Below are 572456 nucleotides of genomic sequence, written 5' to 3' on the forward strand. Positions count from 1 at the left end.
TATATCAGTCCCAGAAAATAAATAGGATTTCATTTCATGTACATTTCCCTTAGTTGGGAAAAGAAACTTGGTTTTAAAAAAAAGACAGGAGAGATATTTTAAATTTGTGATCAGTATTGTTTTTTGGAAATAGTTGCAAATGTGTATACTTTTTAGAAGGTTCAACTATGTACTTGAAAAAAGGAAATTGGTATAGATTTTACAGATGCCAGATTTAAGTTTCTGATTTGTCAGGAGTTAAAATTGGTTGTTATTATTACATAGCTTGGTATATTGTATGTACTCTAATTTTTAGAGACTCACTAGGTCCAGGAATTACACATGTAATGACTTGTCACAAATACTTTCTAAATAGTTGCATCAAAGTAGCTGCATGTTTTCTGAAGATTTCATTTCTCATAAATTATTTGCTTAAAAAAACTCAGAGATTTTTGTCAAGCTGGTAAATTATAAAAGCAGTTTTTCTGAAGGTTATACAAATTGTCTGTATTAAAAATGTACAAACTACAATGCTTACTTCTTCTGAAACTGAAACACTAGTATGCAAAAAGAAAGAAAAATGGCAAACTACCCCATCTGCATATCATAAAAGTCAGAAGCCTAAATTGAGCCCCTGTCTATAGATGAAAAACGAAGAAGGCATAGGTATTTGAAATGATTTCCTTTTAATTGTTGTAGCACAGATAAAAATACTTTCCCAAATGACTACTTCAAACAATGAAGAAAAAGTGACAATAATCTTTACTGCTTTTCAGTCAATCATAATAAAAAAGAAATGTCTTTTTTTCAGCTGTATCATACCTACTCAGCAGGTGTGAATCGTCCCATTTGATCTTGCAAATGTTTGTTTGCGTTCCTCCTCAGATACATATTAGAATGATAATTATTTCTGTCCTTTTTTTTTTTTTCTTTTCCCTGTTCTTGTGCTGCCTAAGTGGACTTGGGTTAGAGGAGCAAATAACCCATTTTCAATGATATTTTCCATTCAGACTACTGAAAGAATCCCATGAAATATGATCTTTTAGGTTTTTCATTCATGTCTAGGATCAAATATCCAGTTGCTTCCACTGGAGGGAAAGAGTGGACTTTTCTGTGTTACTGGCCATGATCCAGCTCGAGAGAGTGTCCTGGCTCCATAGAGCAGATATTGTTCATAAATGTCTTTCCCCCAGGATTTTCTCTCCCCCAAGCAAGCAATTAAGCAGTCTAGTACTTAAGAACAAACTCCCCGCCTAGGATACCAAGATCAAGAAACTTGGTTCATTCATAATAGTTCTTGGAAATCAACTGGATTTTTGAGAGTTATCTGTAGCACACTTCCTAACCCTTTGAACTACAGGGTGGCTTGCTGCCTTCCGATGTTTTTTCAAATCGACTCCAACTAAAGAGTTATTCAGAATCTGAGCCATGGGTATGAATACGATTTAAAAATGAGGACTCGCATTTCCACCTCTCATGGTCATTAAATGTTTACTGCATTTTTTCTTTTTTGCAGACCTGAGCTTGTGAGTGACAGATTAGTTCATCAGTATTACAGACCTCCTGGTTGTCTTTTTTTCCCCCCCTCATCTCATGCAGACGGGTCACCGTGTCCAATCCTCCTTCTGGCACTGCTGTCCCCAGAGGACCCTTGGCCAGCCTGCCATCTTGATGTGTAGGCCTGAGGGTCTGGGCTGGATGCACGCTTCCTTATACTGGCTTCTGCAGATATTACAGAATAGAGGATATTAAATTAGTTGTTAATAAAAACAACAGATGAGGCAAATTAGATAAAGATATTTATCAAGCATATCTGAGAGTTTGCTAGGGATGGCAGAGACACAGCTGGGTAAAAGTGCTCATGGATCCACGTCCAATGGATATGGTGAAGGGATCTATGGAAGAGTGGAGAAAGGAGGCTTAGTAGATTGGAAGTGCATTCAAAAGCTTTTACAGTTTTCCTTATCAGTAAAATGGGTCTTTTTTTTTTTCAAAAAATTAAAAAACCCACTTATACAGTAAGTGTAGACAACTTCAAGTGTTTGAAGGTGGCACGTTAGAAGGGGAATGTCATCTGAGACTGGGCTCAAGTGTGTGCAGTGATCAGTGCGTGGTTTCTCCCGTGAAGATTTTAAAACAGAAATATTTCGTTGTTGTGGTAGTAAAACAATTGTGTGTGTGGGGGGGGTATTTATACTGTTCCTGTTCCCAAAAGTATTTAGCATGGCTCTGAGGACAGTATGTTTAACCAGTACATACCCAGGCTGACATGAAATGAATGTGGTCCAGGGAGAGGGGACCCCGCAGGTATGTAGACCATGCACTTGCCTATCGTCCTCAGTCCATTTTGACTGATTTTCATGCCCTTCATGTAAAAATTATACTTGAGGGCTAACTTAACCCTGTTTTACCCATGCCAAGCCTAACTTGCATGTGCTCTAAAAACTCATTTTTGGAGGTGTGAATGCCCTTTCCTTGGGAAACCAACGTATCACTTCAACGGATTCATATACTTGAGGGCTCTGAAATTGTTGTTTGGATCTAATGGAGAATACTTCTTTTCAGGGTATTATCGGTGAAGAGTATACTAGAAAAATACAAATTAATTAAGGATTATTCTTTCTGAATACAAAATGGTGCCAATACCCCTTTTATAAGGAATTGAATCAGTACTATGTATTTCCAATTGAGTCAATACTCTTAGACTTAGAGGAGAGTTGACTTTTCGTGTTCTTTGAATGGACTTAATTTGTATTACCTTTAAAATATTTTAAAATTGAAGTTCAGGGTGTCACCTGAGCCGTGTTTAAATTGTAAAGCCAATTTTTCCCATTAAAGTAACAATGTCTCAATATAGTAATGATACTGTACAATAATGTCTTTAATAATACTCACCAAGCCCATGAGAGCTGGTCTTGAAATCACACTTTCTTTTCTATTTCTAAGATCACTGAATGAAACTCTATCAGGGTATAGATTTCAGTGGTTAAGAATTTGAAGCTTTTGGATTCACGTCTCTAGAATATGGAGACAGGTTGCTAGAACACTGAAATATGAGTACTTAACGAAAGAAAGTTTGAATGTAATATGTTTCCTGTATATCAGTTCTTCAGTACTTGCTGGGGAGGTGAGTGAAAGAAGGCATCCCTCCGTTGACAGTCACTTTGCCATGTAAACTGCATTTTCCCCATGGGTTGAAAGCACCTTTCTGTTTTCATCTTTATGGTTTGCCAAAATTGGAATTTTAGAAATGTCTGCAAATAGCGAGAAGCTCCGCCTTCCTTGTATTGTGACATCATACCTGTTCCTTTTTTCTAACACCTGAGTAAAAAGTAAAGTTGTGAGATATAATGCAAATATCAAAAGATCAGACCTGAAGAAAAATGGGCAATGAGGTAAATACTGACCATCATTTTGAACACTAACAGAAAATTTAAATGATATGATGTTGAAATTCAGTTTTATTTTGGGGCCAATCTTTTACCTGGGAGGAAGTTAGTAGCTGTTCTCACTATAATTTCGCATTTTCACTTATGTACTTCCTTTTTTTTCTCCCTCCCCTCCCTCCTTTTTTGAGGGGACTGGGGTTGGTGAAACATATGTCCAAGAAAGTAAATTACCAAACCCTGTTCTGGGATCACATGTCAATATCTGTTCAGAGTCAAGTTGTCTTGAGCTGGTCCAAAATTATAATCAAAATTTGGGCCAGTGGTGCTCTTTACACATTCTTCTGAACTTCAAGTTGAAGAAGGAGCTCTGAGAAACTGTCATTCCATTTCACTAAAATTCATTTTTTCTTTTCTAATATTTTCTTAATCTTCCTGATTCTTCATTGGGAACCAATGACGGTGAAAAATGTCTAATTTTTTATCTGATGAATTCCCCCCTGATTTGCCTGATGTTTGTGTTATTTTCTTCACTTTACCTATAAAGCTATAACTGGCCATATTATTATTTCAGGCCCACCACTTCTAAATATAAAACCATTGCACACAAAGAAGAGCAAAATAATTGAAAACATTTCTGATTATTTATACCAAAGGCAAATCTCCAGGGTTTAAAACAAGTATTTTTCAAGTTAGTTGGTTTCAGAAAATAGCTTTTTGTTTTTATCACAAGCTTTAAAACCCCAGTGATAGGAAAGACCCTTTAAAAAACTGAGATTAGCTGTTGTTACTTGGTACTGATTCCAGGTGAACTGCAACTCGATTCCCTTCAGCCACATTTTTTCTAACCAGCTAACCAGAAGCACAAGAAAAATAAAATTGAAGATCCACAGAATATTTTAAATTTCACCTATTTCAGTGTCCTCCCACGCCCAACCCCAACGAGGGCTGGATTATTTTGGTGGGGAAAGACGCTCATGCAATTTCCAGCTCCCACCTCTAAGGTCAGAGATGCAAATAAATGTGTCCACACCTTCAGTGAAGGAAAAGGAAATAGTAACTCAAACGCATTGCTCTGGTATTTTGCTCTCTTCCTTCACTGTCATCTCTGCCCTCAGCTTTTCCTCTCTTCCCACTGTAATCCAGAGTCAGTTTGATGAGTAGTAAGTGAAAAGTGAATCCTTGTGGGCTGCCTAGGCAGCAAAGGGCATAAGAGAGAGAGAGAAGAGCGAGAGAGCTAGAGAGAGAGAGAGAGAGAGGCGAGACCAGAAGCAAAACAAAGCAGACACGGAGCAGGAAACTCACCAACACTCCATAGTTAGTATTTGTGTGAAGTTATTTTGTAAGCTGATTTCATCTCACCTAGTGATTTCCGATCCCAGAAATAAGCAGCGAGACAATTACTTTAGGACAAGACAAATACAATTTTAAAACAAAGCCGAAAGGGGAGAAAAAAAAAAAGCTTTGCAGTACTAGTGCCATGAAACAGGAATTTTGAAATTAAGGAGCACTTGCTCTCTGGAGCTTTTTACTAGAGTTGAACAGGTGCTTGGGCGCCAGGGAAGAGCAGTCTTATGCAAATAGGTGTTTTGTGTGGCTAATAGAATGTTGACTCTGCAGATTGGACAGCTTTGATTTTTCAGGACTAATGAGAAAGTATTTGAAGGAGAAAATATCTATGTCTAGCACTTCAAACCTTACAGAAACAGACCTACTTTAAAAAGATTAAATACTTGTTAAACGGTATTTTCTCACCTTTTTAAAATATAATACTTTATTGTTGAGAGTGAGAGGCAAATCGCCAACAGAGAAGCATGGATATCAGAAACCCTAATTAGAATGGAAGGTGTGTGGGTGGAGGGGAGTAGATGTTTCTTAGATTGTCAGTTGTATTCTTTCAAAATTGGATGTCGGCGTGGGCGTGGATGGGGCTAGGTACACAGTCCTGGGCTCTGGCTGGCCAAACCTGCTACAGATAGACCAGTTCATTTCGCAAGCCTTAAATAATACTAGCAAAAGAGGCTCTCTCAGCCTTTTGGAGAAAAGGTTGAGGGTCGGGACAAATGTAAAACCCTGCTTACCATGCGCGAATAAAGCCAGGAACATCAAGCTCATTTCACTTAGTGTCAGCCCTGATGATTCATCATTATGGTCAGAGCAAACTGTGGTCTCTCGGCTGAAACAATTTTATCCATTTTTTTAAAAAAACAATGTTCCAGCTTGGATCTTATATCCTTAGGGTTACAATATTGAATTCTGAATCGGGAAACTTAATCTTGCAGCCAGATTTGACAAGATGCTGGTTGAACGGGAGGCAGTAGTGATTGTAAGGATGAAACGCCCCAGGTCAGAATTTGGGAAAAGAGGAGATTTTGTGGAAATTTGGCTGTGTTGGAAGAACCCCAAATTTGAAAATTTTCTCACTGCTCGTATCTGCAGATGGTGTTCAAGGGTCTGAGAAGTACATCTTTGGCTGTATTCATTTTTTCTGTTTCAAAGCTCTCATTAATAGAGTTAATTTTTACACATTCTGAGATGTATTTCTTAGTGTCTTACTGATGTTGCTAATATATAGGCACTGGAAATACTATTCAAAAGGTTTCTAGGAGCAAAAATGAACATTATTGCTCAAATCCAAGACAGTTATACTGTGTTTCTTGGCAAAATGTTAATACCTGATTCAGGGACTAAAGTTTCTCTGTTTTGAAAACTTTTTCCACTTGTAAACAAACCTGTACGTAGATTTCCAGGGACTAAAGAATTTGGAATAAAAATGAAAATGAGGCAATCAAATTAGTGAAAACACACACACACACACCGTAGACATTTTGGGAATACGTGCTTATTTAACTTCTAGTAATATAAAAATATTTAAACTGTTTTCAATTTTAATATATGAAAAAATTATGTTCGGTTTAAAATTTAAAATAAAATATGATAAATAAAAAATAAAATAAAATAAAATAAAAATAAAATATAATCATAAAAATGATTTAAAATACTCTTCCTTTCAACTAAGTTGTTCAAGAGAATGGGAAAATACTTTGCAAGTTCTAGAAATCAGGATTACTGCTGAGTACATAGTTGAGCGCTATACTGGGTGATTATTATGGTAATGGATTACCATTACATGGTAACGTACATGTACAAGATACATTTGGTACCTTCCAAAAACAAGGGCACTTTGTATTTCCATTTTGTAGCTACTTTTTACAAATTTTGAGACATATTAACTGGGATTGTTTTCTTTCTTTCTACCATAATCCATCAAATAGGAGTTAAATAGCTAGTTCAGGCAAGCAGTGGAGCATCTGAGAAAAACCTACAGAACATGAAGACAATTGTTATATGCAGATGATTGAGGCGAGTTACATAGTAGAATCCTAAGAGTCTTTTTAAATGTTTTATTAAACAAATTATAAAAGCAATGTGTGCTTATGACAAACAATTTCAACAACACAGAGAATAAAAAGTGAAAAGTAAAGTAGACCATCATTCCACCCCACAAATAACTATCATCAATAATTCATCATATCTTTCCAGAAATTGTCTATGCATGTGTAAGCACAGAAAATCTTCAAATAGCCCAAGTAGATTCATACTATATACAGAGTTCTACAACTTCCACAGTTTAAAAACATACATTCAGCATCCCATATTATTATGAATAGGTTTCCATCTTTCTCCTTGGAATTCCCTCGTACGGGTAGACACTGACCTATTTAACCATTTCCTTTCCTCGTTGAGTTTTTTGTTTTTGTTTTTTTTTTTTTAAAGATTTTACTTATTTGTCAGAGAGAGAGAGGGAGAGAGAGCGAGCACAGGCAGACAGAATGGCAGGCAGAGGCAGAGGGAGGAGCAGGCTCCCTGCCAAGCAAGGAGCCCGATGTGGAACTCGATCCCAGGACGCTGGGATCATGACCTGAGCCGAAGGCAGCTGCTTAACCAACTGAGCCACCCAGGCGTCCCACCCTCGTTGAGTTCTAACTGACATACAGCATTATGTTAGTTTCAGGTGTACCTGATAGTGATTCAACATCTGCATGTATTGTGAAATGATCATCAAAATATGTAACCAGTTCTCTCCTGATGACTGTCTACTTTTCAGAAATAAGTTAGCCTTGGCAATAAGACTAACACAGAGATGTTTTGTTTCTCTTAGCTTCCACAAATCCCAGAATCTTCTAACTGGGGTTTGCTTTACCAAAGGAACTCATAAGGAGTATCTTCTAAGAGAAGATAATGAGTGATGTTAGAGGTGAAGGTTAGCTTTATGCCATAAGAATACAGATGTATCATTTCTATATTGAACACTCAAGCCCATGAAAACCCCAGTAAAGATCGCAACATTGTATTTAGTGAAAGAAGTAAGACTAAGTGATAACGACATAGGGAGCCAGTTCTCAATCAGATGCATTTTGACTTTAAAACTTCTGTGTTTGTTTCGAGCCACCAGTTCAGCTGAACAAAACGCATAACTGATTTTCTCACATGGGTCTCAGTGCTATTTATTAAGATAATTGACAGAGATGTATGTTTCCAATTCATGATTCAGTTAGTACACCTAGATTAGTGAAAAAGAGACCAGAACAAATTCATGGTAATGCATGCCAGTTAAATTCCTGTTTTCTGTATTTCATAATGTCAGACCAATCCTTCAACCGTGATTCGTAGGTTAAATAATGCAGTCAGGAGAAGGCCGGATCAAAACCAATCAAACATAGCCCTTGAATTCAGTTAATTTAGGGTTTTGGGGAAGGTGGACAAAACATAGGCTTCTTAAATATTTAAGAGAATGTGAAGTTATGTTTTACATTTCTTTTAGGATAGGTCTGTGCTCATTCATCTTAACCACATCATTGCACATTTACTAAGGAAAGGAAGTGGGTAGTAATCTTTATTTGTGTAAGCGATGGGAGTGTAAGCTAACTGGGGCGTCTTTCGCTGTCCAGATTCCCAGCTCGGAGTCCTTGGGTGGGTGGATGGACAAGTAACCCGAGTAGGAAATAATCGTGCTTCATTTATGAGTTTAAAAGTAGCTGGCTGCCTCACGCAGCGCTCAAAAGTGGCTCCCAAGAACAAGATGCAGAGCAAAGCTTGGGTCCTTCTGCTTTCCTTTGCAATCCACAGCTCTGAGAAATTAGGTGTAACTCATCATTCCCGTTTTATGGAAGTGGAAACCAGCTCAGAGAGGTTAGATGCCTTCTTCGCAGCCATATTGCCAGTGAAGAAAAGAAATGAGCTACAAATTTAGAAATCCTTTCTAAGGGTGCACTGTTTTCCTCTAAACCATTTCTTACCCCGGCTGCCTTTTAGAACCACCAGGAGCCACTGTTGGAAAATCTACTGGTATCCAGGATCCATCCTCAGAAATTTTTTTTTTTAAGATTTATTTTATTTCTTTTTGAGGTGGGGAGGGGCAGAGGGAAAGGGAGAGAGAGAGAATCTCAAGCAGACTCCTGACTGAGTGTGGAACCTGGCATGGGGACACCGAGATCATGACACCTAGGACACCGAGATCATGACCTGAGCCAAAATCAAAAGTTGGATGCTTAACCAATAGAGCTGCCAAAGTGCCTCAGCGCCAGAAATTGTGATTCAATTTATCTGGGTAATTTTAAGGCAACCTATTACAGTGCCTCTTAAATTGAATGAATGCTGTTTTATTTATTTTTTAAAAATTTAAAAAATTTTTAATTTAGTTATTAGAGAGTGAGAGCACAAGCTGGTGGAGTAGCAGGCAAAGGGAGAGGGAGACGCACGCTCCCTGCTGGGTAAGGAGCCTGACATAGGGCTTGAACCCAGGACCCTGGGATCATGACCTGAGCTGAAGGCAGTTGCTTAACCAACTGAACCACCCAGGTGCACCGAATGAATGCTATTTTAAATAATAAAATGAGATAATGAAAATTAAACACTGTCTCCCCTCATGCAGGCACACACACAATCATAAATCTATAGCAAAATAATGGAAGGAGTTTAGTCTGCTATTCGTTGTGTGTGTGTGTGTGTGTTTCAGTGGTAATTTTGAATGTTGGAAGCTGTGTTGAATATCTAAGTTAATGTTTAGTAACAATTTTTTTATCCAGAAAAGAACTGGGTATTTAACCATCTTGAAAATAACAATAATGATAATGATCTACCAATTAGTAAGCACTTCCCAGGTGTTGGGAACATTATAAGCATACTTTAAACCTTATAATATCTTTGTGAGGTAATTACTGTTATTATTTCCAGTCTACCAACTAGGTAACTGAGGAATTGACACAAATTTGTCCCAAGTGACAAAGCTGGAATTTCAACTAAGGATTCTGGAAGCCTTTAGTCATAGACAAAATCACAGAAATGAAGCATGGCCATACACATTACCTGTGGAAAGTATGATTCTCAGTATCATCCCCTGATGAAAGCAGAGTTTATGACAGAAATGCCTTTCATGTTCCCGTCTCTCCACCATCCCTTCCTTCTTTTCTCCCTCTCTTTTTCTGTTTTCTCCTCCCCTCCCTTGAGGAGAATCCATGACTTAAGTGTTTCCCACACATGAATTTTATTGTTGGGATCATGACCTGTTGTAATTGGGCTGTACCTGGTGGTCTTTTATACAGAACAAGAGAAGAGACGCTGAATGGAAGGATGGAAGAGAGGTTGGTCCTCCGTGGTAGGCTTCCATAGAAACAGCTGCTGCTCCTAAACAAGGGGTCACCCTGGCCTCCATTTTTTTGTGCTCCGGGAGATGCGCCTTCGGACACAACAGACTTAAATAGAGCACAGCAGGCACAGTTCTGCGTGTATGAGGAACAAAATTTACCTGGTTTTGGGGAGGGCTTGAACATTTTCAAAACAAATTGATATATTTATATTATGTTATATGTAACATATTATAATATATAAATATGTAAAATAGAAAACAAGTATGTATTTTATATATAATGGTCCTCACTATTTGAGATTGTCTGAGGACTCTTGTTTTTATCTTTTAGCTGATTAACATTCTGTTTTTTAACTGATAACAATCTTACTTGCATTTAAAGTCAGCGAGTTAAATTTATAAGATGACCTTGCTTGCTCTATTAATTCTTCATAAACATTTAAGTAAATTCTAGGGATGCCTGGGTGGCTCATTTGGTTAAGCATCCAACTCCTGATTTCTGTTCAGGTCATGATCTCAGGGTCCTGAGATGAAGCCCCGAATTGGGGTCTGCTCTAAGCATGGAGCTTGCTTAAGATTCTCTCCCTCTTTCTCCCTCTTCCCCTCCCCCTGCTTGCTCTCTCTCTCACAAAAAAAAAACAAAACAAAACACAAACAAAAAAAAACAAAAACAAAAATATACAAAGCAAACAAAACAAAACAAAAACAAGAAAAACCTAACTCAACTAAATTCTAGCCGAATGTGCATTGACACTTTGAAACTAATTTTAATAAACTAATGATGTTGCTGTAATTAAGATTATGGTGGTGGGAAGTCCGTGATTCTCCCAAGAAAATGTTTCTCAACTCAAATTTTGGAAAACTTTAATAATATTGTGGCATTTTTCCTGTACCAATTCCTTTTTTTTTTTTTTGAAATTCAGGTAAGTAAAGGGTTTCTTCTATCCTGCTTAACTATTTTCAATGAAATTTCTTCCTGTCAAGTGACATTTTGGACATTTGTCTCCCTGGAGGCTGTTGTGGGGCTGGAAAGGAGAAATCTTTCTCTACCTAGTAAAACATTAATTCTGTTTACATTTGTGTGTAATGGATGTAGGACCAAGTAGAGTTTAGGTTTTTTTTTAAGATTTTATTTATTTATTTGACAGAAAGAGACCACAAATAGGCAGAGAGGCAGGCAGAGAGAGAGGAGGAAGCAGTCTCCCCGCCAAGCAGAGAGTCCGATGCGGGACTTGATCCCAGGACCCAGGGACAATGATCCGAGCTGAAGGCAGAGGCCTCAATCTACTGAGCCACCCAGGCACTCCTAGAGTTTACTTTTAAGTACCTTTTTAACCTTTACATCTAACGCAGTTAGGTTAGAACCCACGGATATGTGGTTAGTAGTAGGATGGTTTGGTGAAATGAATCACCACGATCCTCAACAAAGCACTCACTGCTTTGGAACACCAGAAGTGAACAGAACACTTGGTAAAGACAGTTTGTGCGGCTCCTGGGTGGCTCAGTAGCCATCTACCTACCGCTCAGGTCATGATCCCAGGGTCCTGAGATTGAGCCCCCTGTTGGGCTCCATGCCCAGCAGGAAGCCTGCTTCTCCCTACCCCACTCCCCTGTCTGTGTTCCCTCTCTCTGTGTGTCTCTTTGTGAAATAAATAAGTAAAATCTTAAAAAAAAAAAACGATAGTGGTTTTGCCTGGAGTTTGTAATCCTCTGTGGTATAATCCATCTTATACCTTGGCCTGCCACCTCTTTGAGACCTACACCTCCTCTCCGTGATCACTGTGCATCACGGGAAGGGGACATGGGAAGGAGACATGGTTGTTGACCTGACAGATGAGCTGAGTGTGGCTGACACCTTGGGCAGGGGCCCAGCACTGGGAGACACTGGGTTAAGCTTGTGGAGAGGGAGTCAAAGTGAGGTGTATGCCCAACAGAGTCTACAAGGTGCTCTTAGTTCACTTTTCATTCAAGCTTCATTTGAATGCAACGTAGAGGGGAGTGTGCATGCTGAAAACTTCTCTTCCTTGTCCATTTCTTATACTGTAGACCACCCTTGGCTCTGCTCATTAGAAGAAACAGGGACTTCTAGTGCTGTCTGAAATATAGCAACAAGAATATGGTCAGGGGCGGGGGGTGTTTCCTCTTCTCCTGTGCCACATTCAGAGCACACCAGCCAGGAGGGTGGCTTGGCAGTTACCACGATATTGGTGACAAAAGAACTTTTCTGCATACCTAAATTAGGCTAACCAGATCTGTCAGACATCTGAACGTCAAGATGCTGACCCCGCCAGGACGTTTCCCTTCCTTGGACAGTGTCAGTTAGAAGCCCTACTAGTAACTTAATTCTTTTATTTTAACTCATGAATGTTGCTTCTCCTTGGCGCTCTCACTTTCTCTCCTATTTTTAACCCAGTTGACCTGGTACAGGATAAATCCACGAATCCTAATGGCTGAACCGTCATCTGGCAGGGTAGGATCATGGCCACGATGACAAATAAATACAAGGCAAGTCAAACCTGATACTGGGACCCTCACAAAACAGTGAGGGGTGTGCTAGAAAAAAGAGGGTAGATGAGGATATGAGCTGAAGAGTTTGGAGGGCTTCTCATCTATTCACACCTCTTACCCTTCAATATTTCTTGGAAGTTTTTTTCCTCTTTTCAGTTGGACCAAATTTTTATTAGAGAGTTCTGAAGGAAACATCGAAGGCAAGAGACCATGCTACCTCCTGGTTGTTTGGTTAAAATCAGCAGGAAAAGTTGATACCACATCACAGAACAGGGGCTTATCTTGTGTTTCTGAGCAAACAAATAGAAGACTGTATCCCTGACCCACTAGCCGTTATTTAAGGTTGGGAAAAATTATGGTTATATACTAATATAAAATAAATAGGTGCCTAATGTGCTCATTTCTTTTCACTGGGATTTTAATGGACAGGAAATAAGACCCTTTCTTTAGTTCTCAGGTTTATTTTCCCTGTATTACTTACAGCCACATTGAAAAATGTGACTTCGTGTCTGCAGCCAGAGGGGCCTGCTAATTGCTTATGGCCCTATATTTTGATCTTGGGACTGCCCATCAAAGGAGAGTTTGTAAGGGACGAAGAGACCCATTTACGCAGGATTTCTGTCTCCTGTGGGGAGTGGGGTCAAGAGGGAAACAAATTCTTTACTGATGTGGAGGACCATGAGTATCACACTCTTTTCACCCACCAATGCGATACAGAATTCCTCCTCTGTGGGGGTGAGAAGTCCATTCACATGAAAACAAGAGGTCAAGAGATCAGTGCCCCCCCCCACCATTTCTCTGGGCAATTCTATGTGGCCTATTTTTACAGGAAATTGGTGGTATTGGTATCTTATTGGAGTTCTTGTCAAACTGAGAATCCAAACAATGGGGTTTGGATAAAATAAGGTCCTGGGATTTCTGCATTTCCCTCTCCTCTGCTGCTGCTTCTTCCTTATCACTTTCTTTCCTCTTTCCCTTCCTTTCTCCATCCCCCTCTTCCCTCCATTCCTTCCTGCCTGCCACCTTTCTTTCTGTGAAATTGGTCCACAGTCACCTTAGATGAATTGAAGGAGTTGCTAGAGATGCTATAGGTTTGTCTTCTTTATTCTCACTGTCTTACCCTCCCCTGCCCTCCACTTTTCACAACTCTAAGTCTTTCTGGAGGTACCTGCTGGCATGTCTGGGCACCTGGTACCCGCTGCAGAGCTCTTCTCCATCACAGCTCTCTCTCTTCTTTCTAGAAGTAGAATGGGCTTCTCAAGAGGTTTGAAGTCTTGAGTTGTCTTTGCTCTAAGTCTCTTCTCAAAATTCCTTGTCTGGGAATTTTTGTATGTGTGTTGTGCTACTAATTTCATTTTAGAATATGGAAATAGGACTTGAAAATTATTTTCCATTTTCATATTGCTGTCTGAAAGGAAAGTGGCTTCCTCACCACACAATTTGTTATTCAGATTTTGTATTGTGTTTAATTTAAGCCACCATCCCCATGATATTTAATGGCTGCTTACTTTTGGCACATCTTAATGTTGAATCTTTAAAAATGAAGGAGGGATACAAGGTCTTATTGAGAAGACTTAAAAGACAAAGAGAGGGAGACTCACCATAAGAGACTCTTGAGTAAAGGAAACAAACAGTGTTTCTGTAGAGGGGAGGGATGAGGGGACGGGGTAACTGGGGGATGGGCACAAAGGATGGCAGCTGATGTGATGAGCACTGGGTGTTATATGCAACTGACGAATCCCTAAACTCTACCTTTGAAACTGATAATATACTATATGTTAAGTTAAAAAAAGACAAAGAGGAGTGAGGAAATGAGGGCATAGAATTTGTGTTTCAGAAGTTTATGTTGACTAGTTGTTAACTTGTATGTGGATCAAATAAATAAGACATGATCAGAACAACACAACTCAGGGACACCTCATAAATCCGATATCATCATTTTCAAAAGTTTCATGAAAATACTCTTATATTTGTTTAGTGGTACTCTTATATTTGTTTAGTGGTAAAACCAAGTCTGTTTAATACTTCGTTGCTTCTAAACATGTTCCTTAAAATATTACTCTGAGTGGAAAGCTTGTATTACTCCTCAATTTAGTAGTGTTTTATGCAACACAAATCAATTGACTGTGACTAATTTTCATCTTTCTAGTCCAGGATATGGATTATTCAAATCATGTTTTAAAACTTTTAATACAAAAGGCCACAGAAGATCCTGTTAAGTTGGCAGCTACACGTGTACTTATAAATTGAAAAAGTTAATAAGGAACATAATGAATGAAGAAATTATTTTGGTACTTAGAAAACAGGGGCACCTGGGTGGCTCAGTGGGTTAAGCCGCTGCCTTTGGCTCAGGTCATGATCTCAGGGTCCTGGGATCGAGTCCCGCATCGGGCTCTCTGCTCAGCAGGGAGCCTGCTTCCCTCTCTCTCTCTCTGCCTGCCTCTCTGCCTATTTGTGATCTCTCTCTCTGTCAAATAAATAAATAAAATATTAAAAAAAAAAAAGAAAACAAAGGCATGAATTTAGACTACTCTAGTTGATTCTTGAATAAAACTTTTTCAAAATAATGCACAAGTACAGTTATGTTAATGAACTGTTTCATAATTTGTATTTCAGTGGGATAAGCAAATAGCAATATCTGAATATTTGACATTTAATTTTTTTTGGTTTTTCATGTTGAATTTTAAACATAACAATGAAGAGAATACATACACGTATATATGATTGTCTATATATCCTTTTTTAATGAAATAAGTATTGCTATTTTGCATATAAATTGAGGGAAACAAAATATAGGCTTACTTAGGGGGGAAAAAAAGAGTTTTACCAGATTAGTAAAAAACTGTTGTTTGTTTGGATGAGTATGGTGCCGAAACAGTGAGGAGCTTCGAGTCTCAAATTAGAATTCTGTAATGTTATAAAATATGAATGGTATCTAAAAAGAAAAACCATGAAAATGTCAGGAATAATGTCTCTTAAAGGCAAAACGGGGATTTTTCAGGGGTTATAGTTTTAGGCTTACAGTTCCAAAAACTGAAAGGAAAGTCCATCTAAGATCTCAAGTGAGACTGAACAATACAGATATTTGAATTTCAGGATTTTATACACACACACACAGGTATGCACGCATGTATACATCGATGGTCTTTCCATATAGAAAACCTTTACTTTGTTTTTCCTTGCAGAGGTCAAAGCTTGCGAAACCTTCATGTTTAATCTGTCAACATGGAATTCCATGGAACAGGATGAGTCAGGTGCTTGAGTTCATGTTTCAGAACATCTGGCCTCTTAATATCCAGAGAAGCAACATGCTCTCAGGAGTTTGAGCACTGCCACCCCGCACCCCGGTGCACCCACCCCCCACCTTGGGGGCAGGCAAAATTTAACTCCATTCTTTGGTACCATTACTGCCCTCTGTAATATGCATCTTTTTTTTTTTTCCCCTCTCCTAAAATGAGTCTCCTTGGTGGAACAAACATTTTGTTCACCTGTAATTCAAAGTATCCGAGGCTAATAAAAGGGCAAACCGATCGATTATATTAGCGCCAATTCTTCGTTAGTCTCAATTAGTTGAGATTTGGATGAATAGCATATCATCCCTTCCAAAAAGGACGGGAGCCCGAGTTGCAGGAGCGCCCCTGGATGAGGGCGCGGGAAGCAACGGCCCGAAACAGGGAACAGGCGCTGTGTGTATTGTGGTGGGGGAGGAGGGACTGGCAGCTGGCTGGATCCAGGTGAGGCGAGGGGCCCATGGGGAGGAAAATGAGTTCTACAAGACCCAGAGGAGAAAGGGAAGGGAATCTAGGCCAGGAGATGCAGCCCCCCGGGACCAGGGTGCAGAGGGAGCGTTTGGGCACAGAAGCAAGATGGTGGTCTGATTGTGACTCTCAGAGCAAGGGATAGAGCAGGACTGGGTTACAGTGCTCAGGACAGAGGTGGCTAATGCTCCCGGCAGGCCTGAGCGTGAGGCACTGGTCAGCGGCTCTCTGGATAAGGAAGGGTGGTGAGGGCGGAGAAGCAGGCTGGCCTTGTCTGGTTTTCTGCTTTGCCCAGTTTCTTCCCCCTTTTCCGTTTCCCACCCTGGCTCAGCCCCTCCTCAGCTCAGGCCTCCACTCTGTTCCCTGTTCCTTCAATCCCCAAGTAAGTGCTCACATGTGCCATTTTGATCTCATCACTCCTCTGCTCAGGCTCCCCTCCCTGCCACAGCCTCTGGCTACTGTGGCCAGATTTGTCCCCTCTGCCTCTAACACCAGCTTACTTTCCTTGGGCCTGACTTCCAGCAGCCCCTGCTCCAGGCCGGTCTCCTCAGATCTCCTTATGGTGCCTTCTACAGGGATTCATTCCCCAGGGGAAATCCTCTGAAAGGAACAAACTAGCACTTGTATAAGTCACAGAATCTGCAGCCTAATTCATGAGATCTTTCCTTTATCTCATTGGGTAGCATCTTGATGCCTTTGTGCCTCAATTATTTCTATTTAAAAAGGCATGGAAACTACAGAGTTGCTTCCCAGAGATTCCTTGGGATCACGACTGTGTATTTGTTTTATCTGTGTCTTGAGGTATTACTAGAACTATACAAACCAGTACAATTTCATTAGAAAAATTGAAACATTGGGCCCCAAGTGATTTTTTTCATACTCAAAAATACTAAAATGTTATTAAAGGAGCTAACTTCCAGGAATTTCACCTCTGAAACTTGTCTCTTTCAGTGGGCTATCTGTATAGCATTTGTTCCTCCCACATCCTCAAGAGAATATTGCTGAGTGGTTAGGAGAGAGGGCTGGGATATGGGAATGCAAGCCTTGGAATACCAGGCCCATGACCCTTTACACCTTGGACAACTTACTTGGTTTCTTTGGGCTTCAATTTCTTGAACAGTGAGGTGGGGTGTTGAACTTCTCCCCTCAAAGAGTGATTTAACAAGATCATTCATATGAACAAAGTACAGTGCTGGGTGCACAGAAACACTACCGTGCCTTCACTGTTCTAACAATTGTCATCCAATGACTTTTCCTTGTCCGTTCCCTCTCTACTGGAACTTTCCTTATAAGAGAAATGGAAGTAGCCCTCCACCTTTGCCTTTTGTGTGTAACACTGCTGAACACACTTCTTGAAGCTCCTTAGCATCTTGGCTTCCTCGACACCAACTTGATACTCCTAGTTTTCTTACCTCTCTTCTATTTAACTTGATACTTACTTTGGATCCTTTCCAGAAACAGGCATCCCCCACAGTTCAGTCCTGGGTTCTCTTCTGTTTTCTTCTATATTCCCATCACCTTCAGTAACTTCAACTAGCATTTTTCTGCACATCTGTTCTTGAATCCACTTCTAGCCCTGACCACCTTTTCAACTGTATTGACCTGGACACCCGGTTTCTCCCTTACTAGCATCATGTTGGAACCTAAATATATCTTTCCTACAAACCCATTCCACCTACAAGAATAATGACGAGAACTTATTAAACTCCTACTGTGTGCCAAACAGTGTTCATAACTTTACATGCGTATCTGGCTCAGCAGAAGCAAGCGGCAGAGTTGGGATTCAAACTCTGGTGGTCTGACTATGTTTGTAGCTCTTGACCTGCTCATTTCTGCAAAGGATATCACAGCCTTCTCTTCACCTCAGCTCCTCCCTCTCCCTCACCTCCCACGTTTCATGAATGGACAGAGCTCTCGGCATCTACCTGGGTTGGAAATCTCTTTGTCTATTCTTGGTTCCACCCTCTCTTTTCAGACTTTTGTTCCTCTCACCTGGACTACTAAACTAACAGCTGCCCTCCAGCCTCTCCGTTCTACATCAGTGACCTTCAAACATTTCTACTTTCAGATAAATTTTACACAAAAGCCCTAAATGTAGAGAAAAGTTAGTGGAGCTCTGGCGGCAGAAGTTAGGAGAGGAACCCCCATTCCAACCTGCTCTGTGTTGACTTTGTCCCCTGTGGTGCCTCCTGGTGCCTCAGTGGAAACTTTGAGGTAAAAAATCCACTACTGAGCCAGCTGTTGGATCATTTTTTGATGATACAGCTCTGAGTGTATCCTTCCCCATCTGGAACTCGATGGTTCAAAGACTCGGTGATGTCCCACTCTGTTTTCCAGTTGTTTGTGTCCTTTCACTGCTCCCACTCTAGTCTAGAGGAACTAGACTGTTCCCTTTCCTAAAACATCATTCCTCATGTCATTCAGTTTTCACCACAATTTCTGTTTATTGAAATGCTGTCTATTTTTCTGAGATGACAGCTCTTCCAGGAAGCCTTAACCCGTTGGCCTAACCATCCGAGCCCTGAGAGTGTGATGCGCCACCTTGTGGCATCCACCTTCTGTTTTGTACTGGGATTATTATAAATATGTGTTCAATTTCCCCTTAGATGATACCCTCACAGGGTTTGTCCACTCTGCATCCCTTTGGCACCAGCACTAAACATAACAGCCTTAAACCCAGACCTACTGAACCCAAACATATTGCATATGATGAAAACAATTCAGCCATTCAGTAAGGATTTCAGGGTATTTGTTAGGCAAGTTTTTAGGCCCTGGGGAAACAGGGTTCCAGCTATTACAGCACTGACAGCAGGTATGGAATAAGCAGAACTGGTTTTCCTCTGCAGAAGTATACATTTCACGTGGTTATAGAAGTTGTAGATGAAGAAGAGGTCATCGAGCCCAATTGACCTAAGCCCCTTGTTTTGCTCAAAGACATGAAGTGATTGGACCAAGCCTAGTGGCCAGGCCTGGGTGAGAAATATCCCATTCTCTAAGCATCATGTCACAGCTTTTAGGCCACCCTCTGATTGGTCCCTAAGCATAATATCTTATTAGTTTAGAAAAATGTGCAAAACAAAGATTGTTCTTTGCAAAATTACCTTTATATCCTGTTTTCTCTGTTTTTAATAATGAACTCTTTTTCTTTTCCCCCTCCCCCTCTTTCCCCCCCTCCCTCTCCACCCCTGCCAGCTCCCCGCCCCCACCCTAAACAATCACATGAACAATGTATGTAGTTATGTATTGCTCTACTCCTCATCCCAGTTAATAAATTACCTGTGACATTGCCTAGACCCTGAAACTTCCTGAGGTTAGGAGTCAGGAAAGGAATCTTCTCCCATATTCTTCATCAGGTACATTCTAGCTTGAGCTGTCTTAAGTGATTAAGGTGTGTTAGAGTGAATTTTAACAACTCAGGAAGATGGGGTTGCAGCCAAATCCCAAAGAGAGAGGGAGCTTACATGATATATAATATGTCTCATGTTTAAAAAGTATACCTATATCTAGACATAGGAACATTTTGATATTTATTGAAATTTCCTGGGATACAAAGGTGTACATTAGAAGACCTGAACATGTATTATAAGCATAGACATGCTCTGTAAAGTAGTTTTAATGCAAGGGGGATGAGAGAAAAATATAAGCAGCAAACAAACATGTTTTGATGTTAATTGTTTTCGTTCCTTAAGGGTGAGTTAGAAGGGAGCAAGGAAGACAGGTAGACCATTAAGCTTAAAGACCCAACAGTGGAAAGCCCAGTAATGGGCATTAGAGGGTTAGCTATAGGAGACTTAGCTAGAGTTGAAGTAGTGGGCATTTGGGGGTCGATTCTAATAACATTTCCACTTTACAGACTTCTCCACATGACATTTGAAGAATATTGTGGCAAGTTTCTGCTGTCTAGCCAGAGGAAAGAATTCCCCATTCTTTGCAGAACTGTATGGTCCCAGTGGATATATTTCCTTATAAGCTATTTGAGGCAGGGGCCGTATTTTCCCATAGCCTCTAACACAATGCTTAACACATAGTAGGCACTCAATAAAGATGTGTCAAGCGTATGAATGCATAGGGTTTCCATAAAGGCATGATCCAAAGCTGTTCAGGTGATTCTTACTCCTTTTTTATTGCCATTCTGAACTTATGGCTCCCCTAGCAACTGTAACTTGTACCCCTGGAGCATATGTAGTATTTAGTATTTCTGTATGTGGTGTCAACTCTCATGTCATAATATACTATATATGTAACTGGTTAAGTTACAGTTGTTTTGGGAACCACGGGCTTTTTCCCATCGAAAACAAGCCCTTGCTAGCCATCCTGGTCTGTGACGAGGTAACATTCACTGGATGACCTTTTCATCCTTACCTCCCTCCCCCTGACCTTGGACCCCCAATTTGGTAGATACATCCAGCTTCAAGCATAGGTACTGAGTATAATGACAACTCAGTGTTTACTAGCCTTGCGCTAGTTGCACTATGCCATTAATATTTCTCACGGCCACGTTCATATTTACTATTCTTTTATTGGGGGTTGCTTTTATGTTGTACCTACCTTTGGAAAAGAGGGATCAGTTCAAGAGCTGGTCTGGTTATGTGAGATGTTCAGAAGGACAGTGATATAGAACACCCATGTTTCATCCTCCTGCCTTGTGCAACCAAAATGAAAAGCATTGGCTGTTTTCCTAGAGTGGATACTCTTAACTTTTCCTCTTCTGTTCAGCATCACAAAGTTTTAAAAGGGAGTTTCTTGACGCCTAGAGAAATGACTAAACTTCATCTTAGTTCTTCTTGTAACTCAACTTTGCAAACAGAAAACCAAAGAAAGGGGGCAGTGTGCCGGTGGGGGGCAGTTAGGGGAAGTGTAGTGGGGTCTAACATTCTCTTCCCCACACGCCCAGATGCACGGTGGTGGACATGGGAGCACACTGTTGAAGCGAACTGGCCCCGAGCCAGCAGATATTTCTCCTTGGTGAGTTATCTGTTGTACTCTCAAGGGAAAACCACAATTTATCTATGTCTTCCTAAATTGAGAGCACCTTACTGTTTCAGGCTGATTTACATATAAGGCTTTTACTCTTCTGGTGATGACTTAAACAGTTAGTGAAACAAGTATAATTCTTCACCAATGCTTATGACACATCAGCACCAGCATCAGACTCCAGTGTGATTCTTCTGCTAAATGTTCTCTTCGTCCCTTCCATGTCTCCCGCCCTCTCTATTCTCTCAACACACATGTACGCACACGCGGGGACACCACCCTCCCCAAATGACAGCTAGATACCAATCTCTCTCTTTTACATTTGAGCCCTGACCTCCAGACTGAATGCTTATGATCTTTGTTTCTTTCGTAAGACATAAATGGGTACACTCAAACATATTTGTTGCAATGGAATAAAAATGCTCTGAAATTTTAATTATAGAATATCTAGGAAAGGCTGGACTTAAAGGAGGCATTTGTTCCCACTACTGTCCATTGGTGACTTCATGGCCCCCATGCACAGGGTCTGGTGCAGTGTCTGTACATCCTTCTCAACATCAACAACACGACCTTTCCTTTTCCTCCTATCTTCCAATACCTCACCTCTTGCAAGTCAAAAATGACCTGTTCTGTGTTCTCTGTTCAAATAGACTGATAAATGAATTTATACCTAAGTGTTAATATGTGAATTACCACACCATATTTATAGTTTAAAAGGAGTTTCATGACATTATAGTATATTAATCTTCAATATTAATGTAACGATGGAGCTTCTTCCACATTAGGCAGGTGAGACAGATGATTCTGGGTGAATAGTTCACTCAACCTCTCAACCCGTACCACTTACAAGGCCACTTCCTCTGCCCTTAGGCAATGCTTGTACTTGATAGTGTCTGTATGGGTTGCAGACAGTTTAAAAATGACCGCTTATGGGTCTGGAATCACTCAATTCCCATGCTGAGACAAAATATGCTAGAAAGATCATTTTGTATCATAGCCAATTCTGATTTTTTTTTCTTTTCCTTTTCCTTGTGTCTTTTTTTTTTTTTTTTTTTTGCATTGGGTTAGAGTTCACAATCAGAGTTGACGACAGGTCAATGATGATTGATTAATTAATTCATGTGATTTTTATTGAGTACTGGCTATGGGTCAGGCAATACATAATGCATGGGGGATAGAATGATAACCAAGATAATTGTGGTCATTGTCCTTACCTAGATTGCAGTGTAGATAAGGAAAGAAATGAAAAACCAGTAAAAAGTATAGAAATAAAAAAGCTGTGATAAGTACCAGGAAGGAGATAAAAATTTTTGCTAAGATGGTAAATTATGATTGAAGGTGTAAAACCTACTTTAGATGGGGATATATGGGAAGGCCATGTTTAAGCTAAATCCTTAAAGTTGAATGGTCAGCTTGTAGGCAATGGGGCTGGTGATGGGGTGGGAGAGATGAGGATGATGATGGACTTGGTGGTGGTGGTGGTGTGATGTTGATGATGGTTGATGGAGGTACAGGTGGCGACAGTGCTTACAAGCCATAGTGACGATTAAAAAAACAAAAGAGTAAAAACAGGTTAAAAAAAAGAAAAGAGCTACATCAAATGTTACTGCTTGACATTTTAGCTAAGAAGACCTAGAAATAACGATTAGAATGATATTAAATAACTTATTTAATCTTACCTTTGCCAGGGAACAGTCTACCCTTGAAACTATTCTTAGTAACAAGAGAGCAAGAAATACTTCCATAACTTTTGAATTTTCTTTTGTCAATAATGAATCCTAGAAAAATACAAGGTGACTGCTATGATTCTGTTCTTCTTTAGGCAAAATCCCGGAGTTGTGAAAGCAGTTTCTTAATATAGTACTAGTTTTGCCTTGAGGTCAATGATTTTACAAGTATCAGGGAGAAGAATAACATTTTTGGACAGCAAACTGATTACTGACATGCTATTTTGATAATTTATTGATTTGATCAATTTCTTCAAAGCACTAAGTTTATTTTTTTCTTCAGAGAGAATTTCTGAATACTTCCTGATGGTTATCTCCTTCTTTCCTGCCATGATCTTCCCTCTTTTCCTTCCTCTCCTGCTCCTGCAGAAACAGCCTCAGCATAGAAATGTGTGGATTTCATTAAGGACCAGGTATTAATGTTAAGTGACAATATAGATATAATAAGTTTTAAAATTTGCTGAGTTGCTGTTGATTATATTCAGTCTTCTGCATTACCTATGGCAGAGCACTAGTGGAAAACAAACACATTTTATTTCTCTTTTGTTTTTGAATTTGAGATTTAAGAACATGGAAAAAATCTCAGCTATTTTTGTTAATTGAAAAAGCAAGTTATAAAACATTATGTACTAAATGTTTCAATTTTATAAATACAAAAACATAAAACATCAAGATTATGATAAGATGTTAATCTCTTACTAGTGGAATATTTTGAAAATTTCTTTTCTTTTTCTAAATTCTAAAATTTCAGCAATAAAAGGGATAACTTTGAAATAAACTACAGACAAAACACTGGCTTGTTTGGGCCTTTGACCTGGTTATTCTGGTCACTTAGAAAATAATCAGAGATTTGGGTGAACAAATTGTGTTCCTCTTGTCACTTATATGAGCACTTGTGCACAAAAAAGAACTACCTAGTGTCTAAAAGGAGGGGAGTGGTTAAACATACGAAGGTAAATCCATAGATCACGTGACATCAAAATTATGGTTTCAAAGACTTTGAATGACTCTTATAATGTGTAATGTTAAGTGGAAAAAAGTTAGTTTATGTAGTAAGATACTAATTACATAAAAATGAAAATATATGGGTGTAGGATAAAAGACCATAAATAAATAAGCACACTTTGGCTATGGTAATTTCTAGGTGTGGGGAATCATGTTTCTTCATTTTTCCATGAACAAGCATCCTCTTTAAAATGAAATACATAAATGTATATACATATATAAAAATGTCTTTTTTAACGAGTCAGAACAGGATGACCCAGTCAGGAATTATTCAGATGTTTTGGTAAAAATAATTAACCCTTCACCATCTTACTTTTCCTCTGCATTCATTCAGTGGCTCAAGTAAACAATAGCAAATAATAGCCTTGAATTTCTCTGACAAGTTCCCTTGTCAAAACTCTAGAGAAATTCAAAGAAATCCCAAGCTTCAGGGCTGGACTATTGACTTGTCTAACCGGTCACAGCTCGTAGGTATTGTTGTTCATATGATTATTAGACATGTCACCCACTCTGTGCAATTGATCAGGAGGGTTTGAGCCCATCAGAAAGCCACAGAAGAGTTTTCTAAAGGCTGTCTTGCATACTGGACGTATGGAATAAGAATGGGCTGTACTCACCTCAGTGCTCCTGTTGAGCTAGAGGACATACCCATTGTATGAACTGACCAATCGCTTGGACATCCTTGAACCTCTGGCACAGGGGACGAAGACTGTGGACTAGCAGCACCCCATACAAAGGAGGTCCTCCTGGTCAGAGGCACCTAAAGCACATTTGATCCTGATTATCTCCCATCCCAGGGTTTTGACTGCAAAGTAGATACTTTATGTATGCTGTTTACATGAATGGTCCCTGTCTGGGGTAAAAAAGTGAAACCAGGAGGAGTAATTGTATTAACAGTAATAAAAAGATACTGAAAATCCCAGCTGCCAATTACTGGGCCCCTGCAGCGCGCCAGGCCCTGCAAGAGAGGCTCGGCATTTGTCTTCCCGTTTACCCGTGGCGCCCACCCCGGGGCTGCTCTGGGACTCGCCTCTTCCTGACGGCTATAGCAGGTGCAGAAACAATGGCCAGGCTCTCGGCGTCCGTGATGTCTAACGCCTTTCACCCCCTGGCCCACCGTTCCATTTTGGTGCGCACCCTGATGGTGTTCTAGCTCTGTCCGAGGCCGATGAGATTGAAGGTGAGAGAAAGAACAAATCCTGTAAGGGAATTCTGTCACTCACCTCATCTTCATAATCTTCCCTGAGCTTCCTCTGCGGCTTACCCTGGTATTGATCGAGTCCCAGGCTGTAGCCGACCGAGGCAGGGGGCTGAAAACCTTTCCGCGCCCCCCCCCCCCCCGCGCCCCTGTGCCTGTTTCAGCTCCAAGAAGAAAAGCCTGCTGTGAAAACAATCAGTGCATTTGCTTTAGATCTAAGTGATTCCAACTAGGTCGATGCTTCATGCTGATGTGTTGAAAACATTTAAAAAATTTCTCAGAGTTTGATTTCCACGGGAACATTGCGGCCTGTGTCTGAGTGTCTGCGGTTGTTTTTTTTTTTTTCTTTTCCCCTCCCTCCACGAAGGCCGCCTACAACTGCTTCCTGCCACAGCACACAAAAGCAGTAGGCAAAGGAGGCTTTTGTCTGCGTGGAGACATCCTACGAATGCTTTTGGGGAAAGGCAGGACGTGTGCAGAGGTCTAGTTCATAGCCGCGTGCGATCTTGACCCACGGGGGTGCGATTTTGTTTGTTTGTTTGCTTCCTCCCTGAAGTGAATGTGATCCAGTGTTGACTGAGTACAAGCGGGAGGGAATGGATGACTCTCTGGTCTGGTTATGAGTTTTGAGATTTTTCTCGGTTTTGGCACAGACTTGTAACAGGCCAGTCATTGATAATAACGCCTTCTCTTCTAAGTGGTCCATCAGATCTCTGCAAGTCTAAGTTTATTTTCAGAAATAATTGGAGTTCTTCATCACATCTTGGCATCCAGTGGTAAAAGAAGCATTACAGAAAGGAGCGATCCCCACCCGAATTAATATTTATTCAATCTCTGCTGGGGGGAGGTGGGACTCAGGACAATATTTAATGATAGAAACACAGTAGCAAATTTTCCACCTGAAAAATAATCCCCGGAGGACGGAAGCTTGTACCAGCATTATGGTGGTGCTGGGGAACATGATTGGGGGTGAGAAGTACACTTTAAAATTGTGGGGGTCAGGACATCCATGCACTGATTAAACCTGGTCGCCTTTCCAAATTCCTCATTAATAGCAGGTTATTAATAGCAGAGCCCAGATCCCTTAAGATCAAACCCAAACCCAAAACTAATCTACCAGCCACACTTTCCAAATTACTTTTCCTTCATTGGAGATGAGGTCGGAGGACTGACATAGGGGTTTCTGGGTTTTTTTCCATTGAGTTCTTGGGAGATCTGCGGCAGAGTCAGAGGGAACTCAGGGGCTTGGTGTTCCATCCGCCAAGTCCTATAAAAACTACTGTGTGTGTCTCTTCAGCTGAGTTTTCTTTGCAATGCCACCACTGAAATCAAATGTTGGGGTTTTCTTCTAGGCATGAACTCTCTGGGGTTGTGTTACCCTGTTTTCTGTTTACTGTCAAGACACTAAGAGAATGTTCTTATAATGATCCAAGAGAAGTGGCAAATGAATGCTCTTCTTCAGGTATTTTGTTGATTTTTCAGACTGTTTACCAATAGGAACATTTCCACAAAACCGTAACTTGTGAGTTTACTGTGTCAATCTGGGAGAAAGCATGGTCATGTGTTCCCTTTAGTGAAATGAGTATCATCCCCTTTCTGGTCTGATGTACTGTTTCTCTCAAAGGTTAAATTTTTTTTTTTTTTTTTGGCCAGAATTATTCCTTAATTCATTGCCTGGTCTTGCCTCTGGTTAGTTCTGTATCCACGAGTGCTAGTGGGGTTTATTTTGCTGAACACCTACATTGAGTACATGTTGTTCATACACTGGACTGTTAGAGCTTAGATTCTGAACACAAACTGTGTCTAGCTGGCCCCCTGTGGAATTTTTATATCTCATTTAAAAGAATAAGATAAAGGGGGGTGCGGCTTCCATGGGGAAAGATGCTATAGATCTTTGTGTGTTACTTTACACTTATATTTTGATAGATCTTTCTATCTGGAAAGCCCAAATGCTTTCAGGGGATTCGTTCAGTGAAACTCATAGCTTCCTTATGAAGAAGATGGGACAAAAATTTCAGCTGAACGTACTTTTTGAAGACGCGAAAGACTTGTGATTAAGGGCAGCCTAGGTCAGTGCTCCTGGGTCTGGGAGCAGGACTTGTCTGCAGCTTTCTAGTTTTCTTCTCTTTGTATTAGAGGTCGCATCTCTAAAATGGGACAACACTTTAGAATGTCTTGATCTATAGAGTTTTAGACCCTGGAGATAATATAATCAACAGAGTTTGCTGAGATAATGCTATTTTGTGGTGGTCCCTAGCTGAAAGAAAGCATCATTTATGTAAAACTGTGTCCCTTTTCCCCCAATAACAGCATTTGGCTAAAAACATTAAGAATGTAGAGCTGCTGTAAGCTGCTGTAAGAGTGAGGGCAATAATTCTGAAATGTCATCTCTCCAGCACCATTTCATTCATTTAAAAAACGAACTCCTTGGGTGTGCTGCAGAACTCCTATTTGTACTTTAAATGTACTATCAAGAGCCCTATTTGTAAAGAATTTATGCACTTAATTTATGTACTCAGCTTGTCAAGTTACTTTGTTTCTGGATTTTTTCCCCCCAGAGCAATGGGGAGAGTCCACATTGAGCTGCTGCAAAGAGAAAAACTATAGGCTTATAATAAGCTTATACTGGCTCATGCGTGAAGCTTAGGCTACTATAGATTTTCCAGAAAATCAAATATGGATGTTGCAGAAATATCTTTTCTTGCCAGAAGAAGTGACTCATTATGGGACTGTTAACTGTGTATCTCTTGGGAGTGTCCTTAAGCGGTTATTTAAAAGCCAGTGTTTACCAGCAGAACTTTCAGAGAAGCACAACCCGACGCTAGCAGTTCAGCAAAGCTGCTTTAAATGAACATTTCCCCACAGGAGATTATTTCAGATGAATCTGTGGAAATGGCAGGTGGCATGGAGTTCTCTTTCAGCTGATTGGAAAAGCAGGTTTTCATGACCATAGACGCTTTACATTTGAAAATGAAGGTGAACATACAGTAAAATAAATGGATAAAATTAGTTTTCCAGAAACAATAAGATTTTAGATACTCTACAGCAACTTATAATGTTAAAAATCCCTCTGTGCCTTGGGTAATCTGAAGATGACATTACTGACTTGCATAGGATGCTTGTGGGTAGGGCACGTCTTACTCCAGCTTATGAATCCCATTAAAATACTGTATGTGGAATCTCATGGATTCAGAGGAAACTGAACTATATAGACTTTTCATACTTGGTCAACTTATTTTTTATTCTTCTGAAACCTTCTAATTGTCAGTATGCCTCAGTCCCAGAAAGGGAACAGCAGGCTCTTGTTTTTGTGTTTCGTTTGCTGGGCTTCCTTGGAACTTGGAGGATCGTGTGGAGCTCCGTCTCACACAGGTTGGAGAGCTTTTTTTTCACAGAAGGCAATAAAAATATACCCCTGGCTTAATAAATGGTGGGTCCTCCCTCATTCTTAGTTTCCTTTTGACAAAAGCTGAATTATTTCCATAAAGCTATTGCTTCCTTCTTTCTAGCACTAATGACCCCCCTTTTTTTTTTCTTTTTCAGAAGTATGGCATATGAAGATAAATAATTGTTTTCTTTCTTGTAGTTCCCATTCAGGTGACCACTGAGAATATTTAGCTTCTTTTACTTATGATGTTAAAAAAAAAACCACTGAATTTAAACAATTATATTAGTAACATTGTCAGAATGTTGTATTTCATTGACAAGCAGAATTTCAGAAATCCTTGGATGCCTACGAATTTCTTGTTCTTCAAGTCTATTTTCTCCTTCTGCTTAAAAAAAATATCATGAAGACTATTAATTGTACCTGTAGCTCTAATTATGTCTATATCTCTTTTCTCATGATGTAAAGTAGGAGGTTCAGTTTGGAGGTAGAAGTTGGTTTTTGGAAACAGATTAATTTGCTTATTCATTTGTTTACTCATTCATTCATTTGTTTTATTCATTCATTTATTCTATTCACTCACCAATAATCAACGGTTATTTGGTAGATTTTGTTGAATACTGAAGAAAAAAGGAAAAACACATGTTTTTTGCCCCCAAAGAGCTTATGGTTTATTGTTAAAAAAAAAGAAAGTCAACACATAATTACAATGTAATGATATTTGCCTTAATTCATCCAACCAACAAATATTTATTGAGTCCCTACTATGAGCTGAGCACATTCCTAAGAATCATGGTATGAGGAGTAAAGTCTCTGTCTTCTTACCAGGAGACCTCATCTGCCACACGTCCCTTTGACTCTGACGTGGCTATTTTGGGCATTGGTCCGACCTTTTTCTGTTGCAATGGCAGAAACCCAAAACAAGCTGTTATGCAATAGAGGGGCTAATTCCTGGCTCACCTAATTGATGAATCCAGGGATAGGATTATCTTCAGACAGAGGCAGACTCTGAGGTTCAAATAATTCTATCGGGGCTATGTCTCTGTCTCTGTGGCTCACCAGTCTCACCAGTATTTTCCTTTCTTTCTCCCATTACGTTCTTCTGCAGTAGGAAATATGCAATGGTTCTGACTGCTCATTCAATTTCTGTCTCAATTGGCAGGAATAACCCTGCTTGAGGCAATGACCTGAACTTACGTGGTTACAAAACCTCACCTGAACTGGTATGTTCAGATCATTCAAATCACTTACATATTTTTTCTGAAGAAATGTTAATTAGTGCTATGTTCCAGAATGTGCTGGACTGTGACTTAATATATATCCTAAGCATTGTATTATGCTTGTAAAATCTCTCAGATTCTGAGTTCTGACTCATATCTTGCTCCAGTGGAATCATATAGGAGATTGTGAGCCCATATAATTAAGTTTTTATATTTATCCGTAAATTGAGTCTAAAAAACGAGGAAAAACTTCCAGTATTTGAAATAGTCACTATAAAACCAAATTAAGTGTTTTTTTGTTTGTTTGTTTTGTTATAAAACAACAAAAAGGGGGCACCTGGGTGGCTTAGTTGGTTAAACATCTATTTCAGCTCAGGTCATGATCCCAGGATCCTAGAATCAAGCCCTGCATCAGATTCCCTGCTTAGTGAGGAGTCTGCTTCTCCCTCTCCCTGCTGTTCCCCCTGCTTGTGCTTGTGCTCTCTCTCTCTCTCTAATAAATAAATAAAAATTAAAACAACATCGACAACAAAAAAGTGTATTTTAAGACATAGAATCTTATGTCTTCAAAGCAGGGTCATTAAAAGTAGAAATACACTGTTGGTGGGAATGCAAGCTGGTGCAACCACTCTGGAAAACAGCATGGAGGTTCCTCAATATGTTGAAAATAGAACTGCCCTATGACCCAGCAATTGCACTACTGGGTATTTACCCTAAAGATACAAACGTAGTGATCCAAAGGGGCACGTGCACCCAAATGTTTATAGCAGCAATGTCCACAATAGCCAAACTATGGAAAGAACCTAGATGTCCATCAACAGATGAATGGATCAAGAAGATGTGGTATATATACACAATGGAATACTATGCAGCCATCAAAAGAAATGAAATCTTGCCATTTGCGACAACATGGATGGAACTAGAGCGTATCATGTGTAGCGAAATAAGTCAAGCGGAGAAAGACAACTATCATATGATCTCCCTAATATGAGGAAGTGGTGATGCAACATGGGGGCTTAAGTGGGTAGGAGAAGAATAAATGAAACAAGATGGGATTGGGAGGGAGACAAACCATAAATGACTCTTAATCTCACAAAACAAACTGAGGGTTGCTGGGGGGAGGGGGGTTGGGAGAAGGGGGTGGGGTTATGGACATTGGGGAGGGTATGTGCTTTGGTGAGTGCTGTGAAGTGTGTAAACCTGGCGATTCACAGACCTGTATCCCTGGGGATAAAAATATATATTTATAAAAAATTAAAAAATTTATTAAAAAAAAAAGAAAGTTGGAAGTAGGGAGGGAAATGGAGCAGGATATTTTTACTCTCAAATATTTTAATAAGCTTTTGCCTTTTCATGAAGAAGATTCACTTCCTCTGCCAAGAAATTCATTCCTTAGAATTCATTTGCTTTTGGAAACACCCTTTTCAGAGTTCCCTGGCTCCAAGTTCTGTTGTAGCCTGGCTTTCCAGATCCCCTGCATGGCTATCTTCTGGAATTTCCTTTCATTTTGCTGTCTTATTTGGTCCGGGGTTTCTTAAATCTCATATTTTCCTCACTCTTGAATTCCATTTTTTGTTGTTTTTATTCTTGGAGTACATTTTCAAGTAATTCTTTTTTTTTTAAGATTTTGTTTATTTATTTGTCAGAGAGAGAGAGCAAGAGTGAGCAAGCACAAGCAGGGAGAGTGGCAGGCAGAGCAAGGAGCCTGATGCAGAACTCGAACCCAGGATGCTGGGATCATGACCTGAGTAAAGACAGATGCTTAACTGACAGAGCCACCCAGCCATCCCTTTATAAGTAATTCTTTAAGAACAGATCTGTAGATGGTAAATTTTGGGAGTCCCTGCATGTCTGAAAATGACTTTATTTTGTCATTACTCTTTATGGACAGCTAGAATTTAGACTCAAAATCGTTTTCACTCAGAACTTACAAAGGTATTGCTCCACTGTTTCGGGCATATAGCGTTACTTAAGACATGTCCAAAACAAATTTGGTCCTTCTTTGTTTGAAGATATATGTAATCTCTTTGGGAGCTTTTAGGATCTTCTTTAGAATCCTGATGTTCTTGAAATTTTATAATAATGTGTTCAGATCCTCCCCCCCCCGTTCTTTCTGCTCAGCACCATATAGAATCTTCCAAAATGAAGACATATTCTTTTTGTTGGTTTGTTTCATCTTTGGATACTTTCATTCTTTTTATTCCTTTGGTAAATTACTCACATCCCCTTACTTCCCTACCTCTTTCTGGAACTACTAGTAGATAGATGTGGGTCCTCCTGGATTGAGTGTGCTGAAATTCTTCACATTTTCTGATTATTTGTCATTTTTTCCTAGATTCTGCAAAGTTTCCTTGACTTTTTCATTTAGTATTCTATCAAACTTTCAAATGTCAAGAATTACATTATGAATTTTGATAAACCTTGTTCTTCTTACCATTGCAAAGTGTTCTTGTTTTATGAATAAAATAATTTGTCAAATCTCCCTCATAAAACCAACCAAAATTATTTTAAGATTCCTTGCTCTTCCTTGAATTGTTTCTCTTTCCTCTAGCAATAGTGGATATTGCTGTTCATTTGGATTCTTTTGGTTTATTTTTTTAAAAAGATTTTATTTATTTATTTGACAGATGGAGATCACAAGTAGGTAGAGAGGCAGGCAGAGAGAGGGGGAAGCAGGATCTCAACCAAGCAGAGAGCCCGATATGGGGCTTGATCCCAGGACCCTGGGATCATGACCTGGGCTGAAGGCAGAGGCTTAACCCACTAAGTCACCAGGCACCCACTTTTGGTTTATTTTTTGCTATAATTTTTCTCAAGTATCTGACAATAGTTAATTGTCCATTTGTATTTATGAATAAAGCATAGGGTAAGCATTACATGTTGCTTTCATGGCTTTCCTTTGCTACTTAGCTATGTCAGACCTCACCCTAGGTTGTGTGGAACTAGAGTAGTTGAACAGGTTGGGTGTGCCCTCTCAGCCCCAAAAGAAAGTTGGCCCCCACTCTGGGGTCCCATCCTTACTCTGAAAGCCATTGCCTCCATTTTGAAAAATGTTGACAAGGATCAGAGGGGACTGCCTTATTCAGGTCCTGATTATATAATGAAATCTTTTTACCAGGCAATGAGATGAAATATGCAGAATGGTAAGAAAAAGAGGAAAACAATATTAATCCCAATACTCAAATATCTAGTCAGGATATTGTTACATAACAATCAGGTATCACCCATATTATTTTCTCAGTCTACGATTGATGTGATTTCTTTCATTTCCAAAGTCTATGCAGAAGCATTAATTTCCACAATTACGGCAGTAAGGTCCAAGTGTGGGCTAACTGGTGTATCTGCTTAAGGAGTTTGTTGAGATGGTCTGTATAGACTTATCCATGATTCCTTTTCATTATTGTTCCCTGGAAATTTGAAAAGAATATGTATTTTACATCTGTAATATATGAAGTTTCTCTCTTACTCTTTCTCCTCAGTAAATCAAACTCATAATTGTGTTATTCAAGTACTCTGCATTTTTTATCTACTTGATCTGTCACATTTTGAAAGAGGCATGTTATTTCCCTTGGACTGCAGTTTCTGCCAATTTTTCATTGTATTTCTAAAAGTTCTTCGTCTAATATATTTCTTGATTGGTTTTTTTATTATTTTTTCAGTGTAAAAAGTTTCTTGACATATCTGTTTGGCAGAGTGTACCTTTTATAAAGAATAAATATATAAATATCCCATTTAGAGCATTTTGCTTCACCTTTACTTTAGTAGTAATAGTACCACTTGCTTTCCTTTTGTTTCCATTTGCTTTTGATATCTTCAGCTATTTTCAACCTTTATCATTTTATTAAAATGTTCTCTTAAACAGCCTCTGAACCGAGGTTTGCCTTCTCTAATTTTAGACATTGTCTTATATACAGAAATTTAGTTCATTCCACGTGTTATGTTAATTGATTTGTTTGGTCTTGGTCTTATTCTTACCTGATACTTTCTATGTTTTGTGGCTTTCTCTCTCTCTCTTTCTCTCTCTCCCTCCCCCCATCCCTTCTTCCCTTCCTTCTTTCCTTCCTTCCTTTCCTGGGAGTGATTAATTTTTTTCTTACTGATTTAATTCTACATCTCATTTATCTTCTACTAGTGAGGAGTTTTTGTAAGAAATGTACTTGGCCAACTTTTTTTTTTTAACAACAAAATCTAAACTTGTATTTGTAGCCTCTCTCCATAATCCCAGGATAAAATTAAGAATTTTAGTATTAATTTACTCCATCCCAGTAATGCCATTTTTTATTAAAAATATTTAAAATTTGGGGGGCACCTGGTTGGCTCAGTTGGTTAAGTGACAAACTTGATTTGGGGTAAGGTCATGATCTCTGAGTCATGAGTCTGAGCACAACATCTGGCTCCACACTGAGCCTGAAGCCTGCTTAGAATTCTCTCTCTCGACTATGGACTCTGAAAAACAATCTGAGGGGTTTGCAGTGGCGGGGGGGTGGGCGGTTGGGGTACCAGGTCGTGGGTATTATAGAGGGCACAGCTTGCATGGAGCACTGGGTGTGGTGAAAAAATAATGAATACTGTTTTTCTGAAAATAAATAAATTGAAAAAAAAAAAAAAAGAATTCTCTCTCTCCCTCTCCTTCAGTCCTTCCCCAACCCCCACAACCTCGCTAGCTTGCTTGTTTTCTCTTGCTCTCTCCCTCCTTCTCTAAAAAAAAGGTATATGAAATTTTAGCTCCAGAATTTATTAAAAAGAAGTTTATTTTTCCTTTCAAAAATCCTTTCTTCATAATTGATCTAGGCTTCAAAAATACATTGTCAGTAATTTCTTACACTTAATATTTATTTTCTTGATTTTATTCCCAAAATATTTCATGTATAGTACAAATTCCTTTTATTCTGTCATAATTATTTTGATTCCCATCTGCCTTAGTGATTTTTTTTAGTAGAAAGACCATAGAAGTCTCAATCATTGCATTAAAAATGTGAAAAATTATGATTTATATAAGAATAGAATTCCAGGAAAGTAGTTCGTTTTGTTAAATATTTCTAGAAATCTTTCTGCATTCCGTAGTGTTAGTTGGAAGATCCTTGTGAGAAAATTTTTTTGACTTACCTGTAAAGAATTGAGGCATTAAGGACAATGTGTATATTAGTGTGAATATATGTATATACTTTCATTTTTGAGGAATGGCCTGCCTGCAATTTTGGCATATTCTTCCTGTTTTTTTTTTTTTCATGATATTAGGTGATGGTGATAGTAGAGGAGATATTTTAAGTATTTTACGTGTGCAAATAAAATTTGGCAAGCATTTCAAGATTTTTTATATTGGTTTCTAAAATCCAATTCTGGCAACCCACAGTTCTAGCACTTTTTTTCTATACATATTCATGATTTTATCTTTATCCTTGGAATCGAGAAATTTGTCAGGATATGTCAGGAGATGGGCCTTAGAGAATAATCGTGCCTTGCTCCTGGAAGGCCTTTGGATAGAAGGACTTGTGACTTTCTTCAATTCAGGAAAAATGTCTTTATTATATCTCTAAGTAATGCTTTTCTTTGATTTTCTCTGTTCTTTTCTCTTTTCTTTTGTGATATCTTGTATGTGCTATTTTCTGCATTCTTTCCTCTGGCCTTCCAGTTTTTAATTTGTCTTTCCCCCTATTTGCCAATTGTTTCTTTGTCATGCCTGGCAGCTCCCCATCCTTTTTTCTGAATAAAGTGTTTTCTCAAAATCCACTGAAATGGCTTGAATATATGTCTACTTAATGTTGTCCAGTTTCCTACACTGATATTTTCTATACGTGTTGTTAATTCTGATTGCATAGCCTAATTACCTCCACACCCCTCATTTTTTATAATAAAACACACATATGTACATTTCAGTCAGTTTTGACATGTGTGTGCCTTGGTTACCACCAACCCTACCAAGGCATAGAACACTCTCAGGGACCAGAAAGCTCCCTAGTGCCTCAGAGGCATTTGTTATTTGAATTTTGTCATTATAGTTTATGTTTTTCTTGTTCTAGAGCTTCATATAAATAGAACCATACAGTGTGTTCCCTTTTATGACTTGCTTCTTCCCCTCAGCGTAATGTCTACAAGATGAACCAAGCTACTTTCCTTCCCTCCTCCCTTCCTTCCTCTCTCTCTTCCTCCCTCCTTCCCTCATTTCTTCCCTCCTTCCCTTCCCTTCCCTTTCCTTTCCCTCATCCTTTTTCCCTTGAGGAGTATTGAGGAATATTCCATTGGGAGATAAACTTGAAGGAGTGTACCATTGGCAGATAGACCTTGTTCATCCATTCATCTCTTAAATATTTGGATTGTTTGAAGTTCTGAGCTTCTATGAATAAACTGCTATGAACATTCTTCTGCAAGTGTTTGTAGAGACATATGCTTTCATTTCTTTTGGGTAAATACATAGGAGTGGAATTGTTAAGTCATAGGATAGGTATATATCTTTGTAGGAAACTGCTGGCTTTCCAGAAGGTTGACCCATTTTACACATCTAATAGCAGTGTATGAGAGTCTAGCTGCCTCATATCCTCACCAGCACTTGATTGTTTGAGTCTACCTTCAGCCATTCTAATAAGTATGTAGTGGTCCTTCACTGTGGCTTAAAAAAAATTATGTATTTACTATTTGAGAGAGAGGGAGAGAGTGTGTGTGTGTGCATGTGCATGCATGACTGGGGGTGGGGCAGAGGGAGAAGGAGAGAATCTCAAGCCAACTTCCTGCTGAGTGCTGAGCCCCAGGGCTCAATCCCACAACCCTGAGCTCATGACTTGAGCTGAAATAAAGAGTCCAGTGCTTAACTGTCTGAGCTACCCAGGCGACCCTCATTGTAGTTTTATGTTGTATTTCCTTGATGAATAGTGATGGTGGACATCTTTTAATATACTTATTGACCATTTGTGTGTCTGCCTTTTTCAAGTATTTAAGTCTTTTACCTAGTTTTTAAAATTCATTATTTATTTATTTGCTTATTTATTTATTTTAGAGAGAAGGAGGAAAGGGGGAGGGAGAGAGAAACTTAAGCAGACTCCACCATTCATCGCAGATACTGATGTGGGGCTCCATCTCACAACCCTGAGATCACAACCTGAGCCAAAACCAAGAGTTGTATGCTTAACTGATTGCACTGCCTAGGTGTCCCAGAATTCATTTTTAAAGAAAGAATTATTTTGCTGTAGTTTTAAAATATATATGTATGCTAGCCCTTAATGGATATCTGGTTCTATATCTATATCTATAGAGGATTTTTAAAATCAATTTCTAGCTTGCATTTTTAAAAAGATTTTATTTATTTATTTGAGAGAGAGACAGAGACAAAGAGAAAGACTCTCCCTGAGCAGGGAGCCCAATGGGGAGCTCGATCCAGAACCCTGGGACCATTACCTGAGCCGAAGGCAGACCCTTAACTGACTAAGCCACCCAGGTGCCCCTGCATTTTATTTCTAAACAAAAGTTTTTCAGAGCAGATATTTTAGATTTTGATAAAGCCCCATGTGTTATGTTCTTCTTTTGCGGTTGCTGCTTTTTGTATCTTGTCTAAGATGCCTTGTCCCCCAGTGGCCACTTGGCAATATCTACAATGTTTAGAGACTTTGTGTGTGTGTGTGTGTGTGTGTGTCACAACTTGGGTAGGTGGGGAGCTACGAGCACCTAATGGGTAGAGGTCAAGGATAGTGCTGAGCATCATGCCATGGACAGGACAGTTTCCTCACAACCTAGAATTATCCAGCTCCGTATGTCAATAGTGTCAAGAGAAATGTGGTCCAAATGACTTTTCCTTTTTTCTTTTGGAGGTTTCTTATTAGGAAGTTTTTTCCATTGAATTCTTTTATTCATTTTCCAGTTTATTCATTTATAAGGTTTTGTAATCTATATTATACCATAGCTACCATTCATCAAGCATATCCTATGTACTCAATGTCTGGCCAGTAGGAGTTCTCCCCACTTTACAGATAGAGAAACCGAAGCCAGAAAGGGAAAATCCCCAGAAGTCAAAGAACCAAGATGTCTGTCCAGATCAGTGTAATAGTTTCCCATAAGGTTCAAAGTATTCTTTGTGTTTATTTTCATATGAAATTTAAATTATTGCTTAAATTACTAATTGTATTTTAATATTATAATTATAATAATACTGATACTCAAAAAAGGTGTGCTCTGTCTGCATTATGATGATAGAACACTTCAGGTTGAATCATGGGGCAGTAAGGAGATAGATATTTTCATTTACACTTTAGAGAATGCCAGGTTCGGAACAGAGGTCAAGTGCTTCCTCTGATACCCAGGAATGAATTTAGGCAATTTACTGTTCTTCCCTCTATTTTTGTTTTTGTTTTCTATCTGACTGTCCAACTTTCTGATGACTGAAAGTAGTATAGACTAGGTTTTGCTTAGGATTAATAAAAGATATAAGCAATTTTTCCTGACAGCCCAGAAAACAATGTAAATAAATTACTTATGAAAATTGTAGTGTACTTCCAGAGTGTTTTGAGCAATTTGAATGAGTAATAGGAAACATATTTGTATGCGGACACCTTTGATGCTTCTTTGAAAAATATTGGTTACCTTTGATACTACAACTGGATATCTTTCCAAAAAAATCCCACCCATTACCACACATTGAGCAGGTGTTCTCCAAATCACTCATTAGGCTTTCTGCCGTTATCCAACTGCATTGATGTTCTGTGCCCATGTGATGTAAATTAAGATTGTGGTCCCGCAGAGTTCAAAATCCCATTGTCCACAAGAGCTGTTTTCAACCTATGCCCAAGCTTGAGGAATACAATGTTGTGTCCTCACGGACCTCCAAGGAGAGCAAAGTGGGGGATTGTGCCCACCTGGACCAAGGTCCTCTAAATTCATTTAGAGCAACTCTGCTATTGTGATTTCTTTTGACATTTCCGAAGTTCGATTTCAAGTGGTTTTATGATTAAAATTGCTTGAAAATTTTTGATATGTGAGACAAAGCACAAACATTTAACACTGAAAGAAATGGCAGACTGTGAGTTACCTCTTTGACAATGTTGCTGATCACTTCTGTTTCTCTCCTGCATGAACATGCAACTGGAGCTCCATCCATAGAAAGTTTGTGTTGTTCTCTGGAATCATCTGAAGGTGTCTTATTTTTTCCATATTTCCTTCTCTTAGTACATGCTGGATTGTTTTGTTTTGTATTCTTTGACATTCCTTTCTATTTGGGGTATTCCCATTCCCATGTTTAAATTTAAAAGATAACACCAGTTTGTCTTTCAAATGGATATACCGATTTATGTTCTTCCAGAGCATATATAAGATGATCCATAGACCCATGTGCTCTCCAATACTTCGTGTAATCAAATTTGTTAATTTTTTCTAATTTAAGGAGTATAAAATTGTATCTCATTGTTTTCTAATTGGATTTCCCTGAGTATACATGAGGTTAAGCATCTTTTCATACATTTATTTACCTTTTCTTTTTTATTGCCTCTGAAAAGTCTATTTTTTTGTTTAGCTCACACTTTATATTGTTTTTCTCATATTACATATTCATTAGGTACTTAAAATACTAATATTTTGTCTGTAATGGTCATTCTAAAAATGTTATCCCTATTTTTGCCTTAGATTTTTACTTTCCTTATGGTGCATTTTGGTGAGCAGAGCTTTTAATGTTGATGCAGAGAGAATGAATATTAAAACTATTTTATGTTTGTTGCTTTTAGTGTTGTGATTCAGAAATCTTGACCCACCTCCATGTTTTAAAGATACTCTCTTATATTTTTTAAACATTTAGACTTTTGCCGTTCACATTTAAGTCTTCAGTCCACCTGGAATTATTATTTATTTTCATTTGCTGGGTACAGGGATCAAATTTCATCTCTTCTTTTCTAAATTGATAACCCAATGTCTCAATCTTTTCTCACTCCTCAATCTTTTCTCAGTTATCTGCCCTGTTACCTCTGTCATAGACTAAAATCTCATTTATGTGAGTGTCTGTTTCTTGGCTTTTAATTTTGATTTTGTTACTAACATTCTGTCTTAATTAACTCTGCTTCATAAAGGTCCTGATATATGGAAGGGCAAGTGCCCAAAATCTTGATCAGGTTTTGACTTGAAAGTCTTTTTTAAAGAATTGGGGAGAATTAACATCTTGATGTCATTGAGTTTTCCAATCAATGATCATGGTATACCTCCGTAATTAATAGGGTTTCATTAATATATCTTCATAATAATTTATACATATTCATAGAGAAATTGTACAGTTCTTTTTGTGAGATTGTGAACTCGATCCCAGGACCGTAAGATCATGACCTGAGCCAAAGGCAGAGGCTTAACCCACTGAGCCACCCAGGCACCCCGACTTCTTATAAGTTTTATATGTAGAATCATCTGATCCAATTTGTGTGTGTTTGTATATATATATACACAAATTGGATATATATATACATATATATATACACACACACAAATTATATGTATAATATATCTATATACATATTATATATATAGATGAAATTAAGGATTTAATTTATTTAATAATGATGGGAGGTGTCCATGCTTTAATCTATTCCTGAGTCTCTTGGGAGGCTTTTATTTTCTGAAAAATTATCAATTTGACCAGGAATTAATATTTATTGGCAAGCATTTTTCATTTCTCATTATCTTTTCAATATCTTGGTATACTTAAATTTGATAGCATGATTTAATTTAGGAGCTGCTTACAATATCTGTTTTATTTGTAGGTATATTTCCATTTTTATTCCTAATATGGTTTACTTGCACACACACTCTCTCTCTCTCTCTCTCTTTGGTCTATATTGTTCTTGTTTCAGATCTGAATGTTTATTAGCTTGTTCAAAGGAGCATTTTTTTTTTGCTTATCTCTATTGAATCATTTTTTTAAAGTTAGCTGAACTTTCTTATCTCTATTAGTTATTTTCTTCTACTATCTTTGAGTTCATTCCATTATTTTTTCATTAACTATTGAAGTGAATGTTTAGGTCATTAATTTCCTCTTTCTTATTTTCTAATGTATACATTTAAGTCTGTAACTTTCCCCAGAAGAACTATTTTCTCTATATCTAACATATTTTATTATATAGTATATTCATCATAATTCAGGTCTAAGTATTTTAAATTTCTGTCATGATTTCTTCTCTGACCTATGAGTTATTTACTAGATTTTCTAAACATTATCAGATATATGGAGATTCTGAAAAAATATATTTTGACATTGATTTCTTTTTTAAGGTATTATTTATTCATTTGAGAGAGAGAAAGCATGAGCAGTGAGGAGGAACAGAGGCAGAGTGAGAAGCAGACTCCCCACTGAGCAGGGAGACGGAGCCCTATGCAGGCTCAATCCCAGGATCCTGGGATCCTGACCTAAGCTGAAGGCAGACGTTTACCTGACTGAGCCACCCAGGTGCCCCCTTGATAGTGACTTCTAAATTAGTCATATTTTGGTCAAACAATGCAGTATACTTGAAGTTGATCTTTTGAAATTTGAGATCTGCTTTTTGACCTTGTTAGTTTGCATAACTGTTCCATGTTTTTGAGAATATTAATTTTATTATTACTAGATACAGAATTCTGTACAGGTCCATTATCTCAAGCTTGGTACTGGTCTTGTTCACATTGTCTGTATTTTATCAATTTTTATATGTTTGTCCTAGCAAAAATAGAGATGTATGAAAGAGATACATGAAAATCTCCCACTCTGGTGGTAAATTTAAAAAATGTCTCTACAGGTCCATTATTTCTTTATATATTTTTAGTCTGTTTTGGTGAGATGCATTAAAGTTTAATATTTTTTAGCCTTCAGTTGAACAATTATCGCTATCTAGTGATCATCTCTATCTAAGTAAGTTTTTTCTTAAAGATTATTTGAGTTAATACAGTTTGTCTTCAGTTCTTTTGATTAGTACATGTCTGATATGTTTCTTCTAACTTTCATATTAACCTTCCTACATTTTATGTTCTTATGGTTTATAAATGTCTCTTTTGAAACAACACAGAACTGATTTTAATAATGTCTGACCATCTCTTTATGAAATGGTGATTTGAAACTGTTTACATTTATGAGTTTTATATAAAATTGGGCTTACTTTTTTCAGTTTCTTTTTTATAAACATTTTATTTTTAAGTAATCTCTACACCCAACATAGGGCTCAAACTCACAACCCTGAGATCAAGAGTTGCACACTCCACAGGCTGATACAGCTGGGTCCCCCTCATTTTCCTTCTCCTCCCCCCACTTTCATTTTTATTTACAATCTACAACTGTTTCTATGCATTCTTCTCTCGGCTGGGTCTTTTTTTTAAATCCTTGTTGAGACAGTTTGAGTTTTTGCGGTGTCTGTTTCCTTTCTTTCTCATCTCAGCTTCTTATCTCTACTGTTTACGTGCTCTCACACTGTTTTGATTCAGTAAATGGTTACATCTGGTATTTCTACAGGCATATTTAACTTTTATAAAGATCTGAACACTTCTAATTTCTAGATTCTAACACTTCTAACTTCTTTTAGAAATAATAAACTTCTATCTTCTAACTTCTTCTAGAAATAATAAACGGATAGTTTAAAAATCTAATTCCATTTACTTCCTTCCCTAGTTACATGTTACTTGTGTTTGATATTTTAGTTATTTTGAATATTCTACAGGTTAGTCACCATTGTTTTATATAGATATGTTTACTTGGATTTATCTACGTGTTAGCACTTTATTTATATATTTATTTTAGTAAGAGAGGGAGAGAAAGAAAGGAGGGCTAGAGGGGGAAGAGAGAGAGAGAGAGAGAGAGGGAGAGAGAATCTTAAAACAGTTTCCACACCTGACACAGGACTCTATCTCACGACCCTGAGATCATGACCTGAGCCGAAATCACGAATTGGACACTTAACTAAGCCACCCAGTCGCCCCATGGTTAGCATTTTAAGCATTTTCATTCTTCTCTCTTAACTACATTTTTTTGCCCCTCAAAGTTCTAATCATGAAAATTTGTTGGTGGTAAATTTCTTTATACTTAACTAAAATGTCTCTTTTTCACCCCTGTTCTTGAAAGATAATCTCTGTAGATATATAACTCTTGTCTTTGGCGTTCTGCAGTTCCATTAAAATACGTCCAGGTTCACACTTCTTTTTATTTATTTGTTTTGGGAGAGGTTATGTTTCCTAAATCTGTGAATTTATACTTCCAACATTTCTGGAAAATTTGGATTAGTCATCTCTTCAAATATTGCCTTCCCTGAATTCTTTGTATTCTCTCCTTCCAAGAATTAAAGATATGTTGAATTTTATATTATCCACTATGTCTCTTAATTTCTCTTTCTTATTTTCCTTCTGCTAGTTTCTCTGTACCTCACCCCAGAACATTTCTTTAGCTATATCTTTCAGTATTTCAATTCTTACTTTGATTATACCTAATTTGCTTTTAAATGAACCTACCCCACAAAGTGCAGTTGAAACAGAGCTACAAAGGCAGTTTGGCTCTTTAAAGGGCCAAACTTAAAGGAGAAGCATCTAGGCAGAGGGACAGCAGGTGCCCAGACTCTGAGATGGGAGTGTGCTGGTGGGTCAGAGGGATTGCAGAGAGGCCAGGGCAGCCAACAGAGGGAACCGGTTGGGGTGGGGGCGGGGGGATAGAAGAGGGGGTGCAAGGCTAGTGGACATACCCTGCATGGCTTCTAAGTCATTATAAGGCTTTGGTTTTTCCTCTGAGTATGTTAGGAAGCCATCAGATTTTAGTCAGAGTGCCATGACACGAACAGCGGATCCTTACTGATGGTCCACTGACAAGGGTGACAGCAGGGTCATCAGTGAGGAAGCTGCTGAGATAATCTGGGGTGTGGTGGCATGGGCCAAGGCGGATGTGCTAGAATCGGTCACAATTGTTTGGATCCTGGGCATATTTTGATGTGTTGTTGGACTGGCGGCAGGATGTGAGGAAAAAAAAGACCCATGACCCAGAGACTTTGACCTGAGCTGCTGGAGGGCTGAAATTGCCATTTGCTGAGATGGGGAAGCCTGTAGGAGGAGCAGGTTTTTCAGGGTGAAAAGCGGTCATTCAGTTTTTGACAAGTAGAGCTTAAGAGGTTATTAGATACTCAAGTGGAAATATATTGAGCGAGTAGTTGAATGTTTGAGACTAGCACTTAGAAACCAGCTCTAGGCTGGAATTAAGTATTTGGGGATGTCAGCACATGGGTGGGCTTTCAAGCCAGGAGGCTGGGGAGTGTCTGTGAAGGAGAGAGGGTGGAAAGAGCAGAGTCAGGGGACCGGACCCACGGGCACTCTAGTGCTCAGAGGATGGGCCAGGAAGAGGAACCTGCAAGGGGACAGCGGAGGCCTGGGAGGACAAGGGACATCTAACAATGCAGCGTCCTGGAAGCCAAGAGGGTTTTCAGGAAAAGGAGTGATTGATTGTGTCAAAGGCTGTGAAAAGGTCAAGTCATATGAGAACTGAGAATTGACTATTGGATTTAGAAATGTGGCTGATCTGGTGACCTTTAGCAGAGCAATAGCCGGTCAACAGTACCTACCTCCTTAGGCTGTTGAGAGGAGAGAAACGTCCAGCACCAGCTACCATGTAAATGAGCGCCCCCTCACTGTTGGCATCCCCATTAATCCGACCAATCCAGAGCTCAGCCTCTACCTCGCTTTGGAGGAAACAACTGTTGCAAAGAACGAGCAGTGTTTCCACCCAGCCACGTGCTGCTGCCTCAGAGACACAGGGTCTCGGTAACACATGGGTGGACAGAGGCCACCTCCTGTGCTCTCCCAGTGACAGAATGCCCTGGAGCTGTGGTCCATGAGGATGGTGGCCAATCCTTTCCCTCTGCTTCAGAGCAGCAGTGGCACTCCAGGCAGACCACAGCCAGGCCCTGGAATATAGTCAGGGGCTGTCTATTTTGGCTTAGGTCATGATCCCAAGGTCCTGGGATTGAGCACCACATTGGGTTCCCCACTCAGCAGGGAACCTGCTTCTCCTTCTGCCTGCTACGTCCTCTGCTTGTGCTCTATCTCCCTCTCAAATAAATAAATAAAATCTTTAAAAAAATAAAAAATAAATAAAAACCCCAGGGACGAGTTGTTTGGGGAGACACTGTTGCTCTTACAGCAGAATTAAAATCTTGATTAAGTAAAAAAATAGTGTTAACCCTGTCCCCTTCCAATAATTGGCGTGGACAGAGTATGGATTGAGTTCTGCAAGGAGAGAGGATGCCAGGAAAGAAGCTAGGGGGAGCCAGTGATACAAGTTTATGACTGATAGTCTTCAAGAAAATCCTAGGATGTTTAGGAAAAGCAAAGGTGATTGAGAAGGAGTGGTCAGAGGAGTAGGAGGAGAACCTGGCCAGGGCAGTGCCCACATGCGGCATATGGGTGATCTATGTTTTAACAGAGAATCTCATTCAGTGCTAAAGAAAGCCTTTATCAGTAGACCAGAAGGCTCTCCAGGAGCCATTATTGAAAGATTACCTCTTTAAAAAATGTTAGCACTTCATCTCACATTTGTACACCCAAATAAATTCCAGATGGATTTAATAGTTAAATAGAAAAATAACTAATATTAAAAAGAATTTAAAAAAAAATAGGAGAATATATACCTGTCCCTGGTTCAGAAAGAAACTTCCCCAGGTATAAAGAAGCCCAGGAAAAGCTGCTGAAGTGAAAAGCTAAGAGATTTGGCTAAATAAAAATGTGAAATGTCTATAGGCCAAACATGCTATGAACAAACTTTAAAAGACACTGAAAACTCAAAAATATATGCATGAATATGACAAAGGTTGGTATCATTCTTGTAAACAATTCCCCCAATCAATTACTGAAATAATACTCCAGGGTAGAAAATGTTTAAAGAAATGATAAACACACACAATAAAAAATACATGAAATGTCTAGACACACCCATAAATTAAAAGAAAGTTAAATGTATGAGATGCTATTCTAATCTGAGAAGTTACCAAAAATGAAAACAATTGACAATATGTAAAATGTTAAGGAAGAGTGTGTTGAAATGCATGGTACTTAGACCTTTTTTGGAAAACAATTTGACATTATTTGCTTTAGTCAAAACATTCTGACTAAAATTCTTATGATTATTTAAATTTTTCATAATAGAAACCATTATGTGATTATAGTGATCCAGGCTAAATATGTTGAACAAAATAGGGCTCGATCCCAAGACCCTGAGATCATGACCGAAGCCAAAGGCAGAGGCTTAACCCACTGAGCCACCCAGGCGACCCCAGCAATATAATCTTAAGGGAATGAAACAGGATAGTAAATAGGCTATATGATACCAAACTTGCCTTAGTATGTATGTATTAAAGAAATATATCAAGTAGTGTGACTGTGGGTGATATATTTTTTCTATTTTTTATATACATAGATAAATATATATATGCATTTTCCAAATTCTCTTCAATAAGCTTGTGCTTCTTTAAATATTATTTAGTAATATATGAATTCTTATATTATTAGTACTTCTAATAATAAGTGTTATTTTAATGCAAAGAGGCAAAGAGAAAAAAAAATAAAACCAAGGAGGGATATTACCAAGGACTGTAGAATTCATCCAGGGCCATGTAGGGGGTAAAGGGGCATTCTCTAAAGCAGATGCTTTTTCAATTTTTCACAACTGTCTCTAGAGAACTGATGGAGATGGTTCTTCCCAAGCCTTGAGGAAGCTGGTCCAGAGACATGAATGTGATGATTTCCATTTTTGCCTACGATTATCACTGGATCACTGAAATCATTTCCTTGCACAAAGAAAATATCTCCAAGTATAAACAAAAGGGGACAAGAAAAACTACTACATTTACCAAAACCTTGATGCAGCAGCTATGGGCCAGAGGGTGGGCGAAATGGGCCCTTTTGGTGGTTGGCACCTTCTGTGTGTCTCATGGTCACCTCAGGATGTTGCCCAAGAGGCAGGGCCTTTGGCCAGAACCTACCATTATATTGTTTTTTAGAAAAATTATTTGTAAGCCTCATCTTAGAAGCTTAGTAAAGGACAATTCTTAGAATCAGCAAAATGAATTTGTGATACCAAGAATACTTTTCAGGTGTATAATTCAGATTGAAACAGTATCAGAGAAAACATGTCACTTGAGGGTTCCCATGTGAGTGTGAGCATGAAAAAAAACACCTGCTCCAGACCTCTATGTATTAGTGTTTTATTCATTAAATGGCCCTGATTTATTTTTTGACTAGGAGCTGTTTCCTCCATCCTATCATTGAGCTTTCTTTCTTACTTTTTAAGATTATATTTATTTGTTTGAGAGAAAGAGAGCATGAGCACAGAGGGAGGGAGAGAACCAGACTCCCCACTGAGCAGAGAGCCCAATGTGAGGCTCAATCCCAGGACACTGAGGTCATGACCTGAGCTGAAGGTAGGTGCCTAACCAGCTGAGCCACTCAGGTGCCCTTCATTCACCCTCTCTTAGAATTGCTCTTCTCATCTGATAGTTATATCTTGGGACTCCATCCTTTCACAGTCCCTGACGTGAAGATTTTGTGTTTTTGTATTTCACTAGTATGTTTTACTGGATCTGACTTGTGAACCAAAAAGGATATTACCCATTTTTTTAGATCAATGTTGTGTTTAGGATGCTTGAATGAAGACACATACCCCTAAAGTGTTTAGAGATGCCAAGAGCTGGTTCTTTTGCCATCCCCACAGACCTCCCTGCGGGCATGAATGGTGGACTTGATGGAGAAACTTAGACCCTAAGAACTCTTCAACTCTCTGGTCAGAACTTTCTCCTTTCCTTTCCTTTTCTTTTTTTTTTTTTCCTATTCTTTTCTCCTTTTCTCTTTTCTTCCTTTTCTCTCCTTCCTTCTTTCTTTCCTTCCTTCCTTCTTTCTTTCTGTCTCTCTCTCTCTCTCTTTTTTAAAAAAGATTATTTATTTCTTTATTTGACAAGAAGAGAGAGAACACAAGCAGGGGGAGCAGGGGGAGCATGGGGGAGAAGCAGGCTCCCGCTGATCCGTGAGCCCCATGCCAGGCTGGGTCAGAGGACCCTGGGATCATGACCTGAACCCAAGGCAGACTCCTAACCGACTGAGCCACCCCGGCACTGCCCGTCAGAACATTTCACAAAGGCCAGATTGTGGGAGAGTTTATAATCATAGTGAGTCTTTCTACCTGCTAAGAGAAGTTAGAGTCCCTCTCTATTGTACACGAATGAGCCCCAATATAGCATTATTCAGTAAAAAGTGGGAAAAGGTATTTAATGAAAACACTGGCACAGCCCCGCCCCTGGAAACGTCCTCGTGGATGGAATTCCTCACGCGGGAGCTTTAGCAGGCCAGTATCTTGAACGGGGTACCTGTGCACGCGTCACATCCGTGTGCTGGGGTTCCACATGCCCATCCTCCTCCTGCCCTTCTTGGAGCCGGGATGCTGTCACCGAAACGCGGTGTGGGGCGCGGCAGAGGCTCCAGTCCCCGAGAGCTGTCCCGACGGTAACTCCCGCACCACCTTGGCCGGAGGACGGAGAAGTGCTGCCTGTGGAGCCTGCTGTGCGGAGAGTTCGCTTTGTTTTCCAGGACGCAGGCTGTCCCACATGCTCCGAAGCCCCGAAACGCCTCGCCGGCACACAGGCCGCCTTTTTCACTAACCAGTGTCACGCAGCGCAGGGAGTCTCCGCCACGCGCGGCTCGGGTCGCTCTAACCGGGGGCCTCCCGGGAGCAGTCGGTCCGCTCTGGGCCCGTTTTCTCGTGACGCACATCGTCTGTGTAAATCTTTAGCAAGGCCCCTGTGTGGTAAAGGGCGTGGACACCCCGATCGTGAGCCCGGTAACGATTGTGGCCACACCAGTTCCACGTCATGGGGTGCGTGTGTGACAACACCCGGGTGGGCGCTTTCCTTGGTCTTTGCGTAGGCAGAGACAAGTATTCCTGGAAGGACAGTGACCCCCGCGATTCTGAGCACAGCACAGCTCGGGTCATTTGAGGCGTTGAGGGAGTGTGCGCCACGTGCGGACGAACAGGCGCCTCAAAGGCACACGGGCGCCTGGGCCGAGTGCGTCAGCGGCTGCGGGGAGAAGCGGTGTGCTTGGAAACACGGTGTGCGTGCGCCTATAATCACATCTCCCTGTATCCTCTCCACCAGGTTACAAGCAGCTTATAATTTTCTTTTTCTAGTCACAGCCAAACATTATAATGGCACACACCGTAAATCAACATCCACACGGAGCGTTGCTGAGCAGATATAAATGTATTGCGTGGCAGAACGATCCGGGATGACAAAAATAGATCAGAAGTCAAAAGTAGCTGGTGGAGAAACGCTACGTCCTTAGTTTATTGAGATTGTTTGGAGGGACCTAATGTACTGTCACTGAAAGAATAATTTTTCCTTTACAATCTACTTAGCAAAGATTTATTGATCCTTTCCCCCTTCATAGAGAATTACTGATCCATTTTAGAAAATCAGATTTTCACACCTTTCAGGAGAATGTGCCCAGCGCCGATCTCAGGGGACTGCCTGGGGGAAGTTGACTTTGACACGCAGTCCCTTGGAGCGCTCGCACCGCATCCCGGAGTCTCATCACTGATTTGTTGCACCAGGCAGTAAAATACTTTCATACATTTATAGAGAAATGATTGTACTGCAAGGACTTATTTTTTCATGCTAGTGGATGGATTCAGGGTCCCGTATTTGTGTAAACAGCGTTTTTCAGATGTGGTGCTTTTTCTTTTTTTCCCGTCTTCTCGGCTGTGATGTTATGAACAGTGAGGTAAGATAAAAGTTGTTGAAATTCATGCTGCAAAGTCGTGGAATGCTGTGGAATTTCTCCATGTGTCTCTGTGTGTGGGTGCATATGTGTGTGTAAATAACTTTTTTGGAGTCATACATTTCTGCTCTCCTCTCATTACCGGAGTACCTGAGGTAGCGAGGGAGCCTGCATGTTATACTGAAGAATGCATCATAACGAAGGTGATTTATTATAATTAAAACAGTGTGGAGGGGAGCTTTGTATTAGACGTATTGTTTCACAGATGAGCTTAATAAAGAGCGTTATTTTTATTATGGATTTGGGTAAAGGATGTTGTGTTCTGGGAGTCACCCGAGTGTTAGTCAAAGTCTGAAGTTGCTCTTTCAGTCACTCTGTATCGGGAGGGAAAGAAATGTTCAGTAAATGAGAATTTTAATAGCAGCAGGAGGCTAGGGTGTATGTGTTTGTATGCAAGCAGGAGGGGTCGAGGGGGAGAGAAAGCTAGAGAAGATGATGTGCACCTGAATTGTTGTCGGCAGGAGCAGTTCTAGAATACTTTATTACATATCTATGGAGACAATGGCATAGACTGTAAGTAGCTCCTGTCTCTTGATATAATAATGCACATAAAGTCGGGGTCAGACTGGGTTCGCTCTGGGCTTTGATGCTGCAGAAGGTCACTAGGGGAATCGATGGACCAAAATGAGCCCTGAGTTTCATGCAATCAATGTGATTTTTCTATTTAAAGTGGACACTGCTGGGTGGGAGCCTCAAGCTTCAAATGTGGTTTGGCTCAGCTTTTCGGATCAAGAGTAGATTGCAATGCAAATGGGCTGTTTGCTGATTATCATAATTGAGGTGGGAGGCTACGGTGCACATAGAACAGGAGAGGCAGTCTGCAAATGCTTCTTTGGAGTTTGGAGCCTTGTTATTCGAGCAATCAAAGTAGTAGCCACTTGACTGGTGGGGGATACCTGGTTCTCTGCTTATGTTGCTAATTTTAATGAATCGAAAAAACAAGTGAACACTCTAAAATGAAAAATAAATTGTTACCAATACAAAATCATTTCTGCATCTTTTCTAGATTCTCTTGATCCACCTATCCATCCAGCCATCTACCTATCCATCATAAGGGTTTGTTGATTAAAAGAAAGGTTCTTTAATGTATATTTTTTCATGACTATGACTTACTTATCAATATCATAGCAATATTGTGTCAGTAACATTTAGTTATTAGTATAGTTCCTTTACAATTAAAATTTTTAAAGTTTGATCTGGTCAGAGTGCGGAGGGAAGATTTTTTGATTGCCCTCGAAGCTAGAAGAGGTCCAATTTTGCACTGATTCTTCAGGCTCTCTGAGTCTCTGCAGTAGCCAGCAGTTTCCTATTTAGAAGAACAAATTATAAATGCAGTTTTCCCAGCAGAATGAAAGTTCTGGAGCTGCTGAAGGATCTTTCATGGGTTTCTCTTCATCATGCCACATCACCAGTGAGAGAGGCTTTGTGATTTAGGGAAACAGATTGCTGAAGGAAGGCACTGTCGTTTTCTGTTTAGGGGAGAAGGCAAGTGAGGAAGGACCAAGATTTATAAAAATACTCTATGTAAGTCTCTGACGGACACCTTTTTTGTTCTCTTCCCCAGGCGGACTGGCAGGGACGCAGATGAGAGTAACTGGCAGATTCTGCATTTTACTTAGGGTAATACTTTTCCTCTTCCTGCAAATCAGGGTTCTTCTAATCCACTGAGAAAAATAAACCAAGGACTCTCAGTTATTGAAAGGGCCAAAAGCTGGAGAAATTAAGGAACATTAATCTTCCATTAAATTGAAACACATTTACCACTGACTTGCTACTTGATGTTTTCTCTTCCACTCTAAGCTACCTGGCTTTTAATTTAAACTTAATTTGATCTGAACTTTCAGGTTTTAATTTAGTAAAAGAAGGTGGGAGGAAATAGGTTGAGATCACTGTTGGCCCGTGGTGGAAAGCTAAGTTCACCCTCCCTTACTCGGACCTGGCAGCCTTGCCCATTCAAATAGACTTTTATTTTATTATTATTATTATTATTATTTTTAACCCAGAGCTAATTTGAGTATAGTATATGTAATAGTACAGGTCAAGTACAAAGAGGTCGAAGTTTATTTGCTGAAACTGGAAAGATGACCCAGAGAATAGAAGGTGGTAAGATTGTGGGGTGGTAGGTGTTGGAGAACAGATGAAAGATTTTGCCTGTGGGGTATTGACCACCCTGGACAGGGGTCTTAGCTCTCAATTATGGGTCTTTTGATTCTTTTGATTCTAGGGCCCAATTGGAACATTTGGGTTTATCCCTCAAAAGTCTTCTTTTAATGACCTTTAGAGATTTTTTTTTTTGCTTGCAGTGCGAATGATTAGGATTTTTGGCCCAACCATTTTGAGTTTGTGTATTTAATTATTACAATCTCCAAACAACTCAGAAATAAAGCTATTTCATTTCAGAGTATGTTTCTATTGGGTGAAACCTTAAGTCTCAGGATTTTGAAATACTATGTAAAGATCTGGTGTGGAAAGCATGGTTTAATTATAATTAATTGTCATCAGTGATGCATTATTGTCTGACTCTTTAATTACTAAGTGACTTTCTTACGTGAGTCCTTAGTGTTTATTCTACATAATACTAAATACAAAATTCACTTATGGGCAGAATGATTTTCTTTTCTTTGTCTTATCAGTGGTTTTACAAGGCATGTGCCCTTTAAAAAGGAGAGGAAGGGGAAATTTTGAAATTTGCAGTTGTGATTCTTTCCAGAATAACTTTATTTGTGAAAATAATAGGATGCTTAAGTTTTCCCCAACATAGATTTCTTTCTAACCTTGTTTTATTTTTTTAAGATTATCCTTATTTATTTGATAAAGAAAGAGAGAGAGTGTGAGTGAGTGAGAGAGAGAGCACAAGCAAGGGATAGAGGCAGAGGGAGAGGGAGAGGGAGAAGCAGACTCCCCATTAAGCAGGGAGCCTAATGTGGAGCTTGATCCCAGGACCCTGAGATCATGACCCAAGCCAAAGGGAGACGCTTAACTGACTGAGCCAACCAGATACCCCTGAACCATATGTTTATATTCCAAGAAGGAACACCTGATAAATGGAAAAGAGGAAATGTACTTTACATGTGAACCTACAACATATGCCATTTTGTATTTTGCAATATATGATATGATATTTATTTATATTTTTATGTTATATTTATCATTCCCTTTACACATACTATTCCTTATATTTATTATCTTTTATATTTATTATTATATTTATTATTCCATTTAACTCTTTAGTGTCCTAGTATTTTAACTTGGGAAAGTGAAAAAGTACCCTCTCATTAATTATGATTTTGATATCTTTCTTACATAGCTTTCATTTGAAAAATGGATTTCAGAGGCTCAGTCCCTGTTTAGAAGCACAGAGGTCTTTCAGGGAAGGTGAATGGGTAAATTAAGCCTGCCCCTGAGATGTTTCTTCCTACAAAATCACCTCTCTTCAGATGAGGATACTGGGGTAATGGGAAAACTCTTAATCTCAAAAGCATCCCTGAATGTGCCACCCTGAAAATTAACCTCATTTATCCCCTTCCCCCACCTTCATTTTTTTTCTTTTTTGAGATCTCAGGAAAATTGAGGATATAAATTAAAGTGTCCCTTTAGCTGCCCTACTTTATGTGACTGGCACTTACTCAACAGAACCCCAGGCTCAGTGACCTTGACAATCACACAGAGGTCATATTTTCACCCAGATGAACTGCTCATGTGCAATCAATTCAGTCTCTTAGACCCAAAGAGGCCTTTCCTAGATTTCAGAGATGAAGGCTGCCTTCTTTTTTTTTCTTAATATTTTTGGGGGGTGCTCTTTCTGGGAAATTCCCACTTTCCTGTCATGTTTGCTTTCTGCGGTACTTCTCCAGCAATATAGCAGGTGAGTAAAGGAGTATATGATCTTATTCTGCACTTCCATGTTTTTATTTTTATTTGGAGGCATCCCTTCCTTGTTGCCAGTAGTGCAGACGAACAAGTCATATTTATTGATTTTTCTCCAAAACCGGTTTAGTCCTAAGGAAAGGGTTTGATCCATGAAGCTCTCTGGAGAGATCCTTTTACCTATCTCCCTGATTGGTTAGAAATGCCATCGGTAGAGGTTAGAAAATAAAATATCTCCTCACCACTTATCACCCCAGCTTCAATTAGGCAAAGAGGAAATGTGTAATTAGCAGTTTCCCATAAGTCTCCCACAATTCAAATCTGTTGATGGTCTAGAGCAAGAGGCCCTCACTGGAAACTTAACTCTCTTGGATAGTCTACTGAAGGGACTGGTTGAATTGACGGGTGTTGCAAACAGACCCATGCCAATCGAATCTGCAGCTAACTGAGGATTCACAGATTAAGGAAGAGAGTTGCTTCTCGATCCTCGAGTCTGTCTCGTTTGCAGCATAGGATTGTTCTTTTCCAGTGAGAGGAACCGTCTGTGGGATGTTCTTTCCCACCAGGATATAGGTGCTGCTCATGCTTGTCTGACATGTCTCCTCATTTTTGAGTCATCCTTTCCCCCCATTTAGCTTATCCAGTCCCGCTGGACATTAAAATCTTGGTGGACATTAAGCTATTTCTAAGGAACTTGAATACTCCTGTAGATATTTGAAGGCCTTTATTTATCACAGAAAATGGTAGCTTTATTTTGCCAAGAGTAAATATATGGGAATCCCAAAAGTTTTATGTGTGAAAGAAGATAACCAGGAGCAAGAATCACCCACAAAAAGCTTCTTTCCCTAAACCTTAGCCTTAAGGTAATTTGGGTCTTGGAGAAAAGTCTACCTACTTCTCAAGATGGCTCGACTTTATTAAACCTTGGAATTCAGGGCAGTGTTTATTCTTCCTTGTAGATCCTTTGAAAACCTCTTTAGTAGTGCTGTTGAATTCCTAAAAACTTTGCCTCTATACCTATACTCACTTGAATTTTTCCTGTTCCCTTAATTAAATCATTTAGTCCCCTAGTTAAAACCTAGCTGGTGTAGAGTGTGCCCCAATGAAAATAACACTTTTTTGGGATGACTTTAGTTATACCTTCTTAATTTCTCTTGGGCAAATGAAAAAGCTTCCTCTTACCCTGGCTTCCTCTATCTTCTGCTGATGGAGAATCTTACATCACTAGAAGGGAAAATGGGGGTGCTTAATAAGGGTGGAAGACCAAACTGCTTACATAATGCTTTTAGTTCCTTGGGAAGAGGTAATATATAAATACATGGATTAAGGGCATACATTCAAGCCAGTCTGAATTCACATAACTTTTGTTGGACAATTGTATCACAATATTGACTCAAGTCCAGATTAGGGCCTCTGGGGTGCCCCTTTCTCTACTGATTTGCAGTTTATTGGTTCTGCGATTCCATTACTCTCTATCTGATTTTCTCAACATTTCCCTTGCTATTTTACTGTGGTCAAAAGTTCTATTTGGGGATGACAGATACAAGGGGTACTCTTGTTCAGAGTGCCGGCATCACATTTAATTTCCCTGATTCTGGGACACTCACTTTGTTCTCTACAGTTTATTAAAAGAAGAAGAAGAATCAATAGTTGAGCAACCTTAATAGTTAATTTCCATTGGAATCTGACTTTTTTTTGGTCATCTAAATCTTCTGACAGCGACATCTTTAATTTTGCGAAGTACAGATGAGTCCCCTTATGGATGCATCAACTAATTGCATTGGGTTAAAGAAAAAAGGAAGAGACTATTTTTTTTCCTTCCTTCATTCATAGTAGACATTCTCCCTAATTGCAAAAAGAAAAGTACAATAGCTCTCCCAAGGAATCTTAATTAGTTCAATGGATATATGAGCTCTATCAATTACTTAAACAACTTAAGGAGTGGGGGTGGGGTGGGGTGAAGAGCCGTCAGCATTTGGACTTGTGGTCCCAAGTAAAACAATTGGCTTGCAACACAGGTAACGTCCTGCACTCTAGTCTCAAGATACCTCTTGAGTGTGGTACCCAATGAAAGATGGCTGAAAATTTGCATTTCCTGTTTTTGAGCCAAGGGTAAAGTGAAGAATGCATTTGGAAATTAGATTGGGGTGAGGGGGTGTTGATTAGGATGTGAATTGCTGAAGCCAAAGCTCCAAGAGAGGACTTCAAATACCTAGGGACTGCAGGTGTCTGGAATCAGGGCTTAAGCCGTTGTACTGAATTCCCTCACCTGCCTTTTATCAGCAGCTGTATTGACAAGATTTTCATTACTTCCTAAATGTCTGTGCTGGTTTGCTTTATTTTTCTTGTTAAAGTTTGATATATATATATATATATATACAAATATATATATATGTATATATATATATTTGTATATATATATATATATGCACATATACATATATATGTGTCTGTGTATATATATATGTATAAAAGCCATTGGTAGCTCTACCATTTTAGTCACCACCAATCTCATCATCCTTCCCATTTATTAATGGCCCTGTTTCTTCTCTGATCATTCTTTTCTTCCTGACATATCTGTGAACCCATCTTTTCCTCCTTAAACTCCCTTATCTGGAATTTACCCAGTCATCTGCACTGTCTTTTGTGTCTGCTGCAAGCATCACAGAGCCAACAGTTCTCTTCATATAAGATAATGTGTGTGTAGTAAAATCTATAACAAATCTCTTTTTTTTCTCTACTGCTATAAACACTTACCTATATGTTTTTAGTAAGTTGAAGAAATGAAATTTGGTGACATAGTATTGGCCTGAACTGCATTGAATAAAATGTAGTCATCATCTCTCTAAGATCTCTTTTGTAATCTCACCTTTCATCAATAATTAATGCCACTCCTAGGAAAATAAACAACATTATTTCCTAAGGAAATAATCTGAAATGGAGGCAGAATTTATGTTAACAAATTCCTCATAAAATGTGAACTTGTTTGGAAAAAACTCAAAGCTGTGTGTTTCTGGGAAAAACAACTGAAATACTCCAAAATATTACAGTGAAATAGAAATAGAAGAATTATGGATAATTTATATTTTCCCTTTATTATTTTTCATATTTTGCAATTTTTCTATAGTCATAATATATTATTTCCTTAATAAAATTCTTAAATCCTAACTTAACTACTGAAGCAAAACATGTTCAGTGGGACAAATTCAAACAATACCAAAGTATGAAAAGTACAAAGTGGCACTTTGCCCTTTGTCCCACTATGGTTCTGCTCCTGTTTCTGTTCACTCTTTCTGATATTTTTTCTGCACCTCTATGCTTATATGCAAATATACATGCACATATTTACCTACTCACACGTGCATATTTATTTTTTTTATTTTTAAAAAAAATTTTATTCATCTATTCCAGAGAGGAGGTGTGGAGAGAAGCAAAAGGAGAGGGACAAGGAGACTCCCCACTGAGTGTGGAGCCTGACATGGACTCAATCCCAGGACCCTTAGATCATGACATGAGCTGAAACCAAGAGTCTGATGCTTAACTGACTGAGCCTCCCAGGCACCCCCACACATAAAAATAAAAATAATCTCCTATAATGGCCTCCAGAATTTTGTAAGCCAATTAGTAAACTGTTAGTGGCTTCAATTCAGCCATGGTGAGAGGTTTTACCTCACGGATATCAGCAACACTAATCAAAGCGTCCTCTTTAAATGAGAGCTGGTTTCTCGATATCCCACTGACCCACAGTATATATTTTATTCTATAATTTGCTTTTTGCTTAGTAATGCAAACCATATTCCATGTCAGTACTTACAGCTCTTATCTGAGTCTTTTTCTTGATCTTCTTTTGTATGGATCTCTCTATTGATAAAATTTTATGCCTTTTCCAGAAACAATACTATAAGACGTATCATGCTTATATCTTTTGATGTATTTGTGCAAGTCATTCTTTTTTTTTTAATTTTATTTTTTCAGTGTTGCAAGATTCATTGTTTATGCAACACACCCAGTGCTCCATGCAATACGTGCCCTCCATAATACCCACCACCAGGCTCACCCAATCCGCCACCCAAAAACTCTCAGTTTGTTTCTCAGAGTCCACAGTCTCTCATGGTTTGTCTCCCCCTCCGATTTCCCCCAATTCACTTTTCCTTTCAACAAGCTTACTGAGTATGTATAGTTAACTGTGGGATCTCCAAGTGAAAAGATACACTAACTTCTCCCTTGAAGTGTTTGCACATTCATGATAAGCACCACAGGGGCTACAGTTAACTTGATATTCTAGGCTTTTGGTATTTTGACTTTCTTTTTTCTTTTTTTATAATTTTTCAAATTTTTTTTATAAACATGTAATGATTATTAGCCACAGGGGTACCGGTCTGTGAATCTTGTGCAAGTCATTCTATAGGACACATTCTTAGAAGTGGATGTTCTTTGGTCTTAAAACATATACATTTCAAGTTTGACTGCTACTGGCAAATTGCTCTCTAAAATCAGTGTTCTAGTTTGTACATCAACCAATTCTCTATCTTCTAACCACAACCTGATATTATCCATCTTTAAAAACTTTCTAATTTATAGGCAAAATAATTGGTATTCTGTTTAATAAGCTAATCGTATTTTACAAATTTATTGTTCACACACATTTATTCTTAGTCTTTTGTTACTGATTTGTAGGCACTTTTTACATATTATGGATACTACATTTCTGTTATATGTGTATAAACATTTTCTTCCAATATATTATTTTTTCTTTTATCTTATTTAAGGCTTCTTTTGCCTTTTAAGAGTTATAATCTTGTTTCATGGTATCCAAGTTTCCTGTCAGAATTATAGTTTTCTCTAATTAAGCTGTAAAATTGTTGGGTAAAGTCCTTAGACTTCTTCCCTCTTTTTTCATGGAAAAGGGCACTTCAATTCTTAAACAAAAACCCAAGGAATGCTGGAATGATCTCCTCTCTGCTTATTTACTTGTCCCTGTGAGAGGAGAAATTACTAATTTGATTGGTGAGAATTATGAGTGTTTTGGAGCCAGATTTACAAATGTATGACTTGAGTATTAAAAGTCATAGTTTTCTGTGGCACCGACTCTTGGTTCCTGGGCATATACACTAAAGCATGGGAGTAGGAGGTAGAGGAGGTGGGCAGAAGAGGATGTGGAGAAAACTGTTGGTCTTTCATCACACAGTTTTATAGAAGGAACTTTCCAGTGCTTGTTAAAACTATGCAAATAAGAGATTTGGGGAGACAAACAAACATAGAACCAGTCAATTAGAATGTGAGTGGTTGGGTTGCCTGGGTGGCTCAGTCATTAAGTGTCTGCCTTAGACTCAGGTCATGATCTCAGGGTCCTGGGATTGAGCCCCAAATTGGGCTCCTTGCTCAGTGGGGAGTTTGCTTTTCCCTGTCTCACTCCCCCTGCCTGCGTTCCTCTCTTGCTGTCTCTCTCTTTGTCAATAAATAAAAAATAAAAAATAAAATGTGAGTAGTCAAGATGTGAGATACATAGGAAGTAAAACAAATGGCAATTTTATTTATTTATTTATTTACTTACTTACTTACCTTATTTATTTATTTAGGCTCTGCGGCCAGTGTGGAGCCCAGCTCTGGGCTTGAACTTAATGACCCTGAGAGCAAGACCTCAGCTGAGATCTAGAGTCAGATGCTTAACCAACTGAGCCACCCCAACTCCCCTAAATGGTGATTTCAAAATGCTACCCCTCAATGTAGCCTACCTTCCTAGTGTTTGGTTTGCTGGTCCATGGAAGGATTGGGCTTTTTTGTCCCTTTGGAGTTAGAGAGAGCCATCTGACAGCTTGGCAGGTGGACTGTGGGGAGGAGTGATGTGTGTTACTGACCAGCCAGAGTGTTCACTGGAGGCCGTGAGACCTTCAGCTGCCGTGGTCATGGAAGCATGTGTTGAGGAACCTCTGTCAGCACTGTCTCTGAGTGACTCTGTGAGCAGAGACTCTGGCAACACAGAGCATGTAGCATGAGCATGAAAACAGCCCTGTTTTAACGTCCCTGGGATTCCGATGTCGTTTATTACCGCAGCCTAAGGCAGCCCCTGGGGCTGTCCCATCCGCCTGCAAATGGCGTCAGCCCCACCCCTCAGCTCATGCCTTTTAATGTCAGCCTCCTTAGTGGAGTTCGCCTTTCGCCACCTGTCTCCAAGTGGTAAATGGATCTTATCTGAGCCTGCTGGCGACCCAGTGAGATGCTTGCCCCTCCCCTGTTTCAGCTTTTCATTTCCATGTGGATGGCGAAGTCATGCACACTTGACCTGTTTTTAATTGGGGCAGAGTGAATAGAAACCTTTTTATCTTGGGCTCTTTCCTGTGCTGCCTCCAATCAGAAGGCCTGCCTTTGCAGGGGGTTTGGGGGAGGGGCGCAGGGGGTGGTGGTATCGGGAACACCTGCCAGGACATGAATAAAACTGGCACTTTGATCCCATTGGGCAAGTGATTCTTGAATGTGTATATGTTCTCTGTAGGCTGGAACCCAGAGGGGATAATGGAGAGTACTGGACTTTTTAATATCCCACAGAAGATAGTCTCCTTCATTTTATTCTTGTAAGAATTTTATATTTAGATCATAGAGTGAAGTTTTAACAAGTTATATTTTGCACATTATTGTGTTTAATATGACACATTTAATTCAGGAATGCAGTCCTCAACTCCACCACATTTCAGTGTAAAAATGGCAAGGAACTCCATTAGAGAAAAAAATGTAACCCTTGGCAATTTCACTCTCTGGCTGAGGAATGGACACCAATACTGCAAAGTAGTAAGGACTGTTTGTGAGAGCAATCTGTGTGACATTATTCTGCTATCTATAAATATGTCCTGGATGCAAGACGACCGCAGAGGGTGAACTGCCCTGTACTGCTCACTTAGTGAAGAGAAGGGCTGCTTTCCAAACCAAGGTAAGTGCCATTGCAGTAATGGGGCATCAAACAGGCAAAATTGTATGTGTTGTCAATGGCTACAATGTAATTTCATTGATTTACAATGTTGAAAGTGAAGACATGATTTCTAGCTTCTATAAGGTGTCACATTGGAGTAATTGCACCCCAACTGGATTTTATGACCAGAAAAGAACGTGGTAATGCCCACACAGATTCCTCAGGCTGCCTGCATTTATGGCTGGTGGTAATCAGGGAGTTATTATTAGCAATTGTCATGCTTGAATACTCATCGAAGGCACAGATGTTGTGTGGCTTGGATTGGGTTTTAGGACACACATTTGAATCATCCTAAGAAAAGCATCTTCCTGTTGTTTTCTTGGTTTCATCTAGACTCCTTCTGTCCCTTTGGTCTCCAACTGTCCACATTTTCACCAACATTCTCTGTTACACACTTCAACATACCTCAGGCTCTCCAGTACAAAAAACTTTAGGAAATACTGCTCTCTTTCAGCAGAGCACGTGAGTCTGGAGTAATGTTGTCAAGGTGTGATTCTCATATGACCTGCATCAGAATCACCAGGTTGCTAGGCCTTGACTCAGAGGTACTGAAGTAGACTCTCAAGGGAGTGGGGTCTTGAGAAGTACATTTTGAACAAACACCCTAGGAGATTCTTAAGCCCAGCAGAGTGTGGGTACTTGGAAGTGAGGAAAGATGAATGTAAACAATGACTCAAATGAAAATATTAAAGAATGTGTAAGTTTGGGTGCCTGGGTGGCTCAGTTGTTAAGCATCTGCCTTTGGCTCAGGTCATGATTCCAGGACCCTGGGATGGAGTCCCCCATCGCATCAGGCTCCCTGCTCAGCGGGAAGTCTTCTTCTCCCTTTTCCACTCCCCCTGCTTGTGCTCCCTCTCTTGCTGTGTCTCTCTGTGTCAAATAAATAAATAAGATCTTAAAAAGAAAGAAAGAATGCATACGTTTTACTTTCATTATCATCTTGTTTTACATTTGTATTGTACCTTTGTTCAGAGAAACCTGGAAATCCAAGTTTATATAAGCTTTCCAAATAATTTTCATACTGCTTTCAGGCACAGTCATCTTAAAGATTTGTTGTGCATAAGAATACATGCATATGAATAGATCTTATATATGTATATTTTATGTAAAGATCTGGTTTGGAGTTCACCTGTGACATTTTCAACACTGAAATGCTTCAGGATATTTTGAGAGAATTGTATCTAATGAAGGAGCAGAATGTAGCATTTATATTGGAAATTAAAACATGTTAGTTTTTCTGAGACTGATCCAAGTTTATAAAATGATCTTAAAAATATTGCCACCTCTGTCGTGAAATAATAAATGTTTTCTGAGGCTGACCACTACTGTGATGTGATTAAATTAGAAATTAAATTTCTCTTCTTACAAGTTGTTGTGGTCAACATGAGATGTCATTTTTCATAGGCTAAAAATTGCTGACTGAGCCATGAATAAGTTGATAAATATGGGCATTTTTTTCTGCAGAAAAAAAATGTGCTCAAGTTAGTATTCAAAGTAATTCATATGATGTTTTATAAGAAGGGTGTGATGTATTTATTTTCATTTTTATTGTTTTGCAATTGTGATTGGTTTAGCTGGGACACATACGAAGCAATAATTACCACCAGCCCTCCTTGAAGGTGCAAAAGATGGGTTCCTATTTGTGATCATTCCACAGGTGTGATCCGACCCATTTCTGAGCCCTTACCAAATGCAAATCTTATCTGATTTACTTTGGAGCAATTGTGTGAAGGCAGGCTGGTGAGACAGGTACATGGCTTTCTAGTTTGTGACTTCTCTGCATGTACATGCACCACCCCACACTTGCAATACTTTTCCTTGAAACTCTTTAAGATTGATAACCCAATATTATGACTCTAGTACACTCCCCTCTATCAGTTTCAATTTTGCATGCTATGAAGTCGTGAATTCACACCTAGACCCACATCTTGAGTTGAGAACTTGTCAGCACCTTGGTCAGCTACAGGTCCCAGTAGGTGGAGGCCAGAGGAGGGGGCCTGGAATTCCCACCTTCGAATGCTCCAAAGCACTGCGGCTTTCTAAAAGCAAACTGGTGGCAAGCCCATGTATCCCAAGAGGTGGAAGGAGGAGTTTCCAGGCTGGGCTATAGCTCTTTTGACTCTCCTCACCGGGATTCTCAGCACACTGCAATTAGACTTGATGGTATTTTCCAATGACTGTTTGCTTTAAACTTTGCTCTCTTCTCTCTTTTTTTTTTTTTTAAAGATTTTATTTATTTATTTGACAGAGAGAGATCACAAGTAGGCAGAGAGGCAGGCAGAGAGAGAGAGGAGGAAGCAGGCTCCCTGCTGAGCAGACAGCCTGATGCGGGACTCAATCCCAGGACCCTGAGATCATGACCTGAGCCGAAGGCAGCGGCTTAACCCACTGAGCCACCCAGGCGCCCCGAACTTTGCTCTCTTCTGACTTCTCTTCCATCATTACCTGCATTTTCACACTGAGACTAGATTCTTTGGAGTGATGGCCAACTTTGATTAAAAAAAAAAAGAATCTTCATTGAGGCATAATATTCATACCATTCATTCACTCATAGTGAAGGTGCCACTCTGATGATTTCTAGTAAATTTGCAGAATTGTGTAACCATCCCCACAGTTTTAGAACATTTCCATCATTCCAGTGTTTCCTCATGCCCACTGGCAACCAGTCTCCGTTCCCACCTCCAACTATTCCCTCCCAACCCCTGATCTTCTTTCTGTCACTACAGATTTGCCCTTTTTAAATGCTTTATTTATCTGGTTTTAATTTAATCTCCACCACATTTTATTTGTCCATTCTCAGTTGATGGACACTTGGATTGTTTCCAATCTTTTGCTATTATAAGTCATGTTGCTATGACCATTCATATACAAGTCTTTGTACGGACATGTGTTTTCGTTTCTCTTAGGTAGATTCCTTGGCGTGGAATTTCTGGGTCATATTGATATAGTTATGTTTCACTTTTTAGGAGTGGGTGTGGAGTTTTGTCAGGTGTCTTTTCTTTTCTGTATCTATTGAAGTGGTCACATAAGATGATTTTCAGATGTTAAATTGAACTTGCATTCCTAGGATAAATCTCAGTTGGTAATGCTATAAAATATTTTTTAATCTGTGGTTTGCGAATTTTTAAGAGGACTTATGCTTCTATAGTCCTGAGGAATCTTGTCATACGATTTTTTTTTATTATGATGTTTTTGGCTCTCATTGCATGATTTTGAGATTCTTTCCTCTCTGCCTGTTTTCTGGAAGATTGGTTTTTGAATGGATGATAGAATTCATTAGTGAGGTGATCCAGAATTGGGGCTTGCTTTGTAGGAAGATTTTTAAATTATTACTTCAATTTCTTTACTGAAGATTTATACAGATTTTCTATTCCTTCTTGAGTCAGCTTTGAAAATTTCTCTTTCTAGAAATGTCCATTTCATATAATTTGTTACATCTTTTGTTAATAATATCTACTTATTATCTTTTTCATTTCTGTAATGTGTTCTCTATTTTAGTCTTCATTTTGTAAATTTGTGCCTTTTTTCTTTCTTCTTAATTTCACTCAAAATATGTCAATTTTGTTGAACTTTTCAAAGAATCGCACTTTGGTTTCATTATTTTCCCTATTTTTTTTATATTTCTTTGATTTCCATGTGAGCCTATGTAATTTCTTTCTCTGTTTGGGTTTAAATAAAAGTTTAGGTTATTGATTTGAGAACTTTCTTCTTTTGTGATATAGCTATTAATTTCCCTATATGCACTGCTTTAGCTGCATGCCATACATCTTGATATTTCATGTTTTTGTTTTGATTCAGTTCACAATATTTTGCAATTCTCTTTGACCATGAGCTTTAAGAAGTGTGTTCTTTAATTTCCAAAAACTTGGTGGTTTATCAGATTTCTTTCTTTTGTTGATCTATTTAATTTTGTCATAGTCATAAAACATATTACATGACTTCAATCCTTTGAACTTGTTGAGATTTGTTGTATAGCTGAGCACAAAGATCAGCAAACTATGGCTTGTGGTCATACCTCTTTTTTTTATTTAAATTTTTAAATTTTTTTAAATAAACATATAATGTCTTATTAGCCTCAGGGGTACAGGTCTGTGAATCGCCAGGTTTACACACTTCATAGCACTCACCATAGCACATACCCTCCCCAGTGTCCATAACCCCACCACCCTCTCCCTCCCTCCCCACCCCGCTCAGTTTTGTGACACTAAGAGTCTCTTATGGTTTGTCTCCCTCCCGATCCCATCTTGTTCCATTTATTTTTTTTCTCAAACCCCACATGTTGCATCTCCACTTTCTCATATCAGGGGGATCATATGATAGTTGTCTTTCTCCGATTGACTTATTGCACTAAGCATAATAACCTCTAGTTCCATCCACATCGTTGCAAATGGCAAGATTTCATTTCTTTTGATGGCTGCATATATATACCACTTCTTCTTTATCCATTCATCTGTTGATGGGCATCTAGGTTCTTTCCATAGTTTGGCTATTGTGGACATTGCTGCTATAAACATTCGGGTGCCTGTGCCCCTTTGGATCACTATGTTTGTATCTTTAGGGTAAATACCCAGTAGTGCAATTGCTGGGTCATAAGGTAGCTCTATTTTCAACTTTTTTTTTTAATTTTTTTAAATTTTTTTTAATTTTCAACTTTTTGAGGAACCTCCATGCTGTTTTCCAGAGTGGCTGCACCAGCTTGCATTCCACCAACAGTGTAGGAGGGTTCCCCTTTCTCCACATCCTCACCAGCATCTGTTGTTTCCTGCCTTGTCAATTTTAGCCATCCTGACTGGTGTGAGGAGGTATCTCATTATGATTTTGATTTGTATTTCCCTGATGCCAAGTGACGTGGAGCACTTTTTCATGTGTCTGTTGGCCATCTGGATGTCTTCTTTGCAGAAATGTCTATTCATGTCCTCTGCCCATTTCTTGATGGTTTATTTGTTCTTTGGGTGTTGAGTTTGATAAGCTCTTTATAGATTTTGGATACTATCCCTTTATCTGATATGTTGTTTGCAAATATCTTCTCCCATTCTGTCAGTTGTCTTTTGGTTTTGTTAACTGTTTCCTTTGCTGTGCAAAAGCTTTTGAACTTGATGAAATCCCAATAGTTCATTTTTGCCCTTGCTTTCCTTGCCTTTGGCGATGTTCCTAGGAAGACGTTGCTGTGGCTGAAGTCAAAGAGGTTGCTGCCTATGTTCTTCTCAAGGATTTTGATGGATTCCTTTCTCACATTGAGGTCTGTCATCCATTTTGAGTCTATTTTTGTGTGTGATATAAGGAAATGGTCCAATTTCATTTTTCTGCATGTGGCTGTCCAATTTTCCCAACACCATTTGTTGAAGAGGCTGTCTTTTTTCCATTAGACATTCTTTCCTGCTTTGTCAAAGATTAGTTGACCACAGAGTTGAGGGTCTATTTCTGGGCTCTCTAGTCTGTTCCATTGATCAATGTGTCTGTTTTTGTGCCGGTACCATACTGTCTTGATGGTGACAGCTTTGTAATAGAGCTTGAAGTTCAGAATTGTGATGCCACAAACTTTGGCTTTCTTTTTCAGTACTCCTTTGGCTATTCGAGGTCTTTTCTGGTTCCAAATAAATTTTAGGATTTTTTATTCTATTTCTTTGAAAATAAGTGGATGGGATTTTGATAGGGATTGCATTAAATATGTAGATTACTTTAGGTAGCATAGACATTTTCACAATATTTGTTCTTCCAATCCAGGAGCATGGAACATTTTTCCATTTCTTTGTGTCTTCCTCAATTTCTTTCATGAGTATTTTATAGTTTTCTGAGTATAGATTCTTTGCCTCTTAGGTTTGATTTATTCCTAGGTATCTTATGGTTTGGGGTGCAATTGTAAATGGGATTGACTTCTTAATTTCTCTTTCTTCTGTCTTGTTGTTGGTGTAGAGAAATGCAACTGATTTCTGTGCATTGATTTTACATCCTGACACTTTACTGAGTTTCTGTACAAGTTCTAGCAGATTTTGGAGTGCAGTTTTTTTGGTTTTCCACATATAGTATCATATCATCTGCAAAGAGTGATAGTTTGACTTCTTCTTTACCAATCTGGATGCATTTAATTTCTTTTTGTTGTCTGATTGCTGAGGCTAGGACTTCTAGTACTATGTTGAATACCAGTGGTGATAATGGACATCTCTACCATGTTCCTGACCTTAGTGGAAAAGCTTTCAGTTTTTCTCCATTGAGAATGATATTTGAAGTGGGTTTTTCATCGATGGCTTTGATAACTTTGAGGTATGTGCCCTCTATCCCTACACTTTCAAGAATTTTGATCAGGAAGGGATGCTGTACTTTGTCAAATGCTTTTTCAGCATCTATTGAGAGTATCATATGGTTCTTGTTCTTTCTTTTATTAATGTATTGTATCACATTGATTGATTTGTGGGTGTTGAACCAACCTGGCAGCCCTGGAATAAATCCCACTCGGTCGTCGTGAATAATCCTTTTAATGTACTGTTGAATCCTATTGGCTAGTATTTTGGTGAGAATTTTCACATCTGTGTTCATCAAGGATATTGGTCTGTAATTCTCTTTTTTGATGGGATCCTTGTCTGGTTTTAGGATCAAGGTGATGCTGGCCTCATAAAATGAGTTTGGCAGTTTTCCTTCCATTTCTATTTTTTGGAACGGTTTCAGGAGAATAGGAATTAATTCTTCTTTAAATGTTTGGTAGAATTCCCCTGGGAAGCCGTCTGGCCCTGGGCTCTTGTTTGTTGGGAGGTTTTTGATGACTGCTTCAATCTCCTTACTGGTTATGGGTCTGTTCAGGTTTTCTATTTCTTCCTGGTTCAGTTGTGGTAGTTTATATGTCTCTAGGAATGTATCCATTTCTTCCAGATTGTCAAATTTGCTGGTGTAGAGTTGCTCATAATATGTTCTTGTAATTGTTTGCATGTCTTTGGTGTTGTTTGTGATCTCTCCTCTTTCATTCATGATTTTATTTATTTGGGTCCTTTGTCTTCTTTTTGATAAGTCTGGCAAGGGGTTTATTGATCTTATTAATTCTTTCAAAGAACCAGCTCCTAGTTTTGTTGATTTGTTCTACTGGTTTTTTTGGTATCTATTTCATTGATTTCTGCTCTGATCTTTATTATTTCTCTTCTCCTGCTGGGTTTAGGCTTTCTTTGTTGTTCTTTCTCCACCTCCTTTAGGTGTAAAGTTAGGTTCTGTATTTGAGACCTTTCTTGTTTCTTGAGAAAGGTTTGTATCGCTATGTATTTTCCTCTCAGGACTGCCTTTGCTGTGTCCCACAGATTTTGAACCGTTGTGTTTTCATTATCATTTGTTTCCATGAATTTTTTCAATTCTTCTTTAATTTTCTGGTTGACCCATTCATTCTTTAGAAGGATGCTGTTTAGTATCCATGTACTTGGGTTTTTCCAAATTTCCTCTTGTGATTGAGTTCTAGCTTCAGAGCATTATGGTCTGAAAATATGCAGGGAATGATCCCAATCTTTCAATACCGGTTGATCTGATTTGTGACCCAGGATGTGATCTATTCTGGAGACTGTTCCATGTGCACTAGAGAAGAATGTGTATTCTGTTGCTTTGGGTTGGAATGTTCTGAATATATCTGTGATGTTCATCTGGTCCAGTGTGTCATTTAAGGCCTTTATTTCCTTGTTGATTTTTTGCTTAGATGATCTGTCCATTTCAGAGAGGGGAGTGTCAAAGTCCCCTACTATTATTGTATTATTGTCAGTGTATTTCTTTGATTTTATTAATTGGTTTATATTGTTGGCTGCTCCCTTGTTAGGGGCATAGATATTTAAAATTGTTAGATATTCTTGTTGGACAGACACTTTGAGTATGATATAGTGTCCTTCCTCATCTCTTTTATAGTCTTCGGCTTAAAATCTAATTGATCTGATACAAGGATTGCCACCCCAGCTTTCTTCTGATGTCCATTAGCATGTTAAATTGTTTTCAACCCCCTCACTTTAAATTTGGAGGTGTCTTTGGGTCTAAAATGAGTTTCTTGTAGGCAGCATATTGATTTTTTTTTTTTTTTATCCATTCTGATACCCTGTGCCTTTTGATTGGGGCATTTAGCCCATTTACATTCAGGGTAACTTATTGAGAGATGTGAATTTAGTGCCATTGTATTGCCTGTAAGGTGACTGTTACTGTATATTGTCTCTCTTCCTTTCTGATCTACCACTTTTAAGCTCTCTCTTTGCTTAGAGGACCCCTTTCAATACTTCCTGTAGAGCTGGTTTGGTGTTTGCAAATTCTTTCAGTTTTTATTTGCCTGGAAGCTTCTTCTCTCTCCTTCTATTTTCAGTGATAGCCTAGCTGGATACAGTATTCTTGGCTACATGTTTTTCTCATTTAGTGCTCTGAATATATCATGCCAGTTTTTTCTGGCCTGCCAGGTCTCTGTGGATAAGTCCGCTGCCAATCTAATATTTTTACCACTGTATGTTACAGACTTCTTTTCCCGTGCTGCTTTCAGGATTTTCTCTTTGTCGCTGAGACTTGTAAATTTTATTATTATATGATGGGGTGTGGACCTATTCTTATTGATTCTGAGGGGGGTTCTCTGCACCTCGTGGATTTTGATGCTTATTCCCTTTGCCATATTAGGGAAATTCTCTACAAGAATTCTCTCCAATATACCTTCTGCTCCCCTCTCTCTTTCTTCTTCTTCTGGTATCCCAATTATTCTAATGTTGTTTCATCTTATGGTATCACTTATCTCTCAAATTCTCCCCCCGTGGTCCAGTTGTTTCTCTCTCTTTTGCTCAGCTTCTTTATTCTCTGTCATTTGGTCTTCTATAATACTAATTCTTTCTTCTGCCTCATTTATCCTAGCAGTAAGAGCTTCCATTCTTGATTGTACCTCATTAATAGCTTTTTTTATTTCAAGTTGGTTAGATTTTACTTCTTTTATTTCTCCAGAAAGGGCTTTTATTTCTCCGGACAGTCTCTAATATCTTCCATACTTTTTTCATGCCCGGCTAGAACCTTGGAATCATCATTCTGATCTCTAGATCTGACTTATTACTAATGTCCATATTGATTACTTACCTAGCCTTCAGTACTGACTCTTGTTCTTTTTTTTGTGGTGAGTTTTCCGCCTTGTCATTTTGTCCAGATAAGAATATATGAAGGATCAAATAAATACTAAAAGGATGGCAAAGACCCCAGTAAAAAGTGCTTTAACTAAATCAGAAGATACCCCAAATCGTGGGGGTGGGGGGAAGGGGGTTAAAAGAAGTTCATAAAAAAAGAAAACAAAGAAAAACTATAAAAACAAAACAAAACAACAACAACAACAAATATATATATATATATATTAGACTGGTGACTAGAACAGGGTCACCCACTTAATTTTGGGAGAATTTTGGTCTCCTAGAAGAAACTACCTTCCCAATTCTTAAAGAATGAAAAACACATATAAGGGTAAACACAATGATGGGATGGAATATGACTATAAAGATGAAAAAAATTTTTTTTAATTTCTAAAAAGGAGTGGATAAGGTAAGTTGGTTGGGAGAATAAAGAAAAAGAAAGTGGAGAGAATTTGCTCAGGCTGGAGACTAGAACAAGCCCAGTGATAGATCTAGGGTGTATTTTGATCTATTAGAATAATTTGTATCCCAAGTTTTTTAGAAAAAAAAAAAAAACCCTATGTGTATACAAAAAATAAATTTAGATACAATGAAGGATAAAATAGGACTACAATAATGAAGGTTCAAAAAAATTTTTTTTTAATGAGAGGTATTGTTAAGATAAACTATTTAAAAAATGTTAAAAGAGGAAAGGGTAAAAGTTAAAAAATTTTTCAGCAGAAAAAAAAATTTTAAAGAAAAATATTTAAAAAAATTAATTAACTTTGCAAGACTGAAGAATCATGGGGAGAAAACCATGAATTCTATGCTTTGCTTTCTCCTCCTATGGAATTCTGCTGTTCTCCTTGGTAAGTGAACTTGGGCTTGGCTGGATTTCTTGTTGATCTTCTGGGGGAGGGGGCTGTTCTAGCCATTCTCAAGTGTCTTTGCCTGAGGCGGAATTGCACCGCCTTTACCAGGGGCAAGGCTAAGTAATCCCCTCTGGTTCAGCTTTTTGGAGCTTTTTTAAAAAGATTTTATTCATTTATTTGACAGAGAGAGATCACAAGTAGGCAGAGAGGCAGGCAGAGAGAGAGAGGAGGAAGCAGGCTCCCCGCCGAGCAGAGAGCCCGATGCGGAACTCGATCCCAGGACCCTGAGATCACGACCCCAGCCGAAGGCAGCGGCTTAACCCACTGAGCCACCCAGGAGCTTTTATTCCCTGAACACTTTCGTCCAGTTCTGGAGGATGGGAATGAAAATGGCGGCTGCCCAATCTCCGGCTGGAGGAGCTAGAGCTCTGGGCCCCCCTCTTCAGTGCACCCTCAGAGAAAAGCGCTCAATCATTCCCATCTCCCTGGTCTCTGGCTGTGCTCCGAGCTCACCCCGCCTGTGACCAAGCGTCTCTGTCTCTGGCACACAGCTCTGCCTGGAGTCCCTGAACCCTCCAGATCCCTGGGCTCTTCCAGGTGGGTTCTCCCCGGATCTTATGGAGACCGCACTCACAGAGCAGTGGTCTGTGTCATGGATTATGGTTCAGGGTAACCCCGAGTTGAGAGCTCACTCCTCAGCTCTGTCTCTGTAGCCAGCTTCCCCGCTCTAATACCTGTGAGCTCTGTGACACTCAGACACCTCCCTTCCTTCTGTGCCCCACGGGACCTGGGGCCACGCTGACCCCATGTGGGCTTCACCCCAGTTTAGCCTCTGGAGAGATGTTCCTCAGTGGAGCTGACTTTTAAAAGTCCTGATTTTGTGCTCCATTGCTCCGCCGCTTGTTGGGGAGCCGCCCCTCCCCCCCGCCCACGGTCTATCTTCCCGTCGCTTTGGATTCTCTTCTCCGCTGGTCCTACCTTTCAGAAAGTGGTCGATTTTCTGTTTGTAGAATTGTTGCTCTTCTCTTAGATCTCCTGTTGGATTTGTAGGTGTTTGTAATGGTTTGATAACTATCTAGCTGATCTCCTGCTACCTGATGTCTTCTTAGCCTGCTACTTCTCCGCCATCTTGACTCTCATCCATACCTCTTAACTTATTGCACTCTGCCTCACCATAATACTAACTGAATTCTACTGTGTCATATCTGCCATTGAGCCCCTGAAGTGAAATTTTTAGTTCAGTTCTTGTTTTTTTTTTTTTACTTCCAGAATTTCTATTTGGTTTTTAGAAATAGTTTACATATATTTATTGAGGTCCTTTATTTTGGTCATTGTTATGGTACTTTAATTTTTTTTCCTCTTTCTTTTTTAAAGATTTTATTTATTTATTTGAGGAAAAGAGCATGCACACAAACGGAGTAGGGGAGGGGCAGAGGCGGAGGGAGAAGCAGACTCCCAGCTGAACAGGGAGCTCAATGGGGTGCTAGATCCCAAGACCCCAGGACCCTGGGATCATGACCTGAGCTGAAGGCAGACAATTAACCAACTGAGCCACCCAGAAGTCCTTTCTTGAATTCTTAAATGCAATTTCCTTTAGTTCTTTGAACATACATATAATAATGAGTTGAAGTCTTTATCAGCTCCATCTGACATCTGAGGACACTAAGCAATTTCTATGTACTTCCCTTTTCCCCTTTGCTCTGGATAACACTTTCCTGGTTGCATGGCTTTTTGTTGAATATGGAACATTTTTGGAAATCATATGATAGCAACTCTGGCTTCTGACTTTTCCTTCCCAGAGGGTTATTATCATTGCTGTTTTAAAAAAGTTGCTTAGATCTTTATTTAATAACTTCTTTAGGCTGAATTTTTGGAATTCATATCCTCTGCAGTATGTGGCCACTGATCTCTTGGCTCACTTCTCCCCTCCCGCCTTGCTCCTGTTTTTAAGCCCAGCCTCTTAGGAGTTCCTCTCTTTCTACATGGCCTAGTGGTGAACCAATGATTGGTCAGAAGTTGGGCTCAAACATCTTAACATTGGTAAATCTCCTCCTCTCAGTTTGTGGGTTTGTATGTGGGTTCCTGAACACATTCAAAGTGTAAGCAGTTTTCAGATCTTTTCCTTCTCTTCCTTCCCACCAGACATTCTAGTATCCTCTCTGCCAGTACAGGAAGGCTCCTGGTACAAGATAGGTATGTGAATAGGCTGGGCCTCCATTCTTCCTCATGCGTGCACCTGCCCTTCCATCAGTCAAGAATAAGTCAAGAATGTCTCTATTACTGTCTCATTTCCCTGATCTGTTCAAGTTCTGGTTGGCCCTCAAGGTCTACCAGGTTTTCAGGCTATTGGATATGCTGACTGCCCCAATTCATTTGTCATTGAGATTGTCACCACCGATGAAACTGGTAGGCATGGAATTTTCCAACTACTGCTCCAAATCAAGTCCCTTTCCTCCTACAGTTAAGCGGATGGAGTCCCACTGTTTGGACCCCAAATTTAGTAGTTTTTCATTAATCTGTGCCTATTTGTTTGTCTTAAGCATTTGGTCCATTTCTAGGGTACTGTAATTCTTGTTTTTGAAACATTTGTCCAGTTTTATAATAGCTGTTTGGTGACCCCCTCACTCCACCAGTCCACCTGACATGCATTTTGTGTCCCCACAAACTGTAGCATCTCGGATTATTTCCTGAGAACTTGCATGTCCTAAGTTTAGTCCAGGTCATAAGATAACTCCTGTAGCCCAGTCTAGTGCTCTAATGATGGGGTTCAGGCCTCCTGGAGAAGATAGAGCTAAACGTGTTTTAAGTCATTTTTATTTTCATTCTGGTGAGCCTCAGGTCATTACTTAGAGTGAGTTTTTGATAGGCAAGAGTGATAGCAGCAAAGGAGGACCCCACGGAAAGGAAGAACCCCAGTCGTGTTGTAGTGAACACAGACAACTCACTTTCTGTTTTTGTTAAAAATCAAACTATAGAGCTGGCTACTTTTCATGCTGTTCTGTATCCTAATGTATATGTTTGAAAGGGTTTGGTTAGAAAATACCCATAAGGTCCCGTGCTCAATAGTCTACTTGTTAGTTTATATGCACATAATACCCAGAGTGCTGAGGTATCTGCTGGAAACCATCAGAACATTTGAGGAATGCTCATATTTTTGTACCCATGCTTTTCAGAGATACTCTGCAGAAATATTTGTCTTGAAAAAGCAAGTCAAAGCTTGTGGTATAAGAATTGAACAATGTTTGAGTAGGGCATTTAGTAATAATCTTTGAGACTTTTATGGAGAGATTTTTTTTGCACTGAGGTGTAACTATTCCTTTCATGTTGATTGCTATCCTCTCCAGGAAAAGGAAGTGTGTTCCATTGAAAAACATGTTATTAAGGCATATTCTCAGAAGCAGTATGGATCTAGTGGGTTGGCAAGGGAACAGGAAGTGCCTGACAAAGTGTTTGATTCTATCTCTTTACTCAAATTCAATGTATCCATGAGTAATTTACTCCTCTCTAGTTCATTTAGTCTTTGATTAATGAAGCTAAAGGTGTTCTTGTGATGCACAATAATGTGTTGAGAGTTGCAACTCTCAACTACATATACAATCACATACATAATAATTTTGCATTTGTATAGCTGTTTACCTCTCACGTACTCATGGTCAGGCTCTTTCCTTCCAGTAACTGTGGCAGGTCATGGGAGAGTGACCACTGAATATTTGAGTGTCAGAGGACCCAGCCCTGGAGCACAGGACCTACCAAATGACACAACTTTCAGGAATCTTGGGATAATAGCAGAAGGCAAGCATAGGCTGTCTTTGCAATGTTTCAGGTGCTGTACTAGACTAATTTAATTTAGTTTAGTTTAATGTCCATTATTCTTAATCTTCAGAAAAACTCCATAAAATAGATATGACTCCAGTATAAACCTGAGAAAAATTTAGACATGGAAAAACTAAATAATAATCCAATGTGACAAGGCCAGTAAGTAGAAAGCAAGATTTGAAATTTCATGTATCTGATTGCAAAGCCTGTGCTCTAACCCACATTGATATATGGCTTCTATGGGCCATTCAGGGAAGCTTAGCAAAAAACAAATGTCCCTCATTCATTTAGCCCTTCATTTATTTGTATATTCAGTATTTATAGGGTGCCCCAAATGTGCCAGAACCATGTTATTTCTTGGCTTTGTCCACTCTCTTAGCTCTTTTGAATGACTAAGATCTTCTGTCCTTGCCTTTGGGCTTTCGGAGCTCCTGATCCCAAAGATAAGGACCCCCAGACCAGCAGCCTCAGCATCATCTGGGAACTTAATAAAAAAGGCAAATTCTTGGGTCTGCACCAGACCTAGGAATCAGAAACTCTAGGAATATATTGAAGAGGCAGAATCTCTCACCTTCTCTGAAAGGCCATGGCAGGGCCAATCTATGATGGAACAGTCCCTTAAGGATGATGGGAGAAGAAAGGATTGGTTCTTTTGCAGACGTAACTCCCAAAGTAAAGAAGGAAAATTCAAAGACTACATCACAAGTCTATCATATGGGCCTTTTATGTTTATTCCGGAAAATAGGTTTTCAATGGGGGTAGTTTACAGTGTATTAACTATATCAAACTTCCTTTTCTACATTTAATTCCTGGTAACTTTTTGTCCATGAAGGTACTCTATGGTAGAGAATGGTAATTCTTTTCTCTTTTCTTTTCCTCCTTTTCCCTTTCTTCCTTGTCCCTCTGTCCCTTTCTCCCTATTTCTCTCCTTCTTCTTCAGCTATATGAAATATATATACACATCTGACAATACCACCACTACCATTTTTCCTCTCAGAAGATTCCAGGGTGAAGATGGATTACTTAATATATAAAATATTCTTTTTCTAAATACATGAATTGGTCACATGTGCACTGGATGATCGTTAAGCATATGATATAGGTAATTGCCAGTTTTTTAATGCCCTTCACCATTAGTTTTACCATTTTTTGGAGGGCATTAGAAAGTCTTCAGGCTGAAATGCTGTATAAATAATTTTGAACCTTCCATGTCTCTGATTTAAAAGAAATAAGCACTGGCAAATGAAACAACAAAATGAAATTTGAAAAAAATATTCCCTTGGGGGCACCTGGGAGGCTCAGTCAGTTGAGCCTCCTACTCTTGATCTCAGCTTAGGTCTTGATCTCAGGATCATGAGTTCAAGCCCCAATGTTGGGCTCCATGCACAGAGCCTACTTAAAATAAAAAATTCTTAAACATTTTTAAAGTTTGTATTTCTTCCTTTTATAATCAGAACTACTACAAGGCAATTTTCTACATCTTATATTTAGATATGACTAGTAAAATAATGCCTTTTGCAAACAATAATGATTATTCTCTTAATTACCATTACACAATCCTTTATAAAAAGTTATAAAAGTCAGGGCACCTGGGTGGCTCAGTGGGTTAAAGCCTCTGCCTTCGGCTCGGGTCATGATCCCAGGGTCCTGGGGTCGAGCCCCACATCAGGCTCTCTGCTCAGCCGGGAGCCTGCTTCCCTCTCTCTCTGCCTGCCTCTCTGTCTGCTTGTGATCTCCGTCTGTCAAATAAAAAAAATAATATTAATTAAAAAAAAAGTTATAAAAGTCATTATCCACTCTCACCCTCACAACAGTCAGTGAAGGTATAATTGTTTCTATTTTATAGGTAAGACTAATAAGCCACAGGAAGCTTAAGCAACTTACTCAAACCTACAATATTATGGTGACATTGAATAATGGAGTGAATGTAAATCTAAAATGGGGGTGTCATTTTGGATCTCTGATACCTTCAAAATAACCAGGTTTTATTTAATTTTCTGGGATTGAGAGGTAAAACATAGTTATAAATTAATATATGTGACATTTCTTCAAATATGGGCATAGAGTTAGAGGAGTCAAATATTGAGAGGAGAGGGGAACAATGGCTCAGAAAAGGCTGCCCTGAGGAAGGATGTTGGTACAGAGACAAAAGTTGAGCTGGATAACAGCTTGAGCCCTGGTAGGGATTGAGGAAGAGGAAGAAGGAGAGAAATGCTCCTCGCAGAGCATAGGCAAAGATTAGACCTTTTGAAGGAACTGAAATAACAACAGTGTAAGCCCAAGGAAAAAAACTGTAGAAGTTGAAGAGAGGTGGGTGAGGGCACATCATGTAAGGGTTATTCATTATTCTCCAGATCATAGAAAGTCCTGAAGAATCTTAAAGAGCGCTAGAGTCTGTTGGTGGGGGGAGATGACATGATCACATTTGCCACTGAAAATGATCACTGGGTACAGAGAAGAGAGTAGATTGAATGGGGGCAAGATTACTGGGAAGTGACTTGGGCTAGAAATGGTGGCCTATTCCTTGCTCAGCGGTGAGCCTGCGTCTTCCTCTGCCTGCTGACAGGCTCACCGCTTGTGCTCTCTCTGACTGACAAGTGGATGAATGAAATCTTAAATTAAAAAAAAAAAAAATGAAAAAAAGAAAAAGAAATGGTGGCCCATGGGCACAAAGTAGAAACAGTCAAAAGACATCAGGAGAATAAATTTATTAGATTTGGGGATTAAGTGTGGTTGGTGAGCAAGGGGAAATAGTATTTGAATGTGTGGCTTTTAGAATTTTTTTTATTATTTCTTTAAGCTCTAAAAGAGCTGTGTGTGCTATGATTCATACGTCATTTGCAGCTTTCTCTTTGGATATGAGAAAAGATGTAATGGCAGGCTTTCTTCCTAACACAGGAGATGATTCATCATTGTATCCCAGAAGCCACCAGGCTTAGAACACTGCCAGATTTGAATCTTATTTTTTTTTTTAAGATTTTATTTATTTATTTGACAGAGATCACAAGTAGGCAGACAGGCAGGCAGAGAGAGAGAGGAGGAAGCAGGCTCCCTGCTGAGCAGAGAGCCTGATGCGGGGCTCGATCTCAGGACCCTGAGATCATGGCCTGAGCCGAAGGCAGAGGCTTAACCCACTGAACCACTCAGGCACCCCTGAATCTTATTTTTGACAGCAAATCCTGCTTTTCTGAACAGTAATGGACATACTAATAATTTAAAAAAATTTGTCCCTCATGAGTGAGAATACTAAATAAATATGTTATTGAGGTTACTCTGCCTGTTAAGGATGTTTATTCTTAAGCCCTTCAATTAGGCAAATGAAAATTTCTTTTTCCTTCAAACCATGACTTTTTCTTCTTCTTTCCCTTCTCTGTTAAGTCCTGTTTCTTTCATTTCATGGTTATATTCTATATGTTTGGCCAAAACAAACATTCATAACAGGTAAATAATATTCTAGACAATGATAGAAAAAAAAATGCTCCTAAAACTGAAATTAATAGACTGCTTCTAGATCCATAAAAACACAACACACTGTTTTCTTTTTTGGATCTAGTAATATTATTGTGTCTTGATGTTGACTATTCTGTCAATTTTTCCTGAGGCATGGTGGCCCTTTCAAACTTTAGGGTCAATTCTTCTTTAATTTCTAAAAATGTCATTAAATTATGCTTTGTTTTTTCCCAATATTTTGGTTCTCTTCTTCTGGTACTCAGTTTGAATATTTTTTGTCTGGATTCCTCACCTACCTATAGCTCTCCAACCTTATAAAAAATACAGCTTTTTGTTTTGTTGCCTTTAATTTTGCTTGGCTTTCGGTCCATTCTATTTTTAGCATATCTGTTTTCACAGGTGTGGCTTCAGTTTTGTCTTTATTTTTGTTTTTCTACTTTTCTCTTGAGCTCTGCCAATTCATGTTTTATCTCTGTGGTCTTATCATGTCTTCCCTGAGTTACTAAATCCCTGTTTTGTATTCTTGTTTTATATAGGTTATTGTTCCATTAGGTTTAAAAATTGATAACAACATATTTTGACATGTTCTTTAAACTCTTTCATGACAGAAGCTTTCTGGTATATGTTCCTTGCCTCCCGCCCCCCCGGTATCCCATCCTTTTTATAGTTTTATTTTTATATAGATAAAGTTTTGGTTCATTTTTTTGTTTTTACTGTAGGAACTCAGAACTTTCTAGAACTCAGGATTAGAGTGAAATTGAAGCTATATGTGTATATTGGGAGCAGTGATGGTGATAACAGCGGTTGACAATGCTGTGTTCTGTGCCAGCAAAAATTTATTTAATGACAAGATTCTGCATATGGGGGTGCTCTTTTAGACCTTACTTCTCCCCGTCAACTGAGAACTGAAATAGGCACTGTAGGGTTGCTCATAAGCTGACAATGTGAAATTTTTCCTTACTCTGTCTTACCAGTAGAATGCTTTTTGAAAATATGACTTGTCCGTGTGATTTTTTTTTTCTTTTCCTTTTGGAATCAAACAAGATTGAGAAGAGCTTCATTTCTCTGTTAGCTCCTGTTTCCCAGTTCCATTGTTAAAAAGTAATGATTGTTGGTTTTGACCTTAGAATGTACCCTTCATCTTGGAGAAGGGTGCTTGACAGCATTTTCTGAGCTCTGCAGATGTGGCTGTCCTCTCAAAGTCCTTCCTTACCCCACTATACTTTCACTGCTTTATGGCTAAAGGATTTAGTCTCGTTATCTGGTTGAAGGTGAAGTTTGTGACTTCTATTCCTCACTATCCTTACTACTTTTCATGCCTTTAAATACTAATTGGGGAAGCCTCATGTTTACACCTCCATTTTAAAACCAAAAATATAATTACTTTTTTTAATTTTGAAAAAAATAGTAGATTGTGATTTTAGTCTATTCAAGCCAAAGTTATCAGTCTCAGCCTATCATTTGCATAATTGTTTTAGAGTGTTTTTAACACAAAGAAATTCAATAGTTTTGTGTAAATTGATACTGTGATTTTTTTTTGATACTGTGATTTTTAATTCTTTTTTTTTTACTGCTTTATGATTAGAAAATTGTTCCCTATTCTAAGACTTGTTAATTTTCACATTTTATTGTATTTTTATTTTGGTTTTCTCTTTTGTGTTTAGCTTTTTATTCTCCTTGAATTTATTTTAGGTTTAATGTGAAATGAGATTTTCAGTTGAGAGTTCCCCAAGTAGTCATTTTTCCAAAATCATTCACTGAAACTCTTTTCCTTTCCCAGTGACTTGTGATGTTTTTTATGGTAAGTGTTTTCTAACATAGTCTATTCCAGAGGCTCACACTAGATGTTGGTTTATTACTCCGGATGACGATCAGTATTGTCTCCAGCAGTCTTCCTGTCCACAGCTCCTGGCTAACCAGTGAGGTTAATGAATAGAATCTGTCTGCCTCTTGTGCCCAACAGACCCTCAGACTATAAAGTCTGGTAGACTCAATTTAATGTTTCTCTTCTTCCAACTTCTGGACTTTCTCATCGTTCTATAAAGCCAGTAATGGTGTCTATCTGCTCTTTGTTTAAATGTACCTACAGCATAGCATCCTCCAGCATATATGCTCTTCTCTAAACCACCTGCACTTCCTCTATGTGACTTGGTCTTCCAGAGAGCAATACCCGAGCATCTTAATGAATTCTGTGCTAGGAGTCAACCAAAGTCTTATGGATGAACTGGGATAGTGAAAGGAGCTACAGAGGGGAGGGGGGAGTTAGAAGAGAAATTAGAAGAGAAAATGTGTAAGATTCTTAGTGGTGAATCCTTATGTATCAGGAGTAGTCCAGACACAGGGCAGTTTCCTGCACACCTCAGAGTGCCTACCTTGTGGGAGTGCATTTCTGCAGTGATTTCAATTCATCACCCCTCACAGGCACTGCAGCTGCTTTGTATCTCCCCCTGGAATTTGGGAAATCATCTTTTTTCATTAGTCTGCATTCTTGTTTCTAGAATTTCATCATTGTCAGGTTCTCAAGGACTAGGATTTGGGGATGAGTGACTCTATTACCATGGAAAACTGAAACTACAAGGAACAGATTTAGATGATTCTAATACTTGCAAAGTCTTAGGGAAATTAAATATTTTTATATGATTAGATATGTATGGGGTTAACTTACTTATCAGTTTGGCATTGCAAATAGTCATTAACATTTTCATGTAATTTGAATGATGAAAGGAACATCTATGAAAATTCAAATTGTGGGTAATTTGTAATTCGGAAAGGAGTTTTGTTAATTTTGGTATTCATGGCTCCTGACTCCAAACTAACACTCAGAATCTTCATTTTAAAATCTTTTTTTTTTTTTAAGGTTTCATTTATTTATTTGACAGACAGAGATCACAAGTAGGCAGAGAGGCAGGCAGAGGGTGGGGGTGAGCAGGGAGAAGCAGGCTCCCTGCTGAGCAGAGAGCCTGATGCGGCACTCGATCCCAGGACTCTGGGATCATGACCTGAGCCGAGGGCAGCAGCTTAACCCACTGAGACACCCAGGCATATTTATTTTTATGAAAGTCAAGTGTTTAATTTCCTGAAAGGGTAAGAAACAGTCTCAAAGAAGTAGGAAAATAAAAATGTAAAAATACACACCTTTCAGATAGATGCTGTCACAGCAAACAAAGGTTCTTGGAATGTTCTATGTGGCATCTTTTTGGTAAACTGACAAAACAGTATGGAAATAATGAAACAGCATAATCATTTCCATGACTTTTCAGAGAATGAGCCAGTCATTCTTATGTGTTCACATAGAAACTCAAATCATAAGCTCCAAGAAGAATTTTGGGATATTACAGATAAGACAAAGCTTTTAATTAAGGAAGAAGGCAATGCCAAGATCCTTGAGACCAAGTTCTCAGATAAATAAATGCATATGTATTCTAGAAGGCTCAGGAGAACCAAGAAAAGAATCATAGGCTGTGAAGTTTTTCAATCAGTTTTTCAATTCTTTTCTCGGTTCTCCTGAGCCTGAGAACTTTGTCTCAAGGATCTTGGCATTGCCTTCTTCCTTAATTAAAAGCTTTGTCTGATTGAAAAACTTCAGAGGGGACGCCTGGGTGGCTCGGTTGGTTGAGCAGCTGCCTTCGGCTCGGGTCATGACCCCACCGTCCTGGGATCGAGTCCCGCATCGGGCTCCTTGCTTGGCAGGGAGCCTGCTTCTCCCTCTGCCTCTGCCTGCCATTCTGTCTGCCTGTGCTCGCTCTCTCCCCCTCTCTCTCTCTGATAAATAAATAAAATCTTTAAAAAAAAAAAAGAAAAACTTCACAGACTTGCATGTAATAGTTTAAATGAGTGAGCAGATTTCATTCATAGGTGTAATAATACAAACATTTTCAATTGCTCAGAACCACGATGTGATACCACTAGGATGCCTACAGTTTAAAAAAAAAAAAAAAGAAGTGGAAAATCACAAGTGTTAGAAAAGATCTAGAGAAATCAGAACCTGTATGCATTGTTGGTGAAAGAAGAAAATGTCGTAGATGCTGTGGAAAACAGTAGCAGTGCCTCCAAAGTGAAACATATATTTACCATATAATCCTATAATTATACTTTTAAGTATATTTCCAAGAGATGTAAAAACATATGTATATAAAAACTTGTACACAAGCGTCTATAGCAACATTACTCACGACGGCCAAAAAAAAAAAAAAAAAAGGGAACAATCGAGATACCCATGAGTCGATAATTCACAGAATGGAATAGTATTCAGCGTTAGGAAGAAAAGAAATACTGACACATGCTATGAGTTGAATAACCTTGCCAATACTGTGCTAAGCTAAAGAAGTCAGGAACAAAAGGTCTCATAGGGAATGACTCCTTCTATACAAGATGTCTAGAGCAGGTAACCCACAGAGGTAAAAAGAGAGATTGTAATGAAGTCTTAAGATCAAGCTTTTTGATCTTAAGACTTCATTACAAACTTACAAATTACTAAAAGCCGCAAAGAGTTTTCATTTATGTGGATAACATCTATTGATGTTTATCAAATTAGAAATAGAAGGTGAGGAAATTTTGAAAAATTATATCAATACATTTAATTTTTATATAAATGCATTTGAAATAATCAAGTTAGGTGTCATCATAGATGTTTTTATTATTAAAAACTCTTTTTTTCAAATACAAGAATTTAGAAGGGTGACAGTTTTACATTTTGATAATTTTCTTTAATAAAAATGTTATAGAAGACCATTGCTTCTCTATTTATTCTATTGTGCTATGTTCCTTTGGTGGAGATTTATGAAGACATCAAGTGTCACACAGATAGGTGATAGGAAAGGAAAGGAGTGCTTTAGTTGCCTTCTAGGTCAATTGTGATTATTCTTTGATACACCAAAATCTGACAAGTGGCATTTTCATAAAGCTTCATTGCAATGTAGTACCAAAAGCCATACTAACATCATTTTTGTTCATTAACATTAAAATCCACTAATCTGTCTTGTGCTTGGAAAGGACCTTTTACCAATGCATAATTTTGCAGCATCATGCATTGGTCATCTGGAAAATATTGATTCAGTGTGTTTGGCAGGTTTTTCAAATGTTTCATTGCACAATAAAAAATTTATTAATATCACTACTTTATTTTATCAGAAGCTTTAAGTATTGGGCAGTTCTAAAACTTTTGGTGGCAAATATGTTTCTTAAATTCTAATTTTCTCTTTAGTGCTTGAATTTTCTCTTTGGAAACACGTACCTTCAGTTGGTTTTTTTTTGTTTGTTTTTTGTTTTTTTTTTTTTGAAGTGACAAGCTCATTTCATTCACTCCCCTCCCCAAGTCTGCTTGCCAAATACCCGAGGTTGAAAAACCATAGTTTGTCTATTGCTGGTCTTTCAAGTATATGACTCAAATAATCATGCAAGTGCTTTTCTTTGAAGCAATCATTATACTTTGGTATGCAACCAAGGTGCTTCATGCATACTTAAAAAAAAAATATGTGTTCAAGGCTTGGAGTTTAATCATATTAATATTTTTGCTACTCCATCAAGGACATTTTTAAGTAAAATTAGCTTTTTAAAAAGATTTTATTTATTTATCTGATAGAGAGAGAGCAAGCACAAGCAGTGGGAGCAACAAGGCGAAGGCAGAGGGAGAAGCAGGTTCTCTGCTGAGCAGGGAGCACTATTCGAGGCTCTGTCCCCAGACCCTGGGATCATAACCGGAGTCAAAGGCAGATGCTTAACAACTGAACCACCCAAGCACCCCTCTTTTTTTTTTTTTTTAAATTTTAGTGTGAGTTCATGGATACTACAAGCATAGTTTGGTGCCATTATTATGATTTATGACAAGCCTCCAACAATTTTGTCCCCCATTGCTCTTGCGTCATGAGTATGAATGACAACTCAGTGAAAAGGCAAATAATGTCTAACATTTCCACGAAGTAGTTAGCATCGCAACATTACAGCATGACTATGAAAATGATTTTGACCCTGCAGCTACCTTGAAAGAGTCTCAGGGACCCCAGGGGATTTGCTGACCGTCCTTTGAGAACTGCTGAATGGAAGAACTTGAAAGGTGTCCCTTTTCTCACGGCATATCACATTTGAGACAGTTTGAACATGAATCAAACTGTGAACCTTCCTCCACTCTTTTTTCCCCTTTCATATATTATTGCCAAAAATAACAGCATAGAAAGTAGAAGGGAGAAGGCAATTGGCCGTTCTGTCCTGCACTGGGAAGTTTGCCCATGAAGGCAGCGAGTGGCGGCAGAGAGGAGCAGAAGCCCACGAGTCCCGCATGCTAGTGACAGCACTTTTCACATAGACATCAGAGGGGCGGATGGTCAAGCAGAAGGAGCAGAAGATCCAGTGTCAGTCAAACTCCAGAGAGCTGGAATAGATAGCCTTTTGTGGGAGAATGGTCATGGCAGGGAAACAAACAGAGTAGACACAAAGAAGAAGAATTACAAGACACAGCAAATGAGCCAGGAGCTCTCAGGTAAGCAAACTCCTGGTTACCGTAATCTTGAGAAACAGGTTCGGGGATCCACTTATGTGGACTTTGAAAATGTGGCCAACGTCACCTTTTGGCTTAGTAAATAATAGCTTGGATAGCTTTCTTTTGAGGTACAGATAAATAGAAAAAAAATTATAATATTGGACTTATGTAAAGATGCTATGGGGCAAGGACATTATTATGAACACTCAATAAAAACAAGCTTGGAGATGTGATTTATGGTATGAATCAGAAGAAGGCTTTAGAAAATCCATTAGTATTAGGTCACTTGGTTAACAAAATTAGAGGATCAACATTGACAAATTAAGTGAGTGTATAGGGAGAGACTCAACAAAACTCTTGCAAAACAGAATCAGAGCAAGAGGACCTTAAAATGGTGAGAGATAATCATTTATAAAGGACAGAGAGTAGACAACAGTCTAAGATTTCCTGAAGACTAAATGGAAAGAATTTAAAGCATGGTTATTGCTATAATGATGTAAAACTTGAAACTGAATGGTGGAAAAATACCCAAGAAATGAAGATTGAGAGGATTCTCTCAGTTCTAAGAAAATCAGTGAAAGAGACCCACCCCAGAGATGCCTTGAACTTTTTTTTCTTTAATAACAAAGAGAAACAGAATAATTTTATGAGTGTGATAACAAACAAAAATAAAGTTATTTACAAAGGAACCAAAACTGGGTTAGTCTCAAACGTTCCCATTTAGAAGCAAATTTCAGGGGACATCTGAAGAATCTCTGTAGAGTTTCAAGTGGCAGTATAAGAAATTTACTCAGTCAAGATACCTTCAATGTGGGAAGGCATTGGAAAGACATTACCAGATAAATAAGAACTTGGACAATATATCACATGTGTAATTTTCTTTTAGAAATTAGTAAAAGGCAAATGAAAGATGATTCAAAAGGGAAGTCTATTGGGATGCCTGGGTGGCTCAGTTGGTTAAGCAGCTGCCTTCGGCTCAGGTCATGATCCCAGCGTCTTGGGATCGAGTCCCACATCGGGCTCCTTGCTCAGCAGGGAGCCTGCTTCTCCCTCTGCCTCTGCCTGCCATTCTGTCTGCCTGTGCTTGCTCTCTCCCCCTCTCTCTCTGATAAATAAAATCTTTAAAAAAAAAAATTTTTTTTAAAAAAAGGGAAGTCTATTGAACTTGGGCTGCTATTGAACTTAGAACCCAATTAATATAGAGTAGACTAAATATTAAATATTATATATTTAATAGTTAAGAAATTAAATACGAAGAGAAAATAGTATTGAAAGAGCACTGGGTGTGGTGCAAAAACAATGAATACTGTTACGCTGAAAAGAAATAAAAATAAAAAGTTGCAGAATACAAAAACTTCTATAATAATAGTAAATTTGGTGTAAAATAGCTAATTTAAAGACTTGAGTGGTTATATACAGCTATATGAAGCCATTCTTTAAAAAAAAATCTTAAAGAGAGGTGGTGCTTTATTGGTATCATTATATTCTCAACTACGATAGTTAAAAATGAAAACCTAATATATATACTTTTAAATTTTTAAATAGTGACCACTTAAAGGACTAAAAGCAGGATATAAAACTTTAAATTTCTAGCAAAGATCAATACAAACACAGAAATAAAACAAAAACCGGACAAGATAAAGAGGAAGAATAACTGAAAAAATTAAAATAAAATGGAAAATAATAATAATAATTAAATATAGTGGAACTAAAAATAATAAAAAATTATAAAATTATAAATAACTGAAAACAAATGCTGCGATAACTGAAATAAGACCAAATATACTGATAAATGAACATAAATATTTTAAATTTATTCATGAGATACAAACTGCAAATTTGCATTAAAAAGATCCATACACAGGGGCGCCTGGATGGCTCAGTCCTTAAGTCTCTGCCTTCAGAGCTCAGGTCATGATGGGATCGAGCCCCGCATCGGGATCCCTGCTCCACAGGGATCAGAAGCCTGATTCTCCCTCTCCCACTCCCCCTGCTTGTGTTCCTCTCTTGCTGTCTCTCCCTGTCAAATAAATAAATAAATAATCGTTAAAAAAAAAGTCCATACACAGGGGCACCTGGGTTGCTCAAGGTAAGTGTCTGCCTTCAGCTCAGGTCATGATCCCAGAGTCCCCGAACTGAGTCCCCCACAGGACGCCCTGCTTAGCGGGGAGTCTGCTTCTCCCTCTCCTCCATCAAATAAATAAATAAAATACTAAAAAAAAAAAATTAAAATTAAAAAATCCAACATCTTAGTAACAGGAAGCATAACTAAAATAAAATATTATAAAAATGGTAAAAGCAAAGGAAAAGCAAATGTTTATTAGTAAAATTTAAAAAACAAAAAGTAGAATTCAAGAGAAGAAATACTAGGGGATAAAAATAAGATAAAATCAACGGCTGACTCCTCATATTTTCTATATAAGAGCAGTAACCATATACATAACTTTGTTATAGACAGAGAAATCGATTTTATTCAAAACAGGAACAAAACAAAATATTTGGAAAGTTTTAGAGGAAAATGTCTGTAATAAATATGAAAAAAACCCACACACGACTGATAATAATAAAAGACAATTTAAATAAATGAAGAAAAAGGATATTTCTTGGTGATGACACTGAGTATTATAAAGATGACATTTATTTCTCCTTTTTTAAATTTTCAGATGTGACAAAAGTGATTCTAAATTTCTCCTGGAAAATAAACAGCTGAGAATATGCAGAAATTTTTGAAAAAGAAGAATTTAGTACAGAGGATTTTTGCTCTAATATATATATTACATAATATATAATACACATACAATTACATATAAATATATCTTAATATAATTTCTAAAATGTATATATTATATATGTTGTATATTTTTATGCTTAATACATACATATGGTATTATGTGTAGTCACACATATGTGTCGTACAAAACCAGGCCTGAGTTCTATTAGAATGTTCCCTTAGATTCCATTAGAACTTGGTTTTTGATTAAAAGAAAAAAAAAGCATAATAATCAAATGGGTTACTCAATTAATTGTGATCTAAAAATGTTCTATTTGGGGAAATTTAACATTTTCAGTTAATGCCATATGCTCACACAAATTCCAGACAGATTCTAGACTTACACTGAAACTAAAAACCATAGAAAATAAAAAATATTGGTGACTATGCCTTCTCATGGATGATTTCTCATCATAAAAGCAATAGAATGGGGCATAAGGGAAAGAATTGATAAATATGACTGGATAAGAATTCTTTAAATTTTTCTTTAAAAATCAACATCAAAAAAGTCACAGGGAAAAACAAATTCTAGAAAAAATATTTGTAATTCTTACAGTTTGGAATCAAGATGACTGCCAATTTACATGTTATTTAACTTCATTCATCTCAATTTCATCATCAGTGAAACAGGGATAATAACACTCTTGCTTGTTGAGAGGGCTAGAAATAAAGTATATACTTAGAGCAAAGTAAGTGTCAACTGTTCTTTCTTGTACTCTGTATCTATAGAAAGTTCAATGTGGAAAATACTTAGACCCTAACAGAAAGACAGGTAAAGTATGTGAGTAATTTATGAAAGAAGAAACTTAATTAGCTAATAAACTTGAAAAATTTAACCTTGCTAATGAGATGCAAATTAAAACATTAATAAAATGCCAGTTTCCATCTAATAAATTAGAAAAAATTAAAAAATATATATAATATAAAAGAGAAGCTTCCTCATACACTGGGAGCATAAATTTCCCACCAACTGACCTTGAAAGCAATTTGGCAATGGGCCATACTCTTTTACCTGTAATTTCACTCCTGAGAATATATTTAAAACTGTCAAAATTTTATTTTTGTGTGAATAATTGGACACATCTTAAATCAAGGGACTCCAAGGTTTTGTGATAACTCAGCTTTATTGATGAAAATAATTTTTGCCATATACTCTAATATATGTAAGTATTTTTGTTTATGGGTTTTGGTACCATTTATTTTTACCACTTAAAAACATACCCCAAATAGAACTGAAAAAGTTGAAATAAAAATCGAAATTTTAATACTTTCTTCCTGCGCCTTACTTACTCCACTGTTTTGCCTAGTTCCTAGCGTGCAGGGATCCCATTTCAAAGACCACAGCCCAGATTATTTTGCAGTTAGAAAATAATTAAATAAATCATGGCACATCCATCAGTAAAAACTATTTAGCTGTTTGAGATCACAATTTTGGATAATGTTGAATTTGAGAACATGGTTTCTAGATAATAATATCTGTGAAGGCGAATGTAGTGTCCAGCTGGCTCCCTGTTTGTCAGCTGGTAGCGCAGGTTCTGTCTGCAATAAATATTTCTTGAAGGAAAAAAGGAATTACAAAAGCAGGACCCTAACTTGTATATGCGATATGGATCTAAAAGCATGAACCAAGATGACAAAAATTGTATACAGACATACTATATGTGTGCATGCATATACACATATTATGCATATATAATATAGAGAGATAATTTTCAAAAACTCCTACAATGCATTACATAATTATAAACTAAAAGTCAAGGTAGAAATGAATGAAAAAAATGGAGCTCGAAATATAACTGTCAAGATGAACGACAATTTTCAAAGGATAAAAGATAAAATCTGAAATACCGAGAATATGAAATAAACAGTTCAAGACCTCAAATTGTATGACTCAGAGGACAGAATAAGAGGCATTCACAGAGGGTTTCTCCAATGTCAAGGTTATGAATCTGGGTAGTGCTACCGCATGCTTCCTTCTGAAAAGCGGGGGAAACTTGGTGATGCTTTCTGCTCTCCGTCTGGGTCCTTAGGATATGCCCTTATGTTGGGAGTTCTTGCATGTAAATGTCCTGAGGAACGTGTTAAAAGTGTAGATTCCTGGGGGCACCTAGGTGGCTTGGTGGGTTAGGCTCAGTGGGTTAAGGCCTCTGCCTTTGGCTCAGGTCATGATCTCAGAGTCCTGGGATCGAGTCCCGCATCGGGCTCTCTGCTGAGCAGAGAGCCCGCTTCCTCCTCTCTCTCTGACTACGTGTGACCGCTCTCTCTCTCTATCAAATAAGTAAAAAATATCTTAAAAACAAAAAACAAAAAAAAAACAAAAAGCAAAAAGTATAGATTCCTGGTTGCCTAGGTGGCTCAGTGGGTTAAGCCTCTGCCTTTAGTTCAGGTCATGGTCTCAGGGTCCTGGGATCGAGCCCTGCATTGGGCTCTCTGCTCAGCTGGGAGCCTGCTTCCTCCTCTCTCTCTCTGCCTGCCTCTCTGCCTACTTGTGATCTCTGTCTGTCAAATAAATAAATGAAATCTTTAAAAAAAAAAAAGTGTAGATTCCTGAGCCCCTCCCTCTGCAACACTGACTGGCAGGTGTGAGGAAGGGTCCAGGAACCTAACCCTGCCACCCGCCCCAGCTGGGTCTGATCCCCAGGACTTGATACTCACAGTTAGGGGTTGCGGAGAGTGGGACCAAGCCCTTGCCCTGAATCACACAGAACCTCAGCGACATGGCCCATCCCAGAGAGGATGGTGACAGAGAGATGGCGTAGACTGGAGAAGAGGCTAGAAAGGCACACAGAACCCAAAGCTGCCTTATGAAGAGGACTTGAAGAGCAGAAATTTCCAAACTGAAGTCCGTGCAAGCTATTAACAGTTGAAAAGGGTGCTTTTTATCCTGTGGAGATCAGAGAACCCAAGTGACCACAAGAACTTGCTTCCAAAGCCATTCCCAGGCTTGGGAGAGGCCTTAATGCCGAGACTCCTGTAGGTGATGGTCTTTTTCCATGTGTCATCCTTAAGCCCCACTGGGAAGTAACAGAAATTATTTTAGATGAAAGAACTACTCAGAGAGGTTAAAGTCCCTTTTCTAAAACTTCACTGGGGTCTATCCAGTCGAGTGTTCACAAGGACCGACTCAGTGATGTTGGGGACTCCTGCCTTCCTCACCTGGCCACTCCCGGCTGCACCTGCCTGCCCCTGCCCAGGGGCACTTCGGTAACAATCCCGTCAGGCCTCACAGGTGAGCAAGCAGACAGCCAGTACAGGTTCTACCAAAGCAGCTAAAGCCAAGAGATGGTTCATTTGATAAATTTTTCAAAAGAAATTAAGTTGACAGAAAGGCTGTGTGATAAGGTAGTGAGAAAAAAAATGTGGCTTAAATTTGGGTTTTTGTAAGATTTGAGTGCATGCCTTCTGCAATCCTGTGTTTAATTTTTTTTTATTAAATTTTTAATTTTTTTTAAACATATAATGTATTTTTATCCCCAGGGGTACAGCTCTGTGAATCGCCAGGTTTACACACTTCACAGCACTCACCATAGCACATACTCTCCCCAGTGTCCATAACCCCACCCCCCTCTCCCAGTCCTCCTCCCCCCAGCAACCCTGTTTGTCTTATGAGATTAAGAGTCACTTATGGTTTATCGCAATCCTTTATTTTTAACGAAAACTTTGTCTGGAAAAGGGGCCACAAAGAAACTTCGGGAGTGTTTATTACATATATTGTGGGGTTGGGTTCACACAGGTATTCATATTGGGTATGTATATGTTCAAATTCACAAATTGCATACATTGAATATGTGTAGCTTTAAAAATGTCAATTATAGCTCAGTGAAGTTGTTAAATTGTTTTTTGTTTTTAATCTAGTACCCAAATGACAAGGTCTATCCCTACATGCTTCCTTCCTGTCTCCCCCATGAAGCAGCCTTTTGAAAGGTGAACCAGATCCTGTCACATCTTGGTTTCCCCTCATGCTAGGAATGGTTTCCCATTCCCAGATGGTTTCTCCTCATGTTGGGAATTAAATCCCAGGTCCCCACAGTAGCCCAGAAGACCCCACCTGATCTTGCCCTTGGCTACTTCTCCGGCACCCTCTTCTCTGGCCTCACCTGCAACCACGCCCACCTACCTGCCCTCAGCCACCTTGACCTCCTGGTCCCTGGAGACCACCAAGCAGACTCCCAGACCAGGGCCGTTTTCTCACTATCCCCTGATGATGTTCCAGAGCCTCCCCTCGCTCCCTTATCTGTGTGACCTCTCTCCTCTTACATGAGTTACACACCCACATTCCTCTGCATACTTGACCCTGCTTTATCTCCGCTTATAACACTTCCCACTTTCCAGCACAGTGGTACCGCCTCAACGGTGTTTGTCCGTCTCCCAGGCTCATTTCAGTGTGCGAGGGCCTGCATGTGATCCGTCTCGTTCTGTGATTTGTGCCCAGTACCTTGAAGAGTGAATGGCATGGCAAGCAATACTCCCTCAATACATGTTTGTCAAATAAATGAATAACCAGCATTTAAAAACACTCCCCCATATCAAAGTTAAATGGGGAGGGGGAAAAAATCTCCCATAATTCTCACACAACAACAAAGCAAACCGTTTTCCACCGGATCAAAAACAAATGTATTCGATTATTAAAAACTGATTGTAATTGACTAATTTTGTATTGAAAAAATTCGAAATTGGTTTCCCAGCTATTTCAGTGCTCATTTGAATTTACTTTTCTGCTTGTTTTTAACCAATAAGATGATTTCTTGCTGATTTCTTTTTAAGGGAGTCCTCTGCAGGTTTGCTTGACATACCAAGGAAATGAGCTCCCACAAGCAAACCCCAAAAGATCTGAGACCCAGGACCCCAGATCCTAAAGGGCTGCCCTGCAGGGAATTCGAGACATGGGTCCCATAGCTGGAGTTAGGTAAGAACTAAGGGAACCTGGCAACAATCTTTGTCTCATTTGTTTTGTGCAGGAGACAGAAAACTTTTTAGGCCAAAGGCATGGGCATGTAGAGGAAGAATACAGAAAGTCAGTGGAGCAGAAGGAGAAAGGACTGTGTACCCCTGGTACATGGATGTCATTGGAATAGACCCACTTACCCATCAGATTTGGGATAAGTCAGCCAGCACTGAGTTGAAATTGTCTATTTTCAATCTATTGAGGATTTGTCTGAGCAAATTCATGGCAATGGGTTTAGAATAGGGAAAAAAGTCTTCCAAAGCCACTGAAAAGAGCCAATCATTTATAAAGACCATAGCCCATCTATAGTATATATATTATATACATAAAATCTACATATATTGTATATTATATGTATGTGTGTGTGTATATATATATATATAGAGAGAGAGAGAGTGTGCCTTACTGATTTGTTAAAAATGGATCTGTTTTCCTCTGGCAACATGTTATCTATTCTTTTTTTTTTTTTAGATTTTATTTATTTATTTGACAGAGAGAGAGAGAGAGAGAGAGATCACAAGTAGGCAGAGAGGTAGCAGAGAGAGAGGGGGAAGCAGGCTCCCTGCCTAGCAGAGAGCCCGATGTGGGGCTCCATCCCAGGACGCTGGGATCATGACCCCAGCTGAAGGCAGAGGCTTAAGCCACTGAGCCACCCAGGCGCCCCAACATGTTACCTATTCTTAATACTCTAGGTACTTGAGGATATTAGGGAAGAGATTCTTTAAAAATATTCGGTGACACAGTAGTAACTCCGATGCTCATCTATACCATAGGGGCAGGCCCTCATTGTCAGTGATCCTGCCGTTGGCTGTATTGATACCTTATTTTTATTGTGGAAGTCATCAGTTCCCAGTTAGCTCCCTAAAATAAAGAATGAGGTCCAGAAAAGGCCAGTTGGAGATCCCCGGGCAGAAGAGCGTGTTTCTTCGTTAGCGTCCGTAAAACAGTGCTTCGAAGAAAGGATGTTGTGTAAAAAAAAAAAAAAAAAAAAAAAAAAAAAGAAAGGATGTTGTGTGCGTGTGTGCGCACACGTGCTCCACGTGCTGGGTGTACATCGGTGTTTTACAGAACGGGAGCGTGAGGATGCCGAGAAAACTTTACGTCTGCGAAAGCAAGTATACTCGGCTCATAGAAGACGCTGAATACCGTTACTCTTTTCCTTCGCTGTGGTCTGCTGGACGGAGGAATTTTTTTTTTTTTACAATTACATTTTTTTTCCAATTTATTTATTTTCAGAAAAACAGTATTCATTATTTTGATGGTAGCAAATGTTTCTTGATCCTTTCATTCCCCACAGTCCCCAGCACAACAGTTGGCACGTGATGAATTGTCAATAAAATACTTGTCGAGCTGCATCCGTCCTGTCTTAGTAGACTTGTCTGAGTACACCCTGATTCAGGATCATCACCCCAATCCTGCGAACTAAAGAGGACATAAATAAATATTAATAAAAGCCAGCCTTGTTTTAAAGTCGCCCTCGATTTCGAAGACCCGAGATTCAAAGGAATATTTAGCTAAATCTTTTTTTATAGTTTGGGTTGGAAACAAAATATTTTTAATAGTGGTTAGTAAGATAGCTGATGGTGTGGGGAGAACCCCTAAAAACCAACGTCCCAGCTCAGTATTTGTGAGAGCCCAAATCCTCAGGAAGGGGAACATTTAGCTAATCTTTCCAATCACCCTCCCTCCCACCCCACCCCCCCACCCCACCCCCCTCCTTGGAATTATGTTATCTCGGCTCCTTTTAAAAGCTCAGAAGCCTTTTGAATTGGAGCGGCATGCAAAGGACAGTCAAGGGTCACCCTCGGAATATTAAAGGCAAGTGGATTACAGGAGAGGGAGGGAGAGGGAGCAGCTGGGTTAGACGGAGCCCCGGTGCAGACCCAGGGCGGAAAATGGGAGGAAAGCTCCGGAGGAGCTGCGCTGGCCAAGAGCGCGTCTTCAACGGACGCGACGTGGTACCGAACAGCACAACTCACATTGTGTCCAGGCGCTGCTGCTGCAGTCTGAGAGGAAAGAAAAGCAAAACACGTATTAGCGAAATCAATTAGGCTATGGCCCTCTGAACAGAAACAGAAGGGTTTCTTTAGAGACCGCAGATACAGGAAACTTGAACCCTGAAAAATTAAAAGCCAAGGGACTATTTTAATTCGAGGATACAGTTCTGTAAGATTTACAGACGGCCGACCGATACTTCTTTCTTAAAATAACAAGGGCTTAAGATTTATAAATTCCTTCTCAAAAGATGTCAGAGTAATTTAGGTTTTCAGAAATCCGTGTTTTGACCTTTCTTCCATCATTTATAGGTATTGATCCTTATTTTTGTTTTCTTAAATAAAATCAATGAATATTTAGCGGGGACTTAGTATGTGACAAGCACTGCCCTAAAATTTGGAAAGGGAGGATATACAGGCCCCTACTTGTCAGCTCTGATTCCCTCCTGATTTGGGAGGAGGGTGGGGGGATTGGCAGATGGATCATGAATCCCTTTGAAAATGTGCTGAAGACGAAGGAGTTTCTCCGTAATAAAATGCACACGCGCTCATTCTTTGTCCGGACAGTTGCTAGACAGAGAACAGTATATACATCTCTGATTATAACTATGCAACGGGGTCAACTGTAAGCACTTTCTGTGGATTATTTATTTAGACGCAAACCTATCTTGAGAGGCATGTATTACTATTCCCCTTTTTTTCCAGGGAAACTGTGCAGAAAGATGTGTTATGACCCTTGCCCCAGGTTCCTCGGGGAGTAGGAAGTGACCCCGGCGCTAGCACAGGCTCTTGGCCCCAGTGGCCAGTGCTGGCCTGGGGACTTGCAGGTCCTGGTGAGGCTGACCACCGCTGCCCGGGGTGAGCCAGAGCGAGGGCGTCTGTGCGGGGTAGACCAGGTGGTCCGCTGATATTGTATCATCACCTGCGGGAAAACCACCCCAGTATGTTTACAATGCTTAGAAAGATGGGGCTGGTGCATTCTTTGGCCAAGCAGTGCCTACCCACATGCCACCACCAGAGGAAAGCTGTACCCTGGCTGAGTGTGGAGGGTCTGGGGTGCTAAACAGGAATTTTGACCCAACTCTGAAGGTGCTCCGAGACTGTCAGGTTTCAGAGCTGGATTTTTTAGGAATGTTAGTCTGTCAGCAGGGGGCAGAATGGATTTTTCTATTTATTTATGGAAATTTGAAACTATAGGGAATTGGACTATTTTTTGAATCAAAAGTTTTTCGCCCCAACTGTGTGTTCTTTGCCATTCGTGCTGGAAGAACAGAATGAAATGGATCCCCGTATTTAACGTATTATTCATTTAAGTGAGTATTTGCCTCTGAGAAAAATGATGGAGTTAGAGAATTTGTAATAAAATCCTCTTTCTAATATGTTCAGAGGGTTTGGCGACACTTGCCTCTGAATGACATGAGAGCCAATTGTGTAGGAACAGTGTTAGACTCCCCTTGGTGAGTTGGGGATTCTTGTGGGGTGAACAAAGGAAATGACAGACCTAGGAGGCCCAGGCTTGCGATGGGGGTTGGTGGGCTCATCTGGGGACACCCCAAGCTCCAGCGTTGGTGCCCTGCTTGGGAGATCAGTGGTAGCTTTTCTCCTGTTCAACCTCAGTCCTGGGGGGGATGGGGGAGGGAACCTTTCTTATTCCTTTTCAGTGTCTATATTAAATTCTTCCATTTTGTCCTGTGATAAAGTAACACAGCGCACAAGATCAAACTCACATTTTTGGAAGCTGGATGCAAGTCAGTATGTATGTGTGTGCACATATGTGTACCACATACACTTTCCTTCCTTCCTGTCTGCCTTCCTCACAGTCATTAATCAGTCATCAGTCAACCTATCAATCAATCCAAACACATTTATTAAAAGCCTATTTTGTATCAGACACAATATTCAGAACTCTGAGACTTATTTACCTACAAAAAACTCAAGCATCTCAGCTTGAGGCAAAGTCTTCTGGAAAAGGAGGTGATTAATCAATGGGAAACTGTCATGATTTTACTGCATCTGTGATGCGTCACAAATAGGTTAAGCTGGGCAGAACTGAGACCCTTTCTCCAAGTATATTGGAAACTCCATCCAAAATGGATGAGAGGAGCCAATATGGTGGTTCAAGTGTTGGAGTGGACGCTTTGGACCTCCCTTGCCTCCCTTGGAGGTCCTGGAGGCCCCTCCCTAAAACCTGAGGGCTTCTCAGTTCAGTGCTCAGTTTGCACACTCTGAAACTAGAGGCAAGGTCTTTCCATTCTGTGAATTTATGGCATCATCCACTTCTGCAGAAGATTGCAAATGTTTGAGATTATATGTAGTGAGTACCTCCAGAAAGAAAGCATGTTTAGGCCAGAGATTGGTTGTTCTTTCTTTGTACATTCGAACCACTAAATGCCAGTTCACTTTAATCTGAGTTGTATTCTGATTCAATCCGATACCTATTTGAAGCCATCAGATTATGAAGAATGTGTGAATAGGGGGTTTGCATATGCGATGTCAATACCACTATGTAACACCATTACCAGAAGACCAGATCTCGAAGAGCCTGAATTGAGCTTTTATTGATGCTTTTTCGCAAAGCAGCAGAAATGGAATTGATGGCGTTATTAAGTTATCAATAGCAGTGTCTCCCTTTTTTCCCAGATAAGTAAGTATACATGAAGCATCAACCACACCATCATTTTAACCTCTTGGGGCCAAAAGAACTCAGAGCTATAGAGTTCAAGGTGATGATCTAGATTTGTGTCTGAGTGCACTCTAGAAGTCCAGAACTCACAGACTCCCATTTGACAGATCGTTACGTTGTTATTCCAACTTAGAGGTTGGTACTGATGAGCTGTTTTGTTTATTTGCTTGTTTCTGTTTAGATGTAGTTCCATGTCTAATACTCTCATCTTTAATTGGAGTCCTCATAAATGTGTTGATAGTTAACACTGATCAACAGAAGTATAAGCATAGTGAAAAGGAGGTGGGGCTAGGAGAAAAATAGAGCCCCTGGGTGGTGATTAATAGGGGAGGAGGAGGTTGCTTATTTGAGGTTCCACAAAAAGACAAGGGATGCTTCCACTCTGCCCATATGTACATTTAAATTAAATACCATCTTCTGACATCCAGGCAAATCAGATATTTTGCAGTCTTATTTTTCCTTTCAACATGATTGTGGCCATCTACCTTAACTAAACAAACCTGAGAGAGTGTTGGAGATTGGTGGGGCAGGAAAGAGTCTAATTTGCCTAGACCATCTTCTGAAGAGGGGACTCCATTTCACTCTGTAATGACCTGCCCACCCCTAAGACAACATTCCTCTAATTTGGGTTCAATATCTAGTAGGGTGGGTTGTGCTGCAAATGGCCTTTTTACACGCAGCTGTTGGGTTCTTTCTGGTGGATATGGTAGTCAGTCATGGTTACAGGTGGATGAAGGCTTGCTATGTCCCCAAAGCCTTGCCACCTGCTTAGAATGAAAATAAGCTCTGAGACCTGATATTGCCATACATACAGACATTTACTGAGCATGCTTTTATTAGCAGATAATGCCCAAATTGTTCGTTCAACCTCTCTCAAAGCTTGAAGAAGTTATGACCATCTGTCGTTTTAGGTGAACCTAGCACAGCATGGCTGGAAATTCTCTTAAGGCAGGTAAGGCAAGATTTCAGAAGCAAGGTCTGTTTCTCTCACAGCATCAGGCAGCTAGAACTCTCCGAACCATAGACTGGATGTGGGACAGTTTAGGCTTCTAGCCTGAAACACTGAGGCAGCAGGACTTGCTAGGTTCTTCATATCGTCTGATTCCACTCAAGGAATGGGAATGTCCATAAAATATTATAGCTAGGGCATATATCTTGAATGTGACTAACTAAATGAAAACCCATTTCTAGCTTCCAGTAAGGCTGGTCAATAAGATCCTAATCTCACGAACATTGATATCAATTATACAAATCAGCAAAATGCAGGGTGAGGGAGTGGTCCATGGTGAATGGAGGTAACTGAATTTGGATGCCTGAGGTATCCAAGCCTGAGGTAGGGCCTTTCTGAGGAAATGGTAGCTCCCAGAGCAGGAGCGTTGGTTGAGGCAGCTGACTGAAGCTAGGGTGGAGCTCAGGAGTCAGAAAACCTTTCCTGTCAGAAGACAGAGAGTAAATATTTTCAGTTTTGCTGGCCACACAACAAAATGGAGGCTGCCTCCTGAGGAAGGGACATGACCTTGGAGAGGCAGCTGCCTTCCGGCGAAGGCAAGTCCTGAGGGAGGACTCAACTGTGAGCCATCTCAGCCAGCACTCGTGGCAACTGGGAGAAGAGTGTGCTGGTGGTGAAGGGGGTTCTGGGAGGCACACCACGGCATCCACCGTGGCGTAGACTTCTGGTGTAGCTGGACCCTGGTCCGTTGGATGCCTCAATGCGGGAGGTGGTGTGATGGAAGGTGGTGTTTCTGTGCAATGCATCTATCTTTCTAACCATATTCATGTGCATTATCTGTGCATCACCTCACTCAAGTCTTGCAGGGTCCCCCTTGAGAATAGAAAGCCCCGTTGGTATGGAAACCAAGATGCAGACATAGTGACTCACTCATGGTCATGCAGGTGCTTGATGCAAAACCAGAGAACATCCACGAGCTCTTGGGAAACCTCCTTAGTGATTTACCCTCAAACCCAGCCTTTCTTTTGAAGTTTGAATGCCTGCTTGATTTGCACAGAATACTCAGCTTGTTTCTTTTGGGATGGGGTCCAATAATATCCCAGCCACACTGGGAGGTGGAGAGGTGGGGGAGATAGATTAACAGTTGGGAACCTTGGGCTGAGGACAGAAACCCAGGTTGGTATCAACATTTCACTGTGAAAATCTATTTGAGATGAACAAGAGTGTGTTTGTGTAAGCTTTGTAATTAAATTCATTATAATGTAAATTTCTATCTATTGAATATTTGTTAAAAACATGGGTTTTTCTGATTTCTTCAAAACAACTTTTGTTCGCAGTTTAGAAGGTGACATTTAAAATGAAAGACATGGCGGTGGGTGAATTTACAGTATTTTTAGTGTTTTGATCTTTACTAATTTTCAGAATTTTCAACAATAAATATATATACTTACAACAGTAGAAAAAATATAAAAATAAACAATGGTCTTATTTCTTTTCTTTTTTTTTAAGATTTTATTTATTTCTTTGACAGACAGAGATCACAAGTAGGCAGAGAGGCAGGCAGAGAGAGAGAAGAGGAAGCAGGCTCCCCGCTGAGCAGAGAGCCTGACGCGGGGCTCAATCCCAGGACCCTGGGATCATGACCTGAGCTGAAGGCAGAGGCTTTAACCCACTGAGCCACCCAGGCGCCCAATGGTCTTATTTCTAAAAGTAAAATAGAATGTCTTTACAAATTATTATTAAAAAGAGGAAATATTGCATGGTTATAGAAATGCCTTGTAACTTTCGAAGGAACAATTCTTCAGTACATTAACTATTTTAATGAGAACCAACTGACTTAATAATATTTGGTAATTGGCAAAAGAAAGATAAAGACTGACTTCATGATCAAGGTAACAAAATTCACACTTGAAGTTTTCTTTCCCAAAACCCATGAAAATCTAGTTTTATCCTCTTAATGATCTGTGATTTTGATTTTACCTCTTCTCAGCAGGAGAAATTAAATACAAAATATGGTGCTGTCTTTGCATCTTAAATGAACTGTAGGTAAATGCATCGACCTTTTTCTTAAATTGAAATGTGGTCTTCTAAGGGGGTGGGGGAAGGCCTGATACATTTTTTTTCTTTATAATGGATATAATTTTTCTATTGAATTCTAGAAATAGCTCCATTGAGCATCACTTCACCATACTTTGGCACTTGGCAAACAAGTGAATTGTTTCCTCAGATTTGTGAAACCTGCCTGTGTTGTTTACATTTCCCTCAAAATCTTCTGATTGCTTGCTTCAGAGTTGGTTTGTATGTACATAAAAATATGCTGGACCCAGTTCAAGCTCGGTTTAGACGGGGGTGGCTGGGGGGTGGCTGTTTCCATCACGTGGGTGCCACTGGACACGGATGCTTTGCTGAGTTAATCATCTCGCTATCATAAGTTTCTCTGACTGTCAAATGAGAATGATTCTGCTTACAAACACTCTGTTGGCTAAATTATTGCAGGCCTTTAGCTGAATTATCTCTTTGTTTATTGGGGGCTATTGCTGATAGCTGAGTGAAAGCCCAAACTGAATCCTCTTCCTTCATACAGTGTCCTATATCTGCTCTTCAGATAAAGGGGGGATTACAACGGAAATATACAGGGATATCTTTTTTTTTATTAAAAAAATGTTTTTATTTTGAGAGACAGAGAGAGAGCACACGTGCAAGCGGGGGAGGGGCAAAGGGAGAAGGGAAATCCCAAGCAGACCCCATACTGGGCACAGAGCTGGACGTGGGGCTCAATCTCATGACCTCAAATCATGACCTGAGCTGCACAGGGACATCTGTATTTTAAAATTATATTAAAAGACATCAGGAATTAGTATACAGCGAGAATATAGACAGTTAGTATATGCTAAGTTGTATGTGACCATATAGAAATGAGCTGTAGGTAAAAGTTATTAAAGTGTGGGAAGCGTCGGGCAGATGTGTACTTCCTGAAGGCTTCTGGGTAATTATTGCAGCATGATAGTTAGAGCTCTAGTTTACATTGGCAGTAATGTGAATGTAAATTTAGGAGAAACTCTAAAATGAGTTTCAAGAGGCACCAGATCCAGTGGACAATGCAACAGAGATTACAAGGAGAGGTCCTTCCACGTTCAGATGATTTGGGGAAATGCCAGGGTTAAGAAGAGCTGAATTGGTTTCTTTCCTGGAAGTCTCGTCTGTTGCATTTTCCATGCAGGTATGATTGCAAAACTCTTTTAAGTAGAATATTTTTTGGGACAAATGTCCTGGGGAATGCACTTTGGGAAATGCTGTTTTATTCCAACCTTTTCATTTTCCAGATGAGAGAATTGAGGGTATCGGTAGTCAAATGTTTTGCTAAGTTTCTGTAGATCATGAACCTGAATGCAAGCCTGGAAGTTTGACACTATCTGATGTCCTGTCTACTACACTGTATCATCCCATAGATTTCACACGAGCAGTGTTGGACAGAGAAGTGTTTTGTTCTTAGACTCTGCAGGGAGGAAGGCACTACACACAACATGCTCTGGGAATCAGTTATCCAGGGATTAATGCCCTTCAGGGTTCATAATTCAAGTTCTGGAACACCTCATGAGTTACTAAATTTATGAGCCTTAGTTTTTCATCCAGTGCCTACTGGGCAGTATTAAAAGATGAATCTACTGAAGTTCAAAATACTGCGTCACCACTCACGAGCTGTGTTGGGACAAGTCACTCGGCTTTGCTGAGTCTCAGACCTGTGTCCCTCAAAGGGGGACTAATGCCTTGCACAGTTTGGGTGACGTTACATACATCTGAAGTATCTCTCTTCCTTTGAGACATGGGACCGATTTTTGTTCTTTGACAGTGCTGGGATTTCAGTCATCGCTTGGTGGGTGTGATGTTGATCACAGTCCTTTCATTGTAGGACATGGCGAAACTTCTTGTTCAAATTTTGCTCATGGAAGCCGCTTCTCCTGTTCCTTCTTCTCTCAGCGTCTGGCTCTTGGGTCTCTGATGAGCCTCATGCTTCATCATGGATTGGTCTCTATTGACACCTGCCATGTCCTGTTCTTAATACCTACTCACCACTCCTCCATATTGAATCAGTCATTCTTCCTCTATCAGGGCTGATAAAAGAATTGCAGAGAAGTCCCAGCTTCTTCGCCTGCAGTCATGACAGTTTCTGATTTTTAAGCAAGATGTCTTCGCCACTTCTATTTTTGCCTCTCCTAGCTATTTCCGTTCCTGCAGGCTGCTGCAAACGTCCTTGTACATGGTACCATTGCAACTCTCTTGCATTCCTGCAAGCACCTATGTTGGTGCCTGTTGGAAGATCCTTTCTTCGCCCTGGCAGAAAGGATTTTTATGGACTACCATCCCTTTTGGCAGGGGAAGAATGACTCCTGAGCTGAGTGCTGCTTGAAAGAGGCACTCCCGCATCACTTATGACTGTGCTCAGTGGTTACTGCTTGTGACACATTTTCAAATGGACCCCCCAGTGGCTGCAGCTGTGATTAAAAGCTGTCTGCTCTCTGCCTCACTGGGGGTTTGCTGTTTAACCATGTCATGCACATATAGATGTGGGCTACAGCTGCATCACGGAAAACATAGAGTGTTTTGTAAGATGAAAAATCAAATGAGTACCTGGTTGACAAACTCCTGAATTTCCTAAGCTTGAGTCCCCGAGAGGCACTAGTTGGGAACCGAGCCATGTATGAGGTACATAAAAGTAATTTAAGGAAGAAGAGCTAATGGTCAGTGAACACATACCATCCGCCAGCACATGCTTTGCGCACATCAGCCAGACTGAACGCCTTCAAGATTTAAGTGCACTTGAACTTAGCAGCCGCATTTCGGCTCCTCTGCGTGCTTCAGAATTCAGTTTGACCATTCACAGATAAAACAAAACAGAAATATTCTTTGTTTTGGGGAAGACTACCCAGATATTCTCCGATACCGTGTTTGGTTGATTCTGGGGTTTGAGTGCCATTCTAAAGATACGTTTCCCATGAACGCTTTCTTTCTTTCTTTTTTTTTTTTTTTTAATAGAAAGAGACACAGCGAGAGAGGGAACACAAGCAGAGGGAGTGGGAAAGGGAGAAGCAAGCTTCCTGCTGAGCAGGGAGCCCGATGCCGGGCTCGATCCCACAACCCTGGGATCATGACCAGAGCGGAAGGCAGACGCTCAACGACTGAGCCACCCAGGCGCCCCCCATGAACGCTTTCTTAAAAAAAAAGAAAAATGCCGAAATGAGCCATGTGGCCTCAGAGATAGGGTGTCTCAAAGGCACAGATCACAACCCTTCCTCTAGATTAGACAGACTGAGTATTCAGCCTTTTGTGAAGTAAAAATGTCCTGGAATTTAAACCTGGGCTCTTTACTTCGGGTGAGGAGTACACTTAACCAAAAGCGGGAGGCAAAGCCATGTTCCCTTTCCTCCCCACCGGGCTCCAGGAACTGACTCAGAAGAATCCAAACACATTCCCCTAGCTGCCTAGGAAAGAAATTGGGGGGTGGGGGGGAATTTGAGAATTTCGAGTCTCCTTTCCCCTGCCCCTGCATTCCTCCACCCCTGAGAGTCAAGCACTTCCCATCTCAGTAACCAAACACAGTCAATGAAATGCTAATCTATCACCAGCAAATTCAGGCTGACAATACCGAGAATCGACCACATTGATGACATTGATTATATTTCAAATATTTACAATATGGTGAGACAAGCCTAATTTATTTTCTAAAGAGTTCAAGGTAGGTATCACCGATCCAGAGGGGGGAAACAATGGAGAAATGTTTGTGGTTGCTATCTGCAATCATCTGATGCTGACAGAGAGTAGTATTTTATTTAGTAATTAACAGTGTAAAGGGGAGAGGAGCTGTCATGTTGGTTCTTAAGCCGGGGAATGTGATGAAAGATGATATCTACGATCTCATCCTTTCCACTTGTTTAGGATTGTCAGGATGAGAAATGTCAGCATTATGAAAGCCCGGCTCTGCTCTTGATATGATAAAACCCTTCAAAAGCCAGTCTTTCTCTCCCTCGTCCCCCTCCTTTTCCCCTCTCTCTCTCTCTCTGCACTTGCTTTTTTATTTATCCTGTTTTGTTAGATGGCAGAAATATAATTCTTTTCTTTCTTCCTATTATAAGCCACCATTTTTGTTTTATTATATGTTTCACAACCCCTAATGCCCCACTGAAAATTACCTTGTTAAATGACAGTGTTTCGAAGCCATGAATCCTTTCCACCATTCCCTCAGAGGTTTGAAACAGTCAACAGACTGTAAAGAATAAATAATAAAAAAGTATTGATTATTTTGATGACTGTGAGATTCAATTAAGTATTAATTTTGCCCTCCAGTGGACCTATCAAGGTATTCAAAAGGGAGGATTCGGCTCAGCTAAATGCGTGCTGAGTGCCTCAGCCTTAAATAGGGAGAAAATGTGTTTACCTACAGTATTTGAAGAAGAAGTGCATTGATGCACAGAGTCCAATATTAAGTGCTGTGCACATTAAGCCCTGGTGACAGTGACATTGTTTTCAGTGGTATGAGTATTGACTAAAGAAGTGCATTTGATGACAGCTTAAACTATTTGTATTGATTAACATTTTCATAGATTATCATGTGTCATATCAAATTCACTTTTCAGGCATGAATACATTAAAAAAAAATAACCACAGGCATACCGCGACCAATGTAAGGATGGGACAAGAGAGCCTGCCGCCCCACCTGCTCCTTTGCTGGTCACCTGTTTCCTGCTCAGGAACCACTTAGGCATGAACTTGGCAATAAATAGCTCCCAGATAATGCAAAAAGGGCACTTCTTGCTTTCCTTTGCCTTCTGCAGCCGGCATTTGTGCCCAAACAGTATCATGCATCTTAGTTGGCAAATGGAAGAACCGGCTCTCCTTGGGAAATATTTCTGATCCCAAGATGCCCTCCTAATGAGCTGAAGATAAAGCAGATTCAAATTATTGGGAAGAGGGGGGAGGCTTGCCTTTTTTGGAGGTGATTTTTTTGCTTTCTTTTTCTCTCATGCTTGGGGCGTACGATGCTCTGGGTTTCGGGATTATTGAACACAGTTTGTAAGTATTTTTCCAATTCCTTAAAAAAATTTTTTAAACCAATTTTCATCTGTTTTGCTATGTATTGTTTGGTTTAACATGTTCATTGGCTTCGGGGTCAGCTTCAGTCCCAAATCTGGGAACAGCAAGTCAACTTCTAAGGGTGCTGATGGAATTTACATGAGAAATCTCTTTTATTCCATTGAAAGCCTTTTGAGGACTCTTTTCTCCCTATCTCTTTTCTCTGCTCTGGGGATAGGGTTTAATTGCTTCTCCCCCAGGGAGAGTGCTTCTTAAAATAGCCCCTGGTTCCTCCATAGGGTGCTCCTTCCTTTTGAGTGTGTTGCTGAAGTACAAACCCAGCACTTTCTTTTTTCTTACTGCATTAAAGACCGAACAAGGTGTAAAAACATTCGTACAAAAAAGCACATCCCACAATTAAAGCTGTGTTGGTTAGGTGGCTTTCAAAGAAGTTTTTTTTTTTTTTTCCCTCCTTCTTCCCTCCGAAGCTTCCTGAATCTCTCACATGCTAGCGGAGCTTTAATAGGGTGGGGAGTAATGGAGAACTCCTCGGATCTGTAATAGCTCTTCACTTGACTGCAGCCGGCAATAACAGCGGGAGCAGCCAGAGATAAGAGAGCGAGGAGAGAGGGAGAGTGTGTGTGTGGAAGAGAGAGAGAGAGGAGAGAGGGAGAGGGAGAGAGGACACGCACACTAAAGCTGCCACTTTTTTTTTCCTCCCCTTCACTCTTTTCCCCCATCCTAGGATCCAATGATAGCTGGACAAGTCAGTAAGCCCTCGCTGTCAGCGCGGAGTGAAATGAATGCGGAGTTGAGAGGTGAGGACAAGGCTGCTACTTCAGACAGCGAGCTGAATGAGCCCCTGCTTGCGCCTGTGGAATCAAATGACAGCGAGGACACTCCCAGCAAGCTCTTCGGTAAGTCTGTCTAGGTATTTCATTTCAGCCCTACCATGTTGTCCGGAAGAGCAATCCACACCCCCCCCCCACCTTTTCCCTGTTGTTCATTCAATTTTCTTGTAAGTGCTAAAGAGGAACGTCGCATCTTGGAGGGGCCAAGCCACCGGAGCCATTCCGGGCGGCTGGCAGGATGTCCTCCAAACTTTTCCCAGCAAGGAACTTCCTCGCTGCTCCTTGGGGCTTGCCAGATACTGCCAGAGTCCCCGGGTTAGAAATAATTAAAAAAAAAAAAAAAAAAAAAAAGGAAAAGAAGAAGAAGATGAAAATGGTAATAATAATCAGGAAATCAGTTCCATTGTGAGAATTGGTTAACATTTATTGAATAAATATTGACTCGGTTTCAGGTTGCTTCGCAGCCTTTTGTTAAGGGGAAGGAGAGTTAAGAGTTATTATCTGTAGTCAAAAGACGAAAGAGGGAATTGGGAAATATCGATACAAGTCTCTGTGTGCCAGGTAAACAAAGGTGGCTACGGGAATTGCTCAGAGAAATAACATTTTTGTGATCACGGTTGGAGTGGGTATGTCTCCTTCTAGCAGGGGGACGAGGGAAGAGAAGAGGTCCTTTGCAGCCCTCCTCTGCCCGTCTTCCCTTGACCAGGTGTTTACAGGCTCTTCCTAAACGTGCAGGCAGCCCAGGACCTTTCAGGAATCTTTATTCCGTAAACAAAACAAGAGCGAGCAGAGTGTCACTCCAGCAAAGACATCTGTCATTCAAACAGATGACACTCTGTAAGCCAACTCAAGCAACTGTGATCTCTAATCAGAAAGGGGAGCGGGCTGTTGAGGCGCGTGACCGAGTGATGGATGGCAGGAGATGTCTGGGCTGGAGAAGCACTTTGTGGGATAGAGTGACAGTGGGTTTTCAGAAACCTTGCTCCTGAAACACTTGCTTTTAATTATTTTCCAGTGTTTGTATACTCAAAACACTGAATATGTGTATGTACCTACTAACCTGCTTATACCTATGTGTATTAACCTGATATATACCTGATTTTATAGATAGAGGGATAGATAGATAGAGATACATGTATACTAAGCAGAGCACTGCTGGGTCTCAGGTTAAAAACACAGCCGTGTGCCTGAATGTCAAAGAGAAACAACACCGCTGCATAGACGGCTTTGTTGAGAAAGTCGTTAATTCAGCTAAAAAAAAAAAAAATCCTTAAGTTTTTTTTTTTTTGGCCTCCAGGAAGAAAGCAGCTTCGGTGTTCAGCAACTCTAGGCCGGCTTCAACAGAGGAGCTTTTCTTTGATTTGAAATGCTCACTCAGTCAAACACGAGAGGGGTGTTGCTGAGAAACTTTCTGTTTCAGATTTTCTATTGGTAAAATATAGCTTTACAGTTCAGAGTAGAATAGATCTCAGTTTCAAGAAATTCTTGTCGAACTACACTTTTTCAAAAAGCAGCAATTCCACCTGCCACATTGATTTTTTTTTCTTTTCTACACATAGGCATTAAGATTTCAGCATTTGCCCTCTAAAGGAATATCTTGTTGTAGTTTCAGTTTTTATGCATGTAGGGAGAGTCATGTCCTAGAACACTCATTTCCTTTCAGGGGGTTAGGGAGAGAAGTCAGATAAAATTATAAATTACAGAAAGGCAAAGCCACGCTCCAGTCTTTCTGATGTTGGGGATGCTCATACTAAGCATTTTGACTTTTAAAAAGTAATCAACTGTGAATTCAACAGAACTGTGGATAGTGGGTTACTTCCTCCTAAACTTTGCATGCATTTTAAAAAAGTATACATTTTGGAGACTTTCACTTATAACCCCAACTTGTTTTGTTTTGTTTTTCCTTCAAGTAAACCATAGAAGGATGATTCATTTGGCTTCTCAATATTTGTTTAGATTTCCCGCTTTTGAAAATTGTTATAGATCTGTTATTTTACATGGGGAGGGAAGTAAACTTAAAAAATTTTTTTAAAAACCCAAAGAGAGTCAAAGAGGTTTGAATGAAAAGTTCATTGAAAATATAATCAGAAGTGGAATATTTACAGGGTAGAAATCATGGTGGGTGTTCAAAGGCACTCATCCTCACTTTAAAATTCCCAACTTCTGAATTTGTGAGAGGGCACCAGGTAAAATCTCCATCTTACATCTATAGTCCTTATAGAGTCACTTAATTTTATTTGGGTGTCTAGAGTGCTTTTTGAACACAGTGTGACTGTTTTCCAGTTTCCAGTTCGGTAAAGAAGCAACAGTAGGTTAGCAGTTTTGAAAACTGCTGGAGAGGTTGGGAGGCAGAGGGACTAGAAGGTCCACTGAAGGAAGCACCTAATGTTCCCTGAGGCTTCTTGAGCTTTTTATTGTGTTCTATGCTGTTAATATCACCGAGACTTAGCCTTAGAAATTCCAGCTTGTGTAACTGACTAAAACTTTTTAGAATAATTCTCTCCCAGGATTTTTATCAACTTTGGCTGCCCTTAACAAGTGACCATTGAATGGACCATCGTTTTATTTGACATGAATACACTCAAGTGGTTCTGTTCTTATCCGTGGTTTTCATGATCCTCTTAGCCTGACAATGAAGAATTACATTTTTTCCCGAATAACTGAGAGCATCCAGGTTTAGCTCTCAACCGTGATTTCCTAACACACTCCCTCAAATGGTCACCCTCATGGTATGCGTATTGCGTTCTTGAAAACCCTGCTTCCCATAAGGAAAGGAGCAGATTAAGACAAACTGTGACATCGATGTTCCACTTTAACATTTAACAACAACAGGAGGCAAGAAGAGCTCAGTTTGGTTTTTTGTTTGTTTTTTAGTTTTAGTTTTAGTTTTTTTTTTTTTTTTTGCACTGTACGTGAAATTTCAGTATTGATGGATTTCTATGGAACTTATTCCCCCTTCTGTGCCTCATTGAAATCAGCAGCCCAGAGCACAAGCCTGTTTCTGTCACAGTATGGGCACCTTCAGCCCAAAACTGCAGCAGAAAGGCTAATACAGATGCCCTCTATGGATAAACAAAGGAAATTCCAGGAACCGGTGGGTCTTTTATGCCTCTCCTGAAATTGCACCTCTGCTCTTAACAGCATCCAAAGGGAAACACACTGTCCAGGATGTTTCCGTGCCCTGTGCAGCTCAGAATACCGGAAGGAGAAAACCAGAAGCCATATGCTAGCCTCAGTAGAAAGTTCAGAAAAGGGCCCTTGTGTTTATGAAGTAATTACATCAGAGGTAACATTTTGCTTAACTTGAACAGCTATGGAGACTCAAGTACACTTAGGAGAGCTGAATCCATGTTTCATTGAGAAACGCGTCGGGAGGTAGTTCTCTGTGATATCATTAAGTGGTATGTTATTTATTCTTGGAAAGCCTGTGGAATAACCGTCTCCTTCTTTTTGGTCCGTGACTGTATTCTGCTGAGCTCTGAGCTGTAGGAAATAGTATGGAGGAGAAGAGACTTGTGTGTCGATGGTGTGTGTGTGTGGGGTGCTATCAGAGAATGGGGCTCCCCATCTCCCCGGGTTTCCGTTGCAGGAGCGAATGAGTAATGGCACACGGGGCCAGCCATTTAATATGTGACCAGCGATGTACATATTCGAAACCATCTTCAGAACTAGCCTTTGGCAAAGGATCTCAAAAGGAAGAGGTTGCTGTGTTTCTCGGGTGACATTTATGCCCCCGTCTAAATGTGGTGCTTCGTTTGTAGTCATGCTCATCAAGAATTCAGTGGTCCCCGTTCCGTCAAGTTGGATGCTAAAATTCAAATGGTGGAGCATCAACAACTTTGTCGGAAAGATGGCCACAGGAAGGATAAAAGTAATATATATCCCCAGAAAAATATCTGTACTAAAGTTTTCCCATGCAGTCTTGGCTGGAGAAGCGAGAGCGCATAAAACAGGCCCTAAATATTTTCTCCCAGATATATTTGAAATTTGAAAGATGATTTATTAACTGTGCTCCTCCTGGGAGTAGTTTTATTGTTTCAAGATAAACCTCATGATTGCTTTTCTTAAAGTCGCAAAGACCTCGGGTGGCTGGGCCCCTGTCTTGCTCCGCTGCTCGTTTGTACCCCACTGTCCGTGAACTGGGCACACGGCTCCAAAGCCTTGAGCTGAGATGTAAACAGAAAAAACATTTACACATGTTGGACCCGAGGTAAAGAGGGATGCTTAGTTTTCTGTCATGCTGCTGTGTTTTTTCTGGGTTAAGAGAAATTGCATATAAGGATACGTGCAGGCGTGGGTGTTTTCAATATCATTTACCTGTGAACTTTCAGAAAAGGGTTGAAAGTTGGGTCAGTGATTCTTCCTGGCTGGAAAATGTCCCATCTATAGGGTTTTTCTTTTTCCCTTCCTTTCTGTTATCTTTCTCATAAAAACATGCTTTATAAGATTTTTTTTTAATTGCCAGTCAGTTTGACTTGATTAGAATTTATGGCAGTGGAGTCCTTTTCAATGACAAAGGGATAAAGGATTAAATTGTCTTGTCACCCCTTGAGACAGTGGTCCCTGCAGGTCAGCATGGAGGTCACTGGTGGGGCATTATGGGGGGAGGGCTGCTCTTTGTGGCCAGGCTGCCTATGATGGTATCACTGTATGACTTTATTGAAACCTCTCTCTCAAGGTTCCAATGTCTTGGATATTTATAATATTCTGATGAAATATGCTGGGGCCAGTAACCAGGACGTCTGGCTGAAGCCCAAGAAGGATTTAGCTGGAAGGTGATGGGGAATATTCCCTAGAGAAATAAATTTATTTACCTTATGCATAGTACTTCTATATTTTTATGAGTTTTGATAGTCTTTTAATGGAAAATGTACATTATGTTTTCACTGAAGAAAGTGTATGTTGCTCGGGAAATATCAAAGAACTCTACTTTTAACTAAATAATTTGGAGAATAGATTCTATGCCCAAATAGCTATTTAAAAGAAACCAATGGAAACCTATATTTGTGTAAGTAAATGAGATGCATGATAAAGTATTTGTCGAACCTATTGTTTAATAGGCAAACAAACCCTTATGGTGTTTTTCTCTGACTACTGAGGGGGAAATGCACATTCAGATGCATTCCTGAACATTTAGGGCAACGTAACGCACCTAGGTATTTCTTTTAAAAAAAATCCACTCTGTGTGTATAGACAGACTTAGTTTTAGTGTTCCTCCCACTCCCCCCGAAAACCATTGTGATACTACCTTGATAAGTAAATCCACTTGAAATAGGGTTAATGTGTACGTTTTGAAATACAAATAAATCATAGGTACTAGCACGGATGTTCAAACTTTTCACCATATTTGTTGGTTGAGCCATGCTCATTTCTAAGTGACACTTTAATGGACGTGGTACGTAACACGAGATTCAGTGGGGACTCTCTTAGTGGCTCCCTTTTCTGTTTCTGCCGAGCCTGGGGTGCTCAGGTCAGACATCTGTTTATGAAATAAAGTTCGATACTGCAAGTGTCTGAAGACGTTGTCCGTGCTAACACATTAGCAAACTAAAATGCTGGCATGGTTTTACGTTTTTCTTCTACCTTGGTGGCCACAATTCTTCTGTTTTGTTGTCATTGAGTTAAACAGTCCTATATAGGATTGGAGATAAGACAAAGTATTAGAAAATACATTAATCTGCATCCTTCCTCCCTTTAAAGGCATTCATTTTCGTCTTTTTAGCATCTTGGATGTTTCTGACTTAAAGGTTACGGGGCACAGGAGAGGTTTTATCGTTCACCCAGCTCAGTTTATGTCATAATTAATAAATAGAGGTGCATTCCAGATTCAAGCTCCCAAGGCTCGGCCCTTAAGTTGATTGCCTTCTTTCTCAATTACCCGATTTAATTACAGAGATCGCGTTCTTCTTGTAAGAACTGACCAAATAAAAATTTCCCTCACTTGAGAAATGAGACTTAAGTGACTATATCAAGTGCACCTTGCTTGCTCTTAGACAGTAAACAAATAATTTGCGAGAAGACTGGTACTTCCTTTGATTGGCGATCTTGCTGGCTTGTTTGGGGATTAATAATACATCAGATACCCACACATTAAAAAGAAAGTGGACGTGAAGGAGGAAAGAGGAAGGGTGCTGCTCTGCTATTGGGCTCCTGATTATTCTCAGGCCTTCCCTGGGTGCCGAGACTGGCTGACGAGCAGTCACGTTTGCCCAAATATGCACCTGGCTCCACTTACTATGTTTCTTGATTTTCTTATGCTAAAGAAAAAGATACCAAAGTGTTTATACCAAACTGGCACCCTGTCAGGGGGCAATCTGTGTAAAGTTTCCTGCTGTCAGGTTAATAAATTTTTAAAAAATATCCAAAGGCAGAGGTAGCGAGAGAGAGAGAGTTCCTAGTAACAGTTGCCATTCTCCAGCATGGCTCTGGAATTTTCTTGTTTGTTGTCTTCCGAGGGTCTCTACTTCGTTGGTGTTTTTGTTCAGCTTTCCTTTTATTAATGACATTTCGGTCTTACTTTTAAAATGTTTATCCTTTAAAATTTCAAACGTCTTTTTTTTTTTTTTTAAGAGGGAAGTGAGTGAGCATAATTTGTTGCAAGCTGGTGTTTACAGTGGGGCATGTCCCTTCCTGCTATGAGCTGGGCGGTGTTCTGCGTCTGTCAACACTGGACTTCTCTTTAGAAAGACCATAGTAATATTCATATTAAAATTTGTCCAGAAGGCGTATTTGGGCTTTGGCAGTATGGGGGCTTCTGAGGATGCCTGTTTATTACGCATGTGGACTTGACTCAGCCTTTTCCATGTGAACTCCCACCTCCTGACTCCCAGAGTCAGATTTTATAAAAATATGAAACAAGTGCAGACTGGCTGGGTAACAGCTCTGCCTCTGTGTTGTGATACTACTGTGAGCTATCAAAAATCGACTCAGCCATTTTAATGCGAACACAGAGGTCAGCAAGAACAACACTGACTCTCTTGGTTGAAGTCTGTCATTCTCAGAGAAATGGGGGAAAAAAAACCACGTTGTTTTGTTAGGTATTCAAAGATCATTTTTAAAAGCCACCTAATAAAGATGCGTAGCTTTTGACACCTCTTTGTAATAGTTACCTGCTACTTTTAGAACATCCTGGTATGTTATATGAATGTCTTTATTTTATTTGAGAATTTAAAAGAAAATCCAGCCTCAAATGGCTCTTACAGTCTTTCCTTTGAAAGTGCTACGTGTGGTGAGAATATATTGGTTTTTATTTTCATTAAAAAATTAGCCACCTGGAACAACAGAACTAATGCAATCTAAGTCACTTTTCTTAGAGGACTGCACTGCCCTCAAAATGAATTGAAAATATAGGGGAAGCGATCACATTACAGTGAAGGAATTAAATGATAGCATTACACAGAAAGTAAATGCTTAAGTCGCCTTCCATCCTGAAGTTCATTGGAAAGTGGGATTCTGTGATGAAACTTGCCTTCATTGAGATGGTGAAAAAAATGTTCTTGGTAATGAACTACAGCAAAACCTGCTCATTGAGCCTGAGGACGAGGTACACTATAAAGGGATTTTTAGGACACTCAGAATGTGCCAGTGGTAGCCACCATGAAAATATTTCACAATCTCGGGAATGTATTTGTCCTGCTCTGTGCTGTTTGGCATTTCTCAGTGTTACATCTTTTTCTGAAATAATGTTTTTTAGGTGATTGTGCTTTCCAAATCTCTTGAATTACTTTGATTTCTTCCTATTAATGAGGAGAAATGGTGATACAAGTTTGTGAAATCCAAGAAACTCATATTTTAAGACTAATATTAGCCTAGTGTTTTAAAAGAAGAGTACACGTTTTCTGTTTTATCACTTCCATACTTTGTTTCCCTGTGTTTTCTTTCTTCAACACTGTGAATACACAGTGAATTAATGCAGTACTATCCATGTAAAACGTGGGTGTGTCTGTGTGTGTTCTATGTGTGTGTGTGTCTATGGTGTGTTCCCCGTATTTTCTCCTGTGTTCATGTGATACTTCAGATTTGTCTTACTCACTTTGTCATAGACATGTCTTTATCATAAAATTAATAAAGCCTAATTTATAATAATAGGCTTTTTTTTTTTTAGTTCACACGATCAATTAAATGTGCTTCTTCTGTACCTATGAACTCTCAAAGACATAGTTTCCAGGTAAATTATCAAAATGAATAGTTTACCAATAAAGGACAACTAATCCTATTATATAGTATTGCTTCGGGCATAGTTGGGCTATTATCCAAGCTCTAGTGTCTTGTTTGAAGCTGTTCTTTACTGAGCGGAGGAGACAACAGGATTTCTTAGAATTTGTGCAATTAATGCAGCAAAGAGATTTGAGCATTTCTGCACAGTTTGATTTATAGGGAATATATATATATTTAAAGCATGCAAAACTTGCCCAAATGAGAGAAAGACGCTTGGAATCTAAATATTAGGAACCTGAGTATTTGTTTACTTGTGGGCATAAGCACCAAACATTTATCTTTTTCTCTTTTAAGTAAAAAGCATTTGTTCTCTACACTGAAAACACAATTTTTGCCTGGAAGGATTTCATGGACCTAAATGAACATTTACCTGGACACACATCAAGATAGAATGTGTGTCTGATGCACAATAAAGAAAACACATTTTAAACATTTGCTATTAAAATAGCATGGTGTACTGAATCTCCTTTCGCAGTTCTTGATGGCCACGTATATGCTGATTTGTCTTTGAATAGCAATATGGCAAGATTTACTTTTATGAATGAATGGTTTGGGGTGACTTATTGCAGGAGAGAATCACCAGCGTCAAAGTAGAAGGGCTGTGAGGGATTAATTTGATTTAAAAATGCAAACATGTGAAGCTGTTTATAAAGCATGAAAAATTATTACCACAGAGTGAATTTTTGCCAAAATCAACCAAGGGTAGAAGAGAATAAAAAATCAAATGGAAAAACACATTTTCCTGTATTTAAAAATGTGTAGTGGTATGGGGAGGGGGTGAAATGCCCTTTTCCAAACCTGCATTTTCTCTTTGATAGATCTAATTTCATATAGCAAAATATTGTGAAATAGAAACATGTCAAAAAAGGAAGCCCGGTATTTTCAAGAGGAGAAGCAGGAAAGAAACAGGGAAAAAAGCGAACACGCTATCCTTTAATCCCTGCATGAATAGTCAGAAAAGAGATTATCTGGATTATGTCGAAAAACTTTCATAAACTTTTGGAAAGAAACCTACATCACTATTTTAAAATTGACTGGCTCCTCTCTTTCTGATGCCTTAGATTAAGGCAGGTTTTACTCTTAAGAGTTACCAAAAAATTAGATTCTCAGGGATGCTCGTCTATTTCCTTGCCGTAGGTCAGAATCTCTTTCAGCCATTAGAATCCACGTTTATCGTAATTTGCGAACAATCCAATCTGAATCCACAGGCAATCAGAAAAGTGTCAAAAATTGGCTGCCATGCCTCAAAAGGGATTAAGGGCTGTGGCTGCCTGCTTAAAACAATCAAACAAGCACACGTGCACCCACGTGCGCGCGCACACACACGTAGACACTCACAAAACCAGAAATGGTCAGATTGGCCATCGCTGATGGCATGGGGTTGGCCATTCAAGCTTAGGCTGGTGGTCACCTCTCTTGTCGTCTGCAGTGTATCAATATGTTTTTATAATGATACAATAACCCAAACCCTGTAACAGTTTATGGTCCTTTTGAGAATTCTTATGGATTCTTAGAGTGACGGAAGTCTGAGAAAAGATCTTGAAAGCGTTCACAAAATCTGGCTGGGTGACAGAAAAGTAGCATGCCTGTGATTTAGCTCCTATGGAATCCCGTTGACTGGGAGCATCCTTAAACTTTTAAGTTAAAACAAAACCCGCAAAACAAATGGTAGACGCGAAAGGTGCAGGGCGCTTAGAAGGACAGCAGAAATTAGGAAGTGCTAAAGGCACTGAGGGCAAAGGCCAAATTCCTTCAACCCCGTGTTGAACTTGATACCCTTCTGAGACATGGGTTTCCATTTATGTACGGTTCCAAATTCCGCTGTAGGGTCTTTCCTTCATGGGATATCTCAGACTGGGGTGTTGCGGTTTCAATTTCCTGGGACCTTTTTAGTCCATGATAAATAAAGAGCTGAAAGTTTGAATCCAGCACGCGTGAGGAAGGAAACAAGCCCCAGGCCAGCAGGAAATAACCACGCGGTCGCATCAGCGTACGCACAGGGACCTCTGTCCTCTTTACGTGTGTAACACTGCTAATTTCTCCGGACTTTTAAAAAATCCACTTCCACATGAGCTCTCAAAACCCATAAAAGTGTGGCATGTAAAGTAAATTGTTTGTCACTTGCCGACGACCTGCCATATTTATTGTCAGGAGAAATGGACATTAGTTGGAGAAGCAGTTGTTAAAGGCCAAACAATTTTTAAAGATGGCAAAGATGCGCAGCGGCTTTTCCTTTTTCTAACAATGAGCCGCCCCTTCAGACATCAAAAGACAAGATAATAAGACACTTCAAGCACAATTCAAGATTATATTCAACATCTAAAGGCTCATCTCTTGTCAGTTTGCATTTACTCTTCCAAGGATGTGATGCTTCTATCATCTTTCTGTCAAGGGGAGTCTGGCAGAAGAGGCGAGAGCTCTCATTTCACACACTTAGGGTTTTTTATCAAATAGCCCACACTCGTTCTGATTCCACCAAAATGGGGGGATAATTTGAAGGAGGTCAGGCGCAGGCACAAAAATCTCATATTGATTTGTGTGATTAGAAGGCATTAAAATTGCACGTTTATGTTAGTTGCTCAGATGTTGTGTCAGTTTATTTGGTAATACACTTTTGCAGCCTGGGAAGAAGAAGAAAAAAAGATGACTTAAAATTTAAAAAGAGACAGCCAAACACCAAAATTGGTTCTTGTAATGTGGCCATACTTGAACATTTAACAAGTGAACGTAAAAATAATTGAATGGCTTAGTTTAACAATATTTGAAAATTAGCTTATCTGATGAAATTCTTCATTCAGCACCAAAACAAAACAGCCCAGTTGTACCTATTGAAGGAAAGAAATACATAGGTGAGATTATTTTTTAAATATTTGAAACATTGATTTCATATATTTAATATATAGATAAAAGGGGATGACATTTTCAATATAAATGTAATTATGAAGCTATTTTATGCTGGTCATCAAATCTTTAACATTTGGTGCTCTTTGAAATTACAACATCATTATATTTGTCATTTTATGCCATTCTTAGTATATGTGCCCTTTCCCAGGGAGGGCACTAAAGAATAAATAAAGGAGTTTTAAAATTATTATTATTATTCTCTGTCAAAATTTATCACATTTCCTCCTTTGCTCTGTGACAGTCACAGAGCTATATCAGATAACATTCTTTTTTTTTTTTTTGGTGGAGGGAGTGCATCTGTAGAAGTTAGAAGAGCTAGTTTTTGTCTCAAAATAAAACAATTGATGAAAATAAGACCATGATATCCTGGGATCATTTCTATATTGAATCTTCAAAATTACTTTTCCTAGGAATTTTCCTCAACACTCTGTGTCTGCGTTTCTTATATTTCTCTTTTATGCTGCGAAGTGTTTTGAAACTAACTTCCATGCTCTCGTGCTGTGTTTCACGTATCAAGACAAAGGAGATGAGCATATGCCCAGTGTAGGTACCTCATGGCGTCGTAGAAACCCATCATTTGTTCTGTTTGTTCTATCAGCCTTTTCCGTGCCGTGCAGTGTGTGTGTTCCACATTCAACAGTGAATTCATCCACTCAACAAGCTGAGTGTGTGTTCTGTGGTAGGAGCGTATTCTGTGGCCTCAGGGGAGAATACACTGGAAAGAATCAACTGTCCCGTTTTGAACACCCACTACCCTGGATGCTGAGGCAGACAGGGTCGCTCCGTAGCCCAAGACCCACATGGCGTATTGACATTCCACGTTTCCCATGCCTCTTCGGGAAAACTTCACCTTCAAAACCATGCGTAGTTCATTGGTCAGAGGCTGAAACAGTTGAGAAAAACAATTACCCCAAAAAAGTGAGGAGGAAGAAAGCTTCTTGACGTGATCCGGGACACTGTGTCCATGATGTTTTCATCCCAGGGTTTGGTGCTTATGCTCTAAAACACAATTGGGATTCTTCAGTCATTGTTTCTCAGTCTTGTCCAAAGGGAGAATGAACTGGATTTATCTTTTCCTCCCCATCTCTCCCGCTTCCTTTCTCCTCCCAAGATTTTTGTTTGTCGTGTAATATAATGTAGTGGGTCCACGCTTTGGAGGCAGGCTGCTTTTTTGTTGGCTGGGTGGGCGAGGTGAGGAGCGTGTCCAGGCCTCGGCTTCCCCATTCCTGTATGCAGCCATTGATGGTACTTCCTTCATGGGGCAGCCTGATGTTGAAATGAGGTGACGTGTGTCAAGCCCAGCATTCAACAAATATCAGCCATCCCACACTTTTCTTAAGAGCTGAAACTCATCTTGCCATTGTTAGAAGGAATTCAATTAAATTTTAGCAGCAGATATCAGAAAACCAACAGGGAGATTTCTGAGGCCTGCGGAATTAGCCACACTCCTCTCTGAGGAAGTGTCAGCCCCCAGAACTCTCTGGGCCAAAGTAAAGTTCTGGGGATCTTTTTTCTCCTGGTGACAACACCCCTTCCTTCTTTAGGACATAAGGTACTGCTTTCCTCCACAGTCCGTTGAAGAAAGGATTCAGACTTACAAGTAGATGTCAAACAAGTTCTAGAGGAGGCAATAATTCACTTTTTCATCTTGGGGACTATGTGGGCAGTGTGATGGGCAAGGATGGAAGTGGGCAGTTATATATCTTACTCTTCTCTAAATTTAAAATATTGGAGTGTGTGATTCTTTCAAATCATAGAAATTTTAAAAATAATTTTGGCACTGAGAAGTGACATGAAACCAGATGTCCGTGGGCGACAGCAAATGCTTCTCTAACGTGTGGTTAGGTCGCTACCCTGATGGCAGCATGCCTCTTGGTGCTTTCCCTCTGAGGCGAGTTCATTGTCTCTCCAAGGGCACTTGCCAGATCTCAGGCCAAGCCCTTATTTCTTTCCTCCTGGACCACATTGTTGCCAAAATTGAAAGCATAGCATTTGCCTCCAATTCAACGCTCAGAGATCTTCTCAGAACATCCTCTGATGTTCACCATAGCAAGGTGAACTCTGCAACATTTCAGAGAAAGAAACATTCCATTGAATTCCCAGGAAGATAGGGGAAGAATGGCTTGCCAGAAGGATTGTAACCAGGGCTCAAAACACTGCTCTTGACCTACACAGATGGGTATGATTTCTTGTACGCCCATTTCCTCCTCTGTAATGTGAGAAGTCAGATCACATCTGACAAGGTGTTGAAAATTATGTACCGGAAGGCTAGTGAGGTGCCTGTACTTGGGTGTGTGTGTTGGGGGGGAGATTTCAGAAATGTGAGGTTCTTTTGCCCACTTCTTGGACCAATAGTGTTCTCTTTCTCAGGTCTAAGAATGACCTCACAGGAAGTGTGGATCAGACATTAATGGTCAAACAAGGTAGGTGTTTTAAACACTAAGTTCTGTCTTCCTAATCTAACTTTCTCCATAAAAGCCAGGACTGGAGCTAGGTATAGAGAGAATCATCTCTGCTCCAGAAGTCAAGAGGATTAAATTAGCTGTGGGTCTTCTCTGTCACAGTGGGGAGCTCTCTTCTGTCTCCACAGTAATGCCCTCTTCTCAAAGCGTTGGTTATGTGTTAAGTATTGGAATTGAGCTGCAAGTAGAAATCCATGGTGTCTTCATTCCTTTGGGGATTTTTTTTATAGCCAGTGTTTAATTAGGACTTTCTAATCTTCCACAATGAACCCTTTATACATTCTTTTTTAACGAATAAACCTAAAATAAAATGACAGCCTCAAAAAAGTCTTTCAAAAAGCCACATTTTTAAGAGCTGAACATGCTGTGAAATTTAAGTAGGTTAAATTGATATTTGAGGCCATATTTAGGGGGCAATGTGCTATGACATTTATTAAGGATATTTAGAGATTTTGGTTGATATTGCTAAAACCTACTTCCTTTTATAGACACCACCAAAGAAGTCAGGATCACTGGAGGAGCATCCTTCTGTTGTGGTTACCATGACAACCCCACACATTTTTAATTACACATTTATCCATGCCCCATGTACATTTGTCAGAAATTATTGGCACTTCTGAGGCACCTATGTGGCTCACTCAGTTGGGTTTCTGCCTTTGGCTCAGGTCGTGATCCCGGGGTCCTGGGATCGAGCTTCTTGCTCAGCAGGGAGCCTGCTTCTTCCTCTCCCTTGTGCTCTCTCTCTATCTGTCTCTTTCTGTCTCTCATTCTCTCAAATAAATAAATAAACAAAATCTTTAAAAAATTTTTAAGTAGAAGAGACAAATTTTCCTTGAAGTTCATGCCAGTGACCCTCCCCTTCATATAAAGTGTCTATTTGACAGTTCTGAGTTTCTTTCACTGAGTGTATGTATAGGATGTTTTGTCTCTTACTGGTCCCAGCTTTTATCGCCCTCTGTGATCTTTTGTTTTGGTGACCATACAGACCTGTCTCCACTTGGCTGTGCCGTTGGGTAGTAATGAGCCTGGAAAGGATGATGTTGGGAAATCTAACATGAAGCTTGACTCTATTAAGGGTTTGTACAAAGAGAAGGGAACTCCCCTCTTCAGACTGTGCTGCAGATTGGGTACAGGTTTTATTTACTGAGCCTCCCCTCCAGCTCTGATGTGTCTTTCCCACACCCGTGTCTTCTAACCACAACCTAGAAGATAGTTTCTTCAAGCAGTGCATTCAACAGCCAAATTGTCCAATTTTTCATATTTTTATGAAAGTTAAGTTGCTGGGTACCTGGGTGGCTCAGTCGGTTAAGTGACTGCCTTTGGCTAAGGTCATGATCACAGGGTCCTGGGATCGAGTCCCTCATCAGACTTGTCCCTCTGCCCCTCCCCTTGGCTGTGCTCTCTCTCTCTCTCTCTCTGTGTCAAATAAATAAATAAATAAAATTTCAAAAGAAGAAGAAGGAGGAGGAAGAGGAGAAGGAGAAGCATTTGTTAAGTTGCCTTTTTAATCAGTCCTAACTAAAAGTCAGTGCTTAGGAGAAGAATTGCTTCTTCTAGGTTAAGACCTTTTTCCTTTCTTTTTTTACTATTTCTCTGCTTTTATGTCTGGTGGCTCAAAAATTTTCAAGACTGTAACAGTCTTAGACACCCCTAGGAGTTCATAGCTTACCTTCTGCATTTAAATACTAAAGTGGCACGTATTGCATGGAGCACTGGGTGTGGTGCATAAACAATGAGTTCTGGTACGCTGAAAAGAAATTAAAAAATAAATAAAAATTTAAAAAAATAAATACTAAAGTGGGCTTGTATTAGACCTTTTTAAAGGCAATTTGCCTCATGAAAATGGCAATACTTTTATACTAACTTTTGGAAGGACCCTTTGGTTCTTGGTCTTATGACCCCTCAGAGAGGGATTTTTCCTATTCAGGTATCACTCTGTTAGAGAAAAATCTATAGAATCTATATAGCCATACACTGTTAGCTACCATCACTTCATTTCAATTAAGTGAAAGGGGCCAGGGACAAATAACATTTAATATCTTGATGTGTTCTCTAAGCTGCTTATAATGAACTTATTGAGAGGTTAATTTATTTAGATCCACTTAGTGTGTCCCAGTCTGATGTCCCTTCCCCTTTCTGTGGTCAAAATGTTTTGGCCAAGCTTCTTGATTTCACAGGTTACGATGAATCTTGCCTTCCCTTGCTTTCCAACTATTCCCTCATTTTTTTAACCTCTTTTGCAGCCATTTCCACTGTTTGCCTAGTATTATAATGACTTGTGCATTTGTCTGCCTCCCTTGCTGGGTAGCAAGCCCCTAGAGGACAGATAATAGACCTTGCATATATTAAATGCCAGATAAATGTTTTTTGAATTGAACTGCTTCTGAATTGGATGTTTCTAGACATCATCCACACCTGGTAAATACTTACTGAATATTAAGGGGAAATAGACTCTACCCACAGGAGTCTACTCTTCAGCTAAAGGAAGAATGTGTGTGTGTGTGTGTGTGTGTGTGTGTGTATGAGCAAAAATGAATCACAAAACAAAGTAAATAAGGGTTTGTTCACAAATTCAACAAATATTTATTGAGCACCTTTGCACTAAGCATTGTGCTGAGGCTGAGAATGTCCTAATGATTTAGACTTTGTTCCTGTTTTCATGGAGTTTATAGATGGTAGGAAATTTACCATAGTGAGAAGTACTTTCCAAGAGAAGCACTGGATGCTAGAGAAATGAATAACTGAGGGCCAGGACTTAGTTTGAAAAATCAGGTGTTGTGGTGGACATTGAGTGAACAATTTGTGGGTATTACTTTGGCAAAAGACCCCTTTCCAGTGAAAGATAGTCTTGCTGGAACTATCAACCTAGATGTTCCATCTTCTCCTGGACAAAGAGATTGTATGTGTCCCAAAGTAGAGAATTAGTTTGCTTTCTTCTAGGAAGATAATTCTTGAACTGAGATATCCAAGGACGGAAAAACAGCTGGAGTATATCTAAGATGGCGGTGATCCTAGAAACTGCCTGTAGTTTTTACCACCTTGATTTCCTAGAAGTCTTGATTAATATTTTTTCGAAGATCTAGATGTTTAGCTTTTTCCTTTGATTCCATGAACAACTCCAGACCCTTACAACAAATCCTTCCTCCCCCTTTCTTGTTTTTGCTTAAGTAGGCCAGACTAGGGTCATGTTATATGCAACTGAATAACACCTGTACTTGTATGTTCATGATCTCCAGAGCTACATTTAGACAAGACATTTTTATAAGATTGATTATCTCCAAGTTAGAACAGAGAAGCCATTCCATGGGCAAAGGGAACAGAGTGAGAGAGTTGTGTTCAGCTATAAATTTTTCTGATAGGAGGTAAGGAATGAGAAGAATTCTAATTCATCCTGGTAGAAAGAAGGGTAGGGCAAGGAGGAGTGTTAATTAAAAAGACTGAAATGGGCCTTCTGAATTAGCTAAGCTGGGAAAGTTTGAGAGAAGAAAGGGCATAGGCTAGAATTCTAAACGTTCTTCCCATTCCTCCTGCCTAGCCTCAGACCTATCCAGAGCACCTACCACCAGCACTAATGCCTTCTACTGAAGTGTCATTGCTTCTTGAAGTAAAATACTGTCATTACAATTATATGGTTGATCACATTATCTGTGGCTGCATTATTACCCAACCCAAAACTTAGTGGCTTAAACAATGACAACAGTTATTTTGCTCACAAATCTTTGTTTTGCCAATAAGTTGGTGGAGTCCATGCATTTTTCTTACACTTGATGTCAGCAGAGGCAGTTCAAAGGCTGGGGGTTGGAATTGTCCAAAGGCTTGTTTCTTCACATGTCTGGCTGTTGATGTCAACTGTTGGCTGAGATCTTTTCTGGGGTTGTTGACTGGAATACCTACGTATTCTCCATGCAACCTGGGCTTCCTCTCAGTATGGTGGTTGTGTTCCCAGGGCAAAGGGAAAGAAGGAAGAGGAGAATCTGGCTTTTATAAACTAGCCCTCTCTGCCTTGTCCTTGGAAGTCAACAGCATCTCTTCCACTACTTTCTATTCATTAGAATCATGAGTCATTAAGGCTCCCTCATATTCAACAAGAGGGGAACTAGTCTCTACTTTTTGATGAGGAGACTGTCAACAAATTCATGGAAACTTTCAAAATCACCACAAAGGCACTGTTACTTCTACACATCTATTCCTTTTCTTTCTGATAAATTAAAATAAGTAAATGTCATTTTTTTTGGAGGGGGGAGTGTCCCCTTATTAGAGAATAGGTATTCCTAGGGAAATCAGAAGACCTTGTTTGAGACAAGGGTAAGTGAAGGATAGCTTCTACACCATTTAGTGAGCATATATCAATATCTTCTAGATATTTGTGTGTCTAGTTCTCCTGAAAGTTACCTTCTTTATCACTTTCATTTTTCTTAGAGATGAAGAGGTTTAGTTTAGGTTTTGGAAACTGGGTTTTTATAAACACCAGAAAAATAAAGGAAGTCTCATCTTAGGGTGTCAGGGGCAGATGGAGGGTAGAATCTGAAAGCCCACTATGTCCACACTTATGACAGACCATTGGTTATAGCGAATGAAAACAGATTTCCCAAACCTAACATATTAAGTTCAATACATTTCTCTTTGGTAATAACAGACAGAAATTTCAGTTATAATAAACCATTTCTGAGCCTTTATGTCTACCACTAGACATTCTAAAGAAGGATGTGCTGGTAAAAGGAAGTTGGTATGTTTGAAGGCATTTCATGTAATTATTGTTGTTTGTAAGAAAATCATCTGTACCACAATTTTCTAAAGATCTTTTAAAATTAAATGAATTCTACATTTGGGGGTTTTGTACTTGAAAATTTTTTTTCCGACTATATCTAAAATAATCTTTCTTTAAAAATCTTGAATTCTTAATTGATTCCACATTTCTAATGTATGGAGTTTCTATAAAGAAGGATCATCAGGGGCAAGAACGTATGTTCTTGGTATTTTATTTATTGTTTCTTTTTTAAGATTTTATTTATTTATTTGACAAAGAGAGAGCACAAGCGGGGGGGGAGCAGCAGAGTGGGAGGGAGAAGCAAGTTCCCTGCTAAGCAGGGAGTCCAATGTGGGATGATCCCCAGGACCCTGGGATCACTGCCTGAGCCAAAGGCAGACGCTGAACAGACCGAGCCATCCAGGTGCCCTGTTCTTGGTGTTTTACACAGACAGGTATGTACGTGAAATATAAGGTTTTTTTCTGGTTGAGAAACGTGGGGAGCAAAAGGCTCCACTAAAACTCGGAGTTACCTGTTGCTATTTTAAGTATGGATTCAGCAAATTAAAATCTGCTCAGCCACTCTGAGTTTTTCAAATAGTGGCCAGACTGAGGGGTTTTTATTACCTGAAAAGTCATAAACTGAATTCTGAGGGGTTTTTTCACCATGACAAAAATTCTAGCTCAGAATCTTAGTTTTCTTGGACCAGTACCCTCCAGCCCTTCTATCTCTCAGGAGATACATGAGAAGCCAGGATGGAACTTCTCTCAGTTCCAGCCTTCACATGCAATACTATCAGCAAATGAGCCCACATGGGAAGGGGAGCCTATGGGGAAAATGTCCAGTTTGTTACTTGTAACCATCCTCTGTAGGTCGGGGCACATGCCACAAATATGAAATGTGAAATGCCAGTCTACAGAACCCTTCACAGAAAGATTTCCTTTAAAACCAATGAGAAGAACTTCATAATAAAGTAGATTTCCAAAGCGTCTACAAGCTAAACTTTTTTTTTTAAGATTTTATTTATTTATTTGAAAGACAGAGTGAGAGGTAAACATTTTTCTAAACAAAGATTTTTAGCGGCACCAGGGTGTTATAGTCAGTTAAGCATCTGCCTTCGGCTCAGGTCGTAATCCCAGGGTCCTGGAATCGAGCCCTGCATTTAGCTCTCTGCTCAGTGAAGAGTCTGCTTCTCCCTCTCCCTCTGTGTGCACTCTTTCTCTCAAACAAATAGATCTTAAAGACAAATAAAAAATAAATGATTTTTATAGCAATAGCTTAAATGACTATGAAATATTTTATCATATGAATGTGTCTATTTATTTATTTATCTATTGGCTTTGTAGCAAGATAGTGTTTTTTTAATTTTAAAAGATTTTATTTATTTGCAAGAGAGAGAGCATGAGCAGAAGGAGGGGTAAATGGAGAAGGAGAAGCAGACTCCCTGCTGAGCATGGAGATCAACGACATGGGTCTTTTTTTTTTTTTTAAAGATTATTTATTTATTTATTTGAAAGACAGAGATCACAACCAGGCAGAGAGAGAGAGGAGGAAGCAAGCTCCCCGCTGAGCAGAGAGCCTAATTTGGGGCTTGATCCCAGGACCCTGGGATCATGACCTGAGCCGAAGGCAGAGGCTTTAATTCACTGAGCCACCCTGGCACCCCAGCGACATGGGTCTTGAATGGAAGGCAGATGGGTAATTGACTGAGCCACCCAGGTGTTCCTATATTAGTTATTCTTTAATAAAAACTTAAAATTAAAGTGTGCTTGGGTGGCTCAGTGATGTGTTGGGCTTAGGTCATCATATTAGGGTCCTGGGATCGAGTCCAGGATCATTAGGGCACCCAAATCCCAAAGCCTTTTCCCTCTGGTAACCACTGGTTTGTTTTCTATATGTGAGTCTCTTTCTGTTTGTTTCATTTGTTTTGTTTTTTATATTCCATATATAAATGAAATCACACTGTGTTTGTCTTTGTCTGATTTATTTCACTTAGCATAATACCCTCTAGGTCTGTCTACATTGTTGCATTTGGCAAGATTTTATTCTTTTCTGTGGCTGAGTAGTAGTCCATTGTGCATATAAACCACGTATTCTTTATCCATTCATCTAGAAATGGACATTTAGGTTGCTTCCATATCAGTAAATAATGCTGTGAAGAACATAGCATGCAAATCATCATTTATTTATTTAATCCCCTATAGTTGGACAGTTAGATTGTTTCTAATTTTAATTTTAATTTAATCTCTGTTTATATCCTGAATCATTTTCTTAGGGTTAATTAACTAATTAATTAAGGATAATTACTAGATTAATAGGTATACACATTTTGAAGACCTCCATAAAAGATATGCAAATTTATACATCCATGAACTATATTTGTGACTAACCATTTTCTGAGTCTTTCACTAAACCTGAATTTTTAAAAATTATTTTTGATCCTGGATAATTTGTTAAGTAGGAAATGGGATTTCTTTTCCTTTGCATTTCTTTGATTACTAAATCAGGTTTAAATAGTCTTTTTGTGATTTTTGGCTACTGATAATTCCTCTGTGAATTTCCTGTTTTGGCTTCTTCTAATGAAGAATCCATCTTTTTTCTTTTTGCTTTATGTAAGCTTTTTATATAAAAGGACACCAATATTAGTTTTCCCATACTTACAAACTTCCCTAGACTTTGCTACCTAAGAACAAATGAAACATAAAACAAGAATATGGTAGGAAAACACTTCCTTTTGAATTAGCTAGTTATCTAAAGACCAGCAATTTCTATACATGGCAGAATATTACAGTAGTTGTTTTAGTCAGGATCCTGGCAAGAAAGAGAAGGCACACTCAAATTAGTTAAGTTGAGTTCACTAATGGTACGATTTACACAAATTTAGATAGAATGTAGGGAAATATAAGGAATAGTGGAAGCCTCCTCTCCCAAAGATTAATAACACAGTGTCCTTATCACCTCAACCCTTAGACCTCATCATCCCTGGACCCATGGTTTCTCCCTTTACTTAAAAGGGTAAAGTTATCTTGAAAGGGTTTAAAGAGTGGGCAGTTACCAAAACCTAGAAGGGGAGTGTCATTTGGATAGAACAACCTATATTGGATGATACAGGCATTCTTAGACCCCACAGGAAGAGAAATGAGGGAATAAATGTCCCAATTTTGTTCTCTTCCTTCCTTCCATTGACAAAACTCAACTAGAAACCAGAGAGAAAAAAGAGGTTTTGATGGCGCCCATATAAGTCAATTTCCTGGGGCACTGAGCAAGATGGAAAAGAGGAGAGTAATAATCTGGAGAGACACATGGTTTCTGCACAGTGGAATATAACTGTGATTCTGAAACTGGTCTCAAGAAGGCTCTAGTCCCCAGCCTTGCTACTTAACTGTTACTTAACATCTATGACCTTCACCTGTAATGTGGGGCACACCATAGTACCTGTATCACACTGCTACTGTGATAGTTGGAGTTAAAGCCCTTGATACAGTCTTGACATGTAGTGTACCTAGTATATATGCAGCTGAGGGTCTAAGGAAGCTGGAATGTTTTCTTTCTCTTTCTTTTTTCTACTCTTCTTTAATAATCCCTGTTTCTGTCCTAGCCTGGTGGCTGGTTGAGATTTTGTTGCGCACCCGGTGTTTAAATCACCAGGGGCCAACCTATTCCTTTCCTCAGAGCTCAGCTAGACAGTTTGTGGCAATGGCTCCCACCCAGCATCCAGACAGACCTACACATCCCCCTGTGGATCCTCGGACCACCGACCCAAGGGAGACTCAGGGCTGCCCTGTGTCATGCCAGATGTTTTATGACATTCCTTTGGCATAGGTACTCTCAACTGTGGCACACACACTTGGGTGCTCTTTCCCAGAGATGCTTTCAACTTGCTCAGAGAAACTGTGAAATAAAATAAATGTACTTCTTACCAGTTAGTTTTTTTCTTATTCTCACAATAACCTTATGACTTGGGTCTCTAGAAGCTATCTACAGATTTTTTGGGGTTTGTTTCAATGTTATTTTTCTGGATTAAAAAATAAAATCATCAAACCATCAAGCTGAGTATGTGGAGAGGTGTATTAAGTATACATTAATACGTGTAGTTACGTGTACTCTAGATTCTCTAAGTAATAATTTGCAACAAAAAGTATATCTCCTTTGTAGCATTAGTAGATGAATTTCCTGATCAAAACCAGAAGAAAATTTCAAGCATAGAGGTATGAGCAGAAATTACTTTGGTTGTATATTAGGCTACTTGAGTTTACTGTTGGTTACTAATTTCTGAATGAAGTAAAGATAATTCTATATATAATCATTGTCATTTTAATGTTCACTAATGGTATGAAATTGCCACATTGTGTTTGTTGGTATGAATTCAAGGTATTGATATCTAACCTGAGTTGGTATTTGGGAAGCAATAAATTCTGCCTGATAAATATGAGCATAAGGTGAGATATTCCCTCCATCTGTTTGATGGGGAGTTTAGATTATTCTAAGAGCAACTTCAGTTCTTGTGTATGGGCTTACAGTGTTTTTATAGCATTGCTGACAAGAATTGTTTGGTTTCATAGAGTAATTTATGTCACATTTAAATGACTCAGAATAAATATTAGGGATGGTGTTCTGGTACATTTATTTGCACAGTAGGAAATGTAAATCATATGAGTGGCATTACTGATGAAGTTACTTTGGATTTAAATTTTGAGTAATAGTTCCAGTTCGAGTCAATGATTCTAAAGCTCAGGGAGGAGTCAATCAAGGTAGATTCTGAAAACTTTGAATCTCTCTCCAGGTCTGTCACCAGTGACATGTTGAAGCCAGCTCATGCTGCCTTGTGAGAGATGATTGTAAACATTCAGGAATTTTTTTAAAAAAGAATTTATTTATTTACTTGACAGAGATCACAAGTAGGCAGAGAGGCAGATAGAGAGGGGGAAGCAGGCTCCTCGCTGGGCAGAGAGCCCGATGCGGGGCTCGATCCCAGGACCCTGAGATCATGACTTGAACCGAAGGCAGAGGCTTTAACCCACTGAGTCACCCAGGCGCCCCACATTCAGGAATATTGTGAGCCAGTTGTTAAAGAAAGTCACTACCAAGAATTTGATTATATACGTCTAAAATTACACAAATTATATTTTAAAACAAAGATAGTAAATGCTCAAAATTCATCATTTCCTAAAATATTTTTCTATACTTTATTATTTATGGTCTTATGTATTTATTGTATTCGTATGGTAGGATACAATGATATTGTGTATCTTTCCCCAACCCTACATTCAATGAGATAACTTTGGTAGCTTGAAATTGGCCATGGAGAGAGTATACCATGGAAATTTGCAAATGCTAAAAATCAGGACTTCTATTGATTGTGTTATTGATTATCTGGACTTGAGAAAGTGATGGAGGAAATGCTAATAATGGAAATTAAACTTTAAAGAGTGCCGTCTTGATAGGTATTAGATTGTGATGAGCACAAAGAAATAAACAAATATTCTTCTAGTATTCAAAAAATATAATACAGTTCTACAAGGAGATTGCTTACATCATTGATGAATGAGTGAATGTCCAACATGAGACTTCAGTATTTCACTTTCCTTTTGCTAACATAAATGAAACTATCATCCAGTATTCAGTCAGGATATTTGTTAATGACATGAGTGGCTTTTTGTTGAATCACATAGTAATCAAACATTTATTTGTAGTCTAATTTTGTAACACTGCTGTTGGTGATAGAAACTTACAGTGAATTTTGCAGGAAACAGTAAAAGAACAGAATTAGAGAAGTACAGAATTTTAAATAAACAATACTGTATATTTTGTTATTATTTGTAAACTGTTACCATTCTTTATAACAGTTTATAATAAATGCAGGCACCTATCTATATGCATAATTTTTATTTTTCCCAGAATGCTGGCTGGGAAGCAGTTGCCAGCACACAATTGTTTGGACGTTACTAGTTCTTTAACAAATCTGGGACACTCTGCATCTTAGTCTTAACATACCAGCTGTAGGTTTGTGGGGATCCACAAAGAGATTAAAAAGTTTTACTAAGAAAAGTTTGACCCCAGAAATATCTTGAAGACTTTTAGGAAGAATTTCTATAGTAACATTTTGCCTTTAATACCAATGCATTTTTTGTTTTCCTGAAAGAAGAAACTGTTTATGAATGATTTAGATTTCTGTGAATAGTAAAATTAAAGTGAAAATCTAGAAAATTTAGATGAATATAGCCTTTCTGCCCAACCTCTTAGTTCTTGGGGTTCATGTTTCTCTGCATAAGGAATTGAAGGATAAAAAAGGACTTGAAGAAATATTAAAATCATGGATGTTAGCTATTATATTCCACAGCTGTATTATAAGCATATATACATACATTGATTGCAGGTACAGATATAAATATACATGCTATATATAAATATAAATATATGTATGGTATATATATGCATATATACGCTATATATATAAATATAAGCTAAAATGACACAATTCTCTTAAAAGTGGAGAACATTTAGCTCTAGACACTGCTCTGTTTAGAAAGTACAGAAACGCAGCATGTTCAAATGAGAGTGCCCTGGAAAAAACAAAGGATTCACAGCCATGGCACAGAAGGACTGAACAGTGAAACAAAACATTCAGTCTACACTCAAGAGAGCTTGGAGAGAGGGCTGTAAATATTGGAAAGTTTTATTAAAATGTTGCAGAAAGACTAGGTTTATTCTAGGTGGTTTCAGAGAGCCTAACAAAGCCCAACGGATGGAGTCATGTGTGTGTTTTTGGGGGGGAGGGTAGATTTGGTCCGATGTAAGAAGCATTATCCAGTAGTTAGAACTGTCTAAATGAAAATGTGCTTCCTAATGAGGCAGTGATTTCTACACGTTTGAAGTCCTCAGGAGGGGTTGAGAGTTGTTAAAGATGGGATGCAGTTGACCTTGGACCTTTCCAATTCTGTAATTCTGAGTGACTCGACTTCTCACTTGTATATTAAACACAGAGCAGGAGCTAGTCCTTGCGAATGTGCTTATCTGAAATTTGCTGAACATGGTGACTTAGAAAGTTAAAAGTTGAAATTAGTCTTGCAAGTATGATAACTGAAATATATACATGATCATATACTACTTCTAAATGAATGAGCTCAAGTAAAATCCCATTGGAATAAATCCTTCTACAAAGAAGTGCACTCTATAACAAAAAATATTTCTGAATATTGAAGGTAGCACATAGCACATAAGCCCTGTGATCTCTTAGCAGTAGATGATACCATTGTATTCTATGCTTATACTATTAGTACTCTGCTTGATCACAAATTCTCACTTTGCCAACCCTTTTTTGGGGGATACAGTTATTTTATAACCAATGAAAAGAATAAAGGGCAGGGCAGAGATAAAACATTGAAAACTACTATTTGAAATGAGTTGCCACTGGCCAACTATTTCAATAAGTATCCTCATAGAATTGCTTAAGGCATAAGAATTGGGTGGGTTTTCTTCTTCTACTTTTAAAATACAGTATACCCTCTAGGGGCCAATTATAACCCCCAAATCAGTTGTTTACTTGAAAAAGTTCATAGATCAAATGAACAAAAATGAATCTTGACTGGTACTCTGGAATATTAATTAGACTTGGCATGTAGCAATATAATAACTATGTACTGAAAGGATCTGTGTTGATTAGCAATGCTAATCAGATTTCTAAAGTTTCTGTTCCCCAGAGAAAACATACTGCCATCTTAAGCTATTATGGATTAGATGTTTATATTTTTAACCCTCTAATTAACTACTCTTGAATTTTACAAGGCGATTGAAATTTTTAAGTTGTAATTTTACTCTTACAGGAAAAAAAACCCGCCTATTTCCAGGGATAAGAAAACTCATATGAATATCCTGGTTTTATCTTTGAACCAGTTTGCAATATAAATTTCAAAGAAATGCAAGATATTAAAAAAAATGGGCAAAACTTTTAAAGTATATCGTTGTCTTGACTTTAAAATCAGAAAAATGCCCCTTGGTGCCCACTTCATGAAAATATATCGCCATTGTTTGTAAAACAATGAAATGAGGGAGAAGAAACTGCTCTTAGTTTAGTTTTGACTTAATTTGACTTTAACTTAATTTTTTAAAAGATTTTATTTATTTATTTGAGAGAGAGAGTGAGCAGGACAGAGTAGAGCATAAGCTGGGGGAGGGGCAGACAGAGAGGGAGAAGCAGGTTCCCTGCTGAGCAAGGAGCCTGATTTGGGACTCAGTCCCAGGACTCTGGGATCCTGACCTAAGCTGAAGACAGACGCTTACCCAACTGAGCCACGAAGGTGCCCCATTTAATTTAAATTTTTAAGCATCAGAGATAGAAGAGAAAAACACTCTAAATGCAATGAATGGGTAGAATTTACTAGAATTTTAATACCACATGACCAAACCATCTTTTCCTGGGGCAAGCAGTGAAGTCATAGAGGTTCACTGCTGCTGTTAGTCTGGGCTACTGCCTGAGGTAGCTCACTAAGGGAAAAACATACCTCTGCTTCTCCTCAAGTCCAAATAGGAAGGGAAGAAAACATACAAGGAGGTAAAACAGCAAAGAAACAGAACATCTTCCCTAAAATTATGTAAAGGAAACAAGGGCTGAAATGGGCCAGGGGGAAATCAGGGGTCCTGAAGATGGGACAACCAACCCAGTCGACTCACAAATGAGGAAGAAATTTGAAGGAGCCCTGGGTGTGATATCACGGCATCTCCCACCCTAGATGTGTTTCTTCTCATTGCAAATTGGCTGTTGAGAAACTGAGCTTCTGAAATAGCTCATCTCTTCTTTCTGTAAGCTGGGAAAAGTGCCTCATTTCAATGAAATCGACCCTAGGTCAAAGTCCTCTGGGAACCACGCTTACAAGGGAAATTCACCAGAGCAGGTTTGTTTCCAACATGGCGCATCACTGAGGGTCACAGGCTGACCGAAGGTGAGCGAGCATGGAGAATGGAGCACCCATGATGAGGAAGGAAATTCGAGGAGAATGCCAGGTCCAGAGCACACTTGATATACACAAGGGTCAGCAGGTTATAGCTCTTAAGAAACACTTAATCGAATGCTAATTAGGGGCCCACCAGGAAACTAGACAACAGGGTTCAACAAAGAAGGAGCTAATATATGAGGATCTAGGTAAACATAGGTTGAATATGGACACGGGAGTCCACAGAAAAGTGCCAAGATCACACACACACACACACACACACACACACACAAATAAACATTACAAAGGAAGTCACTGGGAGAAGCCAAATTTCTTTGTCACTTTTGTCATTGTTAACAACCAAGTGATAGTGGTGGTGCTGGTCATGATTATCACCTTTCATCTGACAGGAAAAATCTTATCCATCTTAGAGTAATTTAAATAAGAGGCAAACTCATTCATCTATTCTGAAGGGTTAGAATGAATATTTGACTGTAGGAATTTAGCATTTACCCTTCATGGGTCAATGGATAGGTGAGTCTTAAAACCTCTTTAGGTGGAGATTATTCTAATAGAAACTTCCTCCAGCCCCCTGCCTTTCAAAGGCCCAAAGCAATATTCCATATTTCTTAGAAGAAATAAGGTCAAATGTGGGGAAAGTGCAGATAAACAATATCATTCACATGGAAATCATCACCTGGACTTAATGAAAAGGTGATTTTTCTGAAAAAAAAAAAAAAGAAAGAAAGAAAGAGATGGAATTGATTTTTGATGGTATTAAAGGCCAGGAATTTTATTTAAAAAATTGTTGCTGGCAAAGTACCGAATTATGGTTTTTCTACCATAAAAAAGAAGTTATTAACCTTACACCAAAGGAAGATTATTGTCTTTAAGTGCTTAATCGTAATAATAAATATTTGTGCTGGAAACACCAGGCTTGCTGTCAGTTGGAGAAATTACCAATGTAGCTCTGCTGACGAGGAATTTTAAATTTTATAGAAGATGTATAACCAAGTAATCACGCACATACACATGTGAGCCCATATGCTGATAGGGAGGTAGGTAGATACGTGTGTAGCGATGGGTTTGTGTTATCTGCTTGTATTCCTTTCATACAGGTATGTGTTTTAATGACATTAGGTAGCAAAAATACATATAATAGCTAAAAGATATATAATTAGTAGTTTATGTTCCCAGTTATGGAAGAGAAGAGAGACACCCCAAATACCACACAGGCATGGAAATCAAACCTTTGCGATGATTGCCCCACTCTTCACGTCACAGACAAGGAGTGTGGGATCTAGAGCCTCTGACAAGGGGTGTGGGATCACGAGCCCCTGATCGCGCCGCCACCGAGGCGCCCCGTAAGATCTCTTTTTGAAAAAAGACATCTTTGGGGCTCCTGGGTGGCTTAGTCGGTTAAGCATCTGCCTACAGCTCAGGTCATGATGCCGGGGTCCTGGAATCGAGCCCCGCAGCAGGCCCCCTGCTCAGCGAGAGAGCCTGCTTCTCCCTCTCTTCCCAGCTCATGTTCTCTCCCTCCCTCCAATAAATAAAAAAATCTGAAAAACAAAAAACATTTTTCTCTTTGTATAATGTAAGTATCTATCCCTGGCAGTGGCTCTTCTTCCCTGGATCACAGAAGAATTTATTGGATTATGCACCAAATTCAAACTTGAGCACTTATTCTCGTTCACAGAAAGCAGGAGACCCTTCAGAGACTAAGTAAGCCGTTCACGGCCTTACAGTGAGTTGGGGCAAATCGACCCAGCAGAACTACACCTCCATGTGGGCATCTTTGGGAGCTAAACCACTCGGAGGCAGCTCGGTCATGATATCATGGTCACCACGTGTTTGTTGGTTACTTGTTATCAAGCATTTACAGGTGCCAGGCACTTTGCTAAGCCCTTGACATATACAACCCTATTCATTCTTAGAGACTCTTTGAAATAGGTATTGTCTCTGTTTTGCAAATGAGAAAACACAGAGACAGGTTAACTGTTTAACAGTACACAGCCAATAATGACAGAAGTGGGATTTGAACTCATGTCTGTCTGCCCCCCAGAGCCCTCCTCTTAGCCACTACACTACCAATCTGCACAACCCAGACGTGTGGTACCTTCCCCTCACCAACCACCCCAGGCCCTTCTTTTTTCTAGAACATCTTTCTCATTTCCTTCCAACATCAGGTCCTTGAAAATCTCCGTAAAAAAAACTTCTTATTTTCTTATTTATACCCAGACTTCTGTGTGTTAACACCTCCCAAGAGTACTTGCACATCAAGGAGGGGAAAGTCTTGGGGGGAAAAACTTTTAACTAAAAGTAGAATTTGAGGCAGCAAGTCAGACTGCAATTGTGGGAGTTTAGAGTGGATTAGAAGCCTATCCTGAATTCTCTGAAACACCATTCCGTAGTGGGTACCTTCTTTTTTGTATATTGAGCCTGAGAAATCTTTTTTTTCAGGTGTATTACAGCCAGGAGGTCGTGTATTCAGTTGCATATCAATTTTTTGTGCTTTGAAAGATAGGCATGTTTCAAGAGAATTCTGTAGCGTGTACCCAGAAAATTACTTTAAAGAAAAAGATTTTATTTTTTTATTTGAAGCACAAGCACAGGGAGGAGCAGAGGGAGAGGGAGAAGCAGGCCACCCGCTGAGCAGGGAGCCTAATGCGGGACTCGATTCCAGGGTCCTGAGATCACAACCTGAACTGAAGGGAGACGTTTAACTGACCGAGACACCCAGGCCCCCCCCAAAAAATTACTTAATAGCAAGTGAATTATTGCTTCACTTGTTGTATCATAATCGTTATGATGATAACTCTGTGTGGTTGCTGACAGTTTGGGTGTAGGGGTATAAGAAGCAGAGAGATAAACACAAATGCTCCACAAAGACAGACACACTTGAATTACCAAATTACCTTACTGGGAAACAAAGTCCCACACTGACCCCATCAGGGGCTAGACCAAACAAACAAGCAAACAAAACCAAAAATACTACAGTAGACTTTTAGTTAAACATGGGAGACTGAATCCATGTATTTCTCTCCACTTGTACTAAAACATGATGAACATCCCAAAAAAGAGTTTTAGAAGTTGTACAACTGTAAGTTCGATGTGGAACCAGAAGGAGATGAGCCTGAATGGGACATGTCCGTGAGCTTTCAGAAGGGAAATGCTGAGTAACTGAGGAGAGAAAGGTGAGCCTTTCCAGCCAGCAGGAAGAAAAGCCAGCAAGAGGGGAGCCAATCCTCACACTGGAGCTCCTGTGCTCTCTGGACGCGGGGATGCCTAGGGCTTCCTCGCAGCTTGTGTTGGGGTATAGCTGCAAGCAGGACAATTGGCTGGAAGTCCCATAAAGGGCAGTTAGAGCTTCAAGACCTTTCCTGCTTCCCCCTTAGAAGGTTAGAGATTCTTTGCCATCCAGCAGAGTTGGGAGTCTTATCCTTTAGGGAAAATAACCGAGAGATTTCGATCCCAGGAACAACCAGACCAGCGAGGAGGAAACAGGCAGGACTGAAAACAAAGGCAATGAATGAAAAGTTGGACATATGGACGTCAGGCCCTTGATTCCTTTTCCCTGCTCACTTTCTACAATGCCAGTAGTTGGTCTTATGCCCTGATACCAACACCGCTATGTACCCTCTTAGCAGACGATTAGAGGAATCTTCTTGGGAGAAATGGTACGGTCCAGCAGAAAAGCCCCACAGGCTTGATGTTGGTTGTTTTCTGAAAAATAATGGGTTCTCAGCCTCACAATTTTAAGTCAATAAAACTCACCTATGCATAGACCAATCAGCCTTTTATTACCCTACTTTTAAACAACTGCTACAATTGAGGAAAACTTTCAATAGGAAGGACAGATAATAAAGAAACAGGTTTTGAAGAAGGAACTCTGAAAAAAAAAATAAAACATGGTTAACAACAAAATAAAACTTGGAGAAAAGAACAACCTCCTCAGTAACTTGAGACATTACAATGATGAAACAAGAAAAGGATGCTACAGAAAAGGATGTTCAGATATCAAGAAAGAGCTCTTGTAATTAAAAGATATGATAGTAGAAATAGAAAATTCAACAGAAGGTTTGAACTGCCTAATTGAAATCTACCAGTTGTTTTCATAACATACAGAGATTGAGCATAGGAGAGAAGAGACTGAAGAGAAAATTAGCCAATAGAACCAGTAAATTCACTGTCTGGTTAACAGGAGGAGCAGAAGAATGAGAGAAATTTAACAAAGAAATGACATGAGAACATTCCCCATATATACATGAAGGACAGGTGCTTCCAGATAAGAAGGTCTACCAAGTACCCTGCATACAATGAATGACAACATATCACATATCATGACATTTTAGAAGGTTCTACACATTTTCAGAAATAATAGGACACATACTTGGAATTGAGATGGTGGCAGATTTCTCAATAGTAACTCCACCAGTGAGAGGACAACAGAGCAATGGTTAGGGTCCGAAACACAGTCAATTATGGGAGCAGGCTATAATTTTCAAACACTCGTGCTCAACTTTCAGAAAATGTATTTTTCATATGCTGCTTCTTGGGAAGCTATCAGAGGATGTGCTCCACCAAAATGAGAAGATAAACCAAGAAAGAAGACCTGAGAGTCATAAAGGGGTTGTGACCTGGGAGATGGGCGGAGGGAATTCCCAGGAGGATGATAATGCAGGGTCGGCAGAACAGGAGGTCCTCTTTGGAAGAGGAAAGAGCTGGAGTCCCTGGAGTGTCTCTAGGCACCATTAGATGCCTGCTGTGTTCGACAGTGCTGAAGACATTTCACTAAAGAGTTCAGGAGAAGAAACAATGATTTACTGGTAGAGAATTATTAAGTCAATAGACAAAGCAATGATTAATTACTGAAAAAGTTTTAAGAAATAAATATAATAACTGCACACTAAGAGTCTCAATTGTGAAATATAAATGCATAATAATAATGTAGACATCAAAAACTGATTTTTTTAGAGGCAGTGATATTATTTTTATTTTATTATTGAGCCCCGCAGGTGGGCTCCCTTCTCAACTGGGAGCTTGTTTCTCCTTCTCCCTCTGCCCCTCCCCCTGCTTGTGCTCTCTCTCTCTCTCTCTTTTCCTCTCTCTGTCAAATGAATAAATAAAATATTTTTTTTTAAAGAATATTTGTCATGAATGGTTCAGATGCAGGGCAATGTGTTGAAACCAAGGGCTTGTGATTCACAAAAGATGAAGGTGTCTATGACAAATTAAGGTTCCCCATGCAGGGGAGCGGCAGGCCTCAGTTTGATGCCCTGACTTGACATGGCATGAAATAAAATCCAGGCCACATGGAGGTGGGGTAGGAAGAAGTTGTAAACCAGCTCTTCTCTGCAAGCACTACCAGACATTTACTGACCGAAAAACCCTTCATTTCATGGTAGGACAATATCAAACAAATTCAGTACCATATTAAACTTCATGTATCTGATTATAGGCCCTATATACTTCACCAGTTGCTTATAGCATTAGAATAAGACACCAATGAAGGCAATGTACGATTACCTCTCTCTTTCATGAAAATTCATACTTTGAAAAAAAAAGCAACATAATATCATATGTAATATATTTCTGATGATTATGTCAACCTGTTGAGCAATGGAATACATTGTTTTTTCATAGCTACTCTATAATAGAAAATAGCTGAAGGGAAAACCCAAATTTTCTAATTTATTGACTCAACAAGGTGATTTTTTTAAAGATTTTATTTACTTGAGAGAGAGAGAGCAAGAAGGAGAGAGCACAAGCAGGATGAGGGACAGAAGGAGAAGCAGACTCCCTGCCTCAGGGAGCCAAGTGTGGGGCTCAATCCTGGGACTCCGGGATCATGACCTGAGCTGAAGGCAGAGGCTTAATTGAATGAGCGAATCAGGCATACCCAAGGTGAACTCTATATTGGGTGGAAGGGGGAGATATAGATAGATAGATAGATAGATAGATAGATAGATGGATTGATCGATCCAGAGTCCTGGGTTCAAGCCCCACATCGGGATCCCAGCTCGTGTGCATTCTTTCTCTCTCTGTAAAATCAATCAATCAATAAAATCTTTAAAAAGAAAAAAAAAAAAGGAATGACATAAACCAGAGAAATCTGGGGCACCTGACAGACTTTCCAGTCAACTTGCATGATTCTGCTAGGCCACTCAGTTATTTTTCTCAATCCCATGAAAGTGTTCTAAGCAACGCGGGCGAAGATGGTCAAAAAGTACAAACCTTCAGTTTTAATATAAGTAAGTCCTGAGGATAGTACTGTAGAGTGTGGTGACTTTAATGTGTTTTGTTTGTTTTCATCATGACTCATAATGAAAAAAATGGAAGTTATTGTTGTAAAACTTTTGTTTCAATGAGATCTCTTTCCCATTAATAATAATAATATTATTATTAATATTAATAACTTGGGCAAGTTATTTATCCTTTGTGAACCTCCCTTTCCTCGCCTGGCAAGTGGGAATGTTTGTATAGTTCTCACATGATGCTTTCCAGGATTAAATGTAATAATCCCTGTTACAGTGTTTTTCCCAGTTCAGAGCAGTAGATGCTGGTTTTCATTATCAAATGTTTCCTCCCACCCAGATTTTTGTCTTACCAGAACTCTTTGTGAAGGAATGTAGTTAAGACTGGAAATTTATTTTTCCCAAGTAGGTAGAAAAGATTGGTCAAAACATGGGCTTCTCATCATTCTCCCTCATCCATTACCCTAGAACAGGCACATAATCTATTGCTGTTTTCTTATTTAATTTACGCATTTGAAAAAATAATTTATGCCTCTGCCCAGTGTATCATTGTTAGTAAGTTTGTATGTCCATCCAGGAGGAAAGATTTGTGTCCATTAACTTAGTTAAGATGATGCTGTATGCAGATAAACGATTGATCACCAGGTTATCAACGGTAAGATTGATCTGATTCCATCCCCATGTTCATACCTAATTTTTAAGGCAATCTTAAGCCTATCATTTGAGCCTTTGGGCGAATATCTGTTTTATGAAATGTGTAAATAAATACATATTTTTTCCAGAGGATCCTACACTTCCTGAAAGTTGTATTGCAACCCACCTGTAAGTCATGAACGTCCCTTGTATGTTCAGAATGTGACCAATTTATAAAATTCAAACGACTCACATGGACTGGAATTTGGGTGAAGCCCAAGAAGCAGCATAACCTAGTGGAAAGAACACATGCTAACTGCCAAAGGACTCAGTTTCCTCTTCAGTTGAATGGGCATGTTCAGAGACCACTGTGTGAAATGAAGACTGGCCTCATGTGGTATGAGCCATCAAAATGTCTTTTAAAAAAGAGCATGAAGGATGCAAATGAAAATAGTAGGTCCTTAAAAAGTGCTAAAATTATGCAAATGAAGTATCTAGGCGACAGAAGCCATTGTGTCTTGTGTAGTGTGACTTTCATGTGATTTCTCAACACAGATACACACACAGCTCATCTCCCAGGGACAACTGGCAGATCGGTTCCTCTGTCAGTGGAAATAGGAAAATTCCAAACGCAAATCTAAGTTAATAATCATGAAATCACATGTTCTGAAAGTTGGTAGGAAATAGAGCCATTGTTTGATTAATTTGTGTGAAAAAAAGTCTGTTTTCTCTGCTTTGGGCCTGAATAACACACCCACCCCTAACATGTAGTTCCTTCAAGTTAAAACACGATTATCTCCAATAGTAGAGAATCAGTTGCTTGGGAATTGGGGACTTTTAAAACTTTTTGTGGCACTTTCTTTTGTTGTCCCTTTTGGCCTGGCCAGGATTTAAAAGACAATAACCTTTCTATTATCTCTTGCTCATTTTCAAGATGTCTTGGGTACTTTTAAGGCATCTATTTGATTGTGTCTGCTCCTAGCAATGATTCCTCAATTTCAGAGAGGAAGTTTTCAATTTTCCTTGACCTGGCCTTTATTCTATTTTTTATTCTTTTTTAAATTACAGGATATATACTGACATTTTGACAACTTCACATTTATCAGGAGGAAAAAATCAAATAACTAGTTTTGAAATCTGTAAATTACTAATAAGTGTGTGTATGCCTATATAGGATGTAGATTAAACTGAATACATGGGTACCCACATGAGGCTACATGACTAAGAAACCAAAAATGTTCTTCAGTCTCTACGTGACCTTGTGCTGCCTTCATTTTCCCATCTGTAGAGTGGACTTTTCCTGACTTATGCAGATATGTGCAGATGAATGCATTCACATCTATGGAATGTTTTATCTAAACCCTTTGGGAAATAAGGTCAGTGGAAAAGAACACTTCAATTCATGGTTAGTTTGCTATAAAATTCAGTTTGCTACTAAATTTCCACTGATATGGAAATTCTGTTTCTCCTTACCTAGTGGAAGGAGCACATGCTGTGAGGCAACCGGATTTCCACTCAAAAGACCAGGGGCGCCTGGGTGGCTTGGTTGGTTAAGGGCCCACCTTCGGCTTGGGTAATGATCCCAGGGGTCTGGGATCGAGCCCCACATCCTGCTCCTTGCTCTGTGAGGAGTCGGCATTTCCCTGTCCCTCTCTGGCTCCCCCTGCTGGTGCACTCTCTGTCTCTCTCTGAAAAAATAAATAAAATCTTAAAAAAAAAAAAAAATCCACTGCTTCCTGTGGGACCTTCTGACCTTCTGCACAGTAACGGTTGAAGAGACTCAGTTTCCCTTTCCCCGTCTCAGTTTCCTTTTATTATTTTCAGAAATGAAGTTGCACATGCAAGTGTAGCATGTGGTGATCTCCAACTATCCCTTCCATGAAACAGCCCCTTATATTTTGAAATAAATAAGAGAAGCTTTCCCTTAAGAGACAGCATGAGACAGCCATTGTCATCATCATAGCTGTCATCATTCTGGTGACAACAACAGTGGCTTCTGAGACATCCTGGAGAATGTAATTCCTTAGTGTCCTCTTGTACCCCAGTAAGGTAGAAGCAGATTAAAAGTAAATTACAAGGCTGGGTCTGGTAGCAAAACCACCACAGACATTCAGTGGACACAAATCATGAGGCTCAGAGTGACTAAATAGTGATGGAGGCTTCTCTACTAGGTTTTCCTAACACTGTAAAGCTGCATGTATTTTCAGAAGTTGAGGTTGCCTACATTTTGGTTGGGATGATGAGCTTTATATTTTCCTTACATGGATGTTTGTGTATGGAGGAAGGCAAAATCGATATTGCCCATAGATACATTGATACATTTCCCAAGACCAACCAAGCGTGTGTCAGGCCCCTAATGTTAAATGTCTGCCAAAATGTCTATCTATTATATAATTTATATAATCTATAAAATTATAGATCTGGAACCTTTACTTGAAAATGCTTGTCACGATGCTCTTTGTTTTTCCTTTCTTTTTATTTGCACTTAAACTCCCATGGAAAATATTATTACTCACTTGACAAATGAAAAAAAGACCATGCTGTTAGACTTGAAATCATATACTAGTCCAGTACTTACCTTGAAACCTGAGGACCGTGTGTAGGGGAGGCAGGCATTTTTGTATCCATAGCAGAGCTCTCACAGAAAGATTCCCATACAGTTGGAGTTCAATGTTAGATGGTATTTTTAAAGCTGAAATTAGATTCTCTGCTTTGATTATTTCATTGTGGGTCCCTAGTTCTATTTGAGTGTCCTTCACCCTTTCCTCTTTTATTATTTATAACTTGTACTCTTTGAGCAATGACCAGTACTAATCTGTAACCTTCTGTCCTTCTGCCTGATTCGCTGCCTTTTTTGAAACTCCAAGATTGAAGCATATATTCTGAGATTTTCTGTTAAAAAATATATTACATTTTTTTCATATTTCTGAGCCTGAAATAAGAGTCAGTCGTGGGTTTGCTTGTCTCATTCATTTTCACCAGGCCAGCTTCAAAAACCCCCACCAAACAACCTACAAGAGAGAAAGGAGAGGGAGGGTGGGAGAGAGAGAAAAAGTAGAAAGAAGTCACATTTTTATATTCATTATAAGAGCTGTCACGTAAACACACAAATACACTTTTGTGTATCTATTTGTAAAAAAAAAAAAAATTGTTGCATTACCTTGATTGCTAGATTAAAGAATTGGGTCTTTCTTGCTTTCCTTGTTTTTGTTTTCCTCCCCCCATCTACAGTAGCTGGACCCAAATAATAATAAAAACAAGGAATAACAATTCATTTGTACTTTGTGTGCAGTAAAAAGAAGTGGGGCATAAAGCAATATTAGTGGCAAATTCCCTTGAGGACCAAAGACTCCCACTGGGTCCGATCTCCTGAATGGTGCCTGTGCTTCCCATGCAGCTAATGACTGAAATGGGATCCATTGCCACTGGGAGCTTTTAATTTCTTTACATTGTTCAGGTTGCTCTGATGCGATGCAAAGTGACAGTTTCCATTCCAGTCTGGCTCATTATTAGCTCTTACACCAGATGGGAAGGACACACCAACCCTGGCCGCCGTGAGAACAGAATTCGGCCATGGCTAAGGTTTAAGGTATAAAATAATGTGGGCATGTGTGCAATCCAGAGGGGTTGGGAAAAAGAAGAGGTATGTGGAGACCAGGCCTGGGTGCCTCAGGATTCATAAGCTGAAAAACTTCTGTTTGGTTGAAATCCCCCACTGAGAGGTCAGGAACACTTCTGAGGAAGGTCCAGTCGTGAGAAAGGAAGGCAGATTGAGTATGTGGATCTGGAAATGGGACCAGGGCTCCTCGGTTCTCTGTGATGACTATTGGTGACCGTCACAGTGGTCCAGGAGTGCTCAGTCATTGAACAGAAGATCGAGTTAGTCCATGCCCATTAAGCATGGGGGGTGCATTTCTTTTTCTTCTAGCAATGGCTTCATGAACTGTGCCATGGTTCATGGGTTTCTGCCACATTCAGTCTTTATTTAGAAATGGAAATGATCAAATCTAGCCTGAGCTTTTCCTAAGCAGGCCTCAGCCAACCACTGAGATTCTCAATTTTTTGGTAATCGAGTTCCTGGAAGCTAACGCTCTCTAAGGCTGCTCGTGAGAAAGCTGAAACCACTTGTGGGCATCATTTCCTTGAATGTGCATGGGGATCCACAGAGATGTTCCTGCCTATGCCAGGATCTACTTATCTGCAAGGGGCTTATTGGTACTGAGTATCAAGTATAGATAGGAGAAGTTAGATCCGTGGGCTAAAAGAATGGATGAAGGACCTAACACATAGGTAAAATATGCTTTGGATATGCTTTACTGGCATAGCCCAGTAGAAATTAAATGTGAGCCTCACAGGTCATTTTAGATTTTCTAGTAACCACACTTAATAAGTAAAAAGGAACAGGTGAAGTCAGTTTCAGTAACCTATTCTGTTTGAGCTAATGCACACTAAATTGTATGTATGAGCTAAAAATTATTGAGATGGTTTACATTATTCTTTTTTGTATTTTGTCTTTGAAATATAGTATGTTGTTTTCATGTATAGTGCATTTCACTTGTTCCTGCCACATTTGAAGTGCCTCAGTAGCTACACGGGGCTCATGGCTGCTGTAATGGCTTTAGACAGACAGAGTGACTTGGAAGGAGCTCAGTGTGGCCATGTTAAAAATAATGAAGAGGGGATTGTCTCAGGCTGTTCAGGCTGCTATAACAAAACACTACAGATTGGGAGCCTTAAACCAAAAAAACAGAAATTTGTTTCTCATGGTTCTCGGAAGTCCGAGATAAGGGCGCTGGCATGGTGGGTTCTGATAAAACTCTTCTTTTGGGTCATGCACTGGAGAGGTCTCACTCTGCCTTAGCATAGAGGAAGGGGCTCAGGATTTCTGTGGAGTCTCTTGTTAAGAGCCCTCCACCCGCATGACCTAAGCACCTCCCAGATTTCTTACCTCCTAATACCATCACATTGGCCATTAGGATTCCAAAACTAGAATTCTGTGCCTGGGGTGGGAGGAGTGTTGGGGGAGGGAATTGGGGGGCGGGGGCAATAACATTCAGACCATAGCAGGGATCTTGATTGCATCTCAGCTTAGGCTGGAAATATTGGATCAGTTTTATTCATTCAGCCAGTATCCGGGGCCCATCATATACCAACCATGAACTTTTATGATACATGCAAGACATGTAACATGGATGGAATAGGGACAGTGTGTAGAAGTGGAAGGGACAAACAAGGTCTTTTCTGCCAGGGAGTTGACATTCCAGTGGGGGATAGAGGAAGAGAGACCAATGAATATGTTGGAGACAAGGGTTATAAAAAAGAATAAAAGAGGGAGAGAATTAGAGTGTGATGGGGTACCATGCTAGGTTTCAGGGGACTACACAGGTGTCTGATAAGGGAACATTTGAACAGAAGTCTAGAAAAAGGGAGACATTGAGTCCTTTGGCTATCTAGAAAGAAATTGTTGCAGGAAACAGCTGCAAAGGCCCTGAGGCAGGAAGGCCCTGCCTCAAATGGTTCCATGGGCCACTATTTGAGTTTTGAGTCAAGAAATGACAAGACTATCTAGATTCTCTTTGAAAATAGACAGTTTGGAGATTCTGGGTAGAGAGGCCAGTATCATTTCGATATACATGCATGTATATGTTTATTTCTTTGTATTGGTCCATTTCCCTTTGAAACGTATTATCTCTCCAAGATTAAATTCAATAGGAGGCAAAATGACATTCCTGCATTCTACTCAAACAATGCCATTATCAACTATGCAACTAATGGTGAGATATCCACCTCAAATAGAGAGGAGCTGCGTCCCAGACAAACCTTGCATGTTCGGGCTGATGCAGAGATCAGGCAGCTCATCTGAACACCAGCAAAAATTGGAATGTGCAGATTATTACCTATAAAATGGGTTACGTTAGATGTGTCTCTTAATTTGCTGGTTATTAATGGGGAATATTTGCACACAGAGACTTCTTACTCAGACTTGTGGGTGCATAAATGCAGAACTCTAGTCTTCTGTCAGTCTTCACACAAAATTCCGATTATCATCAGTGCTGAATGCGCACAGGGTGAAACTGGTGGTATTTTACTCTTATTCAACATGTGTATTGCTAGGAAACAAGAAAGAAAACCAAAGGGTTTCCAGTTACTTGGATCTCTGATTGCCATGTGTTCTCAGGCAGCCCAGCCTTATCTCCTATTAGAATCATAAGTTATTCCTGCTCTCTGCTTTAAGTTTTCTGCAGAGTGAGCAAAGTACATTTCCCTCCGAAAAAGAATTCAACTGAAATTCTGTGGGAGTATATTGGACTCTAAGAACAAATCTCTTGCCGGCATCCTTATTTAGTAAAAGACTCTCTAAATACAGTTAGGATGAAATCCAAGATCAGAATACGAGTGGATATTGCTTCTGGAATATCATGGTGAAAATAAACATATCTGAAAAGACATGAATGCCCCCTCAGGAGTTCAGACTGAATAAAAGGCCGCTGACGGATTCAAAGGGGATGCTCTTTATCTCGGTAATTGGCCATTTCTTAGTGTAGTCTGAAAAATTGTTTTTAAGGTTGTGCCTGGCCATCGTATCTGTGCTTTCTTTGGAGAACAGCTTTCTCCTTGGAAATCCCAAGATTTAGTAACACCAAAGAAGTTCGTTAGAACCCCCAGTTCCACGAGAGCAGAAACTGGGCCTGTTGCATTCACCAAAACATTTTTAATGTCTAGAAGGGCACTTAGCCTACAATGGCTGCTCTATAAATACCAGTGAGGGGAAATTTGACCTGAATTGGTTTAAATATAAAATATCCTTTAGGACAGCCTTCAAAATTACATCTGCTTCCCTTCCCTGCATCTTCACCGAAATTTGACTGTTCAGTAAGTGACAGTCCTTACCATTTAATCTTGAATTGTAGTATCATAATATCATCTTCAACCCGGTAACACAGCCATGATAGATGGACAGACAGAGAGATTGATAGATAGACAGATAGACAGATAGAAAGGTCGTCAAACTTCTAGCTCCTTACTCATTATTTTTCACACAATTTGAAGACTTCCCCTCCCCAAATCAGGTAACAGTTCAAACTTTAACTAGCATAATTATAATTATTTTTTTTTACAAAAATATTTTTACAGCACAGACTCAAGTAAAATATCATTAAAAGAACTAAAAAAAGGCATGTGTGTATCTTCTTTATTAACTGGGAAAAATGCTATTTCTTATAAGACAAAATAAAATCAACAGAGGTAATCAAATTAAAGTAACTTTTGGAAGGTGGGGAAATGCCACCTACCTATAGATTAGGAGACCTGCGTTTGTCCTTAAGAATTTTACGCTTTAAAAACAGGATTCCCAATTTAGACACACAGAGGCCGTCCTGTCCACTTTGTGGACAGTGTATGCAACCGCATCATAGCTGTCAAAAATCCACTAGAGAGAAGCTATATCGGTAAACCAGCCTGCCGAGTTCAGCGACTATGTCTCAGAATTTCCTGATTCAGAGCGTTCCCTCAGCTCCCTACACAAAAGTAAAATGAAACGACACACAACAAATTAGGGGATCTTTCAGGTTTTTAGAAAGAAGTTTTGTAATTATATGTGGAAAAGACCCTGGATCCCAGTGAATTTTATTACTCAGAAGAATAACATTCCCCTGCCCCGCCAAAAAAAAAAAACAAAACAAAACAAAAAAACACCACATTTTTTCCCTAAAAGGAAAAAAGTAATTTGCTTAAAAACGATCTTCTCTGGACCTCATCCTAAAACAGTTCTGAGCTTTGGGATGCTAAGTAGGGCTTGGGCAAGACCATCAGTCACCCAAAATGAGCAAGTGCTGCCTTCAAAGAGACAGTCTAATTAAAAGGCTCACGTGGGATTTCGGATTTGGCTTCCGTGCTTTTGGGAGGAATTGGGACCTTGAGCGCTCCCACCTGCTGCCCGGCATGCTGCGAGGCTTGTCGCTGTGGCTCCCGGATGCAGGTGAACCCAGTACTGAACCACTTTCACAGTCCAGAAAGCATGACATTCCCTGTTACCAGTGGGAGGAAAGGCTAATTGAGAAGTGTGTATAAAGGCTGTAATGAGTAGCATTTACATGTATTGATTAGAAGTAGGGCCACCGTTTCTCATTTATCACCACCAGCAGCTGTGAAATTTTCCCCACGTCGATTGGCACGGCTCATATTCCCGCTCCTCTAGTTCTTTATTGCTTTTTTTTCCCCTTCCCCTCCTGAACCAGAGTGCTGATCCACCAGCTGGAATGGCCTGGTAATTACTCCAGCTCCTCCGCCAGCTGCCACAATCGCCAAACCGCTGGAGTGAAAAATTCCATCCCGCATTTCCGATTTTTTACATTACCATTGCATAATCATATTTGACGAATAATTAACCTGGGTTAATACTTCAGGGAGCCATTTGCAAGTAAATTGATAAGCTGAGTGCTGTCTCGGGCGCCTGAGGGGCTCAGGACTTTGGCCATGGCACGGGCTGCTGGAGCCTGATGGCTGGAGATCAGAGCACGGGCCAGGCTCCTTTCTGACCCCCTGCAGGGACCACGGCTGCCTGCTTTTTAAAAAAGCCCTTGATGGTGGCTCAGTTGGGTCAGAAGAGCGAAGCCTCGAAACCTCAGGTCCCCTTGAATGACTGGGGTCTTCTCTTTGTTCAAAGACAGTCCTCACTGTCCACATCCTGGATGTGGGATGAGGAGTGTAAGTACCACACTAAGCCCATTTTGAGAAGTGGCTTGGTGTTGAGGAAATTACTGACTTTATTTTGCCTTATCTTCTGATCTCTCACCTACACAATAGAAAGGCACCTTTGACACCACCCACCCACCCCCACGCTGAGCCATCCACTCACCTTCCTATGAGTGGCCACCATTTTGGAGGAAAAGGAGAGATGTACTAATAGGTCCAGGAGTGCGTGTGAATGTGCGATGGAGAGAACTGGTGGGAGTCGTGAATAACAACTGTATTTCCAAATCAAAAAGTCACTTGGCTGGCCATTTTGGAAAACCGTTGATAAGGCTGAAGTAATAGAAAAGCATCCGAATCTACCCATCTGAATTCAGAAGTGCTCATGACTCTATTTTTCGTGACCAACTGGGATATTGAATTTTTTGCAGTTGCTTCATTCTAATACCTCTTGATTTCTTTTCTTTGTCCTTGTTCATTTTGGGCCATGCTCTCTTTCAGGGCTGATCAAGGGGGCAAGTGATGACCCTGTGATTTCAGAAATAATATTTGTATCGTGTGGTTGGGCTCTGATATGTGAGCTGACTGTTCTTGGGGTAGACTCCATATGTACGAGCCAGACAGAAAGTCAGCACTCTGCACTTGTCACTGTGGAGCATTGCAGGGAAAAGCATTTCCTTTCAGACTCAACTGTAGCACTAAGTAAAATCAATGGCCAAACAATCTAACACAATTGGTCACATATTGATAGAATTAAACACTGATGTTAACGTGACTTATCATTGATCTAACAAAAACAGAGTTCAGGGTAAAAGTAGCCTGAAGCCTTTAGACTCTGGGTTTATGGGGCAGGGGAGAGAGCAATGAGAATTGTTTTTGCTCCATCTACTTACAACATGATTTTTGTTTTCTTTAGTCACTGTACATCACTGTGGGAGTCAGGACCTTGACTCTTTCTCCATTGGTGGCATAGAGGAAGGAACTTGAGATAGCTCACTCTAAGAGTTTAGAGATGGTATTACCCTCAAGGAACATCTTCTTGCTGGCAGGTGACATTACCTCTTTGACAGAAGTCCTACGGATTCCTGTGGACAACGAAACAGGTCAACCTAATGCATAAAACATCACATTCTACTATAGCCCCTATATCTATGAGCAGGAATCTGCTTGTCAGATATAATTTCTGGAAATGTTTCTGTCATTTGCATGTAGCCAAAGAATATTGCAAACTCCTGTGGCCAGGAGAACCAGGCCATATCATTCCTCATGGTGCTTCTGAACATTGTACTCAGCTATTTCTGGGGCTTCTTCTGCCTTAAGTCTCCTTAAGCATATGGCTAGTAAAAGAATGTCCCCATCACACAGAGAGCTGCTGTGTGTAGCCTGAGTGTGTGTTTTGAGTCTAGAGTACCCACAACAATTGCTGTGATTTTTCAAGTGCTGCTGAAGAGAGAGCAGGGCTGTGTCAGTGTCTTGTTTCTGCAGTGAGTAAGGTCAAGAGAAACAATATGGTGGAAAGGGAGGCATCTCTTTCCTTGCTTTGTTTCAAAATGGCTGTAGATTCATTGGTGAATATACTTAAGGATTTGAATGTGAAATAGATGTCTCTATTGTGTAGTCATTTAATTTCTTCAAAGCCCTCTCAGAATTTATGTTTATCTTATGCATTTGGTCATTTACCAGGTTCATGTGGGTCTCCCCAGGTAGAATGGACACTCCATGAGTACTGTAACATTGTCTGTCTTGTTCTCTGTAGCATCACCCTAATGCAGAGCAAGAAACTATGGTTTGGTAGACCGTGTTGTGCACTGCACTACTTCAGGGGGTGCTATTCATATAGATTATAATGTACCATCTGCATAAGCTCTACTACATGGGAGGCCTGAGGAGCTAGAACACAGTAGATAATAAACACTGTGGTTAGATAAAATACCCTCCTTTTATGACTGAACAATGAGTAACATTAAGCCTGTTGTTCTTTGGCATGCATGAGAATAATCTAGAAGGTCTTTAAAAACACAAATTGCTGAGCTTAACTCCCAGGGTGCCTAAGAGAGTAGATCTGGAGTGGGACTCAAGAATTTACATTTTAACAGTTTCCTGGTAATGCTAATGCTTCTGGTCCAAAACCACAGTTCGAAAACCACAGATAATGATGATGACAACAGTGATGAGAGCTGATGACAATGACAACTCTTTTTTCTCCTTCTTCATTCTGTCTTTCACATTGGAACTCTAGTGATCATATCCCGAAGAACTGATCTAATTGAAACTCCAACCCTGCTATAAACTTTTACTCACCCTTTAAATCTATATCACAAGGTCCAAATCCCTTCACATAGTGCTTAGACCCATCTGTCATCATTGAGGGACACCAGCCATCCTCTACTACCCCAGCTTCGACCCTGTGTGCAAGCTCCAGGCACAATGAAACAACTTCTCTCCACTGTGGCTCTGTGTCAGAATCACTCACAGAGCTCTCAGAAGATGCAGATGCCTGGACCCTGTTCCAATGAGTCTGGTTCCATAGGTCCCAGGTGAGCCCTGCCTTTTCAAAAAGCTTCATGAAGAGTTCTTGTGTACTGCTGCCCTAAACTACCAGTTTATAGGATGTGGGAAGGTTATAGTCAAAAGCATGTTCATAACTTCATAATCTTTCACTACAAATAAATGAATAAAAACAAATGAAAGAGGCAATGTTAGGAAATTAGGAAGAGAACAATAAAAAAATATGGAGATAGACATGAAAATGAGGACAAGAAGATTTAGTAAATTAGCAAACAAACAACAAATAGTGGTGTGTGGTGGCTCAGTCAGTTAAGCGTCTCTTAGTTTTAGCTCAATTCGTGGGTGAGACCTGAGCATTGGGCTCCCCATTCAGCGGGGAGTCTGCTTGAGGATTCACTCTCTCTCTCTCCCCTTACCCCTGCTGGTGCACTCTCTCTCTCTCTCTCTCTCTCAAATAAATAAATCTTTACTTATGTAATAGAAAGGAAAAAGAAATCTAGACCATGGATCTTCAAGAAACTGGTAAGGCACAAGACTCTGATAAGTACATGAACAAACATCTACCAAGAAATGTGAAAACAATGAAACAGAACATTTAGTGAGGAAGCACTTAATGAACACTGACTCAGGAACTTTAAAAAAATACCAGTTATAGTCTACTAACTCAACATAGTTGAGTTTGCCATTACTGTACACCAGGCACTGTCCTAAGCAGAGGAGTGTGAACAAAACAGACCCCCCCCAAAAAACCCAAACAAACAAACAAACAAAAAAGCAAAAGCCCAGACCTTGTAATTTACTTTTGTGAATTCGAGTGTCAAACCCCCAAAAGCCACACACAGAAGGCAATAGAGCAATCATATATAAAGATGGGAAACTATAAGTAAAAGGAAGCTACATTCAACAGTACATTAAAAGAACACTCATCTATACTCAGTCCAGGATTATGATAGTTTAATGTTAGCAAATGCATTAATATAATGCATCAAATCAATATATCCACTGATTTTAAGAATGTTGATCTCTGTAGATGCAGAAAAGATATTCAATAAAATTAAATATTTATTGTATCTTGAAACAGTAAGAGGAGGAGAGTTCCTTTACCTGATAAGGGATATCTGAATCCAAGAGCCAATGTCATACTTCATGGTGAGACAGTGGAGGCATTTCCATTTAAACCAGAGATGAATTCTTACTGTCACTGTTGTTATGTAGCATTGTCTGAAAGTTCAGCCAAATACAATAAGCCATGAAAATAAGAAGAATAACTATATAAAGGAGAGATAAAATTATGGTAATATGATGATAGTATGACTAGACACATCTAGGAAATCCAGGGCAACAACTAAATAATGTTTGGAATTAATAAACAAGTTCATCAAAAGTGAATGGCTGCAGGATAAGTATGCAAGAACCAGTGACATTTCTATATAACAGCAATAAACATGTTAGAAGATATAGTGGCAACTCAAGCCGTGAATTATCAAGGAATGTATGACACCTGTGTGAAGCAAACCACACAATTTTACTGAGCAATAGCAAAGGAGATTTGAGTAAGTGGAAGTGCATATTGTGTTCTTTGATGGAAATACTGTAAATCAAATTATCTTACTTCCTCCCTAACAGTTCTCATATTCCCACTGAAATCCATACGGGATTATCTGGCTGGCTGGACAAAGCCTAAATGTAAAAAATAAAAAATATAAAAATGTCAAGAAAAATTTGAAAAATGAATGATAGAGTAAGCAGAATAGGATTTGCCTAGATAGTAAATACTGAAATGTGTTATAATGGTGTAAACATTGAAACAGCAAAGTACTATACTGAGATTTAAAGATCAGTCTGAGGAAGAGTCACAGATACTTCTGAGACAGATCCTAGGATGGGATATGTGAATGTTCCAGGCAGTGTTAATGGAAGAGCATGTGCCAAAGTCCTGGGGTAGAAGGGGATCAAGATGAGAACTGAAGCCTAATGACCCTGGGGTGTAAATAACTTTAGTATGCATTGAAACCAACTTTTTTTTTTTTTTAGTTGAAGTATAGTTGACACACGTTACATTAGTCTCAAGTGTGCAACATAGTGATTCCACAAGTCTACATTATGCCCTGCTCCCCACAAGTGTAGCTACCATCTGTCACTATCCAATGCTGTTACAGTACCACTGACTATATTCCCGGCACTGTATCTTTTATCCACATGATGTATTCATTTCATAACTGGAAGTGAACTGTCCCCCATGCCCCTTCATCCATTTTTCCCATCCCCTGACCCCTTCCCTTTGGCAACTGTCAGTTTATCCCCAGTGCTTATGGGTCTGATTCTGCCATCTGTTTATTCTTGTTTTGTTTTTTAGATTCCACATATAAGTGAAATCATATCGTATTTGTCTTCCTCTGTCTGACTTATTTCACTTAGTATAATACCCTCTAAGTCCACCCATGACAAAATCTCATTCCTTTTTTTATAGCCGGTGTGTGTGTGTGTGTGTGTACCACGTCTTCTTTAACCATTTCTCTGTTGATGGATACTTGAGTTACTTCCGTATCTTGGTTATTGTAAATAATGCTATAATAAAGATAGGGTGCATATATCTTTTTAAACTAATGTTTTTGTTTTCTTTGGGTAAATATCCAATAGTGGAATTGCCATATATGGTATTCCAATTTTTTATTTTTTGGTTTTCCTCAGTGACGGCACCAACTGACCTTCCTATCATCAGTGTCCAAGGGTTCTTTTTTTCCATATCCTTGCTAACATCTGTGGAACAAATTTTTAAAAAAAATTTTGAGAGAGAGACTGTGTGAGTAGCAGTGGGGGGAGCAGGTGGAGAGATGAAGAATTTTAAGCAGGCTCCATGCTTAGCATGGAGCCCAACACAGGGCTCAATCTCAGGACCCTGAGATCAGAACCTGAGCCAAAATCAAGAGTTAGAGCCTTAACTGACTGAGTTACACAGGTGTCCCACAGAACACACTTTTTTTTTTCTTAAAGATTTTATTTGAGAGAGAGAGAGAGAGAGCGCAAGTACATGCATGAACAGGGAGAGAGGCACAGAGGGAGGGAGAAACAGACCCCCCACTGAGCAAGGAACCTGATGTGGGACTTGATCCCAGGATCCTGGGATCATGACCTGAGCTGAAGGCAGACACTTAACTGACTGAGCCACCCAGGTGCCCCAGAACAAACTTTTTAAGAAAGTGATTTTCATATGCTTTTAAAACATGCAATTTTAAATATAACAATAGTCTTTGATCCACAGACTCTTCCTCAAAGAATCCTAGAAAGGAGTAGTTAGAGGTACAAATCAGTTGGGACTAGAGATGTTCTTTGAAACACTGTCAATAGTAACATTGAAATTCAAAACAATATAAGTGACCTCCAGCAAGGAATGTGTCAATAAATTATGGCCCTTCCATAAAATGGAATTCTTTGAAACTATTAAAAAATGTGATTTGACTGATCCAGATATGTTAGGTGAAAAACCAGGATTCAAAACTATATTCACTATAAAATCTCACCTTTAATCAATATGCACACATGCAAAATATCATAGAGAGAAATGTATCTAATTGTCAATAGTGATTACTTCTGAGATGATGGGCTTATAGATTTTTTACGGGTATAAAAGCCTTTAATTTGTCAACTTTTCTAATTACCACAAAAATAAACATTAACAAACATAACATAAACATTAAACACTCATGTCATTTCACGCCCAGCTCAACTATCACCTCATCCATGAATTTTTTCAAATTTCCCAATCAGAATTAATCTCCCTTCTTCAAGCTCCCATAAACTGCCTGTGTCTCTTTGGACCTCTCTATATAATACTCCTGGGCGAAGTGCAGTTAAGTGTATGCATGTTGATGTTTCCATTTGATTCTAGGCTTCTTGGGATTGCATGTCCTAATTAAGGATCTCCCTTGAGGTACATTATGAGATTCCGGAAAATGTCTACAAGTACAGAGTCCTGTCAAGACGTCCTTTAGTATGGACATAGAATGGCATGAGTGCAAGGCAAAGTCTGCCCTAGCGAGGGGGTGTGTTCGTGTGTATTACAGTGGGCGGGGCTCAGTAATATTTTGCTATTCATGTAGGTGGTGGTGCTTCTCTGGATGCTTGTTGAGTGTAAGGCAATGGTATAACGTAGTAATTAGGAATGAGACATTTGGACACTAGACCCAGGAAAATAAGCAGTTTCCTCACCTATAAAATGGGGAGAGCACTATTATGCCCTCGTGGATGGTGGTGAGAATTAAATAAGATGATGCAAGTTTGCAGGGAAAATGTCTGACCCACAACGAGTCTGTTATAACAGAAATACGCCACCCCAAGAACACTATGAGTTACAGCAGTCTGATGGGAATATCCACATCTCATCTTTTACATCACAGAGTCATAGCTAGAGAGCCTTCCTCTGGCTTTGACACAGTAAACGGTCATTGATCACCTGTATGGAGAGGGAGCTGTCGTGTTTTTGCACGGGCAGCTGCAGGAACTTGAGACCCAAGCATTAACAAAGGGCCTGGGCACAGAAGGGTTTATGCTTTATTTCATGATCTACTGTCACCATTGTGACGTTTTTACTAATTTCGTACCAGGGGTTCCACATTTTCAATTTGCACTGGTTGATGCCAGTGACGTAGCCAGCCCAGTGAGCTCTCTAGCGGGCAGGTTACGCTCACTGGTGGACTAGTTGTTCCTAGATTGCCCAGGCATCAGGGGCTTATAACGGTCTACCTTCCCTCAGAGGTAATAAGAAGCTGCCTTTGCCTTAAAGGGGCAGCACCTGGACGTGGCTGGGATGCTGACGTTTTATTGCTCATCCTAGGAGTCTGGGTTTAAATCTCTTCCGTTCCGCTTGTGCTGTCTGTGACCTGATTTCTTCTGAAGAGTGGCCATGATTCTTTTGCAATGGACACTAACTGTGGTTTGTTTTTGCTTATTTTTTATACATTCCAAAAAGCCACATTGCTCCTGCCACTGGTGGTATTTGTGCTTTCTCATCCCGAAGCTCTGGACAAGGTTCCCCTGTCATTTGCACTTAGATCCTCCTTCTCCTATGAGGACTGCTTCAGAATCTAGGCTGGGAAAGTCTTCTGAGGGAGTGCTCTCCTGTGCAAACACAAGAGGGTTTCTTGGCTTCGGGGCAGCTTGCCGAGTTGTTCTTCATTGCTTGTGAACACCGGGAGAGGAGAATACGGGGAGAGAGCAGCTGGCTGGTAGTCCTGGCTTGCTCTGGGACGTGTCAGTTCTTGATTTACAGACTGATCCGGCCATCCCTCCTAGAACGATATGTGAGTCGGCCTGGTGCCTAATGGCTGTCCTACATCTAGGAAAGCCTCAAAAGCAACCAGTAGCAAGACAATTTGAACTTGGGTTGGAAATTAGATGCCGGTGCTGCTTTTATGGGACACTGAACATTAGTAGATTCGGACCAAAAAAAGGAACTACAGACAGAGCCATGAGCCTAATGTTGTCATTGACCAGCTGTCGGGAGATTGTCTCTGAGCCCCAATTTTCTTATATGGAAAGGGTGGTATTATTTCCTCTCTTTTCCCTATATCTTGGGGCTATTGTGGGGATCAAATGGGATGTGGACAAGCCCTCCGTAACCTGTAGAGCCCTGTGCATGTGTACGATCTGCACCTGCAACTCCTATTTTATGAATCGAGACACAGAACCAAAGTTTATTTCTATTTTTCATTTTGGTATCCCTCCACCTCCTGACTTTGAGTGGACAGGAGTCTCTCAGCAGAGGGAATAGCCTATGCTAAGGGCTAGAGGTGAAGTGGAACCATGTATTTGGTTAATGACAAATCAGTTCAGAAGGCCAGGGTCCAGAAGAGGTGGAAGGGGAGGTTGTGTGTTTGTTTTCTGTGGCTGGTCTAACAAACTCCCACAGCCCAGGGGCTTAACACAATGGAAGTTTATTCTTTCACAGTCCTAGAGGCCAGAAGTCCCAAATCACAGTGTCAACTGGCCGGGTTTCCTTTGGAGGCTCCAGGGGAGAATCTTTTCCTGCCTCTTCCCAGTTTCTGGGGGCTGCTGTCATTCCTTGGCTTGGGGCCACATCCCTCCAGGCTCTGCCTCTGGAAACATCTTTCTTCCTCCTCTGTGCGGTCGAATCTCCCTCTGCCCCTCCTCTTTTAGCGGCATTTGTGATTGCATTCAGGGCTCCTGTAGATAATCCGGGATTTTCTCCCCATCTCAAGATCTTTGACTCTATCATATCTGCAAGGATCTCTTTTTACTATATAAGGTAGCATCCATGGGTTCCAGAGATGAGGAAGTAGATACCTTTGAAGGGCCATCATTGTGCCTACCATTAGGGGTAGAGATGGAGGGATTTTGATCTGAGCCTTGCTTGGGAGTTTGGAATTTATCCTGAGTGCAGTGGGGAGGCACTGGAGGCTTGTAAGGATCTGAGGAGTTGGGATGAAGGATCCAGCACAGAGTAGGAAACCTTGTTAGAGAAGTACTCCAGTCCATGCCTGGGCACTGGGGGGGGGGGGCCTGTGCCCCCTCCTCTGACTCTGGAGAGAGTGTCTTTTTGGCCAGTTTTAAAGTCATAAATTATTCTGAGGTCATCTGGGTCCTCTGATTTCATCCACACCAGAGCCTTTGAACCCAAGCTCAAACATCCAAGGGACAGTGTTCTTCCACAGGGCACACCCATTCTCATGTTCTCTGTCTTTCACTAGGAGAGAGTTAGCCCATGCAAGCTGGACTGACTAATGCTGCAACATCTCACTTCTCCCAGGAATATTTTTAATTTAATGAGCAACAATGTCCTAATAAAGCAAGTTGGCTGGGATTTCAGCCAGCAGGAAGCAGCTCTAAGAGGGTAGGGGGAAAATGGACTTTCTTTCCACTGTGGGGAGGTCACAGATCCCAATGTATGCCGGATATCTGGGGCTTCCTTACGGTTGGGATGTAGGATGAGGAAAGGCAGGGGGACTCAAGACTAAAGTTCTCTGATTTATTTAGTCTTCAAGATTACCAGTAGCCTCATTTAATGAAGTCTTATCATATTCTTTATATGTATTAAACATAATTCTGGAGATCTTTGGTATTATGTCATTTTATCTTTAGGGTTTATGCCACTGTCCCAAAGCATATATCCTAATACCACAAGTAAAAAAATTTCTGGGCTCAGCTACCCAATATATTACCAGTAATAATCATGATGAATATTTGCATCATTAAAAAATATGTTTACAGATGGGACCTCATGAATGCTATAAAAAAAAAGTATCACCCATACTGTCACACTGAACAACAAAATACGTAAGTGTCCTATAATGTAGGGCTCAGCTCTCTACCCAATTCTGCGAAAGCATCCGGTGTGAGGGCTGCCCTAGTGGCCAGGAGCTTGAACTCTGCCTTTGCAGACAGAGTCTGTTCTCAGAACATTATACCGATGAGCCAGTAGAGAGAGTGTCACGTTATTGTCTTGCTACTGTCGTGTTGTACCTTCCGTCAGGCAGAAAGGTGGGTAGTGAACGGCCGAAAATTGTTTACACGCTTGTAGATGTTCCTTTGCATTTGGCTGCAAGTCTGTTTCAGAGGAAGAGAAGGAATCACTCTGGTAACTAATGAAAAAAAGAAAAGACAGAGACCGCTTTTTAGACACAGATTAAAATATGACAATAAAGTTCACATGATGAGATTAGATTTTCGCGAAACTTCATCTACCCTTGATTTTGTTTCCTTATTGATGTTTTGCTGTTGTTGAATCATAAAACTCTTGGCTATCAGAAATACATGGAGTCAACTAGTTATTTCCCTGGAAAAACTTTGCATTTTTAGCTGAAGTCCTCTACTTGGTCATCTTATTCTCCTTGTATCGGAGAAAGGAAAAATAAAGCCACCCCACCTCCTTCACTTTAAATCAGTTCCCTGAGCTAATGGATGTGAGCAGTTGTGCATACAATTTTCCACATGTTATGTGCTTTGTTACCTATTTAAAAACATATGTAAATATATTTAGATTTACAAAAGCACACAGACATTTATTTATTTAATATACACTTACTTAAAGTAATAATTTATTAATTCAAAATATTTTCATTAGACTGTTATGTGCATCCAGCACTGTTCTAGATGCTGGGGATATAACATTGAACAAAACCAATAAAAACTGCTGTCCTCACATTCTAGTGGGATTGTTGTTGGATTTTTGTTGTTGTTTCTTTTGATGAAAGTTTCAAGATCTGGAATAACTTTGGTTTAGAGGAATATAGGAGATGAAGGTGTGGTGTTTCTGAAACCACTTTAGGGGTCACCTATCTTGGGTGCTCTTCAAGTCAGTCCTCCTGTGATAGTTTTGAGTCAGGAGGAAGCTGCCAGAGGGAACGCAGGGCCTAAAGGAAGGAACAACTCAGTGCCTAGCAAGGGGTGGGAAGACAAGGATATGAACTCCCCAGCAAAGGATTTGGTTTAATTGAGGCGATAAAATGGTTATGCCTGGTTTCCAGAGAACTGTTGACCGGGCACGCAGAGAGGATGGGCTGAAGTCAGATTTGGTTCATCAATGAAGGATTCCTCAAGGCTTGGTTTGTTACAGACTTTGAAGATGAAGAATTTTAAAAGTAGCAAAAAGGAAGACTGTTGTATGCCAGACTAACAGCAGCATTTACCCAAGTGTATCCTCTTGACATAGCAGAGGTGAGCATTTGGTGGATGAAGAGCAAATGAAGGGGTCGGGGAGCTGGGGGCAAAGGGTTTTGCATTGGCCCTTGAATCTCCCAGATCTAACTGGGGTTTTGGCGTGTGATAGGCACTCAGATCATTGTTTAAAGAAAGAGAAGGGGGCTGGGGGTGGAGGTGAAGGGAGGAGCCTTCCTGAGGGTCTGGACCATTGGGTTCAAGAGTCTGAACTTGAATTAGTGTATTCTAGGTGGCAGGATTATTGAATTATGACATCTATGATGGCCTTCTTAAAGGTTCGCTGACAGATTGAAGAAGCTGAGTTCCTGAGAAGTCTTCAAAAGGTTTCAAAAGTTGAATGGAGGACTTTGGACAAGTAGGCAAAAGGAGCGGACATATTTAGGAAGTCTCAAATGCTAGGGTTACCACCACAAGCCAAACAGCTGGTATCATCAAAACAGCCCTTCCTTCCTGTTCTTCCTCCCTGCCTTCTTCAAATATTTATTAAGTAGCTGTTACCAGGTGCCAAGCATGGAGAAACTGAAGTGAAACACCTCTTGGCCTCTGCCTTCAAAGAATTTGGCTTTTTAAGAAAACTGCTATACTCTCCTTACTTCTGCATGATGTTGTAGGGTGAATACACGAAAAAGCTCATTTTTAATAAGGAGTATCTATGTCTGACCATCATATATCAGAAATAAAAGTGTTGATCTGAAAGAAAAAGTTTCTACTGCATAATTGACTATTTCTGAAGAACTGTGGACAAAGACATAATTTCAAAACGAAGTCATGTTTCCCTTGACATGCATTAGAACTTTGTCAGAGCTTTGTTAATTAATCAGGTAAGAGGCACCCGGGTGGCTCACTTGGCTAGGCATCTGGCTCTTGATTTTGGCTCAGGTCATGATCTCAGGGTCCTGGGAATTGAGCTCCCGTATGATTCTGCGGTCCCTGAGGAGTCTGCTTGGGATTCTCTTTCTCCCTCTCCCCACTGTCCCCTCTCATACACTCTCACTCTGTCTCAAATAAACAGATCTTTAAAAAATTTAATCAGTTGATTGCCCATGGCCTTTGAGTCAGTTTCTTCCAGCTTTGTTCTGTCATCCTGTTCACCCTCTTTCCATCCCTAATTGACACTCCAAGTAAATAGATTATTTGGGAAGCTGCTGTTTAAAGAAATATTTGTAAGGTGAAGTGGCATGTGGAGTGTGAGTAGTACCCCATAATTTATCCGCAGTCAGGCAGCCCCTTCGTGAGTTTCTCTAGTGGCTTCGATCGTCTCTCTTGCTCTCAAATACCTCATGGAAATTATCAACAATCTTTCTCAAAATACTTACTTTTTACATGGAAGATCTCAGACAAAACTCTCATTTAGTGTAATTGTTGTAACAGATCTCCTGAGAATTACCCAAGGCTGTAATTCTTCTTCTAAGGTGTTAGACATATTTCAGGAGCACAATTCTGAAGATTCAGAGGCTTCTCTTGGAGGCATCATTGGCTTATCCTTGCCTTCTTTCTCCAGGGGAGACCGGGGGTCTTAGGCCATTATTAGCTCAAAGACGTGGATGGCTTTTTCTAAAGAAGGCCTTGCTTCTCTTGCACAGCAGCTCGCTCAGTCCCTCACACTGGATTTTCCGGACCGATTTCCCAGCTGCACTTTCTTCAGACTTCTTTCTCTACTTAAATCTGGTAATTCAAGACAAAAGTAAGCTAGTTTTTTTTTTTTTTTGACACTCTAATATCCTTAAACATTTACTAAAAATCAAAACAAATTATTCCCTCCAGAAATTGACAATCAACATGCTCATTAAGAAATCTGCACCAAGACCAGGTAGTGTATAAAATCAGGTTCTGAAAACAGTTGTAGTCCCTTTTAGAACACACTGGGAATTGGTGGGCATATGCATTGGTGGGCAGAGAAAGAGCCGCATTACTCCTTTTTGACAAACCTATGTCACTTATTAGATGCATCTCAATACAACCTGCCCAAGCAGAAAAAAATAACTGGTGGATTTGTTGGGCCTGTTTGCGAATGTGCAGAGAGGACATACCTGAATCCCGACTTTTCTGCTTCTGTCTAGCCATGGGCCTCTCTGTGCCTTCTTTGGGAAATACTGTGTATATTTTTAAGAAGGTGGGATTGTGGATGATTCTTACTTTGTTTTTATGTTTTCTTCAAGAAAGAAAAGCATTTGTATTTATTTATTTATTCAGTCAGTCAGTCATTTATTCATTTCCTTCCTTTTCTCTGCTTGGATACAGAAAGGTGGTGAGAAAGTTCACCTTAACAGAATTTAAAGGGAAATGACATTTAAAATACAGTCAGCTTGAACAATGCAGGAGTCAGTGTACCGACTCCCCGTCTAAAATCCACATATAACTTTTGACTCCCCAAAACTTAGCCTACTGTTGGCCAATAACATGAGCAGTTGATTAACACGTATTTTGTATGCTATAAATATTATATACTGTATTCTTACAATAAAATGAGCTAGGGAAAAGAAAATGGTATTGAGAAAATACATCTACATTACCATATGTACTTATCAAAAAAAATTCACTTTGTTGGTGGCCCCATGTAGTTTAAATCTGTACTGTTCAAGGGTCAGCTTCATTTGAAGAAGGAAACAGGCATAGGTAAAATTCATTCATTTTTTAACAGATATTTATTGAGTGCCTACTATGCGCTAATATTGGGCTAGGCAGCAGAGATGTGGTAATGAACTACACGGTTCTGCCTCTGTGGAGGTTTGAGTCTAAAGAGGAAGGCCGGTAGCTGTTGAAAGACCACATGCACACATGCACACACACAGACGTACACACTAGGATAAATGTTATGGGAGAAGGAGAGCAAGAAACTGGGATCTAATTAACAAAAGGGAAGGAGGATGGATAGTATTAGCTTTCCCTAAAGGCTAAACAAAGATGAGCTACTTCTGCTGAATGTGGCAGTCACAGGCTGGGGGAACAGTGGACACCGAAGCCCCAGGCCTCAGCACTTGATGTCTTTCAGGAACTGGAAGGTGTTGGAGGGTCGGAAGGCCAGTGAGCATAGAGGCTATCTGATGGCAGAGGGTGAGGGGGGCGGGCGGTGGGGTTGGGGGTGGTGGTGGGGGACCTCGGGCAGGGGCTTTGGTAAAGCAATTATGCACCACTGAAGAGTATCACCCAGAGAACGAGGTCTTAGATTTGGTTTTTGTGCTTTCTTTTTTTTTTTTTTAAGATTTTATTTATTTATTTGATTGAGAGACAGAGGGAGATCACAAGCAGGGGGAGTGGCAGAGAGAGAGGGAGAAGCAGGCCAGCCAAGCTGGGAGCCCAATGCAGGGCTCGATCCCAGGACCCCGGGACCATGACCTGGGCTGAAGGCAGACGCTTCACCAGCTGAGCCACCCAGGTGCCCTAGCTTTGTTTTTACAACAACAGCGGAAGAGAAGTAAAATGAGGTTGAGACACAGCGAATAAGGTTTCATATATTTGATAACAGGGTCACAACGTAGAGAAAAAAAAAATGAGCCCAGCAATGGGCAGAGAGATTGCAGGAGAACCTGGGAAAGAAAGCGCTCCTGAGGGACCAGGGGTGGCTGGGAATTCAAGTCATGAATTTCCTCCATGGAGGTGGCAGGGTGGGTTGGTGAAATTATTTTGTTCCTAACTCTCAATCAACGCACAGGAAACCAAGAGTCAGAGAAGTACAGTGACTTGCCCAAGGCCACACAGCATGTTAGTGGCAGAGCAGACCATCCTCAGGCAAGATATCTTCTCACCAGGCTCATTTTTATGCTTAAAATGGTCAGTTCCCATAGTCTTATAGAGAATTTAATAGCATAAATATTTTTCAAATATATAACATTGTATGAAAAATTAAGTTACATAACACTAGATACAAATAAGAGTTTGACTAAGTAAAGACATTTCCATATACTTCTTTTTTAAAATTCTTTTTAAAATTTTATTTTTTTAAGGATTTTATTTATTTGAGAGAGAGGGCATGCGTGTGAGAGAGAGAGAGCATGCATGGGAGGGGAAAGGGGCAGAGGGAGAAGCAGACTTCCCACTGAGCAGGGAGCTCAATGTGGGGCTCAATCCTAGGACTCTAATATCATGAGCTGAGGGCAGATGCTAAACAGACTGAGTCACCAGGCACCTGTTTCCATATACCTCTATGCGTGTTTGCATATACACATGGAAAACACATGGAAGAGTATATATTAGAACACTATTTTATCTGACTAGTAGGATTATAGATAGACTTTATTAACTTCTTTCCAGTCATTTATATTTTCTGAATGTTCTACAAAAAGCAATATATTTTTTTAAATTATTAAAAATGATTTTATGTTGTAAATATTTTCCTGTCTGAAAAAATTTTCAGGGAAATTAAATATAGCATAATCAAGTAAATCCTATGACAAGGATAGAGCACAAGTATGTGCATTTTATTGTAGGAAACACTCTGTGAGCTATTGGAATCCGAGTGTAGAGAACACAAACATCCTGGAAAAATGCAATTTTAACCTATACTTTAGCTGAAGTTGCTTATGCATAAATAAAGGACAAGGAAACAAGTTTTCATTGGTAAAGATGGATTTCATAAACCATGCCTTTCACAGGAGCGGGAAGGAGCCCCAGACCAGGGTAGATGTGTCTCCACGCCATTCAGTTTTCTCTCCTCCCCTCCTCAGTGCCCTCCCCCATGGAAAAAATACTCCAGTACTTGTGCATTTCTATTTCCCTCCCCAGCCTGCACATAACTGAGAGGGATAGGAAGGGCTAGGTTACTGGGAGAACTTAGGATGCCCTGGAAATTATAGGGGGCAATCGTTTAAAACAAGAGAACAAATACATAACCTTGGGCTACAGCTTGTAGCCTACTTTCTACCATATACTTTCACCCCATACTTCATTTCAGAAGACGTCCTTATCACACAGAACCCATATACCTAGAAGAGATGAAAATCTGCACCGACGTTCACGTTATGCAGTAAATCTCTCTCTCTCTCTCACACACACACACACAAACACACACACACACACACAATCTTCAAAAAGTCGTTTTTTAAATATTTTAGATATTTTCCAAAGGGGGCTTTGCTCCCTCCCACCCCCCAGGCACTGCTCCCAACCATATCCTTTTTCATCACTTTCACAACCATGAACTTAGCAGGAGCTCTCCTTGGGAAATAAAGATGCTTTTCACAACTGGGACAACTCCCTCTGCCCATTGACAGAAAGGTTGACCCGGAACAGAGGAGTTTTCCATCTTGACTGGGGTATGATCAGCCTCTTTGCCACGGGCACTGCCCTCTAGACAGGTGGCTCAAAGTTCAGTTTGGATCTCTTTTGAGAGCTGAGAGGATAAGGCCTGGGGGAGAGACCTGGGCATTTAGATTCAGAAGACTGTTTACCTTCTGACTGTGTTCTGATTTCTGGCCGCCCCTTACTACTCACTGGATTTAGACTTCCACATTCTCACTCTCAATTTTGTTACCTCTGGCACAATCGTTTGCTTGTCCTAGCTTCAATTTCTTTTGTCAACACTGGTCTTGGATTCCCTCCCCAGTAAAGTGTTAACTTTGATGATGATGATGACTTCTTTTAGAAAAAAAAAAGTATGAGCATAACTTGAGCATACTTTCTTTTAGAAAAAAAAATTTATTTGACATAGAGCAAGCTGGGGGTGGGGAACGAGTTGGGGGAGGGGCAGAGAGAGAGGGAGAAAGAGGCTCCCTGCTGAGCAGGGAGCTGGATGCAGGGCTGGATCCCAGGACCCTGGGACAGACGCCCAACAACTGAGCCACCCAGGCACCCTGTAATTTGCTCACTTTAATGGAGCTAGGGCAATGCAGACCTGGCATTCCAGTCAAGCATCTGACCCCAAGGATGCAATCTGGTCAAAATACTTCTTGGTAACCCCGAATAGGGTGGGTAGGGCATGGGTGAGCTGGGGTGGGAGTTAATGTGGAGACTGAGCAGTTAACAGGTAAGAATTTTGCCCGTGAGAGTGGAAGGAATTATGTCAAAGGATAGAGGGCTTGCTTTTTGATAGTAGAAACTTGAGCATATGTATCTGCAGAGGGGAGAGCCCTGGTAGAGAAGAAGGTGAGGATCTGGGCGGGGGTATTGACGAAGGGAGTGGTGAGCAAGAAGGGAAGAAGGAATTGAGGAGGAAGCAGACTCTGGCTGAGGCACTCTGGAATCGGCATTCTGTAGCTCTTGCTACATTTGCTTTGTTCCATCCATGACTGTTTCTCTGGGTCCCTCAGGCAGAGAAACCCATCACATCTCCAGATAAGATGTGGGCTTGCCATCTCTTAATGATCATGGGGCATCCATTAATGAGCCCATATAAAAGTGCAGTCTATATCCAGCCATATGCCTACTTGCAGGAAGTTTTATGGTAAAATCTCATTGGAATTCCTTTTGAGAAAAAAAAATAGATGAAGTAATTCATTGAATTGAGGGAAGTTTCCTCATTCTGGAAAATAAAAGGTTTTTCTGGTAATACAACTTGTTCCTGGGGGATTATGTGGGATTGGCTCTTCCCAGCCCCCATTCTCTTGGAAATCTCTAGTCCTGTGGGAAGTGGGGAGCTCTGCCCTCTAAGGTCCCATGATCTCAGATATAATGCTGAGGTGGCATGACTGTCTTTGCTATTAAACAGGGTTTTTTCTTTTCTTTTTTCTTTTTTTTTTTGCCTCTTCTGGAAGGTTCTTTTCCTGTTGGAGGTCAGCAAACTGCAAGGTCTAGCCATGATTGATCCCAGCTCCGCATGACATTTTACAGTCTGAGCCACTGCACAGTAAAAGTGGTTTTATGTTTCCGATGTCCGTCCTAAAGTAGCTTTAGAGGTCAGCATTAATCAATAAATCATTCTGATCATATGTATCCTCTCTGGGGGCCCATTAGCCAGTGGTGATGACTTAGTCATCTCACCATCAGCTTCCTTAGACCAGAGTCCTTGGGACTGCGAGTTCAAATCCCTGTTGAGCTAGGGTAGCTCTTGGCTCTTCTGAGGTAGATAAATTGAGCTCCACAGAGTTTGTCGTATAGAGATTTCTATAAAACATCAACTGCTAGGCAGTGGCAGAACAATATCTCTGACCCCCCCCCTTTTTTTTTAAAGGAGACAATGCCTGATCCTCTCCTTATACCTTTTCTTTTCATCCAACTGTCAAATAAGGCAGATCTATGGCTTCTGAAATGGCTGGACTCATTTGATTCTTTAAAGAAGGACGTCATGCCAAGGACGGCCTTTTGTCAATAATCCCACACCTTTGACTGTGCCCAGATGCTGAAAAATAGACATTTTTGGTTGCAAAACCAGCGATCCCCAAACTACAGAAGGTGGTCACACTCAGGACTCACTAAAGAATGGGATGGTTATAAGCTGCCTTGAAAAGATGGGGACTGGCCTTCTACCACATTCTGCCACGTGTAGTCCCAGGCAGGGCTGTCAATGAAGATGTTGAAGTCCTATCACCGGGATTCTCCCTATCAGGCGCTAACAGAGATTTCTGTTAGGTATTTTGTTTTTCTCTCCGTGTGGCTTGTGACGGGTGAGATTATCAGAATGAGAGTAACATTCATGCCTTATTGTCCTTCTGTCGCCTGGAAGGCACACGATAAAGAAGGAGCGACCTGAAGGCCCAGGGACCTTGCTCACACTGTGTATTTACACGCACATGCTGGTGCAATGTAGAAAATGCAGCCGACTATGATTTACCTTGAAATAGAAATGCAGCTAACTATGAGTTTTAGTTGGGCACGGTTATGACTAAAACTGGAATCTGAGAGTATCAGAATAGTCCTCTAATTGAGATGTTCAGCATTCTTTAAAAAAAAGTCCCCAACAGTCTATACATGATGAATCCTCATCCAAGAATCCCTGGGAAGTCAACCAAGGGTCAATATTATCTTCTGGGCTTGTGCATAGAGAAGGAGCCCCCGGATGGTCGTTAGGGACTGATCATGGCAATTGTTTATGTCACCGGGCTGGAAATGGCATAAGAACCGTTTGATCCCCGAAGGCCTTGCCCATTGTCCTGGCCTCTGGAGAAAGATGTGAGCAAAGTGTGGGGCTGCAGTTCTGTTCGGATCCCAAGCCTCTCCTACCTTGTTCTTCTACCGAGGACTCTCTCATTCCTGTTGGCAGAGCCCACCAAGGAGGTAGCAGGTGGGCAGGCAGTGAGCAGCCCAAGTGCGAGGGCTCTAGTTTCTCTGTGGCTGGGCTGCCTGAGGTTTGCAAGGTCATTCGGTGAGATGCTGCCAATGTGGCAATCAGTTCCTAGGTCCCCTGACTCCACGTCCTCCTCTCCATCCATTAGACCATGCAGCCTCTCCCCGCCAGGGAGACACACTCAGGACACTTTAATTTCAGAGTCTGATTCGATGTCTATTTTTCAGCTATTTGCTACAACATTCCGGGAAAGGAAGGCTTGAATCTCCTACAATCCAAATCATTTTCTAGTTTACTTATAAGTGATTCTGAAACAGTTGGCCCTGGAAAGCTGACAACTTGATAAAATGTATCTTTCAAATCAACCTAGTGCTGCCTTTATATATAGTTAAATCATCCAAATCCAGGGTGCCGCGTTAAGAAAGGGAGATCTTCTGTTCTCAGGCTGCCTGTCACTTTGGGTAAGGAAACACACAGAGTTATGCTTGCTTATGCTTACTCAAGTGCGGTCTCGTGGGAGAGAAATAAGCGCTAGCTTTTGGCAGGTTTATCTGCTTTTAGCCAATAAGAGATGGTTTCTGCAGTGGTGTGCATTGGACAAAGATGGTTTGGGGAGACTTAGTGTCAAAGACAGCAACCGGTGTAATGTTGATGGAGAAAAAGGTTATATATATATATATATATATATATATATATATCCTTTTTATATATATCCTTTTATACATATTTTATGTATATATTATATATATTTTATTTATTTATTTGTTTGTTTGTTTATTATTAAGGTTACAGGTGGAAGAGTGATCCAGAGCTTTCAACACCAATCATGGCAGTTTCTACTGCTTTAAAAAAATAAATTGATCTGTACTTGAACCGATATGACATCTGTTCATGACGCCAGGCAGAGAGATATGCAGCACTATCCCAGCACCAACCACGGTGCCAGACACGGCAGCTTCTCTCATTTTGCTACAACAGGATTGCATCCTATTATTTAGGACAAAGGGGGCCAAGAACATGAAAAAATGAAGTCATTTCAAAACATAGTGGATTTCAACAGAAGGGTTGCGATGCATTTCTATTTTGGGGTAAATTAGGGAAATCAGTCTTCATATCAGCCCCATACTTGAGAATTAATTTAAACATTAATAAAAAAGGGTATGGGTATAGTGCAGTGATTTAACTGATGGTCTTTAGATTTCAATAGCCAGACTGAGAGTGTGGTGCTACTTGCTCAGTTTTCTTTCCTCATTTTTGCATGGTGCTTGTTTTTCTAACCAGTAACAATTTAACACTCCAGAACCAAGTCCCTGGGTGTCCTGGCAAGGGGCTGCAGTACCACGACTGGCCTCTGGGGCAAAGAGGCTGCATTGGACAAACACATTCAGCAGGGTTGCCCAGAGGGCAAGGGACCAGATGGGTTCCCTTGCTCTGGGTGGTAAGGAGAAGGGAAAGCTAATCTAATATTCTCTGCCACATATAACGTCAGAGCCCGGGCTTCTGAGAAAGGAAGACGTGGGTTTGCCTCCTGCTGTCACAATGCCTTACAACCTTGGTATGTAAGCTCTCTTGGCCCCAGAATAATAATGCGCAGGTGAGATTCTTGTACAATTAAATGAGCTAAAATAGATACAGGTCTTGGCTTAGTGACTGACATAGTAAGTGCCCACCTAATAGTGCCTATTACTCTTATGTGCTTTTTTACGTGTCTGAACATTATGTCTCAGTTCAGGAACATATAAGATCCTTAAGGACAAGTCTTACATCATAGGCTCTTCTGAAGAACCACATTTGAGATACATTTGAGAATAGTTAATTCATTTTTTAATTATTTGGATTCAAAATTGCACCTATGGGTAGAGCCACTTCCAAGTGTTGACAGACCCTGAGCACAATATGAATTCCTGCCTTTCTTTTGTACAGAGGTTCTCTGGGTGAGGTTGAGGTCCCCTGGCTAAGTTGAAATGAAGACGGCGTTTGGGGAGGACAATAATCCCTCCTCGCTAGGGAAATGCTGCTAAGTGTCCTCTTTCATGGCTCGGTGATGATAGCCATCTGTTTGCTGCTAATCTAGGGAGAACCAGACCACCGGAGAGCCCAGTTGTATGTTGCCTTATAGAGATCCCAGGCACAGAAATTGGAGCATACTTCAACATACCTCGTCTAACCGATGCTGTGTGCTGATTCACACTTCCAGGTTGTAGGAAAATTGGATTTGTGTAAAGGAGGTGGACCTGTAGGATGAAATGACTCCAGTACATGTGTACCCCAAGAAACAAAGCAAACCCATCCCATACCTGAAGGATCCTCTTCATAAAGTCAGGTTTAGCAGTGACTCTCCCAGATGACCGAGGCAATGAGGAGAGTAATAAAGCAACCTCCTCCCCAAAGCAGGCAGAGCAAAATCAGACTGAGGATAAAGCATTTGGGGGTTTGAAGGGCACTGAGCAACTTTAGAAAGGAATGATAATTCTAAACCAATATTTCTCTTGCATTTATTGATTTTTTTTTTGAGGAGTTCTAGAGGTTTCCTCTTTTTTTCTTTTTTCTCCTTTTTTTTTCATGAGTTGGAGTAACTTTTGTGGTAGGAAGGGGCAGAAGGGGGGCTTTGGAAAGAAAGTATCTTTTTCACTATAGCTGGAATGTCCTGCTTTCTAAAGGTCTAAGAAGATGGTAAAAAGTAGTTTTCATTTTGGGAAGGGAAGGAAGCGAATAAGAGGGTGATTTTTTTGGAAGGCATTTCTGAAAGAGTACAATTTCACTCAGAAGAACTCAACTTGCAAAAAGTAATCTCTAATATAGCAAATGCCTTTGAAAAACTTTGTTAGCAGTTTTAAATCAAGAGTATTCTGTAGTATTTATCTTAAACTTGTTTCACGTTTACTGTTATGTTTTAAATTTGATGCCATTCCATGTCATGTCAGAGAATAAACTAAAAAAGGAAAAACACCCAATAGTATAATTCACATTATAATTCAATGGTCTTAATCTTTGTCCCCTAAGCTTTCTGAAAGGAAGACAGGTTTGCGAGAACACAGTTCATTTAAAGGTTAACCTATTATTTAATCTTTACTCTGAAAATTTAATTTATATGTTTAAGATAAAATATGTAAATAACAATATGGCAAACACCAGGCTACCAGCCCCTCGGATTAAGCAATGTAACACTGCCTACAGTTGAAGTCCCTGAGTCCCCCTCCTTGAACAAATTCCTGTCCCTATTTCTAAAATGTAACATGTAGGGGCACCTGGGTGTTTCAGCCAGTTAAGTGTCCAATTCCTGGTTTTGGCTCAGGTCCTGATCTCATGGTCAGGAGATCGAGTCCCAGGTCAGGGTCTGAGCTCAGCACAGAGTCTGCTTCAGATTCTCTCTCCCTCTACCTCTGCTGCCTCTGCTCATGCTCTCTCTCTCAAATAAATAAATAAATAAATAAATAAATAGAATGTGACACCTATCTTTCATCTGGTAGGTCATATTATTTTTCATATCAAATAACTATCCAACATTTTCCCACAAATGCATATCAATTAACAGTTGGGCTGATAGGGACCTGATGACCTAAGGAAATGTCTGAAGGTATCTCGTCTAAATCACCAAGTCAAATCCCAATTGTGAGTTTCTTGCCTAGCGCGGCATATAACACAAGTAATGAAAGGCTATATAGCCTGTGGCCGAGATTTCTGGATTATGGTGTGATAGCTAAACACGCATTTTGCAAAAGGCCATCTTAACCACAGACCTGCATCTTTTAGTTAGCTGAATGAGCATGAAAGAATTAGTGAGTGTTCATTGACTTTTGAGACTTTTCCATTATTCAGTAGTTATTTTGCAGTTTCCTGTGATTCTGCCCTCCTAGCCCTGTCACTGGTCTTCATCATAGCCTCATATGCCCAGGACTGTGCTTGTGATGAATTGGGATAATATATTAAAAGGGTTTGTGAAACTGTACAGCACGAGATAAATGTCGTTGTAATTGCTCTGTTACCGACAAAGAAGCCAGAGGTGCAAAGGGGCCCGTTAAAGGAAAAAAAGAACAAAATCTCAGGGTGGGCTTTGCAAACGAGTTATTACACATGAAGGACTTAGTCTTAGATTTTTAGAGTTCTATGGCTGGAAGGAATCTTTGAGATGGTCCAGTTCATCCCGTTCATATGAAGATGAGAATCTCAGCAGAGAAGTTAAATAACCTGCTCCAAACACTCAGGATCCTTCGAGAAGATTCAGGATGAAAACCAGCCCTCCCCACCTCCAGGCTCTCGTCCCTTCCCTGCTTTTCTCTGGGAAGGGATATTTAGCCAGGGAGGGATATTTAGATTTGAACCACGGGCCACGTAGGTACAAACACCTTCACCTGATGTCAAAATAATGCTTCTGTGTCCCCTGGCCAGGTGGCCCCCAAAAGAATGGCTTTCTTCCTCATCAGACTTTGTAAATACCTCGCATTTTCCAGTAGGGTTTTCCTTTGTTTCTACTTCAGAGAAAGTGCTCTTTCTCATCCTAGTCACCACCAGGTATGTCCTTAGAACTTCTTTGTATTTATTGAAATCTGTGAATATTGTGTTTTACAGCTTGTAAATTAGATATAGAATTGGATACCGAGGCAGAGCACAGAGTGTTAAAAGTGTTCAATTCCAGCGGGGGAACCAGCGAGCGGTTAAGGCCTGCTGCATATAATGTTAATATTACATTAAGTACTATGTTATTGCACGAGATGCTTATTGTTAATGTCTGTGGGGAGGACCCGTTCCAAAGATTTCAATTTCAATAAACAGATTATGCAGTTCTACCATATACAATTAGGGAGGTGGTAATGAAATGGTTATAAAGTCCCTGGTGGGCCTGTCATCTTTTTTTTAATTTTGTAAATAACATCAGAAGCACTAGAGGGAAGTGCTTATGCATTTATTTATTATTGATTTTTTAAAAATACATTTAACTTTACTAGTTATTGCAAATCCAGTCTCCGTGAGTTGAAGATAAGCTGTTTCTACATTATTAAATGCTGAACGTATAGGGAATTGTGAAGTGGTATCCTTCATATAAATATATTAAATATTAATGAATAATGATTGCAAGAAATTAATTTGAAGCTACATTTACTCAGCAAATAAAACCTTTCCAAGGTTTTGCCCTGTTGTTGCACAAAATGCACATTGTAAACATCCCTCTGGTGAATGGTTTGGATGATGGCAAGTGATTCTACCCCGTGGCTGGATCCTGAATAGCCATAAAGAATCGAGTTGGATTAAACATGCACTTTTTTAATGGGCAGCAAATTGTTGGAGGGGTGACTTCAGTAATCTTCCAAACATTGAGGCATCCCTAAATAGTTAACTTCTCTTCCTTCTCGGGACTGTAGTAAAGCAGGAAAAATGAATGCTAGATGGTTACCAGCCAATTTTTCTCCTTGGAGTAAAATGCTTCACAGAGTAGATAAACATTCAGGATGCCAGTCATTCATCCAGGAAACCACCCCTCGCTCAGGAGCGGGGGTTGGAAGCAGGCTGCCTGGATTCCATTTTCCCAACTTCAGCCAGTTGCGTAACTTCTCTGAACTTCCATATCTTCATCTGTAGGGTGAGAGCAGCGACGATATATTCCTCCTGGGCTGGGAGATAGAAGGACTAGCACCCAGTAAGCATGGAACAAAGTACACTGCTCGTGGCGCTCAGTAATCACTAGCTCTTTTTAAAGGGTGGTTTTCATTCACTTTGGTGAATTAGGAAGTAATAATAAAAATTAATACAAAATTTTTGATAATAAAAATTGTATTAAGTTGTAGTACAGAATTGTTAACTATGCCACCTGGCAGGCCTGAGGATACAGTGATAAATATTATTCCTCGAGTTTCAGGAATTTTGCTGAGGGAGTTTAAACGCCCTCCTCCAGCGATTTTATGGGACTGTTGTGTTCTTGTAGGCTTCTTATTGTTGTTGTTTTTTTTAAAATTTTATTTCTTTGTTTATTTGAAGTACAGGGGACATCCAATTCACATTAGTTTCAGGTGTACAATGCAGTGATTTGAAAACTCTGTACATCATGCTCTTTTGACCACAAGTGTAGCTACCATTGGCCACCACACGATATACTATTATGGTACCACTGACTATGTCCCCGAGGCTGTGCCTTTCGTCCCCAGGCTTGCTCTCATCATTCACTGGCGCTTTCTAATTACTCAAAGATGTAACAGCTGCTTTTTCTTTCTCTGTTTCTTCCCCAGTCTGGTCTTCGATGCTCATCCAAAGAGTGCTATTGGCAGAAGGGTCCCCGAAGCCTCAGCTCTGTGGAGCTCCTGAATATAATTAAGTCTCTCAGAATATATTGTTCAGAGACTCACTGTTAGAGCCTTGCCTATTATTTTTAATTCCCATAGAGAATTCTCTCTATGAAGGTTCATATGAAGGTTCAGTGTTCTCTGAAGGTTGAAATTGTATGTGCCTTTCTATGGGGTAAACAGATAAGCATATAACCCCATCTACATAATTATTGCAGACCTACTCTGTGCATGGCATTTGAAGAAAAGAATGCATGAAACATGTATTGAAATGGGTGTTATGTTAGGCAATGCAGCGGGAAGAGGTAACAAAAAGGAAGATGATAGATGAGAAATAGAAAAGAGAGGAGAAGGAAGGGAAGAAGGAGGGAGGGAAGGGATGGACGGACCGGGGGAGGAAATAAGGCAAAATGTACTGTTCTGCAGAGCTGAATTTGGGAATTTGGTAATGAGAAAAATGAGAGAGAGGAGTTGGGAGGGAAGTAAAGGAGAGACGAAGGTAGGGGAGGGAAGAGAAAAGAAAAGAATCTACTTAAACTTGTTGAAATGAGAGAGGACCGGGCTCCCAGCTAGAAAACCATGCCTTCTCAGAACCTTAGGATGGCATGCACAGTTTAAACAAGCCAACCCCCAACCTGAGATTCTCATATAGCATGAGAGGGCTGCCGAGTGTGTCTGACGGTGTGGACAGAAGTGGAATCAGTAAGGGACACTGATTTGGGGAGTTGGGGAGCTATCAGGAAGAGACCCTGGGCAGGGCAAGGTCCCCAAAGTTGAGAGACTATTTCCAAAAGAGGATGGGGCTCCATGTTAGAGCTCTAACATATGGCAAATACTTACTAAATGCCAGCTATTAAAATTACTCATAAATCCCGTATGGAGCATCCAATAAGGGGAAGAGTAGGAAGAAGCAAGTGGAATTTATAGTTTCCATAAACTGGTGGTGGAAGGCTTATTCTAGAGCTTAGGGGATAGTAGGGCAAGAGAAAGGTCACTTCATCCCTCCTTCATGACTCTTCTGGTTCCTTCCACCATAGTGTCTCCAACTGGTCTCTCTTGGCTTGGAGCAACACAAACCCTTCAGTGTCCCCCTTCCCGGTCCCCACTACTCTATGACCCACTCCTCAGTCATCTATAAGAGGGGGCCCTTCTGTGTTCTGCTAATAGGACACTGCTTTATTTGAACCTGATATGCATCTCAAACTGGGCTTCTGTCTTCTCACTCTAGATCCCTGCTCAAGCCTATTTTCCCCTCTGTTCATTGAAATCCACCCACAAGCTCTATGTAACTTCAGCATCCTTCGTGAAGACGTTGCTGAATAATTCTTTGCAAATGGTTTCTTCATAAAATTTAGAATATTATACTTGTTCTGAAAGCATGTGTAATATTCTAACTCATATGAAAGTTGTGGAATTGGAAACATTCTCTTGCTGGAGGTAAGCCCCTCGGAAGGGCTGGCGACTGGAGTGTTGTAAGTTTCCAGAGTATGACCTTTGTCAGAGAATTGTTGAGAAAGAACATTCTGCCTTTTTGTGCCTCCCTGAATACCCAACATAGTGCTTTGCACGTGACAGTTACTCATTAAAACGATGTTGACTTGAACTCATGGCAATCACAGATGTCTTCCATTAATCTTCAGGTCTTCATACTTGGGGCACAAATTGGGAATAAATTACAATGAAAATTCTGGGTCAGACTATCAGAACTGTGAGCACTTGGGGGAGTAGCAACTGCTGAAGAGGGGATTCACCACGTCCTATTTATCTCTTCTCATCACCACGTTTTCTAGTTACTATCTAGTTACCACCACAATCTTCCAGACTCTTTTCCTCCTTTTTTGCTTTCTTTTCAATGCCGAGATTTATCATCACAAATCTCTTGATAGAGATGTGGCTTAATACCTTAACACTTCATCAAGTCCTTTATCTTTTCAAAAGCATATCACCTACGTTGAAACGGATAGGCTACTCAAGTCATCTCCATCTGCCTCGAGTATATTTCTTCGTGCTCACTTGGTCTCATTTCTGCAAAGGTCACTAGAATTGTAGTACTAAAATTTAGTATTTCCCCAGTTTTCAATCTGCCAAAGACAGCCATATGACAGATATGTTGGCATAAGTATTAACCTTGCGGGACAGATCTGTATTGGTGTCTTTGTTTTATAGGTGAAACAAAGGAGCCCAGAGAGGTCAAGTGATTTTTTCCAAGGCAGCCGGCTGCAGAATGGCCCATGTAAACTGATGAGGTATCCTTCAAGTCCTGAGAGCAAAGCCAAGTGGGTGTCACTGGGTTCCTGGACCCATTGGTCAGGGACAGTGCCTCATCTCCCCTCAGCTTCATGATAGAAAAACACTACTCTGGAAGCTAGGGACTATCAGGGAAAAAGTGATGAAGAAGAGGAGAAAAGGTAAATATCATGCATGAGAGGACATAGACTGCCCTGTTCTTATGTAGGTCCATTTTGCTGTGGTATTTAGGGTAAGAACTTGGTGTCTTCTTTCCCATCAGTATCGCATGTACTAGTCATCTTCCTCAATGTTCACTTAATCTGCATGGTGTAGTAATGCTGTCCTTTAATCAGAAAACATGCACCTGATCCGCCATCCATCATGACACAGGCTTTGGGTGGTTTTTCCTGTTTGTGGGGATTCCTTTCCACTGGTCTGTCTATATGCTCTCATGGAGTTTCCATGGCAACCAGGATACATTATTACAAGACACATGGTTAGGGGCTATGGGTACCGTCTGTGGCTGTAGAACATGAAAAAGCTAAGTGCATGCAGCAAGAGAGAAACTTTGCAAATGCAACCAAGTAGTATTATGGAAATTGCCCGGGGATGGGGAGACGTGACTAAGACTTAGTGAGGAGCATTTAAAATAACTCAGGGCACTTTCTTTTCTTTTCCTCCCTTCCCTCCTTCCTTCTCTTCATTTGTTTGTTCCTTCTTTCCTTTCCTCTCTTTTTCTCTTCTTTCTTCTTTAAATTTTTGTTTCTCACAATGGACGCTCTATAGAGAAATGGTACATGTCGACTCAGCAGGCGCGATTGCGCACCAAACTGACTGTGTTCTATTTCCGGTAGCCCTCATTTTCCCCAAGAATCAGATATTCTCCATGTAGCAATTCAGATAAATCCCCACGAGGCAGGCTGTTCTCAGGCCTGTGGTGCTGTGTTTCTCAAAGTGTGTTCCATGGAGTACCACTTCAGCAGAATTTTCACAGGGATAAAGCTACAGTTCTGGGGCTAAAGAAGTTCAGTATAAAGTAAATTAAACAGTCTGGTCATCTCAGAGTCATTGTGTCATTCCGCTGGTTAATTTCTGGGGTGGGGGCCAGCTGGTATTCAGGGTTTCCCAGACTCCTCAATAAATAAAACACTTTTCCTAGAACATACATTACGATCTTTTGAGACACAAAGACATGGCACAAATCGTGTTTTGTAGGGACCACCTGTGACATCAGTCATTGCGTCACCCCAGGAAAGGTAGGACCCAGTCACTGCTTGCCTCTCCTGCCTCCCCACACATGCTGGAGGGTCTGCATGCTGCCGTGCTATCTGTCAGAGAGCTGACTTGTGACTCTTCGCCAGCATGACTTTAAGTTCCCTTCAGAGGCGACTATAAACACAAGGTGTCGGAGAGGGTGTGGTCAAATAAATGCTGACAGAGGTGAGATGAGTATCAAGCCCCAGTCCATTAGAGGATTTCTGAAAAGTCCCCAAGAAGCATGTCTAAACCGTTGGTATCGATTTAAAGGAGCTGCTCTGGTGTCCCCCTAACCCCGCCTGATTCTCTAGGGGACACAGCAGGTTGCCTGGTCATGGCATCGTGGAGGAGTTTCTAGAGCACGTGGTAGTGGAAGAGGCAGCACAGAGAACCAAGCATCAAGCGTGAGGCACTGTAGGTAATGGGTGAGGTTGTAGAGGGAGATGCAGGGTTTAGTTCCTGCTTTGATGCTTTCCTTAGGAGGTGACTTTACACATGTCCCCTAAAGCCTCTCCTGGCCTCAGTTTCCTCTTTCACATACGGCAGTGAAACCACTGATGATTTTTGCCATTTCTTTTTTCCAAACAAGATCGTGTCTATAAAATGGATAAAGGCTGTGTGCTAAGACGGAAGTGGGGCTCAGAGTTCCACTGCTCTGCCATCCTGTCCCTCATTCCCCAGAGGAAGCACCAGCACACTCCTGGGAACCCCAGGCAGGACTCTGGGGGCCTGGGGATATGAGCACTACTGCCCCTTCAGGCCCCCTCAACCATCAGGCCATGCTCCCACTGAGTCCTGCTGGGCCCAGTGTCAGGTGGGCAGGGAGACCACAGGCACTTACCACCCAAAGCTTCTGGTAGTCATTAGAGTGTAGGGGGCTGCAGACCCAACGCCCATGAGGAGGGTGTGTGTGGGGCCATCCCGGGTCAGTGAAGGAATGGAAAGTGCATGTGGGCTTTACCTGTTTATACGGAGGAAAGCAACAAAGACAGGAAGGAAAACTCAAGTCTACCCCTGAAGTTAAACCTGGGTTTCTTTTTTTTTTTTTTTCCAATTTATTTATTTTCAGAAAAACAGTATTCATTATTTTTTCACCACACCAAGTGCTCCATGCAAGCTGTGCCCTCTATAATACCCACCACCTGGTACCCCAACCTCCCACCCCCCCGCCACTTCAAACCCCTCAGACTGTTTTTCAGAGTCCATAGTCTCTCATGGTTCATCTCCCCTTCCAATTTACCCAAAAGCACATACCCTCCCCAATGTCCATAACCTTCCCCCCTTCTCCCAACCCCCCTCCCCCCAGCAACCCACAGTTTGTTTCGTGAGATTAAGAGTCACTTATGGTTTGTCTCCCTCCCTATCCCATCTTGTTTCATGGATTCTTCTCCTACCCACTTAAGCCCCCATGTTGCATCACCACTCCCTCATATCAGGGAGATCATATGATAGTTGTCTTTCTCCGCTTGACTTATTTCGCTAAGCATGATACGCTCTAGTTCCATCCATGTTGTCGCAAATGGCAAGATTTCGTTTCTTTTGATGGCTGCATAGTATTCCATTGTGTATATATACCACATCTTCTTGATCCATTCATCTGTGGATGGACATCTAGGTTCTTTCCATAGTTTGGCTATTGTGGACATTGCTGCTATAAACATTCGGGTGCACGTGCCCCTTTGGATCACTACGTTTGTATCTTTAGGGTAAATTCCCAGTAGTGCAATTGCTGGGTCATAGGGCAGTTCTATTTTCAACATTTTGAGGAATCTCCATGCTGTTTTCCAGAGTGGTTGCACCAGCTTGCATTCCCACCAACAGTGTAGGAGGGTTCCCCTTTCTCCGCATCCTCGCCAGCATCTGTCATTTCCTGACTTGTTGATTTTAGCCATTCTGACTGGTGTGAGGTGATATCTCATTGTGGTTTTGATTTGTATTTCCCTGATGCCGAGTGATACGGAGCACTTTTTCATGTGTCTGTTGGCCATCTGGATGTCTTCTTGGCAGAAACGTCTGTTCATGTCCTCTGCCCATTTCTTGATTGGATTATTTGTTCTTTGGGTGTTGAGTTTGTTAAGTTCTTTATAGATTTTGGACACTAGTCCTTTATCTGATATGTCGTTTGCAAATATCTTCTCCCATTCTGTCAGTTGTCTTTTGGTTTTGTTAACTGTTTCCTTTGCTGTGCAAAAGCTTTTGATTTTGATGAAATCCCAAAAGTTCATTTTTGCCCTTGCTTCCCTTGCCTTTGGCGATGTTCCTAGGAAGATGTTGCTGCGGCTGAGGTCGAAGAGGTTGCTGCCTGTGTTCTCCTCAAGGATTTTGATGGATTCCTTTCTCACATTGAGGTCCTTAATCCATTTTGAATCTATTTTTGTGTGTGGTGTAAGGAAATGGTCCAATTTCATTTTTCTGCACGTGGCTGTCCAATTTTCCCAACACCATTTATTGAAGAAGCTGTCTTTTTTCCATTGGACATTCTTTCCTGCTTTGTCAAAGATTAGTTGACCATAGAGTTGAGGGTCTATTTCTGGGCTCTCTATTCTGTTCCATTGGTCTATGTGTCTGTTTTTGTGCCAGTACCATGCTGTCTTGATGATGACAGCTTTGTAATAAAGCTTGAAGTCCGGAATTGTGATGCCACCAACTTTGGCTTTGTTTTTCAATATCCCTTTGGCTATTCGAGGTCTTTTCTGGTTCCATATAAATTTTAAAATTATTTGTTCCATTTCTTTTAAAAAGATGGATGGTACTTTGATAGGAATTGCATTAAATGTGTAGATTGCTTTAGGTAGCATAGACATTTTCACAATATTTATTCTTCCAATCCAGGAGCATGGAACATTTTTCCATTTCTTTGTGTCTTCCTCAATTTCTTTCATGAGTACTTTATAGTTTTCTGAGTATAGATTCTTAGCCTCTTTGGTTAGGTTTATTCCTAGGTATCTTATGGTTTGTGGTGCAATTGTAAATGGGATTGACTCCTTAATTTCTCTTTCTTCTGTCTTGTTGTTGGTGTAGAGAAGTGCAACTGATTTCTGTGCATTGATCTTATATCCTGACACTTTACTGAATTCCTGTATAAGTTCTAGCAGTTTTGGAGTGGAGTCTTTTGGGTTTTCCACATAGAGTATCATATCATCTGTGAAGAGTGATAATTTGACTTCTTCTTTGCCGATTTGGATGCCTTTAATTTCCTTTTGTTGTCTGATTGCTGAGGCTAGGACTTCTAGTACTATGTTGAATAGCAGTGGTGATAATGGACATCCCTGCCGTGTTCCTGACCTTAGTGGAAAAGCTTTCAGTTTTTCTCCATTGAGAATGATATTTGCAGTGGGTTTTTCATAGATGGCTTTGATGATATTGAGGTATGTGCCCTCTATCCCTACACTTTGAAGGGTTTTGATCAGGAAGGGATGCTGTACTTTGTCAAATGCTTTTTCAGCATCTATTGAGAGTATCATATGGTTCTTGTTCTTTCTTTTATTGATGTGTTGTATCACATTGACTGATTTGCGGATGTTGAACCAACCTTGCAGCCCTGGAATAAATCCCACTTGGTCGTGGTGAATAATCCTTTTAATGTACTGTTGAATCCTATTGGCTAGTATTTTGGTGAGAATTTTTGCATCTGTGTTCATCAAGGATATTGGTCTATAGCTCTCTTTTTTGATGGGATCCTTGTCTGGTTTTGGGATCAAGGTGATGCTGGCCTCATAAAATGAGTTTGGGAGTTTTCCTTCCATTTCTATTTTTTGGAACAGTTTCAGGAGAATAGGAATTAGTTCCTCTTTAAATGTTTGGTAGAATTCCCCCGGGAAGCCATCTGGCCCTGGGCTTTTGTTTGTTTGGAGATTTTTAATGACTGTTTCAATCTCCTTACTGGTTATGGGTCTGTTCAGGCTTTCTATTTCTTCCTGGTTCAATTTTGGTAGTTTATATGTTTCTAGGAATGCATCCATTTCTTCCAGATTGTCAAATTTGTTGGCGTAGAGTTGCTCATAGTATGTTCTTATAATAGTTTGTATTTCTTTGGTGTTAGTTGTGATTTCTCCTCTTTCATTCATGATTTTATTTATTTGGGTCCTTTCTCTTTTCTTTTTGATAAGTCTGGCCAAGGGTTTATCAATTTTATTAATTCTTTCAAAGAACCAGCTCCTAGTTTGGTTGATTTGTTCTATTGTTTTTGGTTTCTATTTCATTGATTTCTGCTCTGATCTTTATGATTTCTCTTCTCCTGCTGGGCTTAGGGTTTCTTTCTTGTTCTTTCTCCAGCTCCTTTAGGTGTAGGGTTAGGTTGTGTACCTGAGACCTTTCTTGTTTCTTGAGAAAAGCTTGTACCGCTATATATTTTCCTCTCAGGACTGCCTTTGTTGTGTCCCACAGATTTTGAACCGTTGTATTTTCATTATCATTTGTTTCCATGATTTTTTTCAATTCTTCTTTAATTTCCCGGTTGACCCATTCATTCTTTAGAAGGATGCTGTTTAGTCTCCATGTATTTGTGTTCTTTCCAAACTTCCTCTTGTGGTTGAGTTCTAGCTTCAGAGCATTGTGGTCTGAAAATATGCAGGGAATGATCCCAATCTTTTGATACCGGTTGAGTCCTGATTTAGGACCGAGGATGTGATCTATTCTGGAGAATGTTCCATGTGCACTAGAGAAGAATGTGTATTCTGTTGCTTTGGGATGAAATGTTCTGAATATATCTGTGATGTCCATCTCATCCAGTGTATCATTTAAGGCCTTTATTTCCCTATTGATCTTTTGCTTGGATGATCTGTCCATTTCAGTAAGGGGAGTGTTAAAGTCCCCTACTATTATTGTATTATTGTTGATGTGTTTCTTTGATTTTGTTATTAATTGTAAACCTGGGTTTCTAATAGAGCTACCCTACTACCCAGAAATTGCACTACTGGGTATTTATCCTAAAGATACGAATGTAGTGATCTGAAGGGGCACGTGCACCTGAATGTTTATAGCAGCAATGTCCACATTAGCCAAACTACAGCAAGAACCTAGATGTCCATCAACAGATGAATGGATAAAGAAGATGTGGTATATATATATAATGGAATACTCTGCAGCCATCAAAAGAAATGAATTCTTGCCTTTTGTGATGATGTGGATGGAACTAGAGGGTATTATGCTTAGCGAAATAAGTCAATCAGAGAAAGATGATTATCATATGATCTCCCTGATATGAGGAAGTTGAGAGGCAACGTGAGGGGTGTTGGGGGTAGGAAAAGAATAAATGAACAAGATGGGATTGGGAGGGAGACAAACCATAGGAGACTCTTAAACTCACAGAACAAACTGAGGGTTGCCAGGGGGAGGGAGGCAGGGAGAGGGGGTGGGGGTGGGGTTATGAACACTGGGGAAGGTATGTGCTATGGTGAGTACTATGAAGTGTGTAAACTTGGCGATTCACAGACCTGTACCCTGGGGCTAATACTACATTATATGTTAATAAAAAAATAAAAATTAAAAAAAAAAGAATTGATAGGGAAAAAAAGTGGGTTTCTATCAAGGACTTTGTAGACTTTGTCTACCAAGTATGTCTTTACAGGAGACTTTACCACATGGTGTGGGTCCTGCCAGGAGCCAGGTAAGGCTCTCCACCCTGAGGGGGCTCAGTTCCCACCTCGGCATTGGGTAGGGCCCTGCTTTTCCTTCTCATTCATACCAACCACCACACCATCCATGTTTCTAGCTCTTCAAAGTCCTCCTTGGCCTATTTATTTCAATTATGCAAAGAGTTTGAATTCCCCAAGAGTACAACCTCACTGGGATCAATGATTGTGTCACGCTTCCCAGGGGATTAAGCCCACTCTGACTGCAGTCCCGCTCAGAGTTTTCATAAGGCTTTTCCAGCCTGACTGTAATCTAATGTACTCACCGGAGAAGCAGCCACGCCACCCAGCCCCTCAAAAGTACACCCCAGTTGGAACTACTCCTCCTTCATATGTTAACCCTTTTAAGCACAGCTTAGACTGTGTATTGGTTAGAGTTGATGGGAGGAAAGCTAATGGAACTCAGGGGCAGAGATCATGTGTGTTGCATATTCTACCCTGGCTCATATGAGAGAATGCAGAGATGTGACTTGCCAAAGTAGAGGTGAGATGATAATACAGCCCTTTCTAAGCCTCGGCCATGTGCTGAGCACAGTCTAAGCACTTTCCATATTATTGAGCTTAATTTTCTCTAACATTGCCAGGAGGGAAATAGCAGCCTCACTTTGCAAATGAGAAAGTTGAAAGTCATGGAACTTAGGTCATTTGTCCAAGTCCATAAAGTGGCACGTCAGTGGTGGGTTTGACCGAACCCCTTCTGTTTGGCTCAGAGCATATTCTCCCTCACCTCCCCTGCTCCCCATTTCCCTACCTCCCCGCCTTCCCGGCCCCACTGCAATGCCTAGAACTGTGGTACTTGCCTTTTTGTTTTTTATGTTCTTGTGCTATATTATTAAACTAGAGTTTTTGGTGGCTCTGCAATTGAAAAATGCAATTCTTACAAGAGAAAGAAAGAAAGGGAGGAGGAAGGAAGGAAGGAAGGAAGAAAAGGAAGGAAGAAAACTAGAGGAAAACAACCCGCCTACAATGATCAGTCAGTCTCCCTGTCAGATTGTATTGCCCTCTTGCTAGTGCTGCCCAGTGCCCAAATGACACTGTCTTCTTGATGTGTATCATTCTAGTACATTCTGGATACGAATGTGCTTAGATAGGAATTCTGGTTTTATTTTTTTTTTAAGATTTTATTTATTTATTTATTTGACACAGAGAGAGAGAGAGAGATCACAAGTAGGCAGAGAGGCAGGCAGAGAGAGAGGAGGAAGGAGGCTCCCTGCTGAGCATAGAGCCTGATGCGGGACTCCATCCCAGGACACTGGGTTCATGACCTGGGCTGAAGGCAGAGGCTTAACCTACTGAGCCACCCAGGTGCCCCAGGAATTCTGGTTTTAAGTTTCATCTGCTGCAGCTATCCCTTTCCACTTCATATCTTTAAACTTTTCGGCTCCCAGTTCTGTCTAATGGTCATGATAGTAAATATCTCTTCAGCTGTAGGACAAGTAAAGATATACATTCATCAAAATTTGGAAGCCCAACCCACTTGGGTTTGCAGCCCACCCCTAGACCAGAGTACAGCTGTGAAGGACTGGTATAGATTAAGGCCAAGTTCCTGAACCCCGGTTGGGCACCGTTCATATTATACCTGCGCTGGGATCTATGTACCTAATTAGTTTCTTCTCTGCACCAGAAAGATTATTTTCTTTGTGTATCTCTAGGACTAGTATCATGCTCCAGCATTACTTAGGAATTTTTAAAAAGACTTTTATCTATTAGTGACAGCTTTTGTGAGCTAGCCACCGTTAAAACAATTATTATTTTTTATTAACATATAATGTATTATTAGCCCCAGGGGTACAGGTCAGTGAATCATCAGGCTTACACATTTCACAGCACTCACCATAGCAATACCCTCCCCAATGTCCATAACCCCACTACCCTCTCTATATCCTCCTCCCCCTGGCAACCCTCAGTTTGTTTTGCGAGATTAAGAGTCTCTTAGAGTTTGTCTCCCTCCTGATCCCATCTTGTTTCATTTTTCCCTTCTCTACCTCCCAAACCCCCCACTTTGCCTCTCAAATTCCTCATATCAGGGAGATCATATGATCATTGTTTTTCTCTGATTGACTTATTTTGCTCAGCATAATACCCTCTAGTTCCATCCACGTCATCTCAAATGGCAAGATTTAATTTCTTTTGATGGCTGCAGGGTATTCCATTGTGTATATATACCACATCTTCTTTATCCATTCATCTGTTGATGGACATCTAGGATCTTTCCATAGTTTGGCTACTGTGGGCATTGCTGCTATAAACATTCAGATGCACATGTCCCTTCGGATCACTGCATTGTATCTTTAAGGTAAATACCCAGTAGTGCAATTGCTGGGTCGTAGGGTAGCTCTATTTTCAACTTTTTGAGGAACCTCCATGATGTTTTCCAGAGTGGTTTCACCAGCTTGTATTCCCACCAACAGTGTAGGAAGGTTCCCCTTTCTCTGCATTTTCGCCAGCATCTCTCGTTTCCTGACTTGTTAATTTTAGCCATTCAGACTGGTGTGAGGTGGTATCTCATTGTGGTTTTGATTTGTACTTCCCTGATGCCAAATGATGTGGAGCACTTTTTCATGTCTGTTGGCCATCTGGATGTCTTCTTTGCAGAAATATCTGTTCATGTCCTCTGCCCATTTCTTGATTGGATTACTTGTTCTTTGGGTGTTGAGTTTGGTAAGTTCTTTATAGATTTTGGATATTAGCCCTTTATCTCATATGTCATTTGCAAATATCTTCTCCCATTCTGTCAGTTGTCTTTTGGTTTTGTTGACTGTTTCCTTTGCTGAGCAAAAGCTTTTGATCTTGATGAAATCCCAATAGTTCATTTTTGCCCTTGCTTCCCTTACCTTTGGCGATGTTCCTAGGAAGAAGTTGTTCTGCCTAAGATTGAAGAGGTTGCTGCCTGTGTTCTTCTCAAGGATTTTGATGGATTCCTGCCTCACATGAGTTCTTTTATCCATTTTGAGTCTATTTTTGTGTGTGATATAAGGAAATGGTCCAGTTTTATTCTTCTGCATGTGGCCATCCAGTTGTCCCAACCCCATTTGTTGAAGAGACTGTCTTTTTTCCATTGGACATTCTTTCCTATTTTGTTGAAGATTAGTTGACTATAGAGTTGAGGGTCTATTTCTGCGCTCTCTATTCTGTTCCATTGATCTATATGTCTGTTTTTGTGCCAGTACTATACTGTCTTGATGATGACAGCTTTGTAATAGAGCTTGAAGTCTGGAATTGTGATGCCGCCAACTTTGGCTTTCTTTTTCAACATTCCTCTAGCTATTCGATGTCTTTTCTGGTTCCTTATAAACTTTATGATAGTTTGTCCCATTTCTTTGAAAAAAATTGATGGTATTTTGATAGGGATTGCATTAAATGTATAGATTGCTTTAGGTAACTTAGACATTTTCACAATATTTGTTCTTCTAATCCATGAGCAGGTAACATTTTTCCATTTCTTTCTATCTTCCTCAGTTTCTTTCATTAGTACTTTATAATTTTCTGAGTACAGATTCTTTGTCACTTTGGTTAGGTTTATTCCTAGGTATCTTATGGTTTGGGGTACAATTGTAAATGGGATTGACTCCTTAATTTCTCTTTCTTCTGTCTTGTTGTTTGAGTATAGAAATGCAACTGATTTCTGTGCATTGATTTTACATCCTGACACTTTACTGAATTCCTGTACAAGTTCTAGCAGATTTGGAGTGGAATCGTTTGGGTTTTCCACATAAAGTATCATATCATCAGCAAAGAGTGATAGTTTGACTTCTTCTCTGTCGATTTGGATGACTTTAATTTCTTTTTGTTGTCTGATTGCTGAGGCTAGGACTTCTAGTACTATGTTGAATAGCAGTGGTGATAATGGACATCCCTGCCGTGTTCCTGACCTTAGCGGAAAAACTCTCAGTTTTTCTCCATTGAGAAAGATATTCACAGTGGGTTTTTCAGAGATGGCTTTGGTGATATTGAGATAAATACCCTCTATCCCTATACGTTGAAGAGTTTTGGTCAAGAAAGGATGCTGTACTTTGTCAAATGCGTTTTCAGCATCTATTGAGAGTATCATATGGTTCTTGTTTTTTCTTTATTAATGTATTGTATCACATTCATTGATTTGTGGATTTTGAACCAACCTTACAGCCCTTGAATAAATCCCACTTGGTCATCGTGAATAATCCTTTTAATGTATTATTGGATCCTATTGGCTACTATTTTGGTGAGAATTTTCTCATCTGTGTTCATCAAGTGTATTGGTCTGTAATTCTCTTTTTTGTAGGGGTCTTTATCTGGTTTTGGGATCAAGGTAATGCTGGCCTCATAAAATGAGTTTGGCAGTTTTCCTTCCATTTCTATTTTTTGGAACAGTTTTAGGGGAACAGGTATTAATTCTTTAAAAGTTTGTGGAATTCCTCTGGGAAGCCGTCTGGCCCTGGGCTCTTGTTTGCTGGGAGATTTTTGATGACTGCTTCAATCTCCTTATTGTTTATGGGTCTGTTCAGGTTTTCTATTTCTTCCTGGTTTAGTTGTGGTAGTTTATATGTCTCTAGGAATGCAGCCATTTCTTCCAGATTGTCAAATTTGCTGGCGTAGAGTTGCTCATAATATGTTCTTGTAATTGTATTTCTTTGGTGTTTTTTGTGATCTCTCCTCTTTCATTCATGATTTTATTTATTTGGGTCCTTTCTCTTCTTTTTGATAAATCTGGCCAGGGGTTTATAAATCTTATTAATTCTTTCCAAGAACCAGCTCCTGGTTTCATTGATTTGTTCTACTGTTTTTTTGGTTTCTATTTCATTGATTTCTGCTCTGATCTTTATTATTTCTCTTCTCCTGCTGGGTTTCTTTGTTGTTCTTTCTCTAGCTCCTTTAGGTGTAAGGGCAGGTTGTATATTTGAGACCTTTCTTGTTTCTTGAGAAAGTCTTGTACCGCTATATATTTTCCTCTCAGGACTGCGTTTGCTGTGTCCCACAGATTTTGAACCATTGTGTTTTCATTATCATTTGTTTCCATGAATTTTTTTCAATTCCTCTTTAATTTCCTGGTTGACCCATTCATTCTTTAAAACGATGTTGTTTAGTCTCCATGTATTTGGGTTTTTCCAAATTTCCTCTTAGGATTGAGTTTAGCTTCAGAGTATTGTGGTCTGAAAATATGCAGGGAATGATCCCAATCTTTTGATACAGGTTGAGACCTGATTTAGGACCGAGGATGTGATCTATTCTGGAGAATGTTCCATGTGCATTAGAGAAGGATGTGTATTCTGTTGCTTTGGGTTGGAATGTTCTGAATATATCTGTGATGTCCATCTGGTCCAGTGTGTCATTTAAGGCCTTTATTTCCTTGTTGATCTTTTGCTTGGATGATCTGTCTATTTCAGTGAGGAGGGTGTTAAAGTCCCCTCCTATTATTGTATTATTTTTGATGTATTTCTTTGATTTTGTTATTAATTGGTTTATATTGTTGGCTGTTCCCATGTTAGGGGCATAGGTATTTAAAATTGTTAGATCTTCTTGTTGGACAGACACTTTGAGTATGATATAGTGTCCTTCTTCATCTCTTATTATAGTCTTTGGCTTAAAATCTAATTGATCTGATATAAGCATTGCCACCCCAGCTTTCTGCTGATGTCCATTAGCATGATAAATTGCTTTCCACCCCCTCACTTTAAATCTGGATGTGTCTTTGGGTCTAAAATGAGTTTCTTGTAGGCAGCATATTGATTTTTTTTTTATCCATTCTGATACCCTGTGCCTTTTGATTGGGGCATTTAGCCCATTTACATTTAGGGTAACTATTGAGAGATATGAATTTAGTGCCATTGTATTGCCTGTAAGGTGACTGTTACTGTATATTGTCTCTGTTCCTTTCTGATCTACTGATCTCTCTTTGCTTAGAAGACCCCTGTGAATATTTTCTGTAGAGCTGGTTTGGTGTTTGCAAATTCTTTCAGTTTTTATTTGCCTGGAAGCTTTTTCTCTCTCCTTCTATTTTCAATGATATAGTTTTTTTTTTTCAATGGATATAGTTTTTCTCGTTTAGTGCTCTGAATATATCATGCCAGCTCTTTCTGGCCTGCCAGGTCTCTGTGGTTAAGTCTGCTGCCAATCTAATATTTTTACCATTGTATGTTACAGACTTCTTTTCCCGGGCTGCTTTCAGGATTTTCTCTTTGTCACTAAAGCTTGTAAATTTTACTATTAGATGACAGGGTGTGGACCTATTCTTATTGATTTTAAGGGGGATTCTCTGTACTTCCTGGATTTTGATGTTTGTTCCCTTTGCCATATTAGGGAAATTCTCTACAATAATTCTCTCCAATACACCTTTTGCTCCCCTCTCTCTTTCTTCTTCTTCTGGAATCCCAATTATTCTAATGTTGTTTCGTCTTATGGTATCACTTATCTCTCGAAATCTCCCCTCCTGGTCCAGTAGTTGTCTCTTTTGCTCAGCTTCTTTATTTTCTGTTATTTGGTCTTCTATATCACTAATTCTTTCTTCTGCCTCATTTATCCTAGCAGCAAGAGCCTCCATTTTTTTATTCCACCTCATCAATAGCTTTTTTGATTTCAAGTTGGTTAGATTTTAGTTCTTTTATTTCTCCAGAAAGGGCTTTTATTTCTCTGGACAGGATTTCTCTAATATCTTCCATGCCTTTTTCGAGCCTGGCTAGAACCTTGAGAATCATCATTCTGAACTCTAGATCTGACATATTACCAATGCCCATATTGATTAGGTCCCTAGCCTTCAGTACTGTCTCTTGTTCTTTTTCTTGTGGTGAGTTTTTCCACGTTGTCATTTTATCCATAGAAGAATATATACGAAGGAGCAAATAAAAGGAGCAAATAAAAAGGGCAAAGACCCCAGGAAAATGTGCTTTAACCAAATTACAGGAGATCTCAAATCATGGGGGGTGGAAAGAAAGGGAGTAAAAAGAAGTACAGAAAGAAAAAATTAAAAAAAGAAAACAAATATAAAAAAGAAAGAAATATATATTAGACTGGTGACTAGAACAGGGTCACCCACTTAATTTTGGAGTATTTTGTTCTACTAGAAGAAACTACCTCCCAAAATTTTAAAGAATGAAAAACATATATAAGGGTAAACACAATGAAGGGATGGAATGTGACTATAAAGATGAAAAAAAAATTTTATTTTAATTTCTAAAAAAGGAGTGGATAAGATAAAGTTGGTTGGGAGAATAAAGAAAAAGAAAGTGGAGAGAATTTGCTCAGGCTGGAGACTAGAACAAGCCCAGTGCTAGATTTAGAGTGTATTTTGATCTATTAGAAGAATTTGTACCCCAAATTTTTTAGAAGAAAAAATCCCATGTGTATACAAAAATTAAAGTTAGATACAATGAAGGATAAAATATGACTATAATAAAGAAGGTTCAAAAAAGATTATTTTTCTATGAAAGGTATTGTTAAAATAAACTAGTTTAAAAATGTTGAGGAAAGTGTAAAAGTTTAAAAAAAATTAGCAGAAGAAAAAAAATTAGAAAGGTTAATTAACTTTGTAAGACTAAAGAATCATGGGGAGAAAGCCATGAATTCCAGGCTTTGCTTTCTCCTCCTCTGGAATTCTGCTGTTCTCCCTGGTAAGTGAACTTGGTCTTGGCTGGATTTCTTGTTGATCTTCTGGGGGAGGGGCCTGTTGTAGTGATTCTCAAGTATCGTTGCCCGAGGCAGAATTGCACCGCCCTTAGCAGGGGCCAGGCTAAGTAATGTGCTCGGGGTTCGCTTTCAGGAGCTTTTGTTCCCTGAGCGCTTTCCGTAGAGTTCCAGAGGACGGGAATGAAAATGGCGGCCTCCAGTTCTCTAGCCCGGAGGAGCCAAGAGCTTGGGCCCACTCCTCAGTGTGCCCTCAGAGAAAAGCGCTCAATCACTCCCATCTCCCTGGCCTCGGGCCACGCTCCTAGCTCACCTCGCCTGTGACAGAGCATCTCTGTCTCTGGCACACCACTCTGCATGGAGTCTCTGAACCCCACACATCCCTGAGCTCTTCCAAGGGATTCTCCCCGCATCTTGTGGGGACCCCACTCACAGAGCAGTGGCCTTTGCCATGGATTACGGTTCAAGGTAACCCCAAGCTGAGAGCTCACTCCTCAGCTCTGTCTCTAGCCGGCTTCCCCACTCTAATATCTGCGAGCTTCGTGACACTCAGACTCCCTTGATCTTTCTGTGACCCCGCAGGACCTGAGGCCACGCTGTCCCCGCATGGGCTTCACCCCGGTTTAGCCTCTGGAGCGATGTCCCTCAGTGGAGCAGACTTTTAAAACTCCGGATTTAGTGCTCCGTTGTTCTGCCGCTTGCTGGGAGCCGGCCCCTCCCCCCACGGTGTATCTTCCCGTAGCTTAGGATTCACTTCTCTGCCAGTCCTACCTTTCAGAAAGTGGTTGATTTTTTGTTTCTAGAATTGTTGCTCTTCTCTTCAATCTCCTGTTGGATTTGTAGGTGTTCGCAATGGTTAGATAAGCTATTGAGCTGATCTGCTACCTGATGTCGTCTCAGCCTGCTACTTCTCTGCCATCTTGACTCCTCCTTCCCCACCTTGCAATTTTATCCAGATAAGAATATATGAATGAGACAATAAAATACTAAAAAGGCGGCAAAGACCCCAGAAAAACATATGCTAACTAAATCAGCAGAGACCCCAAATTGGGGGGAGAAGGAAGTGAATAAAAAGAAGTTAAAAATTAAAAAAAACCAAAAACTATATATGTATATATATTAGACTGGTGAATAGAACAGAGCCACCCACTTGATTTTGAGTGTATTTTGGTCTCTTAGAAGAAACTACTTCCCAAAATTTTAAAGAAAGAAAAACATATATATATATATATATATAAATATATATATATATATACACACACACACACACACACACACACACAAATAAGGGTAAACACAATGAAGGGATGGAATAAAACAGTAAAGGTGAATATTTTAAGAAGTATTCTAATAAAGGAATTGATAAGATAAGTTGGTTGGAAAAAGCAAGTGGAGAGAATTTACTCAGGCTGGAGACTAGAACAAAGCCCTGTGCTAGATTTAGGGTATATTTTGATCTATTAGAAGAAAGTGTATCCCAAAAATTTTTTAGAAGGAAAAACCCTATATGTATACAAAAAATAAATTTAGATACAATGAAGGATAAAATATGACTATAATAATGAAGGTTTAAAAAGATTTTTTTAGAAAGTTATTGTTAAGATAAACTAGTTAAAAACTGTTAAAAGAGGAAAGAAGAAAAGTTTAAAAAAATAGAATAAGAAAAAATAAAATTAAAAAATTTAACTTTGCAAGACTAAATAATCATCGGGAGAAAGCCATGAATTCCATGCTTTGCTTTTCCCTCCTCTGGAATTCCGCTGTTGTCCTCGATCAGTGAGCTTGGTCTTGGTTGGATGTTCTTGCTGATCTTCTGGGAAAGGGCCTGTTGTAGTGATTCTCAAATGTCTTTGCCCGAGGGGGAATTGCACTGTAGTTTCCAGGGGCCAGACTAAGTAAACTGCTCAGGTTTGCTCTCAGGAGCTTTTGTTTCCTGAACACTCTCAGTAGAGCTCTGGAGGATGGGAATAAAAGTGGTGGCCTCCCAATCTCCAGCCTGGAGGAGCCAAGAGCTCGGGGTCCCACTCCTTAGTGTGCCCTCGGGGAAAAGTGGTCAATCACTCCAGTCTCCCTGATCTCTGGCTACACTCCAAGCTCACCCAGCCTGTGACCAGGTGCCACCATCTCTGGCACACAGCCCCATTTGGAATCTCCAAACCCAGCAGATTTCTGCATCCAGAGAAGGAAGGTGGGTCTCCCTAGATCTGCCACTTGTGGGGGTCCCTGCTCAAAGAGCAGTTGCCTGATTGTGCCACAGATCACAGTTTAAGGTAACCCCAAATTGAGAGCTCACTCCTCAGCTTCGTCTCTGTAGCCAGCTTCCCTACTCTAACACCTGAGAGCTCTGCTATACTCAGACACCTCTAATCTTTCTGTGATCCCACAGGACCTGCGACCACACTGTCCCCACTAGGGGTCCACCCCCCCCCCTTGGCCTCTGGAGCGATGTCCCTCAGTGGAGCAGACTTTTAAAAGTTCAAATTTTGTGCTCTGTTGCTCCATGGCTTGCTGGGAGCTGGCCCCTCCCCCTGCAGTCTATCTTCCCGTGGCTTCAGATTCACTTCTCCGCACGTCCTACCTTTCAGAAAGTGGTCGATTTTCTGTTTCTAGAATTGCTGCTCTTCTTTTCTTTGATTTCCTCTTGCGTTTGTAGGTGTTTGGAATGGTTTGATAACCATCTAGCTGAACTCCTGCAACCTGAAGTCATCTCAGTCTGCTACTCCTCTACCATCTTGACCTTGTTAAAACAATTATTCAGTTGCTTTGTGTAGTTTCAAAATTTTTATTTTATTTTAATGAGTATTTGTCAAGCATTTGAAACCTATCTAGTATACCTCTAAGCATTGTGAAAGGGAGCAAGGAGGTGTAACACGCACTCTTAGTCCTTAAGGAGCTTCTAGTCTGCATGACATAAAATCAGGAAACAGCTTAAACTGAATGCACAAAATAAAAAAAAAAAAAAAATCATCATGGGTGGTAAATGCCCTCAGAGCTATTCAGAGAAAACAGTCTATGGATTTCAGGGACTTGAATTGGAGCTCAAATGGTGGGCTTGACTGTGACAAATAGGAGGAGAACGTTCCAGGTCCAGAGATGTCAGGGACATAGTTAAAGAGCCACACATGAGCCTGTGTACACAGGTGACTCAGTCGGGAGGGGTTAGAAAGGCTGTGGCTAAATTTACTCTGCAGCTTGAGAAGTCCTGGGAGATAAGGGTCACCTTGAAAGGCCCAGAGCCTGGGGTAGGGGTCTCAGAAACTCCTTTGAAGACTCATGCTTTCTCCTAAGGGTGGTGCAGAGCACTGAAGGGTCAGGAAAAGCTTAATGACAATGATGTGTGATGGACAGGTGGGAGCAAGGGGGGACCGAGGCCAGCAGGGAGAGAAGTCAGGAGCTCACCATAGCAAAACAGGCACGAGGTAGTGAGAAGCTAAAGAGTTGGTGGCTGGGGGAATAAGGATGTGAGGTGAGCTGCTAACAGAGATAAAACAAAAGTATATGATTATTAGGTGTGCAAGATGAAAGGGATGAGTTGAAACTGCTCCAGGATTTCAAACATGAGTATTGGTAGAGATCCTGTTTTGAGGAAGAAACCCAAAATTTATTGAGACTCTGCTTTATGAACATAGTATCACACATTATAATAAAAGCTTTCTGTGCATTGGTTCATTCATTCCACAGATCGCCTTGAAAACCAGACATAAATGCAGAATTTTCACTTTGAACGTGAGGATTTTCAGGCTCAGTGAGGTTGCATATCTAGTTCAAGTTCATACAGCTGACAGAGCTGACACCCCAGCACAGGGGACTAGAGCTTCAAAGTCCACATTCACCAATCTTACCATACCTACCATACTCACCATACTGGGTTGCTGTGAGATGACCCCCTTGTTGGAAAAGCCAGTGGACTTCTCACTTTTCTTGTTGGCTTGGACACAGTTGGCTCTCTTGTGACCATTTCTCTCCTACCTTGGCTCTGTGACATCATTCTCTTCTAGGTCTTCTATTTCTTTCTTTCTCCCCCCTCCCCGCCCCCCGATAGTTTCTTCTGTCTCTACTGGTTTTCCTTCCTCCACCTTCCACTTAAATGCTGGTGTTCCCAAGTGTTCTGTCCCCATGACCTTCCTGGGCTTTTTCAATCCCAAGCTTTCATTCCTATTTGTATGATTCCAATCTGAGTTTTTCTATCTCAAACCTCTGTCTGGAGCATGGGACTCCCTTCTGTCTGTGTCCAGACCATCTCCACCTGGATTTTCCATAAACACCTTGAATTCAATCTGCCTATGATTTTTCTGCATGGCTTCCTTTTCCTTCTGTTGATTTTGTGGTTGCTGTGTTGCAAGAGGCACCACCAATCTTAGAGGACAATTCATCTGATCCATCATTTCCCAGATCAGAAACATCTCCAGGTTACTTTGTAAAGTACTCTCCTGTAGTAACCCCAAACATGTGGAGAGATGAAGCAGATTCCCCGTACCCAATTCAACCACAGGCAGGGGCTTCTCTAACTTAGTAGCCTCCAATTTTTCATACTAGAAAGAGGTGAGAGGGAGTTACTCCATGCTCCTGAGCCTCTCGCATGTGTACAGAAGGTATGCATATTATTAAGTGTGTATTTCTCATATTAAAAAAATAATAATGAAATAAAAGGATGTGAGAGCTGGGCAGACAACTAGTATCAGAGTGAGAGCTCTGGAATGAGTAACAGTTGTGTTCATGTTTCCCAGCCCAGGATGGAGGATGTTAGAGGGAATTATGTGTAAATGATTTTTAAACTGCTCCATGCCTGGCATAGGTATTTCCCAGAACCTTGTGCTTGAATTTTATCCCTTAGAAATACTTAGTTTCCTTAAGAAAAAAAACGTACTAAGCCAGAAAATGATGATAGTTCTGAGAAATATATACAACTTGCAGGCCATCACCTTTTCCCATCATGCAGAAAATTCCTGGTATTAACTATTATGCAATGTGAAAATTTTGTTCAGGATCTTTAAAAAAATTCAGGGCACCCCCTCCCCTGGCCGACAACAGAGAGGGCTAGAAAATGAATTACTTAATGGTTTCCTTGTACTAGAAATATGTTCAACTCCCAAACCTCCTCTTTGCCCTCAGCCCCAACTGAAGACTATATGAGGGAATGTATTTCCGCTAAAATATGAAAGATTAAAGTTAGACCAGTTATAAAATTAATTGCCTAAAACAGTGATATTTTACTTGAGTCCCTGGATTCCATAGAGACTCTGAAGACAAGAGTGACAGTTCATCACTTATTTTTCTTGTTTCAGAAATCAAATAAGAATTGCAGATTTATTCATGGTAAGCACCTGGAAAATCAGATTTCTTTTGTTAGGCTGAAATGATATTACCTTTGTAGAAACATGGTAAGCTGTAACTTTAAAAGATAGTGTGTATGTGTTTGTGTGTGTGCATGTGTGTGTGTTTAGAAAGAGAGAGAGAGTGCACGTGCTTGGGGATGGGGAGGGACAGAGGGAGATGGAAAGAGAGAATCTCAAGCAGGAGCCACACACAGGGCAGAGTCCCACACAGGGTTTGAACTCACACCCTGAGATCATGACCTGACCCGAAATCCAGAGTTGAGTGCTTAACGAATTGGGCCACCGAGCTGCCTCTCATATGTGTTCTGTAAATAAAAGTGAAATGAAGGTATTATTATGGTTAAGTAAGTGAAGTTTATTTGGCAGAAAAGTTTTCTAAGACCTGTATCCCTTTGAGGAAAAAATTAGTCGAGCTCTTGATGGTGGGAAAACCTGAGAACCTAAGAGAAAGAAGGGGGAGGAAAAACAGAGTTCTTCAAATAAGGGATCTAGGTGAATAAAGATCCAAAGGCAAATATAACAATAATAATAATAATAATAAATATAATGAAATCAGGAACTGATCAACCTCAGTGAGTAAAACTTTTCTCAATCCCAACTCACCCATGTCAAGAGTTGTAGATCCAAAGTGAGAATTCTTGATTGGTGATTAGTAAGCAGAGCCTCCAAAGAACCTCTCCCTATCCATTCTCCACCCCTTCAGGATTGCTCGTGTCAACAATCTGTTCCTGATATATCTCTGTCATTGCACCTAGCCACGAATTTCTCATTGTGTTTCTCTAATCCACCAGACTCTGTCAAATATCTTGACATTTTCAGTACCCAGCATAGTGTCAAACACAAATGAAGTATTTCATGCATGTTGATTGAATTAATTAAAAAATGAATGAGTCTTGCTGCCAAGACCTAGGATATTTTATCATTTTAGTCCCATTTTTCCAAACTAGTATCCTATAGACGGTGGTTTGATTTGTTGGTTCCACAATTAAAAATAACTTTGCAGTATGTTAGATACCATCTTCATTTATAGATGTTCATAGTACACTTTACATATTAGTAGAAGTAGTTGGACATTCTCACCAAGATAAATTTGACTTGACTTGGTATTTCCCAAACTTATTTGATCATGGAAACTTTATTTACCCACTAACTTATAGTTCCCTGGGAATTAATATTCTGCAAGACACTAAAAACACTTTTTTGGAGAAGGAAGATATGATTAGGGAGAGATGCAGTAGACTTTCATTTTTGTCAGAGCCCAAGTTCGGTCTATCACCTGTGAAAGCTGGATTATATCACTAACGATTAGAAGAATCACACCCCAAGGGAACTGGGACCTTGTCCCTACCCGTTCCCACTCCTGGGCTCTCTGAAGCTTTTTCCTTCCCTAGGATCCTTGTTTCCCCTAACTGATCCTTGTTCATGACTGATGAACTGTTAAACCTACCTGTGGAATGCAGTTGGAATGTTCAACTTGGAAAGAGACTTTCTAGAGGATAAAAGAGACATTTCTCTTACCAATAGGGTCCCAACTTTGAGGGGATTTCCTTACATACTAAGCTCAGTGAGTTTTATATATGGATAAAAAGGACCAAGATCTTGGGGAATTTTTCTGGCCTTTGCTGCTCGCTTATAAGACATGCTCTTGGTAGCACAGTCAAAAGTTATAGACTTCTTCCCACATTCCTCATGTCCCATTTATTCTCCAGTAAACATTTCAAATATTTTGGTTTAAATTCCTCAAGACTTTGTGCGTATTCAGACAAACTTTTTTTTTTAAAAGATTTTATTTATTTATTTGAAAGAGAGAGACAGAGATAGTGAGAGAGAGAGAGAGCACATGCAAAAACAGGGGGAGGGGTTAAGGGAGAGGGAGAAGCAGGCTCCCTGCTGAGCAGGGAGTCTGACGTAGGGCTCCATTCTAGGAACGTGAGATCATGACCTGATCAAAGGCAGATGGTTAACCAACTGAGCCACCTAGGAGCCCCCAAACTCATATATACATGAAAATAAATAGATAATATATAGGTCTACAAAAATACTTTTGTTACTAAGTGGATTCATCCTAGGAATATCATTTAGAACTTTTGTTTTTATCTAACAAAATATCATCCACATCTTTCCATGGCTTAGTTTCTGATATCTACATAGTATCCTAGTATCTCAAGATATGGATGATTCATAATTTGTTTAAGGAGTCTCCTATTGATTGGTTTATCTTTGAGTCATTTGTAAAATATTTACCTGTAAAGATAATGTCCCCATGAATATGCTCCTGTAACCATCTTCACGTTAGCGTGACTCTTACCACAGAAGGGACATCTAGAAATGAAATTTCTATGTCCCATGTATGAATATCTTTCACTTTCAGAGATACTACAGACTTGCCCTTCAAAAGGACTGTACCATTATATATACTTCTCCAATTCCCAAGGCTGTTAAGCACCTTTTCTCATGTTTGTTAGCTATTTATATTTCCTTTATGAATTGTTTATTCATGTCTTTTGCTATTTCCCAATAGATTATGTTTTTATTGTTGATTTATAGCGATGTTATATTATATGAAGTCTAGTACTCTGACTATTCTATATAAGGAAAGATCATATACCAATTCTTTATGGTCTTCCAAATTCATTTGTGTCCCAGAGAAGTTATAAATCTTATATAGTCACATATGTTACACTTTTTCTTTTGCCTTTTAGGTTTATATTATGCTATTAAGGTTTTTTCTAACTCAGGCCTATAAAACTATGCCTATATTTTCGTTTGGCACTTCCTCAAATTTGTTAATTTTTTTTACAAATAGATATTTAATCTATATAGAATTTAATTTGGTGAATGGCGTGCAGTAGGAATTTTCAAGTTGGGAAGGATATTAGCACTATTTATCACATCTTACCAAAGAATTTTTAAAGTCTTAGAAAAATAAAATCAGATATTTTGGTCAAGTATCATTTCAGTGAGAATCCATGTTTATTTTCTTAAGAGTCATATGCAAAATGCTTTGTATTTGTGAAGATCCTTAAAATCATCCGAAAATTTTTGTATCTGGATTCTCTTTTTCAGCAGGGTAGACAGAGCAGGAGCTACTATCTATCCCAAATGACTTGTCTAAGGTCTCTGAGATAATTAATGTTGTATTGACGCTAGAGGTCAACTCTCTTTAAACCCAGTACTCTGTCTATATACAGCATTTATAATCTGCTCACAAGGTAGCATAGTCAAACAACATAGATGTTTTCCCTTGACTGCATTAGATGTCTTCCCTCCTTTCCGCATAAGAACCCCCAAGGCAGAAAGTCTTGACTATAATCAAAGTGAAAGACGTAGGTTAAGCAGTATAGATTTGTTAAAACTATTGGTCATGAGGCCTCTCTGCCCATCTCTGTCCTAACATAAATGACCGTAACTGAGTTACATACTCGCTGGAAATGGGACAAGGCTGGGTGCAGGTGCAGGCTTACCTGGAGAGGTACAAATTGTGCCCCTGTAATTCCTAATACAAGCCAGGAGAAAATTGCTAGCACAATTGAGAGTTGTTAACACAATAGAAAGGACTCTGGAGGAAAACCTGATGTGTGTCTCCTGCATCTTTTTGTCCCCACTGCCATTTTCCGAGGGGATAAAATGAGATGACATTGGGAAGAAAAGTACCACACCAGAGCCGGCGGTGATTGCTGCTTTGAATGCCGGGCAGCTGCGCCAGCGTGGCCAGATTGATCCATTTCAAAGCAATGGTCATTATATTGCATTTTACTCTGAAAATGCAGTGCATTTCTGTTTCCCGACTTGTCTGTTGTGATGGATGGCGTGATGCTCTACCTCAGTACATTATTTTATGTTTAACAATCCTACATTGCGGAATTAGCGGAGATGTACATTTCAATAGCACAGGCCCCGCCCCTGTCCTATGCAAAGAAAGTCTGGACCATGAAGAGAATGCAGATCAGGCGAGAGGAAGTTTGAACAGCAAAAGAGAGTTTTATTTCCTTTGGACAACTGCTCTTGAGATCTGATTAGATCCAGCATCTAAATTTCACACCATTATCTTAACACCTCCTGATTTTTATTCTCAGAGAAAATTCCTGTTCTTTAAAAAAAAAAAAAGATTAGAAATCCCCTTTGATTTCTCTCCTTTATTACTTAATTTTTAAAAGTCATTATGCTTTGAGAATGAAAGTTTTGCGGAGAATTGTTATGCATGTACTACATGCAAGGCAATCTGTGTACTATGGATGAGTTCATATGACCAGAAGAGCTGAAAATTTCCAATTTCCTGGCTTTGAACAGCGTAACCATGCAATTTCAATGTTGCGAAATCCTTATATGTATTTAATCAGAGAGGATGAACAATAGACACAGAAGACATATTGAGACCTACCTAATCTTCATTTAATCCAAAAACCTCCATATCTCCTTAGAATGATGAACCATCTTAAATTACTTTTTAGCAAATATGGAATAAACATCAGAATTAAAATGGAGTTTACTTATATCTTAGATGTATTTTATAGTATATATTCATCCCACAAGTTCTGCTATGTAATACTGTTGTGAGTTCTGCTATAAGATTATTAGCTAGAAATTAAATAATTTTCTTTAGTCAAAATGTTTTAGTAGCTGTATTTAAAGACAGAATATCTGACTTTTAATCATCAGGGGGGCATTTTAATTTGGAAAACAAATAATCTGTAAGTTATAAGATTTCTATTACTTAGATTTAGATTTTTCTTAGACAGTTTTAGCAAGCATCCCTCAGTATTACGTTATAAAAAGTTGAATCAAAAAGAAAGAAGAGGAGGCTGTCGGATTAAAAAAAAAAAGAAAGACGTTCAACTATAAAACAAAATAAGCCTTCAGTTGGTTAATGGCCATCCTTAATAGACTCTAGCAAGAAATCCAAATTCCAAGTACTTAGCCCTAAGACACCCACCATTATTTCTTTCCGTGTGGTTTCAGATAGGAAGACCTGGTAGCCTGTTCTCGGCCCTGTCTTTGGCAGCAGCAGCATCTACTCAAGCTCCTCTTTGAAAATCACTCCAGGCTTTAACACATCCAAGTGTTAGCAATTTTGAAAGTCAGGAAAGACATCCTTATACAGGCATATCTCGGAGACGTGGATTCAGTTCCAGACCACACAATAAAGCAAATAGTGCAATAAAGCCAGTCAAATGAATTTTTTTTTATCTCCTGGTGCCTATAAAAGTTATATTTACATTATACTGGAGTCTATTAAGTGTGCAATAGCCTTATTTCTAAAAAAAATTATTCATACCATAGTTGAAAAAATACTTTATTGCCAAAAACTGCTATCATCTGTTTTTAGGGAGTTGTAACCTTATTGTTGATGGAGGGTCTTGCCTTGAAGTTGATGGTTGCTGGCTGATCAGGGTGGTGGTTGCTGAAGGTTGGGGTGGCCCTGGCAATTTCTTAAAATAAGACAATGAAGTTTGCTGCCTCAATTGACTTTTTCTTCCTCAAATAATTTCTCTGTAGCATGATATGCTATTTGATTGCCTTTTGCCCATAATAGGACTTTTTCAAAGATGGAGTCAGTCTTCTCAAATCCTGCTCTACATTATCAATTAAGTTTAGATAATATTCTAACTCCTTTGTGGTAATTTCCATAATCTTCACAGTATCTGCATTAGGAGTAGATTCCATCTCAAGGAAATTCTTTTTTGCTCATCCATGAGAAGGAACTCTTCATTTGTTCAAGGTTTTGTTTTGTTTTTTTAAGATTTTATTTATTTATTTATTAGATATAGAGAGATCACAAGTAGGCAGAGAGGCAGGCAGAGAGAGAGGAAGAAGCGGTCTCCCTAAGGAGCCTGATGTGGAGCTTGATCCCAGGACCCTGAGATCACGACCTGAGCCGAAGGCAGAGGTTTAACCCACTGAGCCACCCAGGCGCCCTCATTTGTTCAAGTTTTATCATGAGATTACAGCAATTCAGTCCCATCTTAAGGCTCCACTTCTCTCCTGTTTCTACCACAGCTGCAGTGACTTCTTCCACTGAAGTCTTGAACCTCTCAAAGTCATCCGTGAGGGGTGGACTCAGCTTCTTCCAAATTCCTGTTAATTCTGATATTTTGATTTCTTCCCATGAATTGTGAATGTTCTTAATGGTCTCTAGAATGGTGAATCCCCTCTAGGAGATATTCAATTTATTTTGCTCAGATCTATTAGATAAATCACTATCAGTGGCAGCAATAGCCTTATGAAATGTATTTCTTAAGTAATAAGACTTAAGAGTCAGAATTACTCCTTGATCCATGAGCAGTAGAACGGATATTGTGTTAGCAGGCACAAAAGTAGCAATAATCTCCTTGTCCATCTCCATTGCAGCTCTTGGGTGATCAGGTACATTGCCAATGAAGAGTCATATTTTGAAAGGATTTTTTTTTTTTTCTGAGCAGTAGTTCTCAACAGTGAGCTTAAAATACTCAGTAAACTGTGTTGGAAACAGATGTGCTGTCATCCAGGCTTTGTTGTTGCACTGAGAGAGCACTGGCAGAGTAGATTTAGCAAATTCTTAGGGCCTTTGGGTTTTCAGAATGGTAAATTAGCATTGGCTTCTACGTAAAGTCAGCAGCTGCATTAGACTCTTAAGAGAGTCAGCCTGTCCTTTGAAACTTTGAAGCCAGGCCTAAATGGCATCATCTTCTGATAGAAGTCTGTCCCATCTACACTGAGAATCTCTTGTTTAGTGCAGCCACCATCACTTAGAATTTCAGCTGGATCTTCTGGAGAACTTGCTGTGGCTTCTACATCAGCATCTGCTGTAGCACCTAATACTTTTGTATCATGGAGATGGTTTCTTTCCTTAAACCTCAAGAACCAAACTCTTCTAGCTTCAGACTTTTCTTCTGCAGCTTTCCTTATCTCTCTCAGCCTTCACGGAGTCAAAGAGAGTTAGGGCCTCTTTCTGGGTCAGGCTTTGGCTTAAGGGGATATTGTGACTGGTTTGATCTTCTATCCAGACCATTTGAACTTTCTCCACATCAATAGTAAGGCTGTTCTGCTTTCTTATCATTCGTGTGTTCACTGGAGTAGCACTTTTAATTTCCTTCAAGAACTTTTCCTTTGCACTCACATCTTGGTATTTTGGCTTGGCAGGCCTGTCTCGGCTTTCAACATGCCTTCTTCACTAGACTTAATCGTTTCTAGTTTTTTATGTAAAGTGAGAGACATGCAACTCTTCTTTTCATTTGAACACTCAGCGGCCACTATTAGTTGGCCAAATTTTAATAGCCTTGTATCTCAGAGAACAAGGAGACCCAAGGAGGGGGAGAGAAGTGGGGGAATGGCCTGTTGGTAGAATGGTCAGACACTCTGACATTTATCATCAAGTTTGTGGTGCCCCCAAACAATTACAATAGTTACACCAAAGATCACTGATCACAGATCTCCATAAAAAAATAATAATAGTGAAAAAGTTAGAAATATTGCAAGAATGACCAAAATGAGGCCCAGAGACATAGAGTGAGCAAATGCTGTTGGGAAAATGGCACCAAAAGACTTGCTTGAAGCAGTGTTGCAACAAACCTTCCATATGTAAAAATTGCAACATCTGTGAAGTGCAATAAAATGAGACAGGCCTTTATTTAACTTAACTTCCTCATGTTCCACAGTTCTATGATTGCCAAAGAGTTAAAGATTTCTTCAGACAATTTTTACAATTGTTTTTTGTTTCTGTGTTTACTTGCTTATTTGTTTTTAATGTCAGTGGAGGAGGAGAGCAGAGAGGCTGGAAAAGGAAAGGTTGTTGGCTTTGCTAAAGCATCATTTCTTGAAAAGAAACACTTGCTCCTGGTAGAGAAATCAGAAAGGTATAGGAGATTAGTTTTCTTAGAAAAATCACCACAAACCTTATTCTTCCCAAGAGATAGCCACTGTTAACATTTCAGTGCTCTGTTTTCTACTTTCTCCTTGTACATATATGTTCCCATAGTTAAGATATATAATTCCCATAGTTAAGATAATAGTATACATTTAACATTAGATCACAAACATTTCCCAGTATTGTATAATCTTAGATGAATCATATTTAATATTTTATTTAATATTTCACCTCTGTAATTTCCACATATTCTGTAATTTCCATAACCATTCTCTATTGTTGGATATGTAGACTGTTAATGATTGATCATAAAATTGGTTTTTTAATTTAAATTCAATTAAATTAACATATAATATATCATTGGTTTCAGAGGTAGAGGTCAGTGATTCATCAGTCTTTTTTTTTTAAGATTTTATTTATTTATTTGACAGAGATCACAAGTAGGCAGAGAGGCAGGTAGAGAGAGAGGAAGGGAAGTAGGCTCCCTGCTGAGTAGAGAGCCCGATGCAGGGCTCGATCCCAGAACCCTGGGATCATGACCTGAGCCAAAGGCAGAGGCTTAACCCACTGAGCCACTCAGGCACCCCGATTCATCTGTCTTATATAACACCCAGTGCTCATTATATCGTGTGCCGTCCTTAATGTCCATCACCCAGTTACCCCGTCTTCCCAACTCCCTCACCTCCCCCAATCCTCAGTTTATTTCCTATGATTAAGAGTCTCGTATGGTTTTTCTCCCTCTCTGATTTTGTCTTGTTTTATTTATGACATGTTGTTTTAGACTGAACTCCTACTTCAGTTTAATTCCTTGTTTGCATAACCATAAACAGCTTACTCTACAAAACTTACAGGATTACTCTATAGAACTTAATACACGGAAGGTCATTCTTAACTAGAATGTTATTATTTTTAAGACATATGTAACCTTGGGAGCATAGGAAAATACTTGAAAATCAGTTACTACGTATCTCTCCCCCATGTTTCAGAAAATTGAAGATGAGACTTGCCAAAGGTTTACCCCTTCAGATCCCCTTTTAAAGCTGTAGAGAAATGCTGCCCCATAGAAATATGACGTGAGCCACAAATGCAAGCCACAAATATAATTTTAAATTTTCTATAAGCCATATTGAAAAAGTAGAAAGAGAAGAAATTAATTTACTTATTCCAAAAAAACCCCAATATATTATCATTTCAAATGCAGTCAGTCTAAAAACTTACGAATGGGATATTTTATTTTATTTTTTAAAAGATGTTATTTATTTATTTGACACAGAGAGAGAATGAGCATGCACAAGCAGGGGGAGATGCAGGCAGAGGCAGAGGGAGAAGCAGTCTCCTCACAGAGCAGGGGAAGCCCAGTGTGGGACTTGATCCGAGGACCCCAGGATCATGACCGAAGGCAGTGGCTCAACCAGCTGAGCCACCAGGTGCTCAAGAATAGGATATTTTACAAATATTTCTCATACTAAGTATTGGAAACCTGATGTGTATTTTATCCTAACATCACATCTCTATTTAGTCTAGCTATAATTCAAGAGCTCCGTATTTATGTGGAGCTGGTGGCTACCATATTGGAAAGCACAGCTGTAGAGAGAGAAAGGATGAGCAATCGATAAAAATGTGGACTCCATCTGGAGTCTGAGCTAGTTCTATCACTAATTATCTAACCTCGGGCAAATCTCTTAACTTTCTTAATGAATTTTCTGTATCTGTTAAATGGGAATGACAACAGTAACTACTATGTAGAGTTGATGTAGGGATTCATGAGACAATCCATGAAGTACTCAATAAACATTTTGTATAGGGAATCCCAAAAAAGTGTAGTGAGTGATCTGACTCTAATTTAACCAACTAGTTTCAGTATCCATGATCTTCCCTCTTAATCCTGTCACTATTTTCCCTAATAATGAATTATTTAGAAGATAATCACTGCTCTCATGCTTTGGTCTCTCATGGAAGCCATTCCCTAATAATCAAAACAACATGGAATCCTGTAGCTCTTTGTTATTTTTATAAATTGGTGATGGTCCTTTTCTGTGACTCGAATTGGGCCTCTTTTAGTAAAGGTCTGCACTATTTCCTTGTGGCCTATGTATGTTCCAAATATGTTGGATATATAAGTACCAAATACATACATATATGTACCAAATATGATAATATGTTCCAAACATAGTTCCTCTAAGTGGTGGATGGGAATCACAGATTCTTAGCATAGACACCTTCTTTGCCTGCAGGCTGCCATGATAGTGTGCAAGGACTATATAGAAAAGAGTTAAGCCTATTCTGCCTCTCTTCTCAACTTCTAATATTCCAGCCTGAAACAGAAACAATCAAAGACTTTGGCAGAAACTTCTGAGTCACAGAGCTTGCTTTTCATGCTAGTTCAAGTGTGGGTGTATCAGTGCTTCTGCCAGATGAAGAGAGAGACCCCATGGAGAGCCCATGTGGGGGATGTGAATGAAGAAGGCTCCCTTGGGTTCACCCTGGAAGTGGATTGGATTCCGTAGAGCAGAAGGACCATGGCTGCACACAAAAGCTTTGCTCTTGGAGAATGTGCCAGAAGCTGATGGGAATGCTATATTAAATGCAAGCACTCTTGCTGACCAACAGACATCCCCAGGCAGAATGAACTTCACAGGCATAACTTGGAACCCATTGTTGAATTCAGAGGTCACAATAAAGTATGAATTTCTAGTGGTTGCCACTTCTGTCAGCTCTGCAGGCTTGAAAACTGGGTTTTAGTCCCAATGTTTTTATATCGTGTATGTAAAGAGTCTTATTTTTAAGGGTAATTATAATTAGAAAATCATGACCAGCACTGTCTGATTTTCATTGCATTCATATATTATTGTGATCTCTTTATTATCTTTGTACTTGGAAAACACCTATAAACTTACCTGCAGTCATACCTGTCCTTGCTCCTGTTCATATAGAAAAGGTGTTCCTGGTTCGGTCAAATCTCTGCAGGTGATTGCTCCTCTCTCCTCAGTATTCAATGCTGATCGCTCTCAACTGGCTCCTTCATATCTAGTCTTTCATCTACTCATGTCCTTCTTCTTTTTTTTTTTTTTTTAAGATTTTATTTATTTATTTGAGAGAGAGTGAGCATGAGAGGGGGAAGGTCAGAGGGAGAAACAGACACTCTGCTGAGCAGGGAGCCCTACACAGTACTTGATGGCATTCACTCAACCAACTGAGCCACCCAGACAGCCACAACCTTCTAATCTTAAGAAAAACAAAGTCCCCACGTTCTCGCCTGTTATTCCCTGCTCTCCCTTCCCTGTCAGGGCCCTGACAGCTGAGGGAGGGTGTTACTGGCTGCATCCCCTCCCCCACCCCACATCCTCTTCAAGTTACTGTCCAACCACTGCAGTCCCATTTCTCTCACCTGGAGTGGCAACGTGATCCTTGTAGCCAAAGCCAGAAACACTCCCCTTCTCACGTGACCTCTCCTCAGGGTTCCATGCTGTTGTCTCTTCCCTCCACCATCAAATTATTTTTCCTTGGTTTTGCAACACCACACTATTTTCTCTTCCTACCTCATTTTTTGTTTGTTTGTTTCTAGTAGTCCTTCTTCTGTCCCTCCCTGGAATGTGCTTTCCTGGGGTGCTGTCTTTCCTCCTCTGTTTTTCTCATATGTTCAGTCCCATGGCTTTAATGGGATTTAAATACCAATAGCTCACACCCTATATTTCTCCAAGTCTTTACTCAGACTTCCAATCGTACCATCAATGTTTTACTAGACACCATTCAGATGTCTCAATGGGCACCCAAATTAAGTGTTTCCCAAACATAGGGCATCACTGTAAGGTGACCATACGTTTGACCATCCAAATTAGGTCAATTTTGAATGTGAAAATGGTACACTACTAACATTGAAGCCATAAGAATAGACAAGGCAAGACCTTGACTTCCAGGCAAGTCAGGACACATGTCTAGGGCTAACTTTGTTAGGCACAATAGGTGAAGCCCAGTGACCCTGACACTTGTAGGGGGGAGGGGGGGTGGGAGAAGGGAGGTAGGGTTATGAACATTGGGGAGGGTATGTGCTTTTGGGTAAATTGGAAGGGGAGATGAACCATGAGAGACTATGGACTCTGAAAAACAATCTGAGGGGTTTGAAGTGGCGGGGGGGTGGGAGGTTGGGGTACCAGGTGGTGGGTATTATAGAGGGCACAGCTTGCATGGAGCACTGGGTGTGGTGAAAAAATAATGAATACTGTTTTTCTGAAAATAAATAAATTGGAAAAAAAAAGATCATAAGAAAAACAAATGTAATAAAGGTATTTGCAGTTTACAAATATAGCACATAAAAATAATAATACTAAACACATATAATAATTAATGTAATAATGAATACCCCAGATTATATCTGTCTTTATACCAATGCAGTCTTAAAATATATTTATTTATTTATTTATTTTTTGGTGGAAGAAGCTTCAATATCTAAGGATCCACAAAAATCATTGTTTCCTTTGCTGGTTTCTTCAGCTCACAGACTGACATCCTCATCCTCCATTCAAAAGATCCCAAACTGAACACCTGGATTTCACCCTTGCCTGCCCTCCACCCCTCCCTTTCCATGCTCATACGACTTACCAGAAGGATCCCTGTGATTTAGCCATTCTGTCCCACAGGTGTCTTTATCTGAAGTCAGTCAGCAAAGCAAAGAGTGTTGTTTTGCCAGATTTATTCCCATTTTTCTTGTTCTCTTCCTTCATCTTTTCTCCTCTCCCTCCTTCACAGCTGTCAGCACCCTTCCCTTCTCTGGGCCAGCAGCAACATACTAAACCTCTGCCACACAGCCACACTGGTCAGCCGACCCCTCCCTGTGCAGGACCCTGTCTCCTCTTTCCCATGAGTAGTGGAGAAGGAACATCTCCCACCTCAAGATTCCTGCAGTGCTCTTTGGGTCTGGAGGGCTCATCCCTCGGCCTGTAACTTTGTCAGAGAGAACAAGTATGGCTCACATCACCAAAGCAGCCTCACGCTTTTTTGGATTAATTCCTTATGTTTGATTTTGAGAGAAATCGCAGCTGTAGAGAATGTTGATTTCTTCTTTAATGTGATGGCTAACGAGAATGAGAATTCTCTGCGGTGCCTGGATTTTGCCTGCCTGGAGGGTTACTCAATACCATCGCTGAGCCCCCTCTGTTGTCACATTTTATCTGGTGACTTAGCATCTGCTCCACAGATTGGTCCCATTAGGCAAGACTAGGGCAGGCAAGAAAGTTTTCACTTCACATGCTTCCTCAATCATCACTGCTCTACCAGTGTCTAACTGATAATGACCTGTGTCTGGGGGAGGGGTGTTCTGGGGGAGGAGTTTCATTAGGGGAGTGAAAGCCACCTTTTCCTAATTAAATTGCTTCCGGGTCAGCTCTGAAGGTCTTCTGGAAGCCTGAGTTTCCAGGGTGCTGGACTCCAGATAATTGCAGAGACAGTTGCATTATGATAATGTGATTGTATTCACTTTATTATAGAATTATTGATCAGTGCAGAAAACCTATGTCACCACTACTGTATTGAGACTGGTGTCTTTTAAGTGCTCTGGTCCACAAAGACCAGGGAGGGCATGCCTTTCTTGCCCCAAGGAGGTGGGCTCAAAAACACTCATGCTCATGTCACACTATGTGGGTTCAAATCCCAATTGTGTCACTGTTACTTGGGTTGGGCAAAGTCACTTAACCTCCCCATGCTTTGAGCTGGTTGTTTGTAGAAGATAGACCACAATGGTGCCTTCCTCTTCTGCAGCTGCACCTGGCATAGGGAGTAACTGAATTTGTAGATATTATGTGTAATAATATCTATGTGAGACTCTGCTGTTGGTATTGTTGTGAGACTCAGAAAGACCACACACATACACACACACACACACACACACACGATCAACAGCAGTGGCTTTCGAAACCACCTGGGACTTTTTGCCCCAGTTATACGAGATATAATTGACACATATACAGCCCTATGTTTGTTTAAGGTCTAGCATCATGATTTAATTTCCCTATGCCATGAAATGATTGCCACAATAAGTTTAGTTAGCATCTGTCCTTTCACATAGATACAAAAAAAAAAAAGAAAGAAAGAAAAGAAAAAGATTTTTATCCCATTATGAGAATTCTTAGAATCTTCTCCCATACCAACTTTCAAATGTACCATACAGCAGTGGTAGTTGTAGTCATCACGCTGTACTTATTTCTCCAGTGACTGGCAGTTTGTACCTTTCCTCTACCACCTTCTACCACCCTCCTACACTTCTCATGACCACAAATCGCTTTTCCTATGAATTTGGGTTTGTTTTTTTCTTCTTTTTTAGATTTCTCCATATAAGTGAACTCATCCTGTATGTGCCTTTCTCTGACTTATTTCACTTCGTATAACACCTTCGAGGTCCATCTGTGTTGTTGCAGATACCTGGGGATCTTAAATCTGGGGATCACAAATTGTGATCCTATAGGTCTAGGATGATCTAAGATTATACAGTCACTGCCTGCCCATGGACTATGCTCTGAGTTGTAGGAGCAGACCAAGAACAGTGTTTATAGCAAATACCAAGACTGGAAAATTAACGTGGCCCCCATTACAATCACTCTGTGTCCACTGGTAGGTTCTCCGCACCGGTGGAGAGTGGGGAGGGTCCCACTCTGGCCCGCGTGGCCATGGACCACTTGCATGTCACATCACTCAGGGCCTGCCACTTAAGTGCATCGTATTTCATTTTCCCGTCTTCCAAATGGGGATAATAATACTTGCTCTACCTACTTCACGAGATTGTTGTAAGGGTCAAATGAGAAAATGTATGTGAAAGCTCTTTGAAAAATTAAAAGTGCTGCACAATTGTAAAGGGATCAATAGGAGCGGAAGGAGGAGCTGGCTGAGTGATGTTTGGCTGGTAATGGAGAGCTCCCCGGAAGAGTAAATTCTGAGCTGGTGTTGGAAGGAGGCGGCAAGAGAGGCCCATTCACTGTTATTCCAACTGAGAAGTAACTGCTGATGCAGAAAAGGGCACAAAGACAGCAGCAATGAAGTCCAGCTGCACGTGCCCAGGCACACAGGAGGACAGCAAGCTCCCGGGGTCCTCCATGGAGGGTCTGTCCTGAAGAATTAATGGGCTAGTGGGTTTTTTAGAAAAGTAGTCAGAATTGGGACCCCCTGGGTGGCTCAGTAGGTCTGCCTACAGCTCAGGTCATGATCCCAGGGTCCTGGGATTGAGCCCCGCTTTCCAGCTCCCTGCTCGGTGGGGGGTCTGCTTCTCCCTGTCCCCCTGCTTGTGCTCTCTCTCTCTGTGTCAAATAAATAAAATCTTTGAAAAAAAAAAGTAGTCAAAGGATAAGAGCATAAAAGAGAAGGTAGAATGCTGCATCTCAACTCTCCATTGAAACCTTTTGACAAAAGGAGGAATCATGTGACCAAGCACTTTCCATGTTTCTCCTTTAGCAGACAGAGCTCTCAAGCTCCCAAGCACAACATAGAGACCCCTCCACTTACCTCCCCACTGATGACTCGCTCTGTTAGGCCCCCGTGCTGCTAATGATTAGCTGGTCCCTGCACCAAAGGATGGATCCCAAAATTGCACGGGGAACTCCTGCTTTACATCTTTGCCATCTTGATCCCTTGCCTCCTACTTGGGATAGGGCCAGCCGCTGGCGAGTGTGGTTTGGGCAGCTGCACAGGCCCTGCCCTCAGAAGGACCTGGGTTTCGTTTCAGGCTCTGCTGTCCCTGTCTTGAAATTCCTAATCATTTTGAACAAGGGATGCTGCCTTCTCATTTTGCACTGGGCCCCACTCTGGCTTCAGTTCCCTCCTCTCTTTACCAACTACCCACTGCTGACCTTCCTGCCAACCTTTTCCTTTTGCCTTCTAGAATACCTTTTTAGGATAATTAGTCCCATTGACAGTTCTCAAGTGACTACCCATCAGGATCAGTTGAAGCATTTTCGGTAATACTAATATTTGGGGCACCTGGGTGGCTCGGTCAGTTAAGTATCTGACTTTTGATTTTGGCTCAGGTCATGATCTCAGGGTCCTGGGACTGAGTCCCACATTTGGCTCTGCGAGCAGTGGGAGTCTGCTTGGGAATTCTCTCTTTCCCTCTACCTCTGCCCCTCCTCCTTCTCTCAAATAAATAAATGAATCAATCAATCAAAACTAATATTTAAGTTCTACCCCAGACAATCAGACTAGTAAAAAAATCTTGGCTTTCTATAGTGGGTGTGGCTTTCTCTAGAGTGCTTTCAAGTAGAGACTGCCATTCTTGTCCCGTATATACATCATGGCATCTGCCAGTCATGTTCCCCAAATGTTGCAGTACACCATTACTCCTCTGTGGTATCCCACTGAGAACCTTGCTCTTCTGGAATATACTACAGATGTTGCTTCTGTTCCTGAAGGTGATGTTCTTTGACCCCCTTCATGCTATGGGACATCATCTTCTCTCTGTGGACATGCACTGTCATACCTAACTCTTGTCACCTGACACTCTTCCATTTCAAAGATCATGGGCTGAGCTTGGCCTCGTTCTAAGGTCATTTCTCAGCCCTTATTCCTACCATGCCTATGCTCCCACTCAAAAAAAGCAACACTCACAGTTTCTGGGGATTAGGAGATGAATATGTCTTTTGGGGACCCCCCTGTCTTTCATTACACAAACACATGGCTCTGCAGACTGGAACCACATAAAACCAGGAATTTCTTTTTTTTTTTTTTTTTAAAGATTTTATTTGTTTATTTGACAGACAGAGATTACAAGTGGACAGAGAGGCAGGCAGAGAGAGAGAGAGAGGGAAGCAGGCTCCCTGCTGAGCAGAGAGCCCGATGCGGGACTCGATCCCAGGACCCCCGGGATCATGACCTGAGCCGAAGGCAGCGGCTTAACCCACTGAGCCACCCAGGCGCCCAAAACCAGGAATTTCTTTAACCTGCCCTGTTACTTGTTCACAAAAGCTCACATCCCCACTGCTTTCAGCAGCTGTCTGGAACCCTGGAATCAAGCCATTCCTATCTCTCTCATAGCAGATGAGCTGATGTCCTCCTTCACTTAGAAAATTGAAGTAATCAGGTTTCTTCTCCACCTGCTTCATTCAAACATGCTCATTCTCTTTCTTTCTGGTCCCAAGAGTGATTTTTCCTTCTCCTTGTTCAAAGCCAGCACATGGCATGAGCTCTGAGTCCATCCCCCCCACTTCTTTGTGGTCCTTATTCCATGAGGAGCACCAATGTTTTTACTAAAAAATTTTAACCTTTCCTTCTTTTTTTTTTTTTTAAAGATTTTATTTATTTATTTGAGAGAGAGAGACAGTGAGAGAGAGCATGAGCGAGGAGAAGGTCAGAGAGCGAAGCAGACTCCCCATGGAGCTGGGAGCCTGATGTGGGACTCGATCCCGGGACTCCAGGATCACGCCCTGAGCCGAAGGCAGTCGTCCAACCAACTGAGCCACCCAGGCGTCCCTTAACCTTTCCTTCTTAACCATCTCCTTCTACCCAGATAACAGGCTTTCATCTGTACTTTCTTTAAACAAACAAAAAACTTAACTCCAAACTATCTTTTTTGTATTTTAGTCCAGAAGATTTTCCAACTTTTAAACTTTGATTTGCAGTACAAAACACATTTCAAAACACATTACAAAACACATTTGTACTTAGTGTACACATAAATGTAGCTGAAACTAAAAATCTCTTAAAATGGTATTTGCCCTTAATACGTTCCAAACATTTTATTTCTATCTTATTCTACTCTATTCTATTCTATTCTTTACTATTACGTGTTTTTTAAATGCTGGTTGCAACTCACTTAAACTTATTTCATACTCTCTAAAGACTATACCCCAAATTTTGAAAATCACTGACCTAAACTGCCTTGTTTAAACACATAGTCTATACTTCACTTCCTGTAACATCCCTCCATTCCCTGAAATGCAGCCGTAAGTTTCCATTATTCCAATGAAAGTGCTCATGTTAGCCTTTATCATTCTAAATAATATTTTAAGTAGTTAGAATGCATTAACATATTTTAAAAGGAAAAAAAACCCATATTTATGAGTCTAGTAGATGTCTTTCTCTTCTCTTACTTGACACTTCAAAGCATTTGGGATGACCAATGGTACCATCCTCTGACTGAGTCAGAGACTGAGTCTTTCCTTCCTTGGTCACTAAATGACTGAACCCTGAAGTCTTCTCCCCTCAGTGAACTCCTGGGCCCATCTTTCCTGCTGCAATCATGAACTGTTGCTGTTCTCCAAAATTGCATCTTTAAGTCATGGCTCTTCTAACACACTTGTCTTGGGAGTTATCCACTCTCTGTTTTTATGTGCCACCTGTTTGTTGATAGCTCCCGAGTCCATGTCTACACATAGCCTCTCTTCCTTGAGCATCTGGCAGGATCAACATGTCCACAGGCACTTTGGATGCATTACACCCAAACCTGAACTTTTTATTTTGGGAGAAATGCAGCGGAAACAATAGTGGGTTCTGTAACCGGCCTTGGCAGCTAACAGTATTCTCTAGACAGGTAATTCCACATTTCCTTAGCCCCAAAGATGCCAAGAGTTCTCATAGGCTACCTTCTCCTAGAGCTATCTTCTCCTACCTTTCCAAAGAATACATTTAAAACTTGGCATTGCTATTCATGATCCACCGTGATGAAGGTAATTCCTTATTATAATACAGAATAGGCTATGCAAATCTGAATTAGTCTTTCATGCTCCAAGCCCAAGTATGAACACTACCATGTTCTTAACAGAAAACCACTAAGAATCTAGGATCCCACCCAGCCTGATTAAAGGCTAAGTAAGTCCAGGATGATACCTGCATTCTCCATCAAGTCTCATAAATTTATGCCAGGGGCCTTCTTTCCCCAGAGTCCCATACTGTTCTGATAGATAATAACGAGGACAATTTCTTGTATCTAGTCCATGGGAGAGGACAAACTGGTCCATGCAAATGGACCATTAAATCATGGACTTATTTGCACAGCAATAGAACCATCATGAAGATTAGAGTGACCCCCGTCCATTAATTTTTCTCTTTCTCTCTTGGTTATCTTTCCCCACTCAGGTGCAGAAAATTTGGATCAATGCCAGTTTGTTTAATTGGATTTTTAAAATAAGCATAGATACAAAAAAAAATACCAAGCCGTCCTTCTGAGCTCTTTCAGTGAGCTCAACAAGGGCCGAATCAATTAAGCAAATTGCTTTAAAAAATAACCTACTGGCTCCAAAGAACTTCTTCCCTACTTCAGAGATAGTGCCTGCTAAGGTTTATGCAGGACACATTTTTCCAGCTGAATACCAGCTTCTCAAAACGGGATTTACAAGGGAAATGCTGACAGGAACTTCAACTGTGGTTGCAAAAGAGTGCAGCTCTAATCCAGCAGGGTCGTTCTGACAGCAGTTAGGGGACAAAGCCATACCAGGCTGGACGCCTGGCTGCTCACCCAGCCTGTGGCTGTGGCCTGATTTACTTGTGTCCGCAGTAGGGCACTCCTATTAGAACTATCTGCACTCTTTAGTTTCCTTAAATAAATAGACATGAAACTTGAAACACCACCTGGGTAGAAGGTTCCACGGTTTTCTTTTTCCCTTTGTTTGCCGCCCCCCCCCACCTACCCTTTAATAGGCAGAGCACAGGGCTGTGTTTTCTTGTGAGCAGTAATATGTAACCAGAACAAACAGAGGACATAGGAAAGGTGGAGAAAAGTTAGATATATAAGCAAGAAAAAGTGAGTTATTGATTTTATTGACTGGTCTGTTAACTTCTGACATTGCAATAAAGTCTTATTTATTTGTATACAGAAGACTCAATTACATAGATACATATCATTTTAACAACTGGGTTATTTACAGGAGAATTGCTGCTTCATAAATAATATAGACCTGGGATTTCTCATGCTGATGTTTATCCATTGTTACCCAAGGAAGTTGCAGACAGGGCACGCATACACCTGCCTGTGGTCATTAGAACAGCATTACAATAGGCTATGGAGAAGAAAGGATTGCAGGCAAAAGAGCAAGAATGAACTAAGGAGGGGGTCTCGGCCCAGCTAAAGTCTACAGTAAATAATCTTGGGGGTAATCAGAAGGCACACAGAGTCGCTGAACTATTACTCCTTTGGCCAGCATGGGAAAACTGTCACTGGACATGGTTAGCTTAAAGGATCCAGGTGTTTAAACTTCCTTTTCAGTTATACAAGCCATTATGATTATAGTCCAGTCTTTGTATTTTTTTTTCTTGCAGGCTTTAGATTTTTAAACATGAAGGGTATGTCTCAAAGGAAGTTTGATACGAATAGGATCAAATATTGCCGAAAGTCTCCTCTTGACGGGGCAACTAGTGGAAATGGAAGGACCTCCTGGGGGCTGTTCCTAGTTGCCTACAGTTCCCTGGAGCCTTGTTCAGAGCCTCTTGAAATAATTCTTTGTTTAACTCTTAGTCCAATGCACAGCTTCCCTGTTAGCTGGAAGCTCCAAAGGCCCAAGGGTCTTGCCTGGTCATCATTCAGTAAATATTTGTTGAGAATGAGTGGATTAATTAAATGATGAGGAGAAATGGGACCGCACACTATCCTTTTTACATGTCTCCAGCACCTTGCAAAATAGCCCCCCACCTAATGTCATGGATAATGAATGAGCGAAGGGTTGTTTAGCATCGCCATTTCCCAGAGGAGGTGGCTAGCATTCGGAGTCGGTTGTGATCCTGGAACTCGGACACAGGTCTTGGGCCTCAGAGTCCCCAAGAACAGCTGCCCCACAGAGCAAGAGCCAGAGAGCAAAGACACCTTGTAAGAAAATGCAAGCATATCTTGGCTATCATGAAGGATACCGCAATCAACATAGGACACAGTCTCTTCGAGATCCTGATTTCAATTCCTTCAGGGATATACCCAGAATGGAGATTGTTGGCTCAGAGGGCAGTTCAATTTTTAATGTGGGGGGGGGGGGTTGGGGGAGGAATTTTTTTACTGTTCTCCCAGAAGCTATACCATTTTCATTCACACCGGTAGCATGCGAGGGTTTCAGTTTCTCCACATCCCCTCCAACATTTTCTAATCTTTTTTTTTGGGGGGGGGGATGGTGATAATAGCTATCCTAACAGGTGTCAGGTGATAACTCATTGTCCACGGTATCCAAGGTACGGAAACAACCTAAATGCCCAGCCATGGATGGATGGGTAAAGAAAATGTGGCGGATCCATAAAACAGAACACGTCTCAGCCTTTAAAAAAGGAAGGAAATTCTGCTGTACACAACATGGGTGTTATGTTAGGTGAAATAATCCAGTCCCAGAAAAAGAAAAATACTTCATGATTCCATGTATATGAAGCATCTAAAATAGTCAAACTCATAGAAATGGATAGTAGAATGGTAGTTGCCAGGAGCTGGGTGGGGAGAGAGGGGAGGGAGCTGCTGTTGGGGGTTGTAATGTTCTGGTTATCTCAGATGACTAAATTCTCTAAGCACAACATTGTGCCTATAGTTAACAATACTATTGGTGCACTTAAAACTTACATTAAGAGGGTAGACCTCATGTTAAGTGTTCTTACCACAATAAAATCAAATAATAAAATAAAATAAAGTAGAAAATGCAAACGGAATCCAGGCTGGGCTCTAAGCAATCACTTGCCACTTGCTTACCCATGAGGACTATGACTACCTCCTTTGTGGCTTGGTCTCCCTAGACCTTACGTATTTATTTTGTCTTTCTTTCTTTCTTTTTTTTTTTAATTTTTATTTATTTATTTATTTGACAGATCACTGGTAGTCAGGCAGGGAGGCGGGGGGGGGAGTAGACTCCCCACTGAGCAGAAAGCCCAATGCAGGACTTGGTCCCAGGACCCCGAGATCATGACCTGAGCCAAAGGCAGAGGCCCAACCCACTGAGCCACCCAGGCACCCCTTGTCTTTATTTTCTGAGTCCACCTGTACACACATCTGTGTTTCTTTGCCTTACTGTAGAGCCAAGTTCTGTTTTGGACTCACATTCAGACACTACCCCAACCTATGTTTGATTCCTAGGCACAATGGAGCCATTTTTGACCAAAGCCATCCCCACCAGATATTGCCCTGAAAACCATACCTCCCACTTCAAGAGTATCATTTCTTTCCTTCTTTTCCACATCGGCCCCACATGACTATAGGTACTTCTGTCCCCAGTTCTGTCTCCCTTGCATCTGAGTGGTGCCTGTCACGCCTGCACCCCCAGAGCCTTTGCAAATGCTAGGGGAGGTTGCTGTCAGGTGCAGCTCCTTCCTGCCTCTGTGGTCCTTTTCCTGACACACCTGTGGGCTCTACTCTGCCCTCGAGGCATTGACATTGTCAGAGGTGAAGGCTCAGTGGGTTGTCAAGCCCATCAGTTGTGGCCAGTTTCCCACGCATTGCGTGGAGCACTGCCTGCTCTGTGTTCCGGAGCCCCGCGATGCATTGTGAAGCCCAGGCTGAGGGGTCTAACTGCCCCCAAACCCAATGGCTCACATTTGCTGCATGTTTACTAGGTGATGCAATTTACTTGTGTGGATTAGTGTACTTCATCCTCGTTTCTGAAGAGGGTACCATTCTTATTTCAATTTTACAGATGATGAAATTGAGCTGGCAAGATTAAGCAACTTGCTTGAGGTCCCACATCTTGTAAGTGGTGGAGATGAGCAACCTGATTTCAGAGCCTCTGCTCCTCATCGTAAGGTTCTCATGGTCTCGTTAGATCCCTCCCTGGGGCTGACCAGGCAAAAGGAAGTTAGAGATTTATTTTCGGAGGATGTGTGATTAGAAGGGCGAACACGAGTGGAAATTGTGCAGTTAGGAGGCATTGGAGCTTTTGAGAGAGGAGATGCTGTGTTTTTTTGGACCTGTGGGAGGTGTGCTGTTGAGAAATACTGGACAGGATCTCAGAGGAGTTTTTAGATGTAACCATTTAGATTTGGAAGACATCCTCATTCTCCAAGCTTCCAGCACTGTCTTCCCCTTCCTGAATTCATTCTTGGACATTGGCTGCCATGTATCTGATTTTTCATGTTCCTCTGAAGTGTCCCCTCACTGCAGGGTGTCCTCTGTGGCCACATGTTTTCCTTTCCTTCTTTCTCTAGATCCTTTGTAACAATACTCCAGTTATAATTGATCATGACAGCTAACACTGTGAAGCATTTATTACATTCCAGGCACAATGCTGGGCTCTTTCTACTCAGTACTCTGTTTCAGAGTACTAAGTACTCTGTTTCTACTCAGTACTCTGTTTCACCTTCACAGCTATAATGCAGTTGCTATGACTACATCCATGTTACAGTTGGGAAAACTTAAGATCAGAGAGGTTGAGTAACTTATCCAAAGTCACACAGATGGCACCCATGAAGCAAAGTTAAAAACACAAGTCATTCTGACACCACATTCTGTTTAAAGACTTCTGTATCCTCCTTTTTGTGAGTTCTATTTATGGGTTCAAGAAAATGATTTTCTCGCATTTTTCAGAATCCTACTTTCTAGACATCTGATTCTGCTCCACATTTCTGTTCTTGACAAATAAACTGTCTAGAAATACAGTCATATTATCCCTGGGATCCTGTTACTTCAGCATGGCCTTGTTGCTGGGAATTCAGTCTAGACTAAGAATACCACTTCCTGCTTGCTCAGCCTCCCAAGAGATGAAACTGTCAGACAGACTAACCAGGAACTTATCAGATGTTCTGCTTTTAGCAGACACTCCAGGAGAAGCCCTTTATCACCAAACACTTCTCCCCAACAAAAATTTTATAATTTTCATTAGATAACATCATCCATATCTTCCATCTGATTTGGGATCCATCAGATACCCTCAAAATGGAAGTAATAATTTTTTTAAAGATTTTATTTATTTATTTGACAGAGAGAGATCACAAGTAGGCAGAGAGGCAGACAGAGAGAGAGAGAGGAGGAAACAGGCTCCCTGCTGAGCAGAGAGCCCGATGCGGGACTCGATCCCGGGACCCCGAGATCATGACCTGAGCCGAAGGCAGTGGCTCAATCCACTGAGCCACCCAGGTGCCCCTGGAAGTAATAATTTTTAACTGAGGAAGAGAAAAGCAGTCCCCAACATTCAGGAGCTGGCCTGGCACTCACCTCATAAACACAATCTCATAGAACATCAGCGTCAAACAGGACCACTCTACCCATGATGGGTCAGGACAAAACTGAGGTCATGCCATAATCATGTCTGAAGGCAGACAAACACAAGAACATGGTCCAGACTACAAAATGACCAAATATTCACGCATCCTGGCTACAGTGAGTGAATACCATACTCTCACCAATAAACAACTTAGGTTTGACTTCGCCTTTCCTGTCTTCTTCATGAGACTTGTTAAAACACTCAATCATTAAATTGCCACCACTCCCAATGTGGAGCAAAGTCCCACTTCCCTGAACCTCCCCAAATCACTTGACCTAAGCCCAAACCCTCTGAGTCATTCCTTTCAACACCTTCCTACCGCGATGCCTCTTGGCTTCTGTAGTAAGCATTCTCCCTCCTTCCAATGAGTCTATAAATCAAAATTAGTTCAACTACATGATGGTCCTTGCTGAAGAACTGACCTGCCTAGACACTCCTCATTATATACATTCTTAGATTAGCATATAACCAAAGATTTGCTTACAAGGCAGGGTGGGATTGAAAGAACACAACAACTTGACCAGATGTGAGTTTGAATCCCAGCTTCTCCTCCTCCTTCTTTTTAAAATTTATTTTATTTTTATTTTTCAAAGATTTTTTATTTACTTGACAGACAGAACACAAGTAGGCAGAGAGGCAGGCAGAGAGAGAGAGGAGGAAGCAGGCTTCCTGCTGAGCAGAGAGCCCAAGGCAGGACTTGATCCCAAGACCCTGGGATCATGACCTAAGCTGAAGGCAGAGGCTTTAACCCACTGAGCCACCCAGGTACCCCTTTTTCTATTTTTTTAAAACAAGCTGTGGACTGGGGTCAGTTACTTAAATTTCCAGAGCCTGAATTCTAATGTCATGGGGTTGGTATGAGGACTGAAGGAGATGACCTATGTAGAATATTCTAGTGTTTTGCCAGACTCTTGCCTGATACTCTATGACTGTTACCTTTCTCTGGGGTCTTCCTGGGATCCCTTCTTGATTGGATAGGTTCGTTCTAAGTAAGGAATTTTATTCAACTACCATAGTCCACTCACAAATCCTAACCCACCAAATTTTGAAGATATTTAAACATTGTATGTAAAATTTCCAGTTTTTTCTATTGGGTGTTTTCTGTGCCCAAACTTATAGATATAATCTAGTCAATGACTACTAATGTATTTTATTCATTCTGAGGAATGCAACTGATCACCCATTTTTTTTTAAAATTCCTCAGAAGTGCTCCTTTTTTTTTTTTAAGATTTTATTTATTTGACAGAGGTCACAAGTAGGCAGAAAGGCAGGCAGAGAGAGAGGAGGAAGCAGGCTCCCTGCTGAGCAGAGAGCCCCATGCGGGACTCGATCCCAGGACCCTGAGATCATGACCTGAGCCGAAGGCAGCGGCTCAACCCACTGAGCCACCCAGGCGCCCCTGATCACCCATATTTTAATGTGATATCTTTAAAGGAAGATTTGGGGATAAAAAAATGGATGTGTATTATAATTAGCAGCATGTTATGGTTAAATCGGGAGTTTTTCTCTTTCTTAGTGAAAACATAAAATATTCATGAGTTATACATCAAGAGCAGTCGAGATTTGAAGAAACCTGTATATATTTGTAAATGATGGCATATGTTTTCTTTCACTATTTCACATTTTCACAGTTGTAGTTAGTGGTTTGCTGTTTCTTATTTCAGTTCTGACCTTACCATTCTCAAGTCAAACGTAAACTCAACAAGTAGATCTTAAAAATATTTGGACTTAAAACCTTACAGTTATTGCCCGAGTCCAAGTCACGTTTGGGAGGCACATTTTTTTTTCCAATTTATTTATTTTCAGAAAAACAGTATTCATTTTTTTTTCACCACACCCAGTGCTCCATGCAAGCCGTGCCCTCCATAATACCCACCACCTGGTACCCCAACCTCCCACCCCCCCGACACTTCAAACCCCTCAGATTGTTTTTCAGAGTCCATAGTCTCTCATGGTTCATCTGGGAGGCACATTTTTACATTATGAGCTCTGACACAGATCCAAAAATAAGTTGATATAACAAATAGAAATTGCAACACATTTGATACTGTCATGTAATGGAGTGAAAATAATGGTAAAAAACAATACGAACAAGTTCTGTGAAGCTTTTGTTCTATTTGACCTTAAGTGGAACGAAACCTTCAGAACAAGAGGACAACAAAATAATGCTTTGCTAAAAGGATAAAAGAATATGACCTAAGTCTATTAGCGATATAACACTCTATGAATGCACTCAAGTTAATAGCATCTTTTAGCAATAGATACTTTTTCAATTACAGGAATGCTAAGGGATAAATAGACTAAGTGAGAGAAAAATGGTCACGGACACAGGAATCAGACGAGATGTTGGCCTATTTGGTTTTTTATAACCAACTGTGGGGGAAAAAAACATCTAACCAACGATCTGTGGATGGGGCATGAATTTGCATTTTCTATTCTGGATCCCTTCAATCGTGTTACAGTTGCAGTGTGTTGTTACCCCTTCTCTGAAGATTTGGTAGCACTTGGTAACTTGTTCACAGTGAGCTGTACAACATCCTTCTGTCTCTTCCCATGCAGTTTTGTCACAGAAGCTCTGGGACCATAAGGGGCTGTTAACTAGGGGGGATGCTGCAGGCACACACCATGCGGTTCCTCTGGGAGGCTTTCCTTCCTGTGCTTTGCTGAGTTTTGCATGACTCCTCTTCCACCCATCTTGAGTTGCGCAGAAGAATGATCGCAAACTCTACACTTTCAGTGGATCTGTAGAAATGAGGTTTTATTTCAGCTTTAAGAGATTTAAAATTTTTATTCTCCCTTTTGAAAGTGGTGCTCTGGCTACTTTTGCAAAGAATGTGCTGTTCTAAGAGTAAATAACTGAAATGGATAGGCCAGACCCTTATCTACACAGATCCTCACAAATGGAAAAGCGAAGATGTGGATACGGAAGGAGAAAGTGTCAGGAAAATTGCCATAAATCACAGAGCAAGAATACGGGGCTGCATTTGGCATCAGTTTTGTTGTGTTTTAAGAAGGATAAATATGCCTCCCTTTAAGAATGTGGGACCTGCGCTTCCTGCTGCGAACCTCTTTGCTGGTCCTCCCACAGGTTGCGCGGGGCGAGGACTTGTCGAGGGTTATTACTGTGACAGAGTATTCCTCTTGAATGTGTTCTTCTGCATCCCCATGTGCCCCTACCCTGAATTCTGTAAGATAGGATACCACAGTCTCTTGTGAGCGCCTGGTGAAAGTTGGGTGTTTTAGGTATATTTGTGCTTAAAGGCCATGCAAGTGAAGGAAAGAAGGAAGGAAGGAAAAGAAGGAAGGAAGGAGGAGGGAAGCAGGGAAGGGATGACGGCAGGAGAAAGCAAGAAGGAAAGGGGTGGGTGGGAAGGAACCACTTATTTCCAAACTCAAAACCAGTACTTCGCACACTTCACTGTGGGTGTGAATTACCTGGGGATGTTGTCACAATGTGGATTCTGATTCAGTGGATCTCCAGCCTGGATGGGCTGGGACCTGTGGATGGGCGTTTCCAACAAGGTCCCTGGTGACGCCCTTGCTACTGGCCCAGAGATCATGCCTTGAGAGTGGAGACCCTAAGAATGCAGCTGTCATGGAGCTAGCTCAGTATGAACATTATTTTAAGGAAGATAAGGGTATTTATTTCTTAGGAATTTGTCACAGTCTCTATGGGAAAAAAATGGGGCACAGAAAAATCTTGTAAACGGTGGGACCCACCCTTCGCTCTCCTCCCATCGTGTGTACCGTTTCTAGTATGCCATCACCCTCTTTCCCACACCTGGAGCCTAGAGGTCTCCAGAGCCAAGTCCCACTAGGAAAATACCCGAAAAACATCTCTATCAATTGTGTTCCGTCTCCCTAAAACATTTGCATCTGATGCATGGGTTAGTGGGTTAGTGTAGCCTTGGCGTCCAGTAGAGCTGGGTTCATATCCTGAAGCCATCACTCATTAACTCTGGGACCAGTTGAGTTACTTAGCTTGTCTAAAACTTAGCTTACACTAATTAACTCATCACTCATTAACTCTGGGACCAGATGAGTTACTTAGCTTGTCTAAAACTTAGCTTACACATCTGTAAGCTACACATCTGTAATGGGAATGATAATCCTGACAACACGGGGCTTCCATGGAGATTAAATAAGAAAATGTACATAAAATACTGAGCAAAGTGTCTGGCCTTCAGTAGGTATTCAGTAAGTGGTAGCTGTTTTGAGATATTTGAGCAGTAGATAGTCTAGCTGATGAAGACCTGGGCTTTCCATTGATCTGATGGCCTGGGATAAGGTGTCATTTAGTTATTATGTGAGTGATAGTGAGTTAACCTCTATAAAGTTTAGTTTCCTGAGTAAGTGGACGTTAACAGTCATAAACTTACATTACAGGGTTATTGTAAGTGTTGATAAAATAATATATACAAAGAAATCAGTGTATTATTTAGCATATAGAAGTTTACATAAAGAAAATTATACTGATGTCTCTAAAAATAAGGATGGAGGGGAAAAGAGGGATTAGTTATTTCAAGAAGAAATATTTTCAGAGTGTTTGTCAGATTGATTCTGTTTCTGGAGGGTGCTAGGGAGAGGCACACTGAGTCTTTAAACCGTAGTATGCAAACAAGAAGATCCCCAGTGCTCTGTGACACACCAGTGTCCCCTAACATTAAACAGACACTGTTTAAGTGGAAAATGGAAGAAAAAAAAAAAAAAGCCTAACGCAGAGAGTTTTTCATTAGTCTAATTTTTTCTATTTAAAGGGTTGTCTTTATGGACTCTGAAAAACAATCTGAGGGGTTTGAAGTGGCGGGGGGGGTGGGAGGTTGGGGTACCAGGTGGTGGGTATTATAGAGGGCACAGCTTGCATGGAGCACTGGGTGTGGTGAAAAAATAATGAATACTGTTTTTCTGAAAATAAATAAATTGGAAAAAAAAAAGAATAAAAAAAAAATGTAAAGGGTTGTCTTTTAAATGTAAACACACCCATGGGGCCCCGGGGTGAAGCGTCTGCCTTCGGCTCAGGTCCTGATTCCAGGATCCTGAGATTGAGTCCCCCATCAGGCTCCCTGCTCAGCTGAAATCCTTCTTCTCCCTCTGCTTCTCCCACTGCCTTTCCCCTCCACTTGTGCACTTTCTCTCAAACTTCTCTCAACTCTCAAACAAATAAATGAAATATTTAAAAAAAAAAAAAAAAAACAAAGAAATGTAAACACATCTTTTTGAGTAAGAGAGGAACATTAAAATGCCTTTGTTTGATAACGACAGTTCCTGGGAGGTTTTTTTTTTTACGATTTTATTTATTTATTTGACAGACAGAGATCACAAGTAGGCAGAGAGGCAGGCAGAGAGAGAGAGGAGGAAGCAGGCTCCCCGCTGAGCAGAGAGCCCTATGCGGGGCTCGATCCCAGGACCCTGGGATCATGACATGAGCCGAAGGCAGAGGCTTTAACCCACTGAGCCACCCCAGTGCCCCTGTTCCTGGCAGTTTTTAAAGATATTTTTTGCTTGGCAAAATTAAATGCTAAGATCTTCCTAGCCACACGATTATTAGCATGCCCCTTTAATTTGACTGATCTGTGACATACCAGACTCTGGGAAAGTCCGTGGTCTGTGACAATCCAACCACCTGATCTTTGCGTCAGAAATGCACCCACCGAAGATAGAGGACCGCAAGTTTCTGCACCAGGGTAGGGGGATGTCTCTGAGATCCTGTATTCTGAGTATTTTATCAGAAGTAAATGTACCCAGAGGCTATCCTTTCCCATTGAAATAATGATTTATTCCGTTGTAACTAACAGTTAAATCATGTTCAGAACATGGGATCATTGGCCTCCTTGCAGCAGAAGGGTGGTGCTGAGTTCAGGCCTCTGGAAGGCATCTAGGGTCGCTGAGGAGCAGAGCAGGGATGATCCACTACTGTGGTTTCCAGGACACTTTGGTGTGAGCCAGGATTTGGGGCTCACGTTACCATGACACAGCAATGTCTGTTTGACATCCCCCCTCCCTTTCAGGCTTGGGGTTTCCAGGTATCTACATGGGGCTGCTCGTGAAGAGCATCGGAACACTGAAACAGTCTAAATCTGCTACTGAGAGTTCTGATGGGGCAGCCCTACAGACTGCTGCAGGGCCGCAAGACAGGCTTGCAGATATTCAAAAACAAACCTGAATGTTGCTAGATGAGGCTGGAGGATGCACTATCACAAGAGCTCCCATGACCTCTACCCCATACCACTGGAATGCCGCAACGCTATAGCACAGGCGTTATGTGGGAGAAGGTAGACCAGCTTCCCCGGTTTTGGCCTCGTCTTCCTATTCTGAAACATACATGTACACGCATGTGGACGAGCACATGTACACACACATGCGCGTTTTCACCTAAGCTTTTAAAGCAGATTAATTAACTGCTCTGGCCCTCCTTCAAGCACATTTAAGGTCAGTTCTCAGTCATTCTTGCACGTTGTACCATCGATAGAGAACTTTTACAATAGGCTGATTATATTGTCCTGGAGTATTTAGATCATGTCCCCTTGTCGGCAAGCTTGGTGAAGGTTCAGTAACCAGCTAGTCAGAAAAAGGGTGCGAGTTCGGTTTTTTGTTGTTGTTGTTTTTTGTTAGTGAAAACACACTGTTCAAAAGCGAGGTCTACAACTCAAGAAGATATGTGACATGTTCTCTATGATTTCCCTTTTGCAGGATGCATGCCTTGTCCTCCCAATTTAGGGATAGGTAACTGAGGAGTCATAGGAAACAAAGCCATGTTTTATCTTAATTTTCTACCAAATGTTTATGTGGTCATTGGTAGTGATGTCTAATAAATGCGCTGATGATTTGTGAGTTCAGTTTCTTGTTGGGGAAAAAGACCGTATCTAAATCCTTTTGTGGATGCAAACATTATTTTCAAAATTTTATTGATTTGGAAAAATGACTCCCCAGTGTGGGTATAGGTGCAACTTTCAAAATTTGAGGACCCTTTATAAGGAAGTCCCTCGACTGAAAACTAGTAATCCAAAATTGTCAGTGGGGGTTGACAGCGAGCCAAAGGCAGGGGTCACTCTATAGGCCTGGGAGAGGCTGTAAGCACCCGGGACTCCTCACAAAGTGGGGCTCTGAGACCACTGTCTGGTCATTCTTAATAATTTACCTTTGAAATTATGTCTTCTAAGTCAAGACTGATGGGACAACAAAAGTGAGTGAGTGGGTGGGTGGGGGCTTACTTAGAGTCTCTGGCAGTCTAGCCGCTGTCTCCTCACCTTCCCCAGGACCTGCTCCCTAGCCCTGGCACCCCAGGACCTCCGGAAGCCTGGCTGTGACTGTCACTCTCTCCATCCTGCCTTTCCAGGGGGCCTAGGTCCGGTGCACAGAGGGTCATCTGCTCAGTGTACGACTCAACAGAGGCTCCCCACCTACCCCGGATTCAGGTGTTTAGCCCATCCCAGAAAGGAGTTGCAGACCTGTGGGTCTACTCAGGTGCCATGGACAGAAACAGCAGTCTCGGGAAAGAGGAGATGGACTTCCCAGCCTCATACAAGGGACCTGCAGTTTTATTTGGCAACGAACCCCACAAATTATGTCAGCAGGACCTGGTGTAGGGTTAAGCATGGATAAAGCATGAAAGGAGGAGACTCCATACATAGGCCTAAAAGCACAGGGGACACTCGACCGTCTTCTCCCTGGGCTGTGGCAGAGTCCTATCAATCAGCTGAGAGCAAAGACTTCTTCCTTGAGTTGGAAATAGTGTTGATTTAAAAAGACATTGTAAAAATTAGACAAACCATTTTCAGGTGGTTTAAAATTTGTGTCTAGATGTGTTCAGTTCACTTTGATACAAATCTCCATCATTTTAAGAATACCAACTCTTGGGGCACCTGGGTGGCTCAGTTAGTTAAGCGTCTGACTTTGGCTTGGGGCATGATCCCAGAGTCCCAGGATTGCGTCCTGCAGTGGGCTCCCTGCTCAGTGGGGAGTCTGTTTCTCTCTCTGCCTGCTGCTACCCCTGCTTGTGCTCTCTCTCTCAAATAAATAAATAAAATCTTAAAAAAAAAAAAAACCCAACTCACTAAAGCATACATATACACCGGCATACATGCATATTTTCCCATGCACACATACACGCATACCTGTGGATTTACATACGTACATAGTGAAAAGCTGGCCTGAAGGAGATGCGAAGGTGAGTTAGAATCTTTGCCCTGGAAGAACTCCTATTCTTGTGGAGATAGCAGTCCTCAAGGAATAATCCATACCCCAAAACTCCCTCTGTGCCAATAGTATGTCATGGAATTTTGCTTAAATGGGTTTGATGACTCTCTATTTTTTCATCTATTTTTCGAAAGGAAGCATTTACAGAAGTGGAGACCTTTACTGGCCTAGATATCACAGGAGTTCAGCTCTGCTTTTATTAGATGGATATGAAAGCAAATGATAAAAAAAAAATTGTTGCAGGGAGACTGGAGAGAGATTTAGTAAATTCTGAGAAAGGAAAAAAAAATGTCTTTATTCTCCAGCACGCATAGATTAAGCCCACTGGTAGAGCAGAATTTTCTACTTCGGAATAATTCTGGTAGATATTACAAAAACACCTGAAGATAATCAAGTCTAAATAAGGGATTTGTAGGATTTCTTGTTATACTTTATCGAGATATCTCAAATCTCCCTTCGACTTCTCATGTATACGTGCAGCCTTTAAATAAATATCAGCCTTAAGGACCACTGAAGACTTAGACCCTCCCTCAAAGAAAACTGGATTTCCCTCCACTAAAGGCCAGGGAAGTCACCTGCTAGAATCAAGAAATCCATGTATCACATGAATGTCATCAGACCTCTGTTCTCCAGGCTTCCATGAGTGAAGTTATAAGTACTTCTCAGCAGGACTTGCAAAAACACACAAACCCTTATGTGAATGAACGAACGTTTAATTTCCAAGTGCAGCTTATTACTCTAGAGTCTCCAATTCTACCAGGGGTCTGGACGGCGTTCTGTATATAAATTCATGTGCGGCCTGTATCCTAAAGAAATCCCAACCGGCAAAAGCAGGGGCAAGCCATGGGAGAGGCTTGAAAAAGATTTTTATAGACACACTCACTCCCTCCTTGGCATTTAGGAATCTTGAAGAAACTGAAAGAAAACAGAGTGTAATTGAGGGGGACTTCTGCCCTGTTTAGCTGGGTTCACATACCCAAAATGAAATAATAATGCCTTCAACTGTCCATCTTATAATAAGCAACCTTTGCGTCCGCTCGCTGGCCAGTGAAAACTGCTAACAGTGGGTAAGGAAGGTCCGAATACCAGAAAAAGCTACGCTATCCCTGCGACCTTTACATGATTATGTCCATGCTAATGTGTAGAAGACAGAAACCCAAACTCTTTCTCTCTGAAAAAAAACAGGTTTTTTTTCAGAGAGAGGGGTGGGGAGGGATGCCCAGCGCGGGGAAAAAGTGGAACTGGCTTATTCCGGATAAGCTATCTGTATTTGCAGTTCTGGTTCCTTCTCAATCTATACTGGCCTTGTAGTCTCTTCACAAAGGGAACAGGATAAGGCTCCAGAAAGGAGTATACCCTCTCAGGATTAAAGATGTTATATTTGCTTCTTAAAATGACTTTTTTAGAAAAGTCAACTCCCAAAAGGGCTGGAAGGGGAGAGGGGTGGCTGGGAGCATTTAATCCTTTACTAGAATATATATTCCTTTGTTACCTGTAGAGTAACAGGGAGGTGCCAAGCCTGGGTTTGCCTTAGTTAATGATTGTATGAAGAAGAAGGAGAAGGAGGAAGAGGAAAAGAAGGGGAAGAGGAAGAGGAGGAGGAGGAGAGGGAGGAGGAAAATGAGGGGGAGGAGGAAGAGTAGAGGAGAGGGGGAGGGGAGGAAGAGGTAGAAGGAGGAGGAGGAGGAGAAGGAAAATTTGCAAAAGAAAACGAACCTGATATAAGGAACACGGTGAGTGGTAGTTCAGGGAACTCCCAACTTGAGCTGGGTTGGAGGTGGAACTTGAGAGGCTACTTGAGGAGTAGAGGAGTCTGGGAGAAGGACAGAGTCTGGGTGTCCCTCTCTCATTTCTGCAGACAGTCCATTCCCTCCACAGCAGAGAGATCTGTAGGCAGCTTTTCAGGTTTCAGATGTGAGATCAACACCAGAAACATGGTGTGGAATGAACCCATGCTCTGACAAGCAGGCATCTCAACAATTAAAAATAAGTTTTACCTGAGCGTAACTCCTCCTCAGTGTTCCAGTGTCTCACCATTTAGGATCTATCCTTTCCTTAACAGACTCACACTAGGGGTCCCTGTATCTATAGAGAATGGACTCCTATTGTGTAGCTACTGAACATTTTATGTTATAATCCCTTTAAAACCCGTTTTCACACTCCTTGAATTAGTCCTTGATTCCCCGGGAACAAATCCTGATTACGAAATTGACATATTTGAGATGGTTCTTCCCCTTGCGAAACTAGAAGTCAACCAAGATCAGACAGAAGGCGGCTCCGGGTGCGGACACGTGGAAGGCGAGGGGGCCGTGCCAGCTCGTGCCCCACGTGCTGATCATGAACTCCTCACGTGTGGGTCCTCCGCACAAAGCAGATCCGGATTTGGATAGGCAGCACCTACACCCTTTGTCCCCTCTGGGGTCCTCAGTCATTGGTTTTCAGAAAACACACGTGTGGGCAACGAGCCATGTGAATCTCTATGTTCAAGAAGCTCCATGAGTGATTCTGGGTCTCAGGCCTGGGCAGGAACTCAAATCCAAGCCCTGGTCTGTGAGAATCCGGAAGCTATTTGCCAGTATCATTTTGTCGCATTTCCTGATCACGTTACCATGGACTGAAGTAAGGGTTCTATGTAAACCTCTAGCTTTGTGGGCTCTTATGGTTCAATGTCATAGTTTCATCAAATGATATAGAATACACAGTTAAGGCAGCATGGGTGGGAACGTGGACCACACACATAGGAACAGGAGTATGTATTAAGTTGACTTGGGGAAGGCAAATGTCATGGGAAAATTAAATAATATTGGGACATTTGGGGGGCTCAGTCTGTTAAGCATCTGCTTCCAGCTCAGTTCCTGATCCCAGAGTCTTAGAATCAAGCCCTGCATCGGGGACCCTGTTCAGCGGGGAGTCTGCTTTTCCCTCTACTCTCCCTCTGTTCTTTATCTCTCTCTCTCAAATAAATAAATTAATAAATAAATCTTTTAAAAATTAAATAATATTAAATACATTAAAAACAAATTGAGTTAAATAATAGTAGTCAGCAGAATTAGTACAGACATGCACTGTCCCATGAAATTTACAAATCTCTGTGCGCATTTAATCCTTATAAACAGCAACCCTATGAGGGAGGCATTATTATCATCCTGGACTTTTAGAGGAGAAAGCTGATGCATGAAGAAGTTGGAAAACAAGCCCCGGTTCACATACCTAGCTAAGTGGCATAAACTGAGACCCAGGCAGAGCTTAAAGTTTAAAAGAGCCCTTGCTTTTAACCCGGACATCAAACTGCTTCTCGTCTCTGAATTGGAATTGAGGTAGAATCGGCCAATAAGCTAATCATTTAAAGGTATTTCCCGGCTTACACTAAACAATAGTAGATAGACAAGTGGATGTCAATGCCTGTCTTCTGGGAATTCTACCACTCCCAAATTAAAAGCCAAACCTCTATTTCCACTAAGTGAAGATTTCAATCAGTGCAAATACCCTGTCTGCCTTAGGGACTGGGTGTGCAGAGTGCAGACTGTCCCTGCTCCACGAAAGCCCACAGGTGCTGCCTGATAAGTGCAGCCTATTATACTCAGAACAGGCCATGGAGAGCACTCTGGGCATCCCTGATCTCCAGAGAGGTAATGTGTGTCTTGGGATCCTGATCAAGAGGAACTTGCCCAGCCTGTTAAAGTTCATGTTTCCACATCTGTGGCACAGGAAATAGGTGACCTCAGAGTCTTCCCTAACACACAGCTACGTGCTGCTTCAAATCTCTCGGAAACCCTTAGCCAACATCCTTTATTCATTCTGACTGCTGGCTCCCCCGCTCTGGCTCTGAGAAGGCCCCTGATTTGGGAGTTGCCTTCCGACCAGGCAGATCCGTTTATGGTCCTACAAGGTTAAGCATGATACATGTGTTTGGGGAAAATGGAGATGTGCATTAAGAAGAAACATTACTTTTTGATCCTGGCAGGAGAGCATACATAATCTCTTCTAAAGCCTGTGAAAGACTTCATTTTACACATGAAATTGTGTGGAATTGCCCTGTACTGCCCTGAACATGGTTTTTGAGAATAATCAGTCTCAAGACAAGCTGCCCTGTGCTAGGGAGGACCTCCAGCAACAAAGAATAAATTGTAAGCAAATGTAATCTGTGTAAAGTTATGGGCCACAAACAACAAACAACATCTCATTGATACAGCGCCTGTCCGGGACAGATCCTATCCCTTACAATGGTATATCATTAAGAATAAGGTCCAAAAGCAGACCTGGTCCACATGAAAAAAAATTGAGGTCAGAGGGCCTGTCATAGCATAGAAAAGTTTTGAAATTAAGATGTACGTGTGTTTTAATGGTGCAGAAGGGTTTTTCTCTCTTTCTGTGTATCGTAAAACTTTCTTTCCACAGTCTGGTGTCAAAATCCATGCCCAGTGGGAATGAGGAAGCCACCCCAAAATTTTAAAGTGTCTTCAAAACTAAACAAAAGTAGTTTTTAGCTACTTCAGAATATGCCTAAGTGACCAAAAGCATCCCTCAGGGACCTGGGTTTGCTCTATAAAAGTCCACAAAGCCCTGCCGAGAATTTTAAGGCAAAGTTGGACTTGGTTATATGAGAACAGAAAATATGAGATTCAACCAGCAAAGTTCACCGTTTAAGTGCCCTTCTACTCAAGCATAATGAGTACATCACCTATAAAAAATTTAGAAGAAAGGTCTCATGCACATTATGAGGAAATTGTTGGCGTCTTACAATGGGTCATCTTAGCCTTGTTATTAAATGACAGCAATCATTAAAATGCCAAACATATTTTGACAGAATTCACTTTATAAAATGTCAGCAAGTCTGTGTTTTTATTAGTTTGTTCCAAATCAATTTAGAAATTTCAATAGAATGCTTGTAAGTATTCCCCAAGCAATGTCCAGTCCTGACTTTCTGCACAAAAAAATATTACAAATTAATCAGATTTTCAGATTTCTGCATAATGGCTTTGCACATTTATTGCTTAATCCTATTATAAAATGCTGTTATGATTGACACATCGCAGTGGAGATAGAAGTCAATTGAATAATATGTAGCAGTCAATTTTATTTGTAGCTTAATGTGCTGAAATATTTTTTTCCACATTTCCATTATTTATAAGTCTGTCCCTTTGGAGAATATATAGAAGAATTTGTTTTAAATGAGCCAATAATACCTTCTTTAAAATTTATAAGCGTGACAGAATCGTATCTTTTTTTCTCCGCCGTCCATGGCTTGCCAGTAAACAGGGTTTGAATTGTCTCCCACTTGCTATTCATAGGACAAACATCAGGAAAGAGGATCTCGTTAAGGGTGGCTTGGAATTGGATTTCAGCCACCAAGAAAACAAAAGCTACTGAGTCAAGCCCCTCAAAAATTGCAGCCAGATCTATTTATTTATTTTTTGCTTACCTATTCATCTGTTTATGGTTCCTGCCACTATGTTACCTGCTCCCGTCTGTCCAGAAAACAGAGCACACCGCCACACACAGAGAAACTACTCTGTTTGAAGAAGATGTGAAAGATTTGCCATTTTGGTGGGAATTCATTCTTTGTGCTTTGGCATCCAACAGGATTCTGGCACAGGCAGGAAGCTGTGATCCACACACAGCACAGTGGGGATTCCCGGAGTTAGGGTGTTATTCCTACTGTTTCATTTAGCGCCCAGGAAACTGGCTTCAGGGTAGCGCCCAGGAAACTGTCCAGGGTATCACCTAAGGTGCATTGGAAAAGGCCGTCTCTAAGAAAACACATTCATAGGAGTTGGTATCTGCGATAGGTACAGAGAAAAGGCTTCCAAGGCTCTGCAGTAATATTAAGGGATAGTACAGATGTACTTGGTCACGTCTGAGATCTCGTGTTCTCTGGCTTTGGGAAATTAGATTAGCTATCGCCCGCCTGTGCATAAAGGATGCGGTTTCCCACCCACACAGGGCATTGGGGTAGCGGTGCAAACCGATGGATCATGCAAGCCTGTTAGTGCGACTGACGATGGTGTCACTTCCCCCGCCCCCGTCCCCGGTCCCAGCCTTCTCCCTCCCGGAATGACTGGCCATCCTGAATATCCATTAGCATAATTTATGCAGTTGACAAGTGATTTGAGCACTGGAGCTATTGATAAACCACTCTGGCATGTCATCTGTACCTTAATGTTTTGTGACATCACAGGAAAATGGGGTCATGGGCAGTTCCCGGGCTAGATCTTCTATTAAAGGGAGCACTTCTCTTTTGAATTCCAGGGGCCAGAGGAAACCCGGCTCTATCAGACCCAGGCACTCCTGACCAACACCAGGCCAGTCAGAACCACCCCCCTTTCCCGGTTGGGCCGCAGGTCAGTATCTCTCCACTGCTTTTCCATTACGCTGCATTTAGGATGGTTTAACCATATAAATAACCGAATAAATAGTAATGAGTTAAATCCAATCAACTCCAACAGAGCAAACATGGTGATAAATTTTTGTGTGGGAAACTGTAAGACTGCATTATTTATTAAATGCCATCAAGGAAAAAAAAAAGTGTTTGCAGAACTCCTCTCTTTTTAAAGGCAATGTTGGTTTTAATCATTTGGAAACTTTTTTTTTTCCATCTTCTTATAACCTACTTACCAATGTGCCGTTGGTTACCATGCAGTTTTTGAGAAAGTAAAACTTTAATGACTGGGGTGTGAAGAAAATTAAGTTATTTCAACCTTACTGGAACCATTTTTGAAATACAGGATGTGATTTAATATAAAAAAGTTAATGCAATTTTAATGCAAGTTCAGCTTATTGGGTTTGACAATACTGTACATCACATACAGCTCTTGCATTAATAAAGAAATACATTCATTATTTTTTAAAGTCCAATATTTGTTTTTTGCAGCCTGTTATGGTTATATGGAGGTGTAGAACACAATTATGAGAGCTGGGCTCTTGGCTGTTGTTTCAGCTCTGCCATTTAGTGGGAAGCTTTCAGAGTTCACCTGCTTTTATGGGAGAAGAGGCAGCTATGGGAGCCCGTCTCTCCCCGTTACAGTCATTGTTATTGTAAATTAATCACCTTCAGCCCTTTGAGGGTTCACCATTTCAGGATTTGGAAACCCACATGTAGGGCTTGGGTTGGTCCTCCCTTTTGTTACAGTAGCCACCAAGTCTCCCTGTGGTCTCGGGTCCTAACGTCCATCTCAGAGCATGGATGCCTTGGTGCTCAAGGACAGAAAGGCTGGGGAGGGGTCTGCTTGTCTATGGAAGCCCAGAGAAGGTTCTACAGGGACCCCCGGAAGCTGGAATCTCCAGGCTATGCCTTTTCTAAAAATTCCACCCTTGTGACATTCTGTGTATGTGCATGCATGTGTGTGAACATACCAGGGGTGACAAAGTCATGCCTCCGGGTCAGTAAGTGTGTGACAGACCCAGACAGTGAGACATGGTTGGCAGCTTGACAAGCTGGAGAATGCATGCCCTGATCCACCCCAAGAATTCAATTTAAAAAAATACTGCATACCAACCCCCCAAATCTCTGATCTGCGTGGTCTGAGAGAACCAGCCATTTGCCTCCCCTCTTATCATGATATTGCTGTGGGCAGTGATAGGAAATCAGTGATCTGAGGACCAGTTTATCACTTTTGCATTTACTCTTGGAAAATATGTTGGTTTTGTGCTTTAGGGCAGCTTTATTTATTTATTTATTTTTCTAAAGAGAGGCAGTTACTTTCTGTGAATTTAGTAGACTCTAGCAAATAGGGGCTAGGCCTGTGGAGACTGGAATAGTCTAAAACCAGGCTGCATCTGGTGTCCCAGGGCTTCTGCGGAGGCCTCTCCAGAAGGAGCCATGAGGGGAGGCTGTAGGCAGCAGCCAGAGGTCGGGTTCAACCTTCCTCCCCTTCTTCTGCAAATAGAGCAGCCCTACGTCCTCTGAATCACTTCCTTGCATGACAGGGCGTGGCCAGAAAGGGGTGAGCCATGGGTTCTGGAGGAGCCTGCCTTGGCATGACCCCACCCTCCCACGCCCACCAGATAAGGGGTTCTGGGCAGATTACTAATCCCTCTGTATCTCATCAGTAGGACAACAGCATTAATACACACATGGCAATATTAGAATAGTGCCTGCCTATAATTCACTGGGCTTTGTATTATGCCTATATTTAATTACTTGCCACCCCTCCAAAAGAGTTTTGTCTTCGTTCCTCCAGAAGAAAAATTGATGTGGCATTATCTGTCACGTGGTTCCCAAAAGAGAACAGTGAAGGTCCCAGATAGAGGACTGTAAGACCAATGACCCTTCTGGTCACATGGCCCATTCAGCACAGGAATACTGCCTAGGCCATCCCGGTGGAGAGCTCACGTCCGGGCTCAAATACGCCTGGTGCCCACAGAGCACACTGGCGGCCCTGCCTTTCCACTTTGAGCAATGGCTATTGGATGAAGGGTGGACACAAACCCGTGTTTCTGATCTTGTATGAACTGAGCAAAGCCATATTCAAAAACTTTTCCAACTTATCCACATCAAATGCCAACACTTTTGTTTTCCTGTGCTTTTTTCAGAACTGTTAGTATACAGACAAAATTTTACCATTTTAATGATCTCATCGTCACTGTTGAATGATTATTCAGTTGTATTATAAACATTTTCTGTTTTTCTAAAGAGGCGGCCATAATGATCCACTTTAAAGACCGTGTAATATCTTGTCGGGTTTAGTAGTGTAACAAAGTATTTTTCAACATTTAAATATTTTTAAATGTAATGCATGTTTTTATGCATTTGTTTTTTGTCTTTTTGAATGGTATCTTCAGGCCTCATCCCAAGAGTATATTCTGAGTCAAGAGGGGCTGAATATTTTGCAGCTCTTGATATAGATTTCCAAATTGCTTTCCAAAAGGCTCACAACTGTGTGTGCGTCCTAAACCCACATAATGGTGACACTAGAGACCTACCATCATGTTGTAACTATTTTACATCATTTTTGCTAACTTAATAAATAAAAAATAGTATTTTATTGCTACTTTTTTTTTAAGATTTTATTTATTTATTTGTCAGAGAGAGAGGGAGAGAGAGTGAGCACAGGCAGAGAGGCAGGCAGAGGCAGAGGGAGAAGCAGGCTCCCTGCCGAGCAAGGAGCCCTATGTGGGACTCGATCCCAGGACGCTGGGATCATGACCTGAGCCGAAGGCAGCTGCTTAACTAACTGAGCCACCCAGGCATCCCTATTGCTACTTTTGAGCCAAAACAAAATAAAACAAAACCCTCTGATGCCAATGAGTTCTTTCTGGAACAAGAAAGAACAAATTAGCAAAGAATTTCAAATATGTAAGGTTAAGATCAAACGGAAATTTATTAGAAGAATAATGCATAAACGTAAGGTTTTATTTTTAAATGTATTCGAGTTCCTCAAAAGAAATCCGAACCAAATGAAGTTTGCCAAGGAAATGAAATATGATTTCAATTTTTTTTTTTCCTACTGGTTCGTTCTGGAACAGAGCATGTGTGTTTACTCCTTGTTCAGGAAATTTTGGACCCTGCTTAGAACTAGACCCTGAGAAGAAAATGCTCTGAAAGGCCACGTCTTGGTTCTACTGGAAAGTGAGCTAGGATTATCTGTTTCCTTGCAGCCACTTCTGACAGCACAACAGTTAGCCTCTGCTGTCGCTGGCGTGATGCCGGGAGGCACGCCGGCCCTCAACCAGCCCATCCTCATCCCCTTCAACATGGCCGGACAGCTAGGAGGACAACAAGGACTGGTCCTCACGTTGCCTACCGCGAATCTCACCAACATCCAAGGGCTGGTAGCAGCCGCTGCAGCCGGAGGCATAATGACTCTACCATTGCAAAATCTACAAGGTAACCCATTGTCTCCTTGCGCCACGTAGGGCTCTATCCGCTGCCCATTGTACTCTGCAATGCTCACATGCTCTAGGCCGGTGAATGTGGTTCAGAGCTGCCCTTGTTATCAAGGGAGATGGAAGGCTTGTGTAGGAAGCCAAGTTTCAAGTTGTGTGTGAATCCCTGGCTTGCTCAAGCCCTGGGCTTTGTCAGTCCTGCAAATCATCAGAAATTTAGATGTAAAATTATTGTGTTATTATTTGAGGACCCAGATTATGATTTTGTGACTTCTTCAGTGTAGCCATCTGCAAAGAAAGATTTGTTTGTGTGAGAAGTGATTGGAACATCTCCAATACAAGGTAGCATTTGGAATTCTTAATTATTGTTCTCTTGCTAAGTATTTTTAGTTTTAATTATTAAACAGAAATGTATTATTTGGGATCCTACTTTATAATGAGAAAAACAGACTTGTAGATCAGGCCTTTATATTATGTGGGCATTTAGTAAGAGCTGGACTCATTTAACTCTGGAAGGATATTTCTTTTGGTTTTATAAAGGGTTTCACTTTTCTAGGAAAGATTTGCTAACACTGATTGATAGACTGATTTACAAAAGATTCTGTCGAAGGAAGAATTTTATGGTGAGAAATGGCCTGAATATGATAGGATTAGGATGCCTAACAAAGAGAAAATGAATTCGTTTGAGGCTGCTCAAAGGTGTTTGTTTTCCCCATTGATAGGAATGTTAGCAATTAGAGAGAAATTTTTCTGCTTGCTTGCTTTTTTTTTTTTTTTTTTCAGAGTGAGTTCAATGGGTTAAGTTATCAGAGTAACAACTTAAAGCACTTTTTGTAGTTGGTCAAATGTCATCAGTCCAAAGACTAAGAAAAGAACCATAGAAGAACTGATTAATTCTCAACCCAAACTTTCTTACACACTGTATGTTCTAATATCCCTCCTATTGTTGCCACTTCTTGACTTTCCCTTTAATGTTTAAAACGAAGTCTCTCTCGTACCATTAAATTGTGCCAAGAAGCCCACCATTCATAAATCATGCATGCACAGGACACGCTAATGCACAAACTTTACTTGTTTAAAATTTGAGAGTGCCTGGGAGCCAGGATCCCAAGATTAAGCAAATAAGGCAGGAATAAACAAGGTGAAAGCAGAAGTAACAAAGTGTAGGGAGAGGCTTTCTAATGCAGGTGGATGATGAAATCTTAATGAAGAAATGGGCATTATCAAAATGCAACCTTCCATTTGCAACATCTGTGCTTATGGGAATATTGAATATTATAAATAAACATAAGCTCACAGAGCTCCTAGGTCATGAATTAATCTTGCTTGGTTAAAGTAGATGCCAAAGTCAGAGTCCAAAAAAATCAAGCTTGTTGTATTTTTATTATAGTTTGGTGTTCTTAGGATTTCATTACCTGGTTATTTTAAGGGCTCAAAGTTAGTGACTGTGGACTAATGTGGAATGTGGACTTCCATCAAGATTTTCTCTTTTCTTTAAATATCAAATTTTGGAGTGCTTATAGTTTGGAATTTGGTTCTTTGGGGCACTTTTGGTTTTAAAAAAGAAATCCTAAGATTTGTGTCCTGAGTGAGTTGGTTCAATAAGAGTTCTGACTCTTTTTACTGCTTGGTGCTTCTTACATGATTTTCTTAACGGTCTCATCTTCAGAAGTGTGTTGATTGGAGTTGATGGTCAAGCTCTTGTCTACTGCACAAACACAAGGAAACATGTCTCCCTTTGTCATCGCAGTGACGCTGGAAGGCAGGTGGTAAGGTCATTAAAATAAAACACCTCCTGGTTGCAAGGCAGCCTATTATAAGGAAACCTTCCTCATCAGTCCTAACACTCAAGCCTCTCTTCCAACACTTTGTTCTTTAATAACCTTGTGAATGAATCCCCATTCCCGAGTCACTGTTAGGATCCATGTAAATTTCCATGCAGTTCTGTTGGATCTTCCTCTTCCTTTCATATCTTTCCACATGATTTCTGGACCACCCAGACCTCACTAGTTTGAGAAGTAACCAACTGTCCTGGTTTGCTGGTGACTTGGGCTTTTCTGGGGACATGCAACTTTCACTGTTGAAATTGGGATGGTCCTAGGCAAACAAGGAGTTGGTCACTCTGCCAGAAGTCCAAGGGCAATAAGAATGAGAATCAGATAAATGTCTCAGATCTCCACAGCACCCAAGATGGATGTTCACCACCAGGAGGGCAATGGTAGTTGGTTACCTTGTCAGTCAGCATCTCACCCCTTTAGGAAACCTACTGTAGTCCTTGGCAATCTACATGCAGTGTCTATGGTTTGTGTGGTTTTCCAGGTTATATCACAGAAGGTGGTGGGGCTCCAGGGATGGTAGTTGGCTGGCTGGCAGTCCATCTGCCGGAGTCCTGGTTGACTTTGAGACCGAGCCAATCCTAGACATAATCCAGTCTCAGGCTCTTTTGAGGACAGCAACCTGGCTCATGGGCTATGATACCCCAGAGGAAGTCCTTACACACATTTGTGTCATTGACAGGGTAGAATGCTCTGCCCCTCCCCATGGCCCACCTTAGACAAGGAGCACAGTAGCCTCCAAGGCTTTTACGAGTCTTGAAACCACCGGTAAGTCTCCCCAACACTAATTAACACCACACCATCTTGGGTGGTTTTATAAAAGAGCTGTGATCGGTCCATGTGAGGAGGAGGGACTTAAGTGTTAAACCCCTGCTCTGAAATAGAACCTGTTTCCAACCTGTGCACTTGGCCCTGGATGGTTCCCCCTTTCGTTATTGTGAAACGTTAAGTTTTATTCATGAAAGAAGCCTGCCAGCTGGAATTATCTCTGACTCTCCTCCAGCCTTCCTGCCCAGCCCTTCAGCCTGTCCATGCTTCTAGCTCAAAAGCTACAAATTTGCTATGAAAGAAAAATGCTGACATCGGTTTCATCGTGGTTTGGCATTCAGGGATAAGTTTTCAAGTATCTTCTTTACTAAAGGGATTGGGAGCCGGTTCATTTACTTTCACTGTCAAGTGACACGGAATTGCTCTCAGACCCTCAGAGGCCATGATTCATGCATGTATTTTAATGAGCACTAATGACATCATGTTACACTGAGCAGCTTTTCTCTGCTCAGGCAGCAGGGGTCCTATCACTCTCTCCTCTTCTGAGGTACTTCCTGCCAGCCGGTATCAGCCCCTCCTGGGAGCTTATTAGAAATGCAGGCTCATGGAACAGACTCTGCATTTTAAAAGAGTCCCAGGAGATTCCTACTTACATGACAGTTTAAGGAAGCCTGGTCTAGGGACCTTTTCCAAAATCCGTTTGGCAACTCCCCTGCTATCTCCAGCAGTCTGCCCAGATTCTGAGCATCCTCGGGTGATGGGAGCCATGTGCTTGTGAGGAGTGCCCTTGTTAACTTTCCAGCTCTAAATCACCAAACCTGGCCTCTAATGAGGAGAAGGACTGAAAGGAATAACTTATTTGGGAATTAACTCATTGTTCCTGTTAGGACATTCACGTCCCCAAAACCAAGAGGCGTTCTCTTACACAATTAAAGCACAGTTAAAGCCCTTGCTCTGAGATTTTTTTTTCCCAATTTATTTATTTTCAGAAAAACAGTATTCATTATTTTTTCACCACACCCAGTGCTCCATGCAAGCTGTGCCCTCTATAATACCCACCACCTGGTAACCCAACCTCCCACCCCCCCGCCACTTCAAACCCCTCAGACTGTTTTTCAGAGTCCATAGTCTCTCATGGTTCACCTCCCCTTCCAATTTACCCAAATTCCCTACTCCTCTCTAACGCCCCTTGTCCTCCATGCTATTGGTTATGCTCCACAAATGAGTGAAACCATATGATAATTGACTCTCTCTGCTTGACTGATTTCACTCAGCATAATCTCTTCCAGTCCCGTCCATGTTGCTACAAAAGTTGGATATTCGTCCTTTCTGATGGAGGCATAATACTCCATAGTGTATATGGACCACATCTTCCTTATCCATTCATCCGTTGAAGGGAAGGGCAAGTTAGAACGGCCAAAATTAACAAAACAGGAAACAACATGTGTTGGAGAGGATGTGGAGAAAGGGGAACCCTCTTACACTGTTGGTGGGAATGCAAGTTGGTGCAGCCTCTTTGGAGAACAGTGTGGAGATTCCTCAAGAAATTAAAAATAGAGCTTCCCTATGACCCTGCAATTGCACTCCTGGGTATTTACCCCAAAGATACAGATGTCGTGAAAAGAAGGGCCATCTATACCCCAATGTTTATAGCAGCAATGGCCACAGTCGCCAAACTATGGAAAGAACCAAGATGCCCTTGCTCTGAGATTTTATCCAACAAAAGCTTGCATTGCTGAAAAAAGAGACCTGCAGGAAACCCATCTGCATAGCCTGGGGATTGTTTCCCCTTTCTCCTCAGATCCTTCCAGGCAGGAAAAAGAGCACACCTATGCCATCAAAGAAGGGCTTTTCTTGTAAGGAAACAGCTGGGAATTAGGAGATAGAAATCTTGCAGAATCCCAGGAACACCTTATGGCCCAGCCTCAGGGGCCCGGGACATGAGGTTTGGGGATCAGAGGACCCAGTGAGATTAGAGATTAGACAATAGGGATTAGAGTTTGGGGATCAGAGAATCCAGTGAACCACCAAGTTGCAGACCGTCTCATTCCCTTTGAGTAGACAGGCCTGTACCCCTACTTCTAAACTGTTTCCACTCTTCCCTGTACCTCCATGTGACTCTTCTCTACTGTGTTGGTTGACTTCTGACTAGCCCCTAATTTTAATTCACTCATATTCCATTCTGTCTTCTTGGAGTACACGCATCTTCCCAACCCATGTACCTCTTAGGAACACTCCATTGCTATCTCTAGCATCTCTCTCTTTATCCCCATCTCCATGTCTATCAACAGCTCAAACTCACCAACATTCCGTTTCCCAACGGGGTGAGATTTTGCATTCTAGGCTATCTTGTAGGTCATTAGCCAGACTAGAGATTGACTGCCCTGTGTGGAAGTATGCATTCCTGTACAGTCAGGTGTAATGTGGGTGGAAGGGGGAGCCGGAATATGTGAAATGGAGCATGCACAACATGCTGAAGAGAAACACTAGGGCCTCCCTCATCAGCAGAAGGGCACCATCGGAGAAGGCTAGGTATTGGCCTGTCTGCTGAGATTACCATACAGATCAGGAGGCCCTCCTATGTGCCTGGGCAGAGATGGAGAACAGCTCTGAACTCAGAGATGCCACGGGTGGGGTCTAGGTTCTGAATAATTTAGAGGAAGTCTGTGGAAGTTCTGGTTGGGATTCAAGCCCAGATGTGCCCTAAACTCAGATGAGACCTAGGAATGATCTGCTCCTCAGCACTCCATGTCCTTGCATGAAATAGACACAGTTTTGCATTCTCTTCCCTCTCCTTTGAGAGACCTGCCCCATGCCAAGCACCTCCCACCATCACCACTCTGGGTCCTTCCATCACTGTGTCCTTTGTCTGTCCTCTGCTCACAGGGATTCAGTTTCAGGAGACTATCAGCGAACCCACACCAGTGAGAGGAGACTCATGCTGACCATGAAGCTTCAAGAAGGAAAATGTCTCAGGAAGCTCTGTCACATACTTTATGAACTTTGTTAAAAGTCAGGCTTCCATTTACTTACCATTCTGACACACAAATAGCAGGGTTAAAAATATAATTTGCATTTGTCCTAGTGTGGGAACTAAATTATTATTTGATGTGGCAGAATAAAGTCCCCATGATGGAATTCATGCAAATGGGTTGTGTTTTCTACTTTTTTTCAATTGAGGCAGAAAATGTAGTCAAATAGAACCCCCAAACAAGTGGCAAGCAGCACAAGGGTTAATGGGACAGCAGAGGTGGGTCTACGTCCAGGACAGATGATTCAAGTTAGTGACTTGTTCTCATTGCACAGGCTGAGAGATAACCCACTAATCACTGTGGGCAACATAAATGGAGAATATAAATGTGCTACGTAGGAGATTTATATCAAAGTGTGAACATTCCAGTTCAGTCAAGCATAACATTTAAATTAATGACCAAAAATACATTAGAGAGAGCTGCGTAACCTGAACATGGAAAAGCAATTAGGTTCAAGGCAAGTTGAAAAATCAAGACCAAGGGTGGTTTTCCTGCCCTTCGTACTGGCAGGAAACCAGCCCTGGTTTTCTCTCACTCTCCAAATTAAAGCTTGTTCAGGGTGATGTATGTGGGAATGCTTTTGGTTTTAGGAATTTCATGTGCAATTCACATCACAGTTCCTTTTTGTTTGTTTTGTTGGTATTTGTTGTTTGAATTGAGGCATCATTTATATACAATAAAATGCATGGATCTTGGGAGTATAGCTCAATGGGTCTTGAAAATTGTGTGTACCCATGCAATCTCCACCTACCACAGTCAACACAAAAGACATTTCATTCTCCCCAAAAGGTTCCCCTGTGTCTCTTTGTGGTCAATCCTGTCCTTCCAACCAGGCAAGCAACCCTGACCTGCTTTCTATCACTATGGATTGGGTTTTTTTTGTTTTTTTTTTGGTTCTAGAACTTCATGTAAATGGATTTATATAGTATGTATGCTTCAGTTTCTGGCTTTTTTCACTCAGTCTCATGTTTTTGAGATTCCACCATGCCATTGTGTGTGTCAGGGTTTCCTTTCTTTGCATTTCTGAGTGGTGTTCCATTGTAAGAATATGCCACAGTTGGTTTATCCATAGCTAGTCTGATGTCTTAGCAGGGCAGACATGGTGAAGATCCCCTCCCCTGTGGGTAGGAATAGGTTCCCCCATTGGACATCCCTTGGGAAGCATGCTTGGCCATGGTTCTCCTTGGTCCTTCTCTCTACCCCTGGAAGATTCTTCCCTGTCCATTTTCTTTCTTGACTACGTCTGAAGAGAAAGTTGAGAAATATGCCTTTATTTGAGCACTTCCTCAGTCCATGTGTGGCTTATGGAAGCTCTGGGGGCTGAAGGGGTTGCTTGAAATTTCCAACAGTTAAAGATTTGTAGCTTCCTTGGGAATGTGGTTCTCTCAGAAACCGAGAATGCTTCCTATCTTTTTGCTTTCAGTCAGTTCCAGGTGCCACAGTTTTTTCTGAGGCATACATCTTCAGTCTAATTTATTTTTGCTTTTTCACTTTCACGGTTCTTTCAACTCAATCGGCCTCAGGGTGCAGGTATTTTGACCTCCTTGGTGTTCTCTAAACACACACATACCCAAGGGCCTTTGCACAGAACATTTCCTCTACCTGAAGGACTCTTTCCCCAGAAAGCATCTGTCTCCCCACAGCCCCTCAATACTATTGCTCCCCCCTACCTGCTTTCCTTTATTTCCTTTGTCCATAATACTTATTACTTTCTACAGAGCCTTAAAATCTCAGAAATCGTTGAGACATTTTTAATTCTTTCTCTATAAGCAAGCACTTTGGGTCATGCTTCCTACAGCCACACTGGGCGTGGTAGCAGTATCGTGATGCTTGGCACTGATGGTCTAAGGGACGATATCTGCATCCAATGTGTTTGTAAGATGTAGTGTTTTTCTGGTCCTCCCCTCAGAATGTAAGCCATACAATAGGCATCTGTGTTTGGTTTGGTGATATGGTTCAAGAACTCAAACAGTGCTTGGCTCATAAGTGCTCAAGGATTGATGGATGGATGGATGGATTTTAAAGTAGGAGTGAGTTAAGTGAAAAGAAGTAAAAAGACATTCAGTGTAGAGGAGAAGAAGACATGAGGAACATGGAGTCTAGAGTCCTCTGAACAGTTTTGCTGGTTGTTCAAGTAAAGGTCAAGAGTCTGAGGTGGCAAGAAATCAGACCAGAGGGGCAGGAAGGAGGGCTGCGTACACCTTGCATGTGCATAGGAGTGGGCATTGTAGGGCTAATGCGTTAGAGATGAACACACTTAAAGACGTGTAATTATGCAATGATATTTTCGTTTTATTTTCTATGTATTTTTGATATAGTTTTGCATTTATATATTATGCCAGTGTAATTCCAAGGACTCAAAGCAGGTTTCATATAAGAAACAAAAAAGTCCAGACACTGTTTATTAGAAAAGGAAGAAACCTAAATGGATATTTGGAACAATGGGAGACACATCATATTCCATACTTTTAATTATGTGACAGTAAATAGAAACATACCAGCTTAACAAGAAAGCCTTATTTATTTTTGTTTTAGCTTTTCACTGATTTTATTTATTTACTCAACACTGAGCTTCCATAGCATATTAGGTCATGATCGCAGCTTAGGGTATAACAGTAAACAAAGTGAAGAGAGTCTCGGAAGGCATCTCTGTGCTCTTGCAGGGGATAAAGAAGATGGACAGGATGAAGGGTGGCAGGGATGGGGAAACCCAAAGAACATGAGCAACAAAGCCATACAATATCTGGAGGAAGAGTGTACCGGGTTGAAGTTGGAGGTGCTAAGAAAAGTTAATCACACAGATTGCCAATGAAGAAACATGGAACCACCTGAGGGGCAGGACACTGGTTCTCTTTGAGCTTTCACAAGGTCACACTATAGTAAAAGACAAGCACAAAATCTCAGTGAGGTACAACCAAGATTTCTGTCTTTATTTAATAATACATTTTGGCTGCAGTCAGCAGTGGCCTTGCTTTCCATGTACATTCTAGGATCAGGCTAAAGAAGCAGCCTCTTCCTGAGATAGGCCTTTTTCATCACAGAGGGAAGAAAGAATAGCAGAACAGCAATGGCCTTCAAAGCTTTGGCTTGGAAGTGGCCTGTATCACTTCCAGTCAGGTCCTTCGCAAGCCTGCTTGCCATTGGAAATGAGGATTCTCCTAAAGGGAGGGTCGTTTCTCCAGCTCATAATTAGAAATTGTATTACAAGGTGCTACATTGCTCAATGGAAGATACACTGCATGAACATTTGACTTCAGTCCCCTGGAAGATTCCTCCAACACTGAGAATCTACAGTTCCATTAGTCCATGAGGCAACAAGGGCTATCCATGTGGTTCCTTTGAACACAACACAAGAACAACTTCTTAAAGTGTGACATTCAAATAATAAATATAAAAATAGATTACAAATAGATGGAACAATTAGAAGCTTTTAAAAATAGCCCATGAACACATGTAAAAGCATGACTCCACTTATGCAACATTCAGGAAAAGGCAAAATTACAGCGACAGAAGGAGATCAGTGGTGACCAGGGTTGGAGCTGGGAGTCAGAGTTGATTATAAAGTAGTGCAGGGGAATTTGGGGGGCTGACGTGATGGTGCTCTTGTCTTGATCCTGGCGGTGGTTACATGACTCTATGTGTCAAACTTTTAAAACAGAATGCTGGAAAGGGTGAATTTTACTGTATGTAAAATGTACCTCAATTAAAAAACAAAAAAGGGAAGTAGGTGACATGGTGTTTATAAAATATCAATAAAATACCAACTTATGTTAAAACATAGAAAAGAACATGGGAGTACAAAACTGTTAATGAAATGAAAGCTGGGGAAAGCTTCATGGAGATGAGAGACTCAGACTCTCCCATTAAAGTGTTAATGGCTCTGCTTCTCAGATGTACAAATGAACTCTACAGTAGTAAAGATTTCACATGTGCACAGTTTGATCCCGGTTGTTTGAAAGAAACCCAAACACACACATACCCCACAGAGAGAGGAAAAGAAAAATACTGCATATAACAAAGAGTTACGAGGAGACTCTGGACAGTAAGAAATGATGGCTGATTGCTTTCCTTCTTATACTTTATACTCATTTAGGTTAAAAGTCATATCCAAAGCATCATCATTAGCATTGATGAGCTTACGTCTATATAGGTCTGCCATCTTGACCTTCTAACCACCTTTTTAAAAAAGCATCCCTCAACTCAAAGTGGATTAATTCTCAAATTAACAATACAACCACAAAGCAACTCTGTGCATTTATTATGTATGAGCAATCTTTAATACCAGTAAAATTGACTTTAAATGTGCCTGATTTTATTGATCAAAGGAGGATTTATTGTCCGGGAGCGGGTGAGGGGTAGAAACAAGTGCTGAGCATTCTGGTACCGCTCTTGAAGAAGAAATCAGTAGGTGGCCATGTGTGCTGCTTTTCCTAATGATTTACTTTTGTGTTATTCGAGTGATGCCTACACTCAGAAAGTTGCATCCCCAGGGACCTCGTGAGCATGATACCACTCACAGAAAAGACAGTGTAGCCCGTGCTACAGAAACAAGAAGGATGGACTCTGGCTTTTAGTATGCAATGATTTCTCCACCTCTGATAGGTGGCTTGCTGTCACAAAGTCCAATATTAAAAATACCTAGTGCATAAATTTATATTTGCGGTGTTATTCAGAAGAGCCGCACATGACACAGTGTACAATAATACCCCATCCACCATAAAGAAGTTATGAAAGTTGTTGTGTGTGTCTTAACTTCGGCAGTTTTTCAAACCTCCATATCTCTGAGGCTTCAGACTTCTTATTTAAAATACCTGGAGAGCCGGTCTGCAGTACATTATCCTTGAAGCAGGCGTCACTGAGGCACTGGGGTATGGATTAAACTGGAAGCACATGAATGAGGAGTATGACTAGTATACTGTGTATTTAAGAGATACTGTCAATGGAATAAAGCATTGCCAAAGGATAATGGTTTCCAGCTGCCACATAAATGTCAAAGCAAAGCCAAAGCATTTATTTTCAAAGCAAAAGGCAGGGAAGTAATGTGATCCCCAGTTTGTACATAATAAGGCTGTAAATCCATCAGGGCTCTTGATGGTATGCTGCGATGTGTCTACACCAGGACGTGCAAACTGGATTAGATTCCAAGGCAGCAGCCATCAGCGCTCTGCTCCAAGATGGCTGCCACTAGAATGGCGCTGAACATAAACAAAGGAAAAGATTGTGCTCGAAAGGCTTCTCAGTCTCACTCCGTTACCAGGGTGGAGAGGGAACCGGGATGGAGTGTTCAAATTTCCTCTGGAACCAAAATAAAAACGTCTTCTGTATCTGAGGGAAGTGAGGAAGGGGCAGGCAGGGACGGGGGAGGTACTGAAAATAAGGAGGTGGGAGCTGGTCCTCCCTTCTCCTCCGCCCACTTTTCAGAGAATGAAGAGGTAAAGTTCGCCAAGCAAGTCCTGTCTTTTCTTACGTGTGTGATTCTTACAGGGCAGCTTTCCAGTGAGAGGTCACAGCTATTATTTCTCAGCCTCTCCAGGGCAAAGCTTAGTCCTCTTTTCCTGTCCTGAGCCGTGCACAAAGACTGATTGATAGATTTCACAAATATTCACTAAGCATCTGCTCTTTGCCAGGCACTGTGGTAGGCACTCAGGTCTAGTTAGGAAAGAGACTACTGTGGTAATCCTGAGAAAGGGACACGGTGACAGTGATGAAGAGCCGAAGACTGAGTTAGGAGACATTAACAAGGTTCATTTGGGAAGACTTGGTGACGGATTAAATATAGAGGGGGGTAGGAGGCCAGAGAAGGAGACGGGTAGTTCAGCTGGACCTGTAAGTTCATTTCCTGTGGTCGTTTTAAGTGAAGACACCAGGAGCTGGTTGGAAATACATGGATCTAAAACTCAGAATGGGGCTGATGCTGGAGACCCTGATGTAGAAACCATCAACGAACATGATAGAAGTCAGGGAGGGAAGAACTTTCTGGGGAAGAAGAGGTTAGTGAAGGAACACAGTCCAGGCCATCAGAAGAGGGAGATGCAGACATGGCACAGACCCAGGAGAGAGGTCCCAGTGCGTTAAGATTGCTCCATACCAGCGGAATGTGGGGCTCCTGCGGGTCTTCATGTTTGGATTCTTCCGTTGGACATAATCTACACATTCACCTCGGAGTTTTGGTTGTTGCTTACCCGTTTTATAGCCAGAGTGCCACAAGAAGGAGCCAACAAACTGTACTGTCAGTCTGATCTTTATCTTCTGAAGACCCGCCAAGTTTCCATGTATAAAAGAAGCTATTTTGAGAGCATGTACATAAAAGCTTCAACAGTGTTGCTCTTTTGCTGAAAAGTAACTCCACTGATTTAAATCTATTATTTAAAAATGTCGTTGTCATCTTAAAAATCTCAAAATGAAAATGTTTGGGTCTTTTCTTCCCTGCCGTTCTTCTTTTTAAAGCACTTTGGTCATGCCCATTATAGCCACGCAGGGCAGAGGAAGCAGCAAGTTGGGCTTAGCTCGAGGGCACTGAGGTTTGGGTAGAAGAGGATATCTGGGCCTGGGAAAAACTGTAGTTCAGATAATGTAATTTTAATTTTTGGAAATTATTTCTCTTGAGAAATGACGTCTTGTTGCTAGCAAAATTAGTCTCTGAACATCCTTTAGTTTCACGTTAACCTTTCCTTTGATATTAATGTCATCATTACCCCAATTATATTAATCAACCAGGCTCACCAACTTTCTAGCCAGAACTTTCAAACCCCCCCCCCAAAAGCTTAGTCCATTTGCCATTTGCCACCAGATTAGTATTAGCACAAATCTGCAGGTCCATTAAAACATTCTTACGTATCTCTGTTCCCCTGTGTGCCATTATTTTAGAAATTCTTAGCAGAACATATATATATTCAACACTTGACATAAGATAATTTGAGTTTGCTGTGTTTGGAAAATAACTCACATGGGAGAAAGTTGCATTAAATAAATAATAAAGATAAAATTTATACTTCTATATATTTCAAAGCTAATGTTGCTAACTTACAATAGAACGGTAACGTGAAGACACAGTGCTATAATTTGATTGATTTGTTTTGACAGCAGTCAAATAATTGAGAGTGAAAGGTGTCAGCACAGATGAAATATTGTATAAGCCACATTCAAAAGGCAGCCCTAGCAGCAGCAGCAACTAGAGTTTTATTTCCTTTGATTCCGTACTGGTGCTCACCTCCAGTTTATTAGGAAACCATGAAAGGTGCACGACTTCCCCAGCTAGGGAGACTTTTATGGAGAGGCTAGAAATAGAAGTTTGTCAAATAGTTGAACAGCAGCTATAGACAAAAGGATGGGAAATAGCTAGAGCGTGCCGAGCTGAATGCTATCAGACTGTCCCTTTCTTCGGCAAGTTTGCTGCTCTCTTGCATTTGGGCTCATTCTGAAGACATCGTGAGTCAGGGCAAGTATTAGATCTCATTTTTCTGCCCCTGGACAGGAGATGGGCAAAAAGGAGGGGTGTGCTTGGCACCATTTCTGAGCCCAGCAGATGGGGGAGGGATATTGCCCAACTGAAAACCCTCATGCCTGGTGGACAATAAGATTGGAGGTGCTTGGTAAATGTAGAAGCTAAATGGCCAAGGGAGGCTTGATCAGCAGAAGGCAACTGTTGAGCAAAGGGTTAATAGAATGGGGGGGGGGGTCCGCCACTTGTTCGTGGTACCAAACACTGTATGTCCAGTACTATTTCCTATACATACCTAGCTATGCTAAAGTTTAATTTATAAATTAGGCACAGTAAGGGGTTATCAGTAGTAATATAAAACGGAACAGTTATAACATTATACTGTAATAAAAATGCGTGAGTGTGGTCTCTCTCTCTCGGAATATCTTATTGTACTGTAATGCATCCTTCTTGTGCTGATGTGAGATATCCAAATACCGTGTGATGAGATGAAGTGAGGTGAATGACGTAGGCATTGTGACGTGGGACTGGAGAAACACTGACCTTGTGATGACATGTCAGAAGGAGGGTCATCTGCTTCCAGACCACAGTTGGCCATAGGTAACAGAAACTATGGAAAGCAAAACTGCAAATAAAAGGGGACTACTGTACTTTTATTACTTAGAGTTGCAAAATCCACAATGAAACCCATGAGCCACATGTGGCTATCGAGGCTTTGAAATGTTGCTTTCTCTAGTTTTCTGTCAAATAAAGGAATACAATCTTTGGAAGGAAGAAAGAGAGGGAGGGAGGGAGGAAGAAAGGAAGGAAGGAAGGAAGGAAGTCCAAACTGACATATACTATAGATGCAAAATCCAGACAGTTGCGAATATCTCATTAATATCTTTATCTTGATGCCATGTTGAAAAGATGTTTTGGATATATTAGTTTGTTAAATTTGGATATAATATGTTGTCAAAATTAATTTCACCTGTTCTTTTTTATTTTTTTAAATATGGATACTAGAATATTTTAAATTATGTGTGTGGTTCACGTTTGGGGCTTACATTATATTTCTATTGGACAACATTGGCCTGGCCTGGAGGATCTCCCTAAATCCCATATACATGGGGCACTAATTAAAAATTATGTTCATTAAAAACGAACATTTTTAGCATATATTTAAATTTTGGACCCTCATACCGAAAAATCACAAAGGATCTGCTTTGGTGGCAAAAATTAGAGAGAATAAAATTTGGAGGTTCTCTGCTGAAGTTTAGGGACTGATTAGGAGATACTGTGTATATATAATTTTTATTAACAACCTCCAGTGATCAGAATCTAAAGTTCTCTTTCCTTTTTAAAAATTATTGTACTTTGTACTTTGAAATATATATATATATATGTAGAGAGAGAGAGAGAGAATAATGATCTAGAATTATTAGCCATTAACATTTTGCCACCTTTGCCTGAAATCTTTTATCTTAAAAAAATGAAACATCATAAAAAATGCTGAAATCCTCTTCTACCTCTCTCCAGTCATTCCATAGTATTTCTACTCCTAGAAGTAACCACTCCCTGTGTTTATAAATTTACTAAATATATATGGTTATATATATATTATATATACATATATACATTAAATATATAGTACATTAATTATAAAGTGTAAGTATAGTATACTTACTATAAATATATGGTATTATTTGGGGTGTATAAAGTTTTACATAATGATAGCACACTCTAGATATATTTTTATATTTTGCATTTTCCATTTGAGGTTTGTCGTATGTTGATACATGTAGATAGAAATTATTAGAATTATTTCAATCATCTTATTTCATGTGGTTTTTTTCATCATGCTTCTTCTGCCCTTTTTCTCCTTCCTTGCATTCTAATGGATTTGTTGAGTTTTCTTTTTTTCCATCTACTGGATTAGAAATGAAACATCTATTTTTATTCTTTTTGTTGTTATCCATATATTTGGAACATGTGTTTTAAGGTATCACATCAGTATTTTCATCTTTCCTCCCAAATAACATTGCAAATTTCTGATCACCTCCTCTCATCTTCTATAATGTAACTCTCCAGCATTAGTTATTCTTTGCACTGTTGTGTTTAGAATCTCCCTTAGCTTTCATTGGATTTGCAAAATTCTTTACCCTTCATTATGTCTTATATCCCATTACTTCCCTTCAGAGCTTTCTGATTCTTTTAAAGGAGGTTTTTGAATGATAAGCTGAGTTTCATTTGCTTAAAAGACTCTTTCTGTCCTTATTTTCTATTTCAGCTGGAGTTAGAATTATAGGTTAATAACTTATATTTTCAGCAGATGAAGAAATTATCTTCTGGGCTCTGCTTTTTGTTAGTAAGTTTATTGTCAGTTTAATTGTCATTCCTTCACGGACAAAATGCCTTTTTTAATCATGGCTGATGTAAAGATTTTTCTCTTTTGTCTTTGGGATTCACCAGTTTTATTGTGAAAGACCTTGGTCTTGATTTATTCTTATTTATCCTGCTTGGTATTTGGGAATCCTGACATTTCCATCATTACGTCTTCTCCCCTAGTCTTTCACTTCTCTCCTCCCAGAACTTCTGTTACATGTCTGCTGTCTTCCATGTCTCTGAGCCTTTCATATTTTCTCTCCCATTATATTTTGTACTGTATTTTTCCTGTAATTTCCTTAGATCAATCATCCAGTTTTCTAATTCTCTTTGTAGTTATGTTTAATCTTATGTTTCACTTTAAATTTTTCATTTTAAAGACTGTATTTTTCACTAGCAGAAACTATATGTTTTTTCCTTTATGGTTTCTGGGGTTGTTTTCCTAGATTTTTAAAATCACTTTAAGTATGCTCATTTTATATCTTCAGACTGTCTTTTAGCTTAAGTACTTGAGGAGCTGATTAAAGAGACAGCAGTCTCTCTCTTATTCATAGTGGAATATGTCCATCCATATGTGGTAAGAAATTTTTTATTTTGAACTCACTTTAAGCAGAGATAGTTTTTCTATAAAGTCCTTTGAACTTTGGGGTGCCACAAATATTGCTAAATATTTATTTGCTTGTGCCAAATGCCCAACAAGTTTCATAAATGATTTATTTCTCTGCTTGGAGATACCTGCACCATATACATAGCATAAATTTCAACAACATTAGGAAGTATTCTCACAGAGTTTTTCCTACTTGAGGCCATTAACAGAAACAAACATTTCTGTTAATTCCCTGAACTAGTAAATGGGATCCATCTCATCTCTTTTCACTGTTTGGGGCAGCTCCCCTTTCAGGTTTCGGAATTTTAGAAGCGGCTCAATTCAAACAGCTTTTTTCCCATGTGCCCAAGTCCCCAGATCTTGTCCCTTTGTTGGTAGCCAAACATCAGCCTCATGCTGGCCAGGCCTAACTCATGGTCTGGCCTCAGAGGACCAAGGTGTCAGCTAGTTGTCTCGCTGTTCTTGATTTCTGATGTGTGAGGGTTTCCCTTTCTGCTTGTGTATCTAAATTTTTGACATATTTTAGGCATAATTTCTATATATTGGAAGCAGAAAGGTTGTCTATGTTAGGTCAAATATTTTTCCATGAAAAGTCTCTTCCTCTCCCTTTTTTCAATTTCTGTAAGTAAGTCAAGTCTGGATAACTAATCCTTAGCAGATAGATGATTCCTAAACATTTCAAGCATTCAGTTAAATTTGGTAGTGACTTAAATTGAATTTTTTCTGGAGCTTTCAGAAATTTGTAAATACTCTTTGTGGAATTATTGGAAACTTTTAGAAAGAAAGCACGAGACCATTATGAATACTAATATTGTAATCCTTGGGATATTCTTGAATAATAGATATATCTGTGGTTTTTATTAAATAAACCAAATTCTGTGTGGATGCCTAAGATTATTCAGCTAAGCTTTGGTCTCAAAAATAAGTAACCAGCAGGGATCATGAATAAGAAATTTCTCAGTTTCAGAAAAATATAGTTTAGTTTTTGTTTTTAGAATATTTCTAAATCCTGATATTGATTTTTAAATAAATTATAACTTATTAATTTAATAAATTTTGTATCTATTAAGGATGTGGAAGTTAATTCTGAATTAATTCTGCATTTTAAAAGTTCTTAATATTTTTATTCTGAAGTATTCAAGCCATAACAGAGGAATATAGTAAATACCTATGTGCAATGTTCTATCAAATTCTAACATTTTTTCCTTCTTGTTTCATATTGCTTCTTTAAAATATTACAAATATTTGTAACTGGTCTTTATAATACTCCCAGATCCCATATTCCTCCCTCATATTTGTTTTTTGTGGAGTTTTTTTGTCCCTTTTTTTTTTCTTTGCTATGGTTAAAATATACATAACATAATATTTAACACTTTAAACACTATTCAGGGCATTACACACATTCACATTATTATGCACTCATCATCATTATCATCTCTAGAACTTTTTCATCTTTAGCAGCTGAAACTCTGTGTCCATTAAACAATAACTCCATTACTCCCTGCCTTGGGCAACCACCCTACTATTTTCAGGCTCTATGAATTTGAGTGCTCTGAGTATTTCATTAAGTGGAATCACACAGCATTTGTCCTTTTGTAACTGACTTATTTCACTTAGCATAACGTCTTCAAGATTCATCCATCTTGTAGCACGTGTCAGAATTCCCTTCCTCCCTAAGACTGGATAAGTTTCCATTGTAAGCATATGCTACATTTTGTTTATTCACTCATCTGTCAATAGATACTTGGGGCTGCTTTCACCCTTTGACTATAGCGAATAATGCCACCATGAATGTGGGTGTACAAATAATCTGTTTGTCCCTGCTCTTAGTGCTTTGGAGGTACACACCCAGAAATATAGTTGCAAGATCATATGGTAATTCTGTGCTTAGCTGCCTGAGGAGTCGCCATACCATTTTTCTTAGCAATAGCACTATTTCACGTTCCTACCAACAATGCACAGGGTTGCAATCTTCCATGTCTTCATCAATACTTGTTAAAATCTGTTTTTTTTCTTGTATTGTTTTGATAGTAGTTCTACTAACAGGTACGAAGTGATATCTCGTTGTTGAAAGAGCCTTTTTGAGACAATAATTAATTACCTACTGACTTCTCCTGATACTGCTTAATCACATATGGGTATATTCCAAATAACCTAATAACCTAGGGAGAAAATAACCCTAAGGAGAGAATGTACACTTTAGAAGTTGCCTTATTTCTGCTTCATGGCCTGCAAATGGTAACTATTATAGGTACAGTTATAGGTATAATTGCAGTTGGATTTCCATTTTCAAGACCTATAAATGTATCTCATATACAGGTGAACACTAACAACGTTCATCATGAAAGAAATCCCTTCAGTGCAAATATTCTTTTCCTATTGACTTCCCTTACAATTAAAGAGTCCACTAAACAAAAAATGTATTTACCTATAGATAAAATGAAAACTTTTCTTGAAGAAGATTTTCAAGCTGCAGCTCACTCCCTGGGATTCTGATTACTGGAATCCAATGGAAGGACTCTATGAAGACATTCAGGGCCTAGACAATAGTTGTCCTTTCCTTTGTGGCATTTTTTCAATCTTGAAATGTTCCCTACCTTGGAGAGCTCTCTAAGCACCTTTCTGAATCCTAAGAATTCTTTCGATGCCAGGGCACTGCTTTACTTTCTGTTTTGAATGTCACAAATGTTTCTACCATGTTCATGCTTCGGTCTGGTAGAAACCACCCTCAAATCCTTAAGAGGTTGATGTTTATTTTTCTAGTAAATTCTATACTCTAGTTCTTGTTTTATCCTAGCCTAAATTTTTATCATTGAAGGCTTCAAGTTCTATTTAAGAAGTAAACTTGTTCCCCACTTTACCATTTCTGTCTAATCTTACATGCCTAATATATTTCTTAGACATTTCTGGTGCCTCTTCATGTGCAGTATTGTCTGTCAAGTGTAAATTACATTTGGAGTGCCTGGGTGGCTCAGATAGTTAAGCATCTGCCTTCGGCTCAGGTCGGGGTCTCTGGGTCCTGAGATTGAGTTCCACATCAGGCTCCCAGCTCAGCAGGGAGTCTGCTTCCCCCCTCTCCCTCTACCCATGCTTGTTCTCTCTCTCTCTCTCTCTCTTTCTTTCTCTCAAATGAATAAATAAAAAAAATCTTTAAAAAAGAAAGTGCAAACTATGCTTAGCAGAGCTACACTTCACGACCAAGTTTTGGTCTGTTTATCATTTTCATAATCTACACAGGCTGCCCTCTACTCTTGCAAGGAAGAGAATACAGGGTAAGGTAGACAGCTTACCTAAAAGAAAAGAGCAGGTGTACAAAAGCCCCTCAAAATCATAAAGTCATTGGTGCTCATAAAACTGTATTGCACACTTTTTCAGGAGATTAATGAGTGGGTCATAAAACAGCATTAATTTTTTGGCCAAATTCCAGTCAGAAAGTTGTGTGTTTCCCAGTTGCCAGAGACTTGCTCTGAGAATATTTGCAGTTCAAAACACTAATGCCATTGGATTTCTTCACTTGGTAAAGAAATAAAAATAGGAAAAGCAGTTGTGGAAATCATCAAGCTAGCCAGTGTTCCTGGCCAGGTGAGTGCTCAGGTGTGTCTTCAGCTAAAGTACCTCCTTTGTGGGGTGGAAAATGAGGATGCTGGAGCAGAATGCTAGCAAGAGTCCCCAACACACAGATCTTAGACCCACAGATGCATGCTTACCTTATTAGTCGCCAGATCAGTCCCCAGATTCTGTCACAGAGTAAATATATTTACTCACATGGTACAGAAAGAGGACAGGCCCCCCCACCATCACAGCTTTTCAGAAATTCTGCGTATCCCTCGGTAAATGTGACTGAGTCTGGAAGAGCAGTCTTCTCTCTGAGACCTGGGACAAACTTCCATGTTGGTTCTTGCCTCCTGAATGTTCTGGAATATTATAGGACCATGTGATTTACTTATTTACAGTCATCTGTCAACTGTATTTTAAAAAATGAGAAGTCGAAGCACTTTTCACCTGAAGTATTTCAATACCATCTTCACATAGAAATACCATTTGTGAATTTAAATTAAAAAAAAAAATAACAACAACTTTAAAGCACTTTGACTTTCACAGGCTCTTAGGAGAAATTAGGAATATTACCAAATGTAAAAAAAAAAAAAAAAAAAAACCCTCTTCAATTCAGAATACCACTAAAGTAATAAATATTTAATTAAGGAGCTAAAACTTGAAAAGAGGCCTGTTTCATAATGATGTTTTTGTCCATAACTGCCCAACTTCTTCCCACATTATTGTTGTAATCAAGGTATTTTATATTCCCATAACAGAAGTGTACAATGGCCTTTTTGGTCTGAATATTTCTGAGAAAATCTCAGTGCACTGAGTCCCAACTCCTTCTCCATTAATGAGAAACCCAGATTCCAAAGCACATTCCCCTTCCAGGTAAAATTTCCACATCCAAACATTCATGGAATTAGCAGATAGGAAAGACACAAAGGCTTTATAAAAAATTTATTCTATAATTTTTTTTTTAAGATTTTATTTTTATAGGGGTGCCTGGGTGGCTCAGTGGGTTAAGCCTCTGCCTTCGGCTCAGGTCATGATCTCAGGGTCCTGGGATGGAGCCCCGCATTGGGCTCTCTGCTCAGCGGGGAGCCTGCTTCCCCCTCCCCCTCTGCCTTCCTCTCTGCCTACTTGTGATCTCTTCCTCTCTATCAAATAAATAAATGAAATCTTTAAAAAATTATTCTAAGAAAGATTTTATTTTTATTATTTATTTATTGGAGAGAGAGTAAGCGAGACAGAGAGAGCACAAGCAGGGGAAGGGGCAGGCAGAGGGAGATAGTCAAGCAGACAGCCCACTGAGCAGGGATACGGAACTCGATCCCAGGACGCTGAGATCATGACCCGAGCCAAAGGTTGACACTTAACCGACTGACCCACCCAGGTGCCCCTACCTATAATTTTATTTTTAAAACTAGACTAGCCACATGTTTCTGTATGTAATATATATGTATGTATATGTGTATTCCTTAGCAAATGTGCTGTATTTTTGGTGGTGTAAAATGTTGCCGTATTTGTCAGTTTTGTCATGACAAATATTTGGCCACATGTAATTTCATGCCTTACAAATAATACATCTGCATTTTAGGGGGGAAATAGGATGCCTCAGGTCTCATGCCAGATTTTAATGTACAATTAGTTCTTTTTAAAAAAAAAAAAAGACTTTTAAAAACACAACATTTTTCTAATGTACATTAAGGATGTTGGAGAAGTTCACTGAAGCATATGCTCTGAGCTTTCAGGAGCAATCTGTAGTCAGGCATTTTAAATGAAAATTGATTTGTGATTTACATGGTCAGTGGAAAGAAAATTAACTTATGGAAGGTTGTAATGAAATATTAGACAAGTAAAAAAGTAGATGGTGATCTAGTGGAACTAAAAGTCCCATCTGGAAGAATTCTGTGACATTTTTACATTTATCTGTGTTCTGCATGAGTTGTAATGTTAGTGGTAATTTTATGGGACTGAACTGAAATGAAAAGGGTGTTATCACAGATTGCCTACAATATAGGATTGTGTTCAGTGGAGAGTCCTGTATCCTTTTCTCCATTTTCCTATAATATGACTCATTGCACTTTTTTCAGCTACTGTTGTTGAATGCATTCAGCCTTTTACTTGAGGTTATTAAAGAAGAACATCAAACGCTCACAAATACAATCTAAGCGCACATTTCAAGCAGTCTTGCAACTTCCGCTTAGTTCTGCATTGTCTAGGTCACGTCCAGGAAAGAACCTCCAAGATGTACACAAAAGAACCAAGGACACTGAATGTGAAGCTTGTGCCCTACACTGGGTATTTGGCCTGGGGGAGGGGGAGGATTCAAAACTCCAATTAACCCCTCACCAAAACCTAGAGCTTGTTAGCAGAATGGGAAATTCTGACCTCCCTAGAAATAAATCATTCAGAAATTGTCCATTTCCTCTTCTTCTATTCCAATTTTGTAAAAGCAATCCCTGTTGTTCTGTTGTCAGAGAAGTATGTTCTGGTACAAAAAGGCGAAGAAGACTCTCTTCTTTTTCTGCTGAGGAGGAAACATCATCAGATTTCAGTATTAATTAGTGGATATAAATCTTATAAGGGAGAATACCTAGTGGGTGTAAGTCCATATGCTATTCTTTTTTTCTTCCTGCATTTACTGTATTTGACAGATGGCCATAACTCTTCAAAAGTATATAATTTCTGGATTACTGTAACTTAAACATTTGATATCATCTAAGTATGTTGACCCTGCGCTAAAGCATAGGCCATGAAATTGTTTACCCTAGAATTTCAAAATCCAAATTCTATGTCTTTTATTTTTTTTCCCTTTAATCGCCTGCTCCAGGAACCACAGTTGAGTGTAGGTAGAACTTCCACAAATTCAAAGATTAAGGTCTTGGGCTAAATTGATAGCTACTTGTGCGTATTTAAATAAATCCACTGCATGTAGGGAATCTTACTTTTAGGAATTGGCAGTTTGGATTTTCCTCTTTGAAATTATTTTCATCAGTATTTCTTATTTGCAAAGTTTCTCATTTTTCCCTCACTGTTTTCTCTAATAAGAAAATAGCTAGTTATTTCAGTAGATTCAGCAGGACCATCTTCATTTCAACCAGAGTGGCAGCTTTCTATCCCTGCACACTACAGCGGGGCGGGGGGTGGCTCTCAAACAGGGCTGCCCATCAGAATCACCCAGAAGCCTTACAGAAAACGTCACTGTCTAGGTCCCATCGCAGAGTTCTGATTTAATGGGTCCAGGGTCAGTGCTGACATTGGTACCTTTTAAAAACTCCCTAGTGGAGCTAAATGCACAGCCAGGATTCAGCCCATAGTCTGTAAGAACAGGTCCTAGAGAAACTCTTTGTGAAGTTACTCTATTGTACGTGTGTGGCAAGAGGAGGGAGCTGGATTCACTCGCTTTACCCAAGGACACAGCTCCACCTTCTCCCTCTACATGCAGTTCTTATGGTCCAGGAATCGTTATGGGACCCTCAGTATGTGGATGTGTACATGCATAATCAGATTCCCAGAGACTTCTGCATTGTTTAATTGCATTTTCAATCATATGCTCAAAATACACTTTGAATTTTTTTTTTTCTTTAATGACTTAAATTGAGATTTCTGATCTGGTTTAAAATAAAAGACTAGAAAACTTCAGACTTACTTCTGAGAGCTAGGTGAAGTGTCTGGTTTTGGAGGCAGAGGATGGCCTATGGTTTCCATTCTTCTTGCTTGGTTTTTAGTTGTCTCCTACAAGTGGAAAGCAAACAGAGCACACCCCACCTTCCACCCCCCACCCCCGATCGAAATGTCCTTTAACGTCAGAACCCAAGACCGTGGCTGTGGCTGCTGACGTAGCATTTAAACAGCCATCTGACATCCGTCGCTCCTGTCATTTCTACAGCACATTCGCTTCATAACATTTCTAGGGGAAAGGTCACGGATCTGTCACCGCAGTGTTCGTGGCACTCAGAAAATAAAATGGGGTGGTTAATGATAGCTGGGGCAGCCCGAGTAATCACAGGATGCCGCAGAGGTCAATATTCCGTATCGGCTTTCCATCCGTCCATCCGAAACAATATACTGGGTAAATGCAATCAGTAAGTGGTTGCAAATGAATCTTTTAGGGACATCAGCATTACAGAAACAAGAGATTCAAGAGGAGATGCTAAGTGGATCTTTGGGTTTGTAATTGCAGCCCTGGGAATCATTACCCTAATTAATAGCTGTTAAACCCGGGACCCTTGCTGCTGGGCGCATGCGTGAGTTTGCCATCAAGGTCCTGGGAGTGCCTCTGGGCTCTGCCCGAAGTGTCAGAGAGGTAAACAGACCCTGGGGAAGGCCTCCGGGCCCCCATCTTTTCCTAACCCCAAGAACATCCCTAGTAATCAGACAGCTCTCTTATCACAGACCACAAAGTGGTGAGCGGTGGCCGCGGGGTGCGGGAGGGGATCCGTCTCTGCCCTCAGCTCCTGTTTGGGAAAGAGAGACTTCAATGTATGCTGCTTCCGGGGGACTGGAAGCTCTGGTGGGGAGACAGTGGCCCTCTCGACCTGTGCCTGTGCTCCTGGAAAGAGCTGGAGAGACAGAACACCAGGACAGATTAGTTTGGGACCCTCCAGTCCTACTTCAGTATCTTTAAGAGATGAAGACAGAGTCTCGTCTGAAGGGCAGGGGCCTAGGCAGAACTGTGACCAAGGCCAAGTTTGTTTCCTGGCCCTCCGTTTTCCTTTGCTTTCTTCAGTAATGCTCACTTTTTTCTGCCCTCCTCACCCTCCCCCAACTGTCCAGACGGGTGGCTGCGCCTACTTCCTCTTCTGGTCCAACCTCTTCTTGGAAAAGATTCCAGTGAACTTGCACATTTGAGGTATATTTTCCCAATAATGCTTCCAGAAATACTTAGAAGAAAGCACAGTCGCAAGCTGGGCATCAGTCAGCTGGGTTTGGGCATTATTTTGGAAGGGGTAAAAAAAAAATATTCACCTTATAGCCTCAACCTGTATGTGACCTGATCGACTTCTCTAAGGAGGTATTAGGTATTGAGGACCTGCTATCTTCCTATTGATTTCCTCAGTGTGTAAGCTGATACCTGCAAGATGTATGAAGACCCACTGGTGATCAAAATTTTCTCCACAATAATCCAAATATAATCTACACAAAAGATGTCATCCACATCCACGCTTTCCAAGTGTATGTGTTAGGGAAGCAGGTGGATGTTTTCTAAGAGCCATAGGTGTCTCTATTTACCCCACAATCTTTGCCCTAAACAAGCCGTGTGGTCCTGGACATGGTGAGGGGAGGGGGAAGCTAATGAAAATATTATGAGGATGTTAATGGTGGTGTTCCGTTTCAGATCCCATTCACATTTATTGAGCCTTTGCTAAATGCTGAGTGTTCTCAAAACTCATCTCCCTTTCCTCCCACTGACTCTCTGTCAGTGGACATTATTCTCCTCACTCTGCACACTAGTTAGTGGAGGAACAGATGTGCTTCCAGGATTTCCCCACAACAATACAACTAGGAAGTAGCCCCCCTCTAAGTCTGAACTTGAAGTCTCTGGCTTCTCCTCCCTTTCTCCTTCTACTAAAATGTTACAGTGACTTGGAAAGTCTTTGCCTGCCATTGGTTTGAAAGATTTAAAATGGCTCCCACAAGCTCTACAAAAAATTCAGGATGGTGTGGTTGGATTGCATAATCCCAGGATGCTAAGCTAGCAGTAGGTGCTCAGTAAAACAATTAAATGGATTAATTAGAGCAGCCTCATGCCTCTTAATACAACATTTCGTCTTCCCACAGCAGTGGAAGAATTTATAAGTCAATCCAGAAAGGGAGGTAATTCTTAGGGGTCCCACAGCAGTATCAGAACTGATTCAAATCGTTTTTGTTATTCTGAAAATAAATAAGCAAAGGAAGAATATCAGTCAGTACCAGTCAGTATTCTTAATGTGGCTTTTTGTGTGTACGTCTGATGCATATTATTGCTGGAATTTTAAAATGAGAATTAAAACCTCCCCACAATAAATCAGTGTGCTAATAGTTAGAAGATGCAAAACAAAGGATTAAAGCAATGGTACTTTACTGAGAAAGAGCCCGTAATGCCTAGCAGGAGACATTTGGTAATTTCTAGAACCAGTTTTGTTACCATCGAGGGTGGGGCATCCAGAGGGTAGAGACCAGCGATGTTGCTCAACATCCTATAATGCACAGGACAGCCCCCAAAAGGAAGAATTTTCTGGCCCAAAATATCAATTGTGCTAATACTGAGAAGCCCTGAGTTAGAGAATTAATGTTAGGGGGGGAAAATGACGAAAAGTAAAGAAATGTGATTGAATTTATAATCTCTAAGTGAAAGTGTGTTCTGGCTAGAAATTGAGATAAGAAAAGAGTCTTAATATGGTTAGTTTGATTGAAAAATTATTTCAGTATCTTTCATAGTTTAATGGGATTAGCCTCATAAGAAATTTCAATCAGCCATGGAGTCAAATTCCTGGAAAACAGCCACGATAAGAAGTAGTATGTTTTGACCACCTGCCATATGCCAGGCATTTACTTCATGCTTTACAAATATCTTATTGAACCTTCACAACTCTCTGAGATGCACAGAATTTTACCCTTTTATATATGATGAAATTTTGGCTTGTGAGAGATGGAACAGTGTAGAAGAGATATTTAGTCTTGTGTCCACCAAACCCTCCTTCCTTTTCCTCCTGGACCATCCTCTCTTGCACATAAGGAAGGATCTTTGACTGGTCCTGGCCAAGGGAATGGGTGAAGTGGGTTGGTTTCCAGGACTGTCTCCTAAAAATCTCTCCCGTGCAATCCTTTGCATGTTCTCTCTTCCCTCAGCTGCTGGCCAGATACAAAGAATCCAATAGAAGACTCCAGGGGTCCTACAGAATGGCCTGGATCCTGAATGACTGTGTGGAGCAGAGCTCCCCTGGCCCCTTGTGGGGCCTTAATGTGACAGAGAATAAAACTTCTATTGCTTGCAGCCATTAAGAAATTGCAATTGTTTCTTGGAGCAATTGATGTGCCATGACAAATACAAGTACCTATTAAGTAAGCTGGAATTTGAACCCATGTTTTTCAGTTCCCAAAACCCCAGGTCATGTCTATTACATTATGTCACAAATAAATGATTATTAATGTTTTTAAGACAAGTACAAATTATTTTCAAGCAATAGATAGGAAAAGATATCTATAATTTTCTCGGTGCTCCTTCTGTATAGAAAAGTCAAAGTATATAGCTATCATTGAAATTTTCTCATTATGATGATTTCATAAATCAATACAAATATAGCCCTGGAGTGTATAAAGAGTCAACAATTTTAGAAGCAGATAAAAATATGTGATTTTATGATTACCATATGAATAAACACTGTTGTTAACATGTTCCTCAGATATTAACTAGATGCCTACAAGTTGTTCCACTTTCCAAGCACAAAAATGCAGGTAAATGGGTTATAAAGATTTCAGAAAAAAACATGGAGAGGAGAGAAAAAAGGTTTCTAGACTAGAAGAACCAAGTGCTGCTTACTAGTTCCTATTCCAAATTAAATAAAAATGCTGACTCTTGATGAATGGTAGGGGCCATCAACTAGAAAAGCAAACTTTGCATTTCCAAACTGAGAAACCAAGAAGAGAGTCTCTAAGACTATGACCATGGTTGCCTGGTTGAGAACTCCCCTATATAGAAAAGATGAAATTTCATAAGAATATGTACAGCTTCCTCCAACGTACAGGAAGTATTCAAATACCTATCGAATGAATCTGAATAGTACTCTATTATTATAGTTCTCAGATCGAAACACAATAAAACCGTACTGAATTTGTTGGTAAGGTTCCTTTCATTTCTTGCTGCCAATGATTTCACTGAACTCAACATATCGAGCAAATACTATTACAGTAGCAGTCATTTTATATTGCCATGACATGCTAAAATCAGAAGTAGGTATAGTTCATGCCATTTGCCTGGAATGAGGTTATGTGCTAAAAAGGGAGGAATCTTCTAGTGTGGCCTCAATTTCCATGGCATTAATCTAAGGATTTGCCCATGAAATGAAGTTTTGTGCTCTCTCGGGAACCCCAACAAGATTTCTTGACTCTTGCATGTAAATATTTTCATTCTTTAGGGGACAATTTTTTGGTGTTTAAGCTTTGAAGATTATTGGCAACACTAGTCTAGCTTACTGTGGATACAGTTAAGATGTTTTCTTACAAATGATGTGCTTTTGATTCACTTATTCATTTATGGATCAGATATTTTATTAACTAACGACCCCATGCTGTGCTCCAGTTACCAGCATCTCACCCAATTCTCGCTGTTGTGATGTTGTGATATTCTTTTTTTTTTTTTAAGATTTTATTTATTTATTTGACAGACAGAGATCACAAGTAGGCAGAAAGGCAGGCAGAGAGAGAGAGAGGAGGAAGCAGGCTCCCTGCAGAGCAGAGAGCCCGATGCGGGGCTTGATCCCAGGATCCTGGGACCATGACCTGAGCCGAAGGCAGAGGCTTTAACCCACTGAGCTACCCAGGTGCCCCGCTGTTGTGATATTCTAACACAAATAAGACAAAGCTCGTAGTTTAGAAGGAAAGTAGACATATAAACAGGCAATTTAAAAAATAATTTAATAGAATATGGAGATGAGGGCATCTGGGTGGATCACTTGTTAAAGCCTCTGACTCTTGATTTCGGCTCAGGTCATGATCCCAGGGTTGTGAGATCGAGCCCTGCATTGGGCTCCTTGCTGAGTGTGGAGCCTGCTTAAGATTCTCTCTCTCCCTCTCCCTCTGTCCCCCCTAAAACTCATGCACACATACATGTGCATGTTCTCTCTCTCTCTCAAAAAAAAAAAAAAAATATATATATATATATATACATACACACATACACATACATACACATACATATATACATACTATGGAAACAAATGAGAACTAAAGAAATGGTGGTCTCATTTCTCTTGCACAAAATATATTCATCCTAAGCAGTAACCAATCTCCATTAGCATTTGGTTTTTCTCAAAACTATCATTAACATTTTTCCTTGTTGAGTTGCCAATATTGTCAACAATGTAAAACATTTTTCTTAGAAATCTGTGACTGCAAAGCTTCTCAAACGATTTGTTTTCATTCTCGGGGGCTGTAGAAAGAGTCTGTCCCCAGGATGATCCTTGCCCCTCCCTGATTACGTGGAGACAAAAGCGTGTCCAGGGGTTAGATGGTGAGCTGGATTTTAGGTTAAGGACCTGGGGCTCTTTATTTTTTGCTGCGTTCCCTCCATGTGATCACACTATTAATGCCAGTGGCCAGGGTTCTGTGAACGTGAATCAGTGTGGTCACATTACTGAACCTCCTGATGACTCATTTTCTCCCGCATAGCTGGGTCTTGAAAAAAAAAAAACATAAAACCCGATAACTTTAATTATATCAATCCATCTGCTCAGTTGTCCCCCTCTTGTGTTTTCCAGGCTCCCAGTTGTGAAATCAGGGCATGTGGATATTTCCTTGGAGACTTTTCATTAAATGGTATTCAGCACAGAGGAAGGCAGTGTTGAATCTTTAATGTTCCACTACCCATATAATGTGGGCCTCCTGTCCTGCTTGTCTGGGTATAAATTTTATGGAAACTTCATCTTTAGGGTATGCTAAGCATACAGCGCCATAGGAGCCCAACCCTGTGGAAAGTAATCCAAGGATGTTGTAGTTTCTGTTGGGCAAAACGCATGCCTCGCTTTTAATGAGGAAATTGGTTCACTCAAATATTGAATAGGATGGTACTCTCAGGATTCCTCATGATTAAAATTAGATTATTGAGGGAGAAAAAGAGTCTGAATGAAAATATTCTATGGGCCTTTCATCAGCGAGCACCGTGGTCACTGTGTTCCAACGAAGGGCCCTCACCCATAGAACACAGTGCAAATGGTGCCCCCTGCTGTTGTGCGATCCTATAGCCCGCCCCCTCCAAAGCCTTTGCCTCAATGAGTTTTGATGTGTAGAAGATTCATTTCCATCAGTTATTGAATTTAGTGATATTTTCAGGTGAGCACAAAATACAGCAGGATTGTTGCGTGCTCATCTCTGGGAAGGAAGCCAACAGCAAAGGAATTAGATCACAGTGTGATGCTTTGGAAACTCTTTTCTTTGTGTTCTTGCTTGTCTATTGGCTGCCTCACGCACAACCTCTCTCTCGACGCAAAAGCGTCTTTGGTTGCAATCCACTCACTGCTTTTTCGCATGAGCAAAACTACTACTTAATCGAGACTTATCAAGAAATTTGTTCTCTACTAATGTCAATTTTCTTGCCAACACATTGCATTTTCCATGCATCATTAATGCCATTGTTCCCATCTATTTCTGTTACACATAGCATTTTTTCCAGAGGTAAAACTAACCAGATAAGGCATCCACCAACAAAATAACTTTTTTTTTTTTTTTTTTTTGCCAGACTGCTAAGTGAATATGAGCTATCTTGCACATTACTCCCTGGGCTTGGCTTTCTTGCTGTGTTCAGAAACCTGTGCTTTCATGCTAATCCAACAAAAACATCTCTCTTCCTTTTTTTAGTTCCTGCATTTCTGATGCCTTGTAGATCCCTACTCTGCTGTCTTTTTGATGTTATACTCTATACCTCCAAGGTGGTGATTCTGGTTCAACCTCTCACATTCTATGATTGCTACCCTTACCTTCCTAATTAATATTATACCACCTTTTCCTTTCCTCGCTGTATACATACCTACTGCTCACATGCTCACCTCTCCTGGCAGCCTACCTTTATCCGACCTGGATCTATAGCCACTCGTTTTTATAAAAAAGAAAGGTAGCAACAAAAGCAGTGTAATAGATGTATCTAGGCAGATCGGTAATAAAAATAGCTCCCAAGTATCCAGTCCTGTGCGCACGACTTTCCATCTATTGTCTCATTTATACACATTATGATTTGCTAGGTAGTTATTGTCATCTCAGTTGTTCAAGGTCACACAGTAAGTGGTGGCATTGAGATTCAAAACCAAGGTCTCAGGGCACCTGGCTGGCTTGGTCGAGAGAGTGTGCCACCCTTGATCTCAGGGTCATGAGTTTGAGCTCTGTGTTGGGCACAGAGATTACTTAAACACACACACACACACACACACACCCCAAAGACTCCCTGCCTTAACCATTCTGCCACACTGCCCTTTCTCTTTCCAGTTCTCTGGGGGTCCTCCCCCCGCCCCCGGAGTCACAGTCTCAGCCTGTCTCCTCATGGAGGTCTTTGGTGTTGACAAGGCCTCAGTCTAGATCAGATTAGTTTTAGCCCTTTATTCCCCTTGCATTGTCTCCACTGAGCTTTTTAACATACAGGGAGCCCTTTCTTAGAATAGCTGTCACCTAGGTCTATTGTAATTTATACCTATTGACACTATGCTGCGGGTAATTCACCCTTGCAAACTGTCACTGTGCACTGTCACCCGAAGTAGCTAGCAAAGGGAAATTGTATGCATGGTGCCTATCAACAGAAGATGTATGCATGGTGCCTATCAACAGAGGACCCTGGTGTTCCCTGACGCAGCCCACCCTTATGTGAGGGAAGATGAGTCTGTACCTCTTGGATCACCTGTGTGGTTTTTTTGTTTGTTTGTTTGTTTTTGCTTTTTGTTTGTTATTTCCCAATAAGAGCATCATTTGACAACTTGGGAGCCAGTAGAGAGAATTAGCTCCTGAGATATGATCACTTTTGAAATGAAATACTAGACAGGAGCTTCTGCATTTCCTGGAACTTCCTTCAGTAGATCTTTTACATGGGCAAATGCAGTTACAATATTCTCCCAAGAAACTATTAATATGACATATGTTACGAAAACAAAAACTCTACTGACCATTTCCTTTTGAGTGCTCACAGATCAGCATCAGAGAACCGCTGAGCTTTTGTTAAATGGGAGAGACTTTAGAAATTATTTGCCCCTACCTTCTGTTTAGCAAGTGAAGAAATTGAGGTACAGAAAGACCAAGGGATTCACTCAAGGTTAAACACGGCGAAGGCTCCTCAGATATAACTCAAGTGTCTCTCTCTTCCCTCAAATTAATACCGTGACAGTCATATACATTTCCATGCCCCTTACTTTTCTCTGCTTCAGTGGTGCCTATGATAAAAATAATTTATAAATTCAGTAACAGTGGAAACTTATTTCTGCCTTCAGATGGCGTTTGCATTTTTCGCTCATTCCTGTGGTTTGAAACAATTAAAGCATCATCTGCAACCAATATGCAGCTGAATTTGAAATTTACTGTACGATGCTTCTGCTTTTCATTTTTTACCATTTCACACCTTGTCCGCATCTTGAGCAAGCTTGTAAGTTTCCAGCGCATCTACTTCTTGTGATGATATATTGTCCTGGTGGAAAATTTCATTTACTGGCTGTGCCCTTTGCTGAACCTGTTGCTAGTCAGAGAACATGATAAGCGTATAAGTAGCATGCTACTTCATTTATCATACATCGTTTTAGACACTCAAATATCTCATATACAATTCTGCATTCGGCACCGAGTGGAAGTACCTAACTCACAAGGGGAAAAAAAAAAAGATCTTCAAATAAAGTGTCGGTTTATGATGTATAAATGTATCCTCTTAATAAAAATTAATCATAGTTTATACTAAATCTGTAAGTACCCTTTATTTTATTATTATTTTTTTTTTATAACCCTGCTAACCACATGCTATCAAACACTCATAGAAAGGATCTGGCTTTTGTGATTTGGTCTATAAGAGAATTGAAAGATATAAAAATGCTATTTTCAGTAATTGAATTACATTGTGAAATAAATCAAGACTATGGGGAATCTCCACAGTGCTTGAAGGGTTCTGGGGAACCACCCTTCTCACCAGGGGAAGGGTTACCACGTTTCTCCTTTACGGGAGTGCTGCCGTGAGTCAGAACCAACACGTTGAGAAGTTTGAATTAAGCTGGAGAGAGACGCTATGATTTGGGGTTTCTTTGGGCATCTGTGAAGGGAGAGCAAGAAAAACACAGCTGGAGCATCTCCCTTCGATAGTCTTTTTTTTTTAAGGGTGATTTTCCAAGGCAGCTCCAGGAGGTCAGGCCTACCTAATTTCAGTGACTTTTCATGTATTGATTTCTGCCCTTCCCCGCCTGTCATTACCGTGTTTTACTAGCACCCATGTTTTATGCGGAGCATAAAAAAAATCTACGTTCTGTCAGAATGGGGCCCTTGAAATTTTGAAAGTGAAACTTGATTTACATTAAACACTGCTTAGACTAATTAGGGCCTTTCTCAAAGGAATTGTGGCCGCGAAATACAGTTCACAATTACACAGTTGCTTGTCTCCCTGTTCTTCAGTCTAGGAACAAGCTCGGCTGAATGGAACCTAGGCAGACAGATGATGGTTACAGGCACTTACTTAAAGATGTAAATATAGACAGAGGCCCCGGTGTTCTTATTTATATAGGACCACAGTCCTTCAGTGGGTTTCAGCCTGAGTTCCCTTATTTGCATGTAAATATGGCTCAGCCCGGCCTGCCTGGCTGGCAGGAGGTGTTCACATAAAAGGGGAGATGTCTCTCAAATGAAAACTCACTTATTGTTTTATTAAAAAAAAAGTCCCTTCCTGGAATATAGGATTAGGATGCAGAATTTAAATAGAACATCACTTCTGGCCACTGAGAAAACACCTTGACTACATAGAAGGCAACAAGCCATTTGGTTTTCTCCCTTCCTTGTGTTAACAAAACTGTCGCTAGGTCTTGTTTCTTCCTGCTCTTTGGATTGCAAAGTCTTTGAGATGCTAATGAAAGTTGTGGATCTTCTCCATAGAAAAATGCATGCAGTGGGGACACGTAGAGGTCTGAATATAATACAGAGGCTCTGAGCTTCAGCTGGGGGAAGAGCACCGCCTTCAAATCACTAGCCACAGACTGGCGCAGGTATTTTGGCCTCCTGGAACTCAGTTTGCGCATCTGTAAAATGGGCACAGAGGTGATATTTGCCTGAGTGCACTGTTGTGGAGAGGAAACAAGGCAATATGTGTACAAAGACAGACTCCACCTGGCACGTAGTGCTGTTCCATTTAGTGCCCATTGGGTTGGCTTCCTTAACCAGGAAGCAGCGTCAGCCACGGCAGAGCAGGGCGGGGCCAGCTGATGCATTACTCGTGTTTCTAAATAAAGCTTTATTGAAACACAACCACCCTTATTTGTTTACAGATTGTCTGTGGCTGCTTTAAGGCTGTATGTCAGAGATGAGGGGTTGTAATAAAGCTTACATGGCTCACAAAACCAAAAGTATCTACTATTCAGGCTCTTTACAGAATAAATTCTCTAGGGTTAGTTGATGCTCTGGATGTTGGCAGGTGGTGGCAAGAAGGTCTGATAGTTAAGACTCTGGCTCCAGACTGGAATGGACTCAAATATCCATGGGGAGGAAATGGATGAGACATTGGTACAGGGACATAGCATACAGCAATGAAAAGGATGAACTAGAAACATTGGGCCAGCAAAAGTAGCTGGGTGTAAAGGAGCACATTCGGTTCCTTGACTTTTCATCAAGTTCTAGAATGTGCAAAATTAATCATGAAGGTGCAAGTTAGAGTCGTGGGAGAGAGGATAGTCCCCGGAAAGAGGTGCAAGGGAGACCTTCTGCTCAATACCTTAATCACTTAGCTCAAGATGGTAGTGACGTGGGCAGGACTTTGTTGAGCTATATGTTTAGAGCCAGTGCCCTTCCTGTACTTGGTATGTTGTATCTGAATGCAGGAGACTAAAGGGACAGGAGACAGGAGAATGACAAAGCAGAGCTCTGAGAGGAGGCTGCCAAGGTTTGAACGCTGACTCCCCTCCTGGCCAGTCATGGGACTTGGGGCAACCTCTTATTTCCTCCACTGTGAAATGGTCAAATAGTTGTATTGCCCTAAATTTCCTCATCTACAATTCCAAAATCCCAGACATCTCTGAAAAGCAAAAGGTGTTTTCATAATTCATGTGGCAGCAAAACTGAGCTGAAGTAGTATCGGGATATTTGGAGTTCTTATTGGTCTCGCTTAGTATGAAAAGTAGTAGGTTTTGTTACAGAATCATTGATGTGTTTGATTATGGAACCCTGCCCTAGATCGTACAGAGGCTGTTAGGTGATGTATAGTACATATTTTCCATATTAACTTTTTAAACTATAAAATATTTCTGAATTCTTAAACACTTGCCGCAGAGTTTCTTATAAGGGATTGTGGGTTTATACCTGCTTCCTGGAGTTTAGGAGAATGAAATTAAGCAATGCCTAAGGAGCACTTAGAACAATGCCTGTCCCATGCAAACAGCCAACACAAGATTAATATTATTATTAACTGTGGTCTCTGCTTCCATTCCAAGAAAGGTCATAGCTGTTAGTTTCCATAGAGCTAGTTGATACCCAATCTCCAGGGCCCATAACCTGTAAACTTTTCTTGGAGCAGCTTTGATGGGAGAGAGGTGGAAAGCTCATAGAGGGGCAAAGCCCTGAATTATCACCAGGAAAACTGCACAAATGGGACTCTCTTAAGAGAAACTGTTTTCAACCACATCTCAAAGTGGCAACTTCTTCCACTAAGACAGAAATTGCTAAGTGTCCTTGAACAGGGCAGGAGGGTTTCTCTGAAGGACTAGGTGAGGGGTTTTATCTAGTGCTGATTCCACCTGAGATTTTTAAAACCACACCATTTCTAGAGTTCCTGCTGTGTCGTGTGTGTTTGAAGCATTCCAGTGAAAGGACTCCAAGATCCCTGACATCTCTGCTTGCTAGAGCAGTGAGCAGGGAAATTCTCCCAAATTAGGACAAGGGAAAGAAAAGTTCACCAGAGAAGCAAACTGCAGAAATGATCCCGCACCAGGATTTTCCAGATGTACCTAGAAATCATCAAAAGAAGAGGTCCCTGCTTTAGCTGAAAGGGTACTGACATGTTTGGTTCTGGGGACCAAACCCCGCTCTGGCTTCTTGTCACTACTCTCTGAGCAGCGTTGGACAAGCCACTTAAACTCTGCGTGCCTCAGTTTCCTCGTTTGTGAGTCAAAGTGATCTTGTAGATTGAAATGAATTCCTCACCTTTTCCCAGTTCGGTGAATTTCTGATGGTCTCAATTTCAGAAGGCCAGAAACCAGTTCTTACCAATCACTTCAAACTCCTACATATGACATAAGGATAAGACTTAAGGATCTACAGATGGGAGGAAGCTTACAAAACAGTTATTTGAACACAGGACTTTGTTTGGTTTACTGTGGTATCCCCAGTATCTAAAACAGGGCTTGGCACAAAGTAAGTGCTCAAAATTATTGCTGAATAAATGAATGAGTGGTAATTTTCATGCTTGCTTCTTTGATGAATAGAAGGAGGTTTATGTTCTTCCATGACTCTTGTAAATAACCAGTAAGATACTTCCAGCCATATGGGAAATTACATGCAATAAGAATTAAAGAGGTAAAATCAACTGAGTGTGAATTATGACTTATTTTAAATTACCTGGCTATAGGTAAAACATATCTCATGAAAATATCTTGTATCTTACTTACAGCATTGGTAATAATTGAAAACACCTCCATACTAAAACCTACACTGTAGAAAATAAGGCTTTGCAGATATTCTGTATTTTTATTATAACTTAGGTGTTTTGTTAAAGTTTGTGAATATCACCTGCTTATTCACAATCCATTATGCTCTATAAGTGTCAGTTTCCCATCAATTAGAACAATTGGTTTTGTTGTATGTGCAAATATATCAAATCATTATATGTGGTACACCTTAAATGGATACAATGTTATATGTCAATTATATCTAAATAAAACTGGGGGAAAACAAAACACACAAACAAAAAAAGAATTAAAGAGGTAGACAGCATCCATATTGGCTCATTCAGGGTTCAAGAGGCTCACCAAAGACCCAATGTTCCTCTACATTGTACCCCACTGTCTTTGGCATATTAGCTTTCTCGCAGCTGACTCACCTGTTATTGCAGAATAGTTGTAGCAGTTTCCAGGTGTCACCTTTTCCAGAAGATTCCAGCCGACTTTGTCTCATTTCTTATTGACCAGAATTGGGTCACATGCCCACCCTTCATCTATCGGTGGCAGAAGGTCTGGGATCCCTGCTGTCTTAGATAATTAAGAGGCACGGTTATCTTCCTGAAACAAAATCAGGATCGTCTTACACAGAAGGAAGCAAAGGAATAGGCTTGCATAGGAATAGGTTGATCATAGTGATCAGCCAATAGCAATCACACCTGTATTAAGTACCTGATCAATAAATGAATTAATAAATGAACAAAAGGGGAACCAATGGCATCAAGATGAAGACAAAACAAAATAACATAACAGCCAAGTGAGTGATCCAAAGAATAAATGCCAAAGGAGTTTTCTGAAGATGTCACTGGGGATTGATCTGAGCAGCAAGAGTCCACTGAGATAATAGCATATGCCTGAATTTGGATGGTTTGGTATGGCTCAAGGGCTGCTGAAGTTATTTTATTTGTCAGGACCATTTGATCCAACATAGGGCAGTAGAAACACATAAAACAAGTGTTATGACAAGGAGGACAGATTGAAGAAAGGAAGACTCAGTGGGGGACAATAATTAAGGATCAGTCTGGAAGAGCAGATTTTAATGCTCGGCTTTTTGGAATGCCTTTATTCTATTGGTAATGGAAAGAACTGGGTATTTTTCAAGTTCTTTTCTTATTAACATGTAATGTATATTATTTGCTTCAGGGCTACAGGTCTGAGAACCATCAGACTTAACACAATTCACAGCACTCACCATAGTACATATCCTCCTCAACGTCCATTACTCAGTCACCCCATCCCCCCACTACTCCAGGCACCCTCAGTTTGTTTTCTGAGACTAAGTGTTGCTTATGGTTTGTCTCCCTCCCTGGTCCCATCTTGTTTCATTTTTCCCTCCCTTCACCCACGAACCCCCACCCTGCCTCTCAAATTCCTCATATCAGCAAGATCATATGATCATTTGTTTTTCTCTGATTGACTTATTTCGTTTAGTGTAATACCCTCTAGTTCCATCCACGTCATTTGATGGCTGCCTAGTATTCCATTGTATATATCCCACATCTCCCTTTTATTCAGCTATACTTTACATAAAGTAAAATTCACCCTTTCTAGTATATTTTCCATAAGTTTTGACAAATACATCCAGCCGGTGTAACTGCTACCATAATCAAGGTAGAGAATAGTTTCCAAAACTTTCTTGTCCGTTTGCAGTAAACTCCCCCTTGGCCCCCAGCTCCTGCTAGCTACTGCTCTGTTTTCTGTCCCCAAAGTTTTGACATTTCCTGAATGTCATATGTGGTCTTCTGAGTGTGGTTCCTTTCACTTAGTTCATCCATCGGAGCTTCACTCATGCTGTGTGTAGCAGTCGTTCATTTGATTCGAGTGGGATTTTATTATATGGATATACCACAGTTTGTGTACCCATTTGAAAGGTATTTGGACAGTTTCTCATTTCCTAGCAATTATAAATAAAGCCACTACAAACATGTGCATACAAGTTTTTCTGTGGACATAAGTGCTTATTTCTCTTTGGTAAATATTTAGGAATGAGACCACTGGGTCGTATAGCAAGTATTTATTTCACTGTGTAAGAAACTGCTGAATTATCTTCTAAAATGCCTTTACCATTTTATCTTTTTATTTTTTTATTTTTAATTTTTTTAAATTAGGCTCTTTTTTTATTTATCATTTTGTAATTCCATCAGCAATGTCTGAGGGACCAGTCACTCCACATCCTTTCAGCATTTGGGTTTAGTCAATTTAGGTTTATTCTTTCTCTCTCTCTCTCTCTTTTCAGTTTAGTCCATTAACAGTTGTCTAGTGGGATCTCACTGTGGCCTTAATTTTCATTTCTTTAAAGACTAAGAATATTGAGCACATTTTCATATGCTTCTTTGCTTTCCATTTATTTTCTTTGGTAAAGTGCTTAATGAGAAAGGTCTTATTTATTTTTTCTTTTTGTATCATGACATGGTAAAAGCAGAACTTAAGAAAGATGAGTCTGGGTCTGGAACAAGGTGCCGGTGAGGCAGAGATCAGATAGAGGCCACTGCACAAGCTGGGTTGGAGGCGATGAGTTGGGCAGAATATCTCTAGCTGGTATATTTGTCCTAATACGCAGACATCCAACATGAAAACACCTTGCACTGTTCCTGCCTAGAAAACAATGACTTCTACCATTTGATGACGCCTGAGACACATGTAGGCACACTTATACCCTTTACAGATCTTCACATCACACTGTGGGGTTCTAGTTCTCTCCCCTGTTTTATATCTGGGGAAACTGAGGAATGGAGAGCAAAACCACTCACTTAGGATCATATAGCTAGTAAATGGCTGCTGGAGGATTTGAATGCTCGTAATCTGTCTCTGCCTGCCACACAATACTGCCCTCTTAGAAGCACCTCCGTTCATAGTTGGTGAATTAACCAAATTAATAAACGATGGGAAATCATCGGTCATCCCTACTGAGAATCAAAACTGGCCCAACAAAAACATTAAATGTAACTCTTCTCCATAATGTCCAGCACATATGCATATTGTTTGAACAATAATAGTGATGATGTTCTTTCTTCTTTATCCAACTGGATTAAGATCAGCGGCCCCCAAACTTGGCAGACCGTAGGATTCTTTATCAATTTTTAGTGATTCTGGCCCAGATTAAGTCTTCTGCTGATAGAAAGGAGACACACCTCTTCATTCCTTCCTCACTTAGCCTGTGCATATTAGAGCCATTTCCTCCCTCTCTCCGGTCCATGTTTTCATGGATGTCCAGCATCACTGCTTGGAGCACTTATTCCCTTCAAGGGCATGGCAGCATCCACCTTTGAAACCACTTGTATGGAGCCAGAAGGATAAGGGAAAACAAACAAAAAAACATAACAAAAAGCCCTTTTATCCTTTCTCATTTCTTGGCCCAGTTATAGGGGAGTTATTTTGCTGAGTTCCCCAAGAAGAGATAAGAGGTGCTAATTGTAGTATCAATAATTTAGTCTACAGATCTGGGAAATTTGTGCTACTAGATCAAAATGGATACATTTTTAGAGATTGTATATCGTAAGAGTGTGAAAAGCCCAGCTTTGTCAGGATAGTATGTTAATCCCCAGATATGAAGTCCCTGGAATCTATCTGATTTGTCCCTCAGTCAGTCAGGAAATTGAGAATTTGCTCTTTTTTTTTTTTTTTTTTTTCAACTGGGAAACTCCTTTGAAACAGGTTTAAGATATTGTGCTCTAGCAAAGATTCCTCTGTGGAGAGCGAAGGTGTAGGAGGTTGTGTAGAAGTGTCAGGCCCATTTGGGAGGGCAGAAAGTTGTCAGGCCATTGACAATTCAAGACTTACAACAGTGGTCTTCAACTTCTTAAGACAAGATCTGCTTATTGAGAAAGGAAATTTTTTAATCAAAAAGGTAACAACATTTGACAAATTTCTATTAATTGACTTAACATCTCCTAAGTAATATTTCTCAAAGAAGTAGAAAAACAGAAACCCTCTAAAACCTCCTATTTAAAAAAGAAAAAAAAATTTTGTGGTGAGATTTTATAATGAAATCTTTAACTTTGTGCTGTGTCTTTCTGAGGCAGAGTCATATTTAAAATTGCTTCTAAGAGGAAGACAGAAAACAACACCTTACCCCCTCACTATATGTCCATACTATGAAAAATCCCACACATACCCATTTGGTTAACTGTGGAAAATCTGATCTGGGGGCAAGACCCAGGTTTTGGTACTACCCCGCTCACTGCCTATAAGCCACGATGAATTTCCTTCTCTGAGACCAAATTTCTTCATCAATAAAGTAGCATGAGACTATTTATACTTAGGGTTGCAGTGAGGCTTAATTACATTAGTGTGTGAACCTTGAATAGTCATTGACTTACTCATAGCCCTTTTTCCTAAAATTCTAAAATTATGAAATCTCAAGGAATCCCATAAACACTAATTGTTCATGATGTGTACACACATACACACATATGTTTCAGATGAACTGTGTAGGGTTAATATAGGAAAGATCCTAAGATGATCTATCATGTGAAGACCCCAAATCCAAGTCAGGTGTCTAAAGTCATGATTCCCATTACACTTACCAGGAGCAGATTCACCATCTCCAGCTCAGAGGACCCAAATCGCCATCATTTCTTCCTTAGTATCACTTTACAGCTGACCCCGCCCAGAAATGATTCCTCTATTGTGGAGAATTTGGTTATCAATTAAGATTGAAGGGGGAAAAAGGGTCCTGAAGGTGTCCAAATTCTCTAAGATTGAAATTAAAATTAAAATTAAAATTCTATAACCTTGCAGGTATTTCATAGAAATAATGTGGGGCTTAGATAATGAATTACTGAAAGTAGAATTTTGTTGAGTGAATTACTACGCAGCAAAGCTAAAGTCTACCTTGGTTCTTTAAGTCATGGAAATAAATATCTCTAAAATCATGGAAGTAATTATCTTTAAAGGTTAAGCCTGCTTGGGGGAAAATATCTGGCTCTCCTTTAAGATCTTGAGTTGAAGATAATATCAAAATTAATTTATTCAGAAGCAAGCAGACAGCTTCATAAAACTTGACCCATGTAGAATTTTCTTGAGGACTGCCCAGTTCTGCTCTAGTTTTAGATTCTGAAAGGTGTAAATGATGTGTGATCACCTGCCCTTCCACTTCTGCACCAAGTCATCGGGGTCTTCCCATTCTGTTTGTTATTCAGACACACTGGGAGAATATTAGAGAAGTCATGAGCCTCATATAATGCCTCAGGAACAGTATTTTCCAATCTGAAAGAAAAATTTTTCTCTATCACTGGGTTTTTGATCAATTTTTCACCTCTCCTTTAAACCAATGAGCAAGAGACTGCTGTCCCTGCCACTGTCTGGCAGTCTCCTAACTCTACCTGCTGAGTCAGATTGAACATGAATACAAGCCTCTATCTAAGGAAGAGCTTAGTTTTCTCAGAAAATCATGTTGTCAATCTCAGTAAAATCCTCAGTTGTCTCCAGTGTAACATAAGGGACTGTCCGTGGCACCAGCTAGATTTTTAGTAGAGGGCACTGGTGGGGAAAGAATTCTTAAAAACCAGGAAAAGGACCAAATGATTTGACCAAGCTTATCTGATGGTCTTTGTTGCTTCCTTTACCACTATTTCCAACCCTTTTCTACCAACATGGTGAAGGGGACAAAGATGGCACTTGGAGATAAGAAGTGGGGATATAGAGGAGGAACTTCAATATGATGTATGCTTCAGCTTCTTTCCTTTCCCCGCAAAACTGCATATCCCTGAGTCTTGGGGTAACTGCTAAGAGAGAAAGAAACAAGATTTTGACATTCTTCAGACTGAATCCAAGGCCTTTTGTGCCACTTGATATCACCAGCCTTAAAAAATTATCTCATTGGATGGCTGTTGGTCAACCAACACAATCAATGAAATCATGTTTTCCTTCCATCAGGGAATACATACTGAGTCCCTTCTATGTCCCAGGCATGAGGTAAGCACTGGGACTATAATGCAGGATGGGTACCCCAGGGACATTCTACTAAAGAGCACTCATTTAACCAAAGAAGTGAATGGTCAGCATAGTACGTATTGGTAGTATGAAGAGGGAAAACACTGAGAAAAAGGGGTGTGTAATTTAGATGAAAACAATTCAGGTTTACCACATCCTGAAAGTAACATGTAAGGAACATTTTTGGAAGGCAGCGTGATGGAGTAAGCCAGGCTGGCTAGTATTGGGTCTTATTTGACCTTGGGTAAGTCACTTAACCTACCTGAACCTTGGTTCCTTCGCATAAAATTAGGGTGACAATAATCACTTATTTATCTGATGGAATTGATAGGATGATTCTCTAAGTTTTTAATAAAAGGTTTAATAAATATCAGCTACCATCATCATCATCATCATCATCAGTGGTGGTGTTGCCAGTAGTGATAATAGTAACAAGCAGAGACCCAGGGAATCTCATAAATCAGGACAGTCTTTTTCACTCAGTTTTTCTGTAGCCATTTGTTCCATGGATGTTTCTAGCCAAAGAGAGAGAGATTGAAAAAGGTCTTTCTGCTCAGTTTTGAGACACACTCCAGCTCACCTCAGATCCAGGATGGCTTTATTTATTTATTTATTTATTTATTTATAGCCAGGAGTCACTCTGATTAGGGAATGAGTTAAAGAACAAACATTTCTTCACTGCCTACTAGTTGTAGAACAAACATTTCTTCACTCAGCAGGCCATTGTTGGACAGGGGTTATTATTTCTTCTGTACAGATGGGGAAATGGAGGCTCACAGAAGCTCGAGATGTTTGCTTAATGTCACACAGCTAATAAAGGACAGAGAAGGATCTAGAGTGAGGCTATCTGACCTCAAGTCCAGTGCCCTGTCTCCTTTTACGTGGTCATGGACACATTGGTCTGTTCACTGACATACCAGTGAACATACTCATCAACATCTACTTAATGACCAGCCTCATTCCCAGAAGAAACTATGATGGAATTTCAGAAACCACCCACTTCCCTGGGCTACCATTGGCTTCAACCAAAATCAAGATGTTCCAGACTTTCAGGTCAAAAGGTTTCAGACTTTTCAGATTTTTAGGTTCTGGCACAATGTTCCAGGGCATCTAGTACGTGGTTTCCTTGTCAGAGTGTGGAAGTCCTCTATGATTTCCTGGGCATCCCTAGATCTTTCTATTTTTTACTGCCATTTCCAGGTAGAGGTTAGATATTTCCTCTAAGTCTGAGATGGATCATTTTCCTAAGAGATTATAAACTACATAAAATCCCTTAGCATGTGTCACAGGTAGAAGCCTCAGAATATACTAAAAAGTAAAGGGAAGATGTGCTGTGTTGATTCTGACAGATCTCACAGTAAGTGTGCTGTTTCCCAGGACAAAAGGCACAGTGGCATTACCACTCCGGGGGAAGTGGCCATATTGACTTACTAAGATACTGTTGACATTTCAAGTGCCAGCACGATGTTTAACAGGATATGGGATGAAATAGTAGTTCTGGCCGATGAGCTCACTTTGGGACTAAGCATCAGCAAAAGGAAATGGGATCTTCCAATTAAAAATGGAACAGTCCTGAGGAAACAGTCCTTACCAGGGAGCTAATAGAAACATTTCAAAATGGTGACGTGTGTTTAGGAATGCACACAAGATGAAAGATCACCCATGCTGCTTCTCTTGGCTTTCCTGCCCTTGGCCAATCACAGAACTCCAGCGAGAGGATGCTCCCAGGCCAGCCAGATGTCTGTGCCTCTCTACTGCAACATGGTGTCCCAGGGATCATGGAAATCCTTTGCACACTGAGTGTTAAAGCCCCAAAGGCCCTCCTCCATGCACGTGTGGATAAAATTTTTTGGTGGATCAATTTTGTGGAATGCATCCTTCTATGTCGCACCCTTATCATCAGAATAGCCAGTGTGCTTCCAGCTGTTTCTAGCAACGCTTGTTGTTTAATTTTTGGAACACAGACATAAAACAACCTTCATACCTACCGTTCACTTAGAGGCTGAACTCACTTGCCTTGGTGGCCGCGGAGGAATCATGGGTCATATGGTGAAAGAGACAGGCAAGCGTCATCGGACACCATACAGCTCCTGTACCCCCTGAGCTGACTGCCCAGCTTGCTGGAGGGTTTTCAGGGCTGAAAACAACAGCCTTTCCCACCCTCCCAGGGACAAGAATGTTTAAGCATGGTTTTTCATGGCTCACCAACAAGGAGCTCTCTCTTGCCTCTTCTTAACTTCCAGATCCCCATTATGATGACTCATTGTGGTCCATGATTTTCCTACCTGGTTCCCTGTGTGCCGGTCTCTGTACTCCCCTTGCCCAACCCTCGGACACAGGGGATCCTGTATAGCTGTCAAATCTTCACCGTGAAAGGGCTTAGAAAATAAGAGAAAAATCTTATCCATATTGTTGCCGACTCCTGAATGTTCTGTCCCATGGCTTTGAGTTCCTTTCTGACTGAATTAATTTCAAGGATGGTTTCTGGCTTTATCATTAAATTCTAACTTATAAAGCACTCCCCTCCCCGGAACCCACCCGTAACAGAGGCTATTAGCATTTTCCACCCAGGTCCAGATGGGGTCTCTCGCTTTATCTTCGGTGGCACCCCTGGAATGTGCGTCTTCCCCAGGAACCACAGACGCTCTAATGTGTCTCTTTCAAAACATACGGCACCCACTCCATTCCTGCTCTCTCTAAAATCATGTCTGGGGAAACTGAGAGGCTCCTTTTGAAGGATTACATTACGGCTTTGATTTTTATTTATAAAACATAAAGGACTAATATATATCCGTTAGGACATTTTGCTTCCAAAGTGCATTGTAGCAAAATAATTGGAAGGCAGTTGCAGTGTGAAATATATGACAGCTTTACAGGACATAAAAAGCAGCTTTTTCTTTGTAATAGTGTAATTGCCTTAAACCCCACAATCATAATTGTTATCAAAAAATAATCCCAAGGAAAGGCTAATATAAGGTGAGCAGACTATTAGAAGAGCTCTAATACACTCGATTCCTTGAACAGCAAACGCTGCTCTCAATCTCCCGGTGCTTTTAGTGTCAGTCAGAGAGCACTCAGTCATTTCTGTGCATCAAGCCTGCAGTATTGATTTTTCCACTGACTGAAACAGCCATATAAGCATAAATTTTGCATGAGCCTTTCACTTTGTAGACTCTCCTTTGGTCAGATGACACATGATGTGAACATGAAGACTGTATAATAACAATGCATGGTCAACCTGCAGGCATTAAAGCGTGGGCTCTCGCGGCTCTGAAGGACAAAAGCTGGCTGGGGCGGGGGCTGCCCGGCCGGGGCCGCACCAGGGAAAACAAATTCCATCTCCATCTTGGCAGCCCGCTTGCCATTTTATTTTCTCTTTCCCTCCCTGCGTTTTCACGGATCTCCTTTTCTGAAAGCGCTTCTCCACCCCCGCCCGCCCCCCACCAACACACGCGCTCGCACACTCGCTTGCACGCGTCTGGCGGTCTCCGCCCACTCCGGGGGTGGGGGTCACTCAGCTTTGTGGACAGAGCACCCCTGCCTCGGCCACTGAACCCCCTCGCTGCACCGCCCTCTGGTTTTCTCCACGTCGTTCGCTGGCGATCCGACCTTGATGTCATTTCTTTTGTGTCGGCCCCGGAGACTAAACAGTGTGTAACAACATCGGATAAGATCTGGTATCGGGCTGAAAAAAAGCCTTATCGAAAGATGTGGCTCATTGATACGCAGGGACAAGAAAAACCAACCTCCTTAATAGCCGCATTCCATTTAACCTGCGCGGGCCCTCTCGGAGCGCTCCTTATTCATTAATAGTTCTCTAGCTTGTGTCCTCATGATTTAAAACGTTCCATGGGAAGTGCAATCACTCGGTTAGGGGATTGTGCCCCTGGAAACAAGAGGCGAGTCTAATCCTTGCCACCCCTCCCCCAAGGATCTGATTCCCCCTCATTCCACCGAGGCCCCTTAGCCCAGAGGAGTCACAGCTACCCTGCCCCCTCGCACAAACTTAAGCAATTTGATGTAATTAACTTACATTATGGGAAGAATTCTCAAGTTGAATTGGCCTGGGAAGGGAAATTATCTATTAAAAGAACCAAGAAAAAAATAAATAAAAAGTCCCTGTTGGCCAGATAGAGTCAACCAGAGGGAAAACACAATTTTATGTTAAATAAAAATCATGGTGCAAAACAGAGGCTTGCTCTAATGAATAATTGCAAATGTGTTCGCTTTTTCCTTTTGTGTAACCATTTGGAATAGCAAAAATAACATTCACCTTGAAGCCTGCTAACCTGGGGGAAGCAAGGAGCTACGGCCGGAATAAAGCACTTCAAACTCCAGTATCTTATAAAGGCTCCCAACTTGATACATAGGAGACATTAGCTTATGGTGAACCTAAGCACGGTCTGATTTTTTTTTTTTTTTTTTAAGAGAACTGGCCTCGCATTCATCTGGAATTTGTCCATTGCTCAGAAAGGGGACACGATTCCATCATTTTTAATTCTTTTAATATCCGCCTGCCGGTGTCGGCTGCCTGCTTTCTGGGATCGGCTTCATCAGTGCTGCTGGTTGTTTGAAAAGAGTTTTGAAAATTATTCTTTTTATTTCCAGTTGATGGCATCACAGGAGATATTTCTACTTAAAGCAAAGTTATTATAGCGAGCAGTGTTCTCTGAAATGAGTTTTGGCCGAGGAGAATGAGCAAAATGACACTGGTGAGCCAAGCTTGGAGAAGAGTTTGTTCTCAGGCTGGAGTGTGTGGGGGAAGGCAGGCCAGGCTTGTCTCTTCTTTATAGGAAACTAGAAATCTGTGGAGAATATCCTAAACTTTCTTGCTAATGTCTTATTTGATGGTCTCCTACCCTGAAAATTGGCTCAAGTACCTACTGGTCAAAATGAGGCTGTTTCAACGTTAAAAAGAAATAAAACGGAAAAATGGCTCCTGGCCCCAGCTGAGCTCCTGCTCTGAGGGGTGTCTCTTGGGGAGGAAATTTTAAAAATGCAGTCGCAACTCTCGATCCTGGGACATACTCTCAAAGACCTGGGGACCAGGGCAGGGGCTAAGACTGTGTCCCCCAGAAAACAGAACCTGATTCCCAGACCACCAGCCTGGGGAGGAAAGGGGCTCCTTCTTCTTTCCTTTGTCTAGTCTTCTTTCCTGTCTTTGTTTTTTGTTTTTTTTTTTTCCCCTCTCCTTTCCCTTCCCCTCCATGAAATTGATCATAACCAAAGGAAAAAAATAAGGAAGCTCAGAGTCATCAAAGGGCTAGAGCCGACTCTATAGTGGTTCCCTTTAGCGCCTGTTGCCTGGAATCTATCCCTTCATCTAAAAACTGTTCCCCTCTGTTCTTGGCCTGTCTGAACTGTGATGGCCAGCCCTACAGACTTCTGAGCACGTGGCTGTCCTTGTGTTCCCTCTCATTCCCCTAGAGTCTCTGTAGAGAGATCAGGATGTAATAGGGAAGGAAATGAAGTGACTCCATGGCCAGAATCTGTCCCAGGAGCCCCGCCCCTTCGTGAGTTTCTCAGCATTTCTCATCCCAGAGCAAACACCCCAACAGGCTTCCTTTTACTTGTTACCTGAAAGCGGGCCCAGCCCCACTGAGCCAAAGAGGGGGAGGCAGGGGTTCTCCTACAGGAGAGTTGCAATGTTTGTATTCAAAGGTTTTATAGCCTCTCCACAGTCACCAGGAACACACATGCACACACAATTTTGAGCAGCCCTAGAACTTTTCTTGCTCTTATGGGTTTTTAGGAATGAGCATTATGGAATGCTGCCAAAACAGCTTCCTGGAGCCTCTTTTGATCCCAAATCCAATCGGATGTGGGGTGTGTGTGTGTGTGTGTGTTTGTGTGAGTTAGGAGAGAAACAAAGAGATAGAGAAAGAAAGGTGTGGGGGGGGACTACTCTTTATTGAGTGACAGCAGGGAGCTAGGTATTTACAAATGCTAATACTTGTGTTTAGAAAAACGTACAACCTATGCTTTTGTTCCCATGTGCTCAGAGTCTTTGTGTTTGCTCTTCCCTTCCCTTGCAATGCTTTTCCCTTCTAGGTCCACATGACCCTCTTACTCACTGCCTCAGTGAGACCTTCTTGAATCACCCTATATAGAACAGAGCACCCCCCAACCCCACTGGCATGCCTGATGCCCTCTCCTGGCCTTATTTTTAGCCATAGCTCTAGCATCATGTGAGAGGCCATATATTGCCCTGAGTATTTGTCCATTTTCTGCCTCCCTCGTGACGCATGAGCTCCTGCAGGGCTGTGACTGTGTGTGCTCTCTGCTGGCCCCTCAGCCCCCGGGAGCATCCCATCAACAGCCACGCACCAAAAGGAGACTCAGTAGTTCCCTGCATTTCTTTATCCAACTGAGGAAAGACCCATTTGGGAACAAAAATGTTCCTTCTGTCTCCAGGGCGTTTGAGCTCAACAGAAAGACCCCATGGAGGCACTGCTTGGCGTGGAGGTTCAGAGGCTGCAGAATTTTCTAGGAGGTGCAAGACTCTAGACATATCTGCCACCCTCTGGGCCTCTCGCAAGAACCTCAGATAAAGAGGGCCTGTGCATGGACAGAGACAGGGAACAGGGTAGTGGCTAAGTTTGCTGACTGAGGTGACTAAGAGTGCCTGATTAACAGAGCCTCTATTCTCTAAAGCTACACAGTGGCTTGTGAGAGACAAGCTTTATAAAATAACAGCAATAATAGCTTTTATTTAATTTCAGTATTTCTATATTTTTTGTTCATTGCCTTTGGGCAGAGTGTAGCTTTAATAAATAAACAGACACCTTATAATGAGGGAACGAAATTACCGAATTGCTACTCAGCCCAGAACAACAGCCGATCACTACTGCAGGCTGTAGGAGTGAGAAGCAAGTAATGTAGGTCACAAGATGGGGAAGACTGGGCCGCCAGTCTCATGCAAAGTGGTGGAACTGGTAGAGGAAGGCTCAGAGCCGGGAGGAGAGGAGGCACAGAGATGCCTAGAGTAACCTCGGAAAATGGGACACTGGGAAGAAGGCTATGCTTCCTTTCCCTTATAAGCGGAGGGCAAAGTTAACTTTTTCCTATTATGCTCCTCCTCTGAGGTCCCCAAACCATGGTTTCCTTCTAGAATTTACTCGTTACTAGATTTCTGCCTCTTTATATCTGGATTCATCTGCACTGATTTGCTAACATTGGTCTTGCCTGGAAGGCACTCATAAGTACCTGACCATGAAGCACAAGGAGCTGCCATGAGCCCATTGCAAAGGCAGGACACACTTTAAGGTCAGTGGAAAATCGGCGCGAGGGAAGTGTTCATGAATCTAGGCTTCCTTTCATCATTGCACATGCTGCTTCGTGTCATAGTTTCCTCACTGTGCAATCTCCCCAACCCCTTCCCTGAGGCTAGACATCTCCAGGGTAGGCACTGGCTCATTCCTCTCTGTAGTTTTGACTCCTGACACAGACCCTTGCACAAATATTTGCTGAAGAGATAAACACTGAGGAATTTGGAAGCCAATGACAATGAAATTTGCTTGCTTGCTTGCTTGCTTTCTTTCTTTTTTTTTTTTTTTTGCTAAGATATTCCCAACAGCCTAATATCCACCAAGCTATAATCTTTGCACCATTTCTTCCAAAAAAAGGGGCAGCTCTTGCATACCAAAAGTTGTCAAATGGGAGAATCAAGATACTTACAATGAATGAGCTTGAATATGTCCACCTCCACTTCTGTGTTAGTTACTGTGAGTGAGAAGCAGAGGCTGGCTTGGGTTGCTTCAAGTAGGAGGGACTCTGTTATGGATATGAATGAGGATCTCTAGGCATGAAATAGCAGAACAGTTGTTCTGAGAAGCCAACTTTTGAGAAACCATCTGGGGAACCAACTTTTGAGAAACCATCTGGGGAACCAACTTTTGAGAAACTGTCTGGAGCTTCTGGTGGCTTGTATGTGCTTTTTCACAGCGTTCTGGCTTCTCTTCCTGATGATCTTGCCCTCCCTCCCCAAACTGTAGAACTCCAATGATTTCTAAATCCCCTATACCTTCCGCTTCTGGGACCATGCATCTTACCCCCAGTCTGCTTACTGGGTCCTTTTGGTAACTTCAGCTTCAGGGCCCATCACTAAAGTTTTTTCAGTTCCTAATGTCAACTTTCAAAGAGAAATATGATTGCTTCTGCTTATTCATTTGAGCCACAACACAGACATCCTCTAAGAGAGATTTAATTGTGAGCTGGGATACTGTGGAGGCTTCATGGGACTTGTTCATGGCCCCAGCAGGGACAGAAGCTCTAGACATGTCAAAATCTAGAACATTTCAAGATCCTGCTGTAATTCTTCTCTACCCAGCCAGGTCATTTTGCAGCCCAAGAACAACTACACAGATTAATCTACAGAGGTCAATACTATGATAGATTTATAAAACATCTAGACAAATTTTGAGGGTGTGAGTGTATCCTTTGATTCATAGTTGACCATAAAAATTAGAAAGGATAGTTTGAAACCCTCTCAAAAAGGAAGCTTTGGTTAAAGAAATTATTGCAACTTTTGAAAATGAATAGTAGTTTTTTGTTTTTGTTTTTTAGTACAAGTGGCCTTCTCACTTAATTATAAACATTTACTATTGTTAAAATTACTTTCACTGGGATTTGGAAAGTCACAACTATTAGATTAGAAGAAAATCTTACAAAGCCTAGATAGAAAGATAAATCATAAAAGGGTTGTTCACCAAGTGGATGAGAACACAGTCCACCAAATTAACAGACATACCTAATGGAAAGGAAATACTTTATTCTCTGGGTTACAATTCAGGACAAGGAAAAAGCCTTTTTCATTTTTGTGTGTCTAGTGTGAAGCTCAGAATCTGACACATATTTGGTGGTCAATAAATGTTTGGGAAATTAATAATAAATGACTCTGGTTTTAATATTTTGGGAAATGGAGCAGAATGTAAACTACTTGGGGGAAGTAAAAGGTTTTAGCTCAAGTTATTTAAAAATTAAACTTGCTAAATGCCTGGTTTGGTTTCACCAGTCACCAGACAAATCATTGTTCATCTGTAATTTGTCTAGCTTTAGAAGTGACAGTATCTTCCTAGGCAAGGAATGACATTTCAGACAGCATCTGTCCAAAGCTGAGGGTGCTCTGGGAGACTCCAGAAGACTTCTTTTGAAGAAGGTGGTGGGTGCTTATCTGTCTTCTCCTTTCCTTCCCCTTTAAAAAGAAAGTTCCTCTCTTCCCTCCCAGTTTTTGGACTGTGAGCTCCCTCTGAGGAATAAGTATATCCTTCTGCTTTTCTGTCTTCTAGCACAGTGCCTAGTATGTGTTTGCTGAATGAATGGATTGCCCCATATGTGGATAAATCAGAAATCACCTAGAAATATGAAATAGGGTTTCACTGGGTTGAGGCATTTAAGAGGGCTACAGGTACAAGAAGGACTTCTGTGCTTTCCAACTAGGTCCCTTGAGTCCCCTCCGATGTTTCTTCAGTCCATGTTGAGATCATTGCTGTACTCCTCTTTCCTGGTCTCTATCATTTTCTCATTCATAACTTTCATCCCTATAAGCTTCTTATGTACTTCTTCATACAGCACATGGCTTTATGTGTACCTAGTACTTAGTATCAAGTACCAGGAATATCTAGTAACAAGGACCAAAAAGGATGGAATCTGATGGAGCCAAAGAACAATGTGCTCAAAGGCCAGGGAGCAAAGGAAGGCTCCCAAGAGAGGGAGTACCTGGCTGGCTCAGTCAGTAGAGCATGCAGCTCTTGACCTTGGCATTGTGAGTTTGAGTCATCAAGAGATGACTTGCCCCACCGCTGCTGGATTTGAAGCTAGAGGAGGCAGACTGCGAGCCAAGAAATGTTGGGGTTCCCTGGAAGCTGGAAAGAGGATCAAAAGCAGATACTCCCCTCCAGCCTCCAGAAAGAATGTAACTCTGCCAACACCTTGATGTTGATGGTAAAACCCCCTTCCAACTCTTGACCTCTAGAAATCTAAGATAACAAAATTCATGTTGTTTTTACTGCTAAGTTTGCGTCATCTGTTACAGCAGCAAACAGAAAACTTATATGTGCCCTGGGAGTCTATCATGAAATGGCACGAATGCACATAAAAGTTCAGTGGCTCTTTCATGGAGAACTCCCATCAGACCCTCTCAAAGGCAGGCGCTCACATCTGGTGGTTTCCAAGCCAGAGCTAAACTCAGCAACCACATATATTTATATTTTGGGAAACGTGGCCTAGATAACAAAGAGGAATGGGTTCTCGAGGGAAGGTACCGGTGGAGATTTTCTGCTCCCTCATATTGTGACCGATATACTTCCTAATACGTTAGGAAAAATGCATTGTGCCCAGAGTCAGGCGTAACTCGAGTTCTGAAAAACCTAGATAATATCAGCCACTGGAAAGCCTAGTTAGAATTTCAAATAATTTAATATGCATAGATATAATTTTTAACTTTTGAAAGGGAGATGACATCTTACTCACACAGTAAAATTCTAAATTGCTATTTGGACTGGCTTTCCTCTCCCCGCTGCCCAGGTGAAGTTCATCACCCACTATCCAGTAACGAAAACCATCATCAACCTTCCTGAAACTGTGAACACATTGTCTCCACATAATGGGCACCACCTAGCCAGCCACAGGTGGGTGTGAAAGGCACACCCTTGGACTCCACGCATACCTAGTGAGCTTCAGAAAGACACCTTCTGGGAGATAAAGAGCAAAATTAAGAAGATTGCAGAAATGGGCTTAAATTAGAGCCTGAAACTGCAAGCCCAGCCCTTGAACACCTCAAATAAAAAGATAATGTTTATGCATTGGAATCAAAACCACGTGCAGCATCCCATCTTCCACTCAGAAAATACACATTACTGAACCTTTGTGTGCCTAGGAGGCAGAATGAAAACAGGGGAAATGTATATGTGCCCCACACCCCCACGCTGATTCTATTTTTATTCTCCTTCCATAGACATGTTTTCATGCATATAACAGCTTTCAGACATCTGTAACTTTTATGGAAAGGGAACAAAAAAATTCTGAAAGGAAAATATCAGTGCTGAATGCTATTTACATGCACAATTTTGAAACTAAATTATTGGGTCCACCAGTGTATCTCCCCGACCCCCTGCATTTGGTACCAGTACCAGATTTGCTGTGGAAAGAAAACTTAAAGTGAGACTGCACAGAGGTGAGGACATCAAATGTTCTAGGCGCTACTATGCTTGGGTGGTGGAATTCACTTCCATTGGTTATGACGGTAACTCACGGTAGAAACAATAATTACGTATTTTCATGTTTTCATTTGTTTGCCTCCCCAAACAGAAAAAAAAACATGGAAAGGCAACAGCAGATGCTGATTTGCCTTTTACTTTTTGAAAACATTTCCCAGGTATAGAAGAGAAAAATAGGAAGGAATATTAACAATACCTTTATTCTGGAGTTTTGGATTTTCATCCGCAGATTTCCATGTGGGTTTTTAAACTGTGCTTCCCTTCTCTCTGTTTTCTCTTTGCTAGCTGGCTTGAGCCCCAAGTTCCACATTTTAAGAATCTTATGCCTAAACCTTGCATATAATGAATCAATCAGAATCTTATGCCTAAACCTTGCTTATAATGAATCAATCAGCCCATCCTGTTTCTGGTTGTTTCAGTCCACAGAGACTCATCTAGGACAATCTGTAGTGTGGTAACATAATTGTTGCTTGCTAACTTTTTACTGAGCTCAATTAATTTTTTTATAACATTTTATTTGTTTATTTGACAGACAGAGATCACAAGGCGGCGGGGTTGGGGGGCAGGAAGCAGGCTCCCTGCTGAGCAGAAAGCCCAGTGCAGGATCATGACCTGAGCTGAAGGCAAAGGCTTTAACCCACTGAGCCACCCAGGCGCCCCTGAGCTTAATTATGTTTAACAGCTTTTCGACATGTCAAGTATAAAAATCACCCAGAGCCACAAAATGTTTTCTTCCTGCTTTGTGTGTTTTTACTCTAGATGGTAAAAAGCGGGGGGCCAGAATTTGTGATGATCTAAAAGAGGGGTCCAGGTAGACACAAAAAGCCAGTGGCAGCTATAAACTACTTCGCTCATTTCATATGACAAAGAATGTAAAACATAAATGAGAAAGAAGGGAAGCTGAAAAGAAAGCAAGCTAATTGTAGGCCATTTATAACTGTTAAGAATAGATAAACATATTATCCTTCTCCCAGCATAACACACCGTTCAGGGTGAATTGCACCTAATTTTTTTCTTATTATGCCATTTGAAGGCCAAACTCATTCTTCACAGAAATCGCTTCAGGGCCTGAGGGTTCACATAACTTGTTTAATCATGATTGTTATTTGATAGCATTACCTGGTAATCACTCCATCAGAAGTTGGATGATTATCTAGAAGCCATGTTAAGCAGAGACATTTAAAGACCACAGATTGATTCAAAAGAAAAAAAATCCGGCCAACTAGGCCTTTATAACAGTGCAGTCTATGAACTTTGGAGCAGCTGATTTTGGCTTTCCAGTCTCAGTGTTGTCCTAGAATGAGGGAAAAAACCTAAATTAACAGTGGACAATCTTTTAAGCCCATTAACTACTTCTTTGCATGTAACACATCTGGTCCTCGTAGGGAGGTATCAGGGCTGTTCAGATTGTGTGCAAGGTTAAAGGCAAGAAGCAAGCCTGGACATGGCCCAGTGGTGTGCAACAAGCTTGGGGGACGTGCCCAGCCCCAACCCTGTAGGGGGTCACATTCGTCCTTGAGGACTCCCAAGGACAAAGTTGTTCCTCTGAAGTCAGTGCTGATTAGGTGGCGTGGCACGTGCATTCCCAGTTTCCCCAGGCCCTGAGAGCAGATGTGTGGGACCTAGAAAAGCCCACTGAAGCAGCAGTCGAGCACCTCTTGCCCACGGTTTCTCTGAAGGAAGCTTTTCTCCTCCCCAACCACCAATTCCCCATCCCTCCACCTCCACTCGGACCAATCTGGCATTTCCCTGCCAAGTACATACTTGTGCATGCCCTAAAACTTTCCACCCTTCACCAGCCTGCTCCAGATTCTAGCTCTTTGCTGGTCTCCTTGTACTCTCTAACAGCCTCTGCTGCTCTTAAGGAGATTTGTGGAGAGCTCATTTCAGCCGTTTGCCCACCCCCAGCTCCCAGCTTTGTTATAACTTGTGCAGAGCCTGGATGCCTAGGGATTCCCCAGCCTGTGAGCTTAACCACAACCTCAGACCCGGTTGGGAGCCCATGTGCATGCATGTGCACACTCACACACACATATGCGCACTCGCAGACATAGAAGTGCACACACATAGGCGTGCACGCACACATACGTGCACACGCAAACACGCACACGCACACATACGGCCCAAGCGCAGACACACGCGCGCACTCACACACAGGTGCACGTGCACACCCCACATGGGTCTGTCTCCTGCCTCATTCAGCCAACAGCAAGAGCTGCCGTGGAGACATCTAGGCAAGAGTTCTGGCGGCTCTGATTCCACAGCCAGCCAGGGCTCAAGCAGGTTGCCTGTCCTGCTGGAAACGTGTTGTAACCAGCGGCTCTTCCTGCGCCACTGGCTCACCTCCCTTCACTGAGCCGGGCATCTCTAAATGTCAAACTCCTCCCCAGCACTTCTGCTAACTCTTCACGTCGCTTTATGAAGGAGCAAATGCTAATGATCACCTTAGAACTTTTCCAAGCCGTGATACGTGTTTCTCTATTTGCTTGGCACCAACTTCCTCTTTCAGGCTGCCTTGAGAAAAGAGCTTGTCCAGAACCCGCTTGTAGAAGGCACTGTTCTCATCAGTTTGCTAGACGTGACTTGCTCAGGTGGGTGGTGGTGTTCCCGATGAGAAAACGGAGGCTCTGAACTTTCATTTGTTCAAGACCGCTCAGCTGGCAAGCGGCAGAGACAGCATTTGAGCTTGGACCTGACCACATTGCCCTCTGCTGCCATGACTCCCCTAAGAAATGGCGAAATGAGCTAGCGATCCCCAAGATCCTTCTCATCTTATAGTTCGGTGATGCTTCCATACGATGCCAGTCAGGTAAATAAGCTTTTATTTTTGTCATATTTATGCAGATTGGCTTAACCAGAAAATACGCTGGTGCTTAGGTCTTTAAGAAGACTCAGTAGATATAAAAGGAAATGAGCCAGTAAATTTAAAACACATTCAATATTTTTTCCCTTCTTGATTTTAGGCCCCATGGGAGTCGGTGTGAGAGGGAGAGCTCGAAGTGTGTTTTCTGAGTTGGCTGCTGCAGACAGCAATGCAGAAGTGTGGAATAACCAGGGGTGAGGGGTCTGGGGCACAAAGAAAAGGCTGTTCAATGGGATCAGTTTGGGGAGACCTCTTGAGGCTCAAAATCTTTCACCTTAAATAAATTTAAAGCCAAAGATGAGCTTCATACATGACAGAACTGAGTTGAAAACAGTGGCTCAATAAGGTTGTTTTAAGCTTCAGTAGGACCTCAAGAGGAAGAGACTCAACTACCAACAGTCAGATTTGAGAAAGAAACAGCTTAGCAGGACAGCAACGAGGGGCCTCTGTACGACTCCCGTGCACTTGTGCCTAGGACACAGTGGCTAGAGACAACAGGCTCAAGTCCCATCACCTGCTTGTTTACACTCAATTTTAGAATCTATTTCTTTTTCTCAGTGTGCATGGATATTATTAAAGGTCGTTAGACTCAGATTCAGAAGGAATGATTAAGTTTTGAAAACAGTAGGAAGTCTGAAATTTAGATTTTGGCTCATTTTCCACCCTTCTTTAGTTGGTTAGCCCTGACGATAATGTGTCTGGTAATATTCTAAATAAATTATTTTGTTGTTCTTTGGCGAAAAAAAAAAGGTCATTAAAGGAACCTACATTGGATCATTGTTCAGCTATTTAATCTACAAATGCCAAACCACCTTTTTGTGGGAGCAACTTGTGCTCCTTTTTATAAATAACTAGGACTTTTTTTTTAGTTCTTACGAAAAGCATCATACTATACTGATCAACGTCACACTGGGAAAACTTTAAAGTTATCAGCTCAGAAAGGTGTAGAATTCTCAGATCAGAATATAAACTTCTTCACTTTTAAGTCTTATAGTATGCATTTTATTTATAGTTGTTGTTTTTTTCCCCAACCTATAGGAATCATGAAGTCGGACTTTTTTTAATATAAAATGCATTGGCACCTATAACATATACTTAACAAAATTACCCAGTGCATTTTCTGTGAATAGTACCCAACTCCTTTTACCTTCTCTTCTGACAACAAGAGTGCTATTGCTCAGAAAATCACCATTTCCCTTCACTTTTATTTGACTGAAAACAGCCGAGTTTCTATGGGTTTCCTAAGGTACAGTGTTCAGCTCATCTGATATGAGATCACGTTAAAGATGATTGTGGCAATTTGTTTCTTCTTGTTGTGAAACCACATGCTGTCCCCAGAAATTCAATCACATTTTTAGAGACCTCTTTTGTGTGCTTTTCATTATTATAAAGACATATATGCACAACTTGAAAATTCAAAAAATGCCGAAAAATATTAAAAAGGAAACCAAAATCACTCCTAATTTGTCATGAGATTAAGGAAAATTTTATTTCCTTCTTTCTCTTTCTAGCATTATTAAAATGAAAAAAATTTGTTTTAAAATCACTCAGATTCTTTGAATTCAGTTAACTACTCGTAATATTTTGGTGTTTTTCTTTCCACTGTTTTATCTCATCACACCTATATAGTCTATGTCTTAAAATTTTTAAATCCCGCTCTTTATAGGAGCCAGGGCTTTTTCATTTAGCATATTTTAAATGTATTCCTCAAGCTGTGCCTTTAGCTTTGAACGTAAGTGGACCTGTATACTTCAGAGGATTGATATATTTGTTTCATTAAAATGACAATGGTTGTATAATGTGGCTTCCTCTTGACTATGGTGTATTAGATAAAGAAAAATAGAGTCAAAAGCAGAATTCTGATATAATGTACATTTGGTCTTTCTTTTTTTTTAAAGGATTTATTTATTTATTTTAGGGAGCGTGCACATGAGTGGTGGAGAGAGGCAGAGAGAGAGGGAGACAAGCAGAGTCCCCACCGAGTGGGGAGCCCGATGTGGGGCTCGATCCCAGGACCCTGAGATCATGACCAGAGCTGAAACCAAGAGTCAGATGCCTAATGGACTAAGCCACCCTGGCACCCCATATTGGTCTTTGAGTTATGAAACCGCTAACTATGCCCATGATCTCCCACAGCACACAGGTGTGCTTGTGTCTTCATACTCATTACTTACTGTGCCTAGAATTTTCTTCCCATGCATATTCACATGGCTTCTGCCGAACTTTCTTCAGGTCAAGTTTCCCTCCCCACAAAGTCTTGTCCTCCACTCCTAAACCACACGTGTTCTGTCACCTGCCCTGCTGCCTGTTTCCTATCCACCCTTATTATGGCTTATCACTCCCAAAGATAACCTGCATGAAGCCAGGGGCTCTGTTACCATCCCTCTCATATCTCCAGAGCCTAGAATAGTGCCTGGCATATAGTAAGTCCTCAATAAGCCCCTGCGGCATATAGACCCAGGGCCACTTCCTGTTTTGCATTCCACCCCTCGGTCTGGCACCTGGGGCCAATTCACTGATTTTCTGCCCACTAACAGAAGAGCTGACTGTGGCAGCCTATATGGCTCGATAGTCCCAAGGTGTCTGGGAGATCAAAACCGGAACAGAAGTACAGGCCGCTCAGTGTCAGGGTCAGGAGCTCGGGCCCCAGACCTGACTTCCCGGGTCTGTGCTCTCCACTGGCGCACTTCCTACCTGTACGGCCTCTCAGCCACCGAGTGCGTTCAATGAGTTACTATCCATGAGATTCTTAGAATGAGGCCTGGCATGTAGTAAGTGTTCTGTTAACGTCAGCTGTTATTAAAGGAAATCAGGGAGCAAGTAGGGAAGTAGAGGTGGAAGCGCTCTTCCCAGGGACTTGGACACCCAACCCAGACTGCTCCCCATTTTTGCCCTCGCCTCCACTCCTCGTGTAAGCTGTCACTTCTGGGAAAATGTCATTGGACTACAAAGGCAAACGAGAGTGTGTGTCCCCTGGAGAGTAGGTAACAAATAGGGGTTTGAGGCCTGGACATGGGAAATTGGGCAATTTTCAAAGAAAGTAAATTGCCTGGTTAGAAAATTCAATCCTTGAATTATAATGAAGGTCAGAGAATGCCTCTTTGACTCCAAAAGTGGGCTTGCAGTCCATAAGATTATTCTTATGTTTTGGATGTGGGGAGAGTCCCACTTCGTGCCTAAATGGTGCATGCCCTCTGATTCTGTCTTGCCTGGCCATGTAGGGGCCACTGGGGGGCCGGGCGTAACGTCATCCATCACTTATCCATCTGCCCCACCCCATGTTATAAGTCTGCATCCCTCGTACCTAGCCAGGGATCCCCACCAGTTTAGTATTCAATATATGTGGAATGAATGAATCAACAAATAAATGATACATTCAATAAGTCGTCTAAGTGTTCAGAGTATGTGTGTATATGTATTAGTATAAGACTCACATAAGTCTAGGTACAGATGTGTATATAGATACACACACGTACACACACACTGTCAATACTGTGCAGAATGGTTCTCAAGAGTAAGTCTAAGAGGGTATCCAAAATTGATTGGAAAAACTAAAAATGTCTAGACAACAAGAACAAAAAATTAGCTTGTATGGTCAGGTGTGGCCAGAGAAGGATTATGAGAGCAGTCATTAGGCCTGGAGGTGAACTTTGAAGGAAAGGTAAAGGTTGGCCAAGCAGAGAAAAGCTGACCCAGTGAAATATATGGAAAAGGTCAGAATGTGTGTCTCAGGCAGTTCGTGATCTACCGTTTCATCGAAAAAATAAAGACACCCCCCCCCCCGCAGCCTAGTGGAAACACTGGGACCCTCTGGCTTTGAGCATTTGGGATAGAAAATCCAGGCCTGTGATGGATGCCCCAGGCCTGGGGTCAGAGTGCTTGGTCAGCATTTGGACTGCCTCCGCAGAGCCAACCAGGCCTGTTGGGTGATGTGGGTACGAAGCCGGCTTCAGGGGAGGCTTACTGGGGCGTTACCACCATTCCACCCTGACTTCCTCCAGGGAGAAAACCAGAGCCCCACAAAATCTCAGACCCATCTAATCTAACCCATGTTGCTCTCACTGACGTTTCGTCTCTTCGAAAGTTCAGTCCAAGCAAGTATGTACATTTACATGTGCATTTCAAGAGGACCGTGCAGTTTTAAATAACTTATTTATATTGTTACAGTTGAAATACTCCCTATTTTAGAAACTATTATCCAGGTTAAAATAATAATTTATTTTAATCAGCAGTGATTTTTATTTCACTTGGGGCTCCCAGAGCCAGGCTTTATGCAGGAAGGCAGCAGCTCGGGCTGGCAGGCGACATTTCCATCTCACTTTGACTCCATTAAAGTAAGCTTCTATAAACAGACATCAATTACAACCAGTTTTAAGGGTTTTAAAATGTAATCCAACAGTGCTGCTTAACTAAATGAATCCTAGGAAGTGATCTCCAGTGAATTAATAGAGCAGTGTGCAGACGACTCACTATGGGTCTGAGTTAATGACTGAAGAAGATCAAATTAATTACAAGTGTCTCCAAGGAGTTTCCAGGAAGAATTCTCCCTTATCAGTTAAAGTCTGTTTAACCCTTCCTGTTCAAAGTCCATGCATTTTCTCATTGTTAAAATATCAGGTAATAATGGGGAAGAGAAAGGCTGGTCTGCCTTCTCCTTCCAACAGTGGGTTTTCAGATGTATTCAAACATCTCACCTCCCTAGGAAGAAAGAGTTCCCATGAAGACACTGGAATCCTTCAGCCCTTTACATGGAGTGAAATCTGGCTGGGTTTGTGTTGGACCCACTGGTTGAGTTCCCTTGGCAAAGATCGATGAGACTTTAATGTAGTTTTGGTAGTTAAAAAGGGTCCAGAAGACAACTTGAATTGGGGGCAGGGGAAATCCATGTGCTCAGGGGCAGGTGAAAGCCCGTGTTGACCAGGAAGAAGGGTTCAAGGTCATCAGACAACATTTTGCCCCAGATTGCAAGGATGCAGTAGGTCTTCAGCAAATTGCTCCTGAGTGAGCTGCTTTCCCCAGGAAATCGCAGAGGGACACCCTTCAGGTGCTGCTCATCTACACTGTTCATCTGGCCTTCAAGAATCACCCTCAACCCAGTTCTGGGTTTGGCCCTTGCATTTCATGTAGCGACTTTGAGGTGAAATACTCCATCTTTTGAACACAGCTGCCTTGTGTTTATTATCATCATGCCAAGAATTATCCTGGTGGGTGCAGGGGGAGGAGGGGTGGTGTGCTTGCTTGGAGAATGTAACCAGAGAGTAAAATGGCAGAAGTGTAGAAAAGTAAAGAAGCAGGTAAAAAATGAGAGTTGAGTAACAGTGTACGCAGAGAATGGAAATAAGAAAGAGAACACACACGACACAAAAATTGTATCGTACCGGAAGCAACCAAGATATCCTTCAGCAGGTGAAGAGATAAATAAAACGTGGTTCATGGAGACAAAGGAATGTTATTCTGGGCTAAAAAGAAATGAGCTACCAAGTCATGAAAATACATGGAGGAAACTTATACACATATTACTAAGTGTAAAAGCCAATCTTGGGGCACCTAGGTGGCTCAGTCCATTAAGCATCTGCCTTCAGTTCAGGTCGTGATCCTGGGGTCCTGGGATCAAGCCCTGCATTGGGCTTCCTGCTCCTTGGGGACCCTGCTTCTCCTTCTGTCTTTGCCTCTCTCTCTCTCTCTCTCTCTTTCATGAATAAATAAATAAAATCTTAAAAAAAAAGCCAATCTGAAAAGACTATATGCTATATGATTCCGATTACATGACACTCTGGAAAACATAAAACTGGGGAGACAGGAAAGACACCAGTAGTTATCGGGGGTTAGGGGAAAGCAAGAGACAAATACAGAGGATTATCAGGGGCAGCAGAAAAACTCTGTACGATTCTCTAACAGTGGATACATGACAGCATAAATCTGTCTGAATCCTTAGAATGTACCACATCAAGATTGAACCTGAAAAAATAGAGAGCCCTAATGTAAACTACGAACAATGACAATGCTGTGTTAGTGCTAACAGTTGTAACAAACGAACCAGTCTGGTTGAGGAGGACGGTAACAGGTTGGGGGTCTCTGCGTGACTGGGGGCAGGAGGCATATGGGAAATCTGTGTACCTTCTGCGGTGAACCAAAACCTTCTCTGAAAAAAATCAAGTCTATTTTGGAAAGTTTCATTGTAGAAAAACACAGTTGGGCTCCTGTTCTTCAAATACACAAGCATCATTTTCTATAGTATCCATACCCTTTGAGCGCCCCTTATTTTCACTTGTTCCCCAATCCACTCATTTATGTTTTGAATACATGTTCACAGAGCACCTCTCCTGAGCAGGACATGACCCAGGCCCTGGGAAGGCAGCAATGTTGCCTGTCACTGCGTATCCGATGTAAGTCCAATCTGTGATCAGTCTGACACAGGGAGAATCCCAGGAACTTTCTGTCATTTGCAGGATTTCCCCTGTAAGGTAACATTTCCAACTGATAAGGACTATCTGTGACTTTGCATGTAATTTATAATGTTTAATTAAGCACTTACTATTAACCCTCTAGCCATCTGCTAACAATCCAATTCCTCTCGTCAGATTTTTTTTTCCCAATTTATTTATTTTCAGAAAAACAGTATTCATTATTTTTTCACCACACCCAGTGCTCCATGCAAGCTGTGCCCTCTATAATACCCACCACCTGGTACCCCAACCTCCCACCCACCCGCCACTTCAAACCCCTCAGATTGTTTTTCAGAGTCCATAGTCTCTCATGGTTCATCTCCCCTTCCAATTTACCCAAAAGCACATACCCTCCCCAATGTCCATAACCCTACCCCCCTTCTCCTAACTCCCCTCCCCCCAGCAACCCACAGTTTTTTTGGTGAGATTAAGAGTCACTTATGGTTTGTCTCCCTCCCTATCCCATCTTGTTTCATGGATTCTTCTCCTACCCACTTAAGCCCCCATGTTGCATCACCACTTCCTCATATCAGGGAGATCATATGATAGTTGTCTTTCTCCGCTTGACTTATTTCGCTAAGCATGATACGCTCTATTTTTCCCACTGTTTACTTTAGTCCTAATAAGAGGTTTATTGTCCAGCTGTCCGGTCTTGAAACAAAGTGACTAACACTAGGCTCGCTGGTGAGGAGAGTTTGCATAGAAGGGGTTACTGATGCCCATCCTTCAGGTGTGTCCTATAGCATTGCTGGGCTTCTCTTTAAAGTAAACTAATTCCAGAGAAACATGAGCTCTTGGTGACTTTCTCAATTTTAGCCTCCGAGATAATATACTGTGTTTTTATGTGTTGTGTGCATAGGGAGATGTGGCAACAGAGTGTGAAAGTCACGGACTCACGTGCCAGATGGACTGTGATTTTGTTACCGCTGTCGAGTCCATCAAAGATAATGGAAAGGAGATAAAATAAAATCACATGCCCGTTCTGCACCCACCCGAGCTGGAATTTCAGGGCCGGGACACTAATTGGCGCCACTTTAGATCTGCCTGATGTTCTCTTTATGAGTGTTTGTACGTGTGGGACAGTCATAGGAAGCACACTGGGCCTCTGGCTCATCCTGGTGAGGGAGGGAAGTACATAAAACACCGAGGCACAAGGCACGTGGTGACTTTTAGTGGGTGTTTTTAAGCAAAGAGATAGAATCATCGTGAGGTTGCTCAAGCAGAAGTAGGTACGGGCACTCCAAACGGCCCTGTTTAGAAAGAACTCCTTCATTGCTTCATAGTCCATAGAATAATGGGTGAGGGACGGAGAAGCTGATGTCCTCAGACAGGGGGCCGGCCTCGCACAAGCAAGACCGCTCTGATTCAGCGGGACTGAGTGTCCTGCCAGGCATCCACATTCAGGAAAAATCCTTTTTATAACGATCTGAACTGAAAAACTGAAAGCCAATCAATCCAAATGATTTTTTGTACGGAATTAATATGCATCGAGTTTTCCAGGATGTGACTACTTGACGTTGACATCAAGGGAGGGCTGGACTTTGGCTTGTTTTGATCTGCCGCCAGATTTACCAAGAGTTTCCATGGCTTGGAGAAAGCCTCCAATCCAAATGCCACTGGGGGTGTTTATCTCGCTCACCTCGTGCTCCCGCATCATGCGCCTAATAGCATAGTCTCTGTGGGATTCAGATTACACCTGTAGGTACGAAAATCAGACTTTCTGTGTCTTTTAGAATAGTCATGCTTGGGCATTCCCAGGTGGAAATATGTGGCGTTTTTTTTTTTTTCTTATCCATTATCCTCCTTTTATTTCTTCTTGATGGTATAATTGAGAGATTATATCGATTATTTCTTAAGAAATTTTGTGCATAGGAAAGTTATACTGCTTCATTTTAGGCCAGTAAGTGGGGGTGGGGGGATCAGGAGGGTGACCTTCCCAAGGTTCCCTATGGGACACACCTGAGCCCTGAGATGGAGGCCTCCTGGCCGGCGCAGACAACCTGCCCAGCCTGGCTTCGACAAGCCGGCTGACCAGGGGCAAACTATTCCTTTAATTCCTCACGGCTCTCCTTTCTTCATTAGCTTCTTTTAACTCAGGGCACAGGATCTGCCTCCCAGGACATCTCGTCTTCCGGAGTCTGAGGCTAGACATGACTGCCTGGTAACTCTTCTCCCTGGGAGGCCCGCCCGAGCCTATGGGAGTGCCACCTGCTTGGGCTTTATGTTCAGTTCTTGATGTGGATAATGGACCTGCCATGGGCTCTTTTGTGTATTGTTTGTGTGGAGAAGTGAGGCATTAGAGAGTGAGAGGCATATAATCATGGCCACTCCTGCTGTATTTTGTTGCCATCATCTACCCCATAAAAAAAAAAAGGAAAGTAGACAGAATGAAATCACAGTGCCCAGTTCCAGACTCCCCAAAGCTGGACTCTCAATGCCAGGACAGAGTCAAGAAGGACTCTCCACATTTCGTCAAACACAGGAAGTAGCCTTGTCATTATCGTCGCTGAAGCAGTAATCATTAGGAGAGAAGCCATGACAGAACACAGGTGAGCAGAGGGGTAATCAGTCCATAGCATCCCTGTGCATCTCTCCTTGTCTTTCCCCTTCAGAGGACACAGAGCAACATCACAGTTAAGAGAATACGCAGTTCCAGTGGGAGGGAACTATCCTGAGCCTTGGTGTCGTGACATGTGAACCTGCCTGTAAGAGTCCTTCCAAGGAGGATGGAGAGAGCAAAAACCTACAGGTGCCTAGTACCAGCATAAGCACCTTACAGTAGGGACTCAAGATGGTCTACAGAGAGGCTAAAGAATTCGCCAGGGTCCCTTTAGGGAGCACGTGGTAGGAACAGCACATGAATCCAGGCAGCTTGATTTTGGAGAGTGTGCTTTTAACATCTATGCTATACTGTCTCTAGGAAGTATATTTCGTAAATGGTAGCTATGATTACTGTTGTCGCTATTTTTCTTCCCTTCTTCTGTGGGGTGGAGGCGAGTGAACAGGCACAAGCCTTTGCAGTGTCCATGGGGCTTTTGTTTTCATAGCTTTTACCGCCAAGACCTGAGTCTTGTCACAGTAATAAATGAAGCTATGGCACACATTCATTCTGTTGGTCACTGTGACGCATGGAGGGTCACAGCGCCACTCAAATGTTATTTTCCTATCAATTATCTTTCGTTCTCGAAAACGTGGAATAGTAGGAAGACTCCTAGATTAGAGAGGCAGAACACCAGTATTTTGGTCCCAACTTGTCCCCCAACCACAGATCAGCTGGTTAACCTCACCTAGACTCCCTTTGTTCCCCTGTAAAAGCAGACTGTTTGATTTCTATGTGCTCCAAGCCCCTTTCCTTCTTGAGGATTTCTGGACTCTCTTTCAGAGTCCTAGGCCAGGGTACCATCACACACCCCACAGAACAGGGAGCAGACCTGTGCAGGAGGGAGGCCACTGTTGCCCGGAGATCAACTGGGAGATCCTTCCTTGTATTCCTCTGAACTGGGGTCGGCCAACAGCCAGCAGGCCAAACCCAGCCCACCTCTACTCCCATACACACACTTAGAATGGTGTGTACTTGTTTCTATAGTTGAAAAAAATTAAAAAGCCAACAACCTTTTATGACACATGAAAATTACATGAAATCCAAATTTTAGCATCCATAAATGATGTTTTATTGGCGTTCAGGCTCGCTCCTTCTTTTACGTATTATTGCGTCTGGCTCTTTTTGCGGGCAACGGCAGAGGTGAGTAGCTGTCATCGAGATTATGTAGCCACAAAGCCTAAAACCTGTTCTATCTGGCACTTTACTGAAAGTTTACCACCCCTGGATTTCGGGGAACAGCAAGAAGAAAATTTCCAGATTGGATTTGTTTTGCTTTTTTGTTTTTTCTTTCCCAAAGAAAATCCCAGGTCCTGTCCTGTGTTCAGTCCATGAAACAAATAATCCTTATGAGCAGGGAGCCGTCCCCACGGTCGAGAAATTACAGACAGCCCGGGCACTGGCAGCGGGCCACAGAAGCAGCCGTGTCAGCTGCGTGAGCCATAGGGAGCAACAGATTATCGCAGCCACGCGAGCTTCTTGAAATGCCCCGGTCTCGTGCCTGAGGAAACCTGCTTCGTGTGCCACAACTTTCCATCAGGAACACGCCTAAATGCTCATTTTCTAAACATTATCTCCGTCAGGAGGGATAATTTGCTGTAATGGGGGTGGGGGTGAGAGATCCTAGCAGAGTTCAACTGGTCATTCGATTTACTTTACTCTTCCCCTGAAAAAAAAAAAAAAAGTAAAAATCCTGGAAATGGAAAACATTTTCAGGAAAACCAATTTGCTGTGGAAGAAAAAAAAAAAAAAAAAAAAAGCTCAGAGATTTGATTATTTCTGATCAAGTAGGAGGTTGGATCCAGAAGATGAGGAATTGGTTTTTGTGAGTGTGAGTGTCTGTGTGTGTGTGTGTGTGTGGTTTTTGTTAGAACAGATTTCCCAAAGCCTGGTACTTCTGAAACACATGTCGGTGATAGATTTGGAGAGAAATTTAAGTATTAGGATGTCATAGACAGTTGGGGGAGGTCTGGTGGTAGCTCAGGGTTGTAGGACAGAAACGCTTCTGTCGTGTTGAAGAAAACACAGCACTTAGCAGTTGGGTGGACCTAGAGGAGTCAGAAATACTGAATGGAAATGCTCTGACTCTTCAGTTCATCATCCTTGTGGCTACCACAGAGAGATACAGCCAGCTGCAGGACTCCTCTAGCCACCCCCACCCTGGCATCTCCCTCCTGGCCGGGGAACCTTCTCCAGGGCTCCCACAGCACACGGGGCACTCCCTGTCCATCCTGCCACTGCCGGATTGCATTGAATGTCTCCCTAGATGTGTCTTCTTTCCCTACCAACCTGGAAGTCTTCTTCACGGAATCCAAGGGCTGCCCTCAAGGCCAGAGTCATAATAGGCACCCAAAAATTAAATGTCTATGGAACAAAAACCAAATACCTAGTGAGCTCAACTTTGGTGAGGGGGTGGGAAGGAGGAACTTCTTGTTGAGTTTGGATCTCTCTGAAAATAAACAGTTTAAGGATTACAGCACCAAACATTATTTAAACCTAAATTTCAAGATCTGGTTCCTCAAGCATTGGTTAAACCCACATCAGCAAAAAAATGTGAGTCAATTTGCTATGTTTTACTTTTAGATTCATAATTATTTATTTCTAGAAAGACCTACTTTAAAAAAAAAAGGACAGTCCTTAAATAGAAATGATAATTTCGGGACTAAATATTTCTCCTTCCCCTAAAATCTTCCATCCTAAAACAAGAAGGAAAGGAATCTGCGAATATTTAGATTACATTACCGAAGCAAGTTCTGCCCTCCACACTGGTGAGGCAGCCAGCAGTGAGGAAGTTAGAGCCACTGACTTCCTTCTGGAAGCCCATGATACTAAGGATGGAAGATGACTTTAAACAAACTATAAACCTTTTGGGGAAATTTTTAGGGGAAATTATGGGAACATAAGAATTCACAGGATGTTAACCAGGAAGCCTAGACTATCAACCTGGCAAGTAACAGCCTCACATCTTCCTTAAAGAGGAATTCCAAATAACATACATAGATGTGCCCCACCCCTCGGGACGTGAAGCTTAATTCTGCCCTTTTCCTTCCTTTATCCTGGTAGATTTTAACACGTCAACTAGTTTCTCAATATAACACTTTTGCTGCTTCAGAAAAGTTAAAGAATTTTCCGTTTTGTAAAAGTCTATGTTGAGATGAGTAAGTGTCTGAGGATCTAACGTAAAAACATGGTGACCGTGGTTGATGCATTGCATTGTATAATTGAAATTTGCTAAGAACATAGAACTTACATGATCTCACCAGATGGGGAAAAAAATGATAATTAAAAAAAACAATAATTATGAGGTGATGGATGTGTTAACTAACTAGATGGGAGGAATCCTTTTACAATGTATCCAAAAAAAAAAAGAAGAAGAAGAAGTCTGTGTTGACAACAAAATTCTAGTAATTAGCAATGAAAAAATGTAAATGAGTAAAAGATTATATAGCAATATCACTTTATTCATCTACAAAATGTAAAGGTAAGGAGAAAAATAATGAAGAAAAATATGACTAGTAACCCTATGGATATGACAACTTTGCATGCTTACTCCCAACAAATTTAATTTGCTTTATATAAATAGCAACTGTATTCAAGAGTTTGGTGACCACTTCACTTCACCTTCAAAGTACTCACCAAAATATTTATTGTTGCCCACTAGCATTTAATTTGAACGAACTATATATAAAATTCTCTTTCAAAACATTGCTAACAGCATTGTGCTTCTGGGCAAACTGTGTCTCTCAATTGGAAAAACAATAACTAAGATTTAAGAAACAGTACAAGTTCGAGTAAACAAAGCTAGATAGGAAGATCTCTGTTTTTTTCAAATCCTCTAGCTAATAGATAGACATAATCAGAAAAACACACAGCATCAAGTCTCCGGGCCCCGGTGCCCTGATTTCAGCCCTCGGGGAGTAGGGAGGATTAGGATGGCAGAACTTTTGTCATTATCAACGGAGCTGGATAGACTCAGGGAAGAGAAGATTGACTCCCAGGTTAACTCCCTTTCACACACATTCATCGGGGGTCACCAGTATGGTGGGAGGGAAGCCGTCCTGGGGAAGGTACATATAGGGCAGGACAAGGAGGACTGCATGTAAGGAATAGCTCCTCCTGGCCCACATGCAAAGGAACGCAGGGCAAAGGCAAAGAAGAGCGTTTCAGAAAGATCCCCTGGGATACAAGCCTCTAGAGTGTGGTCAGAAACCAAAAGTCCATTCCACTTCTGGGCCTAGAAAGCCCAAGCTGATGGCGATGAGTGTGTTTACAGCTTATCCTTCAGTGTGGTATTAGGGCCAAGGAGGGCGCCCACCCTGTGTTCCTCATTCTCCACAGAGATCGGAGTCCACACGGCCCAGGTGGTGACACTCTTTAGCCTGTGCCTCATGAAGAGAAGTTATTGACAGTGGCTGAGCCCAGACTCTCTAACGCGAGTGCTCTACAACTTACGGATGAGGGGGGCGCAGTGAACAAAGGATGTTCAGTGGATGCCAATGCTGGTTTCTAGATCTTCTTCTTAAGTAGATACGCCCTTGCACTTGTCCCACTCTGTTCCTGGTGGCAAGATCCCTGTGACTGCTTTAGGGCCTTCTTTCTGACCATTGATAATCCTTTGCATATTCACTCAGCAAAGCCTCCTCTCTGAGGGACTCTGTGCTCATGCTCCTTCTTCACACCAGTATTCACTCATGAACGAGACATGTGCTTGTCACTAAGTCAAGCACGTGACTTGGCTGAGATGCATTTTTGTGCATTTCTTCCCATGTATTACCTTTCTTAATCAAGGCATCAGCATCCAAAGTCCCAAAGACTAGAGAAGTGTGTCTGAAACATCCTTCTCCCTCATCACCAACAACATCCAACCCCATGAACCCCCCATTCTAGGTTCTGTCTCTGAAATGGCCCCAAATTCACTTCCTACTCCTTATCTCCGCTATCACGGTCTTAATCCCAACCCTCATTGGTTCTAACTGGGGTTAGGAGCTGCGCAGCCTGTCCACCACTTCCCACTGGATTGATTCTCTCCGATCTGCCTGGCATGATACACATGGTCATTCAGAATTGGGCTCTGATCACTCTTTCCCACCTCACCTCATGGCCGACCATGCTTCACATTTTGTATTCAAGGCATCTAGAACTTCCCTTCCTGCCCAGCAACTTCTTCTCTCACATCCCCCAGAAATGCACTCCTATTTCCACCAAGCAAACTCTGCACATGCCATGAGCCCAACTCAGACACCCACCAACCAACCTTCACAGACACCCTAGGCACCCTAGAGGTGCTCATGATGTTCAAGGGCCTTTTATTCCAGTCATTCCCTTTCTGAGCTGAATTCATTTCCACATCTACAAAATAGGAGAGAGAAAAAAATAACACCTGTCCCGTAGGGTAGTGAGAGAAATGAAATGAGATAACACATTGGTTTCTTAGGGCTGTCATAACGATGTATCCCAACCAGGAAGCTCATTGTCTCACAGTTCTAGAGACCAGGAGTCTAAAAGCAAGGGACTGAGAAGGACTTGCTCCCTCTGAACACTAGGGAAATCCCTCTTTGCCTCTTCCTAGCTTTTTGTGGTGTGCCAGCACAATCTGACACCCCTTGCTTATAGATATGTCCTCCCAATCCTCCATCTTCCCATAGCCACCTTCCCTGTGTGTGTCCGTGTCGGTACCCAAATTTCCCCCTTTATTAGGACACCAGTCTTATCGGATGAGAGCCCCCTGATGACCTCATTGTAACTTGATTCCATCTATAAAGGCATTATTCCCAAGTAAGGTCACTCTCTAAAGTACTGATGGTTGGGACTTCGATGTATCTTTGGGGGGAACTTAAGTCAACCCAAGAGAAATAATAAATAGCAGGTTAGGGTATGTATTAAGCCTGTGCTCTCCCACCATGCATTCAGATGCCTTGCCCCTTCCACTCTCAGGAATAACCCCACACACACCAGCACAGAACAGGTGACTCAACATGTATGTTTGATAAAGGAAGGATAGTTGGTGCTGCTTTCTTCCCCTGCCTTCCCCAACGCATTCATAGCTCACCTTTAGGAACCCCAGAATCCAAAACTACATACAAACCCAAATATAAAGATTCAAATGGACCATGTATCCGAAACTTACTCTCCTTTCAACTGCTTCCAAAAATTGCTAAAGAGGAAATTATAGTTGCATGCTGGTAATGGAAATAATTATGACTTCTTTCTGAAGTTATGTATTTGATACATTTCTCATAGGTAATTTAAGGGGGCAGTGAAGTAGGATATGTGGGTTCTTTCCCTGAAAGCTCACACAAGATAACTGAACAACATAATGGAGGAAGAAAACCACATAAGTGAGCATAAGATAATGCAAACAAGAGAAAATAAGTTAACACACTGATTGCTTTGGTATTTCACTAGAATTTCATGACTGGAGCACTGGGGAGGATCTGTGAGTAAAGATACCTTCTGCTACAAAGTGATCATCAAATACCTTTCTAGGTGCCCAAGATGTAGTGATCCACTTGGCAGAAACCAGTGAATTCCCAGACATTCACGACCTTGCTAGAATCCACAGCACCTTGATGCAAAATGCCTTAGGGTTACACCAAAGGATACTTTCCAAGATGAATCCATCTTCAAGTTTTAATACTTACTAATGGAAAATACCAAGAATGCAAGACACAGAAGTTGATTCCTTTACCAATGAAGTCTGAGCCTTTTCCCTTTTCCACTGTCCAAGCCCTCCTCACCTTATAGAGATCCTATAGTCTCACAGAGCCAGGAGATCTCCTTTGTAAAAGATCCCTGGTAGTGAGATTCATTTTCCCTGCTGGCACATGATGAAGATAGAGCCTTCTTATGTCTTTTGGAGATCCGGTTGACTTTAACACATCCCAGGCAGTTCTGGGGCAACTCTGTATGGGTAAAGGAATATTTGTAACCCAAAGTCTTCACAGTGAGGAGCAAATGGACAAGGCCGGGATACAATCAACCCTTGTGAGCTCTGGGTTTCAGCAGGGTTTGCAGCTGTGGTGGTCTGTGTTTGGAAGATAAAGGGATTTGGTGGGGTTTGAAAAGGCCGTGAAGCTTACCTGTATTTTCTGCAGAGAACGTGCTGTAGGAAATTTCTCCTGACAGGTTATTATGACTATTTTAATGTACATATGACCAGCTGTCTGGAAAGCAGCTCAAGTTATAAATTGTTCATAAATATACTGACATACTTGGCGACAGCACATTGCCGTGCCGAACATTTAATTTGATCTTTGTTCTTTAGAAGGGTGATTCAGCCTTCTGAGTGGGAAGAAGATTCTATATATCCTTTGGAGAAACACACAATCTCTTTTTCCGTGTGCTTTGAAACACTTCTGTTTGGGAAGTACTCAACATTAACATCATAACGGGATTGGGTTTTTCCATGTACTCAAGGAATAAGAAAGGGTTTTTTTTTTCCCCCTCCAAGTTAAACTGAGTGAAGGTTGGAAAGAATGTGGTATCAGCCCTCTCAGGGGCTGTCTCCTCCTCCTCCCACTGTGTGATATCCCCAGGTATATTTATACCCCAATATCTGATGGCCTGACTCCTCAGAAGGGGGTGTTCTCAGCAGCGTTGCTTCTCACCCAAGCCTATGGGGTCCACACAAGATCTGAAGGCTTCACTCCCTCTATGCCAAGTTCATTCGTGGGCCTCTCCACATAGCTCTTGAGCTTGTAGTGCATGCTGTGAGGTCCTCACAGTGGATAACCTCCCATTCTGTAGACAGGGAACCCCAGCCTTTGCAGTGGATTGCCTTGGTCACACCAAATGTGCCAAAGCCTGGATTTCACTCCCAGGCCTTCAAATCCAAAATCAACAATTCTTTCTACTCTGCCATAGCTTTATTTGTTAGAATTTTCCTCCTCTACCTTTGTACCCCCTCACTCTGGACATCATATACCCCACTAAAAACTCTGGGGTCATTGTTGGTATGTCTGTGATGCTGGAAATGAAGACAGGATATTTTGAGACTACCCCCAGAAACCTAGGATGTATGGCTGCTATATTCATTGTGTACCTAATGTGTTAGTCACCCACGGTTTTTTTTGACCAACTGACCAACCAGCAAAAAGACCTTTTGAACATGAGGTTTATTTCCATGCTCAGAAGCAAAGGTTTAGGAATATCTACTTGGGAATATAGGCAGACTTACTAAGTTTTTTAAAAAGTCATATTTGGGCAGGACCCAATTGCTATGTATTATTATTTCAAAAACCTAAATGTATGGATTTTCACACTTTTCAAACTCAAACACTCCCTTATTAAGAAACGAAAACCTTTTTCCTTTTACATGTGATTTAGATTTTGAAAAAATATATATCGTAGCCATAGAGTAAAGAAATCTGAAATTATAGGGGGACCTGGGTGGCTCAGTTGGTTAAGTGTCTGCCTTCAGCTCAGGTCATGATCCCAGGGTCCTGGGATCCTGCCCCACATCAGGGTCCCTGCTCAGTGAGAGTCTGCTTCTCCCTCTGTCCCTCCCCTGGCTCATGTTCTCACTTATTCTGCTCTCTCTCTCTCTCTCTCTCTTGCAAATAAATAAATAAATCTTTAAGAAATTTGAAATTATCTAAAATTCCTTAATAGGACTGGCCTTAAGGAGATGCAGAGGTTTGTCAATACCATCTCAGGAACTCCATGTTCTCCCCTTAGCGTAGCTCCTCCCACCATTTCCTCTTCCCAAAGACCTCCTCCCCATCGTCCTATCTAAACCTGTATTCAGGAAGTCATCTGCTGCCTGGGGAAGGGAACACGTGGCTCTGTTTTCCCAGTGCGTGGCATAAGTCGATGCTCATAGATGTTGATTGATGGCGTGAATCAGTGAATGAATGAGTGGGTGACTCAGAGTCAGTGAGTTCCTTCTCTCACCAGCATTTGAACTGGATGCTTCATCTCTGCTTATTAACTGTACAGTTTTTCCCTTGGTAAAGGAAGTATAGCCTTCAGAGCATCCCTGAGCAAATTAGCTATGAAGTGAGGGGTGGGGCAAGGACCTCTGAAGTCATGGTTTATATGGGCACACACCTGTCCTACTTACTTATGAGGTGGGTCTCTGTGCCATGTTACATAAATTGGAAGACTCTAGAGCTGTTACCTGGGCTGAAGATTACAAAAGTATTACTGGAAGAGGATGCCTGGGGCACATATTGGTTTTAAGTAGAAAACTTCTTGACTCCACAGTGAATCTAAAAGATTTTTATTATTTACTCTTTTTTGACGTTACTTCCTAATGTGGTGGTTTGAGTACCATAACATGGTTTAATCTTACCATCAAATTATAGGACAAAATCAACAAGACCACCCAAGACACAGATAGTGCTATAACATCAACCACTTGTTTCACAGAATGGTGTGTCTTTCCAGACACGGTGAATCTTCTCTCCCTTCCCCTGGTGGGGAGTTTATTGGTATGGACAGTCCACATATTTGGAAAGTTCTCCTTTCTATGACTCTGAAATCTGCTTCCCTGAAACTTTCACTCATTGGCCCTACCTCATCCGTGGACAGGAACATTTTCCCAAGTGAGACCCGAGGAGACCAGTTAAGAAGTATGGTTTTTGGAGTTGTGATCAAATAAGAAGGAAAATCCTAACTTAAAAGGGTAGCTTGCCCTGGGACTTCTCAGAGCCTTTTCTAGACATCTGGATGCTGTGAATCCCTGCAAGGAGTGGGTGGGTAATAAGGTGTTCTCTTGAGCGCAGCATCTCCTGTTCTACAGAGCATCTCTAAAAATTCATTCAGCAAGCAATGTTTGTAGACAGTTATGCAAAATAAACGTCAAGCAAATCTACTTTTCCTTCCACATAAAGCTCTCTAAATACTATCTGAAAAAAATCATAAGGAACATAAGTTGAAAATCCCCATTAGGGTCTCCTGGCTGGCTCCATTGGTAGAGAACGTGTCTCTTAATCTCAGGATCGTGAGTTCAAGCCTCACGCTGGGTGGGAGCCTAGTTAAATTTAAAAATTTAAAAATTTAAAAAATCCAGCCTAAATATCCTAGTTTCTCAAATAACTGTGCCTGTGATAAGGTTTATAGACCTTCTCTGCATCCTAGACCCTCTCCCCTAGATTCTTCTCTAGATACATTATACCTCTTCTAACACACAGCATGTTAAAGCAGAACTCCAAACCTGTAGTTGCTGCTGGATGTGTTCTTTATCCCCTCTGGCTTTAATTTCCTTGCCTACAAGTATGAAAAGTCAAAGTCAACCAATCTCACTGAGTAGTTTTGAAAATTAAGTATGTTAATGTATGTAAAGCTCTACGTATGCGTTAGCTGTGTGTTGTTTTTCCATCTTCTCTACTATTTAGGACTTAGTTCCTCTTACACGTATTTTAGTCTTACCTCTCACATTCAGATTCTAGAAGACACACACAGACAAAATATTGGGTCAATCGTGTAATGATCTAAATTTTACCTGTCCGTGGTCATTATTTGGTTCCCAAGAGCTTGACTACTCCAAAATCATCTGGGACCTGGCTAGAAATGGAGACTCTCAGAACCCAGCCTGGATTACTGAATCAGAACCCCCATTTCCTTGAGATCTCCAGGTGGTTTGTGGTTATGTGGGGTGAGAAGCAATAGTCCACAGATGATGTGCCAGCCCTGAGCCCCCATCCTTCACGGCACCCAGCCCGGGCTTTGCACACAGCAGGGACTCAATGGGGTTTTCTAGCAGCCATGCTTATTAACTGAAGCTGCATGAAACTTGTTAATAGGGGGGATTGATAACTGGAAAATTCTGGAGCCAGAGGCATGTATAGAGTAAACAGAAAGGGGCTTGCCTCAAAACAATTACTATAATTTGTCTACATAAGATCAAAGAGCAGATACAATTTTAAACACTAAAAAATAAAAACCTTGCTTTTGGATTATCTTTTTATTTATTTTTCTCATTACTTAATCTTCTTTTGATTATAATCAAATTCTAAATGCAAGCGATAGTGCTGACAATTCAGTGGGCTATATTTATCCTTAGAAGCAATAAGAGGTAGAGTCAAGACTATGGTCTTTGCATTAAGACAGACCTGAGTTCAAAGCTTAGCTCCACCTCTTACTAACTCCGTGTCTATGTAATGTTGGCAAAGGAGGATAAGCTAATATAATATACACAGAGCTTCTAGCACAGTGACTCACATGTGAACAGCAAATCCACAAATATTCCTTCCCTTTTCAGCACGTTCCAACTTTCTCTTCATCAAAGCCATGATGGAGGGGAAAACCAGGAAGCTCTTTACATGTACAGCCCCACGATCATTGGTTTGGAAGCCCATCGTTGAAGCATGGATCATGAACCACCTGTACCACAGTGCTGTAGTCATCGTGGTGAGCAAAGGGAGGAGTTTTCAGTCCATTCTCCATTTACCTCCAGTGGAGACTACATGATGAAAAAGCAGTTGAATCAGCCCATCACGTGGGCTGGGACCATACCAGATACTTCATAAGATTATAGTGTCCAGTATAGTGAAGATGTTCAATCATTGTTTTCAAATCTATTCATCTGTTGGTCAACAAAATGAGAGTTATATATAGCCTTAGAGGATGGGTAGTCCAAGCCCCCATTCAGTTCAGCTCTTCTACAATACAGGTGGTCACCCAGTCTCCGCCTGGAAGCCTAGTGGTAGGTACTAGGGGCTTCCCAAAGATAGCACATTCTCTCCTTATAATCAAATTATTAAGACTTTGTGTTTGCATTGAGCCCAAATCTCACCTTCATCCAGCTTCCAAACATTGTTCCTGATCTTGCCCTAAACTAGAGCTACGCTACCTAAATACCATTGCTTTTCTGAGGAGAACATCTCAAAATGTAGCACCAATACCTGCCTTTTCCACTGATAGCCCCTTTCCCCATGATCCCTTTCATGTTGGCACCTCCTGCAGCTGCCTCTGGCAGACACTACTGGCGATTCTGTCTGGCCACAGGTCTTCTATCCCCAGCGTCATCCCAACCAAACTACACTTCCCAGGGGCCACTCCGGCCCAGCACCAGAAACTAGACAGCAAAGGCCATACAGGCTGGTGTATCCCTGACTTAGATACCACTCCAGCCATTAATCCACCTACCACATCACCATTCTATCACAGTGTCAAATTGTTGGATTATAATGAAGTCTTCTGTTTGTTTCATATGAACTGCTATGAAGCTAAGTTCTCCTGCTCTTTTATGCTTAGAGCTCTTTTGCTAACCTAAAAGCAGGACTTCACATTTTTCCCGACGATGCCCACGTTAAAAACTATCAGTCTTTTAGCAATTTGATTCAATTGTGGAAAATATTAGCTCTCCTCTTTCACTGATAACGTCTATCAGTGATCTGGTGCCTGGCGGTTTGCAATTCCAGTGTGGCTGTTGATCTTTCAACAACACGAACATGGTCTTTTAAAGGAAAATGTACGTAGTCAGTTTTTAATACTTCTCTCCAATAATCTGAATTCGTGGTTTGAAGTAATTGGCCCTGCTTTTCATAGTCCATTAGAACAAACACCTTGGTGTCACAAGATAGAATCTAGGTCATTTACAGTCAGAGATGTGACATTGCCATTATTATTTGTGGTTTGGGACAACCCTCATGGGATTTATTATATCATGTCTGGCCCTGTTCCTCCTAGTCCCTGTCAGCAGGGTGAGCAGTGTTGCTGTTAAGACATCTTAGTCTAACAACACGGACGTGGACCTTCCTACTGACCCCTGGGCAGTCCTGGTAAAACTTACAAAGAATAAGAATCATAAGAACAAAAGGTGAATCTATTTCTTTTTATTAGAAATTATCAAATAAAACACCATCCAAAGTTGGGGGGAGAATACAACTTAAGGAAAAGTATATATTTTTTTTAACATAACATTTTATTGAGTTTATTTTAGGTCCTTTTTTGTCTACATGGATTTTGAGTTTTCTTTCATCCCTTTCAGATTTGGGGCTGTCAGCTTCCTCTTCATACTAGTCTGTCTCCTTATTAGAAAATGGACCAAATTGCTTTTCATGGCTCCCACCGCTGGGGTCTCCCACCACACTTTCAGAATCTAAATCTCACTCCCAGGACCCTTGTTGCTACAGCCAGTCAGCTTTCCCCTGGAGCCTCTCCCTGGGGCTGGGTTAACAGTTATGGGTTGGCTGGACAAGCGTCTCTAGCAAGCCACTCCCATGGAGAATTGTTTTTTTTTTCCTCTGGGCTTTTGGCTCTTATATTCCAGATTCTAAAGATGAGCCATCTTCCTTTTAATCAACTTCTTCGAGCTGAACCTAGTGGATGGCTTTGTGAGGGCCATTTTTCCAAGACCAAACATACTGCTGCAAAATCAATAGATGCTATATTCAAAGTTAATTATCATTTCTGGTAAATTGAAATTAGCCTAGAATTTCACTGAGGGTTTTGGTTTGCTGTTGTCATTCTTTTTCCTCCCTAAGGAGACTGTATGCTGATCTTAAAGCCCATCCGGCCATGCCCTCTCTTTCCAGCCTCCTGAGATACTTGGCAGGACCTCTGTGGTGACTATAGGCCCATAATCAGGAAATAGAAACAAAGTGAAACTCACTGGCCCATGTTAAGACTTTGGTCACACCATATGGTTGCCAACCAATAGGAATGAGCCAAGCTAATGGAAATTATAAACGCTTGTGGAGAAGACTATATGATTGGCCCAAATGATGTCACTGTTATAAAGAAAACTCTAACTTTGATTTATCAATGCACTTTGGTCCACATCTCTGTACTAACACTATTTAGAGGCAAAGGGGTTAGAAAGCAAAATAGCGCAGACTTACAAAATGAGGAACTCATTGTGATTGCTTAAAGGTTCAACCCTACGCTGTTATTTAGCCGTGGATAGAAATTTGTGTTTCAAGAGTACCTCTCTCAGCTGATAACTTACAGCGTTTGGCACATGTATGCTTAAATATTCACAAATGAATCCCCATCTAGCGAATCATCATTCTCTTTCACTTCAGGAAATGCAAACGTGAGCTAATTAAGTGAATCTTTTGGAGGAGGAATTACTTGATACTGTTAACCTACATTTGACCTGCTGTGGGTGACATGTCAGACTCCCAGCGAAATCAGTGTGTTCTTTTACGTTTTGCATTATGTTGTTGTGGCCAGCTGTGATTACAAGGGAATTTTTTTTTTTTTTCTGTAGACATGACACATAATTTGAGACGGCTTCCAGATCTCACAGCTCATTTTATTTTTCTACTTATGAGATGCAAAGATATTGCCACCCTCCAATTACATTGGATCACGAGATTTACACCTGCTATGATTTAATTACATTTTTGTTCATTCAAACACTTAGACTCCATGTGTGTTTGCAAATCATCCTCATGGTAGTGGCAATTCCCCAACATGGCTGTGGGAGAAAATGGCCTTTGAAATGGTGCTTTCTCTGTAGTGCTTAAGAAAGGAAGGCAGGATGTGAAGAAGAACCTCAGAAGATGAGGCCCAGGCTTGACACACGGTTTCATTAATACTGGATGGCAGAAAAGGAGCCAAGTCCCAGATAATGAGGAAGGAGTTGCAATTTTTTTTAAAGCTATCTGGTGACAGGGAAAACAAAAATGACATTCAGCTGACGAATGAGCGGAGTTTGACCTAGCCTTTTGACCCTTGACAATCAATCTTACCTGCTACTTCATAAAGAATTATAGCTCTGCCACTCACATTTGACTCTGGATTTTTACTATTCCCTTTACCTTTTTTTTTTTTTTTTTGAATACACGGTCCAAGAAGATAAATGTTTATGTTGTATACAGCAGAGAGGAGGAAATATGGGATCCTCAGAAGGGGAAAAAAAACTGAGAAAGAGAGGAGAGAGCAACAAGACCAACAGCCATAAAATGGTTTATACATGCAATTCAGAATTGTCAGGGATATTTTTTATGGGGCTGACCAAAATAGCAACTGGAAATAACGGATGACCCTGTACACCTGGTCTAGAGGAGACACCCAGAAGAGATGGGTGAGCTCTGAGCCTGCCTGCCAGCCAAGCCTACCCCTGCTCCCTACCTCCACTGGCCCCCAAAGGTGTCAAATGAATTTTGATGAATCCATCCCTTGTGTGCAGACTCTGATTATGGTGTGTGCTGGGAAGGGTTTTGGTGCCAACCATTGCAGGAAAGAGAGGACACTGTGTCCAGGCCACCAAGCTGTTTTCATTGTGCACTGAAGGCACCAGAAGAAGCACTAGACAGTGTGTGCTCCATTCTCCCTTGGGTCCGCGGAGGGAGGGAGTGTAAATTAACAGGGGTAAAAAGTCCCTTGCTGGGGTGGGAGAGGGGTCTCCTTACGAATGAGCCACAAGGTCCTCTTGGGCATTCAAAATGCTTTGTTTTTATATATAATTTGACACTGTGTGTCTTGAGACCCTCAAACCCAGGCTGGTCCGGGTTTATGGAGCTTGCCCTGTGCACGAGCTCGCCGCAGGGACTTCTCCTTGGCTTTATAGGTTTGCAGTTTCCTTCTCATGAAGGAGACTCCTTCTCGTGCTGGAGACTCCACGCAAATTTAGGCTCTTAGAATCAGAGTGCAATTTTTGACCATTTAATCCATCCCAGATCACTGGGAACTCAAAGCCATTTTACTCATCTAGTTCGAGATAAGAGAACCAGGTTGGATGCCGGGGAGATGGATGAAGTCTTCCAGTAGCTCTCAAAAACAAAAGTGAAATCCTTGGCGGGGGGGTGGGGGGGTGCATACATAAATGGGCTCTTTCAGGAGCCTGCTGCCGAGCCTGACTTGTGCACTCAGGCTGCCTCTGTCTTACTGGATAGAGACAGCTCTCAGGCAACTAAAAAGAAGCCTAGTTATTGTGTGAAAAGCCACCAATCCGTTGCTGACACCTTTCTGGGTAAACACGATTACACTTTGTTCCAGCCCCTTCCCAGACCTAGTCGTGTGTGGCCCCTCCTCAGCCGGTGACTGGGCCAGGCACACCTGTGCAGTCCCCTGGTCTCCCACCCGCCACCCTCCCTCTCCCTGGCATGGAGTTCATTATCTCCAGAATCGCAAGGCTGACAAGCTGTTTAGGAGGTGTTTCTGGGCTGTGTGTTCGTAAAGACTCTCCCCTCAAAATAGGGCGAGCTCGTTAATGGAGGAAGTGAGGTCAGTGTTCTGACAGTGCTAACAAGATGACAGAATTTATGAACCACTGTGGTAGAAAGATGGAGTTATCTACAGTATATTCATATAATAAGGCCACTGGGGGCTGGTTGTTCCTCCCCTTGAATTTTCTTTTCTTCTTCATTCCTTTTTGTTGGTTTCCTTTTCTGATCCACATAGAACATGATTACTCTGGGCCCCAGCGTAGCTGAGGTAAATGGCACATTTCCTCCTATGGCCTGATGGGCCCACTCTCTAGACTACATGGGAACCATGGGAGGTCCTGTGGGCCAGGCCTTGGTCAGGTTTCGTATTAAATCTAAACATATTGTCAAATTGGCAGCATCTCAAGACCAAGTTCAAATGTTCAGCTTAACATAAGAAACTTGTGGCAGTTCCTTTTTAAAGTCTGATGTCCTTTTAAATCCAATGAATGGGGACATCTCTTTTTTCCATAACTCTGTGAAGTGAAGGTAAATTGTCTTGTTCCTGGAGTAAAACCACCGTGACCTGAACAATCAGGGAAGACTCCACATGGATGTACAAGTTGGATGAAATAAGAACAGAGCAAAAGATTTGAAAAGGGAAAGGGAAGAAGGAAAAACAAGAAGATAAGCAAAATCATTTCTGGCATGAAAATGAGGAGACAGTTTGCCTGTAGAATTATTACTTGGAAAAACTAGTCACAGACAAGGTTGACTAGTAACGGAATAAATTATTGCCTGTTTTTACATTTTGAGAATTCATTCTAATGGATCACTTCACTGTGGGAGAATCAAATGTCGGTCTGTCCAGAAAGCTGCCACCATGATGGAGGCTGCTGTCTCAGTTTTTACTTTGATTCGGTACGACCTGTCAACTGAAAGTATTAAAAGTAGGTGTCCTCAGCCAAATTATTAACAAGGTGCATTGTATATAATTTTTTCTGCTAACAGCATTTCATCATTCAGAAATGGTGAAAAAACAAAGAAGAATAGTTAGATAAATAAATAAAAGCACACTACTCTTTTTTCTGCCCATCTAGACACAAAGAACAAATGAAGTAGCAAGTGGTCTAAGTCTGTCTGACTCCAGAACAAGGCTTACATCAACTTAATTCAAAGAAAGTGAAAAAAACAACAACAAACATTCATCTTACTCTTGAATCTTATGGACTAAAAACATTTTTTGCTTAGTGTCTGTCCCATTGGGGTCTACCAGATGTATCCTGAGTCATTCCAGAGCTCAAGAAAGAGATTGGCTGATCGTGGTAAAGCCAGATGACCAAGGCTGCGGGACCCAGAGCTAGTCAGCCTCATGTGGGTGACTGCTACTTATGCGGCCTGACCAGCATGTGATGGATGTGTCATTTGACTTCCTCCTCCCTCAAGCCTGACTCATATTTGACCTCAGGAAAGACCTCTGGTGGGACACTTGCTGGATTGAGCCCAGGATAGGAGACTATTCCAGAGTCAGATCTGGGACTAGGCACCTGTGAATGCATGCAGTTGAATCAGGGATGGGTCCAGGAAAACAAAACAAAACAAAACAAACAAACAAAACCTCTCACATAATGGATTTGGAGAAAGAATTATTAACGTGTTCTCATCTGTGAGTCATTTTGCTAATTACCTTAGCCAAAGGACCCCCATTTACAGGTTTGAATTCTTGTCGTCCTAAGCAACATTATCTTAAGTGCTTTTGTTTTATTCCCCAAAATATTTAGTCCAAATTGTCTTTTTTTTTTTTTAATATTTTATTTATTTGACAGAGAAGAGCATAAGTAGGTAGAGCCCAGGCAGAAGGAGAGGGGGAAGCAGGCTCTCTGCTGAGCAGGGAGCCTGATGCGGCGTTCCCTCCCCGGACCTGGGATCATGACCTGAGCCAAAGGCAGATGCTTAACCAACTGAGCAACCCAGGTGCCCCTCCAAATTGTCTTTTGCACAGTGCAGCATATAGCTACCAGGTTCCTGAATCATGAACCTGGAATACTGTGCATTTTGTTCTATAAGCAACACAGGAAAATCTGCTTCATGCCTTCTTGGGGTTGATGGGGGAACTGTGAAGTGACAAAAGGAAATTGGATACGGGGAAGAAAAAGGGGAGCCCTGGGGATGGCTGTCTTGATCAGCATCAGGAAGACCATATTACTAAAAATGATCTCCCTCATCTTCATACCAAATTGTCTAAAATTCATCCCTTAGAAACTTCTTCCTATATGTTATTGTACATGTTATTTCAAAACACAAGCCAGGTAGGACAAGTGACCTAGTTCCTTCTATATGAATAACTATATACTGGACAGCAGACCAGACCTGAGGATATAAAGAGGGACCTGGTCCCGCCGTCACAGAGCTGTTTCACAGTTATCAGCCCTTCACACCTTAACGTGAATGAATTTGTCACATAAATGTCTTTTGAGAGGGTTTAATGAGAACAAAGTCACGTCATAGATTTAAAGGAATAGAAACCTAGAGATAGTAAGTTTACAATTTTCTATTTAGTGATTTCAGAGTGGAGTCCGGTTTCCCACATAAACTCCTACGGAGAATTCTCTGGCTTTTTAACTTTTGTGGAAACATGAGAAAACAAGAGTTATTTGATGCTTATTCATGATAAGAACTCTAGAGTTAATCATTTCCCCTCTATTCTCCCTATCAAACAAATGTTAAATCTTAATTTTTGTCTACCCTGCTAAGCACCCTGGAGGGCAAGATACTATGTCTTAGTTGTAAATGCACTTAAATAAGCCACTGTTCTCTCTCCCCTCCCCTCCCCAAATCCCATCTGTTCTCTACATTGCAACAAAGTGATCTTTTCAAAATGCAAACCCTAGCAGGTTGTACCCCTATAGACCTAGGAATCTAATCCCAAATCCCTAAACACAGCCCCAAAACCCTCATCTCTAGTACCATCTCCAGTTACGCCCACTTTCTACTGCTCAGAGTTTTCGCAGGTACTATTCCCTGTGCATAGAAGCTGATTCCTGCCTGCACCACTCCCAGAAGAAAGCAAGGTGTCTTTTTGGCATTTTTATGTGTGATTATGGACCAAATGTGTGTTTTCCCCTCTTAAGTGAGCGCCTCATAGCTCTGTGACAACAGGCTCAATGCCTAGTTTTGTTCACCTTTGTTTCCCCAGTGCCTCGCCTGTATCAGACAGGAATGAATGAATGAATGAATGAATGAATGGTTTAGCTGCTCCATTAAGGCTCAGATCTTATTGAAGGACTCTAATATGTTCTGAAACCCTAAGGTATCCAACAATAAGTAAAACTTGAGGGTTTTTTATTTTAAAATGATTTTATTTTATTTTTTTAATATATTTTATTAATTTATTTGACAGACAGAGATCACAAGTAGGCAGAGAGGCAGGCAGAGAGAGACAGGGGAAAGCAGGCTCCCTGCTTTTCATTCCAGTCTTCAATGAAAGTGGGTATCCGCCAATATTCCTACAAAAGAGCTAAGAGGCTGGGGAAAGGGTGGGGAGCGCTCACGTAATGTCACTGTCGGTGTGGGCTGGGACCCAGGGCCATCAAAGGAAGCCGCCCTTCCCTGGCTTCCCACAGGTGGCCTGTCAGATACTTGCGGTGTTAGTTTTCATCACTTGCTTCTCGTAATTTCTTTTCATCTCTTTTGAATAAACAATCTTCTCTGCCCACCCTTTTGGCTACTGCTGTGCATTTCAACCCTCTCGCGGAGATCTGCTCGGGTCTGCTTAGAGAGGGAGCTCAAATAATTAATAAACCCCATTGCTGCCTGAATTGTGCCCCCAACCATGGCCCGTCTGAAAGGCATTGAAAATAAACAACATCAAACCAGCTAGAAGTGTATTGACTTCGCAGAAGGCCATAAAACGTCCCTCCCTGCCCCACAGAAAGCTGCTACTGGTAATGAGGGACCCGAGTTGTTTCAGACCTGCTCTGGGCTTCCTTCAAAAATGAATGTTAAAATTCAGAGATTGCTAGAATTAAATACACTGGGTTCAAGGAGCCTTGGCTTACAACCTAAACAAGGCTGGGAGTTTCTCCACCTCACCGATGTTTGCTCTGGGTTTGGTGCCCCATGTGGGTCCTCATTCAACTCCAAAGGGCCTTTCGTGATGTCAGGGTCCCTTAGGCAGGAAAGGCCTGGGAGAATTCTCCGGGGAGGAAAGCGGTGGTGCGCTACAGCTTGATTGACCGAGCACCAGGTGCTTGCCCTAGGCGGCTTCCTTCAGGCCATGCTGTTTGCTGCCAGAGAGCTTTTATTCCTCCTGCCGGCAGGCAAGACTCCACATCCTGCCTGCCTGACGGAGGAGACAAAGCTATTGTTCCCCTCCTCAAGGCGAGACTGACCGGGAAGACCCGTGACCTGGGACGTTTCCCAAAATGGATGGCCTTCAGTCACTAATGAGACCCTCAAGCCCCCTTAATACCCACCACCATGCTTGTGTTGCATGGAGCACTGGGTGTGGTGCATAAACAATGAATCTTGAAACACTGAAAAAATAAAATAAAATAAAATAAAAAAAGAAGAAAAACCCTCAAGTCCAAGCACTGAAAAGTTATGTCCTTTCCCCAAAAAGGTTGTAAGGATAAAGATGAATAAATGACTTTGTTTAAAGTTTAAAACTTTGTTTTAAACTTTTAAAGTTTTAAAACAAACTTTAAAACTTTGGCACGACTCTGCTAAGTGTTGTCATAAATAACTAGAAACAGTCACAATTCCGTCAGGTGTGGAATGGAGACGTCCCAAATAATAGAGGACATGCCAAGATTCCCTGAAGACCAGGAACTGCAAAGCTGGTAGTGCAGTGACAGGGACCTTAGGAAAGTGCTGGGAGGGGCTTGTGACTCTCAGGCCCATCCCCCCATACAAGTGACAAATGCTGGCACCAGAGGACAGCCAACACCTTTAGCCCTCACTGAAGTTCTGTAGTAGTCAGCTCAGGCTGTGTAACAAAGGACCACAGACTGAGGGGTTTAAACGATAAAAATTTATTTTCTCACAGTTCTGGAGGCTAAAGGTCCAAGATCAAGGTGTCAACACTGTTGTTTCCTTCTGAAAGCATGAGGGAAGGATCTGTAATGACCCCCTCCTTGGGCTGTAGACCGCCATCTTCTCCCTGTGTGTTCACAGCATCTTCTCTCTGTGTCTGTATCCAGATTTCCTCTTCTTATAAGGATACCAGTCCTATTGGATTAGGGCCCACCCTAATGACTTCATTCTAATGAAATGTCCTCTTCAAAGAACCTATCTGGCAAATACAGTCCTATCTGAGGTGCTGAGGATAAGGGCTTCAACGTAGCAAGTTCAGGGGAGACACAATGCAGCTTATAAAATCTCTTACTGCAAACTTTACCACTCAGTCTTTTGAAGTCATTTTCCTTGGAATGCTTTCTTTAATTTTATAGAGAAAATTGTACCTCATTTGTATTTTGAAGAAATGCTGTAGAGTAATTTTGTCTTTTTTATTCTCAGGATCATTACATTTCAGTCCTCTGTGATGGAAAAAGGCTATCTAGAGTTTCCAAAGTGTTTTTCAGTGTCATTTAATAGCATTTTAACTCCACTTCTTGGCCATCTTGTAAAATTAAAATTGACACATTTCTAGAAGTTTCCATTTTGTTTACTTTAGGGTCTTCCAGCAGCACCAAGAAAAGATGGATTCTTCTCAGTGCCCCTTAAAAGTCATGGCGTCCAGAACTGAATGCTATATCCCCCAGTAGGACCTGACAGCCTTGCGTGCAGGGGGATTTTACGGTCTTTGTTCCAGACTCTGTTATTCTATCAAACACATCAGCTTTGGGCAACTCTCTTGAAAGTTGCTGCTCATTGTCATCCAGAACCCATAAGGCTGTTTCACATGTGCCGCTGTCACCCCGGACCCCCATTCTAGCACTTTCTGCAGAGGCACGTGTGTCGGTGCACGTGTATGTCTCTGTGTGTGAGCGTGAGTGCACACGTGTGCTTGTGTGCAGGCCAGCATCAGTGCGTGTATTTAAACCACCACACGGATTGTCGACTCTGTCTTCATCATAGGTTATTTTGTCACCTTCCATCCAAACTCTCGTGAACATCTTAGACCCTCGTTCGGTTGTTCATCACCTGGGCAGTCACACCCTCCATACCTGTACTCCAGTCAGTAATGAACATGTTAAATAGGAAAGGTCAAGGGCAGATCTATGAGAGGCAGCACATCAAGGGCTCTGTCTGGCTCCACACTGACCATTAAACAGTCCTCTGGGTTTGTTTGCTCAGCCAGTTAAGAACTTGATGAATCCCCCAGTAGTCTACACTTTCGCAACATATTCACACAGACATATGAGAGGCTATTGGACTATTCTATCTAAACCAAAATAATAATAGAAATTTGTTTACAGGTTCCCCCAAATCTACAAAACTAATATGTTTTGCTGTGGGGGAGGGGAAGTGAATTCTTCCTTTTAATTTGTTTGTTAATGTATGCCAGTTCTCAGTTGTTAGTGCTCACCCTTTTACACAGTTGCAAATCACTTATTTAATACGCATGCAGTGAATTTTGTAGGAGAGAAAATTTAATTTCTCTAGTCTGCAGTTGTCAAAGACCATCTTCTTCCCTCTTTTGAAAGTTTTTACATTTTCTCAATTTCACACCCATTCTCCTAGGCAAGTTCACAAGTTATAAAGGCAAGTGTTGTTCAAATCAGCTTTGAACTAGTGTCACCTAACAACTCCCCAAAAGGAGGATAAAGGACTTGAGGAGAAATCTGCCCCACTCCAGGAATAAAGACCAAAACAAACAGAAGCCATACCAAAATGCAGGCTTTTAATGATGATACTTATTTCCCTCACATGCCATGTTCTTGAGAATTTTTTGCCAAATCTAAAATGTTTGAGTAAAAGTCATTTGACAAGAGAGAAGAAAAGAGAAACTCTCAAGTAGTTCATGGTTGTACCACTGGATCGAGTTCTTAATCCACACCTTATCATGGCACTTTCTTTCCTGCATGTTTAATCTGGCCAGATGAAATTCTAAATTCCTCAAGGGTGGGGGTCATATCTGATCTTTCTTTTGGAGCTTCCACCACGACTAGAAAAACACAAGACTTAAACAGATTTTTAACATATACTAGTATGCCCAGTCTTGAAAGAAACAATCGATAAAAGCCAAGAAACTGGAATAAAAGCAAAATTACATTTTTCCTAAGTAAGATGAGCACCTGTATCTTTTCTTTACTTTCAGTTCAAGCATCATCAGGTGGTCACAGGCAGAGCAGAACCAGTGCTTGTAGAATGGAACACAAGTGTAGACATTCATGTTTGTTGAGTGATGAGTGACTGTCAGAGATCCTAAATCTGAGGTCTAATTTAGTCCCGTGGTTCTGAAACTCAAACATGCATTAGAATCCCGTGGACTTGTAAGGACCCAGATTGCTGGATTTTTCAATCAATTTTCAACCAATTGGTCTGTGATGGGGTCAGAGAATCTGCTTTTCCAACAAGTCCACAGATGATGCTAATACTGTCAGACAGGGACACCACTCTTGCTGATGTGTTGTTAGAACACAGGTGCCTCCTTTACTACTAACGCTGCTTTAGGTCTCTGTTCCTCTGCTTGGATATTTTATATGACTATGTAGAAACACCTCACACTCTCTGATTGTAATTGTTTTTATCCTTAGTCTTTTCACAATATTCTCATCCCTGTGGCTTTTGGAAAGTGCAAATGCGTTGATTTTGTGGACCAAGTTTATTGGGTGGACGGCCCTCTGGACATCAAGCTGACTTCTCTTCCTTCAGTGAATGTGGGAGCCAAATGTTGCTATCAGCTATGTCCGATGTAGTGATGTGCACAACACACCCAGCCTGGCTCAGCCCATCAAGCTGCATCCTTAGATGGGGTGCCTGGGTGGCTCAGTCAGTTAAACATCTGCCTTCAGCTCAGGTCATGATCTTGGGGACCTGGGATCGAGTCCTATATCGCATTGGGCTCCCTGCTCTGCCGGGAGTCTGCCTCTTCCTCTCCCCAGCTCCCAACTCATGCTCTCTGTCTCTCTCAAATAAATAAATGGAATATGAAAAAAAAAAAAAAAAAAAAGGAATACCCATGTGGTCTGCCTATTCACAGAAAAGGAAAGGAGGGAGGAAGAGAAGACTGTGCTTAGATCCTAAGAAATAGTCTCATCGATTCCTCTCAGAGGAAAAAAGTAGTTAGGAACTCTAATTTATGAAAGACCACCAACTCAAAACTTTATGGATCTCCTACACTCGGCACTTCCCAACTCCCACTTCAACACACTTCATCCCAAATATAGTATCAGATGAGTTGACCAAGCCACAGTCCTGATAATGTCACCCTCTTGCACCAGCAGCTTTCAGGGATATTAATCTCATCTCAAATGGGAATAGGCATTTTTAAAACTGAAAGCAAAAAAAAAAAAAAAAAAAAGCTCCATTAGAGAGAAATCTTTAAAAATTTAATATACAAAAATGTAAAAGATTTTAAATTAAAAAAGCAAAAATTAAAAAAATAGAGAAAAAAGAGTTGAGACAAATATGACAGAAATACCTTTAATATACAAAGATTTTATAAATTAATAATGAAAGGATGACTCGTTACAGGGAAAAAATGGGCAAGGACACAAAAGGAAAATATGCAAACTACAAAAAGTCTTTTTTAATTAAAAAATTATTTTTATTGAAGTATAATTGACACATTAGTTTCAAGTGTACAAAAACTGAATCAGTAATATATATACACAATGGACCATTACTCAGCCATAAAAAAGAATGAAATCTTGCCATTCGCGACACCATATATGGACCCAGAACGTATAATGCTAAGTGAAGCAATTCAGAGAAAGACAAATACCATATGATTTCACTTATATGTGGAATCTAAAAAACAATGCAAATGAATAAATAGAAATAGTCTTCAGAGACCTTTTTAGAATTCAACTCAATATTTTTTGAGCCCACATCTGGTAGGTCTCTTGGAATGCTGAACAATCCAATCACCTCACAAGTCTCTGTGTTAAAGGATCTCTCCAAGATCCTTATCCCAAATCAGAGCCAAGAGATTAAGTAAAACCAAGCAAAGTTAAAAAAAAAAAGGAACAAAAGGGGCGCCTGGGTGACTCAGTGGGTTAAGGCTCTGCCTTCTGCTTGGGTCATGATCCCAGGGTCCTGGTATCAAGCCCCAAATTGGGTTCTCTGCTTGGAGGAGAGCCTGCTTCCTCCTCTCTTTCTGCCTGCCTCTCTGCCTACTTGTGCTCGCTCTCTCTGTGTCAAATAAATAAGTAAATAATCTTTAAAAATTTTTTTAAAAAGGAGCAAAGAAATTAAGGCATTATTGTGATCTCAGTCCTGAGACCCCCCTCAGGGGTCCAGGGTCCCCTGGCACCAGAAATGAAAATCATCTCCTCAGTTTTAGACAGAAATCCCTATCCAAAAATGTACATAAAAATGATGCTACCTACAAGCCAAAAACAAACACAAATGTATGCTTTTCTATTTGGAAAGAAGTTCCTCAGTTTGGAGTATTCTGCAGAAAACTCTCAATTCTTAGAGAGTTTCACTAGATACTTAAATTAGGTAGTGACTCCAAGATGTGAACCTAGAGCTAGAATTCCTGAGACAGAGATTACTATGGATGTTAGAACTCGTTCTACAAAGGGGAATTACACAGACCATCCTTGAGTTCAAAGTGTTTCAGTTCAGTAAGGTATGTTTAAAAAAAAAAAAAAAGGCAAAATTTATCCCTTTAGGCCTATCCTTGCCCAAGTTCACAACCTAACTTTAAAAAAAAAAAAAACTTTTCTTCAGCCATATGTAATATACCAATTCATAAGTTAGCATTTTTGATGCCAAAAATCAATAGAAGTCTTACAGGCCAAAACAACAATGACCAATTTTTAATGTTTAGTGCTAAAATAAATTCTGTAGACACATGGTTTCCTCTGTAACTTTATTAAGAAGACATTCCTCTCCCATGTTACTCTTGATGAAGCTAATGCTTAATGAGATCAAGTAACTTGCCCAAGGCCATACCATTAGTAATAATAATGGCACTAATTTTGTACTTATTACTCTATAATCAAAGACAGCTGTTTATCTAGTTTTTTTTTTTTCCAGAATGTATTTAACTGGAAAGTGCTTCTCTTATAACTCTTTTTTTTTAAAAGATTTTATTTATTTATTTGACACATAGAGAGAGAGAGAGAGAGAGTTCGCAAGCAGGCAGACAGGCAAGCAGAGAGAGAGAGGGGGAAGCAGGCTCCCTGCTGAGCAGAGAGCCCAATGCGGGGCTGGATCCCAGGAACCTGAGATCATGATCTGGGCCAAAGGCAGAGGCTTAACCCACTGAGCCACCCAGGTGCCCGCTTCTCTTATAACTCTTAATGGGTAACAAAAATCACAATGGCACTCTAATGTTATACTGAGCTATAACATTCCGGTATGAACAGGGTTGGTCACAGGTGGTCATGCCACAGGTAGAACATTTATACAGCTGTCCAGAAAACTTTAATGAGTTTCATTAGCAGTCCTTGACACAGGCCTTGTGGAGATATTCAGGCATCATACTTACATGTGGGGACTTTGCTAGTGGCTTTTTCCCTGCTATGCAATTTCAATAAGAATATACAAGTACAGCCTGAAGGGAAAAAAGCTGGCTTAGGTTGACAATACACCTCAGAAAATGTAAGATAGTAAACAAGTCTTAGCTAATTTCTCCAGTGTGCTAAGAACATCCCAAAGCATGATTCCTTAAATTGTCATCTTTGTGATTTCCACCAAATATTTATAAAAGAAGAGATATGAGACAGATCTGTTCCTGGAATATGACTCAATTTCCTTGCCTTTAAGAGTAGCATTCATGGGTGCCTGGGTGGCTCAGTGGGTTAAGCCACTGCCTTCGGCTCAGGTCATGATCCCAGGGTCCTGGGATCGAGTCCCGCATCGGGATCTCTGCTCAGCAGGGAGCCTGCTTCCTCCTCTCTCTCTCTCTCTGCCTGCCTCTCTGCCTACTTGTGATCTCTCTCTGTCAAATAAATAAATAAATTCTAAAAAAAAAAAAAAAGAGTAGCATTCATTATTGCTTCTCTTTTCTCTTTTTTTTCTTATATCTGTGGTTGCTTAGGGACAGACACTATATTTGCAAATTCACTCCATGAACAATATTGGGAATATTGTTCAAATATTGTTCGGTCTGTGAACAATATTGGAAATTTCCGGGCATGTAACAAAAAGAAACCAGGTTCAAAAATCAAGACAGCCCAATCCATTAGATCAACCAGAACAGCCAGCCAGTCAGTAGCCAATACATTAGCATTATTAAAAATAAAGTCACCTTTGCTTATAAAAACAGATTTTATTAATGAGCCCGAGACTTTGACCTTCTAACAGCAGTGGTGGCATAAGCGCATAGAGGAATAATAGCTCTCTTTGGTGAGGACACGTTGGTATCCAGATGCTTGCCCAGAACACAGTATTTACTCTTGCTAACATCTTTGCAGGTAGGTACCATTATGCTAGTTTTATGGATAAGGAAAGCGAGGTTCTGAGAGATTATGTAACATAACCAGGATCACTAATGGTCCCTCCACTCCATCGCCCTGCCACTATTATACCACTACAGAGATGGCAGCTGAGACTTTTTGTGTGATTCTACTTTCTAGAATGTGTTATTACGCTCTGGCATGTGGTGTCATCATTGCCTTGGGATTTTTAGCTCCAGGCTCACTTTGGGGGGCATTACTTAATTTTAACAGTTAGCTAAACTCAGAAAAACTACCCAGGATTTTATCCAGAAATTTCTACAGAATACCGAAAGCCTGGGGGCTGCCATCCCAGATGGAAAGGCATGCTGTTTGCGTCTGTTCTCAGAGTACAGGGGGCATCATTTGTTCATGTGACTCCTTGGATTGGGGACTTCTGTCCAAATAGGAGTTTCCAGTTCCTATTTCCTATGCCAGAGGGCTCTGTTTATTGGTTGCTTCTGTCAGTGTTGGGATTTACATTGTCCCTGGATTTCTTGGGTTCTGTTTTTAATTGTCTTCAATATCACAAACATTCGGCTCTGATTAGAGGTCGAGACTTGGGAGGATCCACTGGAAGAGGAGTAGAAGAAGTCGTTCATGGATGAGGTATTCGAGGGCATTGCATTATTTCAGATGTCCAAGAAAATCACCAAGTGTTGGCTTAAGAGATGTTGATTTGAATTCTAAAAAGCTCTCAAGGGACCGCTTTTGTAGTTACTATTGTACAGGTTAAATAATTGACAGCCAACCACCACTTTAAAAAGCAGACAACATTTTGCTAAGTCAGTATTTAACAAATCAGAATATTCTTTCTTCAGAGGCAGGTCTAGGGTTGTAGAGCCCGAAGCTTCTATAATTTGGGGAAGTCTTCATTAAAAATATATATATATATAATTAAGAATACGAAATTATGTGTTAGGTTCATAGGTTTTTTAGACTGGGCAAAGAAAGCAAAAGTATAAATGTTGGAAAAGGCTACAAGTATCACAAAACACACAAGTATAATCAATATTACTCTTATAATATCACCTACATTTTTTGGTTAATATATTTTGATCACCTCTTCACATGACAGAAATTTTATAATATCACTTTCTGTGGTGATTATTAAAAGATAATTCAGGGTTTCTTTTGTCCTGAGTAATATTTTAAAAAGAAATGATTGATACTTCAGAGGTTTCTTGGAGTTTCATTTGTTATTGGAATTGTGAAGTTTTAGGACTGTTATCAAATTTGAGAAAAATCTCTATGAAGTCACTGTCACTAGGAGAGTTGTGGCATTTAGAAGTTGTGGCATTTTTCACAAACAACTTCTCCCTTTGCACATTACATTCATGGCCTCTGATGTCCACAGACCTCTGGTGCCGGCCACCATTGGACAAGTGCTACATCATGCATATCACAAGGCAGGTGGTAGGAATATCACTCGAAGCACTTCCCACTCTAAGACATCTAGCAGTAGCTAAACTATTCGTAGAAGGGAACTGCAGACCGCATAAAGACATCCCATTAAACCAATACTAAATATAGTCTCAACCCAGCTTCCCCACAAATGCCCACAACCACTCCAAGGTGGGGGGTGGGGCAGGGATCCACTGGAAAGACTCAGCAGGTGTTGCCGATTGTCAAGGATCTCAGTAAAGCATGTCTTCATGCGGACATTCCCCAGGGGTTTTGAAGGTTTTAATGAGGGGCTTGGGGCTTAAGCTTCATTAGTTTCATGGGAAAAGTAAGATTGTCAGGGTGTCTCTATAAGCTTTCGATTCAGAACCCACCCCCAGTAGAGTCTGGATCATAGACATGAATGAGAAGGTAGTCTGTGTTTCTCTGCAAAAATAACCTCATGGTTCCAAATGGAATATCAGAACACTTTCCTTAAAAACAGTGACTTCCGGTTCCTTTTCTCGCCCCACCAGACAGAAGCAGAACATCATCTGGCCCCAAGCCACTGGGGTAGTGCCCAAGGAGGGCACTTCCGGCTCTCCCAAGGCAGGGCCAAGGACTGAGGGAGGTTGCATCACAGGCCCGGGTACCCCATCACATCTCAGCAAACAGTCTGGCTGCCCATCACCTACTCAGGGCCCCGGGAGCCGACCCACCCCCCACCCTGTTTCCTTACTGCCTTTCATCTTATCAGCACAGAGCTCTGATGGCTGTTTTGGAAGCTGTCCCACAGCTTTCGCCCTTATGTCCTGTGGCTAAAACACTGCCATCCCCCTCCTTTACCTTGATGAGGTTTTCCTAGTAGGACGTTACTGCAGGCAAACAGCCCTTAAAAAGGCTCCTTCTGTGTCTTCCATCTCCCTTTTTGTATTTCCACTATGTAGATAAAAACGATGCATGCCTGCTTATAGATAACAAAGAAAAGGGCCTGGAATGGAGACAGAAATGGAAGAGACTCCACTGCTTTTTAGGGAAATCAGGACCTGGAGAAGATCAAAGGAATTTTCTCTCAGGAACAACCCAGGGCCCTCTGTGAGCGAGACCATGGTACAGAGGGTCCTGCCTCCCTGTGTCCACGCCGGGGAGGACCGAGGTAGGAGGAGAGACCTTCGCTCTTTGGCCTCTCCCTTCTCTCCCCTAGTGCTCTGTTGCCGCATAGCAGGGTAGGCAGGAGAGGGTGAAGAAAGTTCCGGGAGAGACAGTGGAATGACGATAGTGCAGGGAGCCCAACATGGCCATGGCCACTGGCTGGGACAGCCCATCCCCGTGGCTATCGGTGAAGAGAACACAAGTAAAAAGGCAGATTACCTCTATAGATATGCCACACTTTAAGAAAAAAATTTTCCTCTGGTTTGCAAACTGAAGGACGTTTAAAGAAAACTGAAAGGCTAGTATAATGTCAAGGTTAACATTTTAATTGCATAAAACACCAAGAAAGCCTACGCTTGTCATTTTTTACAAGGTTACCTTTCCTGTACAATGGAGGCTTTTATCCACCAACTATATGCGAGATGGAGCCATGACACAGAATGTGACTTACATAAATGGAAGAGTTCACACTCTTTTTTTCCATATAGCTCCTCCAGAAGGTGCCATCAAGTAGCTAAAGTAGCTAAATGGTGACCTTTTAAACCTTTCCTCACAGATAAGAAATGCACATATGTGTGTCGTTTTGTAGCTTTGAATGCACGGGGCCTAATTCTCCTGTAGTATGTCTGGCCTCTCTGTGCCCAGAGCCCATCAGCTTCAAAGAGGGGTTTGCAGGTGGACTGGCAGATAAGCCGTGGAGAATACAGCTCTTTGGGATGATGGGATCACATAACAAAAGGCTGCCGTAACCTTGCAAGAAGCCAAAGTTAAGGTTATCATTGGAGCCTTAACTCTGAATTCGCTGAATCTAGGGCAGTCCAGAGGATACAGCCCACCGTGCCATCCTTCAGAGTGTTTCACAATGAGCGGCAGAAGAAAAAGGAAAAAAAATCTTGTAAAATGGGAAGCCTTTCAGATCTGTGCACTGGATCTAATTTTTTTTTCTCTTTTTAATAACTCTGCGAGGTGGAAAAGTAACTGAAGTAAGTTTCAACACGTTAGGAAAATGACACTTAAGAAAAGAAAAGCTTTACATAGAAGGTACAGAAAGGATGAGTGTCCTTATTGGTTTATACACAAATGTCTATTTATGTTTTCATCTCAGAAGACTCAGGAAGACACAGGAGTTTGCCATCCAGGAACACAGACTTATTTATAAAAACCCTCCTTCCTGTAACAAGATCTGAGATAGAAATCCAGATCCTCAAGTGTTGATGAAAAACACCTGTTGTCTTAACTATCTATATGAAAATGTGGCCCCCATAAACGGAGATGGATTCTTTTAAAATGAAGAGAACACTGGCACGTGTAGGTTTCAACTTTGTGATGCTGAAGGACGGTATTCAGTTTCTCACGGAGAGCAGAGAAACTGCTCTCTCTTTTTTTTTTTTTCTTTCACATAAAGAAGTATGTTTATCCAGCTGTCTTCCATGAACTCAGTTTTTAGCCAGCTATCATGGTGGGGCAGAGTAAAGCGCAGACACACGTGGCTGGAGGTGGGCTAGGAAAAGGCAGGGATGAAGTACTGCAGGGACACGTCTTCATGGAGCAAATCAAAATGGACGAACTTGTTGCTGACAATGTTGCACACGGCCCGCGTGGGGTTCACTTGCTGCCCAGCGAGGAACTGCAGGAGCTTCCGGATGTCTATGCGCACTTTAGCCTTCTGGTCTGGGTCTTGATCCTGGGAAGTGTCCTCAGAGGCCAGTGGAGGGTTCCACAGGTCTTTAAAGTGAGTCGTAACACACACGAGTTCTGTTTCTATGTTCAAGTTCAAGTCTCCACTTAGGTTTGCTTCGATAATAAGGTGATTGCTGAGGTTCTGATCCCCCAGCCAGGAGGAAGGCAGCACTACTGTCGTCACCCAGAGCCGAAACCATGGACTTGGCTGATTGAAGACAAGAGCAAAAACCCACGGAGTCCAGAGGCACCAGCAGGAAATCCACCTGCCCGTGCCTCGGCCATGGGCCCCTGCAATCTTGTGCCTTTTCCACCTTCTGTTCAAGAGCCGAGCAAAGACTGCTGCTTGAGAAGAGAAAGTGAAGATGGAAAGCAGGGAAATGGACCCCTGCAGTGGACCCGCTTGGAAGGGACCTCAACCTGAACTAGGGAACGATCAGAAGGAAATACCTCCAGAGAAGCAGGCTGCCTCCCTGTTTGGAGAGAGCCATCATGGTGCCTGGTTTTTAATGAGATCTCAGGAAGACAGAGTAGGGAGTGGATTATCTCCCAGGGTCTGCCCAAGGTTCCCACTGACCTCTTTCCCCTCATTCCTGAAGCAATGAAAAGCCCTCAGCTGAAGCTCTTTTCTGAAAAGTCAAGGAGAGAACCCATTCCTACTAAGCAGGAAGAAATAGTAGCCAGATGGGGCACAAACTATATATGTAAAAAAGCAGCTTGGGTACTTATTTTTAAAAATATATAAAATCACATCGGTCTTCTCAAAACCTTCTAATGGTTAACCTCCTAGTTGCCTTCTCTCGCTTCGGATTTTTTCTGTAACACCACCTTTTCACATGTATGAAATGTACCTACTTATTATAGTTAGTAGCCTTCTGTTCCTCTCCACTAGAATGTAAGCTCCCCAAGGGCAGAGATTTTGTCTGCTTTTATTCCTGATTTTTCTTTAGTACCTAAAATAGCAGCTGGCCCTCACTAGGAGCCCAATAAATGTTGCTGAACTAATGAATTAGTTACCCATGAAGAACATTACAGCACTAAACAAGATGGAAGCAATTCGATGATTCAGCTATGTGGGTGTAAGTATAAAAATATAGATGAAAGTGGCTATGATGGTAGAAAAAAACACATGAAAAGGCAGATAGATACGTAGGGGCACCTGGGTGGCTCAGTCAGTTAAGTGGTTGCCTTCAGCTCAGGTCATGATCCCAAGTTCCTGGGATCGAGCCCCACATAGGGCTCCCTGTTCAGTGGGGAGCCTACCTCTTCCTCTCCCACTGCCCTCCTACTCATGCTCTCTCTCTATCTCAAATAAATAAATAAAATCTTTTTTTTTTAAAGATAGATACGTATGGGTAGATGTAAATAAAGGAGCACAGTGTGCAAAAACTAAGTGAAGAATTTTTTAAAAAGAAAGAAATCCTCTTGAAAGGAAATGAAAGAGAACATGAAATTAATAAAGCAAGACTTCAAAGAGGTGATGGTGACATTGAATTAGATTTATAAGGAATTTAGGAGCTACCAAAACACAAAACGAATCAGAATAATACCATTTAAAAATAGATGAATAAACCAGAGCCATCAATGAACAGACTACAAAGAGCTGGTGGTAACATTGAACAAAATTTATAAAGAAAGAATAGAGGAGCTAGCAAAATACAACATGAATTATCAGAAACATCAATGAACAGAATATACATAGCTGGAAAACAGAATACAGTGTACCTTTATGTGGTGAAAATAAAAGAGTCATAGATTAAATCGACCAGAAGGGAAAAAAGATATGGAGAATAGACAATGATGATCCAACATAATATAATTGATTTTCCAAAGAAATGAAAGATGTAATAGAAAAAATATCTGGACGTGAATGAAGGACTGAATCAGCGTGAAAAATACATTTGGGGGGACAGAATTAATGCAGAATATTTGCTATAAGACATATTTTTGATACTTAAAGGTGAATTATACTTTAATTAACCTTTACTAAACTTAAAGGTTAATTATTCAAACACATAAGCATCAAAAGGAACTTATCTAGAAAGGGTAACTAGTAAGTTGGTCTCCAACTTCTAATATTTCAGAAGATGATGGGGTCAAGTCAATAAACCTTTGAGAGAAAAATGGCCTAAACATTTTATCCCAAGCCAAGCAATCCCCCAGCAATAAAATCACTACTGTGTAAGAACCCAAGGAACATGGCTCTACTGAATACCAACTCAGCAAGGAGATGGATAGAGACTCACCTGGCTCATAGTAAAAACCAAAGTTCTTACAATGGTTTACGAGATCCCACACCTCCTGTTTACTCCAATGTTTCTAACTCCATTCCCCACTCCCTTCCTTCTTGCCCCATGTACTCCAGACTCACTCACTTCCTGGCTGATCCCTAAACGCATCAACCACACCACTGGCCTTGCACTGTGTCCTCTTCCTAGAGGGTTTTCACTCCATGTTGGAATGTCTTATTCTCTCACCTGTCTTGTGCCCCCCCTTGTTATCCTATCTAAAATTTCAGTACCCACAGATACCCTCTTTTTCTCCTCTCTGCTTGATTTTTCTCCTTAGCTATTATAACCACTTCACAGACTTTCCTATCTCTTTTCCCCCACTAGAACAAAGTTCCCTAAGGACACAAATTTCTATCTATCTCTTTATTCCTTTAACAGTTCTGAAGCATAGTAGGCATACAAATATTTACCAAATAAAGGAATAAATCCCCTGGACTGAAACTCCATCCCTTCCCATCAATCTCCTTACAATTTTGAAACCAGAGTGAACCCAGAAGTTGATGAGTCTGAGGAGTCTGAAACCCACGTCTTGTTAGGACCCCCTGAATACTGAGCCTTTGTGTTAATTGAACCTAAATGAATTAGAAAGAACATCCAAGAAGTCTTGTACTGCTTCTTTTGGATTGTTGTGAAAATAGTTTGGACATTTACAGAGAGGTAGTTTTTCAGTTTTCCAAGACAATCATCTTGCAATCAGAGCTGATAATAGAATTGGCCTCCCTGCCAAGGAAGACTGTTAAAACAGAGGTTGGATGTTTCCTGAAAGGGACCCTAGGCAAGAAATTCTCACCATGTAGAGGAGTTCAGTCCAGCTCCTTTAGAGAGAGCCCCCAAGGTCTTCTCCTGCTCGAGATTCTGTGATGCACGTGTGGTTCCATTGTAGTAATGGTGCTTTGCAGATGTTGACATCTGGGGACTGGAACTATACTCCTGACTGCAGGTGGCCGGCTACTTCACCTGTTCCTACGGACTGCCCATTGAATCACAGCACTTCCAGTGGACAGCTGGTTGCCGGTCTTTCCTGAAAAGACTTACAATTCATCAGTAATTCCAACTGGAGAAATCCATCTCCTGTAATGGAGTAAGCAGGACACCTCCAATATCTTTTGAAAATTGTAACTACATTAATATGACCTCTAGGCAATTCCTCCAAGCTAGACGTGGGCCCTGGCTGAAGCAAGATCTACATTTCCTGGCAGTGAAGATAAAAGACTTATAAGAAGGTGCTAAACTTTCTAAACACAGTTGAGCTGGTACCAGGCATTTCCGTGAGAGGCACATTCATGCTGGGTGTCAGAAGGAAGGGCATGAAATGAATGTTTCTGTTTGTCTGCATTTCAGTTTTGTTGTGTTCATTTTTCTAATAATCATACTGTGTGGCTAATGCTGTTTCTGAGTCCAACTGACAGAATACAGCCTTCATGTTCATTGCAACAGTGAAAATTTTGAACTCATGTTGCTATATTAAAAAAACAACAACAACAACTTGTTTGTACTGGAAAGTTGGGAGCTAAATTAATCATACTTTTATTTTATGGGATACTTGAACTCAACTGTAGCAAAGACAGAAGATATAAGGCTCTGGGGGAAAAAAAGAAAGAAAAGAAAGAATTATTCCCAATAGCTCTTCAGAAGTCCACCTCCTTAAGTTTCAGTGATGCCTTTAAGGAGCTAACTTTTCAAAAATCTCTTGGCCATGGAACCATGACAGCGATAACCTTCAAAGAGCTGGTTTGGATGAAGCTTCAGGTGACCAAAATTAAAAGACAACAAAAATCCAGACTTCTGTGGTCTTACGTGCAACATTTCACTGTGTTTCGCAGCATTTCTGTGACTGAGATTTATGGTACTGCCTATTTTAGTATCCTGCTTTTACAGCCATAGAAAGAAAGGTTTGTGTTTCCAGTTCATTGCTGGGGAGGGGGGAGGCCAGCTATGTATAGGTTAGGACGTTTGAAGGAAGCTCCCTGGCTGTTCTAATTCTGTCAACCATCTGAGAGAACCTTTCTTTTGTAAATGTTTCCTTAGCAATGTATAATGCTGATTTTTCCAGGGAAGCATAAGGACTCTGGAGTCACAGCAAGAAGGATTCTGCTGGCTTGACTTGTGCCTGTTAACCACAAGGGGTTTTTATAAGAACCATAGGAGGTGGAATGCTGCGTGTAAAAAGTGAATCATCAGAAAACTTTTTAGGCTGTGTTACTTGGTGCTTTCAGATTGATAACTCTGCACTGTTAGAAAGATTAAGTCCACTAGTTTAGAGACAATTTCCATTCTCCTCTATACTTCTGGCAGGCAGCCTTTCTGTACCAATGGCCTCTTATCGTAGCTTCTGGAACAGTGCGGCTCTGCTCTTCTGGGGTCTACCTTCCCTTTTCCACCTGTCTTCCCTCCAGAGCCACACCCCACTCCCAGCTTATCTCACAGACCTCCTACTTCAGTCCAGGTTGGAGTCTCCAGCAGCAGAAACAGCGGTAGATTAGGGAGAAAGGAGGAAAGAACAAACACTTTCAATGTTCCTACTTTATGGATGGCTCTGAGCTAGGGGCTCTACATGGGCTATATCATTTGTGTTCATAATATCCATGTGGAGTCCCTAATTTTCCCAAGACCTAAGACTCAGTAAACCATTTGCCCAAAATTAATTACCCCATTCTTTTGCTATACTTGTCCTATGGGGAAATCCTGCCAGTTCAGGTGGGAGATGTTAGTGGAGAGCAGACTGAAATCCTCCTTGAATTCAAGTTCTATTTAATAGTAATATCGGTAACAATGAGAGTAACAGCAATGAGAGTAGAAAAAGCGATAATAGCAACAACACTAACAACAGTAGTAATGACGGTAGTAGAAATCTCAGAAGGTTTATGCCTCCCCCTCCTATTGACAGGCTTCAATATTCAACTTGAGGTCTTTTCAGCGTTCCTGTTCTAAATGCTCACATGGTACTATTCAAGTCCCTCAGTCAATGGGTTTGAATTTACGTCATTGTCAAGGACCCCCTGAACACTAAAAAGGACATGGTTTTTGATTTCCATTTTAACTAGAACGCTAACAAAGCGATTGTGATCTTGTGCAGAGCTGCTTTTGACATTCATCCCAGCCAGATCCAGAGACTCAAATGAAAAGGTTTGGCATCAAAGTGTTCGGATCTCCCGTAATGAGGCTGAGAAAGACCTAAGAACCCCGAGGCCCCTTTGAGCTCCTGGCCAGAGCCCAGTTGTTGTGTGTCAGGAAGGTGCAGGCAAATCAAAGCTGGAGGGCTGGCAGAGATTGGGGAGGGCCATCACCAGCAATTCCTACATCTGAGAAGATTTTTGTGTCCAGCTCTGTATGACTTGGGAACACCTCAGTTGGTCTAGCACACAGTGCTCTAGGTACCGTATCTTCTGAAAGACTCATTTTCTTAATCGTCTTTCTAATTTTGCATCTGCATATTTTTGAAGTAGGAGTTTCTAAGACAAGACAGGATGTTCCTCTCTCCTCTGGCCCCACATTGCTGCGGCAGGAGGAAGATGAGATGTGGCTATTCTGAATTCCAGGAAAGAAATTTATTGCATTAACTCCCTAATAATTTTAAAAAGGGAAAAAAGTTTTACTACTGTGGGTTTGAGTCTTTTCGAATATCCAATCTCTGCTTATATACCTTCACTTGAAAAGCAAGGGGCAAAACCAGAGAGGTCCCGTGCAACCACTGCCCGAGACGACAGGAGCTTCCTGGTGATGTGGCGTTGTCTCAGTCTGAAAGAAGAAAGCATCAAGAGCTCCCCTTCCCGCAAAGATAAGCAATTCACTCTATTCCAGAGCAGCACTTTCTCTTTCTTCAATTCTTCTCCCTCTGCAGAAAGCCATTCTATAGGCCAAAAGGGAATAGGTATCACTGAAAATCTTTACCTGGCCTTGAATGTGTGGGAGGGGCTCTATTTCCCAGAGGACCACCTAATTCACTCGCAGATAAAATGATTCCCAGCTGAACTAGAAATACGCTGCCCACAGGGCTGGCCCTCACTGATGGTTTATGAAAGGCAGCAGATGCCCAGAGAGAACTGCGGTCCCTTCTAACGTGCACACCGCCTTCTTTCACATGCCAGATTGCTTGGGAGAGGCCCCAGGGCCTCAGGAGGCCTTCGGAAAATATTTGTTGCCTAAACAAATGAAGATGTATACACAATTCAGTTTCTGTGCCAATGATATTTTTCAAGTTTAATAATTTATGGTCAAAAGCTAAGCGATAATAAATTACCATGGGGATTTTTTTTCACTTACTTGTGTTATCTGCGATGAAATAATTCTTTAAGAAGACACTTTTGGAGGCCTTTCTAATTAGTTCACTCATTCAACCATGTGTTTGCCGGGTTATTACCCATTGGACTTGAACTGCCCCTAGAATTCTAAGCCAATAAAAGTCTACCTTGAGTATAAGCGGTTATTGGTTCAAAATATATCCAAAGTTTACAGATATACAAGCCTACCTTTTCCTCTCTGTGCACTTGGGCCAATCATATGAGGTCTCTGGGTCTCATTTTCCTTATTTCTCAAGGGTGAGGTTGGGTGCAATGGGTCCAAGGACCTTGCCAGCTCTGATTTTCATACATTTGGCAGAATCCTGGCAGAGGAATCATCAAATTAGAAGTTACTCTTTTGTTGCAGTTGGCCTCTTAAAGACTTTGCGTTCTATTTCCCTCCCTTGTCAACCTGATCTTCACACCAGCAGAAACACCCTTCTTTCTTGCCACTTGCACTGAGTTTTCTCTCTCTTTTCCCCACACTAATCCTACTGCTGTCCAGGGGTTTGTAAATGCCTCCAAAAGAAATACATACTCATGTATGTCAATAACTTACAGGCTATGTACATATGCCGTCAATCTGTTAGGCTTTTCTCCTTTAAAGATATTTATTTATCTATTTATTTATTTATTTAAGAGAGAGAAACAGAGCACATCAGCAATAAGAGGGGCAGAGGGAGATGCAGACCTCCTGCTGAGCCAGGAGCCCCACTTGGGGTTCGATCCTAGGGCGCCAGGATCAGGACCAAGTTGAAGGCAGGTGCTTAACCCACTGAGCCACCCAGGTGCCCCCAATCTGTTAGATTTTGGAGGGTAAGAAATATCCTTGGTTATCTGGGCGTTCCCAGGCACCCAGCACAGTGCCTAGAACCCCTTGAAGGCCAGTGCTACTCGAGGATGAACTACTTCCTTCATGTATCAGAAGCAGCTTAGTGAAAAGTGGCTAGTTCCTCAGTCCACTGGAGGTCTACCTAATCAAAATCCGTGGAGCCTGGAATCAGCATTTTTATAAGCATCCTAAGTGATCCCTCCACATCCCAAAAATTGACAGCTTCCTTAATAGTACAGTCAGTAAATATGTGCCCAATGCTAAATGCATGTTTCTAAAGGAAAGGACACTTACCCTTTCTCCCCGACAAAGGTCTTGGCCTCACAAGGGCCATACTAGGGAGAAAAAGCACAGAAAAAGTACTGAGCACTCAAACCAGCAGTTACCAAGTGTGTACTGCAAAGGACCCTATCTTCCCTCTCAGGAAAAAACAAACCGAGGCTCCGATCCTCTAACATTAGTGTAACCACAGGTTGAACAAGAGGACTTGCTCAACGTCATGGTGACCCCTGCTCTCACTTCAAATTCATGGACTAAGGATGGTTCTTCCCCTGCCTCCAGATGACAATTCACAGAGGTCCCACATCTTCTTTGGGCACTCCTGAGTAATAGAAACACTACCTTGATTTATTTCTTTATTTACTGAGAGAGCGTGTGCGAGAGAGAACATGCATGCAGAGGGGAGGAGCAAAGGGAGAGGGAAGCAGACTCCCCACTGAGCAGGGAACCCAGTGTGAAACTTGATCCCAGAACCTTGAGATCACGGCCTGAGCCAGAACCAAGACACAGACACTTCACCAACTGAGCCATTCAGGTGCCCCAACACCACTTCACTTTAATAAGAACAATGTCCAGATGCAGTAACAGTCAACATCCCAGCTGTTCCCCATCTCATGTTCCAGCTCCTTTACCCCTGACCACCGACAGGTTCTGACCCCTACAGAGGTGAGGAGGGCAGGGACACCCGACTTGACTGGCAGTCTGCCATCCAGTTTCACGCTCACTGGACTTGGAAATATTTACAGGGGACTCTTCTTTCTCTGAGGGGTGGTTTCGTGGATTTGAGAAAACCTCCAGTCCACCTCCCAGTCCTGGCCTTTTGACTATAGATCCTTCAGTGTGGGTGATACCCTACCTCTAAATGCTCCCTGCTGAGACCTGTTCACCCTCCTCAGAACTCTCTCAGATGGGCTCTAAGATGGTCCACACCAGCACTCCCTCAGGCACCTGGCCCACACCTGGCCCCTAGGAAATCCTCACACAAACCTGAGGTGCCAGCCACTAGACCCGCCATTTTTCCTTTGTTTGCCCATCAGCGCAGCCAGTCAGCCTGTCTTCCACCTTTTGCATCTACCGAGCTAAAGCCCTACACAAGTCCAGTGTGTCTCCCCAGTGCCAAGATACAAATAAGCCCTCCGTGTCGTTGTGTGAAGCCCCTCTTTCTTGACATGAGGTGAAAGATACAGAGTCCCTACTCTCTGCTCACAGAACACCAATAACTCTTTCCAAATGTACTATTTAAAAGTACTTTCCTTTATGATGTAGATGAAGAGTTACAAGACACCCACCTCATTCTCAGACAGCCTCTTTAAAAAATCAGCCCCTTGGTCCAGGAATGTTCTGTAGTGTCTGATATCTGCCATTATAGGATCATGTTAACCCCTCTAACAGAACGAGACTGCACTGGAATATTTTATCATGCCTTTACTAAAAGCTCAAAGAGTAAGCTGCCATCAGATAGTCTTTGAGCTCACTCAGAATGAATCTCCATGTGGCAGAGAGACCTTTAACTCTTCCCACCTGGGAGGTCCAGAGCATAAGCAAGGACTGTCGAGACCGGACCCAAGAGAATAAAACCATCAAAGGGGCTGGAATTCCCTCTGCCACCTGCAGCCCACCTTCCGCACTCTGAGTCTCGGTATGAAGACCCACCTCTCCACATCAGTGGACACCATTGGGGGCCCCATGTTTCAGAGAAAGCCAGTGCCCTTCACCCTCACCTGCCTGATCCCAGCAGTTCTTACCTTGGGTAGACATCTATGGGTGGGCTTCACAGGCATCTGAAATCTCCTGAAAAGTTATGTTAAATTTTCAAATATGAACACGTCTATCAAACACAGGTACGTATTTTTAACAGATTCTCAAGAGGGTTCATGATCCAGGCTCAGTGCAGCCTCGGAGTCTCAAAATGGTCTCAACAAGGACGACGCTGTTGAGATCATAACACAGTCTGCCTGAGAGCTATGGAGGATATGTATACATCCCACAACCAGGACAGCATTGCGATGCACCTACTGTGCACTCAAGCCGTTCAGTCAGACTGGAGGTCTCATGTAGGAGAATCAGGGGAACAAACTCCAGAAAAGGGGACCGAGGCTAAGCTGTAGGCAGTTTAAATGTGAAGGCTGAAGACTTACACTCATCTTGGAGAATAAGGCAAGAGGGAAATAACGGTTAAACAAGGAGTATTAAACTATCACATTGTGTTGTGATTGGCCATCTGCCTGTCTCCCCCCACTCTGGGTGGGATGTGAATCCCACCCAGAGTCCATGTGAATGGACTGTGGGAAATCAGAGTCTAATTCATGTTAATACTTCCCTTGCAATGGTAGATGCTTAATAACTTGTTAGAGTCAAGAGGGAAGATAGGGCAAAATGAAGGAAGAGAGGAAAATGGGGGAAAGAAGGAAGAAAGCAGAGGGAGAAAAGGAAAGGGGGAACTGTACTTTCAAAATGTATTTTTTATTATATACATTTTGTAGATGGTAGCTACTCTTGTGATCAGCATAGTATAAAGTATAGAATTGTTCAATCACTATGTTATACACCTGAAACTAATATAATATTGTGGGTCAATTATGCTTCAGTTTAAAAAGAAACTGGGTGGCTCAGTGGGTTAAGCATCTGTTTGGGGCTCAGGTCATGATCCCAGGGTCCTGGGATGGAGTCCCTCATTGGGCTCTCTGATCATGAGAAGCCTGCTTTTCCCCCTCCCTCTGCCTGCTGCTCTCCCTGCTTGTGCACGCTCTCTGTCAAATCAGTCAATCAATCAATCAATCAATCTAAAAAAAAAAAAAAGTAAAAGAAAAAGAAAAGGAGCACTTATATAAACCATCGCTATGAAGCATATATGTATACACACACACACACACACACACACACACACACACATATGTAATGGAAGAGAAAACAGAAGTCCATTACATTGGTCCAGGCAAGCAACAATGAGAATTACTTATATTTATGAGATGCTAGTGTTGCCATAAAATTCAAATTCTCATCTTCCTCTAAACAGTTAATCTACAACATGTTCAAGATTTGTATTTAATGTCTTAATTCATTATAAGTAGAAAGGATCTGTAAGTGTTGCTTTACCAATGCTGTTAGTGACCTTACTATCATCCATCCCACACTTTTGCCCGGTTTTTCTGAACAGAGCATGCATTTGCTGATGGTGAGGAGTAGAGTGTGGGCATGGAGAGAGGAGACAGCCACTGACCCATGGGGCCCCCACATCTACTACATCTGTCCCTGCCCTTCTACTACTCACTCCCCTACTTAACCAGCCAAAGCCCTTGTTATGCCTGGCTGACTCACAAATCCTGCTGGCAGGGATGTACTAAAAACCTGACCTTCAACTCAAACTCTCTAATCCATATGCTCTATGATGTTTCTTCTCAGATTAGGGGGAATTTGGATCAGTCCTGGGTTCTGATGACATTTTTTGCACTTCTAAGATTATGATTTCCTCTGTCTGTGGCAGACCCAGCTGAAGCTCTTGGCTGTTTTTCCAGATAACCTTTCAGAGCATTCTAAGCTTGTCCTTTCCTCTTTGACCACATTTTATATGCATACTTCATGTTGAATTTCTGTAGCACACCTTCAAATCTGGAATCCCTAAATGCTCATTCACTTCCTTTATGAACATCCTAGTTCATGAACAAAATTATTCCACAGAATTTTTAGGACTTGGTCCAGGCTCCAGATGCATATGCCTACCTTTGCCTGTATGGTCATCAAAAAGGAACACAGGAATCCATACCCCTCCACAAAGTTGATTGTAGATCCTAGTCTTTTAGAAACCTCAGCAATGAATCTCTTTAACCTCAAGAATTCTCCCACGGCATCTCTTCTCTTGTGAGCCAAGCCAGAGCAAGCCAAGAGCAAGCCGAGCCAGAGCAAGCACATGACACAAGGTAAAAATAACAAGACGGGGGCGCCTGGGTGGCTCAGAAAGTTGAGTGTCTGTCTTTGGCTCAGATCATGATCCCAGGGTCCTGGGATCCAGCCATGTGTCGGACTACCTGCCCAGGGGGAAGTCTGCTTCTCCCTCTCCCTCTACCCCTCCCCCACCTGTGCTCGCTCGCTCGCTCTCTCTCAAGTAAATAAATAAAATCTTTTTTTAAAAAAAGGAACAAGATAAAGTGAACAAGTGGTAAATCAGGTTACATTCCCCACAATTACCATTTCTCAATTATTTAGTGAGCATTTATTATATGCAAGTTGCTGAGAGGAAGGAGGAAGATTAAGAGGGAAAAACAGACTTGACTGAAATGCTTACCTTCTGTAGGAAGATATTTGGCAAAAGAAGCAACAGGATACATGTTATTCATCATAATGTGAGGCTCCCCAACATTGTCTCCTTACAGGCGTGGGGAGAAGAGCAGTTCATTCTGGCTACAGTGGGGACCAGCCCTGGCTAGCAGTACAGAGTTACTCAGCTCCAGAACTTGCTGCAAGATCTTCTGGATTTTTTTTTTTTTTTTTTTTTTTTTAGAAAAATGAGCAGTGCATATTTTATGCAGGCTCTCCTGCTTCTTTAATCTTGTTAACCAATTCAAACTTTTTTAAAGCCCCATTTCCATAAGTTGTGTTGAGTTCTGTACCACCACCTTCTCCCTCTGATCTGGACATTGAGAGTTCTCAGGTGGGGTTAAAATGAGTCTGGAAAGGAGGGCTGGAGCAAAGACAGTCATTCTTGAATATGGATAGAGCACTCTGGTTCCATTCTCCAGATCATGGAAACTATCATGCAGTCTTTTTTTTTTTTTTTCTTCCATTAGCAGTGTTTTAGGAAGATAATTCTGGTGGCAGATGGGCACTCAACTCATGACTTGATAACATTTGTCGAATTAATGAATGAGACAAGAGAGCAGAGAAGGTAAGCCATTAGAGGCCAGGTAATTAGGCTCTTTCAATGATCCAGACAATAATGAGGTTAAATTTAGGAAAACAAACATGGAAAGAGAGTAATAAATACAGATACTATCTGAAAGGCAGAGTGATGCTCTCATGGAGGTCATTAATTACCTCCCCCAAATTTGTCTGGCTTTCCTCCTCCCTGGGAGTTGATGGGATGACACCTCCTGGTCTGGTGTTTTATTTAGCACTGCCACGTGTTGTTAATGGCCAATGAGCTGCTGTAGAAAGTGATGACATAACTTCTAAACCAGAGGGTTTAATCCCCACCCCTCAAAAGCTGTCATTCCTTCTGGCATCATCTTGGCCGCGTTCAAGCTAGTGAGAGCTCCATCAGCTTGGACACGGAAGTGACTGCAACGAGCTAAGACCCCCTGCCAACTGATGATGACATGAAAAGAAATAAACTTTGTTGAGTTAATCCACTGGGATGTTAGGGCAATTTATTGCCACAGTATAACCTGATCTATCCTCACTGATCACGTTTGTGTTTGCCTTTTGCGTCCATACTGCATTAACAAAGTAAAAATAATGTTGCTTTACTTCTCATGAGCAAGATCAACCAGACTGGCAGAAATCCACAAAATTTATTGCAAAAACACAGGTGCCAGCATAGGTGATACTATATTACATTCTGACCACATTAATTTTCCAGCATCTATTGCTTTTTATGAATTTTCCAAAAATTCTTCTTTTGATGGGTCTGTTCTTCCAGTAGGGTTTTCATTAATATAATTATTTCATTGACACTAGTTTTCCTCTTTTTAACTTACTACATACGAAAGCTTAAAACAAACTATGTGAATTGGTGGCTAATTTGCATGTCAATGCAACCTCATCAAATTAGCCTTGAGGTGTAGTAATTATTCTACTAAAGATTTTTGCTGCAGAATTGGGAAAAGAAAATACAAATGAGAATTACAATAATATGGTGATGTAATAGGAGTAACTTTTTGCCATACAGTTAAAGTCATTTTGGAACAGGTTTCTTTTCAATGAATCTGGAATGGAACTGCAAATCTAGCAAGGACATATGGTTAATTCCTATGTTTCAAAATACAAAAATAGGTGTAGCTTAAGGAGAGTTTTATCACTTATTGCGTGAACCAAACAATGCTAGGATACACGCGGTCCTAGAGTCATCTATAGATTCCTCATCTACAGACATCTTCATCTGTAAAGTAAGAGGAAATATATGCTATTTCCTCTTCTCGAGAAATAAGCAAGATCCCATGAGATAAGAACTATTAAGCCTTATTGGTAACCTTGACGTTGTTGTATGGGAACAACGGTGCATCACCTGCGTAGAGTCTGACGTTCAGTCCCCATAAGGAAGGCTTGTAGTACTATGAGGGAAGTGACAAAGAGCAGAACCCAGTCTGATTCTTAAAAAGAACTCTCTTGCTATACATTCTAACATCCAGAGCCTTCTAAAGGAATCAGCTACTGCATCTTTGTCACTTAACTTTTTTTAATCTGAACTGACAGCTCACTGGAGAATAACTGTAGGGAATAATCCCCACAGTGGCAGAGGGATGGATTAAATCAACCATGAAAATAAGCACTGGCCCATGTGTCTATAGCCTAAAAGAAATTTGAGTGAACATAGAGCTGTGTTTAAACCAGGCACCATATACTTTGAATCGCCTGTAATATTTTCTCCTGCAAATGTTCATTGGAAGGGAAAAGCAAAGAGAGACTGCTGTTTTGAAGGCCAGCATATATCTTGCTTTGTCTGATAAGTGTAGAGAATTATGTTATTATTTTCTTAGCATAGGAATAGCAGATGGACATACTCCTTCTCTTCCCCCATACCCACAGCTCCCTTTTTAGTGAACACGGCTTCACTTCTACGCTAATGATTTGAAATTTTCTCTGGGAACACCACGCTCCATAAATGTTAGCTATAATTTTAAACCTTTTAACCTCCACTTAAAAGGTGGATTGGCCTTTTGAGAAGAGGTCACCAAGGAAGTTAATAACTGTTTCTCACATTTATGGGGGGAAAATAATGGGATCGAATGTTACGCGAGAGCTTCTTTGAGCTGCTTCTTATTCTACCCAAATGCATTTTCTGTCATTTAACTCAAATGGCATTTAAGAAGGTGAAGTGTCATAATCAGTGATGTTCTCGGACCCTCAAATCTTTCAGAACAAACAAAAACCTACTCCTGATTATTCCTGTGTTGGAGAATGAGCAGAGCCTAGAGAACCATCATCCGTTAGGGGTCTCATTGCTTTCAACCGTACTCTTTACTGAGTCTCTGCCGACTTCCAGAAGAGAAGGAAACCAGTTATTATGGAAGGGTTAGGATTTGCTGATGAATAAATTTGGTCTCATCTGCTGAACAAATAGATTTCAAGTCAAGAGTGAATGTTGCCATAGATAGTCTATGACTCCCTGCAGGTTATGGAAAAATCAATCAAGCAAAATCAAGGAACATGTAGAATCTATCCACAGGAATTTAGTCAAAATGCACATTCAAATCCTAGGCGTTCTCATTTGATATGCTATTAACACCTGAAGAAGACTTAAAAATCTGATGGGAAAAAGCAGGAGGGGATGGGAAAAAGCAGGAAAAAGCAGGAGGGGGTTATTTAAATATTTTTTGAAAGGAAGATCTTATTTTTAAAAAAGGGTTAGTATTGATAGAACTGCATTTTCATCCTTTACTCATGTTGTATGCTTATTTGAAGAGCACAATATCCATCCCACGTTCCTCAACAGCTCACAGTGATGCTTTTGCAGTGCTGGGGAGAGTCTGGCTAGTCCCAGGTTGTCCTAGCTAGTCATAGAAATTTCCAGCTCTGGTTTCCCTCTGCACCTTTCAAGAACTTTTTTTGTATGTCTTTCTCTTTTCTACTTTATATTTTTGTCTAACTACCTGAAAGGCTTTCTTTGCCTTCAAGAAAACTGCATTGGTTAAGAAATCCATATGCATAAACCCCTCTTAACACCTATTTACATTTTTAATCAATCAAAGACATTTACCACACTCACTTACAGCTTCTCTTCAGCATGAACTAACTAGGTTTCACCACACTGGATAAATCTGATTACAGATTAATCCAGGCAGCCTTATTAGAGTGTCCACTGACAGATAAAAGATAAAGAAAATGTGGTACATATGTGTACCATGGAAGATTCTTCAGACATGAGAGAAAAGGAAATCCTGCTGTTTACAACAACCTGGATGGATCCTGAGGGCATTATCCTAAGGATATCCACATATCCTAAGCCAGACAGAAAGACAAATACTGCATGATTTCACTTATATATGGAATCTTTAAAAAAAAAAAAAAAAAAACTCATAGATTCAGAGACCAGATAGGTGTTGCCACAGAGGAGTGGGATTTGGAGTGGATGAAATGGGTCAAGGTGCTCAAAAAGTACCAACATCCAGTTAGAAGATACATAAGTTCTGGCGATGTAACGTACAGCATAGTGAATATAGTTGACAATACTAGATCATATATTTGAAAATTATTGAGACAGAAGATCTTACAAGTTCTCATCTTGCAAGGATAAAACAATTGTAACTCTGTGTGATGAAGGCTGTTAACTAAAATTTTTCTGGTAATTATTTTGCAATATATAAATATAACAATCAAAATGCCATACACCTCAAACTAATACATTCAATTATACCCCCAAAAGAAAACAATTTTATTAAACTTATTTTATATTGAAAATAATTTATTATTTCCTCCAGAGGCACTGATATATATATGTAATTCATATATATATAGTTATATATGCAATTATGTATGGACATATACATTTTATATAAGTGCATTGTATGTATATGTAAATTGTATATATAAAAAGTATATTAAAATACATTATATACATATGTATATGTATTGCATATATGCATATTATGCATACGTACATTATATACACCGTATATATGTATATATATTATATTTGCACATTATGTGTCTATATTGTATATATGTACATTGTATATATATATAGTATAATGTACATTTCTCGACTACATATAGGTATATAATTTCTTTATTGAATGGTCATGTTTGACTACAACAGACAGAAACATCTTTAGATTACTCCTAAGTGGACCATTCACAGTATTAGTTCTACATATATGCATGCATAAGTTTAAGTCAGAAAAAGCAAGATGATGATGTTCTAAGGTCAAGTGAGTTTGGTGAGTGTTGGATGAAAAATGCTAATCAGGTTTCTTTAATGCCAAAATTCTAAGTTATTGATATTCTAATGCTCACTGTGGGTTTCCAAATATAGAATACAATATACAGTATCTCTCAAATTATTTGACCACAGAATGCTGTTTTTTCATGAAAGCCTGTGGAATGATGTTTGGGAATGTGTCTCACCTGAGGAAAGAATGTCTATTGTGGACTTTTTTTTTCTTAATTATTTTTTAATTTTTTAAAATTTATTTTCAGCGTAACAGTATTCATTGTTTTTGCACCACACCCAGTGCTCCATGCAATCCATGCCCTCTCCAATACCCACCACCTGGTTCCCCCAACCTCCCACCCCCACCCCTTCAAAACCCTCAGATTGTTTTTCAGAGTCCATAGTCTCTCATAGTTCACCTCCCCTTCCAATTTCCCTCAACTCCCTTCTCCTCTCTAACTCTCCTTGTCCTCCATGCTATTTGTTATGCTCCACAAATAAGTGAAACCTTATGATAATTTACTCTCTCTGTTTGACTTATTTCACTCAGCATAATCTCTTCCAGTCCCGTCCATGTTGCTACAAAAGTTGGGTATTCATCCTTTCTGATGGAGGTATAATACTCCATAGTGTATATGGACCACATCTTCCTTATTCTCTGTTGAAGGGCATCTTGGTTCTTTCCACAGTTTGGCGACCATGGCCATTGCTGCTATAAACATTGGGGTACAGATGACCCTTCTTTTCACTACATCTGTATCTTTGGGGTAAATACCCAGTAGTGCAATTGCAGGGTCATAGGGAAGCTCAATTTTTAATTTCTTGAGAAATCTCTACACTGTTTTCCAAAGTGACTGCACCAACTTGCATTCCCACCAACAGTGTAAGAGGGTTCCCCTTTCTCCACATCCCCTCCAACACATGTTGTTTCCTGTTTTGCTAATTTTGGCCATTCTAAGTGGTGTAAGGTGGTATTTCAATGTGGTTTTAATTTGAATCTCCCTGATGGCTAGTGATGATGAACATTTTTTCATGTATCTGATAGCCATTTGTATGTCTTCATTGGAGAAGTATCTGTTCATATCTTCTGCCCATTTTTTGATATGATTGTCTGTTTTGGGTGTGTTGAGTTTGAGGAGTTCTTTATAGATCCTGGATATCAAACTTTTGTCTGTACTGTCATTTGCAAATATCTTCTCCCATTCCGTGGGTTGCCTCTTTGTTTTGTTGACTGTTTCCTTTGCTGTGCAGAAGCTTTTGATTTTATTGAAGTCCCAAAAGTTCATTTTTGCTTTTGTTTCCTTTGCCTTTGGAGACATATCTTGAAAGAAGTTGCTGTCGAAGAGGTTACTGCCTATATTCTTCTCTATGATTCTGATGGATTCCTGTCTCACATTGAGGTCTTTTACCATTTTGAGTTTATCTTTGTGTACGGTGTAAGAGAATGGTCGAGTTTCATTCTTCTACATATAGCTGCCCAGTTTTCCCAGCACCATTTATTGAAGAGACTTTTTTCCACTGTATATTTTTTCCTGTTTTGTCGAAGATTATTTGACCATAGAATTGAGGGTCCATATCAGGGCTCTCTACTCTGTTCCACTGGTCTATGTGTCTGTTTTTATGCCAGTACCCTGCTGTCTTGGTGATCACAGCTTTGTAGTAAAGCTTTAAATCAAGTAACGTGATGCCCCCAGTTTTGTTTTTGTTTTTCAACATTTCCTTAGCGATTCGGGGTCTCTTCTGATTCTATACAAATTTTTGGATTATTTGCTTATTGTGGACTTTTCAAAAGGAGGTTTAAGTCACAGTTGGTGTCGCTGAAGGAGCACAGGATGAAATTGGTTCCATCCAGCCCAGGGAGCTCAAGGAGTTCTATCTAATTAGTGTTGCAGAATGGATCCAAATATTACTATACTCACTCACACCCAAAAAGACAGGTTTATAAAACTAAAATGTCTTTTTTTAATTTACAAAAAGAAATATAATTGTTAAGTGGACCTGATATGATTGCCCTTTGGCGAACAATTTCTCTGCTTATAGAAGGACAAAACCATCTTGGCAGAAGATTTGCAGATGACCATGAATATGAAATTAAGCATGTCGATTATTCAAAGATAATATGGCCATGAATATTTGCACAAGGAGGTATATCTGCCCCCTGGGCCAGGTAGGTCATGGTCTCAGAACATCATCCCAAGCCCAGAACTGGTTTCTGTAAAGCGTCTCTTTCTGTGCTTCTGGTGATAACTAGCCTCTGTCTGATGGTTAGTTACTTCCTATTGCTATGTTAAAACTTTCATCAGTTCAAGGCCTTCAGTGGAAATGATCTCTAAGCAATATAATAGCAACACCCTTTTCTGTTTTGTTCAATCCTCTATCACCAGCATTCTGTTCAGTAATTAATTGACCAAAGTATTAGAGGCTGGAGACCACCTGTCTCTTTAACTTGGCTTGGTGTATATATAGATATAAATATAGATAGATATACAGATGACATACATTATGTCTCTAGGTATGGGATTATATATAGATATAGTGGTGTAAATGCAGATATAGGTGGATATTATACAGATATGTATGTGATGGTGTATTTATAGATACAAATAGATATATCCTTGTCTACATAGAGAAATAGTCAAGGGGACCTGATATGGTTGTGTTGTGACCAAACCATTATAGATGAGTTTATGCAAATTCATATCCTGTCACTTTGAGGGCATTTCTGAGTACCTTTCTGGGCCTGCTACACAGTATCATGACCTCTGGTGGTACTTATCAGATACTCTATGGTAGTTCTTAGGAAGTTCTTTGATTCTGGGGCACTGGAGTCACTTTCCCCCATTCGAGAATAAGAAGCTCCAGGAGTTTATGCCACAGACCACCTGGAGCCAATGACTTCCTGGTGCAGGAAGAGGAGAAGATGAGCTTCAAGACAGGACAGGCTCTGAGTGCAGTTCATGCTTCAGAGCCCCTGGGGAGAGGATGAGATAGGGGAGGGGTGGGGAGTCCACCTAAAATCTCACCACCCTTTGCTTCTTGCCCTTCTCTATCCTGTTTTTCTTTACTCCCACCCTAGTTTCTTCTGGAAGCCCTTCTTAATAAATCACTGGCACTTGAAGCCTTGGCTCAGGGTTTGCACTGGGAAAAATTGGATCTAGGAGACTGACTTCATAAGGTTGTTGGGAGGATGGAAAAGAAATACGAGTTTCTAGAACCATGCCTGGCCCCAAAGAATTAGCTATTGTCCTACAAGATGCAGCCCAAGTTTGACACTGATTTTCTAGAAACCTTTGTTGATGTAATGCAGGCATGTAGTTAAAAATCATTACAGTGAGAGGGTTTGTGAAGAAATGCAGCTGTACTCCTCTCCTCCCTACCCTCAGGATTACTCCTCCAAGGTGAGCACATTGAACAATTCCCAGTTTCATTCAGGTCTTACAGGCTTATCTCCGTGTTTCTGAATACTTTCCATCTCTATCTTCCTCTTCATTTATTAGCTGGATGTCTCATCTGCTCATTTCCTGCTATGGTGTATGAGGGTTTAGTTCCTTTACAACGTCTGCTTCCTTTTCCTCCCTTCCACTGATGAAGTATAGCCCTGATCTTAGTTACCTTTATGACTTCAAATATCACCTTTAAATCCCCATTTGTTCGGTCCCCTATGGAGGGGTCTCTTGAGTCCCCACTTAATGCTCTGGTTCTCACTTCCCCTCCTCCCTCCCAGGAAATTTTCACTTCACATTGTCAAGGATTTTAGTCGCATTTATGTTCTCATTAAATCTTGCATACCTTATTTACAGGCTGTTTCAAAACTTGAAAGCCAGTAAATACTTTTAACCTTAATATGGCTACCTTATTATTTCCTACAAAGCCAAGAAGTGTGTTGTGATCACATGCCCTTCTAGTCTGGATTTTAGTGCCACTCAAAGAAAACATTCAGATAGACTCTCCTTTTGTCCTTCACCAAGTCCTCAAAATCACACCACATCTCACTGCACAACTGGGTCATGTTGTCTGTTTCTTTTATTGTTTCTTATAAAACCATACCTTGTTCTTATATTGTTTGTTTGTCTTGCCTGAAGTATCTTATTACCCATCTTTTTTTATTGTGAGAAGAAATGTATCCTTTTTTTTAGGAAGTGGCTACCATCTTCCAGCTTCTTTTTCTACAGCATTCAACCTGTTCCACCTTTCTCCTTGGAGCTCAGTGATTTCTTGTTCTGATTTGGAACAACCCTTTCATTTCTTGATCATGGCTTTCCCAGAGAGCTTTTGTTTTTGCTAAAGTTTCTAGTTTCCTTTCTTTTTTTCCATATTTTCAAATTCTTCCACGATCTTAGATATTCTACCACTTCTATGGAATCTTCCTTTTTTTTCTGGAGAGAGCTCACCTAAACCTTGACTTCATGCTGCAATCTAGACTCATTGCTTTCTAGAACTTCCAGACATAGTTGTAGTGGGGCTTCTGGTATTTCTGGCCTGTGTGTCACACACTGCTCCCTGGGTCCTAAATATTCCTCTTTCTTGGCTCACCACCTTATTTTGTTGATTTCTTAAGAAAAGAGTGTGTAAAGATAGGATGTATAAGCTTTGACAATTTCCAGAATGGGCCTTACTCTGCTCTTGCTTTTGACAGAAAGTTGAGCCAGCAACAGAACTCTTGGCTGGGAATCATCTTCTTTCAGAACTTTGAAGGCAGTGCTCCTCTGATCTTAGCCATACGATTTTACTAATGGGAGGTCTAATACGAGTTTGACTTACATTGCTTTGTAGATTGCCTCTTGTCTCTCTGAAATTTTTCTAAGTTTTTAAAAAATCTTTAACTTTGGTATTCTGCAATTTAATAGGAAAGTATCCAATTGGTCTTCTCTTCTTCCAACTTGGTTGGAACATAGTTGGAAACTGGAATGGCTTCCTAAGGGCTTGGAAGAGCGTTGATAGCTCAGTGTATTGGGGTGATATTGGGAACTGACTGGCTTTTTCAGGGTACATAAGAAGAGGACTTTACTTTGATGTGCCCACATCCACATTGGAAATCCTAATTCTTCCCAGACATGCTTTTCAATTTCTTTAGAGGAGAGCCTTCCCATGGTTTTTCCTGAGAGTTTAGGTTGTCCTAGCTCTGGTGATGGTAGGAGAACAGCTGTCACCGAAGGGCTCCCTGGCAAATCCTGCTGGACATTCCAGCAGGCCCAGCCACCTATGAGTCCCCAGCCTCCCTGATGCATTCTAGGAAGGTACGGCTGCCTTTGGGATGGCCCATGCTGCAACTTCTTCCTTTTGCTTTGCTATGGGTGTGCTCCTTTGCTTTTAATCTTCCTTGTTTAATGCGGCATCTGAAAGCTAACATTATGTCTCCATACTTAAATACTTGTAAAAAGACTCCAACAAGAGTAGCCCCAAAGATGTCCACAAAGGCAGTAATGGGTGGCAAATTGCCCTCATATCAAAAAAATATGCTAAAGATACTGAAAGATTTCCCAGGTGTCTGTTTTCCCTTTTTTCCCAAACAGTGATTTTATTTCAATATTTTTTTGCTAGTGGAAGAACAGATTCACTTTTCAGAAGAACATTCTCAAAGTTATGGAGAGATGGTAAAGCAAGCTGCTCCAGTTGAAGGTCAGGGGAAGAGCCACTCCCTCTGGTCTGGGCTGCTGGCACCCACAATGGCAAGAGCTCTGGACCCCCTGGGTGGTGCTTTAGAATGCAGATTTTGGCCTACTCTCTGGAATTGACTTTTCTAACAAGCTCCCCAAATGATTCTGTCCACAATTTGAGATAGGCTGCTTAGAGCTGGCCAAAAAACAACCCACAAAAGAAAGAAGCTTGCATGGTTCAGCACTAACTGGTAATTTGTAGAGACTTTTAATTGGAAGAATATTTTTCTCTTTGTTTTCTCTTGCTATCCAAAAGATACTGAGATCTCTGCCTTAAGCGCAAAAGAAACAAACAACGGATTAAAGATATCTCTGGAGAGAGTAACAAAGACCACATGTGAGATGGGTATGTCATACTCTGAAGCAGAACTGATTTTGCTTGTTTTTAACACTATTGCCAAAAATAAAAACAGTTTTTTTCCCAAAGTTCACCTTCTGTGCTTTTTCGAAGTGTGCCCTTCTGGGCACACTGTTTTTCCCACCCACTTAGCGAAGCTTCTGCTGGGTCTACTGGTGCAGGCTGAAAATGCCCTTAATCAGGGAAACGAAGGGTTCCTGACCTGTGCACTTGCTTCTGCCATCTTGGATGTTATTTTCTGGGGAACTGGGGGAGGGCAGATATCCAGTTTTACCAATTTAAGTTCTTCTGGTTGGGTTGTCCTAGATTCTGTTCTTTTTGCTTCTCCTAGGGATTTTAGTGAGCAACAAACATGAACAATAAATACAGCATTAGGGAAGCAAAGGCCACATTAGGAAGCGTGAGTTTTCTATTTGGAGACCCATGAGCCCATTGATTTGTAAAACTGAATGGATCTAGGAGTCTAGTCATTGTTTCCAATGAAGGACAAATCTATCTAGAGAACTCTTCACTGCCACCAACAATACTCCAGAGACAACAATGTCACAGAGTTCTATGGGCAACATAAGCTGATACCCTACTTGGTGAGGCAGCTGCCCATTGTCTAAGTGTAGATGAGACATTCTCTTACCAGAGGCCCCACCTGTGTCTCTCCCTCTGCTCCACCAGCACAACTTTTGCTGGTGCCTCCCTGAGCCCTCGGAACTGCAAAGATGTGCCAAGTGGAAAAGGATTGTCCTCTCCTCTTGTGGCATCCCAAGACAGTATAGCTTGGTCCCCAGTGTGTGGATATAGAAAAACAGCTTTTTTTATTATTGCAGTAAAATACGCATGGCATAAAATTTTAACCATTTTAACCATTTTAAGGTGTATATTCCACAGCATTAAGTACATTTGTGATGTCCAACCACCACCACTACCTACTTCTAGAACTTTTCACCACCCTTTCCAGAAACTCCATACCTGTCAGCAGTGACTCTCCATTCCCCACCCCCACGTCCTGATGACCAATAATGTGCCTTCTGTGTCTACGAATTCACCTATTCTGCACATTTCATATAAATGGAATTATACAGTATATGGCCTTTGGCATCTGGCTTCTTACACTTTGCCTCACACATTGCCCTTTCTGTTTTTACTTGGTGCCCTCTGTTTCTCTAGGAGCAGGCTTGCACCAGGGGACAGGGCTAAAGATGAATTCAAATAGTCTTTACCAAGCTGCTCTTTTCAGGATTCTGGGCACTTTCAATAAAGCCCTCTCCCGGTTCCTTCTCCTTAGCATGTGTGCTCTACCCTCTGTAAATGCATTTCTATGAGGCTCCTCTAGTTCCCAGACATGCCCAGAGGTGTGTAGGCATCAACAGTTAAGTAATAGCTTGTACTTCTTTCCTGCCCACCATCAAACCCAAATCACCAGTTTGCCAACAGAGCCCACATTTGCTTGAGCCCTGGAAAGGGCAAGGAAATGCTGAGGTTGAGATCCCAGATGGAGTGATTATATGAGTGCAATGTTATACTTGGTGTTAACAAAAGTGAACACTTCCTGTAGTATTTGCCATTTTGCTTTCTGTTATCCTAAGATGTTTCAAATATCTTGAAGGCATAAAATACACCTGTGGACTTGCCCTTCCAATGCAGATATGCATCTTCCAGAATCTTCTGTGGACTTGCCCTTCAAACCTGGATATGCATGATGCTTCCCCTTTTCCATTCCCCAGCTTGGAAGTTGTCTACGTAAATCCCAGCCAATATAATTGATTCCTTTGGTGGTATGGCTCTATTACGTGTGAGACTTCCAAGGAAACCCCTCACAAAGATTCAAAAGAAGAAATTTTTTCTAATGTACAGTTGATAAATAGAAACTGAGCAAATGGAGAAATGGAGGATTCTTGGCTACTCCTTTGTCATATTAAATTATTTGGGAGGTTTCGAGCCACAGATTTTGCCATAGTGTTCTCTCTAGGAAATTCAGAGTTGGCTGGAATTTTATGTTTCTTTTTTAACACTGTAAGTTTAAAAAAAAGCTAAATGACCTAATATAAATTTCTATGCATCTCTTTTTCTTTCATAGCTATTGGTATTGTAGTTACATTTTATATTTACCATATACCATAAAAATCTTTAATCTTTCATGCATAAGGTCAGGATTTCATTCCTAAAAATCTTCATTTTATCCACATTCTCTGTAGTTAAATGTCTTTGAACCCTCCTACCGTGTGTCTGTATCTCAGTATGCTTTACACAATGAGCCCTTTAGACGCTCCCTGCTTTACCACTTTTTTTAAGCTTTTGTTTACATATTGTTATGTATGTGGCTTTAGTTCTTCAGACCAGAGTTACATTCTTGTATCACTCCCTTGTGCCTTTCTTTGCACCCAGTACATACCTGGACATATTTTATAGTCTACCACTTTTTGCTTGAAGATGCCAAATTAGTTTATGTAACTCAAAGAAGTTTTGTTTAGCTTAATTTAATGCCTTTCCAGGCAAGCTGCAGATTATGGGAAAGAAATAGCCAAGCAATGTGAACGCACCAACATAAAGAAACAAAGACACATTTGGAACCGTGTCTCATTAGTAGGTTAGGGTCTGCTGCACCTACCCATCTGCCAATACCTGTCTGCCAATATTCCCCAGTCTATCCTGCTTCTAAATGCTGATTTAGATAAATGCTTTTCTAACCAAAATGAAACAGTATGGTATTTAAGTCAACCATGAAAATAAGCACTGACATATGTGCCCCTTACCTGAAAGGAAGCAGGACAGGCTTGATTTGAATCAGGCAGGAGGCCAGATGCAATCAGATTCCCAAAATCTGTAAACTCACCAAAAGGAAAGATCAAACCCCATTCTCCTGGGACCCTACAGATTGCGGGATATCCTGGGAGGTCAGAATTGAGCGAGGCTCCCAAATCTTCAATAAAATGTGATTTTGTATAATAGGAATGTGCGGGTGACAAAATCAGGCCATTCTCTTGAGGTTCCAATACATGGGAAGACTTTTTCCAGAGAGACTTAATTTCACAGAGCATTTTTAGGTTTGCTGCAAAACGGAACAGAAGCTTCAGAGAGCTCCCATTGACTGGGTATTTCGCGGCCTTGTCTCATACACACTGTCTCTACCTCTGGACTCCCAGAGCACCGCGGCTTCCATGCAAGGCAGGACATACACTGCACCAAGTGCTGAATAGACCTAGAGTCATTCACCAACCCAGTGAGCACTGGTCATCCCAACCCGTCCAAGAGGGAAGCTCTACAAGGGACCCAAGAGCACAGATAGGTATTTGGTGCCCCTGGGAACTGTCAAGCTACCATTTTGCCGACACAGGTGTGCCTGGCTTTGAACAAACGCAATTTAAAAAGAAATACTAATAAACCAGATTATATGTTTAAAATCTGACTTAATATCGGCGACTAACTGGGAGCGATCTTTGCACCACTTTCAAAAAATAAGCTCTCTGCTTTCTCTAAGGTTTAAAGTCATTCAAACTTCCCAGAACCTCTGGTGCAGGCACTCCGTTCTCCACATTGTCCTTCAGAAATATCACTTAAGCCATGCTGTGTCATCTTGATATTTCTCACATTCCAGACCGTAATATCCTCTCTTCCTTCCTTTCGAGGAATGACCCTCTCTCTCTTGAACCCTCTCTGCTCTCGTTCCACAACCTCCATGGACACTGCCTTGGCCTCTCTAACCCACAGAAAACCCCTGGCCTGATTCCCTGGGCCCTTCTGGTCTACCATCAGTAGGGCTCTATAACAGTTACTCCCAGACCTGATTGTTTTTTATGAGTTAATCTTATCTCCATAAATAGACTATGAACTCCTTGAAGGCAGGATTAAATCCTACATACTGCCTGGCACAGTACTAGTGCCTAGCTGATGTTCAGTAAATTTAACAAAATGATTCTTAAATTTAGAGTCACTGCTTGATTTTTTTACCAAATTCTCTAGGTGTCCTCAACATAGGGTTCAATGTGCACACACTTCTCAAGAACCTATTTGTTGTGTGAGGGCAGGTAATGCAATATTCCACTTTACAGAACCACTGGATTTTTTTCTAAAGGAGCATTTTTTTAAAAGATTTTATTATTTATTTATTTGACAGAGAGAGAGAAAGAGAGCATGCACACAAGCAACAGAAGGCAAACTTAGAAGCAGGCTCCCCACGGAGCAAGAAGCCTGATGTGAACTCTATCCCAGGACACTGGGATCATGACCAGAGCCCAAGGCAGATGCTTAACTGACTGAACCACCCAATCATCCCTAAAGGAGCATTTTAAAAAAATAGGAACTAGTTTAATGTTACAAACAGGAGTTATTACTATTCAAATAGTTGACTAATTCTAAGTAAAGGAAAAGTAGGAAAACATTTCAGTCAAGACCTATGGGTTCAACAATGATCCTTGTATGTGTTTGTAGTAGTGTTGGAAAGCTTTTAGCTTGAGATTCAGGTAAAGGAGGAAGTGAACTTGTAGCAATAATTTTCTCTAGATCATTCATTGGCCAAACTCACAGTCTTCCTGATGCAGAAACTGTCCAGTGCTAGATGGGCATAGAACAAATTTAGTGTGTTTAGTGTGAAGAAGCTCACCTTAGTTTTCAAATAACAAGGAAATCTTAAAAAGATGATTTTGTTCTCTCAGTTCCTGGCCTGTTTTTGAGGCGCTGACAGGTCATGTCTAGTTAGCACTGCTGAGTTCGCAGTAGCCTACTTTGACCCTTCCGTGTGGAGGTGAGGGGTGAGGGGGTTCTGCCTCTTTGATCAGCAGACAAAATATTCAGACTCAGGCTTTTGTCTCTGCAAAGCCAAGAAGTATGTGCCACGTTTAAGGAAAAAAACATAAAAAGCCACCAAAAGTGTAGAAACTTGAAACTAACGTGTGAGCACACCGGGGAGGTCCGAAGCGGCAGGTGGGAGAGCCGCCGTGGATGGGGCCCGAGATCCAAAGCAGACGGCAGTTCAGTTTCCATTCTTCGCTCCGGCCGGGCACTTGCCGAAAGAACTAAACACTGGAAAGCCAATCTAGAAAGCGTCCGAGGCTTTCCCAGGCCAGCGTGGAAAGGAAGAGAGGGAAAGCGAGTAATGGTACTCCCACTCTGGCGCAGCCCTGCCTGGCTCTGCTCGGTGCCCTTGAAAGTCATGCCTGGCGGGGGTCAGGACGGTCCCCTCCCAACGGCAAAGTCTCCCCCTCGAAGGGACTCTCGTCTCCCAGGGCCCCCACGACCCTCGCCAGCCGCAAAGAGACGAGGGCGGGCGAGCCAACCCTTCCGCTCGCGGCTCGCGCCGGACAAGCTGTCGGAGACCCCGCCAGCTGAGGTCGCGCGTGTCTCAACTCCACGTTCCCTTTCTCTCCTTGTAGCTACCTCATCCCTGAACTCCCAGCTCCAGCAGCTCCAGCAGCTCCAGCAGCTCCAGCCGCCACCGCCGCCGCCGCCGCCGCCCGCCGGCCAGCACCCGCCGCCCGGGCCGCACGCGCCCCCACAGCCCCCGCAGCCGCAGCCCCAGCCCGCCCCGCCCCCGCAGCCGCCTCCCGCCTCCCAGCAGCCGCCGGCTCCGCCCGCTCAGCCCCAGCAGCCCCACCCCCACCCCCAGAACCAGAACCAGAACCAGAACCAACCGTCTCCAACTCAGCAGAGTGCAAGCCCCCCTCAGAAACCCAGCCAGTCTCCGGGACATGGCCTTCCGTCGCCGCTCACGCCACCCAATCCTCTGCAGGTATGCTCCCCGCCCCGCCCTGCAGCCCCGGGCCTGCCCTCGGGCGGCGTCCCCCCACCCCTCCCCCCACACCCCACCATAGCCCAGGGCCTGCAAAAGTTGGCATCCGGGTCCAAGGCGCCTAATTCGAATTGATGTCTCAGACCCAGGGAGGAGGAAGTGAGAGGAGGCAGCTGGGGAGGCATGTAAAGGAAACAAATAGAAGCCGCTGATGTTGCCCTCCGATGGATAAATGTTTTCTCTTTCCTCCTGTGAGAGGCCGGCACTGGAAGTGCACTTGTAGCCCGTAATAATTCCATTTTATGATACTTTCTGAAGGCAGCAAAGATAGCATCCAATTAAAATTATTACTAGCACAGTTTTGTAGCCCCGTGGAGAACTGCATCTCCTGTCCATGAGGCATGGTGGTTATTTCTCTATATTATGAATACAACAGTGTCTTACCTTAAGTACTTTGTGCTCTTTTGTTTCTATTTTTCTAAAGACTCTCTGGGGTTAAGAGGGTAAAGAAATTCAGCCCGTCTGTGTCCCAGATTCCAACCATTCCAACCATGCTCTAACAAGTCCTCTAAAAGGATGCACGGAGCCTCAACAAATCCACATCTTTATAAAATAATAAAGCTTCCGGACATTTACTTTATTACCTTGAGGCTGTAGGCATCAAGGAAAAAAAAAAAGATATTCAGGCTAATTATGAAAGCTGATCTTTAATCTCCCCTCATTCAGGAGTACATAACTTTAAAGTTCAGAAAGCCATTCTTAACTTCGATGCCTTTAAAATAAATTAGCTTCAAAGCATAATGTCCATGATGTCAACACCTCCAATCCAGAAATTAATAGCGCAGGTTTTGACTGTATCATGATGGGCTCTCGGGTGAGATGACCAACGATTTAGTACCAAGTGAGCAGACTGGGCGCTCATTTCAAACACCAACTCAGCCCTCACTGTTGCCACCAACGGTCGCACTGCATCCTTAGGTCCCCAACAGCAAAGTATGCGAGGTCACGCTAGAATGACACACGGACAGAGAGGCAAGTGGATTAGAGACTTAGTATTTTAAGAACTGACTTGGTTTGTTGTCCCTTAACTTTGTTTCTGTGAACTTGTATTCTCAATGGTGGCCCAGAGTTTTCTTGGAAATGAAAGCATTTGAGTGAGATGAGTAATCGCATTTTCCCTGGCACTTGGGTCATGACTACTTTCAACATGAACGCTCTCTTGAGTCGGTGTTGAAGATGTGTTTTTTAAAATCTTACAAGTGTGAGACAGCATAATACCTTTGACCTGGACTGACATGAACACAGGCTATAAACATCTTCAGTGTGCACTTGACATCTACAGAGAAAAAAGGTACGATCAAATTTACAAGATGCACAATCGTAGCCGTCCCAGTGTTTTTAGTGTTCGGAATTCAACTCTTATTCCAAAGAATGAGTTTAATGCTTTTCAGGAGCAGTTAAATTTGACGGACCTATACACCGTCCAGTTAAAGACTTCTACCTGAGCCACCTAAACAGGTGAAATTACCGAAGAAAAAATGTGTCCTTCTCTGAGGGGTGAGGTTGCTTAGCTCAGTCCTCTGTTGTCATGTAGAATCCAGTGTTCATTACGGTGGAGTGAAACTTTGAAATCTGTGGATAACAGTCTTCTCGGAACACTGTCAACATCTTCTAGATCTCTATGGGCCAGTGAAAGCCTGGTGTAGACAAACATCTGAGTGGCTATTGACAGGACTTGTGGATGAGGTCGCCGATCCACCCCATGGAAGTAAATTCTACTAGGAGAATTTCCCAAAGTTGCCCTAATGGTTTCCTATAAAAGCCCAGGGGCTACGTTTTGTTTTGTATTATTTTTGCAAGAAATGAAGGCTTGGAGCCACATTTCATTCCTTACATTATAACCTTGAGGGAATATTCTCATTTTTTGCTCTTGGGATTTTAACTTATAAACTTAATGAATACATTGTAACTTCTGTAGATCTAATGGATGACCACTGAAGGAATGATTCTGTGGAGCTTTTAAAAATTTTACCCAGTAGATAGAGAACTGATTTTGAATAAATATATATCAGTGGACATAAAAGGATTTTTCCCTTCACGATAGACATATGTAAAGGAAATGGAGAATTCCATGGTTTTGAAATACCAGTTTTTTCTACACTAGTTGAAGGATTTTTGAGTTTGTGGAACATGAAATGTTTGAACTTTCTAAAGAGAAAACTTTAAAAGGACCTGCGAAGATATTTAACTCTCAAAGGTAATGATCTTCATGAACCAGATCACAGTGTTTTTGTTTGAATATTATTAAGGGGAACAAAGATCAGCTAAATTCATATGTGACCGTTTAAATTCTATTTTGTGATTCTTTATTTTCATGTGGGCTTTGTCCTATGTTTTTCCAACTCTGCTTGAGAGAAAGTAGTTAAGAACAATGCAACCTAGATTGTCAGAGAGAACCAGTAATGCAGGAGGTTTAAAAAACCAAAAGCTTTGAAGGATAATAATTGCTGTCGTATCTTCAGGAAAAAAATAAATTAAGAGCAGTGGTTTGTGTGGGTCTAATTGGGTGAGGTCATTTCTCGAGATGAGAAAAAAGATGAATCGTGCTGGCAGAGAGTATCACTCTAGACTGAAATTCTCCAAAGAGTTCGTCAGGTTTTTCTCTAAGATTGCCATATAAGGTTTTCACCCTTTTACTCAAGTCCATGAAATTGACTGCATTAGCAAAACCCAGTTGTTGTTTCCAGACACATAGGAGTCTCTAGGATGGTCACTTCCGAGAACTAATCTTGGTTGCTCAGGGTTATAAGGGAGCGCCCTGTCCAGCATGAATACCAGCATCTGGCCCCTGGAGGGCTGTCTTTACATTGAGGCTCAAAGGCTACCCACCCACAAATTCATTCTCAGCAGGGGTGAAGAGAGAATTTACACTTCCCAGTATAAATAAGAAACAGATTGGATTGACAAAACACATTGGTGGGTTGAATTTAATCCATAGGTTCCTATATAAATATCAATCCACACTTCATCCTTTTCCTCTAACCCACCAGCCATGGGCTGTGCTGGAATCTAAAACTAGAAAAACAGAATGTGTTGGGTAGGAGCAAATCAGAAACATAAACGGAAGCAACTTCGGGGGCAGAAAACAGAGGTTCTCATTCCTAGGTAGGAAAAAAGTGTTCAATTCTAATTTGAGTATACAATTTTGATCTGGATAAAGCCCCTATAAACCGAAGAATATTGAAATACCTCCTTTCTGTGACCTGTGAGATGGCTTGTCTTTATCCCATTCCTTGGGATTTTTTATTGGCCCGAGAGAAATTCTAAATGTGTATAAACGCCCCGATGTGTGCATGTTCCTTGGTCTGTGATCTGGCGTTGAGCCGGCTGTGGTTGGAGCCTAGTCACGGTGCCCTGGGAAGGGAGCTCCCAGTTTTGAGGTTTCATACTCATCTGACCCTTCTTCCAACTAGCTGACCATTTGGGACAAGTCACATGAGCTCTTGGACTTAATTTTTCTCATCTGTTAAATGTGTGGTCTAGATGATTTTTAAGATCCCTTTCAGGCCCCAGAGTCTATGTAAATGTTCGTAGGCCTCTGTATTGGCCACTGAAAATGCGATGGTCCTAAGGAGTCTCTGGGTATTCTTCAAGGTCATGTTAATTTCTTCCCACTCAGCTGGGTGGCAGAGTGGAAAGAGAGTGGGGACAAACATAAGTGGGATAATGATAGCAGAAGCAGATTTTATCTTAGCCAGAGAGTCCAAATTAAAGTCAAGTTTTTATCCTCAGACAGTCACCGCCGTAAGCTCTGGTCCCAGATTGCTTTTCCACACCTATGCATTATAGAAGCTTAAGAAACCAAATGCTGCATTTAACCTTGGCCTTCCGCATGCCGTCTTGCATGGCAGGAGGCAGGATAATCTTTTCCTTTTCTTGTTGTATTGCACATTTTAATAAATAACAGAGGGAGAGAGAGATCTGTGGAAGCAGTTAGGGGAGGGAAAGTTATCTGTGCTTGGATGAGGAATGAGGGGCATGGTCACCTCCTCAGAGGTGAAGTTGCTCGAGAGATAGTGTAAAATTGTTCTCGACCGTGTGCATTTGCCAAGGTAAAGGTCTTGTTACCACTCAGGCATCCGGGAGTAAAACGCGTCCAGATTCCACCTGTGCCATGTAGCAGACCCTGCCTCCTAATCTGATTTGGGACATTTTCCCACTGGCAGACTTTCAGTACGAAGTTCTAAAGTGTGTGAGTGATGGAGAGGATGGTACAGTATCCCTTTATAAAACAGAGACCTGGGTGGCTCAGTCGTTAAGGGTCTGCTCAGGTTGTGATCCCAGGGTCCTGGGTCTGGCTCCCTGCTTGGAGGGAAGCCTGCTTCTCCCTCTCCCACTCTCCCTGCCTGTGCTCCCTCTCTCGCTGTGTCTCTGTCAAATAAATAAATAAAATCTTAAAAAAAAAAAAGAAAGAAAGAAAGAAAGAAAAGAAAATAGTCTCCAAAGGGCTTCTTCCTATAGAAAGGCTCTATAGAAGGCTCTATGTTAATTAACTGGAATTAAAAATAAAACTTAAAAAAAGAAAAGAAAGGCTCGATGCCCTGGGCCAACCTCCTTTTCTCTAGAGGTTAGTCTTAATTTAACATGGGATTAGTCAAAACTCTGTGGGTCTAAGTTTTTTCATCTCTAAAGGGAGGGGGTAAAATGAAACTTTCTCAAGCTCTGCCTTCCATGGTTCTTATAGTTTTAGGTTACAAACCTCTGAAACTGTGTTGAGGGACCCATACAGGTGCAGGGGAAAACACAATCTTTTTTCTCTCTTCATTCCAGGTGCTCAGGCTGGGGCCCATAAATTTGCCTAACAAAAGTCAGACCCAACAAGAGGAAAATAAATAGGAGCTTATCAACTTGGGCATCACAGGTGGGAGCACTGAGTGAGGAGTAACTCAAAGGGGGTAGATTCACACAGCATTTTAGCAGAACAATATACTGGTAGAGAAGTGACAAGACAAAGGAGAAGGACTTAGAGCTTCCAGGGAAGGCAGATTTTGGGAAGGCAAATATGGGGAAATTCTTTCTTTTCTTTTCTTTTCTTTCTTTCTTTCTTTTTTTTGGGGGGGGGGATTTATTTATCTTAGAAAGAGAGAGAATGCGTGCACATGCATGTGATGGAAAGGGTCAGAGAGAGAGGGAGAGAGTCTTAAGCAAACTCTGTACTGAGTGTGGAGCCCAGAGCCCAAAGCTGGACATGGGGCTCCATCTCACGACCCTGAGATCATGACCCTGAGATCACCACCTGAACAGAAACCAAGAGTAGGATGCTTAATTGGCTTTGCCACCCAGGCACCCCTGTACTGAGAATTTCACAGAAAGTGAAGGCTAATTTTGGCAAGATCTGTTATCGATTCCTCTCATGCTAGGAAGGTCTCCAGTTGTTCCTTGCCGCCAATTGCTGTCCTTCTTGGTAGAAAGGGGAGGGAGGGACATTTTAACACATTTATGTCCTGCTTTTGGCAAATAAGGAATGCTAGAGAGCTTTTCTTTTCTTTTTCTTTTTTAAATTTGATTTAATTTTTTTTCAGTGTTCCAAGATCAATTGTTTATGCACCACACCCAGTGCTCAATGCAATCCATGCCCTCCTTAATACCCACCACCAGGCTCACCCAACTTCCCACCTCCTCCCCTCCAAAACCCTCAACTTGTTTCTCAGTGTCCACAGTCTCTCCTGGTTCATCTCCCTCTCCAGTTTCCCCCAATTCAGTTTTCCTTTCCTTCTCCCAATATCCTCTATGTTATTCCTTATGCTCCACAAGTAAGTGAAACCATAAGATCATTGACTCTCTCTGGCTAGACTTATTTCACTCAGCATAATCTCTTCCAGTTCAGTCCATGTTGATACAAAAGTTGGGTATTTATCCTTTCTGATAGAGTCATAATATTCCATTGTATATATGGACCATATCTTCTTTATCAATTCATCTGTTGAAGGACACCTTGGCTCTTTCCACAGTTTGGTGACTGTGGCCATTGATGCTATGAACATTGAGGTAAAGATGGCCCTTCTTTTTACTACATCTGTATCTTTGGGGTAAATACCCAGTAGTGCAATTGCAGGGTCATAGGGTAGCTCTATTTTTAATTTCCTAAAGAATCTCTACACTTGCATTCCTACCAACAGTGTAAAAGGGCTCCTCTTTAGAGAGCTTTTCCTATATCTACTTCTCAGTTGTCCTCAACTCAAAATAGTCCTCATGCTGAAGTGACACCTTTTGGGGTGGCATAATCTGCTACCCTTGTACGCATAGTCACATAACCCCTTTGGGGCCTTGGTTATTCTAAGAGAACTCAGATATCTCCATGCCCACATGAGGCTGAATCACAGCGTAGAATTCTCCTGGCCTGGACCAAGACTAAAGTGAAGCAAGGGATGTACTCAGATGCAAAATTCAAGGTGCTCCCCAAAAATGCAATTGTCAAGATAGATATTTCTTTAAAGATTTTTGAAAATTTATTTATTTTTGTGTGTGAGAGAGAGGGCAGAACAAGCAAAAGAGACCACAAAGGGGGGTAGGCAGAGGGAGAGGGGGAAGCAGGCTCCCCACTGAGCAGAGAGCCCGATACGGGGCTCAATTCCAGGACCCTGAGATCATGATCTGAGCTGAAGGCAGACGCTTAACTGACTGAGCCACCCAGGCACCCTGACAATAGTGTTTTAATGCAGTATTTTTAAAAATCAAAATGAATGCCCAAATCCATGATTCACTAGATAACAAAATTTTGGATATAGGATCAGTAATAACCTTGAGTCATATTGGAGTCTGCAAGATAAAAAGTCAGCAATAGTGATTTTTTTGATCAAGAATTCTTTTGCATTCATTTTGATTTTTTTAAATATCACATTAGATTCATCTTGATAATTGTGTTTTAGGGGAAACTGTTTAATTTTGTGCCTGAAATGACTGCCTCACTTCCCACACCCTCAACCCCCACCATTTGGATACCAACTGTGTAAATGATTTAGTTGGCAAATATCCTCCAAGGCCAGTGACTTTGCATCCAATATAAATTCCATCCAGGTCTTGGATCCCACTTTCCAGTTGAACTTGACAGTTGTACCAAATTTTGTGCAGTAGAAAGGCAAGTGTGTGTGTTTTGGAGAGTGGATCGGAGCAGGGGTTATGGTGGAAATCCATGCTCACTAAATAGTGTATGCATGGGTTTAATAAACCAATCATTTTGATTGAATTGAAATGTTTTTAATTTGGTTGACGTTTTTCACTGAACTGGTTTATGGTTTTATGAAAATGAGTGAGTTTGGTGACAGTGTTTACATTTATACTTATATTTATACTTATTATAGGCTATAAACGCGTGCAGCAATTGTTGATTATACTACATATATGAAAGAGTATGAATTTATTTGGCTATACTACTGTCCAGGAAACTGAGGGTTTCATTTATCATTCACTCTTTCAGCAAGAGATTGGGTGGGAAACGGGAGTCCCTTTACCCAACCATACACAGCACTGAGTAAAATAAACAAAACATATTTATCCACATTGTCTGCAAGGAACAATCTTTCCTTTTATGAAAGAAAGAAAATCTCCTTTAAAAAAAAAAACCCTCAGTTCAACATTACTGACATTTCAAAGAATTTATTACAAGCATTTGAGATCCAGGAGGAACAACAAAGTTTATATTGCTTTGAGAGTGGCAGAGGGAAAATTAGTTTACAAAGAATATACTTATACAGTGCGGTGCTTCTTTGTCATTGTCTAGATTTACCATTTCTGGGTAGTGCTGTGTAGATTAGTCAAATCATGTAGAAAAGGGTTTAACAAAGCAGACAGCATGTTCACCCCACTGACTACGGAAGCTCACGTCAAGTAGCGACAGATAGGAGGGGTGCCAGATTCAGAGAGGGTGGAGAGATTATTGCTGCATTCGGACATGGCAAGTCACAACCTCCCCAGGGAAGCAGCCCACTCTGAGCATCACAGCGGGCAGATCCGTGGCTCATCGGCATAGAGCGCAGCTCTGAGGCTGGAGCCGCACACGACGTCCGGTCCCATCACCGTCTGTCGGATGGGGCTGCTAAGCCAATCTCAAAGTCTCGTTCAGAATATTTCTAAGCCGTTTTGCCTCCAGGTGCATAGATGCAGGTTTTAGTGGCAATTTGAGATGCCCCAAATGGGCTGGCTGGCCCCTCGCTCCAAATGAGCAAAATACAGCCGGCATTTATGCTAACGTAATACCGTCTTCTTGGGGCTTGCCTGATCAAGCGTTATTCCTTGTGTTTGAGCCTCAGTTCACTTCCCACAGGTTTAGGATAAATTTTCCATGGACTTTTAAATTGACTTTCACAGTATAGACTTGCAAGTGAATATTCTCCAGGTTGTAGAGGAAGCACTTCTCTCATGATTTGCAAACATTTAGGGAGCACCTATGGTGTGTTTGGGGGCCCCAGGGAAGGTTTACAGACAGACAGTGTGGTGCCATAGAGGACGTGGGTCTTTAGAAGCAGACAGACTTGAACTTGAATGAATGCCGGCTCTGCTGGGCACTTGGGTGAGATCTGCCCATCCTTAGCCTCGATCTCCTCCTTGGCTGGAGGGATGATGAGAGGGTAAATGAGATGACTTACATGAGGGTCTCTGATAGATAACAGGTACTGAAAAAATACCAGTATCCTGCCTGCCTTCTTTCCTTTCTTGGCTACCAATACTACCATCTGAGAGGAAGCAAAAAGACTACTTGAAGTTGAATAAAAAGCGAATATTCATGGGAGTACAAAAGTCTACATGTCCACAATAGAATCATGCACAGCACACCACCAAAAAACCCATCTAAGCTAACATGAGGCTAATAAGTTTTGCAGAGTCCAGCTGGAGAGGTAAGGAGGATTTCTGAGGAGAGGAACACGGTAGAGCGGGGCTGGGCATACACAGCAAAGGCAAGTCTGCACAAATACCTTGGAGAAGGTGGGGAGCAAGAACAAATTGTAGCCATGCACTCCTGGAATCTTAAAGAATTAGCACTTCAACCCATAGAATGTCAGATTCTCCACCAATGTTATTAAGATCCCAAAATTACTTTTTTTCCTTCTAATTTCCCAAAGTTGTGGGTTTTTAATATGTGGTGGACAGCAAGAATCTTGGTAATCTGGATTCTGCCACTGACTGACCATGGACAAGTTGCCTAATCTCAGGGGCTCCATTGTATCACTTAGTATATGAAAACTTTGTATTAGATGATCTTACAACCCTTTCCAGCTCCACATTCTGTTTATGAAATAACACAAATAAGGTGGTTTGAATTCCATGGAAAGAAAGAGCAATGTATGTACCACATCATAACCCAGAACAGGTATGCAACATTCCAGAAAGACTCCTGATAATATGTGGCCAGTATTTGCAGTGTGTTTTGAAATTTACAAAGTGCATTTTATAGACAGTATTTCATGCAGTGGTCTCCTGGAATGACCATTATCATTTATGGGCTCTATCTATGTATCTTTATACTTTCTGAGTACTTTGGCCTTCCCTTTCCTCCTCACAAGAGCCTGAATCTTCGGTTCAGATACAGGGAAGCAGACTGTCAGAAAGCTGAAGGGACTTTCTCAACATTATTGGCAAACCTCAAAGCGTCTCTGTTTATATTTTACTGCCTCTGCTATTATTCATTTGGGTTGTTGGTGAGTTATATATTCTTATTCCCTTATTTGGCTGTCAGCATTTTCTAAGGCAGCATTCCCAAAGTGTCATCCCTAAAACACCAAGGCCAAAGAAATTGCATGAAAACAGATTTCATGGTAGTTAAGGAGATGACAGATAGATGGACGGAAGGGTGGATGGATGGATGGTTGGATGGATGGATGGACAGAGAGAGAGAAAGACAGGAAGATACCACACACTGCATGCCACTCCTAGACATTTCTCAATGAATAGTAAGACACTAAAAGCTAAAACACATCCTGCAGTAGAGATGTCTAGACAACATTATTTAACCAAGAAATTCTCAAACTTATGTAACCGCTGAACCTCTTTTTTTCACATAACACTAATATCCCATGAAAAAAATTCCCTCAACAACTACTCTAAACCTTCCTTCTCTAATTATCACAGCCACATCCACGCAACTAAAATAATCTTGCATTTTCTTACCTAGAACATTGTGCAAACAAAAATCCACAAACCAAATCCTGTAGCCTGGACAGTCGAGAAAACAAAGTATAGAAAAGTGGGGAAAGAGCGAAGAAAAAATTCAAAACCAAAGTAAGAGGAGGGAAAGCTAAAACCAAGCATGGTCCTTATAGTTGGCAATGAAAAAAAAACCAGTGGGTCGAAAAATTAAGGGAAGGTCTGCTTGGGCTGCCCCTCATGGCAGCTGAGGTATTGGAGAGCTTCTCCTCCAGCTGGGCTCCCCCCTTTCCTCTTCTTCACTGCCTATTGTTCCTCCTTTTCACACAGCACTGCATCTGGAGTCATGCCTACCATGCCAGGGCATGGAGAAGTGACAGCAGGGGACCCTGGGACCCCATGGCCCCTGGCAACCCCGTGGAATCAACAGGGCAGAGAGAGCATGCTCTCTCCCCATGACACCCCCACCCTCCTGCCTTTTGACTGGTGGTCAGGACATTTTCCCAATACCCTGACAACCACCTTCTCAACTCCCGGGTTTAAGAGTGATTGGAATCCAAGCAACAGGTCAAGTCAGTTTGGCATTCAGGTGTCAGGCATTTAGAGTACCGGATCTCAGTACTCTCTGTCTGTGGGGCACTGTCTCTCAGCGGTAATGCTCCCATCCTGATTCTTTTCTTGTTTCCTATTTGAAAAGAGAGAGGTAGTGCCTCAGAGACACTGGTGTTTTCCTTCTCTTTCATCCTTCTCTGTGGAGAACTAAATTGGGCATTCTGGCTTCCGTACAGAGATAAGACATAGAAAGGTGCCATGTTGAGAATCTCTTCTTTCATGTGTAAGAGGAATCCACATGGCAAAGGTTCGGGTGCTCCTTAGGGTGGCCATCCACTGGCAGGGCATTTCCCAGACCTTGGCCCCTCGGTGGGGATGCCTGTGAGGACAGAGATGAACGCAGTGGTTGGGAGAGCTCCCTGCATGTAGATGCTGATGGATTTCTTTTGGGAACGAGTGGTTCTCATCTGAAAGCCCAGTTGGGCTCTGATCAATGCAACTTTCCAGCCCGACACATTTTGCCTGAACTGTCATTTCACTGGGATCAACCATCACTTAGTTTTCTACACCAGAAGAAATGGAACTGTCATAAAAGAGAAGTCAAGTCAGGGAGCTACTTCTTTTCTCAGCTGGGCTCCATATCCTCCCTGAGGCTGGCCGCTCTTTTCCAGAGTTGAGCTCTCTGTCGTTGCATTGTGAGGTTATGAATGTGGCATTTAAAGAGAACAAAGCAATGTTGAAGAGTTCAGAGAGGAGAAGATTTCAGAGAAACCCTCTCACTTCCCCCAAAGAAAGCTCTCTTGAGTCTGGTTGTCTTGGAAACTTGTATGTTGTTAAATCAGAGGGAAAGTCAGTCATCTTGTGCCTCTGTCTGAGGTTTTAAAAATTAAAATTCCTTAGTGTAATTACCACCTTCAGTATTTTGCACACTATGGAAAGAATTTGACCAATCTAGCGCTAGAAAACCAAATTGTCCTTGGAACCAACCTGGACAAGGCAGAAAGTAAATATGGGGTATTTTCCAAGCTCCCCCAGCGTAAATACCACCATGAATACATTTTAAGCATCTTTAAGGCACAACGTGCATACCATTTTCATTACTACTGGATTTCCTTAAGTGATAAAGGAGGTATCTTCATACCGGAAAGGCAGACCTCCATGTATCAAATATTTTCAGGGCCATAGGGCCCCATTAATTCGCTGCCTTGTCTGACCCCCCTCCTTCCTCTTGGCTAACACAAGCAATATCATCTCCAAATAGCTGTGGCCATGCCCACACTGTATTTTGTTCATTTCTTTGTATTTCGTTCAATTCTTTTACACACTCAATGGCAGTGGTTCCCAGCATTAGCTGCACCTTTGGAATCCCCTGTGGGGACTTTTTTCTTCAATGCCAACACCTGGGCGAACCCAAGTGGGGTAAAGCATGGGCATCAGCATTCTTAAAGCAGCCCAAATGATTCCAACTTGGAGCTCCTAATTATTAAATAGGCTCCTAATTATTCATTACTAAAAAGCAAATTCCTACCTCTTATTCATACAAAATGCCTTTTACATGAAACGTCCACAGCAGGAGTTGGTGCTAACTTTACTTCTATGATATAATAAAACTAGCTCTTCATTTCTAAGAAGATGGAGCCAGTGTTACTTCGACCCTCTTCCTCCCCAGATTCACAGCCCATTGGGAAATGAAAACAGCTATAAATGTATTTTGTTATCCACTGGAGCTTCTCCCAGACTCTGAAGTTGGGGTATTAGCCAATATTTGCAGAAGAATCTCACACCTTGTGATTCACCTCTGACACTCAAAATAGGAGAAATAAATAATCTTTTAACACCCTCTTGTTCCAAACAAGAGCTATCTGCGACTGGCTGGGAGCTCATTAGATGTCCAGACTGCTGCTAGGTGATGTCTCATCCAATCTATACCTGGGCTTCTCAAGTGTTTCTTTGCATATGAATTCCCCTAGGACCTTGATAAATGTAGACTCAGATTCAGTAGCTCTGGGTTAGAGGGCCCACCCCAAATTCTGCATTTCTAACCAGCTCAGGTGAGGCTGATGCACTGGCCCTCTGCCCACATCTGGAGTAGCAAAGCTCAATGAACCTTATATGTCCCGATTGTTCTCTTCATGGTGAGAAGTTAGAAGTAAGGACCTTTAAGAGGCAAGATTCAAACCAAAGTCTGTTTGACATAAGACCTTGTCTACTGTGTTCAACTGCCTCTTTTTAGTCCTTTTTTTTTTTCATTGTGGATGTCCATCTGTTTAAAAAGATCTCATTTAAATCCATAATGATCTCACTTGCAGATGAAGATGGAGGTAATTGCACAGTTAGAAGAAAGGCTCTCTCCATCCCCTCTTTGGTCTGTCTTATAGCTCCTGATCTCATTTTCAATCTTATCATTGCTTGTGAACAGAAACTCTGAAGTTAGGGACGAGGGTACAGCTTCATATTCTTCTCTTTATTTGGTAAATCTACTAGTTTCTGTTGGAACCTTTTCTACCCAACTGAAACTGAAGTGCAAAGAGATTGAAATGCTCTGTGACCACCAAAAAATCAGAGCTGTAAAGTTGGTGGGTCTCATTCCAATTTTTAGGCCCAAGATCGCCTGGCTATATGACTGGGAAGCTTACCCCTTCCTATATCTCCACCGTCTGTCATACAGCCACAGAATTGCACCTGAGACTCTGTTTCAGTGGGGGGCAAGGGAGTCTTCTACACCATCATTTCAATACACTTTTTCAAGAGCAAAAGCCAAAATCAATGTAAAATGGTAGCAAAATCATCCTCTAGATATAGAAGCCATACAGAGTCAGAACATCGTTCTTTTCCCCTGAAGTTCGTTCCAATAGTGTGTTTTGTGAAAGCTCCTTCCCGTCTTCATCAGGAGTGTGGGAGTAGGGTACACAGTGACATTCACATCGAGCACTGCCTCTCCAGTCACATCTATCTTCCAAAATGGCTGTTTCCGTAAGAATGGAGAATTTGCTGTGTGATCATCAGGAGGAGTTCCATCATGGTGAAGTGATGTATTCTTCATAAAATGCAAGAGAAGTCTTCAAGAACATCCACCCGCTCGAGGTTCTTAGCACGTCATTTTGGACTTCCGGTAAGGGGACATGTAAACCCAGTAGCCCAGGCAAATCCTTACCACTTGCCCAGTGTCTGCCTCTACCAGGTTGGACAGGCAGGTCTTGCTGATTAAATGGCTTTAGGGAAAAAATAATCTCATTAACATCTTCATTTTCAAGGAACAGAAGAAACCTAACAGAACTTGTGCAAATATTAGTCGCTAGCCTTAGGATACACACATGAATGCACGGATTGACTTAAAAGAAAACAAACAGGGGAAATAAGCTCTTAACCCATGCCCACCCAAGTCCAATATGTGGATGGATGTGTATTTGTGTTAAAGCATTAGACTGTATGCGTATTACGTAGACCATTTTTTTTTCTTTTTGAACAGTAAACACCTTTTTTACATGACCAACGATAGGAGGGAGGAAGATTTATTTGTCTTTTCAGCTTTGATTTTCCTCAGCAAGAACTCTAGCTCCTTGCCCTCTAGCGCGGGTCCATCTACTCTCAGAGAAATGCGCGGGAGAAACTTGCCCTGCTGGAAACGTTCCTCCAGAAGACGGCTGATCTAGGCATTCTTTTGCCTTTCTACATATTTCTTCCAAATTTTCTTTGATTGATTTTGTTTAAAATCTCTTCCTCCTGGGCAGTCAGCGTGGCCCCCTTCTTGCAGCCCAGAGGCAGTGCGTAGTGGGACTCCTACCACCATCAGAGCGGGGCACTTTCCTTGCGCACAATATTGTTCATCACTGGTACGGACCAGTTCCTTGTCAGAAGCATTGTAGACAACAACCCTCAGAGCCCCCGGGGATGTCCCCAACGTCCACCCTCAAGGCACAGGACTTCTTCTGGCCTCCCTGAAAGCAGATGATGTGTATTTGGGCGGTGAGCCCCCATCTTAATGTTGGCACTGAGGCTTCCCAGCTCATTCTTCCATTTCTCATGGTAGGGCTTTCTCCTGTCCTCTGTCTTGTCCTGAAAGAAGCCCTTCACTCTCGGCGTTTGCTGCAAAAGACCTATTATGTAGGCTTTCCAGTCTTCCTACTTACATGTATGTGTGTTCCACATCTGTGTGTATATATAACTGTGTTTATTCAATGTATACACTGGCACATATTTACCTAATTTTTTTTTTTTTTTGAACACCAACTCAGGGATTCTGTAGTGTCCTCTTACAGGCTTATCCATGTAGTCTGGGCAGATCAGCCGAGTGTGAGCCCAAGGGGAGAAATGACATTGTCTGCAGTCTTCCTTTCTTTCCTCTTCTGCGTGGGACGTTTTGGAGAGAATGACTAAGCAGTGCCAGAGATTATGAATTTGCTTAAGTGTGAATGGCTGATTGCCGCGTGTGGTGCCGGCCCTCCCCGAAGGTGATTGACTGGGGCTTCAGGTCTTCACACTCGATGCCTGGATTTGACTCGGAAAGTCTGCCAAGTCTTTTACTCGGAAATTTATCTTAATTAGATCTGAAAGACCTGCCACAGCAGAATAGTCACACCGATTAAAATGAAAAACAGGAGAAATTACTGATCAAATTAATCATAATGTCGGGTTACAGCTGTAGGTCTGATGTAATTTGCCACTCCAGTGAGTTACATCGGCCCGGCCCGGGAAAGGGAGCTGGCTTTACGCTGATCCGTAACACCCGCCCGCTCCAGGCGCCCGGGCAGGAGGCTGATTCCATTCATTTTCCGGGCTGCCTCTGACCTCCCTGCTGCAACTAGAAACAAATCAGGCACCAAACAAATGGGGGTGGGGGGGCAGTGAGTGGGGAGGTAAGCCAGAAATGTTCTCTTATCCAAGTGATTGTACTATTTCAACATGGTGAGCTTTTAAAAGTTAGCGGCGGAGCAGGCTGGGGGCTTTGTATCTAGTTGGGATTTTTGCTCTGGCTTTTTCCACTTAACCTCATCTTAGCTTTCCTTGCAGTGACCTGACATTGATTAGATGCAGAACGGGTATCAAAAGGTCATAGGACAAAACCTTTGGCTCTATGCAATGAGAAAATAGGCCTTTAGAAAAATCTCCTTGCCAACACGGCTCTACAACTAGGGCATGGATAGAACTAAAGTGTCCTAACAGAAGGGGAAGAAACCTCAGCTGTAAGAGCTGATTGTCCCCCAAGAGGGTGTGGTCCTGGAATTCTAATTTTTAAATAAACACCACTTTATACCATGTGTTGTGTTAGGGTGGGGCAGGGGAGAGAAGTAGGTGAATAGGTGGCTGTGCACTAACTTTTTTAAGAAAACAATTCAGAGTCCAGATTCTTTTCAACAGGAGCCTTGACACTGAGCAGTAATTCATTCAGTGTTTACAAAACACATTGCCCTATTAGCAATGCAGAGAAGGTGCCCTAAAGGCCATCCCGGTCTAGACTTTCCATTGGAAGACCTCAGAAGTTAGAGTTTAGGAGCAATGTAGAACTTCTCTCCAACCAGGTCTGCTTTATCGGGGAACTATAGATGCCTCGCTTGGGGAGAGCCCTTTTAAAACACAGGTGACAGGAAGGTATAGAGAAAGGAAGCTTCCTTCCCAATCAAAGGGGATTAAATATGTTTGGGGCACCACGTTCTTCCTCTTTGACCTTACGATGGTGGCCCAAATCCCATCCAGTCATCCCTATACCAGATGCTTATACCTTTCCATCCCCAGTGTGAAAAGGCCCCCGTCCTGTCTTCATACCACCAGTAATAAATTGGGTACATTTTGTAAACGAGGGAGCTAGGCAGTCACAGAAGACAATGGTGGCCTTGGCGCTCAAGAGACTCTGCTTCCTGCACCTTCCTTTGGATCTTTATTTAAGATTTAGGTGGGATGACGTGCCCAGATTGGGGGAGGATATAATAACCACACTTGGCATGGTTATTACATGGGCTTAGTATCTGGTTCGTAACCAACATTTTTAAAGAAAATAATAAAAGAGAATAGAAAATAACAAGGCATCCTATCACAGGTAGTAAAGCTACATGTTTTTCTTGAGGCTTCTATTTAAAGTATATACATAGAGATACATGTATACATGTATATAGTACCAGATAGAGATACATATAGAGAGAGATTTGTCCATATACGATTGAGTGTATTTTCTATGTATGAATGTGTTAGATTGAGTTGTCAAGTGTATTTCTTACCATGAAGCAAAGTCAGAAGAATTTGAAGAACGCTGTCCTGAAAAATCGAGCTCTTCAGGGAGGCCAAGGTGGGAATTCTTAAACATAGAATAGCGCAGGAAGCCAGCTTACTGGTGTTCTAACATACTGAAAGTGACGATGAGCTCCTCAACACTGACCGCCATCCCCAACAGTCAAAAAGGACCTGAAGAGTTCTACCATCCACCCCCAGCCCTGCCACATACACAACATTGCAGGAGTCTTCAGCGTTATACCACTGCCCCTGTGGTGGAAAATTCACATAAAATTCATAGCTTAACAAACCTATTAAATGAGAAATGGAGCAACATATTTAAAAAGGACAAAGCAGTCCCAGGGAAAGTGAAGAAGCCATTCTAAAGAGAAAGTGGAAAGGTGAGGGGAGAGAGAATGGGGTGGGAAGGAAGCCCAGGACCCCATACTGATTTGGGTTCCTGGAACATTAATCAAGGGGAAGATCCTGTCTTGAGAGTTACAGGGTGGGAGCGGGGTCCACGGGCTCTGGTCAGAACACTCATGGGCTGGAGAGCTCCACATCCAAAGTATTGGAACCTTTCTTGTTCTCCTACCCTGGGGCAGAGCTAGCATCGTCCTCCCTGACCTGTTCTTCCTACTTCTGTTTCCTCCCTGATCCTATCCACTGGGCAAACCACGTCCAAGCTAACCTGCCTAAAAGAGTGCTTTGTTCCATCACCCTCATACTTAAAAAGCCCTCCGGGCCTTCTTAGCCTGGGTGCTCTAGCCCTCCCTTCCACTCTGTCTCCCACTGACCCCTGCCCAGGACTCCCCCCAACTCCCAGGCCTCAGGTGCCTTGTGCAGTCCACCTCACTGGCTGTCCTGGGCCCCTGCCCATTACCAGGCATGCCTGCTCTCCTCACCACTGCCCTGCATGCTTCCCTACACTTCCCTGAACTTCCTACTCCCTGCCTGGTTGTCCAGCCCTCAGTGAGTGCGCTCCTCTCTGACTCACACATTACTTACTTACTTACTTACTTGAATTATAAGCCCCTTAAGAACAACACTATGTTTCACACCTCGGTACATCCCAGGAATGTCAACAATGTTTTGGTAATTTCTCATGTCATAGCTACTCATTGCACAAATACGCAGCTGTCTGTTATCCAACTACCTTAAATTTATTTGCAAAATTACTCCATGAAGATAACAAGTACTAATGAAAGAAATGTTACCCATTTATTTTTATATTTAGAACAATGCCGCATACATAGTAAGGACTATGGAAACCTTAGATCTTGTTTTGAATGTGATTTCTTTTTTTTTCCACGTTCGTTTATTTATTTATTTATTTTAGTAATCTCTACACCCAACATGGGGCTTGAACTCACAACCCCAAGATCAAGAGTCACGTGTTCTTCCAACTAAGCCAGCAGGCACCCCTATGATTATGATTTCTTTGAAATGATTTTAACACTGTTGTTCTTTGCAGTGTCTTCTCAATGGGCTTTGGGAAATCCAGAACTTCATTTAGACTGCTTCAAATCAGCTTCTTTCCTTTAGCGGGAAATGTTCATCAAAGCAAGGACCACGATTTTCCATTTAATCTTCTGTTTCCTTCTCCCTCATCTCAATGACCCACGGTGGTTCTTGATAATAGAGAGAAATGCAAGCCTTTTTAGTATATTATAGATCTGATTGATCTGGGAGTTAAGTCGTATTTTCCAAAGCGTAAAAGTATTATAAAACAGATAGAAAGATCCAAGGAAGATGAAAGGGAATCTCCCACCAAGGGTGTACCTCAGGCCCCCACCTGACTACCAGAGACTCTCATGTGACATGCTCTGCTGCCCAAATCCCACTAGTACAGAATCTCCCAGTAGAAAAATGATGATCCAGTTTAAAAATGAAAATACCATTGAGCTTTTCATGGCAGGAACTGTGGTAGGTGTTTTGTCTCTGTTTTCCTACTTATGCCTTACAATCACTTATAGTAGTAAGAAAACCAAGACTTAGAGAAGCCAGTAATTCACCAAAAGCCCACAGCTTCTTAGGGGCTGGGATTTGAGTCCAGAGTGTCTGGCTCCAGCCTGGGGGATGTCAAATAGTCTTTTAACTGGGATGGTCTCTGTATGCCTGTTGTCCAGTGTAATTGCTAATAGCACCTATTTCACACTCAGAACTGTCATGGTTTGGACAATAAATCATTGGGGTCCCTTCTCCTAAGCTCTGCTCTCTATGTCACCTCCAACATTTGTCCAAAAAACTACCTCTACCTGTTTTCACCTCACAGGTGAAATGGTTCGGCCATAAAAGCTAAGGCATTTGGATGTCATCTTAATTTAGTGAAAAGATGAAATTAGTCATTTTTAGAAATATGTTGTGTTCTCTCTACTTGGCAACTTTAATAATTTTTCAAAATACAATCCTATTTGAGACAAGAGGAAGGCCACAGGAGACACCTTCTTTTCCCAAATGATTTGGAAAAACCTAACTGGGATGGTTCTTGGATCCTGGCTAAGGTGACTAACACCATGCTAACAGAATTGTAATTTAGAACAGAAAGCTTTACCAACCACCTCCTAAAAGATGATGTTCAATGAGGTGTTCAACACAACAACAAACCACCTCCCAAAGATGGTGTTCAACATATATTATAAGGAGGGGAAAAGTACTCACACACTCATGCACAAAAAAAGAACTAATGATTTTTTAAAAGATTTTATTTGTTTATTTATTTAGAGAGAGAACATGCACATGTACATGGGGCAAGAGGCCAAAGGAGAGGGACAGAAAGAAACTCAAGCAAACTCCATGCTGAGTGTGGAGCCCAATGTGGGACTCCATTTCACCACCCTGAGGTCATGACCTGAGCCAAAAATCAAGAGTCAGACACTTAACTGACTGAGCTACTTAGGCACCCCAGAACTAATGATTTTTAAAATCAAGGTGAATGGGAGCCAAAAATGCATATTATTAAAATATTTGCAGGTGACATGGAGGGGAAGGGGTACAACATTTCCTTAACGAAAGTGGGGACTCCAGAGTACTGATTGCTCCAGCCTCTCTCATTTAGGTGGGCTTGGAGGATGCTTCAGAGAAGCCGTAATTCCCAGATTGGCCACACATCAGAACCACATGGGAAGGTTTCTGCAGCAAGTAAATCATAAGAAAAAGAGAGAAAGAGAGATTGAGATGAAGGACTAGAGGAGGTTGGACATGTAGATCAAAACATACCACAAAGAATTTCATGATGTGGACTTTGTTTAGGTTACAGTTCATGCAAACATGAAAAGGAAAAAGAATGACATTTATGAGGCAGTTGGAAATATGGCTGCTGATGGGATGTCTGATCATGTTTAGGGATTATTTTTAATATTTGTAAGTGTAATGGTGGTATATAGTTATATTTTTAGGAGTGTTTTCTGAAGATACATACTTAAATACAAATGAAATGGTAGGATGTCTAGATTTTCCTCAGATGATGTGGGAAGGAAGAAAGTAATACTGGTGGAGGTTGTTGTGTAGAGTATGGATAAAAGAAGTTTGGCCCTGAGCTGATAAGTATTGAAGCTGGGTGATGGGTCCATGGGAGTTCATGATAACATTGTGTCTTCTTTTACATGTGTTTAAAATTTTCCATAGGAAAAAACAAAGAAAGAAGTTTAAATGACTTGGGGATTCTTTAATAATATAGATTCTCTTCACTCCACCCAACAACTACAAGATCAGAATCTCTGAGGTGAAGCCAGTGATTTTGATGATCAAAGAAGTTGAAGAACTCTTGCCCTATGGAACTATAAACAGTTTCGTAGATCAGGATAGGTTGGCCAAGGCTCAGGGCAATATACAGATGAAAAATGGTTGATGGGTTGAAACACAGCATCTTAAGAAACAGGTTTTTTCAAGTGAAAGATTGAAAAAGTGAAGATGGTTATTAATATCTGATGAAATATAAGAATAGGAAGGGTACTAGGAAACTAAAAATAGAAAAGATCTTTCCAATTCTCAAAAAGAAAAAGAAAATGGGAGGGCTTCTTCTTCAGTGAGGTAGATTGAATATGTACATTTATCTCTACACATCTTCTGGGAACTGCACTAAAACAATACTCAAGGAAAATTTTTTTTAATCATATAAGTCCAAAAGGACAAAGAGAAATGTAGAAAAGACAACAGTGGGCAAGTAATGTCAACCAAATTCTGGAGAAGCAGGTGGAGGAGATAACCAAGCTGAGAAAGCTAAACACCAAGGGTCTGAAAGGGACACAGCAAGAAGCAAGGCAACACTTGGGGGCTGCAGACACCAGGTGCCATGGAAGATGGGGATGGCAGGCCATGTTGCTGAAAACAAGGACATAAGTTAATGACTGCATAATGAACAGTTAGACCCTCAGCTGCTGCCCCAATCCAAGCAGGCAGGCAACTATCCTTCTAGCAACTTTATGTGTGAGAAAATGAAACAAGAGACCCTCTAGACTGGAGATATAGGTCTGTCTCCAGCTGCATGCTGGAGAGAGCTCCTTACTGCTGACCAGAGCATCAAAGGGGAAGTCTATAACCTGAATGATAAAACCTGGCCTCCCTGGGTCAGTTACATGGTAAGGCACAAAGATGCTCGAGTATGCAGGCATCTCACTGCCTTCCCACCTCAACCACCCCAGGTAATTGGTGGATTCTTCTCTGGAGGAACCTGACCACTAATCAGAGAGAGAAAAGACTCAGTTATCAATATTTGCCATCTCCAACATCACCAGGCCCCTGCTATATTTTTATATGTGAAAAGACAACAAAGAATGACTAAATATTTGAGAAATGCCTTTGTCTGAAATCAGAAACAAAAACAAATGGGAGGAGACATTTATTGGAAATAGAAGCAATAGAGGAAGGAGAACAATTCAATAAAAATGTTAAAACTAATATCCTATAGAATATCCATAGAGATCATGTATCCATAAAACATGTAATAGGTGCAGTACACACGGAACACTTAAAAAATAATTCAGGAGATAGATAATAGTTAAAATAATTATAGCAGAAATAAAAATTCAGTAGAAGGTTTAGAAAATAAATAAAATCTGTCAGAATGTAGAACAAAAAGATAAAAAAGAGAATAAATTAGTAAAACAAGGAGAAAATGGCAAATCAATCCAGGAGATCTAACTTCTGATAACAGAATTACAGAATCCAAAGCAGGGAGGGGAGAGAGAGAGAGAAAATTATCAAAGAAATAATCCAAGACTTGAAGGATATTACCTCATTGAAAGTCTCACTGAGTAAATAACCAAATGAATGAAAACAAAACAAAACAAAACACCTGAAATGAATCATTGCGAATATTTTCTGGGGGAGAATAGATAAAATGCAAGGAATCAAGAATCAGAATAACACTGGGTGTCCATAGCAATTATTGAAGCTGGAAGACAATGAAGCTGGAAGAATTTCCCTCAAAACTTTGAGGGAAAATGGTTTTTAGCTTGTATTTAATATACTGCTGAGCAATCAATCAAATATAAGAGTAAACTAACGATCCAGGTGTAGAGTCTCTGGAAAATTTGTCTCAAGTTTATCTGTCATGCATTCATCATCAACTTTACTGAAAGCATTCCACCAAGACAAGAGAGTAAGCCAAAGGACAGAAAGATTGGAGCTTTACCATCAAAAAAGCCAAGAAGGAACCCCCAGGCTGATAGTTACACAGCAGGCTTAGAAAGCAACCAGTTTCCACTGGGGCAGAACATTGAGGAGTCTAGAAATGTTGTCTCTGGAGAAGAGACAGGAGAGGGGGAGGGAAGGGAGCAGATGAGAAACCAAGAGAACACCTGGTATGGTTAACCTAAAGGAAAGCAGTGTTCATCATTCTTGAGATGAGTTTGGGAAGAATTATAAATAGAAAGAAAGAAAACTAAGCAAAGAGAAATGCAATGACTAACTTTGATAAGAGCAAAAACTTTTACAAGGAAGGAGGTGTACTAAAAGAGTCAGAGGTAAATAGAACTTTTGTAGTCCCCCAAAGAAGTTCTGATTAAATCAGAAACTCTGTTGTCAGAACAAAGGGACGCAGGAGGAGGGGAAATAGGGAGTAGGTGCATCAGTGTTCAATTCTCACCTTCCACACTAGAAGCCAATCGCTAGTGCCCCAAACTGGCAAATCAAGAAAAACAATTTAAGCTATTATTTAGAAATAGGGAGGCAAATCCCAAAAGGAACATTTAAAAGATTTTGGAGAACATGGGGAATTTGGCTTTAGGAGTAACGAGGCTTGAGTTACACAAGTTCAGTGTATTTCAGTGTTCGACTTTCTACACCAAGACCCTGCGTGTTTATCAATCCCTCTGCCTGGACACTTTCCCCCTAGATATCCAGCTTGTTCCCTCACTTTCTTCAGGTCTTGCCTTACATTTTGCCTCATCAGGGAGTCCTTCCCACACGATCTTATATAAAATTGCACACAAGGCACCTCTGCTCCTTCATCATTCTTCAGAGATCTTATTGCATCCTGACATGCTATATGTTTATTAGATGACTTGCTTGTCTTTTTTCTTCTTCTGACTAGAATGGAAATTTCATAACCACAAGACTTTGTCCCGTTCACTGCTACAACCCAGCAAGAGTCAAGTGCTCACACTGGTAGACCTAGGACTATAGGGGCAATCTCTAGAAAACAGAGCTTCCTAGGAGATATACGCACAGAGGGGTGTGCTGTGGGGAAAGGCAGCGAGATGTCCCTCTCAGAGAAGGGGTAGCCTCTTCAGAGGTTCTCTTCTAGAAACATTGGACCAGAGGAGCCTGATGATCCCGTCCAGTTCTCAGATCCTATGGTCAGTCCTGAGGACAGAACAAAAGAGAATGTTGTACTTCTCCATAAAAGCAGGGTATGAGAGGATGATGCTTTTATCACCAGTTGGACTAAACTTTGCAATGTGCAATGGAGGAAAGTTAAAATATCTTCCTGGCAATGCTTTGAACTCAAGTTCAAGTATTGAACCTGGCTCAAGTCTTACTGCATGGGTTTGGCTTAATTCATCTGTGAGTCTTACTTGCCTCTGTATCCTACAAGCCTCACTTGGAACCTAGAACCCAGGGCATCTTTAAGGTGACCAGCTGAACGCCATGAAGTTCTGAGATTAGTTTGCTCCTGGAGAGGACTCTCATAAGGAAATGTGTGTCATTTTTTCCAGGCTTAGTATGAGAGGAGAGAGAGGAAAACTAAAGCAAATGTCCAGAAGTGTGTCAGGTGGTATATTAAGGATTTCCCCTGTTTGGTTTTAGAAAGGGAGGCACCATTTCATTACTCTGGCTTCTCATTGGCCCCAAGTATTACACATGGTGTGTGGAGAGAAACGCCATGTAACTCAACAAAATACTCCTATATTTTTAAGGTTCTGTGGATTTCTTATAGAAAAATCTTAAATCATAAAAGTTTACAGTTTGTAGATTTTTCCAAATCAAACTATAAACAGCCTTTGTGTTAAAATATTTTTTATATGAAACATCTGCTTTCAGCCCTAATTGGCACAAATAGGAAAATTGATATATTCAGGTCTTCGGTGCTTAAATTATCACATTCCTAGACCAGAGAGACAGGGAGGGAGAAATTGGGGAAGAAAAAAAAAAACTGGAGGAATGAAATCTTGTTTTATCTTTTGGATACCCGGCGCTTTCTGTAACAACCCATCAGGGTGCTGTGTCAAAGACACTGATGAGAGGTTTCCCAAAGTTAATTTTTCTCATAATACAATAACCAAATTTGTTTTAACACTTGAAAAGGCCCATCCATACTAAAAAGAATCAGTTGCTTAATCCTAAAATTAAAGGTTATTGCATGCAAGAGAAAATAATTACATGCTCAAAGTATGGAAAAAAGAAAACTTTTTTTAATATGTAGGTATTTGTATAATTAAAGACTAATCAAGCATGAAGGGCTGCTGACTAAACCAGAAAATGAGATTGTTGGCAAGCAATATTGTAATGTAAATGCCATTTTTGTTTAACTACTAAGAAGCTGGAGAAATGATATCCTGAACAGATTAAAAGCAAACAGCATTGATAATAAATATTTATCAGATTTCAAATGCAACACAGAGGATTTTTGTATTTCACGTGCAAGATTGGCTTGCGGGGATGTTTCCAGGTACTTTTCAAGGGAGTAGTTAATGTCCTTATTTAGAATTGCATTTCCGGATAGGATCTTCGTTGTCTGTGAGAGGACCTGTGAAGTAGGAGCCAAGGCCAAGTGTCCCTCAGTGCCATTGTTTACCAATCAAGATTTTGTTCATTAGTATTAGTTACTGAGTATCAGCCAAAGACTTTCTCATGAGTACCCTGGGTGTATTCTTAGAGATGAGTTACAAGCAAGGCACAGATGTGAACGAAACAGAAACGATTTCTGTAAACTCCAGGTACCTAATCTTTGAAGTCACATAGAAACGTTCAGAGACTACCTACAACTGTGAAATGTTACATGGCACGCTCATTTGTCATGAGGATTAAATAAACAAAGGTGCTAAAATGCCTTTCAGGAAGAGAATGCAGTAGTCACTCAGCGCATCTGAGTTTGGCTCCCTCCCTCCGTTCTTTGCTGACTGGTTCAACCCAACCACCCCACCTGTCTGTTCTCACCAAGACAGTGTTGCCTTTGGAGATGCTGCCAAGACCTCTGATTCTTCCTTCTGAGTGTGCACTGAGAGCCTGACCAAATCCGAGCCCCCAGCACTCCTGAGACGCAAGAATACTCTAGAGGGTGGGGAGTAGGGGTTTTTCTCTCAGCCTGAAGGAAGGCAGAAACACAACAGGAAAGAGCATACCACAAAGAGACCAAAGATCCTAATCTAATGAAGCCCTCACTGGAAAACTTCCTTTCCCTTTGTATATGGTGATTTCCCTGTATTCGACTGGGCTTAGCCTGATTTGTCTCGTAAATCAAGACTTGCTGCAAAATGTAGGTGGAGCTCTGAAAAGCCGATTTGTTGACCTCCTGATAAAAATATGAATTAATTAATCAAAAGCAGCTTTTAAAACCCAAGTGTTGTGCACAGCAAGTAGGCTGTTTTCCTTCTACCACAAAGCATAATTATAGATAAGTTTTCAGGAGAAGAGGCAAGACTGTCATTTTTTTACCTTCAAAAACAGTAGAAAATTCACTTTTTGGTTTCTAAATTAGAATCTGTCACTTTGACTGCCTCTGTTTCTTTTGGGTGTACTGCACATGGTATGTGATCCAGAAAGTTGAAAGCTTGAAGACCTACTAAAATGCAGTGGGGGATTTTCAGAAAAAGATTATTGAGTGACAATATGATAGCCTTCAGGCTTGCTGCTAGAAATTTTTATTTAACTTATTTTCTCCCTAATGTGGTAGTAACATGTACCTATTTTCTGAAGATTGCAGAACACATCATCAAATGACAGTTCAAAAAAACATTTTAAAGTTTATTTTCTCCCTTTTTATGTAACTTAGTTGAGAGCCAGGAAACAGCACTAAAAGATGTGTTTCTCTCACCGTGTCGCCCCGCTCACACAATTTGAAAGGGTCACCGTGAAATTGCCAGTTCTTGAGTCTGAAGAAAGAACATCCACAAATGTTTGAGCTCTGGTTTTAGAGAGGACCTGAGGTTATTTGCAGAAATGAGTGGGTCAGGCAATGGGGAAAAGCCCATAGAAAGTGTCTCTGTCACACAGAGACAGCACGTCCTTCACCGACTGCCAGGGGACAAAAACCTGAGCCATGCAGGACAGTTCTCGACTCCCTCTGGGTACCATCCCCCGGTGGCAGTGTCTGAGAACGTGTTCGTTCACTCAGCCTCCATCTCTATAGCGTCTTTGCCTCCCTTGTCTGCAAATATGAGTTCCTGTTTTGGAGAGTCCAAACAAAATTATAATCTAGTCTTCAATGGCTCAAAAAATACCGTCCACTAAAAATATATCTTGAAGCTTCCCCTCCTGCCCAAAACTCAGAGAACGTGCATTTAGTCAATGCCGTTTTATTTCCTATTGAAATCTATCAACTTCCAGGAAAAAAAGGAAGAGGGGAGAGGAGGAAATGAAAATGTTTATTGCAACACATATAAGGGTTGAGTAGCCCAGGAAAGAACCTCCCAGGTTTAACTTGGGAGGTCTCTCCTTTCTGGGCATGTCTGCTTAGAAGGATAGCAAATCCAGAAGGATTCGTGGGGTACCAAGATTCACAGAGTATTCTGAGATTCTGTGGCAAGCTAACCCAGACCTTTACATCTGGGGAACTTTTTTCAGGTTCCGTATTAGTTTTCTCATGCCATTCAAATCCTTTAAGTCATGCATTCATTTATTCAACAATGATGCCTTGAGCCTCTAGAGATGTTGGGAGAGAACCTGCCAACATATGGAGAGAATGGGCTCCAGGGGAGAGACCAGGACAGAGCCCTGAGCTAGGAGGGTGCTGGGCTGATTCCAGAAAGAGCAGAAAGGGCAACAAGACTACAGTCTTGAGTGAGGGTGGTAGTAGCAGCAGATGGGACCATAAAGGAAGCAGGGACCAGATGATCTTGGAGCCTGTATGCCACTGCTAGGATGTCAGCAATTACCTTGAATGAATCAGGAAGCCCTACAGACCCTCCGAGGGGAAGAGACTGTGGGGGCTCAAAAGCAAAAATGGGGAGTCCAGTTAGGAGGCTACTATACTGATTTCAACAGGGTGACGAGATCTTGTACCAAGTTGGATGAGGTAGAGATGGTGCAAAGTAATCAACCTGCATGTAGTCTGAAGACGAACTGACAGGATTCATTAAAGGACTGGCTTTGATATGTAAGAAAAGGACAGGAGGTCAAGGTTGTCTCCAATGACTTTGGTCTATGCAACGAGAGGCATGGAACTTCCACATGGGAAAGCTGATGGGATGAAGAGGTTTGGGGACATGTTTGGTTTTGGCATGTCAGTCTTGGGCAGGTTATGTTCAAGAGCTGCTAAATGTCTCTCGGAGGAAAGGTTGAGAAAGCAGGTGGATCTCAAGTTCTAGAGAAAGGTCCATGTTGGAGATAAATTTGGGAGTTCATTGGTGTTCCCCTGGTATTTAAAGCCATAACCCTGAACCAGATAACCCAAATGGTGGGCCCAGATAGAAAAGAGGTTCAAGCATTTCTGAAGCACTTAATATGAAAAATTCCTATAAAGGAAAAAAAAATCAGTCAAGGAGACTGAGATGAGGTCAAGGAGGAGGGAAGGGAGAAGCACCCAGAAGCTGAAGTAAATCTATACTTCCAGGAAGGCGTGATCAACAGTGCCAACTAGTTTTGACAGATCAAGTAAGAGGGGAGCTGAGAATAAACATTGGAGCTAGCATGTGGAGGGAAGCAGTACCCTTGACAAGAGCTTCTGAGGGGCGGTGGTAAGGGGTTGCAGGGATTAAAGTGGATACCCAAAAAAAGAAAAAAAAAAAGGACAAAAAGAGAAGAATTGGCGGCATTGAGAATGGACAACTCTTTCCAGACACCTTCTCCGAAAGGAAGCAACTGGTGCACTAGCTGGAGGGGGTGGTCAAGATGGATCTGTTTTTTTAAGATGGAAATTGAAACATCTTGCTTACAGGCAGATGGTAGTGATCCAATAGAGAGGGACATTTGATGAAACAAATCAGGGGTGTTCTGGAAGGGGGGGGAGGCATGGGATCTGTTACACATAGAACATCAGGGTTTGGCTACTCATCACCCCCAAAGAAATAACTTCCTCTTGATAGCTGAGTTTTCCCAGAAGAGCTAAGGGTTAAACCTTTTAGTGCCAGAACTATAAAACTTGGAAAATGTAAATCACTTAAAAGCATTTTACTCCCATCCCCTGCCTTCTTAAACAAAGTATCATTGTAATAAAAATCTTCTATTTGTATCATGCCTCGTGGTTTACAAAGTACTTTCACAAACATTATCTCCTATTATCTACCAACATCCCAGCAAAGTGGGCATTTCACAGATTTGACAGATTGGTGAGATGGACAGTTGCTGGGGTGTGATTTGCCAGGTGTGGATGAAAGGGAGCATAACTGCGACTCCCTGATGATGTTGGATCATTATTGTCAATATAAATTATATATGTTCTGGGAAAGCAAGACTCTTGTGCACTGTAAGACAACATCATGAAGGATCAAACTGGGTGGACAGACAGCAAGGGCTGTCAGAGACCAAGAAAGGAGCCAGCTGAAGAGGGGAATGTCTGAGAGGACTTTCTGGAGGTGGTGGAACTTGAGCAGAGCTCCAAAGTTTAGTAGATTTTAGAAGGGCAGGAAAATCCAGAGGAAGACATAGTAAGTAAACATGCTCCTGAATGTTTGCATAGTAGTTTATTCATTGAGATGGTCTCTACTTTGTGGCAGATAGGCACCACCACGTTGGTCAGTTGTGCCCTCTGTACTTGACTGGGCCGTGGTGCCCAGATATGTGCTCAAACATTATTGTGTGTTTCCATGAGAGTGTTTTTGGAAGGAATATACAGTTAAATCAGTAGGCTTTTAGTGAAGCAGAGTTCCTTCCATGCTGTGGTGGGCCACATCCAATCAGTTGAAGGCCTGAAGAGAACAAAGGACTGACCTCCCCTGAGCAAGAGGGAATTCTGCAGCAGATTCCAACTTGAACTTCAACATCAGCTTCTCCCTGGGTCTCCATCTTGCCAGCCCACCCTGCAGATTTTGGACTCATCATCCTCTATATTTGCATGAACCAATTCTGTAAAACAAATATATCTGTTTATTTATCTCTGTCTCTACATAGATAGATAGATAGATAGATATAGATACATAGAGATAGAGGCAGACACACACACACACACACACACACACACACACATTCTGTTGGTTCTGTTTTTCTGGAGAATCTGACTAATCCTGTCCCTTTCTCATGGATTATATGAAGACAGAAGGGGTACAGTTCTTCTCCAGACCTGTGGGAGAATGGAGGAAGTCTTTCCCATAAAGTCAGTAGGATCACAGACATTGCTGTATTTATTGGGGCAAAAGAATCCAAAGTCTGGTAAGTGATTCTCAGAGTGCATTCTGGGAGTAACCCAGTCCTGGAGTGTTAGAAGCCCCATCTTTCACCCCTTGCTCCTCTGCAGTGGGTCTGTTATCTCTTTCCCCTGCGGTTACCCTCTGTCATTTGACTCCACTGATAATTCCTCCAAGCACTCAAGCTAGGTGGATGATTGGCCAAACTAACCAGCTAGTTCAGGTTCAACCACGGGCTCATTGTTCTAGTGCAGGAGTTGGCAAACATTTTATGTAAAGGGATAAGTAGCAAATTCTTTAGGCTTTGTGTGTTGAGGAAAAATTGGAGATACTTTTATGCGCTTATATTATAATAAAGGTAAACAGATTTCCACAGATTTCTTATTGGTGAAATCCAAGATATAATAAGAGTAACTGAGTAGAATTTTTTAATACAGGCTCCGAACGAGAACAGAATTCTGGTATTTTTCTGAGGGAGTTGTATTAGCTAGAGCTCTCCAGAGAAACAGACCAATAGGGCTATATTTTCATATATATATGTATATATGACTTATCTCAGGAAATTACTTCGTGTGATCATGGAAGCTGGCAAATCCAAATTTGCAGAGCTGATGTCCCAGCAGGAGTCCAAAGGGCAACAGGCAAGAGAATTCCCTCTTACCCAGAGGACATTTAGCTCTTGGTCTAGTCAGGCCTTCAATGAATTGGGAAAGGCCCACCCACATTGAGAAGAGAAGTCTGCTTGATTCGAAGCCCACTTATGTAAATGTAAATCATCTAAAAACACCCTCACAAAACTATCCAGAATAAGTTTGACCAACTATCTGAGGCACCTTGTGGCCTAGACAAGTTGACACATAAAGTTAGCCATCACAGGGGGATAATGTTTCATTAACTGGAGGGTAAAATTAGTGCTCCTCCTCATCAAGGCAATGGTAAGTGTTTGTCTGTAAAAACCATTCTTGGATTGTGGACTAAATTCAATCTATGAGCAACAGTTTGCCAATAATTGCTATCGAATAATATGTTAATAATAATAATAATGACAGCACCCCGCCCCACCAAACAAGGAAGGTAGTGAGAGTCGGTGTGGTGAATAATTGTTAGGAGAGGAGGCTGAAACCTGACAGTCTGTGCTGGGATCCTGACTTCTCACTGTGAGCTCAGGATCTTAGGCACATTCCTTAACCCCTCTGTGCTTCCGGTTTTCTGCTTTCATAGATGCAAATAAAAGTATCTACCTCCTTGGCTTCCTGTGGACATGAAAAGAGTTCGTTGTCTGTAAAGTCCTTAGAAAAACTTTGCCTGATACAGAGTGAGCACTGCCCAAGTCCTAGATGTGAAGCTGATGGTGGCCAGGATCATGGAAGAAGGAAGGCCATGAAGAAGATGGCCAGTGAGTCCTCATGATGCCAGGGCCCTGAGTAGTTTCCACAGGCTGGGAGTGCTGCTCAAAAACTGGTTGCCTTCTGAGACTGGCCAAGCCTGCCAAACGTTGCCAAATGCGGGACTTCCAATGGAATTCCAAGCACCGAGAGTCACGGTCTTGTGTTACAGTTCACTCAGCAAGATTATGAGTGTTTCTTTTACTCTGGAGACCCTGCGATCTGGAGGACTGTGAGCTGGGAGAGATGTGGGGCAAGGGAAGGAGAAAGTTGGCACTTGAGCTCAGAGGTGATTCGGAACCCAGCACACAGGAGATGAAGTCCTGCCTACCTAGTAGTCTTAGCTAACTGAGTTTACTGGAGAAGTAATAATTTTACAAAGAGGGTGGGAATTGGTGTCCTTATTGAATAAAGAATAAGTTCCAGATTTACATTCATTGATTTCCTATCCAGTTTCTATCTATGTTCATCACGTTGAATTTCTCCTTAGTATCCAAAAATGAAACCGTGGGGGAAATAGATGTTATCTATGCATCTGAGCCCCTATAATGCCACGACTTTGAAATGTGGCCAACTTTTTCTAGATCTTAACCCTTAATCGTACTCATTCTGAAGAGAATTTTTAAAAAGAGATAGAATAGATTCTGAAAAACAAAAGATCTAGGCTTATTGTTTTGATGAAGATTTGCCACCCATGACCCTTTAAATATTGAACTTGGACTATAAAAATATCACTTGTTATTGATCACATGGTTATTAAAGCCAGTCAAATGCTGAATTTATATGTCAAACACTTGTAATATTTCCTGTAAATATTAGGGCAAAGGGAAACGATGATAATGCCACCGTGAAGAGTCACATCAGATTTGTTCAACTTTACATAACTGAGAAATAATAAAAGTGTCATCAAGAACTTCATTATATATGCCAAGCACTTGTCAAAACCTGCTGCACGTCATTTATGCATGTGTACGTGCTGGTTGATGAGCCCAGAAAGCATGCACACGCATGTCCTCTAGAGGAGAATGGATAGGGGAGCCATCTGTTTGCCTGTCCACCTACGCCAGGCCCATGCCTCTCAGCGTCTGATAGCTGCTAGGAATTTGCAACAGGCCCTGCACACAGACACGTGTGGGTTCACTTTCCTTGCACTCCAATGTGCTATGGGAGGCTGACCAGCTCTCTGGGTCTGGAGGAAAGCCTTAGAACTCAAATCAACGAATAATACTAATCACGGGCTTGGAGCTGATCCTTAAATCCCCTCTGATTCTCGAAGTTCTGCCTCATTCTATTCAAGAATGCTTCTGGGGAGAGATCAGCCATCATGATCCTGAGATCTCTTGTGTTTTCCCAAGACAACTTTCTATATAAGCAAATGTTTTCGCGCGGGTGACAGGAAGGAGCCATTAGTCAACCACGGGGGTCTTCCCTGAGAGCCTTCGATTGGAGGCCCAGGGCAGGCCCATGAACGGAGCAGTGTGTAGGCATTTCTAATGGCATTTTGATGTACATGCACGAAATTGATGTCAGACAGATCATTGTAAAGTCCCAAACAGTGGAATATTGAGGACATTTTCAGGTGGCAGTCAGATTCTGGCTGGGTGAGCCCAGTATATTTTCTCATGTCACAGTTGATTAGGTTCACAGGGAAGTGGAAAGAGTAAAAAATTCTCTTATTACTACAGCAATGCCGTCTCAGCCTCTTTTCCCTTTGAATGCAACATTAGTTTTTGTCCAGAAGTCTAACTGCTTTCTACAGTTTGGGGAATTGTAAAGCAGAAACAATTTTCCCAGCCAGGCTGACCTTCACAGTAATGAGAAATGACTGGAATTTCTCTCTATTTCTCTAACATTTGGGGAGGTTTCGGAAGGGGTGGGGGAAAGAATATGCTTGTTTTACCTGATATTATGTTGTGGGCGTCCGTTTGGTACTTTGAGCCTAATTTTTTTCCATTCAGGGGATTACATGGGCTGTTGCTCCACATGACCCCACAGCCAGACCACAAGTGTATTGAGAAACGACAGTAATGCACTTCAAACCTTTTGTCATCACAACAGAGATGGTACTCTGTTTCGGCCATTAAATGAATAAATATGTTTCTCCTGGGGATGGCTATTTTCATTTACTCTCCAGGTCTTACTCAGGTGATGAGCACAAGGGCTGGCAAATTCAACCTTCATTTGGGCCGTGTCCCCCGAGTCTCTGGTGCCCTTGGAGTCCCCCCCAGCGCTCACCACTGCCCTTGTCCTTTATCAGGATGTGAGAATCATTGAGCTCTTTGGTTAGGGCTGATGCTTCCTCCTTGATTTAAAAAAATAATAATAAAAAATCTAATTTTCCCACTTAGCTGAGGAAATAGAAGGGAAGGCAGAAGGTACAACTGAACACTGCCTCCTACCCCCCACCCCCACAACACAGGAGAAGTGATTAGCCCTAAAAGGAGAACCAGTCCCAAGAGACACACCCTGAGCAGTTCTTTGTCTAAGCCTTGGGATCAGCATTCCTGGTCCCTGCTACACTTTGGCAGAGTCGTTCACTGGGAGGGAGGTTGTCCTGTGGCTCCTGGCCCTCCCCCGCAAACTATCCTTGACCCCTCTCAGGAAGGCGGGAGATATTGTCATTCAGATCCTACTCTGCAGCTCACTAGCTGTGTCACCCTGGGCAAACTCCTTAAACACTCTGAACCTGTTTCCTCATCTGTAAAATGGAACTATCATAGTAGCTACCTGCCCAGGCTTTTCTGTTGGAAGGGGAAAAAGAAACAACTTGGAAAAAAAAAAAAAAAGGAAAGAAAAAAACAACTTGGCATGACTGCTGTGTGCCCTCCATAAACTGCAGCTGGTATTATGGTGAACTCAAAAAGATTTGCAACTATATCACAAATTGGGGATTAATTTGCCTTATGGAATTGGTTGAGACTCCACTGTCAAGCTGTTCAGTGGCAGGTGCTCCCGGATATGTGCCTCAGGAGGCCATCAAAGAGATTCATGGTTTGAACCTGACCCTTGCTTTTTTTCTGGACTGCAGGACTGCTTGAACCTTGCATGAGCTCTAACAGCAAGGGCTCAAAGTCTGAGTCAAAGCAAACGGACAAACTAAGTGCTGGCGGAGCAGCTGACGGGGGGCGGGGGGCACAGGACGGGGAGCAAAGGCTGGAGCATCTGGGCCAGCGAGCTGTGAGTGACAGAGGCTGCCTGGTCTTGGGGTGTCCACATGAGCCTTAAAAGCATCTTGAGCTTTCCGCTGAAGGGGACTTGGTGTCTCCTGGGTCCTGCACCTGAATGCCCCCTCTCAGCCATGCTCATTCCACAGATTAGGAAAAGTAAGGCCCAGAGCATTTAAGAAACAAACCTAAGGCCACATGTGCCCAGTAAGTAAATAATGTCTAAGGACTCTTCCACTTCTGAGTGTATGATCCAGTTGACTATTTGCTGTTTAAAATAACCACAATCTCTTGTCTGTGGTCTCCAGTGTCTAGTCTAGATGCATGCAACTCAAATGGACATCGAAAACATAATGCCAGATATTTTGCATAACCAGTTTGTCCACTGATAGAAGTGTGTGCACGTAGCCCATCTGCTGACATGAGCTTGTTGGCCCCTTGCCACTACTCTACCTCCCATAAGGATGAGAACATGCTGGGTGTCTGGGGGGGTCAGTTGGTTAAGCATCTGCCTTCAGTTCAGATCACAATCCTGGGGTCTTGGGATCGAGTCCTGTATCGGGCTCCCTGCTCAGCGGAAGTCTGCTTCTCCCCCTTCCTCTGCTGTGCCCCCTGCTTGTGCTCGCTCTCTTTCTCAAATAAATACATAAAATCTTTTTTTAAAAAATGATGAGATCATGTTTCGAGAGAGTCTCTGTCCCAGGAAACTGTGCAAGTCAAGGCACAGTTTTATGGGTGCAGAATTGTGTTCTCTTTCTCAAAATCATTCCCTTTTCTCTGTCCCCATTGCCGCCATCCCAGGTGACCTCCAGGGTGTAATAGCTCTGGACCTTCTTTCCGGTTTCCCTGACTCCATGCTTCCCCGAGGCCCCTCCCAACCCACTGTACAGACCAAGACAAACTTCTGAAACATGAGCAATGACCTGATCCTGTCGGAGGCGTGACGTGCCATGGAACATGGTGTGGCCTGGCATGGAGAAGCAGATGGCAGAGTGCAAGCAGGGGCTACCTCTGCCACTCAGTCTGGGTCCTGTAAATCTGTTATCATCCCTGAGCCTCAGTTTCTCCTTCTGACAAATGAGCCCATCAATAGCTCATATGAAAGACCCCATCGTTCTCCAGCATTGTGACATTTATCCAAGAAAATGTGGGGTGTCCCCCCTGTAACTGGGTCATTCAAACAGTGGCAGAAGCTCTTCATGTTCTAGGAGGACCCATGTGAGATCCTTATTAGATGATTTCTGATCATTTGAATGACAAAGCCATTCTTGACTATTAATGTGAGCTCAGAAATGTCTGACATTCATTTTGTGACCCAATTATATGGTTATTCAAGATTTTCTCCTGTGGGGAAGATTAGTTAGACATAGAAAAGTCTAGAGGCAGAACAATGAGATGATCTTATAATCCTCCAAACGAGAAGAGATGGGGACCGGAATGAGACCACCATGGGTAGAAAGGAAGCAGAGAAGTGGATGGAGCTTCAAAATCTAAATGATAAGATTTAGTCGTTGACTAGAGCTGAGAAGTGGAGAGAGAGAGGAACTGGGGAGGAATGACCCAGGATTGAGGAGATGGGGTTCAGGGGAGGAAATTGAGTTCCACCTTGAACAAGCAGAGTTTTAGGGGCTGTTCTCCCTTCCATGGAAATAAGACAGCAGACATTTGAGATTTCTCTGGAAGCAGGCCAAGCTGGAGCCAAAATCGTAGATTTTGATATAGAATTATGGGGACTAAAATCTCTCCTGGGGGGCACACGGCCTTTGCTACTCTGCCTGTCCTCCAACGACCATTGCCCTGCATGTATGTTCTTGGCTTTATAGCTCCTGTTGTATTTTGGAGTCCATTTAGCCACTCAGTTCCCACCTTCCCCTTCTGTCCCCAAACAACCACCCTCTGTACCTGTCACCCACTTCCAGCCAGCCTCAGCTCAGCTCCTTTCCTCAAGTTCCAACCCTCCTGACGTAGCGGTCAAGGAACATATGTTCATAGTTTATTGTCTTTCTTTTGCATGACCCACCACTCAATGCTCTTCAGGAAAAATTCTACCCAAGATCTCCAGTCCCCCAGTGGAGCCAGATAGCTCACAAGCTCCGCTGCTTCCCACCATGGTTATTATTGTTCTCCATTAAAAAAAAAAAAAAATTCTTTTAAACAAAAAGAAATCCAGGGCCAGTTTGCGTCCTGGTTCTACCAAGCTGCCTCCCCTCCATATCAACCATCACCAGCTCCCTTGGTTTTCAGAGAGAACTGTTCACTTGGGTCAATGTGTGCGAGGATATTCCTTCTCAAAGTGAAAGCCCTTGTCATTTTGAGGTAAAATGCCCTTCCAGACAGAGCTGTATGACTTTCTGAAAGAGGGCATTTACTGAACCTCAAATAGATGAATCGTTTTCTTTCAAGCAGGGAAATGTATTTTACTCTTCTTGCTTCAACTGGGATTGAGCCCATTCATTTTACTTTTTTATGCTCTCCTGTTTTATTTAGAAATGATCTATTCATCCCAACCCAATTGAAGAAATATAGATAACAGGGAAAAAATTGTCATATTATTCACATGAGGAGTATAGATGTTCCCACTGAATATGTTCACAGCTCCATTTAATTTGGGTTGTATCAACCTGGCCTACAAAATTCACTTTTATTTGTGACACTCGAAGAAGGCAGCCTAATCCCTGGAGTGAGTGAGACCCAGATTCTAATTGCAGCTGCTCCCATGACCCTTGGACAAGTTATTGAGCTTCAAGGATAATAGAATCTATTTTTCCAGATATTGAGGGATTCAATGAGATGTTAAGCATCTGACACATACGATGTGATGTGGTAAATATTATCACATGTAAAAAGTCATATTTTGCATGGATCTTTTTTGCATCTCCAGAACCATCCATGTACATATGCTGCTCTGCACATGTGATGGAGAGGACACCATTTCACACCTTTGTTCTCAATTCAGCACAGACTGTATTGCAAATTGCAGGAGATGTTTAGACTATCATAAAATAAGAACATTGTCAGGGTGACAGTGCTCAATGCAAAAAAAAAATCGCTTCATTATACATTGAGTTCTTTTTTACGTCACTCTATTTTATCATCGTATGAGCTACCTTCTTGTGTGATCACGCTCTGTACAGAGGCAAAGTCCTGAAAAGTTGCCAAGGCGCAGCCTCCTGCCCTTTTGCTCCTGGAAGTTCTCCTTTTTTGGGCCCCCTTTGCTGGGATATTTAATAAATGTCTTTGGAAAGACAGATTTCACAACAGACTCCAAGCTTCTGTTTCTGAGCATCATGTCTACCAGAAATTCTGCTCATACTACCCAGACCACTGGTTTCATCAGGGGTCTCTGTTAGAAACGCCACACAACACTTGAGGGGTGGGTTGGCTTGCTACTCTTCAGTGACCCCTCCCCGAGATGAGATAGAGGCTTACCCATGAGCCCATATAGCATGTATGTCATGGAGCCCAGATACAATCAGCATTCCCACCTCTTGCGTCTTCCCATTTTTACATCGTTGGTGGGTTCTTCCTCCTCCCCAGACACAGAAGTTTCACCTTAAGCCAGCTCTCACCAACTCATCCAAATCTCTCCCAGGAGAAACCCAGGAAGGTCTTTCATTATGGATTGTAACAGACTGATCTGTATGTATTCAGTCTTTCCTTCTCAGGATATTTGCATGATAGGAGGGGCGGGGGGAACCATGCCCCTGTTCCAGTTTAAACAGAAAAGTGACCTAATTATGAAATGGAGTCTCATTATCAGTTGATTAGATTCCTGATTTCCGCTTCTTAACCCAGCCTGTGTCTTTCGTAAAGTTAGACAAACTCTTTCTTAGAACCTGTTTACATCTTTAGAAATCTCTCGAGCTAACAGCTATGCCATTCCAGATGGAGTGTAAGAAAAACAAATTTTTCAGGATAACACCTCTTTTATTGGAAATTCCTCCATCCATCAGCTTGACTCTTTGAAACAGTTGAGAACCAAGAGACAACAGAAAATAATAATAATAATAATATAAAAATTGTGAGCTCTTTGTCAGAATAGCCATGCACGTCCTTCAGAGGAGAGAGAAGACACTTAAGCTCTCACCCAGAACCAGCCAGATGGACTTTCTGGTTCCCAAAGCCATAGCAGATTATAAAACAACATATGAGAAGGGGTAGAGTCGGGGCACCTGGGTGGCTCAGTTGGTTAGGCGTCTGCCTTCGGTTCAGGTCATGATCTCAGAGTCCCAGGACTGAGCCTTGCATCGGGCTCTCTGCTTGGTACAGAGTCTGCTTCTTCCTTCTCCCTCTGCTTTTGTTCCTCCCCACTGCTCGTTCTTTCTTTCACTCATATAAATAAATAAAAGCTTTAAAAGAAGGAGAAGAAGGGGTAGACTTGCTTTTAGAAACAGACCCAGTGATAGCTGAGAAAAATAGCACTATTGGGACAGGAAGATCTAGAAACATACAACTCAGAAAGAACAGCCCTTTGGGCCTGTGTAGGATGGAAGCAAAGGGAGCAAATGGACATTAGCCAAGACAGCAATGCCAGCTCAGTGTCCCCGGTCTGGGACAGCAGGGGGAACCAAGTCCAGAGAGGAGACGCAGGGGAGGCAAGTAACTGCAACAGACCCCAGCTACAGACCCCAGGCAGAGGACACAGAGCACTGCACCCAGAAACTCCCCAGACACAGAGACAAGCAGGCCCTACAGGACTAAGAGACAAAAGTTCAGGACAGAGTTGTGCTCCCTTGGGAGGCGTGGAAGGCAGAGCAGCGCCCAGCCTAGAAGAAGAACACCTAGCAGGTCTCAGGGGAGAACTGAAGCCAGAGAGAATGCATCAAGGACCCTGTTAGCAGAGCTTGCAGTCAGCCACAAAATTGGAGCGGCTCGAAGGATACAGTTGTGCTTCAAGGGTGGAGTTCCCCAAACCGAAATTCTTAAGCTCCTAGAGAGGAGGGGACCTGGAACAAACAACCTGGCAGGGCCTATGACACTAATTGATTTTCAGAATGATGACCTAGAGTCATCAGAAAAAAGGAACACCATTAAGCTTAGCGAGGCACAAAAATTTACTGGTGTGACAAAATATGGATCACACATAATGCAGTTTAAAAAAGTGAAGAAAAGATTACCTTGCCCCCCCACAAGAAGAACCCATATTATGCTCCTATTACTGTTAAAATGTGCATCACCAGAGAGACTTATGGGACAGGCTTCCAAATGTTGGCATTGTTATCTCTGAGATTGGGATAGATGTAATTTATGTCTTGTTTGCTTGTCTCTATTTCACAATATTCCATGACAAACAGGTGCCTGGGTATACTAAAAGTGATAAAGGGTAAAAAGAAGGTAGACACATTGGCAATGCATTTTTTAATATTTCCATGTACAAGATTAAAACAGTATTTAAAAAATCCTCAGTCTAAACTCCTCGTGATCTGCGGTAATTCACGCCTCTAGGAACCCCAGACAGCTAAGATTTTCTTCTATCTGTGAAATGAGAACCTCAGTCTACACCACCGCCAACAGAATCTTCCCATGCCACCATCTCCTGCAACATTGTATCTTATTCTTACAAGGAAGATGTTATATTTCCTTTGAGCAAAGACCTCTAATTTGTTAAATCCACCCATGCAAACTCTTTTAGCATCAAGATCTATTTCTTTGACGTCTTTCCTTTCTACCAGCAGAGTATTAAAATCAGCATGGAGTCCATATAAGTCACTCAGAGGTGTTTATCCTTTGACCAAACCCTAGAAGGGTTACGAGGTGTCCTCAGTCACAAAACACACCGGGGATTACGGTGCTAGAACCCAAGCCCCTGAAGGCCGATTGCATTTCTACCTGCCAAAGCCTCAGGGATTCCCAACCATGCTGGGAAAGCTGCACGAGTTTTAAGTAGTCGGGGCTTTCCGCACCTGTAAGCCCCTGCGAGATCTCCCTGAGTTTTGATTTCTTCATTTGTCAGCTGCACACCTCCCAGCATCCCTGTTGTATGAGATCCCACTCAAATGCATGTTCAGTGTTTCTCTCACCCGTTTCTGCAAGAGCCACACTTTTCATTCTATCACCTTCTCCTTAGATGCTTAATTTGAATGTAATCAACGCCCCCCCCCCATAGGGGTCTTGACATATGCGGTAAATCACAAACCATTGAAACATAAGGAACTCAAAGATTTCAATAACTGAAAGCACTGTCCGGATTAGAGGTCAGGGAATAGGGGATCAATCCACAGTAGCCCCAGTGTTTCTTGTTTGTTCCACTGACATCTGGAGAGAGGGATTTTTGTGATTGTGCCGCATAAAATAGTAGAGACTCCATCCCTAGAAATTCTTGCAGTTGGTTCAGATCAAATGCTCTGGAGCTTGGGCTAGCCACCACGGCCAGGATGCTTCCTTTCTTGCAAATAGCAATGACAGATCACTATGGTGAAAACCTTATCAAGTTCTTAAAAGTTTTAACAAAGCATGCTGCAGCCCAGAACAGGCTCACACTCATGGCTGAGGCTGAAGTCTGTGGGAATGGAAGAGTCATTTGGAAATGGAAGAGTCTGCAGGCATTTTTTTGTGATTCTTTGCCAAGGTAAAAAAATTTTGCCTGGACACCTAGGTGGCTCAGTTGGTTAAGTGTCTGATTCTTGATTTCAGCTCAGGTCATGACCTCACGGTCATGAGATCAAGCCCTGTGTTCGGTTCTGCCCTGAGTGTGCGGCCTGCTTGAAATTCTCTCTCTTTGTGAAAAAAATTTTTTAAATTTAAAATATAATTTTTTAAAAAAATTGCCATACGGGGGTACCTGGGTGGCTCAGGGGGTTAAGCTTCTGCCTTCGGGTCAGGTCATGATCTCAGGGTTCTGGGATCGAGCCCCACATGGGGCTCTCTGCTCAAAAGGGAGCCTGCTTCCCGAACCCTCTCTCTCTGCCTGCCTCTCTGCCTACTTGTGATCTCTCTCTCTCTCTGTCAAATAAATAAATAAAATATTTTTTTTTAAATTGCCATATGTACTGGCTATAAATTGAAATAACTAATATCCAAATAATTATGCATGTTTTCAAGCATAGGGCTTGTAAACAGCCTTGCTTGTTTCTGCCTCTGGGCCTTTGCACTTGCTGTCCCTCATATGCACAGTTCTATGTCCAGACATGGACATAGATGGAAAATACATGGCTAGCTTCTCTCTTTTTAAACTCTTACCTCAAATCCCACCTTCTCACAAAGATCTTTCCTAGCTTCCCTATCAAAAATAGGTGTTCCCTCTTCCCACTATCAGTCCCTCTAACACCTTTTCCTGTCCTGATTTCTCCTTTGCACTTTCCACTGCCTACAGTGATCTCGCCTGTTGCTTACCCATTTATGCCTGTCTTCACTCAACTAGACTGGAGGCACTTTGTCCCCCACATTGATTTGCCCTTTATTCCAACCGAATTACCTAGAAAATGCCAGGCACTCAGTAAACACATGCTGAATGGATGGTTCCACTTACTTCCCCTTTGTTTCAGCATTTATGTTTCTGCTGTGTTGGGCCAAATTTAGGCAAGATCCCCACCATATCTTAGCTATGCCCCCGTAAATATCAGATGGGAGCAAATTATATTGGGACGAGGTGACTCAGAACACATTTAGAAGCTCTGCATTTTGTAACAAATGCTTATAAGTGGAAGGATGAATTTCCTCAGGTACTACTAGCCACATGTTTTGAAGGCCATGTTGCTATTTGCATATATGTAATTTATACCTACCTGCTTCCAAAAGTGATCTGAGAGGATGTAGGATCGAAAACATACAATCTCAGAAGTAGAGTCAATAAAACAAACACCCAAATCCATGCAGTATAAAAAGAACATAAGACACTCAGTGCCAAGGCTGATAGCATTTCTACAGTTGCTCATTAAACTTAACCCAGGACCTTCTCAGGGCAAAGATGTAAAAGGAAACAATGGTTTCTATAAATCTTAAATCCTTACAGGAGGAAGAGCTGAGTGTGTCACAAATGACCCTCCTCTTTTTCGTATATTCATTCAGCAAACACACATTGCTTTCCTGACAAGCCTGTGTGCTCCGGGCCGGAAGTACAGGGAGGAGATAAGAGGAGAAAGACATGTCTCTACCCTTGCATCGCTCTGCTCATGGTCCTGGGGGAGGGGGAGAGGATCAGACCAGGCTATAATTAATTATGACTATAATTAATTATAATAAGATAAATATTATATTAGAGTCATATACAAAGTGCAATGGGAGTAACGGGTAGGCAGCAATTCATTCGGCCTGGGATACACATTGGAGGGGGGATCGTGTCGGCTTTGGGCTGGGAAGAAGCTCGCCAGTGATAGGGAAGTATTCCAGTCAGAGGCCCGAAGATGTGAGAGCATGCTGGGGTCTCCTGGAGCAACGAGTTAGTCAGAGTGGCAAAGGGGTGTTGAGGACCTGTCATCCTGGCTACTTGGGAATGCTCTTGTCACACAGGCTTCAGCTCCCAACAGCCCCTCTGGCATGGCCTCAGTTGCAGAGAAACCTCCTCATCCAAAGCCTTGCCCAAGGCCCTTCCAGGATGGTCCACATCCAGGGACCTATCCATGTGGGAGTTCAAAGGCTCAACTCTGGCCTCTCTTATGGACACTTCTAGCTCCAAAGCTTCCTCATGGGGTTGGCAGTGACATCAGGCCGGTGTCCCAGCTGGATGTCTCCTCACTCCTGCTTCTACCCTGCCCTCCCTCAGGGGTCAGCCCCAAAGGCAGACAGTCCTTGTCCTTGACCAGCAGTCTCAAAGTTGGCTTCCTGTCCAACCCACCTGTGACTCAGTCAAGGTGATAAGCTGCTGGAGCCTTGTGTAGAACCCAGACAACAGGACTCCAGAGCTCAACTATTTCAGTCTAGCCCTCTGATACCTGATGAAGAATGGAGATGAAGTCAGAATTATCAATTTGGGCCAGGCTTTGAATGCCCTTTTGTGTCATCCCAAAGAGGTGAGATGTTATTCAAAGTCCAGGGGGGAACCAGCAAGGATTTTAAATGGGAGGGTGATATCAGCAAATGTTTTGAGATGGTTTCTATGGCAAAATCACAGAGCCTGGACAATAAGGGAAAGGTCACCTTATCTCCATAATGGCTGTCGATGAGTCTCGCCTTCTTTACAATCCCTTCTTTAACTTTCTGAAAAAAAATGCAAAGGAAAACAGACATAAATTGGATTAGTGGAAGGATACACAGGAGCACACTTACCCCATGCATAATCCTCAGGTAGATGGTTGACTTCCAGTTTATCTTCAACACAAAAAGGTCTTTGAAGTCATGGCCCACAGGGCAGTTAGGAGATGATTGGAAGAGTCATTGCTGGGCTCCCCCTGCTTCTCCCCTTTTATTGGGCTCATGACATCAGTCTTGAAAGTGGAGCAGAAACAGTCTAAGCTTGAGCACAGACTGTTCAGAGGAGATGTAGGTCAACTGGGAGCACACGCTTCCTGGGACCAGTTGCTGCTGGGGGAATGGGAAGCCATTGGACCCAAGTCATCCTCCAGGAAGCTGGGGTCACCCAGGAGACAACACTGCTCTTCTCTCCACGCTAGGTTGTCTCCATGAGAAGGCACTCGCAATCCTGACGTTATTGTCCATCTTCCCAACTTTGAACATATGTCACAATTGGCAGAACCCAAAGAAACGTGGCTTGCAGTTCACAGTTTATGTAGCTGAGAGTAGGTACTGCCTACAATTCCATTTTGGCTCCAACAAATCCATTATTATTCCCCTTTAAAGAATAGGGGATTGCATTGGAATGCTGGCCCTCAGTTGTTATGCTGGGGGCGTATTTTGTATCCAGAGGAACCTCCACAATGTTGAAGGTTTCCTGCCTCCAAACAACAGAACTGATGATCCAGGCCAGGTTACGCAGCTTTGTCCTTTGGGATAAAAAATAATTTCTGACCAAAGCAGTTATCTTTGATACAGTGCTTCTTAACCTGCTGTCTTGATAGTGGAGAATCATGCTTTAATCAAACATTGATAAGGTCCTTTGAATGTCAGACACTGAGCTACCCGTAGAAGTCACAGAATGGACGCAGAATTCAGCTACTGCCCTCAATGTGCATGCCTGACGTGGCCGTCTGATTGCTGATGCTGCTTCTAGTCCACTGGCTTCCTGTCTCAAAAGTAACCATCCCACTGTCTAAAAATCACTTCATATCGTTTACTCAGAACATGAAGATAAAGGGACCCCCCCAAAGCAGTTATTTCTAGGAAATCATAATATCTCTGTTTATGACTCCTCCATCAAGGAGCAAAATACATGTTTCTCCAGCCTTTATATGGAAGGGAATGGAGAGGTATTTGGCCGAAAGCAAGAACTGACCCCACAACCGCTTTCTGGGTAAGGGTTTTCCCTGCCTTTTGCAGCGCTCATGTGGAGAACTGAACCACCCCGGGCAGGACCAGAGGGGGCAACTCCATCATTCCTCCCAACCAATAAGAATCACCTCCTTGCTTCTATTATTTGAATGTCCTGTTAGTATCCTTGTTTGATTGCCAAAATGATTTTTTAAACCAAGAAAAGTTGGCTGTGGAAGGCCCTCTTAATGGTGAATTGAATTCCCTGATCTTCTTCTTCCAAGAAAAACAAAAACAAGAAAGTGGGGGCAAAGACCTGATTTTTCTGCCAAGTCCATATTCTATCTCTTCAGTTAAATTAATGGCTGGTACATTAACCCCCTTTTATATTCAAAATCATTTTTTCTTGAAATAACCTATTTTATAATGTATTCCGTGATTACTATTTGAATACTAGGTGACAAAGTTCACAGAAGGGAAATGCATTAGAAAATTATAGGATTGTTTCAAAAATTTTCTGAAATGGAATGCAATTTTCAGGACATTTCCTGGGTTTACTTACCATAGTTTTACTGTTTTACTTTGGGCAATTTGTAGACATCTATAGCCATCAGTTTACTGACTCCCCCCTCCCCCTCTCTGTGAAGATGTTTGCTGCAGCAAACTGTGTCCATGGTGGTCCTAGCGGGAGTAACAATGGCTATGGGAAGGAAAACTAGTGTTACTTGTTTTCAAATATAGAAATATAGAAGTCCCTGTATCCTGTTATTTTTCTAAACACTCAAGAGATAATTAGGAGAAAAGACAGTAATACATGATTCTCTTGTGTTTTGAATAAGTTTATTTCCCAGAGCAATAATTCCACATGCTTTGGTTTTATTCTGACATGCTTCAAAATAACCTTGGCAATGACAAGCTCTCAAACAAGATGGGTGGGGAGCCTAGGTGGCTCAGTCAGTTGAGCCACCAACTCTTGATTCTGGCTCAAGTCATGATCTCAGGGTTGTAAGATCAAGCCTCGAGTTTGGCTCTGCTCTCAGCATGGAATCTATTTGAGATTCTCTCTCTTTCTTTCTGCCCCTCCATTCCCTCTCTAAAATAATAATAAAATACAAAATGGAGTTATTTTAGAACCAGGCTTTTTGATTGTGAGATTTCATTATAATTTACAATGATTATATTTTGTGTTAAGGAAACTTTATTTTTTCAGGACTTTGGATATAGCCAAACCAATACCTTTGAGTAACTCACCTTTTTTGTAATTGTAAGATAAAGCAACCCATCCAGAGATGGAAATATATTTAGCTGCCAAGGTTTAAAAAAAAAAAAATGCTATGGTGACAGAAAATAAGGAAAATGAAGACCAAATGTGAATTGGTGAATTTGCTTCTTATTGCTCCAAAATATTTTTTTCTTAACTATATAATGTCCTGGATATATGACAATATATTTTTCTTGGTTTCGTTACCATGGATGTTTTAAAAACAAAACAAAAGCTTTCCTGGTTACTTCCCCACTCTGTTTAGCAATTATCTACTAGGGCACACACAATAGAAAATAACAAAATAAAAATAATAATATAATAATAATAAATAATAAATAAAATGATAATAAAAATAATTTTAAAAATAAAAAAATAATAATAATAAAAGGACACCTGGGTGGCTCAGTTGGTTAAGCATCTGTCTCCAACTCAGCTCATGATTCCAGAATCCTGGAATTGAGTCCCACATCACCCGTCTCAGCAGGGAGTCTCCTTCTCCCTCTGCTTGTGTTCTCTCTCTCTCTGACAAATAAATTTTAAAAAGTTAAAAAAAAAAAAAGACTAGAATATTTATTTTCAAGCCAGAATTAGTCAAGTGAGGCAAGTTCAAAATGCGTAGCCTTCAAAATAGACACACACATGGACACACACAGCGCTGTGTACGAGGACAGAGAATCATCTTCCAGCCCTCCCTTCACGTGGGTTTCTTCTCTAACACAAGGGCTTGGTTTCTTCTGCACTCCAGTCCATCCTGACCTCAGCAGGTCACATCCTGGGCCACAGCAGGTGATAATAGTGAGGACACCATCGTGCTCACTTAACAGTGATACTTTCCCCCTAATGGTAATTTGAAAGTATTATCATCCTGCTCACTTAACGGTAACACATACATGTTTGTGAATTCTCAAAGTGTGCGTGATCTCCAGGATTCTTTCTCAATCCATGAATTTTATCTTAACCAGTCTGCATGAACATTTGCAAAAGTACCAGAGGGAATTTTGTTCAGACTTAGATGGTTTGTGGAGCATCTGGGTTTGGAATATAGTCTTTCCTTTAGTTATCATAAATGAGACTAGCCAGGGTGGATTGCAAGCTTCTTGCACTAGCCCGTTTGATAAATCTGTGGACGACCAAGTAATAACATCACCCAACTTTTCTTAGATGGCACACCATGAAACGCAAGTTCTCGGGACATTAGTGGCAAAGGGGACAATACAATCAAATGTTGGGGAATGCTGAGTTCAATAAGATGAACAGGTTTCTTTACCTGTGGGCAATTTCCAGAACCATTACCATACCAAGATATACCATCCATCACCTAGAGGCAGATGCTTCCTGCAATGTTTCCCAAAACTATTTGACTCCCAGACCTTTTATTCTAGAGCAAATCCCAAGACCTGAGTCCTATTAAGCACACTTTGGGAACTGCTGTAATTCTCAAGGGTTCCACCAAAATTTCATTGCTTCTAGCATGCAGAGCTCTAAACAAAGACATCATGGACTTCCACATTATTTTGATAAGTCCTTTGAAAGTACATTTCCCCTTTTCACTTCATGCCTCTTTTCTTAAAACAAAAAACAAACTACAACAGCAACAACAACAAAATCTATCTTACTTAATGTGTCCAAGTTCTTGAAACCAAAATTTAGAGGAAGTAAACCTGCTTACTTAATGTGATTTTTTTTCATCTTCTATTTCTGTATTTTAAGTGATATTTTCTATAAAATGATTGTATAATCACCTCTAAATTTTGATTTTTTCCCCTTCTTTTTTTTTTTTAACTCTTGGCCATTTTGCTTTATTTTTCCTTTGTGTACTACAATATAGAAACACAGGATATCAAGTACAAAAAAAAGTACTCTTATTTTTTTTAAAGTCATGTACCAAACAGGAAGTAAACAGCACACATGCTAATCTGAAAACTCAAACAAAGCATGAGGAAAACTTTCTACCATCCAGGCCCAGGAATATATCCCTCCAAACCTAAAGAATGGGAGTTTTATACTAAAGAGACTCAGAGGCTAATCCCCAGCAGGTGCGTCCACCCAGGTTTCCTAGCGGTGACCCACCCTCCTGCCTCGCTTCAGTGGTGGTTTTCCTCTGTATTCAGGCAGAACTGGAATATGCCAGTTCTTAGTCTTTCTTTGTTCTTGTCCTTGAAAGCCTTTGCTTGGTTGGCTTGTGGTAATTTATCTTTTAATACCAAGTAATCAGGTTTTTTAAGACTTTATTTATTTATTTGATAGAGTGTGCAAGCAGAGTAGGAGGTAGAGACAGAAACAGAAGCAGGCTCCCCGCTAAGCAGAGAGCCCGATTCTGGGCTTGCTCCCGGGACCCCAGGATCATGACCTCAGCTGAAGGCAGATGCTTAACTGACTGAGCCACCCAGACATCCCGCCCCCACATAATTAGTTTTTTATTAAAGCTCTATCACAGATTTAAAATTCTACTGCTGATCTCAGTGATAGAACATTGGGATTGCTCTGATCGTGTTGGGAAGGCCGGTAGCCCCCCACCTCAACCATGTGCTACAACCATGTGCTACACCCTCCCACTGCTGCCTGGCGGCTGCTGACCACCAGCCCAGAAGTCAATAAACAGTGTGGTCATTTTGGGAACTTGCTTTAAGCCCTGACCTAAACATATTTCCAGCACTATGTCCCCACATGCCAGGGCAGATCTAGAAAACATTTTGTACCTCTTACAGGAAGAAAACTGGAAAAAGTATAGCATTGTTCCAAATATTTTTCCATCATTTTAGCATCACCATAGATTTTTACTGTTTGATGGAACCTTGGAAATCATCTTGTTCAGGGTTCCCAGGCCTTAGTGTGCCTTAGCTAGCACCTTCTAGGTTGCTGTTAAGACCCAGATGATTGCCACTCCCCCTTAGAGGTTCTGATTCAGCAGGTCTGGGATGAAGCCAAGAATTTACATTTTGCACAGTTCCCCTGTGATGCCAGTGGTGCTAGTCCCAGGACCTGTGCCGGGAACCACTATCCTAGAAAAGCCTTTCTCCAGTCTACTCCAGAGACTGAACATTCTTGGAGCGGGCTGGAAACCCAAACCCAGCAGAGCTATCAGTGGAGGTAGGAAATCATGAATTCTCCAGGCCTGCGGGCAGCTGGGGGGATGATGGATGGGTAAGCCTTACTGTTCATCAGGGGTGTCCATTAGGAAAGGCAAACTCCATAACACACGTACCCAAAACTGCTGCAGCTTAGCTGCCCTTCGGGGACCATTTTCAAGAACCACTGATCTAGTGGATCTAGTTCAACCTTCTTATTTCACAGACCAGCAAATGGAGCTTGGGCAGGGCGTGGAGGCCCACACAGACCCCGTCAGCTGCAGACTCGGGAGGGAGTCCCATGCGCCCTGACTTCTCGCAGTTTCTGCACATTCCCTCGTCCCTTCCTGGTTGCCTGGTTTCTGCCTATAAATGCAGGGCCACTCATTGCTCAGAAGTTACCATTATTGGCAAGAAATTTTTGAACCGATTTTTCTCCTTGCTGATTGGGTGGATTGATTTCTCCAGTGACTTTCTGCTCTCTTCTCCCTCCACGCGGAAAATTCTGACCCAGCTTTGCTTTTGCTCTTGGTGAGATTAAGCTTTATGTTTTTTAACCTATGTTCCGTTTTATTAATGGAAACTTCCCGAACGATCTATACAACAACTTTTTATATTTTCCTGGCTTACGGCTCCTACAGGTAGCGGTTCTTACTGTTAGCTTAATGTTTTTAGAACAACCTATAACCAATATATTTTGTGAGTGCAGAAGAATTTTATTTACCTCTGAGCATTCTGGCCGTGTTTTTTGCTTTCTCGTTCATGTACTTATCTTCCTCTTTCTACAGAATCGTATTTCCTTTAATAATTTGGACCATTCGTTTTTCCTAATGGCAAAGTTCTCTTCTGGGCACGGAGGCTGCCATGGGTCTGGCACAGGTGGGGGCTCTTAGGATAGGCAGACATGCCCACACCTGCCACAAATCTCTGTCGACTCTTTACAGGGAAGGAAGGAACTCTTCCCAGGTTTTAGCACACCTCTGCAGAAGGAGATGGGGGTGACCTGACCAAAAATGGCATTTTCTTCATCTTTGAGTTTAAATGGTCCATCTGACCCTTATTGTGAATCCAAGGAAGTAGAAGTTGTAAAGGGTCAATGGCAGACCAACAGGAAATGGGTTGATTTCTGCTGATTTGCTGTCCTTGGGGAAAAGGACATGCATGAGTGACCCAACCGTCGTATTGTTTTGTGGGAAGCGTAACATTTCTTCTGACTAGCTTTTGTGTGCAACAGCTGTTCAGTGAATCCGTTTTATGAGGCAAGCAAGCCATTATGCATAATAATAAAAATCAGTAACAATTGAAATAGCCTTCCCATTTGCCAGTGGGAGGATCAAACCACGATATAATGTGTAACATTTGTTACAAGCACATTTTTGTACCCAATGTGGCTATGGGGATGAAAGGAAGAAGAAGCATATGTTTTGTTCCTCATAAGTGGTGAGTTTAACTGGTTTGCACTTAATAAAAAGTTTCTTGAGTTTCAATAGTAACATTACTATCTACCCATACAATATATACGTTTTCAGAAGTAAAATAACTCCAAAGTAAGTAAAGACTTCCATCTTCTCTGCGCAGCATGTCAGAGACCTAAAGTCTTATAAACTAATGCAACCTGTATAATTAATCTATAAAATTATAATTTCTAAATTCACAGCTCAGTCTTCACACAGGGACCCAGTTGTGGATACCAAGGTGAATACACAGATACAATGTATGACTCACCATCCATCTTTGCAATTTTTCATAACAGAGAACATTCTGTATTTTAAAAGATGATGCCTTTTGTTTTTTATTAATCAAAATTCAACGGTTAATTTTTGGTCGGTCAGCAGTTTAGGTTTCCCTTTATATAAAATACATGAAAGGATTTTATGACTCAATTACTATAAGTAGTGTTGTTTCCTGTGCCGCAAGGCTACTAAACTATCTCCATGAATGGTAATATTCAGGTACTTTCGTAGCAACAGCTTGTGGTGAAATCACTCAGGAAATGCTCTGTACCATAGATACACAGGCATGCCACTCACACGTGTGCTTCCTAATTTATATCTTCCCACCTTCTTGCTCTGCCTTCAGAACCCCACCTAGAATTTTCCTAACCCCATTTCCTGCCCTAACTGTGCTCTGGCCCTTCAGAACACACTAGCAGGCATTCTGATGTTTCCATAACTTCATACTTATTCTTCTATTCTATCTGCCCTTCTTCTTTTGTCTGCTTTGTTGATCTGCCATTTTTTCAAGACTGAGCTCCTGTCAGTTACTTTGGGAAGTTTCCCTGACATCCCTCTTCCCCCACTGAACTAGTCAGTTCCCAGTGTTCCCACAGCTAACTGAGCATATCCCTAGCCTGGCTCATACTCATTGGTTCTCTTTTTAAATTGTTGTATAATTGACATATAACATCGGATCGTTTCAGGTGTAGAACGTAATGATTTGATATTGTATGGATTACAAAATGATCACCATCATCAGTCTCGTTAACATCCAGCATCACACATAGATACAAAATTGTTTTTTTCTTGGGATGAGAACTTTAAGATTTACTCACCTAGCTATTTTCAGCTACGCAACATGGTATTATTAACTATAGTTAATGCCATTACATCCCATGACTTAATTATTTTGTAGCTGGAAGTGTGAACCTTTTGACCCCCTTTACCCATTTCACCCCACCCTCCATATTGGCAACCACCAATATGTTCCCTGTGTCTATCAGCTGGTTTTTTTGGTTGTTGTTGGTTTTGTTGCTCCATATGTAAGTAAGCTCATACAATATTACTCTTTGTCTGACTTATTTTACTTAGCATAATGTAACTTGAGGTCCATCCATGTTGTTGCCCATGGCAAGATTTCATTATTTTTTATAGCTAAATAATATTCCATTATACATATACATAAATGTATGTACACACATACACACAGAATCACAATGGACCCTTAGGCTGTTTCCATATCTCGGCCATTGCATATGTCTTTTCAAGTTAGTGAGTGTTTTTATATTCCTTGGATAAATATCCAGAAATGGAATTGCTGGATTACTGGACCCAGTAATCCTGTTTTTGACTTTTTGAGAAACCTGCATACTGTTTTCTACAGTGGCTGCACCAATTTATTCTCCCACCAGGAGGGCACAAGGGTTCCCTTTTCTCCACATTCTCACCAACACCTGTTATCCATTGTCTTCTGGATGATAGCCATTCTAACAGGTGTGAGGTGATAGCGTACTGCCATTTGCACCGTTGGCTCTTTTTTTTTTTTTTTTAAAGATTTTATTTATTTATTTGTCAGAGAGAGAGGAAGCAAGAGCGAGCACAGGCAGACAGAGAGGCAGGCAGAGGCAGAGGGAGAAGCAGGCTCCCTGCCAAGCAAGGAGCCTGATGTGGGACTCGATCCCAGGACGCTGGGATCATGACCTGAGCCGAAGGCAGCTGCTTAACCAACTGAGCCACCCAGGCGTCCCATGCACCGTTGGCTCTTGATTCATGTGTCTGTGTATCTGCCCTCCCCGCACCTTGAAAGCTCTTTGGGGAGAAAGACCATATCGCAGTACCTAACTTATAGTTGGTGCTCAGTGTTTGCTGAATCAGTGAACCGTGAACCAGACTTCGTTCCGTGTGTGAATACAGGAAGCCACTGCCCTCCCTCTGGCCACCCTCTGCCTCTGTCCTGGCTCCAGCAGCCTCCTGTTCTCCTCTACCTTAGTCTGACCCAGTCCTACCCAGTTGGACTCAGTCTCCAAAGACTCTCAAGTTCAGATCTCATCACACGTCTCCACCCTTGCCTATAGAATAAAGGACAAGCCCCTTAAAGTGACAGTCATCCCTCCATAATCCCATGATTTACCTCATCTCTGCCCTTTCCCTCTCTCCACTTTGTCTTCCCAAAGGTCTAAGTGACAACTGAGGGGTTCCATGTCCCCAAAACACCACCCCTTGCCTCCAAGCTGCAATCCCACTATTGCTGCTGATCAAGAAGTTTTCTCTCCCCTTCCCACTTTTCCCTGGTCAACTCCTCATCATCCTTTAAAATTCAGTTCCCAAGTGGTCTGTTTGCCTGAGGCCTCATGAGGGCTCACCTGGGATCGGGGCGCCCCCTTCTTACAGAGTGGAAATTCACAGTTCTGAATCAGACTGGAAGCACCTAGGGCCAGAGGTTCTTGCCTAGTGTCTGTGCCCCTGGGGTCTGGCTTGGAGCCAGTACCATAGTCATCAGGAAACAGACCATGTCCAAAATCGTCCGGAGGCTCCATAGGGCAGACTGTGCCTTGTCTTTCTTCGATTGGGGAAGCTCCATAAGTACATTAGGTAGGGCCGAGGACGAACTAAACTGTACATTCCCACAGCTAGGAGCCAGAATAATGCCAACTACTCTACTGTCGCAGCAATTTATTCTTAAAAAAAAAAAAAAGTAAAGCCTTTTTCTTTCATCCCAGGAGTGCTCCCGATCACTTGTTTAAACTGGATGATAGAATAAAAAATACAGGAAGAGTAATTTTGAAATATCAACAAATTCACCTAACTAATGTGCCATGACAATAGGCAATTGGTGAGAAGAGCACTATTGTATGTAAGTAAGAAAATAGCGTGAAACTCAATAAAAGGATAGATTTTCAGGTTATTAAATGGAGGACTAGACGGAAAAGGAAATGAGATGTGTAAGCTTGTGATAACACAGTATTGGGCTCCATATAACTTGGATAAAATCTGATTTAGAGTTGGTATGTTTCCATAATGCTGACCTCTCTACTTCAAAATCAGATGTATTGGGTTGAGTTAAAAGCTGGTGTTTTGTTTTGTTTTGTTTTGTTTCCCCTCTCAACTCTGGGCTTGACTGTTTTATCAGTAAATTTAAAAATAAAAGAGAAGTGCATCCCTTAGAAGAGCTTCGCCGTAGTTTGTTGCTAAATCACAGTGCGCTGGCCACTTGTTTATTTCCTTCCCTTCCTCCAGTGTCCCCGCTTCCTCCTTACAGATCTGTTGATCATCCTGCGTTACCTGGGCTTGGGGGCCCCCTGCAGGATCCACCTCTCTCTTGAGGGTACTTCTAGAATAGTCTCTAGGGCATCCATCTGTGCTTACAGAGTCCCCTCTGTCCACCTGCAATGATGTTCAGGGTTTGTGAATCCATCTGGTTAGAGTCTCCCTTCTGCCCCTGCATCTAGGACCATCAGGAGCCATGAACCATCTAGATGCCCAAGTTGCCCAGCACTTCCTGAGTCCTACTCCAGTGGGACCCCAAGAAGAGAAAACATATCTCTCCTTAATAGATCCACACCCTATCACCTGTCTTCAAAGCATCATGGCTTATGCCCAATGACAGATAGATCCATCCTTATCTGGGGAAACTGTCCCTTCTGTTCCTACCCTTGCTGCTGTCTACATGGGCTTTGCTCTACATAGCCTAGGTGGCTGGGCTGGGGAAGGAGACTCCCAACCCCCAGTTCCATTTCCACCACCACAGTCCAAGGATAAAAATAAAAAATATATTTTATATAAAATATAAAAATATAAAAGCTTCCTTCTCTGCCTCCTTGTCCTGCAGCTTCCAGATACCTAAAAATGAAGCCTTCCACCCAGCCTTATCCACACCCAATTCTAGGCACGCAGTTTCTAGGGATGTCTAGGGATTTGGGTCTAAAATGTCCAGGGAATGCCGGGGTTGTCACCTTTAGAGGCTGCCATTATTGAGTTTTATACCCTGGAGGATCCCAGGGTTCCTGGCAGGAATCTCTCTGAGCCACTGAGAGGAGCCTGGAAGAGCTGCCTCACAGGAGGGAGGGACACACCAGGGAAGATTCCAGAACCTCAGGACTGTGTCACCATGTTCGAGGCTCCTGCCAGTCCAGCCAGCGTGCCATGAGAGACTGTAAAGTGTGGTGCTGTGTTTTAAAAAAGAAGAGTTTAGACGAATTTGCCTCCCAAATGTTTGCTCTTTTCTGTAAATATTAAATAAAGGGGCAAACTCCCACTGAGGTCCCGGCCAGGCCTACACATTCTCAACTCACTCCTTCCTACATTCATTCACTAAATGTTAGCTGAGGGCCCCCTGGGTGCTTGGCACTGCTGGAGGAGCCCAAGACAGACCAGTGAGCAGAAATCTACATTCTAGAGAGGGGGGTGATGGGGATAAACAAATAAGACTATGAAGCTCTCTTGGTACTACGAGGTAAGCAGGCAAGAAGACAAGATGGCGAGTGAATAGAGTTTTCAAAAAACTTTACAGCGGCAAAACTGCAAGTATATACAAAAGTAGAACAAATAGTCAAACAAACCGTTTACCACCCAGCTTCCACGTGCTCAACCCAAGACTGCCTCGTCCTTCCTGCCATTCTCCCCATCCCACCACAGATTGCGTAGAAAAAAAATCCCCGGCACCCTACGGTTTCCTTATACATGTCTTGGCATAAATCTCTGAAAGAAAGGGAATGACCTCTCAGATAGGGTGGTCCAGGCAGTGCCTCTAAGGGGTGACCTGGGGGAAGAGATGTGTGGACAGCGAAGAGAGCTGCGGATGTAGAGCCAGCAAATGCGAACATTCTGACATAGTTGAGGATCTGTAAAAGGGCCAGTGTGTCCACCCTGGAGGGAGTGAGGGCCAGAGGGGACCCAAGCCTACAACAGCATGAAGTTCAGGAGGGAAAATTCTTACAGCAAAACATGTATCATGCTCACCGTGTGCAGAAATTCCTCCCGTGTTTTGCATATGCTGTGTGGTTTTTCCCAATACCCCTGTGACGTCATGACCACCACTAATAGTCCCCTTTTACAAAAACTGAGGGAGCCTGGATGCAGAAAGTGTGCCACTCCTTTCAGAGACCACAGATTGGACAGCTTATAAACAACAGAAATTTATTTCTCACAATTCTAGCAGCTGGAAGTCCATGAGCAAGGCACCCTCTCCATCAGGCTCTGGCGAGAGCCCTGGTCCTGGTTCACAGCACCTGCTTACCTGCTCCCATGGTGGAAGGGGCTCGGGGTGTCTAGAGGGTCTCTGTTATAAGGCACTAATCCCGCTCATGAAGGCTCTGCCCTCGTGACGTAAAGTCCCTCCTCAAAGCCCCTCCTCCTAATTCCATCTTTGGGGGTTAAGATGCCAATATATGAAGCAGGAGGGGAGCGGGCCCTAACATTCAGACTGTAGTAGACGGTGCTGCTAGTTACCAGCCAGTTACTAGCAGACTCAGAATTAGACCCCAAACAGTCTGGCTCCAGAATGCCACCTCTTAATCCTCTCAGGGAGAATGGCTTGTCTCTCGCCAGGCACATTTCTGTGCAACTTGGAGGAACTATAGGTGCAAAGACTCAGAGCTGCCCCTTCTAGGTCTCTTTGGACACACCACCCCAGACTACAACCCTCTCCAGGTCCGGATATCCCTCCTTAGTGAGACATCCCTCATCTTTTCCTACGTCCCCTCCCTCTCCACCAAAGGCTCTTCCCTGTTTAAAGCCCCATGAGCGTAGGGAGCAGATCGGTCAGTCATCACACTGTTTCCCCTCATACTCTGCCCACAACACAGTGAGTGCTGAACCAGTGTTTGTGGGATGAAGACATAGTGAGCGGAAGGAAGTGTTGTTTGCGCTGTGACAGGTCATAATAATGTCCCACCCGGGTCCCCTGGAATTGCTCTTTTCTGTGAGCTGCCTTTACCCCTTTGGGGGCTTTCAACAACCAGCACCTGCAGCCCTTCTTCCATCCCTTAGCCCCCCATATACACTTTACCCCAAGAGCAAAGAGCCACCAGGGCCAGGGATTTGATTTCCAACCCTTCCTTGACCCTAGGGGCTCTCTCTCAACTGGAAGCATCAAGTGTCGAGGGAGAGCATCCAGCTTCCTTGCCTTGGGGTAGGACAGCTCTGAAACCTTAGTCACACTTCACAGCCCCTACAGGATCAGAATCCTTCCCTTCTCCACCCTGGTTCTGGGGACCCGAACCTCAGACATGAGATCACTTTAAAAATTTATCTGTTGGGGTGCCGAGGTGACTCAGTTGGTTAAGCAGCTGCCTTCAGCTCAGGTCATGATCCCAGGGTCCTAGGATCGAGCCCCACATCAGGCTGCCTGCTCAGTGGGGAGCCTGCTTCTCCTTCTCCCTCTGTTGCTCCCCCTGCCTGTGCTCTCTCTCTCAAATTCATAAATAAAATCTTTAAAAATTTTTAAAAAGTAAAATAAAATTAAAATTTCTTTGTTACTGAATGTGGCTGGATAGTAGAGCATTATTTGGAAGTTATTATACTTATAGTTTTGTCAAAAATAAAAAAAAAATCAAGTTTATTCTAAAACTATAGTGAAATCAGTGTGATTTGACATTGATGAACCAAAGATATTTTAGGGTATGGTGGTGCCTAGGTCATCCCTGCAAACCTCAGGCCCTCCAGCCAGAGACTTCTGACGGGCAGAGGGTCGGACGGTTAGCATCTAACACTTTACCCTCTCTGCGCAGAAGCAGGCAGACAGCGAGTGGAAGAGCTGGGCTTGATACTGAAACTCACCAATCTGATTCCTAACTTCTATTTGTATCACGGAACAATCATGAGACCTAGGGGGAAAGCCTAGTAGGATAAAACCCTCATCAGATAGGTCGTTGAGATAAATGTGGCCAACCTTCCAACACGTGTCTACTGGTATTTCCTCCCCCTTTTAAGAGAAGGCTTGAGGGTAGTGAATGCAAGCACTGATTCAGTTAAGAGTCACAGGAGACCAAGAGACACATGTGTCACATCTAGAGCCTAAGAAAGACAAGGACCTCATGCACGTAAATGAACTCGGGCAGCCGTATTTGCCGTCCTGTGGCCAGGCAGCCCCTGCAAGTCTCTAGGACCTTCTGCGGGAGTGAGCGATGATGAATGCATTTATCAACATCCTCATTTAAAAACAAATGGCGCCACAGTTTCCAGGTTCTAAATTGAGAAGTTAGTAGCAAAAAGAGCTGCTCCACAGTCCATGCTCTATGAAATCCACATAGCTCACGAGGAGTAGGACAAAACTATACATCACGGGCAATTCTGCTCCAAAGAAATGTTTGAGCCTGCTGCATTCACAGGTCCCTCTCGGAATAAAGGCATAAGCAGAATATGACACCATAGGTCAGGTGCCTCATCGTCATGCCTTATTTTCATAAATAAGGTTCATAATAATAGAATACTATAATCAGCAATGCCTCCTGAGAAGTATTCTGACTGCTAATGCCCAGATTCAAGAAACCTGAATTCTTTACCAGGCTCTAGGTTGTGAGTCTTTCAGAGAAAGAGAAGATGGGGCAGGACTTGGAGAAAGACAGCCCTCCATCAGGGAATGACATAATTTATGGTGACAGTTATACGGTGACCTACATATGACATCATCGAATGCTCCTGGAAGAGACTCTCCCGAGTTTTTCTTCTCATCACCATTTAGTGACCCCAGAGAACAAAGATTAGCACAAAGCTCTGTAGAGCTGGGAATATGGATTTTTTCTCATTATGAGGTGAGCACCCAATATCCATATTGATATGCTTGTATGGAAATAAACCATTGTGAATCCTAAGGAAAGATTTTTACAGATCTCTCTACATGCCTTCACTCTCAAATCAGCAAGCGTGGGATAGATTCATTCACAATATTTTGACACGAAGCAGGAATTAAACTCAAAAACGGGTGTCCTTGTGGAAACCCAACAAATGTTGTCAACAAAGTATGAGGATAACATGCTAGAAAGGTTCCCTTTCGCTGGTCCATCATGAACAACCTTGCCTCAGAGTCATAACTGTGACTTCCCCCTAAATTTCTCTATAAATAACTAACTACAGGAAGCCCAAGATAAGCAGGTAATGTCAGGTTTTCAGTACTTCTTTTCGATGTCCTCCAGTCCAGAATATTTTCAGGGGGCAGATTTGTCTTTTTTAATTTACAAAACTCACCTCACCTAATAATCATGTTAGTTAGCTAATAGCTTCCTTGAAGCTACTCTTTACAATAAGTCAAATAGGGGTACCTGAGTGGCTCAGTCAGTTAAGCAGCTGCCTTTAGTTCTGGTCATGATCCCAGCGTCCTGGAATCGAGTCCCACCATCAGGCTCCTTGTTCAGAAGAGAATCTGCCTCTACCTGCCACTCTGCCGACTTGTGCATTCCCTCTCTCTCTCTCTCTGTCAAATAAATGAATAAACTCTTTAAAAAAATAAGTCAAATAAAATCAGAGAATACAGTTAAAATATCAAAAGAGAAAGCAGTTGCCTGCGTCCCCATTATTTCCAAAGGGAGAAGATTTTTGTAGAGGTGAGTCCTAATTCTGACATACTGATGAGTTCAAAACCCTCCTGCACCATATGAACCGTGAGAATGATAGTGAGCATGTATTCAGAACGTGATAAATGTCAAGTATTACTCTAAAACTTTTGTCCGTATTAGCTCATTTCATCCTCATGGTAATTCTGTGGCTGGTACAGTCTTTATACTCCTTTTACCCATGAGACAATGAGACCTGATTTGCTGAAAGTCACAAGCCAATGCAATCTGGTTTCAGAGGTGGTGCCCACCCCTCCCCCAGTACAAAACTATTTTTAAAAATTTCCCTGTTATGTTACTCTCTAATATTGTGGGGGAGGCAGGGAACTATCTCAAGAAGTTAGTTTTTCCATTAGAAGGTATTTAGACTATCTGTCAATTATAGAGCTAAAGCTTGATGTATTCGCGGTGCAGATTCCGTTTGGAGGCAGCGTGAGAACTCGAGCGCTCTGCTCCCGCTTGCTTGGGGGGTGTCCACATTTATAAACAAGCCTGCCCCGGAATTCAGCCTGACTTTTGAGTCGGTCTGTGGAAAATTCAAGTATGTAATACAATCGGACTTCATCAGTGCCACCCTTTAGCTGCTTAGGTACGTCGGCAATGAAAGATCTGAATGCATAAACTTGGCAGCGACTTCAAAATATCCAGTCATTCCTAGAATGATGACCTGCTCATTATGTACATTTATTGTGCCCAGGCTCCTCCTGTCCAAATCTACCCCGAGCCTCCAATCAAGGAGAAGGACTGATAGGAAAACTGCTAATATGACATGACTGGGGACAATACAGAGTGACGTGACCCGAGGTGATGAAGGAAACACTTATGGTTTCCCGACCATTCCTCCCCATCTCTGCCACAAATCTCCACACATATTACATCACTGCCTTGGCAGTCACACAAAGAAAAGCCCAAAGATATTTACAGAGCTGCATCTGTCAACAACACCAATGGTCCACCTGAAAGGCTGTCAGCGTGCAAACCGACTCGTCCCGGCAGTCTGTATGCACCACACCCCCTGCCTTCGGCTCTAGCTGTACTTCCGGGGGTCAGGGGTGCATCTCCCCAAGCCCCTACGCCTTTCGCAAAGACCTAGGGATGCAGGACAGGAAAGAAGAGAGTCACAGAGTTGGCTCTTGTTCCAGTAAGAGGGAAAGGCAGCAAAGAGGGGGGAACTAAGACCAGGATAGAGAGGAAATAAACATTAAAAATCAACAAAATCCTTGCGTTTGTGGTTGCTCTGGCAACCTTCCAGAACAGGGCAAGGATACCTGTTCCTGCTCCCATGACAAGAAGGCTTAAGTAGCTACTTTGTTTCATATTCAGAGCCATAATTCATTCTTTGTAGAATGTCTGAATTTACACCAAATATATGGGACTACAGCTGAACATACATTCAAATCCTAAATGTAAGGAATTCTCCTAGGACACCACTGTCTCCAGAGAGTAATTCCATAATTTCCTATTTAGAATTTTTGACTGACCTAGATGTTAGGGAAATGTCTTACAACTTCTGAAAATATTTTCTCTTCATTAAAGAGGAATCACTGTCTCTCTTCTTCAGAAAACATTCTGCACGTACCGATTTAAATTTTGCACCCAAAACTCCTGGACAAAAGGGCATATTCGACACAAACACCAAGCAGCACATGATTTCATTTTTCTCTGAGATTGAGAAGCTTATTTGAAGATCTCTCTGAACCTGGGGAATTTAACTGTGATTTTAACTTGTATGGCATAAAAGAAGAGTAAACATAGCATATGGCATGTAAGCCAAGATAGTGTGCCTGTAGGCAGGGTCTGTCCAGGCAGTTTGGGGAAGGTATTCCCAAAGATCCTCTCACTTCATCAGTGGGGAAAAAGGGGGAAAAAAAGGTACACAGTACAAACTCTCTCACCTAAGGTAGTCAATCCGTAAATAGGGAGGGCTCCACTTACCATCCACCACTATTTGCCTCATCTACACTATGAACATCGAAAGCCAAGAACACAGCCAACCTGAATTTTAAATCCCATGGTGGTAATCTGGGATGAGACGGGGTTTCTTTGAGGTTGATGAATGAGAATTTTTTTTTCTCCTTAAAAAGAAAATCATTCCTGTCTTTTAGGAGAGAGATAAAGGCAAAAGACACATAAAGTAATGAGCTTAAAATGGATTTTCACTTCTTAAAAAAAAAAAAAATGCGCTAGGTCAGTGGGATTTTCTGTAGAACTAGTTACGTGAAATTCAGTTGTAGAAATAAAGAAACCAGAGAGATAAGGATATCACATTAATGAAAAAAGAATTCTTAAATTCATGTCCCTTTTGATGTTTCCCCTGACAATTAGTTTTCCCATCCTCATCGGATGATATAAAACTCTAGGCAAATTTCCAGAGGAGGTAAGCAATAAGATACAATTTGAGGGAAAGAGGGAATGAGGAAAAGAAATAAGAAAGACTAAGAGAATTGAGAAAGTAAAGAAGAAAGTGGAAGAAAAGCTTCTGGGACCTGAATTAAGTATGGCATTAATTTTTTTCCCAAGTCTTAGTCTTGGCAGGCTTCTTCTAAAATGCAGGAATTTCATGGATGTGGGAACTGGTGATGGAAAATGCATTATTATACACAACAATCGTTGTACTTGAGAGGAACTATATGGGAAAAAATAACACCCTAGAATAAATACAAATGAAATTCATGTATCAAAACCAATACTGTGAAAATAGTTTAAATGTTTCTTGAATTTATATCTAGTCATTAACCTAAATGCAGATTTTAGTTCAAGCTACACTTCTGCCTCATGGTCAGAAGGCCTGAAAACCTGTGGCGTGGAAAATTGGCAGGATAAAGAATATTGAATTGGTCTCCATGGAAAAACGGGTTTTGGCAGCTATACCCTGCTCCTTGAGTGGGTCCCCCCACCCAAGTCAAATTCTCCTCCCTAATTCACCCTGGTCCCAGGATAGAGACCCAGGGAAGGCCACATACTAGTCCAAAGCAAGCACCTAGGCTTCAATTTGGCCAATCACCAAAGGACCTTCCTCACTGGCCTTGAATCCCAGGGTTGGCATGAGCCGCCCCTCCCCCCAGGTCCCAACCCTGGACTCCCCCTCTGAGAGCACAGAGGTCAGAGGTTTCCATTGCTACTGACTTTGGTTTCCTTCAGAGAAGAAGGTGGAGTGAGGCATCTGCCTTTCACCATGGGGAGCGACTCAAATGAAAATGATAAATTCATTCAGAATTTAGTTAGAAATCCCTAACATCTGTTCCTCCCCTCCACTTCTACTCCCAAACTACGTGACTCCACATTCGGTCTGCTGGCCTCAAGGAAAGGAGACATTTTCCCAGAGTTTTAGGTAGGCCAGAGGACACAATCCAGGGACTTCTCCAAAATTGTTCATCCACCTGGCAAGACCCTGACAGCCCACCACAACCCCAGGGCCCACCTCCTTCTCTCCTGGGGCTCCACTAAGCAGCCCAGGGTGGGTGGAGCCTGTTTTCTTCCCAGCCTCATGGCCAACCTCCCCTAGAGCCCACAGCTTGTTCAGCAGGCTCCCTCCGGGAGGTTCCGGGCCCTTTGCATGAACCAATTGGAGGGGGACCGTCCTTCCCCCACGTGAATGTTGTACGGTGTGCTGTGCCTGTGCCTCTCTTGGTGGTTTCACCCTGATCTTTTCTCTCTTTGCAGCTGGTTAATAATCCACTAGCAAGTCAGGCTGCTGCAGCAGCCGCCATGGGCTCCATAGCAAGTTCACAAGCCTTTGGCAATGCTCTCTCCAGTCTTCAGGGGGTCACGGGTCAACTAGTTACTAATGCACAAGGACAGGTGAGTGGGAGATGGGAACAAGAGTGAATTTTTATGGCAGATTAAACTCGGAAAGGAAATGAATTTCTTTTGCATGACAGTGATATGTAACTGCATCCATTCGAGGCAAATAAATAATGTTTACTAGCAATGTCAAGAATAGGAGAAGGGTTGGGAGGTGTTTCTATATTTTAGAAGCAAGACTTTTTTTTTCCTTCCCCTAGAATGGCTAAGTTTTCGTTTGTTTTTATTTCTGTACGATGGCTCGTGTTCTGACCTTAACTGAAGGAAAACACTTTCCATGACGGGGCATTCTTTTTTTCTTTTTCCTTTTTTTTAAGGTAATTTTTAAAATAAAAATTCAGTTTTCCTCTTTTATTTATTCATTCATTTTAAACTTGGACAGCGGGGGGAAACTGGGACGTTTCCTTCCCCAGTTGCTCTAAGATTTCTAAAGTAGCCCTAAGCAAACCAGGTTCTGACTGTGTGGGGACGTGATGGGAAGGACCAGTGCATTCTTGGGAGAGCAGCAAAGGGAAGGGGTGAGGATCTCTTGCTGATTCTTCTGGAAGCCAGGCTGGGCCGCGTATGTCTAAAGGCTTGCTTCAGTCAGCCAGGGCCAGGGCCAGCAAACCTTCCTCATGTCATGGGCGGCGTGCTGGTCCCCTTACGCCCCTCATGCGCCCACCTCACAGTCCCGAGGACACTGACAGAGCTTCAGATGACGGGGCTCCCCGTTTAAGACCCCAGTAAACCTAAAAGCTGCAGGGAAAGCAAACCATAGTTAAAGTTGAGGGTATCAGAAGCTCCCTCCACTCAAAGGCTCGACATCAACCCTCAGTGGATAGAGCACCTTGACCTCAAGTGTGGCCACTTCTGAGGGTGGGAGCCCAAGGTGGAAGGAGCTTGCACGCTCTCAGGATTTTCCCTCCCAGACTTATTTACTCAGCAGTGAGTTTACGGATCCCTGCTTGGCCTGCTCTGTGAAGAACAGGAATGGCGACGTCTTGCACCCTGTTTTTATTTTACATAAAGAGTAAACAGAGATGCATTATAAGCTAAACCGTCTCAATCTACGTCCCAGGGAAAAAAAGCTGACCTTGGTATATTTCCTGGGCGGGTGTGGGATTGTCCCGTCAGAACCCCGAGGGCTGAACGATGGAGCTTGTCAAAGAGCAGTCCCAGGTAATGAATCATCTTATCACAGGTGCACACCACACATATTAAAGGAGGGTTGTATGAACACCGTGCCCTCCACAGTCACCTCTCAATGTCGGCTTTAACCCTTGTTCCAATCCCTTTTCATCAGAGCATCATTTTATGCAGCCGGCTCTAAGTGGAGGCTCTCAAAAGCCTATTACGATTTCTGGAGGAATGGGGTTTGGGCACGGAGGAAAAGTTGGTTATAATATCTGTAACTCATACTCCGATCGGGTTGGTCCTAGAAGCTGCTTCCCAGAGTTCTGCCCAAAATAGAACACCCCGATTCATTCCTGCCAGCAGCTGGCCCTTGAGATGTAGATTTTAGGAGTTCCAGATAGAAAGCATATCCACTGATGTGTATTTCCCCCCTGACTTTTCCGGTTCCAGAGTCCAAGGAAAATGCACCACTCTGCCCCACCGCTTGTGAGTTTGTGATGGAGAAAATGCTTTATTGCCAAGAAGGAATTATTAGGAGTTTATTCTTCCGGTGATTTAATGGCGGGTCATCTTGCCAGTTACAAATCCATCCCCTTCTGAGGGGCTAGAGTTACAGCCTTTCCACTCCACTTGGCCTTGCCAGCTCCCTCCCATGAGGACCCACAGGGAAATGAACTTCCCATTAAAGCCTTGATGGGCACTCTGCATATATCGAATAAGGGTTGGTTCTAATTTTAAAATTCTTCTGTCTTAGAAACTATGCTGTAATAGTTGATTTGATATGGTGCACGAACCTCCTAAAGTGAAAAAAAAAAAAATCACATCACAGAGGAATCGATACTGCCCACTCGTGAAGTCTTGTCTGAGAGTTTTAGAAACATACCCTGGGGTGTCATGTACTCCTCCCAGTGCTGGAAAAGACCGAGGTACTCAGTTTCCAAAGCTAATGAATTGGCCACGTTCCCGTAGTGCTGTGTGTGTGTGTGTGTGTGTCTGTGTGTGTGTGTGTCTGTGTGTGCGTGAGTCTGTGTGTGTTTTTAAAAAAAACTTATAAACACAATCATCTTTCCAGAAAAAAGTGCATGCTTTGTACCTCTTGGCATAAAGATACTTGTTTGAACCTCATGAAGTGGTGAGATTACAACAAAAAAGAAGGGCAAAAATTATTTCGGGTGTGTGTGTGTGTGTGTATGTGTGTGTGTTCCTTACCCTTTATTAATGCGGTACAAAAAATAAGACTGCATTGGAATCAGGTTCATATAATTAGCCTTGCTCAAAAACCCGTGTAAATGAGAATTACTTCACCCAGCCCATTTTCAATTCCTTAAAAATCTCCACAGAGCTTTACCAGAGAAGGTACAAAGAGAAAACTCTTAACATATTTATAGATCCTTTCATTTGAGTTCTTGACATCAACTATTTTTTACATTTGAAAGTCTGCCCAGAAGTCATAACATTAAAATCTACATCTAGGTTTGGAAAGCTTGTTTTACTCTGCTGATATTTTGGGGAGGTCGGGCTGCAGAGAAGGCACGGTGGGGGGTCCCCTGAAACTTGCTCCCTCCTGCTAAGATTCCCTCTCTTGGCTACTTGGAAACGGAGACGGAGACGGTTTTACCCAGGAAAAGAACCCTGACTAAATTCAGACCTGCCTGGAATAGGGCTCAAGCTCTACATGTTTCTAAATTTGGACCCTGGGGCAATCAGTGATTTAATCTTTCTAAACCAGAGCCTCATCCTCAAAGTTTAAGACAACCTTGGTGAGGAGGCCCAGGGCCGTGGATCATGGTTTCTGGGCAAAAGGCTCTTGGTCTTCCTGCAGAGAAGGGGAGGGAGACATGCCCCCATCTCAACAGGGAGAAAGCGCCCCTTCATCGGGGACTTGCAGTTTTTGTCTCCTTGTCTTAGAATCTGACTGTTTCCATTTACAGGTTTTCAATGAATTTAAAGGGATGGGAAATCTCCATATATTAAAGGACTTTAGTTTTTTAGTTCCTTTTTTTCCCCCTAACCAGTTCAGTCATTCTTTTCCCCTTCTGCCTCTGCCATCCATTTATGGTTAATTCAGAAGTCATGCACTATTCCAAAGAGTGATTCATTTTCACAGAAACACTATATTCCGAAGTCACAAAGCAATATCGTACCCCATTTTTAAAAAATGGTATCATACACACCTTCACTCTGAGGTGAAAAGGTAGCAAGTGTCCTATTGGTAATTCATAATCCTGGAATGTGTAATGACTGTCACACTGCTGAGAAGAACATTCTCGTTCCCTTTGCTTCCTAAATCAGGAACTCCTGTAAGTGTGGAAGCCAGACAAGGGAATGGGCACTAGCAAGACACATGTTTGAATCCCAGGTCAGCCAATAACTAACTAGCTCTGTGACCTCAAGCAAGTTACATGAGTTCTCTGGGTTTCAGTTTCACTATGAAATAAAGATAATAAAATCAAAGTCCCCAGATTTGAAGATTAAGTGGGGTCAGTTGTGTAAAAAGCCTACCATAGTTCTGGAGTATATAGTTAAAGACTCAGTAATAATTAGCGGCTGCAGAAATTATCATCATCATCATCATCATCATCATCATGGTTTAGAGTTCTGTCTAGCATTTTCTGGAAACTTCTCTTTGGTTTGGATATATAGGAAGAGGCAGTATAGCACACAGGCAAAACAAATGGGCTCTGGAACCAGGCAGCCATTCATCAGCAGTGAGACCGCAGGTTGACTTAATTCTCTCGTGCCTTAATTTCCTCATCTGAAAAGTGGGGATAAGGGGCACCTGGTGGCTCAGTCAGTTAAGCATCTGCCTTCGGCTCTAGTCATGATCTCAGGGTCCTGGGATCGAGCCCCAAGTCAGGCTCCACGCTAGGCAAGGAATCTGCTTCTCCCTCTCCCTCTGACCCTGCCCCTCCCCCCGGTCATGTGGGTTCTCTCTCTCGAATAAATAAATAAGTAAACTTAAAAAAGAAAAATGTGGATAAGAAGGGAACCATCTTCTAGGATTAAATAGTTCAGCCTGTGGTCAGGCACATAGACATCATTCAGTAATGCTAATACTCAGTGTATGCTGTTATTATTAATTAAGATGCTATGTGTTTTCAGTTCACACTGTGCACACAAACCCCCACTGTGTGTGCGAGGAGTTTTAAATGTGAGAATCTTAGCAGGAGAACATTAAATTATTTTAAGGAAATCTTAGCCTTACCCCAGATAGTGCAGTAGGGGTGTGTGTGTGTGTGTGTGTGTTAACACTCGTACAGTGGGTATACTCAGGATTTGGCAAGTAGATTTACCATCGATTTGTTCAGCTATAGAACTGGCTTCCCTATTGCCCCTGGCAATATCTCCTTATTGGCATTATTGCAGAAAAGTAAAAGCAAATGAAATTTCATTTTATCCTGGGGCTAAGAAAAGCATTTTACATTTTAACTGAAGCTCAGAATGTTTCCTGATGAAATTAGGATGTGAAATTTTCTTAAGTGGCAACAAGTCAAACCAAAGTCCTTCCCAACCATCCTTAAAGAAACAGTCAAGTTTAAAAAAAAATATATCAACAAAACAAAACAACATTACTTTTTAAAATCTTTTTATTATTTTTATTTTTTAAAATATTTTATTTATTTATTTGACAGAGAGAAAGAACACAGGCAGGGGGTACTGCAGAGAGAGGAGGAGAAGCAGACCCCCCACTGAGCAGGAGCCTGATGCAAGGGTTCGATCCCAGGACCCCAAGATGATAATTTGAGCCGAAGGCAGACATTTAATGGACTAGCCACCCGGGCACCCTTACTTTTTTTAATGTATAAAAAGGAGAAAAATTTAAAGGACCTAACCGTTCGCTTCATGACTCAAGAATACACGCAGCATTACATGAAGAAACAGTAGTTGAGCAGAGCTGCTTTGGCAAGACAGAAGGATTTGCAGTAGGGAGGCATTGCCGTCTAAAAGGACCAGGTCATGCTCAAAGAAAAGCAATCTCTCAATTCCAGTAGTAGTTTCTGCAATGTAGCTTAGAAAGTACACCCTTGACTGTGCAAAACCATGGACAGTGAGTTGCCTCTATTCATGGCAGCCCTGGGCTGAAGAAGGCCAAGGCAGGAACACCACCGGCCCCGCGTCTGTACACATCAATTGGGAGACCATCCTAATACCATAACTTTCAAATATGTGAAAAATACATGTCTTAGAATTGAAGAATTCTAAGTTGGGACATTCCTCTGAATTATAATCCTCAAAGGCTAAAGAACATCTCTAGAAGGGAGTAGAGCAGCTTAGATCCTGGGCTTTGAAGGAAACAGGTTTGATTGGCACACATTTCTAGCTATCTGGCCTTGGATAAGTTACAGAGCTCGTCTGGGCCCCTGTCTCCTCATCAGTGAAGACAGGACTGATAAGAGATCTCACATACTTCATGGTGGGGTTAAACATGAGAGAGCAAGCAATGGGCTGAGCACAGTGCCCGATATGTCTTAAGTACATTGTTATCAATAAATTCATGTTATAGCTATTCTTCTTTAAATGAAAAGCCAGCAATTGGCCCTGAACTATAGGTGGCTAAAGTAATTCAACACATAATTTAAATGGAAAGAGGAGACTCTTTCAGAGAAAATCACTACAAGATGAACGAAGATGAAGTTGTAATAAATGCAAATTTCCGCCAGAGAATTGAGATGTAATACATTTATTCAATTGAGGTCCATTGAACCTCTCTGTGGGTTTTATTAGATCTGTACAGGAGAACAAATAAAGCCATAGCTGCCCACCTTTGTAAAATGAATTTCAAACACTGTGCAAAGGAGATAAAGTGTGTTAACTCAGACAATGTGACTAGAGAAAATGGGGGGCCTCACACACACCCAGTTAGAGCGAGTGGATCAGGAATTTAGGGAGTTTCACACATATTCTTACTGTATTTTATTAAAGATTTTATTTATTGATTTGAGATCAAAAGAGAGTGAACAAGCATGGGAGTGGGGGAGGTAGGGGCAGAGGAAGAGGGAGAGGCAGACTTCCCGCTGAGCAGGGAGCCCAATGCAGGACTTGATCCCAGGACCCAAGGATTGTGACCTGAGCCAGAGGCAGATGCTGAACCAATGGAAGCACCCAGGTGCTTCTTATTTTATTTTTTATAATAAAACACATTAGATGTATGAAAAGGTAAATATAATTTTTTCAGGAGCACTTGGGTGGCTCAGTCGGTTAAGTATCTGACTCTTAATTCCAGCTCAGGTCTTGATCTCAAGGTCTTAAGTTCAAGCCCCAAGTGGGCCTCCACATTGGGCATGGAGGCTATTTAAAATAATAATAATAATAATATTTTACAAAAAAAAAAAAAACCCAAAGGATCCTTCAGAAATGTTAAGTATTAACATCTTTCCATATAAGCTTTAGTTCTCTTGTTTATTTTTAGAAGAAATAAAACATTACTGATACAGTTGAGGCTTTGACACTTTCTCCTCATGCCCCTCCCTCCAAGGTGATAGATACTATAACACTGGTAATTCCTTTCATGCAAGTTTTACATCTTTACTAAAAAAAAAAAAAAAGAAAGAAAAGTAAAAAGGTATCTTTCTAAAAAGCTACAAAATCATATATACAGAATACCATTTTTAATACAAAAAATAGACATGTTGCATAACTAAGAATCAAATATGTTTTGCTGAAAATTCAGAGTAGGTATCTAAAAATTCAGGGTTGGTGTCTGTATATTTTTGCCCAGATATGAACAGAACAATCTATTTAGATAATGGTTTTGGCCATGTTTTCTAAACCAAAACTCAAAACAGTCTGACAAAAGATTTTCTTTTCTCACTTGCAAATATCATTCTATAAAGTCTTAAAAAGGTGTAAAAATTCAATCACATGCAGTAGAATACTTATCAAATATGCATTTTGTTAATCACATCTTTTCTTTTTTTTTTTTTTTAAGAGGGAGAGAGAAGGTGCATGTGCAAGGTAGGGAGGGAGACAGAGAACCCCAAGCAGGCTCCAAACCCAGGACCAGCCAGTTGGGGTGGGGAGGGGGGCTTCCGCTCAAGACCCTGAGATCCTGACCTGAGCCTAACCCAAGAGTCAGAGGCTCAACCGACTGAGCCACCAGGCGCCCCTTAATCGCATTTTTTAACACTTTTAAAATCTGCTCTTTCTGGAGACTAGGAAATAAATGTTCATGGGGTTAGTAATATTATAAGAAATTTACCCTGGCTTCATCTGAGTAATAAAGATGAAACAATAACAACAATAAACAACCTCAATCTTTCTACTAACGTATCAAATTTCCCCTTCGAGCCCGATTGAGAGCTTTATTTCCTCATTTCAGGAAAGGCCAGTGCATTAAAGCCCCGTTTCCCTAAGTGTGCGCCTTGGAAATGAATGAGCCCCCCGGGGCGCTGCACGAAGGAGGGTCCAGGCCGGGAGGCGGGTGGGGGGGGGGCGGGCTCCACCGGGCCGGGCAGCTGGGCTCTGACGCGCCCCAGACCCCTTTAACTTGTCGGACCCCGCTTTCCCCAAACTTCCTGTCCACCCCACATTTCGCAGAACGGACCTCTGCAGAGCACGCTTTGGGAAATGCTGCGGGGAGTCATTCGCCTTCGTTCCTATCCGCGCTTTGGACTGCGAGCTGATGATTCAGTCCGAAAGAGCCCCCTCCCGGCTTTGAGGGCGCGCACATCCCAGAGCATGTTTGCGGGGAGTGGAGACCGGGAGGTGGACGGACGCCGCTCTGACCCCGCGGCTGCGCCGCTAGCGCGCAGGGCCATCGCAGGTCCCCTCGGGACGCGCCGCCCGGATCCTCCGGTCAGGGCCGGAGAGGAGGGGGCCGGCTGGTGGAGTGACCCCGGGCCTGGCCCTCAGGTCCTGGGTCCTCGCCCTTTTGAGGAGTGGGCCTCCCTGGATGGTAAACGGCGCTAATGAGCCCTGATGGCCCTGGGCTCCGCAGTGATTTCGCGGGAGATGGATTTGATGGGAGACCTTGCCTCTGCAGTGGCTCGCCTGCTGACGCGCGGGACATGATGGGGTCTCTGAGCCGGCAGGAGTACCCCCTGGCCCTGTACGTGACAGTGAATGGTTCAGCCCACACCTTGGCTGCCGGGCCAGAGGTCGCCTCCCCCTCCCCACCGTGTGGTTCCTCCTTACAGCCCCTATTTCTGAAATGAGAGGGTTAATCCTATTAATGCCAACACCCCGGAGAGTTGGCCAGTTTGAACTAAAAATGAAGCACCCTCTGAAATCTTTCTTCCCACGCTCCACCCAGTGCAACCTGTCGTGTGCAATTAAAGGAGTGGCCAGAAATACACAATTTAAAAAAAAAAAATCTCGTTTTAAGGAATTTACCCTGTAGATTAAGCCAGAGAGAACCAAGTTCTCTTTTATCTACAGCAGAACTTTGGATGGTGGTGGTGTTACATTTTTTTCTCCACTGCCTTTTTTTTTTTTTCAGTTCTTCAACATAATATTTCATTTTCCTGGGAACAGGGAAATGTGTTCTTGTGTAGGCTCCTGAATGGAGAATGGGCACATTCTTTCCAGATAAATAGGAAAGGGGCCAATTAACTAATGAAACAACCTAATTAACAGCTATAATTCCAAACAGGTAATGGGTTTCAAGGTACTATTCACAGACAGCTTCCTCAGAACTGATCCGACTTCTCACATCTTTGACTAGAAGCATTGACATTCCATCCCGACCGCAAGGTAGTATCACTAACCCGTGCGAATGTAGCTCGTTTCGGTGCGCAAAGCTCTAGAACCGTGTTAGTTCTTAGAAGAGCACGCAGTTTGATTACCCCAGCTGTGCACACAAGCAAACTTTTGAGATGAAACCTTAAGAAACTGGCAGAACTGAGATCTGAGCCCCAAGTCCAACCTCATCTTCCAGTACCACCATCACTTTCTTAGGTTTAAAGACCTGGGTTCATTTCCTGGATGCTCCGTTAGACAGGACACAGACTCCAGAAACTTCCTCGCTCCATCGGCAAATGGTAACTGTAATTCTCACCCTATCCACCTCGAAGATTTCTCTTGAAGATATATAAAGACACACTTGAAAACTATAAAAAACTGTAAACCTTGCCAAAATAAATATGTTATTTTAATCAGTATTCTCACCTTATTATTTTTGCTGATCTGAGGAACCAGAAAAGGAGGGAGTCTCTAAAGCAATGACATAATCTTGAAAAAAATGACCTCAGTTCTCCACTTTATCTTGCCGAGGGGAATATGAGCCCCAGGGAATCAGGGTCTAGGGGACGCGGGTCCCCTGCCTGCCAGCCAGACAGCTGAGACAGGCCAGAAGAGTGCATGCTGTGTCCTTCATATGGGCGCTCAGCAAAGTGAGCCTTTCAGAGCCACATAGGAAACACCAGGTCAGTGAATGTTGGCTTCGAGCTTTTTGTAATATCCCTCCTAAAGTGATTTTGGAATTGAGGAAGCTCCCAGAGTGGCAAGGCACTATACATTTCTATATCCTTCTCTTTGGAAGCCTCCCTTCTAAGGAAGTAAGCTCTTCCAAAGAAAAAGAGTAATAGCTAATACTGTATTCTGAGTTTAGGAAGTCACTGATAGTAAATTACACCATCAGTTTAAGAACAGCTTTTTTACAATGGAAGAAAATACTACCACACTAAACAGATACATCAACTGTTAGGGCAACCTGATTTCACAGATATTAAAAATGGAAAAAATGTGGGACTCTTATAATTGAGGAAGTGTGGTATTTATTTGATAAATAACCTTAACCAGTATCAAAAAGACTATATCAAAAAGACTGGGCTGTTGACGATAATTCTCTTTTCAGTAATCACATTTTATAGTAGAAAGTCAGGGATGGAAGTAGAAGCTATTTATGTCTCAGTTTTCACAACTAGAAAATGAAAATTAAACCTGATTTGGGTTTGAGGGTGAGGAAAGAGAGGAAGTACTGAATTTTGACTTAGCATCCCTAAATCAATATCAGTTTTTTAAGTGAAAGATTTTTATGGTTAAGCAGAACATTCCTAAAGAGGAGAAAACATTAAATTTACATGTAAAATGCATTCAACCTCCAAATAAATGTTCACCCAACAGTTTACTACGCCATATGCCCAATGATACACCCAACTTTTTTGTTGGCCTGTCATTTGTTGACACAACACATTCTTCTTAAAGACGTGGGCAACATGTCCTCAACTCACAGGCCAATAAGAGAGAAATGAGAAAAAGATCAGAAGTAGGTAGGAATGGAAAAGTCATAATTCAGAACAGTGGGAAGAGCCAGGTTCAAGTTCAAACATACAGAAAGAGGCCTTTGCACAATCCAACCAAATTCAATACATTCACATAGAACATTGCTCCAAATTGTGAATCAATTCATCAACTAACCTTTTCCATCTTGTAAAAGTAACAATATAAGTAGATCCTGAGATGTCGTAAGGTGGGGCATTCAGGGTGACAGCACAGTCGAGATGTGATACAGCTTTGTACCTAGAAGTGAATGCCATCAGTCAAGCACTGCCCCGGTACACAAAGGAAACACATTACACACTCTACCTCTGACACTTCTCGATAGATATTTACCAGAACACTGTGTCTGAGAGTTAGAGGTGGACAGTGGGAAGGTCTACTTGGTCCCATGGAAGGCGCCCACTATAAGGCTTCCAAGTTAGGCACCATCCCCAAGCAGCTCTGCCACCCCAGGCAAGGCAGCTAGTTTAACTCAGCGGCTGTCTTCGCTTCTGTGCACTGACAACAGTCCCTTCCTCTCTGGGTTGTTAGAGGGATTCGTACTAACAGTAATAAAATTCCTAAATTCCTGCCATCTATTGAGCACTTTCTTTTTTTTCTTTAAGATTTTTATTTAGTTAGTTATTTGAGAGTGAGAGAGCACAAGGTGGGGAGGAGCAGCAGAGGGAGAAGGAGAAGCAGGCTCCTCGCTGAGCAAGGAGCACCATGCAGGGCTCAATCCCAGGACCCTGGAATCATGACCTAATCCAAAGGCAGACGCTCAACTGACTGAGCCACCCAGGTGCCCCTACTGAGCACTTTCTACATAGTAAAGATTTGCTTAGCATTCAATAATATTCTATTATTTCATTTCACCTTTACCCCAACCATGGACTATGCCTGATCCCTATTGTACAGATTAACAAACCTCCAAGATCACCCAGCTGATGGCAGGATGGAAACTCAATTCTTGTCTGCTATCAGTGATGGCTCTTAATCGCTGTGATCTGATACGAATTTAAAACTTTCTTATTCACCGATGTATCCCAAGCGGCTAGAATGACACCTGGCCCACAGTAAGCATAAACACAGTAATAAAATCTGTGGAGTGAATGAATAGAGCACTTCATATAAGCTAATACGCTATTTGATAAGCATTTTACAAAAATTCATCATTTCATTTCATTCTCACATTGCTCTTGGCCTAATATCTCTAATTTATATCAGAGCAAGCACAGGTTCAGAGAAGGGAACCAACTCCCCAGAGCCACACAGTTAGTAAGGGAAAGAGTCTGGATTTGAGGGAAGATCTAGTTTCTTCGAAGCCTTCGAAGCTCGGCTTTCTTCTGAGTGAAACCGCTTTCAGCACCTCGGGAACAGACACTGCCTGCCATACGGCAGCCTTTCCATAAATATCTCGGGCTCCTCACCCGCATATATTTTAATCCACTTAGGGTGGCTGATCTAAAGTAGAGTTGTTAACTATACTGAAGTCTTATGGGGAAATGCTTTTAAGCACCCAGCATTAAGGTGCCTGATGAAAATGGCATTGTCTGTTTACTTTGTTCAGTTTTTTAAACTACTAATTTAGGGGCTGCTGTAAGGAGTATGCAAGTCAGAAAGGATGTTAAATGCTTAACACAGCAGAGTTAGCCAGCAAACTCCGCCCCTGCCGTCTTGTTCCCTTGACCCCGCGCATCTTGGGACCTATGGTCACTCCAGCACGTGGAGGGCCAGGAGGAGGATTTTGAGACCACTGCCCACACCGTTAGTAACAGGTTAAGCTGGCTGCCTCACTTTCTCTACAGTGTCAGCAGCAGAAGGCTAGGCAATGTGTACTTTCCCTCTCTATCATGACTACGTGGCTGCTGGACTTCATTTAATCCAAAGGCAGGGGCAGAGGAGTATTATTACCTGCTAGGTTCATTTAACTACTGCTGCTTTCCTTGATGCTCTAGAATAAAAAACATATTCACCTGCCTTCAGTAAATCTTTAGGTGACATTAGCAAGCTCTCCCAGGCAACCAAAAGGAAGAGATTTAGTGATATGTATTGGTACCAAAACAAAACTCTTTTAACCTGATGTGGAATTGGAAGATCTCATTGCAAGTTACGGATGGATTTTTAATGTGGGATCTTCTCAGTATTATTGAATTAGAAAGGAACTATTTGCGTTTTTTAATATAAAAGGTGACATCCTTGGGGCACCTGGGTGGCTCAGCTGGTTAAGCTGCTGCCTGCAGCTCAGGTCAGGATCCCAGGGTCCTGGGATCGAGTATCACTTCCAGTCTCTGCTCAGCCGGGAGTCTGCTCCTCCCTATCCCCGTGCCCCTCCCCCAGCTTGTGCTCTGTCTCGCTTACGCTCTCTCTCAAATAAATAAATAAAATCCTAAAAGGAACCAAACTTATTCCTGATAAAGCTATACTTCAAAAACAGCTTTTGAAATTAAAAATTCCAAAATTCATACCATTGGTACAAATTTTACATTACTGAGCTTAGAACAGGACAGTTAAAAAATCATTACAGTGGTGGTTGATTCATTATGATAAATTACATTTTTTTGGACTGCATTGGAAGAATCTGAGTCAGTACACACACACACACACACACACACACACACAGGGACATTTAAAATAGGAAGCGCAAAACCATGAGAAACCACACCAGGACAGGTGCATTGGCCCTTTCAATCACATCCATCGACACCTGCCCGATGGCTGGGGCTAAGGGGGCAGATTGGTCACCTTTGAAAATGAGGATGCAATTTTATGAGAAAAACTCATCAGCATCATTCTAATGAGTTACCATCTTTGTTGTGAGAAATGAGAAACTCCGTGGTCTCACCCTAAAGAGTATTAAAAAAAATTACTAAGAGGAAATTGAAAAAGTAATATATGTCGGAGTGATGAGGCAACTTTTTTTCTGATTGAACAGATAGATAAATATGGCAAGCAGTATCAAAATACATTTAATTTTGCCACAACAATGGATATTCTCTTGACAAAAGGCATATGAATCACCTCAGACTCATGAAACCAGGTGGTAATAAATAGATGCATTTTTTAATGACGCTTGGAGTGGTTTCACTCCCTACACTTCTTTTTTTTTTTTCTTTTTTTAAATGCTTGTTTTCTTGTTTATATTCATTTAAATTCATCTTTGCAGGCTGGATGCCCTCACAGCACTAGGTAATGCTAAATATGGGCAGCACTTTTCTTGAGCAATTGCCAAACATTTCCTTCACTGGGACCCACTGCTCCAAAGAACCTAGAATGTTGGAGATCACTGGTCCCCAATTTATATTTTTTTTGGTTTGTTTGGTTTTTTGTGGGTTTTTTGTGTTTTTGTGGGGGTTTTTTTTAGCTCATTGCTATTGCTTTTTTTTTTCCTCCCATCTGGGAAAAAATATAAAATATACAGTTCATAGGTCCAGAGCTTCATCTAGGGATGTTTACTAAAGCTTCTAAGGACCAAGGCTGAGTCATACTAAAAGGTGTTCTCCCAAGCAATAAATAACATTAATCTGATTTAGTCACTTAATCTGGCATCGGCAGGCAGAAGCAGAAATACTTCCCCACATTCTAGGTATTTTTTTGCTGGTATTAAAACTTAAACTCTTAGGCAAAGCCATATAAAATCTTACAAAGTTGGTCTGTCTGCAAAATGATGGCTTCACTACAGTGATGATCCTCTTTGGAAGGGAAAAATAATGTTTTCGGAATTCCACAGCGTTAGCAGCAGCAAAGAAAATAAATAGGACTCAGAGTTTAATTTGTAGTCATTGGGGGAAAAGGGAAAGATGATGAATAACGAATGTTACAGTTCTTCCTTAAGAATCTGTCTTTGCTATCTGTTATGTGGAACAACCCTCCGGGCAAATATAACGACTATTAAAAACGAAAATGTAAAGGGTCTGCAGAGAATTGGAAATTGGGGCATTAGATCATATTTACAAACATTTTCATTCCCTACCATTGAAAATCGAGTGAGAAGCCACAAATTGAAACCTGGACCACAAAAGCTTGAAGGAATTTGCTTTGGTACCACACGTCACACTTGCCCTTATTATGTATTAACCATGGGCTGAAATATGCATTCTTTAAATTCCAATTCCGATTCTCTATAGGAAAGTCTTGATATGTTCACAGATGAAGAGGGGGGATCTATGTGACAGCACAGTGACCGAGAGCCCTCGTTTACCACAAAAATGAATTCATACGAGGATCCCTGTAGTGGAATCAAGATGGCAGAAGTCTTGCAACAGGGTTGTGGTCGCCAAGGAGGAATGTCATTCTGTGCAAACCAAGGGACATTCCCCACCACGCTCCTGTCCTTCCTCGTCTCCAGTGGGAAACCAGCAGTTTCTGTTTATGTCCATGGGGACCAAAGGTCCCAATGGATCTACCTCTACCACCCCCCTGATTGCTACCTGATTGCCACCTGATTTCGGCAGGCATCAAATCCAGCTGCTGCTGCTTCTTTTTTTTCCCTCAGTCTCCCAAAATCTAAAACAGTGCCTGGCCTTCTTCAAAGATTCAACAAAAACCCTGCTACTTTTCGAGAGAAAATAAGAACCTCTTTCAATGATGGGTGAATTCAGCTGTCCAATGACACATGTGAGCATGCAAACAGGCAGTCCTTAAAAAGGGGGACCGCAGGAGACCACCTCAAGCCCCTTGGATTAAACCTCAGACTCTTGCCCCACAATTTTTCATAGACGCTTAAGGAAACACAGTCTTCTAGAGTGACCTTAAGGTGCCAACAAGATGCCCCGTTCCATGACAGTAATCAACACTTGGGACCTAACTTAAACGTCCCACAGCCACCAGGCGGGAAGGGGGCCTCCTTCCTGCTGCTGCTGCTGTGGAAAAACAGTCTTTCTCTGATCAGTGCAGCTGTTTCCCGGAAGGAGAAAAGAGGCTGCAGCCCCTACTTGTCAAGAGCGGGGGCTGTGGCTCATACAGTGGCTGCCATCTTGACCATCTGGCCTACTAGAAACCTCGGCTCTTTTCTTCATTGGCCAGTTGCTGGTGCCATAGACAGCAAGCTTTACAGAATGCTCTTGTTAATCCAAAAGAAGGGATTTTCATGAACTCAGATGGCTGGGTGATTTCCCCGTCTTCTACAGTAGGAATGAGAGCAGGTGGTATGGCTGGGTGATGTGCACAGAGCAGACCCCAGAAAGGATTTCCTGAGTGAGTGAGTGAGTATATAAGCGCTTAACTTGTGCATGAAACAAATGAATGAATAAAGCAACACTTTTAATTTTGAAGCCATTCAGAATAAAACAGAGATGTTCAAATACCTGACTTTTCCAGATAATGTGGAAGAGATTTTTTCTTTGCTAGAATCACCTAGTCATTTCAATCCCCTACTCTTTCTGACAGTAAAAGAGTTGCTAATATGTCTGTATTATCTCTTTATATAAAAATACTTTTAATAAGTAAATATTAATATTCATATAAGCAAACAAAAATTGCTAACCATAAGCAATAAATTCCCAAGGGGAAGATGGGCATGGAACAAAGTGGCAATTTCTCCTTCCATTTCCAAAGACTCTCTCCAAATTCCACTTCCCTTCTCCAAAGAAAATTGCATTTAGTCCTGAAAGTCGTGTTTATTTGAGCTTTGCTAGGAGAACCTTTTCTGTATCACTAGATATTTCTGTCCAATCATGGATGAAGTCAGTCAACTTTAAATTCCACATCAGGCCCAATCAAGCTCTGAGAGAATATTTTACAAAATTCATTCTCCCCTCTTCTGTCTTCCTCTTCCCACCTTCTAGTTAGGTAAAAGCAGAGTAGTAGAGGGAAAATAGCACCACAGAGAAATAAAGAACTCCTAAATAATCCAGAGCTTACCATTATGCCTTCCAATAGAGTAGATTTATAATTCAGATACAACTTTAAAACTTGCAGTGAGGGTTGTCTGGGTGACTCAGTGGTTAAGCACCTGCCTTTGGCTCAGGGCATGATCCCAGAGTCCTGGGATCCAGCCCCACAATGGGCTCCCTGCTCAGTGGGGAGTCTGCTTCTCCCTTTCCCTCTGCCTACTGCTCCCTCTGTTTGTGCTCTCTCTCGCTGACAAATAAATAAATCTCTTTAAAAAAAGAACTTGTGTTGACAGTGGGCACATATACTGTGCTCAAGAAAAGGATTAGTGTCCTGGACACTGATCCCTGCCCACCAGTCACTCCACGAGTAAGACAGGCAGTCAATTACAATGACTCCCCACTTAAATCCTATCTCACTGTAGGATCATCTTGTGCACATTTAATTTAATCTTTAGACTACACTCTAGATCAAAACTTTTATTCTGCCAATGGTTCCTAATGCTGGAGTACAAAACCAAATAAAAGAGAGAATCGAAAAAGCTCACGTTTACAGTAAAATATCTAAGAACAGATATTGTGATGCATCTTAAATTTTTTTAAAAAATTGAGGGGAAAAAACAAACAAACAAACAAAAAAACACCTGCATGCAGAGTGTTGAGTGTGCCAGATTCAGTTGTAGTGTTATTGTAATAGAAACTGTCAACAGTTCAGACCATGGCCGCAGCTGCTAACTTCATTTTGCCAAAGGACTCAAGACAGACTCAGGTCCAATAAGAATGATCATTGTATCAATTGAGTTGACTCTTACCTGGGAGGCCTGTCAGTTTCCTGAGATGTGGAGTTTCTTCCACAGTGTTTGCTGCTAATGGGCCATAGAACCAGGATTCAGGCCATGCTCTATAAGCAAATCATTCCCCTCGTGAAGGTCGAGTGGGATCCCTTTCCCCCTGACTCACCATTTGGAATTGGAAAACACACACATTTACATTAGACTTTTTCTTTCTCGACAATTAAACAAATTAAAGACCGTGTTCCAGGCTGCGTTTGGGAGTACTGGATGGTCTTGTGCTCCTTAATCATATGTCTAATTAAAGATAAGACAGGAAAGGAAGACCCATATGCACACCTTTATCACATCTTATAAATCTGCTGTTGCTGATGAGAACAGTCTTGCTAAGATAACTGCCAAACGACCGGGTTGAAATTCCCCCTGATTCTTCTGACCTTCCCTTGGGTGTTGACACTCCCCCCTCCTTTGGGGGCCACTGACTTTCCCTAGTGCAGCTCCCAGGTTGTGAAGAGCCTCAGTAGCATTTCAGCAATGAAGCCACTGCCATACGTTCGTTTTGAAGTCGGCTGACATTTTTTTCTTTTTTCTTTTTTTTATATAAATTCAATTAGCTACATAGAGTACTTTGTGAGCTTTGGATGTAGATTTCAGTAATTTACCGGCTGACCTGTCCACAGTCAGCATATAGCAGCCCAGGCTCTCAGAACCAAACCAAGTTCACAGTCAATATAGTTCAATATAGTTCATGGTCAATTTAGTCAATATAAGTTCAATATACACGTGGGAACGTGTATATTGTGCTCACAGCTGTAACTCCTCCAGTAGCTGTCACTCTCTCTCCTCTTCTAAGCCTCCTTCTTGCCTTCATTTCTCCTCTACCTTGCAAGTGTTCTTAGTGAACAAAATCCCATGACCCACAGGGACTCCTTTTTTAGTATTACTGACCTTGATGATTGAGGTAAAGGCAGTCCCCTCTCTTTACCTGTTTTTAAAATTATAGATGGGAATGGCTTAGAAAATACTTGTTAATATTCATGATTAAGTCATGTTTAACTTATTTTTTTAAAACCCACTGAACTATGGGCCCGGAAGGACAAGCTTAAATCTCTTGGTCACGTAATTGGCAGTTATGAAGACCCTTCCCCTAAAGTGGGGAACGAGGACAGAAGTGATACCCAGCAGGGTGAGATCCTCAGAGCCTCTCACTGTCCCAATCGGCTCGGTGGCCACAAGCTGTCCCCTCCCCTTGGATTAAACCTCAGACTCTTGTCCTACAACTTCTCATAGGCCCTTAAGGAAACAGAGTCTTCTAGAGTGACCTTAAGGTGCCAACAAGATGCCCCATCCATGACAGTAATCAATACTTGGAACCTAACTTAAACATCCCACAGCCACCAGAAGCGTCCCCAGGTGGGCCTCCTTCCTGCTGCTGCAGCTGCTGCTGTGAGAAAGGGTAGTCTTTCCCTGGTGGAGTGATTCTCCTTCCTTCAGCTTGCTGCCTCCATTCCTGATAAGGCAGGCTGAGGTGGGGAGAGGACAGATGGGCATAAATGCGGCCCCAGGTTGAACTGCTGAGAGACAACCTCTGCCCTCTGGGCCAGAAGATGGCTCAAGCCAGCTCTCCCACGAGCTTGTCTGAGGCGCAGCTGAGACCTTCCAACAGCAATAGGACAGTGCTACAGCTCTGTGTTATGTTATTAGCACAGTGCTATAGGCAATGTGTTTTCTTCCAGCTACACACTCCCCTCCCAGGGATTGGTTTTCTCCAAGTCTACTCTCCAAGGCTTTCTGTCCCAGTGCCCATTCCCCAAGGGGGTCCTCTGGGACAGGATTATAAATGGCTCAGACCCCTGATAATGAGTCCAGGGAAACACTCACCCGTCTCTGCCTGCTCTCAGTGGGAGGGTAGCAAGGGCCAATGCAGTAGAGCCCTCTCTCTCTGTCCCCCTCCCTCTCATCCCTCTCCTTTCTCTTCCTTCCTCTTCTTTGCTCTTCTTTTTCTCTCTTCCCTCCTCAGCTCAAAAACCATAGCCTCTCACCTTTAGATTCCTTATGGTATATGTTCCCCAACTTTGAGGGAACACTATTTACTTAACTACCTTTATTAACCTGGAGGTGAGGAAAAACTCCCCATGCCCCCTTCCTGGGAGTGAGGAAGACACACAGAATTTCAAAATCTTTCTGTGTCTGCCCTCTGAATTCTAGAAATTGTCCTCCTGGTTTTCAGCAGCATAGTCTATTCCTGCCCTTGGAACGCAACACCTACTGAATCTTGGTGCTTCGATGGAAACTTTCGGCTTAGCATTCTATTATAAGACAGGAAGAATTTAACTATTTTTCATGGTGAACTACTGTTTTCTGTTCTTCTTGGTAAGCTATTTTCATAGTAAAATCATAGCACTCAGAAAAATACAAGAGAGTTGTACAAATTAATACAAACGCTAGGAGTTACACACAGGCATATAAACAAAATTAAGCTAAGAACAAACGTTTATTGAACATCAGTTTGGTTAGTGAAGTACTGTTTGGAGACTTGTGTCCCATTTCATCCTCACAATGCCCTTATGAAGTGGTGTCATTATTCCCATTTTACAGATGAATACCCTGAGGTTCTAGGTAGTGAGGTCATTTGCCAACAATCTCCCACCGGTTAGGGGCAAAACTTGGGTTTGCACCTGGGCAGTGGATAATTTAATTCCTCTATAAACATATCCTAAATTCCATTAAGCAGAATGATCTTTAATGGCTCTTAAGAAGATTTTAGAGAAGAGGATTATTTTTATTGATGTTATGGCTCTTTACAACATCTGGTTTTCATGCAAATTATCCTTCTCCTAATGTGACCACAAGTGACACTGCAAAGATCCTGGCACTTCTAATTCTTTACTCTTGTCTGTGAGTGGGTTTCTGAAGTTGAAAACCAATCATCCAATAGGGATCCTAATTCTGACAGCAGGAAGCACTGAGTAGGTACATAGTCCCAGAGGTAGAACACCTCTCAACACCCAGAACACAAGCATCAAAATGTACACCTTCAGCCCTTCTTTTTCGCAGTTGCTCATTAAAGAACTACGTGGTGTCCCTTTCTTGCAAATTGGTCTGAGATAATTTGCCTCATCTCCTGGGCTTCGGTGATACCACCTTCAAGCACTGCCATTCCCACTGCCCATGCCCAAGCCAGACATTGTTCATCCCTCATGGTGTTATATTTGTCCTGAACGCTGACACCTCCAGAGTTTGGGGAAGCCATGACCAACTGATTGCTGTTGTCTCCAAGATTAAACCCAAGGGTCCTTAGTTGAGCGTCTCCCTCTTTTGAGCTCCTTCATCTGCTTATCTTCGTGCCTTTACTCAGCCCATCTCAACACCCACGCCTCTCTTCTTCGCCATCATGGACAGAGTGCTAAATGCAAGAAGGCCCCATTGCATCTCAGAAAAAATAAATTTCATTTGGGGAGTAACTGTATTCTCCTACCTTTCCTGGAACCAACATCTAATCGGAGCTGCCAAAATAATGCTAAGTGGGTTTAACCTTACAGTTGGAGCCCAGTGAAATCACACTGAATGTGTTATTTTTGTAAAATTTTATTTATTTATTTGACACAGAGAGAGAGAGAGAGCGCGCTAGAGCACAAGCATAGAGGAGGCAGGCAGAGGGAGGAGGAGAAGGAGGCTCCCTGCTGAGCAAGGAACCCGATGTGGGCCTTGTCCCAGGACCCAGGGATCATGAACTAAGCCATAGGCAGATGCGTAACTGACTGAGCCACCCAGGCACCCCACACTGAATGTGTTATATAAAGAAGACAAAATCCTCCCTCGGAGAAAGAGAGAGAATGGCTGTTGCCAGACCAGAGAGGAAGGAGAAGGTAATGAGCTGCTTCTATCCTGGGGATCACTCATCCGGTTCCTTGGCTCTCTGGTGCTCTTTGTTGGATGCTAGTATTAACAAAAGCCTCTTGACCAAAAAGTGCTGAGATTACACAAATATTTGGCAAAGAATCATCTCTGCTGATGGACTGAAGATGCTGAGAAAGTCACCGATTCACAGCATTGATGGATTTCCTTTTCTTAAAGATACGTGCAATGAAATTACTTGTCAATGTGACATCTGCAAACACATTCTCCGTGGCAGAGTTTAACAGCATGTCATAGACAATTACGACACGTGGCCCATCAGATGACTTGTCTGGGTGCCCTGGGCTTCTGTGATGCCAGCGTCTGCTGTTGCTGAGGACACCACATGTAGGCAGTGAATGAATTCAGTACATGTTATCTCCATCAGTTCTAATTCGTCCCTACTAAGCATCTCAACTAGTACGAAGTCTCTAAGGACACTGTAAAGATAACCAGGTGACCCCAAATTGCTGAGATTTGCTACAGTTCCAAGACAATCTTTATGATGGCTAAAGTCCTCATTGCCGCTGAATGCACAACAGTCACTTTTATGGGTATGCCACCCAAACTTTTACAGAAACAGGGATTACACATGCTAATGAACACCAGCAGTAATTTTAACTATATTTTTTTAGTTGCTCTTGTGCCACAGACTTCATTTTCTGTTGTGGTTTATGCTCATAACTTTTCTAAGGAAAAAGACAGGTGGACACGAGCTGCAACAACCAAGGAAGTCCTCCGTCAAAGAGGCCAGAACTCTTTTTTAGATCTCAAGTTGTCATTACGATACGAAGGGCCCAGCCCTGGTTACAGCATTCATCAGAAGATGAATCATTACAGTTAGAACCAGGGCAAAGACATCGAGGATCATTGCAAACAATGCCCAAGCTATTTGCTCTGGGACTGATGAGACAATAACTTCACCCCCAAATTTCTAATGTTGTAACCAAGGCATAAAGTAGGCCACGCATTTTGAATTGAAGTGGCAGTCAATGACTCCAGAACCCCTCTGTCAAGGATTCATGGAGGCATTTTGCCTCACCCTTGGCCAGCTAGAATGGCATCCTGGCGATGGAGCTCCAATCCAGAGCCTCTCACTACTTCTGTCTCTTCCGTCCACATCTTTGTCTTTATCCCGGAAGTAACTCCATTTCAGCGCTCCTCTCCACCCGCTCAAAAACCATCGTTGAATCTCCTTGCCCGGATGCGATTTGACAGCTTCCATGCTGACCTGTCCCTGATCCACTGTCCCAACCCTCTTGCTTGAAAACTAGTCAATGCCCCAGCCCCCGTGTCTCTCATGGCCAGCTTGTCTCTTGTTTGGAATGGTTTCTCTGCCCTGCCGAATCCCACCCAAACTTCGAGACTCAGCTCTGCCCCATTTCTTCGGTCAAGTCTCCCTGAACTCCCTCATCATTCTTCCTCTGATACCACTCATTCATTCCCAATAGACCTTGGAACACTCACCATGTGGATATAGAGATTCTTATCAGTAGTCCTTGCTACTTGTTTGGTATATATCATTTTTCTGTTGAATTGATAGAATCTTTGCATGAGATGTGCCTGCCTTGTTACCCCCTCCTCTGTCCCTAATTGCATCTTCTCAGTCTTCTCCATGGCACATGATGCCACACTCCACGCAGAGAAGAGTCAGCAGGCACTAGGCTGCTCTGCCAAAGTCAGTTCTCTTGTTGCAGTTAATGCCTTGACCAGGAGTCACAGCCTACTGGCTGGCTTTGCTCACTCAGCATCTTTCCTTCAGGACTCCCCTAGCAGCAAATCTTTAGCTCTGGGAGCCAGAAACTCAGACTCCAAAGGGCTTGGTCTCCAGATGTCTCAGAAACATCCCTTCTCTCTCTGCCTTCAAGAAGGAGCTCTCCAAATATCAAAGGTCAGTTTTAATTTCCTGATTTCCTTGGAATACGTATTGATATAAATACTTCCCTTGAATATCAAAAGGCTTCTGATTTCAAATACAGTTTCAAATACAGTAAACTGCCAACTTTACACAAGTGCCAAGAGCCTCACAACATGGCTGCCTCAGCATCTCTGGCTTCCTTGTTGAGATCTCTTTGGCATCAGGATCGGAGGAAGCTTTTTGGTGAGGTCTGTGGAAGTACTGAGAGGAGTCAGGGCCAACCTGAACAAAACGGGCACATCTGGCAATCTGTAGACCGCACTGTGTGATCATCTCTACCCTCAATGAATGGGAGCAAATGAAAACCAGCGTTCTGGTTTTCACTGGGGGATGTTGGGAAACCCCCACAGTGCATTGCCAAGTTCTTGCCGTGCCCAGAAGGTCATCCCAACTCCCCTGCAAGGGGAACAAAAATGAGAAATGCACAGCTTCACAGAAGGCTTCCAGACCTTAGAACGTTCCAACTCCCCCCCCCCCACGGTAGGCAAAGCCTCCGTATTAAAGGATTCCTCCAGGTGTGCAGTTCCAGATCCCTCTGGCTCCCATGCTAGCCACGGCAAGTGATGCTGGGGGCCCCGAAAGAAAAGAGGAGCCGGTGGGGAGGAGTTTTAGTGGCACTATGTTTTAGTAATGTCAAGCACAGTATTCGGAGCAAGGATGCACTTTGGGGAAAGGCTGGAGAGTCGTTTGCATTTGCCTTTCTTCTTTGCACTGGGAAAGAAGGCAAAGCATCTCATTACCGTGAGGGGAGCAGAGACTCGTGTCAATCTTCTGGGAGCAGAATGCCTCCCAGCATCACAGCGGGCTTAGCTGTCAGGCGCTGTGCCTCACTGGGAAGCCTTCTTCCGGCTTACTAACTCACACGGGCTCCTAAACACATTGACATGCTGCCTAAAATAGAACCCACAACCCTGCCACCTAAACCAATCTGGCTTCTCTCGGCTTCCAACTCAGGCCAACCCGGTGGACTGGGGTTTCTCAGGCCGAAGACATGGGGAGGCCAGACCGGACAGGTGCATGTAGGTGTGGGAGGAGGAGCCTGCTCCCCAGGTCTCTACACACCACCCGTGGGGTCAGAGGGACAGCTTCTGGATCCTGAGCTGCTTCGTGCAAGACCACTCATCAGTGCGGCACTTATGTGCTCTCATCTATTGATGTGGACTCGTCCTGACCTGGCTGCCCTGCTGGGACGGGTTCACCGCTGATGCTGCCAGACGGACCCGCAGGCTTGCCCAGGGAGAACCGCAGAGTGACGGACTCCCTCAGGGCCTGCTGACTGCTCTCACAGGCGTTACGTGACCTCCATCAGCATCCACTGACAACTGCCACCGCTGCTTTGTATGCACACAGCTGCTCCATTAGCACCGTCCCTCGGGGGCTCTGCGGTGGGAGCAACGGCTGCGCCAGGATGGGTGCCCTCTCATCAAGATCCTCATCACCAAACCGTGTTTGCCCTTGTGGTTCTCCTGCCAGTCTTGTTGCTTCTGGAATTGTAGGAGTAGCAGAGGCTAGAAACCATTCGTCCAAAAGACATGTGTTGAGAACCTGTGCTCAAAGCCCTCTCTGGAGGGCTGTGGGAGCAGAAAACAGAGTCGTTTATAAACTCGGACTGCAAGCTGCATGTTGTCCGGACAGAAGTTCCCACGGGACACAGTGCCCTCCCGAAGAGTGGGTCCTCTCCCATGTCCTCCCTGCGGTGGGAAACAGATGACATGATGGAAGCGCCACCATCAGGGGCTTGGTGGACCTGGACTGCCCCGCTGTCACCTACCAACACCTCCATCAAGCGACAGCTGGGCCTCCGCGGTCCCAGTCACTTAAAGGGGGCAGACTAATGCCCACTTCCTAGCGGAAGTAAGAACGTGGAAGGAAACAAAACCATGGACGTAAAAGCACTTCTGGAGACAGTATTATGAATACGTCTGGGTGGTCCCCACGTCATGTGACCACGGTTCACCCTGGGAGGGAATCCTGGAATGTGACTACAAGAGCAGCGCTGCTGAACCATCCTGTGCTGTGTGGGAGAGGAAAGCCTCCAACCGCCAGTTCCGTGACTCCCCCAAAAGAGTCCGTAACTTTGGAAGACAGATCATCTTTTCATTCTGTTCTGATTAAATTTGCCCCTAGCAGCATATGAATGTGATCCATGTTTCCAGCTCTCATAGACACCGTGACCATTTGCCATCTTGCCCACGCTCCCTTTGCTCCCTTCCTCCTCAGCGCCATCACCGGATCCAGCCAGGTCCTCCTGCAACACTCCGCCCCATCCCCTCACTGAAGCCAGAAGCTGCTAGACGCAAGCAGAAACCTTCTCTGCCACCCGCCACAGAAGCCCTGAACTTCTAACCCTTAAGACCCGGTTGCAAACACATTATCTAAAATGCACATTTTCAAAAATTGCCATTTTCAGTTGTCATTCCAACTCTATTTTAAGAGTTTCAGGCATTCGTTTATGATCCCAGTTCTCTCAAACCTTCAGAAAGTGGAAGCTCCCTGACTTAGCTGGTAGGTGGCCGAGCTGGGAAGGCAACCCTGTCTCCCTGATGCCAGAACCAGGGTGGAGAGACACACTCCTGCTAGGCTGCTGAGGACCTTGGGGGAGTAGGATGGAAGGTGAAAGGTTGCCAGGATGGAGAGAGCAGAGGAGAACAAGGCAGGGGAAAGATGTGAGGGAGCACAGCAGGTCTGAGATGCTCCTCTGGGGAAAAGATGTGGCTTCCCTGCTAGAAGAGGGTCTTGGGTGCCTGTGAAGTCCATCTTCTGGCTGGTTCTGAGACAACAAAGCAGATGTCTGTGAAACTCCAAGTTTGCATCTTCGCCAAAGGTTGATTTTGCTTTCAAGTAAGGTGCTTCCCCCCGCCTTTCCATGCATCCCGTTCACGTGTGCTTATCTCTCCTGCAGGTGCTTGTTCCCTGCCCCTGCCTTCTACACCCTCCTCCAGATCTGGTCACAGTCTCTCCGTGGGCTCTTGGGAGGCTCCTGCACAGAGCAAGGCATGAGTGACCTTCAGCTGCATGTGCAGAACCAGAGCAGAGCCTGGCTCCTCACCTCTGGGCCCATCTCTTGCAGATTATTGGGACCATCCCTCTGATGCCAAATCCGGGGCCATCGAGTCAAGCAGCGAGTGGCACTCAGGGCCTGCAAGTGCAACCCATCACCCCCCAGCTCCTGACCAACGCCCAGGGCCAGATCATTGCCACAGTCATCGGGAACCAGATCCTGCCAGTGATCAACACCCAGGGCATCACGCTCTCACCCATCAAGCCCGGCCAGCAGGTAATGGCCCACATCCAGGCAGCCGTGGCTGCGTGGACCCCCTCCTTCCCACTCGTCTTCTGTTTGCGCTCAATCAATGACGGGTAATTTTTATAAAACCACAAAAGATTCCAACCTGAATTCTAACACATCAATAATTTTAAAAGGCAAGTAGCTCTTTTTACATTCTTAGAGAATATGGGTAAGAGCTAGTTCTCTAACCTAAAAATATGAATATATTAAGTTATAAACAAATAGCCGCCTAAAATTCAATAGGGATGCGTCCCTGCTTGGACACTGGTGATACTTAATTTTCAGACAATTTTAAAGATTTTATTTATTTATTTGAGAGAGAGAGACAGTGAGAGAGAGCATGAGTGAGGAGAAGGTCAGAGAGCGAAGCAGACTCCCCATGGAGCTGGGAGCCTGATGTGGGACTCGATCCCGGGACTCCAGGATCACGCCCTGAGCCGGAGGCAGTCGTCCAACCAACTGCGCCACCCAGGCGTCCCAATTTTCAGACAATTTTAAAAGGGGTCAAGAGGAAGCCAAGGCCACTTCTGCCTTAACTGTGAATGAAAGAAAATTGCTCCATTGTGAAATAAAGCAGGGACTGTCCCATAGCAGGGCAGGTGTGTACAAGGTTTAGAATCATCACAGAGGTGGGAGCGGCCAACTCTGTCTGAGGAGTTTTGAGTTCTGAGGAGTTTTGAGAAAATGGTTTGGGGACAGAGTCTTGATGAATGAAGATGGAACAATGATGGAATCACAACATGCCAGGTCACAGGCACAAAGACAGAGAAATAGGAAGGAGGATGGGTGTCATGAAATAGAAGAAAGGCTCATAGAAAGGGCTCCATAATCAAGCTGGAAAGGATGGACTTCGTGTGATCTTGAACGCATTACGCATCATCTTTGTGCCCCAGCGTCCTCATCTGAGAAATGGGAATAACCAGTACCCGTCTCGCAGAGTGGTCACGAGGATTCAGTGAGTCCATCTGTATGAAGTGATTCGTGCCTGGTACACTTACACGCTCATGATGATGGTGATGACCGTCCATTCCGCAGCCCTGGAAATCTGTAAGAGGTATTTAAAGGGAGGAGTGACATGTTCAGTTTTATTTTTCAAGAAAACAACTCTAACTCGGGGAGCAGATGGAGGCTGAGCTGAAGTGGCGGAACATCGATTGTCAACAAACCATTTAGGAGAGTATAGTAAAACATGGACGGGAATTTATGAAAGTACATGCCAGATAGTTGAAACCAAGAGTCTGGAACTGTAGTAGCGCCAGGACAGGATCTGAGAGTCAGTGAGTGCATACATTGTCACTGAAAGCAAAACCAACTTTCAGAAAACTCAGGAGGAGCATGAGAAGGAAGGAAGACAACAGAGTCACTTGGGGAAACATCAGCTTTTAAGGAATGGAAGAGGAAGGGAGAGATGCAAGAAATGGCCAGTTAAGGAGGCGAGGAATCTAGAGGGTAATGATCGAGCATCCAAGAGTTTTTTTTTTTTAGAGGAGGAACCGACACAGTGTCAAACACTGCAGAGGTGATATCAGGTAAAGCAATGGAGAAATATCAGTTCTCTCTTTGTTGTGACGCTTTAAAGTCTGGAGCTGCTCTGTTTGAAACATTATGAAACCAGCAGCAGGGTGAGTGAAGAAGCCAAAGTTGGACCAGGCTGAGACCCAGATTTGAAGTTGGAGGGTGCACTACCAGGAAAGGTGGTGGGAGAAGACAGATATTAACAGTGAGTACGTGACTGAGTACATGGCCTTATGAGTTGTTGGAAAACTCTATAATGGAAAGCATCTAGCAAGGAAATAGGATGTGAAAGAAAAAGGAAGAAGAAAACACTGCTCGATTCATCATTCATCTGTAACAAAGTAGAAGTATCTTTCCAGAGATCTCAGCCATTTGGCTTCTGATCCAGCCATGCATAGAGCCCATTCTTGGTGGCACTTGAAGGCTATTCTTGGAAATTCAGCTACTTGTTCAATAAATATTTTTAAAAATCTGTTTTATACATATATATGTATAAAAATTTTATATATGTATAAATATTTTAAAAATATTTAAAAATCTGTTTTATACACATATATATGTATAAAAATTTTATATATGTATATTTTTAAAATATGTAAAAATTGTTTTATACACATATATATGTATAAAACAGATTTTTTTAAATATTTATTGAACAAGTATCTGAGTATGTATGTGTGTGTATATATATATGCATATGTATATATATATATATTTTCCCACCTGCTATTTGTCAGGCACTGTTCCTGGAAGCTAGGCTCATAGACATGACATGAGACATGACATAGACATAGACGTGTCATGTCATACGCATGACAGATACCATGAGTCTAGGGAGGAAGATGGACATTCATCAAAGACTTGCACAAATATGTATCTGAGATCTCTAGTAAATGCTATGAGGGAGTAGCGAGGGGATCTATGAGCAGGTCCAGCAAGGACACCTCCTCCACTGAGGGAGGAGGAAAAAACCAAGTCAGGCCTGAACACACTTCCCAGAGATGGTGACTCTGGTCTTATGCCCTTTGGTTCTCCCACCGAATCTGTAAGTCTACTGCCTGGAGAGCCAAGGCTCCCAGCACCCCTCTTCTTCCTCAGCTTAATCCTAGGCCGTGGTGCAGTCCCTGCCAAAATATACCACTGAGGACTTCGCTCCCCCTCCTTACCCCTGTCTCTCAGCTAGCTTATCTCTTATACTATATACAAGTTGCCATTGGACTCTTTACCTTCTAAATGGTTCCTTAAATAAGGCAAGAGATTCTATCTTTTATTGGCTTTTTAAGACTTATTTCTATCTGTTCAAACTTAGGCTAAAATTATCTGTAGGAGGGAGAAAATGAGATCAGCCTCTTTTCATACAATCTGCTAAAACTATTTCTGTCAGCAAAGCCAAGTTGTAAATTGCCACGAAGGTGATGAATTAATTAGAAATCATCAACATTTAGTATAAAAGTAGTCTCGTTCTCACCTTGGATTTCAGTGGAGGGCGTGTAGGTGATAGACAATTTGAGTTACATAAAATTACAGCTCTAGATTTGAGGTAGAACGATTTTAATCCAGGAGAAGGACCTAACCAAGAAATGGCATAAAAAAAAAAAAAAGGCAGAATATGGTGCCATTCTTTCACTCTTTGCCCAAAGTACACATCATTGATCCATTTCCGCAGCCTCTCTTGTGAGCACAGACACATCTCAGAAACGTTCTCACCCTGCCCCTGTTGGTCGCTGGAGCAAACTTCACTATCACTGCAGGAACATTTGGTCCTCTGCTGCTCTAACCTCCATCGCTGTCTTCTTTACTGTAGAATTGGGACCCAGCAACTCCTAAGAAACAGCCAGCCCAGGGCGCCTGGGTGGCTCAGTGGGTTAAAGCCTCTGCCTTCAGCTTGGGTCATGATCCCAGAGTCTTGGGATCGAGCCCCACATGGGGCTCTCTTCTCAGCGGGGAGCCTGCTTCCTCCTCTCTCTCTCTCTCCCTGCCTCTCTGCCTACTTGTAGATCTCTGTCTGTCAAATAAATAAATAAAATCTTTAAAAAAAAAAAAGAAAGAAAGAAAGAAAGAAAGAAAGAAACAGCCAGCCCCTTGGGGGTGTGCCTTGCAAATCCATTTCGCATCAGTTATAAGCAGGACTGTCTGGACTGGTGTGTGCACAAGTGCCTCTGGTGTAGCTTCATGCTGAGAGAACACATGATCACAGCTGGAGAAGAGTGGCAAGTGAAACTTCCTGAAACTCCAAGTCACAACAGGCGCCCCGGGGCCCATCCTTCTTGTTCTAGCCACATGCCCATGGTCTATTCTAGTCCCAGAAAGATCGAGGGAACCAAGGGTGAACCTGGTTGGAAATATCAGGAAATGGTGGAAAGAAATGAATGACTGGTACTGTTTCTTGCCATCTGCTCTGAAACACCTCAGAGCACCTAGCATGGTTAACAAGTTGGGTGAACTGATGAGAGACAAGCAAGTCTGAGTCCTGGACATAAAAGCTGGGATCCTGAGGAGAGCAGATCATAAAATGCCCAAGCGTCCAAGAGTAAAAAGCTCAGAGCTGGAGGTGTAAGGATAGTGGTCTTCAACTTTTTTTCTTTAAATATTACCCTTTACATTGAAGAAATATAATACAGACAACCACTAAAAAATAAAGGATTTCTATCATACAGTAGAGAACTTTCTCAATTTATTTTTTCATGTGATTTATGACAAATGCCTGATCTCACAAGAGCATAGTTCCAACAGTAAAATACATCATAAATTATAGAAGCAGAAAGTTCCCTAACTCACACTCAGGAGGGAGTTCACTTTCATGGAGTGAAGTAGCTTGGATCAGATTGTTTGTGGTGATTTGTATTAATTTAACAAAAATAATTACATCTTTAACTTTATTTTCACATCTACCTAGCATTAATTAAAAGAACCTGAATAAAATCTAAGAGTAGAATGAATGAATAAATAAAAACTAAGAGTGAACCCTCAGCTACTCTTGATGATGATTTATGCCAATGATAAAAGATTGCCAAACTACAAAGTTATCATCTGGAAAGCAAGCAAATATTTCTTAAATACATGACTTGATGGTCCTAGATATAGTCTTCACAGTATCACAGCGGAGATTCTTGGTGAGCAGTGCAAGAGAATTAAAGTCAGAAAAAGACTAGATTAAAAAAAAAAAGAAAGAAAGAAAAAAAAAACAGAGAAAGATGTAAGTATCTTTCTGTGCAAGGGGGGGGGGGGGAAGAAGCTACTTAATCCAAAATATTTGGTGGATTTTGAAAGGAGCCTTTTGTTCCTTCCATGGGATTCTCAAAGTGAGAAGCCCCAGATCCCTTTACAACTGTGACTGTGAATTAACGATGTGTCCATAAGCAGCACAGACATCATTTTTATGTATGTTTATTCTCCCTTTGACTAAATTCCAACAAAATTTAGCAGGAGTTTTTAGCACGATTAAGAGTGTAGGGACATTTGAAAGGAAAAAATGTTGCAATCTGTAAAATCAAAGCAATGGAATTTTTCGAAAATTAAAGACCGTGGATATAATCCTTGGAGACTGCCATCTACGAGGGCACGTGATTTCTCTTCAAAAAGTAATCTTGGTGTTAACAGGAAGCCAAAGTAAGGTAGTTTATTTAAATTGCCCCCCCCCAATGCCATCTGATTACCCAAATCCGTTCATTTGTTTTTCAAGTAAATACAACATGTACTCCCTTACCTGTTTTGGAACGTCAGCTGCCCTTCCCAGCCCCCACCTGCCTGTAGCAGGGGTCCCTGGTCTCTTTCCGGAGCCACCCACCATGAGACACAAATGAGGCGTTTCCACCCACAAGGATCTGAAGCAGGACAGGAATTCTCCTAGATGGATACAACGCCTATCACCGGCTCAACGGCTCAACGCAGAGAGCCCTTTGACCTTCCAGCCGCACAGTTGGGCATCTCGCCTTCCGGTCTCCCCTCGTCACTCCCTGCCAAGCCCGGCCCGCAGTGTCCCCGCCCACAGCGCCTCTCCCACCGCTTCTGTCTGGCAAACTCCGGCCACCACTCCTCTGTCCGGGATCCCTCCTTCTCTCTCTCTCTCTCTCTCTCTTTTTTTTTTTTTTTAAAGATTTTTATTTTATTTATTTGTCATAGAGAGAGAAGCGAGAGCAAGCACAGGCAGACAGAGTGGCAGGCAGAGGCAGAGGGAGAAGCAGGCTCCCTGCCAAACAAGGAGCCCGATGTGGGACTCGATCAAGCACAGGCAGACAGAGTGGCAGGCAGAGGCAGAGGGAGAAGCAGGCTCCCTGCCAAACAAGGAGCCCGATGTGGGACTCGATCCCAGGACGCTGGGATCATGACCTGAGCCGAAGGCAGCCGCTTAACCAACTGCGCCACCCAGGCGTCCCTGGGATCCCTCCTTCTCGAAGCTTCCCTACACGCTCCCTCCTCTCTGCCTTCCCTCCGTTCCATTCATTGTCATCCCTTGTGCTGTCGTTAGAAATCTACGCTGGCCTGAAGGACGGGGACCCTACTGACTTGGCCTCGCTCTGGGCCCTGCCCGCGGTGGGGGCTCAGTCGATGGCGTCCGGGTGAATCGCTGCCCACTTCCGGGCGGCGGCGTCCCAGAGCCGTGCTTCAGAGCAGCCCAGCCCAGGCCGTGCCTTCGGCCGGTTTGCTGTGGTTACCACGGCCGCACCTGCGGAGGAGCGGGAGAAGTCCACAGGGCGCGGCCTCCCCTAGTCCACGCGGCGTGGCCTCCCCTAGTCCACGCGGCGTGGCCTCCCCAGTCACCTCTTTTCAGAATGTGAACACATTCCTCCCGCCCGCCCACTCGCCCACCTTACCCTCTCCACTGCGTGGACTCCCTGGTTTTGTGCCCTGCTCTGTCCCATCGTTGCGTGTCCCCGCTGCTTTTCAGGACTGCCACTGGCCTTGCCTGCCTATGTGCAGGCACCTCCCTGAATCCCGTCCCCACGTGGCCTCTCCTCACCTCCGCGCAGGCTCCAGGGCCTAGTGTGATGTCTTCTTGCGTCCACGGGCGTTTCCGCTTCCGGTGCGTAACTACCCTGCAGACCGGAAGTGTCCGAGGGAGGCTTACATCTGGGGCTCTTCCTCCTGCCCAAGTGAAAGAAAGAGCTGTTTCAGGGTCGTGGAGAGAACTGCAAGGAAAATTCAGGGAGTCTCCTGGACCCCGCCAAAAGGACAACTCCCTCCTTGCTTTTTTCAAGCCTTCTAGAAAGCAATTCAAATCTCCACTTCAGGTCATGCTCCAGGTCCTCAAAATTTTTCAAGCTGGCTTGTCCTGATGTAAACTCTAAATCTTAGCAAATTTAAGACCTGGGCTCCTGTCCTACCCACCGTGGAACGAGCAGCTCAGTAACACAGTAACACTCGGTCGGTCCTCCTCATTCTTGAAGGTTCTGATTAAGTCCGAGCTGTTGTTTCTCTCATCTGGGCATAATAAATCCTATTCCTTTACCCTTTTTTGAAGAAAAACTCCTTCAGAACCTTTGTGTGGTCCCCCAATCATGAGCATCACCTAGGAACTTATTAGAAATACAAATCCTTGAGCCTCATCCCAGATGTACTGCATCAGACCCTCCAGGCAAGGGTGGGGTATGATCTCTGTTTTAACAGCCCTTCCAGGTGATTCTGACGAATGCTGTATCTTGAGACCCACTGACTGAATTTCTCTTCACGCTATTATAAGGTACACAGTAGGTGCTCAGAAAAATGCCAGCCAGTGCAGGGAGGGAGAATCACCATGTCCTCCTTCATGCTCTTGTTCCTGCTAGAACTCTTGGGGTTGTGTTCACATTCTCATCGCACCACCTGGGGATACAGCCTGGCGTTCATTATGGCTCCCTGACATACTTGTAAAAGGCCAGACCTCCTGCATTTGGCCTTGGCATAACTGGAGAGTTTTTTCTTCCCTGAATTAATCTCTCTATATTTAATTCCATTTGAATTCTACTCTTTATATGCACTCATTTTTCCAACTTGTCTAGCACATTCCACATTTTATTCCACTTCCAAGACACTTGTCACCTCCACCTATTTTTATAGCAATTGTGGATTCAATTGGAAGAGATGCTTTATTCCAGAAACTAAAACATTATTAAGGATATACTATGTTACCCATGGAAGCTATACAGGGAGCCAAGGGCATAGAAAAGCAAGAACGTCTATAAAGCATGCTTGCACTTGAATTTACTTTTGTTGAATATATTAAACACCCTTTAGTTCCAGCCAACACAAACAAACCAACGAAGCCAGCCTCTGAAAAGCATGGAAAGGGAGAAGATTTTGAGACCCTGAATCCTGTCCTTCCCTGTTTGCCATTTCCTGGAGGAGATGGACATTCCTCCCTCCTTCCCTGGGTAATGCAAAGCCCAGGCTAACATGAATTGCCCCTTCCCTCTCCTGTTTTGTTGACTCTGTGCTCTCAGATTGTATGAGCCTGCTTGGGCTACCATAACAAAATGCCATAGATAGGATGAAGTTTATTGTCTCACAGTTCTGGGAGCTGGAAGTACAAGATCACTGTGTTGGGGAGGGATGTCTTCCCCTGAGGCCCCTCTCCTGGGTTTGCAGGTGGTCACCTCCTTCATGTGTTTTCATGTGGTCTCCCCCCTTTTCCAGTCTGTGTCCTAATCTCTTCTTTGGCAGACACCAGTCATACTGGATGAAGCCCATCCTAAGGACCTCATTTTAAGTTAATTACCTCTTTGAAGACCCGATCTCCCATTATAGTCCCATTCTGAGATACAGGAGGTTAGGACTTTATCATACGAATTTGGGGTGTAACACATTTCAGTCCATAACACAGCCTATTTACATCTGACTTACAGCCCAGTAAAAGGCAAGCAAGGGATTCCTGGAACTTAATGAAAATAAACTCCAGCTCCTTTAAGCAGCACAGAGAGGGTGTAGTGAATAAATAGAAAATATCATCATATAAACAGAACACTGAGAAAAGTAAATGTGGGGTGCTCCAAATAACTGGGACTCATTACATTAAACAAAGGACTATCTATAGACAACCCCATCCGAGGTGTGTCCCAGACGACACTGAAGTAAGTCTTAATGCTCTGGCCACCTCTGACTACCATGATTCCCTAAAAAATATGACATTTTTAAATACTTCAGGATCTGTATATAGAAAATAATCCTAAATGGAAAAATACTTAAATTGTCATATTTAGCAAAAAGAGATGAGATGTGTTCAAAATGATAGACCACAATGTACGCTCATGCTGATCAACTCTAGAGTGTAGCTCAGCATGCCCCGTTTGAACACACATCGTCTGTTCCCACACCCCCAGCTAGAGCTTCCTGCTATCTCCCTGACTCATACCTGCTTCCAGTGTAGACAGGAATGGGGCAGCGGTGTGCCTGCTGGAAGGAGTTCTGGCTCCTGAGTCAGACTTCTCTGGACTCAAAGCTCAGTTATACCAGCTGTGTGACCCCAGCTAAGCCATCTTAAGTTTGTTTCCTCTTCTGTAAGGACAACACCATCATATAACCAAGAGGGCTAATACCAAAATTTAAAAGTACACTCAAAAACACGTGGAAAGCATCCCATCAATGATACCCATGTAGTTGGCTTCTCAAGACCAAGGCAATGTAATAAAACATCTCCCTCTATAGAAGCTTCCCAGTTCTCCTTTTTCTCCAGGAAGGAAAAGGAAAGAAGCTTTTCCTCCAGGCTTCTCCTTATTCCCTAATTCCCTGCACTTTCTGTCACTTTTTATGGTCCATTATGTTTTAGGTATTTATACACCTATTTCTTTTGCCAGTAATTGCATATTACAATACATGATTTTCAGATTCAAGTCAGGATCTGCAAAGCTACATCTAATTAAATGACATTTTTCTAATGTTGCTTATTTAAAGTCTTTGAACTTTTTATATGGAAAACCACAGTTGTTTAATGAGGGAGCTTAAATCTCTGCTTTCCCTTTCTTTATTTGGTACATGTATTTTTAAGTATGATATTTCTAAAGATTAATGCATCAGAATCATTAGACTAAGAATATCATAGATAAAGCTTTTTTTTGTTATTTGCCTCAAAGAATTACAATGTTAGGGTTGGGAAGTAACAGAGGTATTACTCTAACATCCTCTTTTTCTGAGGGAAGAAGTTATCAAAGAGGGTCAATCTCTGGGCTCACTTTGGTGTACAAAAGGCTATTGCATCTAAACTTACAAGTGATTCTAGAATTAACAGATACATGTTTATACATTCCCTACATTGGAGTGAGACATATGGGCTCCAGTAAGGATGCTACTGCTTATATATCAATTCTTGATAAGTAAGAACTTTTCAGAATTTTTCTTGGTCTCTCCATATTGTCTGGTTAAACTCTGGAGGGAAAGCAGAACCCAATGTCCTAAAAAGAAAATGCTTATTTTCTTTGGAAGAAATGTATTTTTCTTAAATTCTTAGATATCTTAGAGTCGTCTCATTCTCTGACTGTGTGGACACCACACAAGCTCTTAAAAGAACTATTTTATTTTCCCCTTGAATTTCTTCTCCTGCATAAGCCTTAGTTTGCTTTTTGAGTCCTTAGTGAGGCTGCAACCCATTAATTTGTTTCTCTACTGAGTTGTATCTGAGGAAGAAAATTTTAATTGATTATTGTCTTACCCAGTTCTTTGATGGTACTTTACCACACCCAGGGCCAATAAAATATTGATGGAATGGTAAAATAGAAGGCTATCTCATGATCCAGTGACTCAAAACTGTGAAAAGCTTTTGTCAAGTAACAATATTTAGAAGGACAACTCAATAAGTTAGAAGGGGTAGACTGACATGCAAATATCCATCACCTTTTATTAAGCAAATTAAAAATAGATTTAATCTTTAATATGTGTCCCTACAGAATAAAATTTACTGGATTCAATGTTGATTATGTGCTTGGTAGATTGGCTAATTACCTTGGGACATATACTTGATGCATATTAATTTGGGTTCCATGTCAATTATCACTATCTTTTATTCACAATATAGCCTCCATTTAACACAGTTCAGGAACAATAAGGACGTACACTTGAAAGGTAACTTCAAGCAATTCTGAATGGGGACAAGATGGCACCCGGAAGGAGCCCGGAGCTATGAATGAGAACCCGGGTTCTAATGTGCTCTGGAACACACGATCTGGGCCAGTCATTCACTCCTTGTTATCAGGCTCGGTGTATCTGCTGCATGGGAATGTCATGTGAACCCGGGGAGCAAAAGCATTACCACGAGGGACCAGAAGAGGAAAGAGCTCCTTATGCACTTCCAGGGTAGCATCTTACTAACAGCTGTTTGCGGGTAAAATGTTAATTGGTGGTTAAAAACTCATTAAGGAATTTAAAAGACTGAGAAACCCCAAACCTTGGTAAGGATGGAGAGCAGCTGGAATTTTCGTACATTTCTTGTGGGAACACGAAATGCTACAACCACGGTGGAAATCAGTCTGTCTGATAATTTCTTTAAAAAGTTCAACATGCATTTATAGTACAAGACAAGAATTCCACAATTCCCCTCCCAGGTATTTACAGAAGAGAAATGAAAACACAGGTATACACAAACATCCAAACATCGGTATTTACGACCACTCTGTTCTTGATAGCCCCAAACCGGAAATAACCCATATGTCCACCAACAGGTGAATGGATGAGCAACTTGTGGCATAGATATCTTTATAAATATAGAGATATGCACCACAAATATATACTATATATACTACTCGGCAACAAAAAAAAAGCGATGACACTGCTGACACATGCAACAAAACGAATCTTAAAAACAATATTCAAGCCAAAAAGGCCAGATAAAAGAAGAGTACGTACTGTACGGTTCAATTCTTAGAATCCTGCCAAATGAGTCCGTTGTGACAAAGTCCACTGTCCCGCTGGGGGAAACTGATTCAAAGGGGATGGTTGAACTTTACAGAATGATGGGAAGGAAAGTTCTACATCTTGATTATGTTGGTGCTTTCACAGAGTATCTATTCGACAAAACTCTTCAAACTGCATGCTTGGAATGGGTATATTTTATTATGTATAAATGATCTCTTGGTAAATTTGAATGAAAAAATGAACACACAAACACACACACACAACACACAGGGGAAACAGTGACAAATGTGCAGTTAACACGTCCCAGGCTGGCTGTCAGATCCTGAGAAGGTGGTCAGAGATCAGGTGAGGCCGTGAACTTTGGTGGGAGGGCCAACCACTGTTCAGGGCCTGACCTGATTCTACTTCCCAGCTGCCTTCCTTTTGTAGAAACTCTGCTACACCTCTGTGAGTGTGAAGATGGCCACGAAAGAAGTTCGTAAACCAAGGAGGGCCATCTCCAATCACAAAGGACGCAATGGCTGAGGCTGATCCTGGACCTGTCAGGGGCCCTTGGGCTGCCCCCTTTGTGTCAACTTCCTGGCTAGTGGGGGAGGGGAGGGCAACATGCAGTTGGAGAAAGACCCCTCCTGGGCCTTCAAGGGGACCTGGTACTTGCACTCGCTTCCCTTCCCTCCAACCTTCCTCTCCTGAGCTGGGCTTTTTCACCACCCAGAACAACCAGCCTTTGAGAGGCTCTAAAGGAGTCATGAAGAAATGGACATAAAGTCAGCCTTTGTCAAGGCACACTGAATTTTGAAAATTAGGTTTATTCTTGCTTCTGGCATGATGATTAAGAGCTCGAGCCTACGGGCCAGACTTTTTACATCCAGAAATCAGCTCCCCCACACCTACCGGATGAACCCACAAAACCCTTTAACCTCTCAGAGCTTCAGCTTCTTTGTCTGCAGAACAGAGGTCAAAATAACACCCACTTCACAGGCCTATGTAAGTATTAAATGAGCGAGGGTTTCAAAGTCCTTAACACAGAGTAGCACAGAGTAAGAAAGCAACAACTGGAAGCTGCAAATACTACTGGATGTTTTTGTCCTGGCTGCCCCAAATTATCTCTCCATTTCCTACAGGACATCAGAAAATGTTTTCCCCCCACTTTACAGTAATCCAGCCAGATTCTTGGATCAGGGGGAACAGACAGTTGCTAGACTCAATTCACACTCAGCCTAAAGGGGAAGTTTCCTAAAACTACCAGTTATAGAAGCCAAAATGCTTGGGTGCAGCCACACCCGTGAGCCTGAGCTGTGCATTCCAAGTTCATTGCAAACACTGTATTTTATCTGTACCTCTCAGAGAGGCCTGTCAAGTGCGCTATAATTGTGTGAACAGGCAGAAAAGAGTCCAGCCATACACTGTGGTCGAGAAAGGTAGAAAATTGGATGCTCCTGCCAGCCAAGTAGGGAATTAATAATATATTTAGGATTACTAATAAAATGCCTGTCAAGCAAGCAGCAACATATTATACACAGACACACACACACACAGACACACACACACACACACACACATTCCTGCCAGTTGGTGTAGAGTTTGCACTGTTCTTGAGAAGTATAATGTTCTTGGAAATACAATGCTTCAACCCCAGATGAAACTTCTACCCTCTGGTGTCTCCCCACCCTGATTTCTCACTCCTGTGTGTATTTTTTACATCCCCCTCCCCTGTAGCTCCACCAACCCTCCCAGACGTCAGTGGGTCAAGCAGCCTCCCAAGGCGGCCTTCTGCACCTGGCTCACAGCCAAGCATCCATGTCTCAAAGCCCCGTCCGCCAGGCTTCCTCTTCTTCCTCTTCATCCTCCTCTTCCTCAGCTTTGAGCGTGGGCCAGTTAGTCAGCAGTAAGTATCCTTTCTGGCTCGGTTAAATCGTGGTGGCCTCCTTGTTGCCTATCTGCAATGCCTTCCCTCCTCTCTCTCTCTCTCTTTCTCCCCCTCCTCCTCCCTTTCTCTCTCCCCACCGGCGCTCCGTCCTTCATTCTCTTGTTCTTTTTCAACATCAAAGAGGAATTTCCTGGCCTTTCTAGGCCAATAGCAGAATAAGGTCTCTGCCCAGGGCCGGATGGCTCCTTAGGGAATCAGGGCCCCAAAGCACGACCCCCTGATGAGTGTGCTCAGGAGCCAGTCTCTATCTCAAGTGCTTTCTGCCACACTGAGTCAGTCCTTCTGCTTTCAGAAGGGAGCAGCTGATCAGCTTGCAGGCCATGAGCCGCGGAGCTCAGAACTGAAATAAACCAACAACAGGCACTCAGCCAGCAGGTCAAGCTGCTTTTCCGTGCGTTTGAAGTCCCCTGCCATTCTGTTTGTAGGTGTCAGAGGAAATAAAAGAGAGCGTGCCCGTGGGCGGGGGTGTGCGCGCGCGCAAGGAGCGGCCTCCAGGGGCACGTGGGGAAGCTGCCTGGGCTGGAACGAGATGGGAAATCTCTGAGCCACCATTCATAAAATAAAATAAGCCTACTTATTTTACTCTGGTCTGCTTCCCTGAAGGGGCCACATATACACATAATTTTGAGAGCGGGTATGTGGCCCCACGTAAAGACAGCGTACGTATCACACGCAGATCAAAACAGCCGAAGATGACTGGGACGGTGGTCTGCTTCCAGGTTAGTCTCTGACTGTCGGTGCAATTTTTACCCGTGAATAGAATCACAGAATGTGCACTTCGATTATAATGCTCCAGGAACCGAAAATCCAGTAATTACAGGTTTAAAGGGCTAAAGTACTACATAGACATCTGGGCTGTAAAATAAGGATACAGTGGAGTATCTGTGTTGATCAGGTGTCATGAATAACTTGTTATAATGGGAACAGCAGGGATCGTCACATGTCTGTGATGCGAAGCAAAACGGAGGGTTGCCATGCCCACCCCATGCAAGCAGCCCCACCTGCAAAAAAGAATATATATGTGCGTGCATGCAGACATGTACATTCAAGTACATGGATAATTCCAGCAAAAAGGTTAGGGAAAGGAGAAGAGAATGAGGAATTATGGGAAGATATTAAAATGCCCAAGTATGTCAACTAGCTTGGAGGCTCCTGACCCCAAAGATGGGTCAACACCAAACACAGTGTCAGGGTGCACACAGAGTGGCCATCAACCACTTATTATAGGATGTTTGCATATACAACCCCTCTCGTCTGGGCCAGAAACTCTAGTTTTACTGGAATAAAACCACAAAGTTAATTTAATTATAGCCAGATTTTCCCCGATAAAGTCACTCCTCATAGGGGTGTTAGAAAAGGTTTCAATGTCATTCCCATTCTGCGTAAGTTTCCGCAAAATACTCTAGTTGTAGATAGCAGCACAGTCTTAAGTGTAGGAGAGGCTTTTAAGCTTTGGTCCTAAAAGAAAAGGAACTGAGATCAAACAGAGAGAAGAAATAAGTTACAGGACAAAGCACCCCACAAATACAGTATTTTGCACAACGTTAAACACTCAGTCCATGTTGGAGATGAGTGAGTGGTTGAACGCATGGACAGACGGATGGATGATACCAGGTTCTTTCTCGTCACTTTCTTGTCCTGGGCAGGAAAGGAGTAGCCTTTTTCAGAAATCTGTCACAGAGTGGTGGGACAGATGGAATTTCAATTGCACAGTTATCAATGGGGCATCTAAGTTTGGGGTGTATAATGAGTGAACCATATTACAAATCCTGATATGAGATATAAAGAATGGGGACAGAGAGTCCTTTACCATATGCACTTGAGGCAGGAAACCCCAAACTCATATGCAGAGCCGGAATGAGAAACCTTCTCTGGAAGATACGGGAGCGGCTCTAGCAGTTGCATGGAGGGTCAGACTTTACAGAAACCCATTCCTTGCCTTAAAATTGCTACCGATTTTGAGCATGTCATTTAATTGACTTCCTTCTGTCTCAAAACCCAACTACACAGTGAATGATATACAGAGTATTTCTCGGATGCTGATTCCCACCCCAACAAATCTCTGTTTAAGACTTGATTTGTAAAGTAGGGTTTTCAAAGCACTTTCAATACTCTGCTCATTTTAGTACACCAAGGCCATAGAAATCCTCATTTGCAGATCTTGAAACTGACATCGGATAGCTCCTGAAAGTGCAACCTATTTTGTCCGAGGAACCACATTCTGTCTTGGCTGAGAGGCTGTGACACTCTGTGTGACAAATCTAATGGGCTGCAGGCAAGGATGATAACCCAGAGTCTGATTCAATGGGTCGTACACACGACACACAGCACAGCTGCCTTAAAAATTAAGATGTTTACACCTAAATTTTATCCAGTGACATTTGACATATATCCAGTGGCATATATCAGATTACCTAAATAGTCCTCAATAGTTCTTTAAAAGCCTGGACTCATGCCTTACAATTAAAGTACAGGCCTTTCCCTGAGATAATATAAAGAGAAAAACTAGACATCGTTCATGTTTTGAAATTGTATTCAAGCATGAAATATCCATCTAGAATTATTTTTGTCTGAGATGGCACTTCAACAAATCTGCAGATAAGATAATGTGGGGAGACCTAACCCCATACTTCAGATGTAGTTGTGATACAGGTTAAAATACAGGGGGGAAAAGGGTGGTTTGGTTAGAGGCTGTCAACTTAAAAATAAAAACACAGTGCCATATATATGCCAAGCACAGGAATAGAAATTAAGAAAGCAAAAATAAGTAATATGGGCTCCCTGCCCTGGGGGAGATCATGAACCGGTAACAAAGAAACACAGTTATAATAAAAAGAAAGAAATGCTATGATCAACACATGAACAAGGACTATGGCAATACAGTCGATAGTTAACTTGGTTGTAGAGGTTGAAACAGAACAGAAGGACCTCCTAGAATAAATAATTCTTGAGTTGGATGGTTAATCAACAAATCCCTCCAAGAAACCAAGGCCATAGAAGGAACCAGGTCAAACTGAACTGGAACCCGTGGCCAAGACCTTGGTCAATGATCCCTCCCACGTCACGGTCAAAGACTGTCATAATGCTGCTCAACTTGCCGCTATCCCAGATAAAATGGGACCAAAAGTCACCCTCAAATCTTCTCCACTCCAGGCAAAAGAACCCAGAGTTAATGCCCTAGCAATGATAATGGGAGCTTCATATGCAAAGGACATCACATCTTAGCTCAGCATCACCAAATAAGCACACTCCTTACTTCCCAGAACACCTGCTGTGGGCACCTATTCTCTGTACCCATACAGCTTACCCTGTGCCCTGCACTAAACCTTGCTTGGTCTTCACAGTCATAGGAGGTAAATATAGTTTCTAAAAGCAGGGCTTTTGGAAAGTCGAAACAGAGTCAAACAAATGACTTGACAAATGTCCCAAATTGGCTCAAGACTTCCATAGCACTATTTAAAAACAGGTAGATTTCAGGTTTGTTTGTTTTTTTTTTTAATTCCTTGCTGAGCTTGGTTTTGTATTCTTTTTCAGTACACACTCTTTAAACCCCTGGCCTGTAAACTTGATTTTTTTTTTTTTTTTAGACAGCAAAGGACCACTGGCTATTACCAGAAAAAAGCAAACCATAAAGTGAACATAAAGATGCATGGTGGTAGCTTATGGCACCCCTGATTCCCATGATCACGACTTCCACCATTTTCCACAATGAAGTCACCATATTGCAAGTAAACTGTTCTCCCAAATTACATTGCCCGTTCTCAAGCGGTTTCTTACTTCTCAGAAATATTTGGTAAATACACCCATTATTTGCTGTGAGAATTGCATAAAAAAGTAGACGGGTGTTTACCTAAGTCTGTTAATTCGTACTTGGCAGCTTCTTTAAAATTGCATATTATTCATAGGAAAATCCCATAAGCAGAGGTTGTAGAAGGATGATGTTGATGGAGGTGATGGTTCGACCCACTTAGCAAACCCTTACCCTGATGTCCACATTAACTGGTAGAATGAGCTAAATTTTAAAAATTAAACAAAACCAAAAAAAGCATCTGTGCTGGTCCATCCTCGGCCCTCAGGTTGGTAGGGACCCGGGGACCATACAACCAGATTCTGCAGAACAGGATTTTTTTCACCCAATTTGCATTTAGTTACCATTAAAAAAAAAAAAAAATGCTTTTCAGCCCTTGCATTCCAGATTTGATTTGGGAAACATCCTGCTTATGAGATCTTGCCAGTTTTCAAGGCCAGCTCATTCTAAATCTCTGGGCCAATTAATCTCTATATGGGTTGATCTTCTGGCTCCTCTAACAAGGGTCGGGTTTGGGGCAGACTCTTGGCAATCATTGCTGTTGCTTCCTGACCCTATACTTAATCTGTTGGTTTAACTTCATCAGGAGCAAAAGGTGTCACTTCCTCCTCAATGCACAGAAATCCCAGACTGGGTTGCCCTAGCCCTGGATCAATCCGGGAGGGGATCTGAGAGATCCTTCTGAGGCTCCCATCAAGGTAGCCCCAGAATTCTCCTTGAAATTAACTGAATGTCCCCAAGCCAGGAGACTGGGTGAGGGAAAACCAGACTGAGCTGTCTGTCCCAGGATGGAATGTCAAATCTCTGAGCCAGACCGAGGGCTGATGTCATATCTCAGGGAAGAGGGTCCCATTACATTTCCCCCTCCTCAGACAGAAAAGCATATATCTCTTAAGGAAGAGTATTGTTCTGACGGGGCGGGGGAGGGATCCTCAAGAGTTTAAAACAGAAACTTTAGTATCAAAAAAAAAAAGAAGAAGAAAAGAAAGCATCAATTTTTTTTTTTATCAATTCAAAAACATCTTATAAAAACCACCTCATGAATTCTCCCAAAGTGTGAAAACAATTCCCACATGTTGTAATCAGGATAAAACTAATTTTTGCCCAGGGGTGGGCCCCTTCTTTGCATGGTGAGGCCTTTGTAGCCTTAGGACTCATGGAGAAAACTGTAGTAAGACATTTTACCATCTGATTTTATGAGTAAGAAAAATAATATAAGGAAAACTGGGCAGCTCATCTCCAGTATTAACAAATTACACAAAGAAGGAGGTACTGGCTTCCCTTCCCTGGGCCTTTATCCAACAGATCATCAACCTATTTAAATTTCACAAGAATTCCTATCTCATCAGCTCTCTGAGTAGAATGAGGAAAAAGACAAGAAGGGAAATGTGTGAGAAGAGGAAGAAGGAACTCAGCTTCCTGGTGTGATGCGTGTTCCTCCGGAGCCCCATGGAGGTCCCTGGGCTCAGTGGGGCAGGTGCCCACCTCTCTGAGCTCTAGAGTGACAGCTTTGACAATCTGTTCAGTGCAGGGAGTTAAGAGCCCACAGCTTTCTGGTCAGCCCTGGTTATCATCAGTAATCAGGCACATGCATAGATTTTGTTGCTAGTCTCCGGGAACCAGGAAGGAGAATACGCATGAAAGGCAGCAGGCGAAGGGAAGAAGTAAGAGAGAAAGGATTTACATAAAATGCAACCCAAGTCATAAACACGCAGAGACCACAGGGCTGAAGTGGAACACAGTGTTCTCCGAGATCAAAGACCTGCCCCTCACGTGCTGAGTAACTCCACTGATTCCTGTTGATCTAGAGAGGGAGCTAATACAAGGCAACAGATTTTCCTCCCGCAAGGACTACTTAGCTTGGCTCAGAGGAAAACTCTCCCCCTAACTAGGGACTACACTGGCAACCCCAGTCCAGACGTTTGCCACTTGACAGAAATAAAGGAGTTGGGTTCAGGGAACACAAGGGATGGGGTGCCCGCCCAGGGTCCCCCCTCCCAGCGCCTTTTTGGCTCATCACTCTTTACGCAGGTGGCACAGCAACCTTCCTGTGTCGTGGAACCTGGTGAATAAGGACGGTAAAGAGTGGAGAGAAGACAGCCATTTGCAGAGGGTGACGCTCCTGGTCCCGGGCCAGGCCAGAAACATAGAGACCCCCATCTGTGGGGTCAAGGGATCCCCTGCTGCAGAATCATGTGGGGTACTTGTTCAAAATGCATGTCCTGGGCCCCATCAGGCGACTCCTAGTCCTGCCAAAGGAAGAAAGCACCGTCCTAAAAGCTATAGCGTTATAAGGAAAGTCTGCAGTTTCCAGTTTTTCAGCCTTGATTTTGAACCTCTGCTGCCCACGCTGGTAAGCCTCCCAGGACTCTCAGGCTTCCCTCCCTGCACCCATCTGCACCAAGTGGCCAGCTCAGTTCCAAACCAGATCTTCCTGACTACTATTTTACCATCACTTTCTTCCCCCACAAGAAGCCCTGTTATGCTTTTTTAAATCCCGGTTGCCCTCCTTCCCCCGCAAAATGTTAATATCACAGATCTACTGCACATCTCTACTGTTTATGTCCCACAGGCCTCTGGGGGGGGCCACAACCCCCTGCATTGGGAATGCACAACCTGAACATAGAGTCTCCAAAATAGGCTGAGCCAAGCAGCGGGTATAAGGGGGGATGCTGAGGAGGAGGAGGACGAGCAGAATGGGCAGCCAGAACCAGTTCGAGCTGACTGATTGTGCTCAACTAAGTGCCAGTGGAGGCCTGGTGCAGCCAAACCTTCTAAACATTTCAAAAGAACATTAAAAAAAAAAAAAAAAAAAGATGTGTTTCTTGAGAAACCTCCCAATGTTTAAATGTTGGCAATTCCAAAAACCTGTAAGCTCTAGGAAAGCTGAGCTGTATGTGCAAGCTGCTCATTTGCAACTTCTGCTCTAGGAATGTTTAAAGGAAGAAATGAGAGAAGAGGCTCCAGGCTGCTGTGTGCACGGACGCGACTTCCCAGAATCCTTAGCAAACCCTTGAAGTTGCTTCCAGGCTGCTGTGCTGGTGGGATTTAAGATCCAGAGGGCAGCCGCTCCCAAGGACAGCCCAAACAAGTCTCTCCTTAACCAGGGTTGCCAGCCCTCCTGGGGGGAAATTTGGGGAGGAGGAGCAAGATTTTAATTAATCTTAATCAGTTTTATAGTCACCCTCTGCCCTGGCCATGGACACAGATTCTCAATGTCCTACAATGAAATAGCCGCCGCTCCTAGCACGAGCTCCCCCCGGCCAGAACGGCACTTTGCTCTGCAGGCGGCTCCCACTGGCCAGAATGTGGCCCCTCCGTTCTGTGACAGCTGGCCATGGGGCAGGACCCACACGAATCCTCCCTCCAGTCAACCGACGCTTCTCTGTAAATTCTGCTGTGGGGGTGACACCATTAGTTCTTGATTTTACTCAGCTTGGTATTTTTCATGGGTGATTCTCATTCCTAATATCGAGCCCCAACCCCCTATAGACCGTAAATCCCACAAGAAGCTGGAACTGCCTCCCCTATTTCTCCTGCTCCCCTTTAACACTCGGTTGGATGCCCAGGAGTATTTCTTAAATACTCACAGATGGGTCTCAGTGGCTGTACCCCTTTTCAATCTTTCCTCAACAAACTTATGATGAATGACGTGCAAAAATTTTACAGGACTTTTTTGAATGTGAAGATAAAGAAGGTACCGTGCAGAAGTGTCTTGCTGATTCTACTGAGAGAATCCATTTCCCCTGTATTGAGAAGATCTGTACTAGGAAGCTCCAAGCCCCCACAGATATTAACATGTTTATTTAAAAGTCTTTGAACAATTGGCCCTTGAAATGCAAATGCTTATTTCTCTTCATGATAACGGGAGCCTCCCCGTAGCCCAGAAGGCGAATCTAGTCCACCAGAGTCCCTAGACAAGTACTTGAATTTACTGAAATTGATGGATTATTGTGCAGAAAGAAGAAGAGAAAAACTTTTCACCTAAGTCCGAGGAATGAGGTGGAGAACAATAGGGTCAGCTCTCAGGGAGAAGGGCTTCGCGCCAGGCAGGAGCGAGCGGCACTTTGAAATTTTCCCCTATCCCCAACCCATGCTGTCTCCAGCTTGGTGTACACTTTCATTTATCATTTATCTGGGGATCAGTAGCGGGAAGCTGGGGGGTTCGTTCTCCAGCTGTTGTGTCATTTCCCTTGATAAGTCCTAAATTGACCGCGTTATCCGGCACCAAAGGAGCCTTCCTGCAGTAGGCATTTTTTATTATGTGCCCTTTTAGGGGACAAAGACATCGTGTCAGTAAACTGCTACCAGGGGGAAAAAAAGACAATATTATCCTCACAGCTTCATAAGCACTCTCTTCTGAGGGGCTAACGTGAACTAAGAAATTAGACATTACCATCTGGTAGCCTGACTGCAGCAGTGATCTGGTGAAGGAAAAAAAAAACCCAAAAATCTTATTTTCTTCAAGGGCAAATTTTAGCCCTAAAGAACCCAGTTTAAGACATTTCACATTGAAACCTTTCCATGTTTATGTTTTTGCACCGTAATTGAACCTATTGACGGGCAAAATGGAGCTGCATCCCCTAGCTCTTGCCTTCCCCTTAACGGCTTCCCCGTTAAGCCCAGGGGAACAGGCTCTCGTATCACGAAAGTGGCCATGGGTGAACTACCCGTGGTTTTATCTGGGATAGAAACATCCCGAAAGGTGATTTGTGGAGGTGTAACCACTTGAGGATGGGGTCCCGGGCGCCTCACTTGGGAGACAAAGAGAACGTCCTACAGGGTCAGTTTCCCCAGCATCTGCTGTTAAGAGAGCCGTTTTCTTAGAAACCGTCACAAACAGTTATTACTTGGATGTGCGTTGACGTATTGATCCTATTTTTAAAAACATCTCCACAGATCCTCAAACGGCAGCGGGTGAGGTGGATGGGGTTAATCTGGAGGAGATCCGAGAATTTGCCAAAGCTTTTAAAATCCGGCGCCTGTCCCTTGGCCTGACGCAGACTCAGGTGGGACAGGCTCTCAGTGCTACCGAGGGCCCCGCGTACAGCCAGTCGGCCATCTGCAGGTAACCCGTGCCCACGTGCTGTCACCTCTCCTGGCCGGCCTGGGCCTCGTTTGTCCTCATGGCTCAGCTTTTCTTCTTCGGGTGGGCAGAGCTGGAGGGGTAGAGTATGGGGACTAAGTTTGGGGGGTGGGGGGTTGATACGTGCAATCGGTGATATTGACAGAAGCGAAGGTGCTAAAGCAGATTCTGGGGCCTGGCTTGATAACTCCTGTCAACTCACAAAGAAGGCAGTGTCATTGGAAAACCCCCACCCACCGTGGGCCAGAAGCTTCCTTCTAGACCCACCCTCCTACCCCCTGAGAGCCCCATCTCCCGCCTGCAGATGGGTAACCCGAGCAAACACGGTAAAGCTACCAGTCCCAACATTCCTCCTATTTCTGCCCAGGGATGGCTATCGGGATTTTTCCAAGGAAATAATACCTTAAAAAGAAAATTAACCCTCTCGTGACCGCAAAGGAATGCTTTAACATTGCCTTCCCAGACATAACTCTAAAAGGCCTTTTTTTTTTTTTTTTTCCATTCCAAAGAAGCAGCCACTTTACGTGGCTCAGAAAGGGGTAATGAGAACCTGGCCCACCCTGTCCTCACCCCTCCAAATAAATAAATAAATAAATAAATAAATAAATGACAGAATCCAGCCTTGGTTGTGTTCAAGTTGATCTGGGTCAAGCCGCCAGCAGCAGACCCCGTGCATGCCTCTGTGTGTGTGTGTGTATGTGTTGCACTAATCCCATGTTTATGCATGAGGTAACAAAGGCACTTCTGTAAGAGCTTTTCCCTCTTGGGCAATGCCTTATGAGTCCTCCTCCATCAGGAAAAGCCAAGAAACCAACTCTAAACTCATTTAAGTGGATTTTGTTCTTGGTGATCCATGAAATGCTGTCTTTTTATCTGCTCTTTATACTTTTAATGTATTCCCCAAAGGACGGAAGTGTACTTTTCCTGCAGTTTAAGACTAAGGTTATAAATAACATCAGTATGGGGTAGTAGCTGGCAGCTCACATTTTGCTCAATGATTTTCCATAAAACCCATTGATTGTTGTTAAATACAAAAAGCGCCATAGGATCCTCTCACTTCTATGGTCTCCCCTACTGTTTTTTCTTATAAGATACCTCCCTGCAGAAAATAACCTTTATTCAGTCTATACAAGGATACTACTGCTGGGAAATTTGTTTCAAGGCTTATATATGTTATTCCCAACAACACGGAAAGAAACATCAACACTAACAAGCAGCATCAATGATATGAATACTGTTGCTCCCTGCTGGGAAACATTAATTTCGTTTCATCTTGACAGCCTTGTGATGAAGGCAGCCACAGGTTTTTTAAGTTGTCAATTTGTTATTTTTGCTAAAGTCCTCTCTGGCTTATTTTTAGTCCTAAAATGTGATTTCCTTTTATTGGCTTAAGTGCCATCTAATGTTTTCACCAACACCCGTAGAGTGTCTGGGGCATTCCCAATCGAATATGTAGATTTCTAAAATCTTCCCCAAGGGAAGCCAAGAAAGCTATGGCTGAAATGGAGAGAGAGAGAGAGAGAGAGACCCTGGGAATTCATATCACAGAATATGCCAGATGCCTTGACTTGACAGCCTTTCTCTAGTTTCTAGTGTTTGGGTGAGCTAGTTTTAGGAGCTAACTACTAAGAGAGAAAAAAAAAAATGAACGTCTTGAAAGAGACGGAGATCTGACATTGGAATAATTCACATTTATTGAAGAGGAGTGAAAGAATCTGCATTTCAGCCTGCACACGCAGGTGTCACTTGGGCAACTCCTAGACACAGCTCTGACAAGTCCTCCATAACAGAGATACAGAGAAGGAAACACCACCAACATGCTGAACATCCCTATTGCAAACTTTGTGCCTCATGCCCTGGCACTTGTGAGGTCTACTGTCGTGCTGTCCAGAGTTTAAGCTCTGCAGCTTGGCTTCCACGGTAAAATGTGGTATGTGGCAAATTACCACGACAGTTAGAGCTTTGTGGCAAGCTCATTAAATGACATGACATGATTAGTTCATTTTCTATTGAAAGCAAAATGTACTTTTCCCCCCTTTGATCAGCAGTGGAAGTTGGGTTTTAAAAAATAATAATAACCCCTTGAATTCTACGGGGAAGGCAAAGCTATGGAAATCACATTCAAACTTGATACTCTTTGCACTGCTTATCACGGTATCTAAAAATGCAGTGTCAAAGATAAGATTATGGCCGGGAAAGGAAGCCTATCCTTTTGTGTCCTCCTGCAACCGTCCTGAAACATACCCTGACTGGCTAGAGCAGGTTCATTTTGGTTCTATAAGATGTACTGTGCAGTCAGACTGCTGAACACTTAGAAAGCGTGTATCCAAAGGGGATCCAAAAGAGAGGATCTGTGTATCCGAGGCCGTCATACTGGAGGGCCCTGAATTTGGATTTAGAATAAACAAACGAAGGAAGAAAAGCAATTGGCACTTTAGTATATTTCATTGAGTGTGAGGCTGAATTTGATACCAGGATGACCTCTTAAAACACTCCATATAATTTTGTCCCAAGATGCTTCATACTTTTTAAAATCAGTGTAGCAGGGAATTGCTGATGGCGATTGATACATAGAAGACCTCATTTCCAGAAAATGATATCATTGGAGTACAGTTTGCAGATATCACACATTAAACACAGCTTGATGCCCCAGTGCCAAAGTACACCATTACAACGGACAGCCTTTGAAAGGCACGAGGTGGCCTTCGCACATCCAGGGAGGGGGCGTTCGTAGCAATTACAAGGTGTCCAGCTGCTCGGGTCCCCCCAGTAAAGCAGCAACGGGCTGTGTTTTACCTGGAAAGGGGGCAAGTTGTTAACTGACATAGGGTGCAAATTGTTTGTTACCAGAGAGAGCACAGGCGTGGGGGGAAGAGACAGACAAACAGAGGGAGAGAGAGACTAAATCGAGACACTAAACAGAGATGAAAAGAGCTGCGTCCCAGTCGCCATCCCTGACTCTGGTAACATACAAGATGTTCATCACCGAGTCCATGGGAGGAGTTTCAGGAACACTAAACGCAACACACAAAAAAGAATCGTCTTAAATGAAAGAACATGACAGCTGTTGTCTCCGACGCCCCTTCCTGGGGTTCATTTTTGCCTGGAGGCTTCTGACGCTGGGGGGAGACCATTGCCAGGCGGTCGGGGTGAAAGCTCAGCTCCCAGCGCGTGCAGGGAAGAGTGGTCGGGTGGTCTGGGTGTGGGCGCCCGGGGCTCCCGGGTCCTGCCTACGGCTCCCTTACCCACCCCCCTCCGCGTGGCCGTGCGGGGCGGGCTGCATGCGGGGCATGAAGCATGCGTGCGGGCCGGGCCGGGGGCGCTGGCTGGAGCCGGGTGGGGGGCTCCCTCGCAGCGGCTGCTCCTCCGGGGGGACGCGGCTCCGCCAGGCAGGCAGGCAGGCAGGCAGGACGCCCACCCTGGCAGAGGACTCAGTGTAAGACTGTTCTTTCTCAATTCTCCCCCCAGACACACCATCCTGAGAAGCCACTTTTTCCTACCACAGGAAGCCCAAGAGAACACTATAGCTAGCAGTCTGACAGCCAAACTGAACCCTGGCCTTTTGTATCCTGCCAGGTTTGAAAAGCTGGACATCACCCCTAAAAGTGCCCAGAAGATCAAGCCGGTGCTTGAGCGGTGGATGGCTGAGGCTGAGGCCCGCCACCGAGCAGGTGTGCAGAACCTGACCGAGTTTATCGGGAGTGAGCCGTCCAAAAAGCGCAAGAGGCGCACCTCCTTCACACCCCAGGCCCTTGAGATCCTCAATGCCCACTTTGAGAAGAACACACACCCCTCGGGGCAGGAAATGACCGAGATTGCCGAGAAGCTGAACTATGACCGGGAGGTAGTTAGAGTTTGGTTCTGCAATAAGAGGCAAGCCCTGAAGAACACCATTAAGCGCTTAAAACAGCACGAGCCGGCCACGGCTGTCCCCCTGGAGCCCCTGACGGACTCCCTGGAGGAAAACTCCTAAACGGACGCCCCGCCCGAAGCAGAAGCGGACCCCGCAGGACCTTCTAGCTCCGCCCTCGGTCTCCGCAGCTCAGAATTCGGGAGAACAATGATCACTAAGAATAATACGTTGGGACTAAAATCGAAAGAGAGCCCCAGTCGTCAGTCACCCTTGTAAGTAAAAAGACTAAGAAAACTACCAAGCGGACAGAATGGTTTATACGTGTCCGTGGGTTTTCCAAAAAGTTAGAAAAAACAAAAAACAAACAAAACAAACAAACAAACAAAAACAATTTTTGAAAATTTTTAACAAGGCGCACACCATACCTGCTGGTGTGTGCGGTAGCATAGTCCCCTGGCCCTACCGCCTCCCTGAAGCCAATTTTCTAAAGGACTTAAACCAAATAACCACAAACTTTTTTTGTGTATATTATGAAAATGTGAACACATTTTAAGGAAAAAGAAAAACAACCAAACCAAAAAAAAAAAAAAAAATACAAACGGAAAAAAAAAAAAAAAAGGAAAGAAAGAAAGAATGGAAGACCCAAAAACCACCAAGAACTTGTACCTGTTCAAAGCAAACACAAGCCTGCCACCTGGAGGAGGAACTCCGTTCTTTCAGGTTCCAAGTGCTGATTTCACTCTGAAACCCTATTAACCAAAGTCAGAAATATGGCATTGCAAACGCGATCTCCTTGGTCTACTCTTCTCTGCGTGTAAAGTTGTGTTACGAATTTTTACATTTGTACTTAAAGGAAAATTAAGAAGCCTGATTTCTCCCGTCTTACCCATCTCTGTCCCCACCTGCGGGGTGGGTGCCGTTGTTGAAGCCATTCTCTGAGGCTCACTGTTGGTTTTCATTTGGGGTGAGGGGGTTCTTTTTTCTTTGTCTTGGTTTTGGTTTTTTTGGGTGGGGGGAGGGGGCAGAGGGAGGGGACGTCCTGGATCGTGTGCCAAAGCATCCATTGCTTTCTTCTCACTATGACTTGTGGGTATGAGAAAAGAAAATGGAGCTCGCATTTCCCATTCTTCCTCCATATCTCCATCTCCCTCGGTGCAGCCTCCAGGGTCTGCTGGAGGGCAACAGAGTGGGAACGGTGTCTTTTCCACTCCGATCCCAGTGAAATGCAGGAGAGACTCCAAAATAACTAGGGCTTTGCTTGATGGACTGTCAACACTGGCATAAGCCGTCGTTATACTCACTGTCCACACCAGAGCTTGGGATTTTTCTCAGTCTGTTGGCCACGTACATGGAGAGCTGACCAAAACTAATTTTGTAATATAAACATAAACTGCACATTTGGTTCAATACTTACATCTATGTTATGCTTCTGTGCAAAGCAATTTCTCTCAGAAGTCTGATAGCCAAAGAAATGTCTCAAGATTTCAGTCAAAACACACACATAGCATGCACACACCCATATGCACACACACAAAGACAACAGGCCAAAAAGAAAGGGATGGTAAGTGGATCATTAGAGGCCATCATGCATCCTGTAAATCCCATCTTTTCTGCTACTCTTGTCATTCCAATAGAGACGGCAGACTTTTTTCAGTGGGGGGAGCCATTGTTTTGGGGATATGTATAGAGAGAGAGAGCGAGAAAGCAGAAAGTTGGAGGATGGATTTAAACAATTAGGCTTGGGGGTTGGGTTCTTGAGGGGAAGAGAAGTTTTAACAGTGAAGCACCTCCACTACAAGGAAAATTCTAGAAGGAGTTTCTCTAACACATCAGAGTAGCCTTCACCATTAAAACTAGGGGATTAGTTCAGGTTTCAAGATAACCGACTCCAAAGGTCCGTGGGCCAAAATCACCCAATAAGCTAGAAGGAAGGGATGAGATGTGAGGACGGCTGGGCAGGTGGCCACGCAGAGCCTACAGCTGCTCTTTCCCGCGGGGCCATGTGCAATGTGTTTAGGCAAAGGGAACCACCAATCCACCTGCTGTCTAGATGCAAATATTCCCGAGTAATTACTTACTAATCACGCTTATGTACTCTCTAGAAGTGAACTGTGAAAGAAAAAAAAAACCTCAAGTTGCCCAACTGAACAGAAATGTCCTTTTCTTCCCCTAACACGCTCCCTTACCCATGGAGTGTGAGTGGGCCCCTTTGCTGCCGGTGTCAGTGCAATGGTAGGACTGTCCCCACTCTATCCCCTACCCCCCACTCCGGAGGGTTCCTCTGCCAAGCAGGAGACCACCATCAAGGAAACTCAAAAAGAAATCCTGCAAGTGGAATCATTTGCTTGTAAAGGCATCTCCATTCTGCCAGTCTGAGTCTAACTGGACCACAGCTAACTTGATCTTCGATGCCAACAAGATCATGGTACCCATTTTTCCACCTCCAAAACTGCACACAAAGACCGACAACCCAGAAATCCAAAAATGTATCGATTAGACAGATTTTGTATTCTCCTAGGACCTGCTCCAAATTCCATCAAGAAAAGCTCCCCAGGAAGAGAAGTTAACAAGAGGACATATGATGGATGTTAAATGTTTAAACATACGCCAGCAGCAGTTACATAAGGCCTGCTCGGTTCGGAGATCTATAATTGGGAGGGTATAACTAGGACAGTGAAAATATAAAATAAAAGTAATCTTCCAGAGTGGAATAAAAAAGAAATATATTCATCCCACAGTCGTAAAACCATTCATGTGCAGTGCTTTTTTTTATAGTTTTATAATTTTGTATTGTTTTATAAATTATTTATAAGGTGTTGTAATGCTTCTTATATTAATTTTTTACAGATGAATTTTTTGCTACAAGGCATAAAAAGGTGCCTGAACAAATTCTTAGGAATATAAATTATACTGTGTGACTTGTAAGTCTTCGGGACCTCACCTACTGCTTAATTTTATTATGACATTTCTTATTTCCACTTGTAAACAACTTTGTCTATGCCAGTATCTCTTAAGTGTCTTTTACGTTTCCATGAACTGAAGGATAAGGTTGCCACTAACAAAAAAATAAAAGCCACTTCAGGCATACGTGATTGTATTTCAAGCTTCAATATTTTTCTTACGTAGTCTTTAATCATGTCATCCTCATTTCCTTCCTTGTTTGATAAAAAAGAGAAAGGACTGATTTAACTTCACCCTAGTTTGTGGGCTTTTTTTTTTTTTCCCAGCCAAAAACCATTTTGAACAACTGAGAGTTTTAATTGCATTGCAAGGTTTTGGTTTCTATATGTTGTAATCACACACCCATCACACACATACACACGCATACACACACACACACATATACACACACACACACCCCACAAAAGAGAGAACAAAAAAGCAAAAGGAGCTAGGAAAAAAGAAAACCAAGTAGAGGCGTATCAAAGAACTCAAGCTATAACCAAAAAGAAATTGTAAAATGCCTTTGCTCATCTTCTCTACGCTGGACCAAAGCTCAATGTAGGTATATGCACATTGTACAGATATGGCTTAAATGTTGCTGACAATCTCGCAATACTAAACTGTTCCTATTTTAAGAAAAAAAAAAAAGAAATACAAACTGTTCATCAATGTTTTACCTCAGCACTCTACTTGTACCCAGTTAATGACCAAGCTTAAAGAAATGGAGAAAAAAGAAATTGATTTTCATTTTAATGTTTGAGTGTAAAATCTGTTCGGATAACATTTTGTAACAAGCTTTTCGTCATGTGGTTTGCTTGTCTTCAACTTGAAATTATGTGAGGCACATTTGTTTTATTTGTTGTTGAGAAAGTGATGTTTTTTTCTTTTTGTCCTACGTGCTGTGATCTAGACTGGTCCCCAGGGTCACTAATGAGGCCCCACAGACAGCTGCCTACTCCCCCCACATTGGGGAGGGGGCAGCAGGAAGGAGGGCAGAAAAACAGACTGGGTTATTTTGGAAAAAAAAATCATCATGATGAGAAGTTGACATGATGGACTTGTGACCAAGAAGCCAAACTTGATATTTAAAAGCTCCTTACTTGCTCTGACATTGAAACCAAAGCTGATTTATCTGCACAGGTTGCTTAACGTTTAAAAAAAAAAAAAAACTGACAAAACTGTACTTAATCTAGAGCAATATCTGTATGGTCAGTAAAGCTGCACTTTGTGTATTTCTTAACAGCTTCAGATCTGTCACTTTTAATTTGTACCATAAAAAATAAAGAATTGTTTGACATGAGCTTCTAGGCTAAGTGTGTCTTGAACTCAGATATGTCATTTAAATGGTAAGCATGTAAATGAGCGTGTGTTATGGCCCCGGGGGTTCAGGAAAAGCAGGGGCACCAGGCAGACTGGTCAACATCATGATTATTTTCACTTTTCAAATAAAATACTAGATAAATTAGGACTGCGCTGATTGTAGGTTACAGAATTCCAACTTGAACACTTGCGGAGACAAAAAGAGCCAATGCTGTTCACGCCGACACGGAAATCCTGCTGGGGACCTCAAGCACCGCTGGATACAGTGGTTCCAAGGACGTCACCTGCCTCCCCTGCTCGGCTTCCTTCTCAGATGGAGACCCCCGATGTGGAGTCTCACACATGTCTCTAGACAAGGCGCCATGTTGGGGGGTGATGCACGGGAAACGGCCACTCAGGGTCACAGACCCACCATGTCTGTGGTTGGGGGATGGGGCCTCATGATGACAACCCCACGGGACCTGGAGGATGAAAAGAGGAGGTCTCCACGAGGACCTGAAGATGGAAGATGTTAAACCCCAGGCAGATGGAGCCCACAGCCACCCCAGTCTCCTATTAACACTTAGCTGTGGGCCAAGTACTGGAGAGGATTCTGCTGGGAAAGAGCTTTTGCTGCCCCTAAGCAATGCCTGTTGTTGCATGTTCTGGAACATTCAGGCGTTTAGCATATGCTCCTGATTAATTGTAATGTGAGAACGAGAGGTAAGTTAACGTCATTTTATAGCTGACTAGATCAAAAGGAAGACGGGAATATCTTGCTAAAATGCCAGTAAAAAAAAAATTTTTTTTTAATTAGAATGACGATCTGCATACTTTTAGTGACCTTCACAAACATTTCTTAGGCTGCAGGGAGGTCCATAGACGAACTTCATGTTGTGATTGATAAGAAGTGCTTTAGGACGAGCAACGGAACCAAAAATTGGAGTGATCAGACATTATAAATAGGCGAGGAAAGTGGCCAGGAAACTTCGAGATGGATTTCTAAGAGGAGCAAGAAGATACTGACGCTTCTGCCCTCGTGGGTAGAAACAAGATACAGTCCTTGTCTAACTTTCTTTCCATTTCGAGTCCTCTAAAAATACACTGAGCAAAGGCCATGCCCATGATTAAACCTATCATTATAAAATATGTTTGACAACATGTCTTTAAAAAGACAACCTTCTCAACTATACCCAAATTAAGAATAAAACAAGTATCTCAAAGAGAGATTTGGACTTTCCGTTTCATTACAGCACCATTCACAGTAGCCAAGATATAAAAATAAACTGTGTTGTCTTTTGTTCATTATACAAATGCTTAATATACCAAAGGGACACAGTTTGGGGCACCCGCGTGGCTCAGTCAGTTAAGCGGCTGCCTTCCACTCAGTTCATGATCTCAGGGTCCTGGGATCGAGTTCCAAGTCCTTGCTCAGTGGGGACCCTGCTTCTCCCTCTCCCTCTCCCTCTGACCCTCCTCCCTGCTTATACTGTTTCTCTCTGTGTCTCAAATAAATAAATAAAAACCTTAAAATGAATAAATAAATAAATAACAAAAGGACACAGTTATTTCAACTGTCACAATAAAAAATCAAATAGTTTCCACCACCCAACACCAGTACCTTCAGCAGAGCTGGGTTCTACGGTCATGCTGACTGGAAGAGAAACAGTGGAATAATTTTCTCCATTCTAACAAGGACATAATAATACAATATTTGGACAACAACCACTGATATAAGTATAATCACTTTGTAACTATATATCTGAATCATTGTGCCAATATTTTTTACCTATTAGAAGTCATGGAACAGGGCACCTGGGTAGCTCAGCCGGTTAAGCACCAACTCTTGATTTCAGCTCAGGTCCTGATCACAGTCGTGAGATCCACTGCCACGTCTGGCTCTGTGCTTAGCAAGGAATCTGAGATACTCTCTCCCCTCCCCCGTCCCTTTCCCCCACTCTCTCTCTCTTCCTCAAATAAATAAATAAATCTTTTTTTTAAAAGTCATGTAACAAAATACAATAAAATAGACAAAAAATAGTTCAAAATAAAAGAAAAAATAAAGATACCCATCACTTAAATTCAATCATTTCATATTCCACCAATATGTGATAAACACTTCATATGTGACAGAAACTTTTTTTTAAATATTTTATTTATTGGGACGCCTGGGTGGCTCAGTTGGTTAAGCAGCTGCCTTCGGCTCAGGTCATGATCCCGGCGTCCTGGGATCAAGTCCCACATCGGGCTCCTTGCTCAGCAGGGAGCCTGCTTCTCCCTCTGCTTCTGCCTGCCATTCTGTCTGCCTGTGCTCGCTCTCTCATAAATGAATAAAATCTTAAAAAAAAATAAAAATTAAAAAATAAATAAATAAATATTTTATTTATTTGTTTGACAGATAGAGATCACAAGCAGGCAGAGAGAGGGAAGAGGAAGCAGGCTCCCTTCTGAGCAGAGAGCCCGATGCGGGCCTCAATCCCAGGACCCTGGGATCATGACCTGAGCTGAAGGCAAAGGCTTTAACCCGCTAAGCCACCCAGGCGCCCCTGTGCCAGAAACTTTTTGTTGTGAAAACTCAGAAATGAACAAAATGAATACCTGCCTTCAAGAAACTCATAGTTATAATGCAAAAAACAGAACCTGGAACCGTTCCACGTTTCCTGTAATATTTCAAAAATAACACAAATTTCAGAATTAAAATTATGAAATATAGTTCTGACGCTGACTTTGAAACAGTAAATGAATGGAAAAAGACCCAGCCTCAGTTACAAGACAATCACCAATATCTGTTTTAAATGATTCCAAAAACTGTTCCAAAAAAATTTTCTACTAAGCCAACCATCTACACATAATCTATTCAGTGGCAACTGTAGCAAGACAATGGTTGATGAATATAATCAAAAATCCATGGTTGGAAAGAGTTCAGGGGGAAGCTGTCACAAAGTAAATAAAACCAGTTCCTCACTAACACACACAGGTCTGGGCTCCTTATCCATCATTCGACCGTTTGAACGGAGTCTGAACAGATAGCCCTTAAGAACCATTCAGTTTATCTGCAGTACCAAGAAGAAAGTTACGGTCAAGGGAAGAAGACACCTATGGAGGGTTTCTGGATATTAGATGAAAATCTACCTAGAACAGATGAAGCACTGCTGTGTTTTCTTAAAGCAGATGGTGGACATAATTCACCCTCTTCTTTATGGATACTTTCCATCTATTTGTTTCATCCTTGTTAATAGTTCCATCCACCAGGCATCCAAAGCAGAGGTCTGGAATTTATCCTGACCCCATACACACCCACGTACGTACACACACCCAAATTACACCTGAAAATTGCGCCTCATGAATTCCTTTTGACACTGTTAACCCAAAAATGAAGAGCTACAATAAGAGGCAAATAACCTATTCAGCATCAGAGAATTGCAATTCAGGGAGCACAGATGCAGATAGAAACCCAGATAGTGTCCTGCTTGTAGGATGAAAGCAAGAGATTATAATGAGGGACAGGGGCAATTACATGAGTAGAGGTGGGGAGAAACCTTTTCTATAGGTGTTAACAAGCTAACATCTTGGGTTAAATATTCTATCTTCAGAAAATCCACAACCACTGGTCTTACGATCAGGATGTCCTTTCTCCCACTGACTTCTCAAGCCATTATTTAAACAACTGCCACTTGGCCCAGTCCAAACGAACACAGGTAAGGCAGTTTCTCTGCATTGACCACTTCCAGTCTGTTTAAAAATGGCTCTAGTCATGTCAGTTCTTCACAACTCTGTCTCCTTCTCTCCATCTCCCGCTGCCTCTACTTAACTCAAACCTACCCACCGCTCACCCAGACCACCGTGATAGGCTTTTCCTGGTCTCTCTACCCATCATAAGCGTGCCACCAAAGAAATCATTCTAAAAGGCCAATATGAACATATTTCTCTTTTATTTAAAATCTTCCCCATGCCTGCTATTGCCTTCAGAGTGGACAAGAAACTCCAACCCAACATACAAGGTCTGTTAGGACCCAACCCCCTTGTTTACTTCTTCAGTGTCATCTCTCATCAACTCTCAAACCAAACTTTCTGAAATTTTTCCAATACCCAAGGAACATTTTGTGCTTCTGCTTGGCAGGCCAGCCCCTGCCTTGTCAGCCTATCTAACTTCTAGTCACTCTTTAAGACTCCATTCTATTCCATTCCACAAATAGTTATTCTACTGTGTTCTGGGCACTCTGCTGCCTTCATCACAGCAGGCACTGAGTCTGCGTTTTTATCAGTCATCATTTACACACTACAGAATCACAGACAGAGAATTCTAAATGCCCACAGATCTGGCTTACCTGTGGACTTGTAGTTTGGCAATATATTCTTTTAGCCACCTGTCATTTGTGTGTGACAGTTCTTCCTGTCTGGTAAGAATAACAACTTTATACTTGTATAATTTTCAAAGTTCCTTCATGTATACTAGTCCCCCCTTATCCACAGAGGAGATGGCCCAAGACCAAGCCCAGTAGATGCCTGAAACTGTGGATAATACCGAACCCTGTATGTACTATGTTTTTTCCTATACATACCTAGCTATAGTAAAGCTTAATTTGCAAACTAGGCACAGCAAGAGATTGGTAACAATAACTAGCAATAAAGTACAATAATTAGAGCAATATACTATAATAAAAGTTATATAAATGTGGTCTCTCTCAAAATATCCTATTGTAGAGCAGTCACCATTCTTCTGTGATGATGGCAGATGATATAGACTGGCTACGTGACATAGCATTAAGCTACTCCTGACCTTCTGAAGACATGTCAGAAGGAGGCTCATCTGCTTCTAGACCGTGGTAGACCATTGGCAACAGAAACCACAAAAAGCAAAACTCTGGATAAGAGGAGACTACTGTACGTTTTTCTTAATTTTCTCCTAGCATAAACCCTTGGAAGTGTAGTAATTTCTATTTTATAGGTGAGAACTAAGAATCATAAAATTTAATGGGCTTGACGAAGACTCCAGAGTTCATAAGTAGAGCTGGCATTTAAACATATTAGGAATTAGAGTACTCAGCAAGATGGGTAAACACTGAACCCAGTGAGACCGTGTCTCTCAATCCACCAGTATACAGTATCTGATCTATGGTATAGTTCAGGAAAGGCTGTTGTTGAAGATAAATTCCAATGGTCTAATTACCAAGTCCACTATGATTTAGATGAATACAGCCTGAATGATTACTGCTGCTTTGCAGAAACGGTAAGATACATAAAGGGAAATTAGAAATGCCTCCAATTGGGAGAAGGGGGGTAGGGTTATGGACATTGGGGAGGGTATGTGCTTTTGGGTAAATTGGAAGGGGAGATGAACCATGAGAGTCTATGGACTCTGAAAAGCAATCTGAGGGGTTTGAAGTGGCGGGGGGGTGGGAGGTTGGGATACCAGGTGGTGGGTATTATAGAGGGCACAGCTTGCATGGAGCACTGGGTGTGGTGAAAAAATAATGAATACTGTTTTTCTGAAAATAAATAAATTGGAAAAATTAAAAAAAAAAAAAAAAAAAGAAATGCCTCCAATATGTCATGCCGTTCCATTACCACTGAGAGTCAGGAGCTCTGGGTTAGAATACAGAATTCTAATTGTTCCAAAGGCAAAGGCTTTGAAACCAGTTGAAAAGTGAAAGAGAAAGTTTATAAATCCTACAGGTTGTTTGACTAATCTCATCAGCAGGTGAAGAACAAGAATAAGTGTAGAATCAGGAATCTGACCTTGGACCTACAGCAGTGAGTCCACTCCAGAATTTTCTTTGCTACTCCCATGTCACCTCTGTGTGTACTCCCAGCTGTTAAGCTCTTCTAGCTTCCCCAAACCTGCTGATTCATCATTCAGGAACAAGTCACACCCTCTGCTTTATTTGTACTACAATAGTTTGGCATCTGTGTGGCAGCCTTTGTATATGTATATGGGCTTCATTATCAAGGTCATTATCAAGGGCATGATCTCTGAAACTGGCAATGTGTCCAGGATGTTTGGTGATTTGCACATATGCAATGGTAGGGAGGCCAATATCACACACAGATCCAGAATGGAAGTAGTTCCAAAAACTGAACTTCAGTGCAAGATAAGACATCCACCCATACGCAATAACATTAGTGGTGAACGGTACTACTGATGTCCTTCATTGATGCGCTTATTAAGATATTGGATACAAGCAGAAAAGAGAGAGGCATTTTTTAGCTTCCTACCATATGTAAGTATTACTGTCCTCATTTCCAAATCCTGCACTCTTTTCTGAGATTCACAGCTTGCTTAGACTTACTTATGCTACCAATAAACATTCTTTTTTTTAAAAAAAAGATTTTATTTATTTATCAGAGAGAGAGAGGGGGAGAGAGCGAGCACAGGCAGACAGAATGGCAGGCAGAGGCAGAGGGAGAAGCAGGCTCCCCGCTGAGCAAGGAGCCCGATGTGGGACTCCATCCCAGGACGCTGGGATCATGACCTGAGCCGAAGGCAGCTGCTTAACCAACTGAGCCACCCAGGCGTCCCTACCAATAAACATTCTTAAAGAGGAAGATCCATCAAGACTTACTTACATACAGACTGACTAAGCTCTTTAATGCATCATCAAAGTGGATCACTGGGTTTCAGATGAGTCAACTTTGGATCCCGTGGTTCTGGTCACATGGACCACATCATGATTACAGATGAAGGACAAGATACCAACAGGGAAACATTTTTGCTTCCAGTTTTTCTTGTTATTGATATCTTATATTTTATAAATTACTCTGTTTGTTGGAGAAAAATCAGAAAATCCCAAGACACAAGGATATTTCCATTGTCAGCATATTATAGATCATCTGTTCATCTTTATATTGCTCTATTTTAACATTTACGAGCTGCTTTACTTGACTGTCTTGAACTACAGAGATAGAGGTCAAATTAGGAAATCAAAAATGGAACTCATGTATCTTCAATACCATCTCTGTGAAAACACCATAGCTGTGTGAGTTGTCTAAATTTAGTAACTCTTCACCCAGAACTTTAACTAGACCCATCATGCAGCTCATCTTGGAAGAAAACACAACAGACCCTGGTTGTCTGGGAGATATGATGCCTGACACTGTCTCCGCAAATACTCTACTAACCAATCAAGAGATGGTAGTGAAGAAAAGTGGGTGTCCCCAGGTATTGGCAGGACTCTAGTGGCCAACATCAAGAATTCCTTCTTAGGATGAGACCCTCTACCTTACATTTTAAAAAAAAATTGTTTTATCTTCAGATAAGTCCAAGCCGTATCAACACTTTGGATGTTCATACCATTTTTGCACTAAGCGTTTTACTCATGTACCCCATGGGGACCCAGTCTAAGCTGTAACAGCATAGAAAGACAACTGAAATCCACCAAACCCATTCCCTGCCATCTAATTTGACAACATGCACCCCAACACACACACATCAGATATTTTCAATTGTTTCTTTCCAATGACAACAAGCTTCATGCTTACCTTCCAACTCCCACTATGCCATGGATGCTCATCTCCTACTTCTGCTTTAAATGGAGAGAGAAATCCTTCACAGGCTCCTGGCTCTCCTCCTGGGAGGTTAGAGTACAATCTGCCTTTCCAAAAACGGATGTGGCTCAAACACTTGCCATGTATGTACGTATTCTTTATGTCTGCTACTACCACTATCAGACCTCTCAGGAGGAACCCAAAGAGGAAAATGAAGACTCCCAGAAGATACAAGCAGAAAATGTCTGCTTCACAGGAAGGATTAGCCTCTGAGGGAACTATTTATACTTCTGCAGACAGCAAAAACCTGGGGACACCCCAAAGCCACCTGGCCTGCCCTTGGCAGAACAGCCAACTGACCCCACTTCTTCTCTCCCTAGTCCTTTGTTTTCTGCCACTCTTTAAAATTTACTTTTCCTTGCTTTCCCCAAAACCAGAGGGGTAAGAGGCATCACCAGTTTCACCAGATGAGACCATTCACTGTTCCTTGCACACACTTCCTCAACTTTCTTAGCCAGGATCCCCTCCTTGCATTTTGTGTTCTCTCGGCCTCTTGGTCCTTCCCTGTTCTCACACCCAAAGCCCAATCAGCATCCAAAGTCCAGATGAGAACCCTAAGATGTGAGAAGATAATTGTGTAATTGAATATTTAGAGCAGAGATCAAGAGGAGAATCTGTTATAGGGGCTGGCAAATGTTTTCCATAAGGGGTCAGAGGCAGCACATACTTCAGGCTTTGAGGGCCATACTCTGCTATTTTTAGCACAAAAGTTCTCATCGGTAGTGTGTAAGCAAAATGGGAATGATTGTTCAATAAACTTTATGAACAAAAATAGGCAGCAGCTGGATTTGGCCTGTAGACTGAAGGTTGCTCACCCTGGGCTATTAGATTAAGTTGGTTTGGGGATAACAGAGTCCCCATAAGTCTTCCACAAACTCAGACCCTGACCTGCCTTCTGTTCCACTCAGACCCCCTAGAATTCTTTTACCTGTCTTCTATGCATCCTTCCACCTGCTTCAAAAACCTTCACCCTCAAAACTGTGTTCCAGTGACTCTTCTTCTGGAAAACTCCCCCAAACTACTGGAGTCAGTTTTGCCTTCAGGAGTACAGAGCTCCAAGTCCCTGGGAATGTATGTCCCCAAGCCCCCAGCCAAGGGCAGCCCTTAGCCTATGACTGATGGGTGCAGGAGGATGTCTGCCAAGCTCCTTGCCTCTGGTCTGAACATCTGTGAGGCTCCTGCACATTTCAGATCCATCCAGATTGAGCGATCGGGCTGCAGTTGCCCTTCCCAGGGATCTGCCTGGACTCTCTCCCTTGCTTGTCCCACCTCTCCACCCCCTTGCCAGTTTTTTCCTGGCAAATCTTCCTTATTAAATCACTTAAGTACCCAAATCTTCATCTCTGGGGAACCTGACATCAGGCACCATCTCAGAATGTTCTAGGAAATTCTTGCCTCCATGAAATGTTTACTGACTCTGGAACAAATGGTCAGACACAGCCCACATTTGCACTGGGTCTAGGAGCCTTATGGAAAAAACCTTTAACCCATCCCACAATGGAGGTTCAAATATAAGCAGAACACCTGAGACACGAGGGTCCCTCTAGAACCCAGATTAGAGGGAAAGGGGGGGGTCCTTGAGAGGAGATGGGGGTGAGCATGGAAGGACCCAGTAGAGAGGACGAGCCTGAGCTTCAGCAGAGCAAGAGCACATGTTCCAGTAGGGGTGAAGTGGGCATGTGGGAAAGGAACAGGCTTTAGGAATAGAAAACTCCCCATCTCTAGAAGCAGAGCCAGAACTAGAGTGACACAGGTAAGGTTCCTAGGGCAGAAAATTTCAAGAAGAGCCCAAGACTGGCCCCTGAGAGCGAGCATCTCCTGAAATTTCACTTCCTGGTACCTCAGTGACCTCACCCTGGTAAGGGCCTTTCTAGGGGGCTGGTCCAGGAAGTGGAAGGAGAGTTTCTGCTGACCTAAGAAGAGCTTCAGAGGGCAGCTTCCACGCAGACATTGGCGGCTTAAAGTACTGGCTCCAGCTTTGTGGTTGTGCTCTCCGTGGGGTACAAGGGACTCAGCCTCCTTGCTTTTCCTGAAATGTGCTGGACACCCACCTTGGCTCTGTAGTTTTTCTGACCATGTGCATTGCCCGGGAAGCTCCTGGCCCCTCACCTTCTTTCAGTCTTTGCTCAGATCTCATCTTTCAAGTGGCCTCCTGGCACCCCCTTAAAGGAAATCACTGGCTATACCACCAGGCCCCAACACTCCCTGAACCCTAACTCATTCTGCCTTTTTCCCCCCTTATAACACTTATAATCCTCTCCTATTCTGCACAGTTTAATTGTTTAATACCTGCCATTCGTTACCCGTCTCTTCCCGCTCAAATATAACCTTCTCACAATCAGGAGTCTTTTTTTTTTTAAGATTTTCTTTATTTATCTGACAGAGAGATCACAAGTAGGCAGAAAGTCAAGAGGGGAGCGGGGGGAGGCAGGCTCCCTGCTAAGCAGAAAGGCCAATGTGGGGCTCGATCCCAGAACACTGAGATCATGACCTGAGCTGAAGGTAGAGGCTTAACCCACTGAGCAACCCAGGTGCCCCCACAATCAGCAGTCTTGTTCGATTTCTTTTCCATCAGCCAAAAACAGTGCCCAGCATTTACTAGGGGCTCAATAAAGATGTGTTGCCTGAGTGAATGAGGTTTGGGAGCGTACCTGCTTAGATCCACCCGATTTAGCAAATAAACATACAAAGCACTCAGGTACACTTGAATTTCTGATCAACAACAAAATCTTTTAGTGTAAGTGTAATATTGCCTGGGACTTCTTCATACATTATGTGTGTATGCAGTCTACCTGAAATTCAAGGGTAACTGGGCACCAGGCGTTCTGTATTTTTCCTGCATGGGTTACTGCTACGACAACAGTAAGTACTATTTGTTGGCTGAACATTGTCACACATCAGGCATGGCACTGTGTTTTTACATCTAATCTTTACAACAACCCTAGAAGATACTACCAGTTTCTTCCCTCTTGCAAAAATGAAAACCAAAGCAGAGAGAGGCTGTCTCCAGCACTAAGTCCCACAGCTAGTCAGTGGGACAATGAAGATAAGAGACCAGGTCTGTATTTGCCAGGTCAAGGCCATACTGACATACCCTACACCCACCACCAAAATGCAGGTTCTAGCTAACCCAGATGCCCTTGGAGTGCACGAGCACCTTCTGAGGCACTTCCTTTGTGTTTCTTCCCAGCACAACTTTGCCTCCCAACACCTGCCACCTGGCCTATTCACTCTCCCAGTCTAATTATGATGGGACAAAGTGAAGTCACCCACATCGCTGGTGGAAACCCTGGGGCTGAGCCTAGGCTCTGTCCAGCTACAGGTGCTCACCTCAGATCCCACCCCAGACCTTTCGTCTGAAAGAGGAGGCACAAGGCCAGCTTGAGAGAAGATGAATGTCCTAAATAGTGACAGATACCACTATCAGAGTTTTCAGCCAAACTCTGATAAATCATACCAAAAAGGCCCAGCCTTCCTCTCTAGACCTGAGCAGAGAGAGATGGAAAGGATGCTCCCTTGTCTGTTATTTGGAAGCCTGCTGATGATAAATGTCAGCTTTGGCTATGATATTTGGAGGGCACTTTGGAGGGAATGCTGCTGAGGACAACAGGCATAAATAGACTTCCCTTCAACATTGGTGGTTAAATAAAATACTCATTTGATTCTCATCTATATGTGGCTTTTCATGAGAATTAAAGTTGTAATAGAGGTCATAAACCCAAATGCTTACAGGGCTGCGAGATAATGTATATGAGTCAAATGAACCCAGGAGAACAGTATAAGCACAAGGATTAAAAGGAATTGACATAGGCGCCCAGGTGGCTCAGTTGGTTAAGCATCTGCCTTCAGCTCGGGTCATGGTCCCAGGGTCCTGGGATGGAGCCCCACATGGGGGTCCTTGCTCAGCTAGGAGCCCGCTTCTCCCTCTGCCTGCCTCTCCTCCTGCTTCTGTGTGCGTACTCTTTCTCTCTTTCTGAAAAATTAATAAATAAAATCTTTAAAAAAAAAGAAAGAAAGAAAGAAACTGACACTTGACCTCCATGCCTTGTTTAGACTTGCTCGAGAGAGTATCTAATGGGTCAGGACCCTGCCACAGACCTGGGAAGCCAGCAGGAGGGGAGAGGAAAGCTTCCAGCCTTTTCCCATCAGGAGTGAGAAGCCAAGGTACCACCCATTGTCTCAAGAAGACCACACACTATAGGGATTTCCCCACTTGAGCACTTAGGATTGGACATTGGAAAGTCAAACAAATGTCAAAGTTCACCATAAATAGGGTATTTTTATTTCAAAAACTGTGGAATATCACAGAGCAGAGTTGATATTCATACAATGTATACCACTGTTGGTCATTATCCACATCTGTTCTGAATGAAATGTGTTGTCAAGCACGTTGATGATCATCCTGATGTCAACCTGTAAATATAGCCTTATGAGGCAGATTGAACTAAATCAGATGGGTGTCAATGCTAGGTAACATAATTTTAGGTCAAATAGAAAGATGCGATTAATAAGCAATGAGACTACTTTTCCGGGATGGTTTACAAATATGCTCCATAAACAATTCCCAAAGAGCCATCCAGATTTTTTTTTTATTTTTGTCAGTAGCAGTAGAATAAGGAGGCTGCAGTGAGGAATAGTCTGGTTTTTGCTGGTTTTGTTTTTTGTATATAAATGCTGGTGTATTTGTATTGTATTTGTAAAAAGCCATCTTTTTACCTCATGGCACCAGAATAAATGAAGCCACTTTTTTTTATTTCAAATCCTTCTTGCACAAAGACAGTATGGCTGGACCAACTATTCTTGGTCATGAGCTTCTTAGTCAAACATGAGCTTTGCAAAGAATGGCAATAAGCAACATGGGCTAAGAAAGTGAGTAAAAGAAAAATGTCTCTCAAGGGATAGTTCCTGTGTTCCAATCACCTAGCATCCACCCTAACAAGAGAGAGTCACGAGGAAAGGCATCTGAATGAGGAACATGGTACGCGTGCAGTGGACCATAAGGATCAACAAGAAGAGGAAAGTAAACTGGACTCACAAGATAACATTTTTAAAAGACACAACCACAGGCACAGGAGGGCAGGGGAGGAAGAAATGATGGAATCAAAGCAAGTCAACACAAAATCTACAAAGAAAAACTGGATTCTAGATTTCCGGGATGAAAAAACAAACCACTAGGGCCACGGAAAGCCCCTGGTGGAGGCAATACTGTTCACTGTACTAAACCCTTCCGATTTCATCTGCTTGCCTCTGAGCACCCAGAAAGGGGTCTCTGTCTACAGACCTCTCCCCACTCCTCAGCATTAGAGGTCGGATCCGTCGTAACTGAAAAGTTATCTTCATCCTGGTGAGGCCCATTATTCTTTGCTGTACTTTTAATGACAGTCAATAACTTGTCCCTTTTCCTTCCGTTATCTTTCCTCAGTATTTATAGATGCTTCAGTGGTTTCTTTCCTTCAAAATGTGCATATTCAATTCCCTTGATCCCAGATGACTTCAAAATGCATGATTTTGAAATGAGTAGGAAGGAGAGAGTGAAACGAGGGTCATCTTTATGATCCTTTGCACATCCCCAGTTTATCAATGTCTCCTCAATAATGAGAAAGGCCAAGCTGAACCAGGAGTTTAGTGCTTTAAGTGGGCACATCTACCAACCCTCCCTACACATTGATCAGTTGATTGATTTTTAAGATTTATAGAAATGCACTCACTGCCAAGGTCTCTGGGCACCTCTAGGACAGTAACATTAAGCAACATAAAGAGGTAGAGGTTCTTTGTCCCAAAGGCTTCCTCTTGCCACTCAAGGGTTGTTGTTTTTTTTTTTTTTAATGCACATTAAAGGATAGGCTTTATGCCATGCACTGAAGGTCAAACCATCCAAAGAAGATTTGCTCAAGAGATCAAAAGGAAAGTTTCCTCCACCCTGGGCAGTAGCTTTAACGTCACCAGCTTTTTTGGGGTTTGGTCCCATGGTCCTTCCTGGATATCTTAGATGTCCTAATGGACAGTCCTCGGGACTGCCACCACACAAATAATCGCTGCTTCCTTACCAGTGACAATCTTAGCCCCACTTCGTGCCTTTCATCTCCTAGTGAGATTCTCCATCACTGAACTGCCCCCCAGTTCCTGAAAGCTTCCAATCTAAAATGAGGCCTCACTTCCTTAAACCCTCTCTGCCATCACTGTGCACAAACCCAAGTCCTACAGCAAGTCTCTCCTGACTCATAGAACAAAACACCCACCCTCAATGCCCTACTTGCAATGAAATGAGTTTTATTTGACTATAAGAGTATTTCCAGTGGCTTTTCATGAATAGGCTTCCACAGTACCTAGAAGCGAGGTGCCACCATACCAAATACTTACAATATGGTCCACTGGCTAGCAAGTATTTAGTGCATTGGGGAACCAGTCATTGGAGGCTGGGACGGTGGTATGCAGCATGAAGTGGTGAAAAACGGGCAAACCTGTCACTCAGATTACATGGAAGGTAGATCACGTACTTCATGAACTCACAGCTCTAGAGAGATGATCAGAAAACAGAGCATTAGTAGACATGTTGCTGTTGTTGGCTGAGGTTGACAAGGTAGCACTAGGAAAGGATGAGTTCAAAAAAGTGTTGGCAGGTGTACGAGTATGAACAAAACAGAAGTCTGGAAATTGAGGGACCTGTAGTCTGAAAGAAGAAAACCACTCGAGCCCAACTGGGGAAAGATAAAACTGAGAAGTCCTCTAAGCAATAAGGGCCAAATAATACCCAGCCTTATCTCGTAAGGGTGAGGTCAAGGCCACGCTGTGAACTGTTGTTAAAAACTTTGAATGGGTTGAGGCATGTCAGAGCAATGGTTCAACCAAAGGTGTGGTGCACAGAAAATCCTTTCTGTCGGAAGGAACACTTCAGTCAACGGAGACAAAGTGTGGCTCTTCCACCCACACCCTGACAAGCTCAAGGGACTGGACAATTTGGATAATAGAAAGAAAGAACAGGAGTGGAGATAAGAATGCAAAGAATTACCAAAAAAAAAAAAACAAACTTCAGAAGTACATCTAGAAAAGGTATGTGGGCATGGTCATGGAATACAGAGGAATCAACTAGATCAAGGGTCAGCAAACTTCTATAAAGGGACATACAGGAAAGAGAGTAGATCTTGCTGACAATTGTGTCTCTGTTACAACTATGGGACTCCACTGTTGTAGGGTCAAAGCTGTAAACAACATGTAAATGAATGGATGTCGCTGTTCCAATAAAAGTTTGTTTACAAAAATAAGTGGTGGCCTAGATGTGGCCCACTGGCCATAGTTTGCTGACCCCTGAAGTCAGTAAGCTTTGAAGTCTCTTGTACAGCCAAGGAAACCACAGACTTGATTAGAAAAGTCTGTGACTATTTCAAACATAAAACAAGTCTACCCCTATTGCTGTTCCAGAGTTCTACCTGGGGCTCATTCCTATCATTTTATAGTCTGCCCCTGGTGAGCCTAGTCCAGAGCTCCTTTGGTTGCAAGAAACAGTTGCCCACTTGTGCTAGATTGGGTTCAAAAGGGGGGGAATTAATTACATAGACACAGCTTTGTTATTTATTACAACCTCTTGGAAAACCTGGAAGTTTGCTACTCAATAAATCTCTCCCCTCCCCCTCTCTCTCAGCATATCTCTCACTCTCTCTTTCCCTCTGTCTCTCTCCATCAACCAGCTTTCAATGTTCCTCTATGAATATGCTAGACTATGATCCTGGTGGTCAGACCAGCTATGACAGGGGAAGCCCAGTCAGCATCACACAGCGTTGGATTTTGGACTCTCCCCTTGATGGTGAAGCAGTTTAGTGGGGGTCAGTGTGAAAGGGAAAGGACCAGGCTGTGTAGATAATCCTGCAAGCATCCTGCGAGGCCACATGACTCTTCCTGATGCAACTCCCTGCTACCCATCAACCTCACCTGTCAAGACTCTTCTGTGATCTTTATGCCCCAGCCATCCCAGTCTGATCTTGCCATCCTCTTTCCCTCTTACTGTCCAGCCTTTACCCAGCTGGTCCATCTGCCTGGGAGCACATTTCCCTCTCTCTGGTTAACTCCTTCTTGCCTACCTGTTCTCCGTGGAGGTAGAACTTCCTCAAATCAAGCTTCCAAAATAAAGTTCGGTGCTCCTCTGCTCTACTCCTAATGTCTTGTAGATCATCATAGCACGGAGCACAGTCTACTCTATACTGATCTACCTTTCCAACTAGCCCGTAAACTTCTCAAGGGCAGTTTTCCCAGAACTTGTGCCTGTACCTGCCTGGCACATCATCAGTGATCAATAACGGCTTGCTGAACAAATGACTCTACCAACTCCCCAGATTCCCCTTCCTCCTGGGCTCCACCCAGCTGAGCTTCCCAATCCATCATTCCAACAATAATTTTACAAACTTTCTCAGTCCCATCACGCTCTGGATCACCACACCTTACCAGCCCTGCTCATCCTCAACCCTGATTCAATTTAAACCTCTCTTTTCTTTCTAGGATGCCCAACACTGCTGGAAAAATTACAGACAGATGCTGGATGCTGCCATTTCAATCGAAGGTCTCTAGTCTCCGTGAAGAAATGAGTAGAATTTTGTAACTTTCAGCAGTTTGTAACCTTCCTTGGTCTCCTACATTTTCCAGCCTCTAGGCAGCTGTTCTAAAACTTTGTTGTTCTAAAATTTTCTTGGCATGGGTTTTTTTTTTAAAGATTTTATTTATTTATTTGACAGAGAGAGATCACAAGTAGGCAGAGAGGCAGGCAGAGAGAGAGGAGGAAGCAGGCTCCCCGCTGAGCAGAGAGCCCAATGCGGGACTCGATCCCAGGACCCTGAGATCATGACCCGAGCCGAAGGCAGCGGCTTAACCCACTGAGCCACCCAGGCGCCCCTTGGCATGGGTTTTAAGCTAAGCCTAGTTTACTGCTGTTGCCTTCTGGGCTGTGTAGACAGGCTGGGGAGCTATGGAGAGAGGGTTCTCTGAGGTCTGCTGACACAGTGACTCAGGTTGTGTCCATAGTGGGGTTCGAGACCATTTAATGGAGTGAGGTGGGAGATGATGGGATCTGCAGAGCCTCCAGGATGGAATTCATTTCCAGCTCAGTGATGTTAACTGAGTAACAGAGCCTTAGTCCATAAAACATACTAAAGATTTTGAGAATAGCAAGGCGGCTCATTCAGATGTATGCTTAAGCCAGCCCTTGAGGGCTTGTCTGTATACAAGAGAGAAAATAAAAAATGGAAAAAGCTGTTTCTTCTCACATTACAGCCCATGAAGCCCTTAGCAACACAGCTTTGGAGGACGCTAACAGAGAGTGCTCAGAGGGGTGTCAGCTGGAACTACCAGGTCGGAAGGAGCAGTGAGCAGGATCACAGCCCAGAGGAGCCACGAAGTGTCCAAGGCATGGCTTCTGTACCTGGTTGTGCAGCAGCAGCCACCTGCTGGAGCCACTGGTGGAAATCCACAGTGCTGGGGCGCCTGGGTGGCTCAGTGGGTTAAGCTGCTGCCTTCAGCTCAGGTCATGATCTCAGGGGCCTGGGATCGAGTCCCACATCCGGCTCTCTGCTCAGCAGGGAGCCTGCTTCCCCCGCTCTCTCTGCCTGCTTCTCTGCCTACTTGTGATCTCTCTCTGTCAAATAAATAAATAAAATCTTTAAAAAAAAAAAAAAAAAAAAGAAACCCACAGTGCCCACAGGCATTATGGAAACTCTGACACCATGGAGTGAATGTGTCCTTGAACCTATAAAAGATGCTCTGGTGGGCGCCCAGGTGACTCAGTCAGTTAGGCATCTGCCTTCGGCTCAGGGATTGATTCCAGAGTCCTGGGATCCAGCCCCACATTGGGTTCCCTGCTCAGCAGGAAGCCTGCTTCTCCCTCTCCTTCTAGCTGCCTCTCCCCCTGCTTGTGATCTCTCTCTCTCTCTCTCTTTCTCTCTCTCACTGTCAAATAAATAAAATCCAAAAAAAAAAAAAAATGCTCTGGTAAGCTCTGGGTACTTGGGGGGGTTTGGAGGGGCTGCCGGCTCTAATGAAAAAGGAGATGTAGAGCTAGAGTGATGACAGGAACAACTGACTGACTGCTCTCCCTAATTTTTACCCTGTCTTGGGGCACTGTGTCTGCCTCCCACTGCACAGAGAACATGCAAGCCCTGAGATACAGGCTTCCATGATTTCTTACCTCATCTCCAAATACTGAGCCCAAATTCTGGACGTGAATTTCTACAACAGGAATGACAGTAACGAGAGAGGGCACACAGGCTAGAGCACCCTTCAGGGGTGGAGGGGAGTGTTAATGAGAAATAACAGAATTCGAGCGAACGGGCCTGAGTCTAGGATGCCTAAACGCCAGGTCCGATCTCAGGAACACTGTGAAAGAAAACCCAGCCTCAGTCGAAAGCACTCCTCTTCCTTTAACATTGGCTGCTTCTCAATCATCTTTATATTTCCAGGGACGGATGCAAGTATCTGGCCCCTCATAAAAAACAAGATGAATAAATGAACGAACAAGTAGATGAATTAGTGGTTCCCCAACTAGGGGAACTTAATGTCTCCTGAACAAAAAAGATGTGAGAACGACAGACTTAATAGTCAGACCAATATTAGCCCAAGGACTTCATTCAGACCCATGAATATGAAGACAGCAGATGCTGCCTGTCTTCGGTACAGAGGCTCGGGCTCTGGGGAATGGGGGGAAAGCTCACTGAAATTCAAGCCATGTCTACATCACTGCTTGACTGTATTTCAATCGCAGGGCCCACCTGAAGGAGTCGTGGCTGCCGTGGCTCTCCAGCATGAGGATGAAGGTTGAGAGAAGGTGCTCTGTGTGGGGAGCAGGCTAGGCTAGGACATTCACAAAGGGAGCAAAGTGAGAAAAGGCATCAAGGAAACCAGAAGAAACAGCACACTCACAAACACAAAACCAAGCTTTGGTTTGAAAAGGACAGATGCCTTCCTCTGAGCTGAGGTCCAACTCAGGAAGGGAAGGGGAGTTCCCCTTTATGAGGGCACTGTTGGATCAAAATGTCTTGCCCGCGGGCACCTGGGTGGCTCAGTGAGTTAAGCATCTGCCTTTGGGCTCAGGTCATGATCCCAAGGTCCTGGGATCAAGCCCCAAGCCAGACTCTCTGCTCAGTGGGGAGTCTGCTTCTCCCTCTCTCTCCAGGTTCTCTCTTTCTCGCTCTCAAGTAAATACATTTTTTTTTTAAATGTCTTCCCTGGGCCTGGACATAAAATGGACTAGGGTTCTTCTTTTTAAACCATAGGGGGAAAGGAGGAGGAAAAAAAAAAAAACTTGACCTGGTATGAAAATGCCATAGGGGGAAATGCCATAGGGGGAAAGGAGGGGAAAAAAAGGAGAAAAAAAAAAACTTGGCCTCGTATGAAAATGCAATAAACTTAAAAGCAGTGGGTCCATGATTTTTTTCTCTCAAGATTGACATTTATCAATAAATATCCATTTATACCTGGCCTAGACATGTGATATTTGGCCATACATGTCACATTTGCAGTGAGAAAGTTCACTGACCAAAAAAATAAAATAAAATAAAAAATAAAGCAAATCATTTAAATTAAATATTTTCTTTATTAGATTTCATTTTCCAGCTGTTTTAACTTAATAGAATTTTTTTTCCTTAATTTCAGACTATATCGTGCCTTTTGGCCGAACAATGATTATCTTTCCAGCCCAACGGCCTTTCTCTGTCAATGACAATTAAATCCACAAAGACGATTTGCTTTCTAACTGCTTGAAGTTCTTGTTTTCCCACTGCACATCAGAAATTTTGCTCAAGTCTACCAAATTTTGTTTGGAAAATTTTATTTGATAAGACAGGTTCCAAAATCCCCAAATTAAAATGCAAACATCTTAGGGACATGCCACCTACACGGTGTTTTATTGTGTAATTACTATGGGACTTTATACATATTGAAAAGCTGAAAACCAGATCTTTTGATCTGTTCCATTTTGTTTTCTTGAAGTGTATTTTCTGGGCTCGTGTCTCTCTTTGTTCTAATGTGTACCTCCACAAAATTTTATTAATGTTTGGCACTATTGTATGACTACATGTTTTTCTGTTTGGGATTTTAGATCTCATTATTTCAAAGGATCATTACCACTTAGTGAGAGCAGGTGAATCTCTAAAAGTGATGAGATGTTTGGTGAGCCAGGTGGTGGGTATTAAGGAGGAAACATATGGCATGGAGCACTGGGTGTGGTGCATAAACAATGAATCTTGGAACACTGAAAAAATAAAATAAAGTTTAAATATCAAAAGAAAAAAAGTGAACAGAACAGACCCTGGGACTGTTTTTAAGAACCTGCATTTTAAAGTTCTTTTCAAACAAAAATAGCCAAATCAGAATAAAATACTAAGCTTTGATGCTTCCTTTTCCTCACTTTTTCTAAACTGTGTAAATCAACTCTATGTATTGATGTACTTTAAATGGCTTTTAAGATCTTGAAACCCAGATTTAAACCCTTCATTCATTCTTCTGCCAACGAGATTATACTCATTGAAAACACACACAATCCCAATTGATCCCAGACTTGAATGCCCTGTTTTTTTCCTACCTGGTTCTATTCAGCTGTCAAAATACAACAGGATTCTACCAATGAGGAGAACTCGTTGCAGATGTCCAGAGTCTTGTTTCTATCCTCAGTGCCCAGACAGGAGAGACACACCAGCGTGTGCACAGAAGGAACAGGCCAACTGAAACTGAAATGTAGTTTTTCTTCATCTCACCTTAACAGACAACTATCTCTCTGTTTCGATTTTTGTATTTTATCTAATTATAATGCCTTCTTTAAAAAAAAAAATTTAGAGAGAGAGAGAAAGCACAAGCGATGGGGGTGGGGTGGCACATAGAAAGGGAGAGAGAGAATCTTGAGCAGGGTCTACGCCCAGCATTCAGCCCAGTTCGGGGCTCCATCTCACAACCCTGAGATCATGACCTGAGCCAAAATCAAGAGTCAGACGCTTAACCTACTGAGCCACCCAGGTGCGCCTACAGTAGTACAACAGAGGTTTTAGAAAAGCTAATAAGCTTTAATAAAATAATAACTGTTACTTATTAACTTCCTGCCAGGAACTGAACTAAGCACTTCACAGAAAAATTGTGTGTATGTGTGTGTGTTTGCACACGTGTGTGCATATGCACATGCATGGACTTGTGGGTATTTAATTTCATGACAATGAAAGAGGCTTTATTATCTCCTTTATAAAGGTGAGAAAAAGAAAGCCTAGAAAGTTTAAGTATGTTACCCAGGAAAATGTTGGCAGTAGAAATCAAACCCATGCCTTTCTGACTAATAGTCTGTGCCCCGAATCTCTCCCCAAAAAGCCCCGTATCGTATTTGTTGTATACTCCTCATTTTTAAAGTGCTTCTCATCCAAGAACATGGGCCACCAGCCCCAGAATCACCAGAGGAAGGTCTCCATCTATCCTACTGGACACAGAGCAAAAGTTCTCCAACTTTCCCAGGCTTCTAGAATTTCTCAACACGAGGTCTACACAGGCAATGAAGATTGCATGCCATGTGTGTTCTCTAACAATCACTCACACCTGGAAGTCAGGGGGAAAGAAATAAAATAATAGTAACCAGTGTGTCCAGCCCTGCAAACGACTCCCACATTGTAGGCTCGCAGGAATAATTAGCTGTTCTCACTGCTTTGGAGACTGATTCCAAAACACCGCTCCAACCCCAAATATAATAAAATGTTACCATCTTTCGAGAATCGAAAAGTGGTCTCACGCAAATCTAAATATCTTTATTGCAGAGGAATCACTGATATGTTTTTAAAAGGGAGAAAGTTTGGAATCTACAGTTAATGAAAGGTGCTGTTTGTCTCCATATGGCGCTCCCTGTGCAATTGAGCGCTTCAGGATCGTGCAGGGTGAAGGTTGTTAAAGTGCTTCACTAATGTACAGACCTACTTTGATTTTTAAAAAGAAAAAAAGAGTTAAAAGGAAGAAAAAAGTGGTACTCTTTCAATGGAGCAGAAGTTTCCTTTAATTTGCAAAGAAGGAGAAAAGAGTTCTTCCTTAAAACAACATCTGTGTTGGGGCGCCTGGGTGGCTCAGTGGGTTAAAGCCTCTGCCTTCGACTGGGGTCATGATCCCAGGCTCCTGGGATCGAGCCCCATATGGAGCTCTCTGCTCAGGAGGAGCCTGCTTCCCTTCCTCTCTCTCTCTGCCTGCCTCTCTGCCTACTTGTGATCTCTGTCTGTCAAATAAATAAATAAAATTTAAAAAAAAATCTGTGTTAAGCGGTTGAAATGGGCCGTTTCAATCACTGTTCCCTAAACACAAGGGATTTTACAGGACCACTTGTTACAACCTGTAGTTTAACCTCCTCAAAACTCATTCTGTACTGTTCCCTTGTTCAAATAATGCTTGATGTATTCTTTTTTAATTGAACATTGCATTGCTAAAGTGAAAAAAAGGCAAGAATTTCAGGCATGGAAACTGTAGCTTTCTCCCATTTTAGGTCAAGGCAGAGGAGAAAGAGCTGGATGTCTCCCACCGCGAAGGCAACAAGAAGGGAAGATGAAATTTCCGAGAATTTCCAAAATAATAATTGATGTATCTTGCCCCATTTTTGAAAACTGGGAATTTTCAAAAGTTACTAAACATTAATTACTATGTTTATTTCTCATTTGTGGAACACGTACATGGAAACAGCTTCTTTGCTGATATAAGAGAGGAAAAAGCAGGGGAAAAGATGAATTGCTAAAAATCGTAAATATTAGTCATAGCTTTGTTCTCAACAATTTGGAAATGTGGATTTTTAGTAGGGCACGTAAGCATGTCCTGGAATGGTTTTAAGACAAAGTCCACTTTCATTTTTTATCATCAACCAAAAGAGTTTTCCCCAGGATCACATTCTGATTTAAGGATGAAAACAATAGATGAGTAATAATAATGTTAACAATTGTTAAAAGTCTCTCCTAAACCAATACTTTCCTAAGAGCTTTGTATAAATTATTTAATTCTCTCTTTACATATGCAGAAACTAACACTCACAAGGGTCACAGCACCAGGAAGTGCTGGTAAGGCCATCGTCTTGGTTTCTGTAAGATGCATAGTTGGCCCGATGGAGTAATTTTATGACCGTCACAGGCGATAACACCCAATGGCGAGAAAGAAAGAAGGCTCGGATCTAATAGGCAGGATGGCCACTCTTCAAAAGTGTCATGGTCATGGCCAGTTACTGGCCACATTTCATGAAATTGCCAGGTCAGCAAGAAACTGCAGATAGTGGGGAAAAGTTGGGAAGAAAGAATTTCTCACAGTTCCTTTCTTTAGATCCCTTCCTTTTTCTTTGATCAGGGCACTTGGCACTGCTTTCCCACAAACTGTCTGTGAGTTCTAGGCCATTCAGTCCTTCACTCACTCCAGTCGGACTGTCTGTTCACCTCCTTTCCACAAATCTATAAATCACTTCCTCCAGGACCGAGCTCTCAGCTTCCAGAAAGCCTTCTCTGACTTGCTATTCCCCATGCCTGAGCCCTCTTCCCTTCCTTCTTTCATCACAGAGTTTGGAATCTTGCTTCCACAGGCAGACTAAGTTCTGCAAGGGTCAAAATTCTCCTTCTATTTCTTCTGTCATTCCAGGCACCTGTTAAATTAATGCATCAGTGATCATTTTATTCTCATTCAGGTTGAAGATGTTGAATGCAGGTGATAAAACTTCCAAACAACACTAATCTATGAGGATACCCATGACTCAGGGCTCACTAATACTGCTTAATGCATTATTCAGTTTATTGATTTTATTTTCCATCTGTAATAAATGTGTCCTCTTTCCAAAAAAAGTCTCAGTAAGAATCAGGTAATTCAACCTCACTTAAACCCTGACACTAGTTTCCATGAGCTACTTAAGCACTTACTTTTTATGAGCTTGGAACAGGAGTCCATCAAAATTCTTATCTGTGAATGAACTTTATTAATTACATCACTCTGGATTTTGATATCATTTCTCACTAAGTAATCCTTCCTACTCATCTGTATTAGTTTGGCTAACCCATGCTGTGAAATCAAATAAACCCTGATTTCTTGGTGGCTTATAATGTAAATTAAGGTTTTGCTCATACAAGTCCTTGTTTTGGAGAGCAAGGTCATCCTCCAATAAATATGGCCGGGGAAGAGAGCAAGCAGATGGAGGGGGGCAACTGCTCCCTCATAAGAGTGACTCCTGTCTCTTGAACTCATAGTTCATTGGTCAGAACTGGTCACATGGTCTCAACCCACTTGCAAGGGAAGCTGGGAAATGATGGGAAGCACCTAGACACTTAGGAAACATTTACTAACAGTCTCTGACACCATCCTTCAAGACCCAACTCAAATGTCTTCTCTTCCACAAAGTCCTTTCCAATCTTTCTCAAATTCCCCACATCCCAAGGACCCAAAACCACATCTTTCATCGTTTATAGTCTCTGCCATAGGTGGAGTGCGCTTGCTTTATCTACACTTTCCAAATCCTATGCTCCTTGAAGTAGGGAGCCATGTCACATTCAGCTCTGTAAGGCCCCTTTTCAAACCTAGCACTACTCAGGAATCTTTGCCGAGTTCACAAGAATCAAATAGGAACCAAACAGTATAGAAATCCGAAAGCACCTTTGAGAAAACAGAGGGGGAAGAAAAGAACAGCCATGTTTATTGAAATTCAGAAGCAAAAAAAAAAAAAAAAAAAGAAAGAAATTCAGAAACAAAAACCCCTCTTCCAAAAATCCTTCCTCATTTCCTCATGCTTAGTGGGCACAGCAAGATGGCATCATTAGAAAACATTGGCCATGACTGAACGATATATTAAAGATTTCTTTTATATTGGCAGTTTTTTTTAAAAAATGTTTCTTTGAACAGTCGCAGCAAGGCGAAGCTCTCTCTCCCAGCACTTCTTTAAAAGTTGGAAGGCAGCTCTCTGCCTGTTCCAAATGGCCAGAAGTAAAGTATCAAGTCATAAATGCCCCCCAGTGACTGACTGGGCTAGCTGGTATGGGTTTTTTCCCTTCTACTTTGCAGAAAGAAAAGACAGTAAAAGTTCCTTCAGTGAGCTGCCAAGGTGCTCCCAGGCCATTGTGCAGAATCATTGTCAGGTTAAATTAGGGAGTACAGACTCCATGAGTGTAAAAAAATCAATACTTGATGGAAGATTGCTCCCCGGAAAATCTGTTTTGATTCCAGGATTAATTCACAACCAAAGGCTTCTGCAAAATGACATGCCATTAGTCGGAAAATGAACACATTCTATCCTTGAAATTGGATGGAAATATGTCAGCTGATTGACCCATTCATTCTCCTCACTCTCCGGGCAGAAAGAGTGGGTGTGGTAGCTATGTGAATTAGTGCCCCAAACCCAAGTCCATTTTCAAAACAGGGTAAAAAATATATATGTTTTTTTAAGTCCAATGTGAGTTGGGAGTAGTCTCTAGGCCATTGTTGGAGAGCTATTGCTAATGTGTCTCGTCAAGGCAAATGCATTTGTCTGGAAGGCCCAACTCTCCTGAGTTTTCCAAGCCTCAGAATAAACCCTACTAAGAATCTTAAAATAAAACAAAGATTTTTTTTTCCCCCAAAAGCAGTGACCTGCAATATTAATGACAATGTAATGTCTTTGTCACATATAAAGTAACACTCCTCCCTCTCCTGTCTGTTAGGTTTCTTCAGCTAAAAACTTCTGCAAGAGGCAAGATCTAACTCTTCGTGTGTGCTAATGTCACTGGCTTTCAGGGCCTCTCCCAACTTGCGAAGTTGTATGTGGCAGGGAGGAATTCCCCAGACTCTACTACATGCAAATCCTCCTGGCTTTATTTCCTTCCAATCAAATGAAGTCTGATTCCGAGGCCGTCAGTCTTCATTAGAAATGTCTTTCCATCCCCAGGGTGACAAAAAGGCTTCAGCATTTTAACACAGCAAAAGTTCAGGGACACCCTTCTGTTCTTCTGGCCATACTGGTCACCGTGGGGAGTTCTAGAAAGCAGGTGGTTCTGTCTCACTCAGAGACAGAAAACCTTGTCAACCTGAGAGTTCTAGGGCCAAGGATCTGGATCCCCAATCCTCTCAGCTTTCTGCCATCTTCCCTAAGAGACATGCACCCCTCTCCGCTCCCCCTTGAGTCTCCTCAATAAGCTTTTTATGCCAAAAACCAACACAGAGACAAGGGGTTGCTTTCAAACAACTAAGCTTTCCATTTTGCTTGGCAAGACAGCACAAACTCCCAACTTTTGTATCAACATGGACAGGACTGGAGGAGATTATGCTGAGTGAAATAAGTCAAGCAGAGAGAGTCAATGATCATATGGTTTCACTTACTTGTGGAATGTAAGGAATAACACAGAGGACATGGGGAGATGGAGAGAAGAAGGGAGTTGGGGGAATTCAAGGGGGAGATGAACCATGAGAGAGTGTGGACTCTGAGAAACAAACTGAGGGTTTTGGAGGGGACAGGAGTGGAGGGTTAGGTGAGTCTGGTGGTGGGTATTAAGGAGGGCATGTATTGCATGGAGCACTGGGTGTGGTGCATAAACAGTGCATCTTGGAACACTGAAAAAATAATAAATAAAAAATTAAAAAGACAGCAGAAATTCCTGGTTAGTTTTTTGGATCGGGAGAGGAAAATTAAAAGGAAGATGGAACCCGCTGAGTATGTCAATAATGCACGTGCCTTCACAGGACTGCTTCTGCAGCATCTCCACCCAAGTGTCGGGCCCCCAGCCCCTGCCCACCAAGATGCAGGCTTATCTCCCAGTGCAAAAGGACATTTTAATCTACTTGCTGATGTACTCTGGGCCCACACTGTGGTGGCTAACGGTGACAAACATGCTGAATGCGTGAAAAGGGAGGGGGGGTCATGACACAAGATGTTTGTATTCATTTTGCTGGAAGAGGAATCGCCAAGGTGAGGCTCACCTCCTCCTCTGAGCGCCTTTCCCTGCAGATACCAAAGGCAAAAACAGCAGTCACACAGCTAACAACCTGGCAGCAGAAACGGTCCCTGCAGGAGAGGGCCACGGGGCTCAGCCTCATCACCCACGGTGACTTCATTAGACTCCTCTTCCTCGGGAGTAAGTAGAGATGGCAGCAGAATATCTTGAGACCTGCATTTAGGAACAAAAAGCTTCGAAATTGCTGTGTGGGCTCCGGTACTCCAGATGCTCCCAAGAGCGTCTTGTTATCCGAGCCCAACAGCTGCTCTCCAGACTATGGAGATTGACCCATTCATTTCCCTTCTACTTTGCAGAAAGAAAAGACAGTAAAAGTTCCTTCAGTGAGCTGCCAAGGTGCTCCCAGGCCATTGTGCAGAATCATTGTCAGGTTAAATTAGGGAGTACAGACTCCATGAGTGTAAAAAAATTGGGCAGCATTGCGTGCGTTGAAGGAAAGGTATTTACAGTAAGTCCTGTGGGGTCTCCAGATGGGGTCGATCTTGAAAAGTAAATGCCTGCCTAAAACAATGATTCGATCCAATCCCCCTCTGACTTTGTCAGCTCTGAGGTAACTTGATGCCAAAATTCTCAGCTGACTCGTAATGTTTGCCAACAGCCCAAATGACAGTGCCTGTGCATGTCCTTGGTTTCTATTAAACCAAACCAGTCTTGAAACAATGTTGAAAGGCCTGAGCCCCCCAGGTCCTCCAATTAGTGACCCCTCGGTATAATTAAGATAGTATGAATTTCACTCATCAAAAAAGTATGGATTATTCTTAAACTGAATCTCGATGACTCAACACAGTTATGTGAGAATGCTTCCTTACCCCTGCTTGCAACTGGGAAGAGGAAATCGCATTAAACACAGTATGTCCTAACACACAGTCATCTGAGGAATTACAGTATTCCTTCGCCTGGTTGCAGATCTGCTAGGCCCATCACAAAATAAATACAAGATTTCCGAACAAATGAAAAGAGAACTGTCAAAATCTAGCCCCTCGAGGCATGAAAAAACAGTCACAGCTGGAATGAAGACCATGGTCTCTGACATCTTCCCCTAAGAAAATGAAGACTGAAGAACTTGGCATGATAATTGCTTATACCAAAATAATTTCACTTTCATAGAGGATCCTAAATATCAGGGCTCAGAAAGTCTCTCTCTTATTTCTACATTAGAACATCACCCTCCCACATACTAGAAACAGATCAAGCCCTATCCCAGTGCAATTTAAGGCCCGGAGCACTGAACAAGGAATCTGAAAATTTATTCTTTGGCCACCTTGTCTACTGGTTCCAGAATTCTGATGTCTTCTACAATATACGGGACGTCTCTAAAAGATTACTGGGAAGATTTTTAGATCATGTTCTCAGAACTCCTGGTACTCCCCTTTGCAAACTCTGAATAAGAGGTGTTTTCCGTACACAAACACAATGACGATGTAGTATTTGCGTGCGTTGAAGGAAAGGTATTTACAGTAAGTCCTGTGGGGTCTCCAGATGGGGTCGATCTTGAAAAGTAAATGCCTGCCTAAAACAATGATTCGATCCAATCCCCCTCTGACTTTGTCAGCTCTGAGGTAACTTGATGCCAAAATTCTCAGCTGACTCGTAATGTTTGCCAACAGCCCAAATGACAGTGCCTGTGCATGTCCTTGGTTTCTATTAAACCAAACCAGTCTTGAAACAATGTTGAAAGGGAAAAAAGATATTCAAAATACATCTGCGACTAATTCGAAAGAGTCTCCTTCCTTAATCATTCTAAAAAGAACAAATTCTCGGTTATTCTTCCCAAACTATGTAGCGAGAAAGTAAAAATTTTAGGACTAGCAAGGTCAGCAGAAGTTTCTTAAGAAATCCCTTGCTTCCGCTTAAATAACATCCCTATATGTCCTCTGAAAAAGTCATTGGTGTACTGGAATCACATTTTCTGGTCTGGAACACTTCATCTTAAGCACTGTTGTATAATGGGCTACAAAGGCATAATCCCTAAAAGAGGAGCCCAGGCAGCACAGCAAAAACCCAAAACTCCATGAGAAGAACCCATCTACCCATCTCCCCCTTCCTTTGTCCGGCCCATATTCAGATGGCTGGGGGGTCGTGGAGGCCACCAGCCTGCTGTGCACCTGGGCTATCACAGAGCCCACTGTGCATGCACCTGTCACTAGGCATGCGTGCACACACCACACCCCATGCTGGGTGCTATCTCAGTTATGGAAACAGGGACGCCACTGATGTTAGAATGGAATTCCAGGTTGTCCCACCGCTGGCACATCTTTCTAATCTCTATTTTGACTCAAATTGTTCCACCTTTTCTAATTAACTCAGCTCACTGTGTCCTTTCCCTTCCTTCCATCTCAATCCGAAGCACACTGACATACATTGTTCCCTGACAATATTTTTTGGAGGTCTTTGCTGTAAGTGGAACGGTGAAGCACTAGGGAGGCATGACATTTGGAATCAAACTAAACTGGATCAAGAGCTGATGGGACCCTTGGAGGGTCCAAGACCCTTGGAAAAATGACTTCAGCTTGCTAAGCCTAACTTCCTGGCCCGTTAGCCATCCGAGAGGTCTTGATTCGAAAGAATGGACTTGAACACTACTTCACGGTGGATGCTCAATACGTCCTAACCCGTCCCGCCCCATACTTTGAGCCTTTCGTCACACCTTTCCAACTATACTGTGAGCTCCTCAAATGCAGTGGCCACTTCCCTCCTTAGGCACTTCTAAGGTAGCCTGGTGAGAGTTGAAGGTAAAGATAATGAGTTCAAATCCAAGCTCCCCCCTATCCAGCATTCCTTTCCTTACCTGTGAACGTTTGAACAAGTTATTATGTCTCTTGAAGTCCCAACTACCTCAGCAGGTGAGGCCGAAATAATAATCATCACAGGGTTGATGTGAGAACCAATGACTGAAGTACCTAACACACGATGGGCACTTGGTAGGTGTTCCAGAAAAGAATCACCTTTTTCAGGGCACCTGGGTGGCTCATTGGGTTAAGCCTCTGCCTTTGGCTCAGGTCACAATCCCAGAGTCCTGGGATAGAGCCCCACATTGGGCTCTCTGCTCAGCAGGGATCCTGCTTCCTCCTCTTGCTCTCTCTGCCTGCCTCTCTGCCTACTTGTGATCTCTGTCTGCCAAATGAATAAATAAAATCTTTGAAAAAAAAAGAATCACCTTTTTCCTAAATAAATCACTTTTTTCCTTTTTCCTAAAGAAACCTTCTTTAATTTTGATAGGTTGTGTCTAGATAACGCTTCTGCCTGCCCCATGATTCGAAGAGGGATGGGATTCAGTCTTTCAGTCTTGGGTCAAAAATTCTCCCAAAATATCATATCTCCTCATTTATTGAACACTGAAGGTTCCTGACCCAGAAGAGAGCAACTTGACCTTGCATACAACAGTCCAAACCAAACTGCTGAAAGAACTCATGGAGTCAAGAGACAGTTAACCTCAGGATTTAGCGTTAATCTTAGCGTTCCTCCTTCTCTTCTCCCCAAACTCATCCTCCTTAGAGGATGCAACAAGGAAGGCAGACTTAGGAGAAACTTTCCAGAAAGATCATTCATCTATTCACCATGCTAGATGTTGAGAAGGTGATAGAGATTAATTTAAAAAGCAAAGAAGGCTGGATTATGAAATTCCATAAAGGAAAACTTGAATAAGATCTTACCACCAAACTAAATTTCCCTGAAGAAGCCAAGACAGTGAAACTTAGAACAATAATCAGATTTTGGATTTGAGGTTCATTTAGGCATTTCTCAAAATAATTAGTTTGTGGGCTTTTCCACTTTGTCTGATAAAGGACAATGAACTTTATGTGTGACTTTCCATCAGACTTTGCAGATGTCGTTCACAGGAGTTAATGACTTTTTTTCTCTTCAATTTCACCTAGCAAGATAAAACAGAGCTGTGCTAGAATTTTCCTATAGCAGGGTAACTGGTCAATACCTCACTACTTGTTCTGTCAATGCCATCAAAATATTGTTTAATAATTTAGGAACAACATGTAATTTTCTTCCCTAGCAAGAGCAAATTAGGCACTTACTAAATAATTGACAAAAAATACCTAATTCTAGGGATGTCTTGAGGATTTGCTGTTATTTATTCAAAAAGAATTTAGAATAAAATTCTCCTTCAACTATTCAACTATTTCATGCCTGGTCATGAAAATTATATTAGTCTCTACACCTCAGACAGACACACACTCTGATTTCTTTACTCAAAAGTGGCCTACAAGTGTTTGTTTAGGGTGTGATGTGCTGCCCATGGTCAAGTTTACTGGGAAAAGTGGGCTGGGGCTTAAAGGGGTTGGACAAAGCACCTTTTCTTCAAGCCTGTCCCATCCAGGAACATGAACAGGGTATACCAAAAAGTTTTGATCCTCAAAGTATAAGCTCAGATAATGAGATGCTATTATCAACTACACTTAGACTCAGAAGCCCCTTCCCCTGGCTATCTGCCAAAGCAGGATCTCCCTCATCATCGGGCTTTCAGGCTGAGGTCTAGCTACGCAGTCAGATTCTCTCTTAAATATCCCATTTGCAGGACTTGGAGGCATCTTACTTAACACCTAGCTATGTAAATGCCCTGGGTAGCCTCACAGTTAATAGGACACCATATTAACCTGTAACTTTACAAGTAAAAAGGGTAGGGAAAGAGTAGTACAAGGTCTTCTGTTCCTGTTTCAGCAAACTTTCACTTTCTAGAGTGTTCTCTTCTCAGTGTATTCTCCCAAAAGGACAAGTCCAAGAATAATGTTTTAACTTGTCCAAACAAGAGGATTCTCCTTCCCTCTTTCTGCCCGTTTTCTCTCTCCAGGACTGCCCCTTGACCTAATTTCAAGGGGATGTAGGAGAGCCTCAGCCCACCTCTCTGACACCACCCTCTCCCCCGCTGACCTGTGAGCACCACAGCTTCCGCAGTAGCTGACATTTCTTCAGTGCCCATCATGGGCTGAGTATTATTCTGACCCCTTCAGAATCCTCTAACCCTCGCTCAGTTATAGAAACCCAAAAGTCATCCTGGGTTATTCCAGGCACGACCTTTATGGAGGATAATATAAACAACCAAAGTCTCAACAGAGAATTATGTTCTAGCAACGCCTAGCCCCTGGGTTGGGCAAGCCAGGCTACTTTTCCTATAGGATGTCATGATCAAATACACACATTACAGCCATCAAGATAACTATAGAGTAGTTTAACCTTTTCTTGAATCTCTCAAGGAAGATTAACACTCAATAGCACTTTAAAAGTCCTGTTCTTTTTCCCTCTTATCTCCTCACATCACCTGGCCCTTGGAAAATGCTCATTCCGTACACCAACTTGTCTCAAATCCAAGGTGTTCTTGGGACCTACCCCCATGCATGCAGGCTTTGCTTTGGCTTTTTTTTTTTTTTTCTCCAATTTATTTATTTTCAGAAAAACAGTATTCATTATTTTTCACCACACCCAGTGCTCCATGCAAGCCGTGCCCTCTATAATACCCACCACCTGGCACCCCAACCTCCCACCCCTCCGCCACTTCAAACCCCTCAGATTGTTTTTCAGAGTCCATAGTCTCTCATGGTTCACCTCCCCTTCCACTTTGGCTTTTGCTCCCTTCCCCTTTCCTTGTGCCCCCAGTCAGACCTTTTCTACCCCATCATAACAGCCTGGATGTTGGCTGGCAAAAACAGCATTGGGCAGCAAATATGAAGCTTACATTCTGGTGAGAAAATAGACAATAGGTAAATGAGGTGTGAGCAGAACCTATCCCCTAGGGTGTGTTTTCTGATTAACAAAGTGCCACAAAGAAGGGAGGAGATGGTAAAATGCAAAGGAGAGCCTTTGGGGAGGAGGACCAAGGTTACGTGGATTAGGAGGCCAGGAGAGACATTTCTGAGGAGGTGACATCTAAGCAACAAGGGAAAGCTGGTCTTGAAAACAACTGAGAGAACTGTTTTGTCTGATAAAGGACATGCAAGGAAGAGGCAACAGCTAAAGCAACATCCCTAAAGCGGAAATAAGCCTGGCATGATTGTACTGGTACAGCAGAGGCAGGAACGGATGCCTGGAACTGATTCATAGAACAGCCTCCTACTTCCTCCTCCTTTCAATGCTCTGAAGCCTGAAACAGCTGAGGAGGAGTCCCCAGAAAAGCAGACCTGATTATTCTGTACCAACATTCTCTTCCCCACCCTCCGGAGGGACTGTTCTGCCCACCTCCTTGAACTCGGGTGGGGTCACAAGACTTGTATGAACCAATGATGTGTGATGTGTGTCACTCACAGGCAAAAGTTTTAGGGCCAAATTGTACCCTGTTGAGTCCTTTCTCTCCCCCACCTGCCAGGGCACAAACAGTATTCCAAGAAATGACAGTCCTATTAGACTGTGTTCTGGGATGAGGAAGGCAACGATGCAGAACAAAGACCTTGGCCAACCCACTATCAAAGTAATAGAAGCAAGAAGTAAACCTTTGTTGTTTGAACCACTATATTGTGGGGGGTGGGGGGTTACTGCAGCTATTTTACCCAGCCTGACTGATACAGGGTTTTTGAGAAATGCCCTAAAATTATGCCAGTTCTAAATAAAAGTAGTTATCTAACTGGCCTCCCAAAACACCCCCCCAATACCCCAACACAACTACCTATGAGAATTCCCAGGGGCCACTGCATGTGGCTCATGGAGGAGCCTATCCTGGGTTAGTTTCCTTTCCTTTCTCTCTCTCTCCTTCCCCCCACCCCACGCCAGGCTCCCTCCGTGGTTCTGACAGCCTCTCTCTATCGGGGGATGCCATCCCCCCTGAGCAGCACTGCAGCTCCCTGTTTCTACCACCACTTCCCATCAGGGCCCGCAAATGGGCTATAGTTTAGGATTTTGAGACACAGACAAGAATACTTCTCTTTGTCCTCTGTGTGTTACTCTATTTGAAAACTATGAGAAGAGCCCTGCCTACATCTTTCAGAATTTTAGTGGAGTCAGCTCTTTTGGCTGGTATTTCTATCTTCCCACCCTCCTGGCCAGGAGGCCAATCCAAGAACCAGGCAGGAGGCTTTACTCCGAACTGCTCCCCCATCACAAGGGAAACTTCGGCTATTCTTCTAGGATGACTTCTTCTCCACACAGCTTCTTAGTCCCTCCTACAAACAGTCTTCTAACAAGCCTGCTCCATTGGAGGAGAAACCCCACAGGAAAGAGAACTCAGGATCCCAAACCCATGCACTGTGGGAGCCTATGGACCTAAGGACCCAGCTGCTGTGCTCTAGAAACCATCACCGTGTCTGCCAAGGCCATGTTTCCCTTGGGTGCTCAGCCAACAACTCAGCATGGCAGGTCTCCCAAGGCAGGCCTCTCTAAGGAAAACCTCAGCTCAAGGACACCCACACAGCTGAATCTAACTTGCCTTAGACTGCAAGATGGTCTAAGGACATTTGCATCCAACCTTGCCTCCTCCTCTTCCTCTCACGGGATCAGACTTACTCTGTGGTCTGATGGCTCTCCCATCTTCTTGCAGCTCCTTTCCTGTCTTCTGTCACACAGATGTTTCCCCCAGTAAGCTACTCCACTTTTACTCCGGTCTTGACATCTGCTTCTCATTGGAACTCAGACTAACACATCCCGATATATGATTAAATATTTAGTGACAGAAGTGGAGTATCTATCAGGTAGGGGAAGCATCATGACGTCGTAAATTTGAACCTCTCCAACTAATTAAAAAAAAAAAATCAGTGATCATTATTCTGGAGAAACGGTTACTGCAAAGAAGTATCTGACCAGATCCTGAAAGAAGATCTTTAGTGATGGAATAAAGGTAGATAAAAACAAGAACAAAGTACCTTTGTCCCCTTTCAAATTGGCAAAAATGAAAAATATATATATGATTCAGCTGCGGATCCAGGTGACTCTCCAAGGCCACTATCCTTCACACAGAGACTCAAAGATCCGGGCCTCGTCGTCTGGAACTGAAAACCTCAAAAAAAAGCAGGGCAGAGATAGAAGAGAGGGATGGAGTTTTTTACACCAGCACTTAAATGCTTCAGCTGGAAAATTACACAAGTCACTTCTACTTATAATGCATTAGCCAGGATTAGTCCTGTAGACCCGCCTACTACAGGGAGGGAAAAATGATCTGCATGTCCTTAAAGAAGAGAACTACACCCGAGCAAGCATTAGACATCCCTATGACAGAGAGGGAATATTTTGATTGTATTTTATGAAACAGGTCAGAGAAATTTCTTGCTTCCCCAACTAAAATATTCTTCCTCGATGTATACAATGGTCTTTATAATTTCTTCCTGATGCTTTTACTAAGCATCTTAGAATAGCATTTTATAGAACAAAGATCAAGTCTCCCAGGATTGTGGACTATCTACTCAACTTCTCAACTGATGGAGTCTAAAGAGATTTGTAAAAATTTAAGTCATTGTAAGCATGGAAGACTAAAGAGAGAACAGTGACTGTCACTGCTAATGTATGCTTTAGGTATTTTGGCTCTTTTAAAAATGGAAATGATCCCTCACTCCACTGCTCACCAGAATCATCTAGAGACAACCAGAGGAAAAACCACAGGATTAAAAAGCTGGACCAGGAAAGGGTGGGTCACCCATTGAACATCTGTAGGTCTTCTTGCTGTACAACTAAGAGCTAAAGGCATTTTCATGGTCAGGTAACTGTAGTAAGCGGTCAATTAAACAAAGTAATTAGGTTTGTATCCTCATAATTTTAACTAGAATCTTTAGCAAGCCAATTTGTATTATGAATTTCATAATGAGAACATTCAATGGAGTGTTTGTCACACTCACTCGATCTTGGAAGTCTTGACATCTTGAGAAACCCTAACATTTGGCGTAACACAGCTGAGGAAATTTGGCCCTAAGGTGAGATGCGGGATGTCCTCCAGGGTCTCCCCAGCAGTCTCAGGGGCATCATCGGCAACGTCACAGGCTATAAGCTAAAAGCTGACACTGGTTTGGTGACATGAAATTGCCCTCCTCGCTGCACTCCTTCCTGGGTACCAAGCACTTCTCTCCCCTCAGCTCCCAGCTGGCTCACCCAGGCCGGACCACATCCACGTCCAAATAGGGATCACTGAGCTGACTCGTCCACGCCACAATTCTCATTCCAAAGAAGCTGATGTGTGCTAGATCATGCGTGCCTCTGGGCCAAGTCCCAGCCACATCAGCGGCACTGTCCTCAAAGCAAAGCTCCCAACGCTGTTTTTGGGTCAGTGTTCCAAGATCACTTCACACCAGGCTTAAGGTTAAAAGTAAGGTACACACATGGGTATATGGACCATTTATGAGATCAGTTAACACATAGATTCAAACGCCCCAGACTTCAGATCCATGACCAAAGCCAACTCGCTTTTCAGATAGCCGGCCATCCTTGGCCAGCTGATAATCTAGCACGTGGCAACAGTTGGAGCAGTGCTGACAAGGAGCTATTGTCAGAGAAGTGCCTCCTACAGAGAACACATCCACAAGAGAGCTGGACTCCCAGAACCTGAAACTTCTCAGTCGAGTTTATAATCTCTATTGGTCACCACCTATAGGTCTCACACTACTTGCCTTCAAATCACTATTGTTAAACAATACATGTTTTTAAACTTAAATATAGACTTTCTAGAGAAATTTCACCGTCAGACAGCCTGATTACTATTTTTCTTATGTAGGCTTCAGCCCAGCATGGAGCCCATGAGATCAAGACCTGAACTAAGCTCAACTGTTAGATGCTCAAGTGACTGAGCCACCAAGGTGCCCCTCAGACAGCAGGATTCTTAAGGGCCCATAACTGCTTCCAAATAGAACTGGAATTCAGCTGCCCACATCTGAGATTTCTGATGCCACAAAAACACCAAGCTGGGTCTTCCATCCGTATTCCTATCTGAGTGGCAACCTTGTCCAAAGAGGCTGCGTGTGTGCAGACTGGCAGTGTGGACCAGGGTCCTCATCAGTAACTCGGGAAGCTGAGCACCCCTCCGCACCCCCATTTCCTATTCTACAAAACAGAGGTCATTGCAAGCAGTGCAGCCACCTAACTCGGTCTCCCTATCAGAAGATCACACGTGTCACGTTTGGGTGTGATTCCTCAGCCCCCAGGAGTCATCCTAAACACAACATTTTTATTTGTTTATGAAGCTTTATGAATGAGGAAAGACAGTGCAAGTTAAAGATATTTTCTTGTACCTCTTAACTTCCCCAGGGAGGGGGAAACCTATTAAATTAGTAGTCAAACCCAGAGAGGAAGGCACGTGGCCCCGAAAGGCTGCTAACGCATGTAAAGTCATTTCTTAATGACAGAGAATCGAGCAGAGGGAACCACAGTGGAGTGAAAGCCTGGAGATACTTACCTCCTGGCTGGTGCCTGAGCTGCAGAAGAGACTCGGGAATCTCCAAAGAGAAAAAAAAGTTTATAAAAATAAAGTTACCATTTCAAGAGGGCTGAGCAAAGTATCTTAGTCAGGAAACCTGCCTTCAGGTCTGGTTCTCCGAGAAGAGCGAGCTGTGCAGGACTTTTCTGGAACACACAGCATCGCGGCCCCTGCCCCGCCCACTGCACACGCACACTCACTGATGCTCACACTCATACACACCCACATACACGCACATACTCACACTCACATGCACACTCGTGCGTGCTCATATTCACACACGGACGCGTGCTCATTTTACATCCGCACTCATTCGTCACGCTCACACTCATACACTCGTGTTCACTTACCCTCAAACGCACACACACTTGCTCGTCTCACACTCATACTCGCTCATACTCACACACGCGCGCGCGCACACGCAGCTCTCACACCCGCATTCACACTCCGATTTCCAACAGACCTGGGCAGCACAGCCATCACACCAAGCAACATTCAGAATAGTTTCAAAATCCGGTTTCGGACTCTTCCTTCAGAGCCCCTTTGGCGTGGCTGTGGAAAACACCCCCCGCTACGGAAGTGCCTGGAGAGCCTTCACATTTGGGGGATGGGTACAGTATTAAACAAAAGAACAACCACCGTCCAGATGGTTCAGGTAATGGAGCCCCAGCAGTAAGCCTCTGTCCTACCAGGGGGCACTGAGATCACAACGAGAGAAGTAAACTGCCTCAGGACTAAGCACGGCTCTAGCTGTTTTCTACCAGGAAAACCTCAATGGAGCTGACTCTTCTTAACTTCAAAAATGGCTCAATGAAAACAAGGGAAGACAGGAGAGAGAGAGGTGAGGAGGGGAAGACGTTGGTCACAGAAGGGGTTCGAAAGTAATTGAAGACAGCTGACACACAGAGGTGGCCACACGGAATCCATTTATCTGCCTACCAAGGAGGCCCTCCCAATTACCCACACAGACCTAGCAACGCCAGAGAATTTGCCAGTATTTTCAAGAATTACTAAAATGTACCCCATCTTTCATCCTCTCTATCGTGGTAGAAATTGGAAAGCTTGTGTGGTGTCAGAAATTGTCACTGACTTCTTGAGGGTGCTTGGGTGACTCAGCCGGTTTAGCGCCCAACCCTTGATCTCAGCCCAGATCATGATCTCGGGGTTGTGAGACTGAACGCCAGACTGGGGGCGCGCTGGGCATAGAGCCTGCTTAAGAGTCCCTCCCCCTCTGCACCTCTGTCTCCCTTCGCAGCCGTGCACGCACGCACGCGTTCTCACTCTCTTTAAATAAAATCTTCACTTATTTTTTAATTGAGGTACAGTCATCACATCAAGCTTGTTCACAAGTAGTATGGATGGGACAGGATGCTCAAAAGGAGAAACAGGAATCCACAGTTAAGCCTCTCTTGCCACATCGGCGTGATCTTCAGTGAGTGTGCGTTTTGCGTGCCAATCTCATGCCTTGTTTTACGTTATTTTTCCTACTCTTATTTCCTAATGGCTTTTCTAATATTGTATTGCATATTTACTGTTGTCGGCCACATTTAAATTATTTTTAAAGGCTTGAACCATATTGCTTATATTTATTTGGGGTTTAAACCACGCTGCTGAATCCCTTCTGGTTTACTTTGGCTATATTCCAGAAGGGTACAGAGAGTGTCCGTTCATCACATCGTGAAGAAAACCAGTGCCAGAAGAGGCTGAAGTTATGAATGTGGTTCTCAAAGGGGAGCTCCTGGACCAGCAGCCCGGCTTCACCTGAGAATTTATTACACATGCAAATTCTCAGCTGCTGCCCACCAGATCCTTTTTTTTTTTTTTTTTTTTTTTTTTAGTTTTCTCTCTCTGCACAACAGATCGGCACAAATTAAACCATTTAAAACAACACATGTGTGTTATCTCACAGTTTTCATGGGTAGGATGTAGGCACTGGTTTAGCCATGTCCAAATCAGATGGAAATCAAGGTATTATCAGGGGCTGTGATCTCATCTGAAGGTGGAGTCCTCTTCCAAGGTCACTGGTTGCTGGAAAAATTCAATTCCTTGCCGTTACAGGGCTGGGCTTGCCTTCCTGCTGGCTGGGGGCCATTCCGGATCTTAGAGGCTGTCGCTGTTCCCTGCCAGGACCCTCTTCCACACCATGGCAGCTGCCTTTCTCGAGGCAGCAGAACTCTCTAGCTTTGAATCTCTCCAGTCTGCTGGGACAAAGCCACAGATAACATACTGCCAAGACGAGTGTCTCACCACCTTTGCCATATCCATAACCTCACTGAAGGAGTGACATCCCCACACTTAAAGGGAGGGGATGACAATGGGGTGCAATCTTGGGGTGCATCCCACAATTCTACCTGCTACGCCAATCTCAGTCCCCAATCTGAGATCCCGATGCCTTTCCCATGTCCCCCACATCTTCAGCATAAACTGAGAAACTTAAGGAGAGAGAATAATTTAAGGATTTTGTCACACAAACGCCCATTACGTCCTCCAAAAGAACCCCTCCCCTGCAAATAGGCCCAGCGGCCTTGAGCTACTCGGGTACATCTCGCTCCACGCAGGAAATCAGACTCTTCACCCTGACAGCTGAAAGACCAGATCAATCAAGGGGTTAATTACACAGATCATTTTCCTGGCTCCTGTGGGCATAAAAGTTATAGATGGCCCCGTGTTTATGCAGCGATTGTTAAAAATTCAACCGCAGTGTTTATTTCAATGAGCTCCTTTGACTATATGTTTAACAAAGGCACTCGGGGACTACATAAAACATTATCCCTATTAGTTCAAATTTTCTGACTCCTTAAAAGCTTCCAGTGACAGAAGAAAAAAATGCACGCACCTATACATAACCCCTGCCATTACAAATATGTTTGTTAAAATACAGTGTGTCAATAAGTGAGCACTGGGCATGCATATGCACACACACACACACACACACTCACCCACACACGCTCTTGCACCCACACAGGGTAGACCGCATGTGGAGATTTTTCATAGCACATTACGTCTAAGACTTTACAGATACTAACAGACCTGGACAATATATCCAAACTAGCAAAATGCCCCTTTACATTGTAATCAGTGTCTTCAGTGTTTTCTAAATACCTTCTATTCCTAAATGCACAAGGCTGCCTGGTACTGTCCACTGAGATAGCTGGGGGGCGGGGGCTTCTGCTCAGTTGGATCCTGAGTGGACATAAAGAGGCTGATGTTCCTGGGGGCGTTTGGTATGTCCCTGCCTGATTTCCAGCCCCAAGTCTCCTTCCAGACAGAGGTGGTTTCATAAGTATCACACTAACTCATATCCATATTGTATGACTTCACATTAGATCCCACCTCTTTCCCACAATCTACTCAGGGACAAGTCCCCCCCAAGCATCAAGACTTTGTCTGAGTTCACTGACACAGAAGGAAGTCACCTTTGAAAGGGGAATAAAAGACATTATTTTCGACACTGTCTGTGGTGGTTTTGCCCAGACACCACACAAGTCTGGAGAACATTGCCTCTCCTGGCGGACAGGGTGGTGGTGGCCTGCCCAAGCCCACACCTCAGTTATTGAGCCACATGCACTTAGAGAAGGCGGCCAGTCCTGGCCACCTCTGAATAATACACACCCTGTGCTTTTTCTGTCCCTCCACCCAGTATAATGGTGTCTCTCTGTAATCACCCGATCGTAAGTTGTGTCAACAGAGCCAATGTGTGAAAGCCTGAAAGGACTCACTCTGCTAAAAATAACAGCCTGAGGTAGCAGGGCCACCCTGAGTGACCTCACTTTGCCTATTGTCAGCACAGGTAGGAAAGGAGATAGGTTCAGACCCCCCTCATCCTCCTGTTTGTCTTTGCTGTGGGGCCTGGAGAGACAGGGTCTCTGCTGTGGGGAGCAGAAGCACTGAAAAACCCCAACCCCAGCAAGTTGGAGTAACACAAGCTGGAGAGTGGCGCATGTACCTATCGTATTAGAAAGGCAAGATCTCAGGACACCTAGATGGCTCAGTCGGTTAAGCTTCTGCCTTTGGCTCACGTCATAATCGCAGGGTCCCAGGATTGGGTCCCACATTGGACTTCCTGCTCAATGGGAAGTCTGCTTCTCCCTCTGCCTGTGCTCGCTCTCTCTCTCTCTCTCTCTGACAAATAAATAAATAAAATCTTAAAAGAAAGAAAGAGAGAAAAAAGAAAGGCAAGATCTCAGGACAGGAATGTAATCCTTCCCAGTACTGATGAGGGAAGGGTACACCTCCTTTGAATGACAACTGATTTTGCTCACAAGCCATTGAAACCTGCAGAGATAACACCACAGCAAATCATTCTTGCCAAGATTCATACTCTGGTTTCCAAATACTGAGTTCATTTTCCTACATGATTTTCCCATCTTAAACCATATCCTATTAACTGAAGTTAGTGTGGTGATCATCTTGTAATACATGCATATATCAGATCATTGTGTTGTACACCTTAAGCTTATACAATGTTATCTGTCAATTAAACTCAGGGGAAAACCATCTTACACTCCCACCCACAGGAGCGCAGGTTTATAGAACCCTTTTGAGGCCTTAAATGAAAAACATTGTAGTGTGGAGGGATATCTGTTTTCCTATAGAATCACTGGCTGTTTTTAGGACGACAAGTTTATCTTAATCTCATTCCTAACTTTAGAATCAACTCTTTAAAAGGCTAATAACATGCCTTCCCTGGTCTGACTGCTTCTAGAGGCAGAATGAGTTTCAATTTGCAGCAAAATGCCGAAATTGAGATTCCAAAGGAGACTATTGAGATAAATGGAACAAACACAGAAGACCTAGGAGAAAATGTTCTTTGTTTGGCCAAGGAATGACCGGCCGCCCAAGTGATGCCAAGCAAAATGACTAAAACTAAGTCAAAGATGCAGAGACAGTGTTTCCTCCCATCATCTTCTCCTCTCCCTCATCTCACAGAGGACCTTGAAACAAGGAGGAAATAGAGTGGGGAGAGAAGAATAAATCATTTGATTCCAAGTCAAATGATCCAGCTCCTGGTGCACCCATCCTGGTTTATCCCCACTCAGGGGAGTTCTGGACTCAACCTCTCTTCTGACGGTAAGACCCAAACAGGAAATGAGAGCAGGTGCACCCGTGATGTGGACCCAGGCAGGATGGGGTTAGATAAGGTGCTGAATCACTGATAAGGGGTGAATTGCTTGGTTCAAAAGTTGTACCAGAAATGTCCCTTGGTGGGGCACCTAGGTGGCGACTGCCTTCAGCTCAGGTCATGATCCTGGAGTCCCAGGATCAAGTCCTGTATCAGGCTCCCTGCTCAGTGGGGAGTCTGCTTCTCTCTCTGACCCTCCCTCCTCTCAATCTCTCTCTCATTCTCTCTCTCAAATAAATAAATAAAATCTTTTTTTTTTAATGTCCCTTGGTGGGGCGCCTGGGTGGCTCAGTGGGTTAAAGCCTCTGCCTTCGGCTCAGGTCATGATCCCAGGGTCCTGGGATCTAGCCCCACATCGGGGTCTCTGCTCAGCAGGGAGCCTGCTTCCCTCTCTCTCTCTGCCTGCCTCTCTGCCTACTTGTAATCTCTGTCTCTCAAATAAATAAATAAAATCTTTTAAAATAAATAAAAATAAAAAAATAAATGTCCCTTGGTGACACACACCTTCCTCTAAAGGAGTGCCCACGACCACTCTGCAAGGATTTGTGTAAATCAAGCAATCCACAAGATGCTTCACTCTTGGCTGCTCTTTCCATGGACTTGACCAGAAAAGAGGTTAGTGGACACTTTGGATTTCGCTCCTTCCCTATCCTATCCCCAAAGTCCTTTCCCACAGGTTCACCAGTGCTTCCTGGGACTGCCTTCGGTGTGCCTGGCTCCTTCTAGGAATGTTTGTCGCTCTCTAACCTGGCAGCCTCCGTGTGTCAGGCTCCTCCATCCACATTTCCTTGTGGCACACCTTTTCACCTCCTGCTCTTCTCTTTTCTGGCCCCTTGGATGTCCACTGGAAGTTTGTTCTCATTTTTAAATCTACCATCTCTGTTTTGAGATTTTATTTTCCTTATAACAGCCCTAGAGAAAAACACTTATGAGCACATTGAAGACTTCTAGGTAAGGGGGTTGCATTCGGTAATAAAGCCTGAGCTAGTGGGAATTCTCATCCCAGGCACCCTACAGTGATAAAGCTGGTTTTACTCAGTCTAATCCTGGGGGAAAGAGTTTCAGGGGACCTTATCGTCTTCTTTTGCTACTCTCATCCAATCTACATTCCTGGGCACCTACAACAGTGAGAGCAGGACTGAATCCACTCCAAAAAGCAATTTCATGTGAGATTTGTTTTCATTTTCCCTTAGAAAAACTGTGAATATTTTTTTTTTGCCACTCGAGACCTCAGGAAAGCTACTGTAGGCTCCATAGCTTTAGGGAGTGTAAACTCTCCAGAGAAGGGAACTAGACAATTTGACGGGAGCAATCCTTAGCGTGAGCGGATAACAGGGCGCAGTAAGGGCAACGCTTGCCCTTCCTTTCCTTTAACCCACCGGTTAAATAAACAGCATCTCAGTCCCAGGTAAGAGCACGAAGTATTTCCAAGTTCAGTCCTTTGGCGCCACCTGGTGTTAACCTCGCTAATCGCGCTTTAGCCCATAAAATGAAGAATACCTTTATAAATTTCTTTTTTAAAAGTGCTAACTACACAAAAGTCTGATGAACACAAGTTCACATATGCAGGTCATGTTCAGATTAAAGGACAACGTTAGTGTTGCCATTCAGTTGGTGAATCACAGGGCATAGCACACCATACATGCTACAGCAAACTTTGTTTTTATGGTCACGGTTGTTACTACCCAAGAACTCAAAGGAGGGAGACTCAGGAGAACTTGCAGTGTCAATGATATAGCAGCTTCTGCAAATTGTCAATGAATTGCCTTTTATGGGGCATAAATAATAGTTACTTGAAAATCTGGGTGGCTAAGTTGGTTAAACGTCTGACTCTTGATCTAGACCCAGATCGTGATCTCAGGGTCATGAAATCAAGACCCCTCCCTTCAGGGGTAGGGGGGCGTGGAGCCTGCTTAAGATTCTCTCTTCTGTCTCCTTCTGCCCCTCCTTTCCTCTCTCTCCTTCTCAAAAAAAAAAAAAAAGCAGTTTTATTGTTAAAGAGATAATGTGTTGTGAAATTAAAATCCCAAAGGCGAGTTTTCCCTAGTTGAATTCTAACCACTAAAAAAGGTTAATGAAAATAACAAGTTTGTTTCTTTGCACCATTTAGAACGTCCCTGTAAAGTAGGGATATTGGTGCCCATCCCCCCTGAGAAAATATAAGAAATAACAAAAGCTCTGATTCTTCCAGGATTACCTCAGGGCCTTGAAGTTATCTTTCTGAAAATAGTGTACACAAGGAAGGCAAACACCTACTCAGAACTCGGGGTGTACCTGAAAGCTGATATATGTATTTTATCATCATATTTTCCTAAAACTGAGCACAGCAAAACATTATAGCCCGACTATATACACATGAATACACTATAAGTGAATGCCTCTTTGTAAATTCTTACATTTAACCTGCCCCAAGGATTCAAGGCCCAAAAGAAATCAATGAGGGCTGTGATCTAATATTGGAATGGGGAAGCTAAGAAGGAATTGGGTAAACAAATATGGGCCTAATCAAAACAACCAACTGTTGAGCACTTACTCCCCATCAGCGCTGTTCTCGGTGCTGAACGCGAGTCATCAGAGGTAATCTTCACAGCCACCTCAGGAGATGGAGTGCCGCGATGCTTTGTCACAGATGAGCTCTGACAACGGCGGCTCATGGAGACTGGTGTTTGTAGCACATCATGCTAGCCCACGCCTGATTCCTCCCGGCCCATGAGTGGGGGAAAGTAATCAGAGACACATGTTCTCACAACAAAAGAGGAGACTTAGCAATAAATAGAGACTTCGAGAAAAGGGGGGGAAAGTATCAAGTTGTCATTCTTTACTGAGGCTTCAGACCACTCAGCTTTCCATTGTGCTGATCCATTTGGAGAAAACAACATGTGCTCATGAAAAAGGAGTGAAAATTAGCTTCTTTATTAAAACAGCACATTCATGAAAATGAGAAAAAATGACCTCTAGGACCCACAACTTCAAGGAAGAACCACGAGTCCAAGTGTAAAGGCTGCTGAGCACAGACTGACCAAGATTTTAGGTGTTAGTCCCTGCAGAGAACCACACTCGTCCTTTTACTATGACTGGGACTCTTCATTAGCACCCTGATTACAGAGTCCTACAGGTCTTACTTGGCACAACCCAACCCTATAGTTCCCATCAGCCCTGTTACTTTGATCACACGATTTGGCAGAACATGTGCCTTTTAGGAATGTGTGGAAGGCATATGATAGTAAAGCAGAAATATATATTATGATCACTGTCATTTTACAGTGAAGAAAACCGAAGCAACAAGAATGAGGCACTCTCGGGGCGCCTGGGTGGCTCAGTGGGTTAAGCCGCTGCCTTCGGCTCGGGTCATGGTCCCGGGGTCCTGGGATCGAGTCCCTCATCGGGCTCTCTGCTGAGCGGAGAGCCTGCTTTCCTCTCTCTCTCTCTCTCTCTCTCTCTCTCTGCCTGCCTCTCTGCCTACTTGTGATCTCTGTCTGTCAAATAAATAAATAAAATCTTTAAAAAAAAAAAAAAAAGAATGAGGCACTCTCTCCAGGACCACACAGCAATGATGTGACGAAACCACCATTGAAACCCACCTTGGCTAGATTCTTATTTTGTAGCCACTAAATATGGCATTTTAAATGGATATTAATATAGGTGGTCATTTTTAAATACGTCCACAAATTCTTTGATTCTCCTCCTTCAAGAGGTAGAACGTGATCCGCTGTACTCCCTTGAATGTGGGCTGGACTTTACTCATTCTAGCCAAGGGAATATGGCAGAGGGATGGCCAATGGTCCCCTAGAAGTCAGTGTGGTTTCTACAACATCAAAATGCAATGTCTTCTTGCTGCAAACAATACCATCAAGAATGTGACTAGGAAAAAAATATTTGCAACTCATATATCTGAAAAGAAACTTGTCTCTGGTGTATATAAAAAAACTCATACAACTGAATAATGAAAAAAACAGCCCAGTTTTATAAATGGTTGAAGAGTCTGAGCAAACATTTCTCAAGAGAAATGGCCAATAAACACATGACAAAGTGTTCAGTGCCATTAATCATGAGGGAAATGCAAATCGAGAGCACTGCTTCATACCCACCAGGATAACTACACAGAAAACCTCGGCTCATGAGTGTCAGATGCGATGCGAAAAACAGAACACCCACACACTGCTGATGGGAATGTAAAATGGTGCGGCCAATCTGGAAAATGGGCAGTTTCCCCCAAATGTTAAACATGGAGTTACCGTTGGCTCAGCAGTTCCTCTACCATCTATACGAGAAATGAAAATAAGTGCCCACACAAAAACATACGTGAACATTCATAGCGACAATATTCACATTAGCCAAAAAATGCCAACAACCCAATGTCCATCATCTGAAGAACAGATGAACCAAATGTTATGCATAGACTGAACAGTATTTAGCAGGGAAAGGAAGATACTGATGGAGGCAGGACTAAATGAGAGAAAAGGTTTGCAAAACCCAGGAAAAGAAGGCTCTGGTTACATCCAGCTTTGTACCTGCCCAAGCAGACCAAGGCTTCTTTGTTGCTGGCTTTGCAGTGGGTCCCTCCCATAAAGCCAGCTCAGTGGGAGTCAGACAGATTCTAAGCCAAGGAACACACTTCACTCTGGCAGACCAGTGAAATCAGTGAGCTCTCCCCAGACTCCCATGACGGCTGTTCCGACATGGGGGTCCTGCAGCAGAGCTCTTCTCCAAGCACATGGGTGACGCTGATGCTGATGCAGCGGGAGGGATGTCTCCAGAACATGCCATCAGACCGGGCGGGGGGGGGGAGGGAAGAACCCCCAAGAAGCTCCAAGCTGTCCAGTCATGAGAACTCAGTGCTTCCCTTGACCAATCCTGATGAGGAAAATACATCAAGAAATGAGAACAGAGCCTGTCTCTTAAATACCTTTTCACGTTCTGGGACCAGCACAATGTGGGATTTGGGATGTTTTGGTTTTTAATAAAGAGACATATAAAACCAAAAGAGAGAGAGAGAGAATACTGATAAATGCTAGAACATGGATGACCCTTGAAAACATTATGCTGAGTGAAAGAGGCCACATATTATATGGTTCTGGTTATACAAAATGTCCAGAATAGTCCAGTTTACACAGACAGAAGGTAGACAGTGGTTGCCAGGGAGGTGGGAAGAGGAGGGAGTGGGAGTGATTGCATTCTGTCAGGAGTACTGAAAAGTTCTGGAACAAGGTCTTGTGACATTGGCACAATCCTCTGAATATACTGAAACATGGAATCATATACTTTGAATTGGGTGAATTGGATGGTAGAGGAATAATATCTCAAAAAGATAACTTTTTTAAAAAGTGTGGTTTCTGCCTTGCTCCTGCTTTCTCCTGGGTCACTCACTGCGGGAGGAGGCCCGCCGCCATGTTGGGAAAGTCCATGTGGCGAGGAACCCAGCCTCCGGGCAATAACCATGAGAGGGAGTCATCTTGAAAGCAGATCTTTCCATCCCAGCCAAGCCTTCCAGTGACGGAAGCCCTGGTTGAGATCTTGACTGGAATCTTCCAAGATTCCCTGAGCCTGAACCACAGGCTGAGCCATTCCCCGGGGCCCCTGACCCTCACACCCTGTGAGATGATGAGTTTGTTGCTCAAAGCTGCTGAGTTTTGGGGTCATGTTTGTTACATAGCAGTAGACATACAGGCATACCCCAATTTATTGCGTGGTGTGCTTCACAGATAATTGTGTTTTTTACAAACCGAATGTTTGTGACAACCTTACCTCAAGCAAGGCCCTCAGCACCATTTTTCCGAATGTTTGCTCGCTGTGTCACAGTGTCATATTTTGGTAATTCTGGCAATGTTTCAGACTCTTTCATTATGATTATTGTATTTGTGATGGTGATTACTATTACATTTGTAATGGTGATCACATTGCAACTCCCTAAAAGCTCAGATGCTGATTGACATTTTTTAGCAATAAAGGATTTTTTTAATTAATTACATACATTGTTTTTACATTGTATATGCATTGTTTACATTGTTACATTGTATATACAATGTATACATATACATTACATATACATTGTTTTTTTTTAAGAAATAATGCTATTGCTCACTTAAGTGACTCCAGTATAGTGTGCACATAACTTTGATATGCAATGGGAAACCAAAAAATTCATTTGACTTGCTTTATTGCAGTAATCACTTTATTGTGCTGCTCTGGAACTGAACCCACAATATCTCCAAAGCACGTCTACATTCTTGAATGGAAAAGCAAGTAGCGCAATATTACGCACACTATGATTCCTTTTGTTGTTGTTGTTTAAAATATATCTATGAGGGTTGCTGGAGGGGAAGGAGGTGAGAGAGGGGGGTAACTGGGTCCTGGACATTAAGGAGGACACGTGATATAAGGAGCATACGGTATGATATAAGACTGATGAATCACTAATCTCTACCTCTGAAACCAATAATACCTTATGTGTTAATCAACTGAATTTAAATTTAAAAAAGAAAATATATCTATGCCTGTATAGGAAAAAATCACAGATATTGCTATCTCTAAGTGGAGAGATTGTTTGCATTTTTCCTTTTAACTTCTTTTTATTCTCATACCTTTCTATAATGAATCTTTCATAATAAAAAGAAATTGAAGTTACTTTGAATTTTTTATATATTACATGTAAGTCAGGGTGGAGAAAGACTTTTTTTGAAGTGTGGTTGGCACAACGTCCCATTAGTTTCAGGTGTGCAACGGTGATTTAACCGGTCTTGTCAGGACGCTGTGCTCACCACAAGCCTAGCCACCCCCTGTCACCACCCAACACTATTACATCATGGACTATATCCCCTGTGCTGTCCCTTTTGTCCCCAGGACTTGCTCATTCTGTAACTTGAAGCCCCTTCCTCCCACTCCCCTTCATCCATTTTGCCCATCCCCTCGCCCACCACCCCCCCAACCACCACCAGTTTGTTCTCTGCATCTATGGGTCTGTTTCTCCTTTTTTTGTTCGCTTGTTCATTTTTGTGTTTCCAGTTGCACGCGGTATTTGTTTTTCTTCCTCCAACTCATTTCACTCAGCACAGTGCCCCCCAGGCCTGTCCATGTTGTCACAAATGGTAAGATCTCATTCTTTTTATGGCAGAACAATACATCATTGTGGAGAAAAACCTTGACAATAACTCAGGCAGGAGATGAGGGTTTGGGCCAAAGAAAGACCCGTGTGAGAAAAAGAAAACACAAGCTATGTTCTGAAAGAGGAGGGAAGAGGCAGGACTGAATAAATGACCTCATTCAGGAGATGAGGGGACGGGGGCGGGGGGGGGGATCAGGTCTACATAGATCTCATCACCCTGTTTTGTGATGTCCAAACCTGGCGGGGGGGGGGGATCAGGTCTACATAGATCTCGTCACCCTGTTTTGTGATGTCCAAACCTGGCTGCCTGTCCCCTATGTCTCTGCCCACCATCCACCACCAGGTACCCAACCCCCTCCAGGGACACCAGGAATTTCTTCAGCCACAAGCACAGACCTCAGAGAAAGTTCTCTCATCCCTCAAGAAGGAGGAGGAAAGCGCACAATCTTAGGAACACTAGCCTTCCCTCACATTACCGTCCCCCAGGGCTGGAGGTAGGCTATGGCTTCGAACATACACCATCTGTTGCACACTGTTTATGAGAGATTTCCGAGGGGCCAACATGAGCTCCACATGCAATAATTCTCCCCTCTTCTTCACAACTTTCCTGCACATACTCATTCTGCATTTGAGAGTGGAGGAGAAAACCAGTGTTGAGAGAGGTAACATTACTTGTTCAAAGTGTCACAGCTCATTACCAGAGGAGTGTGGCCTGAGCCCACTTCTGGCAAAAGCAGCAGAAAATCCCGCCAGCCTCTCCCAGTTGAAGGCTCCTCCCTGCCCCAGAAAGTTTGGGGAGCTGGAGGGAGCCAGCCCTGAGTTCAGCCACTAACAGGGCCACTGTCTTCTGGGAAGGCCTTTGTCTCGCCGCCTGTAACTATCCCAGCATCAATAATTCAAAGCCATAGACACTGACAGGCTGCCAATAATTTTAAAAGCACAATCTGTGTCCATCCTTATTACTGGGAACCAGTTGGACTCTAATTCCTCTTCTATTTATTAAAATAGAGACGTGTTTAAACAAAAATGATGACTGGAAAGAACAGCTAAGGTAAAAAAAAATTTTTTTTTTTTTAAGTTGCAAAGCCACTCTTGCACTGTGGCCATAGTGGTTCGAGCCCCAAGGGAGGGGGCCGTGGGTTTGGGGCAGGTTTGCCCCGCTGGCATTTTTTCCCACTTCTGCTCACACAAAGGAAGCTGGTGATTGTTTGGTGACAGAAAAGAAGGAAACGACAGCACTTCTTAGCAGCAGGCTCCGGAATCCTATGTCAGGAATATCCCACAGAAGAACAGGAGCCTCATTAAGCCAGAGAAAAATGTTAAATAAATCATGATTTCCAGAAACAGGAGACCAAGAAACAAACATCTCTCAGGCCCTTGGGATGTTAACAGGAGTATGAGGAGAAGAGAAATAGAGGCTCTTTCTACCATGCTTCCCTCTTTCTGGGTGAAAAGCAAAGAAGAAAAAGAGAAGGAAGAAGAGAAATGAGAAGGATCGTGAAAGAGCCTGGGAGAAGGCTGTGTGGGAAGGGATCGGGCTCGGGTGGGGGCCACAAGGAGCAAAAGCCAACATGAAGGAATGAAGCAAAGAAAAAAAAGAGGGGATGTGGGGGGAGAATGAGAGTCCTGGAGCTCTCACCAGGACCCCAGAGAGCCCTCCACACCTGAAGAAAGAGGGCCTTTGTCCAAAAAGACTTCACACATTTCCCCTTGCATCCACATTTCTCTCAAGGGATTTCTGAGCAGCGGGGGGGGGGGGAGGGGGGGGCTCCAGGCTTCAGCAAACACCGAAAGTTTGAGAAGGGTGCCCTTAATTAGTTTCTTCACCTCCAGAGTGAACAGCGAGTTTTGCGCTACAGGCAGACTTTCCCTCGGATCCTACACACACACACACACACACACTTACACTCACGCCCTCTCCTTTGGGAACCTCCAACCCCCTAGCTTTAAGCATCTACAGCCCCATACTTTGCCACACAGTGGACAGACGACCTGGAGCCTGATCCTCCTCAGGAACGGTGCCCAGGAACTTGGGATCCCAACACCACTCCCCCTAGAAAGTCTGTTTGTCCTGGGTATGCTCTTAGAAGAAGCAGTTTAAGATTCAACCAATTCCAAAAGAAAAATTGAACTGCTTCTATCACTTTTTGAAAGAAAACTTGAGGAAAGAAAGAAAAACAGAGGAAGGGAAAGAGGGAGACAAGTCCGTAACCTTTTCTAAGTGTCTGCAAGGTGCAAATGCTGTGCTAAGTGCCTCAGTCCATTTGGGCATCTGTAACTTAAATACCATAGACTATGTAGCTTATAAACAACAGAAATTTATTTCTTACCGTTTGGGAGGCAGGGAAGGGGCGAGACACTCCCTGGGTGCCTCTTCCATAAGGGCACTAATCCCACGCTGAGGGCCCCAACCTCATGACCTAATCATCTCCCGGGACCCACCCACTCTCACCTTGGGGATTAGGGCTTCAACATGGGGACACGAACGTTTAGACCATAGCACTACATTGTCTGCATCTGTCCTCATTTATTCCTCAAAACAATATAAGGAGGGAGAGTATCCCTTTTTGAAGATGAGGATACCAAGGCTCAGAGCCCTTAGATCATTTGTTCCAAAGCACAGAGTTAACTCGGACCCGGATCTGAATCAGAGCCTCCAGGCTCCGAGCATGAACTTGAGAAATGTGTGTGATGGGAGAGAGAGGCCTCAACGTGAAGGCTCCTGTGCCTGGCGCTCCCCAAAGGCGATCTGAGGAGCCCGTGGCTGCGAGCTCCCGACTGCGTCCAGGCTGGCTTCCCCTTGTTTGCAGGCACCATTTTGTGGCCAACTCTTGTCTGACTTTCTTACCCTTCTATACTCTTCAGTCATATTTCTGGTCTTCTCCAAGGCCTTCATGAAGCGCTGCAAAATATAAATAACTGACATTTGTTAAAACCTCCTTAAAAAAGAAAATGAATGAAAAAGAAAGGCACTGACAATGTAGATTCCAAATATCCCAGGACAGGGTTGGTCCCACTGCCGGGCACAGCCTGAGTCTGAGCTGCGAGAGGGGCTAAAGCCAGCTCCATTTCCCCAAATCACACTTGATCGGCCATTGGTTTCCTGAATGATTGGGTCAGACGGTCAGTTGTTACTCTGTAAAGTGTGATAATAGCATTTCCCACAAGGTGTTCTAGAAAGGTTTTGAAGTGCTTGGGTGAAAAGAACCGTAATATAATCTTCTTTTTGGGGGCGGGGGGGGGAATGTCAATACCTCATCACACCCACTTTTCAGTCACCTTTTAAGAGCCGCTGATGTGCGTCGTGCTCCAAGGCTGCTGACTCGGAATGAGGAACCGGTCACTGAAAGGGCTTCAGGGCTTTTTAAAAACAGCTACAAGAGCCCATCCAGGGGCTCACTCCCGGGTCCCAGTGAGGCCCTCTGGGCCCCAGAGTTTCTCTTGCAGACAGCTCTGTCTCACACCACCCCAGCAGTAAGGGCCTCAGAGCGCAAGCTGGCCGGGAGCTGTCGAAAAGCCCTGGGTTCAAGTCCCATCACTGAGTGGTTGCATGAGCCTGGGCACATTGTTTCAGCCTCTGGCTTCTGTTACCTTATCTATGAAGTGGAAATAAGAGCAGCAGCCCCCTCAGATTCACCACTGGGAGCAACCCAGGTAACAGATAGCAGGTGCCCACTCAGTGTGAGTCGAAACTCCCAACGGGATTGGCAGCAGCTGCGGCATCGTCTCTCACTCGTGTGTATCTGGTCTCTTCCACGTGCCCTTTCTCAGACACCAGAGGTTCTGGTGGTAGAGGGGTCCACTCTGGACCTGGTAGGATGGGTGGGGAACTCACATTGTCGACAGAAAAACCTCTCCACATCACCTCCTCCTCTAGCCATTCTAGATCCAACAATGTTTTCCTTAAAGCCTCGACCAATTACCCCCTGTGCCTGTGGGGCACCCTCCAGCTTCCTGCCTGTAGGATGCAACCAGGCCACTGTCCCATATGAAAACTGAAGGCAAGACTCCGTGCAGCTGCCCGTCGGAAAACTAGGGCTTCTATGTTAGAGAAGACAGAAGTAAACACTTGGGACTTCTTCCTCTGCCTCTGTGTTTCTGCTTTTTATAGAATCTGGGTCCTTGTTATGGGATTGAGGACACAACAAAATTAGGAGGGAAACTGGGGGAAAGATTGATATTTGCACAAGCATTTGACCAGGGCTGTTCCTAGGGTGTGTTGGGCTCAGGCAAATATATAAACAATTATGTATAAACAGTTTGAGTGACCAAAATCTGCCTATTAGCACATCTGGCAGCCCAATTTCAGATGATCTCATGAAAGAAATATCAGTCATGGGGTACCTGAGCCTTCAGCTCAGATCATCAACCTGGGGTCCTGGGATTGAGACCCTCATCGGGCTCCCTGCTCAGTGGGAAGCCTGCTTCTCCCTCTGCTGCTGTTCCTCCTGCTTGCACTCTTTCTCGCTCTCTGACAAATAAATAAATAAAATCTTAAAAAACAAAAAGAAAAACCAATCAGTCAGCAGGAGATATCTAATCTCCAGAACGCCCTCTTGGAACTGGGTCTGTGTCCTGCTCCCAGTCCCAGTCTGGGGACAAAGTCACAGGCATGGCACTCGGATTTTCTGGAGCATCTGGTCAACCCTCCAGGAGTGATGGTGGATGGAAGAAAGCCCTGCAGGGGAGAAATCTGCACCAAAGCCCATATGGGTCCTAGTTCAGGCCCAAAGAGTTCCCCCTGAGTGGCACGGCTGACTCCTGCCTGTCTCCAGCACTGAGCAGGGAATGAGACAAGTCCAAGGAAGGCACTCCAAAAAGCAGAGTCCCCAGAGGTGCGGGGCTGGGCCAGGACTCAGGACAGGACTGCATTTCACACCAAAGCCTCTATGACAGTTTCCCTCTCTGAATCAGGCTCAGAAGGAACATTGCCTCCTTCCTCTCAGTGTGTGGACAATGCGGGGTTCTCCTAAATTCTAGGCCAGACAGTCTTTCTCTTCAGGTTACTCCTGTATCTCAAGGACCATTGCTATGGACCAGGAGGTCCTAATGCTATCACCATGAACTATTTGCTCTATTGTGACACGGCAGATAGAGAAAGAAACAATTGGGATTGAATCAGGCACAAGGATAAGCCAGCTCAATTCCATCAGGAGCTATTTGCAAATTTATTATTTCTGCTTGGAAAATGAGAAGCCCAGACTCTGGCACAGGCCCGCCCCTAAAAGTTGCAGGTCTAGGGCAATAGTCAAACGGAGTCCCCTGGCCCACACCCCATTCATTTCTCTCTTCTCTGCTAGTTTTACTCAGACCACAAACAACCTTTTCCATATGCATATGGGCATCCCCGCTCACACAGTCTATCTCTGTCTCCCCCAATCCCTGCCACACAACCAGTCCTTGGCCACCCTTTGGGTACACAGGTGGTATTGTTAGCCATTACTCAAAAGGACAGACTCTCACATGGGCCTTAGTTATTGGGCAAGGAATTCTGGTGTCCCTGGTACCTAGGATATGTTTTTGAAGTTGGGGGGCGAGGCAGGGACTCCACGTGGACACATAGACTTCCTGGACCTCTCATCCCGTGGGGACCTCATCCCGTGGGGAAGGTGCAGAGGGAAAGGGCCAGAGCCAGGCCCATGAAAGCACAGGACCAGTGCAGAGGCCCACCTGCCTGCTTCTAAGGGTAAAAGACCCCAGCATAGGATTACCAAATCCAGACCCCAACCCCTACTTCAGTTTTCAGTTTCTACTTCCTCAGCCTCCTTCAGCCCCTCTCCCCAACTGCTACGTTTTGCTCATGCATAAGAATTCCTAGTTCCTATTTTTGAGTCATCCTGAATCTGACCTTGAAGCTGGTGTTATACAAAAAAGGAGATATTATATCTTCTTTAAAAGTCTACAGAACCTGAATATTTATGATATACCACATCAAGATGTCCTGGCAAAGAAATGTAATTCTTGTCACCCATGGCTACTGAAAAATGACTTTCTGGAGACACTAGTGGCACTTTTTATCTTTCATAGGCTGACAGATAATGGAATTGCAAGTTTCAAGCAGTAATCTCCTCATCTTATTGTGATTTCTGGGAGGGAAAAAAAGGCAATGTAGTTGAACTCCACAGAGGACTGTACAGACAAGCAAAATAATATTCTGCAACAAGAGGTTCCCATCTTGGAAAAGATCTGAGGAGCCTTACACTCTTTCCAGGGGAACTGACATTGTTCCATTTTGTGATTGAGGCTTCCAATAAGGAAGCAAAAGAGTGGCTATGAGATTCGCTCCAGAATCCAAGTTCTGTCACATTATGTGATATGGCAATATGAAGCCTTAAAAAAAAATCAGATCTTTCTTCTCTTTAAAGTCACACAACACTTTCCATATAATTTCCTTGTGGTGGTTATAGCATAATAAAAATAGCTAGGCTTGGGCACCTGGGTGGCTCAGTGGGTTAAGCCGCTGCCTTCGGCTCAGGTCATGATCTCAGGGTTCTGGGATCGAGTCCCGCATTGGGCTCTCTGCTCAGCAGGGAGCCTGCTTCCCTCTCTCTCTCTCTCTCACTGCCTCTCTCTCTGTCTACTTGTGATCTCTCTCTGTCAAATAAATAAATAAAATCTTTAAAAAAAAATAGCTAGGCTTTGTCCCCAGTTTCTGACACTCGGGTCCTAAAACCCTTGGAATCTCTAAAACGATGAGAGTCTTGTGCATGCTAATGAGATGACTGGCGACTGGGGTCCCCTACATCACTTCAGGATGGGGACCAGTCTCAAAAATGACCAAGTCTTGATTAGAAGCTAGGAAATTTCAGCCCCGCCCTCCAACCGCCAGGAATGGGAGAGGGGCTGGAGACGGAGTTTAATCACCAATGGCAGATGATTCAATCAATCGTGCATATGTATACTAAAACCTCCATAAAGCCCTTAAACAGCAGAGTTCCCAGAGCATCTAGGTTGGTGACCGTATCCCCTTGCTGGTATGGTGATGCTCCTGTGCTCAAGACCACCTCAGACCTCATCCTATATACATACCTCTTCATCTGGCTGTTCATTTGCGTCCTTTATAATATCCTTAATAATAAACTAGAAAATGTAAGTGAACATGTTCCTGAGTTCTATGAGCCAGTCTAGCAAATTACTGAACCTAAGGAAGGAGTCATAGGACACCCCTCCCACTTACAGTTCATGGGTCAGAATTATGGGAGGCCCAGGAATGGTGACTTGCCTCTGAAGTGGGAGGCAGGCAGTCTTGTAGGACTGAGCCCTTGTGGGGTCTGCACTGACACGAAGTCGTGTCAGAATGAATGGGATCACTGCACACCGAGTTGGTGTCTGGACAATCAGAGAATTGGTTATTGTGTGGAAACACCCTGGAGTGGTTATCTGGAACTGCCCTTTTCTTTTTTCTTTCTAAGATTTTATTTATGTATTTGACAGACAGAGATCACAAGTAGGCAGAGAGGCAGGCAGAGAGAGAGGAGGAAGCAGGCTCCCTGCTGAACAGAGACCCCCGATACGGGGCTCAATCCCAGGACCCCGAGATCATGACCGGAGCCGAAGGCAGAGGCTTTAACCCACTGAGCCACCCAGGCACCCCTGGCACTGCCCTTTGTTATGATGATTTGTTGGGGGGGGTTTGGTTTGGTTTTTTTTTTTTTCCTCTTTTCTCCTATTAGTTCTATTTTCCCTGAGAGCCCAACCGGGTCTTATTCGTCCTTGTATTTCTTACAACACCTAGCACAGGACCTAGCCCACAATGAAAGATGTATAAACTATGTTGAACGGGTTCCAGTTTTTTGTGTTGACTGTTCTTTGGATCTTTATGATCGTGTGTGTTTAAGAAGGCGGAGCTGGGCGGGCTGGGCTTTCTCCTGGAGTGATGAGGCACTGAATCATGGCATTCACCAAGGATGTGTCTTCCCAAAGTTCTCACACAGAAAGATGATTAAGAATGAGAAGGGCTTATGGACATAGGTGAGGGTATGTGCTATGGTGAGTGCTGTGAAGTATGTAAACCTGGTGATTCATAGATTTGTACCCCTGGGGCTAATAATACATTATATGTTAATAAAAAAAATTAAAAGTTTAAAACACACACACACACACAAAGAATGAGAAGGGCTGCAATAAGGTGTAGAGACTGGCCCACAAAAGGGTCCATTCCCTAGGTAACAACTCAATCACAATGATCTTAGAGTTTCGGTGATTCAGGTTCATGCCTCAGCAATATCTTGCATTCTACCTTATAGAATGGACGTCCAGATCACACTCAAGTAACTTAAACATAGATGTTACAACCATAAATAGCCAGAGTCTACTCCACAGGGAAATTGCTGAGCCTCTCAATCAACTGAGAATGTACGGAATATACTCAACTAAGAAGGGGGAAACCCCACGAGGTGACTCACCAGTCCTCCTCAGCCTCCTGACTTACCTGGACCCCTGCGCTTGCCTCAGTCTGTGTCAGCAACTCGTCCCACCTCCTGCTTCAGACTTTCCCCCAATACAAGTGTTTGTAGATCAATTGCAATTAATCAGGAAAAGAAAGAAAAATGAGCATCTGGCCTTCAACATCACACTCTAGATACTTCCAGCTGAACTTAAATGACAAGTTCAGTCTGTCCTTGGGGAATGAAAACCTTCCTCCCTCACCTCGCCTCCACCAAATCACGAACAACAGCTGTGAACCAGAGAAGACTCAGAACCCCCAGCAGATTTCTGGACGGGCAGGGTTTGTCTGCAGGCTTGGCAGGGCTTGTCCACTGGGGAATGGCCAGCAGACCTCAGCAGTTCCCATGTCTCACACTGACTGGTGGACTTCAACCCACCAAACACCAAACCACTGGACAGTGAACAGCAGAGACCAAGCATCCAACAGACACATCAGAAGACTCAGAGGAATGGTTTCCCAAGGCTTTGTCACCCCTTATCTATTTCCTTTATTAAGGAGAAGAGAATAAAGAAGGGAGGAGATGAGAGGAAGGGAGAGCAGAGAAGAGAAGAAGAGGGCAAAGGAGGAAAGAGGAAGAGAGCGGAGAGGAGGGATATGGAGGAATCAGGGCAATGTGTAAGACAGATGCCACTCTGCTTTTAGCCAGCCCAGCCATGAACATGGGGGCCCACGAAGGCTCCTATTCTAAGGTGCTGTTCTTCAGTTCAGCTTTGGGAAATTCATACTGGTTGTAGCAAAAAATTCAATAAAGCAAGACCTTCGTGGGCTGCCAGAATCGTCACCACAAATGACCTTTTTGTAGGTTTTGTGGCTATTTTTTGTTTGTTTGTTTGTTTTTGTGGGTTTTGTGGCTACTTTCATTCACTCCCTGGACCAGGGTACATTGGACTCCCTGCAGGATAATCTCCAGTACATCATCCGGTCTATTCTCAAATGCCTCAAGTAGTGGGATTTTCAGAGCTTCCCTTGGGAAGTCATTCTTAAAGTCGAATGGCCACAATGTTTTTCCTTGATATTGAACATCCATCTTTCTTCTTCTTAACTTCATCCCTGTTACCCTGTGGAATAAACTCTTGCCCTTGGCATTGTGTGTCTCCCTTAAGCATTTACCAATGCATTTCCCAGACATCCTTGTACCATTTCAGCATCTCTGCACTCGAGATCAAAAAATGCTAAGGAATGAAGTGACAAATAAAGGCTCTGCCATCTGGCAGGCATAAACATAAATGAGATGTGAGCCCAAAATTTCAATAAAGAAGGGATCATCATCAATCCACCCTCTACGCAGAGCCCCACGACAACAGGAGAATTACTCTGCAGTGAGCGATGTTTTGCTAAGGGGACCCTTTTCTCCCCATGATTCATTTTCACAATGTAATGAGTTCTCCCTCCCCCAAAATGAGTTTGTGAAATGCCAAATTTATCTTATCATATGTATCTTTAATTGCATTTGCCCCACTTGGTAGACTTTTTATCTTACTGTGCTATGCTGCTGGTGTATAAATTCTCATTGCACAAACTTGGGAGCGCCAAGAGCTTGCCAGCTCCTTGCTGTAAGTAAAGGAGTCAGAATGGGCCCAGAGAGTAGGCTGCCCAAGAGGACATTAGCCTCATTACCATCCTGAGGAATGGTGGGAGAGTCAGCTGTTTTCTCCCTACATTGAGAACCTTTATTCACAATCCAGGAAAACTCCAGTAATTAATAATGGCTACTCAACTGCCTACTCCAGTCAAAAGAGTCTCCCTCTGTCTCCTGTCCACACTCCACCTCCAGCACACACCCTGTTCAGTCCAATCTCCTTCAGACCTTTTATAATGATGCCTCACCAAGATGTCCTTTTTTTCTCTAGACAATGGTCACTGAATTTTATAGCTGGACAATTCCTTAGTTAAGACTTTTTTTTTTCTTTCAGACAAGACAGCTAGAGAGGAAAGTTGGATCTGATTCTCTGATACCCTGATACCTTTCCTAGGGAGGAAAGTTGGATCTGATACTCAGTTTGGTGCACTTCTCTCTCCTTCCTTAAGAAAGACATTCTTCATACACTTACCATATGGCATGGAGATAAAAGACATAATCCCCATCCTGAAGGAGCTTTGAGGCTGGTGGAGGCAATGGACAAGTGAAGAGAAAATGGTGATTGTGATCAATATAACGCTATGTTCAAAGAAGCACCAGGTACTCTAGGAATATATAAGGATCTCAAATTCAGTGTGGGAAGCATCATTCTTTTTTTCTTTTGAGCTCCCTTCAAGCCATTCTCCAGACTGTAGTCAGAGTGAACTTTTTAAAACATGAACAAAATCAGGTCATTCCTCTGCTTAGCAAAAGCCAGGGACTTGCTATACATTCAAACCAAATCCACACTTCCTGGGAGGGCACCGGTCATGCAAGGTCTGAGCCCACCCACCTCTGCACCTCCACCACCTCCTTCACACTCCATGGCCCACTAAATTCCAACTCCATTACTTACCTGCTTTCAATTCTGAGAATGCATACAGTTCTTGTCTGCACAGAGCCTTCCTACATACTTATGCTCCTTTGGTTCCTCCTGTCTGAAACGTTGCCCTGAATCCTTTCCAATGAGCATCAACTCTCTCCACAGCATCACCTGGTTTACCTGGCTAGTTCATTGTCATTTCTCAGGTATCGACTTTACTGTCACCTCCTCAGCCTTCTACTTAGAGCAGATGCCCAACCCAACCCACCCCATGTCCCTTTCCCATTCCACAGTCACTTTTCATTATTCTCTGTTTCCCTCAAGGCAACTCCCACAATTTTTGCTATGTATTTATCTGTACACTTCCCCATTTAGCATTTATCTTTCCAAAGACAAATTCGTCTACTAAAAGATAAAATGAAGCACATTTTTGAACAGTTTTTCTGAACAATGATTGAGTTGACTCAGGTAGTGCCAAACCAAACGTGAGTAGACGTGCTCCACTAACAGAAGCTAAGGGAAAGACTTTTAGAGAGAAGACACAGAAACACAACAAAGAAATTACTTGATTGGCTCTAATTTGAGTTGTCTGATTTAGGAAAGCCTAGTTGGTTGCTTGTGACTTACTGTTCTTAAATTTCAATTTCCTAACCTTGAGGTATTTACATGACTTGACTCTGGCTTGGCTTTCAGTTCATTTGCATAGGCTGCCAAGACATTAGAGTCATTTTGGTCCAGTGGCTGCCTTGTTCAATTACTTTAAAACAAAGTAAGATTTATTAGACAGAATCTCTATGAAAACAAGGATCTTGTATGTTTTATACACAAAATGCCTAGTTACTACCTAGTTTATGGACTGGGTTAACAAATACTTGAAAGAATGACTTCCTGGGACGGCTGGGTGGCTCAGTCAGTTAAGTGTCTGCCTTCAGCTCAGGTCATGACCCCAGGGTCCTGGGACTAAGTCCCAAGTCAGACCCCTTGTTCAGTGGGGAGTCTGCCTTTCCCTCTGCCTACCCTTCCCCCTCTTTGTGCTCTTTCTCTCTCTCTCTCTCTTTTAAAAAAGAAGAAGTGATTTTCTGATGAGGTGACACTTGAGCAGAGTCCTGAAGGACAGGCAAGAGTTAGGTAACAGGGAAGTGGCATTGCTGGCTTCTGGTGAGGCACATGCAGATCTGGAGGCATGACCACACAAGAACACTGTTACTATGTATGGCTTGAACATAAAGTGCCAAAGACGGATGGTGGGTGATGAGCTGGAAATGCTGGCCAAAGACTATGGACATTCTTCTAGAGACCAGGAAGAGCTAGTGAGTGGTTTTCAAAGGAGAAGTAAGATAGTCAACTTGTATTTTATAAAAGTCACTTTGGAGAAAGGGTAAGACCACAACCAGGGAGACTACTATAGACACCCAGGGTTGGATAACAAGGTCCTGCAAAGCATTATGCAAGAGAGACTTAGAAAATCAGACAGGATTTAGTGATCAGTTATATGCTGGGGTGAGGAAGAAAGAAGAATCCAAGATAACACCCAGCGAGATTTCTGGCTGAGGTCACATGTTGAAGGGTTACCATTAATCTTGAAGCATGGTCCTAGAAATAAATTGGTTCTACTGTATTCCCTTCAAGGACAAAACAAAGATTCACATGCTTCATCCTACAGTGATTTTCTCCTGCTCTGAACTCCTCCAGCATTTCTTTTTATAAACTGTACAACCTTCCTGAACAGGATGGATTCACTTATATCCATCAGGTCCCTGCAGGAAACAGATGGCACCCTCACGAGGAGTAATTGAGAAGAGCATATTGAATATTTACAAAGGTGCAGGGAGGGTAAAGGGAGTTCAACGGCAGGGAAGCACCGCTGAGCTAGGAATGGCTCATCCGTTCTCCAACAGGCCCAGCCCACACCTGCCTCAGGGTCACTGCATTTGTTGTTTTCTCTGCTGGAAATATTCTTTCTCCAAGTATCTCCATGGCTTGCTTCTTCACCTTCTTAACTCTTTACTAAGATGTCTCATGACCTGGATTATTTAAAATCATTCAAAAGCAAAACAAAATAAAACTCTCCCGCCACCTCCCTTATTTGTCTCCCAATCATCTATTGCTACCTACCATACTATATATCTTACTTATTTACCTTACATACGGTAAATGTAACAAAATAAAAATAAAAGCTTCTCAGGTGAAGGGACTTTGAGCAGAAACATGAATGAAGTGAGAGTGGGTCATAAAAATAACTGAGGAATGAATGCAGGGGCAGAGAGAGGGACAGACAGCGTGCGCAAAGACCCTTAGGTAGGACCTATGTCCTAAAAACCAAGATGGCCAGGATGGGTGGCCCCAAGTGAGTGAGGGTGACAGTCATAGAAGTTAGGGTGAATGAGGGCTGGGGTAGATCATACTAAGGCACTGAACTTTTTTCATTTTAATTAATTTAAGTTAAATGGCCACATGCCACTAGTTGTTACTATAACAGGCAGCATGGGTATATATGATATCAGTAATCAAGTACTTAGAATACTTGAATTAATTTTTTTCCAAAGGTGTGTGGTTGCTACATAAAACTTCACATTTACTCCTTTTTGCTTTACCAAGAGATCTTGGTGCCCAAATAGGATTTCTCTGGGAAATGGTTGTTGCTAAGATATTTTCCATACTTAGACTACGATACCAAGTGTTCCAAAGAGCTGAGACAAATATTCACATGACTTAAGAAGGGAAAAAAGAAGAAAGAAAACTTCCAACTGAAATAATCAGGCAAAACTGGTCTCATGACCTAAATGACAATCTTTTCTATTTTTAGGTTTACTAAGCATTTTTACCTTTGCTATCTTGAAAAAGGTCTTCTCTACAACCGTATCAGGTGAAGCAGATGCTTTTAATCTGAGAAATGTGAGGGAGAGCAGAGGTAAATGGACTACCCAAGGGCAAGACACTATCAGTCTGCAACCCAGAGTTCTGGCTCTGGGTCTCATTGTCTCTCCTTGACAATGTGTGTTGGTCCTGACTTCTCTTAGCTTGTCCAAGACATTTCCCAATGAGTCCCTGTGTTCTTTTAAACCAATTTACTGCTTCAATTTGAAAAGTACATCCTCCTCAAACATTTCTTTTGTCTAAATTATCTAAAGATTATTTTTGATAAAACTTATGTTTAGGAAGATGTCAAAAGTATTTTATGGAGTTGTATTACTACCTAGCTATAGTGTGCCTTAACTAATAAAAGGTCTGGTGACTGTCTCTATTGATTTCCTGCTTCCAATTTTTTTTTTAAGATTTTATTTAGTTATTTGACAGACAGAGATCACAAGTAGGCAGAGAGGCAGGCAGAGACAGAGAGCGGGGAAGCAGGCTCCCCGCTGAGCAGAGAGCCCAATGCAGGGCTCTATCCCAGGACCCTGGAATCATGACCTGAGCTGAAGGCAGAGGCTTTAACCCACTGAGCCACCCAGGCGCCCCCCTGCTTCCAATTTTATTGATTTCTGTCTAATTCTTGCTGTTTATACACACACACACACACACACACACACACGCACTCACACACACACAATTATACACATATATGAAGTAGGTTAAATTATTATTCAAAATATTTGCAGTCCCTCTGTAGGGGCCACAGGAAGGATTACATTTCCTGCCCCATAGACCTCAGGCTTCCTCATGTGTCTTTTTTGGCCAAAGGTATGTTCTACCTCCAAACAGAAGCTCTAAAAGCCATCATGTCTTCCACCATCTTCTTTTTCCTTTGTCATGAGAATAGCGATGTCCCTGACCGGAACTACGCCTTCAACCTGGATGCCAGAGTGAAGACATAAAGCAGAGCAACAGTCAAACCACAGCCAGTATGTGATGTGGGTAAACCACTAGCTTTATTATTGAACACCACCGAGATTTGTGGATTGTTTGTTACTGCAGCATATCCTAACCTAAGCTGCCTAATACAATATACAAAAGATGCAACTGTGTGTTTTTCAACAACTGTTCAGAACACAAATATCACTCTTAAGACTTCCTCTTTTCATTGTAACATATCTTGAATCCCGAGTTCTCAACTACTAGGTTAAGCTGCCTCTCCATGTCAGAGGCTTGCCTGGGAAGGAAAGAAAATACAACCAATCTACGGACCAGAAAGACATTGCCATTACCACTTTGTCAGGCTAAGTTAGGGTTGGAGAAAGAAGTTTCATGGTCTCAGGTTCAGTCTGCATACTGTAACTTAATACTTACCCAGTGGTAACAGGCAAAGGGCTGTCAATAAAGCCAATTATGAGGTTTAGTCAGACAATGAACTTAAAACTATATTTGGCCCTTATTATTTTTCCAGCCAAGATAAAACATTCTTTTTTATCAGCTCATGCATCCCCCTCCCCTGCTTCTCCTATCAAACTGAGAATCTTTTGTTCTTTCAGTTTTCTTTTCAGGAGACCTAAAGGAATCTCCAGAATATAGCCTAACAGAAACAACTAGGTAGTGTGCCCTAGTCAAAACCAATGCTTCCCAAAGATGTGACAAACTTACTTGATCATAGAGATATCTAAGAGAACCTTAGAATAACCCCAAGACCCCTTTTTTAGCAAGAACCAATGCTCCAGGTCTCACCCTCTACCGTGAATTAGGCATTGCCTCTAAGGCTCCCAGGGAGTACTTGTGAAGCAGTATGTTAACATTAATGCTCCCTCTTTAAAATCACTTTTTTCCTTTAAATAATGTGCTTATAATACTAAACTGGGAAAATTATACGAATATTTTTTAAAAGATAAATTAACCATGTTCCCACAATTCAAACATAAGCACTATAAAATGTCAATGCATTGTTTCTTTGTTTCTGTGCACATGGTTCTCTTAATTGGGATCCTATTTGATGCAATTCAAATTGTGACTTAATGTCATAGCCATAAGTATTTCCCACATGTTTAAAAAGACTAGCATTGCATTCCACTATATTGATACCACAATGTTATCTGCTAGCCCCCTCTACTTGGACATTTAAAATAACATAAAAAATAAGTAAATAAATAAATATCTTAAACATACTGTCTAATGAGCACCTTGGTATGTCAATTTTTGTTCACACTCTCTAGTATTCATTCATTACTTAGGGTAGTTTTATTTTTAATGGAATCATGAGTTAAAGCCTACGTAATTCCTTTGTCCTACCCTAACCTAGCCTAACAAAGATGTAATGGCAGCATCTTCATAGTTCTAAGGCTTTTGATGTATATTGTGCTAACTGTCTCTGAACCCAGGTAACAAGGAATCCTGTCCTAGGTCCACACATCAGAAGTCCACCACCGTCAAAACATACACACACACACGCATGCACACACGCACACTCAGGCACACTCTACATTTATTAAAGAACACGTGGGGGCCAGAATCAATCAGCTTCCAGAGCACAGCATGAATAAGACTGTGTAGACCCCAGGAACGCACAGCTTCACCTCTCCTGCCTGATGTCCTTACAACAAAGAAGAGCTGCATCTAAATACCTGTAAGATCTAGGAGTTATGCCCCTCCCACCTCAGAGATGGACACTTCTCTGCAGAGGTAGAAAGCACATAGGTAAGAAAAAGATGAGTTAACCTGGCAAGCCCTTCCCATCAACATCAATGCAATAGCTTCTTAGAAAAGAATACCACTGGGGCACCTGGGTGGCTCAATAGGTTAAGCTGCTGCCTTTGGCTCAGGTCATGATCTCAGGGTCCTGGGATCGAATCCCACATCGGGCTCTCAGCTCAGCAGGGATCCTGCTTCCCTCTCCCTCTCGGCCTGCCTCTCTGCCTACTTGTGATCTCTGTCAAATAAGTAAATAAAAGCTTTTTTAAAAATAAAAAAAAAAGAATACTACTTAGAAAAGCAGTACTGTGTGCCTATTTTCCAACTTCCCTTCTTCTAAACGGACAGCTCCTGACATACTCATGAGTTGGTGCTCTGTCTGCACTTTGAGGAGGGCACTTTGCAATATTAACCAATTTATACGATTCTTAAATTAGAGTCCATGTTGGTAAAGATATAACATGCATGATGCATGATAACAATTCTTTACTTAACTCCATGAAAATTGACATTGAACAATTTTGAGTAGCTTTATTTTCATAAAAATGTTTACTAATATTTAATTATATATTTAAAATTAAACTAAAATTTATCTAAATAAGTTTTATCCAAAATTTGATAGTCAGGGGCACCTAGGTGACTTAGTCAGCTGAGCCCAGCTCTTGGTTTCAGTTCAGATCATGATCTCAGGGTTAATAAGATTTAGTCCCGCACTGAGGGGGGAATGGGCTTAAGATTCTCTCTCTTCTCCCTCTGCCCCTCCCCCACTTACACTTGCTCACATGCTGTCTAAAATAATTTTTTAAAAAAATAAGATAAAATTCTGATAGTCCTTAGTTATAATTTTCATTTTGCCTTTTAATCTTTTTAAAGATTTTATTTATTTGGAGAGAGAGTGCACGTGTGCATGAGTGGGGGGAGGGGCAGAGGGATAAGCCGACTCCCTCATTGAGCAGGGAGCCCAACTGGGGCTTGATCCCAGACCCTGATCATGACCTGAGCCAAAGTCAGATGCTTAACTGACTGATCCACTCAGGCGCCCCACCTTTTAATTTTAAAATAATTCTGAATATTTTAGAAGAAAAATAACCTTTTAAAAATATGTAATACATAACTTTAATTTTCCATTCCTTTAATTTACATTTGTAATGGGGACGTTTCCAGATGTATATCCTTTGAATACAATTATATATTTTAAATATCTAGATAACTGGCATATGAACTTCTATTTATACTTTTGGACCAGGCTCCCAAACGTCACAGATAGGCCTACAGCAAACGATTAACAGATTACTCTCTACCCACAGTATGTGAGCACACATTTCCCACACCAAGTTTAAATCTTACTTTTGATAATTCTCAGTGATTAAATAAAATTTTTCATTTCCATTGCTTTGATTACTAGTGAGGGTGTACTTTTTAAATGTTAACTAACCATTTATAATTTCTCTCAAGGTAATGTATACACATGGCCAATTTTAATTTAGGACATTAACATTTTTTCTTGTTGATTTGTGTGAACACATTACATATTAAAGATACTCACCCTTACTCATATTTCTTGCAAATGTTCCCCAAATAATCAATTATTTTACGTTTTTCTTTTTTATATACACAAAATTCTAATTTGTCTACAGTCAAATCTATCCAACTTTTCTTTTGTGATTCCACCTACAAATTTTATGCTTAAAATACCCTTTCCCCCCACAAAAAGAAAAAATACCCTTTCCCAATCAGAGGTCAGATAAATATTATTCTTAATTTTCTTAGAGTATTTTCACTTTTTAAGTACAATTCACTCATGCACCTGGAATTTATCTGGGCATGACCTACGGTTGTGATTTGCATTAATTCTTTTTTACACAGCTATCTAAATTTCCACAAACTATCAATTACGCAGACTACTATCTCTCAGTGACTTGCAATATTTCCTTTATTGTGTGTTAACTTTGAGTTTGCTTCCACAGAAGTATCTTCTTTTCCATTCAAGTATGAGTTCTGTTCTTGCCACATTAACTAATTATTTCAGATACAATATTCTAAATTTCTCACAAGATGAGCCCTTCATTTCCCTTTAATCTTCTTTCCATACTTTCTCCCATTTTCATCTTTCTATTCTTGTAGGTTAAGTTTGGAATCAGTCCTCAATTTGCTGACCCTTTGGGCTCTGCCTTAGTGGTAGTTGGGGCTCCCTTGACTGAAAGTAAAACCAAAGCCCGGAGGCCACCTGGTAGAGGTATGGGAGTGGGTAATCACTAAAAATCATTCTGAGTCTATTTAGTAGTTGTTCCGTTTACTCCAAGATTACTTCTAACTCGAAAATCAGTCTCCGGAACTTTAGTACCCACAACTATTTTGTTATGTATTGGAGAGAGAACAGCCTGTGGTCAGACCGACTACCACACTGACCTTAAACAATTCAAATGACCTTAGACAACTTATTTAACTTCTGTGAATCTCAGCTTCCTTATTTGTAAATAGAAGTGGGTTAAATCAACCTCTTGGAGATTTTGGGAGGATTAAGAGCTCAGGTAGGTAAAACAGCCAGCAGGGGGCCGGCATATGGTGAGTGCTCTGGAAACAGTTAGCTCCTCTCCCCCTTTTCAGCATTCCTGCTGTGCTACACATGCTCCCAGTCCTGCTCCATCTCTTTCAGGGCATTAGGGTGTCTTTGAAAAAGAATTCTATGGTTTAAATGGATATGGCCCCCAAAATTCCTATGTTGAAATCCTAACGCCCAATCTGATGGTTTTAGAAGGTGGGGTCTTGGGGTGGTGACCAGGTCCTGAGAACAGAGCCCTCACAAATGGGATTCGCGCCTCTCGCAAAGAAGCCCCAGAGAGCCGCTTGCCCACTTCCTGCCATGTGAGAACATACTGAGGAGTCGCAGGTCTGCAGCCCAGGAGAAAGCCTTCATCAGAACCCAAACAGGCTGGCACCCAGATATTGAACTTCCCACCTCCAGAACAGTCTGTAAGCCGCCCAGTCTGTGTGATTCCATTACAGCAGCCTGAACAGACGAAGACAGATTCTAAGACTGATTCCTCGGAGCACTCAAGGGTGTCATATGGACAGAAACCTTCAGTTTTTGTGGAGTCCAGAGGCACCCTCTTTATTTCGCTGTTAGGACCAGTGAAGTTCTTGCCTGCGAAGATCCTTCCCCCAGTCGCTGAGAAGTGTGACTATTTTAAAGGATTCATGCCCGCTGGTTAACATGTTTGTCCCATCTTTATGTGTCTGTGCTCTCTGATTATTAACAGGACAGACCATCCTCAGTCAGGCAGAGGAAGGAAGTACCCTGGGTGATTATCCCAGAACTGACCGTAACTTGAAACCAGTTTCCTTTTTCCAGGAGGACATTATTCCAACGATGGGAATTATCTCTTTAAAAAGGAATAAAATAGAAATGTAAGGTAAATCCATTTTCTCCCCCATGTTGCCCTAAGTTAGAGCCAGAAATCTCTAGGCAGAGCCCACAGTACCACACATTGTAAACTAGTCTTTAGCAAGGTCTCATCAACCCTGCCCGGCTTCACCCATCTTGGCCCAAGCTCTCATCCTGTTCCAGAAAAGCCACAGCACACTCAGCCTTGACCCAAGCTGTGTTACCTACTGTTACCTCAGAGCTAAGCTCCACAAGATGCCCCACCAAGCCTGTTCTAGGCATTGTCCTCTCAGCAAGACTGTGAGGTAATTGGTTTCTACTTCTATGGTATAATAAAAAATAAATAAATATTTGGTCTTTGACCCTGATTCCTGGCACGGAGTCCTAAAATCCATGGAATTTATTACCTGCTCATGAGGTGACTCATAGTGGGGACTGGTCAGCAGAAAAGCCAACCACATGATTACAGGATTAGAACTTCCAACCCTCCCACCAACCTCCAGGGAGGAGAGAAGGGCTGAAGATGAAGTTCGATCATCCATGGCCAACGCTTTCATCAATCATGCCTACGTAATGAAACTTCCATAAAAAAAAAAAAAAAAAAAAAAACCTAAATGGTAGACATTAGGGACCTTCCAGGTTGGTAAACACACCAGTGTGCTAGGAGGCTGGTACATTTGGAGAGCAGGGAAGCTCTACAACCCTTGTCCCTTGTACCTTGCCAGATGCATCTCCGTCACGTGGCTCTTCTTGAGTTGGACCCTTTATAATCAACTGGAATAGCAAGTAGAGCACTTCCTGAGTTCTGTGAGTTATCTGGTCAATTATCAAACTTAGTGTGGGTTGGTCATGGGAATCTTCAAGTATGTAGTTAGCTGGGAAGAAGTGTGGGTAACCTGGTTATCCCACTTACAGCTGGCATCTGAAGTAAGAGCAGTCTTGTGGAGCTTGGCCCTTTAATTTGTGGGATTCGACAGTAACTCCAGGTAGATAGCGTCCAAACTGAATTGGACACCCAGTTGGTGTTGGAGTATTGGAGAAGTGATGTAGAAAAATGACACATATTTGTTATCAGAAGCAGTATGAGAAAATATCACCCAGTCCCAGACTTCCTATCCCAACCCCACCCCAAGTACCACCTAACCTTAACCATTCTCCTTGGATCCCCAGAAGCACTCCAAGAACTCTGAATCCTAAATCCAAAACAGGCCCTAAACTATGAAACCGTCCCTTTCTCCTCTCATCTCCCCTGCCCACCCCAACAAGAAATCCCTGTATGCTATGTCCTGTGCCTTTCCACATCTGTGTCTTTGCCCACCTGTAATGTCTGCTTTCTTTTCCTATAAATTTGAAGTCCAGCTCAAATGACTTCTTAAAATCTTACCACATTACTCCACCAAATGTCATCCCTCCCTACTTTGGAACAATTAATCTCTACCTCTCTTGATCTATATACTTTAATGACATGTCACTTTCAATCTTATATTGTGTTTTTCTGACGTTCATCATTCATTTTCCCTACTAGGCTATAAACCCTTTTCTGACAAGGAACTCGCAGTCAAGTCAAGGAGATATATTTTGATCCTTGGTTGAATTATCTTTGTATTCACAACCTGGCTTGGTGTTTGGCTCTCAGTATTCACAGAATAATTCCAAAAATGAGTCAATCAATTCCAAACGTGCTACATGAAACCTATCAGCCTTAAGAGAATGATCACTGAACTGAACATGTGCAAAATCTGAAGTAATAGGTCTGGCCCTTTCTACACATGGGGCTTGTATTAATCAGGATTCTTCAGAGAAACAGAACCAATAAGATATATATATAGAGAGAGAGAGAAAGAGATGTAAGAAGGGTTTTATTTTAGGAATTGGCTGACTTGATTATATAGGCCAGCCTGTCCCATGACCGGGAGAGTGGGGAAAGTAATTCCGTCTAAGTCCAAAAGTCTGAGAATCAGGGAGAAAATGGCATAAGTCCCAGTCTGAGTCCAAAAGTCCAAGACCACCAGTATCTGAAGGAAGGAGAAGATGAACATCTCAGCTGTAGCAGAAAGAGCAAACTCACCCTTCCTCTGCCTTTTTGTTTTATTCAGCCCCCAGTGGTTTGGGCAATGCCCACCCACATTGGTGAGGGACATTTTCATTAATCTGTCTACCAATTTGAATGCTTATCTCTTCCTGAGATATCCTCACAGACACACCCCAAAACAATGTTTTACCAGCTACATAGGTATCCAATCAAGTTTAAACATAAAATTAACCATCACAGGGCTCATGAGGAAATCAAACCTGTTCAACTTTGCTAATCACTCAATTTATTTTTTGCCCAGAATCCTGGTTTAGGACAAAGGAACTGGGATCTGAATCAACACCCAAAGAATAAAAGAAATCACTGAGGTCCTTCCTCCTGGTCAGGTGACTACTGCTTTTCTGTCCTTTACTCCCAAACCCTCAAAAGCTCTAGGCCATGCCAAATTCTAACATCAGTTATGAAGTGCTTTTTAGAACCTGCAAACCGCAAACCACAAACCAACTGTGGTTAGACAACCTCAATATCCATTATCTGATGATTTGGGAAGAAGTGAAAACGGTCTCACCAATATTTGGTGACTTATACTTTCCAAAAGAAGTTACAAATAGAAAATGTGCACACTTGGGACACCCGGATGACAGTCAGTTAATCATCTGCCTTTGGCTGGTCATGATCCGGGACTCCTGGGATGGAGCCCCGCACTGGCTCTCTGCTCAACGTGGAGGCTGCTCCTCCCTCTCCACCTGCCTGCAGCTCCCCTGCTTGTGCACACTCTCTCTCCGTCAAATAAATAAAATCTCTAAAAAAAAAAATGTGCACACTTTCGAACAATGAAATATGGCAAATTCTACCACAGTGATCATCCCTGAAGCCTGAACAGGATCCCTCCTTCTCTCTCTGTGGAGAGCTATGACAGCTCCAGGACAATGTTTTCCCCTAAGCTCAGCAACTGATGAGAAGCTCCAAAGAAGAGAAACAGGAAAGGAACCAAAAGGAAGACCTGAACACTGACAACTCAACAAGTGGTGAGACTCACTGGCTATACCTCACTATGCAGGGGGATGCTTCCATTTCATTGTTGTAGTAAATTCAAACCAGAAAGCAACATAATATGGGCATTTCAAGCCAGAAGCCCCCCGTAAATATGCACCAGCACACACTCTTCCATGCGTGCTCCCTGCCCAGCCCCCTCAGCTCTGGGCACTGAAAGCTTTATGAACAAGAGCCTGCAGGATATCCAGAGATTGCTGACAAGATTCAAAGGGATGGAATTTTACAAATCCTTACGAAGGAACTGGGAGCCCTTGCCAATGGGAATTTGAAATATGTTCCTCTGCTTCTTCGGCTGTGCTGAAGAAAAAAAGTCATAAACAACTTGCCAAGAACATACATTCCCACAGAACATATCACCCTCAAGCTAAGTGCTCACCATCCTCCCTTCTTCAAGCACTAGGAATCAGTGACATTACTGGGATCATATGGACCTGCCTGGCACCTTCAATCACTTGGCAAATTCTAGAATAGGGCTATGTCACTTCAGCTACTGAAATAAGGAAGCAGACTGGCATTACCAAATTAGCATGTGCAGTGCAGAAGTATAAGAAATGGGACAATATTTCAAGGGCTTGGGAAATGGCAAACTTTATATTGAGCCACATCCACTGCAGGGCACTATATGCTATTTCTTCAAGGTGCAGGCATTGCATGAAGGTAAACTGTGCTGTGCACACTGGTAAAATGTTTTTATTCCATCAGCTTTCTTGCCGGAGGAAAGAAGTCATGGTGCTTTGTACTAGGCCAGATGAATTTAATTATAGAAGCCATAGCTTATTTCTAAATAAACTATTAAATCATCAGCTTTTTAATGAAATGGAATTGTCTACATGGATCTTCCAGCTAAAAGATGCTCTTTCATAGAAGATGACTGTCCCAGAATAGGAGAGTTCATTCAACCACATGCTTCAGGAGATTGTGGAAAGGTAACAAAACCAATATTTATTGAGCAAAATGCCAGGCACTGAGTAGGCATTTGCTGTGTGACTTTGCTATTACCAACCTACAAAAAAAGAACAATTACTCCCATATCAAAGATGAGAAAATTCCAAGGGCCTGGATCACTTACCCAGAGACATAATGCTAAGAAGTGGTAGAAATGAGATTTGAAAATCTAGGTCTTAACTAAAACCTAAGCTCATTTAAATGCCATATGCTAACTCCCAACCTGGACAAAGTAGGCCTAGATATTCTTGCCCTGGCTTTTCAAGCCAAAATTAAATATAAGTAAATCATCTGCAGTAAGTCAGTCTCCTGTCAACCAACAGGTGCTAATGCTCATATATGTTCAGTAATTGGTGGCATGCACTGGATATATCATACATACAGACTATATGCCCTAATATAATTGCTGTCAGCAAAACAGAAGACGTGCTGGTCAAAAAAAGGGTCAGAACAGGGGCGCCTGGGTGGCTCAGTTGTTAAGCTTCTGCCTTCAGCTCGGGTCATGATCCCAGAGTCCTGGGATTGAGCCCTGCTTCGGGCTCTCTGCTCAGCGGAGGCTTGCTTCTCCTTTCCCACTCCCCCGATTATGTTCCCTCTCCCACTGTCTCTCTGTCAAATGAATAAATAAAACCTTCTTTGAAAATTGTCGGAACCATTTTTTTTAAGATTTTATTTATTTTTACTTACTTATTTGAGAGAGAGAGCATGAATATGGGGAGGGTGGATAGGGAGGGAGAAGAAGGGGGAAAGAATCCCAAGCAGAGTCTGCTCTGCGAAAGAGGCTCAACGTGGGTCTCAATTTCATGACCCTGAGATCCTGACCTGAGCTGAAACCAAGAGTCAGACACTTAACCAACCTGGGGGAGCCACCCAGGCACCCAAAAATTTTTTTAAAAGAGTGGAGTAGAATGGGAAGCTAAGGATCATCTAATTCATGCTTCCATTTATTCATTCAACAAATATTTATTGAATACCTAAGACCATGCACTGCTCTAGTCACTGGCGTTACAGCAGTAAACAAATTAGATAGCATTTCTAGGCTCATAGATCATATATTCTAATGGTAAAGACAGGTAATAAATAATATCTTTATTATGGAGAAACCTGGCAAACACTACCTTAATCAAATGCTGAAGGTTAGCATCACCAATAATGTGTGGATTTTTTTCCCACATCATTTGTGCCCTGATATGATATGATAAAAAGGGCATTTCACCTCTGTGGTGCTCTTTCAAAAAAAATAACATTAACTCTAGTCCGATTATGAGAAAACATCAAGTAAACTCATATCGGGGGCATTCTACATGATATCTAGCCAGTACTCCACAGGACTGTCAAGGTCATGAGAAACTTAAATTTACACACACATGGAAACTAAACAGTACATTCCTGAATAACCAATGAGTCAAAGAAGAAATCAAAAGGGAAATCAAAAAATGTGTCCAAACTAATGAAAATGAAAACACAATATACCAATGGGATGCTGCAAAAGCAGTTTTTAGAGGGAAGTCTAGAGCAATAAATGCATATATTTAAAAAAAAAAAAAAAAAAAGGAAAGCTCTTGGGGCACCTGGGTGGCCCAGTCAGTAAAGCGTCTATGGCTTCGGCTCAGGTTATGATCTCTGGGTCTTGGGATCTGTCACATGTCAGGCTCCCTGCTGACATGTGACCTGCTTCTCCCTCTCCCTCTCCCTCTGCCGGCTGCTCTGCCTACTTCTGCTCTCTATCTCTCTGTCAAATAAATAAATAAAATCTTCAGGAAAAAGAAAAAGAAAGATCTCAAATAAGAACCCAATTTTACATCCAAGGAACTAGAAAAAGAACAAACAACCTAAGCCCACAGTTAGCAGAAGAAAGGAAATAACAAAAATCAGAGCAAAGAGAAATAGAGACTAGAAAAATACAAGAGATCAATGAAACTAAGAAGAAGAAGGGATACATGCATCCCTATGTTCATATCAGCATTATTTACAATAGCCAAGATAGGGAAGCAGCCCAAATGTCTATAGATTGATAAATGCATAAAGAAGATGTAGTACACACACATGTGTGCACGCACACACACACACACACATAATGGAGTATTACTCAACCATTAAAAAGAATGATTTGGAGGGTGCCTGGGTGGCTCAGTTGGTTAAGCGACTGCCTTTGGCTCAGATCATGATCCTTGGAGTCCCGGGATCGAGTCCCACATCGGGCTCCCTGCTCGGCGGGGACTCGGCGGGGAGTCTGCTTCTCCCTCTGTCCTCTCCTCTCACATTCTCTCTCTTTCTCTCTCTCTAATAAATATATAAAATCTTTTATTAAAAAAGAAGAATTATTTGGGGGCACCTGGGTAAATAAACCCTGGTACATCCAGACAATGGAATATTATTCAGTGCTCAAAAGAAATGAACCATTAAGCCATGAAAGGACAGGGAGGAAACTTCAATACATATTATTAAGTGAAAGAAGCTAGTCTGGAAAAGCTATGCACTGTAGATCCCAATTATATGACATTCTGGAAAAGACACAGTTACAGAGACAAAAGATCAGTTGGGAGGGAGGAAGGGATGAACAAGTAGAACACAGGTCATTTTTAGGGCAGTAAAACTACCCTGCGTGTTATTTTATCACAGTGGATGCACATCATTATACATTTGCCCAAACTCATAGAATGAACAGCATCAAGAGTGAACCCCCAAGTAGACTACGGATTCTGGGTGATAACATGTCCATGTAAACTCATCAGTTATAACAAATATACCACTACAGTTCAGAATGTTGATAGTAGGGGAGATGGAAGGGTGCCAGAGCTGTATAGGAAATCTCTCTACCTCTGCTCAATTTGGGTGTGAACCAAAACTGCTCTAAGAAATAAAGTGTATTAATTAAAGAAAAATTGGAATCTAGTAAATTTCTCAATAAATATTAGCAGTTATTGTTTTCCCTTTCATGTTTCCTTTGCCTATAACAAAGGAAAAAGTCTTCACTTTCTTCCATTTTTCTTAGGCTGGCCTTCTAGTTTTTACTCCTATTTTAGCTTATTTCACTTTTTTCTTAAGATTTTATTTATTTATTTGACAGACAGAGATCACAAGTAGGCAGAGAGACAGGCGGCGGGGTGGGGGGGGGAAGCAGGCTCCCTGCTAAGCAGAGAGCCCAATGCAGGACTTGATCCCAGGACTCTGGGATCATGACCTGAGCCAAAGGCAGAAGCTTTAACCCACTGAGCCACCCAGGCGCCCCGCTTATTTCACTTTGTAATGCATTTTTTCCCCAAGTCAAGCATTTCCTTATCCTTATACAGTCTCTTTAGAGAACAGTTTTATTGAAGTACTATTGACATGCACGTTTTTTAAGCAAACGTGTTTTTCATTTTTATATAAATATTTTTAAGTATAATACATATACAGAAGCATGCGCAAATATGTGTAGCCAGCACACAGATCAAGAAATAGAACATGAACCAGGTGGTGGGTATTAGAGAGGGCACGGATTGCATGGAGCACTGGGTGTGGTGCAAAAACAAGGAATACTGTTATGCTGGAAAAAAAAAATTTTTTTTAAGATTTTATTTATTTATTTGACAGAGACAGATCACAAGTAGACAGAGAGGCAGACAGAGAGAGAGAGGGAAGCAGGCTCCCCACTGAGCCGAGAGCCCGATGCGGGACTCAATCCCAGGATCCTGAGATCATTCGACCTGAGCCGAAGATAGCGGCTTAACCCACTGAGCCACCCAAAAAAAAAAATGTTTTGTTAAAAAAAAAAAAAGAAAGAAAGAAATAGAACATTAGTCCAAAAGCCCCTTTGTGCCCCTTCTCACTCACTGCTCCTAACTTCCAATATTGTGAGTTAATTCTGGGTGATTTTGAATTTATTGTGCATAGAATCACAGTATGTACTTTTTTTTTGTACTTAACTCTTTTTGATCAATGTTATGCTGTTCACCCATATAAACCTATAATTCGTTCATTCTCATTGAGGTTCAGTATTCCATTGCATCTACTTGGCATTTATCCATTTTACTAGTAATGAATATTTGAGTGTTTTCCAGGTTTTTAAGTATTAAGAATAACCCTGCTATGAATATTCTTGTCCATGCCTTTTGGTCACTGTATGCTCATTTCTGTTGGGATATATAACTGGGAGTAGAATTGCTGAGCTATGTGAAATGTTTATGTTCAGCTCTATGTGATGTTCAGGTACTGCCAATTTTGCAAAGTGACTATGAAATTTACCCTCCCACTATCCGTGCCTGAGAATTCTGGTTGCTCCACACCTCACGGTCCTAACTCTAACCCAAATCAGATTAAGCAAGATCAACATCTGCACAATATTGAATCTTTCAATCCATGAAACTCTTAATTTAATTTTCCTAATTATCATTTTTAGCATAGAAGTTTTACACGTTTTTGTCAGATTTATTCCAAAATATTTGATTTTTTGATGCTATTATGAATGCTATTTTTTTATGTGTTACTGGTTTGCCTTCTTTGCTAAGTTTTTTTTATTGTGAATTTTGGTGAGTATTGTCAAGTACTAATGGTGCATCCAATGGGATGATCATCTGATTTTTATCCTTTTTTCTCCTAGACATACAAATGCTTAAAATATACAATTTGATTGGGCACCTGGGTGGCTCAGTGGGTTAAATGTCATACTCTTGACTTCAGCTCAGGTCATGATCTCCAGGTGGTAGGATCAAGCCCTGCATTGGGCTCTATGCTCAGAGGGGAGTCTCCTTGAGATTCTCTCTCTCCTTCTCCCCCCACCCCATGTGCACGTGCTCCCTCTCTAAAATAAATAAATCTTTAAAATATATATATATACAGGGGCGCCTGGGTGGCTCAGTGGGTTAAGCTGCTGCCTTCAGCTCAGGTCATGATCTCTGCTCAGCAGGGAGCCTGCTTCCTCCTCTCTCTCTGCCTGCCTCTCTGCCTACTTGTGATCTCTGTCTGTCAAATACATAAATAAAATCTTTTAAAAAAAAGTTTTGTTTTGTTTCTTACACAGTTTGGTAAACTTTGACATTTTTTATGCTCATGAAGTCATCACAATCAAAATAATGAACATATCATCACCCCCAAATTTCTCCACACATCTCTATAATCCTTTCCTCCCACGCTACTTGCTTCTCCACCTGCTAATTTCCGGGTAACCACAGATCTGCTTGCTGTCCTTTTGGTTAGCTTTCATTTTCTAGAATTCTATATAAATGGACTCATAGGGTATATATTCTTTTATATGGCTCCTTTCACTCATCATAATTATTTTGAAATTTATCTATGTTGTTGCATATATCAATAGTCATTCCTTTTTATTGCTAAGTAGTGGTATCCATAGGATGGATAAACTACAATTTGGCTATTTAAAAAAAAAAACCCTGCTATGAACATTCATGTATAGTCTTTGTATGGACATATTACTTTCTCTTGCAGAATTATCTTTGAGTGAAATGGCTGGGTTATATGACACTTTTTTAAAAGCTGCCAAAATGTTTTACTAAGTGGCCATAAAAGTTTATAGCACTTCACATCATTTGGGAGCTTTCAAGACTTCCAGTTCTTCACAGTCTCATAAGCATTTGGTATAGTAACTGTTTTAAATATTAGCCATTCTAAATAAGGTGGTACCTATTTTTTATTTTTATTTGCATTTCCATAATGACTAGTGATGTTGAGCATCTTTTCATTTGTGTATCTTCTTTGGCAAAACGTTTGCCATAATCTTTTCTTGTGCATATATTTACAATGGCCAGCAAAATTTGAAGTGCAGGGTCATATGAAGACGAAAACTTTTTACCTCTTTTTTGCTCCCTTCCCATTCTCTTAAAAAATTAAATATTTTTTAAGAAGATGCTCAGGTTGTTTTAAACAATATTTTATTTTTAGTGTAGTTTAAGGTTCACACCAAAATTGAGCAGAAGGTACACTGGTTTCAACTATAACTCCTGCCAGCCTCCACCTCCTCCACAATCAACATCCTGAATTACAGTGGTCCATTCTCTTTATAGTTTAAGTTTTAATTTTAATTCCAGTTAACATACAGTGTTATATTAGTTTCAGGTGCACAGTACAATATAGTGATTCAACAATTCCGTACATCACCCAGTGCTCATCACAAGTGCGCTCCTTAATCCCCAACACCTATTTAGCCCATCCCCCCAACCCTCTCCCCTCTGGTAACGATCAATTTGTTCTCTATAGAGTCAGTTTCTTGATTTCTCTCTCTCGCTCACTCTCTCTCATTTTTCCCTTTGCTTGTTTGTTTCTTAAATTCCACATAGGACTTAGATCATGTGGTATTTGTCTTTCTTTAACTGACTTGTTTTGCCTAGTATAATAGTCTCTAGCTCCAACCATGTCATTGCAAATAGCAAGATTTCATTCTTCTTTATGGCTGAGTAATATTCTACTGTACATATATACACTACATCTTCTTTATCTGTTCATCGATTGATGGACACTTGGGCTGCTTTCCTATCTTGGCTATTGTAAATAATGCTGCTATGAACATAGGGATGCATGTATCCCTTTGAATTAGTGATCTTCGATTCTTGGGGTAAATACCCATTAGTGTGATTGCTGGATCCATAAGGTACTTCTGTTTTTAACTTGTTAAGGAATCTCCATCCTGTTTTCCAGAGTGGCTGCACCATTTGCATTGTCACCAATGGTGCAAGGGGATTCCTTTTTCTCCACATCTTCAGCAACACCTGTTGTTTCTGGTGTTGTTGAGTTTAGCCATTCTGACAGGTACGGGGTGCTATCTCATTAGAGTTTTGATTCACAGTACCCTGACGATGAGTGATACCAAGAATCTTTTCACATGTCTGTTGGCCATCTATATGAAAAATGTCTAGTCATGTCTTCTGCACATTTTTTATTGGATTGGATTATTTGGTTTGGGGGGATTGATTTGGATAATTCTTTACATGTTTTGGGTACAAATCCTTTATCAGATGTCATTTGCAAATATCTTCTCCCATTCAGTGGGTTGCCTTTTAGTTTTGTTGTTTCCCTCACTGTGAGAAGCTTTTAATTTTGGTGTAGTCCCAGTGGTTTATTTTTGCTTTTGTTTCCCTTGCCTCAGGAGACACAGCTAGAAAAATGTTGCTACGGCCGATGTCAAAGAAGTTACTGCCTATGTTCTCATCAGAGACTTGTATGGTTTCAGGTCTCACATGTAGCTCTTCCCTCCATTTTCAGTTTATTTTTGTGTATAGTGTAAGAAAGTGGTCCAGTTTCATTCTTTGGCAAGTGGCTGCCAGTCTTCCCAACACTACTTGTTGAAGGGAGTGTCTTTTTTCCAATAGATATCCTTTCCTGTTTTGTTGGAGATCGATTGTCCATATAATTGTGGGTTTATTTTCTGGGTTTCTATTGATTCATGTGTCTATTTTTGTGCTGGTACCAATTTTATGCTAGCACCTATTTTTGTGCTAGCTGTTTTGATTACTACAGCTTTGTAATATAACTTGAAGTCCAGAATTGTGATGCCTCCAGCATTGCTTTTCTTTTTCAGGATTGCTTTGGCTATTCAGTGTCCTTTGTAAATCCATACAAATTTTAGGGTTGTTTTTTAGGACTTCCAGTACTATGTTGAATAAAAGTGGTGAGACTGAACATCCTTATCTTGTTCCTGAACTCAGGGAAAAAGTTCTCAGTTTTCCCCACTAAAGATAATGTTAGCTGTGGGCTTTTCGTAAATGGCCTGTATTATGTTGAGGTATGTTCTCTCTAAATCTACTTTGTTGAGGGTTTTTATCATGAATGGATGTTGTACTTTGTCAAATGCTTTTTCTGTGTCTATGAAATGATCATATTACTCTTATTTTTTTCTCTTATTGATGTGATATATCACATTGATTGGTTTGCAAATACTGAACCATCTGTAACCCAGAAATAAAACCCATTTGGTTGTGGTGAATGATAATTTTAATGTGTTGTTGAATTCGGTCTACTGATATTTTGTTGACGATTTTTGTTTCTATGTTCACCAGGGATATTGGCCTGTAGTTCTCTTTTTTCAGTGGTGTCTATCTGGTTCTGGTATCAAGGTAATGCTGGCCTTGTAGTGGTCCATTTTTACAACTGATGAACCTACATGGATACATCATCATCGCCTACAGTCCATAGCTTACATTGGGATTCATTCTTGGTGTTATACATTCTGTGGTTTAAACAAATTTATGATACATATTCACCATGGTAAAATATCATGCAAGTAGTTTCACTGGCCCCCCAAATTCTCTGTATACCACCTAGTCTCTCTCCACTAAACCCTGACAACCACTGATCTTTTTACTATCTCCATAATTTTGCCATTTCCTGAATGTCATTATAGTTGGAAACATATAATACATAGCCTTTCACACTGGCTTTTTCACTTAGTATTATGGGCCCAGCACGCTTCCGCTCACTTAGTAATATGCATTTAAGTTTCCTCCATATCATTTCATGCCTTGATACCTCATTCTTTTTGAGTGCTGACTAATATTCCATTGCCTGGATGTACCAGGATTTATTAACCCATGCACCTACTGAAAGCCATCTTACTTGCTTCTAACTGGGGGTCTCCCTAGAATTCTTAACTCTTAGATTTATTCACATTGGGCTTTCAGAAATTTGTCAGTTACAGTCCAGGTTTTTCTACCCTGGCACTGTTGCCCACAGAGGCTTCTGCTTTCAGGTTTGTGCTCTAGTAAACTGGGATTCTCTGTTATCTGCTTATCTGTCTCTGCAATTTTGGGGACAGAAGTTTGCTCTGTGACCTCACTTCTCTCATAGATCTAAGAAGAGTAGCTGATTTTTATATTTGTTCAGCATTTTAATTGTCATTAGGGCAAAGTGACAACTTCTAAGTCCCTTATATGCCAGCCCCAAAACTGAAGTCTCTCAGTAACTTTTTGATTGTAGTCATCAAGTGGGTATTTTGTGGTATCTCACTGTGGTTTGGATCACAGCATTTGTTTTTTTGTGTTACCTCATAATGGCACATTTTACAATTTTATGGATGAGGAAAATGAAGCATAAGAAAGTTAAGTCCAACGTTATAGAGTTAAAAATTGTAAGAGCTGATCTTTACTGACCCCAGGCACCATAACACCAGAGCCCACACTTTTTTTTAACCAACCAGACCTTAAGTAGATGATAAATAACTGTACAAGTGAATATAACTTTAACTGACATTCCACAAACATTTCTGATTTCATAACTTGTACGATGTAGTCTGTAATCTTACACTTGCATATGCTTCAACTTAATACATTTTTCTTTTCTTTTCTTTATTTATTTGACAGAGAGAGATCACACATAGGCAGAGAAGCAGGCAGAGAGACAGGGGGAAGCAGGCTCCTTGCTAATCAAAGAGCCCGATGTGGAGCTCAATTCCAGGACCCTGAGTACAGAACCCAAGCTGAAGGCAGAGGCTTTAGCCCACTGAGCCACCCAGGTGCCCCAACCTAACACATTTTTAAAACTTTTTCCCTGGCTCCATTTTCATTCTACTAACCATCTTGAAGTGATATTGTTTAGTATAAATTGCACTGCTGAATTTGGCCTCAAGGTATAAACACTAATGTTATATCATTATTGGAGACATCGTGCTTTCTAAACACTGATGGTGTTTTATTCTTTCAGTGAAATGTGTGCAATGAAAGACTATCTTCTAAACTGACCTTCAGGGGCATCTAGGTGGCTCAGTCCTTAAGCGTCTGCCTTTGGCTCAAGTCATGATCCCGAGGTCCTGGAATTGAGCCCCACATTGGGATCCCTGCTCAGCGGGAAGCCTGCTTCTCCCTCTCCCACTCCCCCTGCTTGTGTTCCCTTTCTCTCTTGCCATGTATTTCTCTGTCAAATACATAAATAAAATATTTCTTTTAAAAACTGACCTTCAGTCTTCTGTTTTATTTTAAAGTATAATCTATTATTGTTTTAATTTCATTCTTCTCTACTGGTAATCTTTTTAATTGAAATATAATTCTCTAAATGAAACAAGATGGGATTGAGAGGGAGACAAACCATAAGAGACTTAATCTCGCAAAACAAACTGAGGGTTGATGGGGGGAGTTATAGACTGGGTTATAGACATTGGGGAGGGTATGTGCTATGGTGAGTGCTGTCAAGTGTGTAAACCTAGCAATTCACAGACCTGTATCCCTGGGGCTAATAATACATTATATGTTTATTAAAAAAAATGAAAAAATATTTTTAAAAAAAAGAAAGAAATATAATTCTCATGGCATAAAATTCACCTTTTAAAGTATACAATTTGGGGGCACCTGGGTGCCTTCAGCTCAGGTCATGATCCCAGTGTGCTGGGATCGACCCTTGTGTCAGGCCCCCTGCTCTGCAAAAAGTCTGCTTCTCCCTTCCCCACTCCCCTCTGCCCCTCCTCACCACTTACTCTCTCTCTCAAATAAATAAATAAAATCTTTTTAAAAAAATTAAATGTACGGGGGCGCCTGGGTGGCTCAGTGGGTTAAGCCGCTGCCTTCGGCTCAGGTCATGATCTCAGGGTCCTGGGATCGAGTCCCGCATCGGGCTCTCTGCTCAGCAGGGAGCCTGCTTCCTCCTCTCTCTCTCTCTGCCTGCCTCTCTGCCTATTTGTGATCTCTCTCTGTCAAATAAATAAATAAAATCTTTAAAAAAAATTAAATGTACGATTCAGTTACATTTAGCATATACAAAATTAGCAAAAGTGTATGATTATCAACATTATCTAATTCCAGAATGTTTTTATTATTCCCAAAGAAATCTTGTACCCATTAGCAGTTACTCTCCACTTCACCTTCCTCTCAGCACCAGATAAACATTAATATATTTCCTGTCTCTATAGACTTACTTACTCCGGACACTTCATGTAATGGAATCACCAAAATATGTAGTTTTTTGTGACTGGTTTCTTTCACTAAGCATGTTCCCAAGGTTCATCCAGGCTGTAGTATGTATCCAAATTTCATTCTTTTTATGGCTGAATAATATTCCATTGCATAGATATACCACCATCTGTTTATCCATTCAGACTCACTCAAACTTCTCTACTACGTGGCCCATAAGAACAGAGGGCAGAATGCCATCACTGTCTGATACTGAGAACAGAGGAGGAAGACCAGATTTAATGCAGAAAGACAATGAGTTTAGTTTTAGACATACTATGTATGAGCTTCCTGTGGTACCTCTGGCTGCAGATGTCGAGTTGTTTAAGTTCAGTGGGCAAGTGTAAAGCAGTCTAAAGATCTGGTACGGACATACTGATGCAGAGAGGGTGAGCTGAAACACCTAGGGGATGCTGAAACCGTGGGAGTGTATTGGAAAACACCCAGAGAGATGAGACAGAGCACATACAGTATTATATTTGTAGGGCTCTACTAGATAACACAGTGACCCCAAAATCTTAGTATTTTAAGAAATTAAAGTTCATTTCTCCTACATACAGGGTCTACTATGGGTCCATCCATTCTCCAGGGAGTCTCCTGCCAAGTGGTAACTCAGAGACCCAGGTTGGCTCCACCATGTGCCTCCACCACTTTGATCCATCAGCACTAAGGATTGCTGCACCAGGCAGGAGCTACAACAGCTGAGGCTGGGGAGTGAAGAGCATCACTGCTTCTTATGCCACTTACAAATCACTTACTAGTTATGTTTGGCCCCCACCTGTGTGCCAATACTATAGGAAGTGTAGTATTATGGGTAAGCAGAAATGGGAGAAGAAGCAGGTAATGGTGAGTATTAGCCATGCCATCGTATTTCCTATGGGGACAGTCTCAAATGTCATCATATCAAAGGGGATGGAAAGTGAAAATCCTCTAGGCAAACTTATTGAACAGAGGCAGGGCCTTTTGGTAATTATTCACTCCCAAGGTATATACAGAGGGAACCTGCACAAGAGATCACCCCAAGGGAGTATGACTCCATGGACCTGATAGGCCAAGTGGCCCCCGCAGGTGAGGTGTCACTGAGGTATAATGCCATGTGACCTCACTCGCCAGTAGCTGGATCTAAAGGAACACAGGAAGCATGATGCCGGCTTCAACTTGGCCCATCCCAAAGAAGGAGAAAACCACAAGAGAGGAAGAGAAGACCAAAGTGGGAAGAAGGCAAGAAGGTGAACCCCGGTTCATCTTTGTGCCGACCACTCCAGCTGCCTCAGTAATTGCTGCATTTAATGTGTGACACAGTGGGGAGAAAACAATTATTAATAATGAACCTGACTGGAGTCACTTCCAATCTTTCCCTGAGGAACTTTCTCGATATTTCTATGCCTAAAAATCCTCAGGGATGTTTATGAGGATCCCAAAAGGTCAGACCCGGTTGTTTTGACCTCTTGCTAACAAAGCAGGAATGCACTAACACCCCTTGAAGCCAGAGGTCTCTGCTACATCACCACCACCCTGCTGACCTCTGACACTTCTCTTTTTTTTTTTCTCCCAATTTATTTATTTTCAGAAAAACAGTATTATTTTTTCACCACACCCAGTGCTCCATGCAAGCTGTGCCCTCTATAATACCCACCACCTGGTACCCCAACCTCCCACCCCCCCCGCCACTTCAAACCCCTCAGACTGTTTTTCAGAGTCCATAGTCTCTCATGGTTCACCTCCCCTTCCAATTTACCCAAATTCCCTACTCCTCTCTAACGCCCCTTGTCCTCCATGCTATTGGTTATGCTCCACAAATGAGTGAAACCATATGATAATTGACTCTCTCTGCTTGACTGATTTCACTCAGCATAATCTCTTCCAGTCCCGTCCATGTTGCTACAAAAGTTGGATATTCGTCCTTTCTGATGGAGGCATAATACTCCATAGTGTATATGGACCACATCTTCCTTATCCATTCATCCGTTGAAGGGCATCTTGGTTCTTTCCATAGTTTGGCGACTGTGGCCATTGACACTTCTCTTTAAAATCAGAAGCTGTTTGACAGCCTATGGGAGCTCCTCGATCCTACTGTTTCCAAGGCATTGTTCCCTAATCCTCTGAACCCCGTTACCCTCTACCCTGTCTCTCATGAAAGGAGAGAAAAAAGATCTCCTCCATAGGCTTATACTTCAACTACATGGCCAAAGTGTAACGAATGTTTATGGACTAAATATCCCTGTTAAAACTCAGATCATGTCACAACACATAAACATACATATATAGGACATGTGTCTCTCAGAGCATACCAAAATACACACACATACACACAAACACACACAGGATATATGTCAGTGTGTGTGAGCATATATACACATGTAATACAGATCTGTTCAGGGGAAGACTTACAATAAAGTGATTCAAAAGTGAAAAGTAACAGGACGTGTAATTAAATATCAGTCAAATACAACTAAAAAGGACACAGGGATGACAATGTTGACATCAGATATACATGGAGTCAGGAGAGAGATCACTCGTAAGTCATCACTGGAGAACCTGAAGATCTCAAAACCAAGAGGGGAATTAAAACTAGAAACACAACATGGGCAAGACCAAGAAACATAAGGTTCACTGTGCTTGCCAGAATCAGTTAAATATACAGAATTTATAATAAATATAAAAACATGATTATAAAACCTGAGGGGCGCCTGGGTGGCTCAGTGGGTTAAAGCCTCTGCCTTCGGCTCAGGTCATGATCTCAGGGTCCTGGGATCGAGCCCCACATCAGGCTCTTTGCTCAGCAGGGAGCCTGCTTCCTCCTCTCTCTCTCTCTCTCTCTCTCTGCCTGCCTCTCTGCCTACTTGTCATCTCTGTCTGTCAAATAAATAAATAAAATCTTAAAAAAAAAAAACCTGAAAGTTCTTACAAATCCATGAGATGTGATTTTTATTATAACTTTCTGTATCTTCCCCAGCCATGTTCCCCTGTAACAACCTAATCTTAGTTAATTCTTATTTAATCTGGATTTATAGACACAGTTTATTACTACATAATTCTAACTGGAACACGGAACTGCTTAGAATATAGTGTTTGAAGCATTTTTAATGAAATTCATTCATTTATTTAATAAATATTTATTGAGGATTATACTAGGCAAAAAGGATAAAACAGTTAACTAGGACACACAGTCCCTGTCTCAAAGAGCTTATCAGTCTAGTAGGGAAGGCAGACAATTAGGCATTTATAATATAAGGCAGTAAATACCAGAACACACGTAAGAAGGACAACTAACCAGAAAAAACTTCCAAGTGGAAGTGACATCTAATATAAGTGGGCTTTGATGGAGGTGAGGACTACATCTCTAGGCAGAGGAAAAGTTATCTGGGAAAGGCCTGAAAACAGATGTGTGCAAGTGAAGAGTGGCAAGAAATGAGGCCAGGACATAAGTAGGAACTAAGCACATAAAGGCATTTGGAGTGTCTCTGGGGAGCAATCGGAAGGTACCCTAGGGAATTACGCAAGGGCTCGCCCTATCAGATTTTGCTTTAGGAATAATGCCCTGACTAGGGAGAAGGGATTGAAAGAGGGATAGGACACCAGGCAGTGGGGCCAGTTAGGGAGCTGTTAGAACATCCAGGTAGGATGGGATCGTAGCCTGAACCAGGGAAGTGGAAGTGGAGATGAAGGAAAATGGGCACAAACTTATGACATGGTGAGTTAGCGGATGCGGTGGCCATTCGGTGAGCTGCAAAGCCTCTCAAACTTGCCTCAGCAGATGAATCACTTGAGGACACAGACCCTGACCCACCCCACCTGGGATGGGACCAGGACTCCGCATTTCTGACAGCTCCCAGGTGCCTGCCTCACAGTGGGAACATCAAGGAGCAGAAAACAGAAGAGGAGAAAGAAAAGAAAAAAGAGATGTAATGCACTGAAATCCATATGGTATGTTCAAGTGGTGCTCTCCTCCTGTAGGCAGTTAGAGACACGAGTCTGACATGCAGACAAGAGCTGGGCTGGGAGCAGAGGTTTGAGTCACCAGTAAAAATATTGTGGAAGTTGCTGCCACCCCCCTCTCCTGTTTTAAATGCTATAGTGGGGTTGGAAACCAGATGGCAGTGGGTTCAGAAGTGAAAGGTACAGCGGTGGAGACACGGACTCAGGAAATTCAGTTGTAAAGGGACAGAGAAGCATAGAGCCATAGCTAGATGACAGTGTGAGGTTGAGAAAAGATTTTTTTTAAGATAAGACTGACTTGAACATGCTTAAACACTGTTAGACCCAGCTGTCCGTCAATAGGCCCTTTGGACCATCAGTCGGGCTTCCTGTCTGACAGTTCCACATCATCAACAAACATTTTGTATTGGACTAATAATTTTCCTGTTAGCTTTGACAGCTATATTATAACTGGAGTCTCCTATAGACACAATACCAGAACATGAAGAAGGCAACTCTGCCTAGGATCTACCTGCTACCTACTCACCTTATTCTAAGGCTCTCTCTAAAAGCCATATATTGAAGAATGCTTTCCTTTCATTTTCACCACCAATAGTTTTATTTTTCATATTACTATTATATATCATATTACAATTTATATGCCCTTGGAGCAAACCTGACATAAGCAATAAAAAGACGGCACCCAGGGGCGGCTGTGTGACTCAGTGGGTTAAGCATCTAACTCTGGATCTTAGCTCAGGTCTTGATTTCAGGGTCATGGGTTCAAGCCCCATGTCGGGCACCATGCTAGGCATGGAGTTTATTTAAAAAAAAAAAAAAAAAAGACGGCACCCAAAGACTTAATCACTGAATACCACTGAGAATTGTAGAATGTGTGAAAGTTTAGGAAGGACAAGGAAAAGTGGAAAACTACTCCACTAGGCATATGGAAATTAGGAGTTCTGCTGGCTGGCTGCCAGCAACTTAATGATTAAAGCCAGTATGCCAGAAACTCAGAACAGAAACCTAGAAAAGGGGACACCTGGGTGGCTCAGTTGGTTAAGCAGCTGCCTTCGGCTCAGGTCATGATCCCAGCGTCCTGGGATCGAGTCCCAAATCGGGCTCCTTGCTCAGCAGGGAGCCTGCTTCTCCCTCTGCCTCTGCTGCCATTCTGTCTGCCTGTACTCACTCTCTCCCTCTCTCTCTCTGATAAATAAATAAAAATCTTTAAAAAAAAAAAAAAAAGAAAGAAAAAAGAAACCTAGAAAAGATCAGTGCCCTCTTAGAGTTTATTACACTAACTACAAAATAGCAGTTTGCAAAGGCACAAATAAAGTGTGGAAGACTGAGATAAAGAATGAAACTTAGCAAGAAATGGGGAATAGAAGGACATAAAAAAGAATTGTTGAAGGCTTTGAAAGAAAAGACAAGGATGAATGATAAGCAGAAAACAGGAAAGGGATAGAGTGAAACCTAAAGGTTGACCTCATCATGGAGTATTTATGTAAGAGATAACGGAGCTGTAAGATAAGTTTGCTAAATACTTTAAGTTCACATCAAGACACCAAAATTTATGCAGGAGATGTCATTATTATTTACAGTTCATTAAAAAAAAAAGGAAAATGATAGCAATTTGGGGGGGAAAAAAATGAATCACACACTTGAAAGGACCTTGAAAGATATCTGATTCTTAACAAAGGAGTACAGCTGTCGGCCTCCAGCAGCACCTACAGCAACTGTCTTGGACTTCTAGCCAAGGTCACACTCCTCTAGGGCGTCTCGCAGCCAGTAACTGAGCACAGCCGGGCTACCAAAGTCTGGCCCTGTGCACAAAAGCCTCCTCTTTGCCCTCTGCTCCCAAGATCCCTTTTATGTTGCCCAGGACTCTGTGAGATCTCCCTAGCTCACACCTCCTGTATCACAGGGATCAGATCAGCGTCCCTTTGATAGGCTTTCTCCACCTAATCACGCCTCCTCGGCTTTTTACCTTGCACAGGCATTATGTTCCCTATCC

General features: G+C 41.8%; 1 protein-coding gene across 3 annotated transcripts; it reads left to right on the top strand.

The window, feature by feature from the left end:
• The first annotated feature begins 49673 nt into the window (after nt 1-49673).
• POU6F2 (POU class 6 homeobox 2) lies at nt 49674-479526 on the top strand. 3 transcript variants are annotated; one of them, XM_044245648.1, is made up of 10 exons: nt 49674-49711; nt 105247-105418; nt 234278-234369; nt 237626-237854; nt 363022-363377; nt 426328-426465; nt 452290-452496; nt 465562-465730; nt 474480-474648; nt 478135-479526. In XM_044245648.1, the coding sequence occupies exons 2-10, from the start codon at nt 105253-105255 to the stop codon at nt 478637-478639; spliced, it is 2031 nt and encodes a 676-aa protein (XP_044101583.1). In that variant the 5' UTR covers nt 49674-49711; nt 105247-105252; the 3' UTR covers nt 478640-479526. The 3 variants fall into 3 exon arrangements, with proteins under 3 accessions (XP_044101583.1, XP_044101584.1, XP_044101582.1); XM_044245649.1 differs by lacking the exon at nt 49674-49711 and adding an exon at nt 84080-84092; XM_044245647.1 differs by lacking the exon at nt 49674-49711 and adding an exon at nt 104481-104501.
• Nucleotides 479527-572456: the final 92930 nt, after the last annotated feature.

The sequence above is a fragment of the Neovison vison genome, chromosome 4 (genome assembly GCF_020171115.1).
Source record: "Neovison vison isolate M4711 chromosome 4, ASM_NN_V1, whole genome shotgun sequence".
Classification (NCBI taxonomy): Eukaryota; Metazoa; Chordata; class Mammalia; order Carnivora; family Mustelidae; genus Neogale; species Neogale vison.

Excerpts from the sequence above, each read along its gene's own strand:
- POU6F2 (XM_044245648.1), top strand. The coding sequence starts at position 105,253 with ATGATAGCTGGACAAGTCAGTAAGCCCTCGCTGTCAGCGCGGAGTGAA. Across the intron at positions 105,419-234,277 it reads CACTCCCAGCAAGCTCTTCG|GGGCCAGAGGAAACCCGGCT; the intron begins GTAAGTCTGTCT and ends TTTGAATTCCAG. Across the intron at positions 237,855-363,021 it reads ACCATTGCAAAATCTACAAG|CTACCTCATCCCTGAACTCC; the intron begins GTAACCCATTGT and ends CTCTCCTTGTAG.